Source organism: Lepidochelys kempii, chromosome 1 (genome assembly GCF_965140265.1).
Source record: "Lepidochelys kempii isolate rLepKem1 chromosome 1, rLepKem1.hap2, whole genome shotgun sequence".
NCBI lineage: Eukaryota > Metazoa > Chordata > Testudines > Cheloniidae > Lepidochelys > Lepidochelys kempii.
Genome location: NC_133256.1, coordinates 26,902,887 through 27,426,573, shown reverse-complemented (window position 1 = coordinate 27,426,573; position 523,687 = coordinate 26,902,887). Strand labels below are relative to the sequence as shown.

The 523,687-nt window shown below is 43.8% G+C and overlaps 9 protein-coding genes, 1 long non-coding RNA gene and 1 pseudogene across 28 annotated transcripts; 5 read left to right on the top strand and 6 right to left on the bottom strand.

Annotated features, from left to right (window-relative positions):
• Positions 1-18,069: 18,069 nt before the first annotated feature.
• On the bottom strand, positions 18,070-44,040 carry ENDOD1 (endonuclease domain containing 1). 3 transcript variants are annotated; one of them, XR_012158077.1, is made up of 4 exons: positions 43,566-44,040; positions 27,366-34,198; positions 24,099-24,170; positions 18,070-20,495 (listed from the first exon to the last, which is right to left on the bottom strand). XR_012158077.1 is itself a non-coding variant. In XM_073337615.1 (2 exons), exons 1-2 carry the CDS (start codon positions 43,857-43,859, stop codon positions 33,035-33,037), a joined length of 1,458 nt encoding a protein of 485 aa, XP_073193716.1. In that variant the 5' UTR covers positions 43,860-44,040; the 3' UTR covers positions 26,502-33,034. The 3 variants fall into 3 exon arrangements, 1 of the variants encoding a protein (XP_073193716.1); XR_012158079.1 differs by having other exon boundaries at positions 31,610-34,198; XM_073337615.1 differs by lacking the exons at positions 18,070-20,495; positions 24,099-24,170 and having other exon boundaries at positions 26,502-34,198.
• LOC140909112 (uncharacterized) lies at positions 43,704-45,871 on the top strand. Its single transcript, XR_012158083.1, has 2 exons — positions 43,704-44,239; positions 45,821-45,871. It is a non-coding gene; the product is annotated as an uncharacterized lncRNA (long non-coding RNA).
• Positions 45,872-57,197: 11,326 nt separating this feature from the next.
• Positions 57,198-97,365, top strand: CWC15 (CWC15 spliceosome associated protein homolog). The gene is made up of 7 exons (XM_073337599.1): positions 57,198-57,318; positions 59,555-59,693; positions 62,129-62,241; positions 63,070-63,158; positions 64,171-64,281; positions 89,744-89,862; positions 94,197-97,365. The coding sequence occupies exons 2-7, from the start codon at positions 59,563-59,565 to the stop codon at positions 94,324-94,326; spliced, it is 693 nt and encodes a 230-aa protein (XP_073193700.1). The 5' UTR covers positions 57,198-57,318; positions 59,555-59,562; the 3' UTR covers positions 94,327-97,365.
• Positions 97,366-146,215: 48,850 nt separating this feature from the next.
• AMOTL1 (angiomotin like 1) lies at positions 146,216-355,856 on the bottom strand. 8 transcript variants are annotated; one of them, XM_073337507.1, is made up of 15 exons: positions 355,781-355,856; positions 270,385-270,520; positions 265,723-265,773; positions 225,102-225,251; positions 220,529-221,435; positions 207,200-207,488; positions 195,532-195,676; positions 191,999-192,088; positions 176,366-176,511; positions 170,148-170,297; positions 162,758-162,948; positions 160,148-160,273; positions 154,327-154,553; positions 153,248-153,520; positions 146,216-151,419 (listed from the first exon to the last, which is right to left on the bottom strand). In XM_073337507.1, exons 2-15 carry the CDS (start codon positions 270,476-270,478, stop codon positions 151,313-151,315), a joined length of 2,946 nt encoding a protein of 981 aa, XP_073193608.1. In that variant the 5' UTR covers positions 270,479-270,520; positions 355,781-355,856; the 3' UTR covers positions 146,216-151,312. The 8 variants fall into 8 exon arrangements, with proteins under 8 accessions (XP_073193608.1, XP_073193618.1, XP_073193624.1 ...); XM_073337517.1 differs by lacking the exon at positions 355,781-355,856 and adding an exon at positions 293,815-293,888; XM_073337523.1 differs by lacking the exon at positions 355,781-355,856 and adding an exon at positions 291,816-291,850.
• PIWIL4 (piwi like RNA-mediated gene silencing 4) lies at positions 329,087-390,525 on the bottom strand. Its single transcript, XM_073337568.1, has 20 exons — positions 390,137-390,525; positions 388,544-388,649; positions 386,450-386,575; positions 384,425-384,639; positions 382,980-383,101; positions 379,030-379,110; positions 378,401-378,598; positions 376,982-377,093; positions 374,647-374,770; positions 362,972-363,089; positions 360,519-360,630; positions 359,295-359,479; positions 356,997-357,069; positions 355,781-355,981; positions 349,248-349,351; positions 344,968-345,038; positions 339,799-339,952; positions 339,301-339,426; positions 330,470-330,617; positions 329,087-329,211 (listed from the first exon to the last, which is right to left on the bottom strand). Exons 1-20 carry the CDS (start codon positions 390,215-390,217, stop codon positions 329,095-329,097), a joined length of 2,574 nt encoding a protein of 857 aa, XP_073193669.1. The 5' UTR covers positions 390,218-390,525; the 3' UTR covers positions 329,087-329,094.
• A 9,702-nt stretch (positions 390,526-400,227) lies between these two features.
• Positions 400,228-402,239, top strand: LOC140905635 (large ribosomal subunit protein mL49 pseudogene; annotated as a pseudogene).
• A 16,384-nt stretch (positions 402,240-418,623) lies between these two features.
• Positions 418,624-423,589, bottom strand: FUT4 (fucosyltransferase 4). Its single transcript, XM_073337583.1, has one exon. The coding sequence runs from the start codon at positions 423,587-423,589 to the stop codon at positions 422,513-422,515; it is 1,077 nt and encodes a 358-aa protein (XP_073193684.1). The 3' UTR covers positions 418,624-422,512.
• Positions 423,590-441,342: 17,753 nt separating this feature from the next.
• On the bottom strand, positions 441,343-455,951 carry C1H11orf97 (chromosome 1 C11orf97 homolog). Of its 2 annotated transcripts, none has more exons than XM_073319083.1 (4): positions 453,999-454,330; positions 452,993-453,097; positions 444,412-444,537; positions 441,343-443,209 (listed from the first exon to the last, which is right to left on the bottom strand). In XM_073319083.1, the coding sequence occupies exons 1-4, from the start codon at positions 454,153-454,155 to the stop codon at positions 443,205-443,207; spliced, it is 393 nt and encodes a 130-aa protein (XP_073175184.1). In that variant the 5' UTR covers positions 454,156-454,330; the 3' UTR covers positions 441,343-443,204. The 2 variants fall into 2 exon arrangements, with proteins under 2 accessions (XP_073175184.1, XP_073175271.1); XM_073319170.1 differs by lacking the exon at positions 453,999-454,330 and adding an exon at positions 455,801-455,951 and having other exon boundaries at positions 441,344-443,209.
• A 3,984-nt stretch (positions 455,952-459,935) lies between these two features.
• ANKRD49 (ankyrin repeat domain 49) lies at positions 459,936-464,722 on the bottom strand. Of its 8 annotated transcripts, none has more exons than XM_073337459.1 (3): positions 464,596-464,722; positions 462,801-463,086; positions 459,936-461,354 (listed from the first exon to the last, which is right to left on the bottom strand). In XM_073337459.1, the coding sequence occupies exons 2-3, from the start codon at positions 463,071-463,073 to the stop codon at positions 460,893-460,895; spliced, it is 735 nt and encodes a 244-aa protein (XP_073193560.1). In that variant the 5' UTR covers positions 463,074-463,086; positions 464,596-464,722; the 3' UTR covers positions 459,936-460,892. The 8 variants fall into 8 exon arrangements, with proteins under 8 accessions (XP_073193560.1, XP_073193580.1, XP_073193570.1 ...); XM_073337479.1 differs by lacking the exon at positions 464,596-464,722 and adding an exon at positions 464,183-464,425; XM_073337469.1 differs by lacking the exon at positions 464,596-464,722 and adding an exon at positions 464,440-464,583 and having other exon boundaries at positions 459,937-461,354.
• Positions 464,723-464,864: 142 nt separating this feature from the next.
• Positions 464,865-514,898, top strand: MRE11 (MRE11 homolog, double strand break repair nuclease). Its single transcript, XM_073337399.1, has 19 exons — positions 464,865-465,060; positions 465,571-465,703; positions 466,791-466,951; positions 468,206-468,293; positions 469,167-469,308; positions 474,507-474,621; positions 476,211-476,396; positions 476,916-477,087; positions 477,644-477,724; positions 478,248-478,374; positions 481,414-481,517; positions 491,376-491,549; positions 493,882-493,944; positions 496,655-496,880; positions 498,356-498,439; positions 502,285-502,343; positions 508,028-508,095; positions 508,927-509,005; positions 513,172-514,898. Exons 1-19 carry the CDS (start codon positions 465,041-465,043, stop codon positions 513,223-513,225), a joined length of 2,136 nt encoding a protein of 711 aa, XP_073193500.1. The 5' UTR covers positions 464,865-465,040; the 3' UTR covers positions 513,226-514,898.
• A 2,154-nt stretch (positions 514,899-517,052) lies between these two features.
• Positions 517,053-521,244, top strand: LOC140900884 (zinc finger and SCAN domain-containing protein 29-like). Of its 2 annotated transcripts, none has more exons than XM_073318944.1 (2): positions 517,053-519,758; positions 520,708-521,244. In XM_073318944.1, exons 1-2 carry the CDS (start codon positions 519,098-519,100, stop codon positions 520,914-520,916), a joined length of 870 nt encoding a protein of 289 aa, XP_073175045.1. In that variant the 5' UTR covers positions 517,053-519,097; the 3' UTR covers positions 520,917-521,244. The 2 variants fall into 2 exon arrangements, with proteins under 2 accessions (XP_073175045.1, XP_073174955.1); XM_073318854.1 differs by having other exon boundaries at positions 520,705-521,244.
• Positions 521,245-523,687: the final 2,443 nt, after the last annotated feature.

The following is a 523,687-nucleotide window of genomic DNA, read 5'->3' as shown; positions in this document are numbered from 1 at the left end:
AATTCATATGTCCCTTCATGCTTCAACCACCATTCCAGGTGACATGCGTCCATGATGATGATGGGTTCTGCTCAATAACAATCCAAAGCAGTGTGGACCGACACGTTTGTTTTCATCATCTGAGTCAGATGCCACCAGCAGAAGGTTGATTTTCTATTTTGGTGGTTCAGGTTCTGTAGTTTCCACATCTGAGTGTTGCTCTTTTAAGACCTCTGAAAGCATGTTTCACACCTTGTCCCTCTCAGATTTTGGAAGTCACTTCAGATTCTTAAACTTTGGGTTGAGTGCTGTATCTATCTTTAGAAAGCTCACATTGGTACCTTCTTTGTGCTTTGTCAAATCTGCAGTGAAAGTGGTCTTAAAATGAACAACATATACTGGGTCATCATCTGAGACTGCTATAACATGAAATATATGGCAGAATGTGGGTAAAACAGAGCAGGAGGCATACAGTTCTCCCCCCAAGGAATTCAGTCACAAATTTAATTAACGCATTATTTTTTCTAATGAGCATCGTCAGCATGGAAGCAAGTCCTCTGGAATGGTGGCCGAAGCATGAAGGGGCATACAAATGTTTAGCATATCTGGCATGTAAATACCTTGCAATGTTGGCTACAAAAGTGCCATGTGAACGTCTGTTCTCACTTTCAGATGACCTTGTAAATAAGAAGACGGCAGCATTATCTCCCATAAATGTAAACAACCTCATTTGTCTTCGCAGTTGGCTGAACAAGAAGTAGGACTGAGTGGACTTGTAGGCTTTAAAGTTTTATATTGTTTTATTTTTGAACACATTTTTGTTTGCATAATTCTACATTTGTAAGTGCAATTTTCATGATAAAGAGATTGCACTACCATACTTGTAATGGGGGAATTAAATTTTAGTTTTATAGTGCAAATATTTATAATAAAAATAATATAAAGTGAGCACTGTATACTTTGTATTCTGTGTTGTAATTGAAGTCAATATATTAAAATGTAGAAAAAATCTAAAAATGTCATAATTTTTTTTGAATTAATCACATGAGTTAACAGCGATTAATTGACAGCCCTATCATTTATATATTCCACATGTAATCCATGCACCTCCTGGGTGTGGTGTTCTGTCCCCTCTAGTGGCACCGAGAGCACTTAGAGAGATTAATGAATCTGCTCTACAGCCTTAGCTAAGGGCCATATGGCTTTTAGTTCACGCAGTAGAGGCTCATGCATTTAGCTCCAGAGGTCCCAGGTTTGATCCCGCCTGCCGACGACTGGGGTCTGTCGATATTCCACGTGCAACCACTCAAAACAGGGTTATGGGGGGATTTAAATATTGCCTAGGCCTTGTGCTGACCTGCAAGTCAAGATTATCTTCTCTAGTCTATTGAGATTCCTAGATTCATTTTATGTTTTATTAAACTATGAAAATAGCAACATTACTTTTAATTTGATGTCCAAGAAGCCCAGCTCAGCAGGAGAAAATAATGTTCCTTTCCAATTGACATTAGGTCTCCAAAGGTTGTTATGGGTCTAATTTAGTTGGAACTAGATTGTGACTTAATCATCTGCTTGGAGTAAGGAGCAATAAGGAATTGTGCTGCCTGTGGAGCCACCCAGGAGGGAGATTGTGAGTTGGAAAGGAACAAATCCCCCTCCTGGGGCCTCATACTCCAGGGAGGAAGTATTCTCTGCCAGGTTTATGCCACCTACTCTCCCCAATGTACCAGTGCAGCTAGGCAGGCAAGCTGAAGGGCTGGAGTCAAGGACCCACCTCTGCCCACCCATCTGTAGGGTGTGAGGGAAACGGCAGTTCTGCAGAGCCTTCTTGCTGTCGTGTGGTGCAACTTATGCTATGGGTAGCCCGCAGAAAAGAGTGTGCATCTTACCAGGGCAGTGGGGTGATAATCATGCAAGCTGGGCCTCACTTTTATCCTGAATGCTGATGCACTTTTGCAAATGGCATGCCCATTAGATGAGTGAGTAGTTTGGAGTTCATTGCAGGATTCAACAAGAGCTTTTAGCAAACTTTTTTCCCTCTGTGTCTCTGATTTTTGGATAAACTGACCTAGCTGGATCCATTTTTGTGTGATTCTTTTTTAGCTTTTAGTTATGACTTGAATTCATCTGAATAGATGCAGAAGGAACTTTTTAGTGAATTAAGAGACAAAACACCTTTTTAAATAAAGGAATCATGTATATTAACGTGTTAACAGCAATTCATAAATCTGCACTTTTTATGAGGTTTTGAAAATTCTATTTATAGGTACGGAACAATGGGGTTTGTTAAACTATTGCATTTATACTTGCTGAAATTTCTTTCATTGTTATCAGTAGGAATTTTATTGGTTCAATAAAACTGGCAAAACTGTACTGTGCTCTGTTCTGTCTTTTATTTAATGTCTGTTTGGAAAACACTTCTGTTGCAGAGGTATGTTCCTGCCTGCCTTCAGAAATCTGCCTTCTGAAAGGCAGTATCAGTTGTGTAGGTTTTCTTCCACTGCCATGCTGTTGGCATGGTTTATCATATTGATACGTGCACTAGTCCTTTGAACATAGGTCGTGGAAAACGTGGTCATTGCTTAAGTCACTGTCATTAAATACTCATAATGAAAGCACCATGATTGCCACTTCTGATATGGCTGTCACAATTCAGAGCAACCGCACCTGTATTCCATGCTGATTCAGCAAAGGCACCCACTCTAGGCTTCCCACTCCCCCACCATTGCCTCTCTTGGATGGAGATGTGCATGTCTCCCTTCTGACCAGGATATTTCCATGCTGCACAGTCCCCTGCCTGTACTGTGAAATCTCCAGGAAAAGACAGGCTGCTTTGGCATTCTCTTCAGAGATGGTACACAGTGTAATTGCCACGGGTATAACTTACACACAGCTCTTTCTAAGCAAACACCTTTTTTTCTTAAGGTAAAAGCATTAGAGAAAACATGAAAAACAATCAAAGAGTATACACATATGCTATCGAGCTTACTAGAGATTCTTCTCCCCCCACCCCAAAAAAAAAACCCAAACAAACCAAAAAGACCCTCCATCACAGGCTTTGGCAGCTGAGCAGTCCTTCAAAAAACCCCACACAGATGTGTTCCTGTGGTTTCAAGTTCATAACACACTTTTGCCCAGAACAAGAGCCCAGTCTTATGGAGTCTCAGTAGACCAAAGTCGTCCTAACCCTTCCCTAAGGATTGGGGACCTCAGTTTACCAGGGGTCTTGTTTGTTTGCTGGATCAGAAAGAAGGTCCTGATAAGTCAGTTTAAACTCAGGTTATTTAACCATAACTCCATTCTTTGTCTGTTGGTCCCTGGAGAATCCAGTTTGAACCAGCATATGTAAGTCTTTCCAGGTGGTGGGAGCTTACAGAAGGAGTTACAAATTTGTCTAATCACCTCCTGCTGTTCTTAATTCCTGACACCCCCCCCCCACCCATGGAATTGCATAAATCCCTGGCCCACGAGGATAGATATATGATTCATTTAATACAATGGACTCCAAAGATACTCAACTTAATTCAATAAGATTTAACTTAATTCAATAAGGTTTGCAGGAAATTGCCATAATTGTTAAAATGGCATTATCGTGTTCATGCCTGGTAAGCTATATAGACTTTATTTTAAAGGAATATAGTGGTTCCTAATTTTTTTAAAAAAAGTTTCCCAATCTGTGTTGCTGTTAGCAAGCAGCCTAGTGTTCTTACATTCTGCATCAAAGATTCAAAGGTGCAAACAGTTAAAGATCAAGGATTGTACAAAAGTTATGCTCTCTGAAGCAGGATTCCCCATCCCTAAGGATTAGGTTGCATGATTGCACTAGTTGCTTGATTAAAAGCTGAAGTGTTACAGGCTCCTTAGCAAAAATTTCCCCAGCTCAAATTATGAGAAATGACTTGGGTCAACAATTAATCTTCGCCCATGAGATTTATTTTTTTTCAGTTGGCCTTCTGCAGTCACCTCCCTGTGTGATTTAGCCTCTCTCAACCTATTGGCACCATGTTAATTCCACTGATGATCACCCCTAGCTAGTGAGCACACCACCCCTGCGGCAGAATTCATTGGAATTTCGTCTAGAGCTAGATTCTGCTGCCCTTATACTGACCAGTTTATGTGCTGCTGCTATCAGTGGTCCTGACTTGAGGAGTAAGGGACTACACACTGTGAGGGAGGGTGACCGAGTAACCTTTAAAATTGATTTATTCCACCCTACGCTGGGGCCTAATCCAACTCCACTTGATGTCATTGAGACTTAGATTGGGCCCTTAAGCAGCGTGGAGACATTACTTGTGCAGGGATGACGATGCTGTTGTCTTGCCCCACCTCATACAGGCAGTCATGCGCCTCCTTATTCTGTCGGCTGCTTGTTGCAATAATGGACCACAATAAAGCCAGCACTTGTTCCCAATGCCACAAATGAATTTTTGCCCACTACTTATTGCTACCAGTAACTTCAAGGAAAGAGCAGATATTGCATTTCAATGTCCAGTGGTGGTGTAACCCACACACCTCCTGGCTGTGGTGTTCTGTCCCATCTAGAGAGAGAGAGAGGTCCTTGTGGCACCTTAGAGACTAACAAAATTATTTGGGCATAAGTTTTCGTGGACTAAAACCCACTTCATCAGATGCATGGAGTGGAAAATGCAGTAGAGAGGTATAAATACCCAGCATATGAAAAGATGGGAGTTGCCTTACCAAGTGGGGGGGTCAGTGCTAAGGAGCCAATTCAATTAAGGTGGAAGTGGGCTATTCTCAACAGTTGACAAAAAGGGAGGAAAAATCACTTTTGTAGAGCTAATGAGTTCAGTGTAATCAACGTGGCCCATTTTAAACAGTTGACAAGAAGGTGTGAGTATCAGCGGGGGAAAATTAGTTTTTGTAGTGACCCATCCACTCCCAGTCTTTATTGAGGCCTAATTTGATGGTGTCCAGTTTGCAAATTAATTCCAGTTCTGCAGTTTCTCATTGGAGTCTGTTTTTGAAGTTTTTGGTTGAAGAATTGCCACTTTTAAGTCTGTTGTTGAGTGTCCAGGGAGATTGAAGTGTTCTCAGGCTGGTTTTTGAATGTTATAATTTTTTGTGTCAGATTTGTGTCCATTTATTCTTTTGCATAGAGACTGTCAGAGAGAGATTAATGAGTTTGTTCTACAGCCTTAGCTAACAGTCAGTTACTAAGGATTGGGGAAAATTGAAGAAAGTTCATGTATGGGGGCAGCTGGATGCTTTCTCTGAGTCTCTCGCCCCTTTCAGCTGATACCCCGCAGGGAAGGGTCACTTCCTCTCTCACAGGCATCTTGGTTCTGTGGTAAAGAAGCAATCAGAGCTCCCCTCTTTTGGGACATGTGGAGGCTGCTACTTTAGTTCCCTCCCTCCAACCTCCTCTCTGCTTAAGGGAGGGTCACCTGACAATGAAGAAGCAATGCTTCAGGGATGCAATCTTTGGCCCTGGTTGGGCCCCAGGTAAATTGCACAGCCCACTTTCTCCCCCTCCCTGGTAAAGGGATTGTGGGATTACATATGCATTTACACTGAGCCATGTTGAAATTCAGAATGTTTGCTTGGGCTTGTTTTACCAAGTGATCCAGCTGACAGTATCAGTAATCTGCCCTCTTCATCATTTACTACACCCTCAACTTTTGTCATCTTCAAACTTCATCAGAGATGTTACGTTTTCTTTCAGGTCATTGATAAAAATGTTAAATAGTGTAGGGCCAAGAACCGATCCCTCCAGGACTCTACCCACTCTATGATGGTTCACCATTTACAATTACACTTTAAGACCTATCAGCCAGTTTTTAATCCATTTAATGTGTACCATTCTAGTTTTGTAATCAAAATTTCATGCAGTATCAAGTCAAGCACCTCAGAGATGTCTACGTATATTGTATAAACACTATTACTTTTATCAACCAGTAATTGTAACTTCATCAAAAACAGATCCTGACAGACTAACTTGAAATTATTTGCCATAAATCCATGTTGATGGATATTAATTATATAACCCTCCTTTTATCCTTTATTAATCAGTCCTGTATCAGTCACTTCATTATCTTGCTCAAAATCATGTCAGACTGACAGGCCTATAATTACCCAGGTCATCCTATTTACTCTTCTTAAATATTAGCGCAACATTATCTATCTTTCACTCGTCTTGAACTTCTCCAGTGTTCCAAGACTTACTGAAAATCAACAATAATGGTTAAGTGAGCTCCTCGGCCAGCTCTTTTAAAACTCTTAGAATCAAGTTATCTGGACCTGCTGATTTAAAAATGTCTAACTTTAGCAACTGCTGTTTACCATCCTCCTGAGATACTAGTGGAATAGAAAGTGTGTTATATGTGTCTACATCATCACAATCTTTTCCTCAAATACAAAACAGAAATATTTATTGAGGAATATATGAGGATATTGAGTACTATTGGAAATCTATTGAAATCTGGGTTCAAATCTACTGAGACTAATTTTGCTGGTTAAATGCTGAATATGAGACTCACTAATATGCTTGCAAATACACATGCTGGCTCTGCAGCTAGAGCCATACAGGTTATTGTAAATCTGCAGATGTCTCAGTCTCCATAACAGTGTGAAGCATAGTGCCCATCACCATGGTATTAAGGTGCTTAGAACATTTTACTGATCTTAGCACAAATATTACATCTCCAAATGTCATCCTACAAGTGCTGCTTTTTGTCTGTCTTGTTATTCTACTGTTTAAAAAATTTGTCATCCAACTGAGGAACAAACTCAAAACCCCATGACTTAAGTGACCAATCGCATAACCAAGTAGCTTCCAGCAGGCTCCAGAGTGGTTGGTAGAGTTGGACCAAGAACAGAAGGACTGAGTTGCCCCACATATCAACAATGAAGATTTTGATCATCTCTAAGTCTTAGGTTGTCAGCATCCCAACCACCTCACAAATTCAGTATCTTTCAGCATGGTTTGTAGTCCTAGGCCATCTTCTCCTGTGTTTGAAGAGTGCCTAGCAGCAAGGGGGCCTGGCCCATGACTGGGACTCCTAGGTGTTATGGTAATACAAATAATAATAACTTCAAGGACTGGCATTAAATGGGGCACTGGTGCTCAGTATTGAGGTGCCTTAGCCATATTATTTAGTGCCTGCCTGTTGTCTGATTCCTGGTGGTGGTGCTAGTCCCTTGTGTTTGCAGGCACCAAGTTCAAAGAAAATTAAAAGATGGGAAGACAAAAGTCTGCTTTGCATCGAGCATTGACTTTAAACTCACATAAACCTAACTTTCAGAGTGAGAGCGTTTCCCTTACCTATGTGCCACTGTGCCACCATTGCAGGGGTCGGGAGGACATTAGTTGTACTAAATGTGATACAATATTGAGAAACAGATGAAGGGAATAGCTGTAGACCTTGAGTTTCTTTAGCAGAGGAACTAGTTTTCTCCCTGGTTTGTTATTTTTCAGGGTTTCGCCGTCTTAACCAAACAGCAACATTTTACTTTAATGCTCCAAATGTGGAGATTTGTTTTAGAATTCACAGCCAGCTGGGTTTCAAAGCAAGTCTAATGTGGTGTTTAAATGTCAGTAGAAAACTCCTGGCAATGAACCTGCTGGCTCTGTACTGGTTGTAGCCCTTGGAGAAAAACCTCAAAGGGTTGGGCCACCAGACACCCTGGAAGGTGAAAGGTCCATACTTCATCATCTAGTCAGGAGAGGGCACTGTGTGATCCTGAGCAATCAGGAAAAGGAAACGCCATCCTGTCAGTGCTGAGCTGAAGAGCTAGAAATGGCAGGCAGAAGCCTAGTCCAACCTGCCTATGTTGTGCCTTCCAAAAGCCTGAGGTCTAGTTTGCATAAATCTTACTGCTAATTTGCATACAGGTGCAAAGATCACAGCCTGCCTAAGTACAGCTGATTTTATTTTCATGTCTTTAAAGGTATATGACAGCCAACCCCCATGCAGAGCATGGCCGTGTGTGTTGGATTACACCTATCCCTTCTCACGGCTGCTAGCAGGGTGCTCTGGGCAACGTGAGGCTTCCCAGGCTCTAGCCCTGGCTGGGTCCCCATTAACTCTCATGCATTTGAGTAATAGGATTGCTGGAGTTGGACAGCCAGAAATAAAAGGCACAATTGCTTTAAATTACAACCCAAAGCTCAAGCCAGCAGTTCCTAGCCCAGGCTCAGGGACAGTTCAGTTGGATGGTATAAAGGTAAGAGTCTCTGTGTAACCTGTCCACACTGTCTTTCTGCCTGCCGGCTACTGTTCTGTAGCTCTCCACTGCAAGCAACTACTGGCCTCTGCTGGTGAATCTCTGTCCAACTCTCAGAATGCAAATGCCAGCTCCCAGGCTGCTTGCTCCCTGCCTTCCCTCCCAGCTGCTCCAGCCCTCATGCAGCCTCTGGCTCCTTCCTGATCCATCTCCTCTCTGACTTCAGGCTATTACTTCCCCTTCTGTAGTGGAGAGATTATGGAGCCTTCTACTGGGTTACACAGTGATGAGCCAGTAGGTGCATTCAGTATTCACCTCCATGGGCATCTTGAGGAGCTGCTTCCCCTGGCAGGGCGGGCTTGGCCTCTCTCTTCCTCAAGTTCCCCATCTCTGTCCTACTAAACTCCCCCATATTTGTCTCTCCCCTTGTTTATCTCTTTCTCTGACCATGAGGTCTCATTTCTACATCCCCCCATGACAGCCCTCTGCTCCTCCAGTAGCTCTCAGTTCCCTCTGGGCCTCTCTCCCCTTCAGGGACAGCTTACAGGTCTGATTATCCTTCTCTAGCTCTCTTCCCCTGCCTGCTCATTGGCCCTCCTCCAGATTTCTGCCGCCTTCTTAAAACCCAGCCAGTCCCCAATCTAGCTCATGACTCATCTTGTTGCTGGCACCTGCAGGCTAGGCGTCGTTTGACTCCTATATGTAGGAGGACAGCTCCAGTCAGGCCAACTGGGCTGTGCATGGAGGGGGAGAGGGCAAATTTCACACCTGCCTGAGGCTTGCTGTTTGGGAGTCAGTGATGCCACCCCCATTTACTCCCCCAAATTACATCCAGGGAGAGGTAGGATGGTCTAGTGCTAGCCTGGAACTTGGGAAACCTGAGTTTAGTTCCCTGCTTTCCGCAAACTTTCTTTTGCCTTTGGACAAGCCCTATGAGGGGGTAGGATTGACCTAGGAGGGAAGGCCTTAAAAGAGAGAGGCTAAGTGACCCAGGGGAGCTAGTGAACAGGGGATTGCAAACGGGAGTTTGAGGGAGAGAGATGTAATATAATCGCTATGGTTAGGAAGGGCCTCATTGCTAGTGCCGACGCTGCTCCTGGCTCTTCCACCTGAGCCTATATCCAGACAGACAACCTAACCCTGGATGCCTCTACCCAGATCCTGGTGTGGATTTGCAGGGACTGTGGCCTGCATTTCCCACTCATAGAAAGCCAGGCTGGGGGGGACCATCCAGTGTGAGAGGGGCCTGCTGGTGGAATCTCTCAGGAAGCGGGTGGGAGAGCTGCAGCAGGAGGTGGCTAGGCTGAGGAGCATCCGTGCCCGCGTGGAATTCCTCGAGAGTATTCACATGGAGACATCCAAGGCTGAGGAGGTTATCCAGCTACAGAGGACTGCTGTCACACCACTAGGGGAGGAGGGTATGGCTCTATCACAGGGAGGACACTGGCAGCTGGTTACTTCTGGCAGCAGGCAGTGCTCCACCCCTACTCCCAACCCACCCACCATGGTGATAGAAAACCATTATGCTGCCCTGGCAATCAGTCATGAGGAATCACCCCCAAAGTTGGAGGAGGAGAAGCCATGTACCCCCAAGGCTGGAAGGATCATAGCCCCACTCCCAAGAGGAAACGTAGGGTAGTAGTGATCGGTGACTCTCTTCTGAGGGGGACAGAGGCACCCATCTGTCACTGACATGGCATCCCGGGAGCTATGCTGCCTGCCAGGGGCCCATATCTGAGACATTACGGAGGGATTGTTGAGGATCATCCAGCCCTCTGACTACTACCCCATGCTACTCATCCATGTGGGCACTAATGATACTGTGAGGTATGACCCTCAGCAGATCAGAAGTGACTATAGGACTCTGGGAGTAAGGATGAAGGAGTTTGGAGCTCAGGAGGTGTTCTCTTCAATCCTTCCAGTCTAGGGACCCAGGCAGAGACAGAATCCTGGAGGTGAATGCCTGGCTCTGAGGATGGTGTCGCCAGGAGGGCTTTGGCTTCCTTGACCATGGAGTGCTGTTCCAGGAAGAAGGACTGCTAAGCAAAAATGGGGTCCACCTAACGAGGAAGGGGAAGAACATATTTGGATACAGACTGGCTAACCTAGTGAGGAAGGGTTTATACTAGGTTTGAAGGAGGCAGGTGTCCAAAGCCTGTTGTTAAGTCAAAAACATGGAGACCTATGAGAAGGGTCTGAATTTGGGGGGAGCATGGGCTGTGATAGCAAGGATAAGGGAGAGACAAGACAGAACTGGGGGGAGGAAAATCAAATCAGTATCTTAGATGTCTGTATACTACTGCAAGAAGTATGGGGAATAAGCAGGAAGAACCTGAAATGCTAGTAAATAAACACAATTATGACATAGTTGGCATCACAGAGACTTGGTGGGATAATACGCATGACAGGAACATTGGTATAGAAGTGTACAGTTTGCTCAGGAAGGATAGGCAGGGGAAAAAGGGAGGAGGTGTTACCTTATATATTAAAAATGTATATACACTTCGTGTAAGGTTGAGATGGAGGTAGGAGACAGACTTGTTAAAAGTCTCTGGGTAAGGATAAAAGGGGTAAAAAACAAGGGCGATGTCATGGTAGGGGTCTGCTACAGACCACCTAACCAGGAAGAAGAGGTGAATGAGACTTTTTTTAAACAACTAACAAAATCATCCAAAGCACAAGACTTGGTGGTGATGGCAGAGTTCAACTACTCAGACGTTCGTTGGGAAAATAACACAGCAGGGCACAGATTATCCAACAAGTTCTTGGAATGTATTGGAGACAATATTTTACTTCAGAAGGTGGAGAAAGCTACTAGGGGAGAGGCTGTTCTAGATTTGATTTTGACAAATAGGCAGGAACTGGTTGAGAATTTGAAAGTGGAAGGCAGCTTGGGTGAAAGTGATCGTGAAATGGTAGAATCTGGGAGGGGTTGCCAGTTCTTTGGAGGATAGGATTAAAATTCAAAATGATCTGGACAAACTGGAGAAATAGTCTGAAGTAAATAGGATGAAATTCAATAAGGACAAATGCAAAGTATTCCACTTAGGAAAGAACAATCAGTTGCACACATACAAAATGTGAAATGACTGCCTAGGAAGGAGTACTGTGGAAAGGGATCTGGGGGTCAGAGTGGACCACAAGCTAAATATGAGTCGTCAGTGTAACACACTTGCAAAAAAAAAAGTGAACATCATTCTGGGTTGTATTAGCAGGAGTGCTGTGAGCAAGACACGAGAATTAATTCTTCTGCTCTACTCCATGCTGATTAGGCCTCAACTGGAGTATTGTGTCCAGTTCTGGGTGCCACATTTCAGGAAAGATGTGGACAAATTGGATAAAGTCCAGAGAAGAACAATAAAAATAATTAAAGGTCTAGAAAACATGACCTATGAGGGAAGATTGGAAAAAATTGAGTTTGTTTATTCTGGGAAAGAGAAGACTGAGAGGGGACATGATAACAGTTTTCAAGTACTTAAAAGGTTGTTACAAAGAGAAGGGAGAAAAGTTGTTCTTCTTAGCCTCTGAGGATAGGCCAAGCAGCAACGGGCTTAAATTGCAGCAAGGGAGTGTGACGGGTGCCACCTGGAACTGGGATACCACGGAGCCCACCTGACTCACCAGCCTGGGCTCCCTTTTCACTGAACTGTACAGCCCCCTCCAGCACACACACAGGTAGGGGCACACCCAGCTGCAGCTACACGTGGATGCTGAGATCAGCTCTGCATGGGAAGGCTCAGCTAAGGCACCTCCCAGTTCCTAAGGCATGCACCCCCTTATGCCGTCTTGTGCTGCACAGGGAACTGTACAGTGAAAGCTCATGAAATTCACCCCCTCCCTCAATGTAGAGAAAGCTATGCAACAGCTTTCTGCCCCCAGTTATGATTTCCACACACTAGTTTTAGATAAAGGAAAAACCAAAAGATAGATTTTAAGTGATTCTAAGGGATAGCAAACAGATCAAAGCAGAGTACCTAGCAAATAAACAAAAATGCAATCGAAGCTTAAAATACTAAAGAGATTGGATATGAGTAACAAATTCTCACCCTAAATGTTGTTTTAGGCAGTTTGCCGAGATTCTTGAGGGCAAGCTGCACTTGCTTGCAGCTTAAAAAGCCAGGTATTCCTTTCACAGGCTAGAAATCCCTCTAGCCTGGCTTCAGCCTTTCTCCCTCTTGTTTCTCAGGTGTTTCCAAGAGTCTTCTTTGGGTGGGGAATCAGTGAAGGACCATGATGATGTCCCTCCCCTGCCTTAAATAGCTTTTGCATAGGGTGGGAACCCTTTGTCTCCAACTTTAGTTCCCCTGCCTTTCAGTGGAAAAACACTGGTATTCTATGATGGAGTCCAGTACCAGGTGATTTGGTCACATGCCTGTGAAGGGCCATAACAGCCATGAGTGAGAGGCTGTTTGTAGCATCCTCAGGGAGGCTCCAAGTGGGAGATAAGCATCTTCTAAGACCTACTGTTCTCACTAATGGCCCTTCCCAGCCAGCTGTTTAGACTGACTACATTCTGCCTAGTGGGCGTTCCCCAGGTATAAACACATTTGTACTTCAGATATATAGTCAATATTCCTAACTTCAGATAGAAAAATGATACATGCATACAAGCAGGATAATCATATTCCGTAAATCATAACCTTTTCAATGATATGTCACATGACCTCTCTTGAATAAAGTACATCATAGTTATGCCATAATCATATCACAATAATATCTCTATGAAGAATATGGGACATAGTATCACAGGGAGGTTTAGGTTGGACATTAGAAAAAACTTCCTAACTGTCAGAGTGGTTAAACACTGGAATAAATTGCCTAGGGCGGTTGTAGAATCTCCATCATTGGGGATTTCTAAGAGCAGGTTGGACAAACACCTGTCAGGGATGGTCTAGATAATACTTAGTTCTGCCTTGAGTGCAGGGGACTGGACTAGATGACCTCTCGAGGTCCTGTCCAGTCCTATGATTCTATGATTGATTCTATGTTGAACTGTAACTGTTTAAGCCTCTATACCCAAGGTATTTGCAACCTGTCCCTTCCCTGCCAGCCCTAGTAAAACACCCTTTCTTGGGACCCTCCAGGACTCGCATGTACAAGGCCTACCTGCTAAAGCACCTATGCTAGTTTGCTTGCCTCTGAATTGTGGTACACCTGGCACCCTAGGGGTTTGGTGTATTCCAGCACTGAGCAGACCCAATAATTACAATCCAACTAGGTGCCCAGCTGCATCTTTAGGTGCCTAAATACCTTTAAAAATCTGGCACTCAGTCTCTCTGTGCCTCAGTTCCCCATCTGTAAAATGGGGATAATAGCACTGCCCTGCCTCACACAGGTGGTGTGCAGGTAAATACATTAAAGAGTGTGAGGCACTCCGATATTAATATAATGGGGTCCTGAATGAGGCAGAAATTATGGTATGTGGTCAGGTGACTAAAGACTGTATCATAATACATACACACAAGGGGGACAAATTAAGGTGACAGAGGCTGCCTGATTGTTGGCATTTCTTGGCTTGAGCTTTACTCTTTTCAGGCTCAACATTTGTTTTTTGGTGCTCCTTTAATTCTATATCTCTCTGTATCGCACAGCATCTTGCACACACATTGCTGTTTTTTTCACTGCAACCAGCATCTACTCTGACTCCGGACAGGAGGCTTAACGTCCAGCCATTGTCAGTTTGGGATCAGACATTTACAGTACGAGGTGGAGCTGAATCACAACTGTGTCAAAAACACCACTGTGGCAAAGCAGCTCCATGTTATTCCTCAATGCTGACAGTTCATGCCAGGTTCATGCTTCACTCCCTGCAACTCCTGGTGATTGTTTGAAATTACGTATAGTACTGTATAGCGGGGCCTGCAGGTTGCAGTAGGGGATCAGAGCCCCAAGGAGCTACATGCTGTACAAATGGTCCTGAAATGTGCATGTAAGATGGAATCATGAATGGTCATGTGCAGGTGAAGGAATTGAAAGGAGCTTTCCACTCTGTGAGGAAATGAATATTGAAAGGGGTGGGTTGGAAAGGTGATAAACTTTCATCCTTCTGGGCATAAGACCGCCTCTGATATAGGGGATTGGACAAAAACCTCCTCCGTGGGCATAATTTATAGCAGGCTATCTATTTTAGGGTTTTGTACTGTGACTCATCACTACAGTATCTGGGGCCTTCTGTGTAAAATTTATAGCAGTAGCAAAGTCTCCAGTGGACTTCAGGGAGCATCTGGCTCTTCTCCCTTTTCAGGGTGACATGTAGGAAGATAATTGTCCACTTCTGGATTTCTTGCGCCTTTCTCTGAAGCGTCTGGTGCTTGCCACTGTCAGAGCCAGCACAGTAGGCTGGACAGCCCGCTGGGCTGATCTGGTACAGTGGTTTTCCTATGTTCCCTGGTCATTCATATGTCTGAGGCTGAATCTCTGTATTCATGTGTCCAATATTCAGTCAAGAGCAGATTACACCATAAAACACTAACATCTTGGCATAGTAATGTACATGCTGCAGATGGGGCCAGGCTTTGGGGTCACTTAACCCTCCCCCACAGTTTGTGAGTATTTGGATAGCAAGGTCCAAATTGGTTCATAGAGCGAGTCCTATTCATGAACATTGCATCTAGAGTCAGGGCAGGACTTTCTGCGTGTCGTCTCTTCCTTTCTCCTGGGTGTTATAGGAAAGCTGAGTGAAGGAACTGGGCTTGGCTTTTGAGAATGCTGAGATCTGTGGCCATTCCAGCTGGCTTCACAAGTCAGGTCCTTAGTCTTGGGCTAGCTGCTGGGGAAGAACCGAGTCCAGTGTCTCCTTGCATACTTGTTTGCGTTTATTTTAGATTGCCTGGACCCTGGCCATACTGGCCGCAGTGACTGTGCTAGTGACAAGATCTGGCTTGGAAAATGACCTTCCATACAGTTCTGTGAGACGTGTGCTTTGACAGCTATTTCATTGCACAGCTGTAGTTAAGGCGGTTCTGCTCTGGGACGGCCCCAGAAATTCTTCACACAGAACACACAGCTGAACCACGCTCACTTGACTTAGCAGGGCGGCTACTTAGACACTTTTTTATCTTACACTAGGCAGAAGGCCCTTGTGTCCACCCCACCGCCACCCCTGGGCTCCCTGTTGCCCTTCTCCCAGTTGCAGGTCCTCACCCCAGCTCCCCATCCTTGTAACAGGTCTTGGGGCTGTTGCTGAATGAGTCCTGCAGGCAGAGTAGAGGGGGCATGGGCTGCTGGAAGCGGTGCGAGGCAGGGCACACCCCATGCCACAACAGCTGCGAGGAGGAGCAGTGCTAGCCGCCCCACTCCCACTCAGGTTTGGCCTTGCAGCCTCTCCATCATGGAGGGGGCTGCAGGCTCGCAACTGATGGAGTGGCATTGCGATCCAGTGCATGGGGGTTGCAGTGCCAGGCAGGTTTGGCCCCTCCTCTTCCCCATGCCAGTTGCCCATGAAGCCAAACCCGGGTGTCGCTGTGAACCCCATGCAGCAGGATGCAGCGCCTCTCACTAATTTTGGCCATGCTGCCCCACCCCATTGCGCGAGAGAGGACACTGGACCAAAATTGAGTGGGCAGTGGGCCAGCCAATGCTGCTCCCCCTTGCTGCTGCCACAGGGCCCGCTTCTGCAGCGGTGCCTGAACCGGACCAGCTGGAGCTCAGGTTAAGCCACTGCTTAGGTTGCCTGTGCCTTTATCCCACCCTGCCAATGGCACATAACATGCATATAGCTGCAGGTACCGCTGGTTCTCTTCCTCATGCCGAGAGGAGGTTAAGCAGCAATCATCTCCCTCTGCCACTGCTTTATTCTGCAATAATATTTCATCTTTCTCCTGCCGCTGAAGCAGCTGACTAGCTTGTCTCTGCTGACACCTAGCAGCATTCTAGAACAAGTGGTCTCTCTGTAACGCAGAGCAAAGTGTATTAGAAAGCCTGGTACCTTCCGCAAAATTACAGGAGTGCTTGAAGCAGGCCTTTGGCAAGCTGCTGCTGGGTTACTGGAAGACTGCCAGACCTGTAAGTTTCCTCTTACAATGAACAGATGTACTCAAGGTATTTGGTGTATGCATTGCTGCTCCTTAACCCAGCGTCATGCCCCAGATAGCGATAGCTGGCAAGACTCTTAAAGAGGCCTTTGTCAGGACCTTTGTTGGCAGGACAAAACACTGACAATTGTCCTGCGTTGAATGATCGTCTTTTAATTACCATAATGTATGTTCACCGCTGCCCTCTGCTGGGTAGAATCAGAACTCCTCAGCTATGTCATAAACTGTGCCCTGCTAAAAGAGATTCTCCTTTAGCTTAAGTGCAGAGGTCTGTGCTTTTTTGAGCAAGAGGTCTGAAGTCCCACAGTTGTCATGAAGTTTAGAATGACCATTGTGGGCAGTAGAGAATGAACATTGAAGTCCTCAATGGCCATAGATTTCTTAATGTTCCCCCCACCCTAACTGATTGTTCCTACTATGGTGAAATTAAGTCCAAAAACCTGAGTATGATACTCACAAAAGGGTTAACCAGCTCTCAGAAGTTGTCAGGTAAGTGCCCTGCCCTCAGAATGTGTCCAGCCAATGAATTTGCTCTGATGCTAGAAGTGTTGCATGAGGTAATTCTTTCACTCTACCACACACTAATAAGGCCTCAACTGGAGTATTGTGTCCAGTTCTGGGCGCCACATTTCAGGACAAATGTGGACAAATTGGAGAAAATCCAGAGAAGAGCAACAAAAATGATTAAAGGACTAGAAAACATGACCTATGAGGGGAGATTGAAAAAAGTGAGTTTGTTTAATCTGGAGAAGAGAAGACTGGGGTGGAGGCAGAGGGGACATGATAATAGTTTCAAGTAAGTAAAAGGTACAAGGAGGAGAGTGAAAAATTGTTCTCTTTAATCTCTGAGAATAGGACAAGAAACAATGGTCTTAAATTGCAGCAAGGGAGGTTTGGGTTTGGACATTAGGAAAAATTTCTAAGGGTCAAGGTAGTTAAGTACTGTAACAGATTGCTTGGGGAGATCGTGGAATCTCTGTCATTGGAGATTTTTAAGAGCAGGTTAGACAAACAACTGTCAAAGATGGTCTAGTTATGACTTGGTCCTTCCTTGAGTGCAGGGGACTGCACTAGATGACCTATTTTAGGTCCCTTCCAATCCTCCTCTTCTATGATTCTATGTCACCCAATGCCCTGTTGAGTTCTGGATGAGGCCAGCATAGTCAGCTCTCCTGCTTGAGCAGTTTGAATGGGTCACTCTCAATAAAGACATTTTTTTCTGAATCACTTCTGTGTTCTTAGCACTTGATGCAAAAGAGGAACCTCAACTTCAGTGTCAGCAAACTCCCTACCTCAGCTTCCCCAAAGTTCTGGAAGATCAGTGGTTTGGTTTGGGCCTCTATTTCTCTGCCCAATCAACAGAATCCACAGACACAGGATTTTCTGTTAGACTGACAGTAAACAGTTATCTTACGGGGTATTTTATTCTAGGTGTGACGGATTGCCCCCCCACCCTGTGGTGCCACCTTATGTACTGGAGTACCACTGAGCCCATCTGTTCCACCAGCCTGGGCTCCCTTACACTGTCCTGCTGAACCAGGCCCTCAAGCCTCCTCCAACACACACACAGGTAGGGACACACCCCGCTGCAGAAAGAAACAGACACTGAAATCAGCACTGCATGGGAAGGATTCAGCTAAGGAATTGCCCAGAACTCAAGTGCACATCCCCTCTGGAGGGTAAACCCAAAATTGTATTGTCTTGCGCTGCACAGAGAACTGTGTAAGCTCATTGAAACTCACCCCCTCCTTCAATGGGGAGAAAGATGCACAGCTTTTTGCCTCCCCAGTTACGAATTCCACAAACTGGTTTTAGAGAAAACAAAAATAAGTTTATTAACTACAAAAGATAGCTTTTAAGTGATTATAAGGGTTAGCAAACAGATCAAAGCAGATTGCCCAGCAAATAAAACAAAAATACAGTATAAGCGTATGATATTACAGAAACTGGTTACAAGTAGTAATGTCACACTCTAAATGTTATTTTAGGCAGATTGCAGAGGTTCTTGAAGTCAATGTTCTCTTGCTTAAAACTTCAGGTATTTCTTTCACAGGTCAGACACATTTTCCAGCCTGGGCTCAGTCCTTCTCCCCTACTTTGTCTTTATTTCTTAGATGTTCACAGCAGTCATCCTGGGCGGGGATTCAGTGAAGAATGAACACTGATTACGTCTCTCCCCTGCCTTAAATAGGTTTTACTTATAGCAGGAATCCTTTCTTTTCCAGTGTGGTTCCCCCACCCAGTGGAAAAATACTGGTATTCTATCATGGAGTCCAGTACCAGGTGACTTAATCACATGACCCTCAGTGTCAAAGCAGCCATGAGTCAGAGATTGGTTGTAGCATCCCAGGAAAGCTTCTCAGGAAGGTGGGGAATCAGCATCTTCAAAGAGCTGTTGTTCTCCCTAATGGTCCATTGACTGGTCCCCAGCTAGCCAGCCAGACTGACTGCATTCTGTCTGATGGGCATTCCCCAGGCACAAACACTTTTGTAGTACAGATGTATAGTCAATATTCCTAACTTTAGATACAAAAATGATACATGCATACAAATAGGATATAATCATATTCAGCAAAGCATAATCTTTCCCCTGTCTTATCTTGCACAAAACATATCATAGTTATGCTATAATAATATTATAACAATATTTCTATGAAGAATATGGGGTGCAGTGTCACTCTAGGAACATAGTCATACTAGATCAGACCAACAATCCATATATTGTCCCTGTCTCTGACACTGGTCCGCACTAGCTGTTTCAGAGGATAATGCAAAAAACCCTGCAGAAAGAACAACCTGCCAACAGGGAACATTTCTTCCTAGTGCTCAGTAGACAGTGCTTGGTTTATGCCTTGGACTTTACAGGTTTATGCTTCTTCTAAATCTCTAGGGGCCTGGTTCTCATTTGCACTATGCCCTTGTGTATTGAATTGTTACTCTTATAACTCTGGATGGTCTTGCCAGCCAGGTAAATGCCCGATCCTTTTCTGAATCCTAGAAACGCTGAAGCGTAGAGGAAGTTGCAAATCTGCCTGCCTTAAGGTGAGTCCTTCAGGTAGGTTAATTTCAGGCCAACCTAACCCTGATAGTATTCTTCTAAAAAAAAAAAAAAGTCACATACAGAATCCATTTCAAAGCTGTAGCGTGTTATCATGGCAACCCAACTCCGCAGTGAGATGGCCGAGGATGACCTCTGAAAATAAACAGCCAGAACAGACATAGCAACAGTACATAGGCTAGCTGAATATTTGTCTAGGAGATAATGGATACTGTTTAATATAAATTGTCTCTATACCTGGATTACTGCTGTAATCGCTGTGTAAATCAAAGGATTATGGTCCTGTCAGATGTCTGCTCTTGTTTATACACCCATTCAAATACAAGATTGAGTGGGCTCAAAATGTGTGTCATCCCCTCGCCACTGTTAGTTTTTCATTGTAAAGAAAGAATGGAATGTGTTGATTGGTCACTGAGTGAAAGATCTGAATTTAGAAGGTTCCCAGGCAAAGATGACCTATGCCTGCTGATAGTGGGGCGGGGGGAGGCCAGGTTCAGCAGTGTTACTGAGCATGCTCAATAGAATCATAGGACTGGAAGGAACCTTGAGAGGTCATCTAGTCCAGTCCCCTGCACTCACAGCAGGACTAACTATTAGCTAGACCTGCGTTTCTCAAACTGGAGTCTGTGGACCCCCCTCTCTCCTTCAACTTCTCCCCCTCCCTCCCAGCACCTCCTGAGAGCTGGGGCTGAGCTAGGGGCTTGAGGGTCCACGGAAAAATTTAAATCAAAATGGGGGTCCTTGGGTTGCTAAAGTTTGAGAACTGCTGATCTAGACCATCTAGTACAAGGCAAGCAGCAAATCTGGGGGGACATGTGACCCCGAATCTGCCCCATGTCACCTCTGTTCCCTCCCTTTTCTGAGTCCCCAGTCCTCTTTCTAGATAGATACAATGTTCCGAGCTTCTGTGTCCACCACCTGCCTGAAGTTATCTTTTCCAGTCCTTTTGTCCATCTCCGTTGAGTTAACTCTCTGAGCTGCCCCCCATTTCTCTATCAGGCAACACAGGAGTCAAGCAGGAGGAGAAATTAAAGCCTACTGAAAGGTGAGTAGTTTATGCTGCATGGTTTCACCCATGCTGAAGCTGCCAGTGGAACTGAGTGGAGACACCCCTGACTCTGTCTGAGACGGCTGGTGATCTCTCTTGCCTTTGCTGCTGTCCTCAGTTGGAATGGATCACCCTCTTACTGCCTCCCATTATAATCTTTTAAGGCTGGAAGGTGGGAATGGGTCCAGGATATCTAGTGGAGGAACAAAGTAATAGAGAAGGAGGAAGAGGGTTGGAAGGCAAACAAACATTAAGGCGACGTTTTCATGTAGCGTAAAGACAGGATTAGCAGCAGCTATGTAACCACTGTACTGCAGAATTAATCGCATCATACATGGGCCAAATCCCCTGGCTCTCATTGAAGTCAAGGGGAGCTGTACCTTTGGTGTCAATGGGGGTAGGATTTGGGCCCTAGCTATTCTTGGAACTGCTCTCCAGCTCTCTCTGTCTGCTGGACAGTAGATCTCTACAGCATTAGCAGCTGATAAGAAACTGGTAACATTCTGCTTGCTTCATACTAATGGAATGTGGGGGCCCAAGTTGGCTCTGTAGTGTGGAAAAACCTGGAGGTTGTGTGAGTTCACTGAAGAGCTTGCATAGCTCCTTATTGTTTGGAAGAGTAGGAGCCATTTTGGTTGTGTACTGTATGGAGCTCTATGCACACTGCCTTTGAAATCATGCAGAAAGATTAGTGGTACCTGGGAGCACAAATGGTAGCGAGCATGACATGCTGGTAGCAACACTTGGATCCCAGCTAGACTAGTGCTAACACTGTTTCTAGATACAAACAATTCTAGTATTCAGTATACAGGCACCCCATGAAGCATGAGATATGATTGCCCAAATTTTAGCATTTAGTGAGGCCTGCTTGGTATCTAAACCGTAGGACTGGGAATGAGAAGGTCTGAGCTCTATTCCCACCTCTTCCTCCTATTTCCTGTGTGAGCTTGGGAAAATCACTTAACGGATGACATTAAGATGTCTGCGATATTTAATGCCTATTTCATTTCAGTCTTCACTAAAAAGGTTAATGGTGATCAAATACTCAACACAATTAATATTAACAACAAGGGGAAAGGAACGCAAACCAAAATAGGGAAAGAAAAGTTTAAAGAATATTTAGATAAGTTGGATGTATTCAAATCAGCAGGGCCTGATGAAATTCATCCTATGGTACTTAAGGAACTAGCTGAAGTAATCTCGAAAGCAATTATCTTTGAGAACTTGTGGAGGACAGGTAAGATCCCAGAAGACTGGAGAAGGGCAAATATAGTACCTATCTTTAAAAAGGGGAACAAAATGGACCTGAGAAATTATAGATTAGTCAGCCTAACTTTGACACCTAGAGAGAGATTGGAACAAATTATTAAATCAATCTGTAAGAATCTAGATGATGATAGGGTTATAAAGAATAGCCAGTATGGGTTTGTCAAGAAAAAATCATGCCAAACCAACCTAATTTCCTTCTTTTGACAAGGTTACTGGTCTAGTGGATTGGGGAAAGCGGTAGATATGATATATCTTAATTTTAGTAAGACTTTTGACCCAGGTCCACATGACATTCCCATAAGCAAATAGGGAAATGCGGTCTAGATGAAATTACTACAAGGTGGGTGCACAACTGGTTGAAAGACCATACTCAAAGAGTAGTTATCAATGCTTCATTGTTAAACTGGGAAGATGTATCTAATGGGGTCTTGCAAGAGTCAGTCCTGGGCCCAATACTATTTAATATTTTCATTATTGATTTGGATAATGGAGTAGAGAGTATGCTTACAAAATTTGCAGATGACATCAAGCTGGGAGGGGTTACTAGCGCTTTGGAGGACAGGATTAGAATTCAAAATGACCTTGACAAATTGGTCTGAAATCAACAAGCTGAAATTAATTAAAGACAAGTGCAAAGTACTTCACTTAGGAAAAATCAAATGCACAGTTACAAAATGAGGAATAACTGGTTAGGTGATAGTACTTCGGGGGGGTTACAGTGGATCACAAATTGAATAGGAATAAACAGTGTGATGCAGTTATGAAAAAAAGCTAATATTCTGGGGTGTATGACCAGAAGTGCTATATGTAAAACACAGGAAATAATTGTCCCACCCTACTTGGTGCTAGTGAGGACGCAGCTGGAGTACTGTGTCCAGTTCTGGGTGTCACACTTTCAGAAAGATGTGAATAAACTGGAGATAGTCCAGAGGAAAGTGACAAAAAAGATAAAAGATTTAGAAAACCAGACCTGTGAGAAAAGGTTAAAAAAAACTGGGCATGTTTAGTCTTGAGAAAAGAAGACTGAGGAGGGACCTGATAAGTCTTCAGACATGTTAAGGGAAGTTGTAAAGAGGACTGTGATCCATAGTTCTCCATGCCCACTGAAGGTACGATAAGAAGTGATGGGCTTAATCTCCAGCAAGGTACATTGAGATTAGATATTAGGAAAAACTGTCTAACTGTAAAGTTAGTTAAGATCTGGAATGAGCTTCCAAGGGAGGTTGTGGAATGCTCATCATTGGAGGTTTTAAAGAACAGGTTGGACAAACACCTGTCACGGATGATCCGTGTTTACTTGGTCCTGCCTCAGTGTAGAGGACAGGACTTGAGGACTTCTTGAGGACCCTTCCAGCCCTATATTTCAATGATTCTTCATGCCTCAGTTTAATAGGGCTTGAAGACATGACCTCTGAGGAAAGAATTGGGCATGCTTACTCAAGAGAAGAGAAGACAGAAAAGGGACATAACTGTTCAAATATGTAAAAGGCTTTTATAAAGAGGATGGTGATCAATTGCTCACCACTTTCACCAAGGATAGGACAAGAAATTATTGGCTTTATCTGCAGCAAGGGAGATTGAGGTTAGATATTAGGAAAAGCTGGATGAGTATTAGAATAGATAAGCACTAGAACAGGTTACCTAGGAAAATTGTAGAATTCCCATCCTTCAAAGTTTTTAAAAACAAGTTAAACAAACATCTATCAGGGATGATCTAGATATACTTGGTCTTTCCTCAGCACAGGGGGATGAATTAGATGACCTCTTGGGGTTCCTTCCATCCCTACATTTCTATGATTCTATACTAATACCTTCTGCCACACAGGAGGATATATTCATTATATTGGTAAATACAGTGAGATCCTTGGCTAGAAGGTGGTATTCATAGAACCATAGAATATCAGGGTTGGAAGGGACCTCAGGAGGTCATCTAATCCAACCCCCTGCTCAAAGCAGGACCAATCCCCAACTAAATCATCAAGCCTGACCTTAAAAACTTCTAAGGAAGGAGATTCCACCACCTCCCTAGGTAACGCATTGATATGCAAGATGATGTTATAACTACAAATGAGATTGGTTATAAAATTTACCAGCCCTTTTTAATGCTGTGGTCTTTTCTTAAGCTTTTGATATCCTACAGCTGCATATAAAAAAGAAAGTCACTGTATTTGGATCAGATCCTATTTCAGAAAAGTGTCATATTCCACCTTGAAGGGGGGGCGGGAAACAAGAACCAAATATTAGTCTCCATGTTATTCTTTTTTTATTTGGCCTTTCATGAGGCTTTTTCTGTTCTTTGTGTTTGTGAATGTGAGTCTGGAATTACTGCCAGCATTCTTCCCTCCAGGCCAACGCCTACACCTGAGTCAGCAGCTTGCATTAGTCTGCAAACACTACGGGAAATGTCCATAAAATTCTTCCCACCTCAGGGGAGAAAACAACCCATTGTAATTGCAAAGTTATGCCAACGCATAATTGCAACTGCAAAGTTACAGATCTAGGAGCACGAAATGTAGGTCATACCTACCGAAGGGGGGACAGTACCCTAGAAAAGTTTCGGAGCAGTTCAACAATCTGAAATATTTTGAGGCTGATCAACCTGAAATGAAATAATTTATTTCAATTTGCATGAGAGAAAATCAAAAATTTTTAACAAAATCAAATTTTTCCCAGTTTAGTAGAGATGGCATTTTCAATCAGCAAGTCATTTTGATTGAAAATTGCCAAGCAGCGCTAATTATAATCCCCAAGACACACCTTTCCCAATCCCAGCAGAGTTCCTGAAACTGCAGTCTCCCTGGAAGGCTCAGACAGTACTGGGAAATCAATTCCAATGCACTTTACTTAGGCCCAGCTCCTCAGACCTATTTAGGTGCCTAACTCCCATTGATATCCAAGGGAGCTAGGTGCCTAAATACCTTTGAGGATCTGGTCTTAGCACTCAGTGAGACCAGAGATGGCTACATGCTGCAAAATTCAGATCTCCTAGTTTTGGGGGTGATTGGATCTGAGCATTTGATTCAGCCAGTTATAGAAATAGCAGCTACAAAATTCAGATTCCCAAATACACCTCCCTTCCCCAAAGTTTTGGAGTGTTGGATCTGGGGGGTTGGTTTCCTGCATTATGGAGATGGGTGACTGACTGAATTCAGATCCTGATCAGAATTCCAAGTCTCTTCCCAGCACTGAACTTTGCAGATGTTTGGGTCAATCTCAGTATAAGACCTGTTTGGTTTTCAATCTCATTCCTGCTGTTACCAGAACAGGCATCTGCACTACTACCCTTCCTGCTCTCTCCCAATCCACTTCTGGAGATACTGATGAGCAGAGACCATTAATATCTCACTGATGCCCTGATACAATTTACCAGCAGGTTTACTTCCCCTCCTACAGATAACAAGAATCTATGGCACTGTCTGTCAAATTCAAGGTGGGGTGGATAACCCTTGACTATGCATGGAGCATAGCTGGAGAGTAGAACATCATCAGGCATATTTGTTCTATAAGAAATGGCTCATTGATTTCACTTAATGCCGTTTTTTCTTTCAAGTGAAGGCCATTACGTAGCAATAACGCATCATGAGGCAACCAATTATACCAGAGATCTTGGGGAGGAAGAGTGCCCTTAGCCACATGAGAAGTGTGGGGGCGGGGAGGTTGTCTATCAATGTGTAAAATGGTTGTAAAGAAACCAAATGAGTTTGCTCAAAATGTGGGCCAGGCTCTCTAAGGCTTATGCGCACTTTGAGCAAGTCTGAGCTGGTTCATCATTAGGGAGCGCTTGGTGGTTTCACATAAAACCAAAGTCAGCTCTATCTGCCAAATTGGGATTTGAGATGTTGGATTCCTTCAAAGCAAAATTCTGGAGGCAGAAGTCCCTGTGAATCAAACCTATTGACTGGCAACCTATATAACATGTGGCACCAGGTGGAAGCAAGAGCTTTCCAAGAGGTTGTGGGGAAAGACAGAGTTGTTTGTCTAAGATCTATGGTGATTCCCCTAAAAACTCCTGCTGGAGAAGGGAAGGCCTCCAAGGCCCACCGGTGGGAATATGTTTCAGAAGAAAACCTGAGCAACATGAACGACGTGTACCCTGATACAGTGATGTCTTCTTGAGTCTATACACAGCCTGAAACAATAGCTCTGTGACCTGCTCCAGTCATCTCGATGGCTTGATAACTCTGAAACCAAAAGGTGACCATTGAAATGTCAGTATTTTTAACTATTTCACTACTGACCATTTTATCTGGAATACCCAGCTCATGTGTTCATCCCACTAGCTGCATTTACTCTTTGCTAGGCACCACATGTCCCATTTGCCCTCTGTGACACTGACAGACCAGCAGGTCAGAGCCATAGATTAATTCACTGATGTGCTAAATAGCATTGTCTTCACTTATCTATAACCTGTTGATTGCTATCACATTACATTATGTATATCTCTGTAATTAGATAACCCTAGATCAGTGATTCCCAAACTTGTTCCGTTCCTTGTGCAGGGAAAGCCCAGGCCGGGCTGGGCTGGTTTGTTTACCTGCCGCGTAGGCAGGTTCATCCGATCGTGGCTCCCAGTGGCCACGGTTCACTGCTCCAGGCCAATGGGAGCTGCTGGAAGCGGCGCGGGCTGAGGGATATACTGGCCGCTGCTTCCAGCAGCTCCCATTGGCCTGGAGCAGCGAACCGCAGCCACTGGGAGCCGCGATCGGCCGAACCTGCCTAAGTGGCAGGTAAACAAACCGGCCGGACCCACCAGGGGCTTTCCCTGCACAAGCAGCAGAACAAGTTTGGGAACCACTGATCTAGATTAAAGAAACCTTGTGAAGGACTTAATGGCTGTAACCAGAAATGCTAACTTCAAAGCAAGGGCCAGTGTGTTCAACAATGGAAATTCACAGACTCAATCTGCATTTCCTGTGTATCAAAACCCACGTGGGTGAAGACACTGGTCAGCTTGGTTTCTGAAGAAGCTATAAAATGGATTTCAAGGAACGATCCTGTATCTCTGGACGGTTTGGATGCCAACAGTGTGGAAATACTGAGCAAGTGGACAGAGATCCCTAGAGTTATTCTGGGGTGCCCTAACAGATTTTTGGAACTGGCAGATTACTACATCTTGGCTATCGTTTTGGATTTACAAACTTTGACTCACCTGTTAATTATTTTACCTGCTTTAACCTCTCAATAATTCTCATTTCTTTTTCTTAGCTAATCTTCAGTTTGTTTACTAGAGAATTGGCTACTAGCATTGCTTTTGGTTTAAGATTCAGAGTACCAGTTGACCTAGGGGTAAGTGACTGACCCTTTGGTGTTGGGAGTAACCTGAAGTGGTGTTATTTTTGGTTTATGTGACCATTATCACTAAGTCCAGATTGTCAGGGTGGCAAGACAGGCTGGACAGCCCAACAGGACTGCCTGTGACTCCATGTTCAGACTAATATAGTGATCCAGGAGTTCACATTTGTTACTAGCTTGGTGAAATCTTATTATAGAACATACCACAAGGTTGACATGTCTGCCCTGTTTTCTGACAGTCTGACCTGAGACTGACACTCAGTTGTGAGCTATTCCAGACTGTATGACACCCCCTTGCCATCTGCCAAAACTTCCAGTTTTGTGTCTGACACCACCTATGATGCAGTTACATGCAGTCCATACCAAACCCCTTGGCAAACAGGAAAAAGAAAATGTGGGGACCACATATCATCTGTAGAATTGACTATCAAAGCAAATAACACTGGGGCCACTGCTCTGATGGTTCTATTCATTTCCATATTTAATTAGTTTAAAAATGTACCTGTATTAATTAGAAAGAAGCTACTGCTGAACCCAGGAACCTTGCTGAAGAATATAGAGCCAGCTTACCATGCTGTATAGAGGCCCTTGACTGCAGTATTAGCGCAAATGTGGAAACTCCATAGGTCTGTCTGCTTAGAGATATTTGCTCATCTGAAAAGGGCTGTTTCATTGAAATGAATGACAGATGGTATCCAGTGCTGGATAAAACTAAGAATATGCAGCTACAATATATCCTGTCATGGTGAACATACAGTACCAGTAACTGACATACCAGGCATACTTACGGACACACCTTGGATGTTGTGCTGTCTGCTAACCCTTTCTGGCCAAACTAGTTACACTTGTATTTATTTTTCAGGAAGTGATTTTTTTGGCATTGACTAGGCCAAGGTGATAACTTGTGAATAACACCAGCCTGAATCTGAGCAGCTGGTCCTCCATGCAGAGCTGAGGTAATAGTTTGTAGGCAATGGAGAGGTGCTTATCTGTAAAAGGGGCTCTGTTAGGGGTAGCTTCAAGAGAGATGTGACCTGGTGAGCTGAACACAGGACTGGGGGTTCTTGGGGTCCAATACAGGCTCTGCTACTGAGTGCCTTTGTGACTTAGGGCAAGTTAGTCACCTCTATGGGCCAAATTCAAAGGGAATGTAAATGTAGCTGACAGTGGTTAAAGCTGCTCATCCCCAACAGAAGCTTGGGGTGAACAAGCAGCTATACTGCCCAGGCTGGCATAGGTATAATTCAGCTAACCTGGCAAGTGAATCTGGGACAATATTCATAAGCCCCCTGGAAGACATAAACCAGCACATAAACGCTGATGATTCATTCTGTTCTAGAGCTTTGTCCAGCCTTGGTGTAGGGCTGACAAACCAGCACCTTACACAGGCACTAAAACTAAAAAGAACTGGATATTTTTCTGGACCTATAATGGGGAAACCCCGCACTGGATAGGGAAAGGTTAACTCCTCCTTGTGGGCTGAAGAAGTCACGACCCCACATCCCTACTGGGCATGCTCCAAATGCAGTACTAGTATAAAAAGGAACAGCCAAGCTCAGTCTGGGCTGACCGCCGAGGAGGAAGGCTGCACCTTGCACGATTCAGCCCGGGAGCAGCTGGAACCCCTGACCACGGAAGCCAGAGGTGCCAGACAAACACCCAAACATCCATACCTGTGGATGCCCAAGTCAAGGATGGAATTGGAGTCACCGGGAACCACATGCACCGAGAAGCCTGGAGACTATGACAACACCTCGACTACTGCTCCAAGAGACTTGGTAGGAAGTGGCCCAGGGGAACTAGCTATAGTCCTGTGGGAAGTCAGTGTGTTTTGATTGGAGTCCCGCTGACTCAGTGGTGGAACATTCCACCACTGTTAGGGCCCTGGTCCAGGACCTGGTGGAGCATGGTGGGCCTAAGTCCCCTGAGCCTGGTCACCACCTACCCATTGGCTCTAGCTGCTAGGCCTTACCACCCTGCGGATAAGGGCAACCCCATTGGCTCTGGTCACTAGGCTTTACCACCCTGTGGACAAGGGCAACTCTACTCACTCTGGGCATTAGGCCTTACAGCCCTGCAAGCGGGAGCAACTCTATTGACCCTGGCCATTGGGCCATTCAGCCTTAAGGGAGGGGGCATCTGTATTGATCGTTGCTATTAGGTCTTCTTGCCCAGAGGACAAGGACAGCCAAATTGACTTTGACCACTAGGCCATGCCCTCTCGGAGGCAAATTATATCAATTCTAGCCATTAGACCTCACCGCCCTGAGGTAGAGAGCAGCTGGGAGGAGGGGGTGCACTCACCCCACACTGGATGGGGTTCTGCCACCCCATCACAGGGTCATTAACTCCAGCCAGATCAGGCACAATGGCACAGGTGGCGGGAAAAATCTCCCTCCCGTCTCCTGCTGTGAATGCTCTCAGATCTCAGGAGCTAAGCAAGGTGGGTCAGGGTTCAGATAGATAGGGCGCTTTCCAAGAAAACATCAGTGTGGCAGAAAGTGGCACTCTTCCTTCTGTGTCAGAACTGGAGTCAGTGCCCCCGCATGGTTTTTAGGTGTCACTTTAGTTTTGTGTCTCAACCAAAGAGCAAAGTCCTGACCTCTATGGTCACTAAAGATAACGTGGTGTGTGGTTGGTTTGTTTGCTTGCAAGACTGGAGGTACTAACTACATTGTTCTGGCCAATACCCAACCCAGGTATTTGGCTCCTACCTCCCTACATTCCCCACTGCAGTTTCAGCTGTTTACTGTATTTTTCATCCTGTCCTAAACTACGGTGCAATGTTACGGTGCTAAAAAAATAGCTGCCAGGATTCATCCCCGAGGTAGCTGCATTTCATGAAGAATAAAATGACCTCTCTCTCTCGATCTCCCTCTCTAGATAATTTATGGGGAAGAGGGGCATATGCATCTATATCATCTTCATCCTTCACCTATTTCACAAGTATGTCGCAAGGCTTAATAAACTAAGCCGTACAAAGTGCTTTGAGATTTTCAGATGAAAGGTGCTACAGAAGCACAAAATATTTGTTATTAACACCATCAGATCCTGAGCGGTGCAGCAGCTAAGTGAAACTACAACACTGTTATTTCCCCCAGTTAGGTATGGCCCTTTGAGCTGTGTCAGCAGTCTTAATCATAATGGTTCATAGCAATGTAATATGGAGTCTTTCTTTTTTCAAAGTCACTTTAATTTTGTTAATACCACATAGCTCCAAAGATAAGGTCAAGCTCCCACACCAAAAGTTGTGCCCAGATAAGGCTAATCTCAAACGACAGCTAGTTGACAGCTGTGCATAGCTGTTTTGCAATATTTGTTCTGTGTTTTAGGCAGTTTCTCTATAGACTGCTTGGACATGTACCATAGTAAAAAATGACCAATGGGATTTGGGACCCATGTTGTGCATGTTGGATTGACAACCCTGTTTCTCCAGGGATCAGGTGCAGCATGGCGAGTAGCCGTGTAAACTTCCCCATATGACTCCACTCATATGCCTCTACCCTGACCTGGAGTGACCACCTCTATGAGTGACAGGTGGCATTGATCTCCAAGTCCATTTTCTCTATGGCCTCTCTGCTGCCAAGGTATGTTGGGCTGTTTGCTAGGAACTGGTCTGGGACACATAATTGTTCCACACAGATCCCAGGGTAATAACTTTCAGTCATGATTAAGTTGGGCTGGATTTGAACCAGCCAGAGTTTCTTTATTCCACTGTTAGCACCTGAGCCATCTACTCCCCCGAAATTCAGCCTGTCATTAAATAGAAGAGGTGCGAACGCTGCCACATACTGTAAGAAAGTTTTCTCAAACCCAGAACTGCTCCCAAGTAGCATGTAACAGAGCAGCCAGATTCCCCCAGCAGAGACTTTGCATAGTTATGCCCACAAATGTAAAAGCATAGAAGAGCTACATAAAAATACAGCAGAATAGTCATGCATATAAAATGCACAGTGCGCGGTGGGAAGGAACTTAGAGGAGGGTCAGTGCGTGTCTCTTCTACAACTGCTTACAGCATTTGTGTGCTTGCAGACTGAATCAACAGAAGTGAATGCTGATGCAGTCAGCAAGGATCACTCTCAAGGGACAAAGCTTATACAGTAACAAGAAATCAAAACTCCTTCCCATGAGTCCCTTCCCAAGGGGAGGTGTAAGCTGAGCTGAAGTTACTCCCTTGTTTACTGGGGAGCAGACAGATCGTGCCCCTGCACCATGTCCCCTTAGTATGCAGGACCACTGCATTTTGGAGTGGGGCTCGGTTGAGCTAAACTGTGACCTCCCCTGTAAAGCCCTTTGCTTAGGATCTCATCTGCCCGCTGTGGTATTCCAGATGAAGTGAGTCACCACTCACCCAGACTCCAATGGCATGCCTGCTTGGGGCTGAGGGATCTCCAGGGGGACAGAGGACAATAGGGGATGTGTCCAGCACTGTGAGGTGCACTTGTAGGAAGTCCAGGAGCTAGGGGCGAAAGTGGATGGGTATGTCCTGTCAGCAGGAGGAGGGGGCACAAGGCTGTTGTGATAAAGTGGCAGGGGCCGGGTCCCCTCAAGCTCTATTAGCATCAAGCAGCTTGTGCTTCACACCGTGTGTCACGGGGCAATTACAGTCACGCCAGCCTTTCAACCCATCACTGACGGGCTGGGGCCTCCTCCACCCTGGGGCCTCCTGCCCCTACCAGTTTTGCCTGCACCAGCACTGATGAGCTAACTTTGTGAGAGTGGCCGACCCCCCTGCTCCAAACTTACTGCAGGATGCTGAAGATCACCATTTCCCCAGCCCGATGGGCTTCTGCCTCATCCTGCTTTCCTAGCTCACCCCCAAGGACTTCCATAACCTTCCAACCTGACTTCACTGGGAATTTGGGGTGCATGAAGACCACAGGCTGGTTCCTCAGATCTGCTTCCCCTCTCACTGGATGTAGGTAGGCAGGAGACAGAACACTTGACAGGTATCAGCCAGCCTTCCTAGGGCCAAATTCTGCCACCTTGCTCACGCCAATTCATCCCTCACCCTGCAGATAGCCTCCCTGTAAGTCAATGGGTATTCTTGCAGAGTGACAGATTACTCAGCGTTAGAGTGGCAGAACCTGGTTCCTCCTCTGCCCTTTGTCATTGCATGCAAGGCCTTGCGCTGACTGTTTGTTCAGACCAACCGGGATGATAGAGTCACGTATTTGTCGCCTCAGCCTGGAGGGTTCCTTCCAGCTGAGTGGGGCTCCCAGTGCACATCACCAAAAAAAAAAAAAATCGAACACAACTGAGTCCCAAAACTTGCCAAGATCTCCAGATGAGTTGGCATAGAAGCATGCATTTGGGAGACTTTGGTCTGTAATCAGAGGCAATGGTTGGGGGGTTGTTTGGGGCATTAGGGTGTGATCCAAAGCCAGTAGAAAGACTATTTTGGACTTCACTGAGCTTTGGATTGGGACCACACTGAATAAAGACCCCAGGTCTTGGATAACTGTTTGATACCAATGGTCAGTTTAAAAAGTTATGGATAGTTAAGAAAAATGGTAAATATCCCCCACACCCCACCAAGCAACTGGCAGCTGTGATTTACTCTCATTAAGGGCTGTTCCATCCATTTCAGCTGCCTTGAAAGGCCAAGAGTTGAGAATTATCAGCTAAAACATACCAGCCCAAATTCTGCCCTCAGTTCCTTCCCACGAAACCCCACTGAAGTCAATAGTGCAACTAAAAGCAGAATTAGGCTCTATGTGGTTTCTTCCCATGCAATAATCCTAGCAGAGGGGAGGGGCAGCATAAGCTCCTTATCTGCCTGCACCAACGAACACGTGCTTTTGCTGTGCCTTTGTAGCCTGGCCCGTGAACAGGTATCTGCATTTTCCTCTTTTAGTAGTGAAGGAATAATTTTGTGCTACACTCAGCGTGTCTCACAGCAGAAGCAGCTTGACATTGGCCTTGAAATCCACAGACAGCTTGTCACCCCAGTTGAAACCCTGAACACTTTACAATAAGTTGAAGTCGATTTGTAATGGAATCCCCTTTTGAAGTGCCATAGGCCCTCCATGTGACCACCAGATTGGTTTGGTGTTATTAATGTCACTGCAATAAATACCAACAAGAACTGTCAGCATTGGTCACGTATCGGAACATATTGCCCCCATTTTCTTTCACCACATCTCTGTGCAGTTCTGTTTGCCGTCCCTATCAGTCATCAGAAGAGAGCTTAGGGACAAACTTTTTGCCTAGGTGAGTAGCTAGGTAATAAAAGGCGGACATCAGGGCAGCTGTGGCATCGACAATGAGTGAGCAAGTGCCGCCAACTCCAGCGGCCATGTCTTTGAGGACGATGGGAACGGCACAGAGAGTGTCCAAGGGGAAAGCCATGATATGAAGGAAGAGTCCAACGGGGACGCTGAGAATCCTGTAGATGAGGCTCAGGGTTTTCTGGAAGATCCGGACAAAGCCCATGATGATATTTGCTGTGACTTTGGCCATGTCCCTGGGGATGTTCAGCAGCACTGTGCTGATTTCTTTGACATAGGACATCACTCCATTCCATAAGCTGTAGAGTCCGCCCATCACAGTGTTGCTGAGCTGCTTGACAACATACCACAGGAAATAACACGTGTATCTCACCACCTCCACCAACACATAGCCGACGATTCTCAGCAGCTTGGTGAAAGGGGTTGCAACGATGCCAGCTACTCTTCTCAGCAGGCTCCTCTCTCCGCGCTTCTCTTGGGCTCTCTGGCCTTCTCCATGTTTCCCAGCCATGGTTTGCAGTATGGGCTCTTCAGACTGGATCTGGTTTATGGTTTGCAATATGGCTTCCATTTTCTCCTGGCTTTGGCTGCCTCCCCCACAGTTTCTCTTAAACAAGTGAGCTCCTGAAGGAAGCTGCTTCTCCAGCTCTTCCACAGACAGGTCTTCTATACTGTTTTCACCACTCGGGCGTTTCAGAAAGCCCACAGACCATACCTCCGGAGCATCACAGCAAGCTGCCAGCCAGAGAAACTCTGGTATGGACACCTTGTCTTTAACTCTGAGGCTGGACGGAACAGCACCTGCAACAAGATACAGGCGAGCCCCGTTTTCACAATGTGGAGCCAAAGCTTGCTCTACTATTTTCTCGACATCCTTGTGCCAGCTTTTGCTGAGAGATGGAGTCATAGGGACAGCATTAGTAAGGGTGTATGTGGCTAGCTGGAAATCATCTTCATTGAGGGAACTGGGGTTTAGCTGCCCTCTCTCATAACCAGAGTCCACATAGTCTGTGGTCAGGGCTTGGTTTGCTCCAAGGTTGTTCACTGAGCCAACAGCATCAGCTTCATGCACCATTTCCTCCCAGTCATTTCCAGGATCATCTATCTGAGACACAAAAGAGAACAATTACTGGATGCGGTTTACCTTGCTGCATAATATGAAGCTACATTCAAACTATGTATGGAAATGCACATGTATCTCACCCACTGTGATGCTCAGGTCAACAGATGATATGAATCCATCCATCTATTCTATTTTTCCTGTAGCTCTTCAGATTAATAGATATATGGCCAGAAGGGATTTTGATGGTCTAGTCTGATCTCCTGCATAACACAGGCCATACCATTTCAGCCAGTAATTCCTGCATCAAGCCTATTATTTGTGGTTGAGCTGGAGTACAGTATATATTTTAGAAAGCATCCCATCTTAATTTAAAGACTTCAGATGATGGAGAACGGAGCACATCACTTGGGGACAGCAGACAGAGCCTGTATGTCCCCAGCTATTCTATGGGATCAGTGCTATATATGTGGTACACTCATTATTGTAAATCTTGTACTAGGAAATCTTAGCTAGTAATTCCTGTGCCAGGCATTCTTGCATGGAGTCTTACTTGGAGTGACAATGGAGTTATGCAAGCAAACTAACAAGCAGTCTGAGGAGGAACGCATAGAACGGAGCATATTCGAAGCAATGTCTGCCCTGTTCTTTCCCAGGACACAACAGCTCTATCTGTTCGCCAGTCATTCTTTCTTGACACGTCCTACATCCTTCTTTTGGAAATTTAAACTGCATGGTACAAAGTCTGTCCCAAATCACTCCCTAGGCAGCCTGAGTAGCCAGGTGTCTTTTGGATTTAGACAGGCTTACTTGGGCAGGATGGTTCCAAAAATTTGTGATCTTAGCATCTTATACACGTGTTGCATCATCTGTCTCTATTTCCTTTCTTAATTGATTTATTTAAGCTATAAGTCTTGTACATAAAACATAGGAATTGCCATAGTGGATCAGATCTCTGGTCCATTTAGACCAGTATACAAAAGTGCCCAGCACCAGATGCTTCAGAAAAAAGTGCAAGAAGTTCCATGGAAAGCTGATATGGGGTAATTTGCCCCCAATCCTCCCCGAGGGTCTCACCCTTACCCTTAATAGTCAGAGATTGGCTTAAACTCAGAAGTATGAAATTTTATATTCTTTCCAAAATTTGTATTAGCATTAGCTATTACAGCAAGGTGTTCCTGTTATCCATATAAATGTCCAATCCCTCTTTGAATCTTGCTAAATTCTTGCCCCTCAGTGACATCTTGTGGCAATGACTTCCACCATCTAATTGCAGGTTATGTGAAAGTTCTTCCTTTTATCATTTTTGAATGTGCCACCTTTCAACATAATTGAATATCCCCTTGTTCTTGTGTTATGAGACAGACAGGAGAGAAGTTCCTGTTGTACCTTCTATAGGCTATTCATTATTTTATCATGTCCCCCATTATTCATCTCTCTAATGTAAACAACCCTAATCTTTTCAATCTCTCTTCATATGAGCATTTTTCCAGGCCCTTGATCATTCTTGTTGCCATTATCTGACACCCAGTAGTTCTGCAATATCCTTTTTGGAGATGGGGTGACCAATACTGCACACCAATACTGCATACTGTTACAGAAGAGGCCATATGAATCATTTTGATGCATTATAATATTTTCTATATTATTCTCATCCTGTTCTTCATGTAACCTAACATCTTGTTTGCTTTTCTGATTGCAACCTTGGTCATAGGCAGAAGTCTTCACTAAGTTGTCCCCAGTATACCCAGGCCTCTTTCCTGTGCTGAATTTTGTATGTGAATGGAATGATAAAGAGACAACACATAGACTCCATCATGTGTCATTACTAAACAGTGAGGGATACTCTATACAGAACATGTGACATGAACTTAATTTTCCAAGCACACCAGTTTGTGAATGCAAAACATCATAGTTACGAATCAGGTAGCTGTTAGAAGCTGACTGTGTAGGCGGCCAATTGTCTGCGGTGGATGTGCAGCTGCAACTGCAGGATTTGGGGTTCAATTCACTTTGAACGTTTGGTCTTTTGTTCCAAGCGTAAAAATATCAGAGCAGGCAGTTTATGCTGCAGCTGGCAACACTGGCAACTGGCAACATTTCTTTCCTTGATGCCTCCCACCATTATTAATCTTTTCATGCAGCAGTTTTATTTGACACAACCGCCAGGTGCCACGAGTGCTCTCTTTCTCTTTAACAGAGCTCCAGGAAGGCTGTCTCCAGCACCATTTCAAACTCGGATACAAGCATTGTTGCAGAACTCTCGTGGGCCGTTAACACAGTCAAAATGAAGCTGCGCTCATTTAGTGTGCTGACACTTATAGCTGTCTTTGGCACTTGCCTGGCCCCCATTACCAGAGTATCTGGCACCTCACAATCTTTCATGCAATCTCAATCTTCTTCAGGTCCCATCTTTCTGTGAAGCTTGAAAGCTTATCTCTTCTACCAACAGACGTTGCTTCAACAAAAAAGATATTACCTCACCCCCTTTGTCTCTCTCATATCCTTCAACAATGGTACAAACAATCTTTAATGTATTTATCCTCACAACACCTCAGTGAAGGAGCTACGATTTTACAGGTAGGAAACCAGTCTAATAGGGTTGAAAGTTTAGACTGCATGTTTACATTTTATTTTCTTTTGGTAACCACTCTGACTTTTTGCCTATCACTTATAATCACTTCAAATCTATCTTTTGTAGTCAATAAATTTGTTTAACTGTTTATCTTTACCAGTGAGGTTGCCTGAAGTGTTTGGAAATCTGCTCAGGTTTACAAAAGCTGGTGTATGTCCACTTTCCATTGATGACGTGGTGAACCAATTAATAAACTTGCACTGCTTGTCTTGAGCAGTGCAAGATGGTATATTCCTGAGGTACAAGGCTTGGAGCTGGGGGGATTTGACTGGTGTCTTTCTCTGTGTGATTCATGCATGGCTCTGGGAACATTCATGCAATCTAGCTGGGTGTGGGGCTCCACATGAGGTTGTGCTGAGTGATAATAGTGCCTGGAGGAGTTTGCTGCTTGTCATTAGCAAAACATTGTGAGAGACAGCCCAGGCTGGAGAGTTAAGGGGGCACAGCGGTCCCACTGTCCCAGGCTGCACGCCAGGGATCTTGTCCTGATCCAAAGTGAAATAAGGCTACTTTAATGCTGAATAATAGCATCCACACAAGGGATTTAATACAGTTTAACAAATCCACTTCAAAGTCACACATTCAGTTAATTTGCAAAAAGAAAAGGAATACTTGTGGCACCTTTTCCTTTTCTTTTTGCGAATACAGACTAACACGGCTGTTACTCTGAAATCAGTTAATTTGGTTTAACTTTCCTGGATGTTCCTGTGTATATAAGCCCATAGGGACTTTCCCAGGGTCACACAGGAAGCTGTGGCAGATCAGGGAATTGAACCAGTGCCTGCTAGCACCCAAACCACTAGACCATCCTTCTTCTCTATAAATATATTCCATTAAAAATCCTGACTGCTGGATCACTGCGCATCACATGGCTAACCAACCGTGATAAATGAAGGGTGAGGGGATCTCCCTTTTATGGACACCAGCCAACCAGTAGCTATAAAATCCCTCTGAGTAGTTGTTCTCTAATTGCTCTACCTGTAAAGGGTTAAAAAGTTTCACTGCTATGCATAGGTAAAAGGAAGTGAGTGGGCACCTAGCCAAAAGAGCCAATGGGAAGGCTAGAACTTTTTAAAGTTGAAACAAGACTCCCCTTTTGTTTGTCTGTGGTTGTTCTCCCAGAGAGAAGGGACAGAGCAGATGTGCTGTAAGAAGCTTTGGGCCAGGTATGAAAAATCATCAGTATCATACCTAGAAACTACTAATTTAAAACCCCAGATATATAAGTAGATCAGGAAATGTCTAGAAAGATGTGATTAGATTTTTTTATTTTTATTTTTTATGGCTTGCGGATGCTTTTGTGCTAACCCCAGGTGCTTTTGTTTTGCTTGTAACCTTTAACCTGGACCTCAAGAAACTATTCTTGATGCTTAATCCTTGTAGTTGCTCTTTTTAAATCAAGCAGTAGCCTAAGTTCCCAGATGTATTTTCTTCCTTTTGTTTTTTTAATAAAATGTACCTCTTTTTAAGAACAGAATTGGATTTTTGTGTGCTAAGAGGTTTGTGCACGTGTTGTTTAATTAGCTGGTGGCAACAGCTGATTTCTTGTGTTTTCTTTCTCAGGTCTGAGAGGGGGTGAAAGGGTTTGAGGGTACCTCAGAGGAAGGAATTCCCAAGTGCGCCTTCCTGGGTTCTCAAAGGGGTTCTGCACTTGGGTGGTGGTACCATCTACCAATCCAAGGTCAGAGAAAAGCTGTAACCTTGGAAGTTTAATACAAGCCTAGAGTGGCAAGTATTAATTTTTAGACTCCTTGCAGGCCCCCACCAGTGCCAGAATTGCCAAAGTGGGGAATTAGCCTTGACATGTTTTTTTGTTGTTGTTTGGTTTTGGTTTTGGTTTTTTGCGGTAACACTTTTTAACCCTTTATAGGTAGAGGAATTAGAGAACAGCTACTCAGAGGGATTTCATAGCGACTGGCTGGCTGGGTGCCCGTAAAAGGGAGCTACCCCCTCCCCCTTCATTTATCACACCAACAGTGGAGGCTATTGACATTCCCTTTATGTCACATCGGATTACTACTTCTGTGCTACTTTTGGCAAATATTCCTCATACATCCCTGAAGAAGCAAACATGGTACACTGGAGGAGACAAGTGAAGTTCCAAGTTACATTATGATCTATTGCAAAATATCCTGAGATAACCCTTAGTCACTCCAGAGTGAAAAAAGGTTGCTGTGTGATATACTTTGTTATGTCTGTGTGTGCACCTATGCACATAACTGTGTTCATGCATGTTTCGCGGTCATGTCTGGGTGCATATGGCTGTGTCCATATCACTCATGAAATGACTTTGATGATAACTGGTGTCACCACTTTTCTAGATGTGCTAGAGGGCCGTGTGCTGTACCGATTCCCTTAGGAGCCCCAGTCTGACTCAGCATCGCACAGAGCAATCTCTAATATCATCACTATTCGTCTTCACTTTCTACCTGCATGACTCATTGACAGAGCCGGTGCTAGGCAGAAGCAGACAAAGCAATTGCTTAGGGCCCCGAGCAACTCAACAGGGCCCCTAATTTGCTTTTTATTATGTGTTTTGTGTGTGTGGAAGCCCCCAATGGGCTAGCACCACCTCTGCTCGCTGCTGCACCTTTGTTTGCTTATTTCTGGAGAGACAGAGGTCTGGTCTGCAGTGCACTACAGCCCTATAATGGTAAAATTATGTCACTCAGGGGTGTGAAAAATCCACCAAACCTGCCGACACAGCTACAGCCTCTCAGGGAGGTGGATGAAGTACACTGGTGGGAAAGCTCTCTCCCATCGGCGTAGAGCGTCTTCATTAAAGTGCTACATGGCTGTGCAGCTGCAACGTTTTAAGTGTAGACTTGCCCAGACAGTTGTAGAAAAATCCACTCACTTGCTCCTCAGTGTTTTGATTCTTAGAACTGATTTCCCAATTACAGGTTTATTTGCCAATTTGTGGAAGGTGTGTTTCTCCACTTCCTGTCCTAAACAACCGTGTAATGTTGCCACACAGTAGTAATCAGTTGCTTTCTTCCACCATGGAAGTGGCTGCATTTCAGTGATTGTTGAATGGGATGCCTGTGTATATGGTAGCTGTAAAGTGAAAAACCAGGTATGTGATGATCTAATTAAAGACTGTATCATGATGCATGCGTACAAAGCAGGGTGGATGTGTATTAAAGTTGCACAGGCAACTTAAATTCTGGCCTTTCCTAACTTTTGAGTATTTGACTTTGCAACCTTTAACACTTTATTTAGTACATTATGTAATGTATGGGGGTACCACCTAGCGGAGTCAACTAGGACAGGGTCCTATTGTGCTAGACACTGTATAAACATATAGTTAATGACATCCCCTGCCCCAGAAAACTTATAGTCTAAAACCCAAGACATAATAGGAGGATGAAACAAGTGAGCAAGGAGGGGAGGAAGGGGAACAAAAATAATAGGGTGCTTTTGCATTGCCTAGTTATGTGCAGAATTTATAGCAAGATCTTGTTGTGCTTTAATGGCAAAAACCATGAGAATTGCTTCTGTACTACACTGCAATCCCTTCTCAGGCACAGCTCCGACCAATGTCAAAGATCAGATCCTTGGAGCTACGTTAAAGCATTGCTTTTCAAGGATTTCCATAGATAAGGCTTTTTGTCTGGCAATCTCTGCTCCTTGATTAAGCTGTTGTTGGTATTAGGGAGTCTGCTTTGTCTATATTGACCTAGATCCATATTTGTGTTTAAATGTCCAGTCTTTTAAATAGGAACAACAGTTTTGTTTTAGGGAACACTTGGAGATTGAAAACTAAAAGCAAAACAAAACAACAAGCAAAAGTGAAGGGAATGGGCCTTTTAAATACAGCAAATGGATCTGGTTAGACAGAGAATGCAAACTGGATTTCTCTGGTCTAGCACATTTCACAGCAGCTCAGTACAGGGAAGGAAAATCTAAAGCTCCCCCTTTATCTCACATCATCATTGATCAAAATCAAGCAGGGCTCACTGGGGCCAGATTCTGATCTCCCAGACACTGATGCAAAGTTGGAATAACTCCATTGCAGTCAATGGTGTTACACTGTGTGAAGTCAGAGCAGCTAAGAGGGATAGGCATGTTAGTCTGTATCCACAAAAACAACGAGGAGTCCAGTGGCACCTTAAAGACTAACCGATTTATTTGGGCATAAGCTTTTGTGGGTAAAACACCACTTTATTTCAAGCCCTGATTTTTAAGTATACAGTAGAACCTCAGAGTTATGAACACCAGGGTTACCAACTGACCAGTCAACCACGCACCTCATTTGGAACCAGAAATATGCAATCAGGCAGCAGAGACAAAAAAAATTTTAAAAGCAAATACTGTATAGTACAGTACTGTGTTAAATCTAAACTAGTACAAAAATAAAGGGAAAGTATTAAAAAAAAAGATTTGACAAGGTAAAGAAACTGTTTCTGTGTTTGTTTAATTTATGATGGTTAAAAGCAGCATTTTTCTTCTGCATAGTAAAGTTTCAAAGCTGTATTAAGTCAATGTTCAGTTGTAAACTTTTGAAAAAACAACCATAACCATTTGTTCAAAGTTACAAACAACCTCCATTCCCGAGGTGTTCATAACTCTGAGGTTTTACTTATTATAAAATAGTGACTGGCCAAGGTAATTCAGTGTAGAATGTGCAGGGATGCAGTGGTTTCTCAAATTGCTGCACTTGCTCAGGAATGACAGGCCTATAATCGGGACTGATGAGAAGAGGGGACCAAGGGGAAGACCCCTGTGAACGTGACTAGATTTTTGAAACAGGAAACTAACTATTGCAGCAAGGAAGTTTTAGCAGCTGGGGGTGAGGCCAGTCACTGAGTGCCAAGGAGGTTTGGCTGCTGAGTCGTGGATGTGTGTTTGGGGAGGGCGTGGGTGGCTGGGGGAAGGGAATAAGAGGGCTTGACAGTTGGGTGCAGGAACAAATTCAAGGTGCTTAGTGTGAGGTATGTAGGAGGCCTGGGTGCTTGGAAGAGAACACAGGGAGATATGGCATCTGGAAGTAAGGGTCAGGCTGGGTACGCTTGTGCCTGGCTGGTGCAGGAGGGCTCGGCAGCTGGGAAGGGCACCTTCCTTGTCGCTGGGTTCTGCTGCCTATGTGACACATTTGGCAGATGATGTTCTCTTGTCTAGGTCCTTTTGTGCCTACCGCTATTAAAGATTCCTATGCATTATTCAGCTTAGTAATTACATGGCTTTTAAAAGGCTTTTCTCTTTTTCAGATGGCAGGTGGCCACCTTTGACAGGCGTTTGCATAAAATGGAACAACGCTAGATGAACAGCCAACAATGAACACCCGCTACAGTGACAGAGAGGAAGGAGGAGCTTGTGGCTAAGACAGGGACTCAGGTCAGCCAGGGGTGCTGGAACAGTTTTTATAGTGGGGTTGCTGAGAGCCATTTAACCAAATTGCAAACCGTGTTTAGAATGGAAACCACTTCAAGCCCTAGTTCCAGCATCTATAAGGAGAGCTGGGTTCAATTCTAGTTCTTTCAGTGTGACTTTGGGCAAGTCACTCAGTCTCTGTGAGCCTCAGTTCCTCATCTGGAAAATGAGGAAAATAGCAAGTCCCTTTGTATATTTAGATTGTAAGCTCTTTGGGGCAGGGACCGTCTCTTATTGTATGTCTGTACGGTGCCTAGCACAAAGGATCCATGATTTTAGATGGGGCCTTTTAGACTAGGTGTTACTCTAGTACAAACAATAATCGTCAATGCTACGTGGTCACCCTTAATATGCGCCAGTTTTGCTTTAGCTGAATAGATCAGGTTACTTCAGTATGTGCAGTATTATCCTACACTTACTAGTGAAATACCTTGAATACTGCAAATATCAAAGTAAAGTTCTTCAGCTCTCTTAGGCCACTGGTAAGGATTTAAGGGTGAACGCTATAACATAACAACCCTAAGGAGTCAGCTAAACATGCAAAGTGGCAGTATAGACAAGACCAACTGACACTCAGATAACATTTTTTTAACTGAATTCTCCTGCCTTGACTGAAAACTTTCATATTGCAGGGCACTATGCTACACCTCTTTCCAGCTACAGTATCCACAACAGAGGGACACAAAGAACTGCCATAGCGTCAATTGTGTGAATCACAAATGTGGGTTTCATTCCAGTGCAATGAAGTTAATGAGCTCTTATCAGCTACTGGATCGGTGTTGGCAATAGAACAAACATCAACTTGCCACTGAAACTTTTAACCGTATTAGCCACCTCCCTCTGTGTTGTGTAATAGCTACCAGGTAGCTAGCTGGATAGTTTGCAGTGTTATGGTCGTGTTGGTCCCAGGATCCCAGAGAGACAAGGTAGGTGAGAGAATATCTTTTATTGGACCAACTTCTGTTAGTGGAAGAGAGAAGCTTCTGAGCTTCACAGAGCTCTGACAGACCTGAAGAAGACCTCTGTGAAGCTTGAAAGCTTGTCTCTTCCATTAACAGCAGCTGGGCCAATAAAAGATATTACCTCATCCACCTTGTCTCTCTCAGGTAGATAGACAGATCTGGTGGTTTAAAGTGTGAAATCCTTCCTTTTCTTTCTCTTTTTCTTATTCCATTTTGAATGCAATGCCTTTCAGTTTTCATTGTAAGCACTTTGGGACAAGAGACCATGGATTTGTCCAGGGTTGAACCCAAGAATAAATACTATTTCTAATACATTAGTGTCTAGAAGGATTTCACAGCTCCCTGACTTCTTTGCAAAATTCCACCCCCAACAGCCCAGGATAAAGACATGCCTTAACTCTTGAGAAGATTTGCTTGACAGCTATTGGGGAAATTGACTTACCTGCGGTTCAACCATCCAGCTCTCCTCCCCTCTCTGAGCTGCTTTTGTGTATTTAAAAGCAGAATAAAGAGGGGTCTTGTCCTCCATGCTGTAGAGCGTTGCGAAGCGTGGCTCTTTGTTGTACTGCTGACAGATTTTCACATGGAAAGACTCTGTAAATCCTTCTGGTGGGGTTTCTCCATAAAAGAACTCATTGCATTCAGCAAAGCCAGCTTCATCCACTCCAACAACCCTGCCCTGGGAAAAGCCAGGGAAAGCAAAGATGCAAAGTGAAAATAAAATTGACATCTTCATGGTCCACTGCCTGGAACCAAGAGAAGCCCTGTCTGTCTCTGCTGGATATGATGCAGGACCTGTGCTCTGCGTAATGCACTGCAGTGAAGCCAGAAAGCAACTGGAATCTGGGTGTACTGTACAAGGGAAATGAAATATGAAACCGCAGCCGTTCCCTGCAGGGAGTGAGAGCTTACTGCATAGAGCGCATTATGAAACTGAACACGTGCAGGGCTCTGCTGACACACGCCACACAAACAAATTACATCGGCACCAGGAGATCGCTCCCAACACTCAGAGCTCAGGGGTAATTCGGTGCAGGAGGGAGCTCGATAACTGTTCTGGTTTCTTTGTTGCCCATCATCAGCTGACCAGGCCGGATCGCTGCTCAGAGCCACAGAGTGAGTGGAGAAGGAATTCTTTCTGCGGCTCCAAAGGGGCTGGGGCAGTTCACTGTAATGCCAACCCCAGCACCCCTGAGAGGGGGTAGGTAGCATGTCCTCTCCAGCCACCTGCTGGCTAATGTGTAGAGAGTTAGCAGGGTCTTGGCACTACCTGGAGCCGACTTCTCTTTGCCACTTTCGGGATGGCTATCTCTCAAAAGCTACTAGTTACCTGTGAGTATCATGCTCCCCAGCCATGTTGTGCATGGCTCTGACGTAGGGTCACAGGAAGAGGTGGCCTCCCTCTCCCCTTTTGCACCTATGCAAGGTGAACCACAGTCACTAGCCCTTAATGCTGAAAAGCCTCAGGCCCAAAGGTCTCACCTGACCTTTGCAGACCAGGACTGATTAACCAAAGGCAGAAATGCAAGAGAGTGAGAGTTGTGGGTGCTCAGCATCTCTGAAATCAGGCCCCTTTAAGGGTCTCATGTGGGACACACCAGAATTAAGGGACCCATAATCAATGGCTACTTTTGAATATTTTGGCCTAATCTGCGAAAATGGTATTTAATGGGAAAACAAACTGGAATGAAAGCCATTCATCACTGTCTGTCGTGATTTCATCTGTCCAATGGGTATCTGTATATGGCACGTTGGTCAGTCCCATTTTTGCCTTGTGTGGTCAACTGGGTAAAGGGGGAGACTGTCCTAACAATGCTTCCATTGGAATCTCCCTGTCACTGCTGGGGCACTGAAGGGCTTACAACAAGAGAGGAATGCAAATAACTGTAGCCCCATAGCATCCATTCTGTAAGGCTGAGAGCGAGCAGGTCAAATCCATCAGCAGCTGAAGTGGCTTTTGATGAGAGGGGCAATGGCTGACAGGTAGGAAAAGGAAGGGTTTGGGAGCATGACAAGAGATGCACAGAACTGAAAGTGAAGACTAAGTATGGCATGTTGACACGAAGTGTGACCACCTGGCTAGGAGGGTGGTGGAAATAGAGAGAAAAGTGGAAGAAGGTGAAACAAGACTGCCTGCAGGCAAGGAGGCAGAATCAGATGCAGCATCAGACTGGTCATTTTCAGAACAGTGGGCATAGAGAGCATCAGGTGAGACTCAAGACAATGTATGCTTTCCTGCTGGGGGAGATGGATGGACATGGTCAAGTCTATTGGTAAGTCCCTCACAAAGACATCAATAGCATACAGATTAGATCCCACTTATATAATATTTTATGTTGTTATAGCAACCTCCAAACAAGGATCTTAAAGCACCTAAACCTCACAATCTTCCTATGAAGAAGAGAAGGATTAGCCCATTTTACAGAGGGGGAAACTGAGCCATAGAGAGGCTAAAGTGGCTTGCTCAATGTCACACAGGAAATCTGTGGAAGAGCTGAGAATATCCCAGCTTTAATGATGAGCTTCACCTACAAGGCTTCCCTTACACAGGGAGATGACGTCAGGAGCAGTACCGAAGCAGGAAAATCTATTGGCACCTTTACTGTGATATTGTCCAGTGGGGGAGCCAGAGGTAGGCGGAGAAAACAGTCTAAAGAACAACAGAAAATGTAGTAAATGGGTTTGTTTTGTTTTCAGAGATATGCCTGGTTACCCAACCCTGACAGAAAGTGTTAGTCACACTCAGGAGAGATCATGGAAAAAGCGAATGCAGATACCACTGGCCTGAGCCCAGAAAAGCAGAGAATCGGCTTCAGCTCAAAACCTGGATAGAAAATCTGTGGAAAAAGTACCTGGGAAATAAAGAACTGAAACCAGACATGAGGTGTCAGAGTGTGATTAAATGTCAGGCTTATATGTATACAGGTGGCACAGGGTAACATTTTCACAAGCGCCTAAGGAGCCTAACTCCTATTTTCACTGGGCACCCAAGTGCCTAAGTCACTTTTGAAAATGGAATGTAGGCTCCTAAGTTACTTTGGTGCTTCTGAAAATGTTCCCCCCACTCCCCACCGCACCCCAAAATATAGTTACATTACCAAATAGGCCGGCAATCCCAGGGTGTGGTTAACGACATGCCTGCTGATTAAAGCATCTGCAGAGTGCCAGACTGGTTTGTTTTCTCAGGTTTTACTAATCTCACACCCTCTCTTCTGAGATGAGAAAATCATACCACCTCTGTGCCTCTATTTCCCCTCCTCCCATTTCTCTCTTGTCTATTTACATGGTAAAGGACTGGGTCTTCCTATGTGTTTATGTGGGGCCTCAGTCTTGGTTGGCACTTTTGTAATCAAATAAAACAACAAACAAACAATACATAATAGCAATACAGTGAAGTAAAGTATCTGGAGTCTGAATCTCCTAAATAGATTTTAAGGTCAAAATGGACCATCACATCATCTAGTCTGGCCTCCCAGGTAATATAAGCCACAGCGTTTCACCTAGTGATTCCTGTGTTAAGCCCATAACTTCTGGCTGAGCCACAGCCAATTTTTTTAGAAAGTTACTCAGCCTTAAAGACTGCAAATGATGGGGAATCCACCAGGTCCCACACTAAATTGTTCCAGTGGCTAATTACCCTCACTGGTAAAACTCTGCACTGTATTTCCAGTCTGACTTTGTCTCGCTTCACCTCCCAGCCACTGGATCTTGTTATACCTTTGTCTGCTAGATTGAAGATTCTTCTTCTATCTGAAATCTACCTACCCGGGTAGGCACTTACAGACTGTGATCAAATCATGAATAATGCTAATCTATGGGTTTTATTAATTATTCAAGATTTATTATATTACATATGTAGATTGTGATAGTGAGCAAAGGCCCAATCAGGATCAGGCCCGATTGTGCTAGTCGTACAAACCCATAAGAAAATGCTGTCCCTGCCCCCAAAAGGCTAGTTAGTATCTAACCAGACAAGAAAACAGACCCACAACAGAAGATAGACAACATACAAGCAAAATGCTCCAGAATAACATACATCTGAATTCCAATTCAAAATAAAAGATGTTTTTTTCCCCAAGTCACATCCTAGCCCAGCTCAGCCCTCTGCTCAGGTGCCTCAGCCAACATGCTCCACTACTTCTAAGGGCTTGTCTACACTTAAAACGTGGTGATCAATGCATCGACAGTCGCTTTAGCAGGTCTAGTGAAGACTTGCTAAATCGACCGCAGATCGCTCTCCCGTCGACTCCTGTACTCCACCTGAACGAGAAGCGCAAGGGGAGTCGATGGGATAGCGTTTCCCATCGACATAGCGTAGTGTGGACCCTGAGGTAAGTAGATCTAAGTACGTTGACTTCAGCTCACTTGCGTAACTTAGATCGTAGTTGCATAACTTAGATCGATCTCCCCCCCCGTAGTGTAGACATGGCCTAAGTGTGCTCTCAACCAGTCAGGACCTCACTATACTAGGGTCTGTGCAAACACAGAGTAAATAGCCTCTACCCCAGTGGTTTTCAAGCTTTTTAGGCTGCATACCCCTTTCCAAATATTGTAGTCTACCACGTACCTCCATCTGCAGTAGGGTCATACTATACCTATGATTAGATTGCCAAGTCTTTCTGAATGAAAGGCACTGTCCGTCATTACAGGATTTTTCTCGCATGCCCTCTGACGACAGCTTGTGTACTCCTAGAGCTATGCATACCCCAGTTTGAAAAACCACCGCTCTACCCCCAAAGAGTTTATAATCTCTGCTACTTCCACCTCCCAAATCCCTTTAGTACCATCACCACCCAAAGTCCTTTTACTCCTTATAAGTGCTCAAAGCTAGCCAATGAGCCAACCCTCTGATCACTCTGGCACTAATTAGACCCCACAGAGCAATCTGATTAGGGATTGGGATGCAATTAGCTAATCAGGCTGAGGGGTGGGTGCTAGAGGATTAGTTAGCCCATAAATTGAGGATAGATTAAAAAGTACAGGAAGTGCTGAGGGGCCAGGAGCACACCTAGCTGAATCCAAATTCATTTCAGTCAGATCTCAAGGAAGGGTCCATAATCAAAATCTGCCCTCTCACCCCTAAGTGTGGTATTGTGCACTGTGTGTTCTCTGGTTGCCCGCCTAAGCACTAAATGCATTTTGCTGGTGCTGTATGTCTATACTTTCTGTGAAGGGCTTTGTGCTTTACTGCCTTTACATAAATGTCAAATGCTATTGCTGTGTAAAGACTAGAGAGGCATGTTTTGTACAGAGCAGGCGGCATCATGCAGGACAATGAATCACAATGAAGACAGGAAGAAGGATGGGGTGTGAATAGTTAAAGAAGAATGTGCATTCAAAGCGTTCAAAAATTCCTACAACAACCCCACCCCCACTATTTCCCAGAAGTCCCAGGACAAGCTCAGATAATAATGCTTCAATCCTCTGGTCTTGTCTCTGCATTGTGTATGACGTGCTACTAACACAGTTGTGTATTGTTCTTCTCTGGCCCTGGCATGCAGAAGTAGGTCAGGGACTGGAGACCCAAAGATCTATGTGGGGGCTGGGGAAGTAAAATTGATCACAACACAGTGGCTGGCAGGAGAGACAAAGTCAGGCTTTCTCCTCTGTGCTTTTGCATTTGAGCAGTTCATCTCAGGGGGAAGAAAGTGAAATCAAGCTGATTGTGTTGTGATCATCACAAATTATAGGCCAGAGAAAACAAGAAAGGTGTGTGGGTGGGGGGGGTAGTGCACAAAATTCATTTTCAATGACTAATGTGGAATAGCACCAATAGAGGAACATGCAGAGGCTTGCCAAGGCAAGTAAAGTTTACAGCACCCTTTGTATGACACACTTTTTGCATTTACAGCAGTTAGTCAATTTAATGAGACACACAAAAAACTGCACCTTGTACAGATAAGCTCTGTGCATATGCCTGAGCTGTGACTTTAGGCATGCATCTAAAAGGGAAGTGAGCCGCATGGCAAAGCCTAGATCCCTAACTAAATGACGGCATAACCAGGTAAAACAACTATATGTCTCAACTGCTAGCCCAGCAAAAACTGCTTACTCCTCAACTGAAAAAATAAGGGGAAGATGGAAGGAATGACCTTTGCAAATCTTGAATCGCCCATGGAGGCACATCCGAACCTTTCTTGACCTCTGCTCGGTGCTCCAGAGGAAGGTGATGCCCCACTGTGACCCAGGAACCTCTTGGTATCAACTGGCAGAGGGCACAGGAGGTGCCTAGATTTTTTACAGGGATCCCCTGGACCAGATATATGAATAATTCACTAAAGAGTGGCATGTGAGGTCTCTACAGTAGTCCACTGATCATCATAATCACTGTGAAATGTATGTCTGGATGATGTTTGTTTTTACTGAAAATTACGTTCTTAAAGGCAGGTAACCAGAAGGTGACATGTCTCAGACAGGTTCTTTTCAATCAGAAAGTAACAGACACTTATCTCTCTGTCTGGTCTTGTGTGGCCTGGGCATTGAATGTCCCATTATGGATGGCTGTGGGCATACTGAGCCAAATGCTAATCAAGAGATTGCGAAATCTCCAAGAGAGGAAATTTACAGGAAGAAATAAACAGCAGGATGGGATCCTGGTAGGACTAAAGTCAGTGGATTGTTGGGGTATAGCTGGGGGTGCAAAGGCAAACCCTGGATCCTTCACGGAGGAGGCAGGCTAGCCATGTAATTATCTTATGAACAGAGGCCCACAGCCAAGCCTAGCTGTACAATGCTGGAAGGACTTTGGATGAGCATTGCTCTATAGGACATGACAATATCTAGTTAAGTCTAGGTTCTGGAATGTGTGTTATGATTTCATTTACTATGTTTGTTCCGATACTGTCACTTGCTATGACTTGAATCTCCTTACTGTTACTTGTTTTCACTATAAACATATCTAAGTGCTGTGTGTTAAGCAGAGTGGTGATGTGAGATGGACTGGCTAAGCTGCGGTGCACTGATTCTTTGGAAACAGCCAATCTGTGAATACTGTGAATGTCCAGTGGACCAGGGGCTAGAAATTCAACAGAGATGCTCAGAGGACTTGGAGTGTGCCAATCCCTGACAAGACACAGTAGGGCCTGTGTAGGGGTGCTTGTGTTGCCCATGGCAAGTGGAGTTGGGGAGTTAACCCACTGAAGGCACAGACAAGGCTTCCACGTGCTAGCAAGGTGCCTTGGGACCCGGGAAACATCACATACACACCCCAATGTGCCGTGGCGGACAATTTCATCTCAACCTGAAAAGTGATAATCAAGAACCAATCAATCAAGAATCAACCCAATTAAATATCTAATCCCAGTTACATGCCAAGATACCATTGTTTTCCAAGTAACAGTCCATTTTTAAAATCTGAATGGCAGTAAACTGGATTCTTCCCATTTGTCTGTGTGAAGACAATGCCAGGTGTTTAAGACTATTACAAATATGTAATCGCACCCACTATTAGATAAATGCTTTGGACTGTGTGTTAATCCAGTAACTAAAGAGTTAATTATTCCCAAACCAAGAGGGCTCACATGGTTTGGTCCTATTGGCTAGAAACCATGGAACATGCAAACTATGATACATTCTAAGGCCTGATCCTATTCCCATGGGAGTTGGTGGCAAATCTCTTAACTTCAGTAGAAGCAGGGCTGGACCTGTAGCTTAGCTTGTTTTTAATGAGTTCAGAGATAGCTGCACTGAGATGCTGCTAAAAAAGGAAGAGCACAGGTTTCAATGCTGATTAGACTGGTATTTAAATCTCTTTCCCTCCTTGGAAACCCTTCTCTGTGCTACAAAGTTGGGACCCAGGAGAAATGTTTTCTCAGTAATTACCCCGATAGCCAAAACCCCATTTATCTGGAGGATTTGGATGTCACTTAGATCTCTAAAAAAGAAAAGGAGTACTTGTGGCACCTTAGAGACTAACCAATTTATTTGAGCATAAGCTTTCGTGAGCTACAGCTCAGATCTCTGGAGCTCATAGATTTTTAAGGCCAGAAGGGAACATTATAATCATTGTCTGAGCTTCTGCATAACACAGGGCATAGAATTCTCCTCAATAATTGCTGTATGAAGCCCATTACTTCTGTTTGAGCTACAGAATTGCTTTTAGAAAGACATCAAATTTAGATTTAAATTCTCCACCCATGGATAGGCAAAGAGGTTTGTACTGTAATACACTTAGGAAAGAACCACACGTAGCTCAGAGATTAAAGTAAGCTAACTAGAAAGCAGCGATGAAAAAAAGAAATGTGGGTAATTATTAGGAACAACATGGATATGAGTTTCCAGTGCAATACCATTGCTTGCTAAAATGGATAATTCCATTCTGATACATGGGAATCTTTTACAGAAAAAAAGACCATACATTGCCCTTTCACATTGCTTTGGTAGGACCATCAGTGAAATGCTGTGCTGGTCTCCTTTCCTTCAAATATATATCGAAAAGATATAAAGACAAGGTAGGAAGTGGTGCATTGGTGATTTGCTTTTCTTTCTGATCAGGCAATATAAAGCCAATTCCCCAGTGTGGTACTGGGGGCACTGTGCTACCGGAACTTCTCTATGATGGGTGGGGAGCCACAGATGAGTCATTTCCGACTAACATTTACAAAGGGATAAATTTAGCTTAGCTATTAGTAGAAATGTTTGGCTGGTGGGTTAAGACAGTGGAATAGTTTGCCCAAAGATGGATGCAGGTGTGGACACAGCTCAGATACAATCACTAGACTGTGCGTAAATACTGTGTAACTACAATTACCTGCTTTGGTCTAAGCACAGAAAAATATTTGATCCTGTAGAAACAAGAGAGTCTGTATCGGGATCAGATTGTCTCCTAAACAATGAGGCAAGGAAGTGAGCCCACTGTGTTTCAAAATGTCAGCTTGCTTTTCCAGAATCCTCCCACCCCATTAAGCTAAATTCCTTTCGGGTGACATTATGTCTTGTATGTGAGCTTCACTGAGGTCTTGACAGCAAGCTGCACGTGTGGTTGAATTAAGCAGCCTGAGGAAAAATCAGGAAATAAACAAAATGCAAGTTCAAATCCAGTGCCTACCAGGAAATGCCAATATGACATGGGATACCATATGCTATCGTACCAAATTAGAACATTGGTCCAGGACGTTTGGTATTTAGCAAGTGGCCAATACAGAAAGGCGACCACACCCTCAACCATGCACCTAGACAAGGGGACCAGATCCTGTAAGTCCTCCTTGCAGGGGATTCCTACTGAGTTAAATGATTTGCCTGTATTGTTTTCAAACCTTGCGATGGGATTTATGTGCAGGTGAATTACAGGATTAGGCCCCAACTGTGATGCGGGAGAGAAATCCCTCCTGACGCTGTAGTTTACGTGCTGATGTATAAGATTGTTTAACTAGAAATGTTTCTGTTGGGGGTGCCAAGGTAGGTGAGGTAATATCTTTTATTGGACCAATTTCTGTTGTCTCTCTCATATCCTGGGACTCACACAGCTACAACAACACTACAAACAATGTTTCGATTGGCAAATTGAGAGCTGTTTTAATCTTTCCCACTTCAGTATCCACTGCTCCATCAGTCAAGTACTGAACGGTTTGCTGTCTTTGTCTCATGCTTCAGAGATAGAGCACAAGATTTCTCCTATGTACTTTTTTGGGAGATTTTTCCAGTCAATTGCCAGTCCCCCATCCTAGCACTCTGGAATAACTGAATCTTTGTTTTGGTTTCCATGGGTCATTAACTACTAGAGTGCTGAGTAACACTCTTGATATTTGCAGGAGCGAAAGGGTTAACGGACAGCGGCAGCGCAGTGGACCCCAGCAATGAAAAGGTTAATAGACGGTGTTAGTCTTGTGCAGCACCAAAAGACTTCCTGCACAATGGGGGCACAGCGAGTGTGGCCAAGAACCAGCAGTGAAAGGTGTCAGAGTACAGTTCTTAATACAGACAAACAGTGTAAAGCTGACTCAGAGGCTTTTATTTATGCTCAAATAAATTTATTAGTCTCTAAGGTGCCACAAGTACTCCTTTTTTTTTTGTGAATACAGACTAACACGGCTGCTACTCTGAAAAAAGTGCTTTATCAGTCATCCATTCTTTTTTTAAATCAAGGAAACAGTAACTTCCTGACTTCTTCTAAGGTTACATTTTTGATTCAGAGCTTTCTGAACCTGTGCATTAAGCCACCATCTCTAAAAATCTAGAGCTGGGCAAATAATGAATTTTTCGGTGCACTGCCAATTCCAAATAATAATAATAATAGTAATAAAAAAAAAAGACCGTACATTATCATTATGAATGGCTATGAATTGCCACTGTGAATTGTTACTGGGCTAGGGAATGAGTGGGAATGACTCTGCAGTTCTGAGGGCAGTGGTTATCAACCAGGGGTACACAGAGGTCTTCCAGGGGGTATGTCAACCCATCTAGATATTTGCTTAGTTTTACAACAGGCTACATGAAAAGCTCTAGTGAAGTCAGTGCAAACTAAAATTTCATACAATGACTTGTTTATACTGCTCTATAGACTATATCAGTGTTTCTCAACCTTGGGGGTGGGTGTCACAATTTATTTTATAATTATACAGTAAAAATGAGAAAGGAAACAATTTGTCAGTGCTAGGGTGCTGTGCCACTTTTGTATTTTTATGTCTGACTTTGTAAGCAAGTACTTTTTAAATGAGGTGAAACTGGGGGTACGCAAGACAAATCAGCCTCCTGAAAGGAGTACAGTAGTCTGGCAAGGCGGAGAACCCCTCGGTTAGGGCACTAACCTGAGATGTGGGAGATCCCAAATTCAATCCCTGCTCCAATGACTATTTATTTATAAAAGGTGGAACTACTTCAAGAGCAGAGACTGAAACTCACACCAGACTATCTCAGTGGCGAGGGGTGCTCTCCTGCAATGTGGGAGATCCATGTTTAAATCCCTTCTCCCTATCAGGCATGGGGGGAACTGAACCTGGGTCTCCCAAATGAGTGCTCTAACCACTAGGCTAAAAGTTATAATGAAGGCACCTTCTCCTCCTATTGTTTTGTGACTCCATCTCCAAAAACAGAAATTCAATCACAGAAATGTGGAGCTGGAACGGACTTCAGGAGGTCATCTAGTCCATCCCCCCCACAATGAGGAAGGATTAAGTATTCTTAGACCATCCATGGTGGGTGTTTGTGTAGCTTTAAATTCCAGCCATTGGTTCTTGTTGTGCTGTTCTCTGTTAGATTAAACAGTCCTTTAATACCCACCTGGAAAATACTTACATACCATAATCAAGTCACCTCTCAATCTTCTTTTTGATAAGATAAATAGATGGAGCACCTTCAGTTTCTCAATGTAAGCACTTTTCCCAACCCTCAAATCATTTCTGTGGTTCTTTTCTGAACCCTCTCCAATATTTCAGCATCCTTTTAAAAATGTGTACTGGACGCGGTATGCCAGTATCAGTCTCACCAATGCTGTAAACAAAGATAAAATCTTGATTCTTCTAAATTGTTAAAAAAAATTAAATTTGCATTTTTAAAATTCCCTATCCAACTACAATCCCAAACGCTTCTTAACCATCCCCTTTGTCTCCTCTGGGAAAAGTGACCCTGGATTCGCTTATTACTTTTATATAATTTATTGTATCTATTTCTTCCTGCCGCCCCCACTTCTTTGTAGCTTGTACCCAACTGCCTTTCCTCTATCTAGCATTAGTTTGTCCTTTTTTAAAAAGGAACCAGTATCTCCACAACTCTCTCAGATGAAGTGAGCTGTAGCTCACGAAAGCTCATGCTCAAATAAATTGGTTAGTCTCTAAGGTGCCACAAGTACTCCTTTTCTTTTTGCGAATACAGACTAACACGGCTGTTACTCTGAAACCTGTCAGATAATGGGCCGTCCCACTGCAGAATTCTCTTCTCCCTATGGGATATCTGCCCTGTGTGGAGCTGGTAGATTGGGGCCCTAAGGGTTCCCCAAGGTGCCAGGGCAGATCCATACATGTGTGAGATGCAATAAGGTAGAAAGTCCATTGATCAGTTATAGAGAATGTATTGATATCACTAAAGTAAAGGCTGTGAAAGTGCCACTAAAGCCTGCCAGTTACCTAACTTCCTACTCAATAACCCATTTGTCTCACCTCCCCAACCCAAAAATCAATCTCCGAACCACACAATAAAGCTCACTTGAGCCGCAATCACTGAACATCGGTTAGTAACTTTGAACCCAAAACACTTCAGCAGTTATACATACACACATCACTACTGAAATGCAGACACAGCTGGGGTGAAAGACACCAGCCAACTACCACACAGCATCCTCATGTTTAATAGCCATTCAGAGCTGGGGCAACATCCAGCTTTAAGATCTCACCTAACAGTCACCCTGTACAGGAACTGCATACCATTTAATTCCAACCTCTGGAACAAGCTACAAAGGAAAGTGATGGCTTCTCCCGCTCTTGATGTCTTCAGATCAAAACTGGATGCACTAGACTCCCTGTAATACTTTGATCTATTAGCATAATCCTGCTCATTTTGAAATCAATGGCAAAACTCTTATTGATTTCACAGGCAGTAGAATTGGGCTTATTGCAAAAATATGAATATTTATTTACAGGTGTAACTCTCGGGAATGTCCTTAATAGTTGTTACTTAATTTACTGGGTGCCTGTAGCAGCTAGACATTTATAACAATTTCTTTAAAATATATTATGTAAAACTCTGGGACACTTCCACTGGGGAGCATTAAAGACCCTCTTCTGATGTCTTCACAAATGGCGGGAAGTGGGCTGTCATTTTCCCAGGAATTAAAAGACACACAGACATACACACACACAAAGCCACTACAACTCATATCAAGTAAATGTATCTTATACCAGACCCTGGGGATCATGAGAGACAGGCATGGGAAGAACATCAAAGGGAGCAAATTCCACCGATAGGGTGCTTGGGTGACAATGCCCTGCCACCGCCCTTGAACAGTTCAGCCCTGAGCGGTGACAATGAGACTCTCTCCCAGGCATTAAGCACCAGGGTGGGGTGCTCAGAAATACTTCAGTCAAACGGGCCCAGAGGCATCAATCTCATCCATCATTGGGCCCTAGATCATACAAACTTTGCTCCTGGCCACCATGAACCTGTTACTGTGGCTCAGCCTGGCCCACTAGCTCTGGGGACCCCCTGGTGGATGATGTCATGAACAGCAAGCTGTTAGGAGGGGGGCATTGGGATCCGTTTCTGCCCCGGTAACTGTCAGCAGGGCCAATGGGGGTGGGGGGGCAGGAGGGCCAGTTGGCCTGGGCCTCAAGCTCAAGCGTGGGGGGAGAAAGGGGGTCTTCAAATTTATACACTTGTTAATTTTTTGGCATTTGGTAAGTTTCGCAACTTGTTTTTATGTGCATCCCTATTGGACCAAAACGTGGCCCCCCTCTCTCAGCTGAGAGCTGCAAAGTTCAGCAAACACGAGAGGCGAGAAGCATTTGTTCAATAAAGAAATATTCAAATTCTGTCTCCCTCCTTTTCTGGTGCCTTATTCTGTTTCCACCTGTCGTCCTGTTTTATTTTTACGATCGCTGGGGGGCTTCGACGGCTGGAAGTGGCCCGGGCCTCTCTGGACCTCTGAGGGGGCCGGACTGTCCGGGCATGACACCCCCCCGCCCAAGCTAAACCAGACGAACCGACGGGAAAAGCACCGGCCGCAGGGGAGAGACCGGACGAGGCGGGTCTCGCCCTCAGGCCCCGTCAGAGGCAGGGCCACACTGCAGCCGCGACGGGCTGGGCGCCCGGCTCCCCTGTGCCCATTCACGGGCTCGGAGCCCCTCCGAATCACCCAGCCTGGCCCCCTGCACCGCACAGGCTCCGGACCCTGCCCCCTCTCGGGCTGGGGTCTCAGACGCTCTGCGTGAGGAGCTGCCGTAGGTACAGGGCGGCGGGCGACAATGGAACCACAGCACCCACTCCAGGCGCAGAGCGAGGGAACTTCCGCCCCGGTAACCCTCACGGCGGAGCAGCGCCCGCGCAGTCACGTGACGTCACGTCACGTCACGTGGCTCCCCTCGCCGAGAAGGCGTAAGCCCCGCCTCTTCTGACCTCTCTATGGTGCTTCCCTGAGCGGGTCCGTGTCTATGGTTTGCGCGCGGTGACCTGTGGGAAGGCGGAGGAGTTATGGCCTAGGGACTGGCCGAGCGCGCGTAGCTGGCCTAGGAGCGGGGCAGTGGCGGGGGGGACCCGCTGTGTCTAAGGTAAGTCCTGGCGCCTGGAGGCGGGGCTCTTGGGGGCAAGGGGGGAGCCCTGGGTGTGGAGGCCGTGAGAGGGGGCATGTCACGGATGGGGGGCGCCATGTTGGGGGGCGGCTCTGAGGGAGGGGGAGGGGTTCTTTGGAGGGGGGCCCGTGGGGGGGGGCGGCTCTGATGGCGGGGGCCGTGTGGCGGAGTGGAGGGTGTCATTGACGGAAGGGGCAGGAGAGGAAGGCGAGGGGGCTGATTTGGGGGCGCGGTGCCTTTGATGGGGGAAAACGGGGCATCTCTGTGCAGGGGGCAGGAGGAGGGGGGGCAGTCAAGGGCTACGCCGTTAGTGGAGACTTTAGCTTCAATGATGACATTTTACATCGTTCTTTTCACGTGGACTGTGTCCTAAATGGAGGTTAAACACTATTCCACAGTTAAAATAACATGCAATAGGAGGGTGCGAGGTTACTGCTAATATCTAGCTCTTATATAACGTTTTCTATCAAAGCCCTTTACCAAGGAGGTCGGTATCATTATCCACATATTATTGATGGGGAAGGTGAGGCACAGGAAAAAGCAGTGACTTGCTTGAGGTGACCCAACAGGCCAGCTGGGCCTCCTGAGTCCCAATGCTCTAGCTACTAGGCCAGTGGTTCTCAAACTTTTTTTTTTTTTTTTTTTGCAGACCACTTGAAAATTGCTGAGGGTCTCGGTGGATCACTTAATGATCTTTCCAAATGTTGTTTGTACTATTAGCTAACTATTGTAAAGCGCTTTGGGTAAAAGCACCATATTAAAAAAAACTTTAATAATAATTAACTGCTTTATTCTACAAATAAAGCACACAACTCATATTTTATTATCCGTAGTCTTACCTTTCTAATATGATGGATGTGCCCTCTCTCCCCTGCCGTGGCAGCCCCCGAGCTGGGGCTGGGAAGCAGAGGGGTCTCTCCCCCTCCATGGCAGCTCCCGAGCTGAGGCTTGGAAGGAGGGCCGTCTCTTGCCACAACCCTGGAGCTGGGGAAAATCACCTCTTTCTCTGGCCGCCGCAGCCCTGCATGTCCCAAATCCCCCCCCTCCACTCTTCTCACCCAATTGCCCCCTCCCATCTACCCCGTATTCCGCCGCAAGGCCACCACCTCACCTTACATGTGCATCTTCTCCAGGGTACAGGCACCTAATTAGTGGAGCGGATCCACCAATTAGGTGGATGGCCTTTCATTCTTTCGTGTGCAGCCACCCAGGCGCGCACATTAGAGGGAACTATTCGCGAACCACCTGAATGGAGCTCGCGGACCACAGTTTGAGAACCTCTGCACTAGGCTATAGTGCCTTCCAGGGAGAAAGAAGATGCAGTGCTCAAAAACTAATATTTACATGCACCTGGGCATGTTGGATAAATCAAGATGGATCTGTGATGCATAAAAAGTTTTAGGCACTTTTTATGAAGAAACTTAAATGTAATGCTCCTGCTTGTACAAATGTATATAGAGATTATAAAGTGTCTCTCTTTGGATGTTTTGATAAGAGTTGAAATGAGATGGGAAGGTCTAGAAAGGCAGATCTACAAAACAGGAAATAAGAAAAGGAGTACTTGTGGCACCTTAGTGAGCTGTAGCTTATGAAAGCTTGTGCTCAAATAAATTTGTTAGTCTCTAAGGTGCCACAAGTACTCCTTTTCTTTTAGCGAATACAGACTAACACGGCTGCTACTCTGAAAACAGGAAATGTAGAAGAGAGAGCTTGTTCATGCCGTTGATGACAACCTTGTGTTGAGGGAAATGACAGAAAGCTAGTAACAGAGGTTTTCATATGTTATCATAGTGTCTCATTTGAGATAAACTAACATTTGACTAATTTAATTTATAGAAATTAATTATAGATTACTTTGCATGTGTGATTTGACTTGAGTGATATTGACTCATATTTTTGAGAAGACAAAAATGGAAATTTATTGACTTTTTATAATACTTTGTCTTTCTTGAAAGGAGCTTTCTATATATGTAATAATCTCATGCCCTGTGTTTCTTTTCCCTTTCCTGACAGATTCATGAAAATCTGAATAGGTTATTCAGTTAACTAAAATGTTCCTCAGATGCAGCACTGTTTGCCAAGTTGTAGTTTACACTCTTTAACTGTAGCAAGAGCTGTGGTTGCTGCTATAACTCCATGAGTAATGTTCTTCTTAAATTAATGCCTTTCATTATGAATAGTGGTAATTACCAAATTTTTATATTTGTTCTTGAAGTAATTAAGATGACGACAGCAGCGAGGCCAACATTTGAACCTGCAAGAGGAGGAAGAGGAAAAGGAGAAGGAGATTTAAGTCAACTCTCCAAACAATATTCCAGCAGAGATCTTCCTTCTCATACTAAAATTAAATACAGGTAAAGGCCAGTTTCTTTTCTTGCAGAACATGGTGTACAGTGAATTATTCTCAGACTTGCACTGCTACTGAAAGAGAAATATCACAGATAATATTTATATATTAAACACTGATAATGTACTTAGCAGTATACAGATGCAAAATAAGGGCATTTCACCTGCCACAGTGAGGGTGCAGAAATGGAAGACAGAAGAGTTTCCAGTCTGAAGAGCAAACACTGAAAATAGGATGTACTGGAAGTAATTGTAATATTTTAATATATATTGTATTTACTTGTTTCTTGTGGGCACCACAGCAGAACTTAGTCTTTAGAAGGGGCCAGAATAAGAAAAGGGTGAACTGTCTTGAGCAGAGCACTCTATGCATAAGGGAAAAGATACAGGGTCATGTGAAGGAAGGAGGAGGAAATGATGTCTCATTCATCATTATCATAATCATCACCAAGGCTGGTATTTGCAGAGCAAAGAAGCTGATGGGAGGCATGCTAAAAGATGGAATAAGAGATGTGTGCTGGGGTGGGGTTCTAAAGGGCCTTACAAGCCAGGACAGAGGTTTTAAATTGACACATTGGGCAAAAAGGAGCCTGCAGAGAAAGTCAAAGGTGGGGAATAATGAAATCCCATTGGGCAAGAAAGATCATTTTTACAATTGTGTTTTGGAAGGGCAGAAGGTGAGCAACACAGGTGTCACACAGGCTACAGAAGAGGAGGTTTTAATAATCAGTGTGGAAAATAATTCATTCATGAAATGATCTGTTTACAGTTGGGACAGAGAGGAGTGGTTGGATCTTCAATATGTTGTGGAGGAAGAAATGGCAAGTTTTGGTTATCGTTTGAGATAGAAACTCAAGATTTAAAGACAGTGTCAATTTGAAATTCAATCTTTTTTTTTTTTTAAACAGTTAAAGGTAGCTGATATTACACTTCTCTGAGTTCCCTGGACCCTCCACTGCAAATTTTGGTATTTTACGCTCTCACTTCATTACCTTTTGAAATGCTTTGTTCATCTCTCTTGCTATGTGCAAGACTCATAGGTGAGAAATGGAGCATGCTGGAAATATAACAAAACTGTACACAAAATCCTGTCAAAAGCACAGTATAAAAAATGGTGGTGTTTCTCTACTTTTTAGTTAAAATTTTAGGTGTTTGTAGCAATAATATAGAAGACATTATCAGACAAATATGTTTTTTTAAAGTTAATGTTTTTGCTTGAAATGGAAGACAAGTAGGATGTGTCATACTGGTTTTTCACTTTCTCAGATAAGTAACAATGGGGAAAATACATGCATAAGCACATGCTGAATATTTTAACAAATCTTCTGGGTGCTTTTTAATAGTGTCGTCTTTATGTCCCTGTTCTCCATCTGATCTGAAGGATGGCTTTGTTAAATAGTACTACATCATTGAACCTTGTTGCAGTGTTTTGGTCTCCCTTGTTCTGTTTCGAATGACATGTAGTATTTGGGGTTCTTGTGGCTGTATCAGCCACAAGCCACTCAGATATGGGATCTGCAAATCCTGATTATTGTTTATACAGTAAGAAAATGAGCAAATTACTTCACCATAAAAACAGATATATGCATACAGTATATTAATAGCTGCTTGAAGCTGGGTTTCATCCAGGCACTGTGTACACTTATTTCCAGAACAGAGGAGTGAAATGAATCATTGCTCACTTTATTCATTTTAGTTCTTTTTAAGTTTTCCACAGAAAATTCAACACTCCCTGAAAAAGGCTTGCATTAATGTGTGTCAAATATGAATGTGCTGTTGCTCGTGGCTGAGATCTCTTAAATATGCATGGTGTATCTATAATATTTTATTGAAGCTATTATTTCCATTTGCCCCCTCTTCCCACTTGTTTGTTCTTCTAGAACACAAGTTAGTGAATCATCTAATTTGCAGGTAGATAAACCATCTCTCTGCAAGGATAAACTATAGTCCTCTGATACATCTATCTGGGATTAACTGAAAACACATTTTAGTCTTGATCTTATCTGAAGAGGCCTGGAAAACCTTATGTGCTCAGCAATAACTTGGGATGTTATAACTGTCAGAGAGAGAATGTCGGCCAGAATGTCAGGTCCTGGTGAATGTTGGCTAGGACATGATACTTGTATAACACACTACTAGGTGTCTTAGAAATACCTAAGAGAGATGGATAGTCATTCCCTGTTTTTACAGAAATTCTGTGATGTCTTTAAAATCCATTTGAAAGCCACTGGAAACTGGATGAAGTTTTAATGTTACTGAAGCATGTGGGGAATGCACCTTGAATGGTGTCTCATGCTGCTTGTATAGCTCTGCAGAATCTTTCTGACTTCTGGTAACTAGCTCTTCATTCCAGAACTTTCAGGCCCACGGGGGCAAATGCTACAAACTGGGAACTGTCTGCTTCACCTTTCTTTTCTTATTTTTTTTTCATTGCCTGTTCTAGACAGACCACACAGGATGCCCCTGAGGAGGTGCGTAACCGTGACTTCAGAAGAGAACTGGAGGAGAGAGAACGAGTCGCTGTAAGAGAAAAGAACAGAGACAGACCAGCAAGAGGTGAAATGAAACTTCTACTAAACAGAAAGTTACATTCTGTAATGAATCCATACGCTTCTGTCAGGATATCACGGGGATAGAATTCATGACCTACTGGAGCTGAAGGAGAACCTTCGTCACTAATATTAAAACACATATCATCTATGAGCCAGCCACTAAAGCATGACTGTTACATATATGTTGCCAGTTAATGACCGTACTAAAAGAGTTTTTATTCTTGTCCTGCTTGGGGGAAACACATTTTGTGGATATTTTTTTAGCCTTGGCGAGACAAGTACATTACAAAATATGTGAGATTGTCACTGAATAATGGAGAATTCCTCTGAAATTAATATTTCAAATAACTCTTAGTGTTCTATAGTGCTGATGTATGTGAAAATTTAGGCACTACTGATTGTGTGGATCATCTAAAATGCATCTAGATACTTAATCAACACTCGTGGTAAGAAAATAGGGACATTCAAACTCTATGGGTTGAAGAAGCTGTGCTGATAAGGTCCAGACTGCCAGTGTTTAGAAGCAGCCCATATGCAAGACTGAGGGTTCCAGTCTCCTTGGGATCTGTGGAGTTGGGAGGGTGCAGTGCAGCCACCTCTGCTGGCCCCATTTCCTCTTCAAATAATGACATGAAGAAATTCTACAAAATGAGTATTTTGGGGTGCCAGTTCCACTGCCGTGGGATGTCTCTACGAGGGAGGTCAGTTCAGGCATCAAGTTACTTGATTCCAGAAGTTAGATGTTGCAGGGTCAAGTTTGGTGATTCTGCTTTACTGTCTATCTTATTAACTTGTCCTAATGTTCATAAATTTTCCTTTTTTAACTTCTCAGAGCACACCACATCCTCTTCGGTGTCTAAGAAACCTCGATTAGATCAGATTCCTGCAGCAAACCTTGATGCAGATGATCCACTCACAGATGTATGTATTTTCAGTTCTCCTCCCCAGATCTCTTGCTTTTCCTTAGGGTACTCAATAGTTGTACATATTGCATTAGGAGATATGTTAAGGACCAGACTACCAGATAATGGTTCCAGGACATCTGGTCTCTTTCTTTAACAAGTTACCATAACTGGAGTTCAGTGGAATATAGAATTGTTTGGAGGACCCTGCTTTCACAGCCTAACAGCAGTTTGAAGAAATCACTTTTTACACACCGCTGGCAGTAGCTAGGAAGCTAAGGGAGGGGGGTAGAATAGAAGGCTCTGGCTGGTAGATAATGAGGATCTTCCTTCCAACAGTTATTGGGAAAGAAGTGACTTTAAATCAAAACTTAGGTAGCTAGAGTTTCTGATGCTGATGTGCCACACTCTTACTCTCATTATTTTGTAATATTAAAATTACTTCCTTTCGTGCTGCTCTGGGTGCATGTGGCACATTTGATAGCACAATATTAATTTTGTTTCTAAATAGTACTTGGAAGTTCCATTCAAGGCCACCTTGTGCTAGTTACTATACGCTCCTTTAGCAAAAAGACAGTTCCTGCTCCAAACAGTTTACAGTTTTAGCATACCACTAGAGACAACTGATGAATTAAAATCAAACAAGGAATGAGGGAGGTTGAGGTACAAGTGAAAGGATTGTTTGGTGTCAGTAATTGTATCAGCATGCCAACTGCCTAGCCGTTGGATGCAAGTAATGAATTGCATAGTCTGGATAAGAACAAATGCGTCCATTTGTGCCTTGCTGTTAGTGTTGAAGGACAAAAGAATAATTTGTATTACACTTGCTGTCATTGCAACCTCCAAAACGCTTCAGGAATCCACTTCCAGCAAATTCTAGTCTTACTTAGGCAGTCCTGGGTTTACAATGTTTGGGCAAAATATTTGGTTTGTGTAATTTCTTTTTCTGGAATAAATGTATACTTTCCACAATAGACAGCTGGTTTTATGAAATGGAATGAAGTAACCAACCCACCATTTCCTCCTGTTAGGAAGATGATGAAGATGAGGATTTTGATGAAGAGAGCGATGACGATACTGCGGCTCTTCTGGCTGAACTAGAAAAAATCAAAAAAGAGAGAGCTGAGGAGCAGGCCCGAAAGGTAAAATCTCACCAGTTAAATAGGCTCTTTGCTTGAAAATTAATTTAAAAAAAATGCAGTTTCACAGTATACTAGAAACCATACCGAAAGTGATAAAGTGTAGAACTCTTAAAAACAAGTAAGAAGCACATTTTAATACTGCAGTAGCCCTTTAAAAGGACATTTACCAGGAATACATTTCTTATTTAAATTTTTTTATGGGGTGAACTTAGTACTCCATTAAAGGAAAGGCCAATGGCAGCAGATAGTCAGGCCTGGGATGGGGTACTGTGCAAACCAATGCACTTCATCCTCTAACGACCTTTGAGTTCCTGTGCCAAGTGGTTCTTGACTAAAGGCTGCCAGTTTGCCAAACTGTGTTACTGTTTTGATAAGTACTTCTGGAGATTTGACTAAGGCCACTCAAGGTGAGTGAGGTAATATCTTTTATTAGACCAATAAATAGATCAGATATAGAGTGATCGCTTTATGAAAAGTGTTCACCCACAGGTGATGTGGTGCTTTTGTCTTTTCATTTTCCTGGGTGAGTTAATTTGATAGCATAATGATTGTCTGGTTTCACTCACATAGTTGCTATTGGGGCATTTAGTGCACTGGATGAGGTATATAACATGTTGTGATAGGCATGTGTAGGACCCATGGATATTGAAAGGTGTGTTGTGGAGAGTGTTGATCATGTAGCAGTGGAGCAAAGTCTGCAGGTTTTGTATCTGTTCTTCTGGCAGGATCTGGTGCCACTTTGAGTTGGTGTATTCTGGTCTGTGGGGAGCTGCTTCTGATGATGAGCTTGGAGAGATTGGTCCATTGAAGGCCAAAAAAGGGGGTACAGGAAAGATTTACTTCAGGATGGAGTCCCCATCAAATATGGAGGTGGTTGTTTGATGATACCCCATATGGGTTCCAGTGTGGGGTGGTAAGGTGGAGTGTCTTTGTATGCATAATGTATGGTACCTGAGTGCCTGGCTGTAAATAACAGATTTCAGGTAACAGAACTTGGTCCAATAAAAGATATTACTTCATCCACCTTGTCTCTCTTGGACCCTGGGAGCAACACGGATACAATACAACTCCATAAGACAGTTTCATTTGAACTTAGAGTTGGCATAGCTGGCTGCTATGCCAGCCTCATCAGCAGCCCCTGGTGTAAGGGAGGGGAAGAGGTATGACTGGAACGCAGTGTGTTCTAGTAATCTCTGGCTGCCAAACATCTCTCGGGGGGGCGGGGGGTCATTGTTCACTGGGATATTCTAGAACAGCCTATTATGTCACAGCCATTTTAGAATAAGCCAAAATTGGGGACCTGCAACAAAGTTCTTTGTGACTGACCTTCCTCACTGGATACAGCTGAGCATCTAGCTTCTAGTGTTGATAGCACAGGAAATTATTTTCAAACTTCTGTTGGGTATTATAAACAGGGAAATAAGAAATGCAAATCTGTTAGTTTATGGTGCCTCTCATCCCAAGAAAACACAAATACTTTAGCTATGCTCTTGCAATGCCACCGTTCAGTTGTGTGCCATTGGTCATGGTTGTCCAGAAGTTTGGAATGGTGTCCCAAATCCTGTGCTTAACAGAATTTAAAGGTGTGTTGTTAGAATGTTCTAGAACGTTTTGAAGGTCTGGTATAAACAAGGCACTGTAAACTTCAATTTGACCAGTTTTGCACATGTTGAAACCTAGGCCTCCCCCCAAGCTTTACTCAACCAGCTTCGCATGTTACAGTAGGGGTGCCCAACCTACAACTCATGGGCCGTACATGGTCCACCAGAGTATTTCATAAGGCCCGCAGCAATATACACAAAAAACCAAATTGGCCATTAGTATAATCATGGAAAGTTGAAGGGGTGAATCAGCCCTGGTTGGGTTTGAAGCTGTGGTTCTACTATTGATATTCCAAATACCTGCTGCTGAGCCTACCAAACTAGTCCATTTTTAACGTTTAAACTGTACTTGAAAGTGTCTTTCTCTTACCTCTGTGCCTAGGAATTGCAGCAAGTACCATATGTAATGATAGCCAGGAATCTGAAACTATGCTCTGCAATAGTAACTTGGCCTAGCAGGACTTATTTAACAGCCTGGCAGCCTTACCTCAGAATTTTCCTGCTTCAAAATTTATTTAAACACTGTGAGTTCAGTGTATCTGTTTTTGCAGTAGTATGAAGAGACTTTTGTTTCTGTGATCCAAGAGAAGGTTCTTCTTACAAGGAAAACTTATAATTTCAATTTGACTGAAAGTTTGAATTATAATTCTGTATCCATTAAATAGTTTAGTTTGTTACATTCACACTGATGTACAGATGGCTTTGCGTTGGGAATTTAATGGTTTGGAATTGCTGTGCACAGAAGTGTATTTCTAGATTTATATTATACAAAAGTGGGGGTGTGGGAATTACATTTCTAAAGGTACACTTTATCTGCCACTAGAGGGCACTTGAAGCTGTGAAGTATATAACACAAAAATCATCTGGCTTTTGCTGGCTTTTTTTTAACCTGCTAATATTCTTTATCCTCACTGTAATCCTCTTTTTGAGAGTAAGTCAGTGTGTAACAATTCATGTATAGACAGTGACCTAAAATGAATCCGTGTTTCCTCCTAAGAAGAAATGCTAAGTAAATATTATTGGATATGGTGGTGTATGTTGTCACACACTTGCTTTATATTTTAGTGGGAAGGAGATGTCTGTTCTTCGCTACTGAGACTCAGCCAGTGGCTGAAAATTATCCTATATGTAGGCATAAAAGCATAAAATATTTTAGTAAATATTGATGACTTCAAAGTACTTTGGAATTTTTTTATAGCACTAGTCTGAAAATTAAGTCCGTACTAATCAAAACTGTGTATAAAAGACACGGTTTGCAGAATATTCTGAAATAATATAAATTGAGATAATTGAATATGGCTCCCTCTTACTGTCATGGGAGGCATAAAAAGCCTGTTAGTGAGATCAAGTTAAGGAGGCTTCATTATGATGGCAACAGTAAAGATAAACATTAAATTTAAAAACAAAAAAGCGTGTTCCCCATCCAAGTGTTCTCCTGTCCTTCGGCACTTAGGATGGATTAAATGGAAAGCTTGCAAAAGATCAGGAAAAGATAAAGTAGCCATTTTAATTTAAGAGGAGGGAGAGGTAGGGATTTGGATTCCAGAAATCTCTAGGATGGATCATCTTTTTTTGCTAAAAGAAGTGGACAAAGGGGGATGAAAACTCTATTTTCACAGCTACCGCATTGGTCCATGGAGAGGGTTTGCTCTCCTCTCCCACCCCAAATTAGCTGCATGCCCTCTTCACTAGCTTAGCTCCCATTGTCTTATTCCCTCATCCTTCACTTCCTGGCAGCATTTGGAGAATTACTGTCTACATTTATGCATATTACTTTACAGGGTAGTATACACAAACCCATGTACAGTATACTGTACTTTATGGGCGATTTAAGGGATTTTCAAGGGTAATTTTGACTATACACAATTTTCGCCTTACGCGTTGACTTTAGAACATAACCCCCGCGTAAGATGTGACTCCACTGTACTGCAGAAAGGGATCTGGGGGTAATAGTGGACCACAAGTTAAACATGAGTCAACAGTGTAACACTGTTGCAAAAAAAGCATACATAATTATGGGATTTATTAGCAAGAGTATTGTAAGCAAGACACGAGAAGTAATTCTTCCGCTCTACTCCATGCTGATTAGGCCTCAGCTGGAGTATTGTGTCCAGTTCTGGGCACCACATTTCAGGAAAGATGTGGAGAAATTGGAGAAAGTCCAGAGACAAGCAACAAAAATGATTAAAAGTCTGGAAAACATGACCTTTGAGGGGGGAGAGAAAAAATTGGGTTTGTTTAGTCTGGAGAAGAGAAGACTGAGAGGGGACATAACAGTTTTCAAGTACATAAAAGGTTGTTACAAGGAGGAGGGAGAAAAATTGTTGCTCTTAACCTCTGAGGATAGGACAAGAAGCAATGGGCTTAAATTGTTTAGGTTGAAAATTAGGGAAAACTTCCTAACTGTCAGAGTGGTTAAGCACTGGAATAAATTGCCTAGGGCGGTGGAGGAATCTCCATTATTGGGGATTTTTAAGAGCAGGTTGGACAAACACCTGTCAGGGATGGTCTAGATAATACTTAGTCCTACGTTGAGTGCAGGGGACTGGACTAGATGACCTCTCGAGGTCCCTTCCAGTTCTGTGATTCTTATACAGACAACAAAAAAGATTCAGGAAATGTTTTTTGACAGATTCCTTACTAGGCATATGAACACAGAACTCTGAGTAATAATTCATTTAAACTACAATACAGAACTTTATTTCCTGCACCTCTCAGAAGCAGTGCAAAGGCTTGGGGGAGTCAGGGGTAATGAGGGAGCTGAGGGAGAGGCAAGTAAATTGCTGGGAAGGAGGCTGGACGTGAATTTGTAAGGTTGTTGGGTGTGGGTGGGAAAAGTATGGAACAGGTTTTTTGGACGGGGGGGGGGTTAGGAGGGATTGATAGCTTCCCACATGCAGACGCTGGCTGACCCCTAGTTTCTCCCATTCAGTGAGGCACATTTACCCCTGTCCCCATGTGTTTCTACACTCCCATGTGTCCTTGTACCCCCCGTCCACATGTATCCCTCCACCCCCACTCAGACACGCACTCCCCATGTGCACCCCTCCCCCTGTGCCTATGTAGCTCTGCACCTCCCTCCCCTCTGTGGCCTTGTGCCTCCATTCCCATTCAGCCCCTGCCCCAATCTGTCCTCCCCTACTAGCCTTTATGAGCTCCTGTCTGACGCCCCCAGCATCCCACTCTGTCTGTCTCGCCGTAGCCCCTGTCTCCTGACCTGGCCTTCTGCGAAGAAGGCAGGCTCTTCCTACTCCCTCGCTGGCAGGGAGCTGCTGCTTTGTTCTATTGCCACAGCACCCTCTGGTGGGCAAAAGGCGGAACTGCAGCAAAATTTTGGCAGAAGCTTGTTCTTGCTCAAAAAAATCAAAAATATGCTGGCTCATTAATTATGCACATGCACAGTAGTGCAGAATTCCCCCAAAAGTAATGTTTGCACGATCAGACCTTACATACACAATTAAATAGCTTCACTGCTGAAATAGAGAACCTCTGGAGTGGAGGAAATCAGACAAGCAAATGGCAAAAATCACATTGCACACTGGTGAGGAAAAGGAAAGTTTAACCCTGAGTAAATGCCTGCTCACTCTTATTGTCTCCACGGAACAAACTGAACCTCAATTTTTAAGATCTCATCTGAAAGACCCACATACAGTGGGAGAACTCAATTTATGTATTAAGCGAAGGTGTAATCCTTTAGTCTTGTGATTTGAACCCATAGTTTTGGGAAGCTTACATTTCAAACTTGAAGCTTAGATTTACTGTATTATTCCTTCCATTTTTTTTATCTCAGGGCTCTCATCAAGGAGATGCTCAATACTCATACTCCTGGGGGAACTGTGTGCCACTGCGTGTGTGCTGAATTCATGTCCCCCGCATATTTCTTTGCTTCCCTGCAGAAAAATGACTTTCTGATGGGGAAGCAAAGGAAAGCCTCAAGAATGATCACGCACCCTTCCCCAGCAGTGGAGATGCATCGTTTTGGGTACCCAGAGCAGTCAGTGGAGAGGTCACTGTGGCAGGGCGGGGATACCCAGAGTGGTGACTCCTACTCAGGCTCAGCTGCTAGTCCTGGCTGCACTGGGGACAGAGGAGGACAGGGCTTCCTCTTCCCCCGCAAGGAGCAGCTAGGGCTGGGTCAGGCCCACCCCCAGAAACCTCCGCTGGCTGCAGAAAGCTCTGCACCTTCCCCCTCACTTCCTGCCCCTATCGCTTCTCAGCCATGGGGGGAGGTGTTGCTGTTCCCCCATCTGCCCAACCCCTGTGCATCCGGACCCCCCGCTTACACACTCTCACACACTGAGCTCCCCGTATCCGAATCCCCACTCCACTGAGCCTCACCCTCTGCATCCAGAGCCCTCCCCTCCAAGCCCCTCCAGCATCCAGACCCCCACTCCTGCACCAGACCACCCCCCAATGAGCTCCTTGCACTCAAACCCCCATTCTGATGAGCCCCAACCCCCCTGCTGTAGATCACCTAACCCAGCCCCCACACCAAGACACCCCACCCCTCCCCCACCCCCTGCTTAGCCCCAACCATCTTCACGTGGACCCTCCTGCATAGTCTCATTGTCCCTGCACCAGGAACCTCTCAGCAACCCCTGTGCATCCAGATTCTCCTCCCCCCCACAGCTGGACCCCATCACTGAGTTGCCTACACGAGATTATCCCATCTAGAGCCTTCTCACCCCACACCTGGATTCCCCCCCACGCTTTAATCCTGCTGGGCTGAGCCTGCCTGCCTGTACCTGGTGTAGAGGGGCAGGGCCTGGGGGTATTTCTGGGGCAAGCCTAGCCCTTGTGCTCTGTCAGGGTCGGTTGCAGCCTCACTGCCGAGTCTGTGTCCCAGGGGGAGGAGTTGCAGGGTGATCTTCCACCTCCGTACAGCCAGTGGCCTGTGCTCCCCACTGTCATGCTGGAGCCTCCACATTTATTTATGACAAATAAAATTTGCAGAAGTTTTAATTTTTTGGTGCAGAATTCCCTCAGGAGTATTAGTCTGAACATGGTCTACTACAAACAGCATGCTTCTGTTTAAATGTGCTGTACAGTATATAAGTGGAATATGTAGTGTAAGGGGAACAAATCCCAGGCAAACTCATTACACATACTGGCTGTTGAGCAGCAGGACACAGAGGCACAGGAACACAAATTTGAAGGTCAATTTTTTGTTGGTAGTGTTCCTCTCTAGTAGGAACATGCAGGGCCAAAACCTTAAAGTTCTCTCTAGTTAAAGTACAGTTCTGTTGTCTATTTTGCATTTAATATACATAAATATTGCCACAGATGTGTTACCTTTCTTAAAGCTTTGCATTTTAGGATAAAAAGCAGTATAGTCCTAGTGGAGTTATTTTGAGGCCTCTTTAGGGTAAACTGCATGTTTTTATAATTTTCATCTTTTATAATATTTTCACTAGTTAGATCCAAGTCTAGTATTTAGCTTACTATAAAATGAGAACACTTCCTTTTAAGGTGCATCTCCAGTAAATGTTAAATACTGAAGACAGTTACTTTCTTGACAAATGGCAGGGAAAAGGCATAAATGTAAAACTTATGATCTGTCAGTTGGACCTACCATGAGTGGCTTGTTTAGATTTATATTTTTAGCAGCATAAAATAAATAAAAATAAACCAATTTTTTGTAAACTGTTTTGTTTCTTCCTGACCTTGTTACTTAATGGGCTGGAAGAGGTACTGCCATAGTGTCTTCTGTCCTTGCATTTGTAGATGCACCAACTCATAGACTGCAGTTGATGACTGGAAAACATCCAAGAATATCAGCCATACCCTTCATTGTTTTGCCCAACTCCTGTGTACTATAATATAGTTGGCTCCACTTGAGGAGGCAGGGAAATCTGACTCTTTTTATTCTCTATGCATTTTCTGACAGGTTCTATTTTAGGAGCATACCTGACTGTGTTCCTTTTTGTGGTTGTCAACTTCAGTATGAAAGCCTTCAAAGCTATTTTTGGCTTATGGTTCCAGAATTTGACCCATGTTCATACTGAAACATATTGTCAGTCAGACGAACATCTAATAAGAACTATGAACAGTTTCAGTAACCAAATCATTATAAAAGTCCTCACTTCCTTTCCATCCTTTCAAACACAAGTTTAAGAGTTTTGGGTCTTCAAGTCTTAGCTTCTTATCAAGATCTGAAGTGACCAATCAAATTTATATCCATGAATGTTAAACGTATGTATCTTATTTTTGCAATCTATTCCATTTGATATTCTTCTCAACGTATTTAAAACCGTACAAGTGTTAACAAAACGTGCCTCATATACTTAGTATAAAGGCAGTAATTAGCAGGTTTCATGTGAATTTTAAAACTAAACATTGATTTGGGGTCCATGAGTTAAAGATCCAACATCTGTCAAGTGTCAACCACTTCCTTAAAAGGTAAATTAAAATTATTAAAAAGTGTTGAACAATTTCAAATTGTCAGTTGGATATAAAACTGTTTTAAAATTAGATCATCATGCGTTTCTCTGAAGCCAGAGTTCAGACTTTTATGTTTGTTTTCCCCAAGCTTTATTTCCCCAAATGTTTAGCCTATACCCAAATATATCTTTACTAGTGCCTAAAGCAGAATCACTGCAGCTCTTTGCTCTGCACTAAGCTTTAGTGATGGCCTCAACTTTTGCAGGAAAAAAACACACAACTCAAGTATTGGACTCTGCTCAGTCATGTTAGATGACAGAAGTAAAAATGGCAGAGCTCTATTTATGCTGCAGTTACCACCAGCAGTGCTACACCCATGGTGAATTACACCTATGCAGGTTTCAGAGGAACAGCCGTGTTAGTCTGTATTCGCAAAAAGAAAAGGAGTACTTGTGGCACCTTAGAGACTAACCAATTTATTTGAGCATGAGCTTTCGTGAGCTACAGCTCACTTCATCAGATGTTTACCGTGGAAACTGCAGCAGACTTTATATACACACAGAAATCATGAAACAATACCTCCTCCCACCCCACTGTCCTGCTGGTAATAGCTTATCTAAAGTGATCAACAGGTGGGCCATTTCCAGCACAAATCCAGGTTTTCTCACCCTCCACCCCCCCACACAAATTCACTCTCCTGCTGGTGCTAGCCCATCCAAAGTGACAACTCTTTACATAATCAAGTCGGGCTATTTCCTGCATAGATCAAGGTTTTCTCACATCCCCCCCACCCCCATACACACACAAACTCACTCTCCTGCTGGTAATAGCTCATCTAAACTGACCATTCTCCAGGTTTAAATCCAAGTTAAACCAGAACATCTGGGGGGGAGGGGGGGGTAGGAAAAAACAAGAGGAAACAGGCTACCTTGCATAATGACTTAGCCACTCCCAGTCTCTATTTAAGCCTAAATTAATAGTATCCAATTTGCAAATGAATTCCAATTCAGCAGTTTCTCGCTGGAGTCTGGATTTGAAGTTTTTTTGTTTTAAGATAGCGACCTTCATGTCTGTGATTGCGTGACCAGAGAGATTGAAGTGTTCTCCGACTGGTTTATGAATGTTATAATTCTTGACATCTGATTTGTGTCCATTTATTCTTTTACGTAGAGACTGTCCAGTTTGACCAATGTACATGGCAGAGGGGCATTGCTGGCACATGATGGCATAGATCACATTGGTGGATGTGCAGGTGAACGAGCCTCTGATAGTGTGGCTGATGTTATTAGGCCCTGTGATGGTGTCCCCTGAATAGATATGTGGGCACAATTGGCAACGGGCTTTGTTGCAAGGATAAGTTCCTGGGTTAGTGGTTCTGTTGTGTGGTATGTGGTTGTTGGTGAGTATTTGCTTCAGGTTGCGGGGCTGTCTGTAGGCAAGGACTGGCCTGTCTCCCAAGACTTGTGAGAGTGTTGGGTCATCCTTTAGGATAGGTTGTAGATCCTTAATAATGCGTTGGAGGGGTTTTAGTTGGGGGCTGAAGGTGACGGCTAGTGGCGTTCTGTTATTTTCTTTGTTAGGCCTGTCCTGTAGTAGGTAACTTCTGGGAACTCTTCTGGCTCTATCAATCTGTTTCTTTACTTCTGCAGGTGGGTATTGTAGTTGTAAGAAAGCTTGACAGAGATCTTGTAGGTGTTTGTCTCTGTCTGAGGGGTTGGAGAAAATGCGGTTGTATCGCAGAGCTTGGCTGTAGACGATGGATCGTGTGGTGTGGTCAGGGTGAAAGCTGGAGGCATGCAGGTAGGAATAGCGGTCAGTAGGTTTACGGTATAGGGTGGTGTTTATGTGGCCATTGTTTATTAGCACTGTAGTGTCCAGGAAGTGGATCTCTTGTGTGGACTGGACCAGGCTGAGGTTGGTGGTGGGATGGAAATTGTTGAAATCATGGTGGAATTCCTCAAGGGCTTCTTTTCCGTGGGTCCAGATGATGAAGATGTCATCAATATAGCGCAAGTAGAGTAGGGGCTTTAGGGGACGAGAGCTGAGGAAGCGTTGTTCTAAATCAGCCATAAAAATGTTGGCATACTGTGGGGCCATGCGGGTACCCATAGCAGTGCCGCTGATCTGAAGGTATACATTGTCCCCAAATGTGAAATAGTTATGGGTAAGGACAAAGTCACAAAGTTCAGCCACCAGGTTAGCCGTGACATTATCGGGGATAGTGTTCTTGACGGCTTGTAGTCCATCTTTGTGTGGAATGTTGGTGTAGAGGGCAGTTTGCTAATATAGACACAACACTGTTCAGAGGCCCTTGCCTAGGGCGGATAGGGTGGGGCGAGTAAAGCTATACTCTTCCCTCCTAACGCTTATTTCTGTTGTCAGTTTGTTGTATGTTTTATCTGTTGCTTAATAAATCTTTGTACGGACACACAAGAAAAGCAATATGGATTTTGGAGCAATCTCTGAGCTGCTTATTCCTGGGCCTGATCATATCCCAGAGGTGTGAAGCTGAGACAGCTAAGATTCTGTTTGATGTGAAACAACCCACACTCAAATGCCTGGAGAGTCGTAACCTTCAGACAGGGAGTGGGTAGGGGAAGATTAATATGGAAAATTTTAAAACTCAGTGAAAACCTTTTTTGGCTATAGGCAGAAGACTCTGCAGCTTGGGCTGAAATGTATAACTAAGGGTAGAGAAGACATAATTCATTGTAGTGCTTAAAATGTCCATTTTTTTAACATCATGGCTCCAGAACATTAAATGCAGTAGATGATTTTTACAAAATGTGCCTATATGGGAGGACATAGCCAAGTAAAACAATATAAAATCTACAAGCACCATCTTTAAAACTAGTCAGCATCTTAAAGCTGTTCAAATATATTTAGATGTCATCCAGCCTAGAACAACTTCTGAGCTGTTGAATGCCATAAATTGATTACTGCCAACTTAGTACTACTAGTTCTACTCTGCAAAGTAACTAAAACTGGCATTGCCTTTCAACAGACCTGCTCCCTGTTTGTATTCAGAGTCTTGACTGTTGATATTTAGAGACACACAATAAGTTTGTAAAGTTTGTTCTTCCTGTTGGCTTTGCTGTCCCTGCAGGGCAAAAAGTAAGCAAACTGTTGCACGTCAATAGAATTGCTAAGCTGCAAACACTAGCATTGGGAGGGCCCAGTTTGTCCTGCAGAAAGAAGAACCCAGATTGACTTTTAGGTGTTAAATATTCGCAGGGATGGCAGTTAAGAAAAACATCTGTTTGTTTATATATTAAGCACACTTGATTCTGGAAATAATTAGACAGTAAGCATGCACCGCACAATTCTGACATCTTACGCCTCTCTTCTAAGAGTATATACATTTTAAAGGGACATTGTCAACTTGAAAAAAACAAAAAGGAATTCCCATAATGGATCAGACCAGTGATCGATCACTTTAGATAAGCTATTACCAGCAGGACAGTGGGGTGGGAGGAGGTATTGTTTCATGATCTCTGTGTGTATATAATATCTGCTGCAGTTTCCACGGTATGCATCCGATGAAGTGAGCTGTAGCTCATGAAAGCTCCTGCTCAAATAAATTGGTTAGTCTCTAAGGTGCCACAAGTACTCCTTTTCTTTTTGCGAATACAGACTAACACGGCTGTTACTCTGAAACCTGCTGTAAGTGGGAGAACTTCTCATACCTCACTAATTGTAGATAGGCTTGTGTCCCAAAGGTCTCAGGCTATTCATATCTAAGGAGGCATATAAATACCAACTAAAACCTTTCAGATACAGATTATGACAATGTGTTAGGTATAGTGAGTATGTCAGGCCTGATGAATTGCTCACACTGACTAGTGAACTACCAATGAGCCTCTGCATCGCACACATAACATAGGCTGTAAAACTTCCCCAAAATAATTCCGAGAGCATAGTTTTTAGAAAAATATCCAATCTTGATTTTAAAATCATCAGTGATAGATTCCACAATATTTGGTAAATTGTGCCTGTGGGTAATTACCCTCTTTGTCAAATTTACCCCCTTTCAGTCTTAATTTGTCTAGCTTCAACTTCCAGCCATGGGATTATGTTCTACCTTTCTCTGCTCAATTGAAAAGCCCATTATTAAATATTGTTCCCAATGCAGAAACTTATAGACTGTAGTCAAGTCACCCTTTTGTTAAGCTAAAATAGATTGAGCTCTTTGAGTCTATTACTATAAGGTATATTTTGTAATCCTTTAATCATTCTTATGAGTCTTCTCTGGACCCTCACCAGTTTATCAACATCCTTCTTGAATTGTGGGCACCACAACTGGATGCAGTATTCTAGCAGTGGTTGCACCAGTGTCAAATACAGAGGTAAAACAATGTCTCTACTCCTACTCAAGAGTCCCCTGTTTATGCACCTGTCTTGGGGTTCCATTCACTGCTGGGTGCATCCCCCCTTTTGGCTGCATCTGGGGACTAGCTCTGCCCAGTCTGATGCTTCCTTCCCTTGCTCACTTATACTTCAGCCCCTCTTGTTCTCTAAGAATTGCAGTGCTTCCTCTTCATGGCTTGGCCCTTATATACAGCTTTTTCCCCTTCCGGGTAACTCAGACCTTCCAGACCAATGGTCCAGTTGGTGTCTCCAACAATCCTGTGCCATTTCTCAGTGGGTGGTAGGGGAACCTAGATCCACCCTTTACACTTGGTTCCAGCCTAGGGACCCTTGTTGCCTGATCCTTTTTAATGGCTAATAATAATAATAAGCATATTGGTGGCCACTTGCTCCTTATTAACGAGGTAGGAATAATGGGGTTCTTGTCCCAGAATCAGGTCCACAGAACTAATACCGATGAGTTCAATGTCTTGTAGGGAACCTTGCGGTGTATGGCAAGGATACTCATGCTGAGGGGAAAGCAGAGCAATGGTGATTTTTATTAGAACAAGTAATAAAGACAGAAAAGCTCCAAATCACATAAGCAGATAGGAATATAGTATTGGGGATATCTGTGGTATCATTCCTGGCACATGCTCTTAGACTTCTATACTTACACCCTTCCTTGAGGACCTGGTGGTGAGAGACAAAGGACCAGCCCTGCATCTGGCATGCCGAGTGAGTCCAATGGTCTAGGTTCCCCAATGCCCAGAGATTGGTGGTAGATAACAATAGAGCTTAAGGGTCAAATGATAGAAAGGCAACCCACTCTATTTCATAGTTAGCCCTGTTATAGAACCTGAGCACTATCATGAATATTCATTCTGATGCCAAGCCTTCCATGTCCAAATTTAACTTTCTTATAATATTGGGGCGCACTTATCCTATAGGTCAGTGGCTCTCAACTTTTCCCGAGGACTGTACCCCTTTCAGGAGTCTGATTTTGTCTTGCGTACCCCCAAGTTTCACCTCACTTAAAAACTACTTGGTTACAAAATCAGACATAAAAATGCAAAAAGTGTCTCAGCCCGCTATTACTGAAAAACTGGTTACTTTCTCATTTTTACTATACAGTTATAAAATCAATTGGAATATAAATATTGTACTTAAACATTTCAGTGTATACTACATAGAGCCATATGAACAAGTCAATACGAAATTCTAGTTCGTACGGACTTTGCTAGTGCTTTTTATGTAGCCTGTTGTAAAACTAGGCAAATATCTAGATAAAGTTGATGTACCTTCTGGAAGACCTCTGCATACCCCCTAGGATACATATACCCCTGATTGAGAACCACTGCTATAGGTTAACATATTAATACCATTTAACTCATTTGCATATACGTCGGCTATTGCTCAAGCAAGTTTATGGTTAGATATCTGCCAACAACTCTATCCTAAAATATCCAAGCCTAGTATCAGTTTAGTGTTCCTGCAGTTGATGGTACTGTTACATACCAACTCCTTCTATTGAGCAGGCTATTCTTAGGTCCCCAAAATCTAAGGGTAACTGTTGTGCTATTTATCTATGCTGAGGGACACAGGCCTACTATGCTTAGCTATATTTATGCTAACTTGCTTAGACTAATGTCTTACAGGATGCAGGCCTGTAGGTTCCTTGTGTTACTGCTGAGTAGAATAAAAGGCTAAACTAGCTCTATGGGCTGCACCCTATAATGAGCAGCCATGGTCTGCTCAGTCCTACTCTTTGCTGCTGTTTCCCTGGGCTTCTTTCTACTCCACGCTCTCAGGTTCTTTCCCCACAATTCATCTGGGGTTGACCCTTCTTCCAGGGCTGGGATCCCAGCACTTATCCTCCCTCTTGGGTTTTCTCCTCCCCACTTCTCTGCTTCCAGTGACTGCAGACTCTCTCCCTTCAGCCTCTTCTTGCTGTCCACTTCCTGGTTATGTACCAGCCCAATCTGCCCCAGCTCAGCTTGGTTTCATCATCAGTTAGAGTTTATCAGCCCTGACTCTCCTCCAGTTGGAGCCAGATACCATAATTGGCCTCTCAGACCCACATTAAACTCTTCAGGGCATGTGTGGGAGTGCACACCCTATCATGGCATCCCAGAATCACGTTAGCTCCTTTGGCCAGAGTCACATTGGGAGCTCATGTTCAGCTGATTATTCACCACAAGCACCAGATCTTTTTAAGAGTTACTGCTTCCAAGGATAAAGTCCCACATCCTATGAGCATAGCCTGCATTCTTTGTTCTTAGATGTATACGCTTACGTTTAAGAGTCTTAAAATGTGCATTGTGTACTTGCATCCATTTTGCCAAGCAATCCAGTTCACTCTGAATCAGTGACCTGCCATCTTGTCTATTTACCACTCTCCCAATTTTTGTCTCGTTTGTAAAGCTGTCTCATTTGTAAAGCTCATCACTGTTGATTTCGTTTTCTTGCAGGTCATTGATAAAGATGTTAACTAGAGTTAGGGCCAAGAACCCTACAGGACCCCACTGGAAACCCACTCAATGACACTTCCCCATTTATAGTTGCATTGTGAGACCTATCAGTTAACCAGTTTTTAATCCATGTAATGTGTGCCATGTTAATTTTATATTGTTCTAAGTATTTTTAGTCAAAATGTCATGCAGTACTAAAAGTCTAAGTATATTATGTCAGTGCCATTATGTTTATCCACCAAACTTGTAATTTCATAAAAAAAAAAAAGACAGTTTGACAGGATCTATTTTCGATAAACCCATGTTGATTTGCATAAATTATATTAGCCTTCATTAATTCTTTGTTAATCAAGTCCTGTATCAACTGTTCCATTATCTTGCTCAGGATTGATGTCATGCTGACAAGCTTATAATTACCTGGGTCATCTCCTTTGCCCTTCTTTAAAATTGGCACAACATCAGCTTTCTTTCTGACCTTCCCCAGTGCTCCAAGACTTTATTAAAAATTGACAATAATGGTCCAGCGAGCTCCTCAGCACACTCTTTTAAAACTCTTGGATGCAAGTTATCTGGACCTGATTATTTAAAAATGTATAACTTTAGTATCTTCTATTTGACATCTTCCAGAGATCCAAGTGGAATGGAAAGAGTGTTATCACCATATGATGAGACTATATCCTCTCTTCCCTCCCCCCCAAAAAAAACAGAACAGAAATACTTACTGTACATTTCTTTTGTTTCTCCATTATTATTGATAACTTTACCATTTCCATCAAGTAATGTACCATTGTCAGGATTCTTTTTGTACCCAATATATTTTAAAAGGTTCCTTCTTATTGTTGTTAACTCTACTGGCTATGGACTTCTCTTTGTGTCCTTTTGCTTCCTTTAGCAATTTTCTACAGTTCCTAACGTCTGATTTATATTTATTACTGTTAACCTTTCTTCTATTTGTTATACACCTATTTTATTTTTTATAACTGCCTTCACTTCCCCTCTAAACCTGCACAGCTTTCTTCAACTGAGGGATTGTGGGTTTTTTGACCTCTAGTAAGGTGTTCTTAAATGATTCCCAATTATCATTTACATTTTTCTTATTAATTTTTCCTTCCAGGTCATATTATGAGCTCATATTTTGCTCATAATTATTTTCAGCATTGTCAAATGGGCCCTTTTGAAGCACGAAGTATATCTATTACTAATCTGAACTTTATTCTGCTTGCACATTATAAATCTGGTCATATCATAATCACTTGTACCTAACCACTATTAAGTTTTAGTTCTGTGATCAGTTCCTTTTTATCTGTTATGACAAGGTCTAATAACAAATTCCCTCAGGTTGGCTGCAACACTATTTGACTTAGGAAATTGTCACCTATAAAGTTTAGCAATTCCAAAGATATTTTAGTGCTGTAGCATGGGACCTTCATCATATGTCACTCAAACTGAAGTCCGTCATATCAAAGTTTTTCCCCAGTACACATTATACATACGTATGCAAGGGGGCAGTCATCCTGTTCCCTATTGTGATTTGGTGGTTTGTAGAAGACACCAACTGATATCCTATCTTGTGGTTTATCTGTTAGGACAGAGATCCATAAGCATTCAAGATAATTTTCTTCCGACTTATCCGTGACTCGGAAACAGGTAATGTTATTTTGACATAGTGCCGCTCCCCCTCCCCTTTTACCTGTTCAGTCCTTCCTAAATAGGTTATAAACATTAAGTTTAACATTCCAGTTGTGCTAATCATCCCATCAGCTTTCATTAATACCAACTAAATCGAATTTATGCTCATAAATGAGCAATTCTGGTTCTTCTTGTTTGTTACCCCGACACCTAGCATTAGTGTATAGGCAGTTCAAGAATTTCTTCTCTTTATGTCCTTGGGTTCCTTGACTAATTTTGAGATGGATAACCAGAACTGAACACAGTATTTCTTGTGAGAGTGTACTGATTTAACTAATAATCTAGTATTTTCCATATTTTCCATCACAGAATACTTTCTTTGCTTTTTTAAAATGCTGCTTCACATTGAGCAAAAATCTTCATTGAATCTTCATTCAGTCCCTATGTAAAAGGATAAATGGACACAAATCAGATATTAGGAATGGCAATATATAAAAACCTGTAGGAGAACACTTCAACGTCTCTGGACACGCAATAGCAGAAGTAAAGGTAGCCATCCTGCAGCAAAAAAAACCCTTCAGGACCAGATTTCAACGAGAAACTGCTGAGCTTCAGTTCATTTGCAAATTTGACACTATCAGATCAGGATTAAACAAAGACTGTGAATGGCTCGCCAACTACAAAAGCAGTTTCTCCTCCCTTGGTGTTCACACCTCAACTGCTAGAAGAGGGCCTCATCCTCCCTGATAGAACTAACCTCGTTATCCCTAGCCTGATTCTTGCTTGCATATTTATACCTGCCTCTGGAAATTTCCACTACATGCATCCGATGAAGCGGGTATTCACACACGAAAGCTTATGATCCAATACGTCTGTTAGTCTATAAGGTGCCATAGGACTCTTTGCCGCTTCATTGAACTGGTCACAAAGATGACCAGGTCTTTCTCTGAATTGATACACTTAATTAGGAATCCAGTAAGATATGTGAATAGTTCAAATTATTATTATACGCAATGTGCATTACTTTGTATTTGTGAACATTTAATTTCATCTCACGTTATTTCCTATTCACTTTGTTTGGTTCACCTCTTTTCCAGCTCATTAATAAATATATATTAATAAATAGAAAACAATGCTGGTCCTATTACAGAATTTTGTGGCACCTCCATTAAGCTTTTGCTATCATGAAAATTGCCCATTTTGACCATTTATTCCTATCTTATGTTTTTTGTAGCTACTTTGTTACCCACAACAGTACTTTGCCCAATGACTTTAGTGTCTTTAGTAGCCTCACGTGAGGAGTTTTGTCAAAGGCCTTCCAAATATATTGTCAACTGCCTTTCCTTCCTTTACCCACTCTTTTATTGTGACCCATTCAAAATATTCTAATTAGTGTGCCATGGTTTCCTTTTGCTGGTCACTCTTGGTGTTTTATAACCATTTTAAATTATTGTTTCAAATAATTTACCAAGTACAAATCAATAATCTGTAGTCATCTAATTCCCCAGATTACCCAAGCACTTCTTTTAAATCTATCAGTGCACTCTTTGGTACCGTACTATCCTTTGCTATAGTAGCAGATTTTAATGAGTGCAGACTTTTCTAGCAGCTCAGCCATTTCATTTTTACGTTCCTTCAGAACTTCTGGGTGTGTACTGCCAGGGCCTTGCTGTATGTTGCTTTTTAATTGAGTTGTTTTGTCACTACTTCTGATACCTCAGTCTTTGAATAGTGCTGCATCATTGTCACTAGTATGGAGTACAAATCATCAATCTGTTGGGCTAATCTGAATTGAAGGATATTACAAGTGTTGTAATATCACCCACTACAGTAGAGAAAAGTCAAGATGACTTTTGTGGCTGCCACAGTTTTTTTGCTTGTAATGTCTGTTATCTAGAACTTTTTCCATAATAAATTTGATTTTTAAAGTGATCTTGTGTGAAATAATTGAGAGCACGGAGGTGGAAAATATACACAATCTAGTGACTGCAGGTAATATTGTCTTGTACTTCCTTCTAACTGTTCCTTAAAACACTTAACTTAAATTCCTTTTGAGCCCTAGTTTTCCTTTCCTTTTTAAAAATGTGGTGAATAATAGTGTCATAAACCTACAGCTAAGGGTAGCATTAAAGCCCTCCTTTACCTGTAAAGGGTTAAGAAGCTCAGATAACCTGGCTGGCACCTGACCAAAAGGACCAATAAGGGGAGAAGATACTTTCAAATCTGTGGAGGAAGGTTTGTGTTTCTGTGTGTTCTCTCTGGGTCAGCGAGGAACCAGGGCAGGGAAAATACATCTCCTAAAGCCATACCTGAACTAAGCATCTAAGATTACAAATTGTAAGTAATAGGAAGGAAATGCAGTTGAGTGGACTGAAGAGTGTCAGAAGGCCTTTAACCAGCTTGAAGCGACACTCATGTCTGACCCAGTGCTAAGGGTCCCAAACTTTGACAAACCTTTCCTAGTAACCACAGATGCATCCGAGCGTGGTGTGGGAGCAGTTTAGTGCAGGAAGGACCGGATCAAGAATTCCATCCTGTCATGTTTCTCAGCAAAAAACGGTCTGAGAGGGAAAGCCACCAGTCAATCAGCGAAAGGGAATGTTACGCTATTGTATATGCTCTGGAAAAGCTACACCCATACGTTTGGGGATGGCATTTCCACCTACAAACTGACCATGCTGCGCTGAAGTAGCTAAAGAGGTTCAGAGGGTGTTTTGTAGGTTGGTTACAAAGTCCAGAATGTTAGTTCCTGGAGAAGGTGTAAACCCCTCCCATTGCTGCTTCACCAACTGTATATGGCCGGGAGGTTAAGGGGCCATTACAAGTTCAAATGGTGAAGACCCTAAACTGGGATGTGGTACGCTCTGTAGGCAAAGAGCAACTGCTGCAACATTAGGTCCCAATCATTGGAGTGCTCATTTACGAATTTACATATCATGGCCCCCAAAGTCACATTAAATTTCTCCACCAGGCTGTTTGTTTGATGATGGTAAGGGATGGCAACCAAGTGATTCACCCCATGAGCTTCCCAAAGGCTTTCCATAGTTCCTGCCAGGAAATTAGTTCCTGCATCTGTGAGGATGTCGGAGGGCCAACCTACCCAGGCAAAAATGTCTGCTAGTGCCTGGCACACACTTTTAGCCCTGGTGCTGCTTAGAGCTCCTGCTTCCAGCCATCGGGTGGCAAAATCCATGAAAGTCAATATGTACTGCTTTCCTCTGGGTGTCTTTTTCAGAAAAGGACCTAGAATATCCACAGCTACTCGCTAAAATGGAACTTCAATGATGGGGAGTGACTAGAGGGGAGCTTTGACTTCGTCTTGGGGTTTTCCCACTCTTTGGCATATCTCACAAGATCGGACATAGGTAGAAACATCCTTGCCCATTCCCTCCCAGTGGAATGACCTCCCCAAATGGTCTTTGGTCCTGTTCACCCCAGCATGGCAACTAGGATGATCATGAGCTAAGCTCAAGAGCTTGACCCGATACTTAGTTGGAACTACCAACTGTTTCTGAGGATGCCAGTCTTCCTGGTGTCCACCAGAAAGAGTTTCCTTGTATAAAAGTCCTATTTCTACAACAAACCTGGATCGATAAGAAGAGCTGAGAGGCGGTGGGTTGTTCTGTGCCGCCATCCAAGCTCTCTGGGGGCTTTCATCTGCTTCCTTTTCAACTGTTCCCTTGATGCTGGAGACATCAGTTCCTCATTGGATTGTGGACCTAGGCTTGGTCCCTCTGGAAGCGATGTAGGGGATGGGGCTGTTTCCGTAGACTGTGAACCGCTCTCCGCTGGTGCACTATGTTAGGTTTCAGGCTCTGGCTGAGCCTCTTGTGTAGGGTTATCGGCTGCTGCCAGTTCAGGTTCAGTGGGGCCTTCTGGTGTTGGGGTTGCAAGTACTTGATTCAGTGCTGGCAATGGGACTTGTGCTGGTTGTTCCACCGGTTCCGGTTCTGGCTCTGTCTGGGTCTCTGAGACTGGATCCACTACTGCTGTTGCAGATGTTGGTGTGGGGTCCGGGTCCATCACCTCTGACCGGGTCCTAGTAGAAGTTTCCGGAACAGAGCTAGGCATGACGGCTTGCTTAGCGCGGCTGTGGGTGACCATTCCCACCCTCTTGGCTAGCTTCACATGATTGGCCAAGTCTTCACCCAACAGCATGGGGTAGTCATCAATGATGGGATAATCGTCATATACTGTAAAAGTCCACGTTCCTGACCAGCTCTTGTACTGGACGGGCAACTTGGCTGTAGGCAAATTGAAAGAGTTGGACTTGAAGGGTTGAATTGTCACTTGGATCTCTGGGTCAATTAAATTTGGGTCCACTAAGGAAGCATAGATAGCAGACACTTGTGCTCTGGTGTCCCTCCACCTTCTCCCCCCCCCCCCCACTCACAGTTACCCTCAGAGTGGAGGGAATCTGGGTGGTATCTGGGCCTGAGGACCTCTGGTGTGATTCCTGTGCAATGAACTGTAATCTGTTGGGGTTCTTCGGGCAGTTGGCCTTCACATGCCCCGGCTCATTACATTTAAAACATCGTCCAGCTAACGGGTCACTGGGGCGAGGTGGGTTGCTGGAGAACGGTGTGGCAGGATAAGGTGTCTGGAGTATTCCTTGGTGTGTAGTTGGGGCCTTGGGCTGCCCCTGGTAGTAGGGTGTAGTCTGAGGGTGTCCCTTCTGGTATCTGCTCCAACTGCGACCAGGGTTGTTCCTCTCTGCTCCCTCCACTCGTTTTTTGTTCCGGCTTGCCCCGCCTCTCTGGTGTTCTGGGACTGCTCGTATCAATCAGCATAAGAAGCAAGACTTTCTGCTGAGTCCATTTCCTTATCCTATAAACACTGTTTTATTTCCTCCTTGGACATATTCAGGAATTGCTCCTGAGCTATCAAATCATACATTCCTTCAAAGCTAGTGACACCCCTTCCTTGGACCCATTTATCTAACAGATCCTTCATCTGGTTTAGATAAGCCACATTACTTAGTCCAGGGCCTCTCTCAAGGGTTTGAAATTTTACTCTGTACATTTCAGATATAATTTGAAATTGCTTTAAAACCAAATCCTTGAACTTATTATAGTCAGAAGCCTCATCAATAGGCATCTTATTGAATATGTCCAGAGCTCTTTCAGTTAATTTTGCGACCAGTGTGGTCATCTTATGAGCTTCAGGAATTTTATGGAGAGTGCACAATCTCTCAAAGGTGAGAAAATATTCAGCAATATCACTGGATTAATCATACTGTGGACATAGTCGCTCCCATTTGTGGATTGTTGGGGAAGGATGGTTAGGGTTATCCAGTAGATTCCGCTCAGTCCTTACCTTCTCCAACTCCAGTTCATGCTTCCTCTTTTTTTCCCTGTTCCTCCATTTCTTTTTCCTTTGCCTCTATAGCTCTCCTGTGGGCAGCCTCTTGGTTTTTTTCTGCCTCTTTCGCTGCCTCCATAGCTCTCCTGTGGGCAGCCTCTTTGGCTGTTGCTGCCTTGGGCTCTGTCATGTGTGCCTCTCTGTTTTTAACTAACTTTACACCCGAGAGTTAGAAATAAAACAAGCAAACAAAAAAACACTTGGCCTGTCAAAAAAAAATATGTAGGTTGTGCTATAACCGGATACCGGGGGCAGACTCGGATGTGCTCCGCCTGCATTGCTACGAGAGCCTGTATTGAGTCCACTTGGTGCTCCATGATGCTTAGCGGCCGCTCTGTGCTTTGATGCTGATGATCCGCGTTCTGCTGGTGGAGCCTCCTTTCGCTCTCCCGCCACTCCTGTACTTTTTGATTTTCATTAAGGGACTGCTGCATGACTTCATGTAGCATGTCCTCTTTGCTTCTTCGCAGACACTTCCTGATTCTTTGGAGTCTTTTGGCCGTTGATAACAAGGACGGCTGGGATCTTAAGGTTGCATCTGTAAAGCCAAAATGCAACACTTAACAGAGGCAGCATTGTTCACACCAGACATAGCAATGATTCGTCCATAGTTAAAGACAAGTACAGTGTACACAATAGCAGAAATTACCCATCCCAAACCGAGCGCACGTAACCCACAGGAGCCCCAAAGTGGTGAGTAAGCACAGGGGACTGATTTTTTTTCATGGCCGTACTGTCCCCTGGGGTTCTGTGCCTCAGGGAGAAACAACAACTGCAGGGGTCCCTATGCGGAACACTGTCCCCACATTTTCTACAGGATGAGTTCGTCCTGGAAGATATCTCCCTGCTGAGGGTGACCTGGGAAGCAAGGGAGGGTCTTCTGCTACAATGCGGCTTCCGCTGTGGCCCATATGCAGCTTGCCTGTGTGCAGCAATGGTCCCTCCGGCCGTCACGGCACAGTGGTGCAGACACATTAGCCTGACTGGGACAAGGAGCCACAGTAGCTCTGCCAAGGAACCTGCGCAAGTGGATTGCCCAGCTTCTGCATGAGACCTTTGAAGAGATCACTGAGGCCGATTACCCTGTTGTGAGAGAGCACATCAACGCCCTATTCCACATCTAGGCATGCGTGCAGCCCTAACCCTCTTCTCCCCAAGAGCCCACACCGAACAACTTCCTTCCCAAAATAAAAGCCGCTTACCGGGCACCTCTTCTGCTGTTTGTTCTTCTCCAAGCACTGTCCCCTATGACTGGCTACCTTTCTCCTGGCTTGAGAACAGCTCCAGGCTGCATGCATCTAGGGATGCCGGGCTGTCCCCCTCCTCCTCCGCACCCTCGCTACCGCTTTCCTCCTCCTCCGGTCGTGGCCCCTTTCCATCATGTCCCTTGATGTCTGCCCGAAGGTATCGTAATTCCTACGGCTGGAGTGCAGCTGGGACTGGACAGCTTCCTCCCCCCAAGCACTGATGAAGTCCAGCACCTCGTCATTGCTGCATACTGGGGATCGCCTGGCACGTGGAGGCATGGTCACCTGGAAAGATGCGCTGAGAGCACTCCACACATTGCTGAGCAAACAGGAAGGGGAATTTCAAAATTCCTAGAGAATTTAAAGGGCAGGTCTGATGGTTGGTCGCCTGAGGGCAGGGCAGTAGCGTTTAAAGTGATGACCAGAGTGGCTAGCACAGGGCATTGTGGGACACTTCTGGAGGCCAATCAGAGCGCATTAATAGAGCAGTGCGTCCACACTGACGCTGCGGCGCAGCAAGCGTTATGCTTCTCGTGGAGGTGGATTACCAGGGGCACTCCAGCCACAGAGTCCGGGCGCTCTACGTGCCTTGCCAGCGTGGACACATCAGGAGTTAGGGCACCCAGGGCTGCTTTAATGTGCTCTAACTTGCAAGTGAGAGCTTGTCTACAAGTGAACTCTAGCGATGCTGCTGTAGCACTTCAATGAAGATGCTACCTACGCCTGTTGACGTAGGTTATCCACTTCTCTGAGAGGCAGTAGTTAGGTCAATGGGAGAATTCTCTAGCGCTGTCTATGCTGAGGGTCAGGTTGGTTTAACTGTATCACTAAGGGGTGTGGGCTTTTCACATCCTCAGAGACGTAGTTATACCAGTCTAATTTCCTCGTGTAGACCAGGCCTACGGCTAGCTTAAAATTCCTCTGTGAAAGAAAATCTAAGAAAAATCATTCTTTCGTGTATTCTGAACTATGCAGACCTAAAGAGGTAAAGTTTTGACAAGTGAGCTGGTCTATGAATTCTATATGCTGATAACTTCAGTGTCTCAAAAGCACTTCCCAACCCCCACCCCCACACACTCTGTTCTCTGCATGAAACAGGCTGGTGTACCTTAAGTGCATAGTAAAATTTATAGAAATCTTGTAAATTCTACATTAGAACTGCCTAATGTTTATAAGAATGATTTACTATTGTATTTATTAAGGCCTCTTGGGCCTCTTTTATAGAAATATTCCACTTATATGTTCAGTCCACAAACATGAAAAAATAAAATAGGTAGGACTTATTAATGTACTCTTTCACAGTGATTGAGTGCTTAAAGCTTGCGAACTCTGGTTAGCATCAGTGTAGTTTATAGTGCTGAAAATCTTAAATTCTATTCTCAAGAAAAGCATTTCCTGTTCTGGGTCCCCAAAGTGCCCTGATCCATGAATTTTTTGCAGTTTTAAAAGAAACACCAGTTATGATCCATATATCATAGTAGCCCTGGTTTTAGTCCATGTAGCAGTTCTATAGCATTGAATGCAATATTTTTTTAAACTGGAATGATTCCAGACCATACTTTAGCATGTAGAAGGATATGCCTGTATTCAGTCATCCAAGTAAGAGAGCAGTCTTTTTCCCCTGATGTTTACATCGAAGAGTGAACCTGGTAACATGTTTGAAAGCTTCTGGAAAAAATTGTTGATACAGACAGAATGTCGCACATAACTTGAAGTCTAGAATAGATTAAGTGACTGGATGTTGAGATGGCTTATAAAAGTGGTTAGTGAAACCAGTTTTATGCCAGATACGTTTTTTTGTTGTTTTAATCAGAAGTTTACAGTGTGCTATTGGGGAACAGGGTGAGGGGAGACCCGGACAGCAAAACTCTTAAAATTTGGGTATCATGAGATTATTCAGTGTTGTACAGTATCGCAGAAGGAAATAGTAAGACTCTGTGATGGTAAAAGGCTGAGAAGGTAGAAGACAATAGCTTGTTTTCAACAGTGTATAACACCTTCCACTTACCTAATGAATATTGCTGAACGTTTTCTCTTTTTCTCATGTGAGGTTAAATAGAATTTAAAATGAAGAAAATCTGGTAGGTTGTTTATTAATACACAAAATACATAGCCTATAACATGCTAGTATTTATGGGGTGTTAATTGCAAACTTTAGAACATCAAAGGCTAGTAATGCAGGGTTCAGCTTTGCTAGATGACAGTAGATTAACAATGTTAAGATTTTCAGAGTTTCTGCCTCACCCTTTCCTCTGTTTTTTCACACACACAACTGTTTTAAATCAGCTGGGAGTGATGACTAAACTAGGAGTTGAAGTTGTCTGTGTGGGAGTTATCAGCTAAATGATCATCATCTTCCTCTGTAAATTAGCTTGAAAAGATGGCCAAAAACTAATAAATACATGCATCTATTTCTCATTGTCAGGAGCAAGAGCAAAAGGCTGAAGAAGAGAGGATTCGAATGGAAAACATCCTGAGTGGCAACCCTTTACTAAATCTTACAGGCCCAGTGCAGCCTCAGGCAAACTTCAAAGTGAAGAGAAGGTACTGTGCTCAATATACATTTGTCCCTTCCTGGAGCTCCAGCAGTCTGTAAAGCAGCTAAACTGGTATCACTGCCATTGATTTTATTTCTCCACTCAAGCCTTGCGTCAACAATGTGACATGAAATTAAGGTATTGTAAGGACGGTGGTTTGTTTTTTTCCCCAAATAGACCACCCTGGTTCTTTTAGGGCAAAGAGAATTGCATTGAAAATTTAATCGCCTTGCGTTGCCATCCACAGCACAATATGTTTGCAAGAGGCAATGTGGCGAGAGTTCATAGGCAGACTCATTCTTACACCTTTCTAAACACATCTGTCTACTTTGGATTGTTAGTGTGAGTGACTAGTGAAATTTTTTGTGCTAGCACTTTTTTTTTTTATGGTTCGTTTTCTATTGATTATAGTACGGTTTCTGTTAGGAAATAGTCCAGGTAGTATTCCATTTAACTAAAATAGGGAATAGATGAGGAGTTTACGAGCTTCACTCAAAAGTAGGGACCTCTGGACATTCAGAGAACTTTCTACAGTTTTGACTGGGCTTTCTGTTTCCTGTGCTGATTGGCTGTTTGCTCCAGCTCTCGCCCTCCCTCGGTCTCTTCACTTCAGCTTCACTCCACATCTTACCTTCCTCTTCCCTGTCTTGTCCCCTGTCCCTTCACTTTTCTTTCCATTTAGCTGATCCCCTCCTGATTAAACACATCTTTTTGTAAAAAATTGTAGAGCTAACATGCTGTTTGCCATCACATTGTTCACTCTACTTGTGTATTAGTCTCATCCTGCGTCCATCTTGTGACTGTCTTGTCTGTTTCGTTTGTAAGCTCTAAGTCAGGAACTGCCTGCTCCTCTGTGTTTGTATAATTCCTAGAACAATAGAGCCCCAATTTTGGTTAGTCCTTAGGCATTCCCTAATAAACAGGATTTAATAATACTAATCCTTTCATTTTTTACTTTTTTTTTTTTTACACAGTAAAGACTTTAGGGTATAAGAGAGAGAATGTGAGTTAGGTCGGGGCGCCATTTCAGATGTTAGTGGGGAGCAACTTTAACCATGATTCAAGGGGCTATGTAGGCACCTGAAGACTCTAGGTGGTTTTGTTTGTTTTTTTGCAGATAATTTAGCAATTAGCTGGCAGGAACACTGTATCTAATTCCTATATAAAGAAAGAAAATTAAATATTAGACTCACTTAGCTCTAATACTAATATGTTCTGACATCTTGTGTCAAGGCACTTGTCTTAAAGGACACTGAATTTTAGTGTATATTCTTGCTTTGTTATGCTTGAATACAACAATTAAAACAATTTGTAGAAAAATCTATATTACTTTTTTGCAGTTCGCCAAGCTTGGAATAGATCATTAAACTTTTGGAAACATCCTACTAGGGCATGGCCCTGTGAGTTTATACTGCACTTGCTGGGGGCTTTAGGGGTGTTAGGGCACTACAAATAATAGACTAGAAACTGACTTTAAACAGGAGTGAAACTGACACTTTCAAGTCACTTTCATGGTATTGCCAACCCCAAATGTTCAGAAATCATGAATCAGGCTCACCAAGGCTATGTAAAAATAATAGATTTGGTGTTCTTTTTATTTGCTTTCTGCTTTTTGAGCTTTTAAGGTGCACTGGGGTCACATTTTTGAAGGTTTCTCCACAGCCATGAGGGCTAGAAACTTCATTTTTCTTTAAGAATGAAGGCTGAAATTATCACACATCCACTTGACTTCAGGGCCTCTGGCTTTAAGGAAAACAATAATTATCATGACAGAATCATGAGGCTTGGCAATACTGCTTTCACTTCTGTTTGAAGGCTAGTTACTTTCCAGAAGGCTCTTAAACGCAACACTACAGTGATTGAGTTGCAGTTCTCACAGGAGAATATTTAAAATCAAACACCAAGAAAAAATTCCACATTTTAAAGTTGAGAAAAAAATGGATACTTCTGAGGTATATCAAGGCCACTGCAAGCAGGAAAGGAAAATAAACAGACACAGGAGCTCTTAGCACTCCTCCTCTTAAAAGGAAGTTGAAGGGTCAAATCTTCTAATCCTTAATCAAGTAAAACTTCTATTGCCATCAGCGCCTCCACTCATAAATATTAATATGTGCTCAGTAACTATAGACTTCATACTTAAATATCTGAGCCATCTTATCTGGGGCTACACATCTTATGTGTTAGTTTAGGGACTACATTTTCTGGCATATTCTAAACCGTGCTGAGCACACAGATTGTGCCCAATGAATAATGCAAATCATGACCATAATCATTGACTTTATGGACTCTGAATGCAATTTCTGTTCTTGTGGAATTGGCCTGGATACAGCTAAAATCCTAAGAATGTGAGGCATAAACACATCTGATACTCGTATGACACTTTTTCATTCCTTCTTTTTCTCAAACTCAGAACAAACAATGACAAGACAAAATGATTTGACTTATGAGGAGAGGCTGAGGGAACTGGAATTGTTTAGTCAGCAGAAGACAAGAATGAGGGGGGATTTGATAGTTGCTTTCAACTACCTGAAAGAGGGTTCCAAAGAGGGTGGATCTAGACTGTTCTCAGTGGTAGCAGATGACAGAACAAGGAGTACTGGTCTCAAGTTGTAGTGGGGGGAGGTTTAGGTTGGATATTAGGAAAAACTTTTTCACTAGGAGGGTGGTGAAACACTGGAATGCGTTACCTAGGGAGGTGGTGGAATCTCCTTCCTTAGAGGTTTTTAAGGTCAGGCTTGATAAAGCCCTGGCTGGGATGATTTAGTTGAGGATTGGTCCCGCTTTGAGCAGCCGGTTGGACTAGATGACCTCCTGAGGTCCCTTCCAACCCTGATATTCAATGATTCTCAGTTAAAATGTAAAATTGCACAGCAGCCGTTGCTTAACAATCCAGCCTGGGGCAGAACCTTCCACTCCTTGGGGGTTAAGTGATCTCCTCTCATCTGACTCATTCTCTCTTTAGTCATCATTCCTAACCTCTGTGCTGCTTTTCATGCTGTCAACCATGACATCCTTCCCAACTGCCTGGGACCGTTTTCTGGAGTCTCAGGACTGTCCCTCTTGGTTTTGCTCCCATCTGTCAGAGTCCTCTCTTTTTTTTTTGTTTTTTTATTTTTTTTTACAGCGTGCAGCAGAGAGAGAGGGTGGTCCAGTGGATAAGGAGCTAGCCCTGAGAGACCTGGGTTCTAGTTCCCCCGTGGGCTTTTTGTATGACCTAGGCCTGTGCCTTAGGCACAGAGTTCCAAAGGTTGTTAGGCACCCAAAGATGGAGCTAGACATCTAGTGGGGTTTACAAAGCACCTAATATTCTAGACGCTTTTGAAAATCCCACTAGGTGCCTAAACACCTTTGAAAATCTGGCCTTTAGTCCATGTGTGCCTCTGTGCCCCATCTGTACAATGGGGAGAACAGCACTGCTCTACCTCTCCAAGGGGCTGTGAGGAGAAATAGGTTGGACGTTGTGAGGTGCTCAAATACTATGGTGATGGGGCCACATAAGTACCACAAGTAGAGTGGGAACTTCTCTATATCACTGCTATCCCTTCCCTTGGTTTTGGCCCCTTCTTTTCACCTACGCCCCTCACATCTCTCTCTTTTCTGAATGTTATCTTGGCTCAGAAGGCTTTGTAGTATTTCCAGTCCCCTGCCTTCTCTCTTCAATACTCTCCACTCCCTGCAGAGGGATTCCTGTTTTACAGACTCATTAATGACTTCCAGACCCTTAATATAATTACCAGCCCTTTCTTATCTTAATCACCCTGCCTCTGTAAACAAAACCCAGGGGCACAGGCTTTGAGCAGCACCTTTCCTCTTCAGAACTCACATTCCACACTCCTGCTGTGCTGTAGTTAAGAGCTCCACCTGAGAACACACCTCCTGTACGAAACTGGGAGGGGAGGAGCAGGAGCCCCTCCTCCCCTCCAAATGGTACCACTGGGTGAAGTAATATATTTTATTGGACCAACTGCTGTTGGTGAAAGACAAGCTTTTGAGCTACACAGAGCCCTTCAGGAGCTCAAAAGCTCATTTATTTCATGAACAAAAGTTGGTTCAATAAAAGATATTACCTCATCCATCTTGTCTCTCTAATATCCTGGGCCAGTATGGCTACAACAACACTGCAAACAACTTTAGGATATAGTTTGTATGAAAAACACACACAATAATTGTATTTTGGTTTTTCAAAATAAGTTCAGATGTGTGTTAACAGTTTTTTCTAAAAAGACAGTGGTCTTCTGAAATCTACAAAACTGTTTTAAACATAGTTTATTTAAGTTGCTCTGCCATAATTTCATGTAGTAAATTTTAACTGTACAGCTAAATAGTTTGTTTTTCTTTCAGATGGGATGACGATGTTGTCTTCAAGAACTGTGCCAAGGGAATAGATGAAATGAAAAAGGACAAAAGATTTGTAAATGATACTCTGCGATCTGAATTTCACAAAAAGTTCATGGAAAAATACATCAAATAGTACAGTTTTATGTGCTCCATTGCTGAAAGACTCAAAGGGTCAAGGTGACTTCCCCTCTGTGGTGTACTTCCCCCATTCCCCCAGAATGATGGCTGAAAATTGTCTCCTGCCATGAATTTCCAAGTGCTTTTTCAAGGTCATTGACAACTTTTTAATTGTCGCCTTGTATCTGGAGTGTTTTATCCTTTTCAGCATCCTTTTTTGTTTTAACTAAACCTGTTTCTGTTTAATTCAGTGGATATGCATTTACTTTTAATGGCCTTCATGTAATGTTGCAAGAGACTGGTTTGCAATAAATACTTTAATTGTCTAAATACTGTTCCTTGGGAAACAACCTGTATGTAATATGGAGATGTGTAATTTGTGCAGATTATGTAAATTTTCATATTCTTAAAGGTAAGTGAAATTCTACATGCTGGAAGAGAGTACTGAAGTTGCCTTTTTATGCATGAAATTTAATTATCTTCCTTCCTTTGATTGGCTAGTTGAAAGCCAATATGAACTCCCTATCTGACTTCTTAAATATTGAGTGTTTCTCTGATGTAACAGTTAAGAATGTGGTCTGACTGGATAGCTCCAAGCTGTTAAAAATTCTGCCTTCATCTATATCATGAGCTCGACCTGATTCACTGCTTTGCCACAAGGAGCATCCAGCAAGTGTGCAGCACAGTGGTGTGCTGCCTCTCTCCAGGAAATTCCATTCTATGTAATCTTGTGTTTCTAACCCCCAATCTTGCAGTCAGAGCCACATGGATGCAAGGTTGGAAGAGCCCAATCCTGCAATCTTTAAATCTGGTTTCAGGACTATGTTTTCAATGAAGGCAGCACCCAACCCAGTCATCACACGAAACTTTTTTTTTATAAGTCAATTTGAACAAAACTCAGAATATATGTGGGAAAACTTTTCTGTTAATTCAGAGGATATCACAATCAGTACAGTGTTCTTCAGCTATCAGAAGGATTTTATTCTCTTTTGTGATCATTGTCACATTTGAGATGCACTTACAAAAGGAGGCTGAGTGATGCATTGGATTGAAATACCATCCTTTTATCTCTGGATACCTGAGTTCAAATCCCAATTTAGGTCACGAGTGAAAGCGTTCAGTGGTTTCTTACTCACCATTAGCATTCATTTCAAAACCTCCATATACGAGAACATGACTAGCAGTCTCTACTTGAGAGATCTTAGAATGGAATAGTAGTTGTTGCAAGTCAGAAAGGATTTAAGGTGCCTTTATGTAGAGTTCTTGCCTGGTTGGCTGCCCATGCTATATCTGTCCATTTAGTCCTGTTTCTATAGCACGAATGTTGCTCACAATCTCTTACTTAAAAATTAGTTGCATATTTTCAGAGTGATTGTCAGGGTTCCTTCCCCACTCTGAACTCTAGGGTACAGATGTGGGGACCCGCGTGAAAGATCCCCTAAGCTTATTCTTACCAGCTTAGGTTAAAAACTTCCCCAAAGTACAAACTTTGTCCTTGTCTTTGTATGTTGCCACCACCAAGCGTTTTAAACAAAGAACAGGGAAAGAGACCACTTGGAGACGTCTTCCCCCAAAATATCCCCCCTTCCCGTCCCGTCCCCCCCAAGCCCTACACACCCCCTTTCCTGGGGAGGCATGAGAATAACATCCTAACCAATTTGTTACAAAATCATCAAAGACCCAAACCCCTGGATCTTGGAACAATGGAAAAATCAGTCAGGTTCTTAAAAGAAGGATTTTATTTATTTATTTATTTTTTTAAAAAGGGGGGTAAAAATCATCTCTGTAAAATCAGGATGGAAAATACTTTACAGGGTATTCAGATTCAAAACACAGAGGATCCCCCTCTGGGCAAAACCTTAAAGTTACAGAAAACAGGAATAAACCTCCCTCTTAACACAGGGAAAATTCACATAAAACAAAAGATAAACTAATCCACCTTGCCTGGCTTACCTATACTGGTTGCAATATTGGAGACTTGGATTAGGATGGGTTGGAGAAGATGGATTTCTGTCTGGCTTCTCTCGGTACCAAGAGAGATCAACCATGTAAACAAAGAGCACAAACAAACTCCCCCCCCCGCCCCGATTTGAAGGTATCTTGTCCGCTTATTGGTCCTTTGGGTCAGGTGTCAGCCAGGTTAGCTGAGCTTCTTAACCCTTTACAGGTAACAGGATGTTGCCTGTAAAGGAGGGATTTTATAGCACTGTATACAGAAAGGTGGTTACCCTTCCCTTTATATTTATGACCGTGATGGTCAGGGGTTTTGAAATTTCAGGACAGATATTTCAGTCTTTTTGTTAGACATGGTTTTTAAATGATATCCTGTTAAACTACTGTATTAGAAGCATATTTGTATTGCCTAGGCAATTTCATTAGTTTTTATATTTTTCCCTTTTTTATGGTAAGACAAGATGAACCAGTCAGGGCTAAACTATCTAAACCGGTAATGTCAGTACATACATAGAACAGGGAATTTTATATGCACGTTTAAAAGCCATATTGAGACACACTTATTTCACTTGGAATTAAGGAAAGAATATGTACTGATTTTGCTCATGTTATCTGTCTTTTGGCGACGATGATGGCTTTTTGGAAGCAGGGGATCAGCCATAGTTCCTAATGAGCACACATTAAAAAGTCAAGATTTGAGTTAAGAGCGGTTAGTTGGCAAAATGTGGCAGTGGGGAAGCCAGCTGTTGCTTAGATCTGACTTAACAAAATGATGATGTCATCGCAACAACAATAATACTTAACTCTAGGCACTATTACAAGATATATAATATAGCTAAGCCAAAAGTGAGTAAGTAAATACGTTAGGGGGAAAAAAAAACCTTAAGATGTGGTTTTATAGCTAGTTCAGTGTCTTTGTAGAAATTTATTAGTTTATATTCTTCCCTTCATGGATCTTTGAAACACTGTAGCCCTTTTTGTGTATAGAAGAGTGATCTCTTGTACTGACTTAAGCTGCCAAAGGACCCTTGTTCCATGAGCTTTGTAGCTACATGAGATTATCCTGTACAAGTAGAAATAAAAATCAAATTAATCTCTGAAATATTTTATAATTATGTGTGTGTGCTTATTAACTACCTTCTCAGTGACTCTCCCCATAATTCTAGAGGAACAGCTATAGAAATGGAGATGAGAATCTGCCCCGGATTAACGTTAGTTCTTCAGCATTACTTTTAAAATAGGCTTTATTGTTTTGTTTGTGTGTCAACTAAACTACAAAAGCCAGGATTTGCAGATTTTTACGCTGAAATTCCATCTCACATTGTTTTTCAGACCCATGAGCTGTGTAACGTGACCTACTGTTTGGAAATCCTACAACAGCCAGGCACAATAGAAAGTTAAGGAGTTTGAGGCCATATCTCTAAATGGTCTTCAGTTGTTGAATATTAGGCAACTTTAACAATGTGTAGGTATCCAGTTAGTGAAGCACTTTGTGTTCCTTCAGAACGAAAAGCACTATATAAATGTAAAATATTACTTCACCACTGATTCAGTGGCCTAATTTTCTGTTATCCCTTCTAGTATTAAAATGCAGGAAGCAAAGTTGATCCAGTTTATGTATTAAAAAGGTCCATTGTGGCCACGATTTAAAAAAAAAAAAAGAAAGGAAAAAAAAGAAAGAAAATGGCACCTTTTTACTGTACACATCTGCTCCCTGGATATTTTTCCCAGGAACATCTGCTTAGTTTGACAAATAACTTTACACGGAACCAGCATAGTTGGCAGCTCTGCTGCAGCTGAAGGTAGAATGGAATACAGCTTATGTTCTGCAGTTAAATGGATGTCAATTTAAAAATAGCACTTTATATCTGAATTGTTTTGCCTATTTTTTCGTATAAGTAACACCTAGGATGGCTGTAACTGGAAGAGGTGAATCTTTTCAGTTGGTTTACCTTGTGCATTTGGCAACATTTTGTGCATAGTCAGCGTCACAGTTTCTCTGTGTTTGAGTCTTTTCACAGACCAATGGTGGAGAGAACCAGCACCTAGTACAATGGGACTATTGTGTTTATAAATAGACTTTCAATCATTTGTTAAAAATTGACTAGATTTCATGTTGGCTGTATCTCTCTCAAACTCTGATTTAGAGAATACATTTTTGGTGGTTTGGTGATATACAAAGCAGAAATAGAAGCTTAATTAAGTCCGTTATTATCTGAATATATACATTTACTGCTGAAATATATACATTTACTGCTGTTTAATCAGTCATTTCTTTTCCCTCAGAGAAAATGAGGCGGTGTCAGTGGTTGAGTTTTTCTTCTGATAAATAAAAGTGCTGGTTGTTTTAAGACAATTAATTACATGTTAAAAGTCTGATGCATACACTCCAAACTGGGAGCCTGGGTGAGGGTAGTTTTTCTTTAAAAATATGTATCACTGTTTCTGTTGACATAGCTATTTTGAGTTGTGCTTTTGGGAAAATGTTGGAGTTGAGGCCATCTGGTGCATCTAGTATTAACCTCATATGTCTCATGGGGAACCCTCCTGGTCCATGTTTGCTGGGGGCCTTTTCTCTGACTATCCTCGTACAGAAAGATTTTGGGAGTCATCAGATTCTGCCAAACTGCTGAACTTCTTTCTCTCTGCTTTTTCTTCTCCTCTAACACCAAAATACCATAAAAATCTTACTGCGTGGTACTGCAAACTAGTTCTGAGTGCAGGGTCAAGCAATTGCTGGGGTGTGGGACATTCCCTTGAAGCACTTAACTTCAAAGGGCTGCAGTCTGATTCAAACTTGAAGGGATGTGTTGAAGTTTAGAGAAGTGCTTCAGCTCTTCAAAGTGTATTCCGCTAGCTATTCCTGGTGGGTCTGACTGAGGCTGAAGTCTATTAGTTTTGTACTGCAACATTGAAAAATCAGGATTGCATTTCAAGGGATCATCTGTATGACTTCTCATCCTTGTGCTTGGTGCTTTACAATATGGAAAAATAAAGAGGCTTGCCTGACAGTTTGCAGCTTGGGGATGGGGGTGAATACCAATAAAATATATTCTCAAGGAAATAAGATCAGTCATTGAAGTCCTTGCTTCCCCTTTAAAAGAGAGGAAAAATTACAAAAGACTGAGGTAGTGCCATCATAATAAACATTTCTTCCCATACATAATGCAATTTGGCAGGAAACAACAATGTAGGGACTATCCCTGAAGTAAACTCTGATTTCAAATTCACCTTTTTCCCCCTCTTGGCTTTGGTCGGCCTGCTGAAATCCTGAGCACTGAACACCTTTTTACCTAGATGGCAAACATTAATCCTTAAATAATTCTGTACACTGTGAAGAATGATAAACAGAGCAAGAATAAGAAGATTTTGAAGAAAGCGTATTTTCACACGGAAAGTGTTTATTATGTACCTGGGGATTTTTTTGGGGGGGGGGGGGGTAGATGAGTCATTTTCAAAAGCATCTGAGTCCCTCCTTTTCAAAAAATGAATGTCTGGGAGCTCCTAAATGCCTGCATTACTCTTCAAAATGATTAGGGAGCTTTTGAAAATTGTACCCAATGACATTTTTTTCTTGGATAACTCAAACCCTGGATTTGTGCTGGAAATGGCCCACCTTGATTATCATACACATTGTAAGGAGAGTGATCACTTTAGATAAGCTATTAGCAGCAGGAGAGTGGGGTAGGAGGAGGTATTTTTTCATGCTTTGTGTTTATATAAAAAGATCTTCTACACTTTCCACAGTAAAAAGAAAAGGAGGACTTGTGGCACGTTAGAGATTAACCAATTTATTTGAGCATAAGCTTTCGTGAGCTACAGCTCACTTCATCGGATGCATACTGTAGAAACTGCAGCAGACTTTATATACACACAGAGAGCTCATGCTCAGATAAATTGGTTAGTCTCTAAAGTGCCACAAGTACGCCTTTTCTTTTTGCGAATACAGACTAACACGGCTGTTACTCTAAAACCTGTCAAATAGGTTAGTGTTTAAACTTCAAACTTTCCATTGTCTTCGTCCTTGAGGAGGATGAGTGCTTTGCGTGTGCTTGAGGAAATCTGACTTGAAATAACTATAGTTGAAAATGAAGTAGTGGCAATGTATAGTTCTTACTTCATTGTTTCAATTCCTAGTAGTGCATGGAATGTGCTTAAAATATATATGAGAGCAATATATATTTGTGTAAGGAGTTGGATTTTTTTTCCTTCATAGCTTCTGCCCAGTGGTTCAAAAAATTGGTCTGGGAATTCCAAAATGTGCAGCGCAGCTATATCCAAAATGAAGAGTTATCTGAATCTAAACAAAATGAATCACCCACCGTGCAAATACTGCGCTGCCACCAAATCTAAGACAGTCTCTAAATCAGAAGGGAAATAAGCATTACATCAATGTGGGGAAAATGAAGCAGAACCACAGACTGGTCTAATGCATATGTGGGGTATTTCCATCGGCTTCAAAACACAGGAGCTGAATAGTGAGGATGTGATAATTATTTATTTGTATTATAGTCCTACAGGCCCCAGCGAACGTCAGGGATCTGTTGGACTGGATCCAAGACAAATACAGAGTAAAAGTCAAGCCATATCCTGAATAGTTGAATTAGGCAGGACAGAGCATGGGCAGGTGGGGAGCTGAGCCACAGAGAGATTAAATGACTTGCCCAAGGACTCACAGAAAGTGTGTTGTAGAGCTGGGTACTGAACCCACATTTCTACAGTTACACTCCAGTGCCATAACCACAAGACCATCTTTCCTCCTAGTTCTTCAATTAGCAATTATTTTCCCCCTTGAAAATCAGGCTCTTCTGGTTTATGATCTGGGTATCCCTCATGAGCAAGATCACTGAAACATCCTCTTCTACTGAAATTTATTTTACTGTACTACTCAGAAACCGGTGTCTGAATGAGTGAAGGTCAGGACAGCACTTCTCAGAGTATATTTACAAGTGAGTAGGAAAGGGGAAATAGAGGAACTATTGGTGAGTGTTAGTCAGTGTGCTCATTTTTCGCTTGTGTTGAAATTGAGGTATCCAATACCAGCTTGTGTAGTGGCCCTATTGAAGCCAGTGGTATGTAAGTCATGAGTGGTATTGGTTCGATGTGTGTGGTACGCACTGGTCAAGCAGTATATGCTGTGCTGTGGCTTACCTACTTGTTTGGATCGCTCCCTGGAGCTAAGCCAGGGGGTATTCTCTTCTCATGTCAGCTAAAATTGGCTCTCCTGAAAGTGAGGGTATAAGAATCTGATTCCCACCGAAGTCAATATGAATCTTTCCATTGATGTTAATGGGCTTTGGATATGGCCCTAGGAGAGCACTCTGGTAGCTGGGCACAGGCATAGCGCAGGCAAGATGCCCCTCATAGCTCTTCCGGTGCACATGAATTCTGAGCTGAGTCAACCCTGCCATCTCAGGGCTCAACCTCTCCTACAAAGACTAATTGTGCTAAAATATGTCAGTCTTTTTGTCATGTGGACTAAGGCCTAGGATGAGACCAACCTGTGACATTTTGGGGATCTCACAGACCAGTAAGGGGTTCTGTAACCTTGGATGCTTTTATGCTGTGCAGCTTTGGTTCAGACCCCTGACAGCAGTAGCCTGCCCACAGGTACAAGATCACACCCTGTCTTCCACCACCCTACTTACTCTTTACATGGTGACACCACCAGCCCTTCTGGTCCTGAGACTCCCCGAATCCATCCTCCCCAAGTTCAAGTACCAGAAACTTGGACCATTCTCCTCTTTCGCAGCCCAGACGGTCTGAAACCAACCCCCAACACCACTTTCTTTGGTCTCCACACAGTTTGCACAACAGAGACCTGCTTAGGGTAAAAATAAAAGGTTTATTTAATAGAAAAGCCACAGATTCAAAGATGCAAGAGCAAGGGAAAGCCAACACATACCAGTTACATAAAAATAAATATAAGATGCAACCTCAGGCTTTACACTTCCATATTAGACAAAATCGCTTTTCTAATACAAGTTACCTATTACCTTTGAACAGTTTCCCAGCTCCCCTAGCCATAGAGAGGACCTAGCGGTTTATAGACAGCACCCACCAAGCGACTGTCCCTCAGTTTCGGGATGCCAAATCTGACAGAAGCCTGCTTTTAAAAAGCTTTTTCTTTTTTTCCCCCACCTCTTAATCCATGCTGACTTATGTTTGTTCAGAGTGTGGAAATCCTCTGATTCGAGAGCTGGCGTGTCCATGTCTTTCCATTAACTTTAGTGGTCCACTATTATCCTTTCCTGGGCTGGACACTGGATGGGTACTTGAAGTTGGTTTCATGTAAACAGCTGTCTTGAGAGGTGCCTTTTCCTGTCTCAACACTTGCCGTCCTGCTGTGAAGTGGAGCCAAAGTTTTATGAGCACAGTTCTCTGTATTCACAAATACATAAAATTGTGATGGTCGCCTATATTCCTATATCATCATGATGATTAAATTTAGAACATTACAAGCTTTTATGAGACCTTACTTGACATTTTAATACCACAATAACAGTGTATACAATCAGTTGGTTAACTGCTTATTCTTTAAAAAGAAAATGAGTACTTGTGGCACCTTAGAGACTAACACATTTATTTAAGCATAAGCTTTCGTGAGCCTATGCTCAAATAAATTTGTTGGTCTCGAAGGTGCCACAAGTACTTCTTTTCTTTTTGCAGATACAGACTAACATGGCTGCTACTCTGAAACCTGCTTATTCATTGGGGTTCAAACCCCCTGTTCTCCCCTTGGAGTGTTTGGATCCTTGTTGTCACACAACCACACACAGCTTCATTTGTGATCTAATTTATCAAGTAGGCCTGCGATTAAATTCTTGTGCACTAAACCCCAAGGCCCAGATCCTCCAAGGTATTTAAGTGCCTACCTCCCATGGGACTTAGGTGCCGAAATACATGGGAGGATCTGGGCCCAGCTCTCAAGCCAAGGCATTTTATAGTAATTTTTGTTTCTTAAAAAAATGTTAGTGCCCCAGTACAGAGTGCTTTGCATGTGCTTGAGGAAATCTGAATCTGACCTGAAATTAACGGTGATCAAGAGTGCTTATCACCTTACATACTCAATTAGGTTTATTTACATTTCCTTTTTTCCAAGGCGAGGGAAAAATCATTGGGTCCAATGAAAGGACTATTCTAAATTAACTTTCTTCAGCAAAGTTTCTTCACAATAATACACAGAATTGTCAGTTTGCTAGACCTGTTCCAGTCAGTACAGTGAGAGAGATTAGCGTTCTGATTTATGGGATGGTGTTGAGCCATGGAAAACATCTTTCTAATCTAAAGCATTTTCAGATGAACTCATTTCAGCAAAATGCACTAGAGTGGAGACATGTTTGAGACGTTGATGATGAATCATGTTCCATAAGAGCTTTAGAAATAATTCAGTTGCCTTGAGATCCTTTTGTACTTTTATTGACTCCAACTTTAAATCATGTTGGCTTCTCTAGAGTTCAGCTTTACTATAAATATATTGTCTTTTCAATAGGGAAAATAACTTTTTAGAGAATTCCAGAGCTTTGTGCTAAAGAACTCTGAATGTACAATGGGGTCCATTTATATATCACTTATTAATACATATTTCATGCCAATTTGTGCAAGTCATGAATAAAAGAGAAGCATTTTTACCTAGTGGTTAGAGTTGGAGATTATAAGTCAGGACTCTGGGGTTCTATTTCCAGCTCTATCCCTCATTGTGGGATAATGGACAAATCACTTAGAGCCAGATTCTGCTCCCTCTCCTTTTACTAATTGCTCACCAAAGGCCCTACTCAATATGGGTAAGGTGGGGAGCAGAATCTGTCCCTTTTTGGTGCCTCAGTTTATCCACTTGTAAAATGAGAACACCATATCTCATATTATAGACATCAGCCTTAATTAATTTAATTTAAAACTTGTAAAGTGAAGGATTTAGAAAACCTGAGTTCAATTCCCTGCTCTTCTCCTGAAATCAGTGGCAATTAGGACCCTAAATACCTTTTGAGGATCTGAGCCTTAGCTTCTCTGTCCTTCACTTCCCATCTGTAAATGAGGGTAATAGCATTGCCCTACCTCATGAGGTGTTGAGGATAAATGCATTAAAGATTATGAAACATTGGGACATTATGGTAATACAAGCCAGAGAAGTATGTTGCGATGCTGGATAAAAGTTGCTGTGTACATATAGGAAGGAAAAAACACCCACAGTTTCAACTGGGGGAGGAAAAGACCAAACCACAGCCGATAGATGTCACATCTCACTCAAAGCTCTGCTGGAATGTACTAGGGTGCTATCATGATGAGGGGCATATAAGAACTTGAGTAGAACAAATGCAAGGAATTATTTCAAATATCTTTGTTTCCTATTATGTTCTAAACATATTTGTTTATTTCTTTGCTGAATTGCTTTATATCTCAATTGTAACCACAAGGTACAAAAGCGTTTAATGGGTCTAGCATGAAAATTGTTTCCTTTGGCATTAATATTAGTTACTAAAATTCTGTGTTGTCCAAGGCACACTTCTTGGTCCCTTAAGTAGGCTCTATCGAAAAAACACATTTTAATATTTTTCTTTTTGTAGAAGACTGTTAAAATAATAGCACACTTGTGTTGAACTCATTTCCTTTTATCCAGCTGTAGGCTGGGTGCAGGTCTCATCTGCTGCCTTTGTGGGTTTGCAGTCATATCATCAGCTGGCAGTTTCCTCCTGTGCCTTTTTCAATAACAACAACAACAACAAAAAATCTATTTTGCCAGGAAAATCAAATCTGAGAACTTGGCTGGATGTTTTGCAAGAACATCTGAAGATGCCATCAGGCTTCATAAAAGAAGAGGGTTTGAGGAGGGATTTGAAATAGGAGAGGGAGAGAGTTGAATCACATTAAATGAGAGGCAGAATGGATTCAGGTGCCAAGTCACGACTGGTAGAAAGAGACTTAAGGTAAAGTCTGGAGAAAAGATTGGGAAGAATATAACAAATGGGGGGAAAAAAGAGATGAGAGAAGGAACGTAGGCAGGGAAAAGTACTTCTAATTATTGTGTAGCACCTAGAGCCTGTATCTGAGGTAAGGAACCATTTGTGCCAAACACTGTACATAGTAAGACACAGACTCTGCCCTGGAGAGTTTGCAATAGACAGGAGGTACAAAGGGTGAGATAGAGGTGAAATAACTGGCTCAAGGTGACACAGCAGGCCAATGGCAAAGCTGGGAATAGAAACCAGCTCTGGGGACAACCTACCCATTAGATTATGGGCCTTAGTGCTAAACAGTCATGTGGGACTGTGCTCAGCACGCAAAACTGGAGCTGGATTTTCAGCACCCAGCAGCTCCCGATGTGACACTTGCAGTCAGGCTTTCTTAAGAGCTCCACCCCAACACTGTTGCCATTCCATTGACTAGAGTGGAGTTACTATTGATTCACACTGCTGTAAGTGAAGGGAAAATCAGGCTCCGTTATTTTCCATGGCACTTTGGGATCATTCTTTAAAAGCGGCTCTCTGAGGCCTGGTCTATAGGCTACAAAGTTAGGTCAACATAAGCCACCTTGTTTAAACCTAGTGCATGTCTCCTGCTGATGTAAGCGCCCCATTTGGGAGATGCAGTAACACCTCCCCAAATGGTTTGAGCTGTGGTCAACTTACTGAAGTCAACACAATGTGAGTGTAGACACTCACCTAATAGTCCTCCAGCAGCTTTTCCACAATGATCTACACTGATAGCTCTGGTCACAACTGTAAACTCCATTGCCCGGAGTCACGGAGGCTGGAAGCCCTCCACGCCCCTCCCCCCCTTAACTCTCGCATTCTTTTTTAAAAACCCATACATTTTTTAAATGCTTTTTCCTGATTGCCCAGCTTGGCGATCACACCTAGCAGCTCTCCATTGTTGTGTGCAACTGACAACGCCGGCTACACACTCCAGACATGCCTGGACTAGAATGGGAGCTATTGGATCTCCTGGGCCTGTGGAGAGAAGAAGCTGGACACAACAGGCAGCTATGACCATTGGAATATTTTTCTCACAGAGATCCAATCTTGCCAGTAAACACCACCAGTGTTCCTTCAATCTACCAAAGGCACATTCAACTGTCATTCTGCACCTGCGGTGCTTGTAGTTGAATCTTTCCTTGGTGCTGTTCAGGTGGCCGGTGTATGGCTTCATGAGCAAGGAGCAGGCTATTTCAACATCACCAATAGCAATCTACTGGTTGGAAAAGAATTTCAGCTTTCTGAACAGTCCTGTGTTCTTCATGATCTGAGTGTCATACACCTTCCCTGACCAGCAAACGTTGATGTCCGTGAAGTGTCCCCAGTGATCCACCAACACTTGCGTAAACAGAAAAGTAGCCCTTTCTGTGGAAGTCGAGATGGTCACAAAATAGGGATGTGTGTGCCATCTATTGCCCCACTTCAGTTTGGGAACCCCACTGCTGCAAATCCATCCACTATGTCCTATGCATTTGCTGAGAATCACAGTCCTACCTAGCAGGAGGAGATTAATGGCCCTGCACATTTGCATGACAATAGCTCCTGCTGTGGAGTTTCTAACTTCAGAATGCTTTCCCACTGACCAATATCAATCTGGCGTTGTAATCTTCCCCAATGTGATTGCCACTTGCTTCTCAACTGTCAGTGCAGGTCTCATTCTCATGTCTCTGTGCTGGAGGGCTGGGTGAGCTTAGCTCACAGGTCCAGGAACGTGGCTTTTCACATCCAAAAATTCTGCCGCTGTTGCTAGTCCTACCAAACCGGTGTTCTTCGAGTGATTCCACATGGCCATTCCACTGCTACCCTTAGCAGTACCCATTGGGGTTGCCCGGTCATCCTGTGCTGTCTCATGCACACCACACAGGCACAAAAGACTGTGCTGCCCCAGACCCTCCCTCAGTTCCTTCCTACCGCCCGTGACGGTTATTGGAGCTCCCTATCTTTGCTTGTGCAAGTCTTTTCTTCAAAACTGTATATTATACCCATGTATAGTTAATGTAATTCAATAGTCAGTAAAAATTTAAATTGTTTTTGTTTTGTGTGGCTCCAGCACCCAGTCTGGGTACCGGTACTGGATATATACTGTGCTTTCCAGGTATCAAGCTGGTAACAGACAATAACAGTTTCAGTACTCTTTACACTAACCGGACTGACTTCAATGGAACAGAAAACTTGTCCTGTGGCAAGGCCATGCCTCATTGTGACCCTCACCCCAGCTGCTTTTAGTGGAGGCTCATGTGAGTGACAAGCGTGGCTTTAAGCCCTGTTTTGTTTGTTTGTTTTTGTTTTTAAAAACAAGACAAGGCAGCCGGTGTCTATGGCCTCCATCTGATACTGAGCTCATTGGCGTCAGTCAGCAGCACATCGCCAGTGCTACCAGTAGCAAGAGGCAGATCAGTGCCACCAGTACTGAAGAAGAGGCATTGGAAATCAGACTTGGTACTGGGATCATCAAAAGACTCGGAGGATGAACTGTTCTAAAGACTTGGGAGGGTGGTCAAAGAGGAAACACTCCCCAGAGCAGGCCTCTAAACAGGGGAGCTGGTTGACACCAGAGCCCAGCGCGGGCCTGTCAAAACTGATGCCCAAAGCACCTTCATCAGCATCTCCTCATGCCATGGTACCACAGAATGTCTTCCTCGTACTGTCTATTCCTGAGGCATTTGAGGCTGTGAAAGAGATGTTGAATCTCTCGGTGCTGCAATCACCAGCAGTTCGAGATTCATCCAGCGCTGGTGCCCAAGGTGCTGCTTCCAGCATCTTCACTTCTGCACCACGCAGCACCAACGGATGTGGACATCAGGGTATCAGTGAGGCTGGTGCTGTCTAGGGGAAACTCACAGATGATATCCTCCACTCCTCTTTCTTCAGTCTGAACCACCTTCCCAGTACTGACAGGTATGGCCCTGCTATGGTTGCAACAAGAAACTTCATCCTCATCAGTCTCTGAAGTGGGATCCTGGTAATAAATGAGGATATTGATATAACAGGTGTCAAAGAAACTTGGTGGCAAGGTGACAATGGGACACTAATACTAAGGTACAAAATATATAGGAATGACAGAATAGGTCATGCTTGTGGGGGAGTGGCACTATATATGAAAGATAGCATAGAATCAAATACAGTAAAAAATCTTAAATTAATCAAACTGTACCATAGACTCTCTATGGATAGAAATTCCATGCTTGAATAGTAGGAGTATAGCTGTAGGAATATGCTACCGCCCAGGTAGTGACTCTGAAATGCTCAGGGAGGTTAGAGAGGCTATACAAATAGAAAACTCAATAATAATAATGGGGGATTTCAACTACTGTACCCCCATTTGACTGGATACATGTCACCTCAGGACTGGATACCGAAATGAAGTTTCTAGGTACCATAAATGACTGCTTCTTGGAGCAGCTAGTCCTGGAACCCACAAGGGGAGAGGCAATTCTTTTTATAATCCTAAATGGAGCATAGGATCTGGTCCAAGAGGTGAATATAGCTGAACTGCTCAGTAAAGCAATCATAGTACGGTATAATTAAATTGAACATCCTGTGTGGGGGAGGGTGGAAATACCAAAAGCTCACCACATTGGCATTTCATTTCAGAAAGGCGAACTACACAAAAATGAGGAAGCTAAGTAAGTGGAAACTAAAAGGAACAGTCACAAGAGTGAAATGCCTGCAAGCTGCTTGGAAAGTTTTAAAAAACACCATAATAGAGTCTCAAATTAAATGTATACCCTAAATTAAAAAGACTAGTAAGAGGACCAAAACAGTGCTACCATGGCTAAACAACAAAGTAAAAGAAGTGGCTAGAGGAAAACAGGCATCCTTTAAAAAGTGGAAGTTAAATCCTAATGAGGAAAATAGGAGCATAAACTCTGGCAAGTCGAGGCTAAAAGTATAATTAGACAGGCCAAAAAAGAATTTGAAGAGCAACTAGCTCACAAACAAACAGTGAAAAAAAATTTAAGTACATCAGAAGTTGGAAGCCTGCCAAACAATCTGTAGGGCCACTGGCCAATTGAGATGCTAAAGAAGCACTCAAGGAAGATAAGGCCATTGTGGAGACGCTAAATGAACTCTTTGCATTGGTCTTCACTGCAGAGGTTGTGAGGGAGATTCCCATACCTGAATCATTCTTTTTAGGTGACAAATCTGAAGAAATGTCCCAGAGTGAGATTTTGGAATAAATTGATAAATTAAACAGTAATAAGTCACCAGGTCCAGATGGTATTCACCCAAGAGTTCTCCAGGAACTCAAATATGAAATTGCAAAACTAACTATGGTATGTAATCTATCGCTTAAATCAGTTTCTGTAACGGATTACTAGTAAAGAGCTAATATCAGAGGTGAAAGTAAGCCGGTACGCCCCGGTAGTAAAGAACAGAATTGTCTGACATGTAGAATGAACATGGTTTGTTGGGAAAGTATCCACATGGCTTCTGTAAAGGGAAATCATGCCTCACCAATCTAGCAGAATTCTTTGAGGGGGTCAACAAGCATGTCAATAAGAGTGATCCAGTGGGATCACATATCTCTTCAGGGGACACCATCATAGGGCCTAATCACATCAGCCACACTGTCAGAGGCTCTTTCACCTGCACATCTACCAATGTGATATATGCCATCACATGCCAGCCATGCCCTTCTGGCATGTACATTGGCCAAACTGGACAGTCTACATAAAAGAATAAATGGAGACAAATCAGACATCAAGAATTATAACATTCAAAAACCAGTCGGAGAACACTTCAATCTCTTTGGTCACTCGATTACAGACCTAAAAGTGGCAATTCTTCAACAAAAAAACTTCAAAAACAGACTCCAACGAGAGACTGCTGAATTGGAATTAATTTGCAGACTGGATACAATTAACTTAGGCTTGAATAAAGGCTGGGAGTGGATGTGTCATTACACAAAGTAAAACTGTTTCCCCATGTTTATCTTCCCCTCCGCGCTGTGCCCCCGCCCCTCCCCCCGGCTGTTCCTCAGACGTTCTTGTCAACTGCCGGAAATGGCCCACCTTGATTATCACTACAAAAAGTTTTTTTTCCCCTGCTCTTCTGCTGGTAATAGCTCACCTTACCTGATCACTCTCGTTACAGTGTGTATGGTAACACCCATTGTTTCATGTTCTCTGTGTATATAACTCTCCCCACTGTATTTTCCACTGAATGCATCCGATGAAGTGAGCTGTAGCTCACGAAAGCTTATGCTCAAATAAATTTGTTAGTCTCTAAAGTGCCACAAGTTCTCCTTTTCTTTTTGCAGATACAGACTAACATGGCTGCTACTCTGAAACCAGTGGGTATAGTATATTTGGACTTTCAGAAAGCCTTTGTCAAATGTCCTCACCAAAGGCTCTTAAGCAAAGTAAGCAGTCATGAGATGAGGAATCGGTAACTGGTTAAAAGTCAGGAAACAAAGGGTAGGAATTAAGTGGTCAGTTTTCAGAATGGACAGAGGTAATGATGTACCTCTGGGATCTGTACTGGGACCGGTGCTGTTCAACATATTCATAAATGATCTGAAAGAAGGGGTAAACAGTGAGATGGCAAAGTTTACAGATGAGAGAAAATTACTCAAGATAGTTAAGTCCATAGCTGATAGCAAAGAGTAACTAAGGTATCTCACAAAACTGGGTAACTGGACAACAAAATGGCAGCTGCAATTCAAAGTTGATAAATGCAAAGTAATGCACATTGGAAAACATAATCCCAACTATACATAATGATGGGGTCTAAATTAGCTGTTACCACGCAAGAAAGAAATCTTGGGAGACCTTGGACTTTTCAGCTTGGAAAAGAAATGACTAAGAGGGGATATGAGGGAGGTCTATAAAAGCATGAATGGTGTGGAGAAAGTGAATAAGGAAGTGTTATTTACATAGCACAAGAATTAGGGGTCACCAAATTAAATTAATAGGCAACAGATTTAAAACAAACAAAAGGAAGTATTTTTTCACACACCACACAGTCAACCTGTGGAACAAGATGTTCTGAAGGCCAAAACTATAACTGGATTCAATAAAGAATTAAATAAATTTGTAGAGAATAGATCCATCAATGGCTATTAGCCAAGATGGTCAGGGATTCAATCCCATGATCTGAGTGTCCCTAAGCCTCTCACTGCCGGATGCTGGGACTGGACGACAGGGGATGGATCACTTGGTGGTTGCCCTGTTCTGTTTGTTCACTTTGAATCATCTGGCATTGGCCACTTTCAGAAGGCAGGATACTGGGCTAGATACTGGTCCCACCCAGTACAGCTATTCTTATGATAAATTGGAGAATGTTCAGAAAAGGGCCAGGAGAATGATTAAAGGGTTAAATAACATGCTTTATAATAATAGACTCAAGGAGCTCAATCTATTTAGTTGAAAAAAGAGAAGGTTAAGGGGTGACTTGATTACAGTCTATAAGTACCTACATGGGGAACAAATATTTAATAATGGGCTCTTCAATCTAACAGAGAAAGGTATGCAATAGAATGGCTGGAAGTCCAAGCTAGACAAATTCAGACTGGAAATAAGGTGTACATTTTTAACATTGAGAGGAATTAACCATTGGAAGAACTTACCAAGGGTTGTGGTAGATTCTCTATCACTGACCATTTTAAAAACAATATTGAATGTTTTTCTAAAAGCTGTGCTCTAGGGATTATTGTGAGGAAGTGCTTAGGCCTGTGTTATGCAGGAGGTTGGACATCTAGATGATCACTATGGTCCTCCTGGCCTTGGAATCTATGAACAACTCTTGACGCAGCCTTGATGACTCAGTAACACAGGTTAACTGACTAGATCTTTTCTCAAACTACCTCTCTCCTATAGGAAATGGCCATCATTTTACCAAGGCTAGTGGCTAAATAACATGAAAAAAAATCCATTAATGATTGTTCAGATTTAAATACAAACTTACTTTGACTTTATTCATGGCCTTTGCATCAATATTCCAGCAAATGAGTTTTACTGGTGGGAATGAAGACTGATGAAGGCAATATAAGAACCTAGACATAAAACATTCACCAAGCCAGCAAATTTGAGGGGATTATTGTGCAAGAATCATGGAAAATCCATTTGGAATTCACACCAGTAACCTAATTCAATCTTCAATTAATCTAAACAGTGAACAGGAGCACTTGGAAGATCAGCATATAAATATGAAGGAAAATGTGGAGATATGAGTCATGTCCTAAACTAGTGTAAACAAGCATAAATTCTTTGAAGACAATGGCACTATACCACTTTACATCAGTGGAGGAATCTAGCCCACAATTTATTCCTCTTCCTTCAGCTTTAGTTTCCCTCTCTTCTCTCTTCTTAATCGCTATTTTTAATAGAAAAAAATAAAGCTTAATTTTTATTTATTTTTGTCCATTAATCCTGGCAAGATAGAAAATAATCAGTAATGATAATGCTATATGCAGAGAAATTAGCTATTGTCAAGACACTGGGAGGGTTTTTTGTTGCTAATTATAAAATATGAACTAATGAGATATTGATATCGGTGATTGGTCACCTACCTACCTAATAGTAATTGACAATTTGCTATAGGCGTCCTGGTAGAAGTGGGTCTTGAGAAAGGATTTGAAAGGGGAGGGGGAAATTGCTTTATGGAGTCGTTCAGGGAAGGAAATCCATGTATATGGCGTGGAATTATTATTGCTTGTTAGACTGATTACTAAACATGTTTCATTCGAAACCTATATGGATTGCTTGCACCATACATTGTAGCAAAACCACATATGCTTCCTCAGCTACTGTCCTGGCAGCTTTGATTAAGTGTTGCTTTCAAAGACAGTAAAGAAACAAGGAGTTTACATTTCAAAGGCCTAAATATGCATGGGGACCTCTTGCTGATGTCTGCTTTACATAAACCAACATCAAGCTAATGTGCTAATAAAGTTTCATCAGGTTGCTTGACCAGGCCAGACCTCCCACTTTGTTTTCTATTGTGTCAGTGGAGTAGAGACAGTTTCTCTGAGATTTATATGGTTATTTTACAGGGTTCGAAGGGAGCTATAAAAAGAGGAGCCCAACCCTAACCCCTGCACCTTCCAGGGACAGGAAGCAACGAAGGGGGAAACCAAATAGCAGGCCCAAGTTCAGGAAAAAGCACAGAGGGACAGCAGTATCAGTAGGTGCTTCTGAGGAAAGGCTACTCAGGATGGATTCATAAGGTGCAGCATGGAACAAAGTGCAGAGAGGACTGTGGGAGAAACAGACAAATGGGTCATCAAGGCTGGTGGTGTTGGAAGAGCAGTGGGTATGGGGAACAAGTAGGTAAGAGATGAGGCTGGCTAAGTAGGGAGGGGTAGAGCTGTGCAGTGTTTTGAAGGCAAGGACAAGTTTTAATTGATGTGATGGAAGAGGAGAGCCTGTGGAGGGTGGGATGGCTTAGTGTCAGCCTATGGATTTAACTGTGTTTTGTGAGTATCAGATATGATGGTAACCTGCACGGTGGATTAGGACGACTATTTTGTATCTGATCATATTTGTGTCCTGTCTTGGGAGCCAGTTTGAACTGCTATATGCTTGTTTGTGACGGATGGAGGAGGACGGTTGTTTCTCACCTTGGGGAGAGCTAATGCAGGAAGAACCAGCCAGGCAGCTCCCCACCCGCTTTACCTCCCCCTGTGAAATAAGGGAGCTGTGCATGCTAACCTAGCATGACTGGGGTATGAGTTTTCACACTGGGGGGCTCAAGCCCATGGCTGTTTTTTAGCCAGAGGGCTGTGTGTGCAAGGGATCAGCCACCACCAACAGCAAGAGGGACTTGCTGCAGGAGAGCCAGAGGGCATAGGCAGACCTGGGGCCCAAACAGAGGGGTGAGATCCAGGGGAGGGGTTGCACTTAAGTCTTGGTAGTTTTGCCTCGATCGGTAACTCTCCTGTGCTGCCTCAGAGCTAAGTTTCAGAGTAACAGCCGTGTTAGTCTGTAGTCGCAAAAAGAAAAGGAGTACTTGTGGCACCTTAGAGACTAACCAATTTATTTGAGCATAAGCTTTCGTGAGCTACAGCTCACTTCATCGGATGCATACTGTGGAAACTGCAGAAGATCTTTTTATATACACACAAAGCATGAAAAAAATACCTCCTCCCACCCCACTCTCCTGCTGCTAATAGCTTATCTAAAGTGATCACTCTCCTTACAATGTGTATGATAATCAAGTTAGGCCATTTCCAGCACAAATCCAGGTTTTCTCACACACACACCTCCCCCCCCCCACACACACACACAAACCCACTCTCCTGCTGGTAATAGCTTATCTAAAGTGGTCACTTTAGATAAGCTATTAGCAGCAGGAGAGTGGGTTTGTGGGGGGGAGGGGGTGAGAGAACCTGGATTTGTGCTGGAAATGGCCCAACTTGATTATCATACACATTAGATAAGCTATTAGCAGCAGGAGAGTGGGGTGGGAGGAGGTATTTTTTCATGCTTTGTGTGTATATAAAAAGATCTTCTACACTTTCCACAGTATGCATCCGATGAAGTGAGCTGTAGCTCATGAAAGCTTATGCTCAAATAAATTGGTTAGTCTCTAAGGTGCCACAAGTACTCCTTTTCTTTTTTCAGAGCTAAGTGTAAGTGAGAAGCCAAGCCTGGCTCCTTGTTTTCCCTGTCACATGTTCTCTGCAGGGTGTAACTAGAGAACCCAGAACTCACCCAGCCAGGTGGACCCTGGAGGGAATATATCTAAGCAACAGGGGTTGCAGGGCCTAGGCAGCCAGGCTGAAGGATCTCCAGTGCGAAGAGGGGTGTCAGACACAGAGAATGCACCTGAGTGGTCCAGAACAGGAATGGTGATCAGTTCCTCCTCAGACCCAGGGAGCTTAGCAGCAGGTCAGCTTCAGCGTTTGGATCCCATCACAACAGACTGGTGTCTGGTCAGAGAGCGGGACTGGAGATGGGGGGAGAAGGGAGGGGAAGGAGGCAGTGTGGTGTCGAGGAGGTGATTAAGGTAATCAAGAGGGTAAAGCATGAGGGCCTGGAGGAGAGAGTTGGTTTGAATAGCAAGGGAAGCACAGACATTAGAGAGCTCGTTGTGAAAGAGCAACAGGATCAAGACAGTCTGTTTGAGGAACAAAGGGGAGGGAGAAGTCAAAGATGACACCAGGTTATGTGCATGACTTAACAGAGGATGTGGGGTGCTGTCAAGAGTGACAGAGAATGTGAGAAGGGAGGGGAGTAGGCCATTTCAGATGGAAAAATTCAAAGCTCAATTTTGGTCAAGTTAAGTTTAAGTTGACAGCTGGAGCTCCAGGAGGAGCTGTAAGAGAGACAGGGGCAGGTGCGGGGTCAGACAGCAGGAGACAGGTCAGGCGCAGAGAGGTAGATTTGTGAATCACTGGCATGGTGGTGGCAGCCAAAGCCATGTGAGCAGATGAGATCCCTCTAGGGTGCAGATGGAAAAGAGGAGAGAGCCAATGATGGGGTCCTGATCTTGCAAGCCGCTGAGCACTCTGGTCTCAATCCAGCAAAGCACTTAAACATCTACATAACTTGAAGCACATGAAGAGTCACATTGGCTTCAAGGATCAAGCCCCACGAGTGGACAGTGTCACGAAAGCCAGGGGACAGGCTGTCACACAGGTGGCGGGTGCTCCACAGTGTCAAAAATGACACTGAGTTGAATTCCAACGAGAGAGAAAGGAAGAGGGAATAGTAGGCCTGAGGGTGAGGAAGGTTTTTTAAAGGTGCTAGAGTTGTGATTGCTGCAAAGTCCCTAATGGAACAAATTCGGGGGGCCCAGCTCTCTGTGGGGCAGGAAGGGTGTCAGAGCCTGACATTTTCTTGTCTCCATCTGCTAGTAGGAGGACTTACGCCCACTGTCTGTTCTGAAACCAAATTAGCAGGTTAAAAAATTATCATTTTTTCTGTCAGCAGAAACAGCAGCCTCCTGATGTCTCCATGGAGACCATTTGGATAAAGAAACTTGCATCGTAGTCAGATCTACAAGCTGCAAAGTACAGATCCTGCTCTGGATTTGGCACTCCTTAAAGTTCAGGCATGTTTGGATTTGGGGTTTTGCCCATTAAAAAGGGTAGGGTTCATTTGGATCCAGCCAAGGTTCAGGTTTTCAATAGATGTAAAGTCCTGGGGTGTTTTAGATAGTGAGTTTTATTTTTGTTCAGCACCAGCGGTAGGAAGATTGCTCTTGTATGAGCAGAGACAGCATGGGTGGGCAGGGAAATTGTTGCTGAAATTGATGGAGTTACAAGTGAATTTTTTTTATCAGTTAGGAATCCCCCTTTTTTTCATCCCATTTAAAAATGAACTCAATAGTTGGCCTGGTCCTTTAGTGTTGGATGAGATGCTGCTTCTTTCTCCCCATATTTGCCTCATGTGGAAAGGAACATGTGATGACTGTGATACTTTTGGATAGTTCCTTACACGTTTCACGCTTCTCTAACATAATCTTGAAGGCTGCAAGGAATTTACAGGCAAACTGTCTTTACCTCCACTGAAAGAAAAGGACACAGGATAATGTTCAGTCATTCACTATTAGCGATGGTAATTCCCCAAAGCCGTATGCGATATATTGCACCCTGTTACCAGCTATGTGACATAATTCCCTACCATTCATATATAATGTCTTCTGCAGTTTCCACAGTATGCATCCGATGAAGTGAGCTGTAGCTCACGAAAGCTTATGCTCAAATAAATTGGATAGTCTCTAAGGTGCCACAAGTACTCCTTTTCTTTTTGCGAATACAGACTAACACGGCTGTTACTCTGAAACCATACAAAAGGAAGAGCATTTTCTCCACTCATGCCATACGTCTATTATACACAGAATGAGTCCACGTTACCAGGCACTCCCATCACCTTTCCCCTCCCTCTTTCCTTCCTTTTGCTTGTTACACCCACTCATTGTATTTTGTGTTAAGCTCCTTCCAGTGGATCTCTCTGAATGGGTCTCTAGGCAGCCACAGATGTCCCCCTGTACAGAGCGTTGAGGGATCAGGACTATAGCTTGTAAGCATTTGCGGGCTGGCACATCATCTTTACAATTTCATTTTAGTTGATAGGCACGTTTTATGGATTTTCTTAGCTATAGCTCTAAGCGTCTTTGACTTAAATTACAATCAAATAATTGGCTGAGCCTGTGTGTCTGTACAACTTTTACCACAGCGGGGCCCCGCTCCTCAGGGGAGCCTTTGGGGGCTAGCGCAGTACTAGTAATAACTAAAAAATACCATAACAATGTTTCAGTGCAGGTCTCACTGATCTAGTTCTGTTAATAGCACATACTGTATAGAATGAAAACCCCCGGGGACCTGGACCGGTGTGGCTGGTGCCACAGGGAGAGAGGATGCAGGGAGCCTTCCTCTGCTTGTGCTCCTGCAAAAGGGCTGAGACCAATTTTAGATCTTGAACCCGCTTGAATGCAAGGATTACATGGGCACTAGCTTCCCCAGACAGGGTACGTAGGGCCAAGGCCTTGCCTAGAGCTCCTCATCAGCCAACAGAGTTAGCCCTGCACTGGGAGAAATCAACACTACTTCTGTTCCTGAAGCCACTGTACCTCCACAATGGGTTTGATTCTCTTTTCACTCACACTGGCATAGGTGCCAATTTTTCCTGGGCACTAGTGGGTGCTCACCCCTGGCCCTGCTCCCAGCCCGGCCCCACCCCAATTCCACCCCTGACCCGCTCTGCCCTGCCCCCATTCCAACCCCTTCCCCAAATTCCCCGCCCCAACTCTGCCCCCTACCTGCCCCTATTGGACTCCTTCCCCAAATCCCCGCCCTGGCCCTGCCTCTTCCCAGGGCATGCCGTGTTCCCCCTCCTCCCCCTCCCTCCCAGTGCTTGCCGCCGTGAAACAGTTGTTTTGCGGCGTCAAGCGCTGGGAGCCAGGGGGAGAAGCAGGAACGCTGCGCTCTCAGGGGAGGGGGCAGAGGCAGAGTGGAGGTGAGCTGGGGCAGGGAGCTGCTGGTGGGTGCAGAGCACCCACCAATTTTTCCCCATGCGTGCTCCAGCCCCAGAGCACCCACGGAGTCGGCACCTATGCACACTGGTATTACTCCACTGACTTCAGTGTACCCACTACTGATTTTCACTAGTATAAGGGTTTGATGGGAGTCTTTCCATTTACTTCAACTGGCTTTGTATCAGGCCCGAAGTGAGATCACAATCGGTTCCAAAACCTCCAAGAGCTCTGGATGGGGGCACCAGTTTTCTGTGTTGCTCCCTACTGCAATCTATAGATCACCGCCACAATCGAGCCCCAAGACAAGTTGTTTATGGACATGTTATGGACAAAGTTTTCACTGGAGAATTTAAGCAGGAGGGGGGAATAGAAGAAAAATGCTTCACACCCAGAGGCTTTCCCTATGCATTTCTCCACCCACAGGCAAATGGCTAAAGTACTGTAATTCATTCTTTTTACGGATTGCAGCTACAGCTGGATGTTAAATGAACGGGTTACTCTAAAAGTGCTTTTCTTTTACAGTGACTAACCAGTGCAGTCATCATCAGCTGAGGCACTGATCAAAAACACCATTGCTTATAATGAGCACTCCTAAATCCCACTTGGTAGGATGAGAAAGGGACAACTGTCAAGAAGTTTTAGATGCAGAATGCAGGCCCATTGGTAAAATGCCCATGCAGAAAAAGAGGAGAGTGCCACAAACCAAAGGCAATGGAAACTGTATATTTTTTTCTTCCTTTCTGTAACTGTAAACATTCCCCTGCAGGGTTGGGACCCTAAAGAAAATACCCAAAATAGAAACTAGATAGAAAGAGAACATTTCACTGCCCAAAGTGAGGGCCTGCTCCAGCCTGTGGGGGAAGTCATTGAGGAGCCAGTGATTTCAGTGAGCTCTGGATCAGGCCCTGAGTGAGGGGCAAGGAGTTGACAAAGAGAGTAGCTGCTGAGAGGAAGGATGGTCTTGTGGTTAAGGCACTGGACTGGGCCTCAACAGATGGTTCTTTGCCTTAAGCTCCTTTTACCTTGGTCTTTCTCTCTAAGAATCATTTTCTTATTTGTAGCTGCTGCCTAGATGTTATACCCCGGCCAGCAAACAGGACAATGCCTGGTGCCAAAACATTGCAACTGGAGATGCTTCAGACCTGACTTGACATAACATCATAGTCTTGAGTTTCCAGGTTTCCCTTGTGACAGCTGATGATATTCTTAATGCCAAACAGGTGGCACGACTCACCATGTGTTCAGTGTCAGTTAGGCCTTCAAAAATTACAATGGAAACCAAAATCCCCCAAGCCCCAAAGGGTGCTTAGGCATTGCAATGGCTAGCTCCTCGATTGCAGATAATGCAATTCACAGCCCAACTAGGTGCCTATGAACAGGAACCACAAATGCCAGCACTCCTGAGTAAGTGCCTTAACCACTGGGCTCCAACCACTGCCCCTGCCTCCTGCAGCCATTTTCTGTGGGTGTAGCTGTGCTCCGAGAACATCTACCAGATCAGCTCCGAAGTGAACACCTAGTCTGTGAATCCCTCAGGGACTCAGGTGTGAGGTAAATGCCAAGCAGCTCAGTGGGGTCAGGACTGAAGTGGCTGTGCGCATGCCCAGCCATTGAAATTTAGGCTCCTCAGGGCCTTTAACAGCGGAAACATAGGTGCTGAGGGAATATAGGTGCCTCCAGTGTTAGGTGGCAGCTGAGCAGGGATTTTGCGAATGTTAGTGGTGCCAAAGTGTTGGACTTAAGCACCTAAAGAGACAGTTAAGGGCACATGATTCCCTTTGTGAATCTAGCCCTTAGGTGCCTAATTCCCATTAACTTCAATAGGAGTTATTACCCGAATATCTTTGAGGATCTGGGCTCAAGGGTCTGAAAGTAGGTATGGGCAGAAAACTGAGAGAGAAACTGATTTTCAACATGTTGGCTTTAAACTTTGTCATTTCTAGCTGTTTATTTAGGGAGTTTTAACAAGTTTTTATTTGTAATTTGTCCTCCCACATCCTTGTGTTAAGGATTCTGCCAGTACCTGAGATGTTTTCAAAGCCGCTGCCCCCAAGAAGAGTAACCATGATTCCATCAACTAAAAGCTATTCCCTCCATGATTCACATAATAAGCATAGTCCCAGAACAGCTGGGAATGTGAAAACCTAATTGGAAATATAACATTGTCCCTCTTCTCAACTCCAGGATGAGTGGCTGGAAGCTTTAATGTGAACAGCCAAAACATTTTAGCTTCTTTGTAGCATTCCCTGTTAGAGTTCAAGTCTAAAGTCAAGACTTGGCACTGTTCAGCTGTGATCTTTGATGTTTCTGTATTAGATCTTCCCCACGTATGTTCTCAGAAGATAGTGGGAGAGGGGAGGAGAAGACAATCTTGCATGAGGGTCACGTTTGCCTTTTACAATGGCCCCCTTTATGGTTTAGCATCAGGTGATCTTGCATAGGGTGGACTATAAAAAACAGAAACAGCTAAAAGGATAAAGCAAAGACCAGAGATCCTAGGCGAGAGAAATGAAAACAAGATGTGTTTTCTTGTCCCTGCTTTAATTTACATATTATACTCCCAACTCTTCTCTAGGCAGCACTGTTTTATCTTGTATGGAAAAACTCCCCTGAAAAATGAAGAACAGCATCAATTTTTTATACTTTGTTTAAACATTATTTCTGCTTATTTTTCTTTTTAAAACAGTTGAACAAATCACTCCATAAAAGAAGAGACCCAAGGGAACTCTGCGCCAGCCTCTTGCCCTTCTGAATTCCATACAGCTCCAGAGCTCTCTGCGCCTTTGGGTTTAATCTGTTGCCTTGTCATGGAAAGTTTTCCTCTCACTAAGAGTTTGTTTGAGAGCTGGTAGAAGAATGAAGCAGTAGTAAAGCTGAAAATTTTAGTGATTTCCAGGTTGTATTCATTTTAGAGAGTTAGAAAGAGACCCATTTTTTGTTTTGGTTTGTTTGATTGTTTTTGTTTTTTAAAAAAACACTTTTTTATTATTTTAATTGAAATATTTGTGTAAAAACATTATTTAAAAAGTCATTACTGAAATCCCAAGTTTTCATAAATGAAAGTCATATTTTTAACTTTTAAAAGTCTAAATTTTTTGGTGGAAAAACAAGATATTTGTATACTGACTCTAAAATCTAATTTGAAAATGGCTTTTGGGGAAAAAAAATGATAAATCTTTTTTTTTCCCCGCCCCAAAAAATTGTGACCAGTTTAGTTATTGCTTGTCCTCTCCAGTGTGTGTCTTCTGCTTCCTTCAGAGCACACCATCCAACTGCCACAGATAAATGAAACAGACCCTCTGGATCCATGCTTTGCTTGATAGCCAAACCCACCTCCTTCACCATTCAACTTGTGCACTGAATGAAGATGAGGCCCTGCAAAGAAACAACAACCTTCTGTTACCATATATTAAAGAATTATTGTTCTCCTGAGTTCCAGTCCAGTGCTCTATTCCAATGGTTCTCAGCCAGGGGTACATGCAGACGTCTTCCTGGGGACACATCAACTCATCTAGATATTTGCCTAGTTTTCAACAGGCTACATAAAAAACACTAGTAAATTCAGTACAAACTAAAATTTCATACAGACAATGACTTGTTTATACTGCTCTGTGTCCTATACACTGAAATGTAAGTACAATATTTAAAATTCCAATTGTTTTATTTTATAATTATATGGTAAACATGAGGTATTTTCTGTAGATATTTCAAAGTCATCGGTGGAATGGCCTTCAGCAAAGGACTCCAATGTATAACACAGCAGCTACCCAGTGTCTGTTGCCAACTCAAGCCACTTACTGCAGCATCTTGCTTGGCCAATGCACATGCAACTGTTCAGATCGCACAGTGCAGCTGCTAGCCTGGATAAGCATCATGTCATGTTGCGTATTGACCAGACATCCCTTTCCTTGGGTAGCATGGTTTCTAACACCACCATTAAGGCAAACAGCCTATTTTATCTTTCGTAGGCTATGAACTAGAGCTGCCTTGCATTAGCACATGCAAAATGGGAAATGTTAACATGTATCTCTTACTATATAATACATGGTTTTAGCCATTCATTTCTTGGCAAGGATGATTAGGATCAATGGGTCTGATTCAAAGCCCACTGGGGTCAATGGAAGGTGTTCTGCTGACATGGCCTAGGATGCATTTCTGAGATACCTCTGGTCTTGGAAGCCGACCTAGAAATGGTCTGTTTAATAGGAGCTGAATGTCCAAAATACTGTTGCTAAAGTAGTCTTCTATTCCTCCTCCTCAGATTCCATCATCTCCCTCAAATCCCTGTATTATCTTCCTGCCTTTTATCACATCCAGTTCATGCTCCTCATCCTCACCTGCGTAGTTGTGCCTACTATGCCCCTGCCCTGATTTCTCCCAAGTCGACTCTCACTCCTTATGTTCTTCCCTCTGTTCCTTTTCCCAGTCTTATTTCATGGTGGCCCCTGCAACGAGCGAAGTGCCCAGGCCCTCATCTGCTCCCTCTCTCTGACTTAAAATCCCTTCTTAAAAATCGGTCCCTTCTAACTACCTCCTCCTTTCTCTACTTCAGTAACTCCACACCCTCCCTTTCCTGAGCTGCTGTCATGTCTTGGCTTGCATTTGTCTGTCTTCTCATCACTTAGATTGCAAGCTCCCGTGTATGGATGAAATCCTGAGGTCCTTCTTCAGTTTTCACTTTCTTTCTTGGCTGCTGGCCCGAGTAAAGACAGCAGTTGTTCGGCCTTGTGTTTCTAAAGCAGCGTGTAAACTCAAAAAATATTTTATAGCACTCATTAGAGAAGTAGCCACAGAGGACATGGAAAAATCCTATCCCATTCCTATAGCATGCTAGGCTGGACAGATGTGTGAGTGTTTCAGCTCATGTCTTGCCTGGCTGTAGTCAGGAAATAAATTAGTCAGTAAATCAAGTGACACCTAGTAGTGCACACATTATAGTGCATATTTCAATGGCTTCTTTCTGATCGACTTTAACATCATTTCCCATATAATTTTATACCTCCTTTGGGGGAAAAACACTTTTCGGTGCCTATTGCCATTACATGGAATGCACTGTAATCCTGCTCCTCTTTATTTCATATTGTCTGCACAATAAGGCATTCCCTTTTGTGTTGGACTAGCCTCTAATGCTGTTCCTGTCTCATCCCCTGTCAAACACAGTAATCTTCCTTCATCTCCTGCAACCCGGTTTGTAATTCTCATCTCGTTGGGTCGCACTTACCGTAATGCTCTGTCTCCTAGTGTTGAGATGCAAGCTCCCTCAGAACATTTCTCACAGTCCAGGCAATTGAAGCCAAGTACTGATATGCATGGACATGTAAAGATGCATCACAAGCCGGTCACTTATCTAGTGACAATAGTGTTCAAACACAACCTTCTAGTTCACTCTAAACTGAGGTGGTAATTCTGGGGCTCTCCCATAGTGTGCAAAATCCTGTCACTATAGCTTAATAGACTATCAGATAGTTACATATTATTGCCCCAATTTAATATCTAAATATGGGATTACTCATCTGCTTAAAAGGAGGCATGTATTTAGGCCCAGATCCCCAAAGATATTTAGGCCCTATGGGAGTTAGGCACCTAAATACCTTTGAGGCTTTGTGTCCAAGGTACTTACACCTATGGATTGAAATATAAAGCAGCAATGGGAGCACCAAATATTGCTATGCATAAAAAGTAACATGCCTAAGAATGAACAGCAGGTTCCTAAAACATGAACATTTCCAAATGTTTTCAACACCTTTATGATTCTGTTTTAACCTGCAAGGAAATAATCATGTATTTAAAGAAAAAGGTAAAAGATGGCCCAGGACTGAGAGGCGGAGACCTGGATTCATTCTCCTCTCTGCCCCTGATTCATTGTACGATCTGGGATAAGTCACTTCAGACAAACTTTCTAAACTTGCACACTTAAATGTAGGCAACTTAATTCCCATTTTGGCTAATAAGTGAGTTGCTTTTCAGAGGCGCTGAATGGCCCCCACAGTTTGGGGTGGCAATGGGGGCTATGGCTGACTCAGCACACCTGAAAATCAGGCCATTCATCTAGGGGCCTTAATGCAGATTTCAGGGCCTAACTTCCGGCATCCCAGTTGGAAAATGTGGTCCAGACCCTCTGTGCTTCCATTTACCCCATCTGTCAAATGGGGATATTCATATGAATCTGCCTCAGCAGGGTGTTGCGAGGCTAAATGAATGTTTGGAATAATGCTGTTGAGATCCTTGAATGGACCCTGCTGGGGAAGTGCTTTATATTATGATGAATTTGCAATTCCCTTCTTAATTCAGCATTGCCAGAAGGCAGTTGTATTGCCATGTTGCTATAGCAACATCTCCCTATTGAAAATAACAAGAACTGAGAAAAGGAACAGCTTGCTTGCAGAGAGATAACAGAATGATTTTTTTTTCTTTGCTGCCATAGCTCTTGTTGGTTTTGTGCTCCTAGGATAGGTGATTCTAACACCCCTTGCACCTGGATGGTAGCTCAGCAAGCTGAAGGAGCAGCTTCTAGGTGGGCAAGAGCGGGGATGCAATAGACTGGGGATATGGGAGGGAGGTAATAGCAGATTTGATTTAGCTTCCATTGCTTAAGCGATTGTTTTTCTTGGCAGGGCTCTTGGGGAAAGAAGCCTTCAGCACCAATGTAGAGTCTTTACTGCTGGAGGGAGTGATGGAAAGTGTCCGTATACACCGAACATAGAAACATAAGGATGGACACACTGAGTCAGACCAGTGGTCCATCCAGCCCAGTATCCTGTCATCCGACAGTGGCCACTGCCAGGTGCTTCAGAGGGAATGACCAGAACAGGCAATCATTGGGTGATCTGTCCCATCTTGTCCACTCCCAGCTCCAGGACAATCATATAGTGTAAAATGTGATGAAGACTTCCAGTATATTTTTTTGCTGTTATTCTCATGGATCCAGTGGCACAACTTGAGTTTCATGCTCACCAGCTTGCTCTATTGGTGCACAATGCACATATCAGGGATTTTGGCACAATATACAGACTTGCCAAGATTTTTCCAAAGTGACTCGTGATTTTGGGTACCTTTTATTTCTGGGTAACCACTTTGAGATACCTATTAAGGGGCCTGTTTTTCCTATAGGATGCCCCTTTATGAAACTCAGGCCCCTTCAATTATCTCAAGTTGGGCACCCCAAATTTTGCAGCACTTAAAATCACTAGTCACTTCTGAAAAATCCTGGCCATTGTTTTTACATTGTGCTATAATAACACAAATACTTTGGACTTTTATAGCACTTTCCAACTATCCATCACAAAGGACTTTTAAAAAGAAACGTAAGTACCAAAAGGGCCATTTTACAGATGGGGAAACGGAGGTACAACAAAGTGACATGACTTGTCCAAGATTATACAGCAGGTCAGTTGTTGAGTCAGAAGAGAAGCTAGGTCTCCTGACTCCCAGTTCAATCCACTAGTAATTACACTACCCTAATAATTATATTTCCCCATTTTACAGTACTTAGTGGGGCCTAGGCTGTATGAATAGGATGAACAGGTTTATTGGTCTTTGTCATTGCACTAGAAATAGGCATGTTACAGTATTAATGTGACTGTTGTAAGATTTAGACTAAGGTCAAGACAGGGACTGTCTCTCTGTATGTTTGTACAGCACCTAGGACAGTGGGGACCCAAACTTATTGGGGCCCTTAGGTGCTACTAAATAATTAATAACTATTTTGTATTATTATTTATTATTTCCATGAGTCATTTCAAAATGGAAGGGACAGTGTCCCATATTTGATTGCTCTGGAATAAGACAATTCTGCTCCCACTTGAGTCAGTTCTGATGGGGATGTCTATACAGAGAATAATCAGCTCTGCATGCATCTTGGGGCTTGTTTCAGAACTAGCTCTTCATCTAAAGCAGTGACGTCTAATAGTGTTGTCTAGTAGTTAAAGCAATGGACTGGGCCAATGGACTCCTGGGCTCCAATTCTCATTCTGTTTCTGATGGCCCATGGGACTTTAAGCCAATTACTCAATCATCTCTTTGTACCTCAGTTTACCTATCTTTAGTACAAGTATAATGATACCTACTTTGAGACACTTGGTTTATTAGTGTTTGTACTGTGCATTGAGAACTGTATATGAAAGAACCTATATAAGTAGAGATGAGCCTTCACTAAGAAGTTTGGATCCAAAACCACCTACACATTTTGAGTGAATTCAGATCTTGTTTCCTGGTTTAGATCCATCTTCCAGAGAGGAGGCTGAGCTGCAAGGTTCAGATCTGGATGTGACTCTTTCCAAAAATTCTGGGCTCTAGATTCAGTCACATGCTTTGTACCATCTTTGATTCTAAGTATGAAGTCAGATAACAAATCCATTATCACCTTGGATTTAATGTTTGTCATGATGCTGTGCACCATGTGAGTCTTCCCAGGAGGAGTGGGGAAAGATCTCAGAAGCACAATCACCTACCACTTTAACAAAGGAGAATCTCCATTACTAGTTAGCAATACTGGGCCTGTTCCATTCAATTGAGCTGTTCAGATTCCAGTAACTAGAGGGCAGAATTATGCACATACACTACCAGCGTGTTACAGTATTATTATTAATGAACTGTTTGTTCTTCAAAGGGAGGGAGAAGCCAACTTTAAACTATTAAAGAAAATCATCTACTTTTTTTTTTTTTTGGTAGCATTTCCTCCGTAACTGAGTTTGTTGCCAATTCCTATCCTTCCATTCAGCCCTAACATCCCCTCCCATTCCCCAGTGGATTTCCCAGCCGCTTGCTGCTGGACTGTGTACTGTTTGAAATTCCACTGAAAAGCACTTTCTCAGGATAGTTCCAAAAGGGGGCTGGGTGTGCACATCTGGAAATGCTGCAGGAAAGTGCTTTCTCATGGTCTTTTCACTAAGAACAGCAAATCCCAAAGGCTCGTCCTGACCCCTGTTACTAGAGAGCAGATGAAAAGAGACACGCAGATGAAATCCCTGTTGTAACTGGAAGGAGAGGCTCATGACACCATACCACTGAAACTCGAGAATCCCAGAATCCCAGCAAAGTGGCATAGTTGTTCTTATCCTTCTATAGCCTTTGGCAGGCAAGGATTAAGACACAGCGCTGAATAGCAGGCACCCTGAACTTGGCTCTAGCTTTTGCTCTGCTCCCCAGGATAGAAGCAGAGAATAGCCATAGAAAACTAAGGTGGTTTAGGCCCAGGTTCCAGTTTATCGGAACCAACAGTGTTTGTTTGTGGGGATTTATTTGGATAAAATTTTTTATTCTGGCTCTGCACTTGCATCCAACTCCTTTACCAGCTTTCCAAGGCACGTGAATTCAGAAAGGCACCTTGTATTAACCCTGTCTTTCAGGACACTGGAACAGATACCCCTACTCCTGCAAAAGTCACTGGGATCTCTCTAATGATGCTAAGTGCTCAGGAACCCAATTTTACATATCTGGCAAAAGTGAGCCCCTCCCGCACTGAGGCATCAGCTCTGTTCTGAATCACAGCACCACTCCCTGTAGCACCTGGGTGGGGGTTTCTTTGGCGAGCTCCCATCTGTGCACTAAGCAGGACTAAGCCTGCTTTGTGTGTGGGATCTAAGCCTTTTCTACCACGTGCTCTAGCCCTGGGTCACACAGCTTCAGCTACCACCTCTGTGCTGATTATCTACTTCTCTGCACCTGACCTCTTCTGCTCCATCCAGGCTTGTGCCTCTGGCCGCTCCCACTGAGGAGAGAGGACATGGACCTTGATAGCTCCTCGCACATGTGATCTCCGGTGTCCTGCTGCCAACTAAAACTTAACTTTGCTAAAACTGAGCTCTTACCTTTCCTTCCAAACTGTTCCGCCTCCCTCCTTTCCTATCACTGTTGGCAACTCTTGGTCCTCTCTGCCCAGTGGGCCCACATCCTTGGTCTTTTCTTCTTCTTCTTCTTCTCCCCCAGATTGATACTATCACTAAATCTTGCCAGTCTTTCCTTCACAACCTCTCCCAAAATCTGCCCCTTCCTTTCCTGAGACCCTTGTCCTGTCCAGTCACCTGGATTGCTATGACTTCATCTTCTCTGGCCTGCACAGCACCCGCCTCATCCCCAGTTAAACCATCCAGAAAGCTGCTACCAAAATCATCTTACTTGAATGACATACTTCCAACTCCTTTGCAAATCCCTTCACGGGCTTCCCCTCTGCCCCACCTCTGAATCCAGTTTCATGCTCCTTGTCCTCTCCTTCAAGGCCTAGTAGGACCTGGATCTGGGTCAACTCTCCACTCTTGTCATCTTCTCTCCTCCTTGCTCAGTTCATGGCTCCCTTCCTGCCAGACTTAAAACTGCCCTTCATAAGTCCCACGGTCTGTCAGAACAAACACACACATGCAGAGGTGACAGACGCTTGCTTTGAAGGGGGTGGAAGAGGTAAGGTGCATAATGGGGGAGTGGAAAGCCGTGGGGGGAAGTAGGGGTTAATGGCAGGGGAGCTGAGAGAGAGATAAGGGCAGTGGGGAGCTGGGGGAGGCCCAGAGGAGCAGGGAGTGACTGCCTACAGAGTCTGTCCCATCCCTGCCTCCCCACTACTTGTGCCCAACTCCTACTCCCCCTCAGCATGCTACATTGTCTGGGTGGCACCACTACTCAGCTCTTAACATCATCTGGCTCTGACCGGACTCCTGCCAGCTCTGGCCCCCCATGCCCCTCTGCCTGGTCCCAGCTGCAGCTTCCCTGGATTCCTACATGCTGACCCACCTGGGCCTGGCACTGCTACTCGTTTGAGGATGCTCCAGAGAGGGGAAAGGACCGCCTGGGTGAGGACCAGCTCCCCACAGTGTGCACTAGCACTAGGGGCCCACTCACTCCAACTCCTACCTGCTCCCTACTCAGCTTGGTGCACAGAAATATAGTTCACCCCCCACAGTATTTCCTTTCCGGGGGTTAGTCCACACTCCCCTCTTCCCCCCGCATGCAAGGGGCTTTGAGGTGTTAGGGTCCATTCAGGACAAATGTTGTGGTACCTAGGTATTAATGGATATCCACCTGCTACTTCGTTACTGTGTCAAATTACTGTCTGTAGGGAGCGGGGAGGAACTTTTTGTGCCGTCCTCTATGGCCAGTGGTTTTTATTTCCATGGCTGCAAGCAGTTATAATTGGATACCAAGTAGAACTATGCTGAAACTTTCATTAGCTGTTTCCTGTACAGAGGCATGTTAAACCCATTACCATGGCAGCACCAACATGTTTTAGGGCCCAGTCCTGTTCCTTCTGTTTTGCCATTGACTTCAGGGGGACCAAGAGCAGGCTCATACTCACTTGCCAGCCTATGGCTTGCAATCGTAAGGCAGTTTCTTTGTTTACAGCAGACTCCTCTTACCTTTGTTCCAAACACATGGTTCTCATTACAGCTATATGACGCACAGGTCAGTTGGGGCCTAAAGAAACACTGATTTGACCCAAGAACAATTTTGCTTTTACTAAAACTCATTTTTCAGAGATTTAAATTGAGGACCAGATTGATTAAAAAAAAGAGTTTGTATACACAGCTGTGACTAGATAGAGGGCAGTGTAATGGCAGCATACTATGGGGCCCACAGACATTATTGTCTCGTGTTGCTTTAATGCACCATGTCGTGGCTGAAATAGCCAAAGCAGGATCTGTTCCTAAGATTGACCCATTTGTTCTGTGAGAAGAAGTTCTCTGTTGGTTGTTCCAAGTTATTAAATTCAGGATAAATTACATTACAGCAAACTGTACAGAACGATAAGGATTTTAAAACTAGCTGGTGAGCTATTAAAATATCTGATGGGTCGGTGAGTGTGGTGTATTGAAAACTGTGTTCAAATTACAAGCTACCCCTTTAAAGACTGGCTTCCTGGTCCTCCTTGCAGGCTCGGGAACTTTGAGGGCAGCATGTGATCTGTTTCCTCAGCAGTCACTCTAGGCTGGCTCTTTGCAGACTAAGGTTGGTGAGTTGTGCCTTAGGGCACAGCCTGCTTTGTGTCTCTCTCACTCTGTTTTTGACTCTTGTGAATTAGGGGATGTCTCCACTGCAATAAAAAATCCCCTGGCACTGAGTCTCAGAGCCCGGGTCAACTGACTTGGGCTCATGGTGCTGGCTGCGTGATGAAAAAGAGCAGCATAGATGTGCAGGCTGGACCCCAGGCTCTGAGAGCCACCTCCTTGCAGGGTTTCAGAGCCCTGGCTCCAGCCCAAGCCGAAACTTTCTATACTACAGTTTTTAGCTCTGCAGCCCAAGCCCCATAAGCCCAAGTCAGGAGATCTGGGTCAGCTATGGCCGTGCAGCGGATCTTTTACTGCAGTGTAGATGTACTTGTAGGGTTCTGAATTCTAAGAAATAAAGTAGTGTTATGTTGCAACCTTCTAGGGAAAGGCTTTTATGTTTTTCCCTAACTTCTCTGTGTGTATGCTGGGAACATAAGAGTGAAGTATTAAGGTTTTATCAGCATGTGTTTGGGATGACTGCCTTTTATTCACAAGTAGCAAAGCAAGTGACTTTGCAGGTCTTCCCAGAAAAATGACATGTATTCAGCTCTCCCTCTCTAAATTCTCTCACCTTCTGTTAATGGTCTTTTATAAATGAAATCTTTAATGTGTTAACCATTCTTTGGGGCCCGTTGTCTGGTCTGTGTCCTAGGCCCTATACACTGGTGGTTTATAGGGGCTGTAAATAAACCACAAAAGACCAGAGGAAAATTTCCTTGGCACAGGAGTAAAGTAGGGCTGTTGTGAGTGACCCTGTGCTGTCCCCTACCCCTCATGCCAGTGTGTTACCCACACAGATTCTCTGTTACTTGTACACTCTAGGGGACCCACTTTACCCAGTTCCTAGGGCTCAAAGCATAACTCTCTTAATTTAGACACCCACCCTTACCCAATTCCTAGGGCTCAGGGTGTATACTCTTTGCATGTTTACAGGACCTTTTACCAGTGAAAGAGTAATATCCTTATTTATGTATTGACCATTACCAAGCAGAATACACATGCTACACATACAGTGCTATGTTCACCATAAGATCAGGCAGGCGGACTTTCCCTGTTGGCCAGGCAAAGTCAGTCTAGTCTGGATTCTGGTTGCTGCACGTCATGGTCATGCAGAGGATTCTTAGCAGCTTTGATCTTAGGCTGCGTCTTGGAGGTAAGTTTCACTATATAAACTTGGTTTCAGAGTAGCAGCTGTGTTTGTCTGTATCCGCAAAAAGAACAGGAGTACTTGTGGGGTTCAAGAAGGAGACCAGCAGTGAAGGAATAGAAGAATAAGAAGAGGGAAAGACCTGGAGGAAGAAGAACTCGAGTCCTGCTTAGCTATACCATAACCAACCATTTTACTAAAATTTTACTAATCAATCCTACCCCACCACCTTAATTAATTTACACCTAGCAAAATTAATTATGTAACAGACAGAAACAACCAAAGAACCAGACAGAGAGCATACAGACAAACAATAGAGAAGTGGGGATCATAATGACAAAACAATAAAGAAGTGAGAATTTCACAACCACATCCTTGCCAGACAGGATGCTATCAAACTAAGTTTTCATTAACCATCTTAAGATCTGTTTCTTTATCTGGTGATAGTGGGTGCTATTAGGACTGGGTCTCCTTCTTAACAGCCCGATATTACATTTGTAAGCAGTGTCAGGATGAGCTCCACCCTGACATCTGGTGGTGAGGTGTGGCAAGTTGTGGAAAAGAACTTCAGGGGCCAATCTCATTTGCATAGGCACACCCACCCCACCTAGAATGAGACCATAGCTGCCCAAATGGTCACTTTGGCTGCTGTGGGATCCCCAGTGTCTCTGTTATTGGGGCAGGAAGAATAAATTGTTATTACCCTGATTATGGGAACTGTGCTTGGAACTGCACGTGGCCTTTTGTTATGATGGAGGGATTCACCATCAACTAAGTAGCACTCGCTAGGCAAGCGTCATGGGTTCCAAAACTCTGTGAAAGGAGAGATGCTGGGGACAAGTATTAATACTTGGTGGCATGGGCCCCTTGGTGAGGGACTTACATGCTAATTGCACTTCCTCCTCTCTCCACTGTGGAATATCAGAGCTAATTTTGATTTAATTAGAAGTCTAGTTATAGGCTGCTGAGCTCACTTTGGGCTAACAGTGCCCCAGAACTGAGGCTCCCCTACTACAAGCTGAATTCACCAAAGAGCTGAACTGATTAAGAGCTGAAATTACTGAGCGTTGTGTTAACTAGTGGGGGAGCCTGAAGATATATTGTGGAGCAGTTTGCGGGATGGCTGGAGTGCCTTGTGGACAGGCTGGTGGAGCAGTTCATAGGATGGCGGGAGCTGCTGGTGGGACGTGCAGCAGTTCGTGGGATGGCGGGAGCTGCGGGTGGGCCACAGAGCGGAGCTGAGCAAAGCAGTTGGTGGGGCGGCTGGTGGAGCGGAGTGAAGGCCTATGGAGCTGTGGGGCGGTCAGCTTCAGATCATGTGAGGTGCCTCTTACCTCCACCCCCATCTCCACCCAGGTTGGGAGGTAAAGCTCTGTAGATAAACTTTTGAACTCTGGGGCTGCCCTGACCAGGGACAGAGACTTTTGGGTCATTGGACTTTTGGAACTTTGGGTGATTTGGGTTGCTGGACTCAAGAACAAAAGGGAAATGGCATGCCCCAATTTGCTTGGGGTGGGTTTTTTGCTCATGGGTTGTGTTATGAATCCTGTTGATGGTGTTTCCCCAACATAATGCCACATTGTTTCTCTCTGTTATTAAAAGGCTTTTTGCTACACTCAGACTAGGTGCTTGCGAGAGGGGAAGTATTGCCTCTTGGAGGCGCCCAGCGGGGGTGGTATATATTTGTCCCAGGTCACTGGGTGGGGGCTCGAGCCGGTTTGCATTGTGTTATTGGAATGGATCCCCTAGATATTGAACCCGGCCCTTGTTGCTGCCAACTCTGATGGGCAGAAGGGTTACACATTGTTTTAATGTAATTTAGACAGAATGTGAGGATGTGACTTCCTACATCTTAGTTAATGGCTACTGCTCTCCTAATATGGCTGCAGACAAAGGCCTTAGGTCTTACAATATAGCTACAGGAAAAGGCCTTATCCTTACAAGAGTAGGAAGCATCCTGAGACAGGGCTGGGAATGGGGCACGTTGGGGAGTAGCTATTCAGATTCTGGGCTATAGTGCAGCCCAGGAAAGATTGCCAGAAGTTAGAGCAGCCCTGGGGCTGCTTTAACTTACACCAGAGGCTCTTTTGGCCTGTAAGGAAGGCCAGAATCCAAACTGTACTGTAAAACCATCTTATCCCAGCCTCTTCCTTCTTCCTGAGCTGTGCTTTCGGTGCTGTGTCTCAAGCCCATTGTTGTTTGCACCCTGCTGTTGAAAGCACATTGTGTGTTATCGTATACACATATGGCTAATAGCTGTACATGATTTAATTCTATAGAGCGTTATGGGACACAATTTTTAGGCAGGCCATTGCACTAAAAAAGCCGCATCATATTACATGGAATGGAACAAATTTCCTCTTGCTTTTAGTTAACTTTACGCAGGAACATTTTATTTCTCTTTTGAATCCTGATAAGATGAATGGGGGAAAAAAGGGTATGAAGGCAACCTCCCACAAGCGCAATCTGTTTATCTGCTTGTGCCTCTTTAGTTTCGCAGCTAATTTGGTTCCTATCAGAGCCAATTATTCGCCCAATAATGGATGATCTGAATGTCCTCTGCCAGCTGCAGTTGCAGATAACCAGTACAGAATGTAGTGAGAGGAGCACCATAAGGCCAAAAAGCTCAATTCTGCTGAGTGTCAGTGATCTTGGGTGGGTCTTCCAAGCCAATGGGACTTCACAGAGGGCACTCAGCACCTTGCATGATCAGACCCAAAGGGTGGCCAGTGGAACAGTGCGGAGAAATTCCCAAGGGAAAGTCTAGAAAGGGCTAGATATTTTTTGCTAGGATTGAGAAAGAGAGACTTAAATTTGTGTGTCCAAAAATTCTCTTCTAGTTAGAACGTTTAGTATAAGGACATTTTCACATGGGAAAATCTTGAGATTAATAACATTTCCATGAGGGAAGCTGATGCACTTAGAAAAATAATAATAATAATACCTAGTTTATATATAGTGCTTTTCATCAGTACAGCTCAAAGTGCTTCACAAAGGAGATCAGTGTCATTTTACCCATTCTACAGAAGGGGAAACTGAGGAATTTAGAGGTGAAGCAACTTTCCCAAGGTCAGCCACTCATCAGGCTCGTTCTACAGCCAGGAATAGAACCCAGGTCACCTGAGACCCAATCCAGTGCTTTATCCACTAGAATATGCTGCCTCCAAATTGAAGAGCACATACCCCACCTCTTAGATAGGATTTGAACGTGCAACTGCATGAGTACAAAGCACCGCACTCTCCACGACTTCACAAAGCTACTGGGAAATGACTCTGGGAATTGGTACAAAAATTGTTATATAAAAAAGTGTCTTGACATGTTTTTTAAAAAATGAAGTCAAATGAATATACAACAACTGTTTGGAATCCCAGCCTATGAGCAGATACATGGGCTGACTTAACGGGCAAATTTGAGTTGCAAAATCACATAAGCACCAATTTGCAATTGTAGACCCCACATTTACATGTGGATTTTCCTATTTTGCTCATGCAAATGCAGAACTGCGTGTGCAAATGCAGATTTTGCCTAAACAAAATTAGTTCTTCAGGTTCCAGTGTTTCCTTAGAACGGTGGCCAGCCTTGTTAACCTCTGCATGGTAAATGAGAAAGGGAATGCAGCTCCCTGAAATGCTTTGGACATTTGTAATGTTCTCCACTGTAGCTGGACTTCACTGTAGCTATAACTGTAACTGTAGGGGAGTATTTATTTGCCTGTCAGGCAATAGCAGTGCTGAGGATTGCCTGTCAGGCAATTCCCCAGTGCTGAGGAATATCAGGTACCTATTCTGGGAAAGGAGAGTGACCATGCTGTCAGAAACGTTGGAGCACAGTAGTCAGGGGTCAGCAAAAGGCTATTAAGCCTCACCCTGGAGTTTGCAGGGAAGCTGTGGGTAGGTCCCTCTGACAGAAGGTAAAATGGCCCGAGTACAAACAGTAATCCGGGTAATGTGATCAGGCTTCCAGCATGTCCTCAAATGAAAAGCCTAGCCAGTCTAAAATAGGACCTGCTCTGGTGTAGAGGCATTATTGTATTGCCTATGTGAAATGTCTTTCTGCTCTCTTGCCAGATTAAAATTCAAGGCATTTTTACAATGTCCTCTGCCTAATAACAGGTAAGCGTTGGAGCTGTGTGGGCAGGTGCTCTCAAAGGCCATACATCTGGGTTCCCTTTCTGGTATTTTAGTCATTTATTTTATAATAGATGTAAAATTTCTTAGCACTGCCTCTGCCCCCCCACGTCTATCTCCCACAAATGCTTTTCCTTTTTCAATCCAGAATGAAAGCATGCTTCTCAGACATCAGTGGAAGGTTACTTTTTCTAGGGACAATAGCCTTATCTTCCTCTGTAATTCTCAACCAACCAATACCTCTCTCCGGAACCAGTTGATAGTTTTCATACTTCCTTGCCTTTTACCCTAGAGTGATTCCATTGACTTCAATGCAACTGTTGTTGATTTACACAGGTGTGAAACTGGAGTAACACAGTGGTGGATCGGGTAAAGTACCTCTAAACGTCTCCCTAGATAGTGTTGGTAACCTGTATAGCCAGTTGCTTGTCCGCACTTTGATTCATTATAATATCTATTCCAGAGGCCAAATAATCATTGTCAGTCAAGTTTATTGCTTTAAACTAATAATAATAATAAAGTACAGGCAAAAGATTCAACATGCTACCAGTCTTCAGGAAGTCAGCTCACCGAGCCTTGTTATATTCCCCTTACCCAGAAAGTGCGCTCCCAGCGTTACACATTTCAGTGCGGAGTATGTATAGTATGATTTTTGCAAGTTACAAAATTCTTTACAGGTCACTTAAAATCCAACCCAGCAGTTTGTCCCAGTTTCTTAACTTGTTGTTTTGGATACTAGCTTTCCAGGTACTGGTCAATGAAAGATACTTTCCTGGCTTGTACTAAGACACAGAACAAATGTACATTGGGTGTGACACATTTCCGATCTGCTTATGCCAAATGTTGGCTTGTACTATTGCAGGGTCTTGTAGGCGATAACTTAACGTGAGTGAACAGAACTCTGGGAGAAATATAGGCCAGTCCAGCCCTTATAACTAGCAGGTATTTGTACTATGTAGTATGTACTAACCTACCATACACGTGTTGGGTAACAAATCCATCTGAAAGGTCATTTCTTCAGTTGATATTAGTATTATTGTTAATTGAGTTTATTATGGCAGTCCCTAGAGATCAACCAAGAACCGGGCCCCAATGTGGTAAGCACTAAGAACATAAGAATGGCCATACTGGGTCAGACCAAAGGTCCATCCAGCCCAGTATGCTGTCTACTAACAGTGGCCAATGCCAGGTACCTCAGAGGGAGTGAACCTAACAGGTAATGATCAAGTGATCTCTCTCCTGCCATCCATCTCCACCCTCTGACAAACAGAGGCTAGGGACACCATTCCTTACCCATCCTGGCTAATAGCCATTCATGGACTTAACCTCCATGAATTTATCCAGTTCTCTTTTAAACCCTGTTATAGTCCTAGCCTTCACAACCTCCTCAGGCCAGGATTTCCACAGGTTGACTGTGCGCTCAGTGAAGAAGAACTTCCTTTTGTTTGTTTTAAACCTGCTGCCCATTAATTTCATTTGGTGGCCCCTAGTTCTTATATTGTGGGAACAAGTAAAAAACTTTTCCTTATTCACTTTCTCCACACCACTCATGATTTTATATACCTCTATCATATCCCCCCTTAGTCTCCTCTTTTCCAAGATGAAAAGTCCTAGCCTCGTTAATCTCGCCTCATATCAGACCCGTCCCAAACCCCTAATCATTTTAGTTGCCCTTCTCTGAACCTTTTCTAATGCCAGTATATCTTTTTTGAGATGAGGAGACCACATCTGTACACAGTATTCAAGACGTGGGAGTACCATGGATTTATATAAGGGCAATAAGATATTCTCCGTCTTATTCTCTATCCCTTTTTTAATGATTCCTAACATCCCGTTTGTTTTTTGACTGCCGCTGCACACTGCGTGGACGTCTTCAGAGAACTATCCTTGATGACTCCAGGATCTTTCTCCTGATTAGTTGTAACTAAATTAGCCCCCATCATATTGTATGTATAGTTGGGATTATTTTTTCCAATGTGCATTACTTTACATTTATCCACATTAAATTTCATTTGCCACTGTACAAAAAAAAGACAGTCGTATAACACTCTAGCAGAGTGAACAATATGATGATGGCAAATGGCATATTAGTTCCCTGAGTTTTTGGGGGCGGGAGAGTGGGGTTGAGTTTAGAGGAGCTAAGCTAAGGGACAGAGAAAGGAGAGGGATGAGGAGACAGGGCTGCGATGGGATGAAGGAGGCAAGTAGGAGGGTCAGGTGTGGAGCAAGGCTGAGGTGAAGAGATAGAGAGGGCAGGGGGTTGGTGCAACCAGAAAAGGGGAGAGAATGTGCAACATCTATAATATAGCAGGGTAAGATATATTTGCATGATAAATACTGCCACATACCCTAAACCCGCTGTGCAATACAGTTGCCATAAGAGATATATGCATAGTGAGCCCCTTCCTATTTATACCTTCTCCCAGCCTTTCCTTAAACTAGGCAGTTGGGGGCAGTTCATGAGACACAAGGGAACACTTTAGGCCAAAGCATGTTCTACAAGATGAACCTAAATTCCTTCCCTGACCCTGAGTGGAACATAAACAAACTAGCTTACTCCATAGCTGTCTTGGATGGTTTAGACCCAACAAATCCTGCATCTTGGCAGGGGATTAGACTAGATGACCTTTGTGGTCCCTTCCAACCCTATGGTTCTATGAGTCTAAATGCTAAAGCTCTCTGCAACTCAACACCCTCATCATTCCCTTTTTTCTACTGACCCAACCAAGCTCTGCTCTTCTTACCATACATTTTAAATGATTATCCAAGTGCCCCATCCCATCCTGGTCTGAGGGGCGCAGGATACACCATCCAGAGACAGTATTGTGTCCATGCTTCCCCTGGGTGCTGGGAGCCTGGGGAAGTGAGAGCATCTCCTGAGCGCCACAGCTCTGCTATGGGGAAGACTAGTCATGGCCCCACTTCCACCTGGCTCCCTTTGCAATGATTTGCACTCTTGAATGGAGTGAGAGGAGGAACCTGCTGGGAGAAACAGGTGATGGGAGTGGGGAGAAAGGCTCATTGTACCTGCCCAGCCATCCCCGCACAAGGGCCCGCACAAGTGGCCTTTAGCTTTCAAATCAATAGATGATACTGGGGAGCGAGAGACACAAACAAGCCAATATGGTGTGTTGGTTAATGAATTATTATTGTTGTTGTTTTCTAAAATAAATAGGTTTGTACCAGGAATCGACTTCTGTTTTGCTTTTACACTTTAGAGCAGAGATGCACCCAATTCAGAATCCTGGATTTGAACAACAATGAACCAGATTCAGATTTTTGCAACTGAAGCTAACTTCAGTTGAGGGTCAAGCTAGCGTGTGGCTTTCCAAACTTTTGGACAGCCGCTCCTCACTATAGTTCCACTCTGCTTGGCTCATGTTACACTTTCTATAAGGATTTCACAGCATATGGTTTGTTCCTTCTTGATGGCACGTCAGACAGGCTTTGCCACGTAAATGGCAGAACAGCTTGCTTTGAAACCCAAATGCTCACCAGCCTAAATAGATACCTTACCACAAGGGACATGCGAGCCTCGTAACATTTTTTACCCACACACATTTTCGTTGCTATAACAACATAATGTAAGTTTTATATTTTTGGCATCAAATTTTTTCAGTCCAATTCCTTTCCACAGTCATTTACATCAGCTTTTCCTCCCCCTTCAGTCAGCTTTCAGTCAGTTTATTTTTCTGCATTTAGCAGCTCTGGTTATAATGTGAATTTTCACTTGTCACCCTGTGGCTGTGCATTCGCATTAGCTAATTATCTGTACTGTACTTGGCTCTCAAAGCCCCAACAGCTATCCGGGCCCCACTGTATATACCCATAATAAGAGAGTCCCCACCCTCTAGCATTTACCATATAGATAAAACAGACAAGAGCCCTGTTGGCCCCAGGATACTAGAGAGACAAGATGGGTAAGGGAATATCTTTTATTGGTACAACTTCTGTTGGTGAGAGAGACAAGCCTTCAAGCTTACACAGAGCTTTTCTCTCTGTAAGTGAGAAAACTTCTCTCTCACTAACTGAAGCTGGTCCAATAAAAGGTATCACCTCACCCACCTTGTCTCTCTAAAAAGACATTATATGACTCACCCAAGGGCACACAGGGGAATTGTGGTAGAGGTTGGAACTGACCCCAGGTCTCTCGAGTCCCAGGCCAGAGCCTCAGCTACAAGTCTATCATTGGTCAATCCAAGATGACACAAATAGCCGGACAGAAAAGTTGGGCTGGGTTTTACAGCTCTTGGTCAGATTCTGCACTCAGATGACTGTGACTCTGTCAATTCCAGTGGTTTTATACATGTTCAAGTGGGGTTGGATTTGTCCTAGGATTGCATTGCTCATTCATGTGCAGAGGTGTAGTACCCCACAAATAAGGATGTCTAAGGGGATTTACCTAAGAGCAATGAGCTTAAATTAAGAACAGGGCAAATGGGAGCTGACAACCATGCCAGTTAGAAATCTGTTAATCTGTGGTCACGCACAATGGTGGAAACTCTGTCAACAGAATCAATTTAAAAGTGGGTGAGCTAATATACTGTAGGGAGCAATCCTGCGCTGGCAGGGGGCTGGACTAGGTAACCTAATAGGCCTTTCCCATCTGACTCTGTGTCTGCAGGAACTCAGGCCTGCAGATTTGAGGCCAGGGAAAGCACCTGGTTGAGACCCGTCCTGCTCACACCCTCTTAACCTGTGGAGACTCAAAGCCATAGAGGGTCAAATGAGGGGACGAGGAGCTCTGAATGGGTAGAGTGCGATCCTCACAGAGAGGGGCCCCTTTGCTCAGCACCCATCAGGGTCAGGCTCTCAATTTTTCTGAACAATGCTGGTCTCTCTGTGTTTAGATCCAGAAAGACTTTGTCTGCATTGGCTGTTAACGTTCAAGTTCTGTAGGAGTCGGGAGACTGATGGTGAAGCCGGCTGCTGCGTAGCCCTTATTTTCTGCTCCAGGGTCCAGCTGTCACACAGGAAGTTCTGAATTCCTGGTGAGTCATCAGCTTTCCCCCTCAATGTTCTGCAGAGACCTAACTGCATTTCCAGGTAATGCATAAGCCATATGTGTGTATATGTAGAATTTTTCTGCCATAAATGGGGAGTCAAAACGATTGTTGGATAAAGTTCTTTGGCGAACAGATCCTTCAGTTCTGTTTCCATTGAAGTGTTTAATGCAAAATAGCTATAAATGAGTCTGGAACATCTGACACCTAATGCTTATAGGTAGGGATCATCCCCTCTACCAGTCATAGCTATGCTATTCCTTCTGTCAGTTGCTCATTGGCAGAGGAAGTACTGAATGGCCGGTATTATTATTAGCAGCAGCAGCTTCTATGTTGACCTAGGGCAATTCTAAGAACGAGTCTGTATCCCAGCCCAGGTGGGTGGGACTGTTACAGTCTATCCCTCTAGAACAGTCATTCTCAACCAGGACTCCGGGGGGGCGGTGAGCAGGTTTCAGGAGGGGCTGCCAAGCCGGGCCAGTGTTAGACTCGCTGTGGCCCAGGGCAGAAAGCTAAAGCCCCACTGCATGGGGCTGAAGCCCAGGGCCCCGAGTCCTGCCACCTGGGGACTGAAGCTGAAGTCTGAGCAACTTAGCTTTGCAGAGGCCCCTGTGGCATGAGACCCCAAGCAATTGCCCTGCTTGCTACCCCCTAATGCTGGGCCTGGCTTTTATATGCAGAAAACCAGGTGTTGTGGCGCAGCTGGGCTGTGGCATTTTTATAGCATGTTAGGGGTGCCTCAGAAATGAAAAAGTTTGGGAACTGCTGGTCTAGAAGGTCAGTGCTCAGGTCACGTCCCCTAGGATTCATTTCCTTCTTTCCTTCAACCAGGATTATAGCCCATCTGCCAGGGGCCTGAAAGGAAATGGAAATTCCGCCGCTCTGCAAACAGAAAGCAAAGAGCCAATCGACTGTGAACGAACCCAGGTCTAATTAGAGATGGGCCAAAGCTGCAGAGTCCAGATCCAGCAATTCCGCCCCAGCTGGTGGGTGCTGGGATCCAGATTGCATTTTGGTTCAGGCCATGAGAGTGGTACGGGTCAGGGGAAAGGTTAAATCCATTAAAAGCTCCCCAAAGGTTGGAGACATTGATTTGGGCTCAGCTTTAGTTGTAACTGTTTGTTCTCCATATCACTCATGCTCAGAGCTGCATTAAATGTAAGCGGGAGACACTCCGCATACAGTGACGTGATTCTGCTGCAACCCTGAGGCCTGGAGCCTCGTGCTCATACACTGAACAAATACAGCATGGGTCAGGGCAATGCAGCCTTTGGTAGGAGTGAGAGTTCGGTCTCTTTGTCCTGTCAGTCTTTGGCCTGTTGGGAAGGGGAGTAGCTGTAGTTATGGGGCATTTAGGGATGCTGCGCAGCCCATAGACAGCTCTGGGAAGACTGCTGAAGTTAGAGCAGCCCTGTGGCTGCTTTAACTTACACTAGGAGCTGAGTGAAGACCCTTAGTAGCCCAGAATCCAAAGGGCACATAGGTGGTGAAAAGCCACCTTGCCCACCCTCCTCCTGGGTTGTACCTCCTGGCAATGCAGCACAGAATCTAGATTGTGCTACTTCATTATTCCTCATTGTACAGCAAGTGATGTATGCAAATGTGTTTCAGCCAATTGGTTGTTCACAAATCAATCTCTTTGCCTGTGCCTTCAGCTACTCCCAATTAGTGTGTGATTGGTCACATACATCACATGATAGGCTTTCTGTGCCCTGACTGCGTGACTGAAATGTTATCAATAGGGGATGCTCACTTCTTCAGTTGGGCATGAACACCATTTTATTTTATTTTTTGCATGTGAACACAGGCAATTGCATGAAGATCTGGTTTTCCCTGTTCATGTGTGAGCGAAAGTCTAGCTGCACAAATATTCTCAGAAAAGCAAGGTGGCACAAACATAGCCAAATGGACAGAGACTGCAAAGTAGTGAAAGCGCTCGTAAATGAATTCCCCGCTGTCTGATCAGCTCTACACCCATATCTGCTGCGGGCACAAATGGGACTGAGTCTGATTTCACACCAGTTTTATAGCAAACAGTATTATTTATAGCAAATTCCATTGGCCCAATTCCCCAGTACGCTCTGACTACTTTGCACTGCTCTGGTAAGCCAAGGCAGCTGTAAACACAACATAACCGGGCAGCTAGAGAGCTGCTTTGTATCACCAGAGTAGCCCCAAAATCAACCAGAAACCAGCCCATTAACTTTCAGTGGAGTTACTCCTGATTTACGTTGATGCAAATGAGACTTAGGCACTAGGAATTGGACTTAGACGGAAAGCTCATTTCACAATGATCAAATATATTTTTCTTGACCAGATTGTCGGAGGAGCCCAGGACCTGGCATATGTGCTTTTTCATTGCAGCCGTAGTACAAAGACATATAACGACATGGGACCTGCCACAAAAAGTTTCCAGTGTAAGATTTGAACAGCTGACCTTCAAGGTGGGGGAGGTTCTGTGCCCCACATCCTTAAAGCTATTTAGGTGCCCAACTCCCATTGAAATCAATGGGAGTTAGGCGCTAAATACCTTCCAGGATCTGGGCTTCTATCACCATTAGCATTCCCTGATCCATTTAGCTGACATGAAGACAGTGCTCAAGATAGTTGCAAGATTAAAGTCCTCTTCCTAGTCACCTGTGTGCAGGGCTCCACACAGAGATTTACCGATGTGCCAAACTCCGGAAGGGACAGGCTGAGCTATATAGGAACTGAAGACATTTTTTTCTTCCCGTATTTGCTTTAATTTGAGAGTGAGGAGCTTGAGAAACTAGCTGGGAGGCTCCTGGTGACATTACAAGTTACACACAGGCAGCAATCTAGTGTGTAGCGTGTAATGATATTTCAAAGTTATGCCAGACCTGTTACTGAAATAGACGCCGATGCCATTCGCTGAGGCCTCTGCTCTGGGTAAGCTGCCCGGGTCACCCTGGGAAACGTGAAACAGGCTGGTAACCAAACCCTTTCAGAAATAGTTTGACTGTGAAACATTCCCTTGAGCACCCTGTCTGGTTAGAAAAGGTCCGTGTCAATTATTAGTCGAGCTCTGACACTGCACAACCAAAGCAAAACTGACAGGAGCAGACTCTGTTTGCCAGGCCCGCTTCTTTTGTAATGATAAATGTCCCTGGTCAGGGCCCTTCCCTTAAAACATCAGCCGCTGCTTCTTCCTGAAAGCTTATTCTGCCAGACAAGTGGCTGTACATTGACACCTTAGATTTGGGGGACTTAGAAATCACCTCACCTCGCAGGGCAAAATCATCACTGCTAATGACATCAAATCTGTAGCTGAAAATACAGCAGGAGAGGGCTGGGCAATGAGCTGGCCATTGCTTGTACAGTTTCGAAACTGGTTGCCCATAGCTAGGCACCCAAGCCCATAGTGAGGCACCTAACGCAGTGCCCTGATTTTCATGGGGCACTGATCTTCCTTTAGGAATGGTTGGAAACTGTTGGCCATTGTGGGCTGATGTTCAGTAACTGATAATGCTCTTGCATTGATACAACCCCAGTAGTTTTCAAAGCACCTTACAGAATGTACTCAGGAAAAGTCAAGATGCTGCAAGGTGCTGAGTGTCCCTTCTTGGCTGCTTCTCAACGCCCAGCACTTTCCAGGCCTGGGCCCTAATTCAATACACTTTGGGCCTGATTCTGATATTGTGTACACCAGTGTCGGTCCATTGACTTCAGTGGAGTTACTCCTGGTTTACATCAAAACAGGACTTAAAGTGGTGCACTGGACTGCAGCATGGGTGGGGGTGGGGGGAATTTCACCCTCTGGGCTGGGGAGCCAAGGGATCCTCTGGTGACTATGAGCGGTGATATTTATTCGTCTAAAGCTGAAGTAGCTGCTATGAAAGACAATGCCCTAGGGTCTTTCAGCCTTAGTGTAATCTAATTCCTGGCCCTTTTGTAGCCTGAGAGTGTGGTGTAGTCTAAGCTAGTTTCACTTGCCTGCAAAGCCATGGTTTAAGGGATGGATTACCATTAATACAGAACAGAAATGATGCCAACTGCTCTTCTTGTACTGGGCTTACCAGTGGATGTAATGCTGCTGCTCATTAGTCCTCGTTTTCCCTGCTTGCTGTCTGATGGAAGCGCTTCCCAAGATAGGAGAGCTGCAGCGCAAGCCACTGTTGTAACAGCAGCCCTGCATCCTAAATAGCGTGTTTTTGCAATGAGAGCCAACTGTCTGGTAAAGTGGGAAGGATGGGTTTAAGGCAAGCTTCTAGAAGTTCTGTGGTCACCTAGTCCGTTCCCGCCGGTGCCAGCTTGCTTCTTACACTGGCCACTCTCTCCGTCTGCATTTCTCACACTGAGTTTTAAATATCTTAAGCCATGGTGCTTACGCCATTTCCTGTGGATTCAAGGAGAGGAAATGACTCAGCGCAGTGCAATGGAGGCAGATTCTGAAGCTGTTTATAAATGAAACAATTTCTGACATCTGGGTGAGACAGTGAGTAAACTTCACAAAATTAAGACTGAATGACAGTAGATGTGATTAAATCAAAATATTGAACACAAATTGTTACACCAAGGGAGGACTAACTGGACTCTGAGCTACGGCTTCCTTTTGTAAAAGACGCCTTAATCGGTCATGTTGAGAAGGAACAAGGCAACAAAGAAGCCGTGGAACTGCCGAGCATAGTGAATGCATTGCCGCCAACACCACTTTGTCCTTCTGGGCTTCTTTTCACCTGCAGCTCTTCCAGCCAGTATCACTACTCCCATTTACCACCTGGGGCACAGCAGGTCAGTGGCAAAGATGGGAACAGAACAGGGGACGCCTGACTCACAGCCCAGTGGTGCTATTTTGGTACCTCAGTGATCCTCCTTATTTGGCTGGCAGTTTGGGAAGCTCCTGTGTTTGAAGGCATTCCAAAGTGGGATCAAATCCATTTTGGTCTATAGCTGGACATATTTTTTATTCAGCTTTTCCTACACATTTCCTTCCATTTTTCCCTGGGCTGGTTCATTTCCTAACATGATCTCAAGCCACTCAGCAAAGTCCTAAATCTTGCTACAAAATCCAGGCTCCGGCTTTTTTTTCAAACAACAAACTAGATTCTTCTATGGGCCTGAGCGCGTTACCTAATTTTTTTTTGCTGCTGTTGGCAAAGCCCACCTGAACTAAAAATAGATACAGCTGCTGCATCTTGGAGAGAGTGCTAAGATAGGTGACCCAGCACCTGAAACCTGTGTTGAGTATGTGGGACATGAGACTGCTGCAATGTGTGAAGGATGCCATCCACGCTGGTATCTATGACATCCCTGTGTGTCTTCTGACACATGTTAATTCCAGGGTTGTTTTTTTAAAAACAGGTGCAGGAGAGCCAGGCAGGAATGTGGCAAGCAGCCGGGAAGATACACTTCATGGTTTTCATACCTTACATACACGGAGCTCCTCTGGAGTCGTTTCAGGAATTTTTTAATAGACGCATTCAAGAGCATGTGAGAAGTTAAATTAATTCTCTCTGATCCCATTCTTCACGCTTGCTGGATCGTGGCTAGGTTCCTTTCCTTTATTTGTTTTTACCCTTCGCTTTGCAGGCCTATCTATAAGAGTTTGCCATGTGCAGGGAGTCTGTATTGTCCTTGTCTTTCAGATGAGACACAACCAACTTCCTCTCCACCAGTATGCCATGATGTCAATAGTTTAGGGTTATGAAAAGGGGAAATGATCTGAAGCTAACTGGGGCCATCACTTTCCAGTTTTAGTAACTGGCCTGCAAAAGCATAGAGAATGGTTTAAAAATTTGTGTTTTTTTCATACAGCTAATACATTTCACACTGGAAACTCAAGGAAGGAAACATTTTATACATTTATTATATACAATATTAAGGCACAAGTTTAAGCAGCAAAGAATAGGAAAATCTTTGGCTGACCAACAATATCAATATTTGCCGCAAGTGACATATAATGTTCTTCATTTCCCCACATATGTACAAACACCCCTCCAGCTGTACAACACTGTACACCAACCATTCTATACAACCAACAACAGTAGAAAATGACAATATTTTACAATCAGTTACCAACATCACCTGGAATGGCTACAGCACAATTTCACAAAGCACAATACAAATCAAGCAGTTGGGAAGAACAGTAGAAATGCAGTTACACTGGTTTGCTGAGGCTAGGTGAACTGATTTACTAACAGTAGTACTTTACACATATTGCCACTAATGCTCTAACTTTGGGTAGAGATCCACCGCCTTCCTTGGCGTGAAAACAAAAATTTCACGAGCTCAACAAAACCAGGAAGAATTACCCTCTACGTTTATGTCAGCTGTGAATTCAAAAGCTATCTAAATAAATAGTTTTCTGTAGATGACTAGAATTCTGGGCAGCATCAATTGTAAACACACCTTTGGGTATTGCAACTGGAGGGATTGATGCTTAAAGAAATGCTGGAAATATATATAAAGAGAGAGGGAGAGCTGTATTCTAAGTGACCAAAAGAAGCAAAGTTATACCGCTAGCAGATATAATTGTGTGAAAACAACACCATCATGCACGTTAATAGAACACCGTTTTTGCTGGATGACTAGTTGTATATATGTACAGCATATATTAAATAGCTCTGCTTGAAAGGAAATCGTATAGCTAGCAATAAAATACTGAACAAACAAAAGGATTACAAAGCTTTTGTGTATCCTTATTCCTTAGAAAAGATCCAAGGTCCATTTGGTGAAATATTTATCACTAGTAGTTTTATTTTTACTCCCTTGTCTCTCTGCTGATCCATGCCTGATTAAGGGTGTGATCTTGCCACACCTGTTCACTTGAGTAAGGACTACTGACGTGAATCAAGGTTGTAGGATCAAGACTGTATGAAGGACAGATAGAAGCCATATGTCGAATGCATATCCTCTTAAAACATTTAAATTAACAAAGTGAGGAAAAAGAATTACTGTTACAATGCATATTAAATTGCGTAACATCTTCCAAAGTGTTTATGCATTTGCTTTGCAAGGCAAAGCTGCTAATACTTAAAAACATACCCTATTTTAACAAGTGCAAAAATTAAAGAGAGGGAGATGCTGACATATGAATATTTCTATGTATAGAGAAATATAAGTGCATAGATTTAACAACATTGTTTAGTACAAAAAAAAGCATCGCTTTGCTATGCACTACTCCATGTTGTAGCAGACACATGGCTGGCTTTTGGCACCTGCAGGCCTTCAGAGCACAAGTTTTTAGTGGAAGCAGACTTGAAAGTGGTTGCAGTCTCCACAATCTAGTGGCTGGTAGAAAGAGCTCAGTGTAAGTGTTTGCAAGAGGGTTCCCCTCATAACCTCCTGGGGCCAGCCCTGAACACATGAATGCATCTAAACTTGTGACTTTTGTGACAAAGTCAGGCTGGACAGCTGGAAGAGAGTGGTGGAAGGCAGGTAGATGAGCCCTAGAATGATAAAGGCCCTTTTCCCTCTAAGCTGGAAAGGGGTTACCTCAGGTCCACTAGGGACCCCTGAGCCCAGTTAAGGGCTGCCTGAAACCTGTACAAACCCCTCTACTGGTGAGAGAGGAGGGGGAGAGACTAGCTGCTGCAGGGCTAGTGGCAGCAAGGAGAAAGGACTCCTCCATGGTGGAAGGCTGCTCACCTCCCTACAGGGAAAGCTACCTAACTGCCTGCCTGTTTAGGGGATGAACTGGCACCCCAGGGCCAACAACGTCACCCAACCCCAGAAAGAGGGTAGGAAAAGGTATTCCCCTTTTCTGTGCTGTGAATTTGTGTCCTTTCGTTTGGTGGAGGAGAACTCCTTGGACCTCTGCTGAAGCCTAGCTGGAAAATATTGACAAATAAACCCCCTGGGGGAAGATAAACACTGTCTGGAGTGGGGCTGATTCACTCCAGGTCCGCCTCCACCGGCAGAGGAGCAAGTGCTGAGCCCTGCGAGGCGGAAGAGGTGCCTTGGCACACTTTGAATCTTTGACCACCAGGGCTGCAAAATCACCCTCACCCCCATCTCAAGGCCGTATTAACCCCTAACTTCAGTGGGAAAAGAGAATCCAAAGATTTGGAAAGATTTTTTTTTTAAATGACGAGGAGCGACATCTACCCCCAGCATTTGGAATAAAAGAAGCAAAGTTGTGTGTGTTAGGTTTCATGATGAGGTGTGTCTCCTTAATTACTGCCACACCTTACACCAATGAAAGGTACATTTTAAAATGAGGAATGTTTCATCTTGGGAGAAAACAAGTGGCGAAGAGAGATGGCAGCTCAGCAGAAAACAACCAAATGATTATTAACAATGATGCAGTTAAACTCTAGGAGCCAAGTTCTATATTGCTGAAGTGTCTCAAATCCCATTAACTTGAGGGAGCAAGGAATGTAAGATCAGACCTGAGGGGGGGCGGTGGGGGGGTTATCTTGGGGAGATTTTTTGGGGTTAAAATCACTAAGCACTTATATAGTGCTTTGCATTATCGAAGCACTGTACAAACACCAGCCTTCTCCACAGCCCTGGTAGGAAGGAAAGCATTCCTATCCCCATTTTACAGCTGGGGTCGCTCAGACAGACAAGGCCTGATGCTACACTGCTACACCTCCCATTTTTAGGTCAGTGACTCTGGTGTAAAACTGGAGTAGCGCAGCGATGAATCAGGCCCAGAGAGATTGACTGACTTGCCCAAGGACACACAGCGAGACAGTGGCTGAGCCAAGATTAGCGCATGGCGAATTTCTAGGCTCCCAGTTATTAGAATATGCTGCGTCCCGACCTTTGCCTTCTCACCTTGGGGAGACATTTTCAAAACTTGGGCTCTGCCCAGAAGCCATTTATTTTTTTAGTTTGAACAAATCTCCAGCAGTATTTGAGTGGAAAAAAAAAAGAGTGCTTTTCATAGAGTTCTTTTCTTGTGAGCAGCCCCACAACCAAAGTGATGAAAAGGTGAATTCCAGCCCCCATCAAGGAACTCTGCATACATAGTCCTGTTCCACGAAAACATGTTTTGATTTGACCAAATTCTCGCTGAATCATGGAGGATGAAATTCACCCTTGTGCAGAGAGCCAGGACAAGGATATTTTTACATAGAACAGGTTCCACTTTTGTCCCATTTAAGCCTTATTGGGAAGCTTTAAGTGGGGCATAGGTCTTGTGCAGGCTCCTCTGCATGGGGGGGTGAATGCAACTTCTAAGGAATGATCATTTAGACAGCAATGGTTGTGCATGTGTACATATACAGACTCACCACCAAAATATCCCTCGGGGACCCTAACCTGGTGACCTTAGAAATGTTAAATCTTCCATCTCTCAACACACATTCACGTGTGTCACAATTAAAATTTGAGCCCAGTCCTGTAACCTTGACTCGGGTGAGGCACGCCTACTTATATAAGGGCTGCAGGATTGGTCCCTTTAAGATCAGGAAAAAAGGATTAGGAGAATTTCCGTGCATGTTCAGAAACATCCTTTCTCATTTACACAACCAGGCTGTCTTTTAAAATGTCTTTGAATGTAAACATCCCAGTCAGGCAGCTAGGAAGTGCTGTAGAAATCTTACCAACAAACTGAACCATGCTAAGCAGTTGTGCAAATTAACTCCTGCAGTGCCATGTGCAGTGGAAATCCATTTTTAAGTGAGAACGTTTATTATTTCTCATCCCAAGTGTATTGACTAATTTATTATTGTTATTTAATATACACCCAAGGGCCTGATTCTGATCTCAATTGCAAGCAGCAAACCTGGATGAATTAGGCTGAAATCAGTCAATGATCTCCACATTCCTCTCAAACCTCTACAGTAACTGGCCCCAAACACTGTAGTAACCCTGGCCTGAAATGCTGCCTGCCATTGCATGCTCAAATTCACCCTGGGTCACAATAGGAGGGTAGAATTTGCCCCACTGACAATGCTGAAGCAGTTTGGACAGAAACTGCAGAATACTGTACTATTATTTTAATAAGCCAGAGAATACATCTATAGTGGCACCATGTTGTTCCCTGCGAGGTGCTGAGCATCCTGAATGCCCATTGTCTCCAAGCCCTCAGGAGTAAAAACTTTTAGCACTTGAATGTATGTACAATTTGCTGCTTACACAGCTTTGTGTGTGTGTATTATGTATTAGAGCTGAGGGAATACGCTCAACATTTTCCCCTGAATAGTTACCAAAATTGTAAAAGAAATTGCTTTGACAGGGTTTATGCCCCTTTTACATGCATCTTCTATGCAAATTCTAGCAAAGAAATGCTCCTGGCGACAGTGAATTTTGAGCAAATTTTGAATTTGCAAAACATGAGAATTTGCTTTGGAAACCTGTTCCCAACAGTAGCACTCATCCAATCAGGAAAGACCTATACATCCAACCAAAACAAACCAACCCGGCTTGAAACAAATACTTACAACAAACTGCTTTGTGCTCAATCTACAGACCAAGAATTTTTCACTAAAATAATCTGGTGAACAATTATGAATAATGACTAAATTTGAGAAAAGTGTAAACTTCTCCTGGACAATTCACAAACTCCCACTGACTTCAACAGAGCCAGGATTTCAGTCTCTGTCTTGGTTGTAGCTAGAGAGTAAAATAGAACAGCATTATAGAACACTGTTGTAAATGGTAAAAAGATACGTTTTCTCTACAATAGTAAATGCAGTTCCTATTTCCTTTACCATCTCTTTGTGAATCCATGTTTCCTTATCACCTTCTGTTGTCAGAATATTCCAGCCATTCATGTCCACCTTCAGCATCCTTCATTTCATGTTTACATCTCTTTCTTTTCCCTCTGTCATTCAAAGTCTAATTCATCTCAGCCTCTAGGATCCTTCCAGACTCAATCTTTCTCAGACGTTCTTCAAACTCTTATATTTAGTTTTTAAGATTTGCACAACATTGGCCTCCGTGGACTTAAATGTGTCTGCACAAAATCCTGAGGAAGGTCACTCTTTCCTCAGATGAGGACTTCCATCATGTCGGCATCAGGAAATTCAGGCTTCTGGACCAAACTGCTTACTCGGCCTTTGTTATCAGACAGCTTCCCATGGCTGGGGGAGTTCTCTGTGACAGTGAGGAGAGAGAGAAATCCAGATTCATCAGAAATTCTCAAAAACTAATGCAAACTATTTTGGGGGGAAAATCTCTAACAATACTTTTTTATAATGTAAGGCCAAATTCATCCCTGGGGTAGTGACATCAGAGAGAGTTCCTCTGGTGTTTGCCAGGATGCAACAACTCCTCAGTCACTTATGCCCTCTGAGATAGAATTCTTATTTTTATGTTTCAGTTTTGCAATTTGAAAATATAACTCCTGCCATTTGCAACATCTGAAGTTCTCTGTGGCAAACTGGATTTGCACCAAGAAGGGCTTGGGTGTATTTCATAGTAGAACCTGACCCTGAATTCCTGGTGCACCAAAGGAATCCCACTGACGTTAGTAGGTTAATTAGCTTGCAAAGAATGTAGGATTGGACACAATGTGAATTAAAGGGACATGGTAAAGATAAAAATGACATTTAACAATGTTTCTTCCCCTGTGTTGCTAATAAACACAATAAATGCCTACCTAGATACTGAAACTGCCGTATCACCGTAAGAATCCTCAGATTCTTAAAGCAGAAAGAATCTTTTAGATCATTAAAGCACAGAGAAGTTTAAAAGTTTAATTCATTGTTAATTGAAAATGGGCTTGAACTAAACCCCAGAGCTGAATTTTGGAAAACATACTGGCCAAGATTTTCAAGAGACTTGTGATTTTGGACACCTTGAAGAGGTCTGATTTTTAGAAGGAGGGTGGCTCAGCTTTGCCCCCTTTAAGGTGTCTCAAGTTGGGCATCAAAATCCCAACTTTTAATGAAAAACTGAAATTTGGAAAATGTCAATATGCTGTAGGCTTTACCATTATTTGGGGAAGCTTCTCAAGGCAGCTACTCTGGATCTATAGAGATATAACTGAGTATAGAATCCCTAAATATTTTTAAGTTGTTTTTATTCTTTTTCTTTATCTGTGAAAACAGTTCTACTTGTATAGCATTTTGAAAAATTAGTCCAAGATACTATTGTAATCCATGTATTTTATCTATCTGTCTATTGCCCCCAGCACAAGAGTATCTAAAGGCTGAAAACACAACTTTACATCCATCTTATTTCCTTTCCTGAAGTCTAAATTTAGGGTTTAAATTACTTGACTGCACCTCTTTCAATTAACAGCGACGGAGTTCTTTTCATGGGGAATAAAAGATTGTGTGGGAAACAGTCTTTTTCTAAAATAATGTTTTTAAAACAAATGTCTCCTCTAACTAGGAGTGTATGGAAACAGTCCTCATCCGTCAAAAATCATTTCTAAATCAAATTTCCCTAGTTTTCACACAAAAGTAAACCATTCTGTGTTTTCGGCTCACTTTTCCCACGAGTTTTCATAAAAATATGAAACAAATGATTTCTTCCCCCCCAAAATAGTTTAAACTGGGAAAATTCTCCAAAAAAATGTTTGTCTGAATGTGGGAACAAATGCAGAATGTATCCAAGGAGAGAAATGTTGTGACCAGTTCCAGGATGGAATGTCACTTTTGGCACCACAAATAACTGTACATGCTGAAATTTCCCCCTTCAGCAAATTAATGGAACTTGATGAAAACTGGTAAAAAAAAATCTAAGCTCTGCATAGGAAAGTTTGCAAGGCCAAAGCAGGTGGTTTTGCACACATCTCTCTCTTAAATTTGACTTAAAGAATGCTTTTGATTGTCTTGAGATAATAACCAGCAACAATTTATTCATCCATCTAAGAAGTATTGCCTCTCTATAATTATATTTGTCTCAGGCACCTATATAGCGTGATTCACCATAATATCAATGCACTGATTGTACCATGAAGGTTGGAATCACTTACCTAGTTTATCTCTAGTGCCTTTGGCTCCTGTGTGTCTCAGGGCAGGGCTGTTTGATGGGGTGGTGCTTAACCTTCCCCTGCCTGGGAAAGAAGCAGTGTTTGGCCAGAAAAGCTCAGAGCTTTTGTCAGTCTGAGTGCTGCTGTCTTTGCTGCCTGTTTTAGCATGGGAGGTGCTGACTGGCAACGAGGGGGCTGCACAGGACAAAGAGGGAGGCAGGGGAGGCAGTGCAGGGATTGATGAATGGTCATGATGATCCTTCCCTAACAGCAACCCTAAAAACACAATAATGATCATGTTAGTAAAATCAAAGATGGAGAAGCCCTGCTAGGTCCCCCAGGCCAGCCTCCTTCCAGGGAAGGATTGTTCTCCAGGGCTTTGGTGCAGGGTAGTTTTAAATATATCCACTAATAAGGGGACCACTACTCACCTGGGGAGGCCCCCCCCCGAAAGACAGCCTCCTAGATCTCACTATCAGGAAGAGAGACATCTACCCCCAGCATTTGGAATAAAAGAAGCAAAGTTGTGTGTGTTAGGTTTCATGATCAGGCGTGTCCCCTTAATTACTGCCACACCTTACACCAATGAAAGGTACATTTTAAAATGAGGAATGTTTCATCTTGGGAGAAAACAAGTGGCGAAGCATAAGCTTTCGTAAGCTACAGCTCACTTCATCAGATGCAACGAAAGCTTATGCTCAAATAAATTGGTTAGTCTCTAAGGTACCACAAGTCCTCCTTTTCTTTTTGCGAATACAGACTAACACGGCTGTTACTCTGAAACCTATCCAAAGTGCTGTCTGCTCTCTAGTTTAATGCAACTTTTCCTAGCCCAGAGTAGGTTTGATTCCCATGAAATATGCATACACTGCCTGCATTCCTCTGGGTATGATTGTCAGGCGAGTGCAGCTGTGCCGGAACACACAGGGTGGTGGCTCAAACTGTTTGTGGAAAGTGGCCAATCACACTTTCAAAGCTGACCCTCAAAGTCTTATTCTGGCCACAGACAGATTTTACTTGTTAAGCCGTCCTCTCACTGAAACCCTTTGCACTGCCAATGCCTTGCTCAAATTGGTGCTCACCTATGCTTCCTTTCCAGGTCTTCTCCTCCTTCTTTTCCTCAGCTATCTGATTGCTGGTGAGAGAGGTCTGGCGGGAATGCGCACCCGCTGCTGCAGCGATGGACGGGACCGATCGAGCAGGCCGTAAACTTGTGCTATCTGTTTTCCCAGCATCCTTCCGCAAACGCTGCTGAAGGACCTTGATCATGGCATCTTTCTCAATTATTTTCGCATGCAGATTCTTTATCCTGCCAAAATATGAATGTTCTGCTGACAAAGATGGAAAATAACTTCTAGATCACAGCTATTCCACTGCTGCCTTTTCCCTCTAGTACATTCTCTGCTGCTTTACCCCTTCCAGTTTTAAGCAACTCAAACAATGAAATTTCCACCATTTCCTTTGAGGGCAATTGCACAGCTTAACTGGGCAATATTTCCTGCTATTACAATCTTTTTGTAAGATTAAATAGATTTAAATTAAGCTGATCCATTGATATTACTTCAATAAACTAGCAAGAATAATCTGAAAAATAGTCCTAAAGATGCTGTGGACTGATGGGATCATTCAGGAGCAATTTTCTTTGCCCCAAAATACTTCTGGGCTAAATCCTGAGTTCTTTACTGTGGCAGACTGCCATGGGGGAGTTTTGTCTGAATCAAGGTAGACTGAATTAAATTTGCGTAAAAACCTCAGGAGCTGGCCCTATAATAGATTGAAATAAAGATTTTAATAATTAAATTATCTTGCCCAAATCTCTGAGGGGCCATACCAACTGCCACTGAAATAAATGAAAGAAACTTCCATTGCCTTCAGTGAGCATTGGATTGGGCCCTTAGTTTCTGTTGAAAGCAGTGAAAACAACTAATGGTCTGTGTTTTCCAACTAACTGGAGACCCCAACAGCTTTCTTCTCTAGACCCTGAAAGTGTTTTAAGATGATAAAGAATCAATTATTTGAGAATAGGCTGTGGAAACATGGCGGTGGGGAATTTAAGACTGAATCAAACTGAAAAGGTTTGAACTAACTAATTAAAATGCCAGTCAAATGAAAATCATGTCTTATGAAATATAGCCAAACACAGCAGATGTTTTTTGGGAGGGTTTTAAAAAAGAAATGTCACATATGGTGTAAATAAACACATAAGGGAGGTGGAAACTTTAAGGCTGTCATTTTCAAAATGGAGTGCCTAATTTGCACTTGCAACATAAAATCCTGATCCATCTCTTAAAGAAGTCAATGGCAAAATTCCCACTGATTTCAAGTCCTCTGTGTGTGTGTATGCATGCACGTGTCTATAAGATGAAAAACATAGAACCGGTTAAACTATATTTTTATTTTCTGAAAAAAAATTTGAAGAACATGAAATTTTTTGTCAGAATTTTATTTGGCTTTTTTTTTTGCTTTTCAACAAAACCTGGGAAATATCTGTGAAAACAGAAATTTTCTCAAAAAAATTTGCTGTTTAGTCAAAAAAACATTTTTAATAAAAAAAAGTTTTGATTACAAATTTTTTGAGCAGCTCTAGCAAACAAGTAATTGGACGTGCTACATACATATTTGCATTTGCATGCTCAAAATGGGAAAACTGCATGTGCAAATGGGCACTTGCGTGTGCATAGACAGGTTCTGTACCAACTCCTGCTTTCATAGATTCCATGCCAGGAAGGACCAACTATTTATAAACCGCGATCAAGTCAACCCGTAACCTTCTCTTTCTTAAGGTAAATAGATTGAGTTCCTTGCGTCTATCACTATAAGGCATGTTTTCTAATCCTTTAATCATTCTTGTGGCTTTTCTCTGGACCCTTTCCAATTTATCAACATAGAATCATAGACTTTAAGGTGAGAAGGGACCATTATGATCGTCTAGTCTGACCTCGTGCACAACGCAGGCCATAGCATCTCACCCACCCACTCCTGTAACAAACCTCTAACCTATGTCTGAGCTATAGAAGTCCTCAAATCACCGTTTAAAGACTTCGAGGTGCAGAGAATCCTCCAGCAAGTGACCCGTGCCCCACACTGCAGTGGAAGGCGAAAAACCCCCAGGGCCTCTGCCAATCTGCCCTGGAGGAAAATTCCTTCCTGAGCCCATATATGGCGATCACCTAAACCCTGAGCATGTGAGCAAGACTCACCAGCCAGACACCCAGGAAAGAATTCTCTGGAGTAACTCAGATCCCACCCCATTTAACATCCCATCACAGACCATTGGGGGTATCTACCGCTAATAGTTGAAGATCAATTAATTGACAAAATTAGGCTATCCCATCATATCATCCCTTCCATAAACTTATCAAGCTTAGTGCCCCCACTGCTTCCCTGGGAAGGCTGTTCCAGAACTTCACTCTTCTGACTGTCAGAAACCTTCGTCTAATTTCAAGTCTAAACTTCCTGATAGTCAGTTTATATCCATTCGTTCTTGTGTCCACATTGGTACTGAGTTTAAATAATTCTCCCTCTGTGGTATTTATCCCTCTGATATATTTCTAGACAGCAATCATATCTCCTCTCAGCCTTCTTTTGGTTAGGCTAAACAAGCCAAGCTCTTTGAGTCTCCTTTCATAAGACAAGTTTTCCATTCCTCGGATCATCCTAGTAGCCCTTCTCTGTACCTGTTCCAGTCTGAATTCGTCTTTCTTAAACATGGGAGACCAGAACTGCACACAGTATTCCAGATGAGGTCTCACCAGTGCCTTGTATAATGGTACTAACACCTCCTTATCTCTACTGGAAATACCTCGCCTGATGCATCCCAAGACCACACTAGTTTTTTCACGGCCATATCACACTGGCGGCTCATAGTCATCCTGTGATCAACCAATACTCCAAGGTCCTTCTCCTCCTCTGTTACTTTCAAGTGATGCGTCCCCAGTTTATAACAAAAATTCTGTTATTAATCCCTAAATGCCTGACCTTGCACTTTTCACTATTAAGTTTCATCCTATTACTATTACTCCAGTTTACAAGGTCATCCAGAACTTCCTGTATAATATCCCGGTCCTTCTCTGTATTGGCAATACCTCCCAGTTTTGTGTCATCCGCAAACTTTATTAGCGCACTCCCACTTTTTGTGCCAAGGTCAGTAATAAAAAGATTAAATAAGATTGGTCCCAAAACTGATCCCTGAGGAACTCCACTAGTAACCTCCTTCTAGCCTGACAGTTCACCTTTCAGTGTGACCCGTTGTAGTCTCCCCTTTAACCAGTTCCTTATCCACCTTTCAATTTTCATATTTATCCCCATCTTTTCCAATTTAGCTAATAATTCCCCATGTGGAACCGCATCAAATGCCTTACTGAAATCAAGGTAAATTAGATCCACTGCATTTCCTTTGTCTAAAAAACCTGTTACCTTCTCAAAGAAGGAGATCAGGCTGGTTTGACACGATCTACCTTTTGTAAAACCATGTTGTATTTTGTCCCAATTACCATTGACCTCAATGTCCTTAACTACTTTCTCCTTCAAATTTTTTTCCAAGACCTTGCATACTACAGATGTCAAACTAACAGGCCTGTAGTTACCCGGATCACCTTTTTTTCCTTTCTTAAAAATAGGAACTATGTTAGCAATTCTCCAGTCATATGGTACCACCCCTGAGTTTACAGATTCATTAAAAATTTTTCCTAATGGGCTTGCAATTTCATGTGCCAGTTCCTTTCATATTCTTGGATGAAGATTATCTGGGCCCCCCAATTTAGTCCCATTAAGCTGTTCAAGTATGGCTTCTACCTCGGATGTGGTAATATCTACCTCCATATCCTCATTCCCATTTGTCACCCTACCATTATCCGTAAGCTCCTCATTAGCCTCATTAAAGACTGAGGCAAAGTTTACATATTGGGCCATGCCTAAATTATTCTTAACCTCCCCTCCATCCTCAGTGTTTAGCAGTCTCACTTCTTCTTTCTTTGTTTTCTTCTTATTTATATGGCTATAGAACCTTTTACTATTGGTTTTAATTCCCTTTGCAAGGTCCAACTCTACATGGCTTTTGGCCTTTCTCACTTTATCCCTACATGTTCTGACCTCAATAAGGTAGCTTTCCTTGCTGATCCCTCCCATCTTCCACTCCTTGTAGGCTTTTTGCTTTTTCTTAATCACCTCTCTAAGATGCTTGCTCATCCAGCTTGATCTACAACTCCTGCCTATGAACTTTTCCCCCTTTCTTGGGATGCAGGCTTCTGACAGTTTCTGCAACTTTGATTTGAAGTAATTCCAGGCCTCCTCCACCTTTAGATCCACAAGTTCTTCAGTCCAATCCACTTCCTTAACTAATTTCCTTAATTTTTTAAAGTTAGCTCTTTTGAAATCAAAAACCCTAGTCACAGATCTATTTTTGTTTATCCTTCCATTTAGTTTGAACTGAATTAGCTCATGATCACTCAAACCAAGGCTGTCCCCTACAACCATTTCTTCTATGCGGTCCTCATTACTCACCAAAACCAAATCTAAAATGGCATCCCCTCTTGTTGGTTCAGCAACTACTTGGTGAAGGAATCCATCAGCTATCACATCCTGGAAAATCTGAGCCCTATTATTATTACTAGCATTTGTCCTCCAGTCTATATCTGGGAAGTTAAAGTCTCCCATGATCACACAATTCCCATTAGTATTTACTTCATCAAAAACATTAAAGAGGTCTCTATGCATATCCAGATCGGATCCTAGTAGTCCATAGCACACCCCAAGCACTATCCCAGGGGAGGCTCTAGTAGCTTTCTTCCCCAATGTGATTTTTGCCCAGACAGACTCTGTCTTATCCATTCCATCGCTTCTTATTTCTTTACAGTCTACCTCATCACTGATATACAATGCTGCTCCACCTCCTTTGCCTTTATTTCTGTCTTTCCTAAACAGCACATGCCCTTCAATACCTGTAGTCCAGTCATGACGACTGTTCCACCAGGTTTCTGTTATCCCTATAATATCTGGTTTCTCTTCCTGCACCAGTAGCTCTCGTTCCTCCATTTTGTTACCTAGGCTCCTCGCATTAGTGAACAAACATCTTAATTTTTGCCATTTGGCCTTGCTTATATTCTTTACCCGATTAGGCACAGACATTCTACCGCCAGTATCACCTATTAGACTGGTATGTACACTGCCCTTCCTCCTTATGTCCATTCTCCTACCCACGACTGTATCCTTTCTTACTTCGTTTTCTTCCCTCTCAATGTTAAAATCCGGTGTGGAGATTACCTGGACATCTCCCAACCATCTCCTGCAGATTCCTAGTTTAAAGCTCTCTTGACCAGTTGTAACATCCTCCATCCTAGAAGTCTATTTCCCTCCTTACTCAGGTGAAATCCATCCCCATACTTGTGTATGCATTTTTGTGTGGGTTCAACTTCAGGTGTTCATTTTTGAAGGTTTGTCCCTACATGCCATGGTACCTTTCATATAACTCAGAGAGATATCAGATACATGCACACACCTTTTTGGTTGGGCAGCAATGAAGTCATATTTAAAGCATTGGCTACTAGAGAGTCTTGCTTTAAAAAGTCAGAATTTTGAGTGAGATCATGCAAGCTCATGCCAACCTCCTTTTTCTAGTAAGGAAGCCATCCATTTTTAAGGTCTCTCTTTGATGTAAAGAAGGTTTAAATCCAGGGAGGGGAGGAGGCAGAACCTAATCCCTGTCTTTTAATAGCTGAAGAGTGAAATGACTAGAAGACAAACTGAAGCAAAATCCCTCTTTTTAGAATGGGCCTATTGGCATGCAAAGGGCTAAATGACGCATGGGCTAGCTTATCCAAGGATCCAAGCGGTTAGGACGCTATGGATCTCAAGATAAGACCTTTAGCACAAATCCCGCAGTAAGTATTTAAAGCTGTCCTTTACGTGTATTCCATGTCCTGACACCTCCGATTGGCTTGAACAATCTCCTCCTCTTCCTGCCATATTCGAACCTCCAGGGAGTTCTCGTTGTAGCTGCCATTCCGCGAGTGGTTAATGACTGAGGTATCCCTAGCAACACAAGACACAGCCACACCTTTTAGTGTCACTTGGTTCAATAAAAGGCCTCTTTTGATACAAACAGGTATGCAACTGTTTTTTCACCATTCACGTTACAATGGAAATCTACAGCTATATTTGGAGGGTGTAACAGTCCAGTGAAATGAGGATTTCTGAAAATACAACAAAAGGTGGGAGGGAACAAATTGGAGGTGAAATCTCATGTTCTAAAATGAATTAAAATTAAAGGACACTGTCAAGATAAAAATAATGGACCAGATCCTCTGCCAGTCTAAAACAGCTCAGCTCTCTTGGGTTCAATGAACCTATGTTGATTTACATCAGTTGAAGACCTGGTCCAGTATATTAAACAATAAATCCTTAGCTGGTGATATAAATAATAAATAAATGAACTGTGGATTGTTTTTAACTCCCCTCAGGTTTCTGAGCCTTTGAAATACACTTGAATCATGTTTCATGTTTTCCTGTACAATCACAAGGGCTAGAAAAAAATTTAAAAAATTAATGAAAGCAGAGATTCTCATGTAATCACTTGGTTCTATGTGCTGGGGCTTTAAGAAAAACACCAAATAATGTGAAGGTTGAAAGAAAATCACAAGAGTCAGCACATTAAATCTAATTTGCTGTTTGCTTCTGCACTTCAATGCTGGATGAGAAAATGAGATAGATCAAGTTAATTTCCTGTTTCAAGTTAAGTTTCACTTTCTGGTTCTCATACACTAACACAAAGCTAGTGTGTTTGGGTTTCCAAAGCCATAGGGGAAAATTTTCAAGAAAACATTTATATAAAGAAAAATATATAATTGATTAAAAAACTTATTTTATGTGAAATTTTGCAAACCTGGGTTTTGTTGTTTTTTATTTTACATTTTTTTATAAAGTCATACCTATGTTTAGGATCTAAAATATTTGATATGGTCCTTTTAATTATGATATTTTAGATGCCAGTACACATCAGTGACAATGCCTTGTATTACCTGTGACAGAAATATTAAAAACCCTATTCTGAAGACACAAACGGCCTGATTTGAAAAGGTGCTGAACACCCATAAGTCTAGCTGAAGTCAACAGGAGTTGTGGGTACTTTGCATTGTGATGGGGTGACTACCCCATGCTCACCTTGCAGGGTTTAATGCAGGACAGATGTGCCAATTAACCCCTTAGGCAGCTGATTAAGGAAGCTCAGCTGGGTCGGAATAGGCAGGGTCTATAAAGGCTAAGAGCTGAAGCAGAAGGGGCTACTGGGAAAAAAGGCAGACACCCCCAGGAGAAAGGGAGGAATGAGTGGAGACTGCAGACACTACCTGGGAAGAGGAAGGAGGTGTTGGAGAACTGGTAGGCCTATGAAGAAACGGGGAACCAACAGTAGGAAGAAGCCCAGGGATAGAGCAGTGAGGCCAGAGAGAGAAGGCCCAGATTGCTAAACTGAGGGTCCCTGGCCTGGAACCTAGAGAAGAGCGTGGGCCTGGGTTCCCCTACCAGCCACTGGGCAAGTGGCACTGAGGCAGTGAGCGAGAGAAGGAGCTAAACCTCCACCGGGAGGGGGGTGGTAACCTGTGACACAGCCACAGGGCCGAGCCATGAAGAGGATGCTGTGAGAGGAGCTCCAGGTGGACAGGGTGACGGTGTGCAAACCATGGATAGGGATCGTCTGCCTCAAGCTAATCCCCAGAGTACCAGAAGGCAGTCAGGCAGTGAGTGGTGCGCCCCATGACATACCTCTCTGAAAATCAAGCCCCCAGTGAATACACTCATTTTTTGGGTAATTAAAATGCCTGGGTCTATGTGAAATACTTGATAGTATCTGGCAGTAAATGGAGGGAAATTCCTTTGTGAGCCCTTAATACTATGGAGAAAAATTCCCTCTCCTCCCCCACACATGCCAAGTACATTAAACCAGGTTTATTAAGGAAAACTTCTGCCTTCCTTTGATGAAACAGTTATAGGTAGGACCCTGAATAAATCACGATTTCCTGGAGGGCATGGAAGTTGTGAAAATATTATAATAAAGGGACTTTAAAATATTTTTTTAAAACGTAGAAGTCTACAGGAAAGTCCATTTCAAGGATGGAATGAATTTTACAAGTAACAATAGTCAATGAATTTTCTGTCCTTGAAACTGATGAACATTATTTGTAAACTTCATTCTGTGCAAACTCCATGAAATTCAATACTTTGCCATTTACACTGTTGTGAATTTTCTAAAAAAAATAATAATAATGATTTACACAGGGCCCTAGCTATAGGACACTGCTGGAGGCTGGTTCACTGGCCTTGATGAACCATTGATCCTGACCCGGAATGGCAAGGCCTCATGGCCTTGCTATAGTGAATGGTCCCATTAACTTCAATGGGACTACATGACTGGATAAACCACGCCAGATTTGTCCCTAAGAAAACACCCACTTCTTTTTACTATACAAAGCCTCATTTGATTGAGTGTATTGCTGACTGCCTAGAACAATATGATCTTACCTTTCTGTTGCCGCTGTGGCTGCTGCATTCATGGCAAAGTGCCTGATTGTGCTCTCCTCTAGATACTTCTGCTCCCACTTGGTCATGTCAGCTTCCAGAGCCAGAATCCTCTCCTCCTTTTCCCGCACTAGCTCCATCAGTGCTGGGGCATTGTGTTCTGGCAGGCTTTCGGCCTGGTAGTTCCCCTGTCTCTGGAGTTGGGGAGAGGGAAACAACGAAAGATATTCAGCCTGCACCAACACGAGAGCTGCAGGCACCTCTTCTACAAAATCTTCTGCAAAACAAACCCAGGGGCTTTCAACCTTTTGGGTGGCCTGTTGCTGAATCAGTAGCCACCCTGGCGATCAGAGCTTAAATAGGGCTCCTTGTCAAAGCGTGACCCAATAGTTATTGCCTACAACCAGTGAGATGCAAGTTTGCTCTAGAAACTGTCCCTAGCAACTCAACAGCATCAGGAAAGCTGATTTATTGCTTAGCAAAGGAGGCAAGGCTACAGATGGCGTGTGTAAAACTTCCAGCTGAAGGTGGGGTCCTCCCCAAGTTCCTGAAGGTGACTGACTGAGGGCTAAAAGATGCTAGAAAGAGGCTAAAAGAACTGGTGGTCCCACCACAGCAAGCACACTCCTCACGGGGTGGAGCAGTCCAGCTCTCCACCGTGGAGTGTTAATACCTCATGGGCTGATTGAGCAGGATGCTCACCCTCGCACATGCGTATACTGCATGGGCTGGTGAAAGAATTGAGCTGCTATCCTGGGCATACATCTGCCCACATAACATACTTGATGGATTGCTGAAAAAGCAATGGAATTGTGAAATAGGCTAGTAGAGACAGCATGTCTGCTGCCTATTACAGCATGCGTGGGAGCTGAAACAGCACACGGACTGCACAGGGTTCTGACTTCTTGTCTCTATGCCCCTTTCCCTTCTTTCCTCAGTTCCTTCAAGTAATCTCCATGCTGTCTGTGCAAGAGATCAGCCTTGTCTGAGAGAGCCTGCTGGTGTCTCTCTCCCTTATTGGTCTGCAATCTTTTTTCAAATCTCTCATCCGCCGTGTCCAGGCTCCTTCATTTTTCTCTCCTCCTGCTGTCTTTTAAGCTAGCATTTTCAAACCTGGCAGCCTCAAGTTAGGGCACCTACATCAGAGGCCAGCTTTTCAGAGGTGCTGAGTACTTGCAAATCCAAATGAAGTCAGTGGGAGTGGAGCGTTCTCAACACGCTTGAAAATCCATCCACTTAAACAGGTACCTAAATATGGATTTGGGTCCACATCGTCAAAGGTACTTAAGCGCCTAACCCCCATTCCTTTCAATGGGAATTAGGTCCTTAAATACCTTTGAGAATCTGGGCCTTGGGGCCTAAAGTTAGAGTTTAGTTAAAGTTTCAAACCTGAGTTTGAAAATGTGCAATGGGATTTTCTAAAGAGCTTAGAGTTGACCTAAGTCTGCTTCCATGGAGTTTTACCAGGGAGTTTTACCCGGGAGTTTTACCAGGGACTTTTGCAGCGCCTACATGGAGCACTTTAAAAAGTCCCACCCTTTGTCTTTTACCTCTCTAATGGCTGCTGTCTTGCACTGCCAAGCAGCTGGGGGGTGCAGTTTGTAGGAAAGGTGCAATGCAAGCAAAGGTTGTGTTCCATTGTTATTACATTTGACAAATGTGCTGGCAGGACTGGCTTTCCAGATGCTCACTGTGGCCATCACATATTCCGTGTGATGCTGAACCAGGCTGACAGAACTAGGGTTCCTGCTGCTCTTCCTGGAATGCAAGGGCATCGTGGGATACTCCAAACCTAGCATTAAAATACCTCTTTTGCTGACTCTTTGTCACACTTCTCTCATGCATGGAGAGAGTGTCCAACATGTGTAGGGGAATCGGAAATAGTTAAATATAACCCAGAAGCAAAGCAATATAGCATGCTAAATTAAATGGCACTTGGCCACTATTATGGGCCATGGCTCTATGCCAATTTACAGCAGCTGGGGATCTGGCCCCATGTATCTACTATGGCTTCTTAAGCACCAGTTTCAGACTGTCTGTCTCCCCTAAACATATGAGTTTATAGAGCATTCTTAATACCAGCTACCGTACCTCTACTGCACGTAGCACATTAATGGCACTTCAATAATCAGCATCATCATAAGATACAGAGATCAATCCATGAGTGTGGATAAAGCTTTCTTATGTTATGGAGAACACTGACGTTTGTTTACGCATTATCTCATTTGGCATCATCTTTTGAAATTTCAGAGTTATAAGATAAGCAAAATGGACACAGTGGATGAAAGAACCCGATAGAATAGAAAACTGTTTATCCAAAGCAGGGAAGCTAATGCAGAGGATGGGGAGTTAAAAGTCCTTGGCTCTATTCCTGGTTCTCCCACACGATCTTAGGAGGTGGTTTCTCTAGTGTAGCAGTTCGTGTGTTTATCTAGCATGCAAAAAGTCCCTGGTTTGAAACTGAGCAAAACGCTGGTTTTCAGCTCCCACAGGAACTCTGTATGGAACAGTGAAAGTAAGACCTTAAGCAAATTACTTAACCTCCCTGTACCTAAAATGGGGATAACAATAGTTACCTAATCCATAGGGGATGGTGTGAGAATTAAGGGTTGTAAAGTTCTCTGAGACCTTCAGAGAGTAGACATTATTGAAGAGTTTTATAAAGCATAAGAGTTGCTGCACTTAGTGGCACGTAAGATTGTGTCAGAGACGAGGAAACTATGTTGTGCACACCCCTGTTTGTCAACTTTGCCACATCACAAGCTGCCCAGGGCAAGGCAGGCCCTATGTGATGCATCAACACCATGAACTCAGGGGTTACCATGTAACCTACATTTCCATTCTCTGGAATTCATGTCACAAAATACAACAGCCTCTATTTCTTCGTTTTGGAACCTTTCCTCTTGATGACAGAAAACATGACTTGGGAATGCAGGAGAAGACTTAAGTGAACTTTGGCTTTGGGGTAATACTGACTTTTTTGGAAGAAGTTTTCTGGAACAATCCATTATGGAACAATCCTTTGGGGGCAACTGTTGTGATGCTTCACCAATAAAAACATCAGTTATGCTTCAGATAATGTCAGTCCTGGAAGGTATGACCATATTTTTACAGAGCAATTCCACTCTGTAAAAATTGTACCCTGAAACTCCATGTGTAGAGTGTCTTATTAATTTCAGATCAAAATAAATGCCAACCCCGTAAACTCAACCTGGAATATAAAGTTAAGAGGTCCTTTTTTCCTGGATACATGCATCATCAACAATAAAGACTGGCCATTTGGAATTTAGCTAATAATTCTGTTGATGGTAACTGAGCCAGAATAAAATCCAGCTCATTCTCTCCCAGGTGGACTGGGTCTATAAAGCTCACTGGGGTAAAAAGTAGTAAAAGTCTATTTTATTTGGCATGACTCAATATTCCGTAGATATGACTGTGATACATGGATAGCAGGTGTCATTTTATGGAGTGATGGGACTCACCCCACAGTTACAATTAGAGCTAGTTGTTCATCATAACCCAAACATTCATACCAGCCTCCCCTCAAACCCAGCAGGTTAGCTGAGAGGCCAAGGCAATTTTTTGAAGTGAAAATCTGAAGGGAAAAGGTGTTCCAGAATTACGACACTTTAAACATGGTGCTAATTACAATTCCAAGCCACTAACTATAGAGCCTGCCCAGTATTTATGCTTTTATCCCCCCAATATCCCTGTGAAGTAGAGAAATATTTGCAGATTTCCCACCTTCCCGGTGAAAATTGAGGCACAAAGAGATTGAGCAACTTGTGAGGTCACACAGAGAGTCTGTGGCAAAGCCAGAGATTGATCCTAGATCCCCTGAACCCAAGTCCAGTGCCTGATCCAGAAGTCCATTCTGATTACACCACAGGCTGATGTGGCTCTCTGATATTCAAACACTGAAAATAAGATTTTTTTTTTAATGTTACTTAACTGCAACTAGCTTCTCTTTTGGGGCCCTGATCCACCTCTCACACTGGTTTTTACACTGTTATAACTCCATTTAAGTCAATGGAGTTACTTCTGATTTACCCCCACGTAGCTAAGAGCAGAATCAGGTCCTTTGCTTTTAAGCAACAACACTGTGTAGCAGTGTGTCCATTTGCCACAAGTCTTAGCAATAACAAGCCCTGATTCCAGTAGGGTTCTGGCAGCAGCAGTGTTTCTCGACAGTGGGAAATGTGTGAACTTTCTAAGTTAAAACTACATGTCATGCCTCAGTTATGTTCCCTTTTACACCCTTCAGCTGTTTTTCTCAAATGGTGGCTTAATGCACTAGTATATCCATTTGCTGACCCTCAGCAGCCAATATTCACATGTTCTGATCTCAGTGCTAGCTGCCAGCTGGGAATTCTCTCTGCAAACTCTTCAATGCTTTTTGTTTGTCATGAACTAATCTACTCCCCAAAATAACATTACGATTTGTTTTGAGGAGGTGGTGATAAGTGAAGGCGAAAGAGGCAGTTACTTATCTAGATGAGTAACTGTGCTAAGACAGTTCAACTAAGCATAAAAGTACGGGCTCAAACACTTGTATGCAGAGCTCCCCAAAAAACCCATGAGATCCCGGGAAGCATTCATAGAACCATGTCTCCGCACCTCCATCCAATTTTGTTTTTAACCCATATATAAATAATTTATTGGAGTAGCAGAAGAAATGGTCCTTTGTAATCATGTAAATTATTCTGAATTTGTGCGTGTATTTCCATATACCAAATCAATGTCATGTTACACCGAAAATGCTATTAAATGCTGTTTGAGTGTTTGGTTCTATAGGATCCGTTTGATAGTAACTTGCATTTTCAGTAAAAGTCCATCAGAAAAACTATGGGTCAGATTCTCAGCAGGTGTAAATCCCAAAGCTTTATAAATGATACGGTTGAATTGTGAAGTGTTTAAGAATCTGGAATTGCCAAAGTTAAGGCTGGAGAGCGTATGCATTCCTTACTTACATTGGTCCCAGTTCAGGACCTTAACTCTGCTCTTTAGTGACATCATGCAATAACCATATGATTACAGCTAAGGATTTTAGTGATAAGTCCCAAATTAGATTGATTTTTGAAGCAAATTAGATTTTTTTTGCTTTCCTTCCCCACCCCACTCCACTCATTGTTTCACCACAAGGCAGAGTAAAGGCTGTTTGAGTGCTCCAATTCTGCATTTCCATACCATACCATATTTTTATTATGGTAAGGTTAGCCTGAAATCTGAATTTCCTAGGTTTATAAGGCTTGTTTGTGGGGTTAACTGCAACATTCCTGTAATGTGTTTTACCCTAAATGATTGATATATGTACTCACAAACCTAACTTCAGATTAACATTGTTTTTGTCTACGAATTTCCTTGTTTTGTTTTTTTAATTACAATTTTCATACATTAAACCGTAAATAGGAAACAAAAGAGAATGTTGCCTTACGATATTTCTAATGACATGAAGATGTGTAATATCAACCTTAAAACATCATATTTATTTATTTATTTATTTATTTATTTTAAGCCTTTTGTAGCCAGATTCACCAGTGTGCTTTGGCTGCTTTACACCTCCCTGGAGCAGCACAAATCAGCCAGAGCATACTTACCAGTACAGATGGGTTTACAGCTGCTTTGCCCTGCCACAGCTACACAACAAAATGGAGTACATTCCCCACTTTTCCCCTACATCCTGTCCCCCACATTCTCCTGCATCCCTCCCCCCAGCTTCCCCACTCCCTCCATATTCCCCTGGACACATATCCCAGTTTCTCCTTCCCATAGGCCCTTCATATTCCCCTGCACACACAGACATACACACCTATTTCCCACTTGCTCCTTCAACCCCTACATTCCTCTGCATGCACCTGTACACACATACAGAGTTTTTCCCACCTACCCTCCCTGTTGAACAGGTCTGGTGCAAAGGGTAGTTTTTGAAAAGCAATTTTGGGGAGGATACACTATTCTCCATAGATATGAAAGCATTTGAATCCCTACTTTCAGTGCAAAACTACACTCAACCTTAACTATGGAGCCGTAACTAGTGTCTATTCAGCATCTGGAGAGAGCCAAGTGCCATCAAGCAAAAATGGTGGAGAAATAATAAATAATCCTCTATTTAAAGTCAGCACTGAACAGGCTTTTCCAAGTGAAGGATTCATCTAAAATCCAGAAATTTCCATCAGGGTGACCTTTGATATAGTTAAAAATGACTGTCCTGATTAAAAAAATGAAAAAAGTATGTGGTACGTGTCAAGTCATGAGTATTAAGCATCCAGGTTTCTGCTTCAGTGCTGCATGGAAAACTCAGAGCTTTAAAACTCAACCAGGTGCTCACACAGCTCTAATGCAGGAGCCCTGAAAACACCCCATGGAGTCAAGGAATTCTTGAATCTCTCTAGAGGGACTGGTAAAAAAAAATAAAAATCCTAAGAATATGACAATTCTCCAAAATGCTCCTGTATTTGTTTAGCTTGTCATTGAGCTGGTTTGCTTTTCGGTTTATTTAGCAACCAACAAGAGTCTGTGCAGGTTTTACACCAAGGCAAGAACATGTAGGGTCATGACTATAGGAGTTGAGTGACTGCTATATGAATATTCACACCATGCAGGCCTGATCAGCAGTCTGTCATCATGTACTTTGCTATCTAACCTCAACACCTGCCTTAAGGACCTCTCAAAGGGTCCTTCTCTGAAAACAGTCTACCTCCAGATACTCAGATCTGTAGGTGAGAGCACTTCAGCTGACCTCAGCTGTTACAATGCTGCAGAGGGAGAGACGTGGTCCCTCTTATAACTAGGACTCAGCCAGGCAGGGCTTTAAGGATCATGATGAATTGTGCCTAGAATCAAATAGAGGCAGGGCAGCCGTTGAAGCACTGGTGTAATATGCACTTTGGCTAATGCTACTAAGCAAGCTGGCTGTCACATGCTGAATGAGCTGTAGCTTCCAAATGGCTTTCATGGGTAGCCCCACAGAGAAAGCACTGCATCGTTAATCCAATGTAGAGCTCACAAAAAGGCTTAGCTAACTGTGGCCAACTTCAGAGAGAAACTCTTGCAACCATTGCATCAAACTGATGGAAAAAGGCACTGAGAGCTAACGAAGCACTGCAGAAACAAGCAAGGGTTTGGAAGCGCCCCCTAACTCAGCCTCACAAAACTGCACTCACCCACTCACTGAGAGGGGGGAAGGAAATTGTTTTGGATGGGCAAATAAAATACCATTCTTGTTTCTACTATCATCATGGTGGCAAAGGGTGAGAGGCCAGTCCTCCTGTTCTCACTGCCAAGACACATCCTGGAGGTAATGCCAGGGGTACAGGGCATGAAGCATTCCGTCCTTATTTACCCAGGCGTCAGGATGGATGTGCTTGTGGCCCACGACCAATCAGCCTCTCACCTGCTGCATCCTCAGCGAATCCAGCTCCCGCTCCAGCCGTGTGCGCAATCGCCGTTCCATCTGCTCCCGTTTCTCACATGCTGCCTGGAGCTGGGTCAGAGCCTGCTGCAGCTTCTCCACTTTCTCAACATAGGCCTGCTTCTTACGCAACTGGGGGCAGAGCGCAAGCGGAGGGCACAGTGTCATTAACAGAAGAGCAGAAGCCAAACAAATATGACATGAATGTTTATGTCTATGAATTAGGCTGTGATATGATCTCATAAATCACTGGCATGTGCATGTTGCATATAAATGTGGCTTTCACTGAACCTAAATTTCACAGGGAGAAAATTCTGGGTAGCAAAGGGCTCTTTAATCTAGTGGAGAACGGCATGACAAGAACCAGTGGCTGGAAGCTGAAGCCAGACAAATTCAAATTAGAATTTAGCCACACATCTTTAGCAGTGAGGTAATTAATCACCTGGATGAAGTACGAAGGGAAAAGGCGGATTCTCCCTCTCTTGATGTTTTCAAATCAAGCTCTATGTTTTAGCCAAACACAAGTTATCAGGCTCAATAAGGGGATAACTTGGTGAAATTTAATTGGCCTGTGATATACAGGAGTTCAGACTAGATGATCTAATGGTCCCTTCTAGCCTTCAACTCTATGATTCTAGAAATAAATCTTAACCCTGTATATCTGCATGATCCAGTCTCCGATGATGGGAAAGGCATCTGCAGACCCTTAGCTGAAGATATACATCTGTTGGACGGTTTCCAAATGTTTTCTTGTCTACCAAGGGCTAGGTCATACAGATGAATATGGGTGACTGTTAGTATCAGCTAAAGCCATTCTTACTTCTAATGCATGCACTGAGTGATTTATAGGCCCAGTGTTACATGAGGATTCTGCAACCTAGCATTTTATGGCCTGAGATTAATCCTGACTTGCTCAAGTAGCATACCCTAACAGGAGTTTGTGGGAGTGGACTGCAGACTTTCTCTGTGACCTTTTAGGCATGCAAGTGGATGCAGATATTAGGTGCATCATAGCTGCTATCTGAGCCATTATTCTTGCAGCCTCCCACTGTGCTACAGAAGTGGTAATTGCAGGACAACAAGGTAAAATGATATTAATCTATGACGGGAATTAACATGCCTTAGAACCTTTGGGGAAGAGTTCAGATATGCCACAGACTGCCCAAGGCACATGTCAGTGAGAAGGGCATCAAAGCCTTCTGTGAAAACTGATCCTAGGGAAGCAACTAGGACAAAAAATGGGCCTGATCCTGGGGTATAGTGAAGTCAATTGGAGTTGGAATTACTCAGCACCTCTCAGGATCAGTCCCAGTGTAATCCAAAATGCAAATTGTTTCTATCAAGAGTGACTAAAATACAGTTCTCTTTCCCATGGAGCTTGGATGCTAACCCTAAACTTGCATGCATATCACTTTGACTGCTGCAGACAGATTCAAGACTTCACCCTGCAGGCTGCAATGCCTCTCTCTGGTGAGATATTGTGTTCTTGTTCTTCCATCCCAACAATTTAATTGTTTAATCCCCTTCAAAACATATCTGCTGTGTTGTACAGAAAAAATCAATTAGCATAAAGCAAGGCTGCAAGTCCAAACCAATTAAAAACATTTCTAGCCTTACCGAAAAGTTCACTCGGCCCAGGAGTTGGGGTTAGATAGTTTGGATTTTGTTAAATACTGACTTTACAGAGATCAGTGTGATTATTGCCACTTGATAGATATGAAACTGAGACAGAGAGTTTAATATGACTTTAGTCACAGTATGACAATATGAGGTTAATATGACTATCCAAAGTCACAGCTAATTCCTAGCATACACCGGATTCCTGGCTTCTAGTCTAGATACACAGACACTCCCACTCTTCCTCATTTATTTGTGCTCACGTGGCTTTGGTTCTTTGCACATTTTACAGTCCAGATAGGAGGTTGAAAGACTAATGTTTAACACAGTTATCATTAGAAGAGTGCTCTATAAAGAAACATGTCTGTATACATGTGAATAGGAAACAGTAGTTTTCCAGTTTCACAAATATTTTCAAGAGTTTAATATTTTTGCACCTCTCAGATCAGGACAAAAAGTCAAAATCTTAAACTTTTGCAAACTGGGAAACCAATTTTTTTCCCCGTTTCAAGTCAATTGAATTGTTTCAGTATGATAATTTCAACACATTTAATTTTGATTTTGACCTTCTTTTCAGAACTTTTTTTTGGTCTTATGCGCTTAAATTTCAAAGCAAAAAGTCCTCTCAAACTGGAACACTGGAATTATTCATTTTGAAAATGTCAAAGTGAAATGTTTCAACAATTCAAAACCTTTTTGGCTTTTTTGAGTCAGGAAATTCCTTGAACCTGATCCGGGTTTGCAAACGGTGTTAGTTTGGGTGAACTGGCATTTTTTGACCCCCCAAAAAAAGATTAACTAGAAAATTTCTGACCAGCTCTAGTCAATAATTAGTTAATAGATAATGTGCTCTTAGATGGCGCTCCAGAATATGCAGCTTTCTTCCTGGGTTTTGTAGGACCAATAACAGTTGTTATTATGGATTGCAAATGCTTTCCTGAATGTGGTCCTTTGCATGAAGCTCTTAGCAATTATAAAGCGGGGGCTCAGGTGTTTCAGCCAGAATAGGTGGAATTCTTTCAGCACAATGCTAGATCAAGCTATGTACCTTCCCACAGATTATACTGACAATGGAGTCTTATGCCTCAAAATTGTTCTCTGTGACCATAAAATACCCAAGTCAAAAATCAGAATGAAATTGATGGAGGTTTTTTTACAATACAGGTGCAAGACAAAACTTATTCTAAGCAGCCTTTCTAGACTCAGTAACAATGGGCCAGATTCTCATCTCCATTACACTGCTGTAAACAGCAGTTATTTCAATGGATTTACATTGATATGAATGAGATTAGAATCTGAACTAATGTCCAGAAGCAATCAGAAGATTAGATTCCCAAGGGGTGTGTGACTCTGTGAGAGTGGTATTGTGGGGTTCCATGTTCATGATCTCTGGCTTACTGATCAAAGGTGCTCAGTTTTCAAGCAAAAAGATGGTTTTACTAACTGCCGCCCTGCAAACTGAGCCTGGGATCAGAGAGTCAAGCTGGATTCTTTCTCCCTCATTCATCATCAGTAGCAATAAAGACACTCCAAGCCAAATTATCTCTCATTCATAACTGAGAAACCCTGTTGTCTGCAAAGGAAGTGCACTGATTTAACCAAATGCAAAATTTTGCTTTGTAATTGGAATTTAGGCTCCAGCCCTGCAAATGCTTAAGCATGCATGTAATTTTATTCACTATAGTAAAGGAATGCACTGAAGTGTTCACAGTATCAAGCCCTTTGTTAACAATTTTGTTGATTATACACAAAAATATAGCTCACTTGTCCATAAATAATAATGAATTATTATTATTGGGCAATTCTGACATCCTTACCCAGTCTGTAATTTCATAATCACCAGATGCACACAAATACCTTTAAAAATCAAAGTGAAAAATGTTTGCTAAACGGAACAGGAGAAATTTGGTGGGGAAATAATTGCTAGTCAGCTTAGAACTGAACTGTGTGTGAAGAAGCAAGAGCATAATAAGAATGATATGATTTTATGATCCAATAACTCATGACTTATTAGAGCAAGAAACATTTAATGGAACAATAGAAAAATTCATAGGATCAGTAAACTTATCCAGGTGCTGGTCCTGGCCCAGTGATCAGGAAAAAAGTTTCTCTCTTGGCTCAACCAGTATCTAGCCTTAGATTTATACATTTTAAGGTCAGAGGGACCATTATGTCAAGTATCAGGGGGTAGCCGTGTTAGTCTGTATCCACAAAAACAAGGAGTCCGGTGGCACCTTAAAGACTAACAGATTTATTTGAGCATAAGCTTTCATGGGTAAAAACCTCACTTCTTCAGAAGCTTATGCTCAAATAAATCTGTTAGACTTTAAGGTGCCACCAGACTCCTTCTTCTTTTTAAGGGACCATTATGATCATCTAGGCCAGTGGTCCCCAACCTTTCTTGTGGGAATAACATATTGCTATTATTAAAGGTTAGTAAAGGTAATTAGGCATCGCTGCGCTCAGTGTTGCAATGTCTAACTGATTTAGGAGCCTAAATCTCATTTTCAAGAAATATTTAAATCCCATTTGGATTCTGGCTCTTAAGTGCCTAAATCCCTTTTGAAAATAAGATTTGGGCTCCTTAATCAGTTAGGTGCGGCAGCGATGTTGCTGAGAGAAGCAATGGCTAAATATCTTTAAAAATATGGGCCAGACTGACTAAGTGACTTGCATAAGGTCACACAGGAACTCTGTGGCAGAGCAGTGAATTGTGCCTGGATCTCCCAAGTCCTAGCTAGCGCCCAAACCACTGGACAACCCTCCCTCTCACCAAGGTCTGATCTGCTCTGTATAGACATTCAAGGTCCCATAGCCTTTTTATCCTTATTCAGAATTTCCCTCATTACACTGTTCATAGATAAAACCAGAAAGGCCAATTATGATAATCTAGTCTGATCTCCTGCATAACACAGGCCATAAAATTTCACCAAGTGACTCCTGCATCAAGCTCATAAATTCTGATTGAGCTATAGCAGATCTTTTAGAAAGACATGCAATCTTGATTTAAAGACTTCAAATGATGGAGAAGCTAGAACCCCCGTAGGTAAACTGCTCCAATGGTTAATTACCTTCGCTGTTAAAAATGTACACCTTAATTCTAGTCTGAATTTGTCTAGTTTCATCTTCAGCTACTGGATACCGTTATGCTTTTGTCTGTCTGCTAGATCAAAGAACCCTCTTTTATCAGAAATGTTCTCCCTATGTAAGTACATCTACACCAGGGGTTCTCAAACTGGGCGTTGGGACCCCTCAGGGGGTCACAAGATTCAAACCCTGCTTTGCCTCCAGCATTTATAATGGTGTTAAATATATAAAAAGTGTTTTTAATTTATAAGGGGGGGTCACACTCAGGCTCCCTATGTGGAAGGGGTCACCAATACAAGTTTGAGAACCACTGATCTACACGATGATGTAAGTATTCTGATACTGTGGTTGAATCGCCTCTTAAACAACGCTTGGGTAATCTAAACAGATTAGTCTTCTTTAGTCTCATTGTAGGGCAGGTTTTCCAGACTTCATATCATTCTTGTAGTTCTTTTCAGAACCCTGCAAACTTTACCAGCAATGTTTTTATGTTCTCATCCAAATCATTGACAAAGATATTGAATAGCACTGGACCAAGAACAGATCCACTAGAAACATCCTCATTTGTGACTAATCCCCATGTACAATGACTTTTCGAGATCCATCAGTTAACCACTTTTTAATCCATTTAATAAGGGCTACATTGATTTTGTATAATGCTAATTTTTTAATCAGAATGTTGTGCAACACTTCGTCAAATGTCTTACACAAATCTGAATATATTATTTTAAACTCAACCAATCTCGTAATCTCATGAAATTATATCATGTTAGTTTGACAATCTCTGTTTTCCATATAATCATACTGATTTGCAATAATTATGAGACCATTCTTTAATTCTTTACTGATTGCACTCAATCAGTCTTTCCAAGATTTTGCCCATGACTGATGTCAAGCTAACCAGCCTATAGTTACCCATGTTAATCCTGTATAAATGCTGGGACATTAGCTTTTCTTCACCAGTATTCAAAGATTTGTTAAATATCAGAGTGCCTCAGCCATTTCTTTTAATACTCCTGAATGCAAGTTATCTGGTCCTGTTGTACTGAGTTCTGTGAATTGATCTGGCTGACTGTGGTGCACTCTGTGTGTGTGTGTGTTTGTATACACAGACACACACTATATGTATGCACTTTGGGATTCTTTGAGAAGAAATGGACTATACCCATATAAGATATTTTCTCATTAATTACACAAGTCCTAAATTAGTAGATAGGGTATTCTAAAGTCCTAACATCACGTTAGCCATCGGCTGGTGAAATTTGGTCAAGCTTTTGGTTATACAGAAAGCATCTGGGATTGTGGTTTCCTTTCAAATCCTGCCTGGCTCAGTGTTTTATAATTGTTTTCTGTTTGGAAGGGTCTGGGAAAGAGGGGGGCTGCCACCCTGGTGCTGGAAAGGGTTAAGAGGCTGGGCTGAATTACAGCTGTAAAATGAATACTAAATACAAGCAATCATTTGCAGCAAAGCAGAGGAAATGATGCCCTCATCTCACCTCCTCTTCCAGTTTGATGACCTTGGCCTGAGCATTGTTCAGTGCCTGGTCCAGGATTTCGATGTGTCTCCGCTGATCCTCACTGGCAGAGCGCACGGCTGCCAATTCCATTTCCAGCTTCTCCCTCTCCTTCAAGTGCTCTTTGTCTGGAAGAGAGACAAGAACAAGAGCAGCTCTATCAGAACAGCGCACAGACTCTGGGCCAAGTGCCAAAGGTAAGTTGGCACCATGTTAAAAAAACAAAACCTATGCAAAGCAACAGAGGGTTGGCCTACTCCAGCACAGTGCCTGAGATTCAACTGTGCAGTGGTGTGATGGGCAGAGAGTCTCATATGCCAGAACTCACTAGCTCACAGCCTGGCTTTACGTTACTGCTGATGTTAGAGGTAAATGACTGACCAGGTCCCTTTGAAATCACTGAATGGAAGATGCTACATACAGAAAGTGCAAAGGTGTCATATAGTAAATGCAAATTATACTGTATTCAATCCATGGCAAAACAAATGAGTGGATAGCTGAAGAGCCCCAGAGAGGGCTGCTGAATAAAGACTCTGGCCTGCCACTGGCGTGCCACAGCAGTTTCACAAAATGAATGGGCAAAGGTGACCAAGTTAAACAGGCGCAAGGCTTTCATTTTTCAAAAACTAGCCAAAAGAACAGAATCACTTCTCACTACATTGCCAGCACAAAGCTGCTTCTCTGCCTCTGCCGAGGGGTAAAAAGCAAAGACCTTTTACTTTCCAGTAAATAATCCAGACCTGCCCAAATAGGAGGTCAAGATGCACTAGCAGAAAGGATGTTAATGTGTCATTAGCCAGACAGGGGAGCTGATCAAAGTGCCTCACTGACCACAGCTCAGAATCCTCACCTTCGGGTTCACTAGAACCCTACTGAAATTGTGATTTTATTATTTAAAGGGAAAGGATGGTAATCTCCAGTAACTGGCATTCTCTTGCTCTATAGCCCCTGCATAGCCATAGGACCCACAACAGGGATTTCCAGAAGGAGTTCCAGGAAACAGAATTTAATCTTTAGTCCCAGTGGAGCTCTAGTTGATCCTCTAGTCCAGGATAACCTATGTGCCCTTCAGCCCTGCTGTGACTGCCAGCAAACTGGCTCTTCTCCTACTAGGTGACTGTTCATATGTCAGTAATGAGTGATCCCTTCCTTCACAACAAATGTACCAGAAACTACCCACACAAACAGCCCTGATGGCAGAGCACACACAGCAGTGTCAGACCTCTGTCATGGGTGTAATCCTCTCCTTTGCCAGATCTAATTTCACCATTAGAGCCAGCCGAAAATAGGGACATTTTCTGCCAAAATTTCATCCTCCTCTTTTTATTTTTAAACAAAATTTCAAATTTTCAAAATTAAAAATGACTTTAAAAAAATCAAATTTCACAACCAGCTATGCTCACCATCTTTCCTTTAGCCAGAAGGCAACAAGATCTAAGCAACAACTCATAGGCCCAGGTAGCATCTTTGTTGGCTAGCTGCCTATTGAGAGCATAATGTTAATTCATTACAGCCCAGACTCACCAAAGAAACCCTTCCTGTGAATGTAAGTGGAACTACCCGCACATAAAGTTCGCCATTGGATCATCTCTTACCTGAGGGAGAGCAGTTAATTTTTAAAGCTGTGTGGAAAAGAGAAGTTCTGTTTTACAAAGAATTTAAAAAGCAGGCTTCATTCTGAATCAGCATGAAAATCAATAATTTTGAAATTCTCTGCCAAGGAAATATGGAAAAAGTTCATCAATGTAACTTACAAATGTAGATTTTTTTGTTACATAACTGCACTCAAAAACAAAACAATGTAAAACTTTAGAGCCTACAGTCCACTCAGTCCTACTTCTTGTTCAGCCAATCACGCAAAGACAAACAAGTTTGTTTACATTTGCAGGAGATAATGCTGCCTGCTTCTTATTTACAATGTCACCTGAAAGTGAGAACAGGCGTTCGCATAGCACTTTTGTAGCCCGCATTGCAAGGTATTTACTTGCCAGATATGCTAAACATCCATATGCCCCTTCATGCTTCAGCCACTATTCCGGAGGAAATGCTTCCATGCTGATGATGTTCGTTAAAAAAATAGTGCGTTAATTAAATTTGTGACTGAACTGCTTGGGGGAGAATTGTATGTCCCCTGTTCTGTTTTACCGGCATTCTGCCAATATTTCATGTTATAGCAGTCTCGGATGATGACCCAGCACATTGTTTGATTTACGAACACTGTCACTGCAGATTTGACAAAACGCAAAGAAGGTACCAATGTGAGATTTCTAAAAATAGCTACAGCACTCGACCCAACATATTGTGTTCACCTATGCATCTGATAATTCTATTCTTTAGTACAGTTTCAACCAATTTACCTGGTAGTAATGTCTGGTTTACTGACCTGTAATTGCCAGGATCACCTCTAGAGGCTCTTTTAAAAATTGAGCATTATATTAGCTATCCTCCAGTCATCTGGTACAGAGGTTGATTAAAGTGATAGGTTACATACCAATTAATAGTTCTTCAGTTTCATATTTGAGTTCCTTAAGAACTCTTGGGTGAATACTATCTAGTCCTGGTGATTTATTACTGTTGAATTTATCAATTTGTTTCAAAACCTCCTCTATTGACACCTCAATCTGGGACAATTCCTCATATTTGTCACCTAAAAAGAATGGCTCAAGTGTGGGAATCTCCCTCACATCCTCTGCAGTAAACACCGATGCAAAGAATTCATTTAGCTTCTTTGCAACTGCCTTGTCTTCCTTGAGTGCTACTTTAGCACCTTAATCATCCGGTGGCCCCAGTGATTGTTTGGCAGACTTCCTGCTTCTGCTGTACTTTACATTTTTTTGCTGTTAGTTTTTGTGTCTTTTGCTAGCTGCTCTTCAAATTCTTTTTCGGCCTGCCTAAGTATACTTTTACACTTGACTTGCCAATGTTTATGCTCCTTTCTATTTTCCTCACTAGGATTTGACTTCCAATTTTTGAAGGATGCCTTTTTCCCTCTAACTGCCTCTTTTATTCTGCTATTTAGCCATGGTGGCATTTTTTGGTCATCTTACTGGGGGCTTTTTTTATTAGGGGTATACATATACCTCTATTGAGCCTCTATTATGGTGTTTTTAAAAAGTTTCCTTGAAGCGCGGAGGCATTTCACTCTTGCAACTGTTCTTTCTAATATCCATTTAACTTGCTTCCTCATTGTTGCATAGTTTCCTTTTTTGAAATTAAATGGTACTGTGGTGTTCTTCTTTGGTATTTTCCTCTCTACAAGGATGATAAATTGAATTACATTATGGTAGCTATTACACAGTGATTCAGCTATATTCACTTCTTAGACCAGATCCTGTGCTCCACTTAGGTCTAATCAAGAATTGCCTCTCCCCTTGTGGGTTCTAGGACAAGCTAGACTAGCTAGTAGTCATTAATAGTGACTAGAAATTTTATCTCAGACCCCACTCCCCAGCAGGAGCTCAAGGGCTGGATTAAAATGGCTGGCGGGCCAGATGCAGCCCGCAAGCCGTAGTTTGCCCACCCCTGTTGTAATGGGTCAATATACTCAGACTGTTAAGGGATGCTTCCCAAAGGATTTCTCTTTTATCGTTATGGTTGTAATTATATAGAGTTCAATCCCCTTCCTGTGATAGTCAGCCTTCAGTGTGCTGAGAATGAGTAGAGCTATTCAGTGTGTCTGGACAGATCAAACAGGGAATACGGTGGGGAGTGTGTGTTAAGGTTCTCTTCAAACACACATGTCTTGGGTTATATATATTTGTAAATATGGTAACGGGAATCTACCCAGTATGGGAATATATGATTTAGAGTGAGTGCACAGTCATTGTTTTATGGAAAGGAGGGGTAGCCCCTCCTCTGGGAAAGTGGGAGGAGGTGGCCCCCTCCCCTCCGGGAAAATGACAGTAGGTGAATAAGGGGAGAAACAGAGCATCTGGGAGTAAGCAGAGAGAAAGAGAGCAAGGAGAGAGGGCAGACAGGCAGATGGCAGGAAACTGGGACTGGGAGACACTGAGAACGAGTGGAGAGGCTGAGATTGGGCAGGACAGACAGATGTGCAGGAGAGGGTCCTGTCAGGTTAAAGATGGATGGTCAAGTCGGTCTTTGTTTAATGGCGTGTTCCTGAGCATCCATTCCTGATCATCAGATCTGGTCTGATTCATGCTGTCCCAGGGACCCAGAACAGGAGCAGACCCAAAGTCTTGCAAAATGAAGCCTTTAAAATAAATATTTTTGATTCCTCTAGAATTATCATCAACAATGGGACTATCAAAATTGACTGGTATAAGAGAGGGCAGAATTTGGCTCCAAGAGTTTTGCTAAAAATATTAATCTCCCTCATTCTGAATCAGTATTTCTCCATGTTGTTTTCACAATTATCTTTTTTTAACTAATGGGGTGTTTAGTTCTGGTTTATTGCTCTTTACTTACAGCTGTTATTTCCAAAGACACCACAGAGGGACCTTGCCTTTCTTGAGTGAGCACTACAGTAGTTATTTAGCTTTTCATCAGTCTTACAGCCCCGACACAGCAAGCGCTCTGATGAGTTTTGTCATGAGCCATTTACAAATGCAGGAACCCATTGCTGCAGCCGTTGCCAGGCCTATCATGGGGTGACTGATTCACTAGAATGTAGGCTAGGTAACAAGATATGCCTTTTCTGCTCATTCAGCTCCAGCCTTGATCTGGCTGATTCACAGAACCTGACCTTAACAGATCGGTGGGGTCATAGGGACACAGGGGTGAAAAGGGATATAGGCCACTTGTACCCTTAGCCCCTACCAAAAATGCCAGTATTTGAAGATGGCACAGAAAATGGCAGAATGAATGCAGAACTGATGAGCACAAGATTCCAGAAGATACTGAAATTCAGACATGGTCATTTCGCATGCTGCAAAGACCTTTAGTTCTCAAAGCACTGTGGGAGGCTTGCATGCCACAAATCCTGCTAATTCAATGGGGGTTGCACTGCTGAGACACAGAATGAAGCTTTTCTTATTTTTTTTCTAACTGAAAGGGGCCAAGTTGCCAGACCTTAAGACCTGATTACCCATCAAAGACATACAGGATGGACTGCAGTCGGACAAGCTTTCACCACGCATTCCAGACTTCATGTCTCACTCTGAACTTGTAGGCACTGATCCCAACAGGAAAGACTAACGCAGGGTCTCTGGATCCAGAAGTCCAGCAGTCTGAGTGGCCTGATGTAGCAAAGTGCCATGGAGGAATGAAGTGTTTATTTCTGCCTTCACTGACACAGATGTGACTCCTAATGGGAGGGCAAGTGAGGACCAACCTGGACATCAAGAGTTTATCTAGGGTGGCTGAGAGGGTAATATCAGGGAGCCCATTGGGGTGGAGAAAGAGCAGGAGTCTATGCAGCAAAAGGGTGATTTTTTGAGGTGGGGCAGCAAAGTTTTGGTGAGTCTGGCCCCATTTTCCGTTAATCCACCCCTGTTTCTATGGCTTAACCTCTATTCACATTCATCCCTTCACCTCACAGCTGGGAAGGGCTGAGTGAAATTCCCACACTTGCACACACAATTACAGTGATTATAGATACACAACACGAGTGAAACTGTATGTGCACAATCCTGGCCTCTGATATGTTGAAAATCAGGTACCATTGCACAAGAGCTGCAGTCCTAACCCTTATGTCCTGGCCAAATTCCATCAGCGGTAATTACAGTCTACCCTCCTAAATTCCCTCTACAGTTTCAATTACTGATGGTGAGCTAATGACAAAGCTCATCGGAAAACTACCCATGGTAGGGGCTGCAAGACTGATAAAAGACTAAATGACTACAGGAATTCACATTTGAGAAAGGCAAGGTCTCTGCACAGCATCTTTGCAATTAACAGCTATAAATAAAGAGCAATAATCCAGAATTAAATAACACATTAGCTAAAAAATAGACAGGATTGCAAAAACACCCTGAGGTAAATGACTCTGATTCAGAATGACAGTTGTTATGGCCACATTCTGTTTCGGGTTATACACTGGGGCCATGGGTTATACACTGGGGCTATCAGTGGTATAGCAAGTGTGACCTAGAGCAGAATTTGGTCCTTAATCTGATTTGAAAAAACAAGAGAAAGTATGGTCCAGTGGTAAGGGTGCTTGCCAGGGACTTGGGAGATCGGGGTTCAATTCCTGTCTCTGTCACAGACTTCCTGTGTGTCGTAGGACAAGTCATTGAGTTGCTCTGTGCCTCGGTTTCCTAGCTGTAAAACTGGAATAACAAAATGCCCCCACCTTCTGTGGATGTTATGAAGATAGACCCATTGAAGATGGTGAGGTGCTCAGATGTTATCAAAATGAGAGGCATAGATGATAGGAACTTAGCTCTGATAGCCTATGGAACCCCAGTGGCTGCCCTTTCAATCACCACAACCTGTCTCTTCTAATTATGTAGATCTCAGTACATACAGACACATATGAATGAAGCTGTACTGAGTGCACTCAGGCTGCAATTTAGCCACAAATTTGCAAAGAGCTTGCAGTCTTCTGGCTGAAGCTCCTACCAAAAGATGTAACAGAGTGTACAGAAGGGGCCCACATAACACCAGACCTTGCTTGCAACAGAGTGCAAGCCAAGTTGTATTCTGCCCCTCAGAAAGGACTTATAAATGACACCATATCAGTGACATCAGTCACATGGTCCCTGCTAAACCTGGACTGCAAAGGGATTTTCATTACATCTGGAGAAAAGGAAATTCCTTGTGGATCTCAACAGCAAAGTACTCAACCAATATTCTCATATCAAACTAATCTATTCTGCAGGCAATAGCTGCCCACAAAATATAAATACAGATTGTAAATTCTGTGCCCCCTCTTTTTCTATTATTGGAAAAGCTTTACATCATATTTGTCACATTTGGCTCTCTGGCCTAGACTAGTAGACACTCCAAGCATCCACACCAATTTGTGTGATGTGATCTCAAAGAGCTATATTTGTTTATAATTGTTATCTGTGATATGCTGAGAGCACAGCATGCGGTTACATCATTACTTCTGGTTATGTGTCAATAAAACCATCTTTTGAAGCAGAGTTGTAGTCAGAAAAGGGACTACAGCTTTGGCTACACTGGCGATTTTAACCATCAGTTGCCCGGCCATCAGTTTAGCTGCCCTGGTGTAGACCCTTTGTATCAAAAGGCAAAGGCATTATAAACTGAAAATTGCATTGGTGTAATCTATCCTTGCTTGAAACTGTCCCCAGAATAGACAAGGCCTGTGTGAAAGTGGTATCTTCTTATTCTACAGACCTGCTTCTGTATTCAGAACACTATCTACAGGTCTAATGACATCTGTTAACAATGCAGCGCCAACACAGTTATGGAAGAGTGGGCTAGACTGCCTTCTGCTTTGCGCATCTACAACAAAATGATCATCTACATTCCCACAGTGGCATCTTTGTTACTGATGATGTTGCATGAGCCAGAAAGAACACAGTATGACTTTCAAATTCCAGGTGGAGTTAGCGTGGCTGGCAGTTGGAAACCCCAAGCCAAATCCTCAGATGGTGTAAATCAGCATTTGCTCCAATGCATTCAGTGGAGCTAGGCTGATTTACACCAACTGAAGATTTGCCTCCTACTTTTAACTTGTAAACTCAGCAAACTTGATATGGAAATATGGAAGCCACGGAGAAGGAAAAGATATGAAACCCATACAAGGTCACTTTGCAGAGTGACTTCTCCTTAAACACTCTTTTAACACATTGAAATCTGTGGTCATAGAACAATATCTATGCATCCTAGCAAACACTCATTTAGCTAGTAGGATGGTACATCCACTCATTCAAGATTTGTGCAGTAACTATTTGTTCTTCAGTGTTGGGTATACTTTTGGTTGGTATCTCATTGGCTAAGGTCCTAGTAAAGGATTTTTTAAAAATTTGCTTTAAATCGCAGTATAATGTATGACGTGATCTGGTTCAAATAAAGTTTAGTGTTTTTAGTAACATGTAGTAGCAAGTACACACCCACAGGCTACATTATAGACATAAATATTAGAATGTTAAGGAATTACAGAGCCTAAATATTCTGGAATATCCAACAGTTTGAGTCCAGTTTCCTCACTCTGAAACTATCACAGAGTCCTTTAAAAAGACATGGTTACTTACTGTAACTGGTTCTTCAAGATGTGATACAAAAGTGTATTCCACTTATGTGTGTGCAAACACAGTGCACTGGTGCCAGAGAATGCTGCCTAGTGGTACCCTTGCCTTGTAGCCATAGCCCCTCCATTGGCTATATGAGGCAGCACCCCCGCAACCCCCATCAGTTCCTTCACGCTGAACGCCAAGAGTATAGACTCCAAAGCTGAGGGGACAGAGGGTGGATTGTGGAATACTACGTCTGCATCACATCTTAAAGAACCCAAGTTATACTAAGTAACCGTTTCATCTTCTTTGAGTAGATGCAGCCGTGTATTGCACTTAGGTGACTCATAAGCAGTACTTGGAGGAGGTGGGGCCCAGAGTCTGCTTAAAGGACTGCTCTACCAAAGTTTACTGCAACATCCAGAGCAGATACAATGGCATAATGACTGGTAAACGTATGCACAGACAACCAAGTGGCACCCTGTAAATGTCCAATGCTGAAACGCCACTTCAAAATACCATTGATGTAGCCTGCACCCTCGTGGAATGAGCTCACACCCCTTGAGGGGTGTAGCTTGCATTTTTTCATATTCAGTCTCAAATACAGGAAGTTATCCACCTGGAGACTGCCTGCAAAGAGACTGCTTGTCCCTTCATCTGGTCTGCATAGGACACAAACAGATGAGGCAAAATAATAAAGGGTTTAGTCCTGTCCAGGTAAAAGGCGAGGCAACACTTAACATCCAACGAAAGAAGATGCTGCTTCTCCAGGGTTAAATGTAGCTTAGGTTAGAACACAGATAGATACACTGCCTGTTTCAGGTGAAATTGAGATATCACTTTAGATAAAAACTTAGGGTGTGACCACAAAGGCATTTTGTCTTTCGAGAATTGCCATCAAAGACTGCAACTCACATGCTCTTCTTGCGCATGTTACAGCCACCAGGAATGCAGTTTTTTGACACAGAAGAGGAAAAGAAGATGCCAAAGGCTTGAATGGAGGTCTCATCAGCACCCCTAAGACCGTACTGAGGTCCCACAAAGGAACTGGTTCTTTCACTGGTAGGTGGAGACAAAGGACTCCTTTCAAGAACTTTGAGACCATGGCTTTCACAAATGTCGACCTCCCCTGGATGGGTGGATGAAATGCCGAAATCATAGCTGGGTGGACCTTCAACGAATTGAGTGCAAGACCTGAAGCATGAAGATGCAACAAATACTCCAAGATGTCCTGAATCCCAGTCAACATCAGTTGAACCCTGCGAGTCAATGACCACACCAATAAACATTTCCATTTGGCCAAATAGGCCAATCTGGTGGAGGGTTTCCTACTATTAGGTAAAACCTGTTGAATAGCCTCTGAATATTGTTCCTTCTAATTTAACTATGGAGCAGCCATGCAATGATATATAGAGGGCTGAGTGCAGGGTGCAAGATCTGACTGTGATGCTGGGTCAGGAGGTTGGGATGAAGAGAAAGAGATATGGGAGGCTGAATCGATAACACCAGAAAGCAAGAGAACCAAGATTGCCTTGGCCATGCTGGAGCAATGAGGATGACCCTGGAATGATCCAACCTGAGTTTGAGGATTACCCGAGGGATAATTGGAACTGGAGGAAAAGCACAGAGGAGTGCTGATTCCCAACCCAGGTGAAAGGTATCAGTCATGGAGCCCAGACTAAGGCCCCCTTCAGAGCAAAACAGATGGCATTTCTTATTGTCTTTCATAGTGACCAGATAGATCGTAGTGATGCCCTAAATTACAAAGATGGATTGCAGGACACTGGGTTTCAGAGACTACTTGTGACTTTGGAAGAAATTCCTGCTGAGGTGATCTGTGAGTTGATTCTGGGCCCCAGGTAAGTGATTAATCACTGGAGTAATGTTCTCTCCAATGCGAAACTGCCATGCCCTGATTGGTTCCTGACACAGCACTCAAGTGTGCTTCTCCTTTCTGTTCACATAATGCATCACGGTGGTGTTGTCTGTAAGAATGTGAACTACTGAGCCACGATGCAATCTCAAAGGGCGTGATATGTGTTGTAAATGGACTGAAGTTCCGGAATGCTGACATGAAATGTAGCTTCTCGTTCTGACTACAGGCCCTGAACTCTCAGCGACTCCAGATGTGCTCACAGCCTATCAAGGAGGCATCAGTGACAACAGTCCTGGCTGGTGAGACCAAGTGAAGGGAACAGCCTATATTGCCCTCAACAGTCCACCTCCATAAGGAGCGGAGGGAGCCAAATCAATCTGTCTAAGGGGTGATGGGTTGGATGATAAAATTGTCTGCAGCCACATTTGGAGAGGGCGAAGATGCAACTTGGCAAGCAGCCATGTGACCCAACAGCTTTAGGCACTCTCGAGCTGTAGTTAAAGGCTGAAAGTGCAGCTCCAAATACAGATGACAAATCGCCTGAAAACTATCTGTTGGCAGAAGTGCTCTCAAACTTGTAGAACCTATTAAGGCCCCAATGAACTCAATTTTTTGAGTGGGGACCAATGTTGACTTGTCTCTGTTGCAAATGAGACCCAGACGATCAAGTCAGCGAAGTGTGGAGTGTACATGAGAGAGAACTTCTTCCCTGGACTTGCCCTTCAGTAACCAATCATGTAGTTACGGGAAGATATGAATTTCCCCCTTTCCTGTGTTATACTGTCACTACACCCATCCATTTGGTAAAAACTGGGGGAGAAGAGGCCAGACTAGAGGGAGTATGGTATACTGATAATATCGGTGTGCCACAACAAACTGGAGAAACCGTCTGTGGCTCAGAAGAACTGTCATGTGAAAATAAGCACCCTGACGGTCCAGAGTTGTTCTGATTTAACGCAGGGAGGATAGCTGATAGGGTGACCATCCAGAATCTCACATATCTGATATATTTGTTGAGGTTGCAGAGATCAAGAATCAGTCTCACCCCTCCTTCGGTTTTGGGAACCAGAAAGTACTGTGAATAAAACCCTGGGCCCTGGTGCTGTACAGGGACTTCCTCTACAGCTCTCAAAGCTAGTAGAGACTGAACCTGCTCAAGGAGCAATGTCAAGTGAGTGGGCTCCCTGAAGAGAGATGGGGTAGGAAGGTGGAAAGGAGGGATGGAAAAGAACTGGATGGCATAACCTGATCTGATGGTGCTTAGGACCCAGCTGTCAGTAGTAATCAAGCCCCAAACATTATGAAAATGAGACAGCCTGTCCCCAAACAGGGGGGATGGGGATATAGTGATCATGACTGGATCACTGCCCTGGACATACAAATTAAAACAGGCATTTGGTAGATGTTGTGAGAGGATAGAGTCAGCTGGCCAAACCCCAGACCTGACGGCCTCTGCCTCTGGGATCTATGACCCTCTCTGGGGTAGTCTTGTTGCCTTGGGGGTGGAAGGATTGCCCAAAGGCGTGTTGCAAGTGGTACAGTTGATGCTGCCACTCACTGTCAAAATGACATCTCCATGCTGCCTGAGTATATATCCCAAGAGAGCATAGGCTGGTTCTTGAGTCTTTAAACGAGAGCAAGGTTTCAGCAGTCTTTTCCGGAAAAAGCACTCGACCTTTGTAAGGCACATCCTCAATAGTCTGCAACACATCTGGAGCAATGCCTGAATTTTGCAGCCACGACGCCCTTCTCATGGTTACTGCTGAGGCCACAACTCTGGCCGAGGTACCTGCCATGTCCAAAGCTGACTGCAAGGATGTCTTGGCCACCAAATAGAAATCAGCTCCCAACGCTCAAAATTCGTCCCTGGAGGCTCCAGGTAACTGGTGTACAAATTTAGACATAGCTGTCCAATTAATAAAATTGTACTTGGATAGCATTGGCTGCTGGTTTGCAATACACATTTGCAGGGAAGAGGAGGTATAGATTTTTTTACCCATTAAGTCCATCCTCTTGGATTCCTTGTCTTTGGGCACAGACTTACACCTGCCCTGCCAAGCCCCATCATTTGCTGCAGTCACAACCAGGGAATTAGGGAATAGAAGCCCTCAAAACCCTGCGTAGGTACAAAATAGTGTTTCTCTGAACGCTTCGCTGCAGGTGGCACTGAAGCCGGAGTACTCCAAAGAATGTTTGCAGACTCCGTAGTACCTCATTAATAGGTCAATAGGCTACCCTCCCACGGAAGATGGCTGAAGAATATCCAGTAGTTTGTGAGTATTCTCCTGCAGGAACGCTGCCTGGATGCCCAAGGTAGCAGCCACACCCTGCAGAAGGTCCTGGTTGGCCTTGAAGTCCTCAGGACTGATGGAGAAGAGGAGCCTGGTACCCTCAAATCATCAAGGGATGATGATGAAGCAGCAGTTCCACTAGAGATGGGTCCTGCCCTGAACTGTCAGATCTGGATGGGACAACTCTGAGAAGGGAAGCTCAACCGATGTCTGAACTCACAATGGAACACCACTGCCGCCGACGTACCCCTATCAGGTCTTGCTCTGGAACAGGATGAGGAATGTGACTTTTGACACTGAGGACCATCCCACAGATTCCAAGGAGGTCACTGGAAGTATGGGTAGGGCACTGGTGGCGAGGAGACTCTGGGTCGGGGCCTCTGTCTTGGTACCAGTGCTCTTCTCGGCATCAGTCAGGTGAGGGAGAGCAGAAGAAAGATCCCAACCTGAATCCTGAGGCGCCCTGGGTCTCCGGGGACAGTGATGGAGCTGGCCCTGATGATGTAAGGAGATGATCTGATTCACCTGCTACCTAGTAGGAAAGAAGTATTAGTGCTGCTGATGGAATTGGCGCAGCCGACACCAAATACATCACAGTTACATCCGGGGCCAGGAGCAGCGTTGGTACTAACATCAGCAGCTCTAGAACTGATGCAGCAGATGGTGCTGAGATGGAAGACAGGATCTGCTGTCAAGACAATGTCGGTGCCAAGGAGTGCACCAGTGCAGAGGAGGTTCTCAGTGCCAGGCCCCGCACTGGCCTCAATTCTGCAGTCTGTGGCAGGTGGAAATCAGGCTGTGTTGTCCACGGACCCCAAGATACTGAGACAAGCCCAGACGGTGCCAACAAGGTCGTGGATGCCATAACCCCAGTGAAGTCCTGGATGAGTGGGAAGCCCAGAACTGATAGGCAGAGTAGATCTGCAGCTGCCTGGTATACTGTCAGTGTGTAAACACCCAGTGCTGGCATCACTGCCATTGGTACCGGACCCCACGGGCCTTCCAGAGCTGGAACTAGAGTCACCGGTAGAGGTGCCAACCCTCCAGGATTGTCCTGGAGCCTCCAAGGATTAAAGATTAATCTTTAATTAAAGATTATGTCATCTGCTGAAACCTCCAGGAATATGTCCAACCGAAGTTAGTAATCCTAGTCACTGCTATGTGCTCCCCTATGCCTCTACGCAGTACTGGGGAGCAGTTTGAAGGGTCTGCTCCATCCCGCGTGCAGGCAGTAGCACGACACCAGTCCATACTCCTCTTAAACGAAGAAGAGTCTCCACGAGACCTGGAGTGGTCCCAATTGGTTTTATGAGACCTTTTCCTTGGCGCACTCCAGGAGGCTGAACAGCTTCTTCATCTCTTAGGAGAGATGCCAGTCCTGCAACACAGAGCAGCGTCACTCACTGAATCTGAGAGCGACCGCCGATCCAACTCAGGCCTCTGTGCTGCAACAGGCCTCATGGCCTGCTCGATGAGGTGCTGCTTCAGATGAAGGTCTCTATCCACTTGAGTCCTTTCTGTGAACGATTAACAAATCTAACACCACTCCTTGGCGTGACCCTGGCCCACACAGAGCAAGCACCTCATGTGGGGATCACTGAAGGGGATCGCCCTTGAACACGACAGGCAGCGTTTGAACCTTGGGAGGGCATCACCCAAGGCAACTAACTACACTAACGACACTAACTTGCTAACTAACACTAACACTAAGTAGGGTTTAACTGTATAACTACGAAGAGAAAAAACTCTCAGTAACTGAGAAGAGATTGTGAGGTGAAAACCACACAGAGCTCCGACTCCAGCCCCAGGCAGTGAGAGCAAACTATACCTTATATAACCAGGGGAGGGGCTACAACCACGAAGCGTGAGTGCTACGGGTACTATGAGGCAAAATTCTCAGGCTCCGATGCACTGGGAGCACACACACTTATGTGGAATACATGGCTACATCTACTTGTAGAAGAACACTTCTGAAACCTCTAGAACTATTTAGTATTTATTAAGCACTGTACAAGAAAGAAAAAGTCAATACATTATAGACAGGTGGGCACGGAATGAGGCTCCTGCCTCACAGATTGCACAAGCTGTGCAATGCAGCACATTCTAGTGTTGCTAGCAAATAGCAGCACATGGTAGAATTTCTTTGTTTCCCTATTTCTCCTTTTTTTAAAATGTAGGAAATTCCATATTAAAAAAACAATGCTAGAAGAAAGCTACAGTTGCAAAGTGAATCATCCACTGACTAAATTAAGGCTGTCTGTGCAACCTGAAATCTCGCCTCCTGCGTACATTATTATGCAGTCAGTGCTATATAGTCACATGCTGTCATTCAAGGAAACCATCAACACACACCAGAAAATGAAGATTAAGTCACATTCAGGACATTTGCTTCAACTGGATCAAATCCGACAAGGTGCTGCATAACACCAGGGAGGTTTTCAACACCCTGAGCTCCCATTGAAGCTCCTTTGATACAGCTGGTTGGAAATTTTTCATCAAAATGGAGTTTTGACAAAACACGCTGGTTTTGTAGAAATAGAAACATTTCAGAAAATATGTAGATTTTGACAAAATTTTGTTCAGAAATAAAAGAAACAAAATATTTTGATAACATCAAAATGTCCCATTTCAAAATATTCAGAATGGAATGTTTTCATTTTCCATTTCAATATGGCTATTATTTTAAAGAAAATTAGTTATTTTTAGATTAATTTTTTAAAAGGTCAAAATCAGAATGAAATGTTGTGATTTTATCGAAACAAAACTTTTTGATTGACCCAAAACTATTTTTTTTCCATAATTTTTTTTTTTGTGGGAAATTTCTCATTTGGTTTTGTTCTGTTTGGAACAGCACAGCATCCCGCCAATAAAGAAGCCTGAACCTGTGGGGAAATGCCTGGGATGTCACAAGAAGTGTATGACTGCTGTCCCTCCAGTTCCCTTCTTCAAAGAAGGGGCCAAATTCTGCTCTCATTCACATTAGTGTCTATCCTGAGTCATTCCAATGAAGTCAGTGGAGGTTACTCTGAACCTATCCCAGCTGAGAGAAGAATTTGGCTTCTCTGAGATGTGTGTGTTCTGGGACTACCCCTGCAAGCAACATTTTAAAGTAAACATTTAATCAAAATGAGCTAATTTGTGTGTACCGTTCACTCCTGTTGCATGGCTCTGGTGCACAGAGAAAGAACAGGCAACAGAACCTAGTCTGGTAGCTGCAATAATGTTACACAACGAACTAGCTAAGTAAAACCTAACCACAAAGGCAATAAAAAATGATGACTAAGCTCCCTCCTCCACTCCAGTTAAAAACCATATCTTCAGAAGAGATGAATGCAGTACTCACTCTGAGAGGCATAAAAGCCCTCTGTTGCCTTATCTTCATGCCCATCAAATTCTCTGCTGGCTAGCTGCCTATTGGCAGTCTCCAGTCGGTCTGCACATAAACAGGAAATACTTTAAGTATAAATACATGTATATAAAATTATAGGCCAACAACCAAGAAAACGCATGCCAGCAGCATGGTATAAATAGAAGCTCAAAAGGGAGATATAAAAATGAAAGAGGCTGAGGTATATATCAAACAGTGAGGGATGAGCCCTGGACTCCTTCAGAAGATTAATCTTTTAGTTTCTGGTTGCTAAGAAGATGTTTACTGGTTGGCAGAGTTCAGGCCTTCATAGATTTGAAAACCAGAAGCAACATTAGATCATCAAGTTGGACTGCCTGCAGTAACACAGGCCACAGAGTTTCACCCAGTGATTCCTGTCCCAAGCCCAGTGACTTGTGGTTGAGCTAGAGCAATGTTTCTCAACCTTTTTGACACCTGGGACCAGTTTGTTGCCTTCCTAAACTGTGTCAGGGAGATCTCAGGGACTGGCGCCGGTCAACGGACCTGTCATTGAGAAACACTGAGCTAGAGCATCTCTTTGAGCAAGACTTAATTTAAAGCTGTCAAGTGAAGAAGAATCCACTATATCCCTGGGTAATGTGTTCCCAATGGTTAATTGCCCTCAATGTTAAAGAGTGCCCCTTATTTCCTGTTTGAATTTGTCAAGCTTCAGGAGATGAAAGCCTGAAACTAACAGTACAGGAAATAGGAGACCTGAATGCCTGCAGCACTGTGGATCACGGTATGAAGTACTCTAATGTAGCTGCTTGTGGTGGTCTCCAGATGAAATTCAGCTCCAGGCTGAGGGCCAGCACAAGGCCTATGCTTTTGTCCCAATTAAGAACTACCTGGAGGATGACAGGGCAATGAAATGATGCCTAAGCATTTTGCCAGCCCTCTGTACACGGGTGAAGCTCACCCTGCAAGTGCAAGGGCAATCCTGCTGTGGGTGGTACTGCTGCACATCACAAAGGGGACAGCCTCACTCCTGACCAGCAGCTAGTACCAGAGAAGCAACAGTGCTGCTTTGAACTGCGATTCCCCTACAGAGAGAGACATGTGATACCCTCCTCCACCACTCAGGCACTACTCATTCTACCTCCCTGCACCCCATTGCTCCATTGGCTCTAGCCTTATTGCCTCTTCACTTCCATTTCTCCATCTGTAAAATGGTGACCAGCCTCCAGCTGTGCTGAGTAAAATCATGACTCAATTTTTAAAGGGCCTCCATTGGACAAGCGCACAAAGAGGAATCTGTGCACACTCAGTGGATAGTTAGGCACACAGTTAAACAATGTGCACATCCATTTGCACTTGCAAAAAGGGTGTCTACAAATGTTGCCTATTCAATGGGAAGCTCTTTGAAAATTTGGCTTTTGAATGTTTGTAATGCATTTGAGACTAGGGCTGTCAAGTGATTAAAAAATAAATCTTAATTAATCGTGCAATTAATCACACTGTTAAACAATAACACAATACCATTTGTTTAAATATTTTTTGGTGTTTTCTACATTTTCAAATATATTGATTTCAATTACAACACAGAATACCAAGTGTACAGTGCTCACTTTATATTTATTTTTGATTACAAATATTTGCACTGTAAAAAACAAAACAAATAGTATTTTTCAATTCATCTCATACAAGTACGGTAGTGCAATCTTTTTATCATGAAAGTTGAACTTAAAATGTAGAATTATGTACAAAAAATCCTGCATTCAAAAATAAAACAACGTAAAACTTTAGAGCCTACAACTCCACTCCGTCCTACTTGTTCAGCCAGTCTCTCAGACAAACAAGTTTGTTTACATTTATGGGAGATAATGCTGCCCGCTTCTTGTTTACAATGTCACCTGAAAGTGAGAACAGGGGTTCGCATGGCACTGTTGTAGCTGGCATTGCAAGATATTTACACGCCAGATGCTCTAAAGATTCATATGGCCCTTCATGCTTCTACCACCATTCCAGAGGACATGCCTCCATGCTGATGAAGGGTTCTGCTCGATAACGATCCAAAGCAGAGCAGACCGACGCATGTTCACTTTCATCATCTGAGTCAGATGCCACCAGTAGAAGGCTGATTTTCTTTTTTTTGGTGGTTCGGGTTCTGTAGTTTCTGCATTGGAGTGTTGCTACTTAAGACTTCTGAAAGCATGTTCCACACCTCATCCCTCTCAGATTTTGGAAGGCACTTCAGATTCTTAAACCGTGGGTCCACTGCTGTAGCTATCTTTAGAAAACTCACATCGGTACCTTCTTTGCATTTTGTCAAATCTGCAGTGAAAGAGTTCTTAAAACGAACAACATGTGCTAGGTCATCATCCAAGACTGCTATAATATGAAATACATGGCAGAATGCGGGTAAAACAGAGCAGGAGACATACTATTCTCCCTCAAGGAGTTCAGTCACAAATTTAATTAACACATTACTTTTTTAACCAGCGTCATCAGCATGGAAGCATGTCTTCTGGAATGGTGGCTGAAGCATGAAGGAGCATACAAATATTTAGCATATCTGGCATGTAAATATCTTACAATGCTGGCTACAAAAGTGCCATGCAAACGCCTGTTCTCAATTTCAGGTGACATTGTAAATAAGAAGCCAGCAGCTTTATCTCCTGTAAATGTAAACAAACTTGTTTGTCTTAGCGATTGGTGAACAAGAAGGACGACTGTGAATTTGTAGGTGCTAAAGTTTTACATTGTTTTGTTTTTGAGTGCAGCTATGTAACGAAAAAAGTCTACACCTGTAAGTTGCACTTTCATGATAAAGAGATTGCATTATGGTACTTGTATGAGGTGAATTGAAAAATACTATTTCTTTTGCTTATCATTTTTACAGTGCAAATATATTTGTAATAAAAATAATAATATAAAGTGGGCACTGTACACTTTGTATTCTATGTTGTAGTTGAAATCAATATATTTGAAAACGTAGAAAAACGTTCAAAAATATTTAATAAATTTCAATTGTAGTCTATTGTTTAACAGTGCAATTAAAACTGTGATTAATCATGATAAATTTTTTAAATTGTGATTGTTTGAGTTAATCATGTGAGTTAACTGCGATTAATCGACAGTCCTATTTGAGACTTATATTTTATATTATATATTACATTATATTACATACCTTGCTGTTGAACTCATTATAGATTAGATTTGCAGACTGGGAAGAATAACCCTTAGAGGTTTACTGCAGAGTTTATAATTTTGGTCTTCAGGTTAAATTGGTGTTTTAAGAATTAGAACAAAAATCCAATGCTTAAAGTTGTCTCATGTAGTTTGCTGGGGAACTTGTTTGTAACTTGGAAAATCAGAGCATTTTTATCCTTTACCAACAAACAGAACTTGATTTCTAAAGCAGTTTATCTAAAACACATGAAAATCGGTTTGTCTAAAGCCTGAGGCTGGCGATTAGGAGCTTGATAATTGAGGAATGATACAGCATGTCACTTAGAGTGAAAAAATGTGTAAAAAACTCAACATACCACGGAGATCCCTGTTGAAATCGTGAAGTCTCCTAATTTCTCCTTCAAGCTTGTTTCTCATAGCCTTGTCCAGAGACTCTCTCTTAGTGGTGGTCTTGACCAGGCCCTCATACGCTTCTGAAATCCTCTGAATTTCTATTTCAAACTGAAAGGAGAGAGACCTCCCATTAAAGCAGGGCAGGAATGTATGTCATTCTGACACTCGCTTGGAGCATTTCCCAGGGGTTTTTGTGTGCCGGGGTGATGCACGTTCCAAGTTTCAAACAAGCATATGATTCTATAATAAGAATTCTTTTAGACAGATAACAAACTGATACCTGCACTTTTTAAACATCCCTATTGCACTGAGCAATCAACTTCCCACCCACCTCAGAAATATTCTGCTACAATAGCACAGGTCAATGCTCAGATAAATGCTTCCAAGCAAACTCAAGGGGGGGGGCGGGGTGGACAGACGACTGTTATGTAACAGAGATTTGATCCTCTTTCTTCAGCTACAGAGGCCTCCACTTGAAAGCTGTCCTCAGGGGGTGCTGAGGAAATATGCACATTAGAATGGGCTGAGTTACTCCTGATTTATACTGGTGTAAGTGAATCTGGCCCCTTATCTCTCTAACACACTGTTTTCCGAACACCAGTAGGTCACTGGAGAGCTGTAGATGGTTTGCCATGTCCAGGGCCGATTAATCCATTACTAGGTACTGGCCTAGGCAAGCATATACTACTCCTGTTCTGGTGCCGAGGGGAGGGCCTAGGTGGGTGAGGAGGTGGGGTGTGGAGAATGAGTCCACCCCACACTCAACCCACACACAAGCTCCTGCCCAGCGGGGCTGGGGCTGGATCCCTGTTCCAGACATTGCAGCCTGGGACACGGACTTGCAGTGCCACTCAGGTTTGGCCCCGAGGGCACAGGAGCTGCTGCTGTAAGGTGAGTGGGGTTGGGTTCACACTCCATCCCCCGACCCTCCCGCGGCGCCCAGGGCTGCCCCTCTGCACCAGGCCAGGATTAGGGTTTTGGTCCTGGGACAGAGGGTGCGTATATATAATGATAGGTTGCAAAAAAAGACAAAATGGTGCGTCATCTTAGATAAAGGTTGGGAACTTCTGCTTTAATGGACTGAAGCAAAAGCCAGGATTTGAACACGCTTGCACTTGGACTGTTGAAATCTAGATTCCAATCCAAACTTAAGCAAATTATAGAGACCTGAATGCACAAAAGGAATTTGGCATGGTGATACTGAAAAGATTCACAAAGCCTGAGATAGGCGTCCAAGCTCCTCTACAATAAACGGGGAGAGACAGGAACTTTGGACTGCAACTCACAAAAGCCAGCACACTATGTGGGGAGCAGCCAAAGCTAGCCAATGGGAGATGCCAATGAGATGGGTTGTGCTAAATCCCACCAAGTCTCAGAGGTAGGTGCCTAAATCCAGGCTATAGGGAGGCATGTAGCTCTGTTTGGGATTCTGAACTGTAAATCCTCTCTTGGCAGCAGCACCTATGTTGTTAGTAAGGAGGAGGAGAGTGGTTAGGGTACTCCCCTAGGATGTGGGAGACCCTTGGCTAAAGCCCACCTCCACCTGAAGGAGAAAGGGGATTTGAACAGGGAACTACCATCTCTTAGGTGAGTGCTCTAACCATTGGGCTATGGGATATTCTGAATGTGGGGCTTCCTCAGGCCATGTCTACACTATGAAATTAGGTCCAATTTATAGAAGTTGGTTTTGTAGAAAGCGTTTTTATACAGTCGATTGTGTGTGTCCCCACACAAATGCTCTAAATGCATTTAGTTGGCGGAGTGCGTCCACAGTACTGAGGCAACCATCGACTTCCGGAGCATTGCACTGTGGGTAGCTATCCCACAGTTCCCGCAGTCTCCGCCGCCCATTTGAAATCTGGGTAGAAATCCCACTGCCTGATGGGGCAAAAACATTGTCCTTGTTGAACCTCATCAGATTTCTTTTGGCCCAGTCCTCCAATTTGTCTAAGTCCCTCTGTATCCTACCCCTACCCTCCGGGGAATCTACCTCTCCTCCCAGTTTAGTGTCAAACTTGCTCAGGGTGCAATCCACACCATCCTCCAGGTCATTTATGAAGATATTGAACAAAACTGGCCCCAGGACTGACCCTTGGGGCACTCCACTTGATACCGGCTGCCAACTAGACATGGAGCCATTGATCACTACCCGTTGAGCCCGACAATCTAGCCAGCTTTCTATCCACCTTATAGTCCATTCATCCAGCCCATACTTCTTTAACTTCCTGGCAAGAATACTGTGGGAGACTGTGTCAAAAGCTTTGCTAAAGTCAAGGAACAACGCGTCCACTGCTTTCCCTTCATCCACAGAGCCAGTTATCTCGTCATAGAAGGCAATTAGATTAGTCAGGCATGACTTGCCCTTGGTGAATCCATGCTGACTGTTCCTGATCACTTTCCTCTCCTCTAAGTGCTTCAGAATTGATTCCTTGAGGATCTACTCCATGATTTTTCCAGGGACTGAGGTGAGGCTGACTGGCCTGTAGTTCCCAGGATCCTCCTTCTTCCCTTTTTTAAAGATGGGCACTACATTAGCCTTTTTCCAGTCGTCCGGGACTTCCCCCGATCACCATGAGTTTTCAAAGATAATGGCCAATGGCTCTGCAATCACATCCGCCAACTCCTTTAGCACTCTCAGATGCAACACATCTGGCCCCATGGACTTGTGCACGTCCAGCTTTTCTAAATATTCTCGAACCACTTCTTTCTCCGCAGAGGGCTGGTCACCTCCTCCCCATGCTGTGCTGCCCAGTGCAGCAGTCTGAGAGCTGACCTTGTTCGTGAAGACAGAGGCAAAAAAAACATTGAGTACATTAGCTTTTTCCACATCCTCTGTCACTAGGTTGCCTTCCTCATTCAGTAAGGGGCCCACATTTTCCTTGACTTTCTTCTTGTTGCTAACATACCTGAAGAAACCCTTCTTGTTACTCTTAACATCTCTTGCTAGCTGCAACTCCAGGTGTGATTTGGCCTTCCTGATTTCATTCCTGCATGCCCGAGCAATATTTTTATATTCATCCCTGGTCATCTGTGCAGTCTTCCACTTCTTGTAAGCTTCTTTTTTGTATTTAAGATCAGCAAGGATTTCACTGTTAAGCCAAGCTGGTCGCCTGCCACATTTACTATTCTTTCTACACATCGGGATGGTTTGTCCCTGTAACCTCAATAAGGATTCTTGAAAATACAGCCAGCTCTCCTGGACTCCTTTCCCCCTCATGTTATTCTCCCAGGGGATCTTGCCCATCAGTTCCCTGAGAGTGTCAAAGTCTGCTTTTCTGAAGTCCAGGGTCCGTATTCTGCTGCTATCCCACAGTGCACCATTGTGACCGCTCTGGACAGCACTCTGAACTCGGATGCACTGGCCAGGTGTACAGGAAAAGCCCCAGGAACTTTTGAATCTCATTTCCTGTTTGGCCAGGCGAGCTCATCAGCACAGGTCACCATACAGTCCCAGAATCGAAAAAGGGCTCCAGCATGGACCAAACAGGAGGTACTGGTTCTTATTGCTGTCTGGGGAGAGGAATCTATGCTATCAGAACTACGTTCCAAAAGACGAAATGCCAAAACATTTCAAAAAATCTCCGAGGCCATGAGAGACAGAGGCTACATCAGGGATGCAACACAGTGCCACATGAAACTTAAGGAGCTCAGACAAGTGTACCAGAAAACCAAAGAATCAAACGGACGCTCCGGGACAGAGCCCCAGACATGTCACTTCTACGCTTATAATAGAGCCCATCTGGCATGAAAACTCTAGGGTTTAGGGCACTCTCTGTTTTCATAAGGACTCTTAAAACCGATTTCTGTATAGGCCAATACCTTCGAATTGCTGCCACACTAACCCTAATTCGAAACGGCGATGTCGATTTCAGCGCTAATCCCCTCGTTGGGGAGGAGTACAGAAATCGGTTTTAAGAGCCCTTTACGTCGAAAAGAATGGCTTCGTTGTGTGGATGGGTGCAGGGTTAATTCGATTTAACGCTGCTAAATCCAGCATAAATTCGTAGTGTAGACCAGGCCTTAGTCTCTCCAGTGGAAGCTGTTGCCCTGTGGCTAAATAATTAGAGTCATTGGAGCAGGGGGACTGGACCCTGGGATATAGGTCTCTGTCTTTCTCTCATTATTTGTGCCAGAAAGAGAGCACAAGCATAAGAATGACTCTATACCCTGGTGGTGAGGGCACCCAGACAGGGAGGCAGTATGCACTAGCTCAGAGGCAAAGACCTAGGTGCCTTGGCAATTTCTGCTGCCAAAACTTAGGCGCTGAATGAGTTTAGGTGCCTGCAGGATTCAGCAGGAGTTTAGTACATTGCAGTGTCCCAAAACGCGGGATTTAGGGGTCTAAAACAGGATTTTAGGTATTTAACTCCTTTTGTGCATTCAAGCCAGGACAGATTTGGTATTCAAGCCATTACAGAGTTAGGCTTAAACTGTGTACTCAGATCCCTACCTGGTCCAAGGGTGCTAGAGGGGAGTCAAAAGCAAGGTCTGGTATGCAGTGTCGCTGAATCTCATGAAAACCAGCTACTGGAGTGCTGGGATTATGATAGAATCTCAGTTTTCATTTGAAAAAAAAAAATTATAAATAAGGACCGAATCCTCAGCTGGTGCAAACTGTCATAGCTCCAGCGAAGTAAATGGCGCTATGCTGATTTACACCAACTGAGTATCTGGCTCTATATTTATAGACCTCATGGCTGTGGAGAAAAGCAGGAAAACAAGACCCCTAATGGCTCAAAAATCGGGAGGCAAATTAAAAGAACCCAAATTCACCACTGGTTACAATCTCATGAGATTTTAGCCAATCTCAACATATTCAGGGCCTGATTCAGGATTTTTGGACACTTGGGGTTGGCAATTTGGATCTGAGCCCATCTCTCCTTATAATAGAGCCCATCTGGCATGAAAACTCTAGGGTTTAGGGCACTCTCTGATGCTGCTTGGACTTGATGCTGCAGCAACGGCAAAGAAGAGGCCCAGCTACAGTAATGTTTGTATTGGAGCTGTACAAAATGTTTGCAGTGGAACTCGAAACTAGTGAAACTGGCCAGGCTTTGCATTTTGTCACAAACTCAAACTTGCATCCAGATTCCCCAAAAGGTTTGTGATTGTTTAGAACCCCCCTGAGGCCTGTGATGTGTGACTTTGCAGGGTTGGGATGTAGAACGAGCTAGGAGAAACTCAGCCATTTCGACTTACTTTTGATTTCAGTTTATTTAGACCTGACACTGAAGGTAAAACTCAGGGGTATCAATCTATGTTAATGGAAACTAACCTGGACCTGATCCAAAGCCTAATGAAATCAATGGAAAATCTCCTATTGTCTTCAAGGGCTTTGGATCAGTCTCCAAACTCATCAAATATCTAACTTACGTGGTCATTTAACAATTACCATGCACTCACTGCTCATCTCTACTCAAAATTTTTAAAAGGTCATTAACAAAGCTACCTAATGTCCACTGCTTCCCAAGTGACCCCCAATTCTGCACAACACAGAGAATCCAATGGGCTTCTTGTAACATGGCAGTGAAACAGCACAGTATGATCTTAAACACTGTCTTAGTGCTACCACAAATTAGTGTCCTTTTTATTTTGTTTTTAAAAAGCAAGAACTCCAGGAAGCAGAATTACTGTTCAGCTAATAACATCTTTAAAAGGTGGCCTTTCTCTTTAGCACAACTGAGACACACCAAAATAACAGTCGCACTTTGAGCACAAGAGACCGCATACTCAAAATAACTCGAATAAACCTTGCCACATTACTTTGTTGCTGTAAGAAAACCACCTTGTACAGGAAGAGAGTTTATTTTTCACTCTTTCCTGAACTACGACTGGAGAATTTATCAGCAATCGTTTACTTTCCAACTGGCAACGGGCAAACATGCTTGGATAAAATAAAACACTTTGTCCAAAATTCAATCTTTGTCCATCTTTGTCCAAAATTCAACCCGAATCTTTACTGCGGTTCAAAAACATCTGGACAACTTTTTTTCTCATCTTCTGTAGCCAAAATTTGGACCAAAATTTAACAAAAAAAGCTGTTTTGCTTGGGATGACAATTACTAGAAATCTCAAGAGAAAGCCTGTTCTTGCAAGTTTTGCAGAATCAGACCAATGCTTCAATTAGCTGGTTTTTACTCTATAATAATACATAACACCCCAACAGTGCCTTCCCTCTGAAGATATCATAGTGCCTTACAAAGTAGGCATAAATTTCAAAGCTAGAAGGGCCCATTATGATCATCTAGCCTGACTTCTGCCATAACACAAGCCATAGAACTTCACTCAGCAGCTCCTGAGCCATGCCATCGTTTCTGGCTGGACTAGAGCAGATCTTTTAGACAGACATCCTGTCTTAATGTAAAGACTTCAAGTGATGAAGAGTCCAGCACACCTTGGTTAATTACATTAGTGTAAAAATCAGCACTTATTTCTAGTTTGAATGTATCTAGCTTTGGCTCCCAGCCACTGGATCTTGTTATGTCTTTGTTGCCAGATTAATGAGCCTCTACTACCAGAAATTTTCTCCTCGGGTAAGTACTTATAGACCATGTTGAAGCCACCTCTTAGCCTTCTATTTACCAAGCTAAACAGATTGAGCTTCTCCAAGTCTCTCACAGGAAGGCAGGTTTTCCAGACCTCAAATCATTCCTGTGTCTATTTTCTGAACCCTATCTAATTATTCAACATCCTTTTTAAAGTACAGACACCAGAACTGGACATAGCATTCCACTAGTGGTCACAGCAATGCCATATACAGAGGTAATATCACCTCCCTGCTCCTTCTCAACATTTCCCTGGATCACATAACTCCCTCCCCCTTAGACACCTCATCACTTTGGGATCTCATGTTATACTGGCTATCTCCATTTTCCAGATGAGGCACCAGGAGATGAAGTGACTTACCCAAGATTACACAGGAAGTCTGTGGCAGAGGTGGAAAGAGAACCTACCTCTCCAGATTCCCAGGGCTTATGCTTTATCCCCACAACCATTCTCCCATGTTAGTCTTTCCTGCCTAAAAGCCACCTGTTACATAAAGTTCCTGTTGCAATTAAATTAATTTACTAACACAGCCAGGCAGTTTAACAGCTTATTAGTGCAGATCAATATTGTTAAGTCATACAAGTGAAGCCTTGTTCAATGCCCTTTAACTCTTTACATATCTTTTTCCCCCCAAAACACACTCCACCACACAAGTCCCTCCACATGGTCCAGCAGCTACGACCAGAGGCAGGCTTGCTGCAGGATAAAAGGAGAGCTACCATCAAAGCTACTTTTGTTTAAAGTGATAAAGGGGGACAAGGGGAACACCAGTAAATCATTCTCATGTTTCTCAGCAGCTCTGCAATTTCCTTTTCAACTCCCACCCCATCCCCAATCCTTTCTATCCCCAGATGGCTTCTGATGCCAACCCACTCCAACAACCTACATGATGAGACGTTGGTTGAAACCATGCCAACCTGATCATTAAGCTTCAAAGAGGTAGTATCAACAACAACAAAGAAAGAAAGAAAAAAAGAAAGCAATGAACAAGTGAGCTAAAAATGAAATATCAAAAAGATAACAGCTCTTTTAGATGTCAGAATGAGACAATGTTTCAAACAATGCCAGGATTAATCACCACCTTGTAACTCATTGCAAAATGTCTATTCAAACATGGTCTAGAATTTGACAGCACGTAGGGACAATCTGTTCATACAAACTACTAGCTGTGCTATATACATCAAGAACACAGTCTGCTTTTCACAGTCCCCAGTATTTTTATTCTGTTCTGTACTGAATGTCAGTGGAGGAAAGATTGTCCTCATATTGCAAACATTTTTTCCCTGCTCCACCACAGACTTCCAGTGTGACCTTGGGCAAGCCACTTAGCCTCTCTGTGCTTCAGTTCCCCATCTGTAGAATGGGGATAATGACACATCCCTACCTCGCAGGGGTCTTGTGAGGACAAATACACGGAGGATTGTGAAGAGCTTTGAGATCAACCGATGAAAAGCATGATCAAAGCTAGATATTGTTATTATTAATTATGATTATAATTATTTCGCAGTGACACATTTTGCTTAGAAAAAATTACATACAGCCTTTTTTCAATAACACTGAGCAATTTCCAAGTCCAAAATGCATTATTTAACTAATCACACAACACTGAGGTGAAACAGGTAAACATAATTATTATTTGACAGGTGAGGAAACAAAGACATAGAAGTTAAGGCAAAAAAATTCAGATTTAGGTGCCTAAGTTAGGCACCTAAATGAGTGGCTTTATTTTTAGAGGTTCTGAACACTCACAATTCCCACTAAAGTCCAACAGGAACCTCAGGAGCCTCAGAGAGAAGGACTTGACCCTTCTTTGTCTGTCATAGAATCACAGAATATCAGGGTGGGAAGGGACCTCAGGAAATCATCTAGTCCAACCCCCTGCTCAAAGCAGGACCAATCCCCAACTAAATCATCCCAGCCAGGGCTTTGTCAAGCCTGACCTTAAAAACTTCAAAGGAAGGAGATTCCACCACCTTCCTAGGTAACGCATTCCAGTGCTTCAGCACCCTCCTAGTGAAAAAGTTTTTCCTAATATCCAACCTAAACCTCCCCCACTGCAACTTGAGACCATTACTCCTTGTTCTGTCATCTGCTACCACTGAGAACAGTCTCGATCCATCCTCTTTGGAACCCCCTTTCAGGTAGTTGAAAGCAGCTATCAAATCCTCCTTCATTCTTCTCTTCCGCAAACTAAATAATCCCAGTTCCCTCAGCCTCTCCTCATAAGTCATGTGTTCCAGTCCCCTAATAATTTTTGTTGCCCTCCGCTGGACACTTTCCAATTTTTCCACATCCTTCTTGTAGTGTGGGGCCCAAAACTGGACACAGTACTCCAGATGCGGCCTCACCAATGTTGAATAGAGGGGAATGATCACGTCCCTCCATCTGCTGGCAATGCCCCTACTTATACATCCCAAAATGCCATTGGTCTTCTTGGCAACAAGGGCACACTGTTGACTCATATCCAGCTTCTCGTCCGCTGTAACCCCAGGTCCTTTTCTGCAGAACTGCTGCCTAACCATTCAGTCCCTCGTTTGTAGCGGTGCATGGGATTCTTCCATCCTAAGTGCAGGACACTGCACTTGTCCTTGTTGAACCTCATCAGATTTCTTTTAGCCCAATCCTCTGATTTGTCTAGGTCCCTCTGTATCCTATCCCTACCCTCCAGTGTATCTACCTCTCCTCCCAGTTTAGTGTCATCTGCAAACTTGCTGATGGTGCAATCCACATCATCCTCATCATTAACGAAGATATTGAACAAAACCGGCCCCAGGACCGACCCTTGGGGCACTCTGCTTGATACCGGCTGCCAACTAGACATGGAGCCATTGATCACTACCCATTGAGCCCAGCAATCTAGCCAGCTTTCTATCCATCTTATAGTCCATTCATCCAGCCCATACTTCTTTAACTTGCTGGCAAGAATACTGTGGGAGACTGTGTCAAAAGCTTTGCTAAAGTCAAGGAATAACACATCCACTGCTTTCCCCTCATCCACAGAGCCAGTTATCTCGTCATAGAAGGCAATTAGATTAGTCAGGCATGACTTGCCCTTGGTGAATCCATGCTGACTGTTCCTGATCACTTTCCTCTCCTCTAAGTGCTTCAGAATTGATTCCTTGAGGATCTGCTCCAAGATTTTTCCAGGGACTGAGGTGAGGCTGACTGGCCTGTAGCTCTCCGGATCCTCCTTCTTCCCTTTTTTTAAAGATGGGAACTACATTAGCCATTTTCCAGTCATCCGGGACCTCCCCTGATCGCCATGAATTTTCAAAGATAATGGCCAATGGCTCTGCAATCACATCCGCCAACTCCTTTAGCACTCTCGGATGTCCATCACATCAAAGCAGGTAAGAAAATGGAGCCCTTTTAAATGACTGACCAATGAAGGCCTTGATTCAGGGAAGCGTCCCTATTCAGGAAAGCACTTATATATGTGTTTAACTTTAAGCACGTAATTAGTTCCATGGGACTTAAGCATGTGCTTTCCTGTGTCAAGGCCTAATGCCACAAACTTCCAGAGCACCAAAAAGAGAAATAGAATGCAATTACTAACCAGTATAAAGTGGTAAGATTCTTCAATTAATACATTTTTTGTGCATCACACTCAAATATATTTTATAAAAATATAAAGCAGCCTTTGTAAAACCAACATCTGGAATCCAACCTATTCAAAGAACATTTTTTGTCCAGGAAGGCCATACAGAGGACACCATTAAAACCTTTACAACTCTTTACACAAAATTCAGTATGGGGTTGGACCTCTGGCCTCAACTCTCTAAAAATCTGGCCCATGAAGTTCAAAGTGGATATATAAAAGTCCTGTTGATTGTGCAGTGGTGTAAAATCTTCACAGTATTTTCCTTTGCACGTAGGTAACATTACGATTATATTTGCAGTATTTCCTATACTTAGGGTATGTCTATACTGCAAAAAAAGGTGTGTTCTTAACTTGGGTTTGCTAATCCACATTAGAATACTCAGGTTAAAACAGCAGTGAAGTCACGGCAACCTATAGGCCATCCTGGGCTTGAACACAAGGTAGGTACATCATTGTTTATGCCCTAACATGTACAGACTCCACTTTCTAAAAACAGACCCTAAGAGTTCTAGCACTGAGTTAAGCAATCTACTGTTAGCTTGGACAGGAGACAGACAGCAGTGCCCACTCTTTGGCAGTGGGTCTCTTTTTTTAAGTATCATCTTCTTGCTCGATTTTCTTTTTCTCCATTTTCTTCTATTGTTGCTTTAGACAGTTAGCTAGACAAATAGGCACAGTGACGGAAATATGAACAGAATCTTTAAATAATTATTTTACACAGTGTGGGTCCCATTAGATTGGGTATGTAATGAGGTCAAAGGAAGCAACTCTGAAAATCAGGTCACCTATGTAGAGGCCTTAAAAATGGATTTAGGCACCTAACTTTTGGTGCCCATGTTTTAAAACTGGGCTCTGAAGTGTTGCTTTTTTTTATTATTAAATTTAAAAACAACTCCTCAGAAAAGATTTATTATCTAAGTCCCAAACATCAGTCAACCCACAGTACTGGTGTGTTTGTTTCTTATGATAAAAGAAGGACTAATGCAAATCTATTAAAATGCGCAAGACCACACAGGACAGATTTTGTTGCGATCACTAAACATATTCAGGTATGTACAAAATATTTCTGATTACGCTACACCTCTACAAAGGTGCTAGCTTGAAAATGCCATGTATTCAGACGCTGCACTCCAGAAGGGAGCCTACTGAAGGAAGTTTCCCTAAGGCAGGCATAAAAAAGTTGAAGAAGTAGATGCTCCCAAGAAAAGAAAAAACAGCACGCCTTCTGAGTAACATCTTCATGGCAAAGGAGTCTGCACAGCCTACTGTATTGGAATCACAGTCCATCCAATGACTGGCAAGGACTTACAGAGGGCCCACATGGCAACGATAGGAACCACAGGCTGTGTCAGGCAGTTTGCGTGCCTCATGTTAGGAAGGATTACTTAGATCACTGCCCGTGCCTAGGAGGGTAATAGACACACTTTAGACACACTATAATGGGTGCTTGCCTCTCTTATACCCTGTGAGAACATTCCACGTACCTTCTGAAGTTTGTCTGCCTTCTCGTAGTACCCCTCCAGCTCCTGCCGCAGAACATGATTCTCCTCCGACAGCATCTCCACCATTTGCTGCGCTCGCTCCACAATGGCATATGCATCAGGCGTGAGCTGCTGGCTTGGTGCAGTCACAGGTGAAGGCTGGGCAGTTACAGTTGATGGGAGCTGTGGCAAGGTTGCTGAGTGCAGTGGGCCAGTAATGGAGGAGGCCTGGGAGGACATTGGACTGTGCTGCTGTACCGGCACCGATGGAAAAGCAGGTTGACATTGTCGGCTAAATAAAAACAAATACGGGAAAAGAATTATATCAGCCCAGAAAAACTGCCCTGAAAATATACCAGCCATCTAGATTGTAGGGGCTTTGGGATAAGGCATATCTTTTTACTACAAGTTTGTTCAGCACCTAGCAATGGGACCCTGATTTATAAGTATTACCATAATATAAATCACAACAGTACTCCAGGTAAAGCATCTACTCACATGTGATTGACAATGATTTATATATTTATCTGGATCTCTAAAATGATAAAAAGGCATCTATCCGAAAGCACTGGGTATCCTGCTTTTGCTTAAAGAAAAGGAGTACTAGTGGCACCTTAGAGACTAACCAATTTATTTGAGCATAAACTTTCGTGAGCTACAGCTCATTCATCGGATGCATACAGACTAACACGGCTGCTACTCCGAAACCTGCTTTTGCACAACTAGTGTCACAGACTTCAGACACCAACAAAATTCAGGAGTACTGGCTGATGGATGCTAATTCAGGAGTACTGGTTGATGGATGCTAACAATATATTCCTCATCCTTGAACCATTACCTGCCTGGAGTCAGTGAGTAGAATTCTGGTAGGCTGAATCAGAAGATGGGAGGAAGTGAAGCGAGCAATGTGATGTTCCTGAATAGCTTTAGCCTAGCAAAGGACAGACTGCTGCAAAACGGCTGGCTGGACAACCCTGATCAATTATTTCAAATCATCAAAGTCATTTTACAAAAGACCCTCATAATGATTGTATGAATAGGTGAGTTATATTCAGATGCATTAATCTATCTATTGATCTTACTGAAAACAAAGAGATGACTTGATCATGGTCTAGATCAGAGGCGGGCAAACTACTGCCCGCGGGCCACGTCCAGCCCACGGGACCCTCCTGCCCAGCCCCTGAGCTCCTGGCCCGGGAGGCTCACCCCCGTCCCCTCCCCCGCTGTTCCCCTTCCACCGCAGCCTCAGCTCCCTGCACCGCCAGTGCAATGCTCTGGGCGGCGGGGCCGCGAGCTCCTGGGGCAGCGCAGCTGCAGAGCCTGCCCTGACCCGGTGCCCTGTGCTGCACGGTGCATAGTTGGCTCCAGCCAGGCAGCACGGCTGTAGCGCTGCCAGTCACCGGTGCTCCAGGCAGTGCGGTAAGGGGGCAGGGAGCAGGGGGGTTGGATAGAGGGCAGGGGAGTTCGGAGGGTGTTCGGGGGGTGGGGGTGTGGATAGGGTCGGGGCCGTCATAAGGCGGGGGACAGGGGGGTTGGATGGGGGCAGGAGTCCTGGGGGGCAGTCAGGAAGGAGGGGGCGTTGGATGGGGTGGCGGGGGGCAGTCAGGGGCAGAGGTTCCGGGAGCAGTCAGGGTACAGGGAGAAGGAGTGGTTGGTGTCCCGGGGGGGAGTCAGGAAGGAGATGGGGCGGTGGGGGGCAGTCAGGGACAGAAGTTCTGGGGGCGGTCAGGAAGAAGGGGTGGTTGGATGGGGAAAAGGTCCAGGGGCGGGAGGGGGGGATCAGGCGGGTGAGAAGTGGGGGGGGCGGATGGGGGCGGGGGGCCAATCCCCCCTCCCCTAACCAGCCCTCCATACAGTGAGGGTAATTCTATCTTAGCTACTTTTATGTCTCCATCTCCATAGTATCTGACTGCCTCACAATCTTTAATGTAGTTATCCTCACCACACCTCTGTGGTAGAGAAGTGCTATTATCCCCATTTTACAGATAGGGAACTGACACACAGAGAGGCTAAGTGACTTGCCCAATGTCACACAGGAAGTCTGTGATGGAACAAGGAATCAAACCTGGGTTTCCGAAGCCCCAGGTTAGCATCCTAACCACTGGATCAACATTCCTCTCCAATTACCCATTCTCCATCATCTGCAGCCGTATCAAGGCTACTTTTCCTGAAAGATAAGTTCTCAGAAAACTACAAGTTACTGGAGTTGAAGCAGGAATCACTGGGTGAATTTCTGCATCCTGTGTTATGCAGGAGGTCATAATTATCCCTTTTGGCCTTAAAATCTATGAATACTATTATGTATACACCATATTTTTTGCTGAATACACAATACATGTGATCAATGTTGTTTTCACAGTGTATGGTGCTTCACAAGGAGGGGAAGATGGGATTTTCAAAAGCACTTAGCATTGGCTAATTCTGTTCCCACTGGAATCAACATCCCATTGACCTCCATGGGTGCAGAGTTAGACCAACACTGAATGCTTTTGAAAATCCTACCTAAAAGCAAAGGCCCAAGTACTAAAGAGCTCACCACAGCCTAATAACAATGGCTAGGCAGGTGGCCTATTGGCAATTCACAGGTATCTTAGCTTGTGCCTTGATGGACAGAACCTCGCTGAAATAGGAAATGCCCTGAACCAGCAAAGGTGCCATTACACAGGCGGGATGGGAATGGGCAGCAGGGCAGACTTAACCAGTAAATGCTCATGAGGCTACTTTGTGTGCTGAGTACACCATCGCATTAGTGAATTTTTTAAAACTTATTTGCTAATTCACTAATGATTAAGTTGGCACAAGAAAGCAGGTGAGTGCCCGGAAAGAGCTTGAACCAAATACATCAGGAGACAGATTTGCTGCAATTGTTATACTATGTTTCGCTTCAATAGCCATATAGTTTCACTTCAATGTTGCTGGCAGAGCCCCCCTCCTCCTGGCCTTTTCACACTACATGCCACATCCCACCTATGCCATATAATGTTTGATGCTAAAGCGAGGTCACAGAGCATCAAGGGGAAAAGAAATAAGGGAAGCTATCACACGCAAAGCCACTGTTAACTGAATGGAACTCTGTCTGGAACTGGGAATTCTCCTACACGGCTATGCCAGTGATGATGTCATAGGGGATGGGACGTTACAGCAACACTGTTCTCAGTATTGATTATAATGGGAAGTAACATGATGAATCTTGCTTAGGCTGCGCAATGCTCCCTTATGTGGAAGGGGCAGTATCACAGGTGATACTGCTTGGAATGTTATGTTGCTCTGCCACATCTGTCTCCTTATCACCAGCAAAATCAGAGAGAGGAAAGGACTGTGCATGCGGGCGCACGTGCTGTGGGAGAGGCCTTTCAAGGGCCCCATTTATTCATTCCTTTGCAATAACGTTTGAGGTTGGACCTATACCTGGTCAACCAGTTTTTTATTGTGAACTGAACGGTGTGGCCGTCAGATGTTAGACTATATAGCTCACGAAAGCTCATGCTCAAATAAATTGGTTAGTCTCTAAGGTGCCACAAGTACCCCTTTTCTTTTTGAGATATACTGAGGCCATTTTGTTACTGCCCTTTTCTTCATCACATTCGACTTTGTAAAACCTCATAGGAAACCGCCAGTATCCTGTCCTCATCAGGGAACTGAAATTTCTTTTTGTTTCAAAAGTTAACAATATAAAAATAGTATGACCAATATTATAAACTGGGTTGAGCAATGAAATGTCACATACAATTATGAGCATGTCAGATATTTCCCAATGCAACCTAGTAAATGGAACATTACTAGTTTATGTGAGGCCTATTCTAACACTTAATAGTTTTATCAATATAATTATTTCAATTAGTGTTTATTTTACCCAAATAGTTATCCTGGTAAAAGCCTAATGTAGACACAGTTATACTAGCATAAAGGAGACTTATACCAGTATAGTTAATTCCCTTTCCTGTACAGGAATAGCTACACTTGTATAAAGTACCTATATACTGATATACCTGTATCCAAACTAGGTGAGCTGTACCTACTTTAACTATACTGGTTAAGCCCTGATTATCCTGTTTGGGGATTTCTAACCTCATATTAGTTTTGCACTTTTCCGTTGGCTTCAGCCAATCTAAGTTTACATTGAGAAGTGAGGGAAGAAGCAGGCCCAGTTAATTCAGTCATTCCTGATTTTCGAGTTATTCACCCCAAGTTACTCCTGATTTACATCCATGTGAGAGCAGAATCAGGCCATAGATTCTGCACAGGCCAGATTGTATTGGATGTTCTCATAACTATTTTCATCTTGAACTTGTACAATTTATGTCGCTTCTTTTGATGTGTGGCTGGTAAACATAATGAATTACTGATGAACAGTTTGTTCTTTACTGTTTACAAGTCCCATTTATCCCAGGTTTCCTTTGAAGTTTTTTTTAAACTGAACCCACTGTTAAACCTCTGGATGCATGTACAATACATATAACACAACAATCCAAAAAGCAAACTGGCAGTTAGAAAAAATAAGATTCCCTGATGAGGTTAAATACAGTTCATATCCAACCCTCAAGTTAATGCCTGAATGAATAAATAAATGAACGAAGCTTGCCCTCTGTCCAGAGAGTCAACAGAGTTGAGCTCCCTTGGACTAACAGGGCATATAAATGCCAATGATTTTTCTTTATTCTTTTTAAATGATGGTTTTACTCTGTATTAGAGCTGGCTGAAATTTCCTGTGTAAAAGGTTTTTCATGACAAAACTGCCTATTTTTTAAAATGACTCTTCAAGAAAAATTATCAAAATTATAGGTATTTTCCATTTTTTGCAAAATTTCCAGTGATGTTTTTATTAATTTTTTAAAACGTTTTTGTCAAAATTGTTTTAGAACTCAGTGGCATTTTTTGTTTACTGAAAACCTGTTATTTTGGTAAATGAAAAATTTTGTACAAAGTAATAAAACACTGCTTTTGGGAATGAAAAATTTCAGTAATGATTTTGATAAAAATTTGATTAATTTTTCAGTTTAAAATGTTATGAAAAATAGGTCCACGTGGAACACTTCATAATTTTGAAATCATTTTTCAACCAGCTTTGCTCTCACTTTTTTCCATTATAGCTGTTTCCCTAGTGATTGCACTTTTCTAGTGTTGTCAGGATAGTTTTATAGTTTGTTTGTTTGTTTTTCCTTTTTGACAGGCATTTAGGAGGGAAGGTTATGACAGCTACAGAAGCAGCAGTGGTAGTGACCCACGGAATGAAGGTGACTAGATGTGGAAGCTGCAGGATGTACAATCTTCTGGAGAGGGTACTTAAAAGGTGCTTCGTTCGTATGAAGTGCCGCCTGATAGACCTAAAGGAAGAGAAGGCCAGAGGTTTGGAGATGCAAACTATGGTTGAGTTTCTAAGGGGATTTGAGCAGATGATAGAGAGAGAAGGCTGAAGGGAAACCTCAAGACTTGCAGATCAGAGAACTGTGGATGAAAAAAGTGACCAGTGGAAGCGTGTGACTATGAGAACATGGCAGAAGAAAAGACCGGCTAGCAAAGGAGAAATAGAGCTGAGGAACAGGCTGTTGGAAAATGAAAGGGAGAAGCAGTAACAGAAGATGGAAGAGCAAGGAAGAAGAGAAGAGTGGCTAGTCCTACAGGAAGAGGGGAAGAGGCATGGGTGGTCGTTATCATAGGCTGCGGGAGCCTGAGCCTTCCCAAACACCAGGAAGAGGCAGGTCTACGTAACTGGGGACTTCCTACTAAGAAGAACAGAAAGGCCTGTCACCAGAGCTGATCTGGAGAATAGAAGGATGTGCTGTCTGCCTGGAGCTAATATATGGAATGTGGACCTAAGGCTGAAGAGAATCCTAATGGGAGCAGGCAAGAATCCACTGATTATTCTTCACATGGGGACAAAGAATACTGCTAGATTCTCATTAGTGTGCATCAAGGAAGACTACACCAGGCCGAGGAAGACGCTTAAAGAAATGAAAGCTCAGGTGATCTTCAGTAAAAACAATGAGGAGTTCAGTGGCACCTTAAAGACTAACAGATTTATTTGGGCATAAGCTTTTGTCCAAATAAATCTGTTAGTCTTTAAGGTGCCACTGGACTCCTCATTGTTTTTGTGGATACAGACTAACACGGCTACCCCTCTGATACGTGATCTTCAGTGGGATTCTACCTATACCTGGAGGAGGAGAGCAGAGACCAGGCAAGATTATGATGATCAACAGATGACTTGCACAACAGTGCTGTGAAGAGGGCTTTGAGGTGGTAGACCACTGGGAGGCATTCACCAACAGAGGACTGTTCTCATGGGATGGATTCAACCTGAGCAGGGAGGGAAACAGACTTCTGGGATGGAGGTTGGCACCGCTGAAGAGCTTTAAACTACGAATTCAGGAGAGACAGTTGGGAGGTGCTCATATAATCTCAATGTTTGATTCCAATATTTGAGCAGAAGGAAAATCACGTGAAAGAGGATACAGCAATGGAGAAAGGGACAACAGAGGGTAGGAAAATGGACATCAAGAGGAAAGATGTGCCAATAGCACTGCCAATAACAGGTATGTGATACTGGCGGTAAAACGACTGTACCTAATCGGGCGAGAAATCTGAGTGAAGCCAAGCAGCAACAACTAAGATGTCCGTACACCATTGCAAGGCGCCTGAGTAACAAAACAGAAGAACTGGAACTATTGGTGCAGAAAGTGAAACCAGGTATTATAGAGATACTGGAAACATGGTGGAACAGTCGTCATGACTGGACTACAGGTATTGAAGGGTATGTGCTGTTCAGGAAAGACAGAAATAAAGGTAAAGGTGGTGGAACAGCATTGTATATTAATGATGAGGTAGACTGTAAAGAAACTGGAAGTGATGGAATGGATAAAATGGAATCTGGGTCAAAATCAATTGGGGAAGAAAGGTAACAGAAGCTCCCCTTGGATAATGGTTGGGGTCTGCTACAGAGCCCCAGGATCTTATCTGGATATGGATATTTTAAATGAAATAAATACTAGAGCTGTCAAGAGATTAAAAAAATTAATCACGCTGTTAATAACAGAATACCATTTATTTAAATATTTTTGGATGTTTTCTACATTTTCAAATATCTTGATTTCAATTACAACACAGCATACAAAGTATACAGTACTTATTTTATATTTATTTTTATTACAAATATTTGCATTGTAAAAAACAAAAGAAATAGTATTTTTCAATTCATCTAATATAAGTACTGTAGAGCAATCTCTTTAGCATGAAAGTTGAACTTACAAATGTAGAATTATGTACAAAAAATAACTGCATTCAAAAATAAAACAAATGTAAAACTTACAAGTCCACTCAGTCCTATTTCTTGTTCAGCCAATCACTCATAGAAACAAGTTTATTTACATTTGCAGGGGATAATGCTGCCCGCTTCTTGTTTACAATGTCACCTGAAAGTGACAACAGGCGTTCACATGGCACTGTTGTAGCCGGCATCACAAGATATTTAAGTGCCAGATGCACTAAAGATTCATATGCCCCTTCATGCTTCAACCGCCATTCCAGAAGACATGCGTCCATGCTGATGACAGGTTCTGCTCGATAACGATCCAAAGCAGTGCGGATGGACACATGGTTTTTCTTCCATCATCTGAGTCAGATGCCACCAGCAGAAGGTTGATTTTGAAGGGGTGGGGGGGGTGGTTCAGGTTCCGTAGTTTCCGCATCAGAGTGTTGCTCTTTTAAGACATCTGACAGCATGCTCCACACCTCATCCCTCTCAGATTTTGGAAGGCACTTCAGATTCCTGAACCTTCAGTAGAGTGCTATAGCTATCTTTAGAAATCTCATATTGGCAACTTCTTTGCGTTTTGTCAAATCTGCAGTGAAAGTGTTCTTAAAACGAATACTATGTGCTGGGGCATCATCCGAGACTGCTATAACATGAAATATATGTCAGAATGCAGGTAAAACAGAGCAGGAGACCTTCAACTCTCCCACAAAGAGTTGAGTCACAAATTTAATTAGCACATTCTTTTTTTTATAAGCGTCATCAGCATGGAAGCATGTCCTCTGGAATGGTGGCCGAAGCATGAAGGGGCCTACGAATGTTTAGTGTATCTGGCACATAAATACCTTGCAATGCTGGCTACAAAAGTGCCATGCAAACGCCTGTTTTCATTTTCAGGTGACACTGTAAATAAGAAGTGGGCAGCATTATCTCCCATAAATGTAAACAAACTTGTTTGTCTGAGCAATTGGCTGAACAAGTAGGACTCGGTGGACTGTATGCACTAAAGTTTTACATTGTTTTGAGTACAGATATGTAACAACAACAAAACATCTATATTCGTAAGTTGCATTGATTTAAACTGCAACAAAGTGTACAGTGCTCACTTTATACTATTATTTTGATTACAAAATTCGCACTGTAAAATGATAAACAAAAGAAATAGTATTTTTCAATTCACCTCATACAAGTACTGTAGTGAAAACTCTTTATCATGGAACTATTTAATAAATTTCAATTGGTATTCTATTGTTTAACAGTGCAATTAAAACTGAGATTAATCGTGATTAATTTTTTTAATCGTGATTAATTTTTTTGAATTAATCACGTGAGTTAACTGTGATTAATCGACAACCCTAGTTTAGATGTAACAAGTTAGAGGATGCTTTTCTGTACTTTTCTCTTTTTTTTTTTTTGCTGTTAATCAAGTTTGTTCATGATTGTCCTCCACTGCAGCTTCTGATGCCACAAATTAGTGACATGGATGGGATGTCTAGATAATTAATCTACACTAACCCTCTCTAAACAATGAACAAATTGGGGTGAGGAGCAATTGTCTGATGCTTTATTTTAATCAAGATAATTGTGGGCCTAGAAACAAAACAATTCCCTATGATGAATCCTGTGAGGACTGATAATCATGCATTGAATGATTACAGCAGTTTGTTGATGATTATGGTGCAGCACAACAAAAAGGTAGCATTCCCTTCTGAGACCTGTGGGAAGTAAAACCTATGGGTACTTCCACCTTTTCATGTTCTCTGTATGTATAACTATCTTCTTACTATATGTCCATTCTATGCATCCGATGAAGTGGGCTGTAGCCCACGAAAGCTCACGCTCAAATAAATTGGTTAGTCTCTAAGGTGCCACGAGTGCTCCTGTTCTCTGTGCACATAGCATTTCATACATTCACAGTGACAGAGACGAGCTATCGAAAGACTGCAGCCACTTTACAAAGGCATTTGGCACTGAAACCTTTTATCCTGGCAGAACATTTCCAGATTCATAAGTGGAATCAGCGGCCTGCCAAGCTCACAAGTGTGCATGTGGCACAACTAAAGAAGCCACGCCAATTTGGAACAAATCTGGATGATGGTTTGAGGAGCTGTTTGGTGTGTGGTTAGAGATGCCCAGCCATTTGCTGACAGAGGCTGATCTTACATAATCCTGTGCTGTGGGATATCACTGTGTCAGTGAAGACTGTAGCAAAAGACATGGAAGATAAAATGGCCCAAAGTCAGAGTGACGTTTACCAAATCAGCGCCACTTTAGCCAAAGGCTGAATCCTCATTTTGAATGTTTCTCCTGTTGCCAAACAGACCATAAATTGTCATTTCAAAGGGGAGCTGTATCAAAAGTACCAGAAAGAAAGACATACACAGTCCATGTGTAAAAACAAATACACTGTAACAAATCCAGATACAAGAATAAAGTAGTTCAAACTGTTCCTGAGCAATTGTCGCCAGTGACGGCGATGATGACTGGTTAAACATTGCCGGTAGGAATATGCACACAGAAAATAAACCCCAGAAAAGCTCAGATATCATCTAGACAGAACCAGAAAACATCTGCAGTATCAGTCAAAAAAGTTAACAGAATGTTAGGAACCATTGGAAAAAGGACAGATAGTAAGACAGAAAATATCATAATACCACTATATAAATCGATGGTGTGCTCACACCTTAAATATTGTGTGCACTTCTGGTTTCCCCATCTTAAAAAAGTTATATTAGAATTGGAAAAGATACAGAGAAGGGCACCAATTAACGATCAGGGGTATGGAAGAGTTTCCATACGAGGTGAGGTTAAAAAGACTGGGACTGTTCATCTTAGAAAAGAGATGACTAAGAGGGGATACGACAGCGGTCTATAAAATGAATGGTGTGGAGAAAGGGAATAGAGAAGTGTTATTTATTTACCCCTTCACGCAACACAAGAACAAGGGGTCACCCAATGAAATTAATAGACAGCAGGTTTAAAACAAACATAAGGACATATTTCTTCACAAAACGCACCATCAACCAGTAGAACTTGTTAGCAAGGGATGTAGTGAAGGCCAAAAGTATAAATGGGTTCAAAAAAGAACTAGATAAGTTAATGAGGATAGGTCCACGAATGGCTCTTAGCCAAGATGGTCAGGTACACAATCCCAGCCTCTGGGTGTCCCTACGTCTCTGACTGCCAGATGCTGGGACTGGACAACAGGGAACAATGGATCATTTGATAATTGCCCTGTTCTATTAATTCCCTCTGAAGTATGTGGCATTTGCCACTGTTGGAAGACTGGTTTAGATGGACCATTGGTCTGACCCAGTATGGCCATTCTTAAATGAGCAGTCTCATTGAAGTCAATGGGACTACTTGTAAGAGTTGCTGCTCACCGATGAGCAATAAGGAGTTCACAAACTGGGCCCACACAATTTCACAGTCAATTAACCTCACTCTATCATTCCCATTTTGAGACAGAATTCAGTGACGCTCTGCCATATACACTGGAGTAAGCTCTGCTGCTTAGTACACAGGGCCTTGCCCAAGGAATATTTAAAGAGACTCAGCAGAACAAGCTCCTTGGTTATTGAATCAGCATTTTTCATGAGCTATAAAAATCAAGCCATCACCCTTTTATGTGGAGATTAATCCATTTGGTGTCTGCAGTGTTTGTTAACATAATGAATCACAGCTGGAATCCTGTTACGCTTCCTGAGAATATAACCTGAACGTGACCCCATTATCTTGTATTTCCCATTCTCATATAGCTGTTTCTTATCATAAACAGGGATTTTCACTTGGCTCTTATGAGCATAATTTTCAGCTGAAAAATTATACAAACTCTGGAGAGCTAATGCTGGTATTCAAAACACATGTTTAGCTGGTGGAATTCAAATAATGTTCCCAAGACTAAACATGCCTAAGGGAAGGCCGACAGGCCACCAGTGCAGGCTCATGCTTGCAAATAAAGTGGCAAGGTCCTGATTCTGGACATCCCCGCCTGGCAGGATCAGATTTTATTTAATCAATTTGTACAACCATTGCACTATTTGAACGAGCAATCATCTTTACCAGCCCTCATTTTCCAAGCAAACAAGTTACCTACACTATTTCAGACATTCACAATAATGAAATATTCATGTTCTGATTTATGCTTTCAAAAAAATGATCAGAAATGAGGAGAAATGGGCCTGGAAATTCAGACCGTATTCCAGCTTCACCATGGACCAATGCTGAGGAAAGAAGAGGAACTCTGCATTGGGAGTTAAAGTCAAAGGAGCTTCAAGGATTTATGGGTCAATAAATATCTAATTAGACCACTTTGAACATGAAAAATATTAACACACCACCAAATATGTGGATCTTTAAAGTCCTCCAGATCCAAGGAGGAAGGAGAGATGTTGTTCAGGGAGACCAAGGAGGAATTGTTAAGAGTCATGTGGTGAAACAGAGATTATACATATCAGGAAAAATGTCCTAACAGTGCGGTCCATTGGACTATGGAATAATTCCCTAAGGAATGGTGGAAGCCTCATTCTTTAAGGCATACTCGAGGCCAAACTCCACCTTCAGACAGGAGCATGAGAATTCAGTGGGAGCTATGATGCTGAACTGGTTTCCACTAGCTCTCAGGAGTCAGTCCACAAAAGGTAACATTTTAAGATGACTAGTTATGCACTTTGAGGGAAACTCACCCCTGTGCAGAAGGTCAGCACAAGGGACTATGTGCCACATAAGCCTACTTGTGAGGATTTAAGTGGAGCATAAGAGGCACATAGGGCCCTTTGCATAAGACAGCATTTCACACTTTGAGTGAAATTCACACCCAATGAGGACAGCCTGAAATAAGCAGGTAACTCATTACCTTGCAGAGCGTGGCTTTATGTTTTGTTTTTGTTTTTTCTTTTTTGGGGGGGGGGTTCACACTCTCATTTTAAAAGAACCAACACCCTATTTCATTTTTTTAACACTCCTGGACTAAAAAAAATTTAGGCCAAATCTCAGCCCAAAGCATTTTTTTTTCTTACTTGTGAACTACAAACAATTGACAAATAGGGTTTTCCAAAGGTAGCATTATGTCCTTTAATTTAGAAGCTGAATCACAGTAAGTGTTAGAAAGTTTACGGCACCTCTAACTACCTATGGTGGTGACCGATAGCTTTGTTGCTTCGAATAACCTACATTAAAATGGGAACATCTGTACAGGCTGGTATTAGATTAATGATGAAAAATTGCATACCTAATTGATGTTTTTTCTACTATAATTCAATTGTATAAATATATTCAGATACTTTTAGGTTTATGCGTAAAGTGAAATTAATAGGAATTAAGATACTAAAGAACTTCTAAATACAATATTCATTTCTGAAGAACTTTAGAGCTCAGAGGTTATCAGAATATTGGACCCAATTCTGCTCTCAGTTACAGCAGTGCAAATCCAGAGTAACTCCATTGACTTCAGTAGAGTTAATCCAGATTTATGCTGCTGTAACTGAGAGCAGAATATAATCCACTATATTTAAATATATCATCAGTGTTATAATCATGGGGCCTGATTCCCATTTACACTAAGGCCATTCTTCCAGTGTAAAGGGCCTTGAAATGGGAGTAAATTATATTTACATCCATTTTAAGGCTCTTTTGCCCTGCTAGTGATGTAAAATGGCCCTAGTGTAATGGGAATCAGATCCATATTTGTTTATATAGGACCAGAACCCGCACAAGCCAACTGGAGTTATTCCATTGATGTCAATGGGCACAGGATCAGGGCTTGTTCAACTGTACTTTCACTTATCCCTTCAGAAAACAATTATTTATGACCTACACAGCATATTTCTAAGTCTGTGGGAAAGTCTGCTGCAATTTGATTCCTTGGTTCAAGCTGTTTAACAGGAAAAAATGCCCACAGATGAACCTACTTGGCTTTCTAGCATTACGGAGCTGATGGAGTTCACCCTCAAAGCTAAGAAGCCGGATTAAGAAAATAGTAGGCCTGTTTGCTTAAAAGCATCAACAACGTCAATTTAAAAAAAAGTTCAAAGCCAAGAGTATTTACAAAAGCAAGAATGTCAAAGGCCAGGAGCTAGAATTACCTTGTCACACCATATTCCGGGGGAGGCTGGTATCTGACAACTGCTCCTTCCGTTCTTGCTGGCAGAGGAGCAGGGTAGGAGGGTTTGAGAATCTGCATCATTCCCGAGTGCTGGTCATTATAAAACAACCCATGTTCCTGAGTCTTGCTGACTGGTGACACCACCTGCTTGGCTTTGTAGGGGTACTCGGGCGGGGGACCTCTGGGATCCATTCCTTTGCCAGAAGGCTGCGTGGGTGGGGGTCCTCCAGTTTTGAAGCCTTTGTTGCTCCCTGAGGTAGGAGGGTGTTGCTTAGCACCATTTCTCTCCAAAGACAGCTGCATTATCCTCTCGCTTAGAGATCGGACATGACCCTGCTTAAGTTCTTTAAGTGCTTCATCTTTATGAGCCTGCCCACTGTTGGCCCGATTCACAGTTGGCCTCCCTTCTGTTCTCGATTTCTGACTGGACACTCCAGCAATGTAAAAACTTGGGCCAACAGCACCTGGCTGCTGGCCCCTAAAAAACTGGGACTGAGCCTTCGCCTCCTCATAAGTTGGTAGTTCTTCATTGTTCTGATGAGGCTGTGTGGCCCTGGACTGTTTCTCCATCACAGTATTGTCCACCTGATGTTCTTGCCCCTGAGGTTCCTGGCGTGCTGACTGCTGGAGCATTTGTGGGTCTTCTTGTGTGAGGTTTTCTGTGGAAGAAAGTGTGCTTGTAGTGCTGTTGGATGGTCCTGCGCTCCCTGTGGCCTGGTGCTGAATTGCCAGCAGATTCATGTTCTCATTTGGATTGCCATACCTCAGCTGCTCCTGGATCAATCGCTGTAATACTGTTCCAGCTGCAACATCCTCTGAACCTCTCATTTCCACCTCTGAGATCCCAAGGAAGTTTGAAGTGTGGAAGTTGCAAAGAGTGTCCTCAACTAAACATAGAACAGAAGAAAATCAGGGTTTATGTTTTCTGATGACACCATTATTTAAGGCTGGCAACTGCTGAGAAATCATCTAATCCTTTTACACTATAGTGCCCAGCTTCCTCTCCTCCTTACCAAACAATGCAGTATAACGTTGGGAAAACTCTGAAATGCTATTAAAAATAATGAGGTTGTACAGGTGTAATTAAGAGTAGAATCTGGACATGAATCTACTATCTTAGTCCAGTAATTTGATCTATTTCTAACAATGCCATCTCTACATGATTAACAGTAATTTTGACATGTCAGTTCTAACAAGATGATAGGGTGACAGATGCACTGCTATGTAAATCAGATCTGCTTATATAGTACCTTGGCTGTTCTATTCCCAGGTGTCAGGCACCTTAGAAATATCACAGATAGGCAAATTAGATAAAATATCTTCCATAAATGACACAGAGAATAAAAAGGATAATGCAATATCCTGAGCCACAGGAGGACAGGAGCTAAGGAAAAGTCACAAATCTCCAAGTACTGTATTTTAGGGGCCAAATACCACATTAATTTGCACGCTGTGAAACTCACTGACTTCAGTAAGGTTGCACAGGTTGTGAGTAACTGCAAAATACTGACTATTGTCTGAATTGATTCCAATCCACTTTTTCAACGCTTGAACCCACTCACCTAGTTTTCTACTGGAAACAATTTGCAGCTCATATAACGAGGAGTCTTTGTGGCACCTTAGAGACTAACAAATTTATTTGGGCATAAGCTTTCCTGGGTTAGAACCCACTTCATCAGATGCACGGAGTGAAAATACAGGAGCAGGTATAAACACATGAAAGGATGGGGGTTGCTATACCAAGCGTGAGGTCAGTCTAATGAGATAAATCAATTAACAGCAGGATACCAAGGGAGGAAAAATAACTTTTGAAATGGTAAGAGAGTGGCCCATTACAAACAGTTGACAAGAAGGTTTGAGTAACAGTAGGGAGAAATTAGTATTGGGGAAATTAAGTTTAGGTTTTGTAATGACCCAACCACTCCCGGTACAATGTACATAGCAGAGGGGCATTGCTGGCACAAGATGCCATATATCATATTGGTAGATGTGCAGGTGAACGTGCCCTTGATGTGATATATGCTATCATGTGCCAGCAATGCCCCTCTGCCATGTACATTGGCCAAACCGGACAGTCTCTATGCAAAAGATAAATGGAAACAAATCTGACATCAGGAATCATAACATTCAAAAACCAGCAAGAGAACACTTCAATCTCTCTGGTCACTCAATAACAGACCTAAAAGTGGCAATTCTTCAACAAAAAAACTTCAAAAACAGACTCCAAGGTGAAGCTACAGAACTGGAATTAATTTGCAAACTGAATACAATCAGATTAGGCCTGAATAAAGACTAGGAGTGGTTGGGTCAATACAAAACCTAAACTTAATTTCCCCAATACTAATTTCTCCCTACTGTTACTCAAACCTTCTTGTCAACTGTTTGTAATGGGCCACTCTCTTACCACTTCAAAAGTTATTTTTCCTCCCTTGGTATCCTGCTGTTAACTGATTTATTTCGTTAGACTGATCTCACACTTGGTAAAGCAACGCCCATCCTTTCATGTATTTATACCTGCTCCTGTATTTTCACTCCATGCATCTGATGAAGTGGGTTCTAGCCCACAAAAGCTTATGCCCAGATAAATTTGTTAGTCTCTAAGGTGCCACAAAGACTCCTCGTTATTTTTGCTGATACAGACTAACACAGCTACCACTCTGAAACCTTTGCAGCTAATGAATTGCAAAAAGTGAAATATGTAGCTGGGGTCTTCGCTGAATTTCCTAGACTGTAACAAAGCAATAATTCTATCTACACAATCTCACCAGGGCTTGTTTCCTCCTCACTTACCATGCACCAGTTTCACAGGGGTGTAACTCCACCGAGACCAATGAAGTTACTCTTTAGAGACACCAGTGTAAACGAGATTAGAATCAAGTCCTCAGGAGTTGGATATAATCATCACAAATTGTTAGGCAATGAGGAAGCACCATTCTGTGTTCATTTTTTGAGGTCACTCTTGGAAATGTTATTTCTGAAGCCTGCTGTTCTCAGTTCTCATAGCAGTTTTTTAGAACTATTTAAAAAAAATGCATTTGAAAGTAATTAAAAAACGAATGTTCTCTCGAGGTTTGGTACCTCCCTGAGGTTTCATCTGTTATTGCTCACACTGTGTGATCACTTACATACAAAATTGGATGCCAGATAGAAAAGAAAAACCCTCAGCTCTCCACTATGAAAATAGGTCACTTCTATTAACATTTTTGTGGCAAAGTCTTAAAGATGACTGTAGGGTTTGCAGGGGAGAGTGGATACCATGCTGTTTCACTACAGTCATGATACACACTCTGCAAAGTTCCTTCAGAGGACATTATCTGCCTATGCAGGGTCTAATCACTGCCAGGAAGTGCTTTGATCACAAGATGTCCATTTAGTTGAAGTCAATGGGACTGCTTAACCTGCTAAAAGCTACACATGTGCTTAACTGCTTTGCTGGATCAGTGCTGGATCAGAGCTTGAGTCAGAAAACACATATGTAAAAATCACTAAAATGTAAACATTTTCACACTTTGCAAAGGGATAGATTCCATTTAAATCTGCAAAATAACGAAGGGGTAATTTTTTTTAAAATAGGCCCGTAAAATGAGCCTGCAAAATGTGCAGATGCAAAAACATCCATTTATGTGCTCAGTTGGATACCTGCACATGCATTTACCTAATCTGTACCAGCAGTTGCCTACTTTTCATTTACAGCTGTTATTACTATTGATTTATATTACCGTAGCATCTAGAAGCCACTTCCAATGATCAGGGCCCCATCGTGCTGACCCCCTGTAAAAATATTCTTTCCCCTACGAGTTCTCAATCTAGGTTATGACAATAAACAACATGTGGATGAGATAAACACATCAGAGGTGGCAAATGACACGATCACAGTGAAGAAAGCAAGTTATCATACATAAGCAGAGAACATAACATAAGAACAGCCATATTCAGTCAGACCAAAGGTCCATCTAGCCCAGTGTCCTGTCTTCCGAAAATGGCCAATGCCAGGTGCTTCAGAGGGAATGAACACAACAGGTAATCATCAAGTGATCCATCCCCTGTCGCCCATTCCCAGCTTCTGGCAAATAGAGGCTAAGGACACCATCCCTATGATGGAGGTCTCTCTACAGCACCTGCCTAGCCAGTCATCCATTTGCACCCTACGTTCTATATTTTAGGGACACACTTTTGTTGCCTATTTTTGAAAACTTGACCCAAAAGGACTGATCTGTGCTTATTTTTCATAGGATTCTTGCAGTCCTATTCCCTAAGCAGAGAGCCATCCACCTTGGTCTAACTGTCCAGTGAAGAGTAATTGAGTACTGCAGTGTAACATGATATGTTGCACTGGGTGAAAAATGACACAGGATCAAATCCAGATCTCTCACTGAAGTAAATGGCAACATTTCCCTCAACTTCAGTGGGAATCAAGATTTGGCCCATGATTTTTTTAAGTTTTTACAGATCATTCTGAAGAAACTCTAAATTTCTCTTCAAGAAGTCGATAACAGAAAAAGGAACTGGAGTTAATTTTACAGGTAGGTGTGTAAGGGTTGTTGCTTGCTTACCAGCTTTATTTTTAGCACCACTGACTGTCTCTGCTGTTAACGGGGAAACATCAAGCCTGTCGGTAAACAGTTGATGGTCCTGGTAAAGAAAGCCAATGTCTTCCAGTATCTGGACAGGGCTACTGGGGTTGTAAGAAGCAGATAGGGGGCCTATAAGAAAGAAAAATGGGATGTCAGTGCCAATAAAACAGTCGGGGAAAAGTCTTGCTGCCATGACTCACGTTAGCCGTATGTTGGAATAATGAACTGAGTCTTGCTGAATGATCTGAGTGGCTCTACTGGAGTATCCAGACCTTTTTTTTATTCACATCATTTCGGATTTAGGGCCCATTCCTGCCAGGTCTGAGTGCTTTCTGGTGAGGTGCTGAACAGATTCAACTCCCATTGATTTCACTGAGAGCTGAGGGCACTCAGAATCTCTCAAGAGGTGTTCTGCACCTTGCAGGATTGGTCCTTTACGATGGAAAATGTATCCAAGGTCAGCCACCCAGCTAAGGGCTGCACAGGACAAATTTTCAATATAATGTAACACTGCTTTTTCTAGCGTACCAAGAAGGTTTATACTACACCATAATTTCAAACACGACTATTCTGCGCAGTTATACAAGCCACGGGAAAAAATATGCCTTAAACCTAACCATAAATGAAAAGAAAGCACAGCTGTGCTTTGAACCAAACACAGGCGGCAATTCCAGCTGTCAGAGGCCCAGTAGGTTCAAAACTAAGCACTGAAAGCTTCAGAGCTCTGAGATTCAGAATTTACTATATTCAGTCCTCGTTCAATGCCACAAAAGCACTGTTAGACCGAGGCACCAGTGACTGTTGAAGGCCTGCCACGCTGTGAACCCTCAGGAATCTAGACTATTGTTCTATATCATTGGAAAGCTGGGAAACCCTCGCCCCTAAAGACATAAAGAATTAATTTCTAGCCCTGACAGGGTATGTAACATAAGATCATAAAATCACATTATTTTGATTACTAATTTATTTCCATCATCACTGCATCCCCTTTTTAATCTGACATGATTTTAATCTCTAGAGCAAGGAATAAATATTTATGCCATCTCAAACAGCCGGGGAATCTCTGATTTCACAGGATATATAAAGCATTAACGTTCAACTCGAGTGATGTATCAGCTCCCAAAAGGCCTTGCCTAGACAATATCTTGACCTGCTAAAATCAAGCTAAAGCAGTTAAACTGTGTCTATATTGATATATGGTGGAGTTTTAAATTGGGTTAAGATAGGTTGATTGAGCTAATCCCATTGAGAAAAGCAACTTTTTTTTCTTAGTCTGGACAAGGCCCAAACTGGAATTTGGCTATAATACAAGGGCTGACACCATGGCTCCTAAGAAATGCACTGGGATCTTGAATGGTCATAAGTGGCCTGAACCTTGTTTTTACATGTCATCTGAATGGAAGTCATTCAAACTGCACAAAGCCAACAACACCAAGATAGCACATTGGATATGAGGAACAAGTACCATCTATTGAATCATCAATGCCATTTCTTGCACCCGTTTAGCTTTTGAGGTCTCCCATCCAAATACTGAGCAGGCCTGACCCTGCTTAGCTTATAAAATTTGGCAAGAGCATAAATCAAGGTATAGCCACAAAATAGTAATGGGAAGTATATCTGGAGATTGTATTATTGAAAGAAAGGGTTGAGAAATCCAAATATCTGAAACAATCCCAATGGCAGCATTCAATTCGATCTGAAGTCCATGAAGCCTTTTACATGGAAGTTCACTGAACTCATGAATAACACTCAACTAATTCAGAACTTAATTGTTTCGTAGAGTACCATCACCACCACATAGGTAGAGATAACATGATTCAGTATGTACAGATATTCTTAATATGGTAAAACGAAGATCTAGCTAGAGCATGAACAGAACCACATCAAGGATAACTATGCTTACATTTCTTACGGCTGCCATAATGCTAACAAAACTTAGAAGCATGTCTTCTACTCTCTTCTGCTCACTACTCCACCTACTCCCTTGACTATATTCCTCCTGATTCATGAGTTCCCTTACTCCCTCTGTCTCCCACATCCTTAACCACTCTCTGTCACCTAACTCCTTTCCCCTGCCATCAAGCATACCAGTGTGGACACTTGTCTCAAAGAAGTTTCCATCCAACTACCTCACTCCCTCTTTCCCTTTACTGCTCAATTCCTTGAATGTACTGTCTAATCCTTCTGCCCAGACTTCCTCTCCGCTAGATCCCTCCCAGTCCTCTTCAATCAGCATCTGCCTGCTGTGTTCTACTGAAAAAGCCCTTTTCAATGTCATCAGTGAACCTTCCTGGCCAAGTGGCATGGCCTCCTCTCTGTCCTCATGCTCCTTGAACTATGGCCTTTGAAATGGTCCATCACTTCCCCATCCTCCTCAAATCTCTCTCTGTCTCTCTCTCTCTCAGGATTCAGAGAGCCTGACTTCTCTTGTTTCTCTGCTTATCTTTGATTCTACAGGGTCTCTCTCAGCTGCTCCACCTCCTGTTCCCCACTCTTTCTATCAGAGTCTCTTAGGGAGCTGTCCATGAGCCTTTCCTTTTCTCCCTCTGCACCTTTCCCCTGAGAATCCTCATCCAGTTGCACAACTTAAATCACCACCATGCTGATAGCTTCCAGATCTACTTCTTCTTACCTAAATTATCCCCTGCAGCCAAATATGCACCCTGTCTGCCTTTTTGATTTCTCTTTCTCACTTCATCTTTACTCCCTTCTCTAGTCTATTGTTGTTAGCTCCAGCCTCTTCCAGCTATTCTTGGCAACATCCATGACTCCTCCTTCTCCACCATCAACACTGTTACTGACATTAATCCTGCTAGTTTTTTCTCTATCACCACTCCCAAGTCCACCTGTTTCTCTCAACTCCCACCATGTCCAGGCCTTAATTGCCTCTTGCCTCAGTTGCTGCAGTCTCCTCCTTCCGGCTTCTTAAATTATCATCTCAGCCCTCCTTTCAATCAGTCCAAAATGCAACCACAAAATTCATGCCCCTTGCCCACAACTCAGACCATGTCCAACCTCTCTTCAAATTCCATCACCACCAGCTTCTCATCACTATCTGCATCAAAGTAAATTCCTTGTCCCTGCTTCCAAGCCCAGCATAACCTGGCTTAGGCCTACCATCTGCTCTTTCCACTCCACCTCCTGTCCCCAGACTCTACTCAAACTGCATGACTCACCTTCCCCTTTGTGTCCTTCTCCAGGTCTTGGTTCTGAGCACGCTTCCACGCTGCCCAATAAACCTTCCCTCCTTGCCTCAGCCAAAACTATCTCCATTCTCCTTAAGACTCACTCCTTCAAGGAGGTCTGTCCTCATTAGTCATCTCCTCAGATTGGTGTTTACCAACTAGATGACCATTTACTAATTATATGAGTAAAAATATTTATTTTACTTTAAAAAAAAATCCATCCAAAAGTCAGAGAACTACTAAACCATGAGCTAAACTGCATGCCTCATTCACTCTGCCTTATCTAGTTTCCATTACCCCCTCCTGTGTCTGAATACTCCCTGTCTATATTGTTTTTCTAGGCTGAAAAGTTCTTTTACAGCAGTGATCTCGAACCTGATTCTCACCTCCCACTGGTTTCACACTGGTGCAGCCTGGACATCAGCGGATGTCCTTTTGACTTACACCAGTTTAAGCTTAGGGAGAATCAGATTCTTCATCTGTTTGTAGCACATGGTTGTCATCAAATAAATAATAAATGACAACAGCATACAGCATGTGGGTGAGTCTGTACAGTCTTTGCAGGAGAGAAAAGCAGCCAAGGATAACAGAAAGTAATTTACCCTGATTACTCAGAGTAAGATAAGGATAACTGAATATTCGATAGCACACACCACACACATTTTAAATAACATTTGCTTTCAACAAGCCAAGCTCTGCTCTCAGTTTCACTAGTGACTCTTCCCTGAATCAATTCCACTGCCCTCAGTAGGGCTAAATGAGTAAAACTCAGGACAGAATTCAACCCAATATCTTCATAGGCATTGATATGCAAACTCTTTTTTTTTTTTTTTTGGTATCCAGAGGAGAGAAAAGCAGAGTTGCCATGAAATGTTAATGAATTCACCATTTGATCGTTCAGAGTAGGCATGATCTGTTGTGCAGAATATCTATATTTAGAAAGCAACATGAAAAGATTACTCAATTGGGTGAATATAAGGCAGAAGAAAAGACTGTCAGATTAGCAAGGTAAATTGTTCTGGAATTTGTGTTGATACCGATATAGACCAAATATATCTATATTGAACAGAATTTTCATTTCTAACATGATTATATCGCATTCTGCTACAAAATAACATGGTAGCAGCCTAACCCTGCCTACCTCACACACACAAAATTTCCTATGAATTAATCAGTGGGAGCTTTGCATAAAACAAGCCTAGATTTGCTTTATGACTATAAGCTGTGTACTGTAGCACGTCAGAAAAATCTAAGCAAGGAAAGCAAACTGAATCATCCAGCACTGCCAACCCCAAACATTCAAAAATCATGAATCAGGATTCCAAAATAATGAGACTGTCTTAAAATCATGAGATTTTTTAAAAATAATAGTAATTTGGGGTTCTTTTTACTTGCCTTCTGTTTGTTGAGACTTTAGTACTCGGGTCATGTTTTCAACCTTTTCTCTGCAGCCACAAGGGTTAGCAACTTCCTTTTTCAGTGAAAACAGAGATTCTCACGTAATCACTTGTCTCCAGGAGCCGAGGGTTTAAATAAAACATCAATACCACAAGACTCTTGCTACAATCACAAAAGTTTGACAACCAGGATGATCTCCCAAAGTGTTTACATGCAGGGCCAGATTCTGACCTCAGTTACACCAGTCCCAATCCCAAGTAACTCCAGGCAGAAATCATCCCTCTCTGCTTTGTCTCTGTTACTGTAGTGGTGTTTTATGTTCAGTGTCCATAAGTTTGAATAAAATGTCAGATTTAATTGGCACAGGAAACATACACCAGTTTGCGTGTAAGACAGATAATAGTTGCTGAAAGATCCATGTTTCGCAGAGGGCCTTAACCCAGACCATAGACAATAAAATAAAACTTGAAAGGTATTTAAGCTTAATAATTAGTTTCAGTCCGAGGCAGAGGTCTCTTTCCTCTTTGAGTATGATGCTATTAATGGAGTTTCAACAACTGACTTTTCTTTTCCGGAGGAGAAGGGACTGCTCCCAACAAAGACAATGGCAAAACTTCCATTTATGTGAATGGGAGCCAGCCCTAAAACAGTTCCAAAACTGCTTCAGGGCTGAGCCAACAGAATTCACCCCAAGGTTACTTCACCATGCACAGCCTTTGTTCCCAGGTACAAACTCTTAGAGATGGTGACTCACCTCCTTCCAACAAGGCAGCGATTCCCAAACTTTAACAACCCGTGAACCCCTTTCACTAAAATGTCAAGTCTTGCAAACCCCCTCCTAAAAATTAATATTTCCAGTGATTTTCTCCTTTACCTGAGTATAAATTATAAAAACAGTGATCTTGGAAATATAAAGTTTGTTTTTATGACATGCTTATTACACACTATTTATTATTATTTATCATTACAGTATTTTATTAGATTATGAAAACGGTAACACTCTTCCAAGATCTCACTTTCATAGCTTGTATCACTTTGAATAACCCTGTTATAAGACAAGGCTCCTATGTTTCAACAAGGAGTATCAGATGTGAAAAAGCATGAAGGTATTTAAGAAGCCAACTCAGAATTCCTCCTACACAAGCATTCAGGTCTTGAGCAATCCAGGCAAACAACGCACATTACAACAAAGCTTAAACTTGTTCTCCATAATCATTTTAAAAACAATACTAGCTACCTATTTAATTTTAAAAACAGCAAAAAATATCCACCTCCCTTTCCATTTCTTATAAGGAGTCTTGAAGTTTAAATCTCCTCACTGTGATAGATATGCTTGCTTTGATCTGCTTAACCTTTGGAAGTCCAGGGGCTCCGGGCTGCTGGCCCCGGGCTGCCCAGGGTCCCTAGGGAGATCGTTGGCCACCATTAGGGAATTTTTTCCCAAGAACCCCCTGTAACATTTCATGAACCCCAGTTTGGGAACCACTGCAACACGGCATTTTATCACACTGCTCCCCAGAGGTGGATCGCCCCGCTCACTCTGTCCCAATCGCCCTGCATTCAAGCCCCTTTTTAAAAAATCACATCTTCCACCATGCCCAACAGAAGTGAACCTGGACAGGAGAAAATGCCTGAACACGAAGGGTAAGACCAACAACCAGACAAGGAAGATTTCTCCCAGAGATTTCTCCCATCCTAAGCAGCCCTTTCAGGGGGCCTCCCACAAGCTCCAGCCTAGGGTGAGGCCTGGGGCTGGTAGGAATGGGACTAGCGGGATTCTGAGCAATGCTTCTTCCCTGAGGCAGTTTACGGTGGGCTGCCCAAGTGACACTAGGAGGAGTTTTGGCCCCTGGAGCAGCCCAAATTCAAGGTGCAAAGGCAGCTTAAAGCATAAGAAACACATCACAGAATCTCACCCTGCATCCTCTGGATTTCCTAGTGTGATCCATCTTCCATATGTCTTGATCTTACGAATGAACTCTTTGGGGCAGACAATGTCTTCATTTCTGTATATCGTACATTTCTGTATATCGTACGATGTCATAGTCCATATCGCACAACGGCGCTGGTACTAAACCAACTAAATAGTAACACGAAACTCAAGTTCTCACTTTTCCTTGTCCTCATGACAATGCAATGAAGAAAATCTCTTTGAGAGTCTTTAATGGCCCTGCAGGCTAGGGTGGCAGGATTCTGGGCCAGCCTGCTGGGAACATCAGGCGAAGTGGCAGCCTTCCACAGAACACACATGCTGCTGGCCCAGTTATGGAACGCCTGCAATCACTAGACCACACTGAAGCTGCCTGGAAAAGATTTAGAGGGCCAGTGCTCCATGCAGAAGCAGTGCTATTGAAAACCAGTGCTGACAGCAAATGGGAGGGCAGGAAGAGAAAGTTGATTGGCAGCAAGAGAATGGCAGGCAGCACATGTGACCGTATGAAGGCTGATTCTGAGAGAGACTGAGACGAGGAGTTGGCTCCTTAGAAAGCTACTATTTGTATCTCAAACAAATTAAAGCAGCAGGTTATCTCCTACACTGAAAAATAAACTGAATTTGGGAGCATTGCTGGGAAGTAAAGTAGAACAGGAAAAACAGAGGGACGGATGTGGCAGGCGTTTATTTTCTAGCTCTTTGGCTCACAGTGGGTCTTTTGCTTTACCCTGTCTTGAAAGGGGCCTTTTCATTCTTGCATGGATTACATAATCAGCTGTTTGTTCTTTAATCATCTGAAGAAAGGGGTGGAAGGTGCTTGCTTTACCACAACATTGTTTTTAAATTGGGAGCTACAAAGAAAAGGGAAGTGGTTAGGATCTGGGAAGACAAGAGGGACACAAAGATGTGTGTGGGTGTATGCAAGAGTACTAAGACTAGGAGAAGTCATGTGGGAGTACTAATAGACCATTATTATTTATATTACAGTAGCACTTAGGCTCTAACCAGATCAACTCCCCATTGTGCTAGATGCTGTACAAACAAATGGCAAGAGAGAGTCCCTCCCAACCCCAAAGAGTTTACAGTCAGAGGTCCTGATTCACCACAGCACCAGTGCAGGGATAGAGGAAAGACAGTTTCACAGCACCATGAATTGGGGCCTCTGTATCTAAAGCCAGGTACATGCAGGACTGCTGCCAGTCCAACCACCTGTGGTCCCAAATGCAAACCAGGTATTTGCTTCTAGTTCAGGCGACTGGTAATGGAGTCCATCACTTTGAGCTCTTTCAATTCCTCCCTCCAGTGGTAGTAACCCAAATCTGTGACCATCTCACGGCTGTTGACTGACCTATGTGAAATGGGTTGCTGATCTCAGTCCATTTCCTAAGAGACGTATATCCACATGATCAAAACACCATCCTAAAACTGGGAGCCTAGCAATCTCAGCAGAGGAACTAAGGTCTACTGACTGTCTCTGTTCTGTGGTAACAAGGGGCAGAGGTGCCAGCTTCCTCCTTGCCCTGGGGGTGCTCAACCCCCACTCTGCCCCAGGTCCTGCCCCCACTCCACCCCTTTCCCCCAAACCCCTCCCCACCTCTTCCCGCCCAATTCTGCTCCCTCCCCTTAGCACACCTCCCCTCCTCCCTCCCGCCGCAACACTTCCTGCACGCCACGGAACAGCTGATTGCAGAAGGCGGGAGGCGCTGTGAGGGAGAAGGAGGAGTTGATCAGTGGGGCCACTGGTGGGCAAGTGGTGCTGGAGGGGGAGAGCGAGGAGCAGGCTGTCAATGAGTGCTAAGTACCCACTAATTTTTTCTGTGAGTGCTCCAGGGCTGGAGTACTCATGGAGTTGGTGCCTATGACAAGGGGAATTCAGCCACCAATGCTGTTAATTCATCCCCAACATTCACCAGCACTGATTCCACTTTACAAACAAATATTGTTTAGCTCAATCAGCTCCTGTGAACAACATCCTTCTAGACATGATTCAGATGGGCCGACTAATCCCATCCCTTTCCTTTGCTTTCCTTTCCTTTCCTCGTAGCACTTTTGTTTTCTTCTAATTCTATTATCCAACATATGGATGTAACTGAGCAAACGTAGCAGCTGAATCAGTGAGACCCTTCATTAGCACCATTTCTTTAACTGGGTAATTACAGATATAGTCCCAGCTGTCCCCTCTGCTTCACTGTATACTGGCCAAGAAAGGGGAGTTTGGAGCTGACGCCCGCAGCTAATGAGACCAGAAGACAGGCTCCTCCCGCTGCCGCAGACCCTTTAAAAGGATCAGTCTTGAAAGCAGAACTTCCTGGAGCTTTGGTAGAAAGCAGCTAAGACAAACACCTCCACCTCTGATGAAGTGAGCTGTAGCTCATGAAAGCTTATGCTCTAATAAATTAGTTAGTCTCTAAGGTGCCACAAGTACTCCTTTACCTCCACCTCTGTATCCACAAGGCTGAGGACTGGAAACATAGCAGGCTGCCCAGTCCAGAATGGCTGATCTGGTCAGGCCAAGGGAGCTTGGATTCAGATAGCTGACCTTGTTCCCATGAGGAGGAGGAAGAAGGGGAGGAGGAGGAGGAGAAAGATTCCTTCTGTTTCTTTCCTCTTGGGAAAGCCCCTCCGCCTGGAGCGCCTGGCACAGGGGAGTCTCAAGAAGAGATGGGGCATCTTAGCCTCATTGAGGATGTTTTCTTTGAGACCAAGATCTTTGGAAGGGAACATGAATCCCCTACTCCCACAGGGTCAAAAGATGGCAGAGTAGTTCCTAGGTAGTTTGTGCCTGGGAGGCCCTTCCTTTGGCTCATGCTTACAAGACTCTCGGACAGGGAGAGGTTTGCTGTGCCTCACCAGAGGATTTAGTGCTTAACCCGTTAGGACTCCTTCTGCCACAGGTCTTGTTCTTAGTTTCATGTGGGACTGCTTTTCTATTGAACCCCCTTTGGATTTCGGCTGAGAGGGGGAACTGATCCCAGGATTGCCTGGCCCAGGAAGATAGGCCCCAAGGGGAAGGAATACAGGCCTAATAAAACTAGCTTCCATCCTAGGGGGTCTTGGTTAAAGTCACTTGCCTGCTTCCCCTACAAAAAAAACTCCAAAAACAGACTCCAACGAGAAACTGCAGAATTGGAATTCATTTTGCAAACTGGACACCATTAAATTAGGCTTGAATAGAGACTGGGAGTGGATGGGTCATTACACAAAGTAAAAACTATTTCCCCATGCTAATTTTTCCCCCTACTGTTACTCACACCTTCTTGTCAACTGTTTGAAATGGGTCATCCTGATTATCACTACAAAAGGGTTTTTTTGTTTGTTTGTATTTTTGTTGTTTTTTCCCCTCCTGCTGATAATAGCCCACCTTAATTACCTGGTCTTGTTACAGTTGCTATGGCAACACCCATTTTTTCATGTTCTCTGTGTATATATATCTTCCTACTCTATTTTCCACTGCATGCATCCAATGAAGTGTGTTTTAGCCATGAAAGCTTATGCCCAAATAAATTTGTTAGTCTCTAAGGTGCCACAAGTATTCCTCCTTCTTTTTGCTGATACAGACTAACATGGCTACCACTCTGAAAGCAGCTCAGGAGTATCTAATGATAGGACTGGATGGGAAAGCCCCTGATACAGGTTCGGGAAGCATGATTAGAAAACTAGTGCTGGGCCTAAGGGTCCCACAACAACCTAGTGGCTCTATAGTCACCACACCTGGCGATGTGGGCTTAAGAACCTTGGAAGAGTATTTGGGTCCTTTTTCCTGGACTTCCCTTTGGATGCTGATCCCTGCAGGGGCATCCGCCACTAGCTACTTGTCCTGGGCTAGGGTCACCTGATCCCTAGCCCCGGCACAATGGCCTAGGCTATACCTCCCTGGCGGATCCCACACCGGAGAGGCCTAATTGCTCGTTACAGAATAGACACAGATGCCCATTCAGACACTCAATGATAGGCAAGTGCAGGATGTGTAGTTCTGCCTTTATGTTCTGTCTCCAAAGCTGCAAGGAGGCCAAGGTTCTGCAGACCTTGCTTCGATGAAAGAACAGCTATTCAGAGTATTGACCTGCTAGGGCCCTGTGGTGGGCCTGTAGGGGTGAAGCCCCAGACTTTTTTCAAGAGGCAAAAGCCACTTGAGCCTTGAATTTAGGGAGCACTATAACTATGGGAATGACTTCAGAAAAAGGGGGGATAGAGGCAAGTACTTGGCTCACAGTTGGGGACAGAAAAGTTTATCTGGGCAGTAATCATGCCCACAAATACCAGGCATGGTCTACTAACCTGAGACCAGTATGGGCCCGGCACCAACGTATTGACCTCTTGAAATCAATGGCAGCTGCAGATGCTCAGCCTCTCTGCAAATCAGGCTCAAGGAGCCAGGGTTTCAGCAATGCACAGCTATCATAAAGGCACCTAAACAAAGTACCCCGCACCCTGCAGCTCCCACTGAGAACAGAAGATTCTGAGCCCTTTTGAAAACCCACCCACTAATTGTGGTGCATAAATGGGAGCTGGTCTGGGCTAAGCACTTTTAAAAATTTTGTTCAGCTCCGCTCCCTCCCGCCCCCACACACAAAATGGAGGAACCCAGAACCACTAGCCACTTTTGAAAATGCTAGCCTAGATTTCCACTCATAGATGAGAGATAATAAGGCACGGCTCATGGATAGATTGCTCATAACTCTGCTGAGCAGATGCTTACAGCCGGGTGGATTTTTAATGATATGAAACTTCCAGCAGAGAAATGCACCCAGCACAGATTTCAACAAAACTTTGATAAGCAAATCAAATAAAGAATTAAAAAAAGCCTTTGGGGTTGTTTGCCAGAGTTGTTTTCCTCTAGCTGCCAGAGGCTGCGGCCTGAGGTGCCTTTGTAAAGGTGAGGCATTTTACTGGGAGGTTTTTCATTTGTTCCAACAAATATCATTCAAAAATAAATAAATTAATAAAAAAAAAGCCAGCCATTTGATTGGGGAGGGGGGATTAGGGAGTTTATTATTTATGAAAGGTGCTGGATTTACAGCCTTGGAGATTAACATTCTCTACCTGCAGAACAGGTACAGCCCCGGCAATGGCACTGGTAATACAAGCTTAATCATGCTGTCCTGTCAACAGGGTCCTCCTCAGCCTATGGGGACAGTGCAGGTTAGCCTGAGCCCTCCGGTACCTGCAGGGAAAGTCGCACTGCAGTGGCTGTACTGTTCTCCTGATACAATAATTTCAGCCTCTCTCTAATGCCCTCACTCTGAATTATTTCACTGGCACTAAATACACTCAAAATCTCACTGCATTTTTAAAAAATGGCAGGGAATCACACTGGTGCTTCAAACAAGTCAGTGAAACAAGTTATTGTGCGAACCCATTTGCTTACACTGTTATATAAACCCTCTACTCCAGTTAACTGCCAAATAATGCAAATGCATGCTATGAGCTTGCAATTAGGAAAAAAAAATGAGCAACAGAATCCATGCTGAATTTGTTTTGTCTGAATTTGTATATTATAGCAACTGTTTTATGGATTTTTAACCTGTTCACAAGGCCATTTGGGGCAGCAACCTCCCCACATTGCCCTCTTCTCCTTGTCTATCCTTCTTCTTGGGGTGCCAGGCACAGACTCAATATGCCAAGCAACAGGATGGAGGATCTTTTTTCCAGGGACATCAGCATCTAACTCCCTGTCAGAGTCCCCTTCCAGCAATTGAGCTGGCAGCTCTGGAGCTGCCTCTGGGTCTATCACATGCATGGACTGCTGACAGGTTTTCTGGGTGTACTTGTTTAGCTGAGCACTGTTTTACTTTGATTTTGATGAATTTAGGGGCTAGTTATTCATTTGTGAAGGACTCATCATCAGAATTTCCTTGGTAAATGGAATACTTTTTCCCCACCACACAAATAAATGGCTAAATCCTTCAGCCTAAGTACATGCTGCAGAAGGCCCAGAACACAGTAGAAATCTGCTACAGCAAGAGGGGTGACAAAAGGAGGTTGCTTAACCTCTTCCCCTTCCCATGCACTAAGGAATACATCTCCATGACCTCCACACTGGGCTGGCCTGATGAGGATGGATCTGGGGATGGGATGATAGCAAATGTTCTGGCATGAGGGAAGTTTAGCAGCCCTGAGCCCTGTCCACAGGCTGGAGAGAAAGATATGGATGCACCCAACCCCATGTGCCTTTCCCCTGTCCACAGACTTTGCTCACAAGCTGCGCCAGGGGACCAGGACTGAGCGCACTACACTGTTTTAGCTATGAGAATCAACACACAGACCAAATCCTGGCCTCCTGTGTGTCTCATGTGTCATTCTGAGTTTTCTTGGTTACTCAGAAGACAAGGATGCAGTCGCTGGACTGTACACAAATATATTATTTATGTGAATAAAACACTTCTTCTAAAGAGAAAGTCATTGCCAATGTTGAATGTACCAAGATTTGACATTTGAACACACAGAGATATGACATTAAAATACATGCAGGGAGATCCAATAGTCAATACTGTCATCAATCTAGCTAGCTATTTCTCATATGTATCTTACTGTCTAGGCACCAAGCTGTGGAGAACACTATGCCATAGCCAAGATCCTCAGCACACGCAAAACAGCACATAGAGCTATGCCACTTTATACCAGCTGGAAGTGGTAGGAGCCTAAATACCTTTGAGGAACCGGGCCTCAATCCTTATAAATCACACCCTCAGCTGGTGTAAATTGGCTAAGCTCCATGCACTGATTTATATATTTTGGGGATCTGGCCCTGTATCAGGTGTTTAGATAATTAACATAGGCCAAAATTCTGCTATCTCTAGAGACATGGAGCAGTGCCTTACTCTGCAAGTAGTCCCACTGATCAGCAGGATTATATATGAAGTACTACTAAGTGTGAGTAAGGGTGGCAGCAGGACCAGCTCTAGGCACCAGCTAAGGAAGCTGGTGCCTGGGGCAGCAAATCGGAAGGGGCGGCACTCCGGCATTCTGGCGGCACTCCGGCCGTTCTTGGGCAGGCACTCCGGCATTCTGGCGGCACTCTGGCCGTTCTTGGGCCAGCACTCCGATGGCACTCTGGCCGTTCTTGGGCCGGCACTCCTTCCTCGGCGGCACTCCGGCCGTTCTTGGGCCGGCACTCCTTCCTCGGTGGCACTCTGGCCGTTCTTGGGCCAGCACTCCTTCCTCGGCGGCACTCTGGCCGTTCTTGGGCCAGCACTCCTTCCTCGGCGGCACTCTGGCCGTTCTTGGGCCGGCACTCCTTCCTCGGCGGCACTCTGGCCGTTCTTGGGCCGGCACTCCTTCCTCGGCGGCACTCCGGCCGTTCTTGGGCCGGCACTCCTTCCTCGGCGGCACTCTGGCCGTTCTTGGGCCGGCACTCTTTCCTCGGCGGCACTCCGGCCATTCTTGGGCCGGCACTCTGACGGCACTTTGGCGGCAGCACTTTGGTTTATTTTTTCTTCTTTGGTGGCACTTCGGCGGCCACTTTTTTGTTTATTTGTTTTGCTTCACTGCTTGGGGCGGCAAAAAAGGTAGAGCCAGCCCTGGGTGGCAGAATCTGGCCCATAGGTTGTGTCCATTATACCACCTCCAGTTGAGACTCTTTCAGAGCTCATAAGCCAAGCAAACTCTGGCCTAGTCACTACACAGACACGAGAGCTGTGTGGTGTGGTAGAGAGTTAGGGTGACCATAATTCCCTAAACTGAAAACGGGACACCGGGAGTAGATACAGATGACCTTTCTGCCCCAGTCCTTCTCCCTGACCAACTCCGCTCCTATTGCCCTCCTCCCCTGCCCTTTCTGCACTGAAACAATATGAGCGTGCTTAATTTGTGCTGGGGCTTGCCAGGGCAGAGCCCCAACACCTTTAGGCTTGGCAGTTCATAGGCCCAGCACCTCTGAGCTCCTGGCCAGCAGCCGCCACTCTCCGACCACCCAGCTCTGAAGGCAGTGCCACCGCCAATAGCAGCGCAGAAGTAAGGGTGGCAATACCACACCATGCCACCGTGTGGTACCATACTCACCGTGCAGGGCTGGCCCAAGCCGCCTAGCATCCGCTGCACACCCAAGACAATATCATGGAGGTCACTACATTTTTGGCAACTGGGCATTTGCCCGAATGCTCCTCTGTGCTCCCTCGCACCCGGGGAAGAGCAAATGGGACAACCAAAAAAGTCATGATGTCCAGGACAGAGATTAAAAAGGGGACTGTCCTAGCCAAAACAGGATGTAAGGTCACCCTACAGAGAGTGGATTTGGTGACTCACCGGGTGGTACTTCCTGGAGTCAGTATATCACCAGTGTCTGCACGGTGCCCAGGAGCACTTTTTGGATGACAGTGCCATCTTTTGGTCCTGACCACTCACTGTCTAGCCCATGGACACTTTTTGCAAGAATAAAGTTAACTCGTATGTCAGACCACATTCCAATTTGAGTAATTCCATTCAGCCTACCTACATTTCCTATATACCTTCAATTCTATATAACAGTCCTCTGTAACTCCTCTCCAAACTGCTGTGTCATGTTGCCATGCTTTGTTAAACAAGTGCTACCTTCCACCGTGTGTGCATTTCAATTGGTGGTGAACCTATGCATGTGCACACACATGGCTATGGCAGACATCACAATGTATTGATCTGGAAGGTAAACATTGTCTGAAGCAAAGCCAATGTCAATATTTACCTCCAGCAACAATAAATCTTGATGTCCACTGAAACAAGAAGCCAATGTGTGGTTGTTATATGCATTCATTTTTGCAGTCATTCAAACCGCTAAGCCAGAATTCAATCTAGTTGCATAAGTGGCTAGTACATATTTTCCTTTTAAATTGACATTTATCCAGTGTTTCCTGCATCAGGTCCAATAACTTGTAGTTGACATGAATCCTAAGCATATTTAAGGCCTGATCCAACTCTCATTGAATTCAACAGGAGAATGATTGAGCCCACGTTTTGCACTATGCTAAATTTCAGCATCACCGCTACTCTCTAAACAGTAGCTAGTTGCACCCATTTTATACATATTATCTTTGCATTGTGGTATTTTTCATATCATATAGAAGGAGATATTGTATTCAGAGGGTGATTATAACACATTTTATAACTCCTTTACAGGTTCACTACCATTCTAATGACTCATGTATTAAGACCAATGGAGGTGAGTAATTGGCCAACCCAGAGGCAGAAGAGCGATACCCAAACATTTTCTGTGTCTGATGTGAGTTTAGTCTGGTATCCAGGAAGGATCCAATACAAAATTTCAGGTTTTCCTCATTCCTACCAACACAAAAGAGAAACAGATTTCTTGAAACTCTAATGGTACATCTAGGAAACAGACTTCTTCCCCGAAGCAGATGTAGAGAGGGCCTTCATTTGACTGATTGGAATAAATGGGTTACTAAAAGTCAAAGTGGAATCTTATATAGAAGTAGGAGAAACTTTCAAAGTAAGTGATGGGCACAAGCAGCTCCAGCTCAGAAATGTAGAGTCCCAACCATTAGCCAACCTCCTGAGTGCTGAGTAAAACACTAGACACAAGGCAAAATGCTCCTGCAGTGCTGCTCTATGCACCAGATACACACACAATGAGCTGCAAAAGTTCCAAAAGAATGTTGCTAATTTCACGAATGCTGCACTCTATGGCTGTGTTAGAGAATAGCAATGGAAGGGTTTCAGCCGATTCTTCTATACACGGACCTGCAACAGGATTATTTCCAAACAAAGTGGGACTTATTTGGAGGGTTAAAACAATGTGTGTTTATATTGTGAGCACACATACATGTGAATAAATCATGTTTCTCCTTCTAAAAGGCACAGAAAATACTTGTCTTACAAAGATAATACATATAAAACAGCCACAAGTGGCTACCATTTAGACACATATCGAGTGATAAATTGCAGAACCATGTGATAAATTCATTTATCTTGCATCTCTCACCACCTCCCCTTGATCTCTTCTCAGTCAGCTGGATTTCTGTGGCATAGTCTGCATTAGTTGCACATATGGCACTTCCTCTGACATTCATCACTGTGGAACGCGAGTAGAATTTGAATAGAAAGTCATGGTGCAGCATGGAGGGAAATATTTCCTATGAGAAATTATTTTCTAAATTTTTCTAAATGGATCAAACGATTCTAAATGAGGTTGAGGCTTCTGAAATCGCGTTTGAAGTAATCACTTGAAATTGAAAAGGGAATAAGTGATTCTGCGGTTTATAAAGCATTTCCAGAAATAATACAGAGAATGTAAATTCTTTGAAATAGTTTCAGACTCTACACCAGCCCCTCAGTCCCACAGCCAATTTGGGGAGAATTATAACCATGCTACCCTATTTGCAAAGTACTTTTCTCTCCCCAGTTGCTCCATGAGATTTTTTTTTTGTAACAAACAGTGGAAACTGACTATGACCAAAGTGCTGTCAAATGCACAAAACAAATTGGAAAAACAGAGGGCTATATTTTGTTCTGTGCACAGCGCAGAAGGCAAGCCCCCGGGGAGGTGAGGTAAAGATGGTTTTTGATGCCTTTGCACCTTACAGATTCCAGGTGGCTGCATGGACTGAAACAGCCCCCAATGTAACGGCACGTCTTCACTGACAACTTCAAAGCGCTGCCATGGTAGTGCTTTAACGTGGCTTGTGTAGTCACGTCACAGTGCTGGGAGAGACGTCTCCCAGCGCTCTGAAAAAACCACCTCCACGAGGGGCATAGCTGTCTATACCGGCAAATTACAGCTCTGAAACTTGCAGCACTCGGAGGGAGAGGGGGAGTGTTTTTTCACACCCCTGAGCAAGAAAGTTGCAGTGCTGTAAAGTGCCAGTGTAGACAAGCCCTAAGTAAGAGCAGCCCCACAGACTGCTCTATCTTACTGCATAAAATTTTCTCAGAGGTTCCCTAGAACTCACATCAGTCCTATCCTGCTCCTGCACTGAGGAAATTCTCCCATGATGCCTTGAAGCTTCTGTCTGGCCCCTATAGGCTGCTGCAGGTGTACATATGGGCCAGAGCAAGGGAGGTTTTTTTTTCCTCTAATCTCTTTCAGTTACAGTCATCTCAAGCGTTACCTGTAACAGTAGGTAAAACAACTTTGGACAGAGTGTTTTTTTAAGTTGTTGGTGTCCCTTTCAAGTGACAAGTTGCAATGCTAATTATGACAAGCTGCTAAAAGAGTCTCAATGTACAGCATCTAGGCACAGATGGTTCATTTGCACAAGTATTGCAACACGTTTAAAATGATCTCACACTTAGCTTCTTGTTTTGTCTTCTTCCGAAGGCCTTTCAAGCTGAAATACTCCTTGGTGGTGCCATTTTCAAGAAACTAGCATGATCATTAGATAACACTCATCCTCACACCAGCTAAGTGCAACAAGAACTAATGTATCCATGCTTGCTTGGAAATGAAAGACATTAAGGAAGCACACACTCCCCACCATACCAGAGCATCTGATTTACACATCGGTGAGTTATATGATCTGAAGTGCTTCTTATAAATACAGAAGAAATACGTAGTGTTTTCTTCCCCTGCTATACAGCATTGCCAGGACTGGACAGAATTGAATTCTCATTGCTAATTTTTTTTAAGTATAATAGAAAAATCCACCACCATAGAATACAAAACCAGTCAAGCAATCAAGCAAGAGATTCATGTGGAAAACCCAGGCAATATTCATCCAAATAGACTACTGGATCTATTGGTGCATTCTAAATCTTTAAGCATTATATAAGTCACACCCTCCTCACCAGCCAGGGTTCACCTGACTGAAGTAATCTTATTTAACTGACTGCATCATGGGATGAAAGGTAGTCTTGTTATGAAGATGCTAACCTGGGACTCTCGAGACCTAAGTACACAGTCCATGTTCTCCAGGAGTGTCCTTCATAAGGCAACATGTTTAGAGATTCCTACAATGTACCACCTCCCTTTCCAAGAGAGAAGATGGTGGTGCATTATGGGACATGTAGCCTGACCAAAGAGCCCAGATTATAGAAGAGAATCCTGAGGCAACTAAACTACAACTCCCATGAGACAGTGTAGCAGCACATGCAAATCAAACTTTTTTTATTATTCAGATTTTCACAAAAACACATTTTCCAGGGGAAAATTTAGATGAAAATGGGGGAGGGGGGAGGGAGGGAAAAGTTTTCACCAAAATTTTCAATGAGGAAAAATCCCATTTTTTGACCTCGGGCTGTAGTGCCTCTGAAAGACAGCCCTACCCATTGAAACTTGGGTCTTAAAGAATCCTAGGCTAGTGGCTTCACCACAAGGATCACAGATTATCAGGAGGTCATCTAGTCCTCAAAGCGGGACCAATCCCCAATTTTTGCCCCAGAGCCCTAAATGGCCCCCTCAAGGATTGAACTCATAACCCTGGGTTTAGCAGGCCAATGCTCAAACCACTGAGCTATCCCTCCCCAAGACCAACCTTAGTCCATAGTGCAGTTGGTTAAAAATCTAGTTTAAAACCATCTGAGTACCAAAAAGACAGGGGGCTCTACTGTCTGGGAGTTCCACTGATAGATCCCTAATCTTTTCATGCTCTAATTTAAAAAGGCACCCATGCATTTGTATACATTTTAAACCACTTATATGATGGTAATATTAATGTGCCAATTTGCTTTTATCTTGCGCCATTTCCTGTTCTCACCTCAACTCTGCCCAATATCCCATATCTGCTAGGTTGCAGCATTTAAAAATAATGCTTCAAAAATTTCTCTCTTCACAACTCTCAGCCCACCCCCTCTCCACTCCCAAACGTAAATAAAAATTACACTGTTCTGAGGACAGCAAGAATCAGTCCTTCACCTAGATCAGTGACAAGATGACAGTATAACATCTTGGGCCAACTAAAAACAAAGGGCCTGATTCTCCACTGCCTTGAATGTGGGTTGGTCACTAACAAACCTGCCCAGCGAGCGCCCAGTGGATGTAAAATCCTACCATACTGAAATAGCTACATTTTACATTCACTTTGCATTTCTTCTGCACAGGTTTAAGGAACTACACAAGGTGCACACCCACATAGAATCAGGCCCATATGCTTCATCTGGTTGGAGAACTGGGATTCACCCTTTCCAATAGAAGATATAGCACTTGCTTCTGGCCCTGGAAGACAATGACCTTAAAATGTCTGTATTATGATTTACAGAATAAAGACACTTTGCATGCACTTTAGAAGCCTCTAAATATTGTTAGCCCTGATTTTTCTCTTCCTTTGAGACCTGAATAGTTGGATCTATGATACTACAACAACTTGGATTTATAGTAAGGATTTTTTTTTTAAATGTAATCAGTAATTTTAAATTGCCACTTTGCTTGTCAGTAACATGAAATGCCAATGATCATATTGTCTCATGTCAGTGTTGCTACTCTGAGATAGAAAATTAAATATTATACATTCTGGAGAGTGGAAAGGCAGGAAACTCTCCTTGAAACATTGACATATAGAGGATGACATGAAGCCTGCAATTCAAGGAATGGGCAGCACCTCTTTTGTCAATACAGGTAAGGGGCAGTTGGCATTTTCATTACATTATATATTCTGATCTTCAGGCCATAAAAAAAAACTTTGCTCCAAGCTAAACTTGCCATGCAAAGTGTTCAAGCAGGAAAAATATTTTTTCACTGAAATGAAACCATCCATATATCAAACTGCTTCAATTTACAGGACAAACATTTGCAGAACTCCAATCCAAGGTATGATTCACCGTGTTAGTCCCTTCAAAAATTATTATATTTTCAGGTGTCAGAAATTACCCAGCACAATTAATTTCACTTAGGTGTTGCCAAAGGGAAAAAGAAATTTAAAAATAAGTTCAAATATTTCATAACCTGACATTTACAGTGCAAATATTTGTAATGAAAAATAATCATATAAAGCGAGCACTGTACACTTTACATTCTGTGCTGTAATTGAAATCAGTATGTTTGAAAATATAGAAAAATATCCAAAAATAGTTATAATAAATTTTAATTGGTATTCTATTATTGTTTAACAGTGCGATTAAAACTACAACTAATTGCAATTAATTTTTTTAATCGAGTTAATTTGTTTTGAGTTAATCGCTTGAGTTAACTGAGACTAATTGACAGCCCCAGTCACACCAGATAATCCAAAGGATCTTTCCATGGAAGATTATCCGAAAAAATTTATTCCTAAAATGCTGCATTGTAAAAAGATCAAAGGCAATGGGCAGCCCGTGAACTGCTGCCTCGGGGAGGCTAGCCCCCAGCCCCATGTCTTCTGGCCAAGGCCCCACCCGCACCGGAGACCAGAGTGCCTTTCACCCCAGCTCCAGAGCGCTAGGTGGGCGGGCTGCGGGCCCCCAGCTTCCCCAGCCCCAGGCAGGCAGGCTGCTGGTCTCCAATTCCCCCAGCCCTGGAGCACCGGGTGGGTGGGCTGCCAGTCCCCAGCTCCCCCAGCGTCAGGCAGGTGGCCGGTCCCCAGCTGCCCCAGCCCAGGGGTGGACCTGGGAGCGGAGTGCGGGCAGGGCAACACAGGACTGTTTGGGGAGGCGATACCCATCGCTCATGTCAAAGATCACATAACTCCTGTGAAAGACACTGCACAGAGTCATGCTACCTGTCATCAGGAGACTTAGTTAATAAGAAAGAGGTAGGGATTTCAGAATATGACATGTCCCTGCAGGGAAAGGCATAGCAACTGCATTGCAGTGATGATACACTTATAGAATGGCATGCCATAGGCAAGCTAATTGAAAAGACACATAATATGCATGCCAATAAATATTGCAATATCTACTATTGTTTTAGATGAAGCAATTGCCCATTTGCTGCATTCTTTCTGATGTGGGACAAAATTCTTTTCCTGTCTCATCAGTGTAAAACTGGTGTTACTCCACTGTCTGAAGAGGATTTATTCCAGATTTATAGAAACGAAAAGCAGAATTTGATGTTATAAGAAATATATATTATATATATAAGATTATATTAAATTAAATTAAGATTATATTAAATTAAATTATATTAATATATAAGAAATATTAAAAAGACACTGTGCCCATTTGATCCTCACATTTTTCTGACATTTCAAAAAATGATGTCCAGTGAATTTCCATGTGGATTTATTCTTGGGGAGAGGTGATTTTTTTTCTCTTCAATTTAACTCTGCTGCTCTGAGTGGAATGAGGACTGTTCCCCTTTAATATTCTGGAAACAAATGGAAACCAGATTATATCTGTCCCAAATCTGCCAAAAAAAAGTGTTTTATTAAAACAAAATCTTCCTGGGATTTTCCCAAATCCACAAAATATTCCTGAGTGCAAAAGTTTCCACTGGGACTATTACATTAGCAGATAGGCTGCATCTACACTGCAAAAAAACCTCATTGCAGTGAGTCTCAGAGCCCAGGTTAACTGACTTGGTCTCCCAGGACATGTACTGCAGGGCAAAAAATAGCAGTGTAAACATTCCCTCTGGGCTTGAGCCCCGGCTCAGAAACCCAGCAAGAGGAGTTGGTCTCAGAGCCCATGCTGCAGCCTGAATGGGAATACCTACACTGCTATTTTTAGCCCTGTAGCATGAATCCTATAAACTCGAGTCAGTTGACCCGGGATCTGAGACTCACTGCGCGTTGGGGAACGGGGGATTTGCAGTGCAGACATATCCAGACATGTATCCAGCCATCTCCCTAATTCCTCCCGCTATAAGGATGCTGCAAAGAGCAAGCTATTTCCACCTGAAAGCTGGAGTAACATTTTACCAGCTCAGACCTTTAAAATGCAGTTCTACTCTAAAAAGTGGCTGTATAAAAAATGCATTGTGGGGCACTAGACTTTTGTTTCATGGATTCCTGATCAAATCTGCAGAGTTCATATATAAAAATATACTCTTCCCTGCCTGCCAGCCCCGCAATCTCAGACGGTGCTCTAAGAGTCCAGTGGAGGTCTTTCTGTCTTACACATCGTAACTTAATAAATACTCTGCCTTCAGCTACACCCGCCTGTTCAATCCCGTTAGCCTTCAAGCACACGCACCCACACATCCCCAACTACATTTGAAGACAATGGGATTATAAATGGTTTAAATAAGGGCCTGCAGCTATGGATGAGGCATAAGATTCAAAGCCTTTCAGAGAGCTGGTTGGGTTTGGCAAGGTGGCAGCTAGGAAATAAACACAACTTTTTACGTATAAACTGACCACATTTTAGTAGGAATCATTGTAACATCATAAAATATAGAACCCCATGATGTCAATTTTCTGGCCACTTTTCAGAACTGCACTTTAAGTCATATGTCGCTCAGGATCCACAACCATCAAGCATGAAAAAGCCAGGAAATGTCAGAATTTTTTTGCTTCCTGCCTCATCTTTTGTTTATTATTGGGCAGATTCTGACACTGTATTCTACTTTATTCACTCCTCTGTAGTTCAGCTGAAATCAAAAGAATTATGTGTGGAGTACAGAGATCACATTCCGGCTTTATGCTAGCTAGCTATTGTTATAGCAGAAGTCACCAGTTGGCATTATTACAGTCTTACAAGTCTTTTTTCCCTTAGAGTGCTGGTAGTGGACATTCTATGCAGTATGCTACATTGTTAGTTTCGAGATGAAGATTTCTTTCAGGGGAACTAGTGCAAGCCACAAGGGAGTTTGCTCTCTGCCTTAATCCCTCTAATTAGAATCAGTTCTTGAGGCAGAGTTGCTTCCTGGGAATTGGGTATTCATGTGGGGCTGATTCCTGAAAGAGAAAATTGCCCGCATGTTGTTTGACCACCTCTGTTTCAGGTTTGCTGTATATGGCAACTAAAGCAAATTATACTAAGAAAATACCCAAACTCCATGTCACTGATTTCTCCTACAACAGGAAACTGATTTGCAAGGCCCCGAAATCTGCTACCTATTTAGTTGGGGGTCACACCCATAGTGCAGTAGTCACTTTCCAAACACAGAAGAAAGCAGAGACCCTGCTCCAAAGAGCTTACAGTCTAAAAAAGACAAAGATAGAAAAGGGTGGTGAAAATGATGCAACACACAAGCAAAGGGCCTGATTCTTCCACCATACACAGTGAGCATATACACTGAAATCAATGCACAGCAAGGTACTAATCAGAGTGAGCAGAGAATGGCAGAATGTGGCCCTAAAAGATCAGGGTAATGACAGGTGCATGACCTATTTTTTATAAGTTTGGCCGTTTGCTAAGTTAAACAAAATTCTCCCCCTCCTCACTCTGTCATGCAACTCCCTCATCTTCCCCTCACAGCAATCCTAGCTTCAGTCTGAGCCATCTGGCTGATTGCTAAACCAATCATTGACCTGATTTTTATATTATATAATGTTTGCACATAGGAGGCTGAGCGGGAAGCCCCCCTCTCCGCCAGCTCTCCCTTGTTAAAGAGTGGGCAGCAGAACATTCTAGTTACGCTTCTGTCCCCTTTACTGTTTTCTCCCTACCTGTTCCCTTTCATTATATTTTCTGTGTCAATAATGAAGTCCCAGCTCCTTAGACTATAATAGCTCTCCCCTGTCCTGAGTCCCACCTTATTCCTCATTCTTCCCCAGCTTGCTCTGTGGGAGCTCTGTCTTCCTCTCTGGGACTTGTGTTCTTCTCCATTTTCTACGCTTTCATCATCTCTCCCCCTTGTCCTCACAGGCCTCTGCTCATTCCTGCTCTCCCTTCTCCAACCTATACCACTTTTCATCCCCATCTCTCTCCTTCCTATTTACTCCACACTCCTTGCCAGCATTCTCCCTCCAATCTTACCCTCTCTCTTCCACTCCCTCTCTCACGCATGCACACACACATACACCCCTCCCTTACTTCTGATTTTCCTACCATACATCATCTTCTCTCCCCATACCAATAAGTAAGTATTCAGCCACACTAGCCACCTTCTCTCTTTGCAGGCCCATGCATGAAGATGAGTTCCTCCATTATGGGATCCCCACCCAAAGCAGCTGCCTCTTCTCCCTCTTGTTGCTCAGTGGGTGGCCCTTAGGCCCCATATCCTCTCTTCCTTTCCACAGAACCTCTCACAACCTCTGCAGGGCCCTGCTTTCACATCATAAGAACAGTCTCCCATTAAGCAGTTACAGCGAAGCCCTCAGAATAGGTCTGGCTGGTATCTAGCTGCCAAGTACTAGTAGGATATACACAGGCTATTCCGGCTCAGTTCTAGCCCAGAAGGCAAGCTTGTCTGGGGGTCTAAACCCATGCACAAGCCACTTATGATTTAAGCCAGTCTCCATCATCATCAAAACACATTTCAGGAATGGAAGAATCTAACTTGGTCATGTATTGTGCTACAGATTATCCTTTTTGGATAAACCACATTCCCTTTTGAGAGTTAGTTAGTCCCGACCTGGTAGATGTGGTGTGCTGGAGAATCTTCACCCACCCCCAAACAATCCAGTTAAGTCATAAATCCAAGATCTCTAGATCCACTGATTTTGGTGAAGTTACACCAGCATAAAACTGATGTAAGAAGCACTGTTCCCTCTCAGCTGTGCGCGTGCACACAGATCCTAAACCCCATGCACACGGCGAAACACGGCATGCACAAAAGTTTGCAGAGAAGCACAACAATTTGCACAGAAGAAATTTTTTGCACACACAGCCTGTCAAAAATTAGAGGGAACATTGGTAAGAAGGTGAAGAAACAGGTCCTACAGGTTTTTTTTAAACCACATGTTCAAAATGTATCCATAGATGTACCAGAGAAAATATGTGACACCATATTTGGGTCTTCAGCATGTGCTACTCAAAATGAGCTATAGGTATTCTATGTGCTGAATGGCACAAACAGATTCACAGGAGTCTTCAGCATATTGGGCCAAGTCTTCCATGTGACACCAGCAGAGAATTTGACCCATTCATTTTAACATTTCATTCCAGGTCCTCCAAAGCTTGGCTGACTGGCTCCCATTTAGCTGCAAATGCTCCAGCATTCACCACGTTGTGACATCACATCCAGTGCCAATACTCACAAGCCCTTGTGAGCATTGGCACTGACCCACACAGGATGAGAGAAGCAATATTTTACAAATATGTGACATGGTATTGAAATGGGGTTTTGCATTTCCATTTTTTAATATCTTTTGGGATAGAAGATAAAAAAATATTACTAAACTGGGCCTATAATGCTAGCAAGAGCACCTAGTTTAGTGTTTTTTAACTGAAGATCACGAAGGGGATAAGATCCACTATCCTCCTTTCACAGAAAGTGGAAACTGAGGTAGAGAGAGATGACACGACTTGTCCAGCGTCACCTAGCAGGCCAGTGGCACAGCCAGGCATAGAACCCCAAGCACCTATCCAGTGCCCTATCCACTGGACCACACTGCCTCCCAACACATCACTGACCTGACTCTGCTACTACTATTTATGATTTGTATTACAGTAGTGTCCAGAGGCCCAGACTACGATCAGGGCCCCAGTGTGCCAGGTGCTGTACAATCCCTATAGGCCAATTCCATGCACAGTGGGTTCCCCTGGGAACTTGGCCAATTATATTCTGCCTATTTACATTCCCTCAGCAGTTTCAGCGGGATCAGTGTACTTCACCTCCTGTACTAAAATGTTATGCAAGACTGCTGTGGTCTGTTACACAGCTACTACTTTCCACTTCAGAAGTGTCTGCATTTTTAGTGAAGCAATCACTATAGAGTTACCTCATAGAGGTATTGTGAGGCTTAATCTGCTAATGATTGTAAAGTGCTATGAGATCTTTGGATGAAAGTTGCTGTAGAACTATTATTTGCTATGACATCACAACAGAGGGCATGCTGGGGCTTCACAGATGGGCAGGAGCATGGTACTGCGATTTAAGGGGGACTGAAAAAAAAAGGGGGAGACTTTAATGTAACTAGAGGGTGAAAAATCCCTTTACCTTTGCTATTTGGAGGACTCAACACACAGTTGGTTTTTTGATAAAGTATTTACAGGCCACCTTTAAAATACTTTTCAAATAATTAACTCTTTTTGTTAATTGCAACATAGCTGTCATAAATACACCCCTCAAATTTCCATGCAGACAATGTAAAAGGACCCCATTCAATTTAAAAATCACTCTCTCTCTCTCTCTCTCTCTCTGAAAGGCTTTTTGTTTTTTACCTACTATTGTAAAACACCTAAAATTATTATAAACACTATAAAGTACTACTATAAATGCTACCATGACCAGGGCCTTACAAATGCCTCGATAGATGAGATGTAACTGATCATTTGCTCTGTGCATCTGACAGCACCTGCTGAATAATCATTTGCATGGGTTCCACTGTATAGCCACTAAGTCAATTTCCACTATTGTTCTTGTTCATACAGCAATGGGAGAGAGAAAAAACTTTTTTAAAAAATAGGAAAATGTAAAACCACAATAACTGGCAGTGAGACTTGTAATTTCAGGTTCTAAACCTGCCTCAATTTAATTGTTTTCTTCTTTAAACTGACTTGATTTCTCATCTATGCATCCTTTATATACAGTTTTATCTTCATTCTTTCCTGTGGTGCATTAGTATGTTTCACCATTCTCTAATAAAGTGTAACCTAAATACAAAAGCTTCTTTAGACCAGTTCCTTCTCCTCCCCCAGCCCACCATGCATGCCTGCAAAAGAAGAAAATATCCTACTTACGTCTCTCCTCTGACTTCAAACAACCTTACATGCATATTCCCCTTGTCTGATGATGTACTCTAAACTCTGATTAAAATTGCTAAGCCCAAGCATCCAGAAAGACAAATTCTAATCTATATGTGCTCTAAAGGCTCCTATCTCTTTGGCTTCACCAACTGCTAAATGATTGCTGAGTGTTTTCAAACTCACATTTTCACTTCTAGTGCAGGATGCTTGATTGAATAATTATTAATGTCACTTTAATCACACCTCAGTAATTAAAATGTTTCAGAGAAAGGAGTCTGTTAAAACTTCTTGCACTGATGGCCTAAACCACTTTAAACGACAATGTATAGTGACATTTCTGATGTAGAAGAGTATTACAAGTGGCCTGGGGTTCTTTTTAATAAGGGACTTTTAAGGACAGACACATCACTACCCACAGACATTTAGTTCCCTAACCTTAAAGTTCAGATGGAAATAGTTTCAGTGTTCTCTAATAAAGTTTAATCAAACACTTGACATATTCAACCTTAAAAGAAAACTGGAAACATAATGATAGGACTTGATGGAATGATGGAATCTCCATCATTGGAGATTTTTAAGAGCAGGTCGGACAAACACCTGTCAGGGATGGTCTAAATAATATTTATCCTTGCCTTGAATGCAGGGTACTGGACTAGATGACCTCTCCAAGTCCCTTCCAGTTCTATGATTCTATGACTTAGACGGTCATTTCTTTACTGACCCTAAAACTATTTTTAAGACGATAAATGTACAGAAATCATGTGTGTTGCTTGGGAAGGTTTTAAAAACTATTGTTTCATAAGAGCAGCCATACTGGGTCAGACCAATGGTCCATCTAGCCCATTATCCTGTCTTCTGACAGTGGCCAATGCCAGGTGATCCAGAGGGAATGAACACAACAAGTAACCGTCAAGTGATCCATCCCATGTTGCCCATTCCCAGCTTCTGGCAAACAGAGGCTAGGGACACTTCAGAGCATGATTTTGCATCCCTGCCCATTCTGGCTAATAGCCATTGATGGACCTCTCCTCCATGAACTTATCTAGTTCTTTTTTGAACTATAGTAGTGGTTCTCAAACTTTTGTACTTGTGACTCAATCAACACAGCAAGCCTCTGAGTGTGACCCCCCCTTATAAATTAAAAACACTTTTTAATATATTTAACACCATTATAAATGCTGGAGGCAAAGGGGTTTTGGATGGAGGCTGTCAGCTTGCAACCCCCCCCCCCCATTTAATAACCTCGCGACCCCCTGAGGGGTCCTGACCCCCACTTTGAGAACCTCTGAACTATAGTCTTGGCCTTCACAACATCCTCTGGCAAAGAGTTCCACAGGTTGACTGTGTGTTGTGTAAAGAAATACTTCCTTTTGTTTGTTTTAACCTGCTGCCTATTAATTTCATTTGGTGACCCCCTAGTTCTTGTGTTATGAAGAGTAAATAGCACTTCCCTATTCACTTTCTCCACACCAGTCATGATTTTATAGACCTCTATCATATCTTCCCCCCCAACCCAGTCGCCTCTTTTCCAAGCTGAAAAATCCGAGCCTTAGTAATCTCTCTTCATATGGAAGCTGCTCCATACCCCTAATCAATTTTTGTTGCCCTTTTCTATACCTTTTCCAATTCCAATATATCTTTTTTGAGATGGGGCGACCAGATCGGCACGCAGGTCCCATGGATTTATATAGAGGCAACATGATACTCAATAAACGTGGAGTCTCTCTCTGCACAATTTAGGGTCATTCAGCTCTCACGCTGCATTAAAGCTGAAGACAACACATAAATCAGCTGAAAAATAAACTTGTGTTGCTGCTTCTTCATGTTAAGTGCCACCCCTGTCCCCGGCAGCATGCACGGGTGGTGGGACCCCCAGCTCCCTGACGGCAGGGCCTATGCATTAACATACCGGGGTCTCTTCCCCTACACTGCCACATTCCAAGGAAAGCTCATGGATCAGAATTTCTGAGCTGGTGTCTGTCCGTTCAGAGTTCCAGCGTTGAGCCAGCTGAGGATCAGGCCCCAACCTTTAGAGTGTCGTTTGCCCAGAACCTTTCAACACAACTTTTTTAAATTATCACCGGACTCATTAAAAGTATTGTCTGGAGGGTTATCTAACAGCCCTATTTCTGACCATACCATGGAACAAAGACAGAATTGCTGAGACAGGCTGCAGAAGCGCAGTACATCTGTACTGACTGATTGCAGAACCGGTATCAGAATGTGCACGGTTTGCCCCGAATTCTGGTTACTCAGCACAGCTTTCATACAAGCATGTGGCTTATAAGCTTTTCTCTGTTTGAGGCAATTCTCAGACTGTGGGTCGGGACCGCATTTTAATGGGGTCGCCAGGGCTGGCTTAGACTCGCTGGGGTCCGCAGCCAAAGCTCAAGCCCAAATCCAAGGGCTTCAGCCCTGGGCAGCAGGGCTAAGGTTAGAGGCCCCCTGCCTGGGGCTGAAGCCCTTTGGCTTTGGCCTCCCGGCATAGGGCAGTGGGGCTTTTGCTTCGCCCCCTTCACCTGGCGTGACGGGGCGTGAGCCGACTCAGGTTTCTGTCTCCTCTCGTGGGGTCCTGTAGTAATTTTTGTTGTCAGAAGGGGGTCGCGGTGCAAAGAAGTTTGAGAACCCCTGCACTAAGGCACCCTCTCAATCTCTCTCTCTCTCCCCCAGCTTCTTTTTCCCTTCCCCAGTCTGCTCCACTATCAACAAGCGCTGAGCGAGGCAACAGGCACTTCCATGGTCAGGCAGCTCTGACTGAAGGAATCTCAGACATTGCAACCATATGTCAGCCTCTTTCAGGGAAAAGCGAACTAACTTGACTTCCCAGTCGCTGTTTACATCCAAAATAAAGCCCCAAAGCTGCAATCAAAGGCTTCAACCCTTCCGCGGTGCCCCCCAAAGTCTCCCATGCTCTGTTAAAGGAGATCACATGGAGCAAGTAGCTTTTGCAATTTCCCCCCACCTCCTCAAAAAATAAGTTTGTGTTTATTACCTTTCACTTCTTGCTCAGAAGTTCCCGGCAGAAACTTTGCAATCCACATGAGGCTACCATGGCTAGTTTTGACCCCACCAAAAAAAAAAAAAGGCATAAAGCGGCTACCGTGCAAACGTGCTGCTTGACATGATGTGTAGAAAACGGATCGAGATGCAGAGGAAAACCTCAGATCCAGGACACAACAATCAGCCCCATTCACACTGGAATGAAAGGAATGTCAGAGCTTTACCTACTGCCCAAATCATGGCAGTCTCTGCTGGGTCCTAATGTTGCACCATGTATCCAGCGAGAGTTCAGTCCCAAGCAGACTGTGCTGAGCGGGCTGGGCGGGATAGGGGACTGGCATCGAAATGGTAACACTACACTATCCTGCAACACACACACACACGCGCACGCACACGCCAATGAGCTACCAGGTCCTAGTGCACCCGGAGTAAAGCAGGACAGATCGAACTCAGTAAGCGAAGTCTCTGGCAGAGAAGGCAACGCTGGCATAGCAGGGCCTGCTGGTGGTGGAAACCCTATGGCAGGAGTTTGGAGATTTTAACCGCGGTTTCATCTAAAACTCCTTCGGATTTTATTCTAGGGCATAAAAACACATTGAAACAGTTTTAAGCAACCGCTTAAGGGAGTGACAGAATACTTGGTGGTCTTCTGGTGAAGATGGAGCAGAGTCATGCTCCACACACGGGGGGGGGGGGGGGGAAATCTGGTAATTTCTAATTAGAATGGTCTCCTCTGCAAGTTTCTTCTGCCAATATTTGCACTGGAATGGATCGAACTGAATCCATCCCTGAAGGTAATTTAAGATTTTATTTATTTTATATTCAGAATAATCACATTTCATTCAAATTGTGTTGGTTTGGGGATTGGGGATTGTTTTATTTAACAATTTTTGTTTTGTTTAACAATTCTCTTGGTGATACATAAGTCAAGACAGAGTCATGCTCATTCTCACTTAGCTGTGTTGACTGACATCCCAATAGGAGTAAAAAGCAGAAAAAGCTTAATCACCAAAGTCACAGATCACAGGAAACAGCAAGCATGTCCCATTTTTACATGGTCAGTTTTTCAACCATAATCACCATCACTTTAGGTGGTTAGGGTACCAACATGGGACTTGGGAGACCTTGGATTCCTTGCTCCATCACAGTCTTCCTGTGTGACTTTGGGCAAGCCACTTAGTGTGTCAACAATGCAAAAATAGAATAAAATAAAAACTAATAAAATAACCAAAACTCTGCTGCAGCAAGTCTCAGAGCCTGAGTTTACAGACTTGGGCTTGTGGTGATAAAAATAGCTGTGTAGACATTCCTGCTTGGGCTGGAGTTGGGCTCTGAAATCAGGCAAGGGGGTTGGGACATCTACATGGCTATTTTTAGTGCCCTAGTGCAAGCCCTCTGAATCCGAGCCTATCGACCTGGGCTCTGAGACTTGCTGCTGCAGGATTTTTTTTTTTGCCAGTGTAGACATAACATTTGTCTCTCTGTGCTTCAGTTCCCATCTGTTAAATGGGGCTAATAGCACTGCCCTACCTCACAGGGATTGTTGTGAGGACAAATACATTAAAGATTATGAGGTGCTCAGCTACTGAGAGAATGGAGGCCATATAAGTACTCAAGACGAAGAGATAAAAAAATGTTTTTAGCATTAAAACCGGGGCCTCAGGCATTGGTGGTACCTCAGTCTCTCATTCACTGCCTATGGCACACAAGTTTAATCTCCTGAGGACCGAAGGGCTTTAGTCTAACCCAAATTATCACTCAGAGTTGATGGTTTAATGGTCCATTCTGGCCTCAGACTCCATGAAACTATGAAAACAGGTCTGGCCATGTTTATTACCTTCCACTCCTTCCCCATCTCAGTGTTCCCCTTTTGTAGTATTGCTATCGTTTATTTGTATTACAGCAGGGTCTAGAGGCCCCAGCCAACATGATAACAGCCCATGCCCCAAAGAGCTTACAGTCTAAAGAGCTAAAACAGACAAAGGGTGGGAGAAAAAGCATCTCTCTATCATCATCATCATCATCCCACTTTACAAATAAGGAATGGTGGCACCAAGAAATTAAGTGACTTGCCCAAGGTCACACAGACAGTCTGTGGGAGAGTTAGGCATTGAATCCAGATCTCCAGAGCCCCAGTCCCGTGCCTTTAGCAAGACCATTCTTGCTCTCTGTTAGGAAATCCTTTCACACCGGTTAGAATTTGAGTGAAGGATTTGCATTTTGTTAGTGTATTTGCACTTTCGTTGTTTTGTTGAGCAGCATCCCAAGTGTGCAGATGTGGGGGGGCAGTATAAATAACATTACTGTTATTAAATCCAGGCCCTTCTCCCTGCTGCACAGCTGCCTCCCGACTCATTTTCCCATAAATCGCTTACTGTACATATTCCTTCGTGTCAAGCAGTGGATTTATTGACTGTGCTGGACAGCAGTACTGTAGAAACAGGAAAACAGGAAATTTGTCAGCACACAGTGGTTCTTTGCCATTCAGCACACCAGTTCCACAGAATGCATTCTCATTATGGCTGGAATTATTCATGATTTAACTTCACCAACCGTACCTAAGCAAGCCATTCTTCAGACTTATGATGCTGTAGAGTCTGATTGCGAAGTGGGAGACCTACCGGTATGTGGGTAGCATGTGTGTGTGTGTGTGATTATTTTGGACTTAGTGCCTTTCATCAAAGCATCTCTAAGCACTGTACAAAGGGGTGCACTCAGCTTTCTGAGGCATGGGGGCAGGCAGGCATACCCCCTTCATGCCATGTATCTGTACTCAATGTGCTGTACCTTTCCCTTATTTCCTGGCGCCAACATTTCTTACGGTGACTGGATAGTTCCTTCTTTTGTCTCTCATCAGGAGAGAGAACACAATGCTAAGGCATGTCTATACTTTGAGCTGGGGGCGCAAGTTCCAGCTTAAGGAGACATACCCATGCTAGCACTGATCATGCTAGCCTGCTAAAAATAGAGTGTAGCTGTCATGTCAAGAGGAGCCAGCCACCCCGAGTATGTACCCAGTGCTAGCACTGGCCCATACTCAGGGTGGCTAGCTCCTCCCACCACTCACATGGCTATGCTGTACTTTTAGCACACTAGCTTGATCAGAGCTAGTGTGAGTATGTCCCCTCGAGCTGGGAATCACACCCCCAGCTCAAAGTGTAGACGTACCTTTAGATTTCTCTATTTAATTGCTCCAGCTACCTTTACTCAAGCAAAACTTCCAGTGACTGCAGGATTAGCCCTATCCTAGTAGTTACTTTATAGTGCCTAGAATGTGCAAGGTGCTTTACAAACCCACAAAGAAGACAAAGGGGCTGATCCTGGGCTCAGCCCTTGTTCCTATGTGCTACTCTGATGGTGTAGAGGGGCCAGAGAAGTGCTGCAACAGGCTGGAGGAGAATCTCCCCAGTGCAGCAGCAGTGTAGCACTATATTTGATGCTATGCTAGCCCCCTCACAGCCCCCAGCATGGGGTGTGTGCTAGAGATGGGGCTGAGAGGGGAGAATCTCTATAGTGATAAATACTATGGGAATTCTGGGCTCCTCTAGGCTGTCGTGCATTCCATAGGCTGCCTGGGTAAGGCTTCTGTAAATTAATTATTTTTTCTTTAGTTACCTTGATCCTGTATTGAATTTTATACAATCTGAATAAAACTAGATTTGTGGGATTTAACTGAGTCTGGTTACATTAGCCAGAGACTCCTCCAACCCAGTGTTTAGAAAGGTTTGGTTTGGTGTTTTAGCCTATCCTTACAGGCACCTGCAAAGAGGATTATATCCTAATACGTCTTTCTATAGCCCCTTCAACGCACAATGCATGATCTGGATTGTGTTGAATTTCAGAGGATGATGGTCTCTTTCTGCCTATGTAACTTTGTTTCTCTTTCCCCCCAAACCCTGTATTTTTGGAGACACATTTGCCAGGGCTTTTCAAAGTCCTTCTCTTGTTCAATTCTGTTTTGACTTCACAATTAATTTAGTGGTTGTGAAGGGTGCAAGATTGGAGACTGAAGTTCTCTAGTAGGTGACAGGTCTGGTACAGGCCAGCAGGAGCTCAAGCTTCCTCACACCACTTGTCTAATGGAGTTAGAATGTAACCCTAAATGGGACAAGAGGGTATTTCAGTTCCCATGCCCACACAGTCTTTGGCCTCTCTGCTGAGGATGCCTATTATAGTCATGTAAACAAGAATTCACTATGAACTGGATTGATGATATCTTTTTGATGATAAATCATCAAATTTGATGATTTAACTGGGAATTGGTCCTGCTTCGAGCAGGGGGTTGGACTAGATGACCTTCAGGGGTCCCTTCCAACCCTGATATTCTATGATTCTATGATCTCATTTCACATAGGCCCATGACCAGCCACCTATTGCTAACAAGGGCCCTGGAACAGATTTAAGACCAGCAATCTAAAAATGGAAGGCTCTCTAATCTATGAGAGAGGGGAAAAAAAAACTTCCCCAGATTTCCCACACATTTCTGCTTTAGTTGGGAGTGGGCAGAGCAAACGTTCCCCAAAACGTGACAAATTTTTCCACGCATTTCTAATGACCCTTCTGCACTGAGTCATCACCAACCTCCTGTGTCATCTCGAGTCCCCAGTCAGCTCTGTGTTAGTGACTCCCTTTTACTATATAGGTCTGTGATGTTTATTACACCCAGGCTGCAGGCAAGAGCACTGAACTCCTGTGGACTCGGCCGTTCTGAACAGTAAGTTCAGTCTGGTATTGATGCTCATTACATTTAAAACCACCTACGCATGTCATCACATTGACTCTAAATGCAAACAAACAAATAATTATCCCATTCCAGCCGACAATTTGGCAACCCCAAATGCCTGCACCCCATATTATTTCTTGATTGTGACTGCCACTTCTGATGTTAGACTAGGCAGCCCACGACTTACAGCCCCACTAGCATTACCCCCTGCTATAGTGTATGTACAGCCAGCCTAAGATAGGAACAACCAAAATAGTCATGGTAAGATGCTTGGACAACAGCATGAACCAAAACGTGGAATTAAAATACAGTCTATAAAGAAGACGTTTTATTAGAGTAAATTTAGTAAGTAACACAGATCCATTAAAAAAAAAGCCTCCTTACCATGTCTCCTGCCCAGTCAGATGGAAAGAATGTAGCTGTTCTGATTAATCACTAACTTCATTTATCCCAGATACACGGCTTGTTTCAGCAGATATTATTTTAACAGTCATCAGCTTCTCTGAAATGTTTTAAATTATGAGCAGAGGCACATCCACTTGTGCTCTTCAAGCAGTAGTTCCATAATTCCATCTGCAAAAGGTGTTTAAACAATCCAGCTACCAGATGGCCAGTAAACTCAAAATCTTGGTGAGCATTAAAAGAAATATATTATTGCACTAAATTAATAGCCACTGCCAGGTTTTCACTATGGTGACGGCTGTACATATTTATCAGCTCCCCTCCGCTGTGCATTTAATAGGCTGCATTGCAACTACAGACAGCAAAGTCATCTCTGCACATCTGTTTTCCCAATTTTGCCAAAGAGCTTTCATTTTTCTTTCCTCTAATAATTTGACCTGTTTCGTTTCTGGCAGAGGACTCCGTTAAATGGAGCACTAGCTTCCTGGATTCATTCCAGCCAGAGATGAAGTCAGAACAAGGAAAAAAAGCAGCTGGTGGCTACTAAGCAATGGGAACAAACAGGCAAGGGATTTTTAAAAAAGTCAAATGGGATTGGATTCCTAGTTGTAATGGTTGCACAGGAACAACGTACCACAGAAACTGTATTTCCTGCAATCACAGTAGTTGTAGCATGCCTCCCCTAGTACATCTAGATAATCACACGTGTTCAGCTATCAGGAAATTTGGTGCACAGCCTCTAAGAATTTCCACAGATGTATTAGGTCTTTTACAAAAGCATTCAGATCTGGAGTCAGGAAGAGTGGGTTTCCCATCTCAAACCCCATCCCCCCATTTTATTTTTCCACTTTTATCAAATTTCCATTACTCTATCACAGATTTCTCTGATCCACTCATGTAGGGAGAGAGCTCTTTCTTCGCACACATCTTTCCTCATCTGGCCTCTCTTCATCCTGATATTCAACTATCTTATCCTAAAGCAGCAAACAGACCAATTTCTAGTGACACTTCCAGTTGGGTGTGACTCAGAAGCAGGATGTAGCTGTGGCAGCATCAACTGACGCCCCTCCTTAAGAAAGCATCTTTCCGTTGCCCTTCCTTTCTCCGAGACTAAAAATTCCACCTCACAGCTCACCAAGGAGACAATACAACATTCTTCTGCTAGGCTGCAGAGCAAGTGTGAAATATTCTGTTTTCATCATTTACAGAACAACAGTCACAGGCAGAATCATAAGTGCAGAAATCCTGAATTTTGGGAGAGTAGACAGAATGGATGAGAAGAAGAGAGAAGAGTTCATTTTAGGCTAATCATTGTGGACCCCTGACAAAATGATGCTTCCAGTACTTGCTTATCACAATCGTTTTAACTTGGGAATGAGTACGGGACACTTCAGCTAGCAGCTACAAAAGGGCACAATTGTGTCAGATGATGAATACCTCCGGAGGCTTCTCATCACCCTCAGTTCCTATGCTCTTGTGAAACTGAACGTGCAAAGCTCGACTCAGGAGATTCCCTTTGTCATGCAGGATCAGACTCATTGGTGACTGCTAGGGACGACAGTACTGATCATCCAAACCAAGCCTTTTATGAGCTGTGGGGGGAAAAAACTGGTTAAACTTTCTTCTCCTCTATTATGTTTCATGCTGGAAGCCAAAAGAACCCAAATACCATAATAAAGACCATTCTCATGATATTTCAAGCTATATAGGAAGCAGGAAGGACCCGAATCTCATGAAAGTGCTTGGAGCACTTCTGTACTTGGAAGTCTCTAACTATCTGACAATGAGGAGATCTCTCTCGATCTCTCTCTCACACACACCTCTGTCTTGCTAAAAACTCTCTTCCTTCTTCTAAGCTCTAATCTTTCCTTGTTCTTCCATTTTTGCACAATTGTCTCATATTCTGTTTTGGTCTTATCTAGTTTAGATGTGAGATCCTGTCTTACTCTAGGTTTGGAAGGAACAATGGAAATGTAGGGTGCAACCAAAACTACGTTTAATAATAATTTCTGGCCTCTGGGACGTTGAATGTTCCCACACAGCCGCTACTCCCCTTCCCACACAAGTGTTCAGATGGGGAGCAGAAACTGGGTGGGAGCACCCTCAACTTGCCAGTTGTACCAGCACACCAGGGAAAGTGATTTGCACTGAGGGCTGGCACAGATTATTGCCTTCTCGGAGCAGGAATGGAACCAGAGAGTCCTAGGTCACAATAAAGTTCCTGGTCTACTCTCAGAGAAGCACAGTAATGCTCTATCCCTTGCTTAGAGCTTGTGGCAAAGACACAGTTAGCCTAGTTTTGTAGGTCCAAAAGATCTTGCTAGTTGATCATCCAAACTCTCTGCTGTTTCATTTAACCAAACCAGATCTTAGAACTTTTGAGGTTCAGCCATCACTAGTGAGGATGTGGTCAAGGGAAGGGCAAAAACAATGACAAAAGGTACGTAAAGAAAGACTGAAGATGTGAGGGATCAATAAGAAAAGCACAGAAGGGAAGAGTTGGAATCTGCAGCAGGGCAAGTACGTTTTAAGTAATTTGCAGATTTTAGACCTATAAGATCAGTTAGGCAATGGAATAAGCAGCCAAAGGATGGCTGTTGACATTGCATCGCTAGAGATATTCAGCACTAGACTAGACACCCATCTAGTATGGATTATTTTTTAATAATCTCAATCCTGACATCAAGCAGACAGAGCTCACAAGAGCTTCCCTACAATCCAGTTTTTAGAATATAGTTTCCATTTAGGCATTGCATTAAGAAATCCAAACTCTGGGCACCAGAGGTTCACAGTAGAGATGTGTACATGATAAAATGACCATTTTTCTTCTATGCAGTGTTGTTGTAGCTGTGTTGGTGCCAGGATATTCGAGAGAAAAGGTGGTTGAGATAATAGCTTTTATAGGACCAACTTATGTTGGTGAAAGAGACAAGCTTTTGAGCCTACATAGAGCTCTTCTTCAGGTCTCCTGAAATTGGTCCAATAAAAGAAACTACCTCACCCACCTTGTTTCTCATTTTTAATTCTGCCTATGGACAACCCTGTGTTTTACTTTAGGATGCTGGTGATCTATCAGTTCCTGTATGTTGTCTCCAAAAGAGGTTGTGTCTCCATAAAATCCAATCTCCTTACCAGAAAACCAGTATTTCAGAAAAAGGAGTGTATGTTCACAGCAATACTCAAATCTCAGGCTTCAGAGCATAAAATGATCAATGAAGGAGTCAGGGAAGACATTTCCCCCCAACTACATTGCACAAACGGTGCACTGTGAGTGGTGGGGAAGGAAGATTCACTTCCCACCGAAGTTCATGTGATGACCATTCCTGGAGGTGGAATACCAGAACTTAATGATCCAATGAGGGAAATTGTACGTTCTTATGGACACATAATGTTGCCCTCTATGAGACATGATGCTCTGCTCCAATGGTCAAGTTTAAAAGTGCATGACTTTCTGTGAGGCAGTGGGGAGGATTGGGGGGAACCACAAGAGAAGGGTCTTTCTGCATGTCTAGCTAAACAGAATGTTGAAAGTCGTACCACAAACAAATACAGTCCTGAAATATCAGTGCACCTCAGATTAGACTCTGCCCACCTCCTTCTGTGAGAACATAATTAACGTGTTTGGTTTTAGAGAGGTCTGCTCTCTGTCGTTTAGTAATGTGAATCACGTCACTTGGTCCCAGAGCCCTCACAGTGCAGAATGCTGACAAAGAGCACTGGGCTCATACCTGAGACCACCCTAACTTAAGATGACTTTGGTATGAAGCATAAGCACAAAGGGAAAGCCATTGTTCTAGGTCCACTGGCACCAAGGGGTTATATGGGGAAAGAGTGTACCTCTTCCTCAGGATAACCGCTTTTGCTGTGAGTGCCTCAGCTTCCGCTTCTCCCATGCTGAGAACCTGCTGCTGAACAGCCATCTTGCTCAATGGCAGTAGGGCAGAACTGTCAGTGTGACAATGGAGCAGGCTAGGCACGCCAGGCTGGCTGTGATGCCACCAGCTTTTCTGAGAAGCCACTTGCCCATAGAACCAGAACATATTTAGTCAGCTCTCTTAGAATAACTGCACTTCGCATGTTTACTGCATATTACACCTCCAACCTTTCCTACTTCTAAACTACCCGGGAACCTCTTGCCTCATTTTTCATTTTGTCAGGCAGTCTTGAAAGCATGACCCACACCACCACCACACATACACACACACGCACTCTTGTGTCTCCATGCCCTCTCCCCATTCCTCAGGGCAACAGGTGGTCAATATCTTCAGCTGTCTCTACTGGCGCTGATGGTATGAGCCACCTGTTGAGGATCTTCTGATGAGCAACATGTAGTCCATCTCATCCTCTCTGGCCTGCCTCAATACAGCACTTCTAGCTAGGGCTACAAAACAGACTACTTCTGCCATGGCCCTGCTGAGCTGGGGTTAAGAGAAGACTCATGACCTTTATTGCCTAACGATGTCCTAATGAACCTGCTAGAGATTATGGATCATCTCTCTTAGAAAGCAAGTGCTGGAGGACCCCAAGCAAATAATTAGGGGGTGTCTCTCAGCCTCAGCTCATAGACCCGACAGCAGGGTCTGTTTGCTGCTTCCTGTTGCATTATTTGGGTAGATGGTCACCCAGTCCCCAGAAATGCCTTTATGCCTGTTTGAGCCAGTCGCCTACACTGGGTGGCCCCCAAGAAGCTACCTAGTGCCCCCTGCAGCCCAAACAGGGGAACTTCTAGCTACAAGACTTAACAGGGATAGAGCAGGCCACCAGCACCCAGTTCCCCACTTGAAGGTAAAGTGCGTGGGATCTTGAGCCCAAGCAAGGGGCTGACTGTATGTTCCCCTAAGTTTGTCGAACCCTGCCAAACCAACCCATATGAAGTGAACTATTGATTTCATTCTGGGAGCTGGACTCTTCACTCCTCAGATTTCACACATTTCTAGTCCTGATTCCCCTCTGCTCTAACCACTAGGAACATAGCATACCAGAGGACAAAGTTTTGGGAGCTCATTGTAGCACTAACCATCAGAGCAGAGAGTTACAGAAGTGCTGGTGCCAGGCACGGGTTAAACTTTAACTGCACTTCCAAAAACCTGGAGCATTTACACTTTCTGCAACAGAAATGTGCAAGCTCTTGGCACAAAATTAAATACCCAAGCAAATGTGATTCAGAAAGGTACTAAATACATCTCCTAGTATGCAGCAGTGTCCACCTCTCTGGTCTGTGCATTTAAAAGCAATGCAGAAAGGAGCCACTGGTAATGATGCATTTATGCGGCAGACTGCACTCAGCAGCTGCCCTATTTTTTAACTAAGTCTTCTCATCCAAATTACAGTATAGGATGCAGAGAAGAAAAAGACATAGGAATATATGCTCTGCATGGGACTTACCCAACTGATCCAATCTGAGTGGTGCTGGTGCGCCTTCAGAAATCTCATTGTCTGCAGGAAGAAGAACAAATGCCTGGAAAGAGCAGCCTGATTCATAGATGTATATTGTTAGAGAAATAAAACTGCTTCTAGTAACACTGCAGTGAGGCCGTTGCTTAGCTCGCCACTAGTTCTGCCAGGTGGTGCTTTCTCTCAGCATGTCTGTTTGGAAATTAGCAATTGTCAAAGAAACTTTGGGTCAATTCAGCCCCAAAACCAAAGCATATTCTTGCTGCAAAATGAAAACTCATCGTCCCACCAGCACCCATACACTTTGCGCTGGCAGAGTCCTGGGGGGCTGCACTGCACCATTCTGATCCGTGATGGGACACCCAGGCTGCACATGTAAAACAACAACCTCATTTTCTGCTGTGTCCTCCAGACTTTTCAGAAGCCCCGCCACTCCCATCGCCTGTCCCTTTTAGTGGCCAAAGATTGGCCAGAAGCATCATTAACCAGAGCAGAGGCTCCAGAAGTGAGCACTCCGATCCTGTGTCCACCTGAATGGACACAAACACCTCCCTTCGCTACTGCAGGCCCCTCTTTGCCATCCGGCCTGCCTGCCCACTGGTTGCTAGGCAACCACAGCAGGCAAACGTATTCGGCATTAACTCTCCCACCCTCTTTGAGATTTTTTGTTTGTTTTTCAATTATTTAAAAAGAAAAAAAACCCTGAAAAAGGCCAGATCCTCAAAGACAAATAAATAACAAAGAAACCAAAGAGACTCTTTCCCCTTCAGTCACTGGATTTGATCTCCCAGATACCAAAATCTCTTGTCTATCAAATGGGGATGTTGTGTAGCCAGAGTACATTTCAACCTATGGAGAGGAGGGGAAGGGCTACAGCCCAGTTTTCTCCCTCCTCCTGAATAGCAGACCAAGCGAGCCCTTTAACTCTGTGAATTTTCACCTGTAACACTCACAGGAGAAACTCTCACAAGGCACTAGAAGAAAATTAATCACTAGGGACTATCCTACACTGAGGATAAGACATGGGGACTTGAAATCTAGCAAGTCACCCTCACCAAAGGACCTTGACACTTCACACACATCAGTGAATTTATCCCCACAACACCCCTGTGAGGTAAGGAAGTACTATTATACTATACTGTCTTTGTTATTGGGATCTTCAGTCTAGCAGACAAACCTGTAAGTAGATCCAATGACTGGAGGCTGAAGCCAGACGAATTCTGATTGGGAATAAGATGCAAATTTTTAACCGTAGTGAGGTTAATTAACCAATGGAACAATTTACAAAAGTTGTGGTGGAATCTCCATCACTGGCAATTTTAAAATCATTACTGGGTGTTTTTCTAAAAGATATGCTCTAATTCAGTGGTCTCCAAACTTTTTACGCGCAAGATCACTTTTCGAATTTAAGGGCAACACAGGATCTACTGTGCCCCTTCCCTGGGGCCCCACCCCTTCCCCAAAGCCTCGCTCTGCTCACTCCATTCCCCCTGCCCCATTGCTTGCTCTCCCCCACTGTCACTCATTTTGAGCGGGCTGGAGTGGGGGTTGGGTTTCAGGAGGGAGTGCGGCCTCTGGGTTGGGGCCAAGGGGTTCACAGCGTGGGAGGGGGCTCTGGGCTGAGCCTGGGGCAGGGGCTGGGGTGCAGGAGGGGGTGTGGGCTCTGGGAGGGAGTTTGGGTGCAGGAGTGGGCTCCAGGCTGGGACACAGTGTTGGGGTGCAGGAAGAGGAGGGGGTGCAGGCTCTGGGAGGGGAGTCAGGGCTGGGGCAGAGGGTTGGGTGCAGAAGGGAGTATGGGGTGCTGGCTCTTGGAAGGGAGGTCAGGGCTGGGGCTTGGAGTGCAGGAGGGGGTTTGAGGTGCAGGAGGGGGTATGGAGTGCTGGCACCAGGACGGGACTTAGGGCTGGGGGTTGGGATGCAGGAGGGGGTTTGTGGTGCTGACTCAGGGCTGCGGCTTGGGGAGCAGAAGGAGGCTTGGGGTGCAGGAGGGGGTATGGGTTGGTGGCTCTGGGAGGGGACTCAGGGCTGGGGGTTGGGTTGTGGCCTCCCGCTGGGCAGCGCTTACCTCTGGCGGCTCCCGGTCGGCAGTGCAGCATGGCTGCCACTAAGGTTGGCTCCCTGCGTGCCCTGGCCCCACGCCACTTCCGGAAGGTGCCAACGTGCCCCTGTGGCCCCTTGGGGGGGCAGGGGGCACGTGGCTCTGTGCACTGCCCCTCTCTGCCGGCATCGCTCCTGCAGCTCCCATTGGCCAGGAACAGGGAGCTGTGGCCAATGGGAGCTGCGGGGGCGGTGCTTGCAGGCTGGAGCAGCACATGGAGGGAGACCCCTGCCCCCCCGCGCACCCTCCCCCCCCACCCACCACCCCTGGGGGTGCAGGGCTGCGCTGGCCACTTTCTGGAGCGGTGTGGGGCTGGGGCAGGCAGGGAGCCTGCCTTAGAGGCAGCCCCGCTGCACCACTGGAGATCGCGATCGACTGGGAGATCCTCTAGGATCAACCAGTTGATCATGATCGACCGGTTGGTGACCACTGCTCTAATTCAAACACGAAAGTCCTATGGCCTGTGTTTTACAGGAAGTCAGACTAGAGGATCACAGTGGTACCTTCTGGCCTTATTATCTGTGAATCATCCCCACTTAACAGATGGGGAACTGAAGAACAAAGAAGCAAAGTGACTTGCCCAGAGTCACACAGGAAGTTTATAGCAGAGCTGAGAAACGAATCCACATCTCCTGAATCCCAGGCCAACCTCAGCCACAAGCCCATCCTTCCTTTCCTGATCTTAGCTGAGGCAAGACTATACTATGGTGCCAATAAGACATCAGCCAACATTTAATGGTTAGGTCGAGGGACAATGGCGGGAGATGTCTGAGGGTTCGCTAAGACAATGCTTGTTTCAGAGCAGGTGGAAAAAAATTATTTTCAAAAATTTTCATAAAAATTTCAGTGTTTTTCAAAATTCTAAAAATGCAATAAATTTTTTGAAAAATGTTTAGAATTTTTTCCCGTCAGATCTAATATATTTATTTGCAAAACTATAGAGTAGATTGGAACACAGATTGATAAATGTGCACACACACATACCCAAATTGTATAAATGTATCTAATCATTATATCTGATCATCTCTCTCTTCTCTATCCTTATATTTTGCCTGTCTTCCTAGAGTGTAAATTATTGATGGCAGTGACCATGTCTACCATTATTTGTTCAGCCCCCAAGCACAAACAGGATCAGGGCCTCTGGGAACTACCATAATGTAAATATGAAAGAATAACATAGACCTGAGCACATGGCCAGTGTTCAACAAATCAATAGTAATGGGAATTGAGATAAGACCATATAAAATGTTTTTCTTCTAGATATTTAAAATGGACAAAGTAATTACGCCAGGAACCTTAAATTATCTGTTGCCTTATCCAGCCTTACTTCATACCCTTTTAAACAAACAGACTATTGTGGAACAGCCTTCTTTTCCCCTACAACTTCCACATTGGACTGTGAGGAAAAGAAATTACATTTTTGTGCAAATATTTAAGTACATTAGACCCACAATTTGGTGCATTCAGATGGACCACCATCAGGAGAATCTTCCCTGACCCCGCCCCTGATGCAGCACATCCTCTCTAACAAAGGTGGACTGCAGGATCAGGATGGCGCCAGTCAGGGTTTAAATTCTCAAAGATTATTTCCCCCCATTCAGGGCTCCGGACTTAAGTCCCCCAGGACCTAGCGGGGTGCTGGGAGGCACCAGCACCTCCAGCGGAGCTCCCACGGGTTTGAAAATATTTACCAAAGCTCTGCTCCAGTGGGTTCCTGCTGAATTTAAGCCCTAGCACCAGTGCAGGTGAAGTGCTATCCAAGTTTGGTAAGCAGCGAAATGACAATTTTATCACCTTATTATTAGTACAGCCTTATTCACTTCAACACAAACACATACTATACCTCATAGCTAGAGACTGCTGAATAGCATCAGAATCTCTAGTGTTAACAGGACATGTTCTGGTGGTTGTGGTCATTGTCTCCAGGGACTGAACCAAGGATCTATGGATCTAAAATGGGCATACTGAATAAGACCAATGGTCCATCTAGCCCGTATCCTGTCTTCCAATAGTGGCTAATGCCGGATGCTTCAAAAGGAATGAACAGAACAGGGTAATTATTGAGTGGTCCATCCCTGTTGTCCAATCCCAGCATCTGGCTATCAGAGGCTAGGGACATCCAGAGCATGGGGTTGCATCCCAGACCATCTTGGTTAATAGTCGTTGATGGACCTATCCTTCATGAACTTATCTAATTCTTTTTTAAACCCAGTTATAATTTTGGCCTTCACAACATCCCCCGGCAACGAGTTCCACAGGTTGGCCGTACATTGTGTTGCATAAGCCCCTGCTGCCTAAGCCAAAGGACAAGGTCCAATAGTTTGAAAGCATTTGTAGGGATAAAGGCCATGCAATACCTTGGACAATTCCCAAGACATGTAACAGGTGCCAAGACTGGCCGTCACCAGCACTAAAGGAAAATAAATAGAGTTGGGTGGTACATTTTTATTAAAGCAAAACACTTCGGTTTCCACAAAACTGTTGTTTGGAAGGTTTTTGGGTCTGGAGCACAGAGTGATTAAACAGGTGGATTAAAAACTGCACAGCTACCATACCTCCTCTGTCACTAGCAAAGTGAAAAATACCACTGTGAGTCAGCCAGTTGATTTCATCCAGCTTCCAGTTGTCACCAAGGTCCATGCTTCCCATACAGTGTCAGAGAGTTGCTGGTAACACCTCCTGGAGTTCTTTCTGAGGAATAACCAAAACCTATTGTGAATTATTGCAATTGCCAGGCTTCAAAATCTGCAAACAGCTAACCACTGATGCAGAGCGAAACTAGTATTTCTATGTCTAACCCTATTGGCCAAATTGTGCCCAGACCACACATGGGGGTGCAAGACATGGAAAGGGTGTACAGTTTCCAGATTACGTTTAGGTGTTGGTTTGACTAGGGTGAAGTGGCAATTTGTTTTCTTGTCCTGTGAAAATTTTTGACATTTCAAAATTTTTTCCCATCCATTCGCACACCAGGATGAAGTTGAAGTCTCAAAAATTGTCATTAACTGGAAAAAAAAAATCAGTTCAGGTCAATTGAAATGTTTTCTCTCAGTTTTAACTTCTCTTTTTTTAACATTTTTAGTATAAATTTACTAAAACTTCAGAACAACTTGAAACATCAAAACTTTCTGGTTCAACAGAGTTGAAACCTTTTTTAACCAAAATTTTTTTAAGTCAGATGTCTCACACCTGACGCTGTTTCATGAACAGTTTGGGTTTCGACAAATCGGCATTTGTCAGGGGAAAAAAAATGTAAAAAAAGTTGCCACCAGTTCTGTAGCTGTATAACCTGTGTCTTAGAGACTGCTGTAACAGTAGCAATTAGCCAGGGTGCTTCAACTTGTGGTCCCTGGTTTAAATGAGAGGGAGCTACTGGCAGGATTGCTAGATAGGCTTTTTGAGCTGAGGTCAGGGAGAGTGCTTTATCAACATTGAGCCAAATCATACTAAAACATTTACAATTACTTGCTTTAAGTTTTGCCATGTACTTAAGAATTTGATTAGCACATCTTTAAAAATTTCACATGTGTGTATTGTGACAGGGTCGGGCCAGATGGCTATAAGAGAGTAATTTTTTTTTTTTGAAGCAAAAGATGTTTTTTTATTTGCATAACACACAAAGTAAAAACAGCAGCATATTTAATGTGTAACACAGCAACCAATCACAACTGTTTTCTCATTAGCTTCAGGGGAGGGAAGTGTTCAAGCTTGCCTGGGCCCAGAGCGGGGGCTTCCTCGACTCTTGTGGTCTTCCACCCTTCTGAGTTACCTGATGGTCCAGAGCGAGGGGGCTTCATCGACTCTCATGGTCTTCCACCCCTTCGAGTTACCTGGCACCACGCCCAAGTGTCACCAACAATTCCCTCCTCTGAAAGCACCCAACAAGAGGGTCAGGCCATGGGGTGGACAATCCGGGGGTGGGGGGGGGCACGTGTACCCACGTGTGAAAGGACCCCTCTAAGGTGGTGGTGTCCGCAGCAGCAATGGTTGGGGCTGGGATCCATTACTCTCTCCCCCAATCAAAGGGAGAGACAAAGGGACCTGGATGGGGACACCGAGCAGAGAACCTTGGACAGCACCCACCGCTCCTCAAAAGCATCAAGGGAGTCGGTGGATGACGCCCAGAGGAACTCCGCCCGGATACGTGAACAGACCGAGGATCGGAAAACAGCCCCACAGTCACAGGAAACTCCATCGGCCAACCGCCTCTCTTTGGTTTTATAGATGGCCGTTTTAGCCAGGGCCAGGAGGAGGTTAACTAGGAGATCCCGCGACTTTGTGAGGCCACGGACAGGGAGTGCATAAATAAAAAGGTGAGGGGAAAAATGCAACCAAAAACATAATAGGAGATTTGTGAGGAGCTGGAACAGGGGCTGCAGCCTGGCACACTCCAAATATACATGTGCCAGGGTTTCCCTCACACCACAAAAGGGACAAGTATCTGGGATGGGGGTGAACCACGCCAAGTACGTGCCTGTGCTCACAGCTCCATGAAGAAGCCGCCAACTGATGTCCCCGACGGGCCTTGGAACCAAGGTGGAATATAGGCTGGCCCACGGGTCTGCTCACCCTCGAAAGGTGGCAGAAAGTCTCGCCACTTTGTGTCGGAGCGGGACACTAGGGTGAGGGCATGAAGGGTGTGGAACACGAGCATGTATAGATGTTTCCTTGGCGCATTTTGGAAGTGTACCAGCTGCAGTTCATGCAGCCGGCTCACAGTGAAGGGGTAAGGGGGTCGATTGGGTCTGCGGGGCAGGGGTCCAATTAAAAGGTCCAGCAGGCCTGGGATAGAGGGTGGGTGGGGTGTGCCCTCGAGCAGGACCCGGTCGAGGTAAGCTCGAGCAGCGGGCAGCAAAGTGGCCTTCGCCTCCTGAAGTACTCGCCGGGGGGTGCGAGGTCTGGAGAGCCCCATGCGCCGGGCGAGCGTCAGAGCGTACAGTTGGCCCGAGAGGGGGCACCCCTGCCATACTCCTTGCCCGAAGCTGACCGGTTCAGTCAGGGTCCAGTTGAGCTTAACAAGACACTCTGCGGAAGTGTACAGCACCCAGAGAAAACCCACAAACTGGGGTCCAAAGTCAAATGCCTGCAGAGTGCTCAGGAGGTACCCGTGGTCCACCCTATCGAACGTCTTCTCCTGATCTAGGGACAGGAGGGTGAATGACAGACCGTCTCTACGCCCAAGTTCCAAAAGGTCCTGAACCATAAATAGGTTATCAAAGATATTGCGGTCCGGGACGGTGTAGGTCTGGTCTGGGTCGATCACGTCCGCCAGCACAGACCCTAGCCGCAGCGAGATTGCTTTCGCTACGATTTTGTAGTCCGTGCTGAGGAGCGAGATGGGACGCCAATTTCATAAATTGCGGAGGTCCCCCTTCTTCGGCAATAAGGTGAGCACAGCTCGCCTGCACAAAAGAGGGAGGACCCCGCTCTGCAGAGACTCGGCCCAGATGGTGACTAGGTCTGGGCCGAGGATGTCCCAAAACACGCGGTAGAACTCCACGGTCAGCCCGTCCATGCCTGGAGACTTATTAGTGGGCATACGACAGAGGGCTTCCGAGAACTCAGCCAGAGTGAGAGGCAATTCTAGCCGGTCTCAGTCGCTCGCGCTGATGGTAGGGAGCTCCTCCCAAAGCACTCTGCAAGCGCTAGAGTCGGTCGGATCCAGGGAGAAAAGACTTACGTAGAAGGCTCGGCCCCCCCCGCACATCTCCGCCGGTTCCGTGAGGGGGGTGCCATCTTCTGCCAGGAGGCAGGTGATGTGTTTCTTAGCCCCCCTTGTTTTCTCCAGGGCATAGAAGAAGCGGGAGCCGCGATCCATCTCCCGAGGGAGGCGGATGCGGGATTGAACAAAGGCACCCCGGGCCCGATGGTCCTCGAGGGCCCGGAGCTCCTCCCGCTTCTTCTGGCACGCTCCGCAGAGGAGCGGGTCTTCGGGGCTGGCGGCCAAATGCCTCTCCAGCTCTAAGACCTCCCGTTCCGACTGCTCTATTGCCGCTTTTCTCCGTTGGCTGGTGCCCCGAGTGTAGTCGCGGCAGAAAAGCCGGGCACGCACCTTCCCTAGGTCCCACCATCGCCGCACCGAGGGAAAGGCACGCCGCTGCCCTCGCCAGGCCAGCCAGAATTACCGGAAGGACATCACGAGGCCTTCATCCTCCAACAGGCTGTTGTTAAAATGCCAATAGGCCGGCCCCGGCCTCTCCACACAGAGGGAGGCTGTCACGGTGGCTAGGTGATGGTCAGAAAATGGGGCCAGCCGAATGCTGGAGGAGTGGGCTCGTGAGAGATGGAAGCGTGATAAATAAATGCGGTCCAACCGGGAGTGGTTCGACCGATGGGCTTCCACTCGGACAAAGGTGAACGTGGAAGTGTCATCCGGGTGGTGGTCACGCCAGATGTCCACTAGGGAGTGATGTTCAACTATCTCCCAGAGGGTGTCCACGGCGGCCGGGCTCTGCTCGGTCCCCGAGCGGTCTCGCTCCTCGAGGGTGATATTAAAATCCCATCCCAGGACCAGGCACTCGTGACAATCTAAGGTGCCGAGGAAGGTGGATGCCTGCTGATAAAATTGCAGCCGCTCCGGGCCCGATGTCGGGGCATAGACGTTAACGAGGTTAACCACAAGCCCCTCTATACGGACCCGGAGATGCAGCAGGCGACCCGGCACGGCCTCGGAGACCCCTAGCGCCTCGGGCCGTAGGTCGGGGAAGAACAGGGTCACCACTCCAGCCTGCCAAATCATGGAATGGCTAAAGTAGACTCTGTCCCCCCACTCCAGCCGCCAACTGTCTTCGGCGGTCAGATCCGTATGGGTCTCCTGCAGGAAAATCACAGAGTACCCTCCCTCCCGAAGGAAGGAGAGCACCTGGGACCTGCGGAGAGCCATCCTACAACCTCGGGTGTTCGACGTTGCGATGGTGAGAGGTGTCATGAGGGGACCCGGGGGGGATCCTCACTGGCAGGGACGCTCGCATCCCCCAGCAGGCCGTGCGACAGTCCCTGACCCATCCCGTAGGTGAGTAATTGGTCACAGAAGACGCGGACCCGCCAATAGGCCGCGGCATCCTGCTTCCCCATTCCTTTACCTTCCCCCATGAGGGCCCTTGTGGCCCGGAGGATTTGAAAAAAATCCCCCCATCGCCGGAGAACAAGTTGTACCTTGTTGCAGGAGCCACGGACATCCTCTAAAAGCTTCCGCAGCTCTCCTCGCAGCTCATGGGGGGGTGGGGTTACGGTTTCCCGGTTGTTCCCCGGCGGGGCCGTTGGTGCAGCCCCGTGGTCCACTAAAACGGACAAGCAGGGTGCGGACCCCCGACGGGGTGCCTGATGGGCTGGAGCTTCTAGGCCCCCCTCAAGCTCTGGGGTGATAGGGGGCAGTGGAGGGAAGATAGCAGCTCCTAATGGGTCAGGACAGGAGAACACAAAGGCCGCTCCCTGGGTGTCATCAGTTGGGAAAGGGAAGGAGACAGCCCCGGTGGCGGCAATAACATTGCAGGAGGTAAATTGGATAGGGGCAGGGGCAGGAGCAGGGGCGAGGTTCTGGGTTTCGGGAGGCAAGCAGCTGGATGGTGGCGCCTCCCGCTCAGACTCGAGGGTCAAGGGGGTAGGGAGGGAGCTCTCAGTGATACCGGGCGCGGGCTCTATGGTGGATTTAGCGGCCACAGCATCAGGAGGTGGATTATCTTCTGTTGGGCCCCCGCCCGGGAAGAAAATAGATTGCTCCGCACCAACGCGAGGGGGCCCTGGTGACTCGTGTCCTGGCCGCGTGGCACCGGCTGTCACCTCAGTGGGCTCGGTGGTCATCAGTGGGGTGCCATCAGCAGCCGGGTCAATGGAGGAGTCCAGGGGCTCCTCGGAGGTGGGAGCAGAAGCAGCAGTTAGGGGGAGGGAGCATGGGGAAAAGAGGGGTGGAGTGAGGTCGCCCAAATCGAGGTTTGCTGGCAAAAGGTCGTCCTCCCCCTGGGCAACCGGGCTCAGATCTAGGGCCTCGATCTCCTCGAACATAGAGGAGAGGACACTTTCCATCACCCCAGGATTCTCCCCACTGGCACCTGCCACGGTGGTTGCCTTGGGGTTCACGGGGGCTTCGGGTAGTGTCAGGACAGAAGGGGCTTCCTCAAGGGTCTCGGAGGGGAGGGTCTCCCGTGGAGGGGAGACACTACCTTCCGGTGCTACCACGTCTTTCCCGGCTGACACCAGTGGACGGGACGCACTCGTGGGCAAAGCGGAAGGTTCGGCATCGGTGCCCCCCTTCCTGGTCTTCCAGAAGGCCTCCGCCTCGGGTAGATGAGGCAGAGCTCGAGCCTTCCGCTTGCCTCGCTTCCCCTGGACTAGGGCCCAGCCCTCCATGGCATCATCTGGGGGCTGGTTAGCAGGGGTCGTGTCAGGGGGTAAAGGCGATGGCTCAGGGACTTGGGAGGGGACTGTGGGGCGGCATAAGGGAGGGAGGATTCTCCCTGGGGCAGGCTCTCTCCCATGCCTGGTGGTATCTCTGCCACCCCCTCCTCCATAGGCCCCGCCAGATTGTCAGCAGCGAGGGCGGGGCTCTCCCGCTCGTCTGGGCGTTGTAGGGGAGGTGCCGCTTGGACCTGAGCAGAAGTGGTGGTCCGAAGAGATGGGGGGGCAGATTTGGGTATCGGGCGTCCAGGGGCGTCGGCAATGACGGGGCCGATGTCCTGCCGGGTCTCGGGGATCCCAGATGCCCTTCCTTGCCAGGCTAAGGGGCAGTCCCTCCGGACATGCCCGGACGCCCGACAGAGGTAGCACCGGGCTTCCCCCGCGGAGAAATACACCCGGTAACGGGCCCCCTGGTGGGGGACTAGGAAGGAACCCTCGAGCGCCTCTCCATCACGCGCTGCCGATGGCAGTAGAAGCTGCACTTGCTGGCAGAAGGAAAAGATGTGACGGAGGGTGGGGTCCTTGCAGCTCAACGGGAGAGGACTGATGACAGAAACAGGTTTCCCCAGGGTGGAAACGGCAGGTAACAGGGCAGCATTGGGGAGAAAAGGAGGGACAGAGGTCAGGACCAGGCGGACGCCCAGGTCCTCTAGCGGTTCTAGGGGGACAAACGCCCCCCCTACCGCCAGGCCCCTCTCCACTGTCTCCTGGGCGGCAGCCTCCAATGCTAAGAAGAAGATGACCTTCCCATACATTTTGGAAGCCGTCACAATGGCCGAGGGCCCCACCACCCTCGCCAACGCCTGCACGTAGGTCTCCACGTGGGGCGAGGCGGGCACCAGGAGGCATCGGACACCGTGCTTCCTTGTCAGGGTGGGGAAGGGGCCCCTGCCGCTGTTGACGGTGGCGGAGGCGGTGGGCGGGAGAGATGACGAGGCGGCAGGTGGGGGGGCTGCCGCCGCCCGGGCATACATCCTGGGGGGTGAGGGAGGGACACCCGCAGAGCTGGTGAAGGGGGGCAGCGGGGAGGGATGCCATGGTCGGTGGCGGGGCCGTAGCAGTGGGGGTGGCCCCTGCCATGGAGGGCCTGGTGGTTTTAGCGGGGCCCTTCCCTTCTTCTTGCCCTGGCCTTTCCCGCCAGCTGGGGGGGGCTCCCCTAGAGTCTGGGGAGGCGGTGGGCATGGCAGTGGCGGAGATCACCCCGATGCCCTCCAGTGCCGATGCCCCAGCGGGGGCGGTGGCAGGTGGTTAACAGGAGTTGGGGTCAGGTAAAAAGGGACAGGCTGTGGGATAGGCAGTTTGGGGGGGGGCACATGAACCACCGTACGCTTGTCCAGAGAATCCTGTTTGGTTGGCTGGTGCTCCTGGCCCACACGGTGGAATCAGGGCGAGCAGCGAAGTCCAGAGGCAGATGTTAAACAGCCAGTAATGACGGTGGAGGAGGCAGTTGTGAAGATGGTAGTGTGGGGGTTGGGAGGACACAGATGGATCAGGGGCAGCTCCGTGCCACACCCCCTGTGTCCCTACAAACACAGTCACGACACAGTCAAGGCCTCCCCCCACACGAGAGCACAGTTCGAAAGTTACTCAGTCTTGGACCCTTTCCACCATGATTTGTAAGTTCCCCGGGCGATGTTCCTCTGGTAGACGGCTGTTTCTCTGTCTGTTCCGGGTTTTCTTTTTTGCATTCCAGAAATGCCGGAGCAAGTGATAAGATTCCTCTCAACCGGAGATGGGTCCACAGACAAACAACAAGCGGCTGGGGCTGGGTCCTTCCACTCCCCCCCTCTGGGGAAGCGGGCCGGCAGGCCACCCCTCTCTCGGGGGGGGGGGGGGTTCAGCTGGAGCGGCAGCAGCGTCCAAGGGCGGGCGGCCTAACAGCCAGCTGGCAGCCGGCCGGCACTCTAGCAATAGCAGAGAAAGAAAAATAACAACAAAAGGAAAAGAAAGGGGGGAGAGCATCTGGCCCGGTCGGGGGGGAAGCCAAAAGCAGGGGCAAAAAGCAAGGAAAGCCCAGGCCAGAGGGCGGCGGCGGCGGCGGCAGGAGGAGGAGGAGGAGGAGAGCAGGCTAAGTAGGTCCCTTTTCCCTGGGTAAGGTAACAGGGAAGGTTTTTTTTTTTTTTTTTGAAACAGAAAGAAAGTTTATTGGTAACGCTTACAGAATTACCAAAGGAAACAAAACAACTATGCAACAAAACAACGCAATCAGAAGGTATAACACAGCAGCTTTCAGGAGGGAGAAGTGTTCAGGCTAGCCTGGGCCCAGAGCGGGGGGGCTTCCTCGACACTCGTGGTCTTCCACCCTCCTGAGTTACCTGGTGGCCTAGAGCGGGGGGGCTTCCTCGACACTCGTGGTCTTCCACCCCCTCAAGTTACCCAGTGCCGCGCCCAGTGTCACCGATCCTCCCTCTCCTGAGAGTGCCCGGTAAGATGGGCACGGCTGCGGGGTGGGCGGTTTAGGGAGTGGGGGGTAGACACCCATGTATTATAGGACCCCTCCTAGATGACAGGAATGATGGTATCCACAGCGGCAATGGCTGGGGCTGGCGTCTCTCGCTCTTCCCCTCAATCAAAGGGTCAGACGGAGGGAACCGGACGGGGTCACCGAGCAGAGAACCCCAGACAGCGCCCACCGCTCCTCGAAGGCTTCAAGGGAGTCGGTGGACGCCGCCCAGAGGAACTCCGCTCGGATACCTGAGTGTACTGAGGATCGGAAAACGGCCCCACAATCGCAGGACGTTTCATGGGCCAACCTCCTCTCTCTGGTTTTATAAATGGCTGTTTTAGCCAAAGCTAGGAGGAGGTTGACCAGAAGATCCCGTGACTCTGTGGGGCCGTGGATGGGAAGTGTATAGATAAAGAGGTGGGGGGAAAAATGAAGCCAGAAGCGTAATAAAATATTTGTGAGGAGCCGGAAAAGGGGCTGCAATCTGGCACACTCTAAATACGTGTGCGCCAGGGTTTCCCTCACATTACAAAAAGGACAAGTGTCCGGAATGGGGGTAAACCGTGTCAAAAACACGCCCGTGCTCACAGCTCCGTGAAGGAGCCGCCAACTGATGTCCCCGACGGGCCTTGGGACCAGGGTGGAATACAGGCTGGCCCACCGAGGTTGCTCACCCTCCAAAGGTGGCAGGAGATCCCGCCACTTTGTATCGGGGCGGGACACCAGGGTGTGGGCGTGAAGGGTGTGAAGCGTAAGTGTATATAAGTATTTCCGTGAAGCAATTTGAAAGCTAACCGGCTGCAATTCGTGCAGCCGGCTTGCAGTGAAAGGGTGAGGGGTGTGTTGGGATCTACGGGGTGGGGGCCCGATGGAAAGGTCCGGCGGGCCTGGGGTAAGGGATGGGCGGGGTGCGCCCTCGCACAAGGCTCGGCTAACATAAGCCCGAGCAGCGGGGGTCAAGGCGGCCTTCACCTCCTGAAGTACGCGCCGGGGGGTACGGAGGCTGGAGAGCCCCATGCGCCGAGCGAGCATCAGGGGATCCAGCCAGTCTCTCCGGTCGTAGTCCAGGAGGTCTCCGACCCTCGTAACTTCCGCCAGGACCAACCTCTGGCGCACCAAGCGGGACTCCGCCACCTGCACACAGAGCTGGGGGTTGTGTAGCAGGGGCTCCGTGAGGAGATCTGCCCCCACGGTGGCCGCCACAGACCTGGTTGTTAGAAACAATTTCCAGGTCCGGAGGAGGTCCTGGTAGAAGGCCGGCAGCCCGGAGAGGTCTCGCGGAAAACCCCTCGAAGAAAGATAAAAGAGCTGCCGGTCATATCGAAGCCCTTGGAAACGGCGCAGGAAGGCGTGCGCCAGTATGCTCCATGCCGAACTACTTGCACTATAAAAGAGCCTCTGCAGGGCCTGGAGGCGGAAAACGCGGACCTGGGTGTACAGACACTTCAGGCCCTGCCCTCCTTCCTTCAGGGGTAGATGAAGAACTCCAACAGGGGCCCAGTGCATTCCTGACCAGAAGAACTCTAGAATCAATCTCCGGAGGTGGGTCAGGAAACCCGGGGCCGGGGCCAGGGTGTTGAGCCGGTACCAGAGCGTGGACAGGACTAGTTGGTTAAGCACCAGTGCTCTCCCTCGGAGGGAGAGACATCGGAGAAGCCTCGTCCATCTCCGGATCCGCTCTATCACCCCGCCCTCTAAATTTTGCCAGTTCTCCGGCGGGGAAGGATGCTTGGCGGAAAGGTAAACGCCGAGATAGAGCAGTGGACCCGCACTCCACCGGATGGTCTGAAGTGCGGGTGGGAGGGAGCTCACCTGCCGCCAGTCCCCCACCGCCAAGCCAGAGCTCTTGACCCAGTTGACTCGGGCGGAGGAGGCTGCCGAATAGATGGCTTGGCATGCCTCCACTCGCACCAAGTCGCCCGGGTCCTGGACCACGAGGAGTACGTCATCGGCGTACGCCAACAGGACCAGCCGCAGCTCCGGCTCCCACAGCACCAACCCTGTCATCCTCCTGCGGAGGAGACAGAGGAAAGGCTCGATCGCCAGAGCATACAACTGGCCCGAGAGGGGGCACCCCTGCCGCACTCCTCGCCCGAAGCTGACCGGTTCAGTCAGGGTCCAGTTGAGCCTAACCAAACACTCCGCGGAGGCATACAGCACCCGGAGAAAACTCACAAACTGAGGTCCAAATCCAAACGCCTGCAGAGTGCTCAGGAGGTACCCATGGTCTACTCTATCGAACGCCTTCTCCTGATCAAGAGACAGGAGGGCGAACGATAGACCATCTCTCCGCCCGAGTTCCAAAAGGTCTCGGACGAGAAAGAGGTTGTCGAAAATGCTGCGACCCGGGACAGTATAGGTCTGGTCTGGGTGGACCACGTCCGCCATCACGGACCCTAGCCGCAGCGAGATTGCTTTCGCTACGATTTTGTAATCCGTGCTAAGGAGTGAGACGGGACGCCAGTTTCGTAGATCGCGGAGGTCCCCCTTCTTCGGCAGCAAAGCGAGCACCGCTCGCCTGCATGACAGAGGGAGGACCCCGCTCTGCAAGGACTCAGCCCAGACGGTGACTAGGTCTGGGCCGAGAATGTCCCAGAACGCGCGGTAAAACTCCACGGTCAGCCCGTCCATGCCCGGAGATTTATTGGTGGGCATGCGACGGAGGGCTTCCGAGAACTCGGCCAGGGTGAGAGGCAGCTCTAGTCGGTCTCGGTCGCCCACGCTGACCGTGGGGAGTTCCTCCCAGAGCACCTCGCAAGCGTCAGGATCGGTCAGGTCCGGGGAGAAAAGGCTTGTGTAGAAGTCACGGGCCCTCCCACACATCTCCTCCGGACCCGTGAGGGGGGTGCCGTCTTCCGCAAGAAGACAGGTGACGTGTTTCTTGGCCCCCCTCGTTTTCTCCAGGGCATAGAAGAAGCGGGAGCCGCGGTCCATCTCCCGAAGGAGGCGGATGCGGGATCGAACAAAGGCACCTCGGGCCCGGTGGTCCTCAAGGGCCCGGAGCTCCTCCCGCTTCTCCCGGCACGCTCCGCAGAGGGACGGGTCCTCGGGATCGGCGGCCAGGCGCCTCTCCATCTCTAAGACCTCCCGTTCCAGCTGCTCTATTGCCGCATTTCGCCGTCGGCTGGTGCCCCGAGTGTAGTCACGGCAGAAGAGCTTGGCGCGCACCTTCCCGAGATCCCACCATCGCCGCACCGAGGGAAAGGCACGCCACTGCTCTCGCCAGGCCAGCCAAAACTCCCGGAAGGACATCACAAAGCTCTCGTCCTCCAACAGGCTGTTATTAAAGTGCCAATAGGCCGGCCCCGGTCTCTCTGCACGGAGGGAAACCGTTACAGCGACTAAATGATGATCGGAGAATGGGGCCAGCCGAATGGCGGAGGAGTGGGCCTGTGAAAGATGGAAACGGGATAAGTAAATACGGTCCAACCGAGAGTGGTGTGACCGATGGGCCTCCACCCGGACAAAGGTGAACGTGGAGGTGTCATCTGGGTGATGGTCGCGCCAGACGTCCACTAGGGAGTGATGGTCGACTATCCCTTGGAGAATATTCGCGGCGGCCGGACTCGGTTCGGCCCCTGAGCGGTCCCGTTCCTCGAGGGTGGTGTTAAAGTCCCCTCCCAGGACCAGGCACTCATGCGAATCCAGGGTGCCGAGAAAGTCGGACACCTGCTGATAAAATTGTGGCCGCCTGGAGCTCATTTGTGGGGCATAGATATTAACAAGATTAACCACGAGCCCCTCCATACGGACTCGAAGGTGCAGCACGTGGCCCGGCACGGCCTCATTGACCCCTAGCACCTCAGGCCGTAGGTTGGGGGAGAAATAGGGTTGCCACTCCAGCCTGCCAGGTCGCAAAGTGGCTAAAGTATACCCCGTCCCCCCACTCCAGCCGCCACCTGTCCTCGGCAGCCGGGTCTGTATGGGTCTCCTGCAGGAAAACTACAGAGTACCTCCCCTCCCGAAGGTAAGAGAGCACCTGGGACCTGTGGAGAGCCATCCTACAGCCCCTGGTATTCAGGGTCGCAATAATAAGAGGCGTCATACAGAGGGCTGGGGGGGTGGGGGTCTCGTATTGGCGGGGGGGTTCAGGGCCCCCGGCGGGTTGCACAGCAACCCATGACCCATCCCGTGGGTGAGTAGATCGCTTCGGAAGCTGCGGGCTCGCTCGTAGGCCGCAGCACCGCGCTTTCCTTGCCCCCTGCCCTCCTTTATAAGGGCCTTTGTGGCCTGAAGGAGTTGATCAAAGTCCCCCCATAGCCGAAGAGCCAGCTGTGCCCTATCGCGGGCGCCACGGGAGTGCTCTAGGAACTTCCATAGCGCATGCTGCAGCTCATGGGGGGGTGGGGTTACAATTCCCGAGGTATTCCCTGATGGGCCTCTTAATACAGCCTCGTGGTCCGCTAAGGCAGGTAGACAGGGTGCGGACCACCGACGGGGCATCTGACAGGCTGGGGTTATTAAATTCATTTCACACCTTGGGGTGGAGGGGGATGGCAGGGGAAAAATTGCCACTCCTAACGGGTCGCGACTAGAAAGTGCAAAGACTGCTCCCTGGGGGGAGTCTGCAAAAGGCGGAAAGGAAATAACCCCAGGGGCGGCATTAACATTGCAGGAGGAGGGTCCTTGGGCAGGGGCAGGGGTGGGGGCAGGGGCAGGGGTAAGGCTCTGGGGTGCAGGAGGCGAGCAGCTAAAGGAAAGTGCCTCCTGAGCAGAGTCAAGGGTTAAGGGGGAAGGGGAGGGGCTCCCAATAATGCTAGGTGCTGGCTCCATGGTGGTTTTAGCGGTCACGGCATCAGGTGGTGGACCGCCTTCTGCAGGGTGCTCACCCGGGAAGGCAAAAAGGGGGAGGGAGCATGGGGAAAGGGAGGCTGGGGTAAGGCTGCCCAGCTCGAGGCCAGCCGGCAGCAAATCATCCCCTCCCTGGGTGACCGGGGTCAAATCTAGGGCCTCAATCTCCGCATACACGGAGGAGAGGCCAACTCCTGCCACCCCGGGGGCCTCTCCTCTAGGGCCCGCCTCAACGGCCGCCTCGGGGTCCGTGGGGGGTTCGGGTAGCGTCCAGGCAGAAGGGGTGTCCTCAGAAGTCTCGGAGGGGAGGGTTTCCCGTGGAGGGGGGATTCTGCCCTCCAATGCCAGTCCGTCTTCCCCTCCCGACACCGGCGGATGGATCTCGCTCGCGGCCGTGGCGGGAGGCTCGATAGCAGTGCCTCCTTTCCTGGTCTTCCGGGGGGCTTCTGCGTCGGGTGGATGCAGCGGAGCTCGAGCCTTCCGCTTGCCTCGCTTCCCCTGGACTAGGGTCCAGCCCTCCATAGCATCATCTGGGGGCTGGTTAGCAGGGGTTGTGTCGGGGGGCGGAGGCGACGGTTTAGGGGTTCGGGGAGGTAGCGGTGGGGCAACGTGAGGGGTGGGGGCTTCTCCTTGGGGAGGGCCCTCTCTTGTACCCGATAATATCCTTGCCACACCCTCCTCCATGGGCTCTATTGGGTTGGTACTAGCAAGGGTGGAAACCCCTTGCTCGCCCGGGCATTGTAGGGAAGGTATCTCTTGGGCCCGGACGGGAGCAGCGATGGGTCGAGTAGGAGGAGGGTTGGTTTCAGGTACTGGGCAGCCAGGGGCGTCGGCAGCGACGGGGCCAATGTCCTGCCGGGTCTCGGGGGTTTCGAGTGCCCCTCCCCCCCGAGCCAAAGGGCAGTCTCTGCGGACATGCCCCGCTGAGCGGCAGAGGTAGCACCGGGCCTCTCCAGTAGAATAAAAGACCCGATAGCGGGCTCCCTCGTAGGGGACTAGAAAGGACCCCTCAAGCGCCTCTCCGTCACGCGCCCCTGCCGGTGGTAGAAGCTGCACTTGCCGGCGGAACGAAAAAATGTGACGGAGGGTGGGGTCCTTGCAGCCCAACGGGAGAGGGCTGATGACAGAAACAAGTTTCCCCAAGGTGGAAAGAGCGGGTAACAGGGCAGCATTGGGTAAGAAGGGAGGAACGGAGGTAAGGACGAGGCGAACGCCCAAGTCTTCTCACGGTTCTAGGGGGACAAACACCCCCCCTACCGTCAGGCCCCTCTCCACCGCCTCCTGGGCGGCATCCTCCGAGGCTAAGAAGAAAACGACCTTCCCATACATCTTGGAGGCCGCCACAATAGCCGTGGGTCCTACCACCTTCGCCAACGCCTGCACGTATGTCTCCACGTGGGGCGAGGCGGGCACCAGGAGGCAACGGACGCCGTGCTTCCTGGTCAAGGCGGGGAAAGGGCCTCAGCCGCTGGTGATGGTGGCGGAGGCAGGGGGGGGGGGCGAGATGACGAGGCGGCAGGCAGCGGGGAGCCCGCTGCCGCCCGGGCATACGTCCTGGGGGCCGGGGGAGGGACAATCGCAGAGCTGGTGGAGGGAAACGCTGGGAGGGGCGCCACGGTTGATGACGAGGCCGCAGCGGTGGGGGCAGCCCCTGCCATGGAGGGCTCAGTGGTTTTAGCGGGGCCCTTTCCTTTCCACCCGCCCTGGCCCTTCTGGCGAACCGGGGGGGGTTTCCTAGAATCTGGGGGGGTGGTGGGTGCAGCAGCAGCAGCAGCAATCACCCTGGTACCTCCTGCTACCGGTGCCCCAGCAGGGGGGGTGGCAAGTACCTTAACAATAGTAGTAGGGGGGGGACCTTGGGGGTTGGGCAGGGGTGGTGGTGGGGAAGGGACAACTAATTTTATTAAAGCAGTCTCGCCCCTCTCGTTCCCCGCCATTGTGAGCAGGGAGAGACAGGGAGACACCAGAAGGAGAAGGGGGGGGGGGAGAAGGCAGAATAGCCCCTCCTTCCACTGGCTGCGGACGGGAAGGGAAAAAATGCCAAGGGAGGGGGGCTGGGAGGAGGGGGGGGAACAAAATCGGGGTCTAGTAAAAGGGGCAAGTTGTGGGATAAGCAATCCGGGGGGGGGGGGGGGTGCAGACCCACACGCGTTTGTCCAAAGAGTCTCGGTTGGTCGGTTGTTAGGTCCGGTCCGGAAGGTAAAGTTCAAAGCAAACAGCTGGATCCGAAGGGAGATGGCAGATTGCCAGCAGGGACAGACTGCGGGGGGGCCGTGACAGTTGTAATAACGATGGGGGGGTAGGGGCACCGATGGATCGGGGGTGGGGGTCTCCACGCCACACCCCCTGTGCCGCCACAAACGCAAGTAATCACAGTCAAACTCCCCCCCACGAGAGTATAATTCAGAAAGTTACTCAATCTTACGGCCTTCGTCACAATGATTTATATTATTTCTTCTGTCTGATGAAATCTCCGTCTCCGGCTGTGTTGGCTGTGTTCCAAGTCCTCCGGTATGTTAAGAATGTTGTAAGGTCCGAGCTGCTGGCAAAACGGCTGGGTCTGGGGGTTTCCACTCCCCCCTCCGGACAGCAAAATCGGCAATCTTCCCCCCCCTCCTCCGGGGGCCCAGCTGAGGCAAATAGCTGCGCCCGAAAGCAGGCGTGGGGGGGGATGGCCGGCGAAGGACGTAGACGGAAAAAAAACACAAAAAGAAAAAGAAAAATCAAAAAAGCGTCTGGCCCGGTCGGGGGGGGACTAAGGCAGGTGCAAAAAGTAAGAAAAATCCGGGCCAGGGGGCTTTAGGAAAGAATAGAAAGCAGATAGCTGAGGAGCAAGCAAAAGACGTTCCGTTTCCTAACAGGGAAGGTTTCAGAACAATCAGGAACCTTCTGGAGACAATTAAGACAGGCTGATTAGAACACCCTCAGCCAATCAAGAAGCTGCTAGAATCAATTAAGGCAGGCTAATCAGGGCACCTGGGTTTTAAAAAGGAGCTCACTTCAGTTTGTGGTGTGCGTGTGAGGAGCTGGGAGCAAGAGGCACTAGGAGCTGAGAGTGAGAATGCGGACTGAGGAGTACAAACATTTTCAGACACCAGGAGGAAGGTCCTATGGTGAGGATAAAGAAGGTGTTGGGAGGAGGCCATGGGGAAGTAGCCCAGGGAGTTGTAGCTGTCACACAGCTGTTCCAGGAGGCACTCTAGACAGCTGCATTCCCCAGGGCCCTGGGCTGGAACCCGGAGTAGAGGGTGGGCCTGTGTTCCCCCCAAATCCTCCCAACTCCTGGTCAGACACAGGAGGAGTTGACCTGGACTGTTGGTTCAGAAAAACGGCCAAGCTGAGGGCTGCCGTGGAGCTTCAAGGTGGGCAAATCTGCCAATAAGTGCAAGACCCACCAAGGTAGAGCAGGAACTTTGTCACAGTATGTTATATATTATATCACAGTAACACAGTCTGACTCTTTGCCCCCTATAGGGGCTAAGCCACATAACAGGTTTCTGAGTCTGCTACTGCTTTCAAGCTAAGGAAGCTAGTCCTTTAGCTAAGGCAGCAGCAGCAGCTCCTGCTTTTAGATCCAGAGCACCTGGCTTCAGCCCCTGAAGACCCATCTGACCATGTCCTTTGAACATTAGAAATTCTCGGATGCTATTCAGCAGTCTCTAGCTATGCAGTATAGTGTGGTTTAGAGCTGAACCCTAATGATTTGCTATCTACTCTAGTATTTAATTATAATATAATATTACTCTTATTATTTATTATTTTAATGGCCACCAGAGTTTAAATGATCAATTTCCAGAGTACCTGGAGATTTGCATTTTGTGAGGTATTAATAGCACATGGAGGCAGAGACGTTTTTCCTCCCATCTTGTCCATGTGGAAAGGAGCATGGGAATCATTCCTAGCCCTTCCTGTATGGCCAGCTGCCAGTCTATCCACAGGTAATTAGCAGTGTTGGGTTATGAATCAGCTTTATTCCAGATGAGATCTGAAAATAGATGAAGACTCAGTGAGGCAGACAGAGGTACAGGATGACTGTTCTAGTTAGCAGAAACCATAGAGGAAGACACGCTTGTTTTGACAAGATTGGGCAGGGAGATAAAGAGGAAGCCACTGCTAGATGAGCTGAGGAAGAAGGGAGGGGAGAAGGAGACAGTCCATGAGTTTGTTTGAGGCAAGTCCAGACAAGGAGAATGGTTTTGAACTGGATTCAGTGCTAAGGCTGGGGCTGGCTGTGCTGGTTTTAGTGCTGTGCCTGCTTTGCACTGATGCAGTCTTAATGCAGGGAAGATTCTGGGCCACCGTTATCACCTGATTAACATAACCTTAGCAGAGCAATAGCCAGACATCAGGAGGAAAACCACTGGATACTAGGTATTAGATGTTTTTCACACAGAATAGGGGCTTTTTATCCTGGTATCTGGGGCATAGTGTGTTTTTGAGCTGGGACTTCCCCTCTGCCCAGTGGGTGCTCGACCTCACCCCCAACTCTGGCCCTACCTCTGCCCCACCCTTGCCCTGCCCCCATTCCACCCCCTTCCCCCAAGTCCCTGCCCCTGACCCACCTCTTCTCCACCTCCTTCCTTGAGCGTGCCGCATCCCTGCTCCTCCCTCTCCCTCCTAGCGCCTGACAGCTATTTGGCAGTGCTTAGGACTTTCTTGGAGGGAGCGGGAGAAGCAGGGATGTGGTGCACATGGGGGAGGAGGAGGTGAGAAGGGAGCGGGGGAGCTTGGCTGCAGGTGGGTGCAGAGCACCCACTAATTTTTCCCCGTGGGTGCTCTAGCCACAGAGCACCCATGGAGTTGGCTCCTATGGCTGAAGCTCAAATAGTGCTTGTCTACATGGAGAAATAGCCCAAGATAGCTATTGTGGAATAGCTCTCCATATGGACACCTTTATTCTGCACTTTGAAAGTGGACTAAGTTAAACTGTAAAAAGGCGCTCAGTGCAGAATAAGAGTGTCCACATGGAGAGTTCGTTCTGAATAGGTATGACCTTGCCATTACTTCAAATGCAGTTTAGACACGTAGATGCTATGACTGTGAGCATCGTATGTGCTTCTATCGATAGCTGGAGGGGGGAGTGTGCGCGTGTGCACGCACCAATAGTTCAAGCTTCCAAATGAATGCATAACCTGGGTCCTCGGTGCTTACATGGTAAGGCATACCCCAGCACATACCCCTAAGACTAGATCAGAAGGAACCTAATGGGGTGGACCCAATTCTCCCCTCACTTCCATGAAGGTAATTCAGAGCCAACAGAGTTACCCTAATGTAAAAGAGAGATGGGAGAATCAGGCCCAGCTGGTCTAATGTTGCTAAACAGCAGTGCTGAAAGTTGCATCCTCATCCCGTGGAGCCTGGAAACTGCTGCACTGAATCACTAAGAGTCCTGCTGCCTGCCCCCCTCTCTCTCTCTGAGCCCCTTCCTGGAGCTAGTTGTGCCAATACTGGCAGAAAGTCTGGGGCCCATTTCCTCCTACTGCCACTCGGAGGAAGACTTCTTTCCCTCAGCCCTCACCAAGCAGCTACTACTTCCATGGCCCAGAAACAGGGTAGACTTGTGTCCACCCTCCTGAACCCTTCTTCCCTGACACATAGGCAGGGCCGTCCTTAGGATTTATGGGGCCCTATGCAGTATTATTAAACTGGTGCCCCAATGCCGGCGCATTCGCCTCTGTGAATATGGCCCCTGCTTTCTGCCTAACAATGAGACCCCAGCGCACACTGGGTGTGCGGGAGCTGACCCGCTCTTACCTGCTGCCCGGTCCTAGGCAATGACTCTGTGGGTGGGTGCTCTGGGACTGAAGCGCGGCATGGTGGTGAACACCCCATTAGCTCAAATGTCTTATGCAGTCAGAGCTGAGGGAGATTTTCAAAAATCACCTCAGGTATTTAGGAGCACATGTTAAAGAGGAAGTGATGGCTGCCATCTTGACCAACACACCAGGGATTGAAGCAGGGACCTCCCAGTGTAAAGCATGCAGTGCTACATCTTGCGCTAATGAATGAAGGCTCTGTAGTTGGGGGCCATAACAACTCATATCCTCTGTGAATTGGCACAGAGGGGGACTTGTTACACACTCACCAGTGGGTTACATAAGCATTTCCTCAGCCCTTCATAGAATATCAGGGTTGGAAGGGACCTCAGGAGGTCATCTAGTCCAAACCCCCTGCTCAAAGCAGGACCAATCCCCAATTTTTGCCCCAGATCCCTAAATGGTCCCCTCAAGGATTGAACTCACAACCCTAAGTTTAGCAAGCCAATGCTCAAACCACTGAGCTATCCCTCTCTTCAACTAAGGGCTGAGAAATTACAATATACCTGAGACCTTCAACTTAGTCCTCTAACAAAAACAAGCAGGACAAGACTTAACATTCCTGATATTTCTAAGGTTTAAGGGGCGGGGCCAGAAAAAAACCTCATCCCCCCCCACCACTCATCCTTCACATCACTACACAGCAAAAAGGGGCACAAATCCAATTCTTTATCCTTATTGTCCTCATCGTTAAAGTCCTCCCTAATGGCAGAATAAATACTGCAATATGTGAATTATTTCAGTAACATTTTTTCAACCTCTAATCTGTAAGAACTGGATGTCAGAGGACAAAGGTCAGTTAAGCTTCTGGTTTGGAATTTTTCCAGATTAAAACAATCTATTGCCTGTATTCTCTGGACAGTAACGGCTGCACTAGAGCTCTTTAAGACTAAACTGTGCAGAATTCAACTGGCCAGAACAACAGGAAAATAAATTGTAACAACTTGACACTAACACACACAAGCAAGAGATTCATGGGATTAAATCCCCAATACTGCATCATGCAGCTGTCAGATTTTTGGAGGACGTGGTGGAACTCTTCCAAGGCTTTTCAGAAAGCCTTTGACAAGGTCGCTCACCACAGGCTCTTAAGCAAAGTAAGCTGTCATGGGATAAGAGGAAAGGCCCTGTCATGGATTAGTAACTGGTTAAAAGATAGGAAACAAAGGATAGGAATAAATGATCCATTCTCAGAATGGAGAGAGGAAAATAGTGGTGTCCCCCAGGGGTCTGTACTGGGACCAGTCCTATTGGACATGGAGAACAATTCATTACCATCCTCTTTATATCAGGTCCCCCCTCAGTCTTATTTTCTCAAGACTAACCACGTCCAGTTTTTTTAATCTTTTTTCATAGTTCAGGTTTTCTAAATCTTTTATCATTTTTGTTTCTCTGCTCTGGACTGTCTCCAGTTTGCCCATATATTTCTTAAAGTGTGGTGGTACCCATAACTAGACAGTACTCCAGCTGAGGCCTCACCACTGCTGAGTTGAGTGAGACAATTACCTCCCATGTGTTACAAACGTCACTACACCCCAGAATATCAGTCTTTTCCACAGCTGCATTACACTGTTGGCTCATATTCAGTTTATGATTCCTTGTGACCACAAGATCCTTTTCAGCTGTACTACCACCTAGCCAGTTATTCCACATTTTGTAGTTGTGCATCTGATTTTTATTTCCTAAGTGAAGTACTTTGCACATGTCTTTATTGAAATTCATCTTGCTAGTTTTGGATCAATTATCCAATGTGTCACGATCATTTTGCATTCTAATCCTGTCCTCCAAAGTGCATGCAAGTTGCAATCCCTCCCTACTTGTAGTCACCTGCAAAATTTATAAGCATACTCTACACTCCATTATCCAAGTCATTCATGAAAATACTAACTAGCATCAGACCCGGGACAGACCCTTGCAGGACCCCACTAGATACGCCCTCCCAGTTTGACCGTGAACCGTTGATAACTTCTCTTTGAGTACGGTCTTTCAGCCAGTTGTGCACCCACCTTATAGTAATTTCATCTAGACAGCATTTCCCTCAGTTCAGGACTTGGACACTGAAGATGCCCAAATACACATCTAAATAAGTGCTGCATCTAGGGTGCAGATGTACAACTGGCTTTGGCCTGGTTTACACTGTATAAAAGTTTTACCAGCATAGCTATATTGGTTGGGAGTGTGTGACTTTTTGCTGACACAACTCCACCAGTGAAAGCCTAGCTGCAGATGCAGTTATACCAGTATAAGTGCACTTATGATAGTATAAATTAGTTCACTTCACTGAACAAGTTATACTGGCATAAGCGCTTTTATACTGACATAACTGTGGGAGTGTTGCCACTTTAACTATTATGGCATAGTTAAAGCAGCAAAAGAAACCCAAACTTCTAAGTGCAAAGAAGGCCTTAGATGTACAAATTTGAAATGTTCACAGCAGTGCAGTCACCTCACTCTGCTTCTGCACAGCCTGCTCTCAAGACATAGTTCAGCCCTTGGAAAAGATTCAGCGTTTTGAACCAGCCTTTGAATAGTTACACACCTGCTCTCAAGAGCAACATGCATGGAAACTTCTTCCAGCCACCAGCACAGCCAATGAGATTTGGATCAGGCCCCTAGAACACAGTGACATGGAATCACTCAGACCCTCATGCACACACTCATATAGTAGGAATAATGTCCATTGTGCTGGAATGTACAAGGAAGGAAGCTGCCTTTGTGGTTATCAAACACCACGGCATGGCTTCTTTATTTAATCATCCTCAAAGGCCCTTTATTGCCTCACATATCCCTTCCCCATGAACGTTCTCCTTTAATTAACCAGAAAGCTGACTAATGAGCTGTTCATTAATGCAATCATTCAAAAAAATCCATATAGCCGCTCTTAAAGTTTCTTAAACCGTGAAGTTTGAGCCAACTGGCACGGAATATGGTCACAATGTTAATTAAATGATCTCATGATAGTTATCTTGAACTACTACATTATTAATCTGACTTTATTATAGCTAAAGGAGAAGCCAAGAGCACTGTGGTTTTTGGGCATTACAATCCCCAGGAGAGAAATCTTCTAAAAAGCTGTTATGACTTGAGACAAGTCACTCGTTTACACATTGCATATGCATGTTGGGACAGGGTTTAGATTTCTGTGTTGAAATGTACATTCCCCCACGTCCCATGCCTGCCCATGGAGAAAGCATTCAGTGCGGGCACATGGGAATCGTGAAATGAATGATCTCCTGGGAAGAGATGTTTATGTAAAACAGCAACAATTGTCCTACCCCCTATTTTAAGAGCCGTCTCCGAACAATGTTTTGAAAGATTTTTAAATGGGGAAAAATATATATGCTACACTGTCAATTACCTTACTAAGAACACATGGTGATCATTAACATGGTTCGGATAGATTCTACCATCCTTATTTAAGCTTAAGAGTAGTATTTTAGGGCCAGATTGTCTAAAAGAGCTTGGTAGCCAAAGGGTGCTAAGTGTGTTTGAAAATCTAGAAATAACTATGACGATGGGAACTGCTGAGTACTTTTAAAAATCTTGTCCAATGTGAAATCAGTAAGACGATTTGCAGAGTCAGGAAGCATTAAGTCACCTTTAATATATCTAAGGGTGCTGGAATCTGGCCTATTGTAAGACAGCTATGGAAGAAATGTAAAAAAAAATCAAACAAATATTGTGTATAGTCCTAGACATCTATGCATTACTTAAATTATGCAAAAAATAATAATTTAAATCCATTTCAGACTTCTCACCACCTCTGTCCATAAAAATCAACTCCACCAAAGCTCCCCAGAGGTTATTATGCCAATGAAATTGCTCCTCAAATTATTTGGGGGAAAAATTCCCTCACAAACAACCCCAGAGAACCTCACAAACTAAGGCTGTATAATGCCATAGAAATGCAGCCACCTCTGGGGTGGAGGGAAGCCACAACATTGGTGGGACTGGAAATATTGGCCAGGAAAGTGGTGTAATTGCCTATTCTTGTAAAAAGTCTTATGAGATCTTTATGTCCACGTGGAGCTGGTAGGACCCTTTATTATTATTTTAAAGCTCCTAAAGATCCTTTCTCAGTAAATTGCATGGAATAGTTAAACAGATGTTTTTTATTTCTTCCTTTGCCTTTTATTTCAACATCAGTCATGGGATATTTTAAAAGTAGACTGTAAGATACCTATTCTGGTGTTAAAATCCTCAGGGCAAGGGCTGTGTCGTCTTTTGTGTCTCATACAGAGCGAACCATATTGTCTCTGTTAAACGTATAACAACCACCATACAAAAAAAAGTCTTAAGCCATCATCACTAATTCAGTTAGTGGCATGCACAGACTGATTAGCTGCCAGTCCATTTTACGCACGGTATTTGCTTATCTAGTCAACAGATAAATACTTCTCTGTGGCTTTACTGTGAACTAAGAAGAGGCATCTCCCAGAAAGTACATGGCTCTTTTCTATACTCACAGTGGAAAATGTTCCAGCTACATCTGGATAAGGCCTTTCAAAAAGTCTGAATTACAAACAGTAAAATCTTACCTGACAACGTGTCCGTAGTGTGACTCCTCTGACACGAAAACGCTTCACCCTGATACTGCAAGACGAAAGATTGCTCTCCCAGTGAGCTATCTGTACTTCATCCACTGACGACTCTCTGAAAACTATGCAGCCATTTGCCTGGGCTTGCTTAGGTTGTATCGGTAAAGCCCTGGAATTCAATTGTTCTTGTGGGTTCAGAGAGCTTCAAAACACTTTAAACCACCCATCAGCATTATCAGTACTGGGAGTTTCTAAAGTATGCACTCATTTTCTTGAGTCATATAATTATCTTTGGGATATTAAGCCACTGGAAGTGCAACAGGAAAAAGCATACACAAACACTTATTTTCATTCCTAGAAGGTAGAAAGTGTTATTGTGAGCAGTTCCCATTTAGCAACTACGAAATGACTGCATTGCCACAGGGGCATTTCTAATTCACATATTTCCAAGCACTCAAAGCTAACAGAGCCTACTGTTCCTCACAGGTTCTTGTCAACTGCTGGAAGTGGCCCACCTTGATTATCATTACAAAAGGTTACACACACACACACCCCAGCTCTCCTGCTGGTAATAGCTCACTTTACTTGATCACTCTTGTTAGTGTGTATGATAACACCCATTGTTTCATGTTCTTTGTGTATATAAAATCTCCCCACTGTATTTTCCACTGCATGCATCCGATGAAGTGAGCTGTAGCTCACGAAAGCTTATGCTCAAATAAATTTGTTAGTCTCTAAGGTGCCACAAGTACTCCTTTTCTTAGAGCCATCGGTTTATCTTTAGTTCCTTCATCTTCCAAAGGTTTAACCAGTGTGTAATCTGTTTGAAAGAAAAAGCAGATAAGGAATCTCTCAACCTACCTAAAGCACAAGAGGGTCTGATCAGTGGACCATGGATTAGATCCTTACTAGGGAAGAAAGTAAAGGCAAGTAATCCTGACTAGTGACTTTGCAGTGAAAAACTTAGTCTGAGTCATCTATGGCCCAGAAAAAGAAAATAGGACATTATACCATCTCTAGGGTGACTGGGCTATTCAGATCTTAATAAGGATGCTGAATATCTTGAAAAAGCAATGAGGAGTACTTGTGGCACCTTTGAGACTAACAAATTTATTTGGGCATAAGCTTTCGTGGGCTAAAACCCACTTGATCAGATGCATGGAGTAGAAAATACAGTAGGAAGATATATATATTATACAGATATATATAAAGAAAAGGCGTATTTGTGGCACCTTAGAGACTAAAACATTTATTTGTTTATTAGCCTCTAAGGTGCCACAAGTACTCCTTTTCTTTTTGCAAATACAGACTAACACGGCTGCTACTCTGAAACCTGTCACAGATAGATAGATAGATAGATATACACACGTAGAGAACATGAAAAGATGGGGGTTGCCTTACCAATTCTAACGAGACAAATCAATTACAGTGGGCTATTATCAGTGGGAAGAAAAATCACTTTTATAGTGGTAATCAGGATGGCCCATTTCAAACAGTTGACAAGAACCGTCACCTTCAGCCCCCAGTTAAAACCTCTCCAGCCCATCATCAAGGATCTACAACCTATCCTGAAGGATGATCCCTCACTCTCACAGACCTTGGGAGACAGGCCATTCCTCGCTTACAGACAGCTCCCCAACCTGAAGCAAATACTCACCAGCAACCACACAACAAAAACACTAACCCAGGAACCTATCCTTGCAACAGACCCCATTGCCAACTCTGTCCACATATCTATTCAAGGAACACCATCATAGGACCTAATCACATAAGCCACACCATCAGGGATTCATTCACCTGCACATCTACCAATGTGATATGCCATCATGTGCCAGCATGATGCCCCTCTGCCATGCACATTGGCCAAACTGGACAGTCTCTATGCAAAAGAATAAATGGACACAAATCAGACGTCAAGAATTATAACATTCAAAAACCAGTTGGAGAACACTTCAACCTCCCTGGACACTCAATTACAGACCTAAAAGTGGCAATTCTTCAACAACAAAAATTCAAAAACAGACTCCAATAACAAACTGCAGAACTGGAATTAATCTGCAAACTGGACACCATCAAATTAGGCCTGAATAAAGACTGGGAGTGGATGGGTCATTACACAACTAAAAACTATTTCCCCATTCTAATGTTCCCCCCCTACTGTTACTCACACCTTCTTGTCAACTGTTTGAAATGGGCCATCCTGATTACCACTATAAAAGTGATTTTTCCTCCTGCTAATAATAGCTCACTGTAATTGATACAGACTAACACGCTACCACGCTGAAATCTGAATATCTTGAAAAACTCTGGGTATTTTCCATTGATTCTAGACCACCTCTGAACAAATGGCTCCAGGGAAAGGACATTTGCAATACTCAAAAATCACTTTAGGCAGCCTGGGAAGAGAAACTGAGGATGGATGACATGCAGGTGACCTTCTCAGAGAATCTTCTTGATCCAAGCACAGGTGAAGAAAGGAGAAGATGGATCCTGGAGACGAATTGATGGATGCACTACTGTGATCAAGAGGAGGGGGGGTTGAGTCACTGAGCACTGGGAAGACATCTGTGATTACAGCCTGTCTGATCAAGCCTGACTGGTGTTTGGGTCATGAATGTGATTTCCTATGTGCTGAAGGAAGTGATGGAGACAATTCATCAGGTGGTACTTTACCCTCTGAATCAGTACAAAATCAGTGCTATGTACGGTGCAATGAGGCACTGTGCAGCTAGAAGTGCCATCTTTTGGCAGATAGAAGCTGTCAAGTCCTTATTTTTATATGTCTATAAAGGCCACATATCCCTTTTTGTAGGAGTTTAGGTGTTAACCCTGGTGCCCTGACCAAATTCTAACAAGAAATTACCTTCTACCTATCTAAATGATAGCCTCACTATAAAGGTAGGTGCACAACTGGTTGGAAAATCATATTCAAACAGTTGTTATCAATGGTTCAAAGACAAGCTGGAAGGGCATATCAAGTGGGTCTCACAGTAAGTTGTCGTGGGTCCATTTCTAGTCAATATGTTCATAAATTATTTGGTAAGGGCATAGAGAGTACACTTATAAAGTTTGTGGGCTATACAAAGCAGGGAAGGGTTGCAAGTGCTTTGGCTGACAGGATTAGAATTCAAAATGATCTTGACAAACTGAAGAAATGGTCTGAAATAAATAGGATGAAATTCAAGAAAGACAAATGCAAAGTACTATGTTTAGGAAGGAATAATCAATTGCACAACCACAAAATGGGAAATGACTGCCTATGAAGGAGTATTTCAGAAAAGGATCTGGGGGTTATAGCAGATCACAAATTAAATATGAGTCAATATTGTTGCAGAAAAAGCAAACATCATTCTGAGATGTATTAGCAGGAGTGTTGTAAGCAAGACACAAAAAGTAATTCTTGAATACTCAGCGCTGATAAGGTGTCAGCTGGAATATTGTGTCCAGTTGTGGGCACCACACTTTGGGAAAGATGTGGACAAATTGAGAAAGTCCAGAAGAGAGCAACAAAAAGTGATGGAAGATCTAAAAAACATAACCTATGAGGAAAGATTGAAACAATTGGGTTTGTTTAGTCTGGAGAAGAGAAGACTGAGAGGGGAACATAATAACAGTCTTCAAGTATGTAAAAGGTTGTTATAAAGAGGAGAGTGATAAATTGTTCTTATCTACTGAGGACAGGACAAGTAGTAATGGGCTTAAATTGCAGCAAGGGAGATTTATGTTTACATTAGCAAAAACTTTCTAACTGTAAGGGTAGTTAAGCATTGGAACATATTACCTAGGGAGGTTATGGAATCTCCATCATTGGAGGTTTTAAAGAATGGGGGTTAGACCGGGGTGAGCAAACTTTTTGACCCTAGGGCCACATCTGGGTATGAAAATAGTATAGCAAGCCATGAATGCTCACAAAATTGGGGGCTGGGGTGCGGGAGGGGGTGAGGGCTCTGGCTGGGGGTGTAGTCTCTGGGGGGGGCAGAAATGAGGAGTTCAGGGTGCAGGAGGGGTGGGGTCCAGGAGGGTGAGGTGAGGGCTCCGGCTGGGGGGATGAGGGGCTGGGGGTGAAGGAGGGTGCTGCAGGCTGGGACCGAGAAGTTTGGGAGGGTGGGAGGGGAACCAAGACTGGGGCAGGAGGTTGGGGCACGGGAAGGGGTCAGGGTGCAGGCTCCGGGTGGCGCTTACCTCAAACAGGCTCCAGAAGCAGCGGCATGGCCCCTATCCGGCTCCTACCCGGAGGCATGGCCAGGCGGATCCGCGCACTGCCCCGTCCACAGGTGCCGCCCCCGCAGCTCCCATTGGCTGCGGTTCCCAGCCAATGTGAGCTGTGGGGGTGGTGCTTGGGGTGGGGGCAGTGTGAGGAGTCCCATGGCTGCCCCTACACATAGGAGCTGGAGGGATGACATGCCGCTGCTTCCGGGAGTCACATGCAGTGGGGCAAGCCCCTGACCGCACTCCCCAGCTGGAGCGCCAGAGTTGGGCAAGCCTCAGACCCTGCTCCCCGGCAGGAGCTTGAGGGCCAGATTAAAATGTCTGGAGGGCCAGATGCGGCCCCCAGGCTGTAGTTTGCCCACCTCTGGGTTAGACAAACATCTGTCAGGAATGGTCTAGAGATAATATTTAGCCCTTACTCAGTGTATGGGACTGGACTAGATCACCTATCGAGGTCCCATCCAGTCCTATATTTCTACCTATATTTCTATGATTCTATACATGGGCGGCGGGTATTAAAGGCAGGGGAAGGCTCAGATTACCCAAACTGCCTGCGTAGCCCTGCCTACTCTCCACCCTCAGGCCCCCTCCTGCTTCCCCCTGCAGCTCTGGGCCAGTGGTGCCAGAACCGGGGGGTGGGGGGTGGGCTCACCCAGAGCTGGGAGCCGTGCTGCGCACCCACCTAGTGTGGTGGGGGGTGCTGCCTGCCTGCCCGCCCACCAGGCTCTCTGGGGCTGGGACTCTGGGCTCCAGCTGGGGAAGGGGAGCTGGCGGGGCCAGCTGGCCGGGGGCCTAGCCTCCCCAACCCTGAGGTTCACTTACCCCCCATGATTCTATCTGAATTCTCTCTGCAGTTTCCAATAGATAGAATATTCTTTGTCACGTCTTACCCTAAATTGTTGTATAATGTTAAACAGCTGCGATTTCCTACCTCAGAGGTATTGCGTTTTATTTGTGGGTAAAATGATTACTCCTGCGTGCCCCTTATCTACCTCATATGCATATTGGGAGGTATAATACAGTTAATAGGCCTGACCCTGTTCCCACTGACTTAAATGGGAGCAGAATTGTGCCCACAGACTAGTCTAATGAGATTTCCAGAAGGGCTAACGTGGTATTTAGATGTATTGACAGGAGAAAATAAGGTGTCCACTCCTACCTGATAATTTCTGTATACAGCATTGATGAGACCACTGCTGAAATACTGTGTCCTGTTCTGGTGGCCACACTTTAAATGAGCTGTTGAAAAACTGAAAATAGTTCAGAAAACTGGTACAAGACTGAAGTGTGGTTTCACTGTAAGGTTTCACACCTTACAGTGAAAGACTACAGGAGCTCAATCTGTTTAGCTGATCAGAGAGAAGGTTATGAAGCAACCTGATCACAAATCTATAATGCAACTGCTAGAAGGATCTTGGAACAATTTCATTTTACCAAGGTATGTGGTGGATTCTCCACCACTTGAAGTCTTTAAATCAAGATTTGATGTTGTAACATTGAAATTGGGTTACTATCCCTTTAAATAGCACTTGAGTGGCCCTCACTGTCATCTTAATTAGCCTCTTACAGTTTGTATGGCAACTTCTACCTTCTCTGTATGTATAATAGAAGATATATCTTCTTACTATATGTTCCATTCTATGCATCCGATGAAGTGGGCTGTAGCCCACGAAAGCTTATGCTCTAATAAATTTGTTAGTCTCTAAGATGCCTGTTCTTTTCACTGTCTTCTGTGTTTCAGAAGTCACCATAACCCTGATGAAGCAGCAGTGTATATAGGTAGCTAGGCCTTGCATGTTGTATATAATTAAACAGTTATTTGTGCACCCCTGTGCTCATATGATTCCTTACTGTTACACAACAGCTGTCTTTCTAAAAGAAATGTTCTAACTCAGCCACCAGACATGGGCTCAATGCAGGAATTACTGGGTCAAACTTTGTGGCCTGCGTTATACAGGAGATCAGACTAGATGATCACCCTGGCTCCTTCTGGCCTTAAAAATCTGTGTGATTCTTCCTTGCCTATGGCTCTGACCATGTCACTGTTATCCTTGAGTTCCTCTGCTGACTTCCACACCACAGGAGATTCAAGCTTTGTGTCTTCACTTTCAGGGCCCCTCCTATCCCTGCTTAAGGCTTACTCCTGCTGCGACGCCCCCAAGAAGTCTGCCAACCCCTGGCACCTGGGCTGTGCAGCAGTCAGGGGGAAACAATTTTATAGATCTGTTAAAAGAAAGAACTTGCACTAGTTTGGATCCATCAAGCTGTGCAGTAGCTAAACCAGTGTGAGCACATGGTCTTACCATCATTACTAAGGATACGATTTAGTCACAGAGGTCACGGATTCCATGACTTTAACAAACCATCCTCACTTCTTTGGCTTCAGTCCCTCCCCTGCCACCCCTGGGCTTGGACTTCAGCCCCCACCCCCAGTAGTCAGCCCTTCCCCACTGCTTATTTTTAATAAAAGTCATGGACAGGTCACAGGGTTTCATGAATTTTTATTTATTGCCCACAACCTGTCTGTGACTTTTACTAAAAATAACCATGACAAAAATCTGAACTTTAATCATTACCCTCAGCTTCTTTCCCTTCTGCGGTGACTCTCTCTTATCATGCCTTCTCTCAAATTAGATCAGTGGTTCTCAAACTTTAGGTTGGGACCCCGTCTTAATGGGGTCACCAGGGCTGGTGTTAGACTTCAAGTAGGGTATGGTTCCACCATCACTTTTGGTCATTGGACACAGGGCCCTACAGGGGACAGGCTCGTGTTGTGGTTAAAAGCTAGGGCCATGTGTCATGGGAGCAAGGTTCTACTCCTTGCTCTAGCATGGACTTCCTCAAGGACTTTACTCACAGTATTGCCTCTGTTTGCCATCTCTAAAGTGCTTTGAGCCCCGTGGATGAAAAGCACTATGTAAAGAAATGCGCCTTTGTCTAACTCGCACTGCATGTTCAATATCTATCCCTTCAGCTGCCTCACTTACCTGACATGCAGGGATAGAACCCAGTATTGAAATGGAAATAGTTCAGCAGGAGCCATGACCTCTTGCCTGGACAGAACTCTTGGGATAGATCCCAGAAGAATAATTCTTGGTCCAGGCAGGCAGCAGGACTGATTATTTTCCCTACATCTGTGTATTTCTGGAGGTCTTCTCTGCCTTCCCCAGGTCTTTATGGAGTCTTTTGAGGAGGTAACACAAACTATGGACAGTGATAAGGTTGATCTCAGCCAGATCTTACCTCTATCTGCTTACTTATGATGTCTGCAGGAGCACTTTGGTAGCTGGCCATGTGAGGCCAGGTTGTTCAAGTGCAATTAGAGGACAGTACACTAAGTAGCAATGAAAGGATCCTCACAGAAAGGTCATTGCTAGGTTGGAGAAAGATGATCTCCTTGCAGCCTTCCACTCAAAAGACAGTTCATTTCTCCCCAGACATGAGGAGGCCCACAGAGGACGCACAAAAACTTCTCCCACAGTAAGTTGCCATCTGCATGTCAGGGATGGCAGGAAGCAGGAAGGATGAAAAAAGTTGTCTTAAAATATTTACACACAGTTGAATCAGAGCAACCACGGAGGAGTCTGGAGCTGGCTATGCAGAGTCTTGTTTTTTAAAAAAAATAAAAATAAAAATAAAAACCACATAACAGGTCAGACCCTCAGCTGGTATAAATAGTCATTGACTGTGATGGAGCTGCACTGATTTACAGCTGTGGAGGTCGGCCCTCTATTGCTCGAGGGAACACTCAATAAAACAGTGACTAGACAAGAACACGATGATCAGAGAAATGCCAGACAAGATAAAAGACACGAACACCAAAGAGTCTTCATTATTAATAAAATTAGGGGAAATTAGTCAGAGGAGTAACTGGATGAAAATCTATGGCCTGTGTTATACAGCAGATCAGAGTGGGTGAGCTAATAGACTTTAAAGCCAAATGGGACTATGAAATTACATGGAGGGGAAGGGTTGGCTGCTGGGAGCCAGGGGTGTAGAGATAATGGACCTGAAGCTGGGACTGCTGTGGAGGGCAAGGCTAGGGGACAAAGTGGTGGAGGGACCAGGAGGCCTTAGTGTGGATATGACTAAAAATTAATTCAGCAAATTTGTGACTAATAAGCTACTTCCTTGTGATCAACTTGATCGGTTTTCTTGGATGCTGCATCTCCTTCCCCGACCCTTCAACTGTCTGTGTTATAGAATCATAGAATATCAGGATTGGAAGGGACCTCAGGAGGTCAGCTAGTCCAACCCCCTGCTCAAAGCAGGACCAGTCCCCAACTAAATCAGTATCTCCTTAGACTGTATGTTGCTTCAGGGCTGGGAATGTCTTCCTTTGTGTTTGGGAAGTGCTTAGCATATTTTGGGTGCTACCACATCCTCATGCTGACTCAGAGCCTGCTCCTGCTAGATGCCGAGTGCCCTTGATATCCAGGAGAAGACTTCAAAAACCCCACACAGGAGTCCTGCAAGTGCAATGATTCTTTCCATGCCTTTCCTTGCACAATGCACTGTTGAGCTGGCTGACTTCGTTTTGTACTCGGCGTCTCTCAGCATACTCCAGAGCAGTTCCTGGCTGGAAACTGTTATAAACCAAACCAAGCTGACCCTGGTCTATATGTTCTGTACTTACTGGGACACAGAAACTGAAAAATAAGAGATCTGGTAACGGGGAAGACGTGGTGGAACAAAGATGTATTGCGTGCCTCACCGTGAATGACTTATGATCACTCCAAGAAGGTCTCTATAGCTTTTGGTTTTTTTCTGCTGGGTTTTACATTCTGTTTTCTGCCCCACTCCTATAATTTAAAAATAATATTAAGCTAATTTAATGCTGGGGGAGGGGCTGCATTGACATCTCTGGAGGCTGAAGTTCTCTCTTTTTCCGCAGATCATATACAGCATGGTCAGATGCACCACAAGCTTCCACACTCTACATGTCAGTGTGCTCAACCCCAGGGCCACCTCTAGGGGTGAAATTCTCCAGGAAGATCAATCCGATGGTTACATAGATTTTAAGGCCAGGAAGGACCATTATAAGGGTCTAGTAGACTGACCTGACCAGAGAAGGTCACCCTATAACTTCTGCAGCAAGGCCCTAATTTCTGTTTACTAGCAGAGATACTACAGCTCAAACATCCAGTCTTGATTTAAAGACTGCAAGTGGCAGAGACTCTACTGCATCTCAAGGTAGGTTGTTCCAATGGTTAATTACCCTTGCTGTTAAAAATATGGCATTTATTCCACTCTGATACCCCATGAACGTATTGATCATCTGCCTGTCTGAAAATAAATACTGAAAAAATGTTCTTGGAAGGCCGGTCATTTACATGAAGTTTCTTTGATAACCTGCAGAATAAAGCTTTCCAAAGAAACACTTGTTTTCCAAAGATAGATTTTTTGATGCCTTTTCTTGGTCTACCTTTGCTGAAGTCAGAACCAGAGCTGGTCAAAACTGTTTGGGTGGAGCAGATTTCCATCAGTAAATGCTGCTTCAATAAAATCTAAATTTTCCATTGGAATCTATCAACTTTGCAGAATTTTGACAAAAAAATCAGTAAGTTTAATTTCAATGAGGTTAAAGTGTTTTGAACGTATTCTTTCAACTTAAGTTTTGTTATATTATCATTTATAATACAAGTCAAGTTGATAAAGTTGGAACAAAATGTCAGTTCAATTTTCCAAAACAAAATTTTGGAATTTTCATTTTGCATGAAATTTCACCATTTTCATTCCACTTGAGAATGAAAAAATAAGGGGGGGGGGGATTTTTGATGCCACGTTCTGACCAGTTCTAATTAGACCATATTAGATGGAACTGTCTTCAGAGAGAGCAAGATCAAGCCCATTGGCAGAACTCCCATTGCTTTCAATGGTATGGAACCAGGCTCTCTGTTTGCATTTTTCGTTGAAACGTTTTCTATTCCATAAATGGATCTCATCAGCACTAGCTGGCAAGAAAAGGCTGGATTGACTGTACTCTGCACTGGGGACTACATTTCTCTGTCCACAGAATAAGTCCAGCCCAGGCAGCAAAAGTCCAAACTTTCCCACCCTACCGATGTGTCTCATCCCAGATCTCCACTTAGGGATGACAGTGTCTTTCTGAGATTGCCAGTTAGTGTCATCTGTGATAGCAGCGTGTGTGCCCAATGGTGCAATATATTACCAGATATATTACTGACTCATGCAGGCAGGGAAATGAGAGGAAAAGCTGATTTGGAGGACGTGACTTTCCAGTTTGCTGCCATCCATTCTGCACGGAACCAACATGGACCGCAAGCTCTTTTAGAAATTCATTATCTCCAGCTCTTGCTGGCAAGCTAACAGATATTGCTAGGAGCTGACAAGTTTAGCACAAAATTTACACCCCATTATAATCAGAACCCCTGGGCCACATCCGTTAACAGCAAAACTCATCAAAAAAATGGAAGGGGAGCAAAGAATTTTTTTGCCTTTCATTTTTCATCTAACATTCTAATGTCCCAAGCAGCTCCAGTCAACAGTGAAGTTAGCTGGAGAGAGAGGGTTTGCTATTTGCTTGGATTCTTAACAGTGCACTGAATATGTGTGTGTATATATATATTTTCCCTGAATAAGGGCTTGGGCCCATTCTTTATATATATAAGAATGGGTCCAAGCCCTTATTCAGGGAAAATATTCATTGGCCCAAATGTTGCAACAAACACAAGCCAATGGCTTCCTTTGGAACCTACTGAGATCACTACCACAGTCTTCAATGGACAAAAAGGCTCCCTGTTGATTGATACCGAGGTCTTCTCCAGCTGCCAGAGGCCAACCATTCTGTATTTGCACCTATGCACATGATGGCTCATACTGCCTGTTCTACCACCACCTCCTGATTTGTACTTTGTACTCATGGTGATAGACTGTGATCTTAAAAGTTGACTTGGCTTTGTTCTAAATAGAGGGTCTGGTTCTGATCACACTTACCTGACATCTACACTGGTGTAACTCCACTGATTTCAGTCTACTTTACATCAGTATGTGCCAGATCAGAATCAGGCACAATCAGATCAGAATGAGAGTTTCATCAGTCACCATGTGGGATTGTCCCGTTCTCAGTGTCTCCATCAAGGGCTGTTTTCAGGTATGGTAGCTTGTTTCAAATCATAGTTCTTAGAAGCTCCAAGAAATATATGCCATTAGTGAACTCTTACATAAGATAGAGAAGGTTCAGATATAGATTCAAATCGGACCCGCCTGCAAAGTTCCGGACTGGGATTTTGGCTTAGCCATTTGGAGAGATTGGGACAAGCCACTGTGTTTGGATCAGAGTTCAGCTCCAAGTGTCACTGAAGTTCGGGGTGCTTGCTACTGGGGTTTTGGTTTGGGCTCGTTTAAAAAAAAAAAAGCAAAACTCCCACAGCTGTAATTACATAGACGATAGAATCCGGATAATAGTCAAATACCTACTGGCATAGGGCATGCAGTAACTCTTCTTTAGTTTACATGTCTGTGCTTAGATGCTATCAGTCAGCACAGGGTCTAGTCACATTCATTCCTACATAAACAACTGGGCAAGCCAAACTCATATTTTAGAAAAAGATCAGCAGATATTGTGCAATTCCTGTGAGCTTTAAAACAAGTAGTGAGTCATTAACTACATGACAGATTTATGGCATACTATGTAAATCTGCCTTTAAGAAGAATGAGGCAAAAGATTAAAATTCAATCCAAATTTTCTCCCTCGTGCTTTGGATTTCAGTATTGGAAAGAATGGGGTGCTGACGAAATGCCATGCAGCACCTAGCATGTTTAGAACTACAATGGCAAATAGTGTTGTTGTAGAGAGGGATGTCTCCCTCTTATATACTCCCCATAGATTTGTCGGGGTGGGAGAATCCCATGGAATGTGGCCAAACCCCCGAGTTCCTTCCCCAGCCATGATACCTGAACTCTGCAATACCCCACTGGATGGACTTTTCCAAAGTCAGGGGGAAGCAGGCTTTGGAGCCTAAACTCCAGTTCTGCACCCATAGGTGAGAGCCGCCTGTACAGGGTCTCCTCAGCTCAGAGTGGAGAGAAACCTTTAGTCCAAAGGTAAAGCAGCTAACAAATCAGGGCCTTATTCTCCACTGCCCTGCCCCTGGAATTGGCATGTACTACTCTGGGAAGGATGGGTATGAAATACACCACAACAATGTGAGAGGTTCCTGCTGCCCACAGCTGACTGGGCAGCCAAAGTGTTTCAAGCTCTGCCATGCCACGAAACATTGGACTTTCAGACATTCATAGATTCTAAGGCCAGAGGGGACCATCTAGTCTGACCTCCTGGATAGCACATGCCGTAGAACTTCCCCAAAATAATTCGTGGAGTGGAGCTTTGAGAAAAATAGCCAGTCTTGATTTAAAAATTGTCAGTGATGGAGAATCCACCATAACCCTTTGCACTTTAATTACTCTCACTGTTAAAAATGTACTTTATTTCCAGTCTGAATGTGATTAGCTTCAAGTTCCAGCCATTGGATCGTGTTCTACCTTTCTCTGCTATACTGAAGATGCCATTATTAAGCACTTGTTCCCCATGTAGGCAGCCACTGGGCCAATAGGGCCCATGCCCAGGGGCCCCAGCCAATTGCGGGCCCCCAGAAAAATGGGAACCCCCATGTCCTGACCCCTTCTGCCCAGCTGCCCCTGCTGCAGAGCAGGGTCAGGGCACGGTGGCTTGTCCCGCTCTGCCTGCTTGGCGCTCCTGCCAGGGAGCAGGGCAGACAGGCGGAGCATGGCAAGCCCCTGCATCATGACCCCATTTCCCTCACAGGAGCGCTGGGGAGGGGAGTTGGGGAGGACTGCAGGCAGAAGGGGTGGGGCCCCCGCTTGCTCTGGCCCAGGGCCCCACAAAACCATAATTCACCTCTGCATGTAGGTACTTCTAGATTGTAATCAAGTCATTCCTTAGCCTTCTCTTTGCTAAACTAAACAGATTGAGCTCCTGGAGTGTATCGCTATAAGGCATGTTTTCTAATCCTTTAATCATTCTCATGGCTCTTTTCTGAACCCACTCCAATTTATCAACATCCTTCTTGAATTGTGGGCACTAGAACTGGACACAGTATTCCAGCAGCGCGGACATCAGTGCGAAACCCAGAGGTAAAATAACCTCTCTGCTCCTACTTGAGATTCTCCTGCTTAGGCATTATGGCCACAGCATCGCCCTGGGAGTTCAGGCTCAGCTGGTTATCCACTACAACCCCCAAATATTTCACAGAGTCACTACTTCCCAGGACAGAGTCCCTTATTCTGTAAGTAGGGCCTATATTCCTTGTTCCTAGATGTAAACACATTTAGCCATATGAAGACACATTGTTTGCTTGCACCAAGTTTACCAAACAATTTAGATTGCTCTGAATCAGTGACCTGGCTTCTTCATCATTTACCATTCCCCCAGCTTTTGTGTCCTCTGCAAACTTCATCAGTGTGTTCTTCCAGGTCATTGATAAAGATGTTAAATAGAATAGGGCCAAGAACCAATCCCCGCAGGACCCCAGTGGAAACACTCCCACTTGATGACTATTCCCTGTTTATAGTTCCATTTAATAATTGATATGTCTCAAAATGTATTAAAAATTGGCTGTGTGCCATGTTAATTTGAGAACATTCTAGATTTTTTAATCAAAATTTAATCAAAAAAATCATGCAGTCAAACACTTTACAGAAGTCTACATATATTACAATTAATACTATGACTTTGATCAACCAAACTTGTAAACTCATCAAAAAAAGGTATTTAGTTTGACAGGATCTATTTTCCATAAACTCATGTTGATTTGTATTAATTACACACCCTCCTTTAATTCTCTATTAATCAAGTCCTGTGTCAGCTGCTCCATTATCCTGCCTGGAATCAATGTCAGGCTCACAGGCCTGTAAGTACCCAGGTCATCTGGCTTAAACTTTTTAAAGAAGTGGAACAACATTAGTTTTCTTCCAGTCTTATAGAACTTCCCTAGTGCTCCAACACTTATTGTAAATCAACATTAACCGTCCAGGAAGCTCCTCAGACAGCTCTTTTAAAACTCTTGGATGCAAATTATCCGGACCTACTAATTTTAAAATGTCTAACTTTAGTAGCTTCTTTTTAACATCCTCTAGAGATACCAGTGGAATGGAAAGAGTGTTATGACCATATGATGAGACTATACCATCTGTTTGCCCCCAGATATAGAACAGAACACTTCTGCCTTTTATGCATTATTTTTGAAAATTCTACCATTTCCATCTAGTAATGGACCAATACCATTGTTAGGATTCTTTTTGTTCCTAATATATTTTAGGAACTCCTCTTTTTTGTCCTTAACTCTGCTGGCCATAGATTTCTCCTTGTGCCCCTTGGCCTCCCTTATCAACTTTCTAAAATTGCGGACCTATTTTTATTCATTAGTATCAACTTCCAATTTCTTCCATTTGTTATATTTATTTTTTATAGCTGCCTTTGCTTTCCCTCTCAACCAGTTTGGTTTCTTAACCATCACAGTCTTTCCCCTTAATTGTGGCTTTTTGGGCATCTAGGAAGTTGTTCTTAAATGATTCCCAATTAACATTCACATTTTTCTGATTAAATTCTTCCTCCCAGCTGATTTGTCTCAATTGTTTTCAACTTCATGAACTTTGCCCTTTTAAAGCACCAAGTATATATATAATTGGTCTTGACTTTATTCTGCTTGCAAATTATAAATGTGATCAAGTCATAATCACTTGTACCTAAGCTACCATTAACTTTTAGTTCTGTGATCAGTTCCTCGTTATCTGTTAGGACAAGGACTAATATAGAATTCCCCCGTGTTGGCTGCAACACTTCTTGAATTAGGAAATTGTCATCTATACTATTTGGAAATTCCAAGGATGTTTTAGGGGGGCAGCATGAGACTTCCAGGATATGTCACTCAAATTGAAGTCCCCCATGATCACACTCCTCCCCCTCCCCCCCCCCCCACATTGTAGATAGGTGCATAAGGAGGTAATCATCCTAGTATGATTTCGAGGTTTGCAGCAGACACCAATACCCCCATCTTGTGTTTTATCTGTTAGGACATGAATGCTTATGGATCATAGATCATGATTTAGTTGGGGATTGGGTCCTGCTTTGAGCAGGGGGTTGGACTAGATGACTTCTTGAGGTCCCTTCCAACCCTGATATTCTATGATTCTATGATTTTCTTCTGAGTTATCAATGACTCAAACAGGTAATGCCATTTTTGACAGAGTGCAACTTCCTTTCCTCTTTTGCCTACTCGATCCTTCCTAAATAGGTTATAACTATGGATTTTAATATCCCAGTGGTGCAAATCATCCCACCAGCTTTCAGTATCACCAACTAGATCGAATTTCTGCTTATAAATGAGCAATTAGAATTCTTCTTGTCTGTTCCCCAGACTCATAGCATTAGTGTATAGGCAATTCAAGAGTATCTTCTCTTAATGTCCTTTGGTTTCTTGATTAATTTTGTTCTCAACATCTTGATCTTGCGCTGCATGCATGTATCTTCCCTCTTTTTACTATCCCCTTTTGCCATTATTTTAAGCCCCTCCTATCCCCCAGGAGACTGGTCTCCCTTCTACTCAGATGGAGGCCATCCAAACGATACAGCCCCTCTTTCCATAGGAGGCAGGCTAATGTTCCATAAAACCAAAGCTCGCCTACCTACACCCTTACCTAGCCAGCAATTCACTTCCCGAATCTTCTGGTCTTTTGTCTTCCTTTGCTCATATGATAGGAAAGATTTCAGACAAGATTGCTTGGACATTCTTCAGCATGCTCCCAAGTTCCTTGAAGTCATCTACTAGCGGAGCTAAGAAGGCAAGTCTTGGTATAAGAAGTCACTTGCAAGACAAAATCAAGAGCCACAAAGAAAAGCAGTTAATGAGAGTTTGGGAGGGAGTAGTTCCAGCTACGGACTCTATGATTGGAGGTATCACATGACTTGGTGAGTGGTGCATCTGAGCCATCTGTGGGCTGTTTCTTCATTCTCGGTCTATAGGCTGCAAAGCTGCGCTGTAGGCCCGTGAGTAAGCCTTTGGAGCTTTGATCAGTGCCTTGCTGAAGACCATGAGTCTCTAGCCCTTGGACCTTCTATCAGCCCAGCTGGTTGATGTCTGAGTGGTTAATTGCTCCCTGGTGGTGAGCAGGGAAGACAAACAGAGGCAGCTAATAGGAATTTTGAAGAGAGGCAAGGGAAACCTTAGAGAAACTTGTACAGGTTAACTTTGTTCTGGGCTCCAAATCTCATTGCTTCTCTGGCTGGTCTCACACTCAGAGAACTTGGTCTACAGTTATAGATGCTCAGGTTCCCTGTATGTTTGTATGGTAGCATTTCTGTGTATTCTATTCTATTCCCCACTTTCAAGACTTTTGTATCTAAAAGATTTACCCACAGAGATGTTGCACTCTGCTCTAACTCCAGAGCAGATTTATGAGGCTCCTTTTCTCAAGTTACAGGAAAAAACTCACTTGCCCAGCTCTTAAGCAGGGACAGCCCTGGCTGGGATGATTTAATTGGAGATGGGTCCTGCTTTTGAGCAGGGGGTTGGACTAGATGACCTCCTGAGGTCCCTTCCAACCCTGATATTCTATGATTCTATGACGAAAGAGAGCCTGTAGAACAGATGGAAGTCAATGGGAAAACTCAAGCCTCAGGCCAGGCCAGGCCAGCATCGTTTCTCAAAGGAGAGAGTTGTTACGAAAACAAATGCAGACTTCGAAGGAAAACATTTAGCGGGGGGAAGTCAGACTGGGCAGCAACTCTGATTGGCTGGAGCCCTCGGGCTCCTTGGGAATCACAGTCAATGTTCCTCACAGGACCGGCTCTAGGCACCAGCAAAGCAAGCATGTGCTTGGGGTGGCACATTTCAAGGGGCGGCTTTTTTGTTGTTGATGCTTCGGCAGCATTCCGTCCACCTTTTCTTCTTTTAATTTTTTTGCTTGGGCAGTTGCGCTCTTGGAGCGGCAAAAAACCTAGAGCCGGCCCTGGTTCCTCAGACAGAGAAAAGGAATGGAAACTTTCAGTGCCAAATAGGGCCTGGTTGTGGTCTCCACAGAGACAGAGTGCACTAATGTCTAAGGGTCAGGCTGGGGTTTGGAAGGCAATGGCTGCACTAGGAGTTGTGAGAAGGGTCATGCACCAGCAGAAAGCCCCAAAGGAAAGCTCCGGGGAAGAGGAACTCCATTGTCCTATGAAAGGAAACAGTGCACAGCACCACTCTCCTCCCCTCCACCCTGCCCCACTCCAGGCCAGGTCACCTCAGCTGGCTGCTGCAGAAGGAGGGGGGACCATGGCTCCACCTTTGCCTCAACTCTCTCCCTCAGAATGGCACTAGCTACACAGTGCCATCATTCCCCAGACTGACTGACACTCCCCTTTTGCATACCCCTGCACAGCTCAGCCATCCTCTGGGTGAAGTACACTGTAGTCAAAGTGCAAGGCTGTGCTGAGCCCAGCCAACAACTCCTCTTCCACCCAACCTGCTTTCCTTCTGTCTCACGGACAGCCCAACCCTTATCTTGTTGCTGTCAGCAGGAACGTGTCCTATGCTGCCTTCTTTTGCTCTTGGGGTCTTTCATTAGCTCAGATCAAATGCAAACTATCTTCTACCATCTGGGATACCTCACACACTGTGTCATTCTAGGGTACTAGACCACACACGGCATGTAAAATATACTGCAGGTACCACCAGTCAGTCACAGCTAGATGCACAAATGACTGCCCTCTGACCCAGTTTGATTGGGAAGTACGTAAAGCTGCCTGTAAAAAGAGGACACAACAAAAGCCTACAGTGCACTACTCCTCCAGAAGGAAGACATTAGCATTCTTTTCTTTCCAGCTTTGAAGGGACTCTGTGGTTTTAAAGAAAGCGCCAACTGGGAGGTTGGAATGAAAGTGACGGGTAGCTTTACTTGACTCTATAGCAGTGGGGTTTTACGTACATGGGGATTTGTACTCCCCTTCCTCAAAAATCTACAGAAGGGGAATCTTAGTGCAAAGACTCCACTTGCTAGTGCAAAGAATCACGACACGCTCCCCTAGCACAAGCAAAGTCACTCGCAATGCAAAACAGGCTTCAAAACTCAGCATAAGCCGAAGGAGTACAGTAAGCGACATTGCTGCCCACATGCATCTGGGTCCACACCTGGGGATCGTTGCACAACTCCCCAGCACTGCTTTCTCCTGTGCTTGCTGCTGCTGATTACCCTACGGTTGGAGATGCGTATGTAACCACTCTGGTGCGCAGAGACTTTTATTGAGGTCGTTTACTTCCCAAGGGGGACAGCTCCTCCTGCTTTCTTCCAGCTCACACTCTCTACTCTTCCTCAGAGGGGCTCTGCTATGCAAAGCGAGCAGCAGGGTTGGTGGTGTCTATGTACCCCATTGAGGAGCGTGTCACAAGTCCCCCTCCATGCTGATCCACAGTGATATGAAGTATCAAATTCACTTGCACGTTTAACATAAAGCTGTTTCCACCATGAATATATTAATGAGGCAGCAACATGAGTTCCCGTTAAATTGTGGTGTTCCCCAATTCTTTCTTTTTTCATTGTTGGTTGCCTACTCTCTAAATGGGCATTATGAAGCAGTGCCAGGCTATCAACTTGGGGCATGTTATTTAAAATTCTCACTCAGGGAACTGAAGTAACAATTATCCTAACGATTACTCTAACAATTTACAAGACTCCAACAGGCATGATAACATAATTCAAATGGCATGACTGATCAGCAAAGAATGACCATAAACAAAGTCTACCCTAGGACCATTATACAAGAACCATTCATAACAGAACATGTTCAGCTGTAGCCTAGGGGCTAAGGAAGCGAAAAGACTTAATTATTCCATTATGTAACATGCAGTAGATCTTATTACTTTTGCACATATATTGCAGAAGAGTCCTCCAGCAGTCTATCATTCAGACAGAATAAATACACTCCAGAGTCTACAGCCTCTCAAAGAGAAAGGAGTCTGATCTTCAGTTTAAAACCTATTAGTGGCCTGATCTAAAGCCTACAGAAGTCAATGGGCATCTGTCTACAGACCGGAATGCGTTTTGGATCAGGCTCCCAGCTGCAGAAGGAGGCAGGGGGAATCTATCTTTTTACTGTATATGATGCATAGCGACTCACCTAAATTTCATAATAGTTCAAAAAAACTCACCTAAGGTAACATGGACACATTTGGGAAACTGCTGATAAGGTGAAATACTTTCCTGTGGCTTTTTAACATGCTCTCCATTTTAATGGGCTATGGCTCTGCTGAGCTGAGGCTGGGTGATTATGTAATCAGAGGGGGTTTCATCCTGAACTCAGAGTGGGTTTTGCTGCTGCTCATGAAGAAAGACTCCTGAGTGTTAAATATGTTAAATCCCCCCCCCCAAGAATTCTGTTCTATGAACATGCGAGTGCCCTTCAGCCTTTATTTGTTCTTAATTAAATTAGTTTATTTATGGGTGAGCCCAGCAGGCACAGGGACAGAGAGGCGGCATTCTCCTCTTAGGTCATGGGGCAGCCCCACAACTCCTCCCCAGGAGCAGCCACAGCCCAGAGAAGCCTCTGTGATCTTTTATACTGCCCCCCAATAATAATGCCTAGCTCCTATATAGCACTAATGAGTAGATGTCAACACACTCTATAAAAGGAGTATGATTATCCCCATTTTACTGACAGAGAAACTGAGGCACAGAGAGGTGAAGTGACTTGACCAAGGTCACCCTGCAGGCCAGTGGCAGAGTGGACAGTGGCACCCGCAGCCATATACACATTATACCTGGTGCGTACCACGACAGGGCTGAGGCTGCTAGAAATGGAACAAGGCCAGGTAGGCCTTTGGGGAAGCCCTGGTGCAGGAGCTGAGTGGTCAGTGGGGCAGCTAGCACTGCTCCTCCTCACTGCTGCCGTGGGGCATCTCCTGCAACCTGACCTCGCCCTGCTTCCAGCAGCCCATCTTCCCTGCTCTGCCCACAGGACTCACTCAGCAACAGCCTCAAGAGCTGTTACACCTCTAGGGAGCTGCAGTGAGGGCCCATGCAGGGGAACTGGTTAGCAAAGGGGCAGCAGGGAGCCGGGGGGCAGACACGAAGGGGTGAGTTGTGTGTTCCATGTGAAGAATTTCTGAGGGTGCCCCTGAGAGCTGGAACTAGAGCCCAGGGGTCCCAAGTCCAAGTTCAGTGCTCTAGCCACTCGCCCACACTCTCTCCACATGGGGGAGACTCCATACACCATAGCAGCAGGTGCTCCGTCCCCTGCATGCTGCCCTACTGGGAATCCCCACGCAGAAATCTTCATACAGCACAGGAAGGGTGCACTCCTTGCATGGTCACTTCAAAATCCAGCTCCTCCTACCCTCCCATGCTGTGGAACTGCACGGGGTCCACAATGAGGGGAGTCTACTGAGGCAGGATCTGCTCCTAAGGTGAAATGACCGAATCTTTCATATAGCTTGAGTAACTGGGATTATGTGGAGCTCTGCATGGAAACTGGGGAAGGTGAAATGCACTCCTCTCAGGCCCAGGGGCAAGCTGTGGAGCTGCACTTCACCCCATTTCTGGCCTTCTGCGGAGCACCCCCGGCTCCTCAGGGTATGTCTACACTGCAATATAAGCCAAAGGTTCCAACTCAGGCTCAAGCCTAACCCCCCTTCTATCTACACACAAGTCACGCTAACCCAAGGCTTGGACCCCAGGTACCAGGCCCCCGTAGGGTTTGGAGTTTCTGAGCCAAGCCAGGACCCAGGGTTCAAGCCCAATTGCTTTGCAAGGTAGATGCAGCCCTCCTGGACTTCTGCTCTGAGAGTTGGCCAAAAGTATTCCACAATCCCACAGGCCAACTTTCTTTGTCCTCAGGACAGTCAAGTTTTCCCACACTGCACCACGGCCACATTTTGGAGGGTGCTAGGAAATCTAGGATATGGGTGGTGGGACTCAGGCCTACTTAATGCAGTGTAGATGCTGGAGCCTCAGGTTGGGACCCAGGGTTCAACAATTCCTAACCTGGAGTTACAAATGAGCATAGGTGCTGAAGCCCCAGGTTAACAAACCCAGGCTCTACTACCTTGAGTTCTAACCCTGGGCTTACAGTGCAGTGCGGACATACCCTCTGAGATTTCCTCCAGGCACTGGCAGAGGCGGCAAGTTATATCTCCACGTGGTGCCTTGGCACCAGCAATATTCAGAGCCCAGAGGCCCAGCTCCACCAATATTTGGGACCAGGTGTCCCCCCCGGCCCCACCTGCTGCCCCCCTGCGCCTCCCCCAGGTGTCCTCGGCCCCCTCTTAGACTTAACAAGCTTGATCTATGCTAATAAGCTTTACAGTTTCAGAGAGAAAAAAGCCAGGCAACTCATAGACGTTTAGGGCTCAATGAATACCATAGGGCTCATTCTCATCTGTCTCTGGTATAAATCAGGAGTACATAAGAATGGCCATACTGGGTCAGATCAAAGGACCATCTAGCCCAGTATCCTGCTTGCAACAGTGGTCAAAGCCAGATGCCCCAAAGGGAATGAACAGAACAGGTAATCATCAAGTGATCTATCCCCTATTGCCTATTCCCAGCTTCTGGCAAACAGAGATTAGGGACACCATCCCAACCATCCTGGCTAAGAGCAAGTGATGGACCTATCCACCATTAACTTTGGTTCTTTTTTGAACTGTTACAGTCTTGGTCTTCACAATATCCTCTGGCAAAGAGTTCCACAGGTTAACTGTGTGTTGTGTGAGGACATACTTCCTTTTGTTGGTTTTACACCTGCTGACTATTGGTTTCATTTGGTGACTCCTAGTTCTTGCGTTATGAGGAGGAGCAAATAGCACGTCCTTATTCACTTTCTCCACACCCATCATGATTTTATAGACCTCTAGCATATCCCCACTTAGTCATCTCTTTTCTAAGCTGAGATGTCCCAGTCTTTTAAATCTCTCCTCATACGGTAGCTGTTCCATACCCCTCATCATTTTTGTTGCCCGTTTCTGCACCTTTCCAATTCCAATATATCTTTTTTGAGATGGGGTGACCAGATCTGCACACAGTATTCCAGGTGTGGGCGTACCATGGATTTATATAGAGACAATATGGAGCAGGGGAGTTGTAAACAAGAGATTTACAATGCACATGAAAGACGGTTGCTCCACACCATAGGGCTGCCTAACCCCCATGACACAGCAAAGATATTTCCAGCACCTGGAGGAGAGTATAAAATAAGGGACTATGACATCACCATTTCACCCCTCCCCTCTCACCTACACTGAAGGCAACAAGATCTTTGGAAGACAAAGAAACATTTGACTGGGGGAGGGGAGTAGTGGTACTAACTGAAATCGCTTGCCAGTTAGTACAGACTGCTGTAGGGTTTTGGGTCAGAGACACCTTATTACTTCAAATTTGACTTACAATTTATTTCCTTATTCTGGCTCCCATTACCACGCAGAATAGACAAACCCTTCGTTACACCCAATACCACTCAACAGAGTGATTAAGTCTAGGGTTGGTCATTTGTTAGACCAGATAGAAAGTCGTTAGAATAGAACTATTATTGCAGAAAGCCAAATTCTACCACCCATGCTCACTCAGAATAATATTTTACTCGGCGAGTAGACCCATTGATTGCAGGGGGGTTGCTCAAGGAGTAAGGAACTTTTCTGCACAAAATAATGGTGACTGAATCTGGCCCAGGATAAATCTCACCTGGTTTGAAAATAAATGTCAGAGTAATAATCTAGAAGCAGACAGGTTTCAGAGTAACAGCCGTGTTAGTCTGTATTCGCAAAAAGAAAAGGAGTACTTGTGGCACCTTAGAGACGAACCAATTTATTTGAGCATGAGCTTTCGTGAGCTACAGCTCACTTCATCGGGTGTGCATCCGAGCTGTAGCTCAGGAAAGCTTATGCTCAAATAAATTGGTTAGTCTCTAAGGTGCCACAAGTCCTCCTTTCCTTTCTAGAAGCAGACAGTAATCCCCATGACTACATTCCTTTGCATTGAAATGCATTTTTAAAATTTGATTCACGTATGTAGCATTATTTATTCAGCAGCTGCTGCTGCTAATAATAGGGCTTACAGGAATTCATTATTTTGGGGAAAATGATGCTTTTTCATTAGAAATCAGTTAGTGGTTGAGAATTCAAGCTGCTGAGTTTTAACTTCTTAAATTGTATTTGGCGCCCACTTTAAACACCTATTTTTTCAGGGGGGCTAGCGATATGACACTATTTAAATAGATGTCCAGGCTGCCTGTGAACAGTTACTATAACTCCATCAATTTCTTCATTTGCATCTCATCTTTGCTTGACTTCCATTTTATTAGCACCTATGGACCCCTACCAACACTGGGGCCCCATTGTTCTAGGCACAGTACAAACATATAGGAGAAGACATACATGCTATGAAGAGCTTACAATCCAAGGACACAAGACAGACACAAGGTGGGAGGGGAAAACAGTACAGAGGTGAAGTGACTTGCCCAAGGTCACACAGTATGTCAATGGAAGAACAAGAAATAGGACCTAGGTGGTCCCAATTCCTGATTTAGTGCCCTATCCTATGGACCACACTGCCTCTCATGTTGATGACCCGGTGTATGACAAGAGAATGTTTTGCTTTGCTTGCCACTAAGTGCACATACTTTGTTTCGATGAACTAACCTGCAGAACTTTAAAAAAGGTTTTGGGACGTGGAAAACATTGGTTACTATCAGTTAAAACTGCATTCTGCAAGCCCTACTCATAGTCTTAGAAATTTTATCTTCCTCTGGCAGGCAGGGTTGGTGGCCACAGCCAATTTACTCAGGCTGGCCGGAACATTTTTGCCAAAATATATTCTTTTGTCTAAGTCAAAATGTTTTGTGGAGATGCACTGGTTTCCACTGAAAGAGGTATGTGTGTAAGAGATGCTGTAACTGGGTGGTTAGGGTTCTAATGCAGAACAAAAACCAATTTCAAAACCTTGAAAATTGCTGCAAAATTGTTGTCTTCCAGTCTGCTCTAGTTTCTGACGTAAAAGTTCTGTATTTCTCTCTCTCTCTCTCTCTCTCTCTCTCACACACACACACTTTCCTCTTGTCCTCAGTCAATTTGCATTCTGCCCCAGATTCTTTTACTTGCTTTCTACTGCAGATCTCTTTCTTTTTCACTGAACAATATTTACCGTGGGCTTCCTCATGATTGTTTACCTATGTTTCAGTTCTCCATTTTCAGGGATTTTCTTTCCTTTAAGGCTCTATGTTTGTTTGCACATTTGGTTTGTGGAGTTAAGCTATTTTCCCTGCCATATTGCTGTTTAGTTTCACTAAGGGCTTCTCTATCAACAGAGAACTTGTACCTTTTTAAACTAATAATGTGATGATGTACTGATTAAGTTTAACCAGTGCAACTTTGTGTATGAACACTAAATAACAGGGACAAATGTGTCCACACAAAGTTGCAGCATTTTAACTAAATCAATGCAACCTTGTCCCTTTAGTTTAACAGATGCAATTTTGTGTTTAGACCAGGCTAGACTTCACAAGCTTGATCTATGCTAATAAGTTTTACAGTTTCAGAGAGAAAAAAGCCAGACAACTCATAGAAGTTTAGGGCTCAATGAATACCATGGGGCTCATTCTCATCTGTCTCACTCTGGTATAAATCAGGAGTACATAAGAATGGCCATACTAGGTCAGATCAAAGGACCATCTAGCCCAGTATCCTGCTTGCAACAGTGGTCAAAGCCAGATGCCCCAAAGGGAATGAACAGAACAGGTAATCATCAAGTGATCCATTCCCTATTGCCTATTCCCAGCTTCTGGCAAACAGAGATTAGGGACACCATCCCTAACCATCCTGGCTAAGAGCAAGTGATGGACCTATCCACCATTAACTTTGGTTCTTTTTTGAACTGTTACAGTCTTGGCCTTCACAACATCCTCTGGCAAAGAGTGCCACAGGTTAACTGTGTGTTGTGTGAGGACATACTTCCTTTTGTTGGTTTTACACCTGCTGACTATTGGTTTCATTTGGTGACTCCTAGTTCTTGTGTTATGAGGAGGAGTAAATAACACTTCCTTATTCACTTTCTCCACACCCATCATGATTTTATAGACCTCTAGCATATCCCCACTTAGTCATCTCTTTTCTAAGCTGAGATGTCCCAATCTTTTAAATCTCTCCTCATACAGAAGCTGTTCCATACCCCTAATCATTTTTGTTGCCCGTTTCTGCACCTTTTCCAATTCCAATATGTCTTTTTTGAGATGGGTGACCAGATCTGCACACAATATTCAAGGTGTGGGCGTACCATGGATTTATATAGAGACAATATGATATTTTCTGTCTTATTATCTATCTCTTAATGATTCCCACCATTCTGTTAGCTTTTTTGACTGCTACTGCACATTGAGTGGATGTTTTCAGAGAACTATCCACAATGACACTAAGTTCTTTCTTGAGTGGTGACAGCTACTTTAGACTCCATCATTTTATATGTGTAGTTGGGATTATGTTTTCCAATGTGCATTGGTTTGCATTTATCAACATTGAATTTTGTCTGCCATTTTGTTGCTCAGTCCCTCAGTTTTGAGATCCCTTTGGAGCTCTTTGCAGTTTGCTTTTGACTTAACTACCTTGAGTAGTTTTGTATCATCTGCAAATTTTGCTACCTCACTGTTTACCCCTGTTATATGTTGAATAGGACTGGTCCCAGTACAGACCCCTGGAGGACACCACTATTTACCTCTCTCCATTCTGAAAATGGACCATTTATTCCTACCCTTTGTTTCCTATCTTTTAACCAGTTACCAACCCATGAGAGGACCTTCCCTCTTATCCTGAGACAGCTTACTTTGCTTAAGAGCCTTTGGTGAGGAACCTTGTCAAAGGCTTTCTGAAAATCTAAGTATGTTATATCCACTGGATCCCCCTTGTCCACATACTTGTTGACCCCCTCAAAGAATTCTAGTAGATTCGTGAGGCATGATTTCCCTTTACAAAAACTATGTTGACTCTTCCCCCAACAAATTATGTTCATATATGTGTCTGGCAATTCTGTTCTTTATTATTGTTTCAACCAGTGTGCCTAGTACTGAAGTCAGGCTTACTGGCCTGTAATTTCCAGGATCATCTCTGGAGCCCTTTTTAAAAATTGGCGTCACATTAACTATCCTCCAGTCATCTGTTACAGAAGCTGATTTAAATGATAGGTTAAATACAACAGTTAGTAGTTCTGCAATTTCACATGAGTTCCTTCAAACTCTGGTCCTGGTAATTTATTACTGTATAGTTTATCAATTTGTTCCAAAACCTCCTCTAATGACACCTCAATCTGGGACAGTTCCTCAGATTGGTCACTGAAAAGAATGGCTCAGTTTGGGAATCTCCCTCACATCCTCAGCCATAAAGTTTGATGCAAAGAATTCTGTTTCTACGCAATGGCCTTATCATCCTTGAGTGCTCCTTTTCCATCTCGATCGTCCAGTGGCCCCACTGGTTGTTTAGCAGCCTTCCTGCTTCTAATGTACTTAAAAATGTTTTTGCTATTACTTTCTGAGTCTTTAACTAGCGGTACTTCAAATTCTTTTTTGGCCTTCCTAATTATATTTTTACACTTCATTTCTGGAGTTTATGCCCCTTTCTATTAGGGTTGTAAATACTGGGTAAAAAAAGTAACCGTTTAACCTATTGAAATTCAATCGGTTAAATGGTTAATGGGGAACAAGGGGCGAGGGGGAGCTGCAGCCCCCCCACATTTTACACAGGGCTCCGCTGGCCCTCCTGTGTGCCTGGGATCCCCTCTGCCCCATACATGTGCCCAGGGTCCTGGCTGGCCCCCACCCCGCACGCCCAGGGTCCCGGCTGCCAGCCCCTGGGGCTTTGCTGCTGCCCAGCATCTGGGGCCAGCAGCCGGGACCCCCGGCACATGGTGGGGAGGCAGCGGAGTTTAATCGTTAACTGGAACCGGGAAGCATCAAGCTCATCAGTTAACCGGTTAAACTTGTACATCCCTACTTTTTATTTTCCTCACTAGGATTTAACTTCCACTTTTTGTCTCTCACTGCTTCTTTTCCTTTGTTGTTTAGCCCCGGTGGCACTTTTTTGGTTCTCTTTTTTTTAATTTGGGGTATACATTTAAGTTGAGCATCTATTATGGTGTCTTTTACAAAGTTTCCATGCAGCTTGCAGGGATTTCACTTTTGGCTCTTTACCCTTTAATTTCTGTTTAACTAAATTCCTCAGTTTTGTGCAATTCCCCTTTCTGAAATTAAATGCTACCGTGTTGGGCTGCTTTGGTGTTTTCCACCACAGGGATGTTAAATTCAATTATATTATGGTCACTATTATCAAGCGGGTCAGCTAGTGTCACTTCTTGGACCAGATCCTGTGCTCCACTTAGGGCTAAATCTAGAACTGTCTCTACTCTTGTGGGTTTCAGGACTAGCTGCTCCAAGAAGCAGTCATTTAAGTGTCAAGAAACTTTATCTCTGCATCCCGTCCTGAGGTGACATGTACCCAGTCCCATAGGGATAGCTGAAATCCCCCATTATTATTTTTTAATTTTTATACCCTCTCTAATCTCCCTGAGCATTTCATACTCACTTTCATCAACCTGGCAAGGTGGTCGGTAGTATATCCCTACTCCTATATTCTTGTTATTCAAGCATGGAATTACTATCCATAGAGAGTCTATGGTACAGTTCGGTTCATTTAAGATTTTTACTTCATTTGATTCTATGCTTTTTCACATATAGTGCTACTTCCCCACCAGCACGACCTGTTCTATCCTTCCAATATATTTTGTACCCTGGTATTACTGTGTCCCATTGATTATCCTCATTCCACCAAGTTTCTGTCATGCCTATTATATCAATATCCTCATTTAATATAAGGCACTCTAGTTCACTCATCTTGTTTTTTAGACGTCTAGCATTTGCATATAAGCACTTAAAAATTGTCACTTTTTATCTGTCTGCCGTTACCTCGTGTAATTGAATGAGACTCTTTGTCATTTGACTGTTTCTCATCAGATCCCACACTTATTTTATTATCTTCCGTCCTCTCCTCCTTACTAGGACATTATAGATCCTTGCCTAAGGGATGGCTCTGTCCAAACCAGGTGCTCCTCCGCACCTGTCGGCTTCCCCCAGCCCTTTGTTTAAAAACTGCTCAATGACCTTTTTAATTGTAAGCGCCAGCCATCTGCTTCCATTTTGGTTTGGGTGGAGCCCGTGCTTCCTGTATAGGCTCCCCCTTTCCTAAAAGGTTCCCCAGTTCCTAATAAATCTAAACCCCTCCTCCCTACACCATTGTCTCATCCATGCATTGAGACCCTGCAGTTCTTCCTGCCTAACTGGCCCTGAACATGGAACTGGAAACATTTCAGAGAATGCTACCATGGAGGTCCTGGACTTCAATCTCTTACCTAGCAGCCTAAATTTGGCCTCCAGGACCTCTCTCCTATCCTTCCCTATGACACTAGTACCTACTTATACCACAACCACCAGCTCCTCCCCAGCGCTACACAAGTCTATCTAGCTGTCTCGAGAGATCCGCAACTTTCGCACCAGGCAGGAAAGTCATCATGCAGTTCTCCCGGTCATCGCAAACCCAGCTATCTATTGTAACTAGTGAAGTCAATACAATCACACTAATTTAAAACCAGAGTGCTATGAGGATCAGGCCTATAACACTGTGTTGCTTGATTGCTGGAAGTTAGTTTGAGATAGTATTAGTTCATAAAAACAAATTGGCAGTTGGAATCAATAAGTTAAAGATAGCCAAATTATTTTGTAATACTGGGATGCTTAAAACAGACTTTTTTTTTGTTAGTAGTAGCTCGTCTTTGAAAAACCTGAGATAACATCCTGCAGAAATCCAGAAGTTGTTCAGTTCTTCTATTCTGTCTCTTTGCTCCTTTGAGGAAAGAAATGTCAGTTAGCCAAACACAAACACCAGGTGCATACTCACTGGTTTTGGAAATAAAAACTCTTACCAGAAGCAGCTCATTCATGCAAAAAGAACATGAACAGAAAGTCAACATGGCATGTTCTAATAGAAAATGAGACTTGACCTTTTGTGAAACGGTTTCTAAGCTTCTGTTAAGACTATATATAATTCAAAGAATATTCGCTAGAATAAATTTAGAGTTGAAATCTGTTCTGAGCAGGCTCATTCTCAGACGCAGGCCTTGCCCCACATTCACTTTTTGTCTAAAAAATGCTGGTTTTGAACGTTTACTATTATTGCCTGATTATTCACTGAATGGTGAAGCGCTGCTGTGAAGAACAGAGCTGTGGCAATCCCTATGCAGCAAAGCACTTAAGCACATGCTTACTTTAAGCAGGAAGTAGTCCTAAGAACATAAGAACGGTCATACTGGGTGAGACCAAAGGTCCATGTAGCCCAGTATCCTGTCTTCTGACAGTGGCCAACGCCAGAGGTCCCAGAGGGAATGAACAGAACAGGAAATTATCAAGTGATCCATCCCATTACCAATTCCCAGCTTCTGGCAAACAGAGGCTAGGGATACCATCGCTGCCCATCCTGGCTAATAATCATTGATGGACCTATCCTCCATGAACTTATCTAGTTCTTTTTTGAACCATTATTGTCTTGGCCTTCACAATATCCTCTGGCAAAGAGTTCCACAGGTTAACTGTGTGTTGTGAAGACATACTTCATTTTGTTAGTTTTAAACCTGCTGCCTATTTGTTTCATTTGGTGACCCTTAGTTCTTGTGTTATGAGAAGAAGTAAATAACACTTCCTTATTCACTTTCTTCACACCAGTCATGATTTTATAGACCTCTACCATATCCCCCCTTAGCCATCTCCTGTCCAAGCTGAGACATCCCAGTCTTTTTAATCTCTCCATGACCCTTGGGCGTATGCAGCGACAGCAGATCCAGGAGTTGTGCACTAGCTACATGCCGACGTTCTCAGCCACCCGAGGACTGACTGAACGGGCATACCACTCCATTGACACAGGTAATGCTCACCCAATTAAAGTACAATCTTACTGGGTGTCTCCTCAAGCTAGAACTGCTATAGAACGGAAGATCCAGGATATGCTACAGATGGGTGTAATCCACCCCTCTGGCAGTGCATGGGCATCTCCAGTGGTTCTAGTTCCCAAACCAGATGGGGAAATACGTTTTTGCATGGACTACCGTAAGCTAAATGCTGTAACTCGCCCAGACAACTATCCAATGCCATGCACAGATGAACTATTAGAGAAACTGGGATGGGCCCAGTTCATCTCTACCTTGGACTTAACCACGGGGTACTGGCAGGTACCGCTAGATGAATCCGCCAAGGAAAGGTCAGCCTTCACCACACGTCGGGCTGTATGAATTTAATGTACTCCCTTTCGGGCTGCGGAATGCACCCGCCACCTTCCAAAGACTTGTAGATGGTCTCCTATCGGGATTAGGAGAATATGGAGTCGCCTACCTTGACAATGTGGCCATATTTTCGGATTCCTAGGCGGACCACCTAGAACATCTACAAAAAGTCTTTGAGCGCATAAGGGCGGCAGGACTAACTCTTAAGGCTAAGAAGCGTCAAATAGGCCTAAACAGAGTGACTTACCTTGGACACCAGGTGGGTCAAGGAACTATCAACCCCCTACAGGCCAAAGTGGATGCTATCCAAAAGTGGCCTGTCCCAAAGTCAAAAAAACAGGTTCAATCCTTCTTAGGTCTGGCCGGATATTACAGGCGATTTGTACCACAATACAGCCAAATCACCACCCCAGTGACAGACCTAACCAAAAAGAAACAGCCAAATGCCGTTCAGTGGACCGAAGAGTGTCAGAAGGCCTTTAACCAGCTTCAAGCGACACTCATGTCTGACCCTGTGCTAAGGGCCCCAGACTTTGACAAACCGTTCCTAGTAACCACAGATGCATCCGAGCATGATGTGGGAGCAGTTTTAATGCAGGAAGGACCGGATCAAGAATTCCACCCTGTAGTGTTTCTCAGCAAGAAGCTGTCTGAGAGGGAAAGCCACTGGTCAGTCAGTGAAAAAGAATGTTATGCCATGGGCTACGCTCTGGAAAAGCTACGCCCATGTTTGGGGACGGCGTTTCCACCTGCAAACTGACCATGCTGCACTCCAGTGGCTTCATTCCACCACGGGAAATAACAAAAAGCATATTTGGTGGAGTTTAGCTCTCCAAGATTTTGATTTCGACATCCAACACATCTCAGGAGCTTCTAACAAAATGGCTGATGCACTCTCCTGTGAAAGTTTCCCAGAATCAACTGGTTAAAATCGTCCTTGAGATGTGGAAAATATAGTTAATCTTTATATACCTAGTAGTATATTTAGAGGTGCATGTGTATTATTAACTCTGTTTTCTCCTAGAGCTCCAGGAAGAAATCACAGCCAGCGTTTGACCCTATCTGTGATTTGTGGGGGTGTGTCATAAATATAAAGGGAAGGGTAAACACCTTTAAAATCCTTCCTGGCCAGGGGAAAAACCCTTTCACCCGTAAAGGGTTAAGAAGCTAGGATAACCTCGCTGGCACCTGACCAAAATGACCAATGAGGAGACAAGATACTTTCAAAGCTGGAAGAGGGGGAGAAACAAAGGTTCTCTCTGTCTGTGTGATGCTTTTGCCGGGAACAGAAAAGGAATGGAGTCTTAGAACTTAGTAAGTAATCTAGCCAGATATGCGTTAGATTCTCTTTTGTTTAAATGGCTGATAAAATAAGCTGTGCTGAATGGAATTATACTCCTGTTTTTGTGTCTTTTTGTAACTTAAGGGTTTGCCTAGAGGGATTCTCTATGTTTTGAATCTGTTTACTCTGTAAGGTATTTACCATCCTGATTTTACAGAGGTGATTCTTTTACTTTTTCTTCAATTAAAATTCTTCTTTTAAGAACCTGATTGCTTTTGCATTGTTCTTAAGATCCAAGGGTTTGGATCTGTGTTCACCGATGCAAATTTATGAGGATTTTTATCAAGCCTTCCCCTGGAAAGGTGGTGTAGGGTTTGGGAGGATTTTAGGGTCGGGGGAAGGTGTTTCCAAGAGGGCTCTTTCCCTGTTATATATTTATTAGACTCTTGGTGGTGGCAGCAATAAAGTCCAAGGGCAAAAGGTAAAATAGATTGTACCTTAGGGAAGTTTTAACCTAAGCTGGTAAAAATAGCTTAGGGGGTTTTTCATGCAGGTCCCCACATCTGTACCCTAGAGTTCAGAGTGGGGAAGGAACCTTGACAGACATACTTGTCAACTGCTGGAGATGGCCCACCTTGATTATCACTACAGAAGGTTTTTTCCCCGCGCTCTCCTGCTGGTAATAGCTCACCTTAAGTGATCACTCTTGTTACAGTGTGTATGGTAACACCCATTGTTTCATGTTCTCTGTGTATATAAATCTCCCCACTGTATTTTCCACTGAATGCATCTGATGAAGTGAGCTGTAGCTCACGAAAGCTTATGCTCAAATAAATTTGTTAGTCTCTAAGGGCCACAAGTACTCCTTTTCTTTTTGTGAATATAGACTAACACAGCTGCTACTCTGAAACCGTTCAGAGGGAAGCTGTTCCATACCCCTAATCATTTTTATTGCCCTTTTCTGAACCTTATCCAGTTCTAATACATTTTTATTGAGATGGGGTGACCAGATCTGCACACAATATTCAAGGTGTAGGTGTACCACAGATTTATATAGAGGCAATATGATATTTTTTGTCTTATTATCCATCCCTTTCTTAATGATTCCCAACATTCTGTTCACTTTTTTGACTGCCGCTGCACACTGAGTGGATGTTTTCAGAGAACTACTCACAATGACTCCAAGACCTTTCTTGAGTGGTAACAGCTAATTTAGACCCCATCATTTTATATGAAAAGCTGGGTTTATATTTTCCAATGTCCATGACTTTGCATTTATAAACACTGAATTTCGTCTGCCATTTTGTTGCCCAGTCACTCAGTTTTGTGAGGTCCCTTTGTAGCTCTTTGTAGTTTGCTTTGGACTTAACTATCTTGAGTAGTTTTGTATTATCACATTAAGACTTCTTATTCTCCTCTCACTCCAATATAAGCAAAGCAACTAGAGCAGATTCTCCCCTCCCTTATACTGGTGTAATGACTTCAGACCTGCACCTGATTTATATTGGTGTTAGAGGAGAATTAGACAACTCCTCTCTATACATTTTTCTACACCAAAGAGACATAGCAATGCTTTAAAGTGTGTCTTTGTATTATTAAACATATATACTAAGATGATTTCAGATATGATTCTTGCCCTAATTATCTTATAATCAAAAAGAGAGACAAAGATGAGAAGATCTCACTGGGAGACCCAGAGGACGGTAAGTTAGAGTTCTGTATTTTTTAAATACAGAAAATCAAGATGTTATTTGTAGAAATTAGCTCTTTTGGCACAGAGTGCATGGTGTACGTGTGCACAACTAGATAAAGCAAAGGGTACTAACAGTCACTGGCACTTGTATTACATTAAAATTACTCTGTAGCTATATATGGAATAGTGTGATAGTCACATAAGATACCAATCAAGATGCTTCATAACACCAGTTTGGCCAAGGACTCACTGGCTTCCAGGTGGCAAACTACCTGCATGAAGGACTCAATAATGCTAAGAGTGTTTATTTTGATAAGTGACCTCCGGTAACAACGATACAACTATTACTAGATTCCACTGGTGTCAGAGAACCCGGTCACTGACCGGATTTATGTGAAAAAGGTGCAAGATGCAGAACTCTTTGGGGAACAATCTAATTTGGGACATTTTTGGGCAGCAATCTCTCCAGCGTTATTCTTTGCTATCAGTATCAATCCTGATTCTTTAAACTCTATTTTGCCCAAAGTGGAAACAGTTCACCACAGCAATATGTAGACTCCACGTTCATTACTTCCTTATATATGGTCTGTGGGTGGCTTCTTTGAATCCCACTCATTTATTTTACAGATTTGACTGTATCTCTGTGTGAAACACCCTTTTTAAAACAGTGAAACTTTTCATAGGTTTGTGAAGTATCTGAACATAGAATACAGGTATTTCTGTGGCACTAATACATAAAAATCAGACAGAGTTAAGGATACTGGGTTGCATTCCTGCTCTTCACTCACACTTTTGCTATAACCAAGATACTTAACTTCAGTCTACCCATCTATGAGTCATATATGGTAATATTTACCAACCATCCAGGGTTGCTGAGACACAATTTGGCTGTTGAACCCAGATCCTTGAGTGGAAAACTCACCAAGTAAGGCTATTATCTAACAAGTACAGTGAGACACCTACCCTATTTAAAAATCAAACTACAATAGATGTCATTTAACACTTAAAAAAACACTGACTCCTCCAAACTAATTTTTTCAATTAACTGAATTCTAAAACATTTAGTAATACCTCCCAGCTAATATGTTTGTATAACAAGGTGTCTGTTCCTACATTTTTACTGTGATTCGTGTTAATCTGCAAAACATCCGTGCAACACCTGGCTTTTTTGCTTTTTTTTTTTTTTTTAAATAAGAATAGTCTACCCATAGCAGAGAGAGCCTAAAAGAAAGTTTGGTGTAATATATTCTAACTAATTATCAAAAATAATCTTAAAATGCAAACAGAATAAAACTTTATTAATTCAAAAAACTTCAACCTTATCCAAAGGTGCCACAAGTACTCCACAAGTACTCCTTTTCTTATCCAAACAGTTTTCTAAAAGAGTCTTTGAAGGAAAAAGTAACCCTCTAAAACGATCTGGAAATTAAATGGCAATGATATGCTTACAGAATAATCAGGTGTACAGTGTATCTGTATCAACAAAATTTCTATTAAAACATCATATACCCCTACATTTTCAAATGTTACTAGGGAGTATGCTCCAAGTCTCCTATTGGGGCTAAGTGAAGTAAAGTACCTTAATCCCTTATACTGCTCAGAAGGCTCTGTTCTCTTAATTCAGAGAATAGATATTTCTCTTTAAGTCTAAAACTAGATGTTTTCTTTCAGATACAAGACTGAGTTTGAGCTACAGTATGCTGGCAGCCATGAGACCATATCCAGATTTGGCCATGTTAGTATTTCTTAAAGTTGTCTTCGTGATAGATTATTATTCTCCTCCTCACAAATAGAAAAGCTTGTCAGCTAGTTCCAGACTTGGCTCTCTGTGAATGCTCTGACCCACCAGGAAGGTCAACTTGTGGGCATACTGACAGGGTGCTGGCACTCTGATTAGACCCTGTGAAACAAACATCAGATGAAAGTGAGACTGACCTTCCCAGACTGTATTGCTGCTTTCTTCTGAGAAAAGCAAACTATTTTTAAAATCCCAAGTACCGTTTCCATACATAATATAATCTCAGAATTCCTTTCCCAGCCACTGGTAGGCAGGAATTGCCCAAATTTGTACTGATGAAATTCAGCCAATAGAGGGCACTCCTGCATAATGAAAACATCGTATCTTTTATTCAAAGGTTATGTTGTATATACCTACTGGAGAGGTAGGCCACTCCCCCCCCCCCTTTTTAGACTGCATCTGCCTTCAATTTCTTAAATACCTGCTGAAGGGAAGGATTCACACCTTCAGCTCTCCTCTTCCCACCCCCGCATCAAGACAAGTATAATCCTACCCAGGATCCCGGGTACATACTCAGGTGGCTAGCCTGGACTGCTGTGGCTACCCTGCTATTTTTAGTGAGTTACCTCAATTAAAGCTAGCTCTGGTACACCAACATGTGCTGCAACTGCATATCTTGAGTGCAGTGTAGACATACCTGAACGGTCTCAACCTTGAAATGGTGTGAACACTTCTACAGCTGAATGTGTAATGCAGGCTTTCTGCCTTTTCAATCATTGGCCTCTCTATTAAGTATGCCAACAAGGGTTCCAGTTCGTACCAATAATTGTGATATGGATACATGTCTACTAGGAACTGAATTAATATCACAAACACATTTTCCAAGGGGGTTTCAGCAAATACAGGCCTTTCAAAATAGCTTTTTGGCTCTAAAAAACAATCCTCTAGTCCTTGTAAATATCACCAATCAATTCTCAGCTAGAGAAGCTGCTCCTCCCACCACAGATGAGGTGGGGGAGGTATGTGGGATCAAGTACCCTCCGCAGCGGAAGAAAGACAGAGCCCTCCCCGCAGGTAACTCTGGTGGGGTGGGGAGAGCGTGGTAGCCCCAGACTGGGTGCAGTACAAGAGGGTTGCTGGGTAGAAGATACATGTAGGGCAGTCACGTGTCCTCCCCTTTACATTGTGTCCCCTACTGCAGCATCTGGAGGCACAAGTCATCTATGCCTCCCACCATAACAGCAGCAGTGTGGCTATGATTGGGAGTTGCAGTCCTACCCTTTTTATAATAGCAGTACTGTGATAACTGCATTGAATCATCAAATGTGAAACAATGTGTGATTTCTTTCCAGTTTTATTTAAAACCAGCTGGAAAAATTACACGACTTTTAATAACGATTGTCTGTGACTATTTACTCACTGGCCAGTTGTAGTACAGGTGGCACATCTTGTACGTGAGGCGCTGCATGTGATCTGGTTTTAATCCACTGTTATCATACACAACATTATAGTATGTGGGATTGACAGTTCCCTGACGTGCTAGTTGGCTGATTAGGTAAAAGTCATACCTAAATAATTTAAAAAAAAAAAACAGAATTAGTTTATGCGAACTTGACAGTTTATGCTCACTAATATTGCCTATTAGTTAAAATGAAAGGTGGTTCTTTATCATTTAAGGGCCTGTGATCTCACTTTCGCTGCTGTAAATCAGGAGTAACTCTACTGAAGTTAGTGGATTTACAATGCTGCAATCAGATTAAGGTTCTCCGAGCTAGATTCATATTGCCGCTAAGGCCCCTTTACAGCAGTCTGGCAGTGTAAAGGGGCCTTAGTGTAAATGACAATCTGATCCTCCTGTGCTTATACTCTAGACGAGTACAGGGCCGTGTCTACACTACAGAGTTTTATCCATAAAAGGCAGCTTTTGTCGACAAAATAGTGGAGGCGTGCCCACTATAATGCGACTTTTCGTGGCAAAAATGCCTTGTTTTGTCGACAAACTAAAACCATCCCGGTGAAACTTTTTGCGCAAAAGTTGTGTTGACAAAGTGCCAGTGTAGACACCGCACTTGATTTTATCGCTTCAATTGGCCTCCAGGAGGTGTCTCACTATGCCCATCCTGACTGCTCTGGTCAGCAGTTTGAACTCTGCTGCCCCCCAGCCAGATAAACAACCATCTGCACCTCCCCTTTAAAGCCCTGGGAATTTTTGAAATTCCATTTCCTGTTTGCTGGAAAGGTCTCAACATATCTTCCCAGGCGACCATGGCAACCCCTCCTGTTGGACTACTGAGGAGCAGTGTTCCCTCTAATTTTTTACATCCATGTGTAACACATCACCTTCATATTGGTGCACATAACAAAATTCATTTGGTGGGGGTGGGGTGAAGGGGTTCGGAGGGGGCTCAGGGCTGGGGCAGACGGTTGGGGTGGTGGGGTGTGTGAGGGATCTGGCTGGGGGTGTGGGTTCTAGGGTGGGGCCAGGGAATGGGAGGGGGCTCAGGGCTGGGGCAGAGGGTTGGGGGCATGCGGGCTCTGGGGTGCAGGAGGGGGATCAGGGCTGGGGTCCAGGGGGTGAGGGCTCCAGCTAGGTGGTGAAGGCTCTGGGGATGAGGGGTTCAGAGTCTGGGAGGGGGCTCAGGGCTGGGACAGAGGGCTGGGGTGAGGGCTCTGGGGTGGGGCCAGGGATGAGGGGTTTCGGGTGCAGGCTGCCCATGGCTGTGGGGGGGAGAAAGGACTCCCCCCAGCCCTCTCTCGCTGCAGCAGCTTGGGACCGGGGAGAGGCACCTCTCGCCAGCTGTGGCAGCTCTGGCAGGGCTGGGCCAGGGTTCCTCTCCCCAGTAACTCTGGTGGGCCTGGGCTAGGCCAAGGGAAGGTCTCCTCTCCCCTCACCGCAGAGGTCTGTACTGGGGCCGGTGGGGAGAGGCACCCCTCCTCTCCCCCCTGCTGCAGGTCCATGCTGGGACCGACATGGAGGGGTGCCTCTCCCTGCTGCAACAAGTCCGTGCTGCGACCTGAGGGGCGTGGGGGGTGATGCGCCTCGCCCTGCCGCCGCAGGTCCATGCTGGGGGAAAAGCATCTCTCCCTGCCGCAGCACCAAGCCCCTGCACGGGAATTAATAGGCAGCTGCGCAGCCACGCAGCTTAGAGGGAACTTAGCTGAGGATCTGCTGGATCTGTTCTGTATTTGGGGAGAGGAGGCTGTGCAGTCCCAGCTGCACTTCAGCCATAGGAATTTCAATACCTAAGGGTAGATTTCTTGAGGCTTGTACAAAAAGGGGCATGCCCTGGACATGGTGCAATGCAGAGCGAAGATAAGGGAGCTGAGGCAGGCGTACCAGAAGGCGAGGGAGGCAAACCATCGCTCTAGTGCTGCACCCAAGACCTCCTTTCTATAAGGAGCTGGACACTATCCTCAGAGGCGACCCCACCTCCACCGCCAAGAGCTCCATGGATACTTGGGCAGGCCTGCAGGTGGCAGGAGGACGTAACCTGGAGGACAAAGTCGTTGATGAAAAGATGAGATAGACGATGATTTGGAGCCCATGGTGGGGTTGCCCAGTGGGGCATGCAGCCAGGAACTGTTCACCACTCTGGAGGTGTCTAGCCAGTATCAGCAGTTGCTCTCCAGTAAGCAAGAAGCAGGAGAGGAGATGCCTGCTAAGCGGCTGTGCTTTGTGTAGTGCGGAGGTGGGTTCAGGTACAGAAATGCACAAAGCGTGCTGTGTTTCTGTGTGCTCAACATTTCCCTGTGCAGCTAATTAGTATGGCAGAAAAAACAGTTGCCTAACTTTTCGTAACTGTTGTTCTTCGAGATGTGTTGCTCATGTCCATTCCAAGTAGGGGTGTGTGTGCTGCAGACAGTTGCCAGAAGGTTTTTCCCCTAGCGGCATCTGTTGGGTTGGTCCAAGTGCCCCCTGAAGTCGCACCTTCATGGCGCCACATATAGGGCCCTGCTGACCCACCACCTCTTCAGTTCCTTCTTGCCGACTGGCTCCGACAGAAGGGTAGGCGGGTGGGTCTTGGAATGGACATGAGCAACACATCTTGAAGAAAAATAGTTACAAAAACCTAAGTAACTGTTTTTATTTCTTCGAGTGCTTGCTCATGTCAATTCCAAGTAGGTGACTCCCAAGCAGTTCCTAGGAAGAAGGGTCAGAGTTCAGTGGTTTGCAATTTGAAGAACCGCCCTGCCGAATGTGGCATCGTCTCTGGCTTGCTGTGTAATTGTGTAGCGTGACGTAAAGGTGTGGATCGACAACCATGTTGCAGCCCTGCAGATGACCTAGATCGGGACCTGCGCTAGGAATGCCACCGAGAACGCCTGCACCCTTATAGTGTGTGCCGTCAGCGTGGGGGCAGGAATGTTTCTCAAATCATAGCATGCCCGGTTACAGGCCGTGATCCACAAAGGTATTCTTTGGGACAATATGGGAAGTCCCTTCATCCTGTCTGTAATTGCAACAGAAAGTTGTGCTGACTTTCAAAACTGTTTCAATATAAAAAGCCAGCACTCGCCTGATGTCCAGGGAGTGGAGCCTTTGCTCCTGGTTGTTGGCGTGTGCTTTAGGGAAGGAAGCTGGGAGAAAAATGTCCTGGTTTGTATAAAATTGTGAAACTACCTTTGGAAGAAAGGCTGGGTGGGGCCTTAACTGAACCTTGTCCTGAGTGATCTAGTTTGAGACCAAGGGCAGAGTGATCGGAGTCTCCACCGACAGGTCTAGGAGAGTGGTGAATCTAGTGTTGGCAGGGCCATGCTGGTGCTATTAATATCAGTGATGCTGCTTCTCTTCTGACCTTAAGCAGGACCTTGTGAATGACTGGGATGGGTGGAAACGCATAGAGCACATGGTTCTTCCAGGGAAGAAGAAATGCATCTGCGATCAATCCCAGGCTGTGACTCAGGAAGAAGCAGAATTGCAGACACTCCCTATTGTGCCTTGTTGCAAACAAATCTATATGGGGAGTTCCCCACTGTTGGAAGATGTTGTTCATGACATCTGGTCGGATGGACCATTCGTGGTTGTGGAAGGACCTGCTGAGATGGTCCACCAGCTCATTCTGAGATCCCGGAAGGTATGATGACTCTAGATGTATCAAGTGGATTATGCAGAAGTCCCACAGCCTGAGGGCTTCCTGGCACAGGGGAGAGGAGTGAGCTCCACCCTGTTTGTTTATATAAAATATCACTGTTGTATTGTCTGTCAAGACTGACTGATACACACCTTCCCTCCAGATGGCTTTGGAAGGTCTGGCAGACTCGGCAAACTGCTCTTAGCTCCCTGACATTGGTGTGTAGTGAGACTTTTGCTTGGATCCAGAGGCCTTGAGTTCTGAGCCTCCCTAGATGCGCTCCCCATCCCATTGCTGATGCATCTGTGACTGGAGACAGCGAAGGTTGGGGCGTGGAGAAGGGCCCCAACTGATTGCAGGTTGAGCCACCACAGGAGAGACTCGGTAACCAGTGGGGGAAGTGCAATCACCCTGTCCAGTCAGTCTCGACTCAGTCAGTATACTGATGCCAACCAAGACTGGAGAGGTCTGAGCCGCAGCCTTGCATGCTATGCTATATGTGTACAGGTGGCCATGTGTCCAAGAAGCTTCAAGCACTTCCTGTACTAGAAGTTGCTTGTGAGAGGCCTCTCTGAAAAGGGACGGGGAAGGCGGGTAGGAGGGAGGGAAAAGAATTGGAGAGAATAACCCAATACTATCCTGCGCAGGACACAGCGGTCTGAAGTGATCTGGGCCCAAGCATGATAGAAGTGGGATAGACTGTTCAAGAAGGAAGGAGATGGACCTATGATTTGAATTGCTGTGTCATCCCCAGGCGCACCCTCGAAAGGTGTGCTTAGGTCCAGAGAACTGCCTCATAGACCCAGGCCCTTGGCTGGAAGGGGGTTGAGGCGGCCTTCGCACATGGTTTCGGCCCTGCTTCCTGCTGTAATCCTGCCTGGGCTGCAGAGGGTAGAAGCATGGAAGAATCTGGGGTTTAAAATGTTTTCTCTGTGGGGCTGGTGCATGAAGCCCCAGGGACTTCAGTGTTGCCCATAAGACCTTAAGGCTGTGAAGTTTAGAGTCTGTTTTCTCCAAAAACAAACGTGAGCCTTCAAAGGGAAGGTCTTGAATTCTTTTTGGAACTCATGTGGGAGGCCCGAAGCCTGCAGCCATGAGCTCCTTCTCACGTCAATCGCAGAGGACCTGGTTTGCGTCGCTGAGTCCGTCACATCCAGAGAGGCTTGCAAAGAGGTTCTTTCTACCATCTTGCCCTCGTCCACAATAGCTGCAAATACTGTCCTAAATTCTCCCAGTAGCAACTCCTTAAATTTCCCCATTGCATTCCAGGAATTGAAATTATGGTGAATAAAGATCGCCTGCTAGTTTATTCTACCTTTGTTAGAAAGGTAGAATGAACCTTCTTAACAAAGAGGTCCAGCGTCTTCACATCCTTACCTTTGGGTGTTGGACCTTGCTGCCCCTGCTTCTCCTGTTCATTTGCAGCCGCTATCACCAATGAACCTGGCTGAGTGGGGGTAAGGAGATATTTGTACTGCTTTGATGGCACAAAGTACTTCCTCTCTGTCCCTTTAGTCGTGGGAGGCAGAGAGGCAGGCGTCTGCCACAATGTCATAGTAATGGTCTGAATGCTCTTTATGAGCAGCAAGGCCACTCTCGAAGGGCCCTTATGTCAGAATGTCCACCATAGGGTCCATTGCCTCAGTCACCTCCTCCACCTGGAGTCTCAGATTTGGGCCACTCTCTTCAACAGCTCCTGGTGAGCCCTGTTGTCCATTGGAGTCGGTGTCACCAATGTCCCTGCCACCACTTCATCCGGGGAAGATGAAGATGACGCCTGGGTTGGTACCGGGCCCTCCTGTCCCTCCGGCTCACAGGGTCCGACCTGTGTTGGTTCCTCAGTTGTGGTGCCAGGCTCAGCACCAGCCCTGATCTTGGTACTGGCCTCAGTGCCGTGCTCCTGTGTAGAACACTTACCCCTGCCCCCCAGCCAACGCTCACTCATGCTTGGGGTGTTCGCCAAGATGTGTGCTTGCCAAGGGTTAGTGAGAAAGTGACTGTTGTTACCGGATGTGCATTTTACTGAAATGTTTCAATGCTGTGTGTGAACTTAACAATCACACTTCTGTGTATTGTTTCTTAAGCTTCTACAGATGTGGCTTCAGGGGCACCCCCTACACTCTGGCACAGCACCTCGGCCAGATAAGAAAGCGACAGAGCAAAGACGACATGTTCCGGAAGGTGCTGCAGTTCTCCAATAAAGAGAAAAGGGAACCCTGGGAATGGAGGGACGCCAAAAGGCAGGACAGAAAAGAAGATCAGAAGTTCATTAAGGACGTTACTGTGCAGATGATTCAAATCATGGAGGAGCAAACGCAGATGCTGAAGTCCTTAATAATGTTGCAGACTGACCAGATGCATGCCCACCCTCCCCTGCAGCACATTCAAAACTCTTTTCCGTGCCCCTCAACTCCACTCTAACATTCTTTTCCACTTTCCAAGACTTCTGTTTCCCATTCACTCCACTCCCTCAGACAACTTTCAGAATGATAGCGAGACCTATGCATAGCTCTGAAAGTCTGCCCTTCCCTGGCACCTCCTTTCCCACCAAGCGTTTGTGTGTTTTGTTTTTTGTGCAATAAAAGCAAAGTTTTGAACGATAAGTAATCTTTGTGTCCTACAAATTGAGATAGCAGGCACTACCAAGACATACCCAGGCAGTTTAATCATTTGCTTACTGGAATTTAAGGCCCCAAAATTCATAATTGTTTCCCAGGAAAACTAGATGTAATGTAACACTGCTGTACCGAGCACAGGGATATACATTACTGGTTCTAATTTTCAAAGAGCTGCCTCAAAGCCTCCCTGATTCGAATTGCCCCCCTCTGTGCCCCCGATAGCCCTGGTATCTGGCTCCTCAAAATCAGCAGCCAAGCAGTCTGCCTCAGCACTCCACCCCTAAGCAAACCTTACACCCTGAGCTTCACAAATATTATGCAACATAAAACACATGGCTGTGACCATGGGAATATTATCCTCATTGAGGTCTAACCCATCATAAAAGGCATCATGAGTGCACCTTTAATCTGCCAAAGGCACATTCCACGGTCATCCGGCACCTACTCAGTGTGCTGTTGAACCGCTCCTTACTGCTATCCAGGTTTTCTATGTAAGGTTTCATGAGCCATGACTGTAAGGGGTACGCCGGATTTCCCAGGATCACTATGAGCATTTCAACATCCCCCCCCTGTAATCTTCTGGTATGGAAAGAAAGTCCCCACTTGCAGCTTTCTGTACAGGCTGGTGTTCCTGAAGATGCCTGCATCATGCACGTTCCCAGACCGCTTCTCCTTGATGTCAGTGAAACGTCCATAGTGATCCACAAGTGCCTGCAATACCATGGAGAAGTACCCCTTCCTATTAATGTACTCTATTGCAAGGTGGTCTGGTCCCAAAATTGGCATACGTGTACCATCTCTCACCCCTCTGCAGTTAGGAAAACCCATTTCTGCAAAGCTGTCCACTATTTCACACACATTTCCCAGAATCAGGGTCCTTTGTAGCAGGATGCGATTAATGGCCCTCCACACTTTCGTTAACGCAGCCCCAACAGTCGACTTTCTGACTCCAAACTGATTCATGACTGACCAGTAGCAGGCTGGAGTCACCAGCTTCCACACTGTGATTGCCACGCGCTTCTCTACCGATAGGGCAACTCGGGGTCCGGTGTCGTAGTGCCGCTGTGAACTCCACACAGAGTTCCAAGAAGGTGGCTTTCTGCATCTGAAAGTTCTGTAGCCACTGTTCATCATCCCAGACAAGCATGACAATACGATCCCACCACTCACTGCTTGTTTCCCAAGCCCAAAAGTGATGGTCCACACTGTGAAGCTGTTCCGTGAATGCCAACAGAAATCTAAGTTGCTCCTATCCATATCACACAGCAAGTGAGGCAACTGGGAATCCTGTTCAGTTAGGAATTTCATGATTAACTGCACTGCCATCCGCAATGTCTTAGTGACAGTTATCAGAGCATAGGAGAGCAGTGCGGGATCCAACCCTTCACACACAGATGCCGGGGTGCACAGCGAACAAGGGCTGTTGAAAAATGCCACGAAAGAAAGCTGGAAGCCCACAGAATGCTGGGATGGAAAACAATGCATTATGGGATGTTGAGCCCAGTTCCTAGGTGCACTGCGATCCACTCCACCTTCCCACAAGACTTAGTGGCAGAAGGTGTCGAGCTGAACTGTGGGATAGATACCCACAATACACTTCTTACACTGTCAGTGCTAGTGCCTGACAACAGATGGAGAGTAGTGTGAACATGCAATACCAATTTTTATTATAGCACTTTGAGTGTCGACATAACTTTTGTTGACAAAACTCTGTAGTGTAGACAAGGCCCAGCTTAAAATCTTGGCTGAAATGTTATGTTTGGGTTTGAAAAGGACATTAAAATGCAGACCTTTTTCCTTGTTAGGTTTCTGAGTTTGTCATCTCTGTATCAATGTCTATTAATGTATCTTCTTTGGCTAGTTACATTAATATTAATACCTATAACCAGTATAACAGAGAAAATATAACTTTAGAATTCTGATATGGGTCTGATTTGCCCATGCATTACTCTAGCTTCATGCCAGTGAAATCAATGGATTTATACCAACATAAATCTGGAGTAATGCACGAGCAAATCAGACCCACATGAGAATCCTAAAGTTGTATTTTCTCTGGGTTTTTTTGTTTTTTGTGGATTTATCTTTTAAAATATAATGTAAAGATGAATGGATTATACTGGATGTATAATGTATAATGTATAATGGATGTATGTATATTGGTACATACATTTTGTATACTATAACTGTCATTTTTAAAAATTAATGCAGATTTATGTACTTTTTCAATTTGGTTAGTGTCATTCAGTGCAGAACACTGTATATTTCACTTTTAATAGGTGTTTCAAAATCAGAATTTTTGTACAGGGATTAAATGTAAAATGAATTGTGTTCACTGAAGAAATTCTACAAGCATATCTGAAAACAGATATATTTACTCCTTCAAACAAATTATACTGTATGCTTGTTGAATTAGGAGAGCTGAACAAATTTCAGGGTGCCTTTCTAACCTGAAGTTTTAGAACACTCCTGCTTAATAACATTATGCTCCCTTAATCTGATATTCAAATTATACTCTGTGAAGGAGACAGCAGGTTCTATCGGTTTGACGCAAGTATACTTGCCATTCAGGACGAGTAGCCTCTGTGTCAACAATAGTGCCAACAGGTGGGTTTTGCAGGCTTCTGTTTGCCTCTGCAAAGAATCGAGGAATGCATTTCTTCCTGACCACAATCACTGACACTTTGGGACTTGAAATAAAGGACAAATATAAAGTAGCTATAATAAATGATTTCATATTACCTCTTTCCTAGTTATAAAAGGACTAAGAATAGAAACAGGCAGATGGCTTGAATTATGTTGCCATATCTCATTCAGAATGTTCTACTTGTCTTTTATAGGGCATCTAAACAATGGGTTATGTTTGAGAGCTGAAAGAACACACCAAGTTACACGATAGTGTCTGTAAGTCCTCAGTCTCTTTGGAAATCAGCAATGTCAACCAGAATTTTATGTTTTCATATATATTTCTATAGGACATTACATAATAGATATAAGTGCATTGAACTTGCTTTGATTTCTCCAACATGGAACAGGGCGGGCGGGGAAGAAATTCTAGTTACCTGTAATTAGTAGTTAATTCTGTGAGGACACTAAGTAGTTGTGGGACCTCATAATCCACAACCATCTTCAGCTGGCCATCTGCAACACCATCACGGTATACTATGATGCGCGCAGGCAATTCACAATTATACTTGTGCCACTTGCTGATGGCTCCTATAGTACATACCGCATCAGTAAGGAGAGCGTGATCAGGGTTTATTTCTTTGCAACCTAATTTAATATTAATATTCTTGTTTTCTTTTGTAACAATATGCAATCATTCTGTTTTGATTTTCATAGAATATAGTGTCATAAAAATAGTACTGGAGATAAAATGTTATATGATCTAGCCCTGGCACTAGAGGTAATAAATTTCCCTCTCTGCTAAAATGCGTACTGTACTGTATGTGCTATTAATAGTAACAGCAAGTTCTCTGATGCATTTTTGTTTCACTTGAATGTTTTTAATGCATTAATATACAACATATTATTTTATGAAACTTGTAGTACAAATTAATTCCTGGTGTTAATGACTCAAATAAATCGATTGTATCTTTTTATTGTGATTTCCTGTATTTTATATACAGTTGGCTCCACCAAATGTTCATGATTTACAAAAAGCTAAGCACAGTTTTTAATCAATTCCAAGTACCAAAGAAAACTGCACATGCCTATATTTAACATTCTGTAAATACAGACTACCTAATGCAGAACACTATATATTTCTGTGCATTGTGGTAAACCCAGGACAAACAACTACAAAAGTGGGGTAGTAATTAGTCCCAGGGTTTTAAAAGGCCCCTCCCTATCCACTGAGGAGAGAGAACCATGGGGCAATAAGGTTCAGCTGGAAAAGGGGTTACTAGGGAACCAATTAGGTTCAGCTGATTCCAACTACTTGGGACCTTTTAAAACCCTCCCCTGGGTGGTAGGAGGGGGAGAGTGAGGGAGTGAGAGGAGCAGGGAAGTTGCCAGTAGGCTGTTTGCAGCAAGACACCAGACCTCCCAGTAGGGAGGCTGCACTCGCTCCCCAGAAGGGAAGGAAAACAAGCACAAGGGACTGACTGAGGAGAGGAGTAGCAGGACCCTGTGCCACCTATAAGGATTCGCCTTGCCCCAAACCTGAGTCTCCAAGGCTAAAAAGGACTGAGGCGAACAAGGTATTTTGCCAAAGCATATAATAAACATACACTACAAACACACATCCACCTTAGATCTATTTAAAGCTGAGCACAATTTATAATTAGGGCTGTTGATTAATCGCAGTTAACTACGCGATTAACACAAAAAATGAATTGCGATTAATCCCAGTTTTAATTGCACTGTTAAACAATAGAATACCAATTGAAATGTATTCAATATTTTGGATGTTTTTCTACATTTTCAAATATATTGATTTCAATTACAACACAGAATACAAAGTGTACAGTGCTCACTTTATATTATTTTTTATTAAAAACATTTGCACTGTAAACAAGATAAACAAAAGCACAGGTGCCGACTCCATGAGTGCTTGGGGGGAAAAAATGTGGGTGCTAAGCAAGTACGGTAGTGCAATCTTTTTATCGTGAAAGTGCAACTTACAAATGAAGATTTTTTTTGTTATTTAACTGCACTCAAAAACTAAACAATGTAAAACTTTAGAGCCTACAAGTCCACTCAGTCCTACTTCTTATTCAGCTGATCGCCCAGAAAAGTTTGTTTACGTTTATGGGAGACAATGCTGTCTCCCTCGCTTCTTATTTACAATGTCACTTGAAAGTGAGAACAGGTGATCGCACGGCACTTTTGTAGCTGGCACTGCAAGGTATTTACATGCCAGATATGCTAAACATTTGTATGCCCCTTCGTGCTTCAACCACCATTCCAGAGGACATGCTTCCATGCTGATGACGCTTGTGTCATAAATATAAACGGAAGGGTAAACCCCTTTGAAATCCCTCCTGGCCAGGGGAAAGCTCCTCTCACCTGTAAAGGGTTAAGAAGCTAAAGGTAACCTCGCTGGCACCTGACCAAAATGACCAATGAGGAGACAAGATACTTTCAAAAGCTGGGAGGAGGGAGAGAAACAAAGGGTCTGTGTGTCTGTCTGTATGCTGGTTTCTGCAGGGGATAGACCAGGAATGGAGTCTTAGAACTTTTAGTAAGTAATCTAGCTAGGTATGTGTTAGATTATGATTTCTTTAAATGGCTGAGAAAAGAATTGTGCTGAATAGAATAACTATTTCTGTCTGTGTATCTTTTTTGTAACTTAAGGTTTTGCCTAGAGGGGTTCTCTATGTTTTTGAAGCTAATTACCCTGTAAGATATCTACCATCCTGATTTTACAGGGAGGATTTCTTTACTTCTATTTTTATTAAAAGTCTTCTTGTAAGAAAACTGAATGCTTTTTCATTGTTCTCAGATCCAAGGGTTTGGGTCTGTGGTCACCTATGCAAATTGGTGAGGCTTTTTATCCAACATTTCCCAGGAAAGGGGGGGTGCAAGTGTTGGGAGGATTGTTCATTGTTCTTAAGATCCAAGGGTCTGGGTCTGTAGTCACCTAGGCAAATTGGTGAGGCTTTTTACCAAACCTTGTCCAGGAAGTGGGGTGCAAGGTTTTGGGAAGTATTTTGGGGGGAAAGACGCGTCCAAACAGCTCTTCCCCAGTAACCAGTATTAGTTTGGTGGTGGTAGCGGCCAATCCAAGGACGACGGGTGGAATATTTTGTACCTTGGGGAAGTTTTGACCTAAGCTGGTAAAGATAAGCTTAGGAGGTTTTTCATGCAGGTCCCCACATCTGTACCCTAGAGTTCAGAGTGTGTGGGGGGGGAACCTTGACAGCTTGTTAAAAAAATTTGCTAATTAAATTTGTGACTGAACTCCTTGGGTGAGAATTGTATAGGGAGACCAGATGCCCTGATTTTATAGGTTTCAAAGTAGCAGCCGTGTTAGTCTGTATTCATAAAAAGAAAAGGAGTACTTGTGGCGCCTTTAGAGACTAACCAATTTATTTGAGCATAAGCTTTCGTGAGCTACAGCGAGCTATAGCTCACGAAAGCTTATGCTCAAATAAATTGGTTAGTCTCTAAGGTGCCACAAGTACTCCTTTTGATTTTATAGGGACTGTCCCGATATTTGGGGCTTTTTCATATATAGGCACCTATTACCCTCCCACCCCCGTCCCAATTTTTCACACTTGCTATCTGGTCACCCTAGAATTGTATGTCTCCTGCTCTGTGGTTTTACCCAGATTCTGCCATAAATTTCATGTTATAGCAGTCTCAGATGATGACCCAGCACATGTTGTTCATTTTAAGAACACTTTCACTGCTTTGACAAAATGCAAAGAAGGTACCAATGTGAGATTTCTAAAGATAGCTACAGCACTCAACCCAAGGTTTAAGAATCTGAAGTGCCATCCAAAATCTGAGAGGGATGAAGTGTGGAACATGCTTTAAGAAGTCTTAAAAGAGCAGCATTCCCATGTGGAAACTACAGAACATGAACCACCAAAAAAGAAAATCAATTTTCTGTTGGTGGCATCTGACTCAGATGATGAAAATGAACATGCATCGGTACGCACTGTTCTGGATCGTTATCAAGCAGAACCAGTCATCATCAGCATGGATTCATGTCCTCTGGAATTGTGGTTGAAACATGAAGGGACATAGGAATCTTTAGCGCATCTAGCATGTAAATATCTTGCGACATCGGCTACAACAGTGCAATGCGAATGCCTGTTCTAACTTTCAGGTAACACTGTAAACAAGAAGCAGGCAGCATTATCTCCTACAAATGTAAACAAACTTGTTTATCTGAGTGATTGGCTGAACAAGAATTAGGACTGGGTGGACTTGTAGGCTCTGAAGTTTTACATGGCATTCAAAAATAAAACTTTTTTTTGTACATAATTCTACATTTGTAAGTTCAACTTTCATGATAAATAGATTGCACTACAGTTCTTGTATTAGGCAAATTATGGGCCAAAGCCTACCACAATAAATGGAAACATTCCCACTGATGTTAATGCACTTTGGATCAGGATATAAGTGGCCTCTTCCCCACCAGGCCCACTACTCCTAAAAGTGATGGCTAGACTCTGGCAGCCTTAGCACTGGTGACAGGCAGGCTCATCATCTGCCCCTCTTAAAGTGATAGCAACATTGGAATCATCTCTCTGAAGACTTATACTAAATCTACACTGCAGGCTTCTTTTGACAGTGTGTAGTGTACATAGCTCGCCTCCCAGCACAGATATAAACAGCAGTGTTGATGGTGAGACATGGCTTAGGCAAGTAAACATACATCTGAAGGGGCAGGTTGGGGGTGCGCTATGTAACCAAGTACATACCCTACATGGCTCTGCTTGCCCAAAACATGCCTCCCTGTCTATACTGCTATTTTTAGCCACGTACTGTCCCAGTGCCTAAGTCTTTCCCTGCTGCAGGAAAAGACTCTGGTGGGGAAGCTACTGAAGCCTTTCGAAACTGCCAGAGCATTTTACTGAGTTGACACATACTGCAGCGTGAAGCTACACATACCCTGCATGCTGCTGAAAGTGGTGTGTAGTATAGACGTAAGCCTTAGGAAGACCACACTTGGTTCTTGGGAGGTTTTCTTCACAACCACAAGAGCTAGAAATGGGGTTGAGGTGGTTTGTTTTTTTGGTAGAGCTTGGATTCTACAGATGCTGAAGAAGCAGAAAAGAGTCCTACTCACGCTGGATGAGTGAAATTTTCAAGGTCTCTTACTATATATTACCATGTAATTTTGATTATATATTTATATAGCATACCTTGTGAGCCTTACTCTTTACAAATACGTAATAAGTAAAGGTTCCTGCCCCAAGGAGCTTACAAAGTGAGAACATGGGAGTAGTACTCCGTATAGTGAATAAGGAATATTCCTGTGACTAAGGATTTACAAGTTAAAGCCCTAACTTATTATCAAAAGAACCAATGAAAGAATATAATAATTTACAAAATACAGAGTAATTGGTGTAATGATGTTGTGCATTTGGTTTTAAAACTAGTCTAGGTAGCTAATTTCTGTAATAAGAGTTTCTATAATACTACAGTTTCTGATGCATTGTGAAATTCATTTACACAGGAGATTAGAATGTAATGCAAACAATACATTGAGACATAGCCAATAATCAACCTATAAACTGTATTGTTCTAACTTTAAAAGGTACATGACATTATACCTTTCATGCAGACTTTTAAACAATCTGCGATATCAGTCCCTGTATTCCGAAGGACGCAGCGAGAGAACCACCTAAAAATAAGTAGTAAGTTACTAGGCAACCATTACAATTGTGTTCTTCTGAGTTCTGCATTACTTTCACTCCACGTTTCCTTTACTATTGGCTACGCTTCTCATAAATCATACAGCCATCACCTGAAACTACCAATAAAGGGAGGACTCTTCAAAGTAGGATAGCTTGAGGTGGATATGAAATCCAGATCCTGAGCAATGCAGTAGAACAGGTCAGACCTGCCTTATTCCCCTGGATTTATGAGCTACATTTTTCAAACTCGATGTCTAGTTAGCTCACACTGACTCCATTGGCAGATTAAGGTGTTCAAAAGCTCTGAAAATTAGCTACTTAGTGTCTAAAGTTGGCCACCCAAAACACTGAGGAATCTGAAGTTAGAGGCCACTTTTGAAACTTGAGATTCAACCTCTTGTCCTTCTTTCCTTCTCTGTAAAATGCTTACAACTCTTACTGGGGTGTTGTAAGATGACTACACTATATTTGTGAGGCAATTCCAGATTCTCAGATGGAAGGTTCTATGTAAATGCTAATTATTAATTATTATTATTATTATTACTACTACTACATGCAGAGGGTGGGGTACACCAAAGAACTGGACTGAACATATATAGAGGGAACATTAACATCCATTCAGCACTGAGAAGTTGACCGACCACATCATGACAGCTTATAATGCAGCCCATCAGGGCTGCCAACAAGTCTTTCCAGGTTCAGAATTGTGAAGACACTATCATGCATTAATAAAATAGCTGACTTGGTTACAATGTTTGTTTAATTCTAGAGTTCTTCATAAATAAAGCTGTGTGGTTTCAATGGTTTAAAAATACACCCTTACTGGATTACTGTAAAAAAATAGCTTTACTTTGAAAAAATTAAGTTTGTGTTGGTTGCTGAATATACCCCCAAACACGTAAACCACCACAATATTTAACTTCATACAGACCTCTGAATGCAAAGAAATTTCTTTTTCTAACATTGAATTTATATCACAACAACAAAATTAAATTGTCACCATTCTATCTTCTGAAGAGTCTACAGACCGAATATTGTATTAACAAACACTTGCCCTGACACTGTATGAATTAAGGATTTGCAATCAATCCACTATCATTATACCAGGTCCAAACTCCAAAATGTTCTATATAAATAATAATATAAACATTATTTTATATGTATATAGCACCTTTTATCCTAAAGCACCCCATAAACTACTATACAAGTCATATATAGGAGTCACTTAATCTATCTTTGGGGCAAAAAAAGGCAGCTGTTTAATACTAAGAGAGAAAGTGAAAAGAACACTATATCCAATTTAGTAGGCAGGATGTAATTACCTAATTTAGCAAAGACACCTGAGTTAACACCCATATTCTTCCAAAAAATTCCCTTGTCTTTCAATAATACACGCGGTTGAATTTTACATCCTATCCAAAAACCAACACATTCATAGGCAGCGACTCTATGGGTGCTCCAGCCCTAGAGCACTCAGGGAAAAAATAATTAGTGGGTGCTTAGCACCCACCAGCAGCCAGTACCCCCCTCCCTCCCAGTGCCTCCCACCTGGATCAATCAGCTGTGTGGGTGTGCAAGAGGTGCTGGGAGAGAGAATGGAAGGAGCAGAGCTGGGATGCACTCGGGGCAGGGGGTGGAACTGGGTGGGAAGAGGCGGGATGGGGGGTGGAGCGGGGGAGGGAAGAGGTGGGGCTTTGGGGGAAAGGGTGGAGTGGGGGCCAGGCCTGGGGCAAAGCAGTGGCAGGCAGAGGTGGGGCAGAAGCTTGGGTGGAGGGGTGAAGTGGAGGCGGGGCCTGGGACTGAGCAGGGGTTGAGCACCCAGAGAAAGGAGAAAGCCAGCGCCAGTGAGCACATCCAATGTGGGAGTAGAACCCAAGAGTCCCAACTCCCAGTCCCCTTGCTCACAACATTAAACACTGCCTTCCTTAATATTTATCAATAAACATTAAAGACCCACATGGTACTCTTGATCCACATATACAACTACTATCAGTATCAACTGGAAGTGATGCCTAGTGACCATGGGTGTGATATTGTCTTTAACGTGGAAGACACCTCAAATGGCTCATAACAGATGATCTTAAATATCATATATCATATATCATATATTCTGCAATACTTAGGAACTGTTTGAGTGATGGATGGAATAAGGGCATAAACTTGCTGTTGCTGAAGTTGATGGTAAAACATTTATGGCTGATAGGCACAGGCTCATGTCTAAATGGCCATTTTTAAGACTTCTACAGTCTTTGTGGATTTAAAAGTCATTTGAAGTTATTTCACATTTGTTTTAAACTCTCGTTTTCTTTGGTGTACTTAAGGGATTACAAAGAAAAACACAAAATTATTGACTTTTAAAATAAATTATATTTAAACCATACTGGCTTGAAATGATAGTGATGACTTACTAAGTCGGACTCAGTATGAAGTAGGATATTAAGTATGTATATATGTACAGAAGTGAATGAATGATAATGACACCATTCTGCTAGTGGATGAATTTCTAGCATACACAAAATGGGAACAGCCTTGTAGTTTTGTAAATTATGCATCTCACTTTGTCAATTATCTGGTTATCTTTTGCAATGTAGTAGGTGAAAAGTTAGAATGATTTTGTATACAATAAAATGCTTTCCAACAGTTAAACAAAACATCCTCCTTCCACCCTGTGTTTGTAAATTGGAATTCTACTTATCTACATAAGAAAAATCTAGTTCTAAATAGAGTGGAACACCTGAGATGGTGTGAGTGGTGATGCAGTATGCAGTAATACAACAATTCAAAGATTCCTGTGCTCCTCATTGAATCCTGACTATCATAGGCCTGATTCCCCCTCCCATTACTCCAATTTTACCACTATTTAACTCCACTGACTTTAGTAGAGCTACTCCAGTGTAGTGTGTAGAAAATCAAGACAATAGATGACTTTATGTTTCAATGAATGAGCACCTGCTGGGTTTTTTTGGCAGCATGCAGGCCACTGTAGACCTTTTCCAATGTACTTCTATTACCACTGCTCTTATCAGTCACCACTGTTGAACAGCACATTGTCCACTAGGTACTGGTGTCCCCTCTCCGCTCTGGAGATAGAGCGCACCAACTCAAGTAAAGAAGCCAAAGTCTTACACTTCGATACAGAGATTTTTAAGGCCAGAAGAGACCACTGTGATCTAGTCTGATCTCCTGCATAACACAGACCACAGAACTTCCCTGAATTAATTGCTGCTTCATGTCCAATAGTTGTGATTGAACTAAAGCACATCTTTTAGAAAAGCATCCAGTGTTTATTTTAAAATCTCCAGTGATGGAGAATCTACAACAACACTTGGTAAGTTGTTTCAGTGGCTAATTACCCTTACTATTAAAATTCTGAATTTGTCTAGCTTCAACTTCCAGCTACTAAACTGTTTTATACCTTTGTCTGCTAATTCGAAGAGCCTTCACCAATCAAATTTCTGTTCCCCACAAAGTACTTACTGATTACGGTCAAGTCACTCCTTAACTCCCTCTCTTTGAGAAGCTAAACAGATGGCTTCTGAAGTATCTCACTATGAGGCATGTCTTGCAATCCACTAATCATCTCTGTGACTCTTCTTTAAACCCTCTCCAATTTTTCAACATCCTTCTTCAACTGTGGACACCAGAACTGGAAACAGTATTCTAGTAGCAGTCACACCAGTGACAAATACAGAGGTAATATAGCCTCCCTGCTAGTCAATATTCTCATTTATACATTCAAGGATTGCATTAATCGTTTTGGCCACAGTGTCACACTGGGAAAGCTCATGTTCAGCTGATTATACACCATAATCCCCAAATCTTTTTCAGACACTGCTTCCCAAGATACAGACTTACATCTTATAAGTATGGTCTATGTTCTTTGTTACTAGATATACGACCTTACATTTGGCTTTACTGTATTGACCTTACTATATTAAAAGCCATACATTGATTGTGCCCTGCTTACCAAGTGATCCAGATCGCTATGTATCAGAGACCTGACCTCATTATTTACCATTTCTCTTATCTGTCACCTGAAAACTTTAATCAATAATAATTTTATGTTTTCTTCCAGCCAGTGATAGTACCTTCTGTCCAAAGAACTCAAAATAGAAAGTAAGCCCCCAGACACCTTTCTGAGATAGGTAGGCATAATTATAGGATCCTTAGGAGTAGTAATAGTATAAAAGGCTTACCTTGTAATTTTTGAATTAGTGCTAGCCACAAATCCAACTATTGAGCTTCCCTTGTTAAGGGCATCTTTATTGACATCAATACCTATCACCATGAGTGATTTTAGCTGTGAAATAAATTTAAATTGAGAATAATTTGGTGATGCAATGAATTACCAATTATATACAGTACGTCAAATATACTGATTTTCAAAGCTTTACCAAATCACTTTTTGAAACAGTTAAAATACATATGGCATAGAGCCACACAACAGAGCAAAGCTAGAGTATTGTCAGATGAGACTATGCTATTTTCAATAAAACCCACAAATCCTCAAGTTTAATTTTGTTAAATAAAGACATTTTAAACTCTGTTTAGATGAAGCACATTCACACCAATGCTAAGGGATCACTTCAGACAGGATTTGCTAATTCTGTAAGGTCCTCTTGCCCACATTCTATATAGATCATTTTACCATGCCATCACAATGATATTCCAATGAGCATCAACATGACTAGAGTCTGTAAAACATGATTCTTTCTTTCTCTTTTTTGCTCACTGGGGAAAAACTGTTAAAGAATTAAAAAAATATTTTATGTATGCTGCTATGCGTATTTATTATTGAAGGCCAGGTCATAGTGTGCTTTCCACTTGGGAAAAAAAAGTGGTAAGACTTAAGGTGATTCTGAGAAGGAACAGATTGCTAAAAGACACGATCAACTTGGAATAATTGAATCAAAACTTTTGAATAAAATTCAAGTGTCAGAAATAACCACAATTTAGGACATCTGTAGATGGGACTCAGGCTCTCTGTAATAGGTGGGAGCAAATATTTCACACAGTACTACTGGTGAAATTTAACTTTGTGTTATGAAAATAAGATTGTGTTACTTAACTTTTTTCTACCTATGCAAACTATGAAAGTGAAGAATGTTTCATTCTAAAGAGGGATGGAAATCCCCTTCTCAACCCCACAAAATGTTTGTGGTCTGATGCCTATCTCACCTAATTAAATTACAAGAGAATTCAAATACAAGGACTGCAAAGGTACTGTAGATACTTGGATTTAAAGTACCTATTTTTACAGTTATTTCTCATTACAGCAAGACCTCATTGCAAGGCTCAGACTCTCGTACAACATAAGAAGTAGAGATACAGGGCAAAATTCACATATAGAGCACAACAGACATGGAGTTTTAGTGGGGTTGAAAAAGTATAACTGCACGGGAGTAACTCAGGGAAAAATTTGGTACATAGTTAACATTTTTATATCTTACTAAATAAGCCATAGACGGGAAGGAGAGTGATAGCAGAGAGGCATAAAGAATGAGCAGAGTTCTCTGGTTTATGATAAAAGAACACTCATTGTAAGGATATAGTCTAGCACTAAAAGTTAAGCCCGGCTCATTCAGTAAAGAATCTTGACACCTTTTATGAAGGGAAATCAGGCTAAATGGAAGAATTTCAAAAGGAGCATAGGTGTCTCATGATGAAAGATCATACTAAATTAAATAAAGTAGTCCATTTCCTCCACTTAGTTCTGGCAACTGAATTTCAGCATGCTGTCAAGCTGTTTTTATAATGACAAAGAAAATCAATGAATGAAGTAAATTTTCTTGTTAAAGTGAGTGCTAAAGATTAAAGATGAAACAGAATTACCTGTTTCCCATTAATCATTAGATTGATAAAATATATATGAAATAAAGCAGTGTTCTGAATATTTTAAGAAATACAGAAGAACTCAGTTTAACCGAACCTCCATGTGGTGTTGAGCCCTGAGCAACTGCAACAAAAAGTTTGAGAAACACTGTTGTAGACAAGTCCCTATAATGTTCAGGGTTAAAGAGGAAAGAGTGTAAAAATGATCGATACCTGTACTTGTTTAAAACTCACATTGGTTTTCCTGTTAATAAATGAACATACCATATCTGCAAGAACTAGGGGTTTGTATATTCTGTCAAGTAGATAAGAAGTGTGTGTGTGGGGGGGGTATGTTTTAATGCTTTTCCGGGAGTGGTCAGCTAGCTGTAAAGCAACTCCGCATCTTAAAATAACAGATAGAAAGCTCTTTGCCCATTCTCTGGATTATCCAAATTTTTGATTATCCAATCTGGTCCCAGTCCCAATTAGATCAGATAAATGGGGTTCCACTGGACGAGGCTTTCTTCCGGCAACTAACAGAAGTTACTAGATCACAGGCCCTGGTTCTCATGGGAGACTTCAATCACACTGATATCTGCTGGGAGAGCAATTCAGCGGTGCACAGACAATCCAGTTTTTGGAAAGTGTAGGGGACAATTTCCTGGTGCAAGTGCTGGAGGAACCAACTAGGGGCAGAGCTCTTCTTGACCTGCTGCTCACAATCTGGGAAGAATTAGTAGGTGGAGCAAAAGTGGAGGGGAACCTGGGAGGCAGTGACCATGAGATGGTCAAGTTCAGGATCTTGACACAAGGAAGAAAGGAGAGCAGCAGAATACGGACCCTGGACTTCAGAAAAGCAGACTTTGACTCCCTCAGGGAACTGATGGGCAGGATCCCCTCAGAAAACAAAATGAAGGGGAAAGGAGTCCAGGAAAGCTGGGTGTATTTTAAAGAATCTTTATTGAGGTTACAGGGACAAACCATTCCGATGTGTAGAAAGAATAGTAAATATGGAAGGCAACCAGCTTGGCTTAACAGTGAAATCCTTGCTGATCTTAAACACAAAAAAGAAGCTTACAAGAAGTGGAAGATTGGACAAATGACCAGGGAAGAGTACAAAAATATTGCTCAGGCATGCAGGAGTGAAATCAAGAAGGCCAAATCACACCTGGAGTTGCAGCTAGCAAGAGATATTAACAGTAACAAGAAGGGTTTCTTCAGGTATGTTAGCAACAAAAAGAAAGACAAGGAAAGTGTGGGCCCCTTACTGAATGAGGGAGGCAACCTACTGACAGAGGATGTGGGAAAAGCTAATGTACTCAATGCTTTTTTTGACTCTGTCTTCACGAACAAGGTCAGCTCCCAGATTACTGCACTGGGCAGCACAGCATGGGGAGGAGGTGACCAGCCCTCTGTGGAGAAAAAAGTGGTTCGGGACTATTTAGAAAAGCTGGACGAGCACAAGTCCATGGGGCCGGATGCGCTGCATCCGAGAGTGCTAAAGGGGTTTGCGGATGTCATTGCAGAGCCATTGGCCATTATCTTTGAAAACTCATGGCGATCGAGAGAGGTCCCGGACAACTGGAAAAAGGCTAATGTAGTGCCCATCTTTAAAAAAGGGAAGGAGGAGGATCCTGGGAACTACAGGCCAGTCAGCCTCACCTCAGTCCCTGGAAAAATCATGGAGCAGGTCCTCAAGGAACCAATTCTGAAGCACTTAGAGGAGAGGAAAGTGATCAGGAACAGTCAGCATGGATTCACCAAGGGCAAGTCATGCCTGACTAATCTAATTGCCTTCTATGATGAGATAACTGGCTCTGTGGATGAGCGTAAAGCAGTAAATTTATTCCTTGACTTTAGCAAAGTTTTTGACACTGTCTCCCACAGTATTTTTCCAGCAAGTTAAAGAAGTATGGGCTGGATGAATGGACTGTAAGGTGGACAGAAAGCTGGCTAGATTGTCAGGCTCAACAGGTAGTGATCAATGGCTCCATGTCTAGTTGGCAGCCGGTATCAAGTGGAGTGCCCCAAGCAGGGCCGGTACAAGGACGTTTCGCGCCCTAGGCAAAACTTCCATCTTGCGCCCGCCCCCACCCCAGGAACCCTGCGGCAGCTCCCCGCTGCTGCCCTCCACCCTGAGGTGCCCCCTCATGGCAGCTCCCCTCCACCGCTGCCCCTCCCTCCAGCCCAGGAAGCACCCCCCTGCCGTGGCAGCTCCTCACCGCCCCCTCGGCCCAGGGAGCTGCGTGCGGCAGCACCCCTCCCCAGCTCATATCTGTTCCGCCTCCTCCCCGAGCATGCCGCCGCTTCTCCCACCTCCCAGGCTTGCGGCGCCAATCAGCTGTTTGCCGCACAAGCCTGGGAGAAAGAGAAGCAGAGCGGGGCGGTGCTCAGGGGAGGAGGCGGAGCAGAGGTGAGCTGGGGCGGGGAGCGGTTCTCCTGTATGCTGCCCCGCCCCCCCGTTACTTGCTGCAGGCGGCCCTCCCCACGCCCCCCTGCCCCAGGTCACCTCCGCAGCCCCCAACCACTTGGTGCCCTAGGCGACTGCCTAGTTCGCCTAGTGGCTGCACCGGCCCTGGCCCCAAGGGTCGGTCCTACGGCCGGTTTTGTTCAATATCTTCATTAATGATCTGGACGATGGCATGGATTGCACGCTCAGCAAGTTTGCAGATGACACTAAACTGGGAGGAGAGGTAGATACACTGGAGGGTAGGAATAGGATACAGAGGGACCTAGACAAATTAGAGGGCCAAAAGAAATCTGATGAGGTTCAACAAGGACAAGTGCAGAGTCCTGCACTTAGGACGGAAGAATCCCATGCACTTCTACAGACTACGGACTGAATGGTTAGGCAGCAGTTCTGCAGAAAAGGACCTGGGGGTTACAGTGTACGAGAAGCTGAATATGAGTTGACAGTATGCCCTCATTACCAAGAATGCCAATAGCATTTTGGGATATATAAGTAGGGGCACTGCCAGCAGATGGAGGGACGCGATCGTTCCCCTCTATTTGGCATTGGTGAGGCCTCATCTGGAGTATTGTGTCCAGTTTTGGGCCCCACACTACAAGGAGGATGTGAAAAAATTGGAAAACATCCAGCGAAGGGCAACAAAAATTATTAGGGGACTGGAACACATGACTTATGGAGGAGAGGCTGAGGGAACTGGAATTGTTTAGTCTGCAGAAGAGAAGAATGAGGGGGGATTTGATAGCTGCTTTCAACTACCTGAAAGGGGGTTCCAAAGAGGATGGATCTAGACTGTTCTCAGTGGTAGCAGATGACGAAAAGAGGACTAATGATCTCAAGTTGCAGTGGGGGAGGTTTAGGTTGGATATTAGGAAAAACTTTTTCACTAGGAGGGTGGTGAAGCACTGGAATGCGTTACCTAGGGAGGTAGTGAAATCTCCTTCCTTTGAAATTTTTAAGGTCAGGCTTGACAAAGCCCTGGCTGGGATGATTTAGTTGGGGATTGGTCCTGCTTTGAGCAGGGGGTTGTACTAGATGACCTCCTGAGGTCCCTTCCAACCCTGATATTCTATGATTCTGTGATTTTTAAAATGTGCAGGAGCCATCCCAAAATGATCAATTAAAAATCAGGGGGAGACAACAGAGCTTGATATGGAATTAATTGCTTATTGAATCTCCTACTGATGAATGAAAATGTTATTCTGTAGCATGATCATTTATTTTATTTTTTACCAAGTTTCTGTGAAATCACTATTCAGGTTCCAGACAACACTATGAAGAAAAACAATCTCATTTTTGGCCTTAAGTCTGAAGCCACAAGGTGTTCAAGGACATGCAAATCCCATAAGTAACAATTAAATAACTGGCATTTTAGCACTACAATTTGTGATTTCCAGACAGGACTTGCTTGATATAAACTTTGGCACCAATCCTGTTCTTTTTTCAGTCAGTCAAAATTTGGCTGCTGATTTCAATGGAAGCAAGTTTGGACCTCAAGAGCAACTGTACAGCCCTTACATCCGGGAGCTATTACTCACACAAGTAGACCCACGGAGGTCAAAAATATTATTAAGCCTCACTGCACTCCTGTGAGATACATAAATATTATTATACCAGTGTTAAATATGGATAATATGAGACATCTGGCTTAAAACTGTTTGTACAGTGCCTTGCACAATGGGACCCAAATCCTATTTCGGGTCATCAGGTATTATTTGTAATACCACTGCTATATCTAACGATCCCCTGTTCTAACCAATAGACCATACATCTTCCCAGAACATGTCCTTTTTTGTTGGAAAGCTTTACATTTCTTTAATTCTATTCTTTTAAATCTCATCACCACTGAAAAAATACTGTCAAACTAAATGGCCTATTGATATGATCACATGAAAATAAAGCTTATTTAAAGAATTTTAGAGGTTTTTCCCCCATGGTTGGACCATTAGGGTCACAAATGCATGATTTCCTGCCCAGAAATGTGGATCAAAGAAATGCTAACGTTGGACATTTGTTTGTATACCTTCATAAAACATGGATATGTTTCACAATACTGTACCTTGTAACAATCTTTACTGTAAACAAGAAGTGCTCAGATTTCTGAGTATGCACAGAGAGCTACTAAAATGTGAAAATGATTTTGATGGGATTAAATACACCAATATTTTGTGAAGTCAACAGATCAAGAGTAAGTATCCTGCATCATTAACACAGGACCCAATCTGGGGCAATCCTTCCTCATGCTGAGGAGTGGTTTCTCGTGTGAATTATTGTTGCTTAAGTATTCTGAGATCCTCAGATGAAAAATGTCAACAAAGCACAACTTATACCACGCTAAATCAATTTCAGCTAGAGCTAAGCATTTCTGACATACCAAAGACTAGTTAACATAAATGGTTGAACAAGTTTTGCTGTGATAAAAACAAACATTTTAAACAAATTACTTACAGGGATCTCTACTGCCCATAGCTCCCCTCCGAGTTTACAGATAATCTGCATTGCGATTTTCGTGGCAACACTCATCATCATGCCCTGCTTGTTCAGAGTGCGTGCTAGTACACATTGGCTTGGTACAGGTCGGTCAAGGCTCAGGAACTTTTTAATAGAATCATAACAGACCTTCTGATTGGAAGACAGTACACACATTACCTAAGTAGAAGAAGGAGAGAACAGTGGTCAGTGTTCTACTTCTGCAGATCTCTCCTTACACTTTGATACATTTCACCCTCTTAACAGACATACAATTTCTCCCACAAATCTGAAGAATTTATAAAGCCAGACTAGCTTGTTTTTCCTGCAAATCTCTTGCTCCTGTGAGTTCACGATTGGAAAACTGACATCCACAGATAAAGGCTTGTATATATTTTTTAAATGGACCACATTACACTTACTGGTTGATTAACTATAGGCCAAATCCAGCTAAAACCAGTGTAAACTGAGGGAGCAGAGATATTGGCAGATGTGTTCCCTTCTCTAGGAATTCTGCCAAATGGGAGAGGGTGCCTGTGAGAGAGTACTGGTTGCAGGATTCTGGTCACTGAGGTTGATGTAGCACAGAGAAAGTGGCAGACTTAACTGGAATCAACCTGTTACTGGTGGGGATTACTGACACTTAGTGGGCTAATAAAGTAATTGGCTTAGTAATGGGAGGATATATAATCAGGAGGAACAGGAATTGTGTGTGGGGGGCATCTTAAAGGGTGAGCTGGGTAAAGGAGAAAGCTGTTTGGAAGGCTCTCCCTGCTGTATACCTGTGCTACATCCTGCCCTGTTAGGAAACAGGGGATTAAAGGTATACATGAGGTAGAAAAAGTAACTGTGTGTGTTTGTGACAGAAAGACCACAAAAACAAGCTAGAAGTGCTGCTCACTTGGTAGCTAAAAAAGCATCCGCTGACAGTGCTGTTCTGGAAAGAAGCAGTGCATGTCCTGAGTTAGACATGCCTCCTAATTGGAAAGTCATCCTTTGGGGTTATGGTGTATTATCTGCTGCTGTAGCCAGGCTGCTGATAGTGTTCTCAGAGAGATTCTGCTCTGCTGATTCCACAGGGAGAAGAGGCTCTCTATGCTTTCTCTCCTCTCCCCCCACCTTCCTTGCATATCAGAAGACTGGACTTAGCCTATCGAAAGCATCACAAAGCAATGCTTAACAAACATATACACACCAGCTGTACTTCAGGATTTACATGCTGTTGCACTGCTCGCAGGAATGTCATTGGGCTTTCTTGTACTTGTACTCTGAACAAAAACATATAAAGACATTTAAACATGCACTAACTTTGCAAATGTCAGTTCACTGCACATCTTTAGAAGCATTATGAACAGATTTTCCACAAAGATTAAAAGGTTATTCATATTTGACTAGTTTGGAATTAATCAGTAACCAATGACAAAGGATGTGTCTACCAAAACTAATACTCAAAATTCCATCCATTGCCTAAAAGAGGCCGCATCTGTGTTAAGACTAGAGTTGGGCAAATCATTGATTTGGGGGGGGGGGCGTGATGGTTCATTATCCTACTCCACAGAATCTGACATGGAGGTGAAGAAAGTCAAAAGAGAGGCAATACATATTTGTGGGAGATAGGAGAACACAGGTCCTAGGACTAGCATCACAGTCAGCTCACTGAGACCATATGAAAGTAGCATGGTTGCAGAAGTCTATGTTGCAATCAAGGTTAAGGAAAAATGTGAATTAGTTATTTCCTTCTAAAAAAGGGTGTCTCTCAGCTGCTTGAAGTGAACTTAACACCCTATAGAATCACTCATCATATCACAGAATCAGCTTCCTGAAGGAATAACCCTGACAATGCCATATGAAGTCTAACCGCCCTTCAGTTTCACTCTCAAGAGATGCTCAGTTTTTGCATAAGTAACTCCTGCTATCTATAGGAGTTAAATATGTATATAACAAAAGAACAAGAAAAGTGAATATAAAATCATTGAGGAAACAGATCTGAACATATTACACATCAATATCCAAAGAAAAGACTTTGGAATCTGTCCACAGCTGGCCAGCTAAGAATTTTCCCAGTGGCATGGACCTCATAACTAGAAAGTAACTGACATGGCTGGCTTTTATGCTACCTTCCTGGCCTAGGAGGCCACGCCAAGGAGTGGGAGAGGGCTGGTTTAGGGGCATGGCCAGAACATGGGTGTACTCAGGCCATTCTCAACTGTTGAATGGTCCCTTGGAAACTCCTGCCATCTGGCTTAGGTTAAAATAACCCCTACACTGCTCTAACCTAAGGTGGGTGACAGCTGCACAAGGCAGAAGATCAGGGAGCGTGGCTCCAACAGACCCGTACTCTCGAGCCAAGCAGATCTTGACATAGGAGAGAATCTGGCCCAAAGTTACTACAGAATAAAAAGTATTAATATTTAGTTTATCAAGGTGGTAGTTTAATGAGAATCCAAAAATGTTACTTTTCCTTCACAATGCAGATTTAGTAAACTAAGCAATAACCTGGTATACAGTGTAAGATATGTCTGTTGAAAGCTGCTTACATTAAAATGCAGCTTTTTGTAAAACTAAGTTTACTCTTTGCCTCTGTTTGCATTAGATACCTTAAAATATGTAGGAAAGGCTCCTATAGCCTCAGTCAAGTCTTGCAGTTTATTGTCCTTGAATACTTATATTCTGCTTCCCTAAATCACTTCTGTAGTTTCGAATGGATATATGGTATTCCTCTACCCTTAGTCTCCATTACATAACGTTGCTGCAAGTTGTTAAATAGCTGGTATACTGTATGTCCCAGAAGTGACTGTTTCTAGTAGTGGCTGAGATATTCCACCCTCTTTTTTGTTAATTTAATTTCACCTATTAGAATCTATATTCCATTGTACCTACTGGCATACATAATTATTTATACATACTACTTATTTATTATTATAATTCAACATTTATATTGGGGGTAGTGCCAAGAGACCAATCAGATTGGAGCTAGACAGTGTGCAAATATACAGAAAATGAAAATACCTGCCCCAAAGAGCTAAAAATCTAAAAATCAAAACACAGCAAGTAGATGAGACACAGGCAAGCTTGGATGGGAAAGAGAGCAACAAATGTAACAGGATGTGTCTCATTCTTAGCCAATCAGGGGCAGTAACCACAACTCACTATATGCCTAGCCATGATATGGTTGCAGTTTAGAGAAAGCATTATGGAAGAGGTGAGTTTGAGGAAGGATTTGGAGGTCAAGGTGGTGGCTTTACACATTTTGACTGGGAACTTTTATGTGCATGAGGGACAACATAAGAGAGAGCAGTGGTTCTTGAGAGAGAAGTGGGTAAGCAGGTCATTGAGGCTGCCATCATTCATTTGTTAATTTTGTGAAGGACTTTGGAATACTGCCAGTTGAAAGAGCTACATAAATGCAAGTTGTTGTTATTGGTAGTAATAATGCACAGGACTGATGGATGAAAGAAAAGCAAATCTAGGCTAGTCCTCTGAGAAATCTCACATTTTGGGATATTCAATGTAAAATCCCATGGGACCTCCCACTCTTTTCAGACAATTCAGAAGGTTCTCAGCTAGTTCTCCATTTCTGTTACTGCACAACATTAACCAGTTGTCCAGAGGCTGCACTCCAATTATCTTCATATTACGCATATCCTTTGACCAGTCACCAGCACTCATTGGCAGACACTGCCAAAGGAAAAAAACAATAAATTAACAATTAAAGAAAAATATCTTGTCAGAAGACAGTTCTTCATAGACGAACAGTTGTCAGCAGAAAATATTAAGGGTCAGTTTTGTTGACCATCCTTACATTGTTATACCTAGATAAAGGGGTAATTCAGTAGCAATGGGAACAGAATTCTTTTAAGTGTCTGATCTGACACTTGGAGCAAATGTCAGGACTTATTTCTATGCACTGGGAAAATCTTACTAAATGAAGTATGCGTTCACCCTACTCCACTGATCATACCTAAAAACAACTGCCAAATATGTTTGAGTATCTGGCTGTGAGATGGTTCTGCAAGCAAGAGAGCAGATACAAAAAGTACCATATGCAGGTGTTACATTAACAAACACCACCAACCGGGGTCCCAAGAGGCTGTTGACTTGACAGCCTGTCTCAACTAGCTTTGGGGCTTGATCATGCAAGCTTCTGAGCATCTTTAACTCCTACTGATTTCAGAGGGAGTTCAGGGCATTCTGCACCCACTGGATCAAGCCACAAAGCTGGTTTTTAAAATCCTTTCTTAGAAAACAGCTGTCCCATATCTGGCTCAGCACCCTTATATTAAAGGTGCTGGTGGCTGCTGAGGATGTCAATGATGGCTAACTGACCTATGCTGAAAGTTTTTTTTCTAGAGCTAAGGAAACTATTCACACAAGGGCTTGTGGTAAATTCTCAGCTACAAAGTGTAAAATAGCAAGTACCAACTTCCTAGACTCACTCCAGACAGCTGGGATGAATTTCTGTATTCCAAAGGTGGGGGTGCATACAGTATGGCCTGAGGGCTCAATGTGGTCTACAGCCACCTAAATTACAGCCCCAACCTGACTCTTGTAACTATTGGGTAATAATAAAACCGAGTTTTCTAATAGCAGGCTTTCCCTCAGTAAGTTTCCCAGCCTTAGATATATTGGCACCTTTAAACAACAGTTACTGGGCACACCGGGAATGCCTAGAGAGACATTCTCATATGGAATTTAAAGTGAAAGTTTCTGTACTCACGGTCTGCTCCTGCATTAGGATTTTTTCAGTTGGGACAACACGGCCTGTCAGGGAAACTTGGCACCCAAGCTGCAGCCCCCACATCTCTAACTCTAAACGAGCCTCTTTGATTCTGTAAGAAGATTTTTTTGACTTTATGGACAGGAATAAAAAAAAAAAAGAAGAAGAAGAAAAAACCCACCAGCACCAAAATTCCCAGTGAACAGTCAGTCGGTAAAGTAGCAAACAGATTTTTGAAGGATCTGTTTCTATTTCAATTTTAATTTCTATCACACTGGAACAAATACCAGCTATTCCACTGAATAAAATAAATGAAATATGGATGCTCTATACATGATCATTTCTAAAGGTTTCAGAACTTCTGAATAAAGGAAAAAACTAAACACCACCAGTAATCAATGTCAGCTAGTTAAACTAGCGAGCCCGAGTACTACGTTACGTTTAAGTACATAGAATACACTAAGTTGTCTAGATTTTATCCAGCCTAGTGCATTGTAAATATAAAACCATCAACAGCTAACTAAGAATTATGGTACTTTAACTCCATCTAGAGGATCTAGTCGTATCATAAATCATCAGAGTAAGTGTACGCAGCTGCTAAAACTCCAATACTGAATTCAAAGCTTGTTGTTCATTTTAAATAAAGTAATGCATTATTTCAGGTGCAAGACCCCGTACTTTTCTCTCCTTAACCCTTTCCCTCACAACTGTCAAGCCCTCCTATTCTTGTGTCCCATTACATCTCTCTCATCCTCCTCTTTTCTTCAATGTAGCACTCTAGCACTTAGGCCTTGCTGCTGCTCTCACCTTCATCTCCCTCAATTGTCCCCACTAGTCAATATATTACATTGATAATATACAGTTTAAGTATATAAATACAGTGGAGTCCATTTAAATAAATATCTTTTAAAGAATTAGACTGGCTAAAAGGCAGTCAAAACAAAGTAATACATTATTTAAAAAAAAATAGCTGGTAAAGCAATAAAACTGATTAAAATAATTTCCACTGCATAAAAAAGGTAAAATGAGCTAGTGAGCTAGTAAAATAAGAGTTGTTATATATATGGTCAGGTATACAGAAAAAATTATATCATTAAATATCAGAGCCCATCTGCTCTACCAGTATCAGTCCACCCCAGTGATTACGGTACAAACCTAGTAAAAGTATTCAACAATGTAAGTAGAAAGTTCACTCTTCCACCCTATTCCATTATTTCCAAATAGAATATTTATAGGGGGTGTATGTGTGTGTGTGTGTGTATAACTTACACCTAAATTTAATGGCCAAACATTTTTAAAATGGGTGCTTAGATTACATCCCCAACATATCTATGCACTGGTGCAAGTATGTGATTGCATATAGAGTATTTTAAAGGTCCGGTGCTGTGCCAAAGGAAGTCAATGGCAACGCTTTCAATGATTTACATGGGTGCGGGATTGAGCCCTAAATGAAGAAACTACCAGTGATGTAAACTGAGCTAATATCCTTCAAATAATTAATAGTCATTATAGCTACTCAACTATTAACCTTACTTCCCCAGAAGGCTAAACTAGTGATGCATTCTTTTATTTTTGGTCCCATCTACACTACAGAAAACATCAACCATGCTGGGGGGCCCATTTACAACATAGTTGTCGCCGACACAGTTAAAATATGCTCCAAATTATAGTGTAAAGAACAGCAAATCAACGAGAGACTGCTGAATTGGAATTAATTTGCAAACTGGATACAATTAACTTAGGCTTGAATAGAGACTGGGAGTGGATGGGTCATTACACAAAGTAAAACTATTTCCCCATGTTTATTCTCTCCCCTTCCCTCCCCCCCTCCCCATTCCTCAGACCTTCTTGTCAACTGCTGGAAATGGCCCACCTTGATTATCACTACAAAAGGGTCCCCTTCGCCCCTGCTCTCTTGCTAGTAATAGCTCACCTTACCTGATCACTCTCGTTACAGTGTGTATGGTAACACCCATTGTTTCATGTTCTCTGTGTATATAAATCTCCCCACTGTATTTTCCACTGAACGCATCCGATGAAGTGAGCTGTAGCTCACGAAAGCTTATGCTCAAATAAATTTGTTAGTCTCTAAGGTGCCACAAGTCCTCCTTTTCTTTTTGTGGACACAGACTAACACAGCTGCTACTCTGAAACCTGTCATATTTTAACTGTCCCCCAAAATCTTTCTACGGTCCTTACAAGCTGGAAACCAGGCTGTCACTTGATTTTAGGTACAGAGCTTTTTTTGTAGTAGTAGCAGCAAATGTTTTGGTAAGCCATTCCTCCTCTTCTACATCTGTGCTACGATGACGAATCACAGAATGAGACTGCATGGCAGTTTAGCAGAACAGGTAACTACAGACTGTCAAAAGATCACACAACTCATTTAACTTAACTTTTCAGGGAAATGTCTAATTTTGGTCCTAAAGGCAGGTTTTGTTATATTAAATTACCTCTGAATGTTGTCAGCAAGCCGAGACAGCCTTTGCTGTCTTTGCTCAGGATTCAGATGCATTTCTTGAGCCAGATCCTTCATCAGACGGAAGTCAGAAATTGCCCGGCTGGTCAAACCTAATAATAATGATAATACGTCAGAAAGCATCACTTCCCCACCCTCCCCCGAAAAAATCCAGAAAGGATATCATCAGCACTGATCTAGAATATCTGTGTGTTCATTCCAGACCTATCATCATGGTATCTGATGCTACATTGTTACTTAATAGATATATTGCGGTGGCCCCTACTGGCTTCAACCTGTTTGCGATTCTTTATGCTAGGTACTATATAAACACAGAAAATTGACAAACCCTGGCCCAAAAAACCTATGACGTAAAACAAGAAAGGTTGGGATAAGGGAAGGGGAGGTGAGATAAAAATAGGAGGATGTGTACAATTCTTAGTTGGGAGATTCCCTAACTAATAATATCTAAATTCCCTAGCTATTAATATTAATTCCTCATAAAAAAAGCATTCTTTGGTTTAGCAGACAGCCCATTTTGCCACTGTGCAAACTGCCCAGGGAGTTGGATGTAAGACTGAGGACTGGTCTTCACTACAGGGAGATCGAAGCTGCTGCAATTGATGTAGCAGAGGTCGATTTAGCGGGTCTAGTGACCTGCTAAATCGACGTCGAAGTGCTCTCCGGTTGACTCTGGTACTCCAGCTCCCCGAGAAGATTAAGGTAAGTTGACCAGACAGGGTCTCCCATCAACACAGTGCAGTGAACCTACCGGGGTAAGTTGACCTAAGCTACGTTGACTCCAGCTACGTGAATAAAGTAGCTGGAATAGCACAACTTAAGTCGACTTACCCCGGTAGTGAAGACAAGCCCAAAGTTAAATGGTTCAAATTCCTGGGTGGACAGATGCTACCTATGGAGCTCTTAGCTTATAAGTTAAAAGATGACATCTGCTATCAATCTTGAAAGAATGCAGGTTATTCTTTTGGCATGCATGATGTTGAATTTATTGCCAAAAAAAGTGATGTAAAAGTGGTTTGCCCAATAAAGGGGAAAGCAGTAGATGAAGTGTCCAAATTGATAATAGCAGTAACCCCTTCCACCAAAAAACTGTAAACCTCAGGTCACTGCTGTAGTTTTTCTTTTAGATTTACATCAACATTTTGGTGCATGTATTGTGCAGCCTTGAGTGTTTTCACAAGTTGTGACTGAGACAGTGTAATCATGGCCTCCTTAATTTATACAAATATACATTCTTCAAAAAGTATTCCTGGTCTTCACAACCCTGGCCAGAGTCTTAGTATGAATGCAACGTGAAATTGACAATAAGCCAATGGAGTTCCTCCAGTTTTAAAGCTGTGTAACTGAAAGCAAAACGTGGCCTGCTGTATATAGGGATTTTGATTTGTTTCAAAGTGAGTATCAATCCAAAAAGTGTATAATTCGCTGCTATGTTTCATACTGTTGCCAATTTGTGAACCTTAAGGTATGCCAGACCCATGCTTTTGTCCAGTCTGAAACTGACAAGGAGCAATGCTCAATATGCTTTTAGTGTAGTTACCCCAGGTTAAATCAGTGAGAGATGTCCATCTCCTAAAAGAAATAGCTGAGAAATGAGAGGTTGCTTATTTCTGATCATTGTCTCATATGCAGCAAAGAGAAATCTCTTTAGCAAAGAGGCTTATGCTGTTTATTCCATCTTCATAGCAGCTCTGGATGCCAGCTCTAGATGCAATTTACAAATATGTTGATTTAAGTGTATAATAGTTTGTAAGTATATAATAGTTTTAAGTGTATAATAGTTTGTAGACTGCAGGTAAAAGATGATTACTAATCTTTCGTAACTGTTGTTCAAGATGTGTTGCTCACATCCATTCCATTCTAGGTGTTCGTGCGCCGACATGCACGGCTGCTGGAGATTTTTGCCAGCTCTGTAGGGCCCCCAGGAGCCCTACGCTCATGTGCTGGTATATGAGGCACTGCCTGCCTTGCGCTCTCTCAGTTCTTGCTTGCTGTCAACTCCGACAGAGGGGATGGAGGGTGAGTCATGGAATGGACATGAGGAACACATCTCTAAGAACAACATTTACAAAAGGTTAGTGACACAGGGAAGAAAGGAGAGCAGCACAATACGGACCCTGGATTTCAGAAAAGCAGACTTTGACTCCCTCAGGGAACTGATGGGCAGGATCCCCTAGAATAATAACATGAGGGGGAAAGGAGTCCAGGAGAGCTGCGTGTATTTTAAAGAATCCTTATTGAGGTTACAGGGACAAACCATCCCGATGTGTAGAAAGAATAGCAAATATGGCAGGCGACCAGCTTGGCTTAACAGTGAAATCCTTGCTGATTTTAAACACAAAAAAGAAGCTTACAAGAAGTGGAAGATTGGACAAATGACCAGGGAAGAGTACAAAAATATTGCTCAGGCATGCAGGAGTGAAATCAGGAAGGCCAAATCACACCTGGAGTTGCAGCTAGCAAAAGATGTTAACAGTAACAAGAAGGGTTTCTTCAGGTACGTTAGCAACAAGAAGAAAGACAAGGAAAGTGTGGGCCCCTTACTGAATGAGGGAGGCAACCTACTGACAGAGGATGTGGGAAAAGCTAATGTACTCAATGCTTTTTTTGACTCTGTCTTCACGAACAAGGTCAGCTCTCAGACTGCTGCACTGGGCAGCACAGCATGGGGAGGAGGTGACCAGCCCTCTGTGGAGAAAAAAGTAGTTCGGGACTATTTAGAAAAGCTGGACAAGCACAAGTCCATGGGGCCGGATGCGCTGCATCCGAGAGTGCTAAAGGAGTTGGTGGATGTGATTGCAGAGCCATTGGCCATTATCTTTGAAAACTCATGGTGATCGGGGGAAGTCCCGGACGACTGGAAAAAGGCTAATGTAGTGCCCATCTTTAAAAAAGGGAAGGAGGAGGATCCTGGGAACTACAGGCCAGTCAGCCTCACCTCAGTCCCTGGAAAAATCATGGAGCAGGTCCTCAAGGAACCAATTCTGAAGCACTTAGAGGAGAGGAAAGTGATCAGGAACAGTCAGCATGGATTCACTAAGGGCATGTCATGCCTGACTAATCTAATTGCCTTCTATAACGAGATAACTGGCTCTGTGGATGAGGGGAAAGTGGTGGACGTGTTGTTCCTTGACTTTCGCAAAGCTTTTGACACGGTCTCCCACAGCAAGTTAAAAAAGTATGGGCTGGATGAATGGACTATAAGGTGGATAGAAAGCCGGGTAGATTGTCAGGCTTAGTGATCAATGGCTCCATATCTAGTTGGCAGCCGGTATCAAGTGGAGTGCCCCAAGGGTCGGTCCTCGGGCCAGTTTTGTTCAATATCTTCATTAACGATCTGAACGATGGCGTGGATTGCACCCTCAGCAAGTTTGCAGATGACACTAAACTGGGAGGAGAGGTAGATACACTGGAGGGTAGGGATAGGATACAGAGGGACCTAGACAAATCAGAGGATTGGGCTAAAAGAAATCTGATGAGGTTCAACAAGGACAAGTGCAGAGTCCTGCACTTAGGACGGAAGAATCCCATGCACCGCTACAGACGAGGGACTGAATGGTTAGGCAGCAGTTCTGCAGAAAAGGCCCGGGGGTTACAGTGGATGAGAAGCTGGATATGAGTCAACAGTGTGCCCTTGTTGCCAAGAAGGCTAATGGCATTTTGGGATGTATACGTAGGGGCATTGCCAGCAGATCGAGGGACGTGATTGTTCCCCTCTATTCAACATTGGTGAGGCCTCATCTGGAGTACTGTGTCCAGTTTTGGGCCCCACACTACAAGAAGGATGTGGAAAAATTGGAAAACGTCAAGCGGAGGGCAACAAAAATTATTAGGGGACTGGAACACATGACTTATGAGGAGAGGCTGAGGGAACTGGGATTGTTTAGTCTGCAGAAGAGAAGAATGAGGGGGGATTTGATAGCTGCTTACAACTACCTGAAAGGGGGTTCCAAAGAGGATGGATTGAGACTGTTCTCAGTGGTAGCTGATGACAGAACAAGGAGTAATGGTCTCAAGTTGCAGTGGGGGAGGTTTAGGTTGGATATTAGGAAAAACTTTTTCACTAGGAGGGTGGTGAAGCACTGGAATACGTTACCTAGGGAGGTGGTGGAATCTCCTTCCTTAGAGGTTTTTAAGGTCAGGCTTGACAAAGCCCTGGCTGGGATGATTTAGTTGGGGATTGGTCCTGCTTTGAGCAGAGGGTTGGACTAGATGACCTCCTGAGGTCCCTTCCAACCCTGACATTCTATTCTATGATTAGTAACAGTCTTTTCTTTTTTGAGTGCTTGCTCATGCCGATTCCATGTTTGGTGACTCACAAGCAGTATCCCCCTGGACGTGGGCTCAGAGTTCACAGATGTGTTGTTTGCAACACTGCTCTGCCAAAGCTGACATCGTCCTGAGCCTGCTGGGCGATGTCATAATGGGATGCAAAGGCACGGACTCAAGACCAAGTAGCGGCTCTGCAGATGTCTTGAATTGGTATCTGTGTGAGGAAGGCTGCTGATGAGGCTTGCGCTTTGGTGGAGTGAGCAGATACAATCGCTAGTGGTGACAAACTTGATGCAGGTGGTTATCTACAAGGAAATTCTCTGAGGAGATCGACAGACCTTTCATACTGTCTGCCACTGCGACAAAGAGCTGTGCCAACTTATGGAAGGGTCTAGTTCTTTCGATGTAGAAGACCAAGGCTCATCTAACATTCAGAGTATGCAACCTGCGCTCCTTGCTGGGTTTGTGAGGTTTCGGAAAGAACACCAGTAGAAACGTGTCCTGATGACCATGGAACTGTGAGACCACTTTTGGTAAAAAGGCTGGGTGGAGCAGCAGCTGGACTTTGAACCTGGGGGGGAGGAGGGTTCCAATATCAGCACTGGAGCAGGGCCTGGTGGTCCTTAAAGTCATCAGGTGGGCTGGCGCTGGATGGGCCCGTGACCGCCTCATCCGGGGAGTATGAGGACAACTGTATGGGCGGAGGGGGGCCTGTTCCTCCTCCTCTGCTGGGGAGGATGGGTTGGAGGTAGGCACAGCCTCTTGAGGGTCGGCCACCGGGTGCTCCTCTGGTGCCAGGTCTGGTGCCAGAGGCTGCTGTTCCATGGCGGTGGCCAACAAATGGACCGATGGGGGCATCGCCATGACTGAAACCCCCCAGACATTCCAACATTGCCACTGAGCAGGCCACTGCCCTGGCTGTCACTGTCCAGCTGCCACTGCTGTCAGCTCTGACGCCCAGTCCTGCTGCTGAGGCCAGGGTGACAGGCTGAAGCGGCCCTTGGTACCAGAGGAGCTCCCTTCCGGAGACGATGGAGGGGCTGGGTCTGCCTAGAGACCACTGATACCGGAGATCAGTTCCCCGGCCAAGAGGACCGGTGCTGACGGTATGGTGAGCAGGTGCAGTGCCAAGGAGATTGGAGGCAGGAAGGAGATTGTTTCTACAGTGTCGGTGACTGGGAATGACGCCGGGATGATGATCTTGGGGACGGTGACTGGCGTCAGTAATATGGGGACTGGCACCTCCCTCCCAGAGAGCCACACTGAGACCACGGTGACTGTGGAGCTGGCAACCGGTGGTAAGTCCTTGTCAATCTCAACATCGGCATTGGCGACTGGCGGTGGAGAGCGTGCCATTGTCTCAAGGGATTGGCGGTGCTCCACCGCTTCTTGAGGAGCCTTGTCAGCTGCTTTGCCCTCTTGGGGAGCCTTAGCCAAAGGCTGCAGCACTGGTGGCTCTGGTTGCGTGGGCGGAGGCCTGTGCTCCTTCAACGCCTGGGCCTTCGAAGGTCCAGTTCCGCTCACAGAAGTCGAAGCAGGACCTTTTGTCAGGCTGACGGCCCCGACCAGGGAGGGCTGCCTGCAGGGCTCCGGTGTAAGCAGGCGGCTCGGGGCTCACTTCTTGTTCACAGCCAACTGGCCCTTCTTCGTTGGTGCCGGGGAACCGTGCTTCTTGGCCCTTTTCTTCGGCACCAGCAACATGGAGCAGTGTCAAGAGGGCCCAGCTGGTGCACTTCGCGCTGATGCTGAGGTGCTGGGAGATTCATGCCAAGATGGCTTGGGAGCTGGGTGGACTCCAAAAGGAGGGCTCTAAGCCTGATGTCTCTCTCCTTCTGTGTGCAAGGCTCAAAGTTCTTATAAATATGGCACCGCTCTTTAACATGCGTTTCCCCCAAGCACTTGAGACAGCCACCATGGGGGTCGCTAATAGGCATAGGCCTGTTTTAGGAGTCGCAGTGTTTAGAGCCCGGAGACTAGGGCATGCCTCACCCGGGGCAAAGTCCCCGCTGGGACCTACCTACTAACACTAACTACTACAATTAACAGGTATTTAACACTAAAGATAACTATACACAAAGCCAAAACGCATAAAGTCCAAAGGAAGTAACCACAAGTCCTTGACGAGCAAGGAAGGCACTCCGACTGACAACCATGGGCGGTAGGAAGGAACTGAGAGGGTGTAGGGCCAGCAGCACCTGATATACTGCACCTGATATACCATGAGCAAAGCACTCCAGAGGGCACCACATCCGACCCTACGGGTACCGCTAAGGCAACAATCTCAGACAGCCACGCACATGGGCGTGCGTACACCTAGAATGGAATCGACATGAGCAAGCTCTTGAAGAAGAACCAGAGATACTGGCGGAAAGGTGTATAGTAGTGATTCCATCCATGGAAGTAGGAAGGCATCAGAGAGGGAACCTCTGGTGAGCCTGCAGGTCGAGCAGAACTGGTGACACTTTCTGTTCTGCCTGGATGCCAACAGGTCCACCTAGGAAGTCCCCCACCTCTGGAAGATCACTGCCTGTCTCTGGGTGGAGTGACCACTCATAGCAAGATGAGAGAACCTCCTGAGGAGATCTGCCAGCACATTCCTGACACCCAGAAGGTGTGATGCCACGAGATGAATGGCATGCTGTACACAGAAATCCCATAACTGGAGAGCCTCTTGGCATAGAGCTGATGAGAGAGCTCCACCTTGCTTGTTGATATAGAACATTACACCAGTACTGTCCATCAGGATTTGAACCACTCTGCCCCTCAGGTAAGGAAGAAACACCTGGCAGGCCAAGCATATAGCCCTGAATTCCTTAACATTTATATGGAGGGCACGATCCTCCTGTGACCAAAGACCTTGTGTGCTGAGGTCATCGAGCTGGGTTCTCCACCCCAGATCCAAAGCACTGGAGACCAATGTTATCGATGGAGATTGGGCCACGAAGGGAATTCCTTCCAACATTGATCGGGGGACCATCCACCAGGTCAGGGATGACAGGATGTGCGATGGGACTGTGACCACTAGATCCAAATTATGTCTGCCAGGAGCATAAACCAACACCAGCCACGTCTGCAGGAGATTGAAGCATAGACGTGCATGCTGGACCACTTAAGTACATGCTGCCATATGGCCCAGAGCCTTGAGGCATACCTGAGCAGTCTTGAGCGGGTGGGCTCTTACATGTGTGATGAGGTCCAACATGCCTCTGAACAGGGACTCTAGCAGAAAGGCCCTGGCCTGAGTAGAATTGAGTGCTGCCCCTATAAACTCTATCTCCTGAACTGGGGTCAGGGTTGATTTCCGCTAGTTTATAAGTGGGCCCAGATCCTGACAGGTGGCCCGCACCAGACTGAGGCTGTGCTAAACCTGTGCTTGTGACCTGCCTCTGACAAGCCAGTCATCGAGGTATGTGTAGATCTATACCCCTTGACGTCTCGGGTAAGCGGCCACTACTACTATACACTTTGTGAAGACCCTCATAGCAGACAAAAGGTCGAAGAGAAGCACCATGAATTGTAAACGGCATCGGCCCACTATGAATCGGAGGAATCTCCTGTGTTCATGGAAAACAGAAATGTGGAAACAGGAAATGGATCAAAAGAGGGGATGATGGAGGCCAGGGAGACCATGCGAAACTTCAACTTCTTGAGATATTTGTTGAGGCGATGCAGGTCTAGGATGGGTCTAAAGCTGCCTTTGGCCTTTGGGATTAGGAAATACTGGGAATAAATTCCCTTTCCCCTCATATTTTGAGGAACTTCCTCTATGGCTCCTATCTGTAGGAGGGTTTCCACCTCCTGGACAAGGTGCTGCTCATGAGAAGGGTCCCTGAAAAGGGAGAGGGAGGAGGGACAGAGGAAAACTGCAGGGTGTAGCCAGCTGTAATGGTGTTGAGCACCCAACGGTCTGAGGTACCCTGAGCTCATGCAGTGAGGAAAGGAGACAAGCAGTTCAGAAACAGAAGGTGGGATGGATCCTAGGGCCAGACTGAAATACTGTCCTCAGGCGCACCCTCAAAATGCCTGCCATGGGCCACCTGAGTGTCGCACGGGCCCCAACTGGGCATCTGAGGAGGATGGGGTGGGACAACATTTAACACCTTTGTGTCTCTCCCTTCTCTTGTATGAGCTCTTCTGTGGCGGACCCGAGAATCTAGGCAGCGGAGGGGGCCGGAAATGTCGGCCTGCGGCATGTACAGTCCCAAGGAGCGAAGCATGATACAGGAATCTTTCAGTCCGTGCAGCCTGGTATCCATTTGCTCTGAAAACAAAGCCTTGCCCTCAAATGGAAGGTCCTGCATGGACTGCTGCACTTCTTGGGACAGCCATAAGTTGCGTCTCATGGATATAGCGAAGGCCATTGACCTGGCCACCGAATCAGCCACATCCAACGCCATCTGGAGAGAGGCTCTGGCTACTGTTCTACCCTCCTTCAGGATGGACGTGAACTCCTGTCCAAGTTCTTGTGGCAGGGAGTTTACTCAACGCATCCAAGATATTGAAATTATATCTCCCCAACAATGCTTGCTGGTTAGATATTCTAGGTTGGAGCCTGGCAGTAAAATAAATTTTTCTCCCAAACAGGTCCAGTTTTCTAGCGTCCTTGTTTTTAGGCATGACTTTTGCCTGTCCTGCTCATTTGCAGCAGATGCTACCAGAGATGCTGGAGGCGGGTGTGAATACAAGTATTCGTAGCACTTGTCAAGCTCATAAAATTTCTTTTCTGCCCTGTGACGGTGCTGCCTGTGGGAGCCAGCTGAGGTCACTCAATTAGGGTGAACTCCAAACAGAACGGGGCAGACAAACACCAAACACTAGTGGATATTCCAGTACTTAGATTTACCAAGCCAGCACAAAACAGCTTCTATAGTACCTCACTGGTTACTCAGAAGTCCAAATAATGCAGTTCACTTAAAGTACCCAGCCTCAGGCCTCCATCCAGACACACATGTCAAACATATGATGATAAATTCTGAAAATCTTATTTCATCGTATAAAAGAAAAGGTTCTCTTGACCCCAAAGGACCAAGCCCCATATCCAGGACAAATGGTAACTCAGATCTTACCCAAAATACACGCTTAAAGTCAATTCTTATTAACTAAACTAAAATTTATTAAAAAAGAAAAAAAGAGAATGTTGGTTAAAAGATCAAGATACATACAGATTTGAATTCAATTCTTGAGTTTCAGATACATAGCACATATGAGCTTATAGTTGCCAAAAGTCCTTTTAGAAATAGTCCATAGGTTATAGTCAAATGTCCATATTCAGGGTGACTCCAGTCAGTGACTGGGGATCTCAATCCTTATGGCTTAAGGTTCCCCCTCTTGAAACCCAAAGCAGATCTGAGATGAAGAAGGATCGTGTCCCAAGATTTTTATACATTTCCTGCAGCCTTTTGGCCTGAGAAAAGAATAGGCTTAACATTCCTTCTTCCAAACATCATGGCAATTAGCCCAGGATAATTTATCCATTAAACAGATCAGACACAGGTTATCACAACCTTCAAAGAGACACAGACAATACTATTATTTCACTCAAATATATGTTAATATTCCTTTTTTGATCTTTGAATCAAAACTATAGCAATAGACAAGACTTGTTTGTTTACATCACAAGACATGAGCAAACATCTCTTCTATCTCTAACAATAATACAGCATTGCATTTCAAAGCTCTATTCATTTACATATCTTCCTAACCAGTCTCTAAAGTTCGGCCATGGGTCAGGTCAGTCGGTGAGTTAATTAACTCTTTCTGGCCCTGTCATCTTTCAATGAGATATTATATTACACTCGTAACATCACATACCCTCTTAGACATTGGTGGCAAAGGGGACGGGGTCTGCCAAAGGGCCTTGACCACTTTCAGCACCCCTTCATGCACTGGCAGTGCAACCTTAGAGAGTGCTGCAGCCACCAGGATGTCAAAGAGGCTATGTGTTGGCTCTGTGAGCTTCTCCTGGTAGGCCGAAAGTCATCTGGTGGGAGAGACCTGCAACTGCTTCATCCGGGGATGAGGAGGATGAAGACAATACCAGGGAGGGGCTGTGGCACTTTCTACCGGGGAAGTCTCCCTTGAAACTGACACTTGCCCTTCAGTACCAGCATCAGAGACCAAGTCTGGCTTCTGCACCAGTGTAGGCGGTGCCGCAGACCGCTTGTTGGAAGTGGCTGCGGATGATTGGTGAGAGTATGGGCCTGGTATCACGGGGAGCTGCAGGTCCAGCTCTAAAGTCTGGTGCCCAGGCTGACCAATGCTTCTGAGGCTGTGAACTGAACTCCCCCTCTGACTCCAAAGAAGACTCCTCTCTCGGGGACCATGGCAGGGCAGTTGGTGCCTCCCTCAGTCAGCCCTGACAGGAGGCCGGAAAGCAGAGCTGCAAGGAAGGTGACTGGCAGCGTTCCGGAGAACGTACTGCTTAGGCAGGGACTGGAGTCGAGATGGTAGAGAGTGGCGCCGAGCTGGAGACCACGTCGAGGACCTTCGAGGGGTCGGCAATTGGTGCTGCAGCATCACAACTGTTGCCGAGAGGAGGGCAGCTGGTACCGGGAGGGTGGGGACTGACACTGCAAGGTCAGTGAGCCACAACATGAAGCGCGAGAGCGTGAACATAGAGCCAGAGACCCGGGCCACGGGATCGGAGACTGTGGTTGTGGTACAGGAAATCAGGGCCGTAATGTGAAGGACTGGTGCCGTGACTCCGGGACCAGCAACAACCGAGTGCCCATTGCGGTGGTCCCATGGAGAGCTTCCATTTGGAAGGAGAAGCCTTCGCGCACTCTGCCGCTGACTGGAGAGCCCGTTGCGTAGGCGGTACTGGGAGGGCCATCAGGTCCCTGGCTGCCTGAAATGCCTCCATGTCGAAGGAACTGTTATATGTAGGGGTCCCCTACCGCTCCCAGGAGTCTGAGGTAGTTCTCTGGGTGGGCTCAGGGCCCTTGATGAAGAGGCTGCCCCTTGCCACTCCACCGAAGGCAGGTGGCCCAAGACGGGTCCTTTACCTGCCCTCCCTTTCCTGTCCTTGCTCAGCACCGGGGAACACTCCTGCTGTTTTTTGCACTTCTTTCTTGGCATCAGCGATGGCAAATGGTGCCAGGGTGAGCCCAGGGCCAGTGGAGCACTCCATACCAATGAGAACGTGCCCAGTGCAGAGTCAGAATGGGATGGTTCTGAGGCAGGTATCAGAGCAGCCTCCATCAGGAGGGCTTTCAAACAGATACCTTTGTCCTTTTGAGGACTGAATCAGAGTATGTTTAATATACTGTCATTTTGCTAATTAAATATCATTCCAAGTGCTCCCTGTCCTCTTTTGCTGTCAGCCTACATTACCTAGCTGCTGGATCAGACAAGATTTATAAGTTAAGTGTGGTTTACCTGTTAGATAGCACAGCTCAGGGATCAGGTGGACAATACGGGGTTCAACAGTGCTATTCTGCTTACTTTTCAATCGGCTAACCAGCACAGGCTGATTTAGGTCAGTCAGGACTATATCATACTGCTGTAAGGTGAAATATTATTGAGGTAAAAGTTAATCAGGAGATACTGCACCACATTCTAGATAATTAGTCAAATCTGCTCATAAGCTGCAAGTTTTCCACTGGCTGTGTTCTGGGCTGTACAATAAAGACCAAATTAATCTTGTCCACATATAGAGATACACGCACCCCCCCTCTCCGGAGGTACAAAGGAGAAGGAAAGCAGATTTTCCCAACCACATGGGATTCCTCTTGTGTAGAGGAAATCCTGTGTGGTAAAACTGGCATAGATACCTCTAAACCAGCCATTCCTTACTCTCCCGATGTATAGGACATACAGTGCAAGAGCCAAAGCAGGCAGTGGTTCAGCTATCCCCAGCTCAGGGGATGGATCCTCAGGAACCATAGCCAACTAGACATAATTCACAACAGAGACTGTTCTAAATTGCACCAGTTGCCAAAAACAGCCCCCAGGATTAGGGGGAAGGGCAGAGTGTGAGGTCCAGTACACTGAGAATCTAGACCTACGTTTTTATCCTGTGCTTCTAACATCACTCAAAACTACTTTCTGGAAAGATATTGGGCCTGACTCCACTGTTAATCGCGACCAAATAGGAATAGCTAATATTTTACACAGGTCTAAATACCTACACAAGGCACAAGGCAGTACAGAATCTTAAGTTTTCTTGTATGATATTTTCTGCTACGGTTTCCATGCTGCCGCCACTATCACCTCCTATATTCCTTTTCTGGTTTCCACATGTATTTAGAATAATCTTTTGCTTCCAGTGAAAGTGATTCCTGGCCAACCAAAAGGGATAAGAATGAAATATTGTCTTCTCTGCATATCAACATGCCAATCCCTACCTTTCTGTATTTTCTTGTACTTGTAAAGAACCAGTTCATATTATAAAGACAGAGGTTCTAATTCACCATCACCTCCAATACAACTCAGACACTAACAAAGGAGAAAATGGAATCAAAATGTATAAAGTGACTTTATACGTGTAGACATAAAGGGAGGTATCAGACTAGCTAGCTACTTTATATAGCTGCATGAATAATTACAATGAAAGGCCAGATTCTGTTATCAGTTATACCAGTACAAATCAGTGGAGTTACTGAATTTACTCTGGCACTAACAATAAGACCATTCAGGAAAAGTATAATTGAAGGTACAAGGCCAAATGCACCCAACAAGTGTGAACAGTTCCAATTTTATCTTTTGACCTAATTAAACCTTTAAATGAAAAGCAGCAATACTTTACCTCGATCTAATGTCTCAAAATGTGATTAGGATAGGATGCCTCCAATAAGACCAAACGTAAGCCTGCCCTTAAACAAACATATGAACAAGGGCAAAGATGGATGACATTCTAACTACTGTACAGTTGTGTTCCCAGCACTGGAACTAATGAAATATAACACCTTTTAATGTGTATTGTACATGCAGCATCTTAAGAGGATGAGCAGATTTTTTCCATATTAGCACATTTATGTGCTTTGAAGCATATTAAACACAAAAAGGGACTATTTCTAGTTTTATTGTACATTGGTAATATAGATTTTTAGATATTTAACTATTTTTAGATATTTAAAATTACTTTTACTAATAGAATACAATACAGTAGAGATGAGTGTGAAAATGCTTTTTGCCACACACTAAGTGTACTCATGATTTTATTAATGTTCATAAAGTGCTTCAAATATGTAAGTACCACGTAAGTGTGAAACATCATTATTCTTAGGAATTCACCGTAACTTATCTTTTACACATGTATGTTTATGGATGGAGCAATGTTTGCTCTTACTTGCCAAGAGCACTCTGTCCTGAGCATATTTTAAAGACAATGGAACAAGTTAAAGTTCTATTACTTTTCGTAAGAGGGTAAGCCAAATGCTCTAATATATAGAATGCTGTTAATATTTCACACCTATAAAGAACTATTTAATCTCCAAAACTCTTTACAAATAGTTCCTCATCCTAGAACATGGCAAAGTGTTCCCAGAGTCCATTAGTAAAAGTAATTTTAAACATCCGAATGTAATAGTATTGTATTTCCAATGTACATCATACTACTAAAAATGGTTCCTTTTTTGTGTTTTTTGTGTTTAATATAGAAAACCTTGGTCATACTTGCCACAATTACAGCGCCAGTACATTTAGAAGCGACCACACAAAATAATATAAAACATTTTTTTTGTTTGTAACAGCTTCCTAGTTTTTAACCTACCTGCTTATAATAATCAACGTAAGAGATTTCAGTGCCATCACGTTTTGGAAATGTGTCCGTTGGCTTCACGCACCAGTCAATATCATCAATACGGTAGGTTTTATTGTTATATCTATGAAAATGCAGAATAAGTGAGGGGATTTAATTGCTTGGCCTGTTTAAGTATGGTATAAATGACTGCAGCCATAAGTCTTCTTCAGTACAGAGACTTGTCCATTTGGAAATATGCGGGGGGGGGGGAGGGAAGCTTAGAATGGCACAACAAATATTATCAGTACTACGCCTAACAGTTTTACATGATGTTGTCTTCTATATTTTCTCAGAGGATAAAACTTGCACCTTTAATGAATTTTCAGTAGTACAATAAAAACGTTAAAAAAAATCTGATCAAATATTACTGCAAACCAGACTGATTAATTTACAAAAGACAGTTTTAACATAGATGTACCAGGAGAAACATATTTACTCTAAAAACTTAATTTTAACTACACTGAATTGTTTAAAAAAAAATCCAAGGCTCCAAACCAGCAAAGACACACGCATGCATTAATTTTATCTACTGCAAGTATTCCCACTGAGGCCACTGGAATTACTCACAGCACCCTAAACATAATGACATGCATACGTCTTTGCAGGATCAATGTACAAGCTTTGAAGACATCAAATTCAAGGAGTACATATCCATCATTCCTTCCAGGCCAGAAGGAAGAGGTGCTGCAAGAGCAATCCAAACAGAGAGAAAACAGACTAAAATGGTGTGCTACCTAGCCCCAAGAGGGGTTGAACAGTGACCCAACATCAGACACCAGAAGGCTCTGTTTAAAAATCAGAATAAAAAAAGAAAGATAAGAGTCACACTGTGGTACATGTAGCAGGCAAAAGAAATCAAAGCCCTGCCCAAATCCAGGTTCTGCTGGGTGTTTTTTGGCTTCTCCTGCTCCAATCCCCACAGAACAGGAGGATCATGCAGGGGGAAGGTCAATAATGGCCAGCTCAATCTTCTATTCTAGAGACAGTAAAGTCACAGTGAGGGGAGAAAACTGATGGCCCACTGCCTCTCCAAGGAGCAGCAATTCTCTGATAGGGAGGCTCCCTCTTAAAGAGGCCTCCCATAAGAGTTTCTTTTTCTGGCAGAGACACCCAATGCACTCCTCTTCATGGGACACCCAGCTTTCTTTCATGCCCTCCTGCTTTTGCAGATCTTTTTACTGCAAGACACACCTATAATCTTTAATAGACAGCAATCTCCTGCCTCATGAACACTTAGTTTATGAATGACATAAGAAACCACTACAACTTTTAATATGGACTACCACTTTTAAAGTAAAAAGAAGTGCAAAAAGCCACTATGCACAAATAGTTCTAGTTGACAGGACACCTGAGTCAACAGCACAGCAAAATAAATAGTGATGGCTTTACCTTGTAAGCACAATAAGTCCTAGCAGCTCCTTTTCACATGTTTGTATGAAGCACACTCTGTCAATCCTGGTATACAGACTTGTCATGAATTCCAGAACAGTCTCACTGCGAAGGACTTTATGGCTCACATCAGCACTTAACATCACTCTGTTCTCGAACTGTGTAATGGAAACAGCAAATCCTGGCCAAAGAGTCAGTCTTACGGAATGCAAAGAAAAATATTTAAAATAACTATTTTTGAATTAACCCACATTTAACAATGTAGGTCCACTTCCACCATCTTGGCTGCCATGTGTTTAAAGTTAAGTTTTGCACATTTATTGCTACACAAACATGCAAGAAGTATAAACTCTCTCTCTTCTCGCACTGGTAATACAAAGAGTATCACCACTGGCTTGCCTAGCTCCTGCTGCTCTGCGTTACAGTGGAGATTCTGTACCCAAGTTCCTGCTGCAATTTGTATTAAAAATTCAGCACATCTTAAGAATGGCAGGGATGCTGTTCAAACGCAAAGCTCAGACATTAAAACTATTCTCCAGCAAGATATACTGGAAAGGGTTTACACAGTACCATAAACTGTTACCAGAAAATTCTAGAATTAAAGGGAGGAAAAAAACCCCAAACCTTACTTGTGCTGGGGAATTTCCACTGGATCTGAAGGACTGTAGAAGTTCCGTCCAACTTGGTACATGGACAGCTTTTTCCAAACCCTATGTATTAATGCATATTTTTCAACACATCACATAAGTATAATTCTTAGAACACACCGAAAATAGATGATGGTTTTAACTCATTATTAGAGCATTAAATTTTAAGTTAACCAAATTCACAACAGAAGCTGAACTCACAACGCAAGTCTCAAACCTAGCTATATTCTTGACTCCCGGGGGAACTCTGTACAAAAAAATTTAAAAATTCTGCTCACAATATTTTAAAATTCTGCAAAATTCTGCATATTTCATTTGTTAAACTAATGCAATATAAACATGCTGGATTCAATTATTTTGGAAATTTATTTAAATTACAATACAATGGATGGAGAATGGGAGTGGGGTGCATAGGAGGAAATCCCCAAACCCCCTTTGTCTAATAGTAATGTAGCTAGGTTTGAGCCTTTACTTCAAATTATTAATCGAACACAAATAGATGCAGCCATCTCACTAGGAGAGTGGTGAGACACTGGAATCAGTTACCTAGGGAGGTGGTGGAATCTCCTTCCTTAGAGGTTTTTAAGGCCTGGCTTGACAAAACCCTGGCTAGGATGATTTAGTTGGGGATTAGTCCTGCTTTGAGCAGGGGGTTGGACTAGATGTCCTCCTGAGGTCCCTTCCAACCCTGATATTCTATGATTCTATGATATGCTCACTGTTACATCATAGGCAAATGAAGAGCAAGTGAGGGTTGGAGAATCAAACTCATAATTTATATTGGCTACTGACCATCTCCAAAAAGATCAGTAGCAAAGAGTTCATGGAGCACATTTTGATAGGAAAATTTGTTCAGTCCAGCAATTTAGACCAGTTCTAATCACTAAAGCACCATAAGCATTTATAAGGCCACACTGTCCTTTACAACAAGGATCCTTTAGACTATTCTGGCAGTGTAAAGGAGCCTTAAAACTTTTACACCCGTTTTATACTCCTGGGGGAATTCACTAAGAACAATGGGTCCAATTCACTAAGCAGGCAGGCTGCTACATTCTGCTCTGCCTAAGGGGATAGAGCCTGCCCCTCCACGCCAAGTGTGCCACAATAGCAAGCAAGACTGACAGAATCTCTCTCTCTCACGCACACACGACTGTCCAGCCTCCCACCCCGGCAACCCCCCGGCAGTGAATTACATCTCTACTGGCTGCTCTGGGGGCCTGAACCAATATGTCAGCACTGCAAGGGAAGGGCACATGACAACTCTTGCGGCCCCCCTTTGCTTCTCTGTCAGAAGACATTTTTCTGCAGGGAAGCAAAGAAATATGCAGAGGTCATGAATTCTGTGCACGTGAAGTGGCACAGAATTCCCCCAGGAGTAATTCTTCAAACAAAGCTATCTTCTAGAAACTGCTCAGGGTTCAAGACAGTAAGTTGGACTTGAAAATTAAACTATATCTAGTAAATCTCACAATCTACTGTGCAAGAAAAAAATTAAAAAGAAAAAGACCACATCCAGATCAGTGACACACAGTCAAAAGGAAAAAAGGGGCAGTTCAAAAACCAATATCAGCTATAATACCTTAGTACAAACTGGAAATACTGCAAGAGTTCAGAACCACAGTAGCTAGTACTACCCCGTTCTATTGAAAGGTCTAAGGCACAATTGATAAGTGAAGTCAAAAAGTCTGTGTGCTGGCAATTTACAAACACTTTTGGTATGGGGGCAATGAGGCCACACAGCTGTGAGATTTTATTAAGACAGTTGAGTTATACCTGCATTATGGAATATAAGAAATGAATTCATTCCAATGGTTTTTATAAAAGAAAAAACATGTCCTTTAACAAATGCACACAATTCCATTAAGTCCATGTATTGAGCTATTAATATGTTAAGGAAGTGTAGAATCTCAAAAATTTGACCAACTTCAAAATTCAAATGGAAATCACTACTGCTGCCCAAAACTCTGGACATAAATAAAGCTTTAATAATAGGTAATACTACTAAATAATGACAGTATCACATTTATCGTAACACTTTCATCAGAAGGCTTCCAAAGCACTTTGTGAACTGTGCAGCATAAACAGGAATCACTGCATCCACTAATGAAATGCGGAACCCCACCCCCTCCACCACTTCCCGAAGTGGACCATGGCAGCTGTTTAATAGAGCACACCAACACTACACAATAGTTAGGCTGAGAAGAGAAGAAAGCTTCCTAACAGCACTATCAAACCCATAATACCTTTAATACCCAAAAAAGTACAAGTCTAATTTATTTATTAAGTAAAAATTTCACTTAATAGGAATAAGACATTCCAGACAATACATTCGAGGAAATAATTAATCTCATGGAATCAGATTAAATCATTCGGCCTTAAACATTTTGCCTTATAACACTAATCAGACATTTCTTTAATAATCTAGAAATATACTGCTTTGTATTCTATATCCCACTTCACGTCATAACTTCAGAGACAACAGTCCTTGAACATCTTAAAATAACTACTTCAAACATAATACCAACCTTTTTTCTAAGTATCAGGAGAGTAACAAAACAGAATCCCACAAAAATACATGAACCACAGAAATAAATCAAAGTATTTTGTGTGCAGTCAAAAACAATACAAATTGGTCTAATTGAGAAAACATAGAACATACCAGTTTCGCAATAATTTGTTTACACACTTAACACTGTTTCTTATCTTAAGAGCTCAAAGATGCATCCATCTGAAAGGCTTTCCCATTCTGCTCGGACGCACATGAAGGAGAATATTTTATTAGAAGAGTAATGCTACCACACGTCTCCTGCAACTGTTCTCTTTAATATTTAGGTTAAAAGATACTGCATGCCTGAGCACAGTATGGTCCTAATTCTGCTCCTAATGAAGTTAATGAGAATTCTGTCAAGAACTTAAATAAAAGTAAGAAGCCATTTTGTTCCCTAGTTAGCATTTGGAAAGGTAACAAAACTTTGACACCGGATGAAATTCATGGCTCTGGAGAGGACCTGCACAAAACTGTACGCATCATTTAAATACCACTTAAAACTTGGGTTAAAGACTTACAGACACGTAACGGTAAGTAGGAAATTGCGCAGGCCCACTCACAAGGGTGAATTTTATTCCAAAATAATTATCAGTTTTCTAAAGTGGGTAAGCTGCTCTTTTCTGACTTGACACTATGAATTATTACGTGTCAGTTTGAACTGGTAAAAAGCTGGGTTATGGATACATCTGAGTTCAGGTTTGGTTTAAAAGCAACTAAGTAATACAACTGTTCCTTTATTTCAGGAGATCTCAAACACCAAATTAGCATCCAAATTAGTGCCAACACTGCACTGCACAAAATTCGTATTTGCATACACATTTATGTGCTAGGTAAACCATAATTACTTAATTTGTATGTAAATATGGATGGGCACAATTTCTTCAGCTGTGTTTGAAAGTGTGGCCCTCTATGTCACAACCCATCAATACATTTTTTTAAAAACCAATATGGAAACTCTTAACCCAAGGTTTACTTAGAATTATGTAAAGAGCTTTGCCCTTATTGACTTCTATTGAGAATGATTTTCACACAAGTAAAAAGACAGCACAGGAAATCTGTATAATATGTTTAATAGTCAACAGTCAAAATTCACTACTGGCTGAAGTGAAGCAGCTTCTCTGGAGTAAATGGTGTTGTGAGTGAAATTTATTTAAAAAAAATCTTTTCCATAACTACTTCTGGCAACAATTTTTTTTTACTATGTACCAAACATCAAGAGATTTTCAACCCACATTTTTACAACCTGAACAATCGAAAAAAATCAGATGCTACTAGATATGCAACTTTTTAGAAGTTTAATTTTCACAAAGTTTTTGATAAAGCCATGTATTTATGCTCCAACTTTAACAGTTAATCTCAAACAAACACTTTCAAAATCACTTACTTTTTGAAGATGATATTGAAAAACTGAATGCACACAGGGGAACTTGATGCTAGCTGATTTGTTAGTGTAATGGTAATATTTACAGTCTCACCTCTTTTCGTTATACTCGATAATTCTGTAACCTAAGAAAAAATTCAAAACAGGTACATACAATATTCAGGCCACATCTTACCTTGAATATAGAATAGTAGTTGTAAAAGTCTAACTGCCCAAAAATGAATCCTATATTACTTTTCAGATAATTTGTCTTTTCATTGATTTTCTGGGATCAAGAAGTTAATATTCAGAACAAGGACTGCAACTAATGCAAAAATTAACTGGTCAGGCAGGCCTTCAATCAACATATCCAGAGCACTGTGTTTACTGGCATAATCATTACTCTCCCAAAGACAGAGCTTTCCTATCATGCAAAGGTGACTGATGATTTAAAATTTATTTCTGTGCCAGAAAACTACTGCTAGCGTATAACCCAGAAGAAGCTAAAGGGTTGTGGCATTTTCTTCCATAAACCCATCTAAACAGCTCCCTGGTTTACAAGTCTTCTCCCTCCCTCCCCCCCCCCCGCCACTTACTCACCTTTTGTTCCAGTAATATGTTTCAAACTGCAGACTACTGAAACACTTGCATTTGAGACTGAGAAGTGCTTGTAAGGCCACCAAACACCGAGAAATATGACTAGAGTGCAATAGCAATTTTAATACGGTAAAGTGAAGCCAGTTCAGTGTGCTATGTGAAGCCCCAGAAAATAAAAAACTGTACATTATACTTCTGTCTTTTTCTACTTTTTAAAAACATATTGTATTTTCAAGCTTTGAAAAGTGTTAGATTGACAGCCCGGGAAACTGATATCCTCTATTAGCTTAATAGATATAACAAACAGTTGAAATGGGAGCTATGCTCAATTAAAGATTGCCAAAATTTATGCATACATGCAGCACTAATGAAATGCAGGCACCTGTGGGTAGAAGGACAGAAGTCAGACAAGACAACCAGCATGTAAAACTCTACACATCAGAAGATGGTGGCCAGGGTAATTTTGGCCAAGGACATTGTTACAAATTCCAATCTCACAGGAAGTGCCATCTTTAGTGTCCTCACAAAGCAGACAAGCCTCATTTTTTGAAGATCCACATACACTAAAATGCATGGAATTCAATATATCTCCCTTGGAAAGATGATGAACTGAACTGATCTTGTTATTTCAATCTTAGTATTTAGCTCACTAGACCATCCTCTCCGGCAGTAGATGCTGCCAACACTAAACAAACTTCAGATAAGAGGAGATGGCTTGGTCACAAAATTATTTAAACTATTTTAAACAAATAAAACAAAAGGTTTTGGGGAGGGGATAGTTTCAGCTCTTTCATCCTGCCAACACAAAGGTCATAATTAAGATGACAGTGGCTTTGTGGTAATGCAACAGTGCACAAGACACTTATCTTCACCTGATTTTCCAGCTTTTGAGAAAGAAAAAGGATAGCTCCATCAAATACTTTGGCTCTTCCAAGAAGTTCAGTATGACCGTAAAGCAAAGCAAGGCGCAGGCGCCTTGATTCCAACTCTGGATTAAATGTTACATGGTATTGGTAAAGCTGCCATTCCCTGGGCAAACCTAAGCTATATAGGTTTGTGACCACTTTCACTGGAATTCCACTGAAGCCTGAAAGAGATAATAAGTTTATTTCTTTTAAGACAAATATTACTACCAAAAATATTTAAATCATGTTAAATAACTACAGGCAATACTTTATTGCCCAGTAACCTTAAGAAACAACACAGAGATCTTTTTGACAAAAAAGTCATCAATAAACAAATACAAGTCAATCAAAATGAATGCCTTACCAACATCAAAACAAGTAGATGGAACACAATGTCTAATGAAAGATGATACAAATGGGCTGGCAAAAGTAATTTCCCACTGCCAACGTAGGTTATTTTACAAAAATACACTAAAGATTAGTTTATTTCTCCCAATTAACTATTTGATGGTGATTGCAAATATACCTGTCGAAAGAACTGAAGAAATGTAAGAAAATAATAATAATAATAAAGCTCCAAATAAATATGGTAAAATGGGCATTTTGTGTGTATGTATGTATATATATAAAAAACAGCCTTTGATTTCTTATTCTGAAGGATCACGAAGACCAGACCTATGACCAATCACCACGTTACACACAGAGAGATGCCCTAATGTGTACTGTTCTCGAGACATAACTAAGGAACCCTGCTGGTGTCAGCTTGTAAGGGTTAGGTCAGACTGCCCGCTCGTGGTCTCTCTCGCACTCTCTCTCTCAAAAAAGCAGTTTTGTAAAACGCTTATTACTACCATATTTTATATTCCAGACAAACCATGACACATATAAATGGGGTCACTGTACTTAAGCAGAGCAAGTTTGCTTTTAACTGCAAACCAAAACTGTTTTGCAGTATAAAAAAAACAGTACACCACCACAATGTAGCCGATTTTTTCTAAAATGTTCACTCATTCCAGTTATACTTGCCCCTTTGAAATGCATGCTAATGTCTGACTAAGAAATAATACTGTGTAATTCTGTATCATGTTCCATCCAAGGATCTCAAAACACTTAAATATTAATGGATTAAGACAGACAATACCCTTGTGAAGTAGAGTGCTGTTATCCCCATTGTACAGATGGGGAGACTTAGGCATAGAAGGCTTTATAAGTACTTTACATAAAGTCACACAAAACATAAGTGGCAGATTCAGTAACAGAAGACAGATCTGACTCCCGGTCCTTTGTTACACCCATAAGATCACATTTCCACTTTAGTGGAATTTTGTGTTTAGCAGAGACTATATTTTTCTATGAAAAAATGAAATCAAATGCCCTATTTGTTTGATACACAACATTCTTGATTTTGAACAATGTTGAAAGTCAATCTTTGAATCAGTTTCTAAATACTAATATTTCATTTAACAAATACAAGAGACACATTTATGCCACATTTTACTAGAGAAGACATGTTTATTCTATTTTTTTTTAAACTAAGAAAGATTTTCTCTGGTTAGATATATTAACCCCTTGGATTTAACAGATCAGGAGCGCCTGCCAGAAGAGCTAATGCAAAATGTATTATGTCATGTCAGAGAAGCTTAACTCCGGAAGCCAAGAAAGTTCAAATATATCATACAAGTAACACAAAGAGAATTTAGATGCCAAAAATTAGACATCTCTGAACATTCTCTTGACAACTTGAAACTCCTGGAAGGGGGTGAGGATATACTCTGAGGTAACAAGCACCGCAACCCCAAGTTAAGGGCTCTCAGCACTTTGTACATGCATAATTTCATGTTCCCATGTACTAACCAATTACTGTGGGCTTGCTGCTGAAACATATGGAGCTCTTGCAGCTCGCTGAAATCAATGGACTACTAGTACTCAGCACCTCCCCAAATCAGGCACTTAGAAGACAAGGCTAACCTGAAGGAAATGGAGTTACTCTACCTGTTTTACAGTCTTTCACATGTGCCATAGTTTCTCTAGTATTTAGTCCCAAATCTTGAAAGTTACATCGGGTCTTTCCCCCTCTCTCCAGCAGTGTAAATCCAGAATCCCCAGCAGAAAGGCCATCTTGAACAGAAATGTGGAAAGAACTGTAAAATGTATTCATTTTTGTAAATCCAGCAAAATAACCTAAGAAATCATAAATTTGGACACAGGTAGTTCTATAGCCTTCAGCCTATTAGCCTTCAATTTTTGTCATCCTAATAGCAAGAATTAGGTTATATAAATGGAATATGTTTAACTGGATTTTATTTGGACAGCAGCACATAAAATATGTAATAACGAGATGCAAAATCACTTTTTAATAACCAGAGCCTGAGCTACCACGATTGTCACAGCAGCATTAACAGCACCTTATTCTTAATGTAAGCAGAGACAGGGTGGGCTCCACCCTGACATCTGGTGGTGAGGTGTGGCAAGTTGTGGAAAAGAACTTCAGGGGCTGATCTCATTTGCATAGGCACACCCACCCCGCCTAGAATGAGGCCATAACTGCCCAAATGGTCACTTTGGCTGCTGTGGGATCCCCAGTGTCTCTGTTATTGGGGCGGGAAGAATAAATTGTTAGTACCCTGATTATGGGAAGTGTGCTTGGAACTGTACTTGGCCTTTTTGTTATGATGGAGGACTCACCATCAATTGAGTAGCACTCACTAGGCAAGGGACATGGGTTCCAAAACTCTGTGAATTGAGAGAGATTTGAGACAGGTATTAGTGCCTGGTGGTGTAGGCCCCTTTGTGAGGGCCTGAAGCACCAATTGCACCTCTGTTTCTCTCCACTGTGGAATGTCAGAGCTAATTTTGGGTCTATTAAGAGTTTTGTTACAGGTACTGTGCTGAATTCACTTCAGCCTTATGGTGCACCAGCACTAAGGCTCCCACTACTATGAGCTGAAATCACTGAGAGCTGAAATCACTGAGCACTGTGTCAAGTAGTGGGGAGCCGGAAGATCTAGTGTGCAGCGGAGCTATTTGTGAGACGGCGGGGTGAGCAGAGCTGTTTGTGAGACAGCAGTGTGTTCGTGAGACGGCAAGCTGAGCGGAGCCGGTCGTGAGACAGCGGTGTGTTCGAGAGACGGCGAGCTGAGCGGAGCTGGTCGTGAGACAGCGGTGTGTTCGTGAGACGGCGAGCTGAGCGGAGCTGGTTGTGAGACGGCGAGCTGTGCAGAGCGGAGCCGGTCGTGGTGGAGCGGAGCAGAGCCCTGTGGGGCAGTCAGCTTCAGGACACGTAAGGTGCCCCTTACCTCTTTCCCCCACACCCAGGCACATTTTAGCCAGACTGGGGAGTAACACTCTGCAGATGAACTTTTGAACTCCAGGGCTGGACTTTTTTTTGGACTTTGGGTGATTTGGGGATTGCTGGACTCAAGAGCCTGAGGGAAAGGATGTGGCCCAATTTTTCTGGGGTGGGTCGGTGTTCATGGTTTGGTTAATGAACACTAGTTGTGGTGTTTCCCCAATTTAATGCTGATGTTGTTTACCTCATGTTATTAAAGATTCTCTACTACACCAAGACTCTGTGCTTGCGAGAGGGGAAGTATTGCCTCCTTGAGGCGCCCAGGGGTGTGTAAGATTTTCCCAGGTCACTGGGTGGGGGCTCAAGCCAGTTTTGCATTTGCTTTAATGAGAGGGAACCCCTGTGTACTGAACCCGGCCCTTGCTGCTATCAACTTGGCCTGGCAGAAGGGTTACATTAAAGTAGTTTAAAAAATAAATTCCTTTTTAAAGACAATGAATGTCAAGATGTTTTCACATTTTTATACAAGACTTGCAACTCATTTATGTCTTTATACTTCATTCTGCCTATAATTTCCTAATACATGTTAATACATTCACTTAGAAAACAAGCTACTTTACAGTGGCTAATAATAATAAAATAATTACCTTATTATTAATATGTATTCTACTAGCACCAGGAGCCTCAGTCATGGACCAAGACTATTGTGCTATGCCCTGTACAAACAGAGAACAAATAGATAGTCCCTGCCTTCAAGAGCTTTCAAAGTAAAGTAATTAATACAGTTGATCTCTTACATCGCTGAGTAAGTTTTGTTGTTTCCCTGAGGCCAGAGGAAGTTGAGGCTTCTTTCTCAGATTGCGAAGTCCTAACAGCTATGGGCTCGTCACTTCTCAAACAATCCTATGAGATATAGATAAGGGATGTCCGTAAGATGGAAAATGGCTTAGTTACAAAATACTTACTCGGTAGATGGCCCATTGTTGTAACAACATGATACATGTTTTCATAGAAGAGATGAAATTTCACTGCTGAAAGAATGTTCTCTGTGTATATAAATCTCCCCACTGTATTTTCCACTGAATGCATCCGATGAAGTGAGCTGTAGCTCACGAAAGCTTATGCTCAAATAAATTTGTTAGTCTCTAAGGTGCCACAAGTCCTCCTTTTCTTTTCACGTACAGCACAGGTGATACTGTAGAGAAATTTCAATGCTGCACAGAACAAAGATAGCTATTACAGAATAGAAACATTACAGTATCCCCCAGCACATATTTAACTTTAAGCCTGTGCAGAAGTCCCCCATGCTTAAACAATTTCCTGATTAAGACAGACAGCTGAATCACAGCCTCAGTGAACTGAGATCATCTCATTCAGAGACCTGCTCAAACAGAAGCAACAGAAAGCCTCTGAGTCAACAGGAAGAGACAGGTACCAAACACTGGAAACAAATACAACCTGTCTACTACTTTAAAATTTTCAATTCAGGAACTCTAAGAGAATTCACCCTAAAAAACAGCATTCTTCAGGTTTTTCAAGGGATGTTAATAATAAGAGTTCTTTTTCTTTCAGTATTTTTGTGACTACATGGATATTCTACTAGTTGAAAGAAAACAATTTTGGTGCTTAGTTTTGAATGGCAGATGTCACCCCTTCTTGATAAGGCAGGCCTTTTTCACCCATTCTCTATTATCAAAACTAAATGCAGAGTGGCATGACAGAAGGGGCACGTGGACAAATTATCCTGGGAGGACTATTAATTCCACCTTCAATGCAGGCCACAGTTTTGCAACATTGGTTAAAACCAAGCAGTATTCATGGTACAATTTTGTAGTTTGTGTCCTTTAAGGTGGTTTACAAAGGAAAGCAGATAAACAGCACAAAAGTGTGAATATTTTTGTATTTCTTGCTATTAAAGGAAGTTACATTAGACTTTTTTTTTATTTTGAATGTCAGCGATTAATCCAAAAAGATAAATTAAGTCATATGAAGAAATGAAAGGGTGCTGGCCCTGAATTTGCACTCAGTGTCAACAGCTACAAGAACCAGTCTCCACTCTCTGGCTCAGATCCTTATACCTCACACAAGGGTGACTGGGGGGCCACTGGGGAAGTGACACATTTTACCACCCCCACCACTCGGGGAAGGCAGGGGATGACGGCTGTCACGGAGGAGCGAGGCAAGGCGCCCCAGCAGTGTCCAGAGACCACCCTGGCGATCAGGGGAGAGGAATGAACTTGAACAGACGGCACAGAACAGGGAGTCCGGGATCTGTCCCGGCCCGGGGACCGTCCGTCACGCACCCAAGACCAGTCCCCCCCCCGCCCCCAGGGGAGCACCGCATGCCGGGGCAGAGGGCACGGGGCACGTCACGGCCAGGCAGTACGCACCGGCCGCCGTGGGGAGCCGGGCTGCCCGGCGGCGCCCGGGAGGGCTTGTCCCCGCGCTCGCACCCGCGCACGCCCGGTCATGTCCCTCGCCGAGGCGCCACGCGCCGCCCCGCGAGCCGCAGACACACAGCGTGTGACAGACGCTGCCTGGGGCGGGGCCGTTACACCACCGCGCGTCACCCCAACCGGCGGCTGCCAGCGGCCCGGGTCACCGCGTGGCCGCGCTGGGGCGGAACCGGCTCCGCGGGGACGGATGGGGTCTCGTGCGGGCTGGAGGGGCTACGACAGGGCGGCAGACACCGGGTCCGCCAGGCGGGGCGCCCGGAGACGCCTCAGGGCCTCGCCCTAGGGAGCCGGTGGAGAACGGAGAGGCGGCTCCGCGCGCTCACCAACCCCGCCCGCAACTGCCCACGCGCTCCTCCGCACACACGTGACACTGCGGAAAGCCACGCCCCCTCCCCAGCGGCCCTACCTCGCCCGCTCTAGACTAGGCGCGCGTTCCCCTGCAAGCCACGCCCCTACCCACCCCTTGGTCCCCTTCAGCGATACCGCTGCGCGGGAGAGTTGCAGGCACGTGACACCTCCAGGGACTGGCTGATGCTAGGGTTGAGCAGCCCGCCTGGGGCAGGGCAGTGGGGCCTTCTCCACGTGGAGCCGACCCCACGGTCGGGATAGGGAGAGCCCTGGGTAGGTGGCAGCCACACAGAGCCGCTGCCGCCCAGGAAAGGCAGAGGGAGCCTCCCCTTGGAAAACTATACTGCAGGCACGTTTAGGACATGGGGTGGCAATACCAGGGCACATCATGACATCACAGCCCCGCCCCAGGGTGCAGTGTCACCACGAAGTCACAACTGACATGCAATGTCATGACAGAATTGCTTCATGACTGAGGTGTGATCTTGTGACAGTGACCTCACGATGCCATCACAACAGTCGCCTTGCACCCAGACATGAACAGCTCATGCTTTCAGAAAAAAAGAAGCAAATAGATCCCAATACCTATGATGTATTTGTTATAAACATTTAGTATGCTAAGCAATGCAGCATATTTTTCCAGGCTCTTGTCAGTTTAATGTATAAGACATATACATACACATGCACGTATCCTCTTGGTGTTCACCCAGTTACAGTGGGAAGGAGACATGTGTTTCCTCTGGACATTTTTGCTCAGATCTTTTAATGAACCAATAAGGAGATGGCTTTTGTGGGCTCTAATACAGAATAGGCTACCAAATTAAGTTGCAAATTTAATCCTACGCAGAAATCTCCCCACGGTAGCCTAACATACTACAGTCAATTGTCAGGACTATCTTGAAGACATTTCTTATCATCTCTGTTAGAGAAACGCTGTGTATTTCTCTGAAGTTCTCCACCTTGTGCAGTGAAGATCAACAAGCACAAACATGTCTGCACATGCCAGTTCTTGTTTTGTTCAGGGCTTGTAATATCTGCTTGTGGCACACACTGAATTCCATGCACACTATGAAATGAACAGGTAAAACATTTGTGAGCTTTCCACTTCTATGACTTTAATGCTTCTAGGTTTTCCTTCATCAGAGACAACAGATTCTGGACATTTAGTAGACTTGCTTCCTTGGCTGCATTTTCTAACTCTAATCTTATTTAATCTTGGCATGGAACTGCACCTTAAATCAGCTTGGAAATTGTGTTAGTGCAGAGGTTCACTTGTTAAGCTGCGTTTCTGACCATGAGCACAAGACCCCAGTGCTCCTGGCTTTACACTGTCTGCTGGTTACTGGATTGAGTTTAAGGTGTTGTAGTCATATCATAGCTAACACCTACCCTTTGGAGAGATCACCTTTCTTCCTGTGCCATCCTGCCACAGCTAGTCAGAGGAGATACCTAAACTGGAGCCCCCTTAGTTTGCAGAGTATTTTTTGTGAAGGGCTCTAGACTTTTAAATTCATTTTTCTCCATCTCCATCCAAAATAGCCTAAATCTGTTACCATTCAAGGCTCATTTTTCCTAGCCTTTTTGGGAAAGAGGGGTGAGCTGAGATCTGGGACAGGTGCATTGGGTGTAAGCAACTGTTACTGGTATGATGTTTTTCTTTTCTTCCTAGTTTCCAGCATCAGAACATACTGGGTCAGACCAAAGGTCCATCTAGCCCAGTATCCTATCTTCTGACAGTGGCCAATGCAGGTGCCCCAAAGGGAATGAACAGAACAGGTAATCACCAAGTGATCCATCCCCTGTTGCCCATTCCCGGCTTCTGGCAAACAGAGGCTAGAGACACCATCCCTGTCCATCCTGGCTAATAGCCATTCACGGACCTATCCTCAGTGAACTTATCTAGTTCTTTTTTGAACCCTGTTATAGTCTTGGCGTTCACAACATCCTCTGGCAAGGAGTTCCACAGGCTGACTGTGTGTTGTATGAAAAAAATACTTCCTTTTGTTTGTTTTAAACCTGCTGCTTATTAATTTAATTTGGTGATCCCTACTTCTTGTCTGCAGTCTGCGGGGTTTATTTTATTTCTGCAGTCATTTACTATATTTTAATAAAGGAATAAAGGCACATACAGCCCTGAACAGATGCTTTTGTGCTTGTATAGATTTAAATAAATAAATTCTGCTGCTGGTGTACAAGCAAAATAAAATGTTTTCTATGTAGAGGTAGTCAATATTTATGTGTATTCATGTACCTAAATTACATTATAATCTATGCAATTAATTGCGCCTACAGTTGCCTCCATTTAGAAGCTTAATTACTTAATTGCACCAACAAATATTGGAGGTTGAGATCGAGATTTGCCTAAAAGAGCACTCAGGATGTTTGATTTCAGTCTCTTTAGCAGCCTTTTCTAATAGCTTTCAGGAACACAGGTTGTCCGTGAACAGGATTTTTTGTTTGCTTAATGTCTGACCAGGGTGGTGCATTGGAACAAATAACCCAGTGTTTAGATGAGCTTGAAACTTGGACGAGGGCCAACTGTCTGTGACTGAATGTGGAAAAAACTGAAATTATATGTGTGGTTTTTGAGAAGTAGCCAGAAGTGGTGGTGACGTTGAACCTGACTGAGGGAAGGCAATTACTGTTTGTAACAAAAGTGTATAGCTTAGGCGTATTACTAAATCCCGGGCTGCTTCTACAGGCCCAGGGAGCAGCTGTGGTTAAGAGTGTTTTTTCTGTCCACGTCTAGTAGGAAATGTATGTCCTTTCCTATATGAACCTTTCCACAGTTATCTATGCTTTCTCACAGTGAGATTGGAATACTGTAATGCACTCTACATACTCACTAAAACACCTTAGATTAGAAACTGAAGCTAGTGCAGAATGTGATGACCTCAGGGCTGTCCTTACCCTTACGCAAAGTACGCAGCTGCGTAGGGCACCAGGAAATTTGGGTCCTGGTGCCCTGCGCAGCTGCGTGCTGCTCCAGCCCCTGCTCTGCCTCTTCCCCACGGCCTCCGCTCCACCCTCGCCTCTTCCCACTCCTGCTCCACCCCAGCCGCTACTCCTGCTCCGCCCCACCCCACCTCTTCTTGCCCCCACCCCGCCCCTTCCTGGCCTCTTCCCACCCCTGCTCTGCCCAAGCACCGGCCCCACTCCCCTGAGGACTGAAGCAGGGCCGGGCCTGCGCTCACGGGTAGCGGGAAGTGCAGCGGCCCAGCCCCAGTTGCGCCGCCGGTGAGTGGGTCCCTCCTATCCCCCAAGCCAGCCCAGCCCCCCGACCGTGGAGTCCTGGGGCCATCCCCTCACGGACCCTGCTCCTCACCCCCCGCCCCCTCCCAGAATAGCTAGGGACAGCCCTGGATGACCTGCACAAAAAGACAAGTTTCAGGCTGAGAGTGTGTTACACCACAATTCTAGTGGTCCCAGCCCAAGCCCTAACATCTACACTTCAATTTTATAGCACTGCAGCCTTGGCACCACGAGCCTGAGTCACTGACACAGGCCCGCCGTGGGTGCTTTACTGCAGTGCAGACATAGTCTGAGAGTCTGCCTCTCTCCTTGTGCAATACTGCCCCAGTTAAAATCCATGAAAGTACTTGAGCTAGAGACCCTCACTATAAAAGGGAGGGGATTGCTGGCAAAGTATTCTCTTTGATTTGCCAGATGTGTTACGCTTCAGGACATTTTTTTCCTCAGGCATTTAACAGTTGGGTTGAGGGTTTGAGAGGTCTGTTGCTTTCTGTGTAGTTTACGTTATCTTCTGGCATGTATTTATTTTAGGTTGGAAAGAGCAGTTAACTCCTTTGAGATTTTACTGTGAAATTAAATTATATTAGGGTACCCAGGACATGGGATGGGCACCTAGTTATGTTTATATGAATTAGAGCAGTGGTGGGCAACCTGTGGCCCATCAGGGTAATCCACTGGCGGGCCGCAAGACAGTTTGTTTACATTGACTGTCCGCAGGCACGGCCACCCACAGCTCCAAGTGGCCATGGTTCACTTTCTGGAGCTCCCATGGGCCGGGAAGGGCGAACTGCAGCCATTGGGAGCTGTGGGCGGCTGTGCCTGCAGATGGTCAATGTAAACAAACTGTATCACAGGTTGCCCATCACTAAATTAGAGTAACTCAATAAATAGCTAAATAAATACTGAGTGTAACCTTGCCCTTAATTTATGCTCACTTGTAAGACTCTGGCCTTTAAGAATCTGGCCTAGAATGTGTGGTTGTATGGCTGGCCTCACCTAACTGTTCTCCTTTAGCTTGACAGCAGAGGTTGCCACAATGTAGCCTTATGGAGCCAAATTCAGCTCACAGTGTCTTTAATGTGGCACTGGCATCTTAAAAAAAACTATGCATACCAAAGGAACTGGGAGAAAGATGGGGCATGATGAGATGATATTTGTCACACAGGCCACACCTATGTAGTAAAGAAACAGGAGACTGTGGTCTGATTTATTCAAGGCAAATTAGATATGAATCTTGGGCTCTTGGCAAGTTGCCAAAGCCAATGTGACAAAGTTTGAACTTCCTTGTTCCACGGATTTGGAGGAAAAGTCCCCGGACACCTTGCAAGAACTTCATACAGAATCATATAGTTCCTGTGAGAGTGGTGTGATGGGTTTGGTCATAGGGACCCCCTTGGGACTGTTACCTGACATGCTGGAATTACCACTGAGCCCATTTTCCCTGCCAGCTTGGGACTCCAGAACCTGGCCTTGTTGAGCCAGAGATGCTTGCCTTCTGCAACACAGACCCAGGTCTGGTCCATGCCCCCAAAGCTGCAGACTTTAACCAAAAACTGCTCAGCAGGTCACCTATCTCCAGCACCCAGACACCCAGTTCCCAATGGGATCCAAACCCCAAATAAATCCATTTTACTCTGTATAAAGCTTGTTAGTGTTAGTCTGTATCCACAAAAACAACAAGAAGTCTGGTGGCACCTTAAAGACTAACAGATTTATTAAATCTGTTAGTCTTTAAGGTGCCACTGGACTTCTTGTTGTTTTTACTCATAAGCATATTTCCATAAAACATATGGTACTGTCACAGGTAGCCATTTACACTTCAAGCTTATATTTAAGGTCTACAACCCCACAATATTTTTTTCATAATACAAAATCATACATTCAAGTGATTATACAGTAGAACTTCAGAGTTATGAACACCAGAGTTACAAACTGACCGCTCAACCGCACACCTCATTTGGAACTGAAAGTATGCAATCAGGCAGGAGCACAGACCAAAAAAAAATAAAAAAGCAAATACAGTACGCTACTGTGGTAAATACATACTATTAAAAAGAAAGGGAAAGTTTAAAAAAAAAAATGTTTGACAAGGTAAGAAAACTCTCTGTTTGTTTAATTTAAATTAAGATGGTTAAAAGTAATGTTTTTCTCTCCATAGTAAAGTTTCAAAGCTGTATTAAGACAATGTTCAGTTGTAAACTTTCGAAAGAACAACCATAATGTTTTGTTCAGAGTTACAGACAACCTCCATGCCTAAGGTGTTCATAACTCTGAGGTTCACCCGTAGCTTGAAAACTTATTTTTATCTGATTAAAGCCGTCTTAAAAGGTCCTTATTGGATAAGATTTGAGAGACATTGCACCCAAAATAAGGGATTTCCCTTAAAATACAGAATAAGTGGTCTTATTAGTTCTTGCACATAGTACCAGGGTCTTGATGCAGTACAGTCTGCTGTAATAGAGACCACATACACCGTTTTCCAATGTGCATGGGGGTGCTCGATCCCCGGCTCTGCCTCAGGCCTCAGCCCCACTCCACCCCTTCCTCCAAATCCCCATCCCTGCCCTGCCTCTTCCTGCCCCCACTCTGCCTCCACACCACCTCTTCCCACACCTGCTTCACCCCCACCCTGCCTCTTCCCGCCCCGTTCCACCCCCTCCCTTGAGCGCCCTGCCCTCGCTCCTCCGCAGTGCCTCCTGCACACGGCGAAACAGCTGATCATGGCTGGTGGGAGGCTCAGGGAGGTACTGATCAGTAGGGCCCACCAGTGGGTGGGAGGCACTGGAGGGGAGCTGATCGGGGGCTGACAGTGGGTGCTCAGCGCCCACCATTTTTTCCCCATGGTGCTCCAGCCCCAGAGCACCCACAGAGTTGGCACTTATGGTAGAGACCACTGCAAAGTGAAATCTATGCAGAGAAGATTTTATGAGGTTCTGCATGAAGCACACAAAAGAATACATATCGAGCCGTAATATTATTGCTTGCCATTTCCTGCACTGTATATTCTGTAATCTTCATGTCTGCAAAGATCAAAGCAATTAAAATGTACTTTATCACAGTGCAAAGTACATAAATCTGAGGGTAAGTATCTCCTACGCAAAGGCTGTATGTGAAAAGAACAGTATGACCTTTATTTCAGTGTTCCCTTTCAAACCAAACATGTCAGCTGGTTCACTGTACTTAGTACTGTACCAGTTCTTTAAAAAATATGAATGAACTGGATCGTTCGTGATCACGACTGTACTGTGGCTGGATTAGACAAATACAGTACCACCTATGATTATGATGATATGTAAAAATGGGCTGGGGATTTTCCCCAGGTTTTTTGGTTAGTCAGAAATGAATGGATGCGTTTAACTGAACCAAATCAAGCTTAATTCTAGAATGTTTGCAGCAAGGAAGAACTCCTGTACCCAGCAAAGAGGCTTAGTTAAAACATCACAGCACAGAGAATTCTCTCTCTGAGGCAAAATCCAGGGGATTATAAAACACAGAAGCTTATCTGAAGGATAAGTGAGAGCTCCAGCAAGTAGTTCAGATTAATAGAGTTGTCACACAGTTTATCCAGGCAGAAGTCACAAGAGTCAGACAGTTTTAAGGAAAAAGAAAAGGAGTACTTGTGGCACCTTAGAGACTAACCAATTTATTTGAGCATGAATTGGTTAGTCTCTAAGGTGCCACAAGTACTCCTTTTCTTTTTGCGAATACAGACTAACACGGCTGTTACTCTGAAACAGTTTTAAGGAGCACTCCTCTTCTTTTATTTGTATGTACTACTCTGGTCCCTTCTCAGTGCTTCTGTAGAGTTTGTTATCTGCAGCTCTCTTCAGAATACTTTATGAACATTAAACTAGGGTTGTTGATTAATCACAGTTAACTCATGCAATTAACTCAAAACAATCATGATTAAAAAAATTAATCATGATAAATTGCAGTTTTAATCACACTGTTAAACAATACCAATTGAAATGTATTAAATATTTTGGATGTTTTTGTACCTTTTCAAATATATTGATTTAAATTACAATAACAGAATACAAAGTGTACAGTGCTCACTTTATATTATTTTTTATTACAAATATTTTCATTGTAAAAATGATAAACAAAAATAGTATTTTTCAATTCACCTCATACAAGTACCATAGTGCAATCTCTTTGTCGTGAAAGTACAACTTACAGATGTAGATTTTTTTCTTACATAACTGCACTCAAAAACAATGTAAAACTTTGGAGCCTACGAGTCCACTAAGTCATATCTCTTGTTTAGCCAATTGCTAAAACAAAGTTTGTTTACATTTACGAGAGCTAAGGAGGCCGCTTCTTATTTACAATGTCACCAGAAAGTGAAAACAGGCATTTGCACGGCACTTCTGTAGCAGGCACTGCAAAGTATTTACATGTCAGATATGCTATATATTTGTAGGCCCCTTCATGCTTCAGACACCATTCCAGAGGACTTGTATTAGGTGAACTGAAAAATAAATATAGAGTGAGCACTGTACACTTTGTATTCTGTTTCAGAGTAACAGCCGTGTTAGTCTGTATTCGCAAGAAGAAAAGGAGTACTTGTGGCACCTTAGAGACTAACCAATTTATTTGAGCATAAGCTTTCGTGAGCTACAGCTCACTTCATCGGGTATGCATCCGAGCTGTAGCTCACGAAAGCTTATGCTCAAATAAATTGGTTAGTCTCTAAGGTGCCACAAGTACTCCTTTCCTTTTCTTTTTGTATTCTGTGTTTTAATTGAAAACAATATATTTGAAAATGTAGAAAACATCCAAAAATATTTAAAGGTATTCTTCTATTGTTTAATCATGCAATTAATTGTGATTAATTTTTTTAATCGCCTGACAGCCCTCCATTAAACCATTATTTCTCACAACACCTCTAGGAAGTAGATTAATATTATTGTGCTTATTGCTCCTTTTACAAACTGAGGGCTCAACTGTGGCTTTGCCATGAGCCCTGCATTAGTGGCAAATGAATCATTGCACTGCCCCAGGAGCAGCCCAAGAGGGAGACTCTGATTTAGGAAGTCATAATCTCCCTCCCAGTCCCCACACTGCTCCAGAGAAGGGATATGCAGCACTAGGCCTATACCTGGTGCAGCATAGAGGTAGCAGTGGAACTGCACTGCCAGGTGCATTGGGTGGGGCACAGTGCTCCCCTACACAGGGAGGGGATGTAAGGTCTCTGTGGAGTCTCTGTGTCCCTTCCCATGCTGCTACCCAGGATGTGGGTAGTATACCCACTCCTGCTCTGCCACATAGCCTGGGCCATGATTAAGTCTGGAGAAACTAAGGGAAAGAAAGATTTAGTGCCTTACTCAAAGTCACATAGCAGAACAGTGGTAATCCCCAATCCCCTGCTCTAATTGCTACACCACACCTTTATTCATTGAATCATAGAAATTTAGGGGTAGAAGGGACCTTGAGAGGTCATCTCGTCTATCCCCCTCATGCTGAGGCAGGACCTAGATCATCCCTAAAAGATATTTGTCTAACCTGTTCTTAAAAACCTCCAACGATGGGGATTCCACAGCCTTCCTTGGTAATCTATTCCACTGCTTAACTATCCTTATAGTTAGAAAGCTTTTCCTAATATCTAACTTAAATCTCTCTTGCTGCAGATTAAACAGTACCTATGATTATGATGAAATGGAGACCTGGGAAACAATTGATCACCACCCTTTTTATAAAAAGAACAGGAGTACTTGTGGTCTTTTTGCGGATACAGACTAACACGGCTGCTACTCTGAAACCTATCCTTTTTATAATAGCCCTTAACATATTTGAAGACTGTTACCAGGTCCCCTCTCAGTTTTCTTTTCTCAAGACTAAATATGACTAGTTTTTTTAATCTTTTGTCATAGGTCAGGTTTACTAAACCTTTTATCATTTTTATTGGACTCTACAATTTATTCTTCTCTTTCTTAAGTGTGGCGCTCAAAACTCAGCAGTGCTGAGTAGTGCAGAACAATTACTTCCAGTGTCTTACCTATGACAGTCCTGTTAATTCACCCCAGAATTATATTTTCCTTTTTCACAGCTGCATCACATTGTTGGCTCATATTGAATTTGTGATCCACTATAACCCCCAGATCCTTTTCTGCAGTATTACTGCCTAGCCAGTTATTCCCCATTTTTATTTATACATTTGCTTGTTCCTTTCTAAGTGTTGTACTCTGCGCTTGTCTTTATTGAATTTCATCTTACTGATTTCAGGCCAATCCTCCAGTTTATCAAGATCATTTTAAATTCTAATTCTATCCTCCTGTCATCTGACTATCCTCCTTTAATTTAGAGAATGACTCATATATAGAACACGAACTAAGTCTCCAATCTTGCAATAAACTCCATGCAGATGTGCAGAGTTCTGCTTGCATAGAACTCATTGCAGGATCAGGATCCAACTCACTGACTACATGGGGGAAACAGTAACTGACTGTACAAAAACTGGTGCTCTAAAATACACAAAGTGAACAAACTGAAAAATAGAGAAAAATCATTTTCTTTGATCTCTTCCAGTTCTAATCACCTCAGATGTCACTGAGATGGCAAAATTATTTCAGACAAAGAGTGAATTTTAAGTTGATTGTACCCCTTCAAACCCTCTTGCAATTGGCTCAGTCCTGTAGCATAATTGGGTCTTGCTCTGTATCATGGGGGAAGCACGCCCCATCCCCTTTTGGAGCTGGGTGAGGGTTGTTATATCCCTGCAGCTAAGTCTGTGCAACCACTCTTTTTCTCAGGGTACTGTGGCATAGGGGTAAAAGTCAATATGGCTGCCCTCTCTCAGGGCTGCATGGCCCAACAGCCAGAGTCAATATGGCTGCTCTCTCCCTCAGGGCAGTGTGGCCCACTGGCCAGAATCAATATGGCTGTCTTCTCCCTCAGAGTTGTGTGGTCTAGTGGCCAGCCAGGGGAAGTGGAGTAGGCCACCATTTAGGGATGGGTAGTGACTTGGGCAGGGGACCTGGGCCCTCCCTTCTCCCCTGGGTCCCAGCCCAGGGCCCTATCAATGGCAAGCATGCTCACCACTGAGTCAGCAGGGATCCGAGCAAAACACACTGATGCCAACCAGCACAATGACTAGTCTCCCTGGGCTACTTCTTACCCTGTCCCTGGTGCGGTGGTCCAGGTGTCTCTGGGGTCTCTGGACTTCTTGGCCTGTGTAGCTCACAGCAGCTCTGACACTCCTTGGGCATCTGCCTGGGTCTCAGCGCCTCTGGCTTCCACAGCCTGGGGGGCCTCAGCAGTTCCCAGGCTGGAGCCTGCAATGTACATCCTCCCTCCTCAGCCCTGAATGAGCTGGGCTGCTCCCTTTTATACCTAGTCTCCAGCTGGAGCATGCCCAGAAAGGCCAACAGGGTGTGGCCTCTTCGGCCCAAATTGTAGAGTTTACCCCTGCTGTTTCAGTGCAGGGCAAGCGCACCCCGTAACAGTCTGTGACTGAGGCTCAAGGCCAGCCTTAGAGATGGGCGATCAGAGCAGTTGGCCTGACTGTCAACTTCCAGGGGCACCAGATCAACATTTGGGGGGTAGGGGAGAAGGAGTTCCAAATTGTTTTGTTTTGTTTGCTCGGCTGCTTGGGGAGCACCAAAAACGTTTTCTGTCCCTGGCAGCAAAACACATAGGGCTGGCCCTTCTTGGCTCCTAGGTGAATTAATAAATACATACCTTAGGTATACTTTTAAAAGCAGAGAATGAAATGGCCAGAATTTGCCAAGAGGATTTGAAGTTCTATGATTATATTGATCAGGAAAGATCCCCTCTTTTTTCCTGACCAGGACTTTAGAACAGCTCACATAAAGATACCCTCTCAGATCTCCATCCCGTGTTTTAAAAAAGACCCTATACAGGCTGAGCTAGGACATCCAACAGTTTTAGTTAAGTTTCCTATAGTGGTCCCAGCCAGACGCGGCAGCAAGATGACGCAACCATGGCCCTAGCAGAGCTGAGGAGGCGGCCAGGTGGCGTGTGGGGCACTGGGGCTCAGCGGTTGCTGCAGAGCCAATCCTGGGAAAAACCTGAGACCCGTGACCCTCATTATCCCAGGACTGTGGAATCCACTGAAGAGTATTTGTGGAGAGATTCATTCCACCCACCAAAAATCCTGCTTCCCCCAAACACGACCAGTACCCCACCCTGTCTGGCTGGAGAGCGCCATCAGATACTCCACTTGCCCTTCCTTACTTTGTGAGATGTCCCCACATGCACAACGTTCCAGTCTATAAGGACATTATCAGTGGCAACAGGAGGATGACTCTCATCAGGAAAATCGAAGGACATATCTGGGCCCTGGAGGAGGAAGTTCTTCACTCAGCTTTCTGGAAAACCACCACCTATTCAAATCAACGAAGTCACTGGCAGCATCCATATCATGGGCTATTTTGACAATGAATTGAAAGAGTGGTTGTTGAACAAGGGGTTTTAAATATACCAACTATCCCGTTTTCTTTGTGCTGATTCATGCTATCTGTCCCCTTCTGAGGAGGGTGTGTTTTCTTGCTCATAGCTATTCTAGACCCAGATGAACCAGTCTTACGATTTATGTAACAGCAGCAAGGAACCACAGGGGCACAACAAGGTTCCAGTAACATCAGTGATGAGCTGCCAAAATCTTAACAACAGGTTCCCTCCTCACTCCACGAGGGGGTCATTGCCCACCCCCGCCCCCCGGGACTCCTGCCCCATCCAACCCCTCCCCCCGGACCTCTGTCCCATCCACCCCCCTCCCCTGTCCCCTGACTGCCCCCAGAACTGGGCAGGAGGGTCTCGTTGGCCAACGTAGTGGGTGTCCACCCCTAAGAGCCAGAGGCACCTGCTGGGGGGCGAGGTGGGGAATCCCGGAGGTGCTTACCTGGGGCAGCTTCCAGGAAGCATCCGGCAGGTTCCTCTGGCTCCTAGGGGCGGGGGAGTGTAGCTGGGGGGGAGCAGAGGGAGCGACCGCTCCCCCACTGATCACATCAAAAGTGGCGCCTTAGGCGCAGACTCCCTGGGTGCTCTGGGGCTGGAGCACCCACGGGGAAAATTTGGTGGGTGCAGAGCCCCCCCCCCCGGTTACCTGCTGCGCCGCGGGTTGTCCTCCTCGTGCCCCCCTGCCCCAGCTCACCTCCGCCTCTCTGGGCCTGAGCGGGAAGCTGCAGCCTGCTTCTCAGCCTGCCCCGGCTTCCCGTGTGAACCGCTGATTCGTGGGAAGCCTGGGGGGGCGGAGAAGCAGGGTGGGGCGGCGCATTCAGGGGAGGAGGCAGAGCGGAGGTGAGCTGGGGGTGGGGTGGGGAGCTGCTGGTGGTGCTCTGCACCCACCACATTTTCCCCTTGGGTGCTCCAGGGATGGAGCACCCATGGAGTTGGCACCTAAGGCGCCACTTTTGGCGGGTTAAATTTAGAAGCCCTTTTAGAACCGGTTGTCCCTTGTGGAACAACCGGTTCTAAAAGGGCTTTTAAATTTAACAACCGGTTCTAGCGAACCGGAGCGAACTGGCTCCAGCTCACCCCTGAGTAACATCCATATTACGCCCCATCTAGAGAAGGGGGAAGTGTCCACGTAATGTCCTATTAGCACAATGCTTTTTGCCAAGAGAAGGAGCTATACTATGACACCTATGTGAAAGTGAACAAAACTCCATCCTCTGCTGCGCTGAAGGACAAGGTCTGATTAATTGCACGTTTATTTACACCACATGAAATGTGCAGGAAAAGTTTACAAAATGACCCTTCCCTGCATGACTGTTGCAATAAAGTTAATAAAAAAGAAAACTACACCAAAGCTGGGTGCATTCATTAAAGCCACTAGATCTTTCCCTTCATTCTGAGTCTCAGTTAAATGCTCCGAATAGGACATATCTGGATTTGTTTTCTTTTTTCAGAGTGGATTACTATTTGTGAAGCCGGACAAATTGACAGCCTTGAAAACTTAAGTTCTCTGTATCCCCACAGAACAGATATAGCATAGGCTGCAAGTTTCACCAAATGTCCCACCCGTCTGGTAACACCAGGGTGGGAGGGCTGGGGCAGATGACAACACATCATCATCATCATGTTCCTATTAGGCCTCTGGCGTTTAGGACAGTGACGAAGCTCCTCCACGCCTGTCTGTTTCTGGCATGTCTTTCAATAGTTCCCCAGCTATGCCCCAGGTTTTTCAGCTCGGCTTCTACAGACCTTCGCCATGTTGTTTTTGCGCGGCCTCGTTTTCACTTGCCTTCAGGTGTCCATTGTGATCAACACTAAAGTTGAAATAGAAGCTTTTGATGACTTTGATTATACGGAAAGGAATTCCATATGCCTACAGAATGTGCCATAGGCTGGTGCTGTGAATGCTATCAAAAGCCTTCTCAAAATCTATGAAATTTATGTAGAGTTGCCATTGCCATTCTAAGCACTGTTCTACTATGTTTCAAAGTGTTAAAATCTGATCTGTGCATCCACACCTTTTCCGAAAACCAGCTTGCTTTTTTCTGAGAACGCTATAAGCTGCCTCTGATATACGCTGAATACGTATCCTACACAATACGTTGCTTGACACAGATAAAAGTGTGATACCACGCCAGTTATTACAATCACTGAGAGTTCCTCATCTCTTTGCGAACAGGGACCGCTAACAGGGAGTTTGGAAGGGGAGTGGGAAGAGGGCGAGGTACACTTGCCATTCTTTAAAACCTTTAAACTAAACTATAATCAAAACTTCTTGATTTAAACAAAAACCCTATCATTAACCTAGGTAACTGTAGGAGAAAATGCAGACAGAAGCCCAGCAGCAGAGTGTGGGCTATCCTGTTTATTGCACTTAGTGTAGCATGTATGATTACCTGTCCTGTGGGCGGGTGGTGTATGTGTGCATTCAGTGCAAGGAGCTCCTGGCCCTCAGAGACCGTGTACAGGCTTTGGAGGACAGGGTGGCGGAACTGGAGGAGCTAAGGGAGGCAGAGAGGTATGTTGGTGAGGCTTTCTGGGACACTGTAGATTTGCCCCACCTCCAGTCAGACAGCCCCTGCACTGTTAAGGAGGATGAAAGACCCAGAGAAGGAGAGCAGTCAACGGGAACAGAGGGAAACCTTCCCATAGTTGGGACCCTCCTTCCAGATGATGATGGAGTATCCTCTTGCACTGAGGTTACCTCTCCGGGGAAGGGAACTCCAGTCATTAGGAAAAGGCAGGTGTTAGTAATGGGAGAGTCGATCATTAGAAACATACCTGGGTTTGTGATGACCGGGAGAACCGTACGGTGACTTGCCTGCCTGGTGCGAAGGTTGCGGATCTCTCGAGGCATCTAGATAGACTTATGTGTAGTGCTGGGGAGGAGCCGGTGGTCGTGGTACATGTAGGTACCAATGACATAGGGGAGGGTAGGAGAGACGTCCTGGAGACCAAATTTAGGTTGCTAGGAAAGAGACTGAAATCCAGGAGCTCTGTGCTGGCATTCTCAGAAATGCTTCCAGTTCCACCCGCAGGGCCAGGTGGGCAGGCAGAGCTTCAGAGTCTCAATGCGTGGATGAGACGATGGTGTAGAGAAGAGAGCTTTCAATTTATTAGAAACTGGGGAAACTTTTGGGATGGGGGAGCCTATACAGGAAGGATGGGCTCCACCTAAACCAAAGTGGAGCCAGACTGCTGGCACTTAACATTAAAAAAGTTGCAGAGCAGTTTTTAAACTAAGAGATGGGGGCGGGAAGCCGATTGCTGCAGAGGCGCATGTGGCTCGGACAGAGACTTCTCTTAGAGGAGAGTCTATTGATAGAGATTCTCTAGGTTTTAGTCATGAGGAGGGGATGAAAGAGGATAAAGTATGGGCCAGATCAGATGAGAAACATTCAGATAAAGAATCTGACACATCAGAAAAGGGCAGACAAATAAACAGTGACAAGTTTTTAAAGTGCTTGTACACAAATGCTAGAAGTCTAAATAATAAGATGCGTGAACTAGAGTGCCTTGTGTTCAAGGAGCATATTGATATAATAGGCATCACAGAAACCTGGTGGAGTGAGGACAATCAATGGGACACAATCATTCCAGGGTACAAAATATATCAGAAGGACAGAACAGGTCGGGGGGCGGGGGCAGGAAGGAGTGGCGCTATATGTGAAAGAAAATGTAGAATCAAATGAAATAAAAATCTTAAGTGAATCCACATGTTCCATAGAATCTCTATAGATAGTAATTCCATGCTCTAATAAGAATATAACAGTAGGGATCTATTATCGACCACCTGACTAGGACAGTGATAGAGATGATGAAATGCTAAGGGAGATTAGAGAGGCTATCAAAATAAAAAACTCAATAATAGTGGGGGATTTCAATTATCCCCATACTGAATGGGTACATGTCACCTCAGGACGAAATGCAGAGACAAAATTTCTTGATTCTTTAAATGTCTGCTTCTGGTACAGGAACCCACAAGGGGAGAGGCAACTCTCGATCTAGTCCTGAGTGGAGCACAGGATCTGGTCCAAGAGGTAACAATGACAGGACCGCTTGGAAACAGTGACCATAATATAATAACATGTAACATTCCTGTGATGGGAAGAACACCTCAACAGCCCAACACTGGCATTTAATTTCAGAAATGGGAAGTATGCAAAAATGAGGTTAGTTAAACAGAAATTAAAAGGTACAGTGACTAGAGTGAAATCCCTGCAAGCTGCATGGACACTTTTCAAAGACACCATAATAGAGGCTCAACTTAAATGTATACCCCAAATTAAAAAACACAGTAAAAGAACTAAAAAAGAGCCACCGTGGCTCAACAACCATGTAAAAGAAGCAGTGAGAGATAAAAAGGCATCTTTTAAAAAGTGGAAGTCAAATCCTAGTGAGGTAAATAGAAAGGAGCATAAACACTGCCAAATTAAGCGTAAAAATGTAATAAGAAAAGCCAAAAAGGAGTTTGAAGAACAGCTAGCCAAAAACTCAAAAGGTAATAACAAAATGTTTTTTAAGTGCATCAGAAGCAGGAAGCCTGCTAAACAAACAGTGGGGCCCCTGGATGATCGAGATACAAAAGGAGCACTTAAAGACAATAAAGTCATCGCGGAGAAACTAAATGAATTCTTTGCTTCAGTCTTGACGGCTGAGGATGTTAGGGAGATTCCCAAACCTGAGCCGTATTTTGTAGGTGACAAATCTGAGGAATTGTCACAGATTGAAGTGTCACTAGAGGAGGTTTTGGAATTAATTGAGAAACTTAACAGTAACAAGTCACCAGGACCAGATGCCATTCACCCAAGAGTTCTGAAAGAACTCAAATGTGAAATTGTGAAACTATTAACTATGGTTTGTAACCTGTCCTTTAAATCAGCTACTGTACCCAATGACTGGAAGATAGCTAATGTAACGCCAATATGTAAGAAGGGCTCTGGAGGTGATCCTGGCAATTACAGACCAGTAAGTCTAACGTCAGTACTGGGCAAATTAGTTGAAAAAATAGTAAAGAATAAAATTGTCAGACAAATAGAAGAACATAAATTGTTGCACAAAAGTCAACATGGTTTCTGTAAAGGGAGATCGTGTTTTACTAATCTATTAGAGTTCTTTGAGGGGGTCAACAAACATGTGGACAAGGGGGATCCAGTGGACATAGTGTACTTAGATTTTCAGAAAGCCTTTGACAAGGTCCCTCTCCAAAGGCTCTTACGTAAATTAAATTGTCACGGGATAAGAGGGAAAATTCTTTCATAGATTGAGAACTGGTTAAATGACAGGGAACAAAGGGTAGGAATAAATGGTAAATTTTCAGAATGGAGAGGGGTAACTAGTGGTGTTCCCAAAGGGTCAGTCCTGGAACCAATCCTATTCAATTTATTCATAAATGATCTGGAGAAAGGGGTAAACAGTGAGGTGGCAAAGTCTGCAGATGATACTAAACTGCTCAAGAGAGTTAAGACCAAAGCAGACTGTGAAGAACTTCAAAAAGATCTCACAAAACTAAGTGATTGGGCAACAAAATGGCAAATGAAATTTAATGTGCATAAATGTAAAGTAACGCACATTGGAAAAAATAACCCCAAATATACATACAATATGATAGGGGCTAATTTAGCTACAACTAATCAGGAGAAAGATCTTGGAGTCATCGTGGATAGTTCTCTGAAGACATCCACGCAGCATGCAGCGGCAGTCAAAAAAGCAAACGGGATGTTAGGAATCATGAAAAAAGGGATAGAGAATAAGACGGAGAATATCTTATTGCCCTTATATAAACCCATGGTACTCCCACTTCTTGAATACTGCGAACAGATGTGGTCCCCTCATCTCAAAAAAGATATACTGGCATTAGAACAGGTTCAGAAAAGGGCAACTAAAATGATTAGGGGTTTGGAACGAGTTCCATATGAGGAGAGATTAAAGAGGCTAGGACTTTTCAGCTTGGAAAAGAGGAGACTAAGGGGGGATATGATAGAGGTATATAAAATCTTGAGTGGTGTGGAGAAAGTGAATAAGGAAAAGTTTTTTACTTGTTCCCATAATATAAGAACTAGGGTCCACCAAATGAAATTAATGGGCAGCAGGTTTAAAACAAGTAAAAGGAAGTTCTTCTTCACTCAGCACACAGTCAACCTGTGGAACTCCTTGCCTGAGGAGGTTGTGAAGGCTAGGACTATAACAGGATTTAAAAGAGAACTGGACAAATTCATGGAGGTTAAGTCCATTAATGGCTATTAGCCAGGATGTGTAAGGAATGGTGTCCCTAGTTTCTGTTTATCAGAGGGTGGAGATGGATGGCAGGAGAGAGATCATTAGATCATTACCTGTTAGGTTCACTCCCTCTGGGGCTCCTGGCATTGGCCACTGTCAGCAGACAGGATACTGGGCTGGATGGACCTTTGGTCTGACCCAGTATAGCCATTCTTATGTTCTTATGTTCCTTTCTTTGGTATCTTCACTATAACCCCATTGGTCCACTCATCTGGCACTTTTTCCCTTTCCCAGACTGATGTAAATAGGGGGGCCAGAATAAATGCTGCTAATTTAGAATTTACCTTGAACAATTCTGCATTCAAGCTATCCTTGCCAGGAGCTTTCCCATTTTGTAAGGATTTGATGGCTTGAATGATCTCTTCCTTAGTGTGGGGTGTGGGTGGAGGTTGATATCAAGATATTCTGCCTCCTGGATGTTTGCTTCCTCTTTAGGTGACTCCCTGTTCAGCAATTCTTTGAAATGCTCTGTCCTGCCCATTTCTTGTTCTTTTTCGGTTGTTAGCAGGTGTCCTTGTTTGTTCCTGATAAGAGTGTTTGTTGGATGTCTGCCATTTCCCACTGATAAGCCACGTCATTTTGTAGACGGTTCCTTGTTCACCACAAGCAGCTGCATCTTCTGCTTGTGTTGCCAGATTATCTATATAATGCCATTTGTCCACTCTCACAAGGTGTTTGACATCCCGGTGTGCCTTGCTATACTGCTCGTGGTATTTGTCCTTTAGCTTCTGGGATTTTGTGTCTAAAACTTTTTTCTTCAGGACTCATCTGGTTTCTATGGTGTTCCATGTGCTGGGTGTAGTCCACTCCTTCCTTCTCTTCTGCTGGTAGCCTAGACAGGCTTCATTGCTCTGTTTATTAATTGCTGTTACTTTGTCCCACTTCTTGTTGATCTTCTCATCTGCATTCCCCTCCTCTTCATCAAGGTCTACTAGTGCTTGAAACCTGTTCTTTAACTGCAGAACGAAGGCTTTCTGTATTTCAAGGGATTTTAGCTTTATACACTGTGTTTTATAATGAACACTCCAAGCCTAAGATATATTTTGAACAACATGAAAAATAGGATAGACCCTGGAAGGACAAGGCAGGTCAGATCCACTAGTGATAACATCCATCAGCAGCATTTTTATGCTAATGACTTTAAGGCACGACCACCTCAGGCCAGATTCAGATTCATGATTAGCAATCAAATGCTCTACACCCCATTACTAATCCCTTGAGTCATCCAGGCCATGGTTTGCAGAATTGTTTTGTTATTTGTATACAGCTAGGTATATGTAGAAAACTAAACATGTGGAGGGGTTCAATCATAAAAATAATGTTATGGACAGTGTACTGTACAGGTGCATTTTACTGCTAAAACACTGGCACCACTCATGAAAGATATTCCTTTAGCGCAAGAGGTGAAAACTGGTGCTTCAGGCGAACACAGTCCTGAGTTTTAACTCCACATATAACCATGTGACCACAGTCATGGATTCATAGCATTTAAGGCCAGAAGGGACCACCAGGTTATTTAGCTCTGAGTGTCCCCTGCCTCGGTTTGCTGGAAGCTGGGAGGGGACGACAGGATGGATTTCTTGATGATTGCCTGTTCTGTTCATTCCCTCTGAAGTACCTGGCATTGGCCACTGTCAGAAGACAGGATACTGGGCTAGATGGACCGTTGGTCTGACCCAGTATTGCCATTCTTACGTTAGACTGACCTCCTGCATATCACAGGCCACACCATCATCTGTAGTATAGATGATGCATGTGAAGTTCTGTGCAGCCACTGAATCACTACAATTGCTTTAAAAAGATCCCCCAATACATTTTTATACATTCTGCAAAGCTTACTTCTCTTGCTTCTTATACAGATCTTTGTTAAAGGATTTAGTCTGCTACATATGTTCAACTTCTTAAGCTTCTCTAGAGATACTGAAATTATACTTAAATGTATTGCAAGTGCACCGTGGGCTGAATACAATAGTCATGAACACATAACTTGTGAATATATTTGCATCTGCTTATGTGCTGCACAACTATAGTTTGTTGGCAGGTGCACTTGAATATAAAATAGGAAACTCCCAGTACCTAAGCTATCCTCCCATCTTCATAATACCTTTAATAAGCAGTTTAAACTTATCCCCTTCACCTTTAGTAGGTGGCTTTGTGAAATTACCCAAGAACTGCTTCATTAGAATATATGAAATCTGTTCTTTTTCCTTGTTTCTTTGTTGTTTATTTCATTTATTTTTTTGTAGCAGCCTTACATCCGTTAGAACACAATATGCAACAGGTATAACCAAGAAGATACATTTTCCTCCAGCACCAGATGCAGTAATGAAGTATGTTACCAGTAAAGATTCTCTCAGCACACCCTAAAACACTGAGCCAAATTTAGCCTTGATGTAGGTGGGCATTAGGCCACAGAAACTTACATACTTTAAAATGTCTTGCTTGTATTTTCTAGCTGTCTGACAGATATTTTTGTATAGATTGTATACATAGAGTGTAACATTTTCAAAAATGCCTAAGTGATCTAGGAGCACACGTCCTGTTGACTTTTAGTGTGCTCTTAAATTACTTAGGCACTTTTGAACATCCCACCCAAAGATAGGAGCTGGCTATATTCAGTATGGTAACCTATTCAGAGAGGCATGTATGTGTTTATGTTGACTGAGGTTTAAGTAGCACATGCCTTACAAATAGCCTGAGGGCCCAGATATACCCTTGGCAGCCTATAACTGCTCTGGGAGTTAGGCATTAGAAGAAAAGCAAACAAGGGATCCTTGATGTGAGTAACTGACTTTCTCCTGGGTGGGATAACACTCTCTGCCTTCCTTCCTTCCTCAGCACAGCTAGAATTAGAGAGCAGTGTGGAACCCGGTTGCCCAGGAAGAGACTAAGGTATGTAGGATTTGCAGTATCAGAGGACAGGGGAAAATATATAATGAGCACAGAAGATACACCTCCCATAAATGCCACTTGGTATTAATTTCAAAAAGTCCTACAGAAAATCCAAAAAGTAGCATTACAAATAGTACATTGGGTCACCTTCCCTCATTGATTCTCCCTTGCTCCTTGTGAGATGCTCCGTCTTGTGTCATGGGCAGCATGATTAATTCAGAACATAACAGAGTTACTCTAGGATATATTGCAAGATGACAACTACACTAAAATGACACTATACTTGTGTAAACTGGGCAAGATTTGGCAGTCCCAATGAAGTGAAAGAGATTACTCCATGAGTAAGGCAGACAGAACATGGCCTACAATCGTACAATGGTACAATCTGATGCTGCCTTCAGAGCTAGTTACAACCTCAGGCATATCTTTGATAATCATTATTTCAAGAAATTATTATGTTGATAATAGCATATACTTTCTGTATTATAATCATTTCACTATTAGTTATTATTTATTCACATTCTGGTAGCACCCCCACTGTGCTAGGCACTGTCCAAACACACAGGTAAACACAAGCCCTGCCAGAAAAAGCTAAAAATCTAAGCATGGGTCTTATCCTCTGCACTCCTGTAGTTTTTTCTGCGCAAGGGTCTCAACATACACTTTACAATCATGAATGAATTAAACCTCTCATCACAACACTTTTGTGGGATAAATCAATTTCATTCTCCTCCCACCTATGTGCTTTAATCAGGAGACTATGCTTCCTCTTCTAAAGATATGTGCATAAAACTAAGATATTTATTTAAGAATTCATCAGTGCCTGCTGTTTATTTCTCACATCACATCATAATCTTTAATTTAAATATCATTCTAATTAGCTGCTGTGGAGGTAATTAAAGTGTCACAACAAATTATAACAACTGCAGGCAAAGAATCTTTGGGAAAAATATACGTTAGAACCTAAGAAATGGTGTGTTAACTTTAAGAAAATCTAATTTTTGCCAGCATCCTTAATATTCTGGAGGAAGAAATAGCTGAGTGTATAATATTCCAAAAAAGAAAGGAGGAGCCAAATTCTCAGTTGTTGAAGTCAGTTATGTTGATATACACCCACTGAGGACCTGTCTCTGTATTTCAGGTAATTTTGGAGCTTCAGGTGGAAAGAGACCTCTCAAAGGAGGGGTTGCTTTATGAAATCCTTAAAGCTACTGCTAGAACCAAGGAAAATGTAAACAAACATTTTAGGAAATTTTATTCCTAACCAGAATTTGATAGATCGATTTGAAGACAATTGCCTGTAGCTCCATGATAAAGTTCAGCAAGTACTTTAGACTAATTTCTAGCTGCCCACTTTCTAAAATGGAGTAAGGTGAGTATATTAATGGCCTGACTTTTAGAGGCGGACAGCAACCCCAGCTCCCATTCCAGTCAATGGGAGCTGCAGGCTCTCAGCCTCTTTGAAAATCAGGCCAAAAAAAAGAACCAGATGCCTGAGTTTGCAAGCTTTTTCTATCTTGGGCTAACACATTTCTGTCGCTTGGCCAATAGTGCTTTCAATACCCTGAACTAGGTGCTGTAAATAAGAAAAGGAGAGGAAACTGAGAAAACAGACAACTCGACCACTCCGCTTTTTCATATTTGAGTGCCATGAGTGAAGATCTTTGTTGATGTCTCTGCATTGGCCAAGGTTCACTCTATTGGTTTTGTCGATGTGAATTCTTTCCTTTCTGTCTTAAGTCTTGCAGATTTTGCCCTTTCATGGGCATGCCAATTTTGCCCAAAGCCCACACCCAAGACTGCTACCCAACACATTCATATATTTTTTCTTATTCTCTGTCTGCCTTATTGCAGAACTTTATAAGAGACTGAAAGCAAAATATTTCACACTTGGGCCCAGAAAAGAGAAGAATTTGACGTGCACAGTATGGTGTCATTTCAAGAACTTTAGAAGGGCAAAGGGCTTTCTCATTTTTGCATGGTCTGTTAAAACTAGCTCCTGAGCATGGCACTTTTCACATGTCTTCAGTGGGAGTTAAACTGATGAGGGCAGAAATAAATACACTGGGTGAAATCCTGGCCCCACTGAAGTCAATTGCAAAACTCCCATTGACTTATAAGGCCATGATTTTACCCATCTTAGAAAAGCCTCTTTCCTTCCACTCCCTAAAGCAAGCAGCCTGTTTTAGGATGGGTTGTAGTGTTCTGCAACATTCTTTGAAGGACTTACATTCCATGGACATAGTAGTATTTCAGTTGGGATAAACCAGAGACATAGGAGGGCAGCATTAGAGACGTGTTTTGCCCAATGTACCAGGTATACTGGCAACACTCAAATGGATGAAGAAAAGAGGATTGATGGTCTCAACTTTTCAGAACAAAAGGGGAAATATAACCTAAGGTAAGAGGCCGGGTGTTTATCTTAGCATGAAAATCCAAAAAGTGGTTTTAGTAATTCCGTACATGCACCTAAGGAATGAGATAGACACTTCTTGAAAAGTAATATTTTTTTGCTTTTCTATAGCACTTTCTGTTCAGTGATCACTAAGCATGTTGCAAATATTAATTAAGTCTCATACTACCTTTGTGAGGTAAGTATTATTAACTCCACTTTACAGATGCAGAAAATTTAGGTACACAGAGCCTTATTCAAAGTCTAATGAAATCAAAATTCCCAGGGTACATCTACACTGGATTAAAAGAGCTGCAGCTGGCCCAGGTCAACTGACTTGGGCTCATGGGGCTTGGGTAGCAGGGTTAAAAATTTCAGTGTAGACATTTGAGCTTGGGCTAGAGCCCAGGCTACAGGACCCTACCCCCACAGGCACGGGAACTAGGGGTGCAGGGGGTGCTGCAGTACCCCGTTTTTGTACAGGGTCCCGCCCGCCACCCCACGCCCAGGGTCCCAGTGCTGCCAGCCCGGTGCCTGAGGCTCTACTCCTGGCCCCGCACCAGGGGTTCCGACTCCCAGCTGCAGGACACACGCCCGGAGCTCCGTTCCCTGCCCCGCATGCGGGGCCCTGGCTCCCGCAGGACCTGCGCTCAGGGCTCTGTTCCAAGCCCCGCATGCCTTGGCTCCCTTACTTCCGCGTCCACATGCCCTCCCCAGAGCCACGGTCCTGCTCCTGGCCCCAGCTCTGCAGGGGGGAGGGGAGCACAGACAGGAGTAAGGGGGGGGTGAGGTAAAAAGTTTGGGGTGGGGACCACTGGCTTTCAGCACCCCCACTGTAAAAATTGTTCCAGCGCCACTGGAAGCCCTTGCGGGGTTCCAGAGACCGGGCTCCAGCCCCAGCCGGAATGTCTACACAGCAATTTTATAGACTGCAACCCAAGCCCCAGTCAGCTGACCCAGGCCTGCCACAGGGGGTTAACTGCTGTGTAGTCACACCTCTACTGACTTCAGTTAAAATCAGACTCGGAGAATGTAACTAACACCCGCACAATCACACAGGATCTCTGTAGCAAAACCAGGAATTGAACTCACATCTCCTGGCCATGTGCTTAAAATTAAAGACCCCCATCTTTCCTCCCTTTACATTACATTAAGTAAAAGTACTGTGCTTATTATTTATGTTTTTAAGTAATTTGTCAGATGAGACTATAGTATAGTATAGTCTATATACTTATAAAGTATTCAAATACTGTACAGTGAATATATCAATTATATAGGTATCTATATTTATTTATAGATATATCTTGATTTGTTATAATGGCAGTAATTTTTACACTTGAAAAATAAAACACTTCAAAAATAAAACACTTCTGGATTGCAAGGCCTGGTTCTCCTCTCACTGATACTTAGGGTTGGAAGGATTCAATTTTTATCAATAAATGTCAGTACATCACTTTCACCATACACATACTTACTGACAAAATATATTTCCATAAATAATAATAAAAATTTACAGACAGATGAAGTAAGAAAAATGCTGTTTGAGAACTTAAAGTCAAAATCCAGTGATTTAAATTTGAATTAGGCTGGTTAGAAATGAACTAGCGAATGAATAGTAAAAACATGTATAATTTGTTGATTTAAGGATATTTACTTTGTATATTTTGACATGTGATGTTGACAATTTGTGTTAACTTTTTGAATCTCAGCATCTACTGTCATAAAATTGTCTGACGCCCCCCGAATTTCCCACAACTGAAAATGTATAAACAGAAAAAAATGCTTAACCCCCCCTAATTTCACGCAACTGTGAAAAGTTAAATAGATAAAACTCTAAAAATAGCTTAATATAGACACTGATATCTGTCAAAATTATAAAAAATAAAATTTAATCCTGCCAAGTCCACTGATCCTGCAGTAACTCCATTGCCATAGGTGGAGTTACCCCAATGTATACCCATGTGACAGAAGAATCAGCCCCAAGGTGTATAAACTCCAAACTTCTGTAGTGAACTTCCACAGATTAGGGTAGCCTGACACCCACTGAAAGTGACAGGGGCTGTGACTGAAAATTGAGGTCTGACAGATGCACCAGTACAAGGGCTACATGGAGGACAGAGACTGTAATGGCATGAGGTCTAATGTGGCCTAAGTGTAGGTTCCTACAGATGCTGGTATAACTCCATGAATTGAGAATTTGGCCCCTACATCCATATTTAGATACCTTAGAGGTCTGACATGATTTTCAAAGGTGCTGAGCACCAGTTCTGCTCAGCACCCTTACGCAGACAAGTTTGAAAATTGTGTTTTTTGTCTCTAAAGCACTATGCACACCTATAGGATTATATCAACAATAACATTATGGAAGGGATAGTAAAATGGCACACTTTTAATGTATGACAGTGGTAGATAATAGTGCAAGAAGGTCAGGAGGGTCAAGAGATTATATAGAAGATAAAAAAGAGTGTCAGAGCTTTGGTCCCAATTCAGGAGAGCATCCCTATTCAGGAAAGCACTTGAGCACATGCATAACTTTAGGTACATGCTTAAATGCTTTCCTGAATCAGGCCTTAATCAAGTACAGCCTATGGTACTCCTGCAGGAATTCTGCAACAAAAAAATAAAAATTCTGTGTACAATATTTTAAAATTCTGCAAAATCTGCATATTTTATTTGTCAAAATAACACAATATAATCACATCAGTTTCAATTATTTTTGGTCATTAATTTCAAAATACCTGTCAGCAAGTATGTCTGTAACAACACATACAACAAAAAGAATTCAGGAGATGTTTTTTGAGAAATAGATTCCTTACTAGGCATATTAATACAGAACTCTGAGTAATAATTCATTTAAACTACAACAGGTTTTCTCAAAATTCATTGCACTGTGACCCCCTTCTCACAACAAAAATTACTACACAAGCCCAGGAAGGGGGACTGAAGCCTGAGCTCTATCGCCCCAGGCCAGAGGGCCAAAGGCGAAGCTTGAGGGCTTCAGCCCAGGGTGATGGGGTGGGGGCTGTAACCTGAATCCCACTGCCCAGGGCTGAAGCCCTCAGGCTTCGGCTTCAGCCCTAGGCGGTGGGGCTTCGACAGGCTGGGTACTGCACCCTGGTTCCCCAAGAACCCAGAGCTGCTAGGTAACAGTTATGAGGAAGAAATTGTGTCCTCATGGCTTAAAACAAGACCAGGCAAAACTCTCCAAGAGCAAAGGGGCAGTTCACACCTCATCAGGGCATGTATGGGACAAACCCAGCCCAGCCTCTCAGAAACAAAGGACACTGGCCTAGGGCGCAACAAAGGATCTGATGGACTCTCGAGTGAGTCACCCCCCTTCCTTTGGTCAGTTTGGGACTATGATGAGGTAATGCTCACTGGACTCTGAAGGGGGGAAGAAAGAACATGATAAAAGGGAGAGACGTTTGCCATGCTCATTCTCTCTTTTCCACCTCCATCTACAGACATCACCGCCAAGCAACTGAAGCACTGATCAAAGGGGAGAGCCTGGCTGAAGGCCAACCACCTAACTCTCTCTGTGGTGAGAAGCATCTAAGTTTATAAGGGCAATGAAAGTGTTAAGATCAGCTTAGAATGTGTTTTGCTTTTATTTAATTTGACCAAATCCGACTTGTTATGCTTTGACTTATAATCATGTAAAATTTATCTTTGTAGTTAATAAATTTGTTTATTCTACCTGAAGAAGTGTATTTGGTTTGAAGCATGACAGAAACTCCCCTTGGAATAACAAGCCTGATGCATATCAATGTATTTGTTAAATTGATGAACTCATATAAGCTTGCAGCGTCCAGCAGGCATAACTGGACACTACAAGGAGACTCCTAGGATTGTGTCAGGGATAATGGCTAGTGTCATTTGGTTGCACAATCCAAGGAGCAGCTTACATGCCAGAGACTGTAAGCCCAGGAGTGGGGTTCTCACAGCAGAGCAGGGTAAGGCTGGCTCCCAGAGTCAAGGATTGGAGTGACCTAGCAGATCACCAGTCCAGATAACACCAGGGGAACGTCACATATACCAACACTGTGTCTGGTGTCTGCCTGCTCCCCTATCTCATAGGGAGCCTCCTGCTGCGGGTCTAACACCCCCACTCAGAGACCACCATCCCTGTCCCCATGTATCTCTGTGCCCCCACCCATCTCTGTGCCCCCACCCAGCCAGTCCTCTGTAGCTCTGCACACCCTTCTCCATCACCATGTGGCTCTGCACCTCCTCCCCCTGTGGCCCTGTGCCTCCAATCCTATTCAGCCCCTGCCCCAGTCTGTTCTCCCCCACTAGCCCTTATGAGCCCCAGTCTGACTCCCCCCCAGTACCCCACGCTGTCTGTCTCCCCATAGCGCCTGTCTCCTGACCTGGCCTGACAGGTGCTGTGAAGAAGGCAGGCTCTTTCTTTTCTCTAGCTGGCTGGGAGCGGCTGCTGTGTTCTATCATCACAGTGCCATCTAGTAGGCAAAAGACAGAACTGTAGCAACATTTCAGCAGAAGCTCTGTTTTGTGCAAAAAATTAAAAATATGCATGGCTCATTAATTATGTGCACGCACAGTAGTGCAGAATTCCCCCAGGAGTAATATAGATTCAGTAATTCCCACATAGTTCTAGTTGTTTAAATATGTAAAATTCATGTTCTTGTTCTCCTGCAATTCCAATCCATTTGCTTCAGTTTGTTCTGAATTCGATGTGTCTATTTTAAAATATTTAATTTTGCTTTTAGAACAAAACTTTTAACATTTCTGAGCTGAACCTATTGGATTGTTTCACAACAAACAATTTTCATATTTCACACTAGAAAAGACTTGGCAAGGCTGGCAATGTTGCAAAATATATTCCACAATATGATCATCTACATTTATTTTTTAATAAATAGAATTCAACATGTTGTGATTAAAAACAGAAAGTTCCAGTCGTAGGCATACAGGTTTGCATTTGGATGCTCAAAGAAGCCCATCAAGCCATATCCTGCAAGTGCAATCTCTTTGTTATGAAAGTTGAACTTACAAATGTAGAATTATGTACAAAAAACTGCATTCAAAAATAAAACAATGTAAAATTTTAGACCCTGCAAGTCCACTCAGTCCTACTTCTCGTTCAGCCGATCACTCAAATGAGTTTGTTTACATTTGCAGAAGATAATGCTGCCTGCTTCCTGTTCACGTCACCTGAAAGTGAGAATAGGTGTTTTCATAGCACTGTGGTAGCCAGCATCACAAGGTATTTATGTGCCAGCTGTGCTATAGATTCATAAGTCCCTTCATGCTTCAACCACCTTTGAAGGGGACATGCATCCATACTTATGAAGGGTTCTACTCGATAACAATCCAAAGCAGTGCAGACCGACGCATGTTCTTTTTCATTATCTGAGTCAGATACCACCATCAGAAGGCTGATTTTCTTTTTTGGTAGTCTGGGTTCTGTAGTTTCCGCACAGAGTGTTGCTTTTTTAAGACTTCTGAAAGCATGCTCCACACCTCATCCCTCTCAGATTTTGGAAGACACTTCAGATTCTTAAATCTTGGGTCAAGTGCTGCAGCTATCTTTAGAAAACTCCTATTGGTACCTTCTTTGCACTTTGTCAAATCTGCAGTGGAAGTGTTCTTAAAATGAACATGTGCTGGGTCATCAACCGAGACTGCTTTAACATGAAATCTATGGCAGAATGCAGGTAAAACACAGCAGGGGACATACAGTTCTCGCTCAAGGAGTTCAATCATAAATTTAATTAACACATTTTTTTAACGAGCATCATCAGCATGGAAGCAAGTCCTCTGGAATGGTGGCCGAAGCATGAAGGGGCCTACGAATGTATAGTGTATCTGGCACATAAATACTTTGCAATGCCGGCTAAAAAGTGCCATGCAAATGACTGTTCTCACTTTCTGGTGACACTGTAAATAAGAAGTGGGCAGCATTATCTCCCTTAAATGTAAACAAACTTGTTTGTCTTAGCAATTGGCTGAACAAGAACTGAGTGGACATGTAGGTTCTGAAGTTTTATATTGTTTGGTTTTGAGTGCAGTTATGTAACAAACAAAAAAAATCTACATTTGTAAGTTGCACTATCACAACAAAGAGATTGCATTACCGTACTTGTCTGACATGAACTGAAAAATACTATTTTTTTATCATTTTTACAGTGTAGATATTTGTAATAAAAAATAATATACACTTTGATTTCAGTTACAACACAGAATACTATTTGAAAATGTAAAAAAACATCCAAAATATGTAATAAATTTAAATTGGTATTCTATTGTTTAACAGTGCCATTAAAACTGTGATTAATTTTTTTTGTTAATCACATGAGTTAACTGCGATTAATCAACAGCCCTACAATTTATGTAATAAATGATAAATCAGAACTTTAGATTAGCACTCCAAACTGTGGTTCTCTAACTTTTTCTATGATGTGGACCACATTTTAATGAGTCTCACGGACCTGCCCATCCCATTCCCAATTGTGCAGACCATCTTCCTTGCCATTCAGAATCATATAATATCCCTGCAGCAACTATGGCAATTGCCAATATCAAAAAGTAAGATCAGGAAAGAATATGAAGTGCTTTTAGCTGCATTTTACTGACACTTTAGCAACCGGGAATACAGATGGGAACCAGCAGTGTGTGACCTGACCACCAGCCAGTGGCTCATGCACCAGTTTTATTATTATTAATAATAATATTAAATATTCAAAAATATTCAATAATGTACAGAAGTGTCACTTGACCATCTACCTAGCCAGTGGGGAACCACTGATTTAAAGTATATTATAGTCTGCTGACAGCAAATGAATCTCAAAACTAGCAACTCGCCATGTAATAAGTTCAGATCAAGGCCAAACCTCTTCAGAACACTGGTCCCCAATGCTGGTAAACTTACCTGTACTGACACCTCATTCTTTTGAAACTGGTCTCACCCTTCCTTCCTTTAGACCCAATCCTACTCCTACTGAGGTCCATGGGTTGCAGAAAGAGGCCCATAATTGTTTGTATTGCACTCGTGTGTGTGGCAACTGTGTGCACTTTAACCTGCAATAAAGCTTGGGCACCTGAAACACCAGAGGAGAGCCGCCCAAGGCCCTTTGTGGGTTAGAAAGCATGCAGACACTGGGAGGTGGCAAGTAACTAGGACAGGGGTCCCCAACGCAGTGCCCGCGGGCGCAATGGCACCCACCGGGGCAGTTGTGTGCACCCGCAGGACATCGCGCCGCCAAAATGCCGCCGGAGAACCGTCCACCGTTTCTCGGCGGCATTTCAGCGGCGGGGTGTTTGGCACCCGCCACAGTCTTCTGGGAATAGGAATGTGCTATTCCCACAGAAAAGTTGGGGACCACTGAACTAGGAAGTAGAAAATACTGACTGGTATGCCAAAATCTTAGTCTGGCAAACTGACACAATTGCATTAAAGAGTTGGGACCCACTGCACTAACAGGAAAGTTTCTAGCCTAGGGACCTCATTTTATCTAAACAAAGAAAACAAAACAAAAAAAGCTGGAATAAAGGTATCAGAAAAATAAACTCAATAAATAATAGATCTCTGTCCTCCTCCATTTGCATTCTTTCTTAGTATCAAACATTTTAAAAATATAGCTTAGACCTAGTTTTCCATAATGTTTTTTATAAGAAAGGGAACTGTACTTACAATTTACCACAAAACAGCATTTTGAATTGTCCACCACCTGATAGACTGATTTAAAATTCATGTTGCAAGCCTAGATTAACCATTATACAAGAACTTCTAATAATATAGAAATAAATTAACCTTTTCATAAATGTTTCATCTGTAGTAACAAAATTTGCGTTGTTCTGAACCTTCCCCTGCCATTTCCTGTGTGGCAGTACTGTTGCAGAGAAAAACATGCAGACTCCTTTAAACACATTCTGATTCCTGAATAAAGCAAAGATGGATGAGCTCCTGCTTTATTTCTGTATTCCTTCCTCTCCTTTCCCCAGGTCTCTTCTTCACCTTCATACAGGGCAGGAATGCACTTAGTTTCAGCAGGCAGCAGAGGAATTACTTGCTACCCTTCAGAGCTTGTTATTTTTCTACTCACACCCACATCCTTCCACACAAACTTTTTCCTCACTGGGACTTTTAAGATGCCTAGTAAAGGATTTTTCCATTTTTATTTTTGGTTATAGCTCTTTAAAACACTGCCACAAATTGCCTGTGCATTGTTATAATATTACATTAAAGGCAGCAGGGTCGGAATTTGTGTGCCAAGGAGTTTGCATCTTCCCAATGATCACTGTTAATACATTTGCCTTTGTGCAGCAGAAATACGTTCCCAGAAGGGAATAAAAATACACAGTCAGAACTGTATGAGGAAGTCTCACAATCCTGGAAACTGTCACAGCTGTCAAAATTGGCTGAGTGACAGAAATTGGCATAGTTTATTTGTGTCTAACACCATGCTGCATTTATGGTTTCTGCTCTGGATGACCAAATAATCAAGTTCTTGAGAAAGTGCTAGGTCTGTCATAGCTCAAAGATGGAATTGCATAGGTTCATAACAAACATATAGTGGTCTGATGGTCTGTTCACCTACATTTTTAATCCTGCCTCTCAAGCAACAGCTCAGACACACTTCTGAAATCCTCTATTTTTTTTTTGGCGGGTGTGTGACCCCCTGAGAACGGGTACTTTTTAAGCCTTGGTTTGACTGCACTGCATCCCCAGGAGAAGCCAACAAAGAAAACCTCCCCAGCCAACATTATCAGCTTTCAAACCAGCTGGCTAAATTTTGTATGGTCTTGAGCTGATCCCCAGCTGTCCTGACAGCCTCGCAAACCTTGCAGTATTGCTCATCCCAGAACGAAGTCATATGAACATCGTATTTGTCCCTCCAAGCAAAGTACCGCCTGTAGAGGGGTTTGTTTTGGTCGAGGAATTTCAGGTAGATAGCTAACTTCCTAGGGCTGGGGAAGTCGTCGACGTGGATGAAGGAGTCGGGCGGGATAAAAAGCTCGTAGTTGGACCTGGAAGGGCCCAGAACGACAGGCACGGCGCTGGATTTGAAGGCGTTCCGCCACAGCTTCTCGGTGATGTAGTCGGGGTGCTGGGAGTTTTCAAAGGCCAGGTAGAACTTGTACTGGGAGATGGTCCTCACTCTGCTGCCCTCCTCCAGCACCAGGCCTTGTGCCCCATACACGTCGATGGGGACGTACTTCCTCAGCTGGTGGTAGTAGCGTACCCTGGCATGCGCCTCGTTCCAGTTGCTGATGACCCAGGCCACCAGCTTGGTCTTGCGGGGCAGGCTGAAGTGCGAGGGCGCCCGCCTGGCCCGGAGGTACCCGTAGGGCACGAAGATGTCCGAGTCCACCCGGTAGGACATGGTCCAGTTGAAGATGCCAGCCAGGTCCCTGAGCCCGGGCGAGTGCGAGGGGGACTCGAAGTTCATCCACACCCACCGCTGGGCCGGGGAGCGCTGCGGGCGGCCGGCGGGCAGCTGGCCCAGGCCGTGGAGGACGAGGTCCCGGTGGTGGAAGATCACAGCCTGCGCCTCCCGGTAGCGGCTGCGGTCGGCGCTGGGCCGGCAGCCGCTGATGTTGAAGCGCCGCTGGCAGTCGGTCATACGGCGGCGGTGGCCGAAGGGCTCCCACCACAGCAGCACGGTCACCTCCGGCGGGGGCCGCGTCCGGCCGGGCCACGCGTCCAGCGCCGGCAGCTCCGGCAGGCAGGCGTACAGGGCCAGCAGCGTGCAGCTCAGCCCGGCCGCCAGCAGCCGCCGCCGCCGCCGCCTGCGGCGCAGCGCCCGGCTCCGGCCCGGGGGCCCAGCGGGGCCCGGCTCCATCGGGGGCAGCCGCCCGCGCCGCCTCCGCTCTGCCTCGGCAGCGCCCCGCGCCGCTGCTGCCGGGGAGCCGGGGACCGAAGCGACGGCGCGAGCATCCTGTTGCCGCCGCAATCCCTCCCGCCCCTAGGAGCGGCAGCCGGGGGAGGCTCCGAGCCACGCCCCGCCGGCCACGCTGTCCCCTCTCCTGCCGGGCCGGAGCTAGCAGCCCCGCCCAGCCGGGCCCCGGCCATTGGACCGCCGAGGAGCCCCGACCAACAGCTCCGTGCTAGAGCCTCAGCCGCTCCCCAGGTCCCGCCCCCCAGCAAGGAACAAACCACTCCCCAGGGACCCACCCCCTACCTGGCACAAGCCCCTCCCCGGGACCTTCACCCCTTCCCGGGGCACCCTCACTCCCCTAGGGACGCACTCCTCCCTGTGTAGGTACCACTCCCCGCAGTCCACGTATCTCTTCTTACCTCGTCCCTCCTGCCTCGCCTCCCCCTGCCCCCAGGTTATTTCTCATCCCTTAGCTCCTCCTTGCCTGTAAAGATACCATTCCTCCAAGCATCTCTTCCCCTACTTCTTACTTCCATCTAGGGTGCACAGATAGCAAGTGTGAAAAATCGGGACGGGTGTGTGTGTGTGTGTGGGGGGGGGGGGGGTAATAGGAGCCCATATTAAAAAAAAAGCCCCAAATATAGGGGACTGTCCCTATAAAATCGGGACATCTGGTCACCCTACTTCCATCCCTCCTCCTTCCCTTGTACAGTTCCCCGAGCAGCCCCACCGTCCCTCCCTGAGGTATGTTCCACTCCCGGCTGCTCATCCTTTCTGGGTTGATTTATCTGCAGCACCATCTTGCTGATGTGGCACAGCGTGGCTGAAGGCAGCATAAGGACAATGAACCTCCTTGTTCACTCTGGATCCTGCAGAGTAAAAGGAAATCCACTTCTTCCCTTCCACTGACTGCGTCAGGGAGTTGCATTTCAGGAAGGAGAGCCAGAGAAGACCAACACCCCCTGCTGTCCGCCTCAAAGCATAGGCATGAGGAGAGTGCACAGGGAACAGAATGTGAGGACACAGACCATGAGGACTGTGGGCAGACACAGGGCAGGATGGGGAGGGCACAGAGGCCACAATAAGCACAGTGAGGAAAGGGCCCAGTGAACACTCAGCATGAGGGTTGGAGGACTCTTGCTTCTTCATACACTTTCACTCATTCCTTATACTTCTTACTAGGCTCTCTCCTTCCAAGGGATCTGGAACAGCCTCCATGCTCCAAGTACTTTCCCTCCATCTTCTCCTTCAGATCACTCCTTCAAACCCACTTTGTTCCCAGAGCCACAGGCCTTGGCCCATCCAAATCCCCTTCTCACATTGCTTCTGTGTCAGGGGTTCTCAGACTTCTGTACTAGTGACCCCTTTCACACAGCAAGCCTCTGAGTGCGACCCCCCCTTATAAATTAAAACCTTTTTTTAATATTTAACACTAGTATTATAATTTTTTTTATATTTAACCGCCAGTTTGAGAACCCCAGCTCTATGTCTCCTTGTGTTTGAATCAGGTTGTTTTTCTGGGTTTGTCTGTAAACCCTGTGGGGCAGGCAGGGACATCCCCATTTTAACAAAGTGCTGTGTACAGCTTCGGTGCTTTGTAAACCTGAGAGCTATTTTATGGAAAGGTGAAGTTTCCAAATCTGACACTCTATTTTCATATCCAGTAGATATGTAGGGCCAACGTCATCTCTCATGTAAATCCACTGCATTCCAATGGTGACCCATAATTTAGATGAGAAGCTAGATTTTTATTACAAATAATAATAATAAATAATTTGATAACAGTAGCATCTAGATGCCCACCAGGTCAGGGCCCCATATGTACTGGGCACGGTGCAAATACCAAAAATGACAGTCCCTGCCACAAAGAGTTTAGGAGGATTTATGTCAGGATTATGTTAATCCAGGAAAAGGAAGAAGAGTTTATGTGTGGAGGTGTTCAAAGATTAGCTGGCATCATAGACAGCCTTCCAATTCCCTGTTCACAGCAGTTACAAAAATCGAAGAAACAGTAGCCCTGATATTCACTGTATATGTATAATAGTCTATCTGTGCTGGGTCCTTATTTGCAAAGATTTACACATTCTGTATAATATTTTCCTAACATAAAAAAACCACATATCTCACCAAACAAATATAAGATCATGTTTATTTTGCTAAATTTGTCACCACTATGGAAGTGGCTGGGGATTATTATTTTTGAAGTCTGATGTTTTAAATAGTTATTTTCTTCAGTTGTGGGTATCCAGGTTTTGCTAGTAACTGGAACATGTTAAAAGCAAATGTAGGTCCGAATCCTGCAGTGAGTTTTGCATTCAGTCTGTAATCCTCCTGCCCGTCAGAGTTGGCAGCAGCAAGGGCCAGGTTCAGTATCTAGGGGTTCCATTTCAATAACACAATGCTCAAGCCTCCACCCAATGACCTGGGACAATTACATACCACCCCCCTGGGTGCCTCTAAGAGGCAATACTTCCCCTCTTGCAAGCACAGAGTCTGAGTGTAGCAAAAGCCTTTTAATAAAGGAGGGAAACAATGTGGCATTATGTTGGGGAAACACCACAAACAGGATTCATAAACACCAACCATGAGCAAAAGACCCACCCCCAAGTAAGTTTGGCAGTGTCCTTTTCCCCTCAGGGTCTTAAGTCCAACAACCCAATAGTCACCCCCCCACACACACACAGTTTCTGTCCTTGGTCAGTGCAGCTCCCTAGAGTTCAGAAGTTAATCTGCAGAGTTTACCTCCCAGCCTGGGTGGAAGTGGAGGAAGGTATGAGGGGCATCTTACATGCTCCGCTGCTTGGGTCAATGGCCAAGTGCCATGCCTCTCCATGGGGTTCTGCTGCAGTCTTCACCACCAGCCACACCTTTCCGTCAGCTGCCCTGCTATCCACTCCATGCCGCTCCGCCAGCCACCCAGCTATCTGCTCCGCTCTCTACTCCTCTAGCTGCCCGGTTATCCACTCCACTCTCCGCACTAGCCATCCTGCTGTCCACTCACCAACTTGTCTTCATGGTCCCCCCACTTAACACAGCTCTCAGCAACTTCAAGCTGGTAGTAGGGGGAGCTTCAGTGCTGGTACACCACTAGCCCAAAGTAGGTCTAATGCTTAGATTAGTGATTTCAGCTCTGGAGCATGTAACAATACTCCTAATGGAGCCAAAATTAGCTCTGTTATTACTCCATAGAAAGAGAAGAGGTCAAAGTAGTGTTTAGGGCCCTTAGAAGAGATCCACACTACCAGATACACATACCTATCCCCAACCTTTCTTAATTCCCTAGGTTTTGAAACCCATGTCCCTTGCCTAGCAAGTACTACTTAGGTGAGGGCGAATCCCTCTGTCATAAAATGCCAAGTACAGTTCTACTTTCCCTGATTCACATAACCAGGATAACAACCCTTTATTACTCCTGCCCCAATAACAGAGAGACTGGGGATCCCACAGCAGTCAAAGTGACCATTTGGGGAAGCAGTCCATCATGGTAGGCAGGGTGGGTGTGCCCATGCAAACGAGATCAGCCCCTGAAGTCCTTTTCCACAGCTCACCACCAGATGTCAGGGTAGAGCTCATTCTGACTCTGCTTACAGATCAAGGAAGCTTTGGGCAGGCTCACTGAAGGATCAGCACAATAGTTATAAACGCTCAGCACAGTTCTCTTATCTGAAGTAAATAGCACTTTACCCTTATTCTAATGCAATCGTCCTTCTGCCAGGTGGTTAATTGCAGCAAAAAGGGATGGGTTCAATACATCTAGGTCCCCACTTGAGAAACTGGCTTGAACCCCCACCCAGAAATCTTGGGAAAACCAAAGACTCCCTGCTTGGGTTAGCCACTGGCACATATTCCAAAACTGTGTACAAACAGGAAAACCTTTATTATGGGAAAAGGAACATCGTCATAAACCCAGCAACAGAGTATGTATGTAAATAAAAAGTAAAATATCTCATCCCCAGCCTTCCAGTAACTTTGGCTATACTCTAACTCCTTTCCCATCAACCGGTGAGAATGTTGGATGGGTAGTGATCCCTTGACTGCACCACCTCACCCATCCACCAAACCCTGCTCACAGTTTGGATCACACAGGTAACCAGCACCACGAACGGCACGCACAAGTCAATGCAGAGCACTGAGCACATGTATTATGTGCTCACTTCGGCCTAACTGGCTTAAAGAGAGGATGACCATATTCTGCTCTAACAGAAGAGTCCAATTGATATAAAAGGGCTACTTTATTGCTAACGATTCTTTCATTCAGCCATTTTTGCTTGATAATTTGTGAAAACCTGGCCTCACTGAAGTAAGAAAACTCCATTGACATCAATGGGGCAAGGAAGTTGTCCATTATATTTATTATAATGGCTATGATCATAATTCTTATGGCTTTCAATAGTATAATTTCTAGCAGTGATGTCAGATGCTATGGAAAGTTCAGCTACATAATTTTTTGTTCATCTGGCTCCACTTGGCACATCAAGTTTTTATTTTTGTAGCTTGTGGGGGTGCTTCTATGTTAAGCATATTATGATTTGATCATACAAAGCCCAATCCTACACATAGTGAAGTCAGTCAGTATTTTGTCATTGCTTTAGAATTTCTAAAGTACTTTGGGATCCCTCGAAATGTAAGTTGCTATATGTTAAATATTATTAACAAATATGAAAATAAATATAATGTAAATTCCAACTCTTCTGTCTGTGTTCCATTGATATAAGATATTGTTTCTCCCACTGATTGTACACAGCTTCCCCTTTTCATAGTCTTATCTATTTTAAAGGTAAAATGGTTTGTTTTCTCTTTGGGGATTAGTAGTACCATTTGGCTAATTATTTTTGATTTTTTGCAGTCTTACATTGAGTCTTCAGCAACAGATCTGAAAGCACACCTAAAAGCCAAATAAACAAGTAGGAAAAACAGCTGCAATACACTTTGAGCCTGATTCTGTCCTTACATTGATGTAAAGCAAGTGCAATGCTATCCAAAACTGTGGAGTTATTCTGGTTTAAACGAGGTCAAAATCAGGCCTCTTGTATTCACATACACCAGCTAAAGCTCTATTATCTTGTATACAGGAGCAAGCTATTATAAATATCTACATCAAGTTGTTACCAGTAGCTAAAGATTTGAAAATATAATATGGATATCACCTTATTATTTGACTTCCTATTATGACAAAAATAAGACCAATCTGAAGTAGAAGATGGATCTTAAATTGTTTTTTAGTATTATTGCAGTGTAGTAAGAGCACTTCCACGGTAATGTCCTGCTGTTAAAAAGACTTACACGTGCTTAGTTTTACATATTGTACATAGTCCATTAGAAATTATATTTCTAATAACAGACTTAGTACAGATGGGGATACATGTAGCGTTAACTTGGATCATGGCACATATCAGGATAACACGGAATTAAATCACGGAAAAAGTAGCTGAAAATGCTGTATGAAATGGAAGAATTGACACAGAAATACCCTTGTGTAAATGGGAATTCAAAAGCTTAGTACAGAAAAATATAAAAGGAATGGCAAGAAAATTAATGAAAAAAGAGGGAAAAGATTTTTTGAATTGAGGATAAAGATATATTTCAGGGCCTGGATAGGAACAATGAAGTGCTTTTGTTTAGAATACTAACTGGCTATTGTGGCTTAAACAAAAATCTTTTTCAAATAAGTAGACACAAAGATGGACTATGTGTGCACTCACTGTAAGGTGGAAGAAACAGTGGATCACCTTTCATGGGTATGTAAAGGCTTTGATGAAGAAAGGGAAAAGCTTTCAGAGGAATTCAAACATCTTAAGGTAACAAAAAATTACATTATGTTATTTAATAAAAATGTTGGGGAAATGGGGTAATACTAGAAATTGGTTGTTGCATTACCTGAAGGGCACAGGGTCGACTGAGAAAAAATAAACCGTTAAGTATTTAGGAATTATAGTTGATGGTGGCTGTTGACTACTCAGCCAAATCTGCTTCCCCATTAAAAAAAGAAAAAGAAAGAAAAGTTGTCTCAGCAACTGATTGCTCCTGCTCCTGCTCCAGCATCAGCTCCTGCTCCTTCTCCAGCAACAGACCCTGCTTGTGCCTGCTGTACCCACCCATTCCTTAGTTCCTGCTCCGCTCCTGACCTGCTTCTGGCTCCTGCTTCACCCCCTCTTTGCTCCCAGTTCTTACCGTGCTCCTGCTCCATGCTCATCCTTGCCTGGCCTCCCGCTCCTGCCCTTATGCCTCACTTCTGACCATAGGTTACCAGTCTTGGCTCTGACCCCCAGCTTGGGCTTTTGACTCCAACTCTGGCTTGACCCTTGGCTCTGGCATTTGGTATCTGACCCCAGCTCCAACTCTCAGCTTCGATTTCTGACTCTGGCTCAACCCCTGGCTCTGGTGATCAGCAATTGACTCTGGTGCTTGTCCTTCAACTCCATTCCCTGACCTGGATGTGTGCTTCATCCACTAGACCACCTACATCTCAGAGCCTAACAACTTCTACCTCTTCCACAAACACCAGAAATTTGAGAGACAGCATAATGGTCTCTTTTAAGCACAGTTAATAATTATCATAATAATTAATAATAGTACCTTGCACTTTTAAAGTGTCTTGCCTTTGACAGTCTAACAGCATGTTGTAAATGTGGACTAGTTAAGCCTGGGAGGCAGGTCTTATAATTCCCACTTTGCAGGTGGGGAAACTGAAGCTCAAGAAAGTTGAGTGACTTGCCATAGAAAGAATCAATGTCATTGCCAGGGTTAGAAGTCAGGAGTTTTTGTCTCTCACTCCTGTGCTCACACCACTGGGTCACCTTTTTTTTTTTCTTTTTTTTTAAATTCTTCACTTCCTTTATAGAGAAGGAGTACACAATTTGGACAAAATTCTGCATGTCAGCTCCCCTATGCCTGATCCTTTCCTGGTATAAGGGATTTTATTCCAGCCGTGTCACTTGGACCTGCTTCCCTGCTGCTGGAGTAGGAGGAATGAAGTAATTTTACCTCTGTATCTGGTACTGTGCCCCTGGAACTGCTGGAACACTGTGTCCAGTTCTGGTGCCCGCAATTCAAGCAGGCTGTTGATAAATTAGAGAGGGTTCAGAGAAGAGCCACAAGGCTGATTAAAGGATTAGAAAACCTGCCTTATAGTAACAGACTCAACAAGCTCAGGCTGTTTATCTTTCCCAAGGGAAGGTAAGAGGTGACTTTATTACAGTCTGTAAGTACCTCCTTGGAGAACAAATATTTGATAATGGGCTCTTCAATCTAGCAGACAAAGCTATAACACGATCAATGGCTGGAAGCTGAAACTAGACAAATTCTGACATGAAATAAGGTGCACATTTTTAACAGTGAGGGTCACGGGAACAATTTATCAAGGGTTATGGTGGATTCTCTATCATCGGCAACTTTTAAATCAAGATTGGATGTTTTTTGTGAAAGCTATGCTGTAGTTCCAACAGGCACTAATTCAAGGACGTCTTATGGCTTGAGTAACACAGGAGGTCAGACTACATGAACACAGTGGTCCCTTTTGTCTTTATAATGTATAAATCAGGGCCAGGTGGCTCAGACTCTAAGAGCTGTAACCAGCCCCCTGCGCTGCCCCTCCCCCCGCACCTGAGTGGAGGTCAGACAGGGTGAAGAATCTGCCTCTCATGGTATGTCTACACTGCAATTAAAAACCTGCCTCTGGCCTGTGCCAGCTGACTTGGGCTTGTAGGACTCCAACTAAAGGGCTGTTTAATTGCAGTATGAAGAGCTTAAATTCGGACTGCAGCTGGGGCTCGAGGACCCTGCGAGTTGGGGGGGAGGTGGCAGAGCTCAGATTGCAGCCCAAGTCAAATGTCTACAGTGCAGTTAACAGCCCCATAGCCCAAGCTCTGCATGCCTGAGTCAGCTGGCACAGGCCAGCCCTGGGTGTCTAATTGCAGTGTAGACATACCCTTAGTTTCTCTGGGTGGGGAGACTGGAAACTCTGCAACGCTATCCTTAGCCATGGTTCTTCTACACAAACATAGGGTCTTATACAGCAGTCCTGCTTTTTCTTTACTTGGGCAAAACGCCCATAGATGTCAATGGCAAATATGCCCTAATAAGAACTGAGTAATATTCCAGGATTGGGCCCTTAAGCCATAAAGGCATTGTAAAGCAAAACATGTTTGCTTCTTTTGTTGCAGTTTCTAACACCAGCAAATGTTTTTGCCCAAGAGCTGCCCAGCTGGCCTCTTCACCTTCTCTGACTCACTGTCTTCTTTAGCACTTGACGTTTATTTAGGTCTAAATTCTTTCTAAATTTATCAACTGTCTCAAAGCACCAGTTTAAAAAGGCACCGGAAGATGGTGATGTATTTCGAATCCCAAACTACTGAGCCAGATACTGTAGTGCAGTGGGAGACCTTGCAGAGTTTTTTTAAAAACAGAAATGAGTATTTTCACAGAATGGCAGGACTCCATTTTCCTGCATATAAATATTTCTGGGTCAGATTTTCAAATCCTTTCCCCACAAATAGTACTGAAGGGAGTGTTTGCAGAGTATGGCATTACTCAGTGTGAAAAAGTGGGTCAAATCCAGCCCTAAGTGAATTATATGCCATTTGCTGGTGTAATGTTTAAACATAGATGTAATTTGATTACATACGGCGTATTATTTGATTAATGTAATCAATTTGGTTGAAGGAATAAACAATTCTGAAAAGTAACTGTGGCTAAAAGATTAAATCCATGGTCCTTATATGCAGTAAAGGTAGTGTCAATGTGCACCTGTATTCTAGTAGGCAATAGCCCCATGTGCGTTTGAGTAGGGTAGAATTAATCTTTGCAGAGGGCGGTGTAAAGTTAATATTGCCAGGTGAGGTTGCAGTAATGCACAGATGTGTTGACCACACCCTGATCTGCAAACCCTGCCCCAGAATGCCTCTGTGCTTTCTGGTGCAGAAGATGTGTTAAGGTCAGAGCTAAAGCTGGAGCAAAAAACTTTCATCTCAAAGATTCCAAACTGCTCTCAGGTTTTGTGACACACACACAGAGGCAGCAGTGAGCTGGAGCTGGTTTGCACCGGTTCGCTGGAACCAGTTGTTAAATTTAGAAGCCCTTGTAGAACTGGTTGTCCCAGTTCAGCTGTCAAAGCTTTTGACACGGTCTCCCACAGTATTCTTGTCAGCAAGTTAAGGAAGTATGGGCTGGATGAATGCACTATAAGGTGGGTAGAAAGCTGGCTAGATTGTCGGGCTCAACGGGTAGTGATCAATGGCTCCATGTCTAGTTGGCAGCCGGTATCAAGTGGAGTGCCCCAAGGGTCGGTCCTGGGGCCGGTTTTGTTCAATATCTTCATAAATGATCTGGAGGATGGTGTGGATTGCACTCTCAGCAAATTTGCGGATGATACTAAACTGGGAGGAGTGGTAGATACGCTGGAGGGGAGGGATAGGATACAGAAGGACCTAGACAAATTGGAGGATTGGGCCAAAAGAAATCTGATGAGGTTCAATAAGGATAAGTGCAGGGTCCTGCACTTAGGATGGAAGAATCCAATGCACCGCTACAAACTAGGGACCGAATGGCTAGGCAGCAGTTCTGCGGAAAAGGACCTAGGGGTGACAGTGGACGAAAAGCTGGATATGAGTCAGCAGTGTGCCCTTGTTGCCAAGAAGGCCAATGGCATTTTGGGATGTATAAGTATGGGCATAGCGAGCAGATCGAGGGACGTGATCGTTCCCCTCTATTCGACATTGGTGAGGCCTCATCTGGAGTACTGTGTCCAGTTTTGGGCCCCACACTACAAGAAGGATGTGGATAAATTGGAGAGAGTCCAGCGAAGGGCAACAAAAATGATTAGGGGTCTAGAACACATGATTTATGAGGAGAGGCTGAGGGAGCTGGGATTGTTTAGCCTGCAGAAGAGAAGAATGAGGGGGGATTTGATAGCTGCTTTCAACTACCTGAAAGGGGGTTCCAAAGAGGATGGCTCTAGACTGTTCTCAATGGTAGCAGATGACAGAACGAGGAGTAATGGTCTCAAGTTGCAGTGGGGGAGGTTTAGATTGGATATTAGGAAAAACTTTTTCACTAAGAGGGTGGTGAAACACTGGAATGCGTTACCTAGGGAGGTGGTAGAATCTCCTTCCTTAGAGGTTTTTAAGGTCAGGCTTGACAAAGCCCTGGCTGGGATGATTTAACTGGGAATTGGTCCTGCTTTGAGCAGGGGGTTGGACTAGATGACCTTCTGGGGTCCCTTCCAACCCTGATATTCTATGATTCTATGTTTGGGCGGGAAGCCTGGGAGGCCTGAGAAGCAAGCGGTGGTTTCGTGCTCAGGCCCAGGGAGGTGGAGGCGGAGTGGAGGTGAGCTGGGGCAGGGCGCGGGGCGGGATGGGAAGCTGCCGGTGGGTGCTCTGCACCTGCCAAATTTTCCCTGTGGGTGCTCCAGGGCTGGAACACCCATGGAGTTGGCGCCTAAGGCGCCACTTTTGATGTGATCAGTGGGGGGAGCAGCCACTCCCCCTGCTCCCCCCCAGCTATGCTACCCCGCCCCTAGGAGCCAGAGGGACCTGCCGGATGCTTCCTGGGAGCTGCCCCAGGTAAGCACCACCGGGACTCCCCACCTCGCCCCCTAGCAGGTCCCTCTGGCTTGTAGGAGCAGGGTGGGCACCCACTACGGTGGCCCACGAGACCCTCCTGCCCAGTTCTGGGGGCAGTCAGGGGACAGGGGAGGGGGGTGGATAGGGCAAGGTTCCCGGGTGGGTGGGGGTGGGCCACGACCCCCTCGTGGGGTGAAGAGGGAACCAGTTGTTAAGATTTTGGCAGCTTATCACTGCATAGAGGCACCAGACAGCCACAATATGACTTGTGGATGTCTGTTAGTTCTTTTATGATACAGTATCCCATCTTGAATCTTTGGTTAGAAGCAATTCTTGGAACACTTGGTTATGAGACTTGGGTTTATAAATCCAGAGACAAAGAATAATTCTTCACAACCAAGATTTCTCCCCATCTTAAAGTCCCATATGCTATTAACTAAGGGAAAAGTTTAAAAAGACTAAGAGCTGCGATTCTGCAACTGGCTCCACTCAGATGGATCCTTGCACTGACACTGGGCCTCACTGCAGTCAGTGAGTTTCCATACAGGTGCAAGGATCCACCCTTACAGAACTGCAGGATGGGGCTATAGCTCCAAGTAAGATATTAAACTTACTCATAGACTGCCGCAACTGCTAAAACCACACTATGCTTAACTCTACTCCTACTCATGACAAGATGGAGGAGGAAATACTTGGAAGAAAGACAAAAAGACAATGACTTTTATGCTTTTATTTATGTAATTCAACACTCTTAATCAGCAACAACCATTTCATAGGGAGGTGTTTCCATTAATATTTCGTCTTTGATTTCTTGATATGTTGATTTTGGATCTCTTTTGTGTTAGTAGTTAAAATATATTTCGTGACTTTGAAAGACAAAAGTCAATATATCAGCATTTGTAAATCTTATCAACACTTACCAAAAACAAGAAGAGTTCTTTGGGTTTTTTAATAGTAGGATTGTTTAGTTTGGAAATGGCAGGAGAGAGACAGGAGAGCTATATAACAGAGAAGGCCAGTTGGACAATCCTTTTAACCCTGTCCCAGAATAAAAGAACAAAACAACAGTTTATAAAATTAAAAGATAAACACAATCCATGCAGATAAAGGGAAATATTTTTGTGTGCAAGTACTTTGAACTCACAGTTGTGGAATATTATTGAAGCAAACAGTTTAATAAGCTGCAAATGAATGATTAGACACATAACTAAGGATAGTGTCTGTGTGTATATTAGCCTTGACAACAGTTCAAGAGAAATCAATCCTCAAGCTTCTAGGGAAAAAATGTTCAGTGGACAGGATCAAGAAGAAATTTGCTCCATGGTTCTACAGTTGTGCAGGTACCGTATGAGGCTTTTCATCTGCCTCTGAAACTCCTGGTACAAACTACTTTCACAGCTAGGACACCAGACTAGATGGACACAACTAGAGAGAGTGTGAAAGGAAATTGCTGTGCTCCCTGTAGTCAATTTTATACCATCTTCATCGCAGCAAGGTTGAGCTACTTTTAATGAGACTTAGGCTTCATAGGGTATGTCTACACTGTGATAAAAGACCCACAGTACGGCTGACTAGGGTTTACCGGGCTCAGTCTGCACGGCTATAAAACTGCAGTGTAGACATTCAGGCTCAGGCTGGAGCCTGGGAAGGGGTAGAGTCTCAGAACCTGGGCTCCACCCTGAGCCCAAATGCTAACACTGCAGTTTCATAGCCCCACAGCCTGAGTCAGCTGACCTGGGCTCTGACACTCAGTGCCACGGGTTTTTTATTGCAGTGTAGGCATTCCTAATGCCTCAAGTGACTCCCAGGTCAGGTAGACAGATGTGCTGGCTGTGCTTGAGCGAGCATGCTGAAAATAGCGGTGTGGCTGTTGTGGCATGGGTGACTGCATGGACATTGATTTTGTCACCCGTGGACTAAATTTATCCATTGCTTCCACACACACACACCCCTGACAGTTTTCTATTTACAACAGTTTGTTTTGTTGTGGCATGCCCGAACTGTACAGCCCGGCATATTAAAAGGGAAGGCAAAAAGGTTCTTACTTTAAACACCCCCAGCCCAGCTCTGTAAGAATGTGCACATTTCTAGTAAAAATTTCATTTTATATGTTTATTTCACTGTTGTTTGTGCTTCCCAGTCTCCATTTTGAGTTCCACATGGTGGTGGTGGCCAGGATGCTGGAGTGTAATCCGCCATTAGTGGATGCATGCTGCTGCCTATGGCTTGCAATACATTTTGCATTGGGTCATAAGCCAGAAATCCGTCCCATCCCTATACAGTATTAATAACAACAAACATGGGGTCAGAAACTGACCAGGCTCAGGGGTTAATTCTGCCCCTTGTGTTTCTGATGCTGGTTCTGCAGTGGACAGCTCCTCCAGGGACAGGTGGTGGGGGACCAAAAACCTGCTCTGAATAGGGACCCAGAATGTATTGAGGCTGCTCTAGTGGCAGAGCCTCCTCGGGGACCAGTGTGAGTACAAGAGTCACTTCGGCAGCCTTATCTGATGCTCGTTGTCTCCCCTCCAGTCCTATATTGGATTCAGGGGTGAGAAGGTCACTGTCCCGGCTGACCAGGCTGTTGTGAAGCCCTGCTGGCTCTGCGCTCGGCACAGTACCCAGCACCCAGTAAAACTCCTTGTAAAAGTTCCCAGCGGTGCAGTTCTCATCCCTGGTTTTCCTATAGTTGGTCTTGAGCCACTTAATCTGCTCCCTGCACTGGTCACTGGTCCAGTGAATCCCAAATGCTGCCAGCTTCTTCGCTATTAGCTGATCTGCATGGTCATTCCTTTGCTAAAGTCAAAGTGCTTACTTACCACACACCAGAGATTAACCGAAGTCTGGCCATGTTCCCATGACCGCTTAGCAGTGTGCTTGGTGAAGGATTTCTTCATGTCAGTGGCCATTACAAACGCAGGGGAAGGTTTATTCTGCGTGCAGCTCAGCAGTCAAAACAAAATGGAAGGGTTAAATGCTGAACAGCTGTACTTGAACCATGGGGTTGCTTCAGTTTCCAGGGAGTCGATTGGCCAGTCTTGGGATAGAAGGGACACTAGCCCATGGGATTGTGGGATAGCATTGGTGACTCTCAGGACCTAAGACAGGGGGCCCAGGCTGAGCTGTGTTCACACTGCAAAATGATGGAGTTCGGGCCTGTGCCTCGGCGGGACTCTGTCTCAAACCCTCTACCTCTCAGGGTCCTGGGCTCAAGTTAGACCCATCAATGGCTATTAGCCAGGATAGGCAGGGATGGTGTCCCTAGCCTCTGTTTGCCAGAAGCTGAGAATGGGCGACAGGGGATGGATCACTTGATGATTGCCTGTCCTGTTCATTCCCTCTGGGGCACCTGGCATTGACCACTGTCGGAAGACAGGGTACTGGGCTAGATGGACCTTTGGTCTGACCCAGTGTGGCTGCTCTTATGTCCTTATGTTAAATAGATTGAGCGTAGATGGAAGTGGGGTTTGGGCTTGAGCCTGAATCTGAGCCTGGGCTTACATTGCAGTGTGGCTACACCCTTTTATGCTTTTGAAAATGTTACCCATGGTAAATAACCATGCTCTAAGTCAGCGGTTCTCAAACTTTAGCAACCTGAAGACCCCCATTTTGATTTTAAAAATTGTGGGGACCCCCAAGCCCTGACTCAGCCCCGGGCCCCACTCCCACTCCATCTCTTCCCCCAAGGCCCCGCCACACCTCTTCCTGCCCCCCGATCACTCCATCCCCGATCCCTCCATCGCTAGCTCTCCCCCACCCTTGCTCACTTTCACCAGGCTGGGGCAGGGGATTGGGGTGCAGGAGGAGGTGCAGGGTGCAGGCTCTGGAAGGAAGTTGGGGTGTGGGAGGGGGTGCAAGGTGTGGGCTTTGGGAGTTTGGGTGCAGGAGGAGGTGTGGGGTGCAGGCTCTAGGAGACAGCTTGGGTGCGGGATGTGGGCTCTGGGCTGGGACATGGGTTTCGGGTGTGGGAGGGGGTGAGCGGTGCGGTTCTGGGAGGGACTTTGGGTGTGGGAGAGGGTACGGGCTCTGGGAGGGAGTTTGGGTGCAGGAGGGGGTGAAGGGTGCAGGCTCTCGGCTGGGGCAGGGGATTGGGGAGCGGGAGGGGGTGAGGAGTGGCACTTACCTCAGGTGGCTCCCGAAAGCAATCAGCACATCCCCCTGGCAGCAGCTTCTAGGTGGGGAGAGCAGGGGGTCTCCGCGTGCTGCCCCTGTCCACAGGCACCGCCCCTGCAGCTCCCATTTGCTTCAGTTCCCAGCCAATGGGAGCTGCGGAGTTGGTGCTGGGGCAGTGTGAAGAGACCCCCTGCCTTCCCACCCCAGGGGCTGCAGGGACATAGCGGCCGCTTCTGGGAGCGGTGTGGAGCCAGGACAGGTAGGGAGCCTGCCTTAGCCCCACTGCACCGCCAGACCTTTAGTGGCTAAAATCTCCCGGTTTGGCTTCAGTAGCCTCTGGGAGATAGACGGTGGGAGAGGAGTTGAGGGAGGGAGGGAGGGAGGGAGGAGTTGATCAGTGGGGTCTGCGGAACCCCTGGAGTTCCCTAGGGGACACCCAGGGGTCCAAGGACCCCAGTTTGAGAAACGCTGCTATAGGCTGATCTCTTTCCCATCTGTACCATACCAGTGACTACCATACATAGAATCATAGGACTGTAAGGGACCTCAAGATGTCATCTAGTCCAGTCCCCTACACTCTCGGCAGGACTAATTATTATCTAGACCAGTGCTATTCACTATTTCTGAAGTGGGGGCCACTTCGGCAAAAAAACCTTCAATGTGAAAGACACATGGGATGGGGCCGAGTGGTTCGGAGTGTGAGAGGTGGCCCAGCGTAGGGCAGAGGGTGGGGTGCGGGCGTGAGGGCTTTGGCTAGGGGTGAGGGCTCTAGGGTGGAGCTGGGGATGAGGGGTTCAGGGAGCAGGAGAGGGTTCAGGGCTGGGTCAGAGGGTTGGGATGCTGGGGTGAGGGCTGTGGGGTGGGGCCAGGAATGCAGGGTTCAGGGTGCAGGAGGGGGGTTCAGGGCTGGGGCAGAGGGTTGGGATGCTGGGGTGAGGGCTGTGGGGTGGGGCCAGGAATGCAGGGTTCAGGAGGGGGCTCAGGGCTGGGGCAGAGGGTTGGGATGCTGGGGTGAGGGCTGTGGGGTGGGGCCAGGGATGCAGGGTTCAGGGTGCAGGAGGGGGTTCAGGGCTGGGGTAGAGGGTTGGGATGCTGGGGTGAGGGCTGTGGGTGGGGCCAGGGATGTGGGGTTCAGGGTGCAGGAGGAGGCTAAGGGCTGGGGCAGAGGGTTTGGATGCGGGGGTGCTGGCTCTGGGATGGGGCTGTGGATGAGGATTTTGGGGCGCAGGCAGGCTGCTCCGGGGCTGGGGCCTCAGGATTCCCCTAGCCCTCTCTCTGCTGGCAGGCAGCATGGGAGCTCCCACCCACCTCCTACCTCTCTCCTCTCCAGGTTCCCGCTGTGTTGCCCTTTAGAGCTGCTGCACAGCTATTTATAGCCTGCTGTGGGGCCACGCAGCTTAGAGGGAACTTAGGGAGCTGTGTTTCGGGTCAATGGGAGCCGCCACTGGCTCACAGGCCTTGCAATGAAGACCCCTGATCTAGACCATCCCTGACTGGTGTTTCTCAAAGCTTCTCTTAAAAACCTCCAATGATGGAGATCCCACAACCTCCTGAGCCAGTTTATTCCAGTGCTTCACCACCCTGACAGCTAGAAAGTTTTTCCTAATGTCCAACCTAAACCGCCCTGACTGCAATTTAACCCCATTGCTTCTAGTCCTGTCCTCAGAGGTTAAGGAGCACAGTTTTTCTCCCTCTTCCTTGTAACAACCTTTTAGGTACTTGAAAACTGTTATCATGGCCCCTTCTCAGTCTTCTCTTCTCCAGACTAAACAAACCCATTTTTTTCAATCTTCCCTCATAGGTCATGTTTTCTAGACCTTTAATCATTTTTTTTTTTTTTGCTCTTCTCTGGACTCTCTCCAATTTGTCCAAACTTTCCTGAAATGTGGCACCTAGAACTGAACACAATATTCCAGTAAAGACCTAATCAGTGTGGAGTAGAGCACAAGAATTACTTCTCGTCTTCTTACAACACTCCTGCTAATACTTCCCAGAATGATATTTGCTTGTTTTGCAACAGCATTACACTGTTGACTCATATTTAGCTTGTGGTCCACTACGACCCCCAGATCCCTTTCCGCAGTACTCCTTCCTAGGCAGTCATTTCCCGTTTTGTATGTGTGCAACTGATAGCTCCTTGCTAAGTGGAGTACTTTGCAGTGCCCTTATTGAATTTCATCCCATTTACTTCAGACCAAAGACAGGAGTTGCAGAGGGAGCAAAGTAACAGGAATGAAAGATGATTTTGTCAGCAGTTTTTTGGCTGGATTAAGGGTGGGCCAGATTAGTATGGAAAAGACCCAAGGTAATGTGGACGTGGATGATTAATATGGCTGTTGGGTAAAAAGGAAGACTGTTCATATGGAATTTAGCACTCGTCATTGTGAAATGAAGACAATAACAACTCTGTTCTTAGAAAAGAGGCAAATTTTCATGTTTGGTTCATTATTATGTTAACTGATGGTTTTAAGGGTGTATCCTCAGCAAGACCGTGGCAGCTGCATGTGCCCAGCACCTCTCAGGATCAGGCCACATGAAAGGTATGGACTAGCAGCCTGCACAAAGTATAAGGAGCCAGGAACTCCTGAGCTCCAGCTCCCTCATCGACCTCAGGCAAGTCACTTAACCCCCATGCCTCAGTTTGCCCATCTGTAAAATGAAAATAATATTTGCTTACTTCACAAGTGTGTTGTGAGAATACTTGTGAAGTTCTCTGAAGATGAAAACTCTGGGATAAGGGCTAAAGGTTATTCAACCTGGAGTAAACTGTGAAACAAGTAGTTGGGAATATGCTGTAACTGTTCCTATCAATAAGTAATGGATTTCTCATTAACCATTTCTTTTTACCTCACTGTAATAATGCCTAAAGGCTGCAGTTAATGGATTTACTATTTCTGGGTTCCCTGGTGCCCATTTCTATTCTCTTTAACACCAGAATAACTTTGCTGTGTAAATATTAGACATTATGGGGGGGTGGTTATGTTCAACCTTTATTAAATGAGGATCTTGATTCACAATATTATAATTTTGGGCCTACAAGATGCTGCCATCAATAAATGAGCCCAGACAAAGGAGGTTAAAACACTTGTCAATTGTTTTATAATCTTGCTGTGGGGATTGGTATCACTTTACAGTAAAATTGCCAGAAAGAGGGCCAAAAATACCAGCATTAACTACACTTTACCCTCAAACACATTTCACTGTTCACACGTGGCAAAGGCATCTTGTATTGTGGAGTTGTGCTGGCCAAGATACATGCAGGTTTCCTTTCAGCTCAGAGATGGATGTTACAGTAATATCAGGTGACTAAGAAATATAACGTTAAGTAACAACTGAGCAGAACAGTGAGCCCAACACTTTAGATGGGCAGGCCTACATTTTCAGAAGTGACTAGTGATTTGGAGCAGCCAACTGGAGAGACCAAAAAAGGCTCAGATTTTGACAGGGCAGGTGCTCAGCGTTTTGTGAAAACCAAGTCCCTCTAAGGTGTCTCAAGTTGGACACCCAAAACCTATTTGCTTTTGAAAATTCAGGCCACAGGACAAATGTCAAGGAAAGACAATAAAATATAGCAGCAGTAATATATACAGGAAATTCACTAATGTCTGCATTGTAGGTATCTCTTCTTGATTCTCCCTCTTTTCCACTTCTTACCACCTCCTTTTCTCTCTTCTTTTATCCATTTTATTGCTTCTCCTTCATTTCTATTTAATTTTCTTATTTGAATCTTTCCTTCCCCTGAAAAGCAGCATCTCCCTCTCCTTCTTTGCCTCTCTCCTATTTGCCCCGTTCTGTTATCTACCCTGCTTGTTCTCCCTAGGTTGCCTCTGTCCCCTTATTCTTCCTCTTCTGCTCTTTCCTACTTTGGCCTCCCTTGTCTCTCTGTTCCTTCTTGCTTCTCCCCTATATTGCATGGTCTCCGGATGGTCCTCCTCTCTCTCCTTCCCCTCGTCCCATTCTTTCCCATGAATTTTCCCTGTCTCTCTACCCCCAGGATATTTGCCTGTTCCCTCACACCTCTGGTTTCCATTCTTTTGCCCCCTCCCTCTTTTTCCTGGGGATCCCCTTATTCCTCCATTAAATTTCTCAGGCTCCTTGCCTATGCCCCTTATTTTTCAACCTTGCCCCATTACCCTAGTCTGTCTCCAGTTCCTCTCTTCTCTACCCTAGGATCTCACCAGCTTCTCTTTCCCCCAACTTGAGCATTCCTCCAGTCGCTCTCAGGTGAAAGGGAGTGTACAGCTGGTGCTGTCATTGCTGTATGTATGTGTGAAGGGGGATGTGTTGGTGAGCATGAGAGCTGAAGCCAGATCACATAGTATTGGGATAACTATCAGCTGTGGGTGTGATTTTTTACTGAACTAGCTATACCACTATAACCTATAGTGTGGACACAGTTATACCAGTATAAAGGTGTCTTATATCACTATTGCTTATTCTCCAGCCCCTTCCCATATGGGAAAAAGCTCTACTGGGATAAGCACTTTATATGTCTATAACTGCATCCACACTAGGGAAAATGTGCCACTTTAACTATACTGCTACAATTTTTCTATGTAGACAAGACCTTAGTACAAGATCATTTGCCCAATATGTTAATTTGAGGTAAAAAACCATCAATAAACCTGAGTGACTGATCTTTACTTGCCAATGCCTGCAAATAGACAGGTTTGGCAATCAAGCCTTTGCACATTCAACACCTTCTAGCTACAGCGCTCTGTAGTTAGAGCTGATCAGGTGCCAATAAGATGGCTTTATTATTTTATTGTACAAAATATAATACACAGTCTATATCATGGTACTTTGAGTTTGCTGGAACAAAATAATCGTAGGCTTGGTAACACATGGAGGTGCCTGCCCTGACCCATGTCCTCCAGAAAGGGAGAAGTTGCTTTTCATTGGAGCTATCCTAGAGGGAAAAAATATATGGAAACAACAGAAATTAGTACAGATTTTACTTGGCAGGGGATATTTTTAAACAGCCTTTGCCTCAGAATTCTAGCACATTTTATATTTGTAAGGAAGCAGGACAAGACAAAGCAAGCACAGGGTGTTGAAATCCACTGTGGAGCAGTGCACACAGCAAAGCATGCAACCTTTGAGGGAAGGAGAATAACCGTGGAGGTTGGGGAGAAATAAGGTGTAGATACCGTGTGTAAGCCAACAATTTATGGGCCCCCCAAAAATGAGTTCTTATGGGATCGATAATAGGTTAATCACAGAATCACATGCCCGGGCAGGAGGAGAGAGCTGCTACAGAAGAGCTGAAGCAAGTCCTGCCTGGAGTGCCCACTCCCCAGCCTGGTGAAGAGGAGCCCCACTTAACCACACAGTATGCAGAGAGTATGAACTCTGCATGGTCCCCCTGGCCCTAGCAGCACTGCCCTGACAGAGCTTATAAACTCTGTATGCCCCTGAGCTTGGCAGCTTTCTCCCCACCACAAAGTCTACAAATTCCTCAGGAAGAGAGCTGCTGGGCATACTGAGCATGCTATGCTGATAGCTGGGAGAGGACAGGCCCATCGGACTGAAGAGGCCCCTTGGGGATTGTAAGGGAAAAGAGAAACCTCCCCAAGCTGCCCACTACCCTCCCAACATACAAAGAAGGAAATGACCGAGATCTCACCCCAACCTCGTATCTCCCCAATGGGAGATGTGCAGAGGATGGGGGTCACAGCATTCCAAGACCTGCAGAAAACTCTGAATCCCACGAAGAGAGGAAAGCAAGTGTGACTCAGGAGCCACATAGAGCTATTAAGAGCCACCCACCAACATGAATAAAAAGTAAGTATTCTACATCTTCAAGCAAAGTCCTTAGCACATGAGGTTAAGGTGACTCAATAAAGCAGCACTAAGCAACTTTCCCATGTAGGGTCTGTAACCCAGTGCCCTGCTATTTGCTGAAGGAAAAGAAGAGGTTGTTGATCTGTTAAAAAATGCCAAGATGCTATGGTGATGGGGGCCATATAGGTACCTAGGTAAACAGAATAAAACCAAGCAAGGTACAATTGCTAACTGTTTAATAGGTTTGTAGTGTATTATAAAACAGTGTCATCCTAATATTGCAAAATGAGGTGTTACAGTTGAAATCTACTGATTACTGTCTCTTACTTCTTATTCCTCCGTGCCTGGAATAGTACTTGGGCTGTGAAAGTAAAGTGTTTCTGTTCTGTGATGTTGGCTTCAAGCCTCCCATGGAGAAATTTCTTTTCAAACTCCATATTCCTTCCAGAGCCACTGTTAAAAATGTATTAGAACAATACCATTAAAATGGATTATTCTAGCTTGGTTTGTTTTACTTTTCACCTAGGCTGCTGTAAAAGAATTAATATAAACCACTTTTAAAACAAATATCTTTGGTCAACGTAATGAACAGAAACAAGATAATTTACTAGAAACAGACGAACACTACACAAAAGATATAGCACACAATTTACTTAACATACTTTAATTTTCTAACATTTTAGATCAACAGTTATTGAATTTAAGGTTTTCATTAACTCCTTCCCCAAACAACACCAAGAGAAGCTCTACAAACTCATCCTCCAAGAACCCACACGAGGGACCTTCTACCAGCCATGGCACTCTTACTAAGGAATATAGGGACTCATAGAAACCATCCTCAAACCACTCACCATACCAAGGCCCAGCTTCCTCCAGGACATAACCAACTTCCGCCACAAATGCTGCAATGTTAATAACCTACCTCAGTACACCATCCTTGCCACCATGGATCTCACTTCCCTATATGTCAACATCCCTCACAATGACAGCATAGCTGTTTGCCTCACATATTTACAAGACAATAGACAACTCTGGGCTATCCACCCCAAACACATCACTAAACTAATCCATTTCATCCTCATCCATAACAATTTTTACATTCAACAACAAACACGTTGTCCATAACATGGGAACAGCCAGAGGTACGAGGATGGCTCCCCAATATGCCAACCTCTTCTTGGGCCACCTTGAAGAAGAATTTCTGGGCAAATGCACCACAAACCAAAAATATACTTGAGATACACTGATGATATTTTCATCCTTTGAAGAGATGACTTAAACTCCCTCATAGATTTCCATCACAACTTCAACAGTCATCACCAGTCCATTAAACTCTCTCTAGAACACTCCCATACCAGCATCAACTTCCTAGACACCATGATCAGCTTCAACAATGGAACCCTACAGATAACTATATACAAGAAACTCACAGATCACCACACCTACCTTCATAGATCCAGTAACCACCCCAAACACACCAAGAAATCTGTTATCTACAGCCAGACACTCAGATACCACAGAATATGCTCTGAGGAGAAAGTCCAGGATATACTCCTTAAAATACTCAAAACTACCTTCACCAACCAAGGACACTCCACCAGAGAAGTAGATTACATCAGGGAATGAGTCCCCCAAATGCCCGAAGAGAATCTGCTTCAATACAAAAATAAAATCCCTTCTGACCACATACTACTAGTTGCCACCTACCACCCCACACTGGAATCCACACGCAGTATAATAAGGCTAAGATTTTGTCATGGGTATTTTTAGTAAAAGTCACAGACAGGACGCAGGCAATAAACAATAAATCATGGAAGCCCGAACCCCGCAACCTGGTGCCAACAGCCTGAGCCCTGCTGTGCAGGGCTGAAGTTATGGAGGTCATGCAAAATCACGGAATCTGTGAACTCCATGACCAACTCACAGTCTTAGTGTATCATCAAACAACTATCAACCCATACTTGATGGGGATCCTATCGTGAAAGACACACCAATTCAAAGGGGCAGCAGACCCTGCCAGAACAACAGATGCAAAACCTGCAGACATAACTCCACTACTATAATGATGAACACCCCCTACAAAACACTTTTCAAGATCCATGGTCCTACACATGCCTATCACAACATGTGGTGTCAGAGGTGCTGGAAAAAATTGTATAGTGGGGGTGCTGAGAGCCACTGAACCAAACAGTAAATGATGGAAACCACTTCAAGCCAAGGGGTGCAGCAGCACCCTCAGTTCCAGCACCTATGTGTGGCATCCCTCATCCAGTGCACTAAATGCCAAAATAGCAACTCTGTGTGTGAAACCAGACAATCATTATGCTCTGGAATAAATTTACACAGGAAAACATTAAAAGACAACAACAAACCTTTTGTTAAAACACAAAAACGCCCTGTGGGTGAACTCTATATCTGACCTATCAGCCCTCATCCTCAAAAGAAACCTGCACAACACTTTCAAAAGACGAGGCTGGGAGCTTAAATTCATTACTCAATTGGACACCAAAAATCATGAATTGAACAGAGATGCTGGATTTATGGCTTATTACAACAATCTGTAGCCCACTAACCCCCTCTTTTTGTCCTATGACTGCAGAGATTGTTAACGGGCCACTCTAGCTTGAATGGTCCCTTATACTATGTGCTAACTACCTATGCTAAACACTCTATTCCACCTGGCATTTTGCTGTGACTCTGGGAGTTCCTTTTCCAGTCCTGAAGAAGAGTTCTGTGTGGCTTGATAGCTTGTCTCTCAGGACAAGCCTACACTTAAAACACTGCATCAGCGCATCTTTGCCGATGCAGTTGCGCCACTGTAGCACTTTAATGAAGACGCTCTACGCCGACAGGACAGAGCTCTTCTGTCAGCATGGTTAATCCACCTCCCTGAGAGGCGGTAGTTATGTCCGCAGAAGAAGCTCTCCCACCGACATAGTGCTGTCTGCATGGAGGATAAAAATCAGTATAACTACGTCACTCAGGAGAGTGGATTTTTCATACCCCATAGCGATACAGCTATACCGATATAGGTATGTAGCGCAGACCAGACCTCACCAACAGAAGTTGGTTCAATATAAGATATTACCTCACCCACCTTGTCTCCCTACCAATGGTAACTTTCAATTCCAAGTGTGCTGGTGATTTATGTTACAATAGAAACAGTGCCTTTCTATATCTCCTCCCATCTAAGGATAAAGTCTTTTTATCAAAGATGATTGCCCACCCAGCCCCCTGAAAAATCAAGAGCTTCTACAGGAAATAGCAGGATGAGTGGGTGCAGACAGGAACAAGGTTTTTAAACAGACATTAACTCAGGTGCAAGCATATTTTAAAATAACAGAAAATTCAACTCTCTGTAAGCTTGGATTTTTGAAAAAGGAATAACTCATGTGGAAAGAGTTTTATTAATAGGAATTCAGACTGATTTTACCCTAGTACTGTGACGATATTAACGAGCATGTTGTAATGATTAAAGAAAAAGCCTTTTGTGATACTATGTATGAGGAGCAGGACACTATTACAATTAACTGTATAAGCCTATTAAAAACTAAGGATCCAGTCCCTTGTTATACAGTGCATTCTCAACCCACAGTGCAGTCAGTGGAAGTTGAGAACTCTCAGTACTTTCCTGGATCAGACCCTCTAATGGTCTTGTGCGGATTTAAATGCATTTTACTAGCCCCTGCCTGTTACATAATTAGACAGATATCTCATTAATATGTTCATTCAAACAACCATTTACATAAGGGAAGCGAATGTGTGGATTCTATTACAGAATGGGTGGATGGACCTGGTAGATATGCTGTAAAAGCAGACTTCCTGGATGAACTAAGTAGGTATGGTAGATTCATCAAATAATTTTAAAACTAATGTTCACCCCAAAAATAACACATTGGTTTTAATATTTGTGCAAATATTTGATTAAAATGTACTGAAGGTACAATCTTGCACCCGCAGGGAGATGTACTGAATGACCTACGTGGCCTTTTCCATCTCTAACATCAATGATTTTATGCTACCTAACATTTCACAGCTAGACAGCAATATTGCTAGATAACAGTGTGGTGCTCTCAGTCAGCTGGAAAACATTCAAAATCTCACTAACGTTTAAAAGGCAGGTAAAGGAGGCGTTGAAAGGGATTAAGTAAAAATGTGGAAGAACAATAAAGAGGTTTATATTTATTATGTGGTGACTCAAAGTCCTGTAGGTGCAGATTCGTTCACCTTACTAGAAACTGCTCTTGCATTCACTGGGAGTTTGGCCAAATCTGCGATTGCCCATTGAGCAGGAAAAAACAGCCTGAGAGAACAGATTGCAAAAAGGAACTGTTTAAGCTTCATTTATCAATAATCCTTCACATCAGCTACCAGTCAGAGCTGCTGGGTTTAGCTGTAGGAATACATAGTCATGAAACAACTCTAATATAAAGGTTAAACAATAATTAAATAAGCAAACAAAAAATATGCTGAGATGCCTTTCAGTCTAGTCAATGGAGATTTCAAAAGCAATTTAATAATGAAAAGCCAGTTAGTGACATCAGCTAAAAAATGTTCCAAGAATGTTTCAGTGGGATCTGCCAAACACCCTCCTTCCTTATTCCTAATCTGGTATATTACTATGGATCTTTTTAAACTGCAATGTGATCCTCTCATGCCTTGAGGGCAAAATCTTGCCCTTCTAGCCCACCCGAAACTCACACTGACTTCAATGGAATATTGAGTATGTATGCAAGGAATGCAAGATTGGATCTTGAGTCTGCAAGTTAGTGGTCTCACTCTCTTTGTCCAAAGACCATTGCAATGTTGCATAATAAGGACTTGGTAGGAGTCAGGAACTCTTGCCCCAAAGCCTCCATTCAGGGTGGAGGATGTATGTTTGTTCTTCACAGAAAAGGAATTTAAGGTATATTGGGAACACACAAGATTAATGTTTAGCAACCAAACTGTATGGTAGGAGAGTTGAAAACATAGCCTCCCATGTTTTCACTGGAAAAAAGGTTGTGTTTTTACACTGCGATAGCCATCTGAGTGTAAAATCCTAGTGGAGACAAAGCACTGTAGTTTTAACTCAATATAGCTAGTTCTCAAGGGGGTGTATTGACCCTGAGTAGCTATATTGGTATAGCTATAGGTAAAACTACCTATGTCATGTCTCCATTAGGATTTTACATTGAGATAGCTTTCGCAATGTAAAAAAACACACCTTTTTTGCAGTGATGATAAAACCTGAGTTACAGTGAATCTAGAGGGGTGTAATTTACATATTCAAGGGGTGGGAAGATGGAGGATACTTCTTAGACTTACCTCTGAATTTAGCTTTTGGTCACATACAAGCTTGGCACAATAATTTTGATGGATAATATCAATATTTGTTTTTAAGCATGTTTTTATTTTTATTGATTTGAATTTTCACAGCTGCAGGAAATCCTGGGCCAGATCACATAATAATTATTTAATGACAGTAAACATTGAGATTCAAAAAGCTAAAGCTTTATAGAAGGGCTGTCAATTAATTGCAGTTAACTCAAGTAATTAACACAAAACAAATTAACTAGATTAAAAAAATAGTTGTGATTAATTGCAGTTTTAATAGCACTGTTAAATTAGTATTCTATTATTGTTTATTATAAATATTTTGGATGCTTTTCTACATTTTCAAATATATTGATTTCAATTACAACACAGAATACAAAGTGTACAGTGCTCACTTTATATTATTATATCGATTACAAATATTTGCTCTGTAAAAAGATAAACAAAAGAAATAGAATTTTTTCAATTCACCTCATACAAGTATTATAGTGCAATCTCTTTATCGTGAAAGAGCAACTTACAAATGTAGACTTTTCTGTTACAAAGCTGTGCTCAAAAACAAAACAATGTAAAACTTGAGAGCCTACAAGTCCACTCAGTCCTACTATTTGTTCAACCAATTGCTAAGACAAACAAGTTTGTTTACATTTATGGGAGATAATGCTGCCCACTTCTTATTTATAGTATCACCTGAACGTGAGAACAGTGATGCTTGTTAAAAAAAAATAATGCAGTCATAAATATAAAGGGAAGGGTAACCACCTTTCTGTATACAGTGCTATAAAATCCCTCCTGGCCAGAGGCAAAACCCATTCACCTGTAAAGGGTTAAGAAGCTAAGGTAACCTAGTTGGCACCTGACCCAAAATGACCAATGAGAGGACAAAATTCTTTCAAATCTGGAGCGGGGGGAACAAAGGGTCTTCTATCTGTGTGATGCTTTTACCGGGAACAGATCAGGAATGCAGACTTACAACTCCTGTTAATGACAGGTTTCAGAGTAACAGCCGTGTTAGTCTGTATTCGCAAAAAGAAAAGGAGTACTTGTGGCACCTTAGAGACTAAACAATTTATCTGAGCATAAGCTTTCATGAGCTACAGCTCACTTCATCGGGTGACTCCGATGCTTCGTGATTTTACCCACATTCTGCCATATATTTCATGTTATGGAAGCCTCAGATGACGGCCCAACATATGTTGCTCAATTTAAGAACACTTTCACCGCAGATTTGACAAAATACAAAGAAGGTACCAATGTGAGATTTCTAAAGATAGCTACAGCATGCAACCCCATGTTTAAGAAGCTGAAATGCCTTCCAAAATCTGAGAGGGATGAGGTGTGGAACATGTTGTCGGAAGTCTTAAAAGAGCAATACTCCGAAACTACAGTATCCAAACCACCAACAAAGAAAATCAACTGTCTGTTGGTGGCATCTGAGTCAGATGCCGAAAATGAAGGTGCGTCGGTTCGCACTGCTTTGGATCGTACCAAGTAGAACACACCTGTTCTCACTTTCAGGTGACATTGTAAATAAGAACCAGACAGCATCTTTAGAAATCTCCCCCAAGGTTATTTTTTTAATGAGCACCATCAGCATGGAAGCATGTCCTCTGGAATGGTGGTCGAAGCACGAAGGGGCATGCGAATGTTTAGGCATATCTGGCACGTAAATACCTCGCAACACCGGCTACTACAATGCCATGCAAATGACTGTTCTCACTTTCAGGTGGCATTATAAATAAGAAGCAGGCAGCATTAATCATCTACAAATATAAACAAACTCATTTGTCTTAGCTATGGGATGAATAAGTAGCAGACTGAGTGGATTTGTAGGCTCTAAAGTTTTACATTGTTTTGGTTTTGAATGCAGTTATGTAATAAATAAATAAATAAATAATTCCACATTTGTAAGTTACACTTCCACAATAAAGAGATTGCACTATAGTACTTGTAAGAGGTGAACTGAAAAATACTATCTTTTATCTTTTTTACAGTGCAAATGTCTGTAATAGAAATAATAAAATAAGCACTGTACACTTTGTATTCTGTGTTGTAATTGAAAACAATATTATTTGAAAAGAAAGAAAAACATCCAAATATAATTAAATTGGTATTCTATTATTGTTTAACAGTGCAATTAAAACTGTAATTAATTGTAACTATTTTTTCATCTTGTGATTAATTGCAATTTTTAAAAATTGTTTGACAGCCCTATTTTATAGGTATTAAAAAACAAATTGTCAACATCATATATCAAAATATTCAAAGTAAATATTCTTAAATCAAACTCTTATCTATTATCATTATCTTACTTTGCCTATAGGTAAATTTTGCTTATTATTAATGGAATTATTTTTATCAGTTTCTGTATGTACAGTGGAATCAACATTTATGGATAAAAATCTAATCTTTTAAAACCAAGTCCTATATCAAAAGGAAAAGTACAGTATAACAGTAGCATAAGTGAAACCTATCCAGAAAATGATTGTTACGGAAGCACCCTCTTTATGTGATATACAATCACTAGCAGCGCTAAAACAGGATGCTACAGAAGAAACAGTAGCCTTGTTTGTGCAGGACAATTTTAGTCTCAAATGATGGGATTTGGGAAACTCTATTAATAGACTCAGGGAGACACAAATCAAGGCTGGAGAGATCTTAAACAATAAAATAGCCACAAGGATATGTTTTTGAACATGTGACTTAAAAATAGACGGATCATATGTTCTTAAAATGATTTTAACTAGGTATAGACCGAAGCATATTAATTGAAGAAAATGATACTCAAGGTATGTTTTGAGACCTGCCATAGGATTTATTTAAACACACTCTGGGTCTTATCCAGAAAGCACCATTGGGGCCATGCAAGCCCTAAAAAGTTGCTGCAGATCCTGGTTCTGTAGCAGTCTGATTTGCTCAATGGAAAGACTGAAATGTCATGGAAACCGATACACTGAAAATAACATTCATATCCCACGTGGCAAGTTGCAGAGCTGACTGGGAAGCAGAGATCTCTTTGCCTCTTGTAGTCTAGGTGTCATATTTTAAAACACTCTTCTGCCCCTTGTGATTACACTTCAAATGGGAATTCAAGAGTAGCATAAACCTCTTGCATGACCACAAGCAAATCAGACAAGTTCCTAAATCCATAGTCTGAGTAGCTGCAATTTAATTTCATAAAATATGGAGTTAGAAATATGCTGAACTCAGTGTTTAAGAAACAAAGGGAAAGAGCTATTTTCTCTCTGCAATGGTGTCAAGAAGGTAACATAGGTATATTTGCCACGAGAAAATTTGAGAAATATCAGGTTACTGAATCACATGGTCTTTTCCGGGTTCTATGTTGCATAATGTCAAGCTGATGAATTGCATGGACTTCTATGTACTCTGTATGTTCCCCAAGTTTTAGAATGATGGAACAAATAACGGGCCATAAGGATTTCTCCAAGTTCTGTACATTCCCATAAGGATGATAATCAACATCATGGCTTTGCTTTAATGAACTGACCTGGTTTTCAGCATACTCTCTCATCAGCATTTTAGATTCCATTTCCCAAACAAACACTTCTTATTTTCTGACTATAGAGATTACCTGCAGCTGGATGTTTAATTTGGCATCCATCTCTCCGAAAATAAAGCTCTTCTTCAAGTACTTCCTTAACTCTCTTAGGTGGCTCAACATATACAAATTTCTTCCCTGTTTGCAAAACATATAGCAAAAAATTGGTTACTTTAAAGCCCCAAACTGTTAATGTACATCTTGTTTTATCCTATTCTATTAGTGTTTTTAATACACCTTCCCACTTCTCATCATTTAGAGATATCCAGAGGTATGCAGTCAGGTCCAGATATTCCAAGCTTGGGTGGCACCATGGCTCCCAATATTATGGCCAAAGGGGAACTGTTTGCAAACCTTTGCAGGGTTCAGAAAGTGCAAGACTGTGCTTGGATTCACTGAACATGGCACTGCAACTTTTGAGACTATGGTACAGTACATCTAAACTACAAACAGCAGCCTGTGGCAGTGAGTCTTGGAGTCCGAGGTCTACAGACTCGGGCTCATGCTACAGCGCTAAAAACAGCTATGTAGACATTGCAGCTTGTGCTAGAGCCCCTACCCCTATCCGCTCCCCAGGGCCTCTGTGAGCTGCAGTTATCTTTAGCACTGTATTGTGAGCTCAACGAGCCAGAGTCTGTAGACCTGGGCTCTGAGACTTGCTGTCATGGGCCACCATTTGCAGCGTACATGCACCATGACCCCGTGATGTTGTTCCAGCACATAGAGAACCCAGGGGAATGGCAGTGCAGGGTAAACGGGCAGGTCACACCCCTGCCCAAGGAAAAGACAGAGTCCTCGGCAGGGTGGGGATGTCTGAGACTCCCTGGTGAAGGCTACTGCTCACTACAGGGTGCGGATGGGGTAGGAAAAGACCCCCAGGAGGAAGAGTGAAGGGGCAGGAGAGACTACACAGGAATAGTGAGGTGCCCCTACAGGGAGATATGGGAAGACACCCTCAAGGAAAGGCACTGCAGGGAACGATGAGCTGGGAAGGGGGGAGACCACTAGAGCAGTAGTCTCCAAAGTGGGGTGCACACACCCCAGGGGGTGAGCCAGAGGATCCCAGGGGGCGCACAGCAGGAGGAGCGCTGCCGGACGGCACTTCGCCATTTTTTTTCTTCAGTAGCAGCTCTGCACGACTGCAGCAGGCCTTCCTCTCTGGCAGCACGCCCGCGACAGGTCTTCCCCTCTCCCATCTTCAGCAGCACACCTGCGGCAAGTGTTCCCCTCTGTGGTAAGTCTTCCCCTCTCCTTTCTTCAGCAGCACCGTGGGGGTGCACGATCCAAAAACTTTGGAGACCACTGCACTAGGGCAGTGGTCTTCAATCTTTTTTCATGTGCAGACCTCTAAAACATTTCAAATGGAGGTGTGGACCCCTTTGAAAATCTATTGTCTGTATATATAGCTGAACAGATTCAGTCAGTTTTCAGTCAAAGTCTTTCATGGAACCCTTAAACAGTCTGTGGACCATCAGGGGTTCATGGACCAAACGTTGAGAACGACTATACTAGGGAAAGGAAAATGATGGGTTGTTTGGGACCCCATGGGGAGGCAATCTCACCCACATTGAAGGGCTGGAAAAGATGGGGTGAGACACCCCGCCCCTCCGAAGAGGGCTGGAGTGACACCACCAGGGCCAAGGCTGTGCCCACAGAGCAGGCAGTCCCACTTGAAGGGGGATGGATAGTGAGATGGGATTCCAGGGCAGGACAGTGCCCTTTGCAGGGGGAATGAATGGGACATGTGACCACAGGGGTGGGGCAGGGCACCAGCCCTGCTGGGGGATGGATGGGGAGATGAGACCCGACGGCAGGGCAGTGGATGGGAGCTGGGACCCGAGGACAGGGCAGTGCCCCTGCAGGGGGATGGACGGGAGCCAAGACACACCAGGGCAGGGCAGTGCCCCTGCAGGGGGTGGACGGGAGCCAAGACACACCAGGGCAGGGCAGTGCCCCTGCAGGGGGATGGACGGGAGCCAAGACACACCAGGGCAGGGCAGTGGCCCTGCAGGGGGCGGACGGGAGCCAAGACACACCAGGGCTGGGCAGTGCCCCTGCAGGGGGCGGACGGGAGCCAAGACACACCAGGGCTGGGCAGTGCCCCTGCAGGGGGCGGACGGGAGCCAAGACACACCAGGGCTGGGCAGTGCCCCTGCAGGGGGCGGACGGGAGCCAAGACACACCAGGGCAGGGCAGTGCCCCTGCAGGGGGCGGACGGGAGCCAAGACACACCAGGGCAGGGCAGTGCCCCTGCAGGGGGATGGACGGGAGCCAAGACACACCAGGGCAGGGCAGTGGCCCTGCAGGGGGCGGACGGGAGCCAAGACACACCAGGGCTGGGCAGTGCCCCTGCAGGGGGCGGACGGGAGCCAAGACACACCAGGGCAGGGCAGTGCCCCTGCAGGGGGCGGACGGGAGCCAAGACACACCAGGGCAGGGCAGTGCCCCTGCAGGGGGGTGGACGGGAGCCAAGACACACCAGGGCAGGGAAGTGCCCCTGCAGGGGGATGGACGGGAGCCAAGACACACCAGGGCTGGGCAGTGCCCCTGCAGGGGGGTGGACGGGAGCCAAGACACACCAGGGCAGGGCAGTGCCCCTGCAGGGGGGTGGACGGGAGCCAAGACACACCAGGGCTGGGCAGTGCCCCTGCAGGGGGATGGACGGGAGCCAAGACACACCAGGGCTGGGCAGTGCCCCTGCAGGGGGATGGACGGGAGCCAAGACACACCAGGGCAGGGCAGTACCCCTGCAGGGGGGTGGACGGGAGCCGGCCGGGACGCCCCAGGGCAGGGTTGGCGGGGCCACGGGACCCCAAGGCTGGGGGCGGCCCCACCACTCACAGGGCTGGCCGCAGTGGCCGCTCCCCGCCGGCTCCGCACAGACGCTGTTTCCCGCATCCCCGGCCGCCGGCTCCTGCTGGGGCTCCGCGGCCGCCTCCCTCATGCCACCGCCGCCGCCTCTGCCCCGGCTCTGCCGGCCGCGCCCCGCCCGTTGCCATAGGAGCTCGGGGCGGGGGAGGGAGGAGCGGCAGCCCGGGGGACAGCAGCGCGGCCGGGGCTGGGGGCGAGAGCTCGGCCGCCGCGGGGCTCTGGGCAGAGGCGCGGGGAGAGGGGCCGAGCAGCCCGGGGCTGGGCCGCAGGGCACCGCCCGGGGGAGCGGAAGGCGGGGGGCGAAGGCTCAGGGCGTTCCTGGCCCTGCGCGGCGCCGCTCTCCCCTCGCTGGCTGTTAGGGCGGCTCCATAAGCCGCCCGGCTCCGGCGGCAGCTCGCACGTTTCGTCCCAGGGTCACTCAAAGCGGGGCTGCCGCAAGCGTCGCCTGCCCGCCCCAGGCCCTGCCTGAGGTAGGGGAGCAGCGCCCAGGCGGGGAAGGGAGGCCAAGAGCGTGGCTCAGGGTCAGCCAGGGGTAAACCGAGTGAGTCCTGACGGCTGCTCCCCTGCTTCGCCCGCCCCCTGGCCGCCTGAAATAGCGTCTGAGGCAGCAGAAGCTATGGGAAACTCCAGCTCCATCCTCTTCCTTTGGCTGTTTAGACCAGTGGTTCTCAAACTTTTGTACTAGTGACCCCTTTCACATAGCAAGCCTCTGAGTGTGGGCCCCCCCCCGAAATTAAAAACACGCTTTAATATGTCTAATACCATTATAAATGCTGGAAGCAAAGCGGGGTTTGGGGTAGAGGCTGACAGCTGGCAACTCCCCTTGTAATAACTGAGGGTTAGGGGTCAGGACCCCCCTTTGAGAACCCCCATTTGAGACTGCACATGCTTCTGGGCAGGGATTGGGTCTTCCCCTGCCTTTGGAAAGTCCCTAGCACATTTGAGGCTCTATCACAAGCTAAGGAAATAATATTTTGGGTAAAATCAATTAATTAAATAAACACACACCTCCTCCTTTGTTGTCCCACCTTTTGGGTCTTCCACACGTTTTATAGGCCAGGTAAAGGTAGTTGGGTAAACTGCCTTTTTTACCAGATTGCACTTTTTGTCCCATTGCTAGAATTGGTTCTAGCTCAAGGCTAGGAACATCCAGTTTCTGTGGCTTATGGCAAACTATGTAATAATTCTTTGCAACCTTGTAAACCGCCTGTGGCCACTATAATTAAAAGTGGGGGTGGGTTTTTAACTGTTATTGTATCTGAAAGGTTTGTGCAAGTCAGTATATTGGACATGGAGTATGCACATTGCACTAATTAACCTTTCCTTTGCCACATTTCTACATGGTGCCAGTGTTAGGCCTTTTAGAAGCAGAGCTATTTAAAGGAGAGGACCTACAGAAAATACATCACAGTAACAAACAAAAATGCTGCTAGATACGTTGGCTGTTGTAGATTTATAGTGTAGGAAGAATGTCTGATTTTAATAATAATTAAGTTTGCAAACTGTATAAGATTAAACATCTTGAAATGTATTCCCTTCATAAAAATTAAGCACAGAGCTTTGCCTCTTCTTGTTTAGCTGATGTTTTATTTTTTCTAGATTTGAGAAAAAAAAAGTTGGTATTTATTGCAGGACATAGAGAACGCCACTAGATGGAGGTAGGGTTGCAAAGATTGATGATCTGATGCTGGTCTGGTAGAAAATTGTGAGTTTTACCAGTCACAACAATTGGAGCAGCCTTAAGTAGACCCAGACTTTGAATTTTGAAGAAGCTGAAATTAAAGCTTGTTTTATGGATACAGTACGTAGTTGTATGGATGTAGGGTTTGTAATCGGTAAGGATCATATATAGGGAATGGTGATTTTGAAAACCCAGGCTTGTCTATGCTTGTCATTTTTAGTTGTGTTTTAACATGTTACCCTGTGCTAACACATTTGTAAATTCTAGTGTAAACCCTAGCCTAGGCTTTGAGTTAAGCTTGATTAGCAGCATATGTCTGTGTCCTGGAACAAATGTTCATTCAGCATCAAGCATTTACAATCATATTAATAAAAGTGTTAAAACACCACTAAAAATGAAAATATAGACAAGACCCATGTTACTATTATGTTTGCATGTCTGTGTGATACTGGTGTGGTTTGGACTCAAGGGTTTCATTCACTTTCTGCAGACAGGCTACAAACAGAATTTACAAATGATGTGATGATTAAAAACCAGGATTGTACTTTGAAATTTCACTTTTCAATTGCAGTTCTGTACATTATAATAGAAGTGCTGAGTAATACTACTTATGTAATACTTTTCATCTCAAACTACTTTACAAAGGAAGGCAAGTCTCCAAAGTACAGAGAGGTGAAGCGTCTACACAGAAAGCCACTAGCAAAACTGGGAACAAAATTAAGGTCTCCTGACTTCCAGTCAAATGCACTATCCAATGGGGCACCTTCTGGGCTGATGGCATTGCTGAAAATATACCATTATCTTCACCACCACCACTGATTTGAACGCAGCTCCCTGACCAAAGCAGTTGTTTTTCACAACAGAAACATGCTGTACAATTCCTTGAAAAGTCATAAATGTACACAGATAGCAGTGATTTTTGCTTCAAATATAATGTACTTTAACACCTGCTGTTGATAAATCAAAGTGATACACACCCTTCTTTTCACACTCCAGGAAAAATAACTCAGGTTTGAAAAAGTATACTATTGCAGCTAGTTAATAATCCAGATATGTTCATTTTTCAAAGTGAATTGCAACATTGATAAGTTCTATATGTGCATTTTTCCCAACGTAAGTACTGGGGACAGGAGGTGCAACTCTACTTCAGTCATGAAACTTTTGCTTGCTTTCAGAAGGGCTGAATCTATTGTTGAAAGAGAGCAGGTTTACTAAGACTGCCTGACTGGGGGAGAAGATTTGAACACTCTCTCAGGAGAGTGCTTTAACCACTGAGATACAGAATGTTGTGAGGTGGGCTCCCTTAGTCTTTCTTGTTGAAGCTCTTCTGGTGTGTATTTAAATATTTAAAGAATCATTGGTCCAGAGAGAGAAAGACTCTGTAGCCTGGTGGTTAGAAGACCCAGGGTCCAGTCCCTCTCCTCCAATGACCCTCCTGCATCCCAGGTGCATGCTCTAACCACTGAACTAACCTCCTGCGCTGGTCATTTTGTGTAGAGTGAGACAGGCACCTTACTCATTCTCACAATAAATGAGTTAGGCACCTAAGCCACCTGACTGCAGGAAATGGGTTCCTACTTGTGGGCCTTGTGTCCCTGCAGCCCAAAGTTATGTGCCTATTTCTGTGAGGAGGTGTGGCTTAGGACACACCCCTCTCATCCGTGTCTCCCATTGGCTAGCTTACCTGGCTCCCCAGCCAGTACACTGACTTTTTGTAGATCACATGCTAGGGAGCCTGTCTCTTTCCATTCACTATTTAGGTACCTAACTTAGGCTTTGTGGCTTGCCGTGTTGTTCCTGTGATTTTCTAGGCACCTAAAAGGCAAAGCTGAGCACTGCAATTCCCTTTGTGGATCTAGGCCTGAGCTGTTTGGAGAGGAAGGTGTTGGCAAAAGGAGAAAATGCTGGAGTCAAAGACTATCCAGTGTTGCCAATGCTTGTGATTTCATTATGAGTCTCATCATTATGAGTCTCATCATGTTCGGTGTAGGTCTTAAAGCTCTAGCTCTTGGGCTCATGTGAATACATGAGAATCTACTTTAAACTAAAAGCTGAAAGTAAGTTTCTAGCTCTTATGGTTGCAGAGAAAAGCTTGCCAATGTCACTCAAGTGCACCCAAAAACGTTCAAAAGCCAGAAGAACAGTGAGAACTCAAGATGCATTATTTTTAAAATCACATGATTTTTAATCCAATCTCATGTTTTTTGTGCCTGCCTCATGATATTTGAGTGCTCCGAATATTGATATTTGACAATACTGGTCACTTGTCAGTTAAAAAGGGGATCAAATATAGAAGTAAACTCAGGGAGCTGTCCAAAAGTTAGAGAGACTATCTGAGAAAAAACACAAAATGAAATGCATGGAACTACAATGGTGTCCTGACTCCTGTGTTAGAATGAACTGTACAAGACTTCAGCATGGATCAGATGCAGAAGGGACTTCAGTAGCGTATTGCAAAATGTTCCAACCAAGTCAGACACAACAGTGTTTTGTTTACCTTGACATGCTTCAACTTGTAGACAAGTGTGTATTTGGATGCATTTAAACATTATTCCTTAACTAATTTTGATGAAGTGAGCTGTAGCTCACGAAAGCTCATGCTCAAATAAATTGGTTAGTCTCTAAGGTGCCACAAGTACTCCTTTTCTTTTTGCTAATTTTGAAGGAGAGTGTAAACAGTACCCTTAATGACAGTCATCTCCATATGAAAGTATCAATAAAACTAAACTGGAACTGCTTTTAACACTACAGGAATAATCCTCTTGGTCTATGAACAGACAATTTCATTGATTATTAGGCCTTCAACAAAGATCCATAACACAAACAATATTTAGTGTTAAGTATTTTATTTTAAAATAAGGTAACTTTATATTTTGAGTGTCCCCTGTATAAGTTAGTTACATTCAGTCGGCATTTTCATGTAGTTTTTAAGACGTTAAAACAAGTATTTCAAAGTTTAAAACAAACAGTAACTACCAATTTGTGCATAACCTGCTAGCTTACTTAACGGTTAATGTTCCAGTTCTCTCCTTGACTTGAGATTAGTGTTTTGGACTTTAATTACAGTAGATCCTCGCTAATTTACACTGATTAAGCAGAGACCCACTGCAAATTACTAAATTTACCAAAGCTTTATTCTGCAGAACACCTCAAGTCCCATTGTATATAAGTGATAATATGTCTGAGTAAGTATATGGTCATTTATTTTGCAAAAATAATGAAATCTTAATCATGAGACCTCCCCTTCTACAACATCGCCCATTAAATCTTTTCTGAGAAGTGGGGAGAAACCATTAGTTTTAGGTGCAAGTGTAAAGAATGCCGTGTTACAAAGAGTAAGTAAGTGAAATTCACATTCAAAAGTTTAAATAATGAGAATTTTTAAGAATCTGGCACAGAATTTGTGCAATTTTCTACAATTTCAAACAGGTAGTGATATATGTCAGTTCTTCGAGCAATATCAAATGCAGTTTCATCCAAGTTATTTTTTAGGTTTGGTTTCAGGTAACGATTCATCAGCAGCAATTCAAGTGTTTCTTTACTCCCTCTGTTTCCTGCAGCAAGATGCAATGGTGTCAGCAATCCATTTGTCTGAGCGTTGATATCTGCACCATGCTGAAGTAAAAACGAAGCCACCTTTGTATTGTTCCACTTACATGCACTATGTAGAGGCGTCCAGCCATCCACTGTCACTGCATGGACATCTGCACCTTGGTCAATCAATTCACGCACAACATCTAAATGTCCACTGTAGGCAGCTCGATGGAGGGGAGTGTACTGATCTTCGTCTTGGACATTAACGGGAGCTAGCTTTTGAGAAAGGAGCTTGTGCACTGTACTAAGCTATGTAAGAAAGACAGACAGCTTAATATAACCCTCACCCCATGAGATGCACTGCTTTAATTTCTACAATCTAGAGCCAGCCTGGCATGCAGTCAAAGGAAGTTTATAATATTGGTCTCAGGAAGAAGCTTGTACACAAACAATTTTAAAATACCACCAGTTATTTTACTGGTGCCATTTCTTTTGGAGACCAGACATGAACACGCTGGTGCATGCATACACACAAACTCTGTACTTTTAGACAGCAGTTTATGTAACAAGTGTAATTAAATAAGGTCAATTTATAGTCTGTTGATTTTAGTGCATATAGGATAAAGTACCACTTAATGGGAATGTTTCTGTCACAAGTAACTATCTTCCCCTTCAGTCAAAACACAGTTCATCTTCTGTATATATATAGCATAGTTTTGACTGGGGTGGGGGACAACCATGTTTGAGACAAGAATTTTTTGGTTTGTTTTAATCTTATGGATAAACAGGAACTGTCCCACTGGATCAGACCAGTAGTCTACTTAGTACAGAATCCTGTTTCTGGCCCCAGTTCAGGAAAGCATGTGCTTAAAGGTATTTGCTTCAGTCCCACTGACTTCAAGCAACCCCGTTTCCAATTATGGAATAACTTGCCCCAGGTTATCCTAACTCCCTTCATGTAGTGCTTAGTTTATGCCCTAAAGCACAAGATTTTAGATTCCTTATTTTAAAAAGTTATCCTCTACAGAGAACTCTTGATAGTCTTATCTCTATAGATGGATTCAAATCAATCTTTCATTGAATCCTACTAAACTCTTGGCCACAATCATAATCTGTAGAACTCTGCCACACGATAACTATATGCACAAAGTTACTTCTGGCTGTATTTAACCAACTTTACAGTTGGTAGAATACTGTTTGTTAATGCACACACACACACAATGACAAAATCCTTCAAAAAATTATTCTCCAATTTATTGGAAGTAGTTAGCCAGCTTCAGTTGACACAGGGCGAACAGATCATTTGCAAGAGATGGACCTCATTTCACCATTCAAAATTAATGTACTTTGTTTTAATATGACATGTATTAAAGCAATACGTTAGGATTAAGACTGTACCTGTTGGGCTCATAATTTGTATTAAAATACCCAGAATGCTCTTTCAGTTAACAATATTTTCAGATTAGTGTTAGTATTTGAGCTCTTGGTACAAATCAAGGCCTTGATCCTGCAAGCTGAGCTGCATGGAGAGACACCTGAACTTATTTGGAGCCTTGCTGACTTGAAAGGAAGGCCACCTCTGTGAATTAACTTGCAGGACCTGGCCCCAAATGTCCAATTAGCTGGGCTCCCAGTATGCTTTACAAAAGTATAACAATTATGGCTAGATTTTTGTTTTTTAAGCATAATCTGCATAGATACCAATTTAAGGTAATACAGTAAAAAAAAAATATAGTGGATAAACCTCCTTCTTACCCGATTTTTTTCGGCTGCCCAAAGCAGCAGTTTTTCTGGATTGTTCTCCATTTTTTTTTCTTGCATTTGGTACCACTCCTCACTTTTTTCCTCCTCTTCATCTTCCTCATCAGACTCTCCTGACCAAAGACTCTGAGTTCCTATAGGAATTAGATGTCTGTGTGTTTCCAACAATTCAAGTTGGTTAAAGTTCTCAGTAAATTCCAGTAACTCCTCTCTGTCATCTTCTCTATTGTCAGCACTTTTCTCATTTGATTTTCTGCTTTCATTCATTTTTAGTTAGCATCTGTAAATGTCAAACGTACAGAGTTAAATATTTTTCTTCTTGCGCTGTCTTGCCTCTTTTCTGAGTCATTCATCATTACCTCCTGCCAAACACACAGACATAAATCATCAACAAAAGCTAAAACAAGGGGTGTGCTAACAGCAGCAACACTGTGAAAATTTTCAAGAATCAATTTTAAGAATTCCAGTTTTATGTACGTTTACCAAACTGGCTTTGTAAACAGGAACTGTGTTAGCTGCAGTTAACATATTTGCTATCAACCCCCCACAGAAATAGAGTGCTTGTACGCAGTAATTATGACATCTGCAAAAGTATATGGAGCAGCACTGAATGTGCATTCTGCATAATGTGTTTGGAATACCCTACAGCAGCCAAATGGTTAACAGTGTTTAGAAATTTTATGTCTATTTTCAACATTAATTTTTGCTTCTGTTTTACTTTTGAGTTGTAACAATAATGACTTATGTATACATTTCATCCAAAAGCCTGGGTTAGCTTCAGGGTGCAGATGAGGTGAGAAAGAAGGAGAGCACCTCCGTAAAGCACCACTGCTAGGAGAGAAACCCATGACTGGGGCAGAAAGGCAATCCTATACTCAGCTAGACAGGATTTTTCTCTGTCAGTGAAACTGTAGGAACTGTCTGAGCGTGCAATCCTCAAAAGCATGCTCTCAATTTAATCCATCCTGCCCCCACCCAAAAATGAGTTTATCCATCTTTAAAAAAAGAAAAGGAGTACTTGTGGCACCTTAGAGACTAACCAATTTATTTGAGCATAAGCTTTCATGAGCCAAATAAATTGGTTAGTCTCTAAGGTGCCACAAGTACTCCCTTTCTTTTTGCAAATACAGACGAACACGGCTGTTACTCTGAAATTTATCCATCTTTAAAATTCAAAGAGAAGGGATGGAAGCCACTATCAGCCTCCTGCCCACTGTTGCCAGCTTCCTTTTGTCCATTTCCTCTGCCTATTCCCTGAGCCCACCTGTCCCTTCTGGCTCCTGCTCCTAGGATGCAGCTAGTGCACAGCAGACGAGCTATTCAGCATTGTACTCAGCAGGGTAACTGGTTTAATACTACTTCCCCAAACAACTTACTCTTGTTCCTCATCCCAGCTTGTTCTGAGGATGCAAAACACGTCTCAGGTGACTGGCAACCTGAGCTGGACTCTAGCCAGGTCTGAGATTCACAATACTTCTCGTGGCATTCACATTGCCATGAGATCTGTAGTGACCTAGAGTAGCCAAGAGCTCAGGTTCACGTGCCACCCCACAGCCAAGACCTGCAGACTCCCCCTAGCAGTCTCCCGGGGCAGCAGGTGCAATACTGATGCCAGGGAACGAGTGCCACTTACTCCACCACCTGCGCCACTGAGTTCTGGGAGCACTGGGCGCTCCTGCTAAGGAAGGCACCCAGCCAGGCGCCGGCACCGATCCACCCGGGCGCTGCTGAGCTTCCGAGCTGTGACTGGGTCCCGCCCTGAGCGGCTCCAGGGACAAAAAATACCTGCCCAGCTTCACGTTCTCCACGGGCGGAGCCGGCTGGCGACAGTAGCACCCACCTCAGTCGCACTCCCGCTCCGGGTGAAAGCACACAAATGGAACCCAGCATACCACTTCCGGTCCGCAGCTGCTCCCGGAAGTGGCCGTGGCGCTGCCTGTGATTGGTTCCAGTCTGACCGATTGCGTCCCTTGCCTTGCGCCGGTCTCGAGGAGGCACAGGTAAGGCGGGAGCGGGTGGGCAGGTATCGCGAGAGGACGCTACTCCGTCTATCCCCGCCCCTTCAGCGCTATGGAAACTGAAAGCGCGGCGCGGCGCGGCCCGGGCTGCTGACGCGGTCGAGCTGGCGGGTGAGGAGCGCGCGGCAATTGTCTGCCCTGTAGTGACCCATCAGGCTCTGTCCAGAACTGCTGCGTGCGGAGTCCTATCCACCTGGAGCCATTGTGAGCGCAGAGATGAGTCGCATCAACTCAGGGTAAGCTCCTGTTCTTTTCAGGCCCATAACCTCCCTATGCGAGCATTGCATATGTTTCTGTTCCATTTGAAAGGAAACAGACAGCTGGCAAGCTATTCAGTTTCATTTTAAAATGAATTAAATATAGTTTCAAGTACTTGATCTGCCTGTTTCTCTCAGCCAATATTTGTGGTTTTATGACTAAAATTTTTTTTTTCTTTAAGATTAGAAGATCCTTCAGAGGGATCCACATGGGTGCAACCCTGCACGGATCCATTTGTGGGATCTAGTCCATAACCTCTTTCATTTACTGTAATTTTAGGTGGTGTTTGAAACAGAAGTAGGTTAAACATTTTGAGACAAACTTGATTTTTAAGTTGATGGTGTGCTGTTAAGTCTACAAAATACAATGTTTTCTGTGCCAGACTGTGCATTCAGTGATTTTTGGTGAAAGTTTATTGTACAAAAGGCTGTGGAAATAGCTGAATTCATAGTACAGTTTTCTATTTTTATTTTTTTAATTCAATTTAGGGGTGAAGAAGATACCTTCAAAATTCTGGTTGCTACTGACATTCACCTTGGGTACTTGGAGAAGGATCCTGTGCGTGGAAATGATACGTTTGTAACTTTTGATGAAATTTTGAGACATGCTCAACAAAAAGAAGTAAGCAGTCTTACGTCTTTTGGAAAATAAGGTTCTGAGACGGACTTTGGATGCTTTCTGGAAAATATTAGGAAGGTTGGTCCCAATCCTATATCTGGATCTTGTGGACCCCTTGAAGATTGCAAGATTGCGGCCCTTGTTCTGAAGTTGTTACAAGAAGGTTGCTCAATCTAAAGAGGAGTTTGAGCGAGAGTAGAAATGTAGCTGATGTTCAGGTCTTAGCAGCTAATATGGTACTTTAAATGTAATAATGGAAGTACTGGACAGTTTTCTTTTCAGGGACTCTGGTAGGAGTGAACCATTTATTTTGGAAATTGAGTTCCTGATACTAGAATGAGCTCCATGAAGACAGACCCACATTGGCGCTAATTGCAGGATTAAATGTCAATGGAATTTAGGCTTTGGTGCCCCTTAAAGTGGGAGTTAGGCTTCCAGGTCACTTAAGCACTTTTGAAAACGTTACCCTCTATTCTTATGAGCATAATAATTCATAAACAGATCCAATGGTATATTTGTAATCCTGGCTGAGGTTTTTTTGTTGTTGTTGTTGAATATCCATTCATTTAACATGAATTCAGAAATTCAGATTGGTTGGGCATCCTTATCAAATTAATGCAAAGTGAATTAATAATGATTTCCTAGGGCTAGAGACAATAAATTTCCAGCTTCTCCTCTGTGAAATACTTAAACATTTACTTTAGTAAATTCAGTTTAAAAAAACTGGGGTGGAACTCCTGTTTTTGGCTCCTTCCTTGTCATTGATTTTAAGAATTCTGAGGTGCTGCTTTGCAAAGTGTTGTATACTTTTGTTGTTGTTGTGGTTTTGGGTTTTGTAAATTAAACTTGTCTTTTAGTTTTTCTAAATCATTGTTAGACACTGAAATATTAAGGTTAGATTAATTTAACTATAAGCATTTTAGGTTTTACTTGTTTTACAATCTAAAAATATGGTATTAACATTGAAGGCCTGGTAAGAAATTCCATACACTTCAACATAAAATTAATGTTTTATAAGAGCATGTAGGGAATTACTTTTAAGATAATACAGAATACCATTTGACTATAACAAAGCTCTTGATTTGTGCAGGTGGATTTTATTTTATTAGGTGGGGATCTTTTCCATGAAAATAAACCTTCCAGAAAAACATTACACACCTGCGTTGAATTATTAAGAAAATATTGCATGGGTGATCATCCTGTACAATTTGAAATTTTGAGTGACCAGTCAGTCAATTTTGGTTTTAGCAAGTAAGTATATTTTACTGTGATGAAATAACTACAGTATGTTGTGCAATTTGCTGGTTAGGTACAGTTAGGTACTGCAGTAGATTTAAGAGTCTGATCCTGTAAATGGCTTATAGGCAGACCTCTGCAAGTCAGTGGATTTCTGTGCACTTTCAGTAGTCCACTGTGTGGAGCAGCTTGCAGGATCAATTCCTCATTCTATCTTCTGAGAAAATTTTAAACTCGTTAAATATTTTTATAAACTTTGTCACCATCTTTGGATGACTTTTCTAGGTGTATTGCGTGTCTCATAAATTCTGATATATGTAAGCTCAGTATTGGAAACATGATGTTAGTATACTCATTTGAATAGTCATTGAATACAGTAGCACTGCTTGTATGAACTAAAATTATTCCCTCTAAGTATTTGTAGGATTGGGCCCCCATAATTCTAGCTAGGATTTTGAGCTTTTAGGACGGAAAGATTCTAACATCATAAATTAAACTGAAAACAAAATTCAGCTTTGGACAGAGACAAGGCATGAATGTTGAAAAGGAAAGGAGTGGGTTTTGTTTTTTTAAAGGAGAACATGTGAAATAATTTTTCAACCTTAAATATAACAAAGTGTGTACCAGGTGAACACAGTGATGCAGTACAGTGCAAACTCCCATCTGTATCCAAAGTCTTGTTTATCCAAATTAATGTAATGCCTTTCCTCCCCTACACTCCTGCGCACAGTCTGTCTAAGCTATATCTATGGCCTCCATCTGCAGAATTTGAGCACCTCACAGTTATTAATGTATTTATCCTCACAACACTCTTGCGAGGTAAAGCAGTGCTATTATTCCCATTTCACAGGTAGGAAACTGGCACAAAGGCCCAGATCCTCAAAGGCATTTAAGCTCTGTGATTTCAGTGGAAGTTAAGGACCTAAATACCTTTTGAGGATCTGGGCCTAAGTGACTTGTCAGCATCACCCAGGAAGTCTGTGGTGGAGCAGGAACCTGAACTCAGGTCTCCTAAGTCCTAAACTGGTGCCTTTAACCACTGCCCTTCCTCTCTTAGTCCCATTTCATTTAGATAAAGTGAAACCTCATTTAATAATCACCTGCTTCAGAGTGTTGCTCAATGCTTCTTTATTAATGTTCATAAAATGGTTTAATATGCAGTTAAAGTTTCTGTATAAGTTAAATTGTTGTTTTGATAAGAAAAATTGTGTCATGAATGTTGAGTATGCAAATAGCTTGTAAACAAATGTAAACTTTTTTCCTATTCAGATTTCCATGGGTGAACTACCAGGATGGGAATCTCAACATTTCTATTCCAGTTTTTAGTATTCATGGCAATCATGATGATCCCACAGGGGTAATTATTATAGTGATGACAAAAATTATAACATTGTACAAATACAAGTATTTTTTTTCCTTTGGGAACAAGTTACTAATATCAGTCACCCCATTTCACTTTTAATTAACTGGGAGCATTTTCCAGAGTCCTTTGTTTTGCTCGTGTCAGACTCAAACTGACATGTTAGGCTTTACATTCAGTTATTAGGGGGGTGGGAGGAGAGGATATGGGACCATATGATCTGCCTATCTAATACCTTATTTTAGGGATTTCTAGAACTAGAGATGGGATGAAGGCATTTTTGGGGGCAATAAGTAAGACACATTGAAAGGGTTTTCAAAACATTGGGCGTAGAAAAGTTCAACATTCTTTTATGTAAGAAAATGTCTTTAATATCATGAGTTTTAATTTCAGTCCTTTTCCATGCATTTAGATTAATTGTTAGCTGTATCTTTTAAAATGATTTACAGCTTTAGTTAGTTCTTCTGGTCTGTATGAAGGAAGCCATCACAATGTTGGTCAAATATTTTTAATTGTTGCTTAAAATTAAAAAAACAGCCAAGTTATTAAAGTTTAAAAAAGTGCAGAAGGCTCATGCTCTCAAACTACTGTTCATAAACGTTTTCATTATGCATTTGACATGGTGGATCTGTAATACATGATTATTACTATTATTCACAGCCTACAAAAAAATGAGCTATTTAATAACAGCAAAAATGTTACTTGGCAGTTCATACTGAGCAATCAATTTAGCCAAGCCAGATCTCATTCAGACTTCCTTTTTATAATACTTAATAAACTATTACTATTTGTCTTGCATTGTTGAACAAATTTAAAAGTTGAATTTAAGTACAAATTAATTATTTTTCTGTTCCTTAATATTTACAATAGGCAGATGCATTGTGTGCATTGGATATTTTAAGCAGTGCAGGATTGCTGAATCATTTTGGACGCTCATCATCTGTAGAGAAGATAGACATTAGTCCCATTTTACTCCACAAGGGAAGCACAAAAATTGCTCTATATGGATTAGGTAAGCTTTCTTTCTGTTCAGCTAGATATTTCAGAAGCATGTGTAGACCCTTCTTTATATCACAGAACGCTACTTCCTTTCTTACTGAGGTTTATATTCTTTCTTCATATAGAAGTAGTGAGCCAGGTAAAGAATCTTAGAATCAATATTTCTGGGAAAAGGTATTAGATCATAGATGGGCAAACTATGGCCCGCGGGCCACATCTGTCCCGCGGGACCATCCTGCCTGGCCCCTGAGCTCCCAGCCAGGGAGGTTAGCCCCTGGCCCCTCCCCTGCTGTCCCTCCTTTCTTGCCGCCATGTGGGCAGTGCTCTGGCCTGCCACTCCTACTGGGGAGCGCAGCTGGCTCCGGCTGGGCGGCAGGGTTGCGAGCTCCTGCTGCTCTGAGCAACATGGTAAGGGGGCAGGGACCCAGAGGGCAGTCAGGGAGCAGCGGGCAATTGGATGGGGTGGAGGTTCGGGGCGGGGGGGGGGGGCAGTCAGGGAACAGGGAGGGTTGGGAGTGGAGTCTGGGGGGAGAGGGGTGTGTGGATAGGGATCGGGGCAGTCAAGGAACAGGGAGCAGGGAGGGTTGGATGGGGTGGGGTCTCAGGGGGGCAGTTAGGGGTGGGGGTCCCGGGTACAAGGAGCTGGGGGGGTTGGATGGATTGGGGGTTGTGGGGGGGAGTCAGAGGGCAGGCAGTGTGAGGGCGCGGGGGCCAGACTGTTTGGGGAGGCACAGCCTTCTCTACCCAGCCCTCTGTACAGTTTCACAACCCCGATGTGGCCCTCGGGCCAAAAAGTTTACCCCACCCCTCTGTTAGACATAGCTCAAAAGCATGTGTGCACATGCTGTTTCTCTTATCCTGAGATGAGGTTCCATTTTTTTGAAATTCTCTCTTAACAGCCTTTATCATTGGCTTCTAGTTTGTTCACAGTACAGCATGTTTACTCGCTGAGTGGAGCAGCCATGATCACTTTATCTCACCCTACATTCTTTTCAGAGGCTGCTTGTAAAGAGGCAAAATTGATTTTTAGTTTGTCTTCGTTTATAAAACTCTTAATGGTGCGTATTTCATCTATACTTTTATGACTTCCTGTCAGTCCTGTTGAGGTTAGTATCTGTGCACTTGACAGTAGCTATCTTTTAGGGATTCTTCTATTGTGTTAGGGGTCAGCAAGTTTGATATGGTGGTATGTAGGATATACTTGTTTATTACAGTGGAATCTCTTGCTGTTGAATGAAACCCATTCCTCCACTTTTTTATCCTGACAACTCAACGTTGTTCGGGATTTTTTAATAGTACTTGTTATGCTTGTCTGAAATAGTGTTTTTGGCACAGAGGCCTTTTTTGTCCTGTCCACCTAAGTTGCTGCATAAATAGCATCTGTCTCAGTCAATTCCTCACCACTTGAGAAACACCTGAAAGTTTTTCTCTTTCAGAGGTGTTTTGTGATAGACTTCTGCCTCAATTTCTAGGACCCTTTCCTTTTTCCTTCCTCTCATGTAGTGCTCTCTCTTTATTTTCTGGGTTTTTGTTTAGACGGTAGTTTTCCTCACATTTTTCAAAAATAATTGTATTACACTATGAGCCATTGTGTCGTATCCATAACATGTTGGTATTTTTAATTTTTTTTTGCACATCCTGCCTCTTGTACCTCTTGTTTAATATTATAAGAGTTGATTTTTTTTTCAAGTTATGATAGTGGGAAATGGAAATTTGATTATTAAGTGTTGCTGGTAAAATAAGGCCCTAATTATAAGTAGATTTCACTGCAGATCAGGGCCTTTATATAGAGAGGTATTTAATAAGTGAAATCTAGTGAAACTAATAGTTCATATCTCACACAACATATAAAAGTGTTAACAAAAAATGTACCTTTTAAGTAGATGTATTTGCTAAAAGTGTTGTAGATTAGCAATAATATTTTTCTTATGAGCAAGTTAAAAGAAAAAAAACAGCAACTCTTCTTCCTTGGTGAAGAAGTACTTGAGTTCCTCATAGAAATGATGATTACTTTTAAGGATTTTACTGAAGTGCCTTCCTTGGTTTTTGTGGAGGAGATTTAGAGGCAAAAATTATTTTGTGCTTTCCCCCCCAAAGGTACGTGCATATGTCTCAGAAAACTTTTGAAAATGGGCAGTGCCTACTCCTGGGGGAATTCTGCACCACTGTGCAATGCAGAATTTTAATGTTTAATTTTGCGCAGAATGTCCTTTATCCACAGAAATAGGCTGCAGTGCTGCTGGCTGCCACTAGGGGCCACTGGACCCAGCGGAGCTGAGCTTGCACATAGAAGACACTGTCCGGGGGAGGGGGAGGGAGCTAGAGGGTTCCTGGCAGCTGCAGTTCCCAGCATGCCCTGAGGGAAGAAGACAGCGGTGTGCAGGAAATTCCACACAAGCTAGCATCAGGCTGTTTCTTCCTCTGTATCCCTGGGTTTCTGAGGAGTAGGGGGGTGGGTGTCAGGGCTAGGGGGTCCCACAGCTGGGCTCTAGCGGGGAGGGGGCGGGTGTCTGGGCAAGGGGGACCCCGCACCTGGGCTCTGGGGAGGAGGGGTTGTGGGTGTTTGGCCCCCGGCTGGGCTCTGCAGGGCGTAGGGAGGGGGCAGAGAAACAGGAACTGGGTTGTCATAGGGGTTTCTTTCAATTCTGTTACTCTTGGGGGAATTTGTGTGTGTGTCTGTAACAATACAGACATACTTGCTGACAGATATTTTGAAATAAATTAGCAAAATAATTGAAACTGGCATGATTATGTAGTGTTATTTTGACAAATAAAATTTTCAGAATTTTAAAATATTGTGTGCAGAGTTTTTAATTTTGGGGGGCAGAATTCTCCCGGGAGTAAATTCCAAGCAGCCCTCAAATTCTAGTATGGGGATTTATTGTTTCTGTGATGTAAGGCATAATCTTTAAAATACACACGTCAAATGAAAAACACAAAAGCTTTACCAAAATAAATTATTTTAGGGCTTGATTCTGCTAGGCGCTGAGTGCCTCCAGCACCTATTTAAGTCAATAGGAACGGAGGTTACTCACCCCTGGCTGGATTTGACATTGAGAACACTGCACCTTTCAGGATCAAACGCATGAAGAAAATAGGTTGGTTTCACAGATGGCCATTTTTTTGCAAACAGAGCAATTTTTTGAGTCTACTTCACTACTTCCCTGTACGTAGTCAATTTTTGTTTAGCCTTTTCACATACAACCAAAAGGGAGAGAGAAACGTGTGTGTGTGTGTGTGTGTGTGTTTAATTGCACAATGAAAAAGATTCATTGTGCAATTAAACAATAATAGAATACCATTTACTTAAATATTTGTGGATGTTTTCTAGATTTTCAAATATATTGATGTAAATACAACACAGTATACAAAGTGTACAGTGCTCACTTTATATTTATTTTTATTACAAATATTTGCAGTGTAAAAAACAAAAGAAGCAGTATTTTTCAATTCACTTAATACAAATACATTAGTACAGTCTCTTTGTAATGAAAGTTGAACTTACAAATGTAGAATTATGTACAAAAAATAACTGCATTCAAAAATAAAACAGTGGAAAACTTTAGAACCTAAAAGTCCACTTAGTCCTACTTCAGCCAATCACTCAGACAAACAAGTTTTGTTACAATTTGCAGGAGATAATGCTGCCCACGTCTTGTTTACAATGTCACTTGAAAGTGAGAACAGGTGTTCGCATGGCACTGTTGTAGCCAGCATCGCAAGATATTTATGTGTCAGTTGCGCTAAAGAGTCATATGTCCCTCATGCTTCAACCACCATTCCAGAGGACATGCGTCCATACTGATGTTGGGTTCTGCTCGATAACAATCCAAAGCAGAGCGGACCAACTCATGTTCATTTTCGTTATCTGAGTCAGATGCCACCAGCAAAGGGTTTATTTTCTATTTTGGTGGTTCAGGTTCTGTAGTTTCCACATTAGAGTGTTGCTCTTTTCAGACATCTGAAAGCATTTTCTGCACCTCGTCCCTCTTGGATTTTGGAAGGCACTTCAGATTCTTAAATCTTGGGTCGAGTGCTGTATCTATCCTTAGAAATCTCACATTGGTACCTTCTTTGCGTTTTGTGAAATCTGCAGTGAAAGTGTTCGTAAAACGAAAATGTGCTGGGTGGTCATCATCCGAGACTGCTGTAACATGAAATATATGGCAGAATGCAGGTAAAACAGAAGAGGAGACATACAATTCTTCCCCAAAGAATTCAGTCACAAAAACACGTTTTTTTTTCTCTTTTTTTTTTTTTTTTTTAACGAGCATCATGAGCATGGAAGCATGTCCTCTGGAATGGTGACCAAAGCGTGAAGGGACATATGAATGTTTAGCATATCTGGCATGTAAATACCTTGCAATGCCAGCTACAAAAGTGCCATGAGAACGCCTGTTCTCATTTTTAGGTGACGTAAATAAGAAGAGGGCAGAATTATCTCCTGTATAAATGTAAACAAACTTGTTTGTCTTAGCGATTGGCTGAACAAGAAGTAGGACTGAGTGGACTTGGAAGGCTCTGAAGTTTTATATTGTAACAAACAAATGTGTTTGTTTTTTTTAAGTTGCACTTTCACAATAAAGAGATTGTAGTACAGTACTTGTATGAGGTGAATTGAAAAATACTATTTCTCTTATCATTTTTATAGTGCAAATATCTATAATAAAAATAATATAAAGTGAGCACTGTACACTTTGTCATCTGTGTTGTAAAAGAAATCAATATATTTGAAAATGTAGAAAAACATCCAAAAATATTTAAGAAATTTCAGTTGGTATTCTATTGTTTAACAGAGCGATTAACTCAATTAAAAAGATTAATCACAATTAATCGCATGAGTTAACTGCGATTAATGGACAGCCCTGATAGATATATATATAAAAAGAATAAACTTCATTGTAAAACCTGATAATTGGCAGGGGGACTCAAGGGCAAATGTAATACCTGCTGGAATTAATTTTAACTTTAGTCCTTTTTTTAAAAAAAAAATAAATAAAAAATTCAAGTTTGAGTCTCCGTTTTACAGACAGAGTATAATAAATAATAAAATCACCTTGATCAAATCTGTGTTAGTGCCTCAAGGTTCTTTAACAATCAAAAGATAAGGTGTAATCTTGCCACACAACTTCACCTTCCATGCTTTTGCTGATTAAAAACGTAATTTATTGTACAGTAACACTGATTTACATTTTGCCATGCACATTCCAGGATCTATACCAGATGAGAGGCTATATCGAATGTTTGTCAATAAGCAGGTAACCATGCTGAGACCAAAGGAAGATGAGGATAATTGGTTTAATTTGTTTGTAATTCATCAGAACAGGTAACAATATTGACTGGATTGTGATTTTTTTTTTTCAAAGTAGATGTACAGTTTTGTGCAACAAAAATATTCAAAATGCTATGTAGGAAAATTAGGTTCATGACCTGACACCTGCTACCTTGGGGCTTGTCAACACTGGCAATTTACAGCACTGCAACTTTCTCGCTCGGGGGTGTGAGCCCCCCTCTACCCCCTCCACCCCGAGCGCAGCAAGTTTCAGCGCTGTAAAATGCCAGTGTAGACAATGCACCAGCGCTGGGAGCTACGCCCCTCGAGGTGGTTTTTAAGAATGCTGTGAGAGCTCTCTTCCAGCACTCTGCCGCGATTACACGAGCCACGTTAAAATGCTGCCAGTGTAGACTAGCCTTAAGACTGTTGGATATTAGGTGCATCAAGAAAGTGGAATATGTCAGTTCTTGCTGTAACAACCCTGTCCAGCTGATCTGATTACAGAATAAGGAGGTTGAAAACAGCACTGCCTCAGCAATTAGGTTTCTGGAGAGGGTGCAGTTTGTCACAAAATAACTGTAAATTGTCTACTCTGTATTACTTCAATGTGTGTGAGGAGAAATATGAGTCTATAAATTTGCATGTTATAACTGGAATAACAGCTCAGCCACTGATTGATTATAGTAGAGAAAGGCACAAGAACTGTAAGTGAGTTGGGTTTGCAAGTCCCATGTTTTCCTTTGCATTTTCCAACATTTAAAAAATCTACCTTGGCAAGAGTATTGTACATGCCTGTACTGTTCCGCAGCTGTTATTTCCCAGAAATGTTAGCAGGCAAAGAGTGAAAATCACAACATTCTCATCAGTTTTGGTCTGTGTCTGTTCAGGAAAGAGTATGTGAATGTGTTACAGATACTTTCAGGAAAAAGATGGGGAGGCAAAAGTCTGGGAATGTTGTAGAGAGAGCACCATCAGATAGTGCTTATTATTGACCCCATCCAGCTGGCTGAAGGAGCAGCAATAACTGGATAGAAGGAGTCAATTTTGGGTCCCCATTTTAGAGGAAAAAAGGTAAAGGGGAGTGGGAAATGAGGATTAAGGATTTAGGACTAACCCTAAAAAGAGAGAAGTGGAGGAATTTTTTTCTTTAAACAGCGGCTGTAACAAAAAGGTTTGAGAGATGGGAAAGAGGTTCGTGTGGAGGAAAAGTGAAGAGCATGCAAGCCAAGTGAAAGGAGAAAGAGCCCACATCAAAGCCACAGCTTGAGAGAGGGAGAAAACAGAAGTAAATAAGCTTAATGTTAGAACAGAAATGATATTTGAGTTTTTTAGTACCTTCTTACTTGTTAGGAAAAATAACCTCTATTAAAAACCAAGAGAAATAGTATTTCTCTTAACTCAGCATTTGGATAATAACTCTTATCTGTGCATGGACATTGTAAAGAAGGAGTATTTATTGTCCATGTGCATATGAAATATAGGCATTGCCAAATGTTGTAAAAGTGCAAACCAAATTTAATTGTAATATTGGTTATTATTTAAATTTAGTGCTTTACCACTGTTCTCTCCCCCTACCCCTGCTCCCACAAAACAGCCAAAACTGTACTTTATTCTAATTCTCTTCCTTTTCTTTGAAACAGGAGTAAGCATGGAGCCACCAATTACATTCCAGAGCAGTTTTTAGATGACTTTATTGACCTTGTTATTTGGGGTCACGAACATGAATGTAAAATAGCTCCAACCCGAAATGAACAGCAACTTTTCTATGTGTCTCAGCCCGGAAGTTCAGTGGTTACTTCTCTGTCACCAGGGGAAGCTATAAAAAAGTGTGTGTTTTCTTGAGCTTTGTTCTAACATTTTTCTTGCATGCTGTGTTGAGCAGTACATCTCCTACCCAGAAGATAAATGTATTTAAATATGAGGGAATGTATTGGGATATAGTGTAGTTCTGTCTGACAATTTATTACATAATATAATCAGCCAAAAGGTTAAAATCAGTATTTTATGATAATGTAGCCTTGGCTTCTTTAAGCTAAATTCAGCTTTGTATGTAGGTTTAACTCTGTTCACTTAGGTGGAGTTAGCCTGGAAAAACGAAGGGGCTCCTTGCATCCTGTCTACTTCCACACGTACACACACTCTCATGTAATGACTAGGTGTAATCTGGCCTTTACAGGTGTAATGTCCTGAAGGCAGGACCTGAAGTACTGCTCTGAGCACATTCTTACTGCTTTAAGGATTTTCAGTGGGGTTAATGTAAGAATGAAGGAGACATTAACCAAAGTTTTGATCTGAATTCTGTGACTTGTCTGTCCTCATTTGAAAAACTATTTATCTAATTCCAGGCACATTGGTTTACTTCACATTAAAGGCAAAAAAATGAATATGGAGAAGATTCCTCTTGAAACCGTACGAAGTTTCTACATAGAGGACATTGTTCTTGCTGATCATCCAGACATTTTTAATCCAGACAATCCAAAAGTAACACAAGCGGTACAAGTATTCTGTATGGAAAAGGTAACTGCCTTGTACTTGAACTGTAGGAAGGGAACGTGATCTTGTGGTTAGCGTAGGACTGGAAATTGGAACACCTTCATTTTCTCCCCATGTATGCCACTGACATGCTGATGCCTGGGGAAAGTCTCTTCATTACTCTGTCTCTCAATACTGGCCACCCCCTCCCTTCCTTAGAATCGCCAGTCGAATGAAGGATCACAATTGTATCTAATACTGAAGTATTCACATAGTATAGAACTTTATAATATTTGATATGACACTGAACTACCTAATGAAAACCTGAGGAGACTTGTTAGCTACTAACAGGAAACTTAATTCTAATACCGCAGTCTTTTTGTGTTGAGATTGGGTATTTGTGTTTCACACATTTTTGGCCAAATTCTGCCATCTGTTATGCATATGTGCATAAGCTCTTTATTAATTTGACACTTTTTTCTCCCTAACACATTTAGTTTTAGACAATGGCTGGAAAGGTCCAAGTAGCTACAACCAGAGAAAGTAACAGTTGCTGAAGAGTACCTTTTATATTTACCCCCTTACTGCTTGTGCTACTCAGGTTGAAACACTGCTGGATAACGCAGAAAGAGAGCGTCTGGGAAATCCACGCCAGCCAGAAAAACCTCTCATAAGATTACGAGTAAGACTTAGTTGCTTTATTCTAAAACTCTTGTTGATTTGATTGCTTTATGCTACATTTCTTTACAAGTTTTATTTTTAATAATTTATCTGCTCATACACAATTTAAATTTTGTTTGTTTTAAATCCCATCCTCACCGTACATGTACCCTGAGCCTTTTTGGCATGATCAATACTTTCCAGCAGGCAATTGTATGGGATTCCCATCAGTGCATGTCACAGCTCTTCCTTTATTGGTTGGTGGGATAGAAAGCGTTATCAGTTATTAAGAAATGTGATGATGTTCTTTACAGAAGCATACATGCTACCTTTGCTGCACTCCCAGACATAGGCGTGAGAGACTGGATTGGTAATTAAGTGTATGGTGTTAACATTAGCACCTGACTGGCTCATTGTTCAGACTTTTATTTAAAAAAATAAAAATAAAAGAGAGCGAGAAAGAAACTGATGCATCTTAGACTATTTGAAGTGCTTGGTTTCCTTGCCTCTATTCCAAATTTCATCTATTGACGTTCTCATTTTAGGTTGATTACAGTGGAGGTTTTGAACCATTCAGTATTCATCGTTTCAGTCAGAAGTTCATGGAAAGGACAGCTAATCCAAAGGACATTATACACTTTTTCAGACATCGTGAACAAAAAGAGAAAAATGGTAAAAACAGAATTTGTCAGTTAAAAGTAACATGGGAATTGTATTTAACTTTTAAAACTAATATAGGGGTTCACTATCTGTGTAAAATATGTAATTAACAGAGACAGTATTACTATTTTCTTTACCATAGCACCTAGAACCTTATAGAATCATAGAATATCAGGGTTGGAAGGGACCCCAGAAGGTCATCTAGTCCAACCCCCTGCTCAAAGCAGGACCAATTCCCAGTTAAATCATCCCAGCCAGGGCTTTGTCAAGCCTGACCTTAAAAACCTCTAAGGAAGGAGATTCTACCACCTCCCTAGGTAACGCATTCCAGTGTTTCACCACCCTCTTAGTGAAAAAGTTTTTCCTAATATCCAATCTAAACCTCCCCCACTGCAACTTGAGACCATTACTCCTCGTTCTGTCATCTGCTACCATTGAGAACAGTTTAGAGCCATCCTCTTTGGAACCCCCTTTCAGGTAGTTGAAAGCAGCTATCAAATCCCCCCTCATTCTTCTCTTCTGCAGGCTAAACAATCCCAGCTCCCTCAGCCTCTCCTCATAACTCATGTGTTCCAGACCCCTAATCATTTTTGTTGCCCTTCGCTGGACTCTCTCCAATTTATCCACATCCTTCTTGAAGTGTGGGGCCCAAAACTGGACACAGTACTCCAGATGAGGCCTCACCAATGTCGAATAGAGGGGAACGATCACGTCCCTCGATCTGCTCGCTATGCCCCTACTTATACATCCCAAAATGCCATTGGCCTTCTTGGCAACAAGGGCACACTGCTGACTCATATCCAGCTTCTCGTCCACTGTCACCCCTAGGTCCTTTTCCGCAGAACTGCTGTCTAGCCATTCGGTCCCTAGTCTGTAGCTGTGCATTGGGTTCTTCCGTCCTAAGTGCAGGACCCTGCACTTATCCTTATTGAACCTCATCATATTTCTTTTGGCCCAATCCTCCAATTTGTCTAGGTCCTTCTGTATCCTATCCCTCCCCTCCAGCGTATCTACCACTCCTCCCAGTTTAGTATCATCCGCAAATTTGCTGAGAGTGCAATCCACACCATCCTCCAGATCATTTATGAAGATATTGAACAAAACCGGCCCCAGGACCGACCCTTGGGGCACTCCACTTGATACCGGCTGCCAACTAGACATGGACCAAGGACCATGACTCTAACAATAGAAATCTGCAAGGACCCTTCCAAATCCATACAATTTTTGCAGGAGTATGTGTTCTTTGTTGGTGTTCAGAGGAGCACCCTTTCTCAACAGTTTACAGAAAGTGACTTAAAGGCCTCAGAGGACCTTTCTGAACTGTGTGTTTAATACTGTGCATGAAATTGCATCACAGTTGGGTTCTCAAAAAGTGAACAAATTAAGAGGTAGAGTAGCAGTACTTATATGATTTTAAAAGCATCCATAGGGACTGTGAAAACTTTGGAGAGTTGGGTTTTTCAGTGATTTCTTTCCTTGAGACATGTCAACACATTTACCCATTTGACAAGGGATTTGTCCTGACTTCAGAACATCTGAGTACCACTGGGGTAGGAAATAGCTTTATTATCCACATACAAACTTCCCTAACTCTTTATAAGTCAGTGCACACATGGAGGCTATCAGAGCTTTTTCTCTCTTCCCTTCCTGGCTACATTCATTTCCTTAGTACATGTTCATCTAAAAGTTGTAGGAAAAATTTGCTGAGGTATATTTGACATCTCTGAAAACCCAATAGCTAAATCTTTGCCTAAAATCCCAGTCTGAAATGGTGCCATGTTTTTCTTTTTGGTTTTAGTAAGAATGAGAGTGCTTGATGTGGAATAGTGTGATCTATTTGCCTTGATCCATTACCAGGTGTCTTCTATCAGAGTGACAGGTTTCAGAGTAACAGCCGTGTTAGTCTGTATTCGCAAAAAGAAAAGGAGTACTTGTGGCACCTTAGAGACTAACCAATTTATTTGAGCACAAGCTTTCGTGAGCTACAGCTCACTTCATCAGATGCATTCAGTGGAAAATACAGTGAGAATGTTTTTATACACACAGACCATGAAAAAAAAATAATCAAGGTGGGCCATTTCCAGCACAAATCCAGGGTTTAACAAGAACATCTGAGGAACGGGGGGGGGAGGGGGGCGGAATAAACAAGGGGAAATAGGTTACTTTTTATAATGACTCAACTACTCCCAGTCTCTATTCAAGCCTAAGTTAATTGTATCCAGTTTGCAAATTAATTCCAATTCAGCAGTCTCTCCTGGAGTCTGTTTCTGAAGTTTTTCTGTTGTAATATCGCAACTTTCATGTCTAATCGAGTGACCAGAGAGATTGAAGTGTTCTCCGACTGGTTTATGAATGTTATAATTCTTGACATCTGATTTGTGTCCATTTATTCTTTTACGTAGAGACTGTCCAGTTTGACCAATGTACATGGCAAAGGGGCATTGCTGGCACATTATAACAGAAAAACTTCAGAAACAGACTCCAACGAGAGACTGCTGAATTGGAATTAATTTGCAAATTGGATACAATTAACTTAGGCTTGAACAGAGACTGGGAGTGGTTGAGTCATTGTAAAAAGTAACCTATTTCCACTTGTTTATTTCCCCCCCCTCCCCCCGCACTGTTCCTCAGACATTCTTGTTAAACCCTGGATTTGTGCTGGAAATGGCCCACCTTGATTTTCATACACATTGTAAGGAGAGTGATCACTTTAGATAAGCTATTACCAACAGGAGAGTGGGGTGAGGGGAGAGAAAACCTTTTGTAGTGATAAACACCCATTTTTTTTCATGGTCTGTGTGTATAAAAACATTCTCACTGTATTTTCCACTGAATGCATCTGATGAAGTGAGCTGTAGCTCACAAAAGCTTGTGCTCAAATAAATTGATTAGTCTCTAAGGTGCCACAAGTACTCTTTTTTTCTATTTTCAAAGTTTCAATTTTTATTACCTTTTGTATTATAATGAATCAGGGTGATGTTAGTAGCTTTTAACACCTAAATTGATGTATGAAGACAAAAATAGGTTCTTATTTTAATATATCTTTTCTAGAAGATGAGATTAATTTTGAAAAGCTCACTCGAAGACCTGCTTCGGAGGGAACAACCCTGAGAGTGGAAGACCTTGTGAAGCAATATTTCCAGACAGCAGAGCAGGTAACTTCATTGTTGTGTTTTTAAGTCCTGGGTGCATTTATGAAATCACACATTTGATTGCTATGGTGATAGGGTTTTTTCCCTGTGGAGATTTGACAGGGCTCTGTCCTTTGTGCCCTTTCTTGTCTCGCTCTATATCTTATCTTTGGGTAATCTCGTCTGCAAACACAAATTCAGTTACCCTCTCTGTACTGAAAACTCACTTGTCTCTTTCTATCCAAACTGAAATATCTGCTCGCTCTCTCTGACATCTCATCCTCGTGGATGTCTGGCTATCAGCTCAAGCTCCACATGGCTTAAGCTGAGCTCCTAAACTCTCCCTCCCGCCCCTCAACTTCCTTTCTTGATCACTGTGGACAGTGCCAGCATCCTGCATGTCACTCAGGCCTATAACCTGGGTCCTGTTTGACTCAGATCTCGCTCTCTACGTGCTCATGTACAGGCTTAGCGTCTCTAAGATATATGCTTTCAATCCATCCACACAGCTAAAATTCTTGTCCAGGCTCTTATCATCAATATCTTTCTCTTTGGTCTTGACAAATGCAGTCTTGTCTTACTCAGTCAAAATGATGCTACTGAGATCATTTTCCAAGTCTGTTGCTTTGACCATGTTGCCCCTCTGTTTGCATCCCTCCACTGGCTCCCCACCCTTCTCTGTTGCATCAAGCATAAGCTGCTTGTCTTAATTTTCAAGGCCCTTCATGGTCTATCCCCATCATACCTATCATATCTTATTGGCTATTGAGATGTTAACTCTCTCTCGCTTCAGATCAGCCTGTGGCACCAACCTCTATCTCCCACTTCGTGTTTTCTCTCATGCTTGGGAGGAGCTCCCAGTCAACATCCGCAAAACTAACAACTTATCCTCCTTCAAAAACCTCCTCAAAATTCTCCTTTGCCAGGATGGCAACAAAAAACTTGACAACAGTTAGTCACTGTGTTGAGCCTATCATGCTGACCAGTATTGGCTCGTTGTTTCCTTGTATTCTATCTATATCCGTCTCTTGTCTTGTACTAGATTGTAAGCTCTTTGGGGCAGAGACTGTCTTTTTTTGTTTGTTGGTTCGTAGGTCCCTAAGTGCTACTGTAATATATTCATATTCTTTTCTCTCTCTCTCTCTCCCTCTTCTCTCTTCCCCCATCTAAGCCACCTGAAATGAGTATAAATTGTAGGGTTGTCGTGCGGTTTAACAAAATTAATCATGTGATTAAACAATAATAGAATACACTAAAGTTAAATATTTTTGGATGTTTTCTGCCTTTTCAAATATACTGATTTCAATTACAACACAGAATGCAAAGTCTACAGTGCTCACTTTATTTATTTTTTATTACAAATATTCGCACTGTAAAAAAAACAAAAGAAATAATATTTTTCAATTCACCTAATACAAGTACTATAGTGCAGTCTCTTTATCATGAAAGTTGAACTTACAAATGTAGAATTGTGTAAACAAACAACAACAAAAAAACCCCAAAATGCGTTCAAAAATAAAACAATGTAAAGTTTTAGATCCTGCAAGTCCACTCAGTCCTACTTTTTGTTCAGCCAATCGCTCGGACAAACAAGTTTTGACATTGTAAACACTTCTTGTTTACAATGTCACCTGAAAGTGAGAACAGGCATTCTCATGGCACTGTTGTAGCCAGCGTCGCAAGATATTTATGTGCCCGATGCGCTAAAGATTCATATGTCCCTTCATGCTTCAACTACCAGTCTAGGAGACGTGCGTCCATGCTGATGACTGGTTCTGCTCAATAACAATCCAAAGCAGTGCAGTCCAACACTTGTTCATTTTCTTTATCTGAGTCAGATGCCACAAGTAGAAGATTGATTTTCTTTTTTGTTGGTTCTGTAGTTTACGCATCAGAGTCTTTTAAGACTTCTAAAAGCATGCTTCACACCTCCTCCCTCTCCGATTTTGGATGGCACTTCAGATTTTTAAACCTTGGGGTGAGTGCTATAGCTATCTTTTAGAAATCTCACATTGGTACCTTCTTTGTGTTTTGTCAAATCTGCAGTGAAAGTGTTCTTAATGAATAACATGTGCTGGGAATCATCCTAGACTGCTATAACATGAAATATATGGCAGAATGCGGGTAAAACAGAGCAGGGGACATACAATTCTCCCCCAAGGAGTTCAGTCAGAAATTTAATTTACGCTTGTTAAAAAAATGAGTTATCAGCATGGAAGCATGTCCTCTGGAATGGTGGCCGAAGGGGCATATGATTGTTTAGCATATCTGGCATGTAAATACCTTGCAGTGCTGTTTACAAAAGTGCAATTTAAATGCCTGTTCTCACTTTCTGGTGACATTGTAAATAAGAAGAGGGCAGAATTATCTCCTGTAAATGTAAACAAACTTGTTTGACTTAGCGATTGGCTGAACAAGAAGTAGGACTGAGTGGACTTGTAGGCTCTGAAGTTTTACATTGTTTTGGTTTCGAGTGCAGTTATGTAACAAAAAAAAAATCTACATTTGTAAGTTGCACTTCCATGACAGAGATTGCAGTACCGTACTTGTATGAGGTGAATTGAAAAATACTATTTCTTTTGTTTAGCATTTTTACAGTGCAAATATTTGTAATCAAAAATAATATACACTTTGATTTCAGTTACAACACAGAATACAATATATATGAAAATGTAGAAAAACATGCAAAATATTTAATAAATTTCAATTGGTATTCTATTGTTTAACAGTGTGATTAAAACCACGATTAATTGTGATTAATTTTTTTGAGTTAATCGCGTGAGTTAACTGTGATTAATCGACAGCCCTAATAATATCCACTTTGGATTCAACATTTTTTGAACTAATTAAATATTAAGAATGTACTCTAAATTAGGCACAGTCAAGCTAATCACTTTACCAGATTTTGAAGAAAAATAACATGGTTAATAAAGCCGCTTTTATTCCCCTTCGCTCATGTCCAAACTATAAGTTGCATTAGGTCAGAAACTCTTACTATGGGTATGTCTACGCTACAAAATTAGGTCGAATTTATAGAAGTCGGTTTTTTTATAAATCGTTTTTATATAGTCGATTGTGTATGTCCCCACACAAAATGCTCTAAGTGCATTAGGTGCAGTAACTTGGTGGAGTGCTTCCACAGTACCGAGGCTAGTGTCGACTTCTGGAGCGTTGCACTGTGGGTAGCTATCCCACAGTTCCCGCAGTCTCCGCCACCCATTGGAATTATGGGTTGAGATCCCAATGCCTGATGGGGCAAAAACGTTGTCGCGGGTGGTTCTGGGTGCATGTCGTCAGGCCCTCCCTCCGTGAAAGCAACGGCAGACAATCGTTTCACGCCTTTTTTCCTGAGTTACCTGTGCAGACGCCATACCACAGCAAGCATGGAGCCCGCTCAGCTCACTGTCACCGTACGTCTCCTGGGTGCTGGCAGACGTGGTAATGCACTGCTACACAGCAACAGCAACCCATTGCCTTGTGGCAGCAGACGGTGCAGTAGGCCTGATAACCATCATCGTCATCATGTCCGAGGTGCTCCTGGCCGCCTTGGTAAGGTCGGTCAGGAGGGCCTGGGCAGACATGGGCGCAGGGACTGAAATAGGAGTGACTCGACCAGGTCATTCTCTTTAGTCCTTCCGGCAGTCCTGTTGTACCAGCTTTTGGCGAGCAGCCAGGAGATGAGTATGGCTAGTAGTCCTATTGCACCGTCTGCTGCCAGCCAAAAATGTAAAAGATAGATGGAGTAGATCAAAACAAGAAATAGACCAGATTTATTTTGTATTCATGTGCTCTCCCCCCCTTTCCTCCCTCCCTCTGTGATATCAACGGCCAACAATCGTTTTGGTGAGGTCTGTCAGGGGCACCTTGAAAAGTTTAATGGAGATTCAGTCCTGCCTGAAATACCGGGGGGAGGGATAGCTCAGTGGGTTGAGCATTGGGTTGAGCATTGGCCTGCTAAACCCAGGGTTTTGAGTTCAATCTTGAGGGGGCCATTCTGTGTGGCAGGTTTTTTTTTTCTCCTTGATGTAAAGCCACCCCCTTTTGTTGATTTTAATTCCCTGTAAGCCAACCCTGTAAGCCATGTTGTCAGTCGCCCCTCCCTCCGTCAGACCAATGGCAGACAATCGTTCCGCACCTTTTTTCTGTGCAGATGCCATACCCCGGCAAGCATGGAGCCTGCTCAAATCACTTTGGCAATTAGGAGCACATTAAACACGATGCGCATTATCCAGCTGCATATGCAGCACCAGAACCTGGCAAAGTGAAACCGGGCAAGTAGGCGACATCAGCGCGGTGACGAGAGTGATGAGGACATGTACACAGACTTCTCTTAAAGCACGGGCCCTGGCAATGTGGGAATCATGGTGCTAATGGGGCAGGTTCATGCCATGGAATGCCGATTCTGGGCCCGGAAAACAAGCACAGACTGGTGGGACCGCATAGTGTTGCAGATCTGGAACGATACCCAGTGGCTGCGAAACTTTCACATGCGTAAGGGCACTTTCATGGAACTTCGTGACTTGCTTTCCACTTCATGGAGGCGCAAGAATACCAAGATGAGAGCAGCCCTCACAGTTGAGAAGCGAGTGGCAATATCCCTGTGGAAGCTTGCAATGCCAGACAGCTACCGGTCAGTCGGGAATCATTTTGGAGTGGGCAGATCTACTGTGGGGGTTGCTGTGATGCAAGTAGCCAACACAATCAAAGATCTGCTGATATCAAGGGTAGTGACCCTGAGAAATGTGCAGGTCATAGTGGTTGGCTTTGCTGCAATGGGATTCCTAACTGTGGTGGGGCCATAGACGGAACCCATCTCCCTATCTTGGCACCGGAGCACCAAGCTGGTGAGTACATAAACCTCAAAGGGTACTTTTCAATAGTGCTGCAAGCACTGATGGATCACAAGGGACGTTTCACCAACATCAACGTGGGATGGCCGGGAAAGGTACATGACGCTCGCATCTTCAGGAACTCTGGTCTGTTTCAAAAGCTGCAGGAAAGGACTTTCTTCCCAGACCAGAAAATAACCGTTGGGAATGTTGAAATGCCTATAGTTATCCTTAAGGACCCAGCCTACCCCTTAATGCCCTGGCTCATGAAGCCATACAGGCAGCCTGGACAGTAGTCAGGAGCTGTTCGACTACAGGCTGAGCAAGTGCAGAATGGTGGTAGAATGTGCATTTGGATGTTTAAAAGCGCGCTGGCGCAGTTTACTGACTCATTTAGACCTCAGCGAAACCAATATTCCCATTGTTATTACTGCTTGCTGTGTGCTCCACAATATCTGTGAGAGTAAGGGGGAGACAGAAGAGCACAGGAGGGCGCGGTGCGCATCAGAGAAGCTTTGAAAACCGGTTTCATGACTGGCCAGGCTACGGTGTGAAAGTTCTGTTTGTTTCTCCTTGATGGAAACCCCCCTCCCCTGCCCTTGGTTCACTCTACTTCCCTGTAAGCTAACCACCCTCCCCTCCCCACTTCGATCACCACTTGCAGAGGCATTAAAGTCATTGTTGCTTCTCATTCATGCATTCTTTATTAATTCATCACACAAATAGGGGGATAACTGCCAAGGTAGCCCAGGAGGGGTGGTGGAGAAGGGAAGCACTGGGTGGGGTGGTGGAGGAGGGAAGGACAAGGCCACACGGCACTTCGTAAAAGTTTAAAACTTATTGAATGCCAGCCTTCTGTTGCTTGGGCAATCCTCTGGGGTGGAGTGGCTGGAGGCCCCCCCACCGCGTTCTTGGGCGTCTGGGTAAGGAGGCTACGGAACTTGGGGAAGAGGGCAGTTGGTTACACAGGGGCTGTAGTGGTGGTCTGTGCTCCAGCTGCCTTTTCTGCAGCTCAACTATACTCTGGAGCATATTAGTTCGATCCTCCAGCAGCCTCAGCATTGAATCCTGTCTTCTCTCATCATGCTGCCGCCACGTAGCAGCTTCAGCCCTCTCTTCAGCCCGCCACCTCTCTTCCTGGTCATTTTGTGCTTTCCTGCACTCTGACATTGTCTGCCTCCACGCATTTGTCTGTGCTCTGTCAGTGTGGGAGGACAGCATGAGCTCAGAGAACATTTCATCACGAGTGCTTTTTTTTCGCCTTCTAATCTTCACTAGCCTCTGGGAAGGAGAAGATCCTGTGATCCTTGAAACACATGCAACTGGTGGAGAGAAAAAAAGGGACAGTGGTATTTAAAAAGACACATTTTATAGAACAATGGGTACGCTCTTTCACTGTAAACCTTGCTGTTAACATTACATACATAGCAAGTGCTTTCTGTTACAAGGTCGCATTTTGCCTCCCCCCACCGCATGGCTCACCCCTCCCTGTGGCTGACAGTGGGAAACATTTCTGTTCAGCCACAGGCAAACAGCCCAGCAGAACGGGCACCTTTGAATGTCCCCTTAAGAAAAGCACCCTATTTCAACCAGGTGACCATGAATGATACCACTCTCCTGAGGATAACACAGAGATAAAGAACGGATGTTGTTTGAAAGCCAGCAAACATACGCTGTAGTGCTTTGTTCTGCAATGATTCCCGACTACGTGCTACTGGCCTGGCATGGTAAAGTGTCCTACCATGGTGGATGGAATAAGGCTGCCCTCCCCATAAACCTTTTGCAAAGGCTTTGGGAATACATCCAGGAGAGCTTTATGGAGATGTCCCTGGAGGATTTCCGCTCCATCCCCAGACATGTTAACAGACTTTTTCTGTAGCTGTACTGGCTGTGAATGCCAGGGCAAATTAATCATTAAACACATTTGCTTTTAAACCATGTATACTATTTAAAAAGGTACACTCACCAGAGGTCCCTTCTCCGCCTGGCGGGTCTGGGAGGCAGCCTTGGGTGGGTTCGGGGGGTACTGGCTCCAGGTCCAGGGTGAGAAACAGTTCCTGGCTGTCGGGAAAACTGGTTTTTCCGCTTGCTTGCTGTGAGCTATCTACAACCTCATCATCATCATCTTCCTCGTTCCCCAAACCTGCTTTCGTGTTGTCTCCCTCTCCATTGAAGGAGTCAAAGCACACTGTTGGGGTAGTGGTGGCTGAACCCCCTAAAATGGCATGCAGCTCATCATAGAAGTGGCATGTTTGGGGCTCTGACCCGGAGCGGCCGTTCGCCTCTCTGGTTTTCTGGTAGGCTTGCCTCAGCTCCTTCAGTTTCACGCGGCACTGCTTTGGGTCCCTGTTATGGCCTCTGTCCTTCATGTCCTGAGAGATTTTGACAAATGTTTTGGCATTTCGAAAACTGGAATGGAGTTCTGATAGCACGGATTCCTCTCCCCATACAGTGATCAGATCCCGTACCTCCCATTCGGTCCATGCTGGAGCTCTTTTGCAATTCTGGGACTCCATCATGGTCACCTCTGCTGATGAGCTCTGCATGGTCACCTGCAGCTTGCCACGCTGGCCAAACAGGAAATGAGATTCAAAAGTTTGCGGGTCTTTTCCTGTCTACCTGGCCAGTGCATCTGAGTGGAGAGTGCTGTCCAGAGCGGTCACAGTGGAGCACTCTGGGATAGCTCCCAGAGGCCAATACCATCTAATTGCATCCACAGTACCACAAATTCGACCTGGCAAGGCCGATTTCAGCGCTGATCGCCTTGTCGGGAGTGGAGTAAAGAAATCGATTTTAAGAGTCCTTTTAAGTCGGGGAAAAAAAGGGCTTTGTTGTGTGGACGGGTGCAGGGTTAAATCAATTTAACACTGCTAAATTCGACCTCAACTCCTAGTGTAGACCAGGGCTAAGATGCTAATGCTTTACACTTTCTATTTTCAGATGACATTGGTGTGTATAAAACTTAGGAAAATAGTTCCACTGATGTGAATATGAGTAAGAGTTGGCAGAATTAGGCCCATATGTCCTGATTCTATGAAATGCTGAGGAGTTTGCAGGACTTGGGTCTTTAGAGACTCCCAGTGGTGTTAATTCAAGTAGGCACAGGGTACTCTCTCAAAATGTTATGAAATGAAAGAAAAAGGATTCAGTATTCTGTATTTATCACAGTGTTGGAAGTTTTTAATGTCCTGTTATAACAGCTTGCTATTGCATTAGTTTTCTTTAATTACAGTAATAGCTTAAGCTTTCGTGAGCTACAGCTCACTTCATCGGATGCATACTGTGGAAAGTATAGAAGATCTTTTTATACACACAAAGCATGAAAAAATGGGTGTTTACCACTACAAAAGGTTTTCTCTCCCCCCACCCTACTCTCCTGCTGGTAATAGCTTATCTAAAGTGATCACTCTCCTTACAATGTGTATCATATATCAGCTTATGATACACATTGTAAGGAGAGTGATCACTTTAGATAAGCTATTACCAGCAGGAGAGTGGGGTGTGGGGAGAGAAAACCTTTTGTAGTGGTAAACACCCATTTTTTCATGCTTTGTGTGTATAAAAAGATCTTCTATACTTTCCACAGTATGCATCCAATGAAGTGAGATGTAGCTCATGAAAGCTTATGCTCAGATAAATTGGTTAGTCTCTAAGGTGCCACAAGTACTCCTTTTCTTTTTGCGAATACAGACTAACACGGCTGTTACTCTGAAACCAGTAATAGCTTTTCCATTTTGTGACAGAATTTTGTGACAGATTTCCTGTTAATACATTTATATACGAATTTACTGACTGTCAAAAATAATACTTCCTTAAAAAAATAAAGACAGTTCTAAGTGTAATGCTGGTGCATTTGCTTCATGGGGACTAACAGTTAATTTTAATAGCTAAAAAGGATTTTTTTTTCAAGTGTATTTAATTTAACTGTTTCTCAGGAGAAAAGGCTCCACTGCTTCTGACATAACTCTTTTTATAAAATAGCACCTTAAGCGACAGCTGGAAGATTGGAAAATAAATTAAGTATATATAATGTTCCCGAGTAGAGTGTTGGTGCTGTATTATCACAGACTAAAGAGAGCATGCTATTCAAATGTCAGTATCCTTGCTTTGAAGATCTGGCTACTCTGAAAAAAGAATATTGCAAAATAACATTAGTAATTTCTACATTTTGGTTTAATCAACAGCTGTAGCACTATCCTGGCATGACATAACTAGTAGGAATTACTATTGGTTACAGAAATTACAAACTTCCAGTGTTAGGAGCTATTGATCATTCAGAACACAATATTACCTGTCCTATAATTTTTACTGCTTTCTCGATATGAAATAACTTTAATATAAATATAATAGATTCTGCTTTATAGAAATCCTGAGAATAACTGCTTCCGGTTAATGGAAACATATTGCCAGGAACCAATCTGTCCCATTAATATTAATGTTAATAGGATTCGGATATTAACCACAGGTATAACACTTAGTAGCAACTTTTTTAGAGGAGAGGTCGATCCTATAATTAACTTTCAGGCTCTGAACATGTGCAGCTAAGTGCTTCTGCTGTGTGCCATGGCTTCCAAAGGCATGGACCTAACTCTCATCAATAAAGTTTGTGTGCTGGAGGCCCTACAAAAGCACTGTGCTAAGCAAGTAAGAGTGGCTGAAAGGTTTGATGTCTCCAAAGTCCATTGATTCTTGCATTCAGAACAGCCATAACATTATCAATTCTTCTATTTAAATGATTCATTTGTGAGATGAATTTTACTCTTTTCTTCCATCACTAATCATAATGCTTTTTAGCTTAATTGATCCTTAATTTGTTTTACATAATACATTAATCCTTTAATGCTAAAGGTTCTTGACTAGAAAGAATCTCCTGTTACCTTTTCCTGATGTTATCCAATTCTTTGACTAACATCTTAAAATATTTTTGTGTATTTCTCTTTTCTGAAGAATAATATGACTGTAATACTCTGGGATATATATTGCTGTTTGAGGGAAGTTTTTTGTCTTGGTTTTTGTTTTAACCTTTCCCCCCCTCCCTCTCTATCGCTTACAGAAAGTACAGCTTTCACTCTTGACTGAAAGAGGCATGGGTGAAGCAGTGCAGGAATTTGTTGACAAAGAAGAGAAAGATGCTATAGAAGAGTTGGTGAAATTTCAATTAGAAAAAACTCAGAGGTTTCTTAAGGAACGTCACACCGATGCAGAGGAGGCAAAAATAGATGAGGAGGTTAGTACCAAATTACTCAGTCCTTCTGGTTAGGAGAAGCCTAGGTTGTAGCTCAAGATTGTTGACAGCTTTGTAAGTATTTTGAAGCTTGCACAACACCTGCCTCTAGCCAGTCCCCTCAGTGGTTCACATTCATGAACACACACAAAAATTAAATATATTACTTAAAAGCTGCTTAATCTGTTTTTAAAATTGTATCTTTTAGTTTGATATGTTGCTTCCTACTTCATCTTAGTGGATCATAATAGGATCTTACGTGTACACAGTCTGTCAGTTTTTAAGTATATGTGGCCTACAAGTTAAGCTCTGCACAAACTCTGACTGAGATAACATACATACTGACACATATTGGTAGACACAAATGTTTAGTTTGCCTTTTAAGACTTGGGACCAAATTGACCACTGATGTTTATCAGTCATCTTTGGATTGCACTTGCTCATGCCAATGGTGAATATGGCCATTGGTTAAAACAGTAGCAGCTTGATGACTAGTTTGAATTTAAACTTTTTACTGTAAACAGAGCAGTGGGTCTAGATGTATATTCTGTGATGCAAGTTTTCTCTTTCCATTTTTTCCTTTCTCTCTTTCACCTCCTCCTTACCTTCACTTTTATTTTTCCTCTTTATTCCTGACCTCTACCCATGCTTTCTCTGGGGTCTACTGTATTTCTTCATATCCCACTACCTCTCGTTGCTCTATTGCCCATTCTCTGTTACTTTTACACTTTGCACATGTTGTGACCTTTGAGCTTCCAGACTTACTTCTTACAGCTGAGTTCACAATTCAAGTATGTAAAAGTTCATAAGATGTTACAATAGCATATAATAATAAATGTTGATAGGAAAAGGTAGGAAAGGAAGACCAAATAACTCAATTAGCTTTAACAAAAAGGCTAAGTCGATATAATTTAAAGACTGTGTTAAAATTATGCTTGCTAACAACAGGAGATGTGGAGCCAGAAGTTAATGAGCCAAAACTGGTATACCACATATTAGCCCTAATTAGTAGATTAAAATAACAAGAGGATGGGCAATTCTACCCTTTTTGGATCCTTAAATGAAAGAGATTTTGTGGGGAATGAAAAAAGAAAAACTGGAGGGAAAAACAAACAGAAGCTATGGCAACTGAGTTTCACCATCATGGCTGCTACCCCATGTGTTTTCTGGGACCCCAGGGCTTCATTATCATGGTCCTGAAAGGTGTCCTGACCAAAACAGGACAAAGAAAGAGGAACTCAGATGACATCATCACCTCTACCAGCTCCAACTGAAAGCCAAACACTATGTGGGATAACATTTATTACCATCTTTAACATTCTAAAAGACTGTCAAACAATGGGGCTTTTTTCCATCTAAAAACAGTTTACAGCTAAAGGGAAATAGAACAAGAGATGCTGTTAAAATGGAATACTTTACATTTCAGTTGCTTTAACTGTTTTCCCTTCTTTTTTGTATCTTTAATAAAAAGGTAAAAGGATTTTTAATAGAGTATTTGTCATGGTGCTAAACAAGCTGAGGTCTCTGTATCTTAAGGCCCAGACCTTGTTTAACATTGTTTAATGTTAGATAGTGACTATGTTATGGTAATGCCTTTTGCCTGTATATTCCATCTAAAGTAATGCATCTCCTTTCCTTTCTACCCCATATCAAGCACGTTTTCAGCCAGTGCTGAGCTTTATTGCACTGGCTCACATCCCATGAAATGTGAGATTCATGGGCTGCATGCAGCGTTGGCCTTCCTGCCTCCTATGGATTTTGAACATGTTGTTGGGCTTCCTTTGTTCTCACGCTAGATCGAATGTGAGAAGAGCACCAGCCCCATGATTTTTTCTGCAGATGCCCGTTGCTGGCATGCTCTACTATCTAATGGTGCCAATAAGTAGTAGTGGGGATACAGACCTACGTCGAGCCTTCAATCTCTGGTGGTGATTTCTTTTTACTAGGAGTGGACTAGGTTAAACTATTCTACATTACTTAATGATTTTTTATTTTGCTTCTCAAAAAGAGGTGTCTCTATATCTCTTGTGTATTCTGGACTCATCCTATTACAAACATATCTCAAATGTATTGTTTGTACCTGGTAATATAATTGTTGCTCTTTACAGTCAGAAAAGCCTTCCTGGTAAAGCGTTCAATAGTGATAATACCATTCTATTTCTGTTCAAAACAAATCCAGTAAAATAACAGACATTCAGTTGATTTCTCTAAAAATCTAAGTTCACCACTAAGCTATTAAAACAGGAACACTTTTTTCTTGGAATTTTTGTGTCTTCAGGTATTGTACAGTCCAGACTATTAATTTGGTCTTATATTTTATATTACTGTGATCTAGGTGCGAAAATTTAGGGAGACCAGAAAAGAAAATATTGAAGAGGAAGAGGAAGAAGTTCGTGAGGTAATTCCCCTAAAACAGAAATGTAAGGTGTAGAATGTGTCTTTATTGATGTTGCATGAGTGGAGCACTGTTGTCTTCTATTAATGTATAATAGAATAAATAATAGATACATTCTGTATCACCCAGGCCTAATTGTTCAAGAAGGATGAGAGAATTCTGTGGCAAGTTTTGTTGATTTCTGTGAAAGAGAGAGATCCCACAAGGTCTTGTGTGGGATGCAGAATTGCAAATCACCTGAAAATATCCTTGTGTATGATATGCCCTCAAAGTCACAGCATGCTTCTGGTTTAAAAGTCAAACAAAAAACATTCTGAATTTGGATGTCCGGTTTACAGTTCTCTTTAGATTACAAATAACAAATTTTTTTGTTTTTCTCTACATTATAAAGTCACTACAGTTTATTTTTAAAAGGTAAAAATCCCAGATTATATCGCTATTCATCTGGGTCAAAACAAACAGTTTCATTGTAGAAGACACAAGAACGTGTCAATAAATTGCAGAATAACTAAGCAACTATCAAAAATTATGCAAATCGTGAAGAAATTCAAACATAAATATCCACTTTGCTATGTATAATTTGCTTATGTGGACTCTCTTCCTGGTACATAATTGTGGGACATAATCCCACGCATAAAACCTATATTAAGACTCCTAATAAGTGAAGTCCCAGAATCTATTAAATTGACCTTTATGTAAGTGGTTTTGCAATTACTGTGGATTTTTTTGTTTGACAAAAGGATACCGGGTTTCTGTTCTGTCTTTTGGCAGCAGCCTCGTGCTGTATATCTAGGGAGACATATTGAAGCATAGAATGTATTCAAAAGTCCAGAGTAAAGTATTTAATAGTCCATTTATGCAGGGTATATTTATGAGAGACAGAGCACAAAATAAATGGCCTAACTGGAGCCACTGCCCAGTCATCCATATGACTGGTATCATTTGGGAGACAGCTCTGCCAAAAAAACCAACCTCGGATCCATAAGATTTAGACAAGCAATTGCAAATTTTCAACCCAAAGTTAGCAGTGCCTGAGCAGTCCCAGAAGCAGTGAATTAATGTCCCTATTGATGAACTACATTTCAGGCAGATGTCTGAGTCTAATGTTCATAGTGTTTGTAGTCAGGTTGGTCCCAGAATATGAATAATTTAAAAAAAGAACGAGTAGATTTCCTGATTTTTTTTTCCTTTCTTCCAGTGTGTGGGAGCATGTAATGGATTTGGGTTGTTTTTTTCTGAGGTGGTCCATTCTGGAGTATTGGAAGTGAAGGAGAGAGTTCCTCAATTTTTCTTCAGTCCTCCTGCAAAGCTGTTCAGAATCTAATGTCCATTTATCTATAAGGAGGAAAATGTCTACTTGAGCAATGTATATTCGGGTTCACCACCATAGAATTAGATGTGATTGGCAAACTCTGGGCGTGTCAAAATCAGCACTTAGTTTTCAGCAAGCCAGGGTGTAAATCTCCACACTAGGCTGTCGTGTGCTAAAAGTTCCCTCATATGTGCTTTGATCTATCCTGCTTTGAAACAGGAGTAAAGGGCACTAAAAGTTCCCCGGTGAAAGGCAGTAGGGTCCACACAGATACTTAGTGTGTGGCAGGCTAGTGTGGGGTAGATTTATACCGCAGCTTGCCATTAACTAAAGTTTTTGTGTAGACAGGTCCTTTCAATAAGCAGTGCTGAACTCTAGCTTAAAGCTGTGTTTCAGATTAGTGAGGTGAAAATTACAAATACTACCTAGTCAGGAGGCCCTTTTGCCTCATATGGTTCAAATTTATAGTGTAGATGGGAAGTTAGTTATGTTCTTATGCCCTGGACTGTCTCTGGATCAAATTTTCAAAACTGTCTAAATGACTTAGGCTCCTAAGTCTCAGTGAAAGTCAGTAAGGGACTTAAAGTCCCTTAATTATAACAACAATAATAATAGCACCTATGTCCTCTGTGTGGTTAAACTATGATTTAAGTTCATGTCTAAACTACAAATGGGAATATGGACCAGGGGATCACTGTGCAGACAGGGGCTTGTGGAAATCTAGAAATGCCAAATTCGCTTCCAGTCTGGGTCTTCTCATTTAATGACTTCAGTGGATTTACATTGGTGTAAGTGAAAGCAGAATAGAACCCTTAATCTTTTTAAGAAAGAAAAAAGAAATAAATGTTAACAGTCCACTCATTCATAAACCCCATTAATCTTTATACCAGATGGCTGTTCCCTTTCTTTGTATCTTTACTTCACTTCTCCTCCAAACTGTTTTCGCTCTCATTTGTTTTTGAAATCACAGTCCTTGGGTTGTAGAAACTGCTCAGTTGTTCAAATACTTTTTCCCCTTTTCTTTTATTAAGCCTTAATGACCCATCTTTCATAAGCAGTTTTTGCTAAGTTAATGGAAGAATATGCACGTTGCCTCTTAGAGAAAGCTGTTTTCTCTGTTGTAGGTTGGCTGACTTGTTAGTCCATTTCACAATTTGTTGTAACAGTAGTTTTTTCAGACTTCTTTGAATGGGAGTGAAGCATTCTGTAAACAATCATGACTTAGTGTACAAATTGGGACTGCATCAAAATGACTAGAAAAGAGACATCTGTTTTCTGACTGACATACATTACCATTGAAGTTGGCCCTAAATCTGAGTTCTTATAAACACGTCACCACTATGATTTCAACCCTTGTGCATTTTACTATTAATATTAAATATTCTGTATCGTTTCTTTCAGGCTATGACCAGGGCTAGAGCTCACAGATCTCATGAGGCTGCTCTTGCCTCTGGCTCTAGTGATGATGATCTTATGGATATTGGAATGTCAGAACAAAAAAACAATGATGATTCAGATGCTGGCACCTCTGCGTCATTCAGCAGAGGAAGAGGTCGAGGAAGGGGTCAGGCAAGAGGTGGAAGAGGGCAAATCTCAACATCCAGAGGAGCCTCTCGAAGGGGAAGAGGTCCATAGTTTCTTACATTCCTTGTATTGCAATTATTAGCAGTTTTCCCTTGTTTTAAAAAAAAAAAAAAAAAGGCCTTTTTTGTAATGCTCCCATGAAATGCCCTATTGGCTTGTTGTTTAATTAGGTTCCTGATGTAATAATCTTTTTATTGCCAGCGTTTTTGGCACCAGTTGCTGCAGTAACTTGCCACCTTACAAAGTTGAAATATTCAGGTTTTGACAAGAGGAAAAAATACCATGCTCCTATGCTGCAGTAGTTATCGCAGTTTCTTGGGGAAGCCCCATGAAGAGAGATGTATGTCTATTCTTTTCTATTAAAATTAGGCAATACCTCTGCTGGCTGGTGTTTGTATTATGATAGCTTCCAACATGGGCTAGGTGCTGACCATGTGCAGAAGGTAGTCACTTCCTCCAAGGGCTTGTAGAACCAGTAGTCCTTCCCAAGGCTTAGAAAACTTGTCTTAATCAGGGAAGTGGGAGGTCTTTTTTTTTTTAACCAAAAATATCAAACCACCTCCTGGTCTGGTTGTAATTGATTGTGCCCTTTAATGAGTCACACTCCTTGTTGTTAACACCTTTAATAATTTTTTTTTCTTTTTAAAGTATCCAATTCTGCAGATGGATCAGCTAGCCAAGACTCCCACTGACTTCAGTGGGCCCAGCATGTTTGTAGGGGGGGACTAGAAGATCTGACAGCAAGATCAAGGCCTATGAATTCAAATTAAGACTGGGCACTTCAAAAATAGATTGGTTATGGAAACCACTAATGGGAAAATGTGCCCAATATACTGTCAAGAAAGGGAATAAGTTTTTGGCCATGGGGTAGACACTATGTCAAAAGCTAAATCATGCTCTCATTTTTATCCACTTTCTAGGCGGAAGAGTATGAATTGTAATAAAGATGAGTGGTTTTTATTAAATTTCTTACTCGGCCCTCTAATATTCTTGTTGATTATTGGTATCAATCACTGCAATGTGTTGTATATGTTCTCTAGGCTCTTCCTTATAAACCATTAAAGAAATGAAAATGGGCTGTAAATATTACTGAATTGGTATTGCACTGAAAAAAGCAGTGTAGCTGGGGGTAGCCACCTGAGTACATACACAGAGTTTCTGGGGGTGGGAGGGGGGGTTGTACTCAGGCGGCTAGCCCAAGCCTCCAACAATGCTATCCCCGCAGTACAAACCCACCCAGACACCCTGGGTATGTATTCAGGTAGCTAGCCTGAGCTGCCACCTCTGCTATCGCCAGCTACGCTGATATTTTCTGCTCTCTAGTTCATGCAGAGCTAGTGAGTGTCTGTCTGTCTGATCTGGAAAGCACTTTCCTGGCTACAGTGTAGACGTACCCTTAGTTATGGATCTTTTGATGCTTGTTTTTTAGAATTTCATAATTAACAGAAAAAATACAGAGTGCTAAATATTGATTCTTTAAAAAAAAATTTTGTGTGTTTTTGTGTATTATCCTTACAGGAAACACTAGCCAAGAACAGTCTAATAGCAGTAGAAGTTACAAGCCTGTGTCTACTCCTACCAAGAATATGTCTATCATAGATGGTATGTTCAGAATAGTGTGTTATTTTCACATGCCCTCTAAAATTGCTATCACTTTGCAGAATGCCATAATGAAATTAAGAAGTTTATGATGCAACCTTTATTTCCAGTAGATAAAATTCAGCCATCACATGGAGCTTAGTTTGCCTGTTATTAAGTAGGGAGGTGAACTGTTAGTGAGGTTTAGTTCAGCTAACTTCTTTTCCTGCCCCATCTCTTACCTATTATTTTAAGAAGATTAATTAATGGGGTTAATTGGTCTGCCGCTCTCTACTTTACCAGCTGATGAGTTCAGGTTGTTTCAAGAACTTCCCCCTTCAGATGCAAAATGTATCCAGAAGAGTGTCTTTGTCGAATCCTCCCAAATTGTGTGACCCAAACTGATTGGCTAGTTCTGGATTTGTGATGAAGCCTTCTTTTAGAGAAGGGGACAAGCCTGGCATGGAGCGAGAGGTGTCTATTCAGGTCATGGTGGGTGAAACAAAATACTGTGAGAGAGTGAGCGTGACGCAAGTAATTTAGGAATCCAAAGGATGCAATTGCCACTAGGACCAGTGAGTGCATATAAGTAACACAGTTGGGCACTAACAGTAAGCAACAATTTTTGCAACAAAAGAATTTTTTGTAGAGACCATGACAGATAAAATGCTATGTTTAGAGACCCTGGGCTGGATCCTGCTCTCTGTTACATCAATATAAATCTGGAGTAACTTGATAAAGAAAATGGTAAACTTAGATTTACCCAGGGTCATTCAGATCATCATTGGCACCCCTTAGAAACAAAGTGCTATAAAACGCATTTTTCAGTTGCAGTTTTAAAAATTTTCTGTCTCGGGATCTCTGAAATTATTACACTGGGTTAGTAATCTTCAAAATCTCGTCATTAAAAAGTTTGGGATCCTATAAAAAAACCAATTTAAAATTGCAGACTCGCTGGCTTCTTTATGCAGATGTTAGTTTTTAAAGTCATCTTTTAAAATACATTAGCACCTGTCCTTATAAAACTTGATGCACAACCTCTGCATCTTGGAAGTATATTGGATTTATACTGTATTTTTTTTACTTATATTAATAAAAACTTTATTTTCAGTTTTCCCTTGTACCTCCTCTCTTGTGCTCACTTTATTATAAGTATTCAGTTGGAGTATATCATGTGGAACAGAAAAATTAATACCAGACATTCTGACATTATTATTATTTATTATTTATTACCACCTTCGTGCACATGAATGCAAATGAACCACTGTAGTCTCCAAAATTACCACTTTCAAAGTCTCTTTTAATTCAAGGATGTTTAACTCGATGATATCTGAAGATTAGCTGTGAAAAGAAGTGGCTGATAATTCATTAAAATATCCTTTGTCTCATCTGCATCACTTCCCAAGTAAAGGCTAGTTTCATTGTTTGAGCATCACTCAGAAATTAACTGGATTTTATAGGATCAGTTTAGCACAAAGTGAACCTATTCATTTTATTTGAAATTACTACTGATTTCCATTTTATATTTTAAACAGGACCACAGCACAAGTGGGGTTTTTTTATGGAGTCCTTTAGAATTTAATAATAGCGCTGCCCCCAATCCTGCAAGCTGATCCATGGGGCTGGGTGCTAATATCTTCCCGGAGTCCTAATGAAGTCAGTGGGGCTCTCAGTTATTATGGGCTTGCACAAGTGCATCACACTGTAGGATCAAGGTCTAGATTTCTTCTGAATTGCTGTCACAACTTGTGCATGTTTGAGTACTTTAGTCTAAAACTAATATTTTTAGGAAGTATTTTTTTTAAAAACTCCTATTTTGCAGACATATTAGACAACTTTCCATTGGCTAGGCAGTACATGCTAAAAATCTTTTAATAAACATCTAAGTTTCTTGTGAAAGTTATACATGCTCTTGGGTAAAAACATGACTGATTTTTGAAGTTGGTCATGTAAAAAATGGAAAATTTTAATTCTTTCCAGACTTGAAGTGCTGAAAATGTAGTCGCTCTTGAATTAACTGTATGACAGTGATAGAAAACTCTAACTTTTCGTAACAAGATGTTTTCATGTCTGTCTGATTTTTACTTTAGATAATTGGAACACCTTCAGAGGTCTGGCTCTGAGGCGGTCAAATTAAATTGTTAAATTAGAAATATAGTAGGAGAGCCAGCTGACAATAAAATGTTCTGCTGGCATGCATTGCTTAAGTACAGGCCACTTTAATTCTGGTGTATCTCGCTGTGGCAAATTGTTTTCCAGGAGCCACTGGAATAGCAGGCCTTACTGGAGATTTAGCTTATCAACATTGCACAGAAATTAAGAAACTTGCTTTTGCCACAGAGCCAAAGCATTGTTCAAAAACACAAATGACTTTTCTTGATAGAGCCAGTGTATTCAAATCCAGTTTAAAAGGCTGATTTGGGGCAACTTTTGAGAATTTAAAACTGTAGTGGATGCACTTAAAGACAGTAGTTTCTTAATTTGAAAACGAATCTGCCTATGAGTTGGGAATCCAAGCATGCACTTTGGCGAATAAGTTTTCAGAACAAAGCATTATTAATGTAGCAGTGTTGAACCCCTTCAAAACCTGAGTACTGTACCAGTGAGGCACTGCTCACAGATATCTGTAAAAGAATGCAGCAAGTTTTCTACTTGCAGTTTAAACAAGGCCAGGTTTATGATATCCCATGTAAAAGGTAGCAAGGCAAATTCATCACAATTCAATGAAAGTGACTAAGAAGAAGTCATTTGTTTTATGAGGTAGTTTTTGCATTTGTTTGATAAATAAAGAATGTTTCTCTTCTTTACTGAAAAGAAACCTCACTGAAAAGAAACCTCATACAATAAGTATGATTAAGAAATCAACATTTTTCTCGCAATTAACACATCACAGTATCCGAGATACTGCAGGTCTTGCCTATCCTAAGTACTGTATAGGAAGTACTGTATAGGAAGGGGGTTCCAAAGAGGATGGCTCTAGACTGTTCTCAATGGTAGCAGATGACAGAACGAGGAGTAATGGTCTCAAGTTGCAGTGGGGGAGGTTTAGATTGGATATTAGGAAAAACTTTTTCACTAAGAGGGTGGTGAAACACTGGAATGCGTTACCTAGGGAGGTGGTAGAATCTCCTTCCTTAGAGGTTTTTAAGGTCAGGCTTGACAAAGCCCTGGCTGGGATGATTTAACTGGGAATTGGGCCTGCTTCGAGCAGGGGGTTGGACTAGATGACCTTCTGAGGTCCCTTCCAACCCTGATATTCTATGATTCTATGATAAGACACTGCGGCATCTATTTATCTGGCTCTTTTCACATGAGCACCCTGTTCTTTCAGATACCACATTGGGTGGGGCAAAGGGAAACAAATGATTATTTCAGTTTTGTTGACGTGTGCTACAAGAATTAGAATAAAACTCTTGATTACTGAAAACGTGACTTAAAATAAGGCAAAAATATGTTAACTAGAAAAATTGGACTTCTCAAATTGTAATGTTAATATTAGACGATATGAACTAAATGTTAATTTAGTTTGTATTTGTGAATGTTTTATCTAACCAGTAGGATTATACTTTCCCCAGATAGAATAGGAAGCTTCTGATAACGTTAGGGAATTAATTCCTACGGGTTTTGCCTCCACTCACTACCTTGGGAAAATCACAACACTATTTTATCTGGAATGTTGTGGGAGAAATCATAAAAAGTAAACTATAGTAAGTCTGTGTACCATGCCTTTTTAGTCATACATTGTAGTAAAATACATACCAGTCAAAATGTGAAGGTGAGATCCTTGTGTGATAAGATGTGATCAGATAATGAATTGTGGTTAATTCAAGTGCCTTCCATATGATATGTTCTTATCTGTTTTATTTTAGCCTTTAAATCTGCCCGACAACAGCCCTCTCGGAATTCATCTGCTAAGAATTACTCAGAGGTGAGAAGGTATTTTGCATATGTGTACAGTTATACTACTACTGTGTTGTGTATAGCACTCTGAGGCTGTGTCTACGTTACAAACTTACGTCATCTCAGGTTACATCGGTATACAGCCACTGCAGTTAGTTCATCACTTGTGTGCATGCTTACTTGGCTCCTTGTGTCAGCAGTGCACATACCAACCAGGAGTTCTTGTATCGATGCAGAATGCAATGCACCATGGGTAGGTATCCCACTGTGCAACTTAGCAGTGCACTGTCTTCTAGGAAGTTTTGGCAATGCATGATGGAGCTGAAACAAGTCATGCAAGGGCAACTGGGAGCATGGGGTCAACTTCCTAGTTTGTAACGGTCTCCATCCGCTAATGTCATCTGTATCCCACAAACCCATGCAGCCTTTCTTGTTGTCTGCCATCTCCGACAGAAGCATGGAGCCTGCAAGATCTGTGCTGTTGTCATGAGCACTGCAAGTAGGATGCACGATCATACAGTATCTGCAGAGCTGCAAGGAATGAGACTATTTCTTGGAGGACAGATTGCTGTGGGACATAGTGAGAGCCAGTTCCATGTTGCTGGTGGCTTTCACGAAGCAGCTACAAATGGTGGAGTGCTGCTTCCAGGCAGAAGAAACAAGCACTGACTGGTGGGATTGCATCGTAATGCAGGCTTGGGATGATAAGCAGTGGCTGCAGAACTTTCAGATGTGCAAGGCCATATTCCTGGATCTGTGTGCTGAGCTCTCCTCAGGCCTCCAGCACAGGAACACCAAAATAAGAGCTGCACTGATAGTGGAGAAGCGAGTTGTGATCACACTGGAAACTTGCAATTCGCTACCAGTAAGTCAGGATTCAATTTGGAGTCAGGAAACCCACTGCTGGGGCCATATTCATGGAAGTGTGCAGGGCCATTAATCACCCCCTGCTATGCAGGACTGTGATTCTTGGCAATGTGCAATACATAGTGGATGGATTTTCAGCAATGGGGTTCCCGAACTATGCGGGGGCGAGAGATGGCACACAGGTCCCTATTTTGGCACGAGACCAACTTGCCACAGAGTACATCAACAGAAAGAGCTACTTTTCTATGGTTATGCAAGCTTCACCAACTGGGGGTGCTGGGGATGCTTCACCAACATCAGTGTGGGCTAGTCAGAGAAAGGTGCATGATGCTTGTATCTTTAAGAACACCGGACCGGAAACAGGGACTTTGTTTCCCAACTGAAAGATTATCATTGGCGATGTTGAAATGCCAATAGTGATCCTGAGCAACCCAGTTTACCCCTTGCTTCCCTGGCTCATGAAGCCGCACGCTGGCCACCTCAGCAGCACCAAGGAACGCTTCAACTACCATCTCAGCAGGTGCAGAATGACAGTTACGCGTGCATGTGCTGTTGGTCGTTTGAAGGGATGCTGGCATTATTTACTCACAAGATTGGACCTCAGAGAGAAAAATATCCCAATGGTCACAGCTGCCCACTGTTTCCTGAATAATAATGTGAATCGGTTTCCACTGGAGCGGATGTGGAGTGGCTATCTGCTGAATTTGAACAGCCAGATACAAGGGCTATTAAAAGAGCTCAACACAGAGCTATACGGCTCAAAGAGGCTTTGAAAGATCATTTTAACGGGTGAGCCAGAGTAGTGTGTGCTGTTTGTAGTGTGTGCTACCTGGCCCTTCTCTTTCGTGGTCTGAAAGGAATTGTATGGTGACTGCTGTACGTGTAGGGGTATAACATTGTCAGTACACCTGTTAATTTTGTTTGGGAATGATCTTATGAGTTGTGTGACATTGAGCAGTAATTGGTCACTTTCAAAACTGATGAGCACCAGTCAGCATATGTTGTGAACTAATAAAGATGAATTATGTTCCAAATAATAGAATTTTATTCTGTAACAAAATCAGTGACCCCCTCCCCTCCCACCAGGCAATTTTAAAAACAAACACATTAAAAACTTAATCAAATTTAATAAATTACGAGAACAGAACTTATGAGGGGAAAAGAATGTTCATGTCCATTTCAGCTGCACATACAATGACCTGTGAGAGCCATGATTAGTGTATTTGACGCTGTGACTGTCTTTACTCTCCCCCAGGGTGGAGGGTTAGGGGTAGTGGAGCAACCCCTGATGCCATGTTGAAGGGGAAGGGGTAGGCAGGTCCTGATTTTTGAGTTCTCAATGGGCTGCAGAGGGAGGTGAGCACAGGCTTGTTGAACCTGCAAGTCCACCAGAGTCTGCAGCATCTCTGCTTGCTGCCTGAGAAGCCCCGTTATGTCCTGGTGCCTCTCCCTCTCCTTTTCCTGCGCCCCTCTTTTCTCCTTTCTATCCTTCTCCGGGCTGTCCACAATGTTCACCCTTCAGACTCTCTGCTCTCAGTCCAGTGCAGCACTGGCTTGCAGGATCTCATTGAACATGTCATCCTGAGTCCTCTTTCTCCCCCACCCCACTCCCTTATCTGGCTCAGGTGTTCTGTGGGTATAGAGGGGGAAAACCTGAAAGCCGCAGTGGTAGCAGCTGCAGATAACACACACAGTTATCGTCAGTGTATTCACTACGGAAGGTGAAACATAAGATTCTGAACTCACTCCACTTGCACCTCTAAAATTTTAAGCACTACATTCTCACTTCCACTTGGGATTGCTTGTTCACAGCACCTGCCATGGTGAGCATGGCTTGCCAAGGGTTGGGGAAGTGCTGAGTTTCATGATTCTAGTAGTATAGGGCAATGTCACTGAATCCTGGCACTGTTTTCCATAGGCGGTAGTGGTTTTAGCTGATATCTCACTCCTGAGGGTAGCACAGGCAGAGAGAGCACAGCTGCTGCAGGCATCCTGAAGTCACCTGCCCCGTATGCTGCTAGCCTGTGTACTGCAATGGTGCCTGCAGAAATTATTGCTGAGTGGTGTGGGAAAGTGTCCTACCGTGGAGGAAGAATTAAGGCAGTGATCCCTAGAAATCTTTTGCAAGAGGACAGGAGAGTGCCTCCAGGAAAGTTTCATTGACGTTTCTCTGGAGGATTCACAGGACATCCCTGTGTACATAAACAAACTGCTTTGCCTTCCCCCCAAACTCTAAAGGGATAGCAGCACCCCCTCTGTTGGTCGTACCATGACCTCTTCTAGCACAAGAAAATTAAGGATAAGTCAAAAGATGTGTCCTGCTATTTTTGGGATGCATCCCTGTAATTTAAAATAGTTTAATTTAAATTTAAATTAAATATTAATTTAAAATAGTTTAATTTAAAATTAAACTGCACACTTACCCGACGTTGCTTCCCCTTCATCAGGCTTGCCCGTGCTTGACTCGCTGGACTGTGGTTGAGTCAAAAACAGGTCTTGGTTGGCTGCACAGCTGGATTCCCCCAGTTGCCTCTCCCCCATACTCTTCCTCCTCCTCTTATGACTCTGGCTTCTCAGATGTATCCACAGTGCTGGGAGGAGGGGGGATGCTTGGGTGTCTGCCAAGTGTGACGTGTAGCTTTTTGTAAAAGCAGTTGGTCTTTTGTTGGTCTCCCTGGCCTTCTGGTACGCTTGCCGGGGCTCCTTGACTTTCATGCGGTACTGCTGTTGGTCCCTGTCGGTTCTCTTCTGCATCCCCCAAGCAATCTGCTCGTAGATGTCAATGTTTCTGCAGCTGGTTCATAACTGTGCCTGCACAGCCTCTTCTCCCCACAGGCCCAGGAGATTTAATGTCTCCTGTCCACTTTAGGCTGGAGTGTAGCTGGTATGGTCAGCTGGGCAGCTGCACTCAACAATGGAGAGCTGCTAGGTGTGTTCACCAAGCCAGGCAGTCAGGAAAAGGAATTTCAAAAATGCATGAGGCTTCAAAGGGGAAGCAAGCTTCTGGCCTCCATAACCCCTGGGCATCAGAGTTCACAATGGTGACCAGAGTGGTCAATGTGGGGCATTGTGGGACAGCTGCTGCAGGACATTTGGTTGACATAAATAACCCAGTGTCTAAATTGATCTAAGTACATTGACCGTGACACTCTGCCACTTGGGGAGGTGGTATTAAGTTGGCGTAATGGAGCACTTGCATCGGTAGGAGCCAAACTTAAGCATAGACCCATACAAAGCTACGTCGACTTGTGTAGTGTAGATCAGCCCTGATTAACTCCCCTTTTCAAAATAAAGGCAAAATATACTAATTAAGGCCAAAATTTATTTCTTTACTACACCGTGTATAGCCAATGTGTGAGATCCATGGAAGGCCAGCAGGACAAATATTGTGACTGAACTGATTTGAGAACTTGAAAAGAAAATGGATCAATTTGCAAGTCAATAATTTGGACAACTTAATAACAGGTTTCAGAGTAGCAGCCGTGTTAGTCTGTATTCGCAAAAAGAAAAGGAGTACTTGTGGCACCTTAGAGACTAACAAATTTATTTGAGCATAAGCTTTCATGAGCTACAGCTCACTTCATCGGATGCATTCAGTGGAAAATACAGTGGGGAGATTTATAAACACAGGGAACATGAAACAATGGGTTTATCATACACACTGTAAGGAGAGTGATCACTTAAGATGAGCTAATACCAGCAGGAGAGCCGGGAGGGGGGAGAAAACCTTTTGTAGTGATAATCAAGGTGGGCCATTTCCAGCAGTTGACAAGAACATCTGAGGAACAGTGGGGGATGGTGGGGGGGAATAAACATGGGGAAATAGTTTTACTTTGTGTAAAGACCCATCCACTCCCAGTCTCTATTCAAGCCTAAGTTAATTGTATCCAGTTTGCAAATTAATTCCAATTCAGCCATCTCTCATTGGAGTCTGCCATGTACGTTGGTCAAACTGGACAGTCTCTACGTAAAAGAATAAATGGACACAAATCAGATATCAAGAATTATAACATTCATAAACCAGTCGGAGAACACTTCAGTCTCTCTGGTCACTCGATTACAGACCTAAAAGTCGCAATATTACAACAAAAAGACTTCAAAAACAGACTCCAACAAGAGACTGCTGAATTGGAATTAATTTGCAAACTGGATACAATTAACTTAGGCTTGAATAGAGACTGGGAGTGGATGGGTCATTACACAAAGTAAAACTATTTCCCCATGTTTATTCCCCCTCCCCACCCCCCACTGTTCCTCAGATGTTCTTGTCAACTGCTGGAAATGGCCCACCTTGATTATCACGACAAAAGGTTTTCTCTCTCCCCTCCCCCCCCCCCCCCCCCGGCTCTCCTGCTGGTATTAGCTCATCTTAAGTGATCACTCTCCTTACAGCGTGTATGGTAATGCCCATTGTTTCATGTTCTCTGTGTATATAAATCTCCCCACTGTATTTTCCACTGAATGCATCCGATGAAGTGAGCTGTAGCTCACAGAAGCTTATGCTCAAATAAATTTGTTAGTCTCTAAGATGCCACAAGTACTCCTTTTTTTTTAACTTAACAGTTATAAGCCTAGAGAGAGTCTCAGTCCCAGTCTGCCAGTCACTTTGCAAACTGTACAATCCAAGCCAGTAAAGCACTTAAGCACATGGTTAAGGTTAAGGATATGAGTAGTCCCTATGAAGTTTTTTTGTTTTATCCAGATTAAATTGTTTGACGTGTAGACACTCCAGAAAACACTAAACAAAGAGCGAAATAACTAGTGCACTGTAACTGTCACTACATGTTTCATCCCAAAAGAGTATGTAATGTACTACCTTCTGTAAAGTATTATTGTTTTTTCCAGGACATTATAGATGATGACTCTGATGTGGAAGAAGTTTCTTTTACTGCTGCTTCCAAAGTTACTCAAAGGTTGGTACAGTTATTTCAAAATGGCCAAAGAGCTGTTTGAGGATCTGGAGTGGTATGCATGAGTTGGGCCAAAGCACTATATGCCTCTGATTGTCAATAAAGATTTACATTAGCTGAAACTCACTTTTTAAAAGTCATAATTTAATATTTAATTAAAAATTTTCTCAACTGTTTTAAATAGAAAAATTAGCTTCTATGATGTAAGAGAATTTCATAGTGATTGAGAGAGGTTCAGCCCCCTTTTTTTTTCTTTTGAGACATTCAGCAACTAGTATTAGAAAATGTAGTTGAAGGACTTGAAAGTGCATGTTGCCATGATGGGAACAGACCATGTATATATTTTACCATTTTTTAAAGTATATTAATTACTAGCCAGATTTTCAGAAGTATTCAGTTCCCCCACTATATGCTCACATTTAGGCATCTGGCCAGACTTTTTAAAAAGGCCTTGGTACACAGCAGTTCCGGTTGTCTTCATTGAGAGTTGCTAAATACTTTTTAAAATCTGGTCACTTTCTTTAGGGATCCACCTGGGAGTGTATCTCTTCTGGAAATATAACCTCTATTGCTAACAACCAACAGACAATTGATTGCCACTTAACATCACTTCTGAATTCCTTCACTAAAACCTTATTTGTTATATGTTTTCAAAACTGATACATACACTTAACAGCAACCTGAGAACACCATGACCTGGATTAACAGGATAATAGGATCTACAAACAATATTTTTATTTAGGTGTGGTCTGGCCAAACAGAAAACTTAGAATGTCTGGTTCTGGTGCCATGCTCTGTGATGATCATTAAATATTTCCTGTTGTAACCCTTAAGGTTGTCAAGCACGTCTACATCCAGCAAAAGGAGCTCGCAAAGCCAAATAACTAGAGGGGTTGACTTTGAATCAGATGAGGTACAGTATGGTCTTCTCTTGTCCTAATTCTCACAACTTCATATTATCACTTTGCAAAATATTAAACTGATTAAAGGTATATTATCATCGTTTCAAAAAGGGAGGGGCACAAATGAGGGAACTAGTTAAACAGAAATTTAAAGGAAAAGTTACAAGGATAAAATGCTTGCAAACTGCATGGAAACTAGTTAAAGATACATAATAAAGGCTCAAACTAAATGTATGCCCCAAATAAAAATAAAAAAATCACCATGACTAAACAGCAGAGTAAAAAACATGGTTGGAAGCAAAAAGGCAGCCTTTAAAAATTCATAAAGGTCATATCCTGCAGAAATGGATCTGGGGGGTATAGTGGATCACAGTCTAAATATGAGTTAACAATCTAACACCATTGCAAAAAAAGCAAACATCATTCTGGGATGTAGCAGTAGGAGTGTGATAAGCAAAGCACATGAAGTACTTCTTCCACTCTACTCCACACTGATAAGGCCTCCACTTTGGTATTGTGTCCAGTTCTGGGTGCCACATTTCAGGAAGGATGTGGACAAATTGGAGAAAGTCCAGAGGAGAGCAACAAAAACGATTAAAGGTCTACAAAACATGACCTATAAGGGAAGATTGAAAAAATTGAGTTTGTTTAGTCTGGAGAAAAGACTGAGAGGGAACTTGTTAACTTTTCCAATACATAAAATGTTATTGTATGGAAGAGGGTGAAAAATTGTTCTCCATAACCTCTGAGAATAGGGCAAGAAGAAATGGGCTTAACCTGCAGTAAGAGAGGTTTAGGTTGGACATTAGGAAAACCTTCCTAACTGTCAAGGTAGTTAAGCACTGGAACAAAATGCCTAGAGAGGTTGTGGAATCTCCATTACTGGAGGTTTTTAAGAACAGGTTAGACAAACACCTGTCAGGAATTGTCTAGTTATTACTGAGTTGTGCCTTGAGTGCAGACGACTGGACTAGATGTCCTATTGAGGTCCCTTCCAGTCCTACGCTTATGATTCTATGAAATATGAAATTGCACAGCTACTAACTAGGGTATGTAATCTATCACTTAAAACAGCCTCTGTGTCAGAAGGCTGGAGAGTAGCTAATATAATGGTGACTTTAAAAAAAAAAAAAAGGCTTACTGGTTTATAATTGCCAAGATTGCCTTTGCAGCCTTACTTCAGAACCAGGCAAACTGGTTGAGACTATGGTAAAGAACAAAATTATTAGATTCATAAATAAACATGACATGGTGGCAAAGAATCAAGATGGCTTTTGTAAAGAGAAATCATGTCTCACCAATCTGTTAGAATTCTTTGAGGTTGTCAACAAGAATGTGGACAAGAGTGTTCCAATGCATATAGTGTATTTGGACTTTCAGAAAGCCTCTGACAAGGTGCTTCACCAAAGGCCCTTAAATAAAGTAAGCAATCATGGGATAAGATGGAGGCTCCTCTCCTAGATCAGTAACTGGTTAAAAGATAGGAAACAAAGAGTAGGAATAAATAGTCAGTCTTCACAATGGAGAGAGGTTAATAGTGCCCTCCCACGCCCTGCAAGGATCTGAACTGGGACCTGGACTCTTCAACATATTCATAAATGATCTGGAAAAGGTGGAGAGCAGTGAGGTCACAAAATTTACAAACAACGCAAAATTACTCAAGATAGTGAAGTCCAAAACTGACAGCGAAGAGTTACAAAGGGATCTCACTAAACTGAGTGGCTTGGCAACAAAATAGTGTGTTAAGTGCAGAGTGTACTGCACATTGGAAAAAATAATCCCAACTATATATACAAAATGATAGTATCTAAATGAGCTGTTACCACTCAAGAAATAAATCTTGGAGACCTTGTGGATAGTTGTCTGAAAACATCTGTGCAGCAGCAATCAAAAAAGCTTACAGAACATTAGGAACCATTAGGAAAGGGATAGTAATATGACAGAAAATATCATAATGCCACTATATAAATCCAGGTACAGCTGCCCTTTGAATACTATGTGCAATTCTGGTCACCCCATCTAAAAAAAAAAAGATGTTAGAACTGGAAAAAGTACAGAAAAGGGCAACAAAAATGATTAAAGGTGTGGAACAGCACTCATTTGAGAAGAGATTGAAAAGACTGGGACCGTTCAGCTTGGAAGAGAGATGACTAAATGGGGATATGAAAGAGGTTTATAAAATCATGACTGGTGTTAAGAAAGGGAATAAAGAAGTATTTACCCCTTCACATAACTCAAGAACCATGGGTCATCCGATGAAATTCATAGGACGCAGATTTAAAAGAAACAAAAGGAAGTACTTCTTCACACAACCTGTCTACCTGTTCTTTTTGCCATGGGATGTTGTGAAGGCCAAAAGTATAACTGTATTAAAGAAAAAATGGGATAAGTTCATGGAATATAGGTCCATCAGTGGCTATTAGCCAAGATGGTCGGGGACACTACCCCATACTCCAGGTTTACCTAAACCTCCAACTGTCAGAAGCCGAGGCTGAACAAAGGGATAAGTCACTTAAAATTGAGCTTTTCTTTTCATTCCCTCCAAAGCATGTAGCACTGGTCACTTTCAGGAGGCAGGATACTGGTCTGGATGAACTATTGGTCTGACCCAGTACGACTGTTCTGTTGTTCTAACGAATATTTATAAGGATTCCTTTACACTTGTTTCTAATAGCACTGTACTGCATTGTATATTAAAATCAATAAAACTAATAGTTGCAGTTCACTCAGTAAGGACAAGAAAACCAAGTTGTCACTTTCACTCTTCTTGTCCTTATGCACAAGAAAAAATGGGGGTATTTTTGGGTTCTCAGCCCCTCATAATAATGTTTGAACTACCACGACTCCCCTGTCTGCGTCCAATGTTGTAAGTACATGGCTGTTCCTTCCTATGTTGTGGTACTACAAGATGGGTTAACTCTTTTGTTTCGGTATGTCTAATGGGTTTATGCTGCTATGCATCACTGTAGTATATGAACACCTGATTCTGTTCTATTTTCCAGAGCTTTCTGACTGTAAGATGCTTAGTACAAAATAAATGTAAATAAGCTAATACGGTGTAATGGTGTTTAGCTAACAAAATGCAAATATAGTAAAACCGAATTCCAGATACCGTACTACTTGCTTTTCTAATTCTTAGTATTCTGTGGATCTAAAATATTTTTATCTTTTGTTAAAATTATTGTACATCTTTGTGTGCATTTCAAAATAAGGTGGCAGAAATTGTCCCTATTCAGGACAACATTTAAGCATGTTTTTTCCCTGAATCAAAACCAGCATAACTACAGCATGAATTAGATGTTTCCAACATACCCAAGCAATAGAAACTTTACTTTTGCATTTAAAAACTTTTTGGAAATGAATGGGACAGAGCTCCCTATCTCCACTGCTGTTACAAATTATGAAAAATGTATAAGAAAGGGTAAAAATTAATTTTTACCATGTGTGTTTAAAAATTGAAAGCTGAACTTCATATTACTAAGGAGGCAGTGTTTTTACAGGACCAGTCCTTACCTGCTAAGATCAGTCCTGAAATCCAATAATAATAATACCTAGATCATATATAGAACTTTTCCTCAACAGATGTTAGAGTGCTTCACACTTGATTCTCAATGTCCCATCAGGTTTTATTTATATTAAACTACCTTTATGGACATCTAACTTACAGAGATACATAGGATTTAACAAACCATATTGGACTGTTGGTTCATTGAGTCTGGTATCCTAATTGGCAATGGCCAGTATCTGACATCCAGAGAAAATCTTAACCAACCTTTCCGTCTCTTTTCTTCAGACCCTGTCCTCCCTCCAGCTCCTGGTACACAAACAGTTGTGCAGTGCTATATGATAAGGGGGGACAAATTCTTCCCTGAGCTCTGCAGATATACTGATTTCTCTTTCACAGAAATCAGGATTTAGTTTATGGATGCTGTGTGTGTGTGCACGCACGCCTGATTACAGCTCTCTTTATGATGTTGTATTTACAGTTTATATCAATAAATAATATCCTCCTTCATATTGAAAATAATAGAACAAGAACAAAGAAACTAACAGAAACAGGCAGTGGAAAATATGGAGTAAGATGGCGGGCCTTCTGATTTAGCCAACTCTTATGTTAATTCTGCCTTTTTAATTCAAAATGCCTTGATAGCTTTTTAAATGAACTTTTACATTGCAGGATGAATTTGACCCCTTCAAGAGTACTGCTGCTTCAAGAAGAAAGCAGAGATGATTCTGGATTCATTATATAAAATCACACTGCAGAAATGCCCAGGTCTTGTGATGGAATCAGAAAACAATATGCAAGGTTTTAGATAGTGTTTTACTCTAAACTATTTTTTGCCTTAATGTTTCAATTCTTTTGTGAAAGATTAACTCTCAGCGGCACTGTGTATGCAACATAACTTGACGTATATGTTGGGTTACCAGTGCCTACTAGTAAAAACTTTGAGAAATATTCCATAGGAAAAATTCTTCCTTCTGTAAAACTTCTAAAAGGTTGTGTTCATCTCTGGGCTGTATATAAAAGAATTCTTCCTTCTATAAAATTTCTCTCTGTGTTTTACATTTTATAGAGGAATAAATTAAAGCAATATGCATGGATGGATACAGTTAATGTATTTTTCAGGCCTAATGAACATTACATTTATCTGCAGTTTGGTATGGTTAGCAGAAAAATTCAAGGACCCAAAGATGCAACTTTCAATATTAAAACTATTAATGCCTGGAAAGGGTCTCCTGTTACTGTCTTATAAAGTGTCAGAAATACAGAAGCGACATTCTGCTCTGCAATTCTAGAAAATGGCTTGTATATTTCTAACACTCAAGTGAGACTTGTAGGACAGAACCTTGCAGCTGTGCAAGTAAAACTCTCAGAAGTTGGCATGAGTCTTACCTGCATAAAAAATATGGAATTGGGCTAGTAATGGATGGGACACTGCCTCTGTATATTTGTGCAAATGACACATTTCATGTATTTTTTTTTATTTTCAGTATTCCCACTGAAACAGCACTAATTCAATAATTCATTCAGTAATGCTTGAATGATTTGTTTTCAAAGTGAGCACAGAAAAACATGATCAAAATAGGAATTACAGCAGTTGCTATTTTAAAAAGTCAAGATTTCCCCACACTTGCTGCGTGGTGCTAACTGAGAACCACAGCTATACCCTTCAGTAGTTTCATCCTGAGAGCTAGGACAGTTCGGGGCTTAACTGCAAGACCTCTCAGTGGGCTGTGTGGCCCATTTGGTCTCCCTGACTGACTGCCTCTGGGATGTTGAAGAAGCACTACACTACATACAACAGTTGGGTGGGAAAGTGCAGAAGCTTGAACTATTCCTGGAGCGAGATGGAGTTTGGCAGCTGTATGGCCATGGTTCTGGCCTATCATGGCCACCCCTGGGTCTGCATTCACTTCTGCCGTTGTGAACCCAAATGAGCCATAGAGGCCCTGAGAACTCTGTGGAAGTTGTCAGATCCGGGACTTGTCCCTCAAGGTATTAAATAATTGGTGGTAATTTTTAAAGCAATCTGTTCCCTTATGGTATCAGAACATGCTTGTTCTGGCAATATTTGCAATGGCCTGACTCTTCTCCTGCCTCTTCGCCAATGGCTATTATTGCTATGCATAGACTAGCTGCTCTAAGCTTCTCTCTAAAGGGGGGACTATTTATGTTTTGTGCCAGAAGCCAAAAATATGTCAGATTACCATCGATCTCACTAGTAAGAAAAGTTACCTTATGTTGTTCCTATGATAGAAACCCCATATAATGTTACGTGAACAATGGATGTAAGTTGTATCGACCTGTGTATTTTGCATTGAATCTGAAGGATTTAAATGTAAAATCATAACTTTTTTTATATGTTGCTAGCTAAATAAAATTTTGTACTGAAAATAGATTAACAGGCTCCTAATTATTTTAAAAAAAAAATCTTCATCATACTATGTGTTTGAGGGGAACTTTTTAAATGTTCCAGTCACACAGGTTGTCAAGAAGCCAATTCTGCATTTTCTTTTTAGATATTTTGTCCATTTTCCGTGTGAAATCAAATGCTTCCCATGTCTTTTCCTATTATCCCTTTTACATGGTCTCCTATTCAGTGCTCAGATTTATAGTATAGTTGTGTGCACTATTTCTAGATTAGTTGCCACAGTTCTCAAATATCACTATAAAACTCAAAAGTATTACATTTGTTACACCATAGAGAGGTGTAAAAACCTCCTTATATAAACAGAACTAGCTTTATATTTAAACATCACTTCTAGAACTATTAATGTTGAGGATGATACAGTGTGCTCTGGCCTTGTAATAATAGAATCATAGAATTGGATAGGACCTTGAGAGGTCATCTAGTCCAGTCCCCTACACTCGAGGTGGGACTAAGTATTATCTAGACCATCCCTGACAGGTGTTTGTCCAACCTGCTCTTAGAAATCCCCAATGATGGAGATTCTACAACCTCCCTAGGCAATTTATTTCAGTGTTTAACCACTCTGACAGGAAGTTTTTCCTAATGTCCAACCTAAACAATAGCTTCTTGTCCTATCCTCAGAGGTTAAGAAGAACAGTTGTTCTCCCGCCTCCTTGTAACAACCTTTTATGTACTTGAAAACTGTTATCATGTTCCCTCTCAGTCTTCTCTTCTCCAGACTAAACAAACCCAATTTTTTCAATCTTCCCTCATACGTCATGTTTTCTAGACCTTTAATCATTTTTGTAGCTCTTCACTGGACTTTCTCCAATTTTTCCACATCTTTCCTGAAATGTGGTGCCCAGAACTGGACATAATACTCCAGTTGAGGCCTAATCAGCGTGGAGTAGAGCGGAAGAATTACTTCTCGTGTCTTGCTTACAACATTCCTGCTAATATATCCCAGAAAGATGTTTGCATTTTTTGCAACAGCGTTACACCGTTGACTCATATTTAGTTTGTGATCCATTATGACCCCCACATCCCTTGTTTGCAGCCCCTGCCATGTGTTGATTGTGTCTTCTTCCTCCATTCCTGCTGCCTTGCAGAATGTGAGGCTATGTTAACAACAAAGTGTTAACCCTTGAGGGCTCAGACTTTTATTTAGCTTGTGATCCACTATGACCCCCAGATTCCTTTCGGCAGTCATTTTCCATTTTGTATGTGTGCAGCTGATTCTTCCTTCCTAAGTGGAGTACTATGTATTTGTCCTTATTGAATTTCATCCTATTTATTTCAGACCATTTCTCCAGTTTGTCCAGATCATTTTGAATTTTAATCCTATTCTCCGAAGCACTTTGAACCCCTCTTAGTCTGGTATTGTCCACAGACTTTATAAGTGTACACTCTATGTCATTAACTAAATTATTGATGAAGATATTGAACAGAACCGAAACCCAGAACTGATCCTTGCGGGACCCCACTTGATATGCCTTTCCAGCTTGACTGTGAACTCCTGACAACTGCTCTCTGGGAATGGTTTTCCAACCAGTTATGCACCCACCTTATAGTAGCTCCTCTGTTGTATTTCCCTCATCCACCTCTTCTTCCTGGTTAGATGGTCTGTTTTTTACCCCTTTTATCATTGCCCAGAGACTTTCAACAAGTCTGTCTCCTATTTACAACTCAACCTCAGTCTAAGTCTATACATTTTTAATATATAAGGCAACATGTCCTCCCTTTTCCCCCGCCTGTCCTTCCTGAGCAAGTTGTACCCTTCTATATCAATATTCCAGTCATGCGTATTATCCCACTAACTCTCTGGAATGCTGTGTCATAGTTGCATTTATTAACTAGCATTTCAAGTTCTTCCTGCTTATTCCCCATACTTTTCGCATTCGTATACAGACATCTAAGATACAGATTTGATTTCCCCTCTATGTTCTCTCTTGTCTCTCCCTTATCCCTACAATAATGGCCCATACTCCCCCCAAATTCTGACCCTTCTCCCAGGTCTCCATGTTTTTGACTTACCTGTGGGCTTTTGTCACCTGTCCCAGTAAATCCCTCCTTACTAGGTTAACCAGTCTATATCCAAAATGCTCTTTCCCTTCCTTGATAGGGGGACCCCATCTCTGCATAGCAGTTCTTCCTGGAACAGCACCCCACGATCAAGGCAGCCGAAGCCCTCCTGGCTCAATAAATAGTTTAATCTGACTGATTAAATAGTTCAAGATCTTTAAAAGTTGGGCATCATGCTCTGCCAGGATCTTTCCAGATACAATCAAGGAAAACAAACACTTCAGTGAAGTTCATGTCTTTTACAACTGGCTTCATTAAGACGGTAGCTGTATCCAGGGATACTGTGGGTCATACTTCCGAATGGGTAGAAACTGTAAAGCTCTTCTCCTTTTTAATTAAACTGGAGGGGGTGTGCAGGTGAGATGAAACAGGGATTGTGAGCTGTGAAACGTGGTGGGGTATGAGAAGCCAGCATGCATGTGCAGGGGAATGTGGAGATGGGAAGCATGCGGGGATGGCAGATGTGCAGATGAATGGGAAGGCAGGAAGGAAACTGAGCTACTTCCCCCTAAAATTGCCTATTTAACAACACTTACGGCATTTGTTAGAACACATCCCTGAGCCTGCAACATTAGTCCTTTTAGTATATATTAAAATAAAGGTGTGTACTAATTGTAGAAGGCAGCTCTTCTCTTTCCTGAGCCACCATAACTGTCACCTTACGATCTCAGAATTCCCCAAACATCCTGCAATCACAGCAAATTGTCATGGATGTCCAAGTATGACTCCTTACCCAACGGTCTGCTTAGGCCACAGGACGGATGCCACTATCCTCCCTGACTATCACAGTAAAGGAAGCCATCATATTGTCCAGTAGCGCATTGAGCCACATGGAAGAGCACTTGCCAATATTCTGCCTATTGATCTCCCGAGCCACCTTATATTAGACCTTAAGACTCTTGATGTTTTCCTGACTCTGCCAGATCAAGGGGCATCTGGCTTGTTCGGGGTTAAAATAGAAAACTGAGTCACAACTCCACCCAATTTAGGCTTAATCAATTTTTGCCTTTATTATACAATTTCAGACAGAATTATTGTCACTTATATCTGAACATGCATTTGTGCCAGATAACAGCAGACAAGATGGAATTGATAGGGGCCCAAGTTACCACATTCCAAGGAACTGGGAAGTCCTTCCATGATGTTCATTGTCTCCTCTGATTTCTAGGTCTGGTCCTTCACTCCCATCCTTCAGTTTCCCAAAGTAATGCATACTGGAAAACATAATTCCAGCTATACATATAAAATGATGGGGTCTAAATTAGCTGTTACCAGTGAAGAAAGAGATCTTGGAATCATTGTGGATAGTTGTCTGAAAACATCCACTCAGTGTGCAGTGGCAGTCAAAAAAGCGAACAGAATGTTGGGAATCGTTAAGAAAGGGATAGATAATAAGACAGATAATATCATATTATCTGTATAAATCCATGGTATGCCCACATCTTGAATACTCTGTGCAGATGTGGCTGACCCATATCAAAAAAGATATATTGGAATTGGAAAAGGTTCAGAAAAAGGCAACAAAAATGATTAGGGGTATGGAATGGCTGCCATATGAGGAGAGATGAATAGGACTGGGACTTTTCAGCTTGGAAAAGAGTCAACTAAGAGGGAATATGATAGAGGTCTAGAAAATCATGACTGGTGTGAAGAAAGTAAATAAGGAAGTGTTACTTACTCCTCCCATAATGCAAGAACTAGGGGTCACCAAATGAAATTAATAGGCAGCAGATTTAAAACAAACAAAAGGAAGTATTTTTTCACACAGTGCACACTCAACCAGAGGATGTTATGAAGGCCAAGACTATAACAGGATTCAAAAAAGAACTAGGTAAGTTCATGGAGGATAGGTCCATCAATGGCTATTAGGATGGAAAGGGATGGTGTCCCTAGCCTTTGGCCTGGTCTACACTACAAGTGTATGTCGGATTTAGCAGCATTAAATCCGAATTAACCCTGCATCCGTCCACACAACGAAGCCATTTTTTCGACATAAAGGGCTCTTAAAACCGATTTCTGTACTCCTCCCCAACGAGGGGATTAGAGCTGAAATCGACATCGCCATTTCAAATTAGGATTAGTGTGGATGCAATTCAAAGGTATTGGCCTATGGGAGCTATCCCACAGTATACCATTGTGACGGCTCTGGACAGCACTCTGAACTCAGATGCACTGGCCAGGGGTACAGGAAAAGCCCCGGGAACTTTTGAATCTCATTTCCTGTTTGGGCAGGTGAGCTCATCAGCACAGGTGACCATGCAGTCCCAGAATCGAAAAAGAGCTCCAGCATGGACTGAACGGGAGGTACTGGATCTGATCGCTGTATGGGGAGAGGAATCCGTGCTATCAGAACTACGTTCCAAAAGACGAAATGCCAAAACATTTCAAAAAATCTCCGAGGCCATGAGAGACAGAGGCTACATCCAGGATGCATCACAGTGCCAAGTGAAACTTGAAGAGCTCAGACAAGCGTACCAGAAAACCAAAGAATCAAACAGACACTCCGGGACAGAGCCCCAGACATGCCGCTTCTACTCTAAGCTGCATGCAATTCTAGGGGGGGCCGCCACCATTACCCCACCCCTGTCCGTGGACTCCGAGTATGGAATACTCTCCACCATAGCTGAGGATTTTGCAGATGGGGAAGATGAGGAGAACGACAAGCTTGGGGAGAGCACACAACACACCGTTCTCCCTGACAGCCAGGATCTTTTTATCACCCTGACTGAAATACCCTCCCAACCCAATGAAGCTGGAGAAGAGACCTCTGGTGAGTGTACCTTTTAAAATATAATACATGTTATAAAAGCAAGCGTTTTTTAATGATTAAGTAGCCCTGAGGCCTTGGGATGCATTCGTGGCCAGTACTGCTGCTGGAAAAATCTGTTAACGTGTCTGGGGATGGAGCGGAAATCTTCCAGGGACATCTCAATGAAGTACTCCTTCAGCAGCCTTATTCCGTCCTCCATGGTAGGACACTTTTACCATGCCATGCTAGTAGCAAGTAATCTGGTATCGTTGCATGACCAAGCCTGGAAGCGGTATGCTCCCGGTGTTTGCTGGCATTCAAGCAACATCCGTTCTTTATCTCTCTGTGTTATCCTCAGGAGAGTGATATCATTCATGGTAACCTGGTTGAAATAGGGGAATTTGATTAAGGGGACATTCAGAGGTGCCCGTTCCTACTGCGCTGTTTGCCTGTGGCTGAAAAGAAATCCTCTCCACAGTTAGCCACGCGGTGGGAGGGGGGGCCATTGGCGCTGAGCTATTTGCGTTTGGCTAGCAGGGATCTTCCCTGATACCAGCCACGTGGTGGGGGGAGGGGAAAAGCGATCATCCCAGAGAATTGGATGGGTGGAGGGGGTTAGTTTGGTTTCCGCTGCTGCAGGTTAACAGGAAAACTGCAGCAGTAAATGGCCAGCTCAGCGGGCTTTGTTTGTTATGGGAAAGGAGGAGGCTGCTGTTATGAAGGTTGTAGAAGCTGAAAGACTATGGCTTACCATGGCTGCCTGCAAGCTGAATTCTGTTGCCTGGCCCTGCGTGTGTGATCTCTAATACCAAAGCCGCAGGCACTCAATATAAGATGCAAAATGCGACCTTGTACCAAAATCTCATGTGCTATGTAATGTGAATAGTGTTTTTCACCGTGAAAGAGTATAGCCATTGTTCTGTAAAATGTATCTTTTTAAATACTTCACTCCCTTTTTTTCCTCCAGCAGCTGCAAATGTTTCAAGCCTTTCTCCTCCATCCCAGAGGCTATCTCAGATAAGGCGGCGAAAAAAATGCACACGCGATGACATGTTCTCTGAGCTCATGCAGTCATCTGGCACTGACAGAGCTGTGTGGAGGGACACAATACCAGAGTACAGGACGGTGGCTGATGAATGTGAGGGAGAGGAGGCAGCAGGAAGATCAGAGGAGGCATGAGGAAATGCTGGGAATACTGCAGGATCAAACGGACATGCTCTGGCGTCTGGTGGAGGTTCATAAACAGCAGCAGGATCACAGACTGCTGCTGCAGCCCCTGCTTAACCACCCTCCCTCCTCCCCAAGTTCCATAGCCTCCCCACTCAGACGCCCAAGAACACGGGGTGGGAGGCTCTGGGCACCCAACCACTCCACCCCAGTGGACAGCCCAAGCAACAGAAGGCTGGCATTCAACAAGTTTTAAAGTGGCCTTTTTCTTCCCTCCTACCCTCCTCCCACACCCCACCCGGGCTACCTTGTGAGTTATCTCCATATTTTTATAATCAATTAATAAAGAATACATGTTTTTTAAATGATAGTGACTTTATTTCCTTTGCAAGCAAGCTGTGATCGAAGGCGGGAGGGCGAGTGGTTTACAGAGAATTAGAGTCAACCAAGGGGGCGGGTTTTCATCAAGAAGAAACAAACAGAAGTGTCACACAGTACCCTGGCCAGCCATGAAACTGGTTTTCAAAGCTTCTCTGATGCGCAGCGCTTCCGGCTGTGCTCTTCTAACCGCCCTGGTGTCTGGCTGTGCGTATTCAGCAGCCAGGCGATTTGCATCAACCTCCCACCCCGCCATAAACGTCTTCCCCCTTACTGTCACAAAGATTGTGGCGCACACAACAAGCAGCAATAACAATGGGAATATTGGTTTCGCTGAGGTCTGAGCGAGTCAGTAAACTGCGCCAGCGACCCTTTAAACGTCCAAATGCACACTCTACCACCATTCTGCACTTGCTCAGCCTATAGTTGAACAGCTCCTGACTACTGTCCAGGGTGCCTGTGTGCGGCTTTTATGAGCCAGGGCATTAAGGGGTAGGCTGGGTCCCCGAGGATAACTATTGGCATTTCAACATCCCCAACAGTTATTTTATGGTCTGGGAAGTAAATCCCTTCCTGCAGCCGTTTAAACAGACCAGAGTTCCTGAAGACGCAAGCGTCATGAACCTTTCCCGGCCATCCCACGTTGATGCTGGTGAAACGTCCCTTGTGATCCACCAGTGCTTGCAGCACCATTGAAAAGTACCCCTTGTGGTTTATATACTGGCTGCCCTGGTGGTCCGGTCCCAAGATAGGGATATGGGTTCCGTCTATAGCCCCACCAGTTAGGGAATCCCATTACAGCAAAGCCATCTAGTATGACCTGCACATTTCCCAGAGTCACTACCTTTGATAGCAGCAGATTGTGATTGCGTTGGCTAGTTGCATCACAGCAACCCCCACAGTAGATTTGCCCACTCCAAATTGATTCCCGACTGACCGGTAGTTGTCTGGCATTTCAAGCTTCCACAGGGCTATTGCCACTCGCTTGTGAACTGTGAGGGCAGCTCTCATCTTGGAATTCTTGCGCTTGCTTTCCCTTGCCCTCAAGTCACAAAGTTCCATGAAAGTGCCCTTATGCGTGCAAAAGTTTCGGAGCCACTGGGAATCATCCCAGACCTGCAACACTTGCGGTCCCACCAGTCTGTGCTTGTTTCCCAGGCCCAGAATCAGCGTTCCACAGCATGAGCCTACCCCATTAACACCATGATCTCCAAATTGCGGGGGAACGCGGTTTTAGAGAAAAGTGCGTTCAGGGCCTCATCACTGCGCTGCGGTCGCCTCCTCACCTGGTTTTTCAGGTGCTGGTTCTGCATACACTGCACGATAATGCGCGAGGTGTTTACAATGGTCATAACTGCTGGGGTGAGCTGAAGGGGCTCCATGCTTGCTGTGCTACGGCATCTGCTCCTGCTCGGGCAATCCAGGGAAAAGGACGTGAAACGATTGTTTGCCTTTGCTCTGGCGGAGGGAGTGGCGACTGACAACATGGCTTACAGGGTTGGCTTACAGGGAATTAAAATCAACAAAGGGGATGGCTTTGCGAGAAACAAAATGGCCCCCTTAAGGATAGAACTCAAAACTGGGTTTACCAGGCTGTTGATTTCATGGAGGGAGGGAGGAGAAAATGAATACAAAACAAATCTGGTCTATTTCTTGTTTTGATCCATTTCATCTATCTTTACACATCTTGCTGGCAGCAGACTGTGCAGTACGACTGCTAGCCATCGTCATCTCCTGGGTGCTCGGCAGAAGACGGTGCAGTATGACTGCTGGCCATCGTCTTCTGCTGGCTGCAGATTAAAAGACAGTGCACTGCCAGTCGGACTGAATCACCATGAGACTAAACTAAAAAGGGAAATGACCTGGCTGAGTCACTCCCAGGTTTGCCCAGGCGTCCCTGACCTCATCGAGGTCGGTTAAAAGAGCACCCTGGACTACGTCGACGATGGCTATCAGTCATACTACACTGTCTGCTGCCAAAAGGCAATAAGCTGTTGCTGTGTAGCAGTGCATTACCACGTCTGCCAGCACCCAGGAGACGTACGGTGACAGTGAGCTGAGTGGGCTCCATTCTTACCGTGGTATGGCGTCTGCACAGGTAACTCAAGAAAAAAGGTGCAAAACAATTGTCTGCCCTTGTTTCAGAGTAACAGCCGTGTTAGTCTGTCTTCGCAAAAAGACAGACTCCTTTTCTTTTTGTGTCTGCCCTTGGTTTCACGGAGGGAGGGAGGGAGGGAGGGAAGGGGGGCCTGACAATATGTACCCAGAACCACCCGCGACAATGTTTTAGCTCCATCAGGCACTGGGATTTCTACCCAGAATTCAAATGGGCGGTGGAGACTGCAGGAACTGTGGGATAGCTACCCACAGTGCAACGCTCCAGAAGTCAACGGTTGCCTTGGTGC

Coding starts and splice junctions, on each gene's coding strand:
- ANKRD49 (XM_073337459.1), bottom strand. CDS start 463,073: ATGAATGAAAGCAGAAAATCAAATGAGAAAAGTGCTGACAATAGAGAA. Junction 461,355..462,800: donor GGGCAGCCGAAAAAAATCGG/GTAAGAAGGAGG, acceptor TTTCTTACATAG/CTTAGTACAGTGCACAAGCT.
- PIWIL4 (XM_073337568.1), bottom strand. CDS start 390,217: ATGACCGGGCGTGCGCGGGTGCGAGCGCGGGGACAAGCCCTCCCGGGC. Junction 378,599..379,029: donor GTGGAAATTCCCCAGCACAA/GTAAGGTTTGGG, acceptor GCATTCCGTAAG/ACTGACTCTTTGGCCAGGAT. Junction 355,982..356,996: donor TAAATCCTGAAGTACAGCTG/GTGTGTATATGT, acceptor TCTTCTACTTAG/GTAATGTGTGTACTGTCTTC.
- CWC15 (XM_073337599.1), top strand. CDS start 59,563: ATGACGACAGCAGCGAGGCCAACATTTGAACCTGCAAGAGGAGGAAGA. Junction 59,694..62,128: donor CATACTAAAATTAAATACAG/GTAAAGGCCAGT, acceptor TGCCTGTTCTAG/ACAGACCACACAGGATGCCC. Junction 62,242..63,069: donor CAGAGACAGACCAGCAAGAG/GTGAAATGAAAC, acceptor TTAACTTCTCAG/AGCACACCACATCCTCTTCG.
- ENDOD1 (XM_073337615.1), bottom strand. CDS start 43,859: ATGAAGATGTCAATTTTATTTTCACTTTGCATCTTTGCTTTCCCTGGC. Junction 34,199..43,565: donor GCTGGATGGTTGAACCGCAG/GTAAGTCAATTT, acceptor TTTGTGTCTCAG/ATAGATGATCCTGGAAATGA.
- LOC140900884 (XM_073318854.1), top strand. CDS start 519,098: ATGGGAGCTATCCCACAGTATACCATTGTGACGGCTCTGGACAGCACT. Junction 519,759..520,704: donor AGCTGGAGAAGAGACCTCTG/GTGAGTGTACCT, acceptor TTTTTCCTCCAG/CAGCTGCAAATGTTTCAAGC.
- MRE11 (XM_073337399.1), top strand. CDS start 465,041: ATGAGTCGCATCAACTCAGG. Junction 476,397..476,915: donor CCAGGGGAAGCTATAAAAAA/GTGTGTGTTTTC, acceptor ATCTAATTCCAG/GCACATTGGTTTACTTCACA. Junction 509,006..513,171: donor TTGACTTTGAATCAGATGAG/GTACAGTATGGT, acceptor TTTACATTGCAG/GATGAATTTGACCCCTTCAA.
- AMOTL1 (XM_073337507.1), bottom strand. CDS start 270,478: ATGGGAAGCATGGACCTTGGTGACAACTGGAAGCTGGATGAAATCAAC. Junction 225,252..265,722: donor ACTCAGATTGGATCAGTTGG/GTAAGTCCCATG, acceptor TCTTTCTTATAG/GCCCCCTATCTGCTTCTTAC. Junction 221,436..225,101: donor TGGTGCTAAAAATAAAGCTG/GTAAGCAAGCAA, acceptor TTCTATGTTTAG/TTGAGGACACTCTTTGCAAC.
- FUT4 (XM_073337583.1), bottom strand. CDS start 423,589: ATGGAGCCGGGCCCCGCTGGGCCCCCGGGCCGGAGCCGGGCGCTGCGC.
- C1H11orf97 (XM_073319083.1), bottom strand. CDS start 454,155: ATGGGAGAGGGGAAGACCTGTCGCGGGCGTGCTGCCAGAGAGGAAGGC. Junction 453,098..453,998: donor CCTCTGGCTCACCCCCTGGG/GTGTGTGCACCC, acceptor TTTTGCAAACAG/GGAAGAAATTTGTATATGTT. Junction 444,538..452,992: donor AATTAAACATCCAGCTGCAG/GTAATCTCTATA, acceptor CATTTTTAACAG/TGGCTCTGGAAGGAATATGG.